We start from the raw sequence: 566,020 nt of genomic DNA, 5'->3' as shown, positions 1-566,020 counted from the left end.
GCCTCCAACCCTCACATTGCTCACTCCAGCCAGGAGAGGTGCTGTGTGGTAACAAAGCCAGCTCAGGCTGCAACCAAGAGGTTCCCCTCCTTTTCAGGGCCCAAGGCACCATTGTTCGCATCTAGCCCATGCCTTCCATGCCCAAAGATGCCTTTTCTCGGACAAAATCCTCACCTTGAGGGCCCCCACCCGCCTTCCCTGCCCCAACGGCCTTCCCTCAGGGCTCACAGGCCCTGGGGCGGGTCCAACCCCTGGAGGCGGAGCCAGTTGCCTGGCAGCACCCGCCCAGGAGGAGAGGTGGCAGCCTGGGACAGCCAATCGCCTCAGGGGAGGCGGGGCAAGGCATGCAATTGACTGGAAGCAGGCAGCCAATCAGAGGAAACATCCCCAGAGGGCAGGGCGGGCACTGGTGTGCGAGAGGGGAGCGACGCCTCAGGCAGCCAATAAGAGAGAGCATCACCTCAGGGGAGGGTGGGCCCAGTGGGCCCAAAACCAGGGCACAGTGACAGCCCAGGTGGCCAATCAGAGATGAAGGGCAGGCACTGCAGCCTGCCACCTGGGGCCAATCAGCAGCAGCATCGCCTCAGGGGAGGAGACTGACAGCGCTATGAGGGTGAAGACCTGGGTCAGGGCAATCCCAGGCACAAGTGCAGGTTGCCCGGGGAGGTCGTGGCTGCCCCATGCCTGGAACTGTGTTCAAGGCCAGGTTGGACGGGGCTTTGAGCAGCCTGGTCTAGTGAGAGGTGCCCCTGCCCAGGGCAGGGGCTTGGAACTAGATGACCTTTAAGGTCCCTTCCAGCCCGAGCCATTCTGTGATTCTGTGTGGGACACTTTCTCCTGGCAAGAGGAGGCCCCTTGGCCAGGACAGGGTCCCCGGGTCCCTGGTGTTGCCTGCCAGGGCTGGGGCAAGGGGCCCTGCCAGTTGCTAGCTGCTGGGACTTGGTCTCCTCCGGTTAGGGTACGTTCCTCTGCAGACGTGGAATGCAGAATGTATCAATGCTACGGAAATGGATGGCCTTTCATTTTGCAAGTAAAGGGAAGAGCGGGGCTTGGCGCAACTGCTGGTCTCAGAGACACAGCCAATTTTCTCTGCTCTGAACACCGGAGGAGTCTTAGCCCATCAGTACAAACAGGACGAATGCAGACCTTCCCTTTGCAACTTCAGTGTGGTCGGGAGTTGTTCTGAACACAGAGAGGTGTCAGTCCAGGAAATATTCTCATGACTTACTGCTCCCAATGAACTGATCCCTTTGGCGTTTCCCATATCTACAGCCAATACGAACCAAAAATCAACAGGACCACCTGTTTCCACTCCGATATTATTTCCGACCAACAAACCTCTTGTTTGGAGTGTTACCGTAAGCCGGCGATTAAGGACTCTCTAAGACTCAATTTTGGAGTGTTAGGAAGCAGGCATTCTTTACTGCGGCGCTGGGCGCGCAGGGGATTGCTCTGCCCAGTGTGTGTGCTGAGTTGCTCCACTACAAAGGTCGTGAGCAATCAGAATGTACATATTCATCACATTTCCCAGAAGTGATTACCATATTCATATTATCACCTAGAACTCATTAATACATGTAAATGTCCTTGACGCATGCGCATCCATGTCCATTGGTGGTCTGCCAGGGTCCTCTGCTGGTCGTCGATAGTCTTCCTCACCGCGTCCGCTGGCTGAACTCAGTCTTTGTGCAGACTCAGTTCGTCTTTCGGCTCTAGTTTGCAACTCCTGTTCTCACCAAAGTAGCTTGTTCTAGCACCTCTCCCTACCTATTCTACCCAAGCATACAATGTCTCAAGACTCCCTTGTATCCAACTAAACCCAGCAGATGCCTAACCCATCCGCTTACAGAGCATTTCAAACTTGGCTACAGTATTCCAGCAAGGAGGGAACCAGATGTTCTTTGCCCCTTTTTCTGGATGCTCTGCTTCCATGTCTTTCATGCCGCCCCAGGGAACGCCCGGCCCCTCCCTGCCCAGGTGGCGGGTCACAGCGGGGCCCTTTGTGACCTCACCTTGTGACACGCCACGGCTCGGCATGTGGTCAGCGTGGCTGCAGGCCCCCACCCGCAGTGTCCGGCAGGACGGCGACGGGACAGGGCAGGAGCACGGAGCCGGCGAGCAGCCCCCGAGCGCAGCCCACGTCTTTCCCCGCCGCCCCCGGCAGCCCCACGGTGCCGAGGCGTTTCGCCAAAGCTTCCTCCTTCCCCACCCCTTTCCTCCGTCCTGCGGGATGGCAGAGAGACCCCCCAGACGCCCCAGGGTGGCCTGGGAGAAGATGGAGGCTCCCGAGAGGCGCAGCCCTCCACCGCAGCCCTATGAGGTGACCGAGGTCCAGCCGCTGCAGATAGGTGAGGGGGGGGCCCTGTTGGTCTGGGCAGGGCTGGGGCCAGCGAGCGCACCCTGCTCAACGCCGGGATCACGTTTTTCCTGGCACACTGGCAGTGGGCGTCCCATGGGTGCTGGGCATGATGCTGCCTGAAGGCCGGGGCTGCTCAGGGCTGGGAGCTGGCCCCAGCACAGCCTCTCCCAAGGAAAACGAGAGCAGGGGGGACCCAGCTCCTGCTTCAGGGCACGGGCAGCCAGAGGCCGCTGGGCAGGCAGGAGGCAGTGATGCTGCGGGACGGGGACCTTTCCTGACCATCAGCAAGGGAGTTCCTCAGCCCGGGGCACTGGGGGCTTTCCCTGCTGCGCCGTGCTCCAACATGGCAGCCCGTCTGCCGGGCACTCTCCGGCCCTGACATGCAAGGGAAGAACGCGCCAGGGGAGCGGGCACAGGGCTGGACGGAGGGCAGACCTCCGTCCTCTGCTCTCCTGCCACCAGCCCCTCTCCACAGCCTCCCTGCTCTCCTCCTTTATTAGATGCCACATGGTTATGCGTGTACAAAGAGGAAAAGGAAAATGTGGATTTCATCCGGGCCTTTGTCAACTGCCCAGAGCAGGTAAGTGCGGCCATTTCAACTGCAGCTGTGCCGGCATCTCCTGACTGGAGCTCTGCTGCCGGGCTGCTGGAGGTGTGCTGGCTGGGCAGGGCTGCTTCTCCCAGCTCTCCCCCACAGCACTGCACCCCCAGCGCTCGGGTCCCGCTGGCCACGTGGCCCCCCTCTCACGCTCCATTTGTCTCTCTGTCCCCACACCTGCCAGGACGATGACCGGAAGATGGAGTTTCTTGACAGCATCTGCATGCTGTGCACAACAGCCAAGTCCCGTGGCTTGTCACGGGGCCTCGATGTCTTCTGCCACATATACGAGCTGGCAGAGAATGTCAAGGTGAGAGCACGCCAGGCGGCTCTGGAGAAGGGGGCAAGGCCCCCCAGCACCCTCTGAGGAGAGCACTTGGGCAGGGCGAGGGTCTGGTGGCAACCATCCCGGTTGTGCTCTGCAGGTGCTGCTGGAAAAGGAGCCCCGGGACAATCTGATCACAGCAGTGCGGTGGAAAGCCATCCTTGCCATCACCGAACTGGGGTACCTGCCCATCCCTGCCCCAGAGCTCGTGTCCACCTGCGCGAGGCCTCGAGGCACTGCTCCCAGCACCAGTGTCCGACTGGCCCCTCTCTCTCTTTGCAGCTCAGTCGAGAGAGTGCTGGAGGGCAGAGAGAAAGGCCTCCTAGAAGCCTGCTTCGCGAGTATTTTGGCCCTTCCACCAGAAGCGGAAATGCAGGACCTGGACATTCCACTCTACCTCTGGGTAAGTGCTGGGTGAGCTCCAGGAGCCCCAGTCCTTCCTGGCTCCTCCCTGGCCACCCCATGCTGTGATACGACCAGAGATCCAAGGCAGGGCAGGGTCTCGGCTTTGCTTTCCCACCCTCATCCCTTTGTCCCTTCCCTTAGGCCTGGCCACGTCCAGTGCGGCAGGCTGCTCTGCCCGCAGCAGGTTGTCTGCCCTTGGGTCTCTCCCGGGCACCGCGAGGCAGCGCGGGAGTCCTCCCTTGGCTCTGGGAGTTCAGATCAGTCTTCTGGGGGTGAGAGGGACAGCAGAATCACTGGTACAACTCTTTGCCCTCCTTGCAGACCCTGAAAGACATGGACATCATGCTGCAGAAGTTGGTGCTCAGCTGTTCGGTCCCCAGAGTCAGCGAGATGCTGCAGATAATCTTCCAGGTCTGGCATGCACAAGGGCTGTTCTTCACCCGGGAGGCAAGGGGGTGTCCACTCTTGAGTGGATGGTCCTCACCCCAGTGCCATGCAGAGACAACATCCTGCAGGGAGGGTGCCCACCTCCCTTGGGCAACCAGGGGCTGCCCAACAGGCTCTTCTGGAGCACAGTGGCCGCAGGGGGTGGCATCTGCCTTCCTGCCGGGCCACGGGGTTGGCCCGGGAGATTTGTCCCAATCCTGCAAGCCCGCCAGCTCCCCTAGGGCAGGAACCCCACTACAGCCTTTCCTCAAGATCAGAGGGAGCCTTAAGGGGCTGTGCGAGTCCAGCCCAGGAGTTCAGCAGGGCTGCTTCTGCTGGAGCAGGTGTCTGCTGCCAGGGCACACCAGCAGCTTCTCTCTCCCCAGCTGCTACTGAACTACACCGAATCCAAGACAGTAGCCGTGCAGGTGAGGGCCCTGGAGAGAATTAAGATGCTGAGCATTTTTCTGGCCAACCATCCCACCCTGGAGGTAAGGAGCCAGGCACCCTCCAGCCAGGCCATCTCCCCCTCCCTGCGCACCAGAGCAACCTGCAGCTCTCCCACGCAGGGCTCCTCCCAAGCTGGCTGCTTTGGGAGCCGTGCACGGCGCGGCCCTGCAAAGCCCTGACTCACCAGGGATCCAGCCCTGGGCACACTCTTGGGTTCAGCACCAGCTGCCTGCCCTCAGCCCTTCTGCTCTTCTGCCTCCCTCGCCCAGGCCTGGCACCACTTGGAAAAATACACGTACGGCCCCGTCTGCCATGGAGATGTCCAGATCCCAATCCTGGGACAGCTGCTGGGACGTCTCCTTCTCTTCTATTCTTCCAAGGAAGAGACAAGCTGGCGAGCTTTCGACGCTCTTTTTGCCCTCAAGAGATTCGTCCATAAACAAAAAAGTAAGCGAACCAATCCACACAGTGGGCTCCATCCCTCCGCACACAGGCATCTCCTGATAGCTCTGCTTCTCTTCCTCACCTCCTTTGCCCCTCACAGCTGCTTCCCATAGCATCCCAGCTGTGGTTTTTCTGCAGAAGCTGAGTGATCTCCTGATGGCCAGGATCTGTTCTCTGCTGCTCTCCTTCCTCCTCCTCCCTTTCAGCATCTTGAACCCCGCTCGCTGTTTTGTGCTCCCAACAGCCAAAGCTGCCATTTGATTATCATGGCCCAAAGCCACATTTTTCCTGACAGTGACGAGCAGATCCATCTGTGCATCACCCCGGCTGGTCTCTCCAGTGCCTGCAGCAAGAAGCTATTCCTGACGCCTTCCAGAAATCTCCTTGACCGCTTGTGTCCTGACATCTTCCAAGTAGATCTCAGGGCACCTTGGTAAGCTTGCTGGCAAAGCTGCTGTGTCTTACTGACGCTTCTGTGTTTTCCCCGCTATTTAGCCAGGTCACCGACAAAGGATAAAGTGCAACGGCTCCATTGGAAACTTGAGAGACCCACCTTGCTGCATTTCCCCACCCCCAGAGACTTTGCCATGGTAATGAGCCCCCTCTCCCCTTGCTGGGACTCTTGTCTGTGGCATCAAGAGAGGACTTGGGTGAGCAAAGGCGTCCGGAAACATGGGCTGCCATGGCCTCTCTGTCCCTGGTGAGAGGGTTCCTGCTGTCCCCATGCAGGGACGATGCGAGGGCAGCGCTCGAGTGTCCCAGCAGCAGCTCCAGCCCTCCTGGCCACCAGCGAGCCCCACTCCTCTGTAGGGCCAGCACGCTGTGCCCGTGAGCCCAAGTCTCCTCCCTCACCCTGGGGACCCTCTGCTCTCACCCTCTGCCCTGCAGAGCCTGCAGCCCCTGCTGACAGCTTTCCTGAGGGCGCTGCTGACAGCAGGGCTGCGCATCTCTCACCAGGACTGCTCACTCTGCCCAGCTAAGCAGCACCATCAGGGGACTCGGTGTGACATGTCTTCGCTCCCTTCCTTCCTCCCATAGGAGTTTGCACAACACCTGACACCTTATGAGGCGACAAGCATCGTCCTTGTGACCATCGAGGCCATGAGAGACTCCAGCATGTTTGACAGGGAGGCGGCAAGAAACATTGTGGACCTGTTCACGAGATACCCCGACTTCTGGCTGGAGGATGTAAGTGACCTGTGCCTGGATTGCCCTGCCCTCGAGCCCTGTCAGGCCTTGTTCCCCCCAGAGAGGGATGGAAAGGGCAGCTGAGGAAATGGCTGCGCTCCAGTGGCAGCACCATCCTCACCTGTGCCTCACCTCCAGGTGCCAAAGATCATGAGCTGCATCCACAAGAACCTGGAATGCATCAACACGGAGTCAGCTCTGCGGAGCGTGGAGTCACTTCTTGTCGCGCTGACTGACTGGGACCCCACCAAAGTGGTCCTGAGCCTGTTGAAGTTCTCTCCAACAGGAGAGAGGTACTGGCCCCAGAAGCCACGTGGGCTCGTTGCCTGTGGGGAGAGGCACGCAGAGACTCTGGCTGCCAGAGCCGAGGAATCCCCCAGGAGCAGGGCCCTCCATCCCACCACGCTTCCCAGACCCAGTGGGTCAGCCAGGCCCGCAGCAGCCAGAGCTGGCCAAGCCAGAGCCCCACCGCCACGCTCCTCCCTGTCCAATGAGGAACACCACCTTAGCCTTCTGCTGCCCAGGGCACCCCAACCGAGGGGCAGGGCCTGCGTTACGCGGGGCTGTCCCCGGCCATGCTGCCTGCGGCCGAGGCAGCCCTGCTGACAGAGTGCTCTGGCTTGCAGCAGTGGCATGGCGATGTGGGATGTGATACTTACCACCCCTCAGACTTTGGAGAAGATCTTAAAGGAGCTCCTCAGCAAACAGAGCCTAGTCCCTTCGGACGCAGAGAAGGCCTGCATCACTCACTTGGCTGTGAGTTATCTGGAGAAAAGTGAAAAGACCTTGGTCGCTTTCAGCGCGCCCTGCAGGCTCTGCCGGTATCTCACTGCTGTGTTTGTTTCAGCTGGCGGCCTCCATTGAGTTGCAGTCCGAGGATTTTAGTGACATGTATCAGAGGCATATAAGCCTGGTGACAGTCTCCCTGTTTCTCAGACGCCTCATCGAGCTGTCGGAGAGACCTGACATGGTGAGCGGGGCAGCCTCAAGGGGAGGCATGTTGGCAGCCGGGGCAGTGGGTGAGGTGGTGCTTTGGCCGTGGCTGGGCGACAGAGAGTGGGGTGGCTGCTCCAAATGCCCTCCCTGCCATGGTGGGGCCTGGCGGCTGCCGGGGACGCTTTCCAGGCACGAATGGCTACCAAGCTGTCTGCCCCTTTGGGCCTGTGGGAAAAGGGGGCGGCTGAGCAGGGGACGGGGAGTCTTTGCTTTCCTGCTCTCCCTGCCCTACCCCTGCTCTCCCGCGTCCCCCTCACTGTGCCCATGGCCACCACCTAGCAGGAGGCTGCTGCAGAGATTCCTGTGCCACCACCTGCCAGGATGCCAGGCAGGAGGCTGGTGCTCAGTGACCAGCGCATTTTTGCCAGGGTGGTCTTTGACCGTTTCACAAAAAAGAAACTGTCTTTCATACAGGCAAGAAAAATGCTGGTCATCCTGCCATGCATCAGGGAGTTGCTCGAGGATGGCCACTCCAATATCAAGACGGAGGTCCTGGTCATCTTTAGAAATGTGATGCGTCACCTGGAGAGGAAGGAGGCCAGCGCCATTGCTGTGCAGCTTGCAGAGAAGCTCCTGCCCCTCTTTGACGCTGTAAGGCTGATGGGGGAGACTGAGCCCTGCAGATGGGCACTCTGCAATGAGAGCTGCCCTTCAGCCCAGCCCCGTGGGCAGCACTCGGAGCAGGGTCTGCTCCCCCGGGCTCTGCCGGGAAGGCTTCTCGGCTTTGCAGCCCAGCACGGCTTCTCCCCCCTGCAGATTCTGACCCTGGAGCATCTCCCCTCACATCTGCCATGCTCACGCCCGTGGGCTAATGCTCACAGTAAGCAGGGAGCGGCTCTTTCTCAAGTCCCCCTCTCCTTCTCCCTACCAGGAGTCCAGCCGGCTGCAAGAGCTCTCCATCAGCCTCTTCAGAGACCTGGTGGAGGCTGTGGTGGGGAATGACAGGAAGAGTATGAAGAAGGAAGTGCAAAGGGGCGTGCTCCCGCTCTTCTTTCACACGCAGGACAAGACGGACAGCGTGTCCAAGGTACAGATTTCAAAGCGGGCCAGTGACACAGGGAAGGGTGTGCTGACCCCCTGGGCATTGGGGGCAAGAGCTCCCAGCTCCCCAAGGGCAGGATGACGCCAGGAACAAAGCCAAGAGGAGGGGGGCTGCCAGGGCTCCTTCCCCAGACTGTGGTGCCATCTCCCGGCTTTTGCCGCTCTGCAGGCCTCCAGGGAAGCCCTCTGTGCTGCAGCAGATCTCCTCAAGTGGAAAGAACTCAAAGACCTGGTGCAGCCACAGCAGACATGGAGGACTGTCGAGCGCTCGGTGAGGACAACGCCCAAGCCCTGGGGCCCAGGCTGGACGAGGGTGCCCCCTGGGTCTGGAGCGTCGGCTGTGTAGCTGTGCCTCGGCTGCCCTGCTCCAGCCCGGAGCCCACAGCCTGCAGCTGCATCCTTCTTGCCTGTCCTCAAGAACAGAGCCCCCAGGGGCTCTTCTCCAGGCCTTTCTGCCCTTCCTGCACCCACCAGGAGGGAGGGGTCCCAGCAACAGGGGTGCTGGGAGGAGAGACGTGTCCGGATAACTGGGGAGACACGGTGACATGCCCATACCATTGCTCTCTCCAGCTGGTGCGGGACAGGAGGAGGGCCGAAGAATACATGGAGCAGAGCCTGCCATACCTGAACAATGCCCAGGCCATCTTGCGAGAGGCAGCCGTCAGGTTCATCGGTGAGCACCGGGGTCCCTCTTCTGCCAGCGTGGCCCCAGTCCCCGCTGCTGCACTGGCAGTGAGGGGCAGCCCTGTGGCTGCCAGAGCCCAGCTGATTCATGCAGGGCCTTGGCGTCCCTCTCCCAGCCCTGCCCACGCAGGTGGGCTCGCTGGGAGCCTTGCTCCGTCCCACTGCCCTCGGGGACTGTCCTTCCCTGGGGTCAGCCCTGCTGAGGGGCGGCAGGAGGGTGTGCAGCCAGGCTGGCAGGGCCAGGGGCCGTGCTGCCGGGCTGCGCTGGGGAGCAGGGGGTCTGACGAAGCTCTGTGCCTAGGGATCACTGCGCGGCACCTGGGCGACCGAAATGAGAAGCTGCAGGATATCTGCGACGGTGAGCAGGGGCAGTGCTGTGCTGGCTGGGGCTGGTGCAGCAGGGGACAGAGAGCCTGGGCAGGGGGCTGCCGTCCCTGGCCCTGCTCCAGGAAAACACTTCAGGGGCAGAGGCACATGTCACAGGCACATGGGGCATTCCTGAGCAGCAGCTTCCGGCTGGTCTCTTGGTCTCACCTGCTCCTCCTGGCCAGAGAAAGAGACGGACGGGGCTGGCATGGGAGGGTCTCTGCAGACAGCGCGGTTTCACCACTGCTCTGTTTCTGTCACAGCCCTCCAGTCCATGGTGAACGACGCTGAACCCTCAGTCCAGTCCCTGGCAGTTCAGACCTTGATGATCCTGGGAACACGAAGGAAGCAGCCAACATCATAGTGGTCCCTACGAACACTGTGCTGCTGGCTCTGCAGAGACAGGGAGAGGTGAAATAAGCCTCTGGAAAACGGCTGTGTTTGAATAATTCTTCCGTTTTAATAAAGCTGGAACAAGCAGCCCACTGCCACGGCGTCCTTCCCATGGGGACCACCGCCCTGAGTGCGCCGAGCAGACAGTGTCACTCCTGGCCTCTGCCGCTGCCTGCAGGACAGCTCATCCCACAGCACACCCTGGCCCCAGTCTTGGTTGACAACAAGTTGACCCCTTCTTTGGGCTTTCCCCTCAAAGAAGCCGTGTTTGTTCGTCCCCTGTGCAAGTCTTTTCTTTGGGGAGGCAGAGGGCAAAGGGGCAATGGCGGACCCTGGAGAAAGCGGGCTCGCCTGCACAGCTGCCCATCGCCCCCACTTCCCAGTAGCCCATGGCAGCACAGCACGCACTGATGCAGGGTGTCCTCGCACCAAAGCCCCAGCAGCGCTGCTGGACCACAAAACCCAGAGGGGAGCAGGAGGAGGGAAGCTGTACCTCACCCTTCCCCTCCTGACACATGCCAGGGCATGAAAAGGCACCCACGCTCGGCCACGCTGCCGAGTCGCCATTTGTCCCGGTGTTGGGAAGTGGCCACCTCTGGCGTGCTCCTGGGGTGAAGGACTCCAGCCCCCAGCACTCTGCGGGGATGTGCCAGCTCTGCTCAAGCTGTTGGCTGGAAGAGCGAAAGCCACCAGGAGGAGTCGCACCCTGCGCCACCTGCAGCCAGAAATCGGCAGAGGAAAATGGTGAGGTGAAGGCCTGGGGCAGGAGCGGAGGGCGGGAATCGCTCTTCTCAGGAGCCTCTTCTGCTTGTACCAAAACCAGCCCTCTTCTCCCCACTCCTTGGAGGCCTCTCTTCCCCTTGGGCTGCTGAGAGATGACCTGTGCTGTGGAGGCTTCCAGCGGAGCAGGCATGCTCTTAACGCAAACTGCATCGACACCGCTGAAACTTGCCTTTTGCTCGGCAAGTACAGGGCAGCAGAGGCTTGTCACAAGCACTGCTCTGGGAGGCACAGCCCGTTGGCATCTGCTCCGGACACAGAGCCGGTCAGCACAAACAGGGCAGGTCCAGACCTTCCCTTTACAGCTTCAGTGGGGTCTGAAGTGGTTTTCAAAACAGAGATGTGAACCAAGGAAACGCTTACTTGTGCGACCTGTTTCTTCTAATGAACAGGTTTGCCAGTCCCTTGGGCATTTTTGCTATCTACGCGGTGGGAGAGAGCCGTAGAAGGTAGGGGGGTGCACGAGAGCTGGTTAATATTCAAGCACCACTTCCTCCAAGATCAAGATCGGTGCATCCCTAGGAGCAAGAAATCAGGCAAAGGAGGCAGGAAACCCGCATGGAGGAACAAGGAGCTTTTAGAAAAACTCAGGTTGAAGAAAGAAGTTTACACAGTGTGGAAAAAGGAACTGGCCACTTGGGAGGAATATAGGAACGCTGTCAGAGTAGGCAGGGATGCAACAAGGAAGGCTAAGGCCCACTTGGAATTAAACCTGGCAAGGGATGTCAAGGACAATGAGAAGGGCTTCTTCCAGTACCCCAGTAGTAAAAGGAAGACTAGGGAAAATGTGGGCCCACCGCTGAATGAGGTGGGGGCCCTGGTGATCCATCAGATGCAGAGAAGGCGGCGTTACTGAGTGCCGCCTTCGCTTTGGCCTTTACTGCTAAGGCCGGCCCTCCGGAATCCTACACCCTGGAGGTAAGAGAGAGAGCCTGGAGTAAGGAAGACTCTTCCTTAATTGAGGAGGATCGGGTTAGAGATCATTTAGGCCAACGCGACACCCACAGATCCGTGGGCCCTGATGGGATGCACCCACGAGTGCTGAGGGAGATGGCAGATGTTATTGCGAAGCTGCTCTCCATCATCTTGGCAAAGTCATGGAGAACAGGAGAGGTGCCTGAGGACTGGAGGAAAGCAAACATCACGCCAGTCTTCAAAAAGGGCAAGAAGGAGGACCCGGGAAACTACAGGCCAGTCAGCCTGAGCTCCATCCCTGGAAAGGTGATGGAAGAGCTCGTTCTGGATGTCATCTCTAAGCGTGTAGAGGAAAACGAGGGTACTGGGAAGGGTCAACATGGATTCACCAAGGGGAAATCCTGCTTGACCAATCTGACACCCTTCTACGATGGCACGACTGGCTGGGCGGATGGGCGGAGAGCACTGGACGTCGTCTACCTCGACTTCAGCAAGGCTTTTGATGCTGTCTCCCCTTTATTTTGCTTCAATTATTAAGCGGTTATTACCTCAACCCACCAGAATGCCCACACAGCCCATTCGGCCCGTGCCTTTGGCCTCCAACCCTCACATTGCTCACTCCAGCCAGGAGAGGTGCTGTGTGGTAACAAAGCCAGCTCAGGCTGCAACCAAGAGGTTCCCCTCCTTTTCAGGGCCCAAGGCACCATTGTTCGCATCTAGCCCATGCCTTCCATGCCCAAAGATGCCTTTTCTCGGACAAAATCCTCACCTTGAGGGCCCCCACCCGCCTTCCCTGCCCCAACGGCCTTCCCTCAGGGCTCACAGGCCCTGGGGCGGGTCCAACCCCTGGAGGCGGAGCCAGTTGCCTGGCAGCACCCGCCCAGGAGGAGAGGTGGCAGCCTGGGACAGCCAATCGCCTCAGGGGAGGCGGGGCAAGGCATGCAATTGACTGGAAGCAGGCAGCCAATCAGAGGAAACATCCCCAGAGGGCAGGGCGGGCACTGGTGTGCGAGAGGGGAGCGACGCCTCAGGCAGCCAATAAGAGAGAGCATCACCTCAGGGGAGGGTGGGCCCAGTGGGCCCAAAACCAGGGCACAGTGACAGCCCAGGTGGCCAATCAGAGATGAAGGGCAGGCACTGCAGCCTGCCACCTGGGGCCAATCAGCAGCAGCATCGCCTCAGGGGAGGAGACTGACAGCGCTATGAGGGTGAAGACCTGGGTCAGGGCAATCCCAGGCACAAGTGCAGGTTGCCCGGGGAGGTCGTGGCTGCCCCATGCCTGGAACTGTGTTCAAGGCCAGGTTGGACGGGGCTTTGAGCAGCCTGGTCTAGTGAGAGGTGCCCCTGCCCAGGGCAGGGGCTTGGAACTAGATGATCTTTAAGGTCCCTTCCAGCCCGAGCCATTCTGTGATTCTGTGTGGGACACTTTCTCCTGGCAAGAGGAGGCCCCTTGGCCAGGACAGGGTCCCCGGGTCCCTGGTGTTGCCTGCCAGGGCTGGGGCAAGGGGCCCTGCCGCGATTGAGAGCCGGGACGCTGCTTGATGCAAGCAAGATGTCAGTTTATTAGACGCGTCGGAAAGCTTTTATACAGCTACTTAACAGTTACATAAATTACACAAATTCTATCATTTCTAATTGGCTTAGCTCTAAATGTTTCATTACAATAATCCCTCCTACCTGCGGTTTCGCTACATGCTAGAAGCTACAGTTTTGGAATGTGCTAAAAGCTACAGTGATAACTTGTTGCCTACTCCCTACTTCTTCAAGGTTATTTATCTCAGACCTGCAAGGCCAGTTGTTCCCTGGCTCCTCAGATTTATTTGTCTCAGGTCTGCAAGGTCGGCATACCCTCAAATTTCTTGCATCCTTGTACTTTTCTGCTAGCCGCCCCCAACATCTCCCCCTTTTTTGTTTCTTTAAAGGCAGAACTGAGGCGCGGGTTTAAAGGTCATCATACTCAGTGAGCTGGACAGAACTAACACTAGCGTAAATCTTCGGAATATCGCCGTTTTGAATAAACCATGTATGTCGAACAACTTTAGTCACCATAGACCTAACACAGGAAAGAGCGCAGCTTAGAATCAAAAGGCCTACCAATATAATAACTAATATGAGTACAGCAGATTGTACCAGGCTCCTAAGCCAGCCCTTTAGCCCAAACCAACCACCCAAAGTACCCGAATCCGAAGAAGTCCGTATCAGATTGCACCTTTTGTGAATGCGCGAGGAGTTGTGTAATTTGCTTATGTATCGAAGAAGAGTGGTCCTCTAAGTCCATGCAGCACATTCCGTCAAAATCCTCACAGCCATGTCCATGGGCTAGTAGCAAGAAGTCAATAGCGGCTCTGTTTTGTAGGACTGCATGTTGTACCGTAGACAAGTCTTCAGCCATCTCAGATAGTATGCGGCTGGTAGCATTTGCTTGCTTAACAACCCAACAGGCAATTGCATCTAAGTTTCTGTGGGCTCTCGCTGCTGCCACCCCAGGGGTAAATAGCGAGGCGAAAAAATCCTCCCAGCGATTCCATAGCTTAACATTATCGTCACAGGTTTTTTCTAATGCTTGTATTGTGTCACGAGTAAAACGTAACCACTGTTTTGGGCTTGGATGATAGTGAGGAGTGCCAAGACTAAGCTGTCCAATAGTACACGGGCCTCCTCTAGGGTTAGAAGGGATCCCAGACCAAGCTCTATTTCCACAAATAAAAAAGAACCCCAAGGGGAGCCGCCTAGGGAGCATGGTACCGGGGGCTGAGTGAGTGGCGTCTCGAGCAATGCTCAAACACCATTGTTGTTGCCAGAGGGTAGCATTACCAATAGGTGAGATGACGGTCGGTGGAGAATCCTTTACTAAGCGCCCCTCTTTTCGGGCCCCCGACCATGACCTAAGGCCAAGAAACAAACAGTGAGAAGCATTAAGAGAATCTACTAAGTCAATTTCCTGTGGCTCGGGCCCTATTGGTAATTTATCATCCCAATTATCGTATTTTTCAAAAAGGTCCTTAAGATTTTTCCATGAAAAAGGAAGCCTTCCAGAAATATTGTACTGCTTCCGTAAGGTTGTCATAGAGTTATTAAACAGTAAAAAGGTCGAGTTATTCAGTGGTACCCCTACTAAGCAGGTGGTGAAGGGCGAGCTGGGCGTAGCAAGACTGGCACAAAAGCTAGTTGTATTGAGCGACCTGGCCAGAGTAACCCAGACATTTTGACGGGGGTCAAAAAGGTGAGGGTGATACCCTGGCAAAGGATTGGCATGTGTCCAGGCCGCACATATACAAAAAAGTGTTAACAGGATCATAATGTTTGACGGACTCTTCCCCCCACCCCCTTTTTTTTTTTTTTTTTTTTTTTTGCAATGCTAAATTCTTACAATGCTAACTTCATATATTAGGCAACTGTCACACCATCTATTGGCCAATGTTAACCATCGCTACCATCTCTTACCACAGCGATAGCAGTCACATAAAACCTAAGGGTCACAATTACCACAGGCAACGCAATGAATATGTTCTACTGGAGTCTCTGCTCTATTGTCCATAAAAGCACTGCATCAGTCCTCCGAATGTTCTTCGGTATGCTGTTCAGGGGAATGATCTAGCTGTGGATTGGTGTTGTGGCCGTCCGATTGTGGTAGGGGTTCACGGAAAGGTCGCACGCTCTTCGCTGGGATCCACCTGGGGCCTCGTTCTGTGGAAACACAAGCATAGCCTCTGCCCCATGTGACAAGGGGGTATGGCCCCAAGACCTCACCTGTCTCAGGGTCGCGGATCAGGACTGGAGCTTTTACGCTGGCTTCGAAAGAAGCGTTTGTGTTAAAGTGGCGAACGATCGGAGGGTTGTTATCTGTTAAAGAACAATTTAAAAAGTTAAAAACATACAAGGCTTTCTGTAGATGTTCTTCAGGGGTGGCTGTCCCTACTCCCCCTTTCTGTTGTTGTAACAAGCGCTTTAAAGACTGATGAGAGCGTTCAATCAAGGACTGGCCCGTAGGGGAATGCGGGATCCCAGTGATGTGAGTGATCCCCCAAGAGATAAAAAAGGTTTTAAGTGCAGCCGAGATATAAGCAGGGCCATTGTCTGTTTTGATTTGTGCAGGGATGCCTAAGGTAGCAAAAGCACGCAGCAGATGCCTGCGAACATCTTTCGCCGCCTCCCCCACATGGCAGGAGGCAAATAGAGCGCCTGAAAAGGTGTCAATAGAGGAATGGACGTATTTTAATCTCCCAAATTCTGGATAGTGTGTGACATCCGTCTGCCATAATTGCAGGCTTTGTAAGCCTCTGGGATTAACCCCACCTGGTGCCGTAGGAAAAGAATGTTTTTGACAATCAGGGCAGACAGCGATGATGTTCGCCGCTTGCTGAGAAGTGAGGCCAAACTGACATTTGAGGCCCCCTGCATTCTGATGGAAAAAGGAATGACTAAGCTTAGCTTGTGCAATACGGTCAGGTAAAACTTGTACCGGCAGAGTGAGCATATCGGCCCGTCGATTGCCTTCTGCAATAAACCCAGGTAAAGAGGTGTGCGATCTAACATGTAAAATAAAATAGGGATGTGTTCGAGAGGTTAAAAGGAAAACAAGTTCCTGCAACAAAGCAAACAAATCAGCATGCGAAGTATGACGCAGCACCGAGGCCTCTGCCCGTTCGACGACACCTGCAACATAAGCAGAATCAGTAATAAGATTCAGTGGTTTAGACCACTTACGAAAAGCTCGAACAACAGCGGCAAGCTCTACGATTTGAGGGGACCCGGAGACTGCCTCAACGTCCGACTCCCATTGTTGAGAGCGGTCATCCCACCAGACAATCACCGACTTGTGTGTTTTTCCAGACCCATCGGTGAACACAGTAAGGCCTTGGAGGGGCTGGTGACATCTCTTTGGTATGGATATTAAGTTAAAACGAGCATGTAGAAGCTTGTGGGACGGAGGATGTGAGGTTAGTTGACCCGTATAATCTGTTAAGGCAAACACGAAAGCATCAGACTGTTGGAATAACCATTGTAGGTACATATTAGTTACAGGTAAACAGATAGAAGCAAAGTCCATCCCTGACAGGGCAAGCAAGCGCTGCCGTGCTTTAATTATCAAGGAAGCAAACATTTCATGTTGTGTCCAAATTGTTTTAGTGGGCTGGTTGGGTAAAAAGACCCACTCAATGATTAATAAGGGATCAGGGTTGTTAGGGTCCCATTCAAAAATCAAAGCATATGGCTGACGTGCAGGGTTCAAAATAATTAAATTGAAGGGCAATTCAGGCGCACAGCGGTGTGCTTGCCGTAAGGCGATGGCTTCCGCTGCTTTTTGTAATGAGGCAGCGGCTTCAGGACCAAGTCGACGAGGGGAGCGTAAATCGGAATCTCCCTTGAGGAGTTCAAACAAAGGGCTTAAGTCTGAATTGGATATTCCTAGCAAGGGTCGGACCCAAGTAATGGTCCCTAATAATTTTTGAACATCGTGCAAATTTTTAATGTCTGCCTGTACATACACAGGTTGGGGAACTATCGTCTGGGTCCTGATGCGCCAACCCAAGTAGGTCCAAGGGGGCATTTTCTGGACTTTTTTGGGCGCAATACAGAGGCCTGCCGAATTGACAGCGGCCGTGACAAGGACTACGGCCTTTTCCATGAGCTCAAGGTGAGGCGCAGCCATCAAGATATCATCCATATAATGATATAACAGAACTTGAGGCAACGCAACCCTGACAGGGCTAAGGACCTTAGCGACATACCATTGACAAATTGTCGGGCTATTTTTCATCCCCTGTGGCAGTACAACCCACTGATATCGTTGCACAGGATCTTGCATATTGACACTTGGGACTGAAAAAGCAAATTTGGCAGCGTCATCAGGGTGTAGTGGAATGTTAAAAAAGCAGTCCTTAAGGTCAATAACGGTGAGATGCCAATTGCAGGGGATCATAGTTGGAGAAGGGAGCCCTGGCTGCAGAGCTCCCACATCTACCATAGCATCATTGATTTTTCTGAGATCATGGAGCAGGCGCCACTTGCCAGATTGCTTCTTAATAACAAAGACAGGTGAATTCCAAGGACTAGTAGTAGGTACTATATGTCCTTTTGCTAATTGTTCCGTAACCAGTTCTTGGAGAGCGCGAAGCTTTTCGAGTGGTAGGGGCCATTGATCTACCCAAATGGGTGTCTGAGTTTTCCAAGTCAGTTTCAGGGTGTCGCGCACCTCAATGGCCCCCCCTAAAAACGCGACTGAATGGAAGTTCCCCATTGTGATAGCACATCACGTCCCCATAAGACCATAGGAACAGGCAGCACAAAAGGCTTGACGGAAGCCACTCGTCCTTCTGGGCCTTTGATTTGGATCAATTCCGAGGATTGGTGGCTTCTACCAACTCCTCCGATTCCGGCTAGTGCCTGAGGCACAGCTGCCAAAGGCCATTGTGGAGGCCACTTCGCCTGTGAAATTACGGTAACATCGGCCCCTGTGTCAATAATCCCATTTAGGATTACTTGCTGAGTGCCGTGAATAAGAGTACATTGACAAAGTGGTCGCTTCTGGGAAATGGACTGTACCCAGAGAATCTGTGGATCCCCAGTAGATCCAAAACCTCCTTGTCTTTGCTGCGGAGGTGGGTGAGGCGAAAGAGAGCTTGCGTTCTGCGGGATCAGTAGTAATTGTGCAATGCGGCTTCCTTTGGGTACTGTGCAAGGGGGAAATGGGGTCCAGGCCATGATTTTAATTTCCCCAACGGTATCCGCATCGATTACTCCAGGCAATACAAAAAGTCCAGCTAAGGTAACCGATGATCTCCCTAATAGTAGCCCTTGTGTTTTCGGGGGTAAAGGACCTGAAACATTAGTTGCTAATAAATGAACAGAGGAATCAAGCAACGTTACTGCGTGTGAGGTTGCCAGGTCCAATCCGGCGCTACCGGCTGTTGCTGGGCGAAGACTTGTGGCGAGGTCACACCCATCTGCATGGCTCGATCCACCGGCGACGATACTTGTGTCTGTGCACGTCGCTGCCCTGCGCTCCGCAAGCGGTTTCCCTGTATCGGCTGCCCTTGAAAATTATACTTAGAACGACATTGATTAGCATAATGACGCCCCTTCCTGCATCGGGGACAGATCCCAGGGGCTTGAGCTTTAGCCCCCCATTAGAAGCGAGACAATTTCGTTTGATATGGCCTCGTTTACCACAACCGTAACAATTTCCTCCCCCAGACATGCCTCTCATAGCTGCAAAAGCAGCTGCCATCGCTTCAAATTTATGGTCCACAGTACCAATACGATTACAAGCCTCTACCATTTCAACCGAAGTCGGAGCTGGGTTAGGGAGAGATTTAAGTAATTTTTTACAGTCGGCGTTAGCATTTTCAACTGCTAATTTTAATAGCAAAATTTCTCGAGCTTCGGTATTATCTATTTGGCGTTCTAAAGCTTGCTTAAGTCTATCAATGAATTGCATGTACGGCTCCCGAGGTTCCTGCGTAATAGAGGTGAATGCCTTTTGAGGTTTACTGGAATCGGGTATTTTAAGTAAAGCCTTTTTTGCTTCTTCGCGGATTGCTTCCAGGGCCTTTCGTGGACAATCTCGAGCCTGGATTAGAGTGCTGACCCGTACCCATAAGGTGCTCCATGGTCAGTGCGGCAAGAGCAACATTATTATGACCCACGTAGCTGGTGAGGAGAGTTTGAAGGCCCCCCCTCCAATGCGACTCCCACAGGGAATACTGGGAAGGGGTTAATAACAATTGCGCTAGCGATTTTAAATCATGGGGAGTCATAACATACGTATCAAAGAGAGAAGACAGCAGGCTCGCAAAATATGGGGAAGAGAGCCCGTGTTCTGTGACGGTACGGCGCAGCTCTTTAATCACCAGGAAGGACAAAGCCTCCCACTGCACTCCCCGGCCTTGATAAATAACAGGGGCGACTGTCGTTCGCGCTATTACCAAGTCACCTTCTTTTAAAGCTTGACGTCTAATATTCGCCCACGTATCATGAGGGTCAGGGGGGTACAAGTCAGGCTCTTTATCGGGATCAACGGGCCCCGGGTCAAGCGGCTCTTCCTCAGGAGGGTAGCCTGCGGCACAGACCTTTAAGGGTCCGGGCGACTTAGCGCGTCGTGGAGGTAGCGGAGGGGGAAGCAAAGGCTGAGCTGATGAAGGTTCCCCCTTAGTATCTGGAGAGTCTTTATGGCCCCTTTCCTGTGCCTTAATAGCCTCAAAGATATTTCTCCACCACGGAAGCAAACGCTGAGCCTCGGCATTCCCTGACGTCGCTAAGTCCCACAACTTTACCCCCACATTGTCCCAAAGTTCCCGGGTAAAAATACTGGAGGCCGTAACAGTGGGGATCTTCATTTGTACCCACTTAAGCATAATCTTTAAGTCCTGCCCGGAAATATCTTTTTTATGTTTCCGGAGGAGCGTTTTCATAACTTCATATACGTCTCTCTCTGCGGGGGACATCTGATTCCCCATGTTTCCCACAGCTCACCTCTTAAATCCAGAGGGATTCCTGGCCAGTTCCTGCTTCCTTTCAGCAGCTCATTCAAAGTTCCGTGGGACTCGCAGCAAGCCGCTCAGCTAGGCGGTTCACCACCCCATCACGTCGGGGTCACCAATTTGCCGCGATTGAGAGCCGGGACGCTGCTTGATGCAAGCAAGATGTCAGTTTATTAGACGCGTCGGAAAGCTTTTATACAGCTACTTAACAGTTACATAAATTACACAAATTCTATCATTTCTAATTGGCTTAGCTCTAAATGTTTCATTACAATAATCCCTCCTACCTGCGGTTTCGCTACATGCTAGAAGCTACAGTTTTGGAATGTGCTAAAAGCTACAGTGATACCTTGTTGCCTACTCCCTACTTCTTCAAGGTTATTTATCTCAGACCTGCAAGGCCAGTTGTTCCCTGGCTCCTCAGATTTATTTGTCTCAGGTCTGCAAGGTCGGCATACCCTCAAATTTCTTGCATCCTTGTACTTTTCTGCTAGCCGCCCCCAACAGGGCCCTGCCAGTTGCTACCTGCTGGGACTTGGTCTCCTCCGGTTAGGGTACGTTCCTCTGCAGACGTGGAATGCAGAATGTATCAATGCTACGGAAATGGATGGCCTTTCATTTTGCAAGTAAAGGGAAGAGCGGGGCTTGGCACAGCTGCTGGTCTCAGAGACACAGCCAATTTTTTCTCTGCTCTGAACACCGGAGGAGTCTTAGCCCATCAGTACAAACAGGACGAATGCAGACCTTCCCTTTGCAACTTCAGTGTGGTCGGGAGTTGTTCTGAACACAGAGAGGTGTCAGTCGAGGAAATATTCTTTATACTTACTGCTCCCAATGAACTGATGCTCCCAATGACTTACTGCTCCCAATGAACTGATGATCCCTTTGGCGTTTCCCATATCTACAGCCAATACGAACCAAAAATCAACAAGACCACCTGTTTCCACTCCGATATTATTTCCGACCAACAAACCTCTTGTTTGGAGTGTTACCGTAAGCCGGCGATTAAGGACTCTCTAAGACTCAATTTTGGAGTGTTAGGAAGCAGGCATTCTTTACTGCGGCGCTGGGCGCGCAGGGGATCGCTCTGCCCAGTGTGTGTGCTGAGTTGCTCCACTACAAATGTCGTGAGCAATCAGAATGTACATATTCATCACATTTCCCAGAAGTGATTACCATATTCATATTATCACCTAGAACTCATTAATACATGTAAATGTCCTTGACGCATGCGCATCCATGTCCATTGGTGGTCTGCCAGGGTCCTCTGCTGGTCGTCGATAGTCTTCCTCACCGCGTCCGCTGGCTGAACTCAGTCTTTGTGCAGACTCAGTTCGTCTTTCGGCTCTAGTTTGCAACTCCTGTTCTCACCAAAGTAGCTTGTTCTAGCACCTCTCCCTACCTATTCTACCCAAGCATACAATGTCTCAAGACTCCCTTGTATCCAACTAAACCCAGCAGATGCCTAACCCATCCGCTTACAGAGCATTTCAAACTTGGCTACAGTATTCCAGCAAGGAGGGAACCAGATGTTCTTTGCCCCTTTTTCTGGATGCTCTGCTTCCATGTCTTTCATGCCGCCCCGGGGAACGCCCGGCCCCTCCCTGCCCAGGTGGCGGGTCACAGCGGGGCCCTTTGTGACCTCACCTTGTGACACGCCACGGCTCGGCATGTGGTCAGCGTGGCTGCAGGCCCCCACCCGCAGTGTCCGGCAGGACGGCGACGGGACAGGGCAGGAGCACGGAGCCGGCGAGCAGCCCCCGAGCGCAGCCCACGTCTTTCCCCGCCGCCCCCGGCAGCCCCACGGTGCCGAGGCGTTTCGCCAAAGCTTCCTCCTTCCCCACCCCTTTCCTCCGTCCTGCGGGATGGCAGAGAGACCCCCCAGACGCCCCAGGGTGGCCTGGGAGAAGATGGAGGCTCCCGAGAGGCGCAGCCCTCCACCGCAGCCCTATGAGGTGACCGAGGTCCAGCCGCTGCAGATAGGTGAGGGGGGGGCCCTGTTGGTCTGGGCAGGGCTGGGGCCAGCGAGCGCACCCTGCTCAACGCCGGGATCACGTTTTTCCTGGCACACTGGCAGTGGGCGTCCCATGGGTGCTGGGCATGATGCTGCCTGAAGGCCGGGGCTGCTCAGGGCTGGGAGCTGGCCCCAGCACAGCCTCTCCCAAGGAAAACGAGAGCAGGGGGCACCCAGCTCCTGCTTCAGGGCACGGGCAGCCAGAGGCCGCTGGGCAGGCAGGAGGCAGTGATGCTGCGGGACGGGGACCTTTCCTGACCATCAGCAAGGGAGTTCCTCAGCCCAGGGCACTGGGGGCTTTCCCTGCTGCGCCGTGCTCCAACATGGCAGCCCGTCTGCCGGTCACTCTCCGGCCCTGACATGCAAGGGAAGAACGCGCCAGGGGAGCGGGCACAGGGCTGGACGGAGGGCAGACCTCCGTCCTCTGCTCTCCTGCCACCAGCCCCTCTCCACAGCCTCCCTGCTCTCCTCCTTTATTAGATGCCACATGGTTATGCGTGTACAAAGAGGAAAAGGAAAACGTGGATTTCATCCGGGCCTTTGTCAACTGCCCAGAGCAGGTAAGTGCGGCCATTTCAACTGCAGCTGTGCCGGCATCTCCTGACTGGAGCTCTGCTGCCGGGCTGCTGGAGGTGTGCTGGCTGGGCAGGGCTGCTTCTCCCAGCTCTCCCCCACAGCACTGCACCCCCAGCGCTCGGGTCCCGCTGGCCACGTGGCCCCCCTCTCACGCTCCATTTGTCTCTCTGTCCCCACACCTGCCAGGACGATGACCGGAAGATGGAGTTTCTTGACAGCATCTGCATGCTGTGCACAACAGCCAAGTCCCGTGGCTTGTCACGGGGCCTCGATGTCTTCTGCCACATATACGAGCTGGCAGAGAATGTCAAGGTGAGAGCACGCCAGGCGGCTCTGGAGAAGGGGGCAAGGCCCCCCAGCACCCTGTGAGGAGAGCACTTGGGCAGGGCGAGGGTCTGGTGGCAACCATCCCGGTTGTGCTCTGCAGGTGCTGCTGGAAAAGGAGCCCCGGGACAATCTGATCACAGCAGTGCGGTGGAAAGCCATCCTTGCCATCACCGAACTGGGGTACCTGCCCATCCCTGCCCCAGAGCTCGTGTCCACCTGCGCGAGGCCTCGAGGCACTGCTCCCAGCACCAGTGTCCGACTGGCCCCTCTCTCTCTTTGCAGCTCAGTCGAGAGAGTGCTGGAGGGCAGAGAGAAAGGCCTCCTAGAAGCCTGCTTCGCGAGTATTTTGGCCCTTCCACCAGAAGCGGAAATGCAGGACCTGGACATTCCACTCTACCTCTGGGTAAGTGCTGGGTGAGCTCCAGGAGCCCCAGTCCTTCCTGGCTCCTCCCTGGCCACCCCATGCTGTGATACGACCAGAGATCCAAGGCAGGGCAGGGTCTCGGCTTTGCTTTCCCAACCTCATCCCTTTGTCCCTTCCCTTAGGCCTGGCCACGTCCAGTGCGGCAGGCTGCTCTGCCCGCAGCAGGTTGTCTGCCCTTGGGTCTCTCCCGGGCACCGCGAGGCAGCGCGGGAGTCCTCCCTTGGCTCTGGGAGTTCAGATCAGTCTTCTGGGGGTGAGAGGGACAGCAGAATCACTGGTACAACTCTTTGCCCTCCTTGCAGACCCTGAAAGACATGGACATCATGCTGCAGAAGTTGGTGCTCAGCTGTTCGGTCCCCAGAGTCAGCGAGATGCTGCAGATAATCTTCCAGGTCTGGCATGCACAAGGGCTGTTCTTCACCCGGGAGGCAAGGGGGTGTCCACTCTTGAGTGGATGGTCCTCACCCCGGCACCATGCAGAGACAACATCCTGCAGGGAGGGTGCCCACCTCCCTTGGGCAACCAGGGGCTGCCCAACAGGCTCTTCTGGAGCACAGTGGCCGCAGAGGGTGGCATCTGCCTTCCTGCCGGGCCACGGGGTTGGCCCGGGAGATTTGTCCCAATCCTGCAAGCCCGCCAGCTCCCCTAGGGCAGGAACCCCACTACAGCCTTTCCTCAAGATCAGAGGGAGCCTTAAGGGGCTGTGCGAGTCCAGCCCAGGAGTTCAGCAGGGCTGCTTCTGCTGGAGCAGGTGTCTGCTGCCAGGGCACACCAGCAGCTTCTCTCTCCCCAGCTGCTACTGAACTACACCGAATCCAAGACAGTAGCCGTGCAGGTGAGGGCCCTGGAGAGAATTAAGATGCTGAGCATTTTTCTGGCCAACCATCCCACCCTGGAGGTAAGGAGCCAGGCACCCTCCAGCCAGGCCATCTCCCCCTCCCTGCGCACCAGAGCAACCTGCAGCTCTCCCACGCAGGGCTCCTCCCAAGCTGGCTGCTTTGGGAGCCGTGCACGGCGCGGCCCTGCAAAGCCCTGACTCACCAGGGATCCAGCCCTGGGCACACTCTTGGGTTCAGCACCAGCTGCCTGCCCTCAGCCCTTCTGCTCTTCTGCCTCCCTCGCCCAGGCCTGGCACCACTTGGAAAAATACACGTACGGCCCCGTCTGCCATGGAGATGTCCAGATCCCAATCCTGGGACAGCTGCTGGGACGTCTCCTTCTCTTCTATTCTTCCAAGGAAGAGACAAGCTGGCGAGCTTTCGACGCTCTTTTTGCCCTCAAGAGATTCGTCCGTAAACAAAAAAGTAAGCGAACCAATCCACACAGTGGGCTCCATCCCTCCGCACACAGGCATCTTCTGATAGCTCTGCTTCTCTTCCTCACCTCCTTTGCCCCTCACAGCTGCTTCCCATAGCATCCCAGCTGTGGTTTTGCTGCAGAAGCTGAGTGATCTCCTGATGGCCAGGATCTGTTCTCTGCTGCTCTCCTTCCTCCTCCTCCCTTTCAGCATCTTGAACCCCGCTCGCTGTTTTGTGCTCCCAACAGCCAAAGCTGCCATTTGATTATCATGGCCCAAAGCCACATTTTTCCTGACAGTGACGAGCAGATCCATCTGTGCATCGCCCCGGCTGGTCTCTCCAGTGCCTGCAGCAAGAAGCTATTCCTGACGCCTTCCAGAAATCTCCTTGACCGCTTGTGTCCTGACATCTTCCAAGTAGATCTCAGGGCACCTTGGTAAGCTTGCTGGCAAAGCTGCTGTGTCTTACTGACGCTTCTGTGTTTTCCCCGCTATTTAGCCAGGTCACCGACAAAGGATAAAGTGCAACGGCTCCATTGGAAACTTGAGAGACCCACCTTGCTGCATTTCCCCACCCCCAGAGACTTTGCCATGGTAATGAGCCCCCTCTCCCCTTGCTGGGACTCTTGTCTGTGGCATCAAGAGAGGACTTGGGTGAGCAAAGGCGTCCGGAAACATGGGCTGCCATGGCCTCTCTGTCCCCGGTGAGAGGGTTCCTGCTGTCCCCATGCAGGGACGATGCGAGGGCGGCGCTCCAGTGTCCCAGCAGCAGCTCCAGCCCTCCTGGCCACCAGCGAGCCCCGCTCCTCTGTAGGGCCAGCACGCTGTGCCCGTGAGCCCAAGTCTCCTCCCTCACCCTGGGGACCCTCTGCTCTCACCCTCTGCCCTGCAGAGCCTGCAGCCCCTGCTGACAGCTTTCCTGAGGGCGCTGCTGACAGCAGGGCTGCGCATCTCTCGCCAGGACTGCTCACTCTGCCCAGCTAAGCAGCACCATCAGGGGACTCGGTGTGACATGTCTTCGCTCCCTTCCTTCCTCCCATAGGAGTTTGCACAACACCTGACACCTTATGAGGCGACAAGCATCGTCCTTGTGACCATCGAGGCCATGAGAGACTCCAGCATGTTTGACAGGGAGGCGGCAAGAAACATTGTGGACCTGTTCACGAGATACCCCGACTTCTGGCTGGAGGATGTAAGTGACCTGTGCCTGGATTGCCCTGCCCTCGAGCCCTGTCAGGCCTTGTTCCCCCCAGAGAGGGATGGAAAGGGCAGCTGAGGAAATGGCTGCGCTCCAGTGGCAGCACCATCCTCACCTGTGCCTCACCTCCAGGTGCCAAAGATCATGAGCTGCATCCACAAGAACCTGGAATGCATCAACACGGAGTCAGCTCTGCGGAGCGTGGAGTCACTTCTTGTCGCGCTGACTGACTGGGACCCCACCAAAGTGGTCCTGAGCCTGTTGAAGTTCTCTCCAACAGGAGAGAGGTACTGGCCCCAGAAGCCACGTGGGCTCGTTGCCTGCGGGGAGAGGCACGCAGAGACTCTGGCTGCCAGAGCCGAGGAATCCCCCAGGAGCAGGGCCCTCCATCCCACCACGCTTCCCAGACCCAGTGGGTCAGCCAGGCCCGCAGCAGCCAGAGCTGGCCAAGCCAGAGCCCCACCGCCACGCTCCTCCCTGTCCAATGAGGAACACCACCTTAGCCTTCTGCTGCCCAGGGCACCCCAACCGAGGGGCAGGGCCTGCGTTACGCGGGGCTGTCCCCGGCCATGCTGCCTGCGGCCGAGGCAGCCCTGCTGACAGAGTGCTCTGGCTTGCAGCAGTGGCATGGCGATGTGGGATGTGATACTTACCACCCCTCAGACTTTGGAGAAGATCTTAAAGGAGCTCCTCAGCAAACAGAGCCTAGTCCCTTCGGACGCAGAGAAGGCCTGCATCACTCACTTGGCTGTGAGTTATCTGGAGAAAAGTGAAAAGACCTTGGTCGCTTTCAGCGCGCCCTGCAGGCTCTGCCGGTATCTCACTGCTGTGTTTGTTTCAGCTGGCGGCCTCCATTGAGTTGCAGTCCGAGGATTTTAGTGACATGTATCAGAGGCATATAAGCCTGGTGACAGTCTCCCTGTTTCTCAGACGCCTCATCGAGCTGTCGGAGAGACCTGACATGGTGAGCGGGGCAGCCTCAAGGGGAGGCATGTTGGCAGCCGGGGCAGTGGGTGAGGTGGTGCTTTGGCCGTGGCTGGGCGACAGAGAGTGGGGTGGCTGCTCCAAATGCCCTCCCTGCCATGGTGGGGCCTGGCGGCTGCCGGGGACGCTTTCCAGGCACGAATGGCTACCAAGCCGTCTGCCCCTTTGGGCCTGTGGGAAAAGGGGGCGGCTGAGCAGGGCATGGGGAGTCTTTGCTTTCCTGCTCTCCCTGCCCTACCCCTGCTCTCCCGCGTCCCCCTCACTGTGCCCATGGCCACCACCTAGCAGGAGGCTGCTGCAGAGATTCCTGTGCCACCACCTGCCAGGATGCCAGGCAGGAGGCTGGTGCTCAGTGACCAGCGCATTTTTGCCAGGGTGGTCTTTGACCGTTTCACAAAAAAGAAACTGTCTTTCATACAGGCAAGAAAAATGCTGGTCATCCTGCCATGCATCAGGGAGTTGCTCGAGGATGGCCACTCCAATATCAAGACGGAGGTCCTGGTCATCTTTAGAAATGTGATGCGTCACCTGGAGAGGAAGGAGGCCAGCGCCATTGCTGTGCAGCTTGCAGAGAAGCTCCTGCCCCTCTTTGACGCTGTAAGGCTGATGGGGGAGACTGAGCCCTGCAGATGGGCACTCTGCAATGAGAGCTGCCCTTCAGCCCAGCCCCGTGGGCAGCACTCGGAGCAGGGTCTGCTCCCCCGGGCTCTGCCGGGAAGGCTTCTGGGCTTTGCAGCCCAGCACGGCTTCTCCCCCCTGCAGATTCTGACCCTGGAGCATCTCCCCTCACATCTGCCATGCTCACGCCCGTGGGCTAATGCTAACAGTAAGCAGGGAGCGGCTCTTTCTCAAGTCCCCCTCTCCTTCTCCCTACCAGGAGTCCAGCCGGCTGCAAGAGCTCTCCATCAGCCTCTTCAGAGACCTGGTGGAGGCTGTGGTGGGGAATGACAGGAAGAGTATGAAGAAGGAAGTGCAAAGGGGCGTGCTCCCGCTCTTCTTTCACACGCAGGACAAGACGGACAGCGTGTCCAAGGTACAGATTTCAAAGCGGGCCAGTGACACAGGGAAGGGTGTGCTGACCCCCTGGGCATTGGGGGCAAGAGCTCCCAGCTCCCCAAGGGCAGGATGACGCCAGGAACAAAGCCAAGAGGAGGGGGGCTGCCAGGGCTCCTTCCCCAGACTGTGGTGCCATCTCCCGGCTTTTGCCGCTCTGCAGGCCTCCAGGGAAGCCCTCTGTGCTGCAGCAGATCTCCTCAAGTGGAAAGAACTCAAAGACCTGGTGCAGCCACAGCAGACATGGAGGACTGTCGAGCGCTCGGTGAGGACAACGCCCAAGCCCTGGGGCCCAGGCTGGACGAGGGTGCCCCCTGGGTCTGGAGCGTCGGCTGTGTAGCTGTGCCTCGGCTGCCCTGCTCCAGCCCGGAGCCCACAGCCTGCAGCTGCATCCTTCTTGCCTGTCCTCAAGAACAGAGCCCCCAGGGGCTCTTCTCCAGGCCTTTCTGCCCTTCCTGCACCCACCAGGAGGGAGGGGTCCCAGCAACAGGGGTGCTGGGAGGAGAGACGTGTCCGGATAACTGGGGAGACACGGTGACATGCCCATACCATTGCTCTCTCCAGCTGGTGCGGGACAGGAGGAGGGCCGAAGAATACATGGAGCAGAGCCTGCCATACCTGAACAATGCCCAGGCCATCTTGCGAGAGGCAGCCGTCAGGTTCATCGGTGAGCACCGGGGTCCCTCTTCTGCCAGCGTGGCCCCAGTCCCCGCTGCTGCACTGGCAGTGAGGGGCAGCCCTGTGGCTGCCAGAGCCCAGCTGATTCATGCAGGGCCTTGGCGTCCCTCTCCCAGCCCTGCCCACGCAGGTGGGCTCGCTGGGAGCCTTGCTCCGTCCCACTGCCCTCGGGGACTGTCCTTCCCTGGGGTCAGCCCTGCTGAGGGGCGGCAGGAGGGTGTGCAGCCAGGCTGGCAGGGCCAGGGGCCGTGCTGCCGGGCTGCGCTGGGGAGCAGGGGGTCTGACGAAGCTCTGTGCCTAGGGATCACTGCGCGGCACCTGGGCGACCGAAATGAGAAGCTGCAGGATATCTGCGACGGTGAGCAGGGGCAGTGCTGTGCTGGCTGGGGCTGGTGCAGCAGGGGACAGAGAGCCTGGGCAGGGGGCTGCCGTCCCTGGCCCTGCTCCAGGAAAACACTTCAGGGGCAGAGGCACATGTCACAGGCACATGGGGCATTCCTGAGCAGCAGCTTCCGGCTGGTCTCTTGGTCTCACCTGCTCCTCCTGGCCAGAGAAAGAGACGGACGGGGCTGGCATGGGAGGGTCTCTGCAGACAGCGCGGTTTCACCACTGCTCTGTTTCTGTCACAGCCCTCCAGTCCATGGTGAACGACGCTGAACCCTCAGTCCAGTCCCTGGCAGTTCAGACCTTGATGATCCTGGGAACACGAAGGAAGCAGCCAACATCATAGTGGTCCCTACGAACACTGTGCTGCTGGCTCTGCAGAGACAGGGAGAGGTGAAATAAGCCTCTGGAAAACGGCTGTGTTTGAATAATTCTTCCGTTTTAATAAAGCTGGAACAAGCAGCCCACTGCCACGGCGTCCTTCCCATGGGGACCACCGCCCTGAGTGCGCCGAGCAGACAGTGTCACTCCTGGCCTCTGCCGCTGCCTGCAGGACAGCTCATCCCACAGCACACCCTGGCCCCAGTCTTGGTTGACAACAAGTTGACCCCTTCTTTGGGCTTTCCCCTCAAAGAAGCCGTGTTTGTTCGTCCCCTGTGCAAGTCTTTTCTTTGGGGAGGCAGAGGGCAAAGGGGCAATGGCGGACCCTGGAGAAAGCGGGCTCGCCTGCACAGCTGCCCATCGCCCCCACTTCCCAGTAGCCCATGGCAGCACAGCACGCACTGATGCAGGGTGTCCTCGCACCAAAGCCCCAGCAGCGCTGCTGGACCACAAAACCCAGAGGGGAGCAGGAGGAGGGAAGCTGTACCTCACCCTTCCCCTCCTGACACATGCCAGGGCATGAAAAGGCACCCACGCTCGGCCACGCTGCCGAGTCGCCATTTGTCCCGGTGTTGGGAAGTGGCCACCTCTGGCGTGCTCCTGGGGTGAAGGACTCCAGCCCCCAGCACTCTGCGGGGATGTGCCAGCTCTGCTCAAGCTGTTGGCTGGAAGAGCGAAAGCCACCAGGAGGAGTCGCACCCTGCGCCACCTGCAGCCAGAAATCGGCAGAGGAAAATGGTGAGGTGAAGGCCTGGGGCAGGAGCGGAGGGCGGGAATCGCTCTTCTCAGGAGCCTCTTCTGCTTGTACCAAAACCAGCCCTCTTCTCCCCACTCCTTGGAGGCCTCTCTTCCCCTTGGGCTGCTGAGAGATGACCTGTGCTGTGGAGGCTTCCAGCGGAGCAGGCATGCTCTTAACGCAAACTGCATCGACACCGCTGAAACTTGCCTTTTGCTCGGCAAGTACAGGGCAGCAGAGGCTTGTCACAAGCACTGCTCTGGGAGGCACAGCCCGTTGGCATCTGCTCCGGACACAGAGCCGGTCAGCACAAACAGGGCAGGTCCAGACCTTCCCTTTACAGCTTCAGTGGGGTCTGAAGTGGTTTTCAAAACAGAGATGTGAACCAAGGAAACGCTTACTTGTGCGACCTGTTTCTTCTAATGAACAGGTTTGCCAGTCCCTTGGGCATTTTTGCTATCTACGCGGTGGGAGAGAGCCGTAGAAGGTAGGGGGGTGCACGAGAGCTGGTTAATATTCAAGCACCACTTCCTCCAAGATCAAGATCGGTGCATCCCTAGGAGCAAGAAATCAGGCAAAGGAGGCAGGAAACCCGCATGGAGGAACAAGGAGCTTTTAGAAAAACTCAGGTTGAAGAAAGAAGTTTACACAGTGTGGAAAAAGGAACTGGCCACTTGGGAGGAATATAGGAACGCTGTCAGAGTAGGCAGGGATGCAACAAGGAAGGCTAAGGCCCACTTGGAATTAAACCTGGCAAGGGATGTCAAGGACAATGAGAAGGGCTTCTTCCAGTACCCCAGTAGTAAAAGGAAGACTAGGGAAAATGTGGGCCCACCGCTGAATGAGGTGGGGGCCCTGGTGATCCATCAGATGCAGAGAAGGCGGCGTTACTGAGTGCCGCCTTCGCTTTGGCCTTTACTGCTAAGGCCGGCCCTCCGGAATCCTACACCCTGGAGGTAAGAGAGAGAGCCTGGAGTAAGGAAGACTCTTCCTTAATTGAGGAGGATCGGGTTAGAGATCATTTAGGCCAACGCGACACCCACAGATCCGTGGGCCCTGATGGGATGCACCCACGAGTGCTGAGGGAGATGGCAGATGTTATTGCGAAGCTGCTCTCCATCATCTTGGCAAAGTCATGGAGAACAGGAGAGGTGCCTGAGGACTGGAGGAAAGCAAACATCACGCCAGTCTTCAAAAAGGGCAAGAAGGAGGACCCGGGAAACTACAGGCCAGTCAGCCTGAGCTCCATCCCTGGAAAGGTGATGGAAGAGCTCGTTCTGGATGTCATCTCTAAGCGTGTAGAGGAAAACGAGGGTACTGGGAAGGGTCAACATGGATTCACCAAGGGGAAATCCTGCTTGACCAATCTGACACCCTTCTACGATGGCACGACTGGCTGGGCGGATGGGCGGAGAGCACTGGACGTCGTCTACCTCGACTTCAGCAAGGCTTTTGATGCTGTCTCCCCTTTATTTTGCTTCAATTATTAAGCGGTTATTACCTCAACCCACCAGAATGCCCACACAGCCCATTCGGCCCGTGCCTTTGGCCTCCAACCCTCACATTGCTCACTCCAGCCAGGAGAGGTGCTGTGTGGTAACAAAGCCAGCTCAGGCTGCAACCAAGACGTTCCCCTCCTTTTCAGGGCCCAAGGCACCATTGTTCACATCTAGCCCATGTCTTCCATGCCCAAAGATGCCTTTTCTCGGACAAAATCCTCACCTTGAGGGCCCCCACCCGCCTTCCCTGCCCCAACGGCCTTCCCTCAGGGCTCACAGGCCCTGGGGCGGGTCCAACCCCTGGAGGCGGAGCCAGTTGCCTGGCAGCACCCGCCCAGGAGGAGAGGTGGCAGCCTGGGACAGCCAATCGCCTCAGGGGAGGCGGGGCAAGGCATGCAATTGACTGGAAGCAGGCAGCCAATCAGAGGAAACATCCCCAGAGGGCAGGGCGGGCACTGGTGTGCAAGAAGGGAGCGACGCCTCAGGCAGCCAATAAGAGAGAGCATCACCTCAGGGGAGGGTGGGCCCAGTGGGCCCAAAACCAGGGCACAGTGACAGCCCAGGTGGCCAATCAGAGATGAAGGGCAGGCACTGCAGCCTGCCACCTGGGGCCAATCAGCAGCAGCATCGCCTCAGGGGAGGAGACTGACAGCGCTATGAGGGTGAAGACCTGGGTCAGGGCAATCCCAGGCACAAGTGCAGGTTGCCCGGGGAGGTCGTGGCTGCCCCATGCCTGGAACTGTGTTCAAGGCCAGGTTGGACGGGGCTTTGAGCAGCCTGGTCTAGTGAGAGGTGCCCCTGCCCAGGGCAGGGGCTTGGAACTAGATGATCTTTAAGGTCCCTTCCAGCCCGAGCCATTCTGTGATTCTGTGTGGGACACTTTCTCCTGGCAAGAGGAGGCCCCTTGGCCAGGACAGGGTCCCCGGGTCCCTGGTGTTGCCTGCCAGGGCTGGGGCAAGGGGCCCTGCCGCGATTGAGAGCCGGGACGCTGCTTGATGCAAGCAAGATGTCAGTTTATTAGACGCGTCGGAAAGCTTTTATACAGCTACTTAACAGTTACATAAATTACACAAATTCTATCATTTCTAATTGGCTTAGCTCTAAATGTTTCATTACAATAATCCCTCCTACCTGCGGTTTCGCTACATGCTAGAAGCTACAGTTTTGGAATGTGCTAAAAGCTACAGTGATAACTTGTTGCCTACTCCCTACTTCTTCAAGGTTATTTATCTCAGACCTGCAAGGCCAGTTGTTCCCTGGCTCCTCAGATTTATTTGTCTCAGGTCTGCAAGGTCGGCATACCCTCAAATTTCTTGCATCCTTGTACTTTTCTGCTAGCCGCCCCCAACATCTCCCCCTTTTTTGTTTCTTTAAAGGCAGAACTGAGGCGCGGGTTTAAAGGTCATCATACTCAGTGAGCTGGACAGAACTAACACTAGCGTAAATCTTCGGAATATCGCCGTTTTGAATAAACCATGTATGTCGAACAACTTTAGTCACCATAGACCTAACACAGGAAAGAGCGCAGCTTAGAATCAAAAGGCCTACCAATATAATAACTAATATGAGTACAGCAGATTGTACCAGGCTCCTAAGCCAGCCCTTTAGCCCAAACCAACCACCCAAAGTACCCGAATCCGAAGAAGTCCGTATCAGATTGCACCTTTTGTGAATGCGCGAGGAGTTGTGTAATTTGCTTATGTATCGAAGAAGAGTGGTCCTCTAAGTCCATGCAGCACATTCCGTCAAAATCCTCACAGCCATGTCCATGGGCTAGTAGCAAGAAGTCAATAGCGGCTCTGTTTTGTAGGACTGCATGTTGTACCGTAGACAAGTCTTCAGCCATCTCAGATAGTATGCGGCTGGTAGCATTTGCTTGCTTAACAACCCAACAGGCAATTGCATCTAAGTTTCTGTGGGCTCTCGCTGCTGCCACCCCAGGGGTAAATAGCGAGGCGAAAAAATCCTCCCAGCGATTCCATAGCTTAACATTATCGTCACAGGTTTTTTCTAATGCTTGTATTGTGTCACGAGTAAAACGTAACCGCTGTTTTGGGCTTGGATGATAGTGAGGAGTGCCAAGACTAAGCTGTCCAATAGTACACGGGCCTCCTCTAGGGTTAGAAGGGATCCCAGACCAAGCTCTATTTCCACAAATAAAAAAGAACCCCAAGGGGAGCCGCCTAGGGAGCATGGTACCGGGGGCTGAGTGAGTGGCGTCTCGAGCAATGCTCAAACACCATTGTTGTTGCCAGAGGGTAGCATTACCAATAGGTGAGATGACGGTCGGTGGAGAATCCTTTACTAAGCGCCCCTCTTTTCGGGCCCCCGACCATGACCTAAGGCCAAGAAACAAACAGTGAGAAGCATTAAGAGAATCTACTAAGTCAATTTCCTGTGGCTCGGGCCCTATTGGTAATTTATCATCCCAATTATCGTATTTTTCAAAAAGGTCCTTAAGATTTTTCCATGAAAAAGGAAGCCTTCCAGAAATATTGTACTGCTTCCGTAAGGTTGTCATAGAGTTATTAAACAGTAAAAAGGTCGAGTTATTCAGTGGTACCCCTACTAAGCAGGTGGTGAAGGGCGAGCTGGGCGTAGCAAGACTGGCACAAAAGCTAGTTGTATTGAGCGACCTGGCCAGAGTAACCCAGACATTTTGACGGGGGTCAAAAAGGTGAGGGTGATACCCTGGCAAAGGATTGGCATGTGTCCAGGCCGCACATATACAAAAAAGTGTTAACAGGATCATAATGTTTGACGGACTCTTCCCCCCACCCCCTTTTTTTTTTTTTTTTTTTTTTTTGCAATGCTAAATTCTTACAATGCTAACTTCATATATTAGGCAACTGTCACACCATCTATTGGCCAATGTTAACCATCGCTACCATCTCTTACCACAGCGATAGCAGTCACATAAAACCTAAGGGTCACAATTACCACAGGCAACGCAATGAATATGTTCTACTGGAGTCTCTGCTCTATTGTCCATAAAAGCACTGCATCAGTCCTCCGAATGTTCTTCGGTATGCTGTTCAGGGGAATGATCTAGCTGTGGATTGGTGTTGTGGCCGTCCGATTGTGGTAGGGGTTCACGGAAAGGTCGCACGCTCTTCGCTGGGATCCACCTGGGGCCTCGTTCTGTGGAAACACAAGCATAGCCTCTGCCCCATGTGACAAGGGGGTATGGCCCCAAGACCTCACCTGTCTCAGGGTCGCGGATCAGGACTGGAGCTTTTACGCTGGCTTCGAAAGAAGTGTTTGTGTTAAAGTGGCGAACGATCGGAGGGTTGTTATCTGTTAAAGAACAATTTAAAAAGTTAAAAACATACAAGGCTTTCTGTAGATGTTCTTCAGGGGTGGCTGTCCCTACTCCCCCTTTCTGTTGTTGTAACAAGCGCTTTAAAGACTGATGAGAGCGTTCAATCAAGGACTGGCCCGTAGGGGAATGCGGGATCCCAGTGATGTGAGTGATCCCCCAAGAGATAAAAAAGGTTTTAAGTGCAGCCGAGATATAAGCAGGGCCATTGTCTGTTTTGATTTGTGCAGGGATGCCTAAGGTAGCAAAAGCACGCAGCAGATGCCTGCGAACATCTTTCGCCGCCTCCCCCACATGGCAGGAGGCAAATAGAGCGCCTGAAAAGGTGTCAATAGAGGAATGGACGTATTTTAATCTCCCAAATTCTGGATAGTGTGTGACATCCGTCTGCCATAATTGCAGGCTTTGTAAGCCTCTGGGATTAACCCCACCTGGTGCCGTAGGAAAAGAATGTTTTTGACAATCAGGGCAGACAGCGATGATGTTCGCCGCTTGCTGAGAAGTGAGGCCAAACTGACATTTGAGGCCCCCTGCATTCTGATGGAAAAAGGAATGACTAAGCTTAGCTTGTGCAATACGGTCAGGTAAAACTTGTACCGGCAGAGTGAGCATATCGGCCCGTCGATTGCCTTCTGCAATAAACCCAGGTAAAGAGGTGTGCGATCTAACATGTAAAATAAAATAGGGATGTGTTCGAGAGGTTAAAAGGAAAACAAGTTCCTGCAACAAAGCAAACAAATCAGCATGCGAAGTATGACGCAGCACCGAGGCCTCTGCCCGTTCGACGACACCTGCAACATAAGCAGAATCAGTAATAAGATTCAGTGGTTTAGACCACTTACGAAAAGCTCGAACAACAGCGGCAAGCTCTACGATTTGAGGGGACCCGGAGACTGCCTCAACGTCCGACTCCCATTGTTGAGAGCGGTCATCCCACCAGACAATCACCGACTTGTGTGTTTTTCCAGACCCATCGGTGAACACAGTAAGGCCTTGGAGGGGCTGGTGACATCTCTTTGGTATGGATATTAAGTTAAAATGAGCATGTAGAAGCTTGTGGGACGGAGGATGTGAGGTTAGTTGACCCGTATAATCTGTTAAGGCAAACACGAAAGCATCAGACTGTTGGAATAACCATTGTAGGTACATATTAGTTACAGGTAAACAGATAGAAGCAAAGTCCATCCCTGACAGGGCAAGCAAGCGCTGCCGTGCTTTAATTATCAAGGAAGCAAACATTTCATGTTGTGTCCAAATTGTTTTAGTGGGCTGGTTGGGTAAAAAGACCCACTCAATGATTAATAAGGGATCAGGGTTGTTAGGGTCCCATTGAAAAATCAAAGCATATGGCTGACGTGCAGGGTTCAAAATAATTAAATTGAAGGGCAATTCAGGCGCACAGCGGTGTGCTTGCCGTAAGGCGATGGCTTCCGCTGCTTTTTGTAATGAGGCAGCGGCTTCAGGACCAAGTCGACGAGGGGAGCGTAAATCGGAATCTCCCTTGAGGAGTTCAAACAAAGGGCTTAAGTCTGAATTGGATATTCCTAGCAAGGGTCGGACCCAAGTAATGGTCCCTAATAATTTTTGAACATCGTGCAAATTTTTAATGTCTGCCTGTACATACACAGGTTGGGGAACTATCGTCTGGGTCCTGATGCGCCAACCCAAGTAGGTCCAAGGGGGCATTTTCTGGACTTTTTTGGGCGCAATACAGAGGCCTGCCGAATTGACAGCGGCCGTGACAAGGACTACGGCCTTTTCCATGAGCTCAAGGTGAGGCGCAGCCATCAAGATATCATCCATATAATGATATAACAGAACTTGAGGCAACGCAACCCTGACAGGGCTAAGGACCTTAGCGACATACCATTGACAAATTGTCGGGCTATTTTTCATCCCCTGTGGCAGTACAACCCACTGATATCGTTGCACAGGATCTTGCATATTGACACTTGGGACTGAAAAAGCAAATTTGGCAGCGTCATCAGGGTGTAGTGGAATGTTAAAAAAGCAGTCCTTAAGGTCAATAACGGTGAGATGCCAATTGCAGGGGATCATAGTTGGAGAAGGGAGCCCTGGCTGCAGAGCTCCCACATCTACCATAGCATCATTGATTTTTCTGAGATCATGGAGCAGGCGCCACTTGCCAGATTGCTTCTTAATAACAAAGACAGGTGAATTCCAAGGACTAGTAGTAGGTACTATATGTCCTTTTGCTAATTGTTCCGTAACCAGTTCTTGGAGAGCGCGAAGCTTTTCGAGTGGTAGGGGCCATTGATCTACCCAAATGGGTGTCTGAGTTTTCCAAGTCAGTTTCAGGGTGTCGCGCACCTCAATGGCCCCCCCTAAAAACGCGACTGAATGGAAGTTCCCCATTGTGATAGCACATCACGTCCCCATAAGACCATAGGAACAGGCAGCACAAAAGGCTTGACGGAAGCCACTCGTCCTTCTGGGCCTTTGATTTGGATCAATTCCGAGGATTGGTGGCTTCTACCAACTCCTCCGATTCCGGCTAGTGCCTGAGGCACAGCTGCCAAAGGCCATTGTGGAGGCCACTTCGCCTGTGAAATTACGGTAACATCGGCCCCTGTGTCAATAATCCCATTTAGGATTACTTGCTGAGTGCCGTGAATAAGAGTACATTGACAAAGTGGTCGCTTCTGGGAAATGGACTGTACCCAGAGAATCTGTGGATCCCCAGTAGATCCAAAACCTCCTTGTCTTTGCTGCGGAGGTGGGTGAGGCGAAAGAGAGCTTGCGTTCTGCGGGATCAGTAGTAATTGTGCAATGCGGCTTCCTTTGGGTACTGTGCAAGGGGGAAATGGGGTCCAGGCCATGATTTTAATTTCCCCAACGGTATCCGCATCGATTACTCCAGGCAATACAAAAAGTCCAGCTAAGGTAACCGATGATCTCCCTAATAGTAGCCCTTGTGTTTTCGGGGGTAAAGGACCTGAAACATTAGTTGCTAATAAATGAACAGAGGAATCAAGCAACGTTACTGCGTGTGAGGTTGCCAGGTCCAATCCGGCGCTACCGGCTGTTGCTGGGCGAAGACTTGTGGCGAGGTCACACCCATCTGCATGGCTCGATCCACCGGCGACGATACTTGTGTCTGTGCACGTCGCTGCCCTGCGCTCCGCAAGCGGTTTCCCTGTATCGGCTGCCCTTGAAAATTATACTTAGAACGACATTGATTAGCATAATGACGCCCCTTCCTGCATCGGGGACAGATCCCAGGGGCTTGAGCTTTAGCCCCCCATTAGAAGCGAGACAATTTCGTTTGATATGGCCTCGTTTACCACAACCGTAACAATTTCCTCCCCCAGACATGCCTCTCATAGCTGCAAAAGCAGCTGCCATCGCTTCAAATTTATGATCCACAGTACCGATACGATTACAAGCCTCTACCATTTCAACCGAAGTCGGAGCTGGGTTAGGGAGAGATTTAAGTAATTTTTTACAGTCGGCGTTAGCATTTTCAACTGCTAATTTTAATAGCAAAATTTCTCGAGCTTCGGTATTATCTATTTGGCGTTCTAAAGCTTGCTTAAGTCTATCAATGAATTGCATGTACGGCTCCCAAGGTTCCTGCGTAATAGAGGTGAATGCCTTTTGAGGTTTACTGGAATCGGGTATTTTAAGTAAAGCCTTTTTTGCTTCTTCGCGGATCGCTTCCAGGGCCTTTCATGGACAATCTCGAGCCTGGATTAGAGTGCTGACCCGTACCCATAAGGTGCTCCGTGGTCAGTGCGGCAAGAGCAACATTATTATGACCCACGTAGCTGGTGAGGAGAGTTTGAAGGCCCCCCCTCCAATGCGACTCCCACAGGGAATACTGGGAAGGGGTTAATAACAATTGCGCTAGCGATTTTAAATCATGGGGAGTCATAACATACGTGTCAAAGACAGAAGACAGCAGGCTCGCAAAATATGGGGAAGAGAGCCCGTGTTCTGTGACGGTACGGCACAGCTCTTTAATCACCAGGAAGGACAAAGTCTCCCACTGCACTCCCCGGCCTTGATAAATAACAGGGGTGACTGTCGTTCGCACTATTGCCAAGTCACCTTCTTTTAAAGCTTGACGTCTAATATTCGCCCACGTATCATGAGGGTCAGGGGGTACAAGTCAGGCTCTTTATCGGGATCAACGGGCCCCGGGTCAAGCGGATCTTCCTCAGGAGGGTAGCCTGCGGCACAGACCTTTAAGGGTCCGGGCGACTTAGCGCGTCGCGGAGGTAGCGGAGGGGGAAGCAAAGGCTGAGCTGATGAAGGTTCCCCCTTAGTATCTGGAGAGTCTTTATGGCCCCTTTCCTGTGCCTTAATAGCCTCAAAGATATTTCTCCACCACGGAAGCAAACGCTGAGCCTCGGCATTCCCTGACGTCGCTAAGTCCCACAACTTTACCCCCACATTGTCCCAAAGTTCCCGGGTAAAAATACTGGAGGCCGTAACAGTGGGGATCTTCATTTGTACCCACTTAAGCATAATCTTTAAGTCCTGCCCGGAAATATCTTTTTTATGTTTCCGGAGGAGCGTTTTCATAACTTCATATACGTCTCTCTCTGCGGGGGACATCTGATTCCCCATGTTTCCCACAGCTCACCTCTTAAATCCAGAGGGATTCCTGGCCAGTTCCTGCTTCCTTTCAGCAGCTCATTCAAAGTTCCGTGGGACTCGCAGCAAGCCGCTCAGCTAGGCGGTTCACCACCCCATCACGTCGGGGTCACCAATTTGCCGCGATTGAGAGCCGGGACGCTGCTTGATGCAAGCAAGATGTCAGTTTATTAGACGCGTCGGAAAGCTTTTATACAGCTACTTAACAGTTACATAAATTACACAAATTCTATCATTTCTAATTGGCTTAGCTCTAAATGTTTCATTACAATAATCCCTCCTACCTGCGGTTTCGCTACATGCTAGAAGCTACAGTTTTGGAATGTGCTAAAAGCTACAGTGATACCTTGTTGCCTACTCCCTACTTCTTCAAGGTTATTTATCTCAGACCTGCAAGGCCAGTTGTTCCCTGGCTCCTCAGATTTATTTGTCTCAGGTCTGCAAGGTCGGCATACCCTCGAATTTCTTGCATCCTTGTACTTTTCTGCTAGCCGCCCCCAACAGGGCCCTGCCAGTTGCTACCTGCTGGGACTTGGTCTCCTCCGGTTAGGGTACGTTCCTCTGCAGACGTGGAATGCAGAACGTATCAATGCTACGGAAATGGATGGCCTTTCACTTTGCAAGTAAAGGGAAGAGCGGGGCTTGGCGCAACTGCTGGTCTCAGAGACACAGCCAATTTTCTCTGCTCTGAACACCGGAGGAGTCTTAGCCCATCAGTACAAACAGGACGAATGCAGACCTTCCCTTTGCAACTTCAGTGTGGTCGGGAGTTGTTCTGAACACAGAGAGGTGTCAGTCCAGGAAATATTCTCATGACTTACTGCTCCCAATGAACTGATCCCTTTGGCGTTTCCCATATCTACAGCCAATACGAACCAAAAATCAACAGGACCACCTGTTTCCACTCCGATATTATTTCCGACCAACAAACCTCTTGTTTGGAGTGTTACCGTAAGCCGGCGATTAAGGACTCTCTAAGACTCAATTTTGGAGTGTTAGAAAGCAGGCATTCTTTACTGCGGCGCTGGGCGCGCAGGGGATCGCTCTGCCCAGTGTGTGTGCTGAGTTGCTCCACTACAAAGGTCGTGAGCAATCAGAATGTACATATTCATCACATTTCCCAGAAGTGATTACCATATTCATATTATCACCTAGAACTCATTAATACATGTAAATGTCCTTGACGCATGCGCATCCATGTCCATTGGTGGTCTGCCAGAGTCCTCTGCTGGTCGTCGATAGTCTTCCTCACCATGTCCGCTGGCTGAACTCAGTCTTTGTGCAGACTCAGTTCGTCTTTCGGCTCTAGTTTGCAACTCCTGTTCTCACCAAAGTAGCTTGTTCTAGCACCTCTCCCTACCTATTCTACCCAAGCATACAATGTCTCAAGACTCCCTTGTATCCAACTAAACCCAGCAGATGCCTAACCCATCCGCTTACAGAGCATTTCAAACTTGGCTACAGTATTCCAGCAAGGAGGGAACCAGATGTTCTTTGCCCCTTTTTCTGGATGCTCTGCTTCCATGTCTTTCATGCCGCCCCAGGGAACGCCCGGCCCCTCCCTGCCCAGGTGGCGGGTCACAGCGGGGCCCTTTGTGACCTCACTTTGTGACACGCCACGGCTCGGCGTGTGGTCAGCGTGGCTGCAGGCCCCCACCCGCAGTGTCTGGCAGGACGGCGACGGGACAGGGCAGGAGCACGGAGCCGGCGAGCAGCCCCCGAGCGCAGCCCACGTCTTTCCCCGCCGCCCCCGGCAGCCCCACGGTGCCGAGGCGTTTCGCCAAAGCTTCCTCCTTCCCCACCCCTTTCCTCCGTCCTGCGGGATGGCAGAGAGACCCCCCAGACGCCCCAGGGTGGCCTGGGAGAAGATGGAGGCTCCTGAGAGGCGCAGCCCTCCACCGCAGCCCTATGAGGTGACCGAGGTCCAGCCGCTGCAGATAGGTGAGGGGGGGGCCCTGTTGGTCTGGGCAGGGCTGGGGCCAGCGAGCGCACCCTGCTCAACGCCGGGATCACGTTTTCCTGGCACACTGGCAGTGGGCGTCCCATGGGTGCTGGGCATGATGCTGCCTGAAGGCCGGGGCTGCTCAGGGCTGGGAGCTGGCCCCAGCACAGCCTCTCCCAAGGAAAACGAGAGCAGGGGGCACCCAGCTCCTGCTTCAGGGCACGGGCAGCCAGAGGCCGCTGGGCAGGCAGGAGGCAGTGATGCTGCGGGACGGGGACCTTTCCTGACCATCAGCAAGGGAGTTCCTCAGCCCGGGGCACTGGGGGCTTTCCCTGCTGCGCCGTGCTCCAACATGGCAGCCCGTCTGCCGGGCACTCTGCGGCCCTGACATGCAAGGGAAGAACGCGCCAGGGGAGCGGGCACAGGGCTGGACGGAGGGCAGACCTCCGTCCTCTGCTCTCCTGCCACCAGCCCCTCTCCACAGCCTCCCTGCTCTCCTCCTTTATTAGATGCCACATGGTTATGCGTGTACAAAGAGGAAAAGGAAAATGTGGATTTCATCCAGGCCTTTGTCAACTGCCCAGAGCAGGTAAGTGCGGCCATTTCAACTGCAGCTGTGCCGGCATCTCCTGACTGGAGCTCTGCTGCCGGGCTGCTGGAGGTGTGCTGGCTGGGCAGGGCTGCTTCTCCCAGCTCTCCCCCACAGCACTGCACCCCCAGCGCTCGGGTCCCGCTGGCCACGTGGCCCCCCTCTCACGCTCCATTTGTCTCTCTGTCCCCACACCTGCCAGGACGATGACCGGAAGATGGAGTTTCTTGACAGCATCTGCATGCTGTGCACAACAGCCAAGTCCCGTGGCTTGTCACGGGGCCTCGATGTCTTCTGCCACATATACGAGCTGGCAGAGAATGTCAAGGTGAGAGCACGCCAGGCGGCTCTGGAGAAGGGGGCAAGGCCCCCCAGCACCCTGTGAGGAGAGCACTTGGGCAGGGCGAGGGTCTGGTGGCAACCATCCCGGTTGTGCTCTGCAGGTGCTGCTGGAAAAGGAGCCCCGGGACAATCTGATCACAGCAGTGCGGTGGAAAGCCATCCTTGCCATCACCGAACTGGGGTACCTGCCCATCCCTGCCCCAGAGCCCGTGTCCACCTGCGCGAGGCCTCGAGGCACTGCTCCCAGCACCAGTGTCCGACTGGCCCCTCTCTCTCTTTGCAGCTCAGTCGAGAGAGTGCTGGAGGGCAGAGAGAAAGGCCTCCTAGAAGCCTGCTTCGCGAGTATTTTGGCCCTTCCACCAGAAGCGGAAATGCAGGACCTGGACATTCCACTCTACCTCTGGGTAAGTGCTGGGTGAGCTCCAGGAGCCCCAGTCCTTCCTGGCTCCTCCCTGGCCACCCCATGCTGTGATACGACCAGAGATCCAAGGCAGGGCAGGGTCTCGGCTTTGCTTTCCCACCCTCATCCCTTTGTCCCTTCCCTTAGGCCTGGCCACGTCCAGTGCGGCAGGCTGCTCTGCCCGCAGCAGGTTGTCTGCCCTTGGGTCTCTCCCGGGCACCGCGAGGCAGCGCGGGAGTCCTCCCTTGGCTCTGGGAGTTCAGATCAGTCTTCTGGGGGTGAGAGGGACAGCAGAATCACTGGTACAACTCTTTGCCCTCCTTGCAGACCCTGAAAGACATGGACATCATGCTGCAGAAGTTGGTGCTCAGCTGTTCGGTCCCCAGAGTCAGCGAGATGCTGCAGATAATCTTCCAGGTCTGGCATGCACAAGGGCTGTTCTTCACCCGGGAGGCAAGGGGGTGTCCACTCTTGAGTGGATGGTCCTCACCCCAGTGCCATGCAGAGACAACATCCTGCAGGGAGGGTGCCCACCTCCCTTGGGCAACCAGGGGCTGCCCAACAGGCTCTTCTGGAGCACAGTGGCCGCAGAGGGTGGCATCTGCCTTCCTGCCGGGCCACGGGGTTGGCCCGGGAGATTTGTCCCAATCCTGCAAGCCCGCCAGCTCCCCTAGGGCAGGAACCCCACTACAGCCTTTCCTCAAGATCAGAGGGAGCCTTAAGGGGCTGTGCGAGTCCAGCCCAGGAGTTCAGCAGGGCTGCTTCTGCTGGAGCAGGTGTCTGCTGCCAGGGCACACCAGCAGCTTCTCTCTCCCCAGCTGCTACTGAACTACACCGAATCCAAGACAGTAGCCGTGCAGGTGAGGGCCCTGGAGAGAATTAAGATGCTGAGCATTTTTCTGGCCAACCATCCCACCCTGGAGGTAAGGAGCCAGGCACCCTCCAGCCAGGCCATCTCCCCCTCCCTGCGCACCAGAGCAACCTGCAGCTCTCCCACGCAGGGCTCCTCCCAAGCTGGCTGCTTTGGGAGCCGTGCACGGCGCGGCCCTGCAAAGCCCTGACTCACCAGGGATCCAGCCCTGGGCACACTCTTGGGTTCAGCACCAGCTGCCTGCCCTCAGCCCTTCTGCTCTTCTGCCTCCCTCGCCCAGGCCTGGCACCACTTGGAAAAATACACGTACGGCCCCGTCTGCCATGGAGATGTCCAGATCCCAATCCTGGGACAGCTGCTGGGACGTCTCCTTCTCTTCTATTCTTCCAAGGAAGAGACAAGCTGGCGAGCTTTCGACGCTCTTTTTGCCCTCAAGAGATTCGTCCATAAACAAAAAAGTAAGCGAACCAATCCACACAGTGGGCTCCATCCCTCCGCACACAGGCATCTCCTGATAGCTCTGCTTCTCTTCCTCACCTCCTTTGCCCCTCACAGCTGCTTCCCATAGCATCCCAGCTGTGGTTTTGCTGCAGAAGCTGAGTGATCTCCTGATGGCCAGGATCTGTTCTCTGCTGCTCTCCTTCCTCCTCCTCCCTTTCAGCATCTTGAACCCCGCTCGCTGTTTTGTGCTCCCAACAGCCAAAGCTGCCATTTGATTATCATGGCCCAAAGCCACATTTTTCCTGACAGTGACGAGCAGATCCATCTGTGCATCACCCCGGCTGGTCTCTCCAGTGCCTGCAGCAAGAAGCTATTCCTGACGCCTTCCAGAAATCTCCTTGACCGCTTGTGTCCTGACATCTTCCAAGTAGATCTCAGGGCACCTTGGTAAGCTTGCTGGCAAAGCTGCTGTGTCTTACTGACGCTTCTGTGTTTTCCCCGCTATTTAGCCAGGTCACCGACAAAGGATAAAGTGCAACGGCTCCATTGGAAACTTGAGAGACCCACCTTGCTGCATTTCCCCACCCCCAGAGACTTTGCCATGGTAATGAGCCCCCTCTCCCCTTGCTGGGACTCTTGTCTGTGGCATCAAGAGAGGACTTGGGTGAGCAAAGGCGTCCGGAAACATGGGCTGCCATGGCCTCTCTGTCCCCGGTGAGAGGGTTCCTGCTGTCCCCATGCAGGGACGATGCGAGGGCAGCGCTCCAGTGTCCCAGCAGCAGCTCCAGCCCTCCTGGCCACCAGCGAGCCCCGCTCCTCTGTAGGGCCAGCACGCTGTGCCCGTGAGCCCAAGTCTCCTCCCTCACCCTGGGGACCCTCTGCTCTCACCCTCTGCCCTGCAGAGCCTGCAGCCCCTGCTGACAGCTTTCCTGAGGGCGCTGCTGACAGCAGGGCTGCGCATCTCTCGCCAGGACTGCTCACTCTGCCCAGCTAAGCAGCACCATCAGGGGACTCGGTGTGACATGTCTTCGCTCCCTTCCTTCCTCCCATAGGAGTTTGCACAACACCTGACACCTTATGAGGCGACAAGCATCGTCCTTGTGACCATCGAGGCCATGAGAGACTCCAGCATGTTTGACAGGGAGGCGGCAAGAAACATTGTGGACCTGTTCACGAGATACCCCGACTTCTGGCTGGAGGATGTAAGTGACCTGTGCCTGGATTGCCCTGCCCTCGAGCCCTGTCAGGCCTTGTTCCCCCCAGAGAGGGATGGAAAGGGCAGCTGAGGAAATGGCTGCGCTCCAGTGGCAGCACCATCCTCACCTGTGCCTCACCTCCAGGTGCCAAAGATCATGAGCTGCATCCACAAGAACCTGGAATGCATCAACACGGAGTCAGCTCTGCGGAGCGTGGAGTCACTTCTTGTCGCGCTGACTGACTGGGACCCCACCAAAGTGGTCCTGAGCCTGTTGAAGTTCTCTCCAACAGGAGAGAGGTACTGGCCCCAGAAGCCACGTGGGCTCGTTGCCTGTGGGGAGAGGCACGCAGAGACTCTGGCTGCCAGAGCCGAGGAATCCCCCAGGAGCAGGGCCCTCCATCCCACCACGCTTCCCAGACCCAGTGGGTCAGCCAGACCCGCAGCAGCCAGAGCTGGCCAAGCCAGAGCCCCACCGCCACGCTCCTCCCTGTCCAATGAGGAACACCACCTTAGCCTTCTGCTGCCCAGGGCACCCCAACCGAGGGGCAGGGCCTGCGTTACGCGGGGCTGTCCCCGGCCATGCTGCCTGCGGCCGAGGCAGCCCTGCTGACAGAGTGCTCTGGCTTGCAGCAGTGGCATGGCGATGTGGGATGTGATACTTACCACCCCTCAGACTTTGGAGAAGATCTTAAAGGAGCTCCTCAGCAAACAGAGCCTAGTCCCTTCGGACGCAGAGAAGGCCTGCATCACTCACTTGGCTGTGAGTTATCTGGAGAAGAGTGAAAAGACCTTGGTCGCCTTCAGCGCGCCCTGCAGGCTCTGCCGGTATCTCACTGCTGTGTTTGTTTCAGCTGGCGGCCTCCATTGAGTTGCAGTCCGAGGATTTTAGTGACATGTATCAGAGGCATATAAGCCTGGTGACAGTCTCCCTGTTTCTCAGATGCCTCATCGAGCTGTCGGAGAGACCTGACATGGTGAGCGGGGCAGCCTCAAGGGGAGGCATGTTGGCAGCCGGGGCAGTGGGTGAGGTGGTGCTTTGGCCGTGGCTGGGCGACAGAGAGTGGGGTGGCTGCTCCAAATGCCCTCCCTGCCATGGTGGGGCCTGGCGGCTGCCGGGGACGCTTTCCAGGCACGAATGGCTACCAAGCCGTCTGCCCCTTTGGGCCTGTGGGAAAAGGGGGCGGCTGAGCAGGGGACGGGGAGTCTTTGCTTTCCTGCTCTCCCTGCCCTACCCCTGCTCTCCCGCGTCCCCCTCACTGTGCCCATGGCCACCACCTAGCAGGAGGCTGCTGCAGAGATTCCTGTGCCACCACCTGCCAGGATGCCAGGCAGGAGGCTGGTGCTCAGTGACCAGCGCATTTTTGCCAGGGTGGTCTTTGACCGTTTCACAAAAAAGAAACTGTCTTTCATACAGGCAAGAAAAATGCTGGTCATCCTGCCATGCATCAGGGAGTTGCTCGAGGATGGCCACTCCAATATCAAGACGGATGTCCTGGTCATCTTTAGAAATGTGATGCGTCACCTGGAGAGGAAGGAGGCCAGCGCCATTGCTGTGCAGCTTGCAGAGAAGCTCCTGCCCCTCTTTGACGCTGTAAGGCTGATGGGGGAGACTGAGCCCTGCAGATGGGCACTCTGCAATGAGAGCTGCCCTTCAGCCCAGCCCCGTGGGCAGCACTCGGAGCAGGGTCTGCTCCCCCGGGCTCTGCCGGGAAGGCTTCTGGGCTTTGCAGCCCAGCACGGCTTCTCCCCCCTGCAGATTCTGACCCTGGAGCATCTCCCCTCACATCTGCCATGCTCACGCCCGTGGGCTAATGCTCACAGTAAGCAGGGAGCGGCTCTTTCTCAAGTCCCCCTCTCCTTCTCCCTACCAGGAGTCCAGCCGGCTGCAAGAGCTCTCCATCAGCCTCTTCAGAGACCTGGTGGAGGCTGTGGTGGGGAATGACAGGAAGAGTATGAAGAAGGAAGTGCAAAGGGGCGTGCTCCCGCTCTTCTTTCACACGCAGGACAAGACGGACAGCGTGTCCAAGGTACAGATTTCAAAGCGGGCCAGTGACACAGGGAAGGGTGTGCTGACCCCCTGGGCATTGGGGGCAAGAGCTCCCAGCTCCCCAAGGGCAGGATGACGCCAGGAACAAAGCCAAGAGGAGGGGGGCTGCCAGGGCTCCTTCCCCAGACTGTGGTGCCATCTCCCGGCTTTTGCCGCTCTGCAGGCCTCCAGGGAAGCCCTCTGTGCTGCAGCAGATCTCCTCAAGTGGAAAGAACTCAAAGACCTGGTGCAGCCACAGCAGACATGGAGGACTGTCGAGCGCTCGGTGAGGACAACGCCCAAGCCCCGGGGCCCAGGCTGGACGAGGGCTGCCCCCTGGGTCTGGAGCGTCGGCTGTGTAGCTGTGCCTCGGCTGCCCTGCTCCAGCCCGGAGCCCACAGCCTGCAGCTGCATCCTTCTTGCCTGTCCTCAAGAACAGAGCCCCCAGGGGCTCTTCTCCAGGCCTTTCTGCCCTTCCTGCACCCACCAGGAGGGAGGGGTCCCAGCAACAGGGGTGCTGGGAGGAGAGACGTGTCCGGATAACTGGGGAGACACGGTGACATGCCCATACCATTGCTCTCTCCAGCTGGTGCGGGACAGGAGGAGGGCCGAAGAATACATGGAGCAGAGCCTGCCATACCTGAACAATGCCCAGGCCATCTTGCGAGAGGCAGCTGTCAGGTTCATCGGTGAGCACCGGGGTCCCTCTTCTGCCAGCGTGGCCCCAGTCCCCGCTGCTGCACTGGCAGTGAGGGGCAGCCCTGTGGCTGCCAGAGCCCAGCTGATTCATGCAGGGCCTTGGCGTCCCTCTCCCAGCCCTGCCCACGCAGGTGGGCTCGCTGGGAGCCTTGCTCCGTCCCACTGCCCTCGGGGACTGTCCTTCCCTGGGGTCAGCCCTGCTGAGGGGCGGCAGGAGGGTGTGCAGCCAGGCTGGCAGGGCCAGGGGCCGTGCTGCCGGGCTGCGCTGGGGAGCAGGGGGTCTGACGAAGCTCTGTGCCTAGGGATCACTGCGCGGCACCTGGGCGACCGAAATGAGAAGCTGCAGGATATCTGCGACGGTGAGCAGGGGCAGTGCTGTGCTGGCTGGGGCTGGTGCAGCAGGGGACAGAGAGCCTGGGCAGGGGGCTGCCGTCCCTGGCCCTGCTCCAGGAAAACACTTCAGGGGCAGAGGCACATGTCACAGGCACATGGGGCATTCCTGAGCAGCAGCTTCCGGCTGGTCTCTTGGTCTCACCTGCTCCTCCTGGCCAGAGAAAGAGACGGACGGGGCTGGCATGGGAGGGTCTCTGCAGACAGCGCGGTTTCACCACTGCTCTGTTTCTGTCACAGCCCTCCAGTCCATGGTGAACGACGCTGAACCCTCAGTCCAGTCCCTGGCAGTTCAGACCTTGATGACCCTGGGAACACGAAGGAAGCAGCCAACATCATAGTGGTCCCTACGAACACTGTGCTGCTGGCTCTGCAGAGACAGGGAGAGGTGAAATAAGCCTCTGGAAAACGGCTGTGTTTGAATAATTCTTCCGTTTTAATAAAGCTGGAACAAGCAGCCCACTGCCACGGCGTCCTTCCCATGGGGACCACCGCCCTGAGTGTGCCGAGCAGACAGTGTCACTCCTGGCCTCTGCCGCTGCCTGCAGGACAGCTCATCCCACAGCACACCCTGGCCCCAGTCTTGGTTGACAACAAGTTGACCCCTTCTTTGGGCTTTCCCCTCAAAGAAGCCGTGTTTGTTCATCCCCTGTGCAAGTCTTTTCTTTGGGGAGGCAGAGGGCAAAGGGGCAATGGCGGACCCTGGAGAAAGCGAGCTCGCCTGCACAGCTGCCCATCGCCCCCACTTCCCAGTAGCCCATGGCAGCACAGCACGCACTGATGCAGGGTGTCCTCGCACCAAAGCCCCAGCAGCGCTGCTGGACCACAAAACCCAGAGGGGAGCAGGAGGAGGGAAGCTGTACCTCACCCTTCCCCTCCTGACACATGCCAGGGCATGAAAAGGCACCCACACTCGGCCACGCTGCCGAGTCGCCATTTGTCCCGGTGTTGGGAAGTGGCCACCTCTGGCGTGCTCCTGGGGTGAAGGACTCCAGCCCCCAGCACTCTGCGGGGATGTGCCAGCTCTGCTCAAGCTGTTGGCTGGAAGAGCGAAAGCCACCAGGAGGAGTCGCACCCTGCGCCACCTGCAGCCAGAAATCGGCAGAGGAAAATGGTGAGGTGAAGGCCTGGGGCAGGAGCGGAGGGCGGGAATCGCTCTTCTCAGGAGCCTCTTCTGCTTGTACCAAAACCAGCCCTCTTCTCCCCACTCCTTGGAGGCCTCTCTTCCCCTTGGGCTGCTGAGAGATGACCTGTGCTGTGGAGGCTTCCAGCGGAGCAGGCATGCTCTTAACGCAAACTGCATCGACACCGCTGAAACTTGCCTTTTGCTCGGCAAGTACAGGGCAGCAGAGGCTTGTCACAAGCACTGCTCTGGGAGACACAGCCCGTTGGCATCTGCTCCAGACACAGAGCCGGTCAGCACAAACAGGGCAGGTCCAGACCTTCCCTTTACAGCTTCAGTGGGGTCTGAAGTGGTTTTCAAAACAGAGATGTGAACCAAGGAAACGCTTACTTGTGCGACCTGTTTCTTCTAATGAACAGGTTTGCCAGTCCCTTGGGCATTTTTGCTATCTACGCGGTGGGAGAGAGCCGTAGAAGGTAGGGGGGTGCACGAGAGCTGGTTAATATTCAAGCACCACTTCCTCCAAGATCAAGATCGGTGCATCCCTAGGAGCAAGAAATCAGGCAAAGGAGGCAAGAAACCCGCATGGAGGAGCAAGGAGCTTTTAGAAAAACTCAGGTTGAAGAAAGAAGTTTACACAGTGTGGAAAAAGGAACTGGCCACTTGGGAGGAATATAGGAACGCTGTCAGAGTAGGCAGGGATGCAACGAGGAAGGCTAAGGCCCACTTGGAATTAAACCTGGCAAGGGATGTCAAGGACAATGAGAAGGGCTTCTTCCAGTACCCCAGTAGTAAAAGGAAGACTAGGGAAAATGTGGGCCCACCGCTGAATGAGGTGGGGGCCCTGGTGGTGGAGGATGCAGAGAAGGCGGCGTTACTGAGTGCCGCCTTCGCTTTGGCCTTTACTGCTAAGGCCGGCCCTCCGGAATCCTACACCCTGGAGGTAAGAGAGAGAGCCTGGAGTAAGGAAGACTCTTCCTTAATTGAGGAGGATCGGGTTAGAGATCATTTAGGCCAACGCGACACCCACAGATCCGTGGGCCCTGATGGGATGCACCCACGAGTGCTGAGGGAGATGGCAGATGTTATTGCGAAGCTGCTCTCCATCATCTTGGCAAAGTCATGGAGAACAGGAGAGGTGCCTGAGGACTGGAGGAAAGCAAACATCACGCCAGTCTTCAAAAAGGGCAAGAAGGAGGACCCGGGAAACTACAGGCCAGTCAGCCTGAGCTCCATCCCTGGAAAGGTGATGGAAGAGCTCGTTCTGGATGTCATCTCTAAGCGTGTAGAGGAAAACGAGGGTACTGGGAAGGGTCAACATGGATTCACCAAGGGGAAATCCTGCTTGACCAATCTGACACCCTTCTACGATGGCACGACTGGCTGGGCGGATGGGCGGAGAGCACTGGACGTCGTCTACCTCGACTTCAGCAAGGCTTTTGATGCTGTCTCCCCTTTATTTTGCTTCAATTATTAAGCGGTTATTACCTCAACCCACCAGAATGCCCACACAGCCCATTCGGCCCGTGCCTTTGGCCTCCAACCCTCACATTGCTCACTCCAGCCAGGAGAGGTGCTGTGTGGTAACAAAGCCAGCTCAGGCTGCAACCAAGACGTTCCCCTCCTTTTCAGGGCCCAAGGCACCATTGTTCGCATCTAGCCCATGCCTTCCATGCCCAAAGATGCCTTTTCTCGGACAAAATCCTCACCTTGAGGGCCCCCACCCGCCTTCCCTGCCCCAACGGCCTTCCCTCAGGGCTCACAGGCCCTGGGGCGGGTCCAACCCCTGGAGGCGGAGCCAGTTGCCTGGCAGCACCCGCCCAGGAGGAGAGGTGGCAGCCTGGGACAGCCAATCGCCTCAGGGGAGGCGGGGCAAGGCATGCAATTGACTGGAAGCAGGCAGCCAATCAGAGGAAACATCCCCAGAGGGCAGGGCGGGCACTGGTGTGCGAGAGGGGAGCGACGCCTCAGGCAGCCAATAAGAGAGAGCATCACCTCAGGGGAGGGTGGGCCCAGTGGGCCCAAAACCAGGGCACAGTGACAGCCCAGGTGGCCAATCAGAGATGAAGGGCAGGCACTGCAGCCTGCCACCTGGGGCCAATCAGCAGCAGCATCGCCTCAGGGGAGGAGACTGACAGCGCTATGAGGGTGAAGACCTGGGTCAGGGCAATCCCAGGCACAAGTGCAGGTTGCCCGGGGAGGTCGTGGCTGCCCCATGCCTGGAACTGTGTTCAAGGCCAGGTTGGACGGGGCTTTGAGCAGCCTGGTCTAGTGAGAGGTGCCCCTGCCCAGGGCAGGGGCTTGGAACTAGATGATCTTTAAGGTCCCTTCCAGCCCGAGCCATTCTGTGATTCTGTGTGGGACACTTTCTCCTGGCAAGAGGAGGCCCCTTGGCCAGGACAGGGTCCCCGGGTCCCTGGTGTTGCCTGCCAGGGCTGGGGCAAGGGGCCCTGCCGCGATTGAGAGCCGGGACGCTGCTTGATGCAAGCAAGATGTCAGTTTATTAGACGCGTCGGAAAGCTTTTATACAGCTACTTAACAGTTACATAAATTACACAAATTCTATCATTTCTAATTGGCTTAGCTCTAAATGTTTCATTACAATAATCCCTCCTACCTGCGGTTTCGCTACATGCTAGAAGCTACAGTTTTGGAATGTGCTAAAAGCTACAGTGATAACTTGTTGCCTACTCCCTACTTCTTCAAGGTTATTTATCTCAGACCTGCAAGGCCAGTTGTTCCCTGGCTCCTCAGATTTATTTGTCTCAGGTCTGCAAGGTCGGCATACCCTCGAATTTCTTGCATCCTTGTACTTTTCTGCTAGCCGCCCCCAACATCTCCCCCTTTTTTGTTTCTTTAAAGGCAGAACTGAGGCGCGGGTTTAAAGGTCATCATACTCAGTGAGCTGGACAGAACTAACACTAGCGTAAATCTTCGGAATATCGCCGTTTTGAATAAACCATGTATGTCGAACAACTTTAGTCACCATAGACCTAACACAGGAAAGAGCGCAGCTTAGAATCAAAAGGCCTACCAATATAATAACTAATATGAGTACAGCAGATTGTACCAGGCTCCTAAGCCAGCCCTTTAGCCCAAACCAACCACCCAAAGTACCCGAATCCGAAGAAGTCCGTATCAGATTGCACCTTTTGTGAATGCGCGAGGAGTTGTGTAATTTGCTTATGTATCGAAGAAGAGTGGTCCTCTAAGTCCATGCAGCACATTCCGTCAAAATCCTCACAGCCATGTCCATGGGCTAGTAGCAAGAAGTCAATAGCGGCTCTGTTTTGTAGGACTGCATGTTGTACCGTAGACAAGTCTTCAGCCATCTCAGATAGTATGCGGCTGGTAGCATTTGCTTGCTTAACAACCCAACAGGCAATTGCATCTAAGTTTCTGTGGGCTCTCGCTGCTGCCACCCCAGGGGTAAATAGCGAGGCGAAAAAATCCTCCCAGCGATTCCATAGCTTAACATTATCGTCACAGGTTTTTTCTAATGCTTGTATTGTGTCACGAGTAAAACGTAACCGCTGTTTTGGGCTTGGATGATAGTGAGGAGTGCCAAGACTAAGCTGTCCAATAGTACACGGGCCTCCTCTAGGGTTAGAAGGGATCCCAGACCAAGCTCTATTTCCACAAATAAAAAAGAACCCCAAGGGGAGCCGCCTAGGGAGCATGGTACCGGGGGCTGAGTGAGTGGCGTCTCGAGCAATGCTCAAACACCATTGTTGTTGCCAGAGGGTAGCATTACCAATAGGTGAGATGACGGTCGGTGGAGAATCCTTTACTAAGCGCCCCTCTTTTCGGGCCCCCGACCATGACCTAAGGCCAAGAAACAAACAGTGAGAAGCATTAAGAGAATCTACTAAGTCAATTTCCTGCGGCTCGGGCCCTATTGGTAATTTATCATCCCAATTATCGTATTTTTCAAAAAGGTCCTTAAGATTTTTCCATGAAAAAGGAAGCCTTCCAGAAATATTGTACTGCTTCCGTAAGGTTGTCATAGAGTTATTAAACAGTAAAAAGGTCGAGTTATTCAGTGGTACCCCTACTAAGCAGGTGGTGAAGGGCGAGCTGGGCGTAGCAAGACTGGCACAAAAGCTAGTTGTATTGAGCGACCTGGCCAGAGTAACCCAGACATTTTGACGGGGGTCAAAAAGGTGAGGGTGATACCCTGGCAAAGGATTGGCATGTGTCCAGGCCGCACATATACAAAAAAGTGTTAACAGGATCATAATGTTTGACGGACTCTTCCCCCCACCCCCTTTTTTTTTTTTTTTTTTTTTTTTGCAATGCTAAATTCTTACAATGCTAACTTCATATATTAGGCAACTGTCACACCATCTATTGGCCAATGTTAACCATCGCTACCATCTCTTACCACAGCGATAGCAGTCACATAAAACCTAAGGGTCACAATTACCACAGGCAACGCAATGAATATGTTCTACTGGAGTCTCTGCTCTATTGTCCATAAAAGCACTGCATCAGTCCTCCGAATGTTCTTCGGTATGCTGTTCAGGGGAATGATCTAGCTGTGGATTGGTGTTGTGGCCGTCCGATTGTGGTAGGGGTTCACGGAAAGGTCGCACGCTCTTCGCTGGGATCCACCTGAGGCCTCGTTCTGTGGAAACACAAGCATAGCCTCTGCCCCATGTGACAAGGGGGTATGGCCCCAAGACCTCACCTGTCTCAGGGTCGCGGATCAGGACTGGAGCTTTTACGCTGGCTTCGAAAGAAGCGTTTGTGTTAAAGTGGCGAACGATCGGAGGGTTGTTATCTGTTAAAGAACAATTTAAAAAGTTAAAAACATACAAGGCTTTCTGTAGATGTTCTTCAGGGGTGGCTGTCCCTACTCCCCCTTTCTGTTGTTGTAACAAGCGCTTTAAAGACTGATGAGAGCGTTCAATCAAGGACTGGCCCGTAGGGGAATGCGGGATCCCAGTGATGTGAGTGATCCCCCAAGAGATAAAAAAGGTTTTAAGTGCAGCCGAGATATAAGCAGGGCCATTGTCTGTTTTGATTTGTGCAGGGATGCCTAAGGTAGCAAAAGCACGCAGCAGATGCCTGCGAACATCTTTCGCCGCCTCCCCCACATGGCAGGAGGCAAATAGAGCGCCTGAAAAGGTGTCAATAGAGGAATGGACGTATTTTAATCTCCCAAATTCTGGATAGTGTGTGACATCCGTCTGCCATAATTGCAGGCTTTGTAAGCCTCTGGGATTAACCCCACCTGGTGCCGTAGGAAAAGAATGTTTTTGACAATCAGGGCAGACAGCGATGATGTTCGCCGCTTGCTGAGAAGTGAGGCCAAACTGACATTTGAGGCCCCCTGCATTCTGATGGAAAAAGGAATGACTAAGCTTAGCTTGTGCAATACGGTCAGGTAAAACTTGTACCGGCAGAGTGAGCATATCGGCCCGTCGATTGCCTTCTGCAATAAACCCAGGTAAAGAGGTGTGCGATCTAACATGTAAAATAAAATAGGGATGTGTTCGAGAGGTTAAAAGGAAAACAAGTTCCTGCAACAAAGCAAACAAATCAGCATGCGAAGTATGACGCAGCACCGAGGCCTCTGCCCGTTCGACGACACCTGCAACATAAGCAGAATCAGTAATAAGATTCAGTGGTTTAGACCACTTACGAAAAGCTCGAACAACAGCGGCAAGCTCTACGATTTGAGGGGACCCGGAGACTGCCTCAACGTCCGACTCCCATTGTTGAGAGCGGTCATCCCACCAGACAATCACCGACTTGTGTGTTTTTCCAGACCCATCGGTGAACACAGTAAGGCCTTGGAGGGGCTGGTGACATCTCTTTGGTATGGATATTAAGTTAAAATGAGCATGTAGAAGCTTGTGGGACGGAGGATGTGAGGTTAGTTGACCCGTATAATCTGTTAAGGCAAACACGAAAGCATCAGACTGTTGGAATAACCATTGTAGGTACATATTAGTTACAGGTAAACAGATAGAAGCAAAGTCCATCCCTGACAGGGCAAGCAAGCGCTGCCGTGCTTTAATTATCAAGGAAGCAAACATTTCATGTTGTGTCCAAATTGTTTTAGTGGGCTGGTTGGGTAAAAAGACCCACTCAATGATTAATAAGGGATCAGGGTTGTTAGGGTCCCATTCAAAAATCAAAGCATATGGCTGACGTGCAGGGTTCAAAATAATTAAATTGAAGGGCAATTCAGGCGCACAGCGGTGTGCTTGCCGTAAGGCGATGGCTTCCGCTGCTTTTTGTAATGAGGCAGCGGCTTCAGGACCAAGTCGACGAGGGGAGCGTAAATCGGAATCTCCCTTGAGGAGTTCAAACAAAGGGCTTAAGTCTGAATTGGATATTCCTAGCAAGGGTCGGACCCAAGTAATGGTCCCTAATAATTTTTGAACATCGTGCAAATTTTTAATGTCTGCCTGTACATACACAGGTTGGGGAACTATCGTCTGGGTCCTGATGCGCCAACCCAAGTAGGTCCAAGGGGGCATTTTCTGGACTTTTTTGGGCGCAATACAGAGGCCTGCCGAATTGACAGCGGCCGTGACAAGGACTACGGCCTTTTCCATGAGCTCAAGGTGAGGCGCAGCCATCAAGATATCATCCATATAATGATATAACAGAACTTGAGGCAACGCAACCCTGACAGGGCTAAGGACCTTAGCGACATACCATTGACAAATTGTCGGGCTATTTTTCATCCCCTGTGGCAGTACAACCCACTGATATCGTTGCACAGGATCTTGCATATTGACACTTGGGACTGAAAAAGCAAATTTGGCAGCGTCATCAGGGTGTAGTGGAATGTTAAAAAAGCAGTCCTTAAGGTCAATAACGGTGAGATGCCAATTGCAGGGGATCATAGTTGGAGAAGGGAGCCCTGGCTGCAGAGCTCCCACATCTACCATAGCATCATTGATTTTTCTGAGATCATGGAGCAGGCGCCACTTGCCAGATTGCTTCTTAATAACAAAGACAGGTGAATTCCAAGGACTAGTAGTAGGTACTATATGTCCTTTTGCTAATTGTTCCGTAACCAGTTCTTGGAGAGCGCGAAGCTTTTCGAGTGGTAGGGGCCATTGATCTACCCAAATGGGTGTCTGAGTTTTCCAAGTCAGTTTCAGGGTGTCGCGCACCTCAATGGCCCCCCCTAAAAACGCGACTGAATGGAAGTTCCCCATTGTGATAGCACATCACGTCCCCATAAGACCATAGGAACAGGCAGCACAAAAGGCTTGACGGAAGCCACTCGTCCTTCTGGGCCTTTGATTTGGATCAATTCCGAGGATTGGTGGCTTCTACCAACTCCTCCGATTCCGGCTAGTGCCTGAGGCACAGCTGCCAAAGGCCATTGTGGAGGCCACTTCGCCTGTGAAATTACGGTAACATCGGCCCCTGTGTCAATAATCCCATTTAGGATTACTTGCTGAGTGCCGTGAATAAGAGTACATTGACAAAGTGGTCGCTTCTGGGAAATGGACTGTACCCAGAGAATCTGTGGATCCCCAGTAGATCCAAAACCTCCTTGTCTTTGCTGCGGAGGTGGGTGAGGCGAAAGAGAGCTTGCGTTCTGCGGGATCAGTAGTAATTGTGCAATGCGGCTTCCTTTGGGTACTGTGCAAGGGGGAAATGGGGTCCAGGCCATGATTTTAATTTCCCCAACGGTATCCGCATCAATTACTCCAGGCAATACAAAAAGTCCAGCTAAGGTAACCGATGATCTCCCTAATAGTAGCCCTTGTGTTTTCGGGGGTAAAGGACCTGAAACATTAGTTGCTAATAAATGAACAGAGGAATCAAGCAACGTTACTGCGTGTGAGGTTGCCAGGTCCAATCCGGCGCTACCGGCTGTTGCTGGGCGAAGACTTGTGGCGAGGTCACACCCATCTGCATGGCTCGATCCACCGGCGACGATACTTGTGTCTGTGCACGTCGCTGCCCCGCGCTCCGCAAGCGGTTTCCCTGTATCGGCTGCCCTTGAAAATTATACTTAGAACGACATTGATTAGCATAATGACGCCCCTTCCTGCATCGGGGACAGATCCCAGGGGCTTGAGCTTTAGCCCCCCATTAGAAGCGAGACAATTTCGTTTGATATGGCCTCGTTTACCACAACCGTAACAATTTCCTCCCCCAGACATGCCTCTCATAGCTGCAAAAGCAGCTGCCATCGCTTCAAATTTATGGTCCACAGTACCAATACGATTACAAGCCTCTACCATTTCAACCGAAGTCGGAGCTGGGTTAGGGAGAGATTTAAGTAATTTTTTACAGTCGGCGTTAGCATTTTCAACTGCTAATTTTAATAGCAAAATTTCTCGAGCTTCGGTATTATCTATTTGGCGTTCTAAAGCTTGCTTAAGTCTATCAATGAATTGCATGTACGGCTCCCGAGGTTCCTGCGTAATAGAGGTGAATGCCTTTTGAGGTTTACTGGAATCGGGTATTTTAAGTAAAGCCTTTTTTGCTTCTTCGCGGATTGCTTCCAGGGCCTTTCGTGGACAATCTCGAGCCTGGATTAGAGTGCTGACCCGTACCCATAAGGTGCTCCATGGTCAGTGCGGCAAGAGCAACATTATTATGACCCACGTAGCTGGTGAGGAGAGTTTGAAGGCCCCCCCTCCAATGCGACTCCCACAGGGAATACTGGGAAGGGGTTAATAACAATTGCGCTAGCGATTTTAAATCATGGGGAGTCATAACATACGTATCAAAGAGAGAAGACAGCAGGCTCGCAAAATATGGGGAAGAGAGCCCGTGTTCTGTGACGGTACGGCGCAGCTCTTTAATCACCAGGAAGGACAAAGCCTCCCACTGCACTCCCCGGCCTTGATAAATAACAGGGGCGACTGTCGTTCGCGCTATTGCCAAGTCACCTTCTTTTAAAGCTTGACGTCTAATATTCGCCCATGTATCATGAGGGTCAGGGGGGTACAAGTCAGGCTCTTTATCGGGATCAACGGGCCCCGGGTCAAGCGGATCTTCCTCAGGAGGGTAGCCTGCAGCACAGACCTTTAAGGGTCCGGGCGACTTAGCGCGTCGTGGAGGTAGCGGAGGGGGAAGCAAAGGCTGAGCTGATGAAGGTTCCCCCTTAGTATCTGGAGAGTCTTTATGGCCCCTTTCCTGTGCCTTAATAGCCTCAAAGATATTTCTCCACCACGGAAGCAAACGCTGAGCCTCGGCATTCCCTGACGTCGCTAAGTCCCACAACTTTACCCCCACATTGTCCCAAAGTTCCCGGGTAAAAATACTGGAGGCCGTAACAGTGGGGATCTTCATTTGTACCCACTTAAGCATAATCTTTAAGTCCTGCCCGGAAATATCTTTTTTATGTTTCCGGAGGAGCGTTTTCATAACTTCATATACGTCTCTCTCTGCGGGGGACATCTGATTCCCCATGTTTCCCACAGCTCACCTCTTAAATCCAGAGGGATTCCTGGCCAGTTCCTGCTTCCTTTCAGCAGCTCATTCAAAGTTCCGTGGGACTCGCAGCAAGCCGCTCAGCTAGGCGGTTCACCACCCCATCACGTCGGGGTCACCAATTTGCCGCGATTGAGAGCCGGGACGCTGCTTGATGCAAGCAAGATGTCAGTTTATTAGACGCGTCGGAAAGCTTTTATACAGCTACTTAACAGTTACATAAATTACACAAATTCTATCATTTCTAATTGGCTTAGCTCTAAATGTTTCATTACAATAATCCCTCCTACCTGCGGTTTCGCTACATGCTAGAAGCTACAGTTTTGGAATGTGCTAAAAGCTACAGTGATACCTTGTTGCCTACTCCCTACTTCTTCAAGGTTATTTATCTCAGACCTGCAAGGCCAGTTGTTCCCTGGCTCCTCAGATTTATTTGTCTCAGGTCTGCAAGGTCGGCATACCCTCAAATTTCTTGCATCCTTGTACTTTTCTGCTAGCCGCCCCCAACAGGGCCCTGCCAGTTGCTACCTGCTGGGACTTGGTCTCCTCCGGTTAGGGTACGTTCCTCTGCAGACGTGGAATGCAGAATGTATCAATGCTACGGAAATGGATGGCCTTTCATTTTGCAAGTAAAGGGAAGAGCGGGGCTTGGCACAGCTGCTGGTCTCAGAGACACAGCCAATTTTTTCTCTGCTCTGAACACCGGAGGAGTCTTAGCCCATCAGTACAAACAGGACGAATGCAGACCTTCCCTTTGCAACTTCAGTGTGGTCGGGAGTTGTTCTGAACACAGAGAGGTGTCAGTCGAGGAAATATTCTCATGACTTACTGCTCCCAATGAACTGATGATCCCTTTGGCGTTTCCCATATCTACAGCCAATACGAACCAAAAATCAACAGGACCACCTGTTTCCACTCCGATATTATTTCCGACCAACAAACCTCTTGTTTGGAGTGTTACCGTAAGCCGGCGATTAAGGACTCTCTAAGACTCAATTTTGGAGTGTTAGAAAGCAGGCATTCTTTACTGCGGCGCTGGGCGCGCAGGGGATCGCTCTGCCCAGTGTGTGTGCTGAGTTGCTCCACTACAAAGGTCGTGAGCAATCAGAATGTACATATTCATCACATTTCCCAGAAGTGATTACCATATTCATATTATCACCTAGAACTCATTAATACATGTAAATGTCCTTGACGCATGCGCATCCATGTCCATTGGTGGTCTGCCAGGGTCCTCTGCTGGTCGTCGATAGTATTCCTCACCGCGTCCGCTGACTGAACTCAGTCTTTGTGCAGACTCAGTTCGTCTTTCGGCTCTAGTTTGCAACTCCTGTTCTCACCAAAGTAGCTTGTTCTAGCACCTCTCCCTACCTATTCTACCCAAGCATACAACGTCTCAAGACTCCCTTGTATCCAACTAAACCCAGCAGATGCCTAACCCATCCGCTTACAGAGCATTTCAAACTTGGCTACAGTATTCCAGCAAGGAGGGAACCAGATGTTCTTTGCCCCTTTTTCTGGATGCTCTGCTTCCATGTCTTTCATGCCGCCCCGGGGAACGCCCGGCCCCTCCCTGCCCAGGTGGCGGGTCACAGCGGGGCCCTTTGTGACCTCACCTTGTGACACGCCACGGCTCGGCATGTGGTCAGCGTGGCTGCAGGCCCCCACCCGCAGTGTCCGGCAGGACGGCGACGGGACAGGGCAGGAGCACGGAGCCGGCGAGCAGCCCCCGAGCGCAGCCCACGTCTTTCCCCGCCGCCCCCGGCAGCCCCACGGTGCCGAGGCATTTTGCCAAAGCTTCCTCCTTCCCCACCCCTTTCCTCCGTCCTGCGGGATGGCAGAGAGATCCCCCAGCCGCCCCTGGGTGGCCTGGGAGAAGATGGAGGCTCCCGAGAGGCGCAGCCCTCCACCGCAGCCCTATGAGGTGACCGAGGTCCAGGCGCTGCAGATAGGTGAGGGGGGGGCCCTGTTGGTCTGGGCAGGGCTGGGGCCAGTGAGCGCACCCTGCTCAACGCCGGGATCACGTTTTTCCTGGCACGCTGGCAGTGGGCGTCCCATGGGTGCTGGGCATGATGCTGCCTGAAGGCCGGGGCTGCTCAGGGCTGGGAGCTGGCCCCAGCACAGCCTCTCCCAAGGAAGACGAGAGCAGGGGGGACCCAGCTCCTGCTTCAGGGCACGGGCAGCCAGAGGCCGCTGGGCAGGCAGGAGGCAGTGATGCTGCGGGACGGGGACCTTTCCTGACCATCAGCAAGGGAGTTCCTCAGCCCGGGGCACTGGGGGCTTTCCCTGCTGCGCCGTGCTCCAACATGGCAGCCCGTCTGCCGGGCACTCTGCGGCCCTGACATGCAAGGGAAGAACGCGCCAGGGGAGCGGGCATGGGGCTGGACGGAGGGCAGACCTCCGTCCTCTGCTCTCCTGCCACCAGCCCCTCTCCACAGCCTCCCTGCTCTCCTCCTTTATTAGATGCCACATGGTTATGCGTGTACAAAGAGGAAAAGGAAAACGTGGATTTCATCCGGGCCTTTGTCAACTGCCCAGAGCAGGTAAGCGCGGCCATTTCAACTGCAGCTGTGCCGGCATCTCCTGACTGGAGCTCTGCTGCCGGGCTGCTGGAGGTGTGCTGGCTGGGCAGGGCTGCTTCTCCCAGCTCTCCCCCACAGCACTGCACCCCCAGCGCTCGGGTCCCGCTGGCCGCGTGGCCCCCCTCTCACGCTCCATTTGTCTCTCTGTCCCCACACCTGCCAGGACGACGACCGGAAGATGGAGTTTCTTGACAGCATCTGCATGCTGTGCACAACAGCCAAGTCCCGTGGCTTGTCACGGGGCCTCGATGTCTTCTGCCACACATACGAGCTGGCAGAGAATGTCAAGGTGAGAGCACACCGGGCGGCTCTGGAGAAGGGGGCAAGGCCCCCCAGCACCCTCTGAGGAGAGCACTTGGGCAGGGCGAGAGTCTGGTGGCAACCATCCCGGTTGTGCTCTGCAGGTGCTGCTGGAAAAGGAGCCCCGGGACAATCTGATCACAGCAGTGCGGTGGAAAGCCATCCTTGCCATCACCGAACTGGGGTACCTGCCCATCCCTGCCCCAGAGCTCATGTCCACCTGCGCGAGGCCTCGAGGCACTGCTCCCAGCACCAGTGTCCGACTGGCCCCTCTCTCTCTTTGCAGCTCAGTCGAGAGAGTGCTGGAGGGCAGAGAGAAAGGCCTCCTAGAAGCCTGCTTCGCGAGTATTTTGGCCCTTCCACCAGAAGCGGAAATGCAGGACCTGGACATTCCACTCTACCTCTGGGTAAGTGCTGGGTGAGCTCCAGGAGCCCCAGTCCTTCCTGGCTCCTCCCTGGCCACCCCATGCTGTGATACGACCAGAGATCCAAGGCAGGGCAGGGTCTCGGCTTTGCTTTCCCAACCTCATCCCTTTGTCCCTTCCCTTAGGCCTGGCCACGTCCAGTGCGGCAGGCTGCTCTGCCCGCAGCAGGTTGTCTGCCCTTGGGTCTCTCCCGGGCACCGCGAGGCAGCGCGGGAGTCCTCCCTTGGCTCTGGGAGTTCAGATCAGTCTTCTGGGGGTGAGAGGGACAGCAGAATCACTGGTACAACTCTTTGCCCTCCTTGCAGACCCTGAAAGACATGGACATCATGCTGCAGAAGTTGGTGCTCAGCTGTTCGGTCCCCAGAGTCAGCGAGATGCTGCAGATAATCTTCCAGGTCTGGCATGCACAAGGGCTGTTCTTCACCCGGGAGGCAAGGGGGTGTCCACTCTTGAGTGGATGGTCCTCACCCCGGCACCATGCAGAGACAACATCCTGCAGGGAGGGTGCCCACCTCCCTTGGGCAACCAGGGGCTGCCCAACAGGCTCTTCTGGAGCACAGTGGCCGCAGAGGGTGGCATCTGCCTTCCTGCCGGGCCACGGGGTTGGCCCGGGAGATTTGTCCCAATCCTGCAAGCCTGCCAGCTCCCCTAGGGCAGGAACCCCACTACAGCCTTTCCTCAAGATCAGAGGGAGCCTTAAGGGGCTGTGCGAGTCCAGCCCAGGAGTTCAGCAGGGCTGCTTCTGCTGGAGCAGGTGTCTGCTGCCAGGGCACACCAGCAGCTTCTCTCTCCCCAGCTGCTACTGAACTACACCGAATCCAAGACAGTAGCCGTGCAGGTGAGGGCCCTGGAGAGAATTAAGATGCTGAGCATTTTTCTGGCCAACCATCCCACCCTGGAGGTAAGGAGCCAGGCACCCTCCAGCCAGGCCATCTCCCCCTCCCTGCGCACCAGAGCAACCTGCAGCTCTCCCACGCAGGGCTCCTCCCAAGCTGGCTGCTTTGGGAGCCGTGCACGGCGCGGCCCTGCAAAGCCCTGACTCACCAGGGATCCAGCCCTGGGCACACTCTTGGGTTCAGCACCAGCTGCCTGCCCTCAGCCCTTCTGCTCTTCTGCCTCCCTCGCCCAGGCCTGGCACCACTTGGAAAAATACACGTACGGCCCCGTCTGCCATGGAGATGTCCAGATCCCAATCCTGGGACAGCTGCTGGGACGTCTCCTTCTCTTCTATTCTTCCAAGGAAGAGACAAGCTGGCGAGCTTTCGACGCTCTTTTTGCCCTCAAGAGATTCGTCCGTAAACAAAAAAGTAAGCGAACCAATCCACACAGTGGGCTCCATCCCTCCACACACAGGCATCTCCTGATAGCTCTGCTTCTCTTCCTCACCTCCTTTGCCCCTCACAGCTGCTTCCCATAGCATCCCAGCTGTGGTTTTGCTGCAGAAGCTGAGTGATCTCCTGATGGCCAGGATCTGTTCTCTGCTGCTCTCCTTCCTCCCCCTCCCTTTCAGCATCTTGAACCCCGCTCGCTGTTTTGTGCTCCCAACAGCCAAAGCTGCCATTTGATTATCATGGCCCAAAGCCACATTTTTCCTGACAGTGACGAGCAGATCCATCTGTGCATCGCCCCAGCTGGTCTCTCCAGTGCCTGCAGCAAGAAGCTATTCCTGACGCCTTCCAGAAATCTCCTTGACCGCTTGTGTCCTGACATCTTGCAAGCAGATCTCAGGGCACCTTGGTAAGCTTGCTGGCAAAGCTGCTGTGTCTTACTGACGCTTCTGTGTTTTCCCCGCTATTTAGCCAGGTCACCGACAAAGGATAAAGTGCAACGGCTCCATTGGAAACTTGAGAGACCCACCTTGCTGCATTTCCCCACCACCAGAGACTTTGCCATGGTAATGAGCCCCCTCTCCCCTTGCTGGGACTCTTGTCTGTGGCATCAAGAGAGGACTTGGGTGAGCAAAGGCATCCGGAATCAGTGGGGCTGCCATGGCCTCTCTGTCCCCGGTGAGAGGGTTCCTGCTGTCCCCATGCAGGGACGATGCGAGGGCGGCGCTCCAGTGTCCCAGCAGCAGCTCCAGCCCTCCTGGCCACCAGCGAGCCCCGTTCCTCTGTAGGGCCAGCACGCTGTGCCCGTGAGCCCAAGTCTCCTCCCTCACCCTGGGGACCCTCTGCTCTCACCCTCTGCCCTGCAGAGCCTGCAGCCCCTGCTTTCCTGAGGGCGCTGCTGACAGCAGGGCTGCGCATCTCTCGCCAGGACTGCTCACTCTGCCCAGCTAAGCAGCACCATCAGGGGACTCGGTGTGACATGTCTTCGCTCCCTTCCTTCCTCCCATAGGAGTTTGCACAACACCTGACACCTTATGAGGCGACAAGCATCGTCCTTGTGACCATCGAGGCCATGAGAGACTCCAGCATGTTTGACAGGGAGGCGGCAAGAAACATTGTGGACCTGTTCACGAGATACCCCGACTTCTGGCTGGAGGATGTAAGTGACCTGTGCCTGGATTGCCCTGCCCTCGAGCCCTGTCAGGCCTTGTTCCCCCCAGAGAGGGATGGAAAGGGCAGCTGAGGAAATGGCTGCGCTCCAGTGGCAGCACCATCCTCACCTGTGCCTCACCTCCAGGTGCCAAAGATCATGAGCTGCATCCACAAGAACCTGGAATGCATCAACACGGAGTCAGCTCTGCGGAGCGTGGAGTCACTTCTTGTCGCGCTGACTGACTGGGACCCCACCAAAGTGGTCCTGAGCCTGTTGAAGTTCTCTCCAACAGGAGAGAGGTACTGGCCCCAGAAGCCACGTGGGCTCGTTGCCTGCGGGGAGAGGCACGCAGAGACTCTGGCTGCCAGAGCCGAGGAATCCCCCAGGAGCAGGGCCCTCCATCCCACCACGCTTCCCAGACCCAGTGGGTCAGCCAGACCCGCAGCAGCCAGAGCTGGCCAAGCCAGAGCCCCACCGCCACGCTCCTCCCTGTCCAATGAGGAACACCACCTTAGCCTTCTGCTGCCCAGGGCACCCCAACCGAGGGGCAGGGCCTGCGTTATGCGGGGCTGTCCCCGGCCATGCTGCCTGCGGCCGAGGCAGCCCTGCTGACAGAGTGCTCTGGCTTGCAGCAGTGGCATGGCGATGTGGGATGTGATACTTACCACCCCTCAGACTTTGGAGAAGATCTTAAAGGAGCTCCTCAGCAAACAGAGCCTAGTCCCTTCGGACGCAGAGAAGGCCTACATCACTCACTTGGCTGTGAGTTATCTGGAGAAAAGTGAAAAGACCTTGGTCGCCTTCAGCGCGCCCTGCAGACTCTGCCGGTATCTCACTGCTGTGTTTGTTTCAGCTGGCGGCCTCCATTGAGTTGCAGTCCGAGGATTTTAGTGACATGTATCAGAGGCATATAAGCCTGGTGACAGTCTCCCTGTTTCTCAGACGCCTCATCGAGCTGTCGGAGAGACCTGACATGGTGAGCGGGGCAGCCTCAAGGGGAGGCATGTTGGCAGCCGGGGCAGTGGGTGAGGTGGTGCTTTGGCCGTGGCTGGGCGACAGAGAGTGGGGTGGCTGCTCCAAATGCCCTCCCTGCCATGGTGGGGCCTGGCGGCTGCCGGGGACACTTTCCAGGCACGAATGGCTACCAAGCCGTCTGCCCCTTTGGGCCTGTGGGAAAAGGGGGCGGCTGAGCAGGGGACGGGGAGTCTTTGCTTTCCTGCTCTCCCTGCCCTACCCCTGCTCTCCCGCGTCCCCCTCACTGTGCCCATGGCCACCACCTAGCAGGAGGCTGCTGCAGAGATTCCTGTGCCACCACCTGCCAGGATGCCAGGCAGGAGGCTGGTGCTCAGTGACCAGCGCATTTTTGCCAGGGTGGTCTTTGACCGTTTCACAAAAAAGAAACTGTCTTTCATACAGGCAAGAAAAATGCTGGTCATCCTGCCATGCATCAGGGAGTTGCTCGAGGATGGCCACTCCAATATCAAGACGGATGTCCTGGTCATCTTTAGAAATGTGATGCGTCACCTGGAGAGGAAGGAGGCCAGCGCCATTGCTGTGCAGCTTGCAGAGAAGCTCCTGCCCCTCTTTGACGCTGTAAGGCTGATGGGGGAGACTGAGCCCTGCAGATGGGCACTCTGCAATGAGAGCTGCCCTTCAGCCCAGCCCCGTGGGCAGCACTCGGAGCAGGGTCTGCTCCCCCGGGCTCTGCCGGGAAGGCTTCTGGGCTTTGCAGCCCAGCACGGCTTCTCCCTCCTGCAGAATCTGACCCCGGAGCATCTCCCCTCACATCTGCCATGCTCACGCCCGTGGGCTAATGCTCACAGTAAGCAGGGAGCGGCTCTTTCTCAAGTCCCCCTCTCCTTCTCCCTACCAGGAGTCCAGCCGGCTGCAAGAGCTCTCCATCAGCCTCTTCAGAGACCTGGTGGAGGCTGTGGTGGGGAATGACAGGAAGAGTATGAAGAAGGAAGTGCAAAGGGGCGTGCTCCCGCTCTTCTTTCACACGCAGGACAAGACGGACAGCGTGTCCAAGGTACAGATTTCAAAGTGGGCCAGTGACACAGGGAAGGGTGTGCTGACTCCCTGGGCACTGGGGGCAAGAGCTCCCAGCTCCCCAAGGGCAGGATGACGCCAGGAACAAAGCCAAGAGGAGGGGGGCTGCCAGGGCTCCTTCCCCAGACTGTGGTGCCATCTCCCGGCTTTTGCCGCTCTGCAGGCCTCCAGGGAAGCCCTCTGTGCTGCAGCAGATCTCCTCAAGTGGAAAAAACTCAAAGACCTGGTGCAGCCACAGCAGACATGGAGGACTGTCGAGCGCTCGGTGAGGACAACGCCCAAGCCCCCAGCCCCAGGCTGGACGAGGGCTGCCCCCTGGGTCTGGAGCATCGGCTGTGTAGCTGTGCCTCGGCTGCCCTGCTCCAGCCCGGAGCCCACAGCCTGCAGCTGCATCCTTCTTGCCTGTCCTCAAGAACAGAGCCCCCAGGGGCTCTTCTCCAGGCCTTTCTGCCCTTCCTGCACCCACCAGGAGGGAGGGGTCCCAGCAACAGGGGTGCTGGGGGGAGAGACGTGTCCGGATAACTGGGGAGACACGTTGACATGCCCATACCATTGCTCTCTCCAGCTGGTGCGGGACAGGAGGAGGGCCGAAGAATACATGGAGCAGAGCCTGCCATACCTGAACAATGCCCAGGCCATCTTGCGAGAGGCAGCCGTCAGGTTCATCGGTGAGCACCGGGGTCCCTCTTCTGCCAGCGTGGCCCCAGTCCCCGCTGCTGCACTGGCAGTGAGGGGCAGCCCTGTGGCTGCCAGAGCCCAGCTGATTCATGCAGGGCCTTGGCGTCCCTCTCCCAGCCCTGCCCACGCAGGTGGGCTCGCTGGGAGCCTTGCTCGGTCCCACTGCCCTTGGGGACTGTCCTTCCCTGGGGTCAGCCCTGCTGAGGGGCGGCAGGAGGGTGTGCAGCCAGGCTGGCAGGGCCAGGGGCCGTGCTGCCGGGCTGCGCTGGGGAGCAGGGGGTCTGACGAAGCTCTGTGCCTAGGGATCACTGCGCGGCACCTGGGGAACCGAAATGAGAAGCTGCAGGATATCTGCGATGGTGAGCAGGGGCAGTGCTGTGCTGGCTGGGGCTGGTGCAGCAGGGGACAGAGAGCCTGGGCAGGGGGCTGCCGTCCCTGGCCCTGCTCCAGGAAAATGCTTCAGGGGCAGAGGCACATGTCACAGGCACATGGAGCATTCCTGAGCAGCAGCTTCCGGCTGGTCTCTTGGTCTCACCTGCTCCTCCTGGCCAGAGAAAGAGACGGACGGGGCTGGCATGGGAGGGTCTCTGCAGACAGCGCGGTTTCACCACTGCTCTGTTTCTTTCTGTCACAGCCCTCCAGCCCTTGGTGAACGACGCTGAACCCTCAGTCCGGTCCCTGGCATCTCAGACCTTGATGGCCCTGGGAACACGAAGGAAGCAGCCAACATCATGGTGGTCCCTACGAACACTGTGCTGCTGGCTCTGCAGAGACAGGGAGAGGTGAAATAAGCCTCTGGAAAACGGCTGTGTTTGAATAATTCTTCCGTTTTAATAAAGCTGGAACAAGCAGCCCACTGCCACGGCGTCATTCCCATGGGGACCACCCTGAATGTGCCGAGCAGACAGTGTCACTCCTGGCCTCTGCCGCTGCCTGCAGGACAGCTCATCCCACAGCACACCCTGGCCCCAGTCTTGGTTGACAACAAGTTGACCCCTTCTTTGGGCTTTCCCCCCAAAGAAGCCGTGTTTGTTCGTCCCCTGTGCAAGTCTTTTCTTTGGGGAGGCAGAGGGCAAAGGGGCAATGGTGGACCCTGGAGAAAGCGGGCTCGCCTGCACAGCTGCCCATCACCCCCACTTCCCAGTAGCCCATGGCAGCACAGCACGCACTGATGCAGGGTGTCCTCGCACCAAAGCCCCAGCAGCGCTGCTGGACCACAAAACCCAGAGGGGAGCAGGAGGAGGGAAGCTGTACCTCACCCTTCCCCTCCTGACACATGCCAGGGCATGAAAAGGCACCCACGCTCGGCCACGCTGCCGAGTCGCCATTTGTCCCGGTGTTGGGAAGTGGCCACCTCTGGCGTGCTCCTGGGGTGAAGGACTCCAGCCCCCAGCACTCTGCGGGGATGTGCCAGCTCTGCTCAAGCTGTTGGCTGGAAGAGCAAAAGCCACCAGGAGGAGTCGCGCCCTGCGCCACCTGCAGCCAGAAATCGGCAGAGGAAAATGGTGAGGTGAAGGCCAGGGCCAGGAGCAGAGGGCGGGAATCGCTCTTCTCAGGAGCCTCTTCTGCTTGTACCAAAACCAGCCCTCTTCTCCCCACTCCTTGGAGGCCTCTCTTCCCCTTGGGCTGCTGAGAGATGACCTGTGCTGTGGAGGCTTCCAGCGGAGCAGGCATGCTCTTAACGCAAACTGCATCGACACCGCTGAAACTTGCCTTTTGCTCGGCAAGTACAGGGCAGCAGAGGCTTGTCACAAGCACTGCTCTGGGAGGCACAGCCCGTTGGCATCTGCTCCGGACACAGAGCCGGTCAGCACAAACAGGGCAGGTCCAGACCTTCCCTTTACAGCTTCAGTGGGGTCTGAAGTGGTTTTCAAAACAGAGATGTGAACCAAGGAAACGCTTACTTGTGCGACCTGTTTCTTCTAATGAACAGGTTTGCCAGTCCCTTGGGCATTTTTGCTATCTACGCGGTGGGAGAGAGCCGTAGAAGGTAGGGGGGTGCACGAGAGCTGGTTAATATTCAAGCACCACTTCCTCCAAGATCAAGATCGGTGCATCCCTAGGAGCAAGAAATCAGGCAAAGGAGGCAGGAAACCCGCATGGAGGAGCAAGGAGCTTTTAGAAAAACTCAGGTTGAAGAAAGAAGTTTACACAATGTGGAAAAAGGAACTGGCCACTTGGGAGGAATATAGGAACGCTGTCAGAGTAGGCAGGGATGCAACGAGGAAGGCTAAGGCCCACTTGGAATTAAACCTGGCAAGGGATGTCAAGGACAATGAGAAGGGCTTCTTCCAGTACCCCAGTAGTAAAAGGAAGACTAGGGAAAATGTGGGCCCACCGCTGAAGGAGGTGGGGACCCTGGTGATGGAGGATGCAGAGAAGGCGGGGTTGTGAAGAAGAAGTGCCGCCTTCACTTCGGCCTTTACTGCTAAGGCCGGCCCTCTGGAATCCTACACCCTGGAGGTAAGAGAGAGAGCCTGGAGTAAGGAAGACTCTTCCTTAATTGAGGAGGATCGGGTTAGAGATCATTTAGGCCAACACGACACCCACAGATCCGTGGGCCCTGATGGGATGCACCCACGAGTGCTGAGGGAGATGGCAGATGTTATTGCGAAGCTGCTCTCCATCACCTTGGCAAAGTCACGGAGAACAGGAGAGGTGCCTGAGGACTGGAGGAAAGCAAACATCACGCCAGTCTTCAAAAAGGGCAAGAAGGAGGACCCGGGAAACCACAGGCCAGTCAGCCTGAGCTCCATCCCTGGAAAGGTGATGGAAGAGCTCGTTCTGGATGTCATCTCTAAGCGTGTAGAGGAAAACGAGGGTACTGGGAGGGGTCAACATGGATTCACCAAGGGGAAATCCTGCTTGACCAATCTGACACCCTTCTACGATGGCACGACTGGCTGGGCGGATGGGCGGAGAGCACTGGACGTCGTCTACCTCGACTTCAGCAAGGCTTTTGATGCTGTCTCCCCTTTATTTTGCTTCAATTATTAAGCGGTTATTACCTCAACCCACCAGAATGCCCACACAGCCCATTCGGCCCGTGCCTTTGGCCTCCAACCCTCACATTGCTCACTCCAGCCAGGAGAGGTGCTGTGTGGTAACAAAGCCAGCTCAGGCTGCAACCAAGACGTTCCCCTCCTTTTCAGGGCCCAAGGCACCATTGTTCACATCTAGCCCATGTCTTCCATGCCCAAAGACGCCTTTTCTCGGACAAAATCCTCACCTTGAGGGCCCCCACCCGCCTTCCCTGCCCCAACGGCCTTCCCTCAGGGCTCACAGGCCCTGGGGCGGGTCCAACCCCTGGAGGCGGAGCCAGTTGCCTGGCAGCACCCGCCCAGGAGGAGAGGTGGCAGCCTGGGACAGCCAATCGCCTCAGGGGAGGCGGGGCAAGGCATGCAATTGACTGGAAGCAGACAGCCAATCAGAGGAAACATCCCCAGAGGGCAGGGCGGGCACTGGTGTGCAAGAAGGGAGCGACGCCTCAGGCAGCCAATAAGAGAGAGCATCACCTCAGGGGAGGGTGGGCCCAGTGGGCCCAAAACCAGGGCACAGTGACAGCCCAGGTGGCCAATCAGAGATGAAGGGCAGGCACTGCAGCTTGCCACCTGGGGCCAATCAGCAGCAGCATCGCCTCAGGGGAGGAGACTGACAGCACTCCCGACCTATGAGGGTGAAGACCTGGGTCAGGGCAATCCCAGGCACAAGTGCAGGTTGCCCGGGGAGGTCGTGGCTGCCCCATGCCTGGAACTGTGTTCAAGGCCAGGTTGGACGGGGCTTTGAGCAGCCTGGTCTAGTGAGAGGTGCCCCTGCCCAGGGCAGGGGCTTGGAACTAGATGATCTTTAAGGTCCCTTCCAGCCCGAGCCATTCTGTGATTCTGTGTGGGACACTTTCTCCTGGCAAGAGGAGGCCCCTTGGCCAGGACAGGGTCCCCGGGTCCCTGGTGTTGCCTGCCAGGGCTGGGGCAAGGGGCCCTGCCAGTTGCTAGCTGCTGGGACTTGGTCTCCTCCGGTTAGGGTACGTTCCTCTGCAGACGTGGAATGCAGAATGTATCAATGCTACGGAAATGGATGGCCTTTCATTTTGCAAGTAAAGGGAAGAGCGGGGCTTGGCACAGCTGCTGGTCTCAGAGACACAGCCAATTTTTTCTCTGCTCTGAACACCGGAGGAGTCTTAGCCCATCAGTACAAACAGGACGAATGCAGACCTTCCCTTTGCAACTTCAGTGTGGTCGGGAGTTGTTCTGAACACAGAGAGGTGTCAGTCGAGGAAATATTCTCATGACTTACTGCTCCCAGTGAACTGATGATCCCTTTGGCGTTTCCCATATCTACAGCCAATACGAACCAAAAATCAACAGGACCACCTGTTTCCACTCCGATATTATTTCCGACCAACAAACCTCTTGTTTGGAGTGTTACCGTAAGCCGGCGATTAAGGACTCTCTAAGACTCAATTTTGGAGTGTTAGGAAGCAGGCATTCTTTACTGCGGCGCTGGGCGCGCAGGGGATCGCTCTGCCCAGTGTGTGTGCTGAGTTGCTCCACTACAAAGGTCGTGAGCAATCAGAATGTACATATCCATCACATTTCCCAGAAGTGATTACCATATTCATATTATCACCTAGAACTCATTAATACATGTAAATGTCCTTGACGCATGCGCATCCATGTCCATTGGTGGTCTGCCAGAGTCCTCTGCTGGTCGTCGATAGTCTTCCTCACCATGTCCGCTGGCTGAACTCAGTCTTTGTGCAGACTCAGTTCGTCTTTCGGCTCTAGTTTGCAACTCCTGTTCTCACCAAAGTAGCTTGTTCTAGCACCTCTCCCTACCTATTCTACCCAAGCATACAATGTCTCAAGACTCCCTTGTATCCAACTAAACCCAGCAGATGCCTAACCCATCCGCTTACAGAGCATTTCAAACTTGGCTACAGTCTTCCAGCAAGGAGGGAACCAGATGTTCTTTGCCCCTTTTTCTGGATGCTCTGCTTCCATGTCTTTCATGCCGCCCCGGGGAACGCCCAGCCCCTCCCTGACCAGGTGGCGGGTCACAGCAGGGCCCTGTCTCCCCTAACATCCTCATAGGTAAGCTTAGGATGTGTAGGTTAGATGAGTGGACAGGGAGGTGGATTGACAACTGGCTGAATGGCAGAGCTCAGAGGGCTGTGACTGGTGGTGCAGAGTCCAGTTGGAGGCCTGTAACTAGTGGTGTTCCCCAGGGGTCAGTACTGAGTCCAGCCTTGTTCAACATACTCATCAACGACCTGGATGAGGGGACAGAACATATCCTCAGGAAGTTTGCTGGTGACACAAAGCTGGGAGAAGTGGCTGGCACACCAGAAGGCTGTGGACAGGCCACAGAGTTGGGCAGAGAGGAACCTTAAGAAATTCAACAAGGGCAACCGTAGGGTCCTGCACCTAGGGCAGAATAACCCCCCGCATCCATACGGGTTAGGGGTTGACCTGCTGGAAAGCAGCTCTGCCGAGAGGGGGACCTGGGAGTTCTAGTGGACGTCGACCATGAGCCAGCAATGTGCCCTTGTGGCCAAGAAGGCCAATGGCCTCCTGCCGTGCATTAAAAAGAGCGTGATCGCAGGCCAAGGGAGGTCATCCTCCCCCTCTGCTGTGCCCTGGTGAGGCCACATCTGGAGTACTGTGTCCAGTGCTGGGTTCCCCAGTTCAAGAAAGACACGGAACTACTGGAGAGAGTCCAGCGTAGGGCTGCAAAGATGATCAAGGGAATGATCATCTCAAGACTGAGAGGGGACCTCATCGATTCTGAACAACATCTAAAGGGCGGATGTCCAGAGGATGGGGCCAGACTCTTCTCAGTGGTACCTGGTAACAGGACAAGGGACAACGGGCACAAGCTGGAACACAGGAAATTCCATCTCAACATGAAGAAAAACTTCTTTACTTCGAGGGTGCCAGAGCACTGGAACAGGCTGCCCAGAGGGGTGGTTGAGTCCCCTTCTCTGGAGATATTCAAAACCTGCCTGGACGTGATCCTGCCCAGCCTGCTCTGGGTGACCCTGCTCTGGCAGGGGGATTGGACTAGATGATCTCCAGAGGTCCCTTCCAGCCTCTACCATTCTGTGATTCTGTGACAGGAGCAGGCGCAAACGTCTGTTGCTTCCTGGTACTTGAATTTTCAGAGTGGGGGAAAGGACATAACTGTGAGATACCAGAAACTGTAGAGATGTGAAGAGAACGCTACATGGACAGGGAGAAGCGGGGGTCTCCCAGGGATGTCTTGGGGCCATGCCAGGGTGTGTGAGCACGTGGCTTTGGGATGAGCCAGAGGGTACAGGAAGGTCCTGAGGGGACATAACGGCAGATGGGGGCCTGGGGGCACCCTGAGAAGACCCACGGGCCAATGGCGAGTGGGCTCCCTGCCCCCTGCAGTGGACGCCGTGCCCCTCCTGGGCCGGGCAGGGGGTCACAGTGGGGTCCTTTGTGACATCACTCTGGAACACCCCACAGCACCACACAAAGCCAGCGTGGCTGTGGCCCTGCACTGTCTGACAAGACAGCGACGGGACAGGGCACGAGTGTGGAGCTGGCAAGGAGACCCCAAGCACAACCCACATCTTTCCCTGCCATCCCAGCAGCCCCGTGGCACCAAAGCATTTCCCTTAAGCTGCCTTCCCCTCTCCCCCACGCTTTCCTCCATTTGGCAGGATGGCGGAGAGACCCCCCCCAGAAGCCCCAAGGTGGCCTGGGAGAAGGTGGCAGCTCCCCGGGAGACCAGGTCTCCACCAAAGCCCTGTGAGGTGACCATGGTCCAGCCACTGCGGATGGGTGAGTGAGGAGCCCCTCCGGGACTGGCAGGGCTGGGGCCAGCGAGCACGACCACCTCGATGCCGTGATCCCGTTTCCTCGGCACACCGGCAGCAGGGGTCCCACAGGCAGGGGGCATGGTGGTGCTTGAATGCCAGGGGTGCTCGGGGCTGGCAGACATCCCCAGCACAGCCTCCTCCTCAGCCGTGCCAAGCTTAAAGCTCTTTTCACCCTTTGGGACGCTTGTTGGCTAAGTCCGATCGACTCTTCTGTGTTTCCCCCCCATGCAGATGAGACACTGCCAGAGGAGAATCCAGAGCATCCAGAGCTCCAACCAGGACAGGATTCTGAGAGCAGCTGCTTGCGTTCTTCGTTTGACAGTAGTGACATGACCACAGTAATGAGCTGCCCCCTTCCTGAGACTCTTGTCCGTGCCACTGGCAGGAGGCTTGTGGGAGCAAAGTGACCCAGAATCAGTGGGGCTGCCATGGCCTCTCTGTCCCTGGTGAGAGGGTTCCTGCTGTCCCCATGCAGGGACTATGCGAGGGTGGCACTCCAGTGTCCCAGCAGTGTCTCCAGCCCTCCTGGCCACCAGCGAGCCCTGCTGTGCCCGTGAGCCCAAACCTCCTTCCTCACCCTGGGGACCCTCTGCTCTCACCCTCTGCCCTGCAGAGCCTGCAGCCCCTGCTGACAGCTTTCCTGAGGGCACTGCTGCCCTGCTGGGCATCTCTTGCCAGAGTTCCTTGGGTACTCAGCCTTGCAGTACCAGCAGGGTGCTTGGTGTGACATGTCTTCGCTCCCTTCCTTCCTCCCATAGGTGTTTGGACACCTCGAGCCTTCTCAGGTGACGGACATCCTGCTCATTGCCATCGAGGCCTTGACAGCAGACGACATCTATGACAGGCAGATGGGCATCAACATCCTGGCCATGGCCGTGGTAGACCCTGGCTACTGGCTGACAGATGTAAGTGCCCTGTGGCTGGATTGCCCTGCCCATGAGCCTTTCAGGCCTTCTTCTTCCATCCTTCCCTAAGCCAGCTTTCTCAGGCACCTGAAGACTTTTCAATGCAGCAGAGAGGGATGGGAAGGGCAGCAGTTTCAGTGGCAGCTGGGGAAATGGCTGCACGCCAGTGGCCACACCGTCCTCACCTGTGTCCTCTCCAGGTGCCAAAGATCATGAGGTACATCCACAAAAATGTGGAGTGCATCCGCATGAAGCTAGCCCGGCGCAGCCTGGACTCACTCCTTCTCGAACTGACCCAGTGGTACCCCAGAGAAGTGGTTAGGACGCTGTTGAAGATCTCACCAACATGTGACAGGTACTGGCCCCAACAGCCTTGAAGGCTTGTTGCCTGTGGGGAGAGGGGCCCAAAGACTCTCTGGCTGCCAGACCCGAGGAATACCACAGGACATCCCCCAGGAGCAGGGCCCTCCATCCCACCATGCTTCCCAGACCCAGTGGGTCAGCCAGGCGCGCAGCAGCCAGAGCTGGCCAAGCCAGAGCCCTACCGCCTCGCTCCTCCCTGTCCAATGAGGAACACCACCTCAGCCCCTCCTGCCTGCCAGGTCAGGGCCTCCGGGCACCCCAAATGACAGGGGCAGGCAGGGCCACGGCTGCAGCCAGTCTGGGGGCTGGCCTGGGCACAGTGCAGCAGCCGCAGCAGCCCTGCTGACCCAGCGCTCTGGGTCTGCAGCGCTGCCCTGGCCATGTGGGAGGTGATGATCTCCATGCCTTGGGCTCTGTGGAAAGTCTTGGCGGAGCTGCTCAGCGTGCTCCAGGACCATCAGCTGCGCAAGGTGTTCAGCTCTGCCGCGGAGGACGCCTGCATCTATCCCTTGGCTGTGAGTGACCATGTTCATCTCTAGGGCTGCGCCTGCCTCCCCAGGGAAACAGGCACGGGCCCCTCCCCTCCTGTCTGCCTCCAAATAGCCACCTCCCCCCCGTACAGACGGACACAGCCCCTCAGGGCCAGCAGGGCCCTGCCCAGCACCAGCCAGACCACCCGCCAGACACTTGGGGCCGCCCAGTGCCCTTTTGGCCCCGGTGCACAAACACAAAGCCTGCGCCTGCTGGGGCAGCGCTCTGCTTTCCTCCCTGCCTGCATCCTCCTGCCCTGCTCTGCAGCCTGGAAATGTGGGGCAGGGGCAAAGACAGGAGCAGAAGCCAGAGCCAGGCCAGGTGCTGGGCCTGGGGCAGAGGCATGGCCTCTGCACAGCCTGAGGGTGCTTCAAGTCTGGGGAGAGGAGATGATTGCCACCGCTCGTGGGTCATGCCTCCTTCGTGGCCATGCGGTGGAGAGAGCCCAGCGGGCTCTGCTGCTCTCTCACTGCTGACTTCATTTTAGCTGCTGCTCTACACTGACATTGACGCTGAGAAGTTTGCTGCCCTCTACAAAGCCCAGAGGTACCTGAGGTGTCCAAGCCTGGTGATGCTGTCGCTGGTGCTCAGTGTCCTCATCACGCTTTTGAAGAAACCTGGGACGGTGAGCAGGGTGTAGCCAAATGGAGCCATGTTGGCAGCCAGAGCCTGAGGCAGTGGGTGATGTGGTGGCTTGGCTGTGGCAGGGAGTCAGAGGGTGGGGTAACAGCTCCAGTCACCCTCCCTGCTATATTGGGGGGCTGGTGGATGTCTGGGGAGCCCTCTAGGCACAGAGAGTTACCAGTCCATCTGCCCCTTCAGGCTGGTCGCAAAAGGGGGTGGCTCAGTAAGAGGACACTGCTCTCCCGCAACTCCCTTCCCTTCCTCCAGCTCTTCCCACATCCCATCAGTGGCCACTGCCAGACAGGAGGCTTCTGCAGTGACTCCTGTGCCACCTGCTGGGAAGCCGGACAGGAGGCTGGTGCTCAGTGACTGTGAGAAACACTCCTTATCCAATAACCACGGCTCTGGCAGTGATCGATACGAAGCACATTTTATTTAAACACTCTTGCAAGAACGGGTGGCCTAGCAGGTAGGCACACCAGAGTTCCCGAAATAACTTCTTTTTATTCCCTATTCCTGGCCGAAGTTTCCCTCCCTCGTTTCCCCATTGGCTAGGTACTCCTCCAGGGTTTACAGCCTGTCCGATTCACCTAAAACTACTTCCGTTCTCTCTGCCTCTGTTTACTTCTCCCCGTCACCCCTCCTAAACCTCTTATTTCACCTGTTTGTTTCTTCCTTTTTTTGGTATTATTGCCCACGGTTGCTGGTCTCTGTTAAACGTCCAGCCTCCCGTTAAACTACCGATCCAGCATAGACTGGTTTCTCCTTTGTCTAAGGGACGGGCATTCTTGCATGTCTCCTGATCAGCCTTTGTGTTGTGAATCATTCTCTAGCTACATCATTACAGACTGGCCAAGTTGTTCCCCTGCAAAAACAATACTTAGATTTTTCTTAGAGTGACCAGAGCATTTTTGCCAGTGGCCTTTCACTGTGGCCTTTCACCGCTTCACAATAAGGAAACTGTGTGTTTCATACAGGCAAGAAAAATGCAGGTGCTGCTGCCAGACATCATGGACACCCTGCAGGATGCCAACAGTGATGTCAAGATGAAGGCCCTGGTAGTCCTTGGGAACATGATGGATTGCATGAAGAGGGAGGAGGCCAGCGTCCTTGCTCTGCAGCTGGCAGAGAAGCTCCCGCCCCTCGTTGATGATGTAAGGCTGCCGTGGGCACCTCAGCCCTACAGATGGGCACTCTGCACAGACAGCTGCCCCTCAGCCCAGCCTGGTGGGCAGTGCTCGGGCAGGGCTGCCTTCCTCGCTCCTCTTGCCTGGCTTTTCAGGGCGCTGGGGCCATTCAGCCGCAGCTGCATATGTGGCCCACAGCTCCTGTGTTTGGGGTCCGAGCTCAGAGCATGTCCCCTCACATCAGCCACGCTAACACCCTTGCTCACCGTGGGCAGGGAGCAGCTGTTGATGAAGTCCCCCTGTCCTCCCTACCAGGAGTCCGGCCAGGTACAGGAACTCTCCATCAGCCTTTTCAAAGATGTGATGAAGGCCGTGGTGGGGACAAACAAGAAAAAGATGAAGAAGACAGTGCGGAGCGTCCTGCTCCCACTTTTCCTCCATATGTACAACCAGGTCGAGAGCGTGGCCAAGGTGCAGTGACCAGCGTCATGGCGAAGGGCGTGCTGACACCATGGGGGTGGCCTGGGCATAAGGGGCAAGGGCTGCTCCCCTCCTTCCCTGCATTGGTCCCACCACTGCCCTCCCCTTCCCCCTGCTGCCTGCTGCAGAGGTGGACAGGGTGCTGGGGTCCCCTCCCAGCCCCACTCCCCCCATTCAGCCCTCCTCCAGCACAGCCCAGAGGAAGGGTCCCTGCAGACCCAGTGTCAGCAAGACCAGAGAAGCTGGCACGGACATTTCCCAGACCTGCTCTGTCTGGTCCAGCAGGGCTCAGCAGCAGTCCCTGGCCACTGGACACATGAGTCCCCACAGGCTTCCCAGCTGTCCTTGCGGTTGTGGGAGGCCAGGGATTAAACCCCAATCCCTGTGCCCCAGGGCTGTGCCCAAGAGACCGCCCCGGATGTGTGGGCCAGGGCATGTCCCAGCTCCCCAAGAGCAAGATCACTGCAGAAACAAAGCTCTGCTTGCCCAGGTCCCTCTGCATTGGGCCAGTGAACTTGGTCTCTGCAGAGAGGTGCACTGCCCACAAGAGGTGGAGACCCAGCTTGTTCCCCAGCCTGGGGCAGGGAGAGCGCTGGGAAGGGAGATGCAGCCAGCGACAGACTGGCCCTGCATCCCGGGATCAAACCTGTGCCCACCAGGAGCCTGGGCGTGAAGGAGCTGGGGCAGCCCCATCTGGGGAGCCAAGTGTCCTGCTGGTGGCCCTGTCCTGCCCCGCTGTCTGTGGGACTCCAGCCCTCGCTGCCTACACACGAGGGCCCACAGCTCCTTTGCCCTTCGCTCTGTCCCCATCCCTGGCGGCAGCTCAGCAGCTCGTGAGGGTCTCTGTTCTGCTGGCTGGCAGCATGAGATACCCGAGGTGGTGGCTGCCCCATGTTCCTGCCCTGGGCACCAAACCCAGTTCAGCCTCGGTCCCCCACTGTGTCTTCCCATAAGGGGCTGGGAACGGCTCAGAGCCTGGCCAAAAGGATGCCAGGTCTCCTTTCCTGGGCTGTGGTGTCACCTCCCAGCCTCTGCTCCTCTGCAGGCCTCTAGGGACACCCTCCTCGCCTGTACTGAGTTCCTGGGGTGGAGGAAGCTCAGCTCAGCCAAGACATACCAGAAACACCTGATCGGAGAGTACTTGGTGAGGATAACCCCCAAGCCCCAGGGCTGGGTCAGACGAGGGCTCTGTGAGATGCCCATGGGCTGGACTGTGCAGCTCTGCCTCACCTGTCCTGCTCCAGCCCAGAGCCCGCAGCCCACAGCCTGCAGCTGCATCCTCTTTCCCTGCCCTCAAGCACGGAGCCCCCAAGGGCTCTCCTCCAGGCCCCTTTCCCCTCCCTGCCGCCGGGGTGCTGAAGGACACCCTGGCCCATCTGGGCCCTGGCAGTGGGACAGAGGGGTCTCGCCACCCCCGGGCCCCCTCTGCCTGCAGCTGTCTCCGGACCACAGCCCCACCGGGCTCCTGGCTGGCAGATGGGAAGCGCCGGGAGGGAAGGGGAGTGCTGCTAGGAGGGACTGCTCGGTATGGCTGAGGAGGGTCTGTGCGAGCCCCGTTCCATTTTGCTCTCTCCAGTTAGCGCATGACAGGAGCAAGGTGGAAAACTATCTGTCTCAGAGCCTGCTGTACCTGCACAACGCTCAGGCCACCATACGAGCAGCAGCCATCTGGTTCATCGGTGAGCCACAGCCCCCCGGGTCCCTCTTTTGGCAGGTGGGCTGGCTGGGAGCCTTGCTCGGTCCCACTGCCCTCGGGGACTGCCCCCCCATGCTGAGGGGCAGGAGGGTGTGCAGCCAGGCTGGCAGGGCCAGGGGCCGTGCTGCTGGGCTGCGCTGGGGAGCAGGGGGTCTGACAAAGCTCTGTGCCTACGGCTTGCTGCGCGGCACCTGGAGAACCGAAATGAGAAGCTGCAGGATATCTGGTGCAGCAGGGGACAGAGAGCCTGGGCAGGGGGCTGCCGTCCCTGGCCCTGCTCCAGGAAAACACTTCAGGGGCAGAGGCACATGTCACAGGCACATGGGGCATTCCTGAGCAGCAGCTTCCGGCTGGTCTCTTGGTCTCACCTGCTCCTCCTGGCCAGAGAAAGAGACGGACGGGGCTGGCATGGGAGGGTCTCTGCAGACAGCGCGGTTTCACCACTGCTCTGTTTCTTTCTGTCACAGCCCTCCAGCCTTTGGTGAACGACGCTGAACCCTCAGTCCGGTCCCTGGCATCTCAGACCTTGATGACCCTGGGAACACGAAGGAAGCAGTCAACATCAGAAAGGAACCTGCGGTTGCTGTGCTGCTGGCTCTGCTGAGCACTGGAGAGGTGAAATAAGCCTCTGGAAAACAGCTGTGTTTGAATAATTCTTCCATTTTAATAAAGCTGGAACAAGCAGCCCACTGCCACGGCGTCCTTCCCATGGGGACCACCCTGAGTGTGCCGAGCAGACAGTGTCACTCCTGGCCTCTACCGCTGCCTGCAGGACAGCACTCACGGACCCGGCCTGTCCCGGCAACAAAGCCCCAGCAGCCCCGCTAGACCACAAAGCCTGGCAGGGAGGAGGAGAGAAGCTTTAGCACAACCTGCCCCTCCTGAGACATCTCAGAGCACAGAAAGGTACCCGTGCTCCACAAAGCTGGCGAGTTGTCATTTCTCCCATCATCAAAATCCTCTCTTGATCCAGGGAGCTATGCTGGTTTGGGCTGGGATAGAGTTAATTTTCTTCATAGTAGCTCGTATGGGGCAATGTTTTGGATCTGTGCTGGAAACAGTATTGATCACACAGGGATGTGTTTGTTATTGCTGAGCAGTGCTTACGCAGTGTCAAGGCCCTTTCTGCTCCTCAGCCCACCCTGCCAGCGAGCAGGCTGGGGGTGCACAGGGCGCTGGGAGGGGACACAGCCAGGACAGCTGACCCCAGCTGACGAAAGCGACATAGCACTCCATATGATGTGCTCAGCGATAAACCTGGGGGGGGGTTGGCGGGGGGACACTGCCCAGGGACTGGCTAAGCATCGGTCGTTGGTGGTGAGCAAGTGCTTTCGTTTGCATGGCTTGTCTGTCTCAGGGTTTAGTTCTCTCTCCGTGTTATTTTCTTTTTCATTACAATTTATTATTATTGGTATTATTTTATTTCGCTTCAATTATTACCTCAACCCAACAGCTGTCTCACTTTCACCCTCCGATTCTCTCCCCCATCCCGCTGGGGGCAGTGAGCGAGTGCCTGTCTGGTCTCTAAATTGGAAAAGCATGGATTTGTTAGATGGACCACTTGGTGGATAAGGAGCTGGCTAGGTGGCCACACGCCAAGGGTGTTGATTCTGCCTCTCTACCCCGCTCTGGTGAGACCCCACCTGGAGTACTGCATCCAGCGCTGGCCTCCTCAGCACAAGAAGGACGTGGACCTGTTGGAACGGGTCTAGCAGAGGGCCACGAAGATGATCAGAGGGCTGGAGCCCCTCTTCTGTGAGGACAGGCTGAGAGAGTTGGGGTTGTTCAGCCTGGAGAAGAGAAGGCTCCAAGGAGACCTTCGGACCCCTTCCAGTACCTGAAGGGGGCCTACAGGAAGGATGGGGAGGGACTCTTCATCAGGGAGTGTAATGGTAGGACGAGGGGTAACGGTTTCAAACTGAAAGAGGGGAGATTTAGACTGGATATCAGGAAGAAATTCTTTACTGTGAGGGTGGTGAGGCACTGGAACAGGCTGCCCAGGGAGGTTGTGACTGCCCCATCCCTGGAACTGAGTTCAAGGTCAGGCTGGATGAGGCTTTGAGCAGCCTGGTCTAGTGAGAGGTGTCCCTGCCCTGGGCAGGGGGTTGGAACTAGATGATCTTTAAGGTCCCTTCCAACCCGAACCATTCTGTGATTCTATAAGTGTAGGAGGGATAGAGAAAGAGGGAGAGAGCAGGACATACAGACAGAGAAAAAGAAGGACAGAGACTGAGCAAAGGGAGGGATGCAAATCAGGATAAAGAGATGGAGAAGGGAAAAACAGTGATGTGCTGCAGGACAGACATGGAGGCATGGCAGAAGGAAAAATAAAGATGGAAAGCAGGACAGAAGAATAGGGGGAAGAAAATTGGGACAGCCAGTTGGACAGAGGGGTATAGCAAGAACTGAAAATCAGTAGGACTGGGAGTAGGACAGAGGGCAAAAAAGCAGAGAGAGCAGGAGAGAAAGACTGAAAGAAAGAGAGGAGGAAGAAATAGAGACAGGGAGCAGAACAGAGTGACAGAGAAAAAAGGGACATGGAGCAGCACAGTGGGATAAGAGAGAGGAAAAGGAAGCAGGACAGAGATGGAGAAAAAATACTGGTGGGCAGAGGACAGATGGAGCATGACAAAGTAGGGATGGAGAACAGGACAGAGGGAGAGACACACAAGAAGAATGATGGGAATAGAGAAAGAATGCGACAGGGAGCAGAGGGGAGAGGCAGAGAGAAAGAAAAGGGGCAGTAAGAACAGTGCCAGAAAAAAGGGACAGAACACAGGACAGAGGAATAGGCAACAAAATAGCAGAGGGAGAATGGCAAAGGAACAGAAAGGGAAAGAGGGGCACGGATCAGGTCAGTGGGATAGAATAAGAAAAAGGGACAGGGAGCAGGACCAGGATGAAGAAAGAAAGGCACTGTGATGGAGAAAAATATGGGACAGAGCAAGACAGAGACAGAGAAAGAACTGTGATGGGCAGCAGGACAGAGAGGTGAAGAAGCAAAAAATAGCAATGGGCTTCAGGACAGATGGAGAAAGAAAAGATATAGATGGGAGGCAGGACTGGGAGAAAGAGAGAAGGACAAGGAGCATGACAGAGAGATGAAGGAGAAAATACTGATGGGGGAACAGGACAGCGGAATAGAGCAAGAGAGGGACAGGACAGGCAGAAGGACAGAGGGATAGAAAAAGGCAGAGGGAATGGATCATACAGACAGAAAAATAGATAAAAAAAGGATCGGGACAAGATGTTGGAAAAAAAGCAGTGCTGATCAGATCAAAGAAAAAACAGCATTTGGCTGCAGGACAGAGGCAAAGGAAGAATAAAAACACATCGGGAGCAGGACAGAGCAATAGAAGGAAAAAGGGACAGACAACTGGGCAGAGGTATATAGCAAGAAATGATGGGACAAGGAGCTGGACAGAGCAATAGAGAAAAAAATAGGGACAGGAAAGTGAAGAGAGTGACATCACCAGGACAGAGAAAGTGAGAAACAAAAAACAGTGATGGGCAGCAGGACAGAGGGAGAGAGAAGGAAAAAGGACAGAGGGATAACCAAAAAAGTTGAGGGACAGAATGCCAGAAAATAGGATAAAGAGAAAAAGACAGGGACAAGGAGCAGGACACTGGGATAGAGAGAAAATAGAGGGATAGGGAGAACAACAGAGAATTAAAGAAAGGACAGGGAAAGAGGAATCGGAATAGAAATAGAGGGAGGAGGAGCAGAACAGAGGGATAGAGAGAAAAAAGGGGCAAGGAGTGGGTCAGAGGAATGAAGAAAGAAAAAACCAGTGATGGGGACCAAGATAGAGACAGCAAGAAAAACTAGGGATGGAGAGAAGGACAGAGAGAGCAACAGGGACTAGTACTAAGGATGGGAGCAGGATGAAGAATAGAGAGAACAGTGGTACAACGAAATGGAAAAAATACAGAGAGGGAAAGAGAGGGCTGGGATGCCAGAGAGAGGGACAGGGAGCCAGGCAGATGGATGGATAGGCAAAGAGAGAGACGGAGGGAGAAAGAACAGCACAATAGACGAGGCAGGGACAGACAGAGAGGAGGGGAGGGATCTGGAGGTGTAGGGGATGCAGAATGGGGCAGGGAGGGACGGGGACACAGAAGATGGGGACACGCCCCCAGGGGCCTGGGACTTACTGCAGCTCTTGCTTTTGATGCCACCCAGAGAACTTGACAGTTCAGATGCTTTATGCTCCCTCTGTCTCTCTCTCTCTCCTGTAACTCCGGTTGCTTGACTGTCATCCACCTATGAGAATACCTTACTGTCTTGAAGCTCTTAAAATACAAGCTTTATAGATACACCATGTGACCCACCACAATACATACGCCTACTGTACTTTTGGTTACACATACAGAGTCTGTGTTCTGTGTTGATGATCTGGTCTGCTGAGGATAGGGTTAGGGAGCCAAACTGAGAGAGAGAAGAAGAGGGACAAGGAGCAGGAAAGAGAACAGGGACACAGTGAGATGCAGAAAGAAACATAAGGATGGGGAGCAGGACAGGGGGATAGAAAAGAAGAGGAGCAGGGAACTGGACCAAGTGCCAGGAACTCCACAGCCATGTCCTGGGGATCACCACCCTCTTACCCTTTATGCCAGGGAAATGGCACCCTGCCTTCCCTGCCAGGCAGGGGCAGGCACCAGGGGAAGGTGCCTCCCTGCGGGGACTGAGTGCCCGGGCAGCAAGGGGACAGGAGAGAGGGCAGGCGAGAGGCTGGGACCCTCGCTGACCAAGTGTGTCCCAGTCTGTCTCTCCCTGCCGCACGCAGTAGAAGAGTTCAGGGTCCTGCCGTGAGCCATGAAGCACCACAACACCTGGCACCAAGCTGACAGCAGGCAGGCAAGAACAGGCAGAGGGTTCCGGGGGACAGCACCAGGAAAACCCATCCCAGGGAGTTCCCATCTGCAAAGCCCACAGCCAGCCAGCGGCTCCCCAGCAGACTGGGCCCAGCTGGAGCAAGGTGTCCGGCCAGTCCCACCCATCATGGGAGCCCAGGCACAGGCCCCGGGGTGCAGGGGACCCAAGGCTGCAGCCAAAAAGTGACACTGCAGCTCCTCACCAGCTTATCCCTCTCCTGTGGTCCATCAGAGAGTGGGTACATGTATTGGGTCCTGGGCCACTGGTGACAACTGCTGGATGGGGGCTCTGCACGGGACTGCACAATGTCCCTCTGCCTCCCCCCTGCACAGGCACAACATCCCCGGCCTCAGCCAGCTGCGTCGTGGAACCCTCTTGCGGGTGAGACCCTGCTAGCTGGAGCCGGGCTGGCATGGGCTCTCCTCCTTACCAGCCCTGTTGCTACCACCGCTGGCAGCATGGGCACCTCGGCCTCCTGCTTCTTCTGCAGCTTACTGCAGGCAATAGGGCTCCGCTGGCTGAGCCCAGACCTCCATCATACCTCCCCCGGGGCCAAGACAGGAGTCTCCTGTCGTGCCTCGGGCTGCACAGACCCCCGCACCTGCTTCCCCAGTGGCACCATCCCATCGTGGGTGCTGCAGCAGCCCACAGCACACCACAGCGGCCACAGGGGGGCAGGGAGGGAAGAGGAATAGCCATGAGGGTGTCCAGGTGCCCCCCAGGAGAGAGGCTGGGGGCAGCCCTGCCATGCCCCTGCAGCTGCCAGGGGCTTGCTGCTGTGCCCTGGCAGCCTCAAATCATAGAATAGAATCATAGAATCATTTAGGTTGGAAAAGACCCTTGGGATCATTGAGTCCAACCATCAACTCCACTCTACAAAGTTCTCCCCTGCACCATATCCCACAACACCACATCTAAACGACTCTTAAACACATTCAGGGATGGTGACTCCACCACCTCCCTGGGCAGCCTATTCCAGTGTCTGACCACTCTTTCTGTGACGAATTTTTTCCTAATGTCCAGTCTAAACCTACCCTGCTGCAGCTTGAAGCCGTTCCCTCTTGTTCTATCACCAATTACCTGTGAGAAGAGACCAGCACCAACCTCTCTACAATGTCCTTTCAAGTAGTTGTAGAGAGTGATGAGGTCTCCCCTCAGCCTCCTCTTCCTCAAACTAAACAGTCCCAGCTCCTTCAATTGTTCCTCATAAGATTTATTCTCCAGGCCCTTCACCAGCTTCGTTGCCCTCCTCTGCACTCGCTCCAGCACCTCGATACCTCTCTCGTATTGAGGTGCCCAAAACTGGACACAATATTCAAGGTGTGGCCTCACCAGTGCTGAGTACAGGGGGACAATCACCTCCCTACTTCTGCTGGTCACACTATTCCTAATACAATCCAGGATGGCATTGGCTTTCTTGGCCACCTGGGCACACTGCTGGCTCATGTGCAGCCTCTTGTCAATTAGAACCCCCAGGTCCTTTTCTGTCAGGCAGCTCTCCAGCCACACTTCCCCAAGCCTGTAGCGATGCATAGGCTTGTTGTGGCCCAAGTGCAGGACCTGGCACTTGGCCTTGTTGAAGCACATTCCATTCGCGTTGGCCCATCAGTCCAATCTATCCAAGTCTCTCTGTAGAGCCTCCCTATCCTCATGTAGATCAACACTCCCGCTTAGCTTCGTGTCATCTGCAAACTTGCTGATGATATACTCTATGTCCTTATCAAGGTCATCAATAAAGATGTTAAACAGAAATGGTCCCAACACCAAGCCCTGAGGGACACCACTTGTGACCGGCCACCAGCTGGATTTAACTCCATTGACCACCACTCTTTGGGACCGCCCATCCAGCCAGTGCTTGATCCAGCAGATCACATGCTCATCCAGGCCATGAGCAGCCAGTTTTTCCATGAGAATTCTGTGGGGGACAGTGTCAAATGCTTTTTGAAAGTCTAGGTAGACAATGTCCACAGCCTTTCCTTCATCCAATAATCGGGTCATCTTGTCATAGAAGGAGATCATATTTGTCAGGCAGGACCTGCCTTTCTTAAACCCATGCTGACTGGGCCTGATCCCCTGGTTGTCCGTTATATGACTCGTAATGGCACTCAAGATGATCTGCTCCATGACCTTCCCTGCTACTGCGGTTAGACTGACAGGCCTATAGTTTCCTGGATCCTCCTTTCTGCCGTTTTTGTAGATGGGTGCTACATTTGCTATCCTCCAGTCCATTGAGACCTCCCCAGTTAGCCATGACTTCAGGTCGATACTGGAAAGTGGCTTGGCGAGCACGTCTGCCAACTCTTTCAGCACTCTTGGATGTAACCCATTCGGTCCCATAGACTTGTGCGCATCCAAGTGGTGTAGCAGGTCACTCACTGATCACTTCCTCTTTAATTGTGATGACCTCGTTCAGCTTCCCCTCCCTGTCTCCTAGCTCAAGAGGCTGGGTGCCCAGGGAACAGCTAGTTCCACTGCTAAAGACTGAGACAAAGTAGGCATTGAGCACCTCAGCCAATATGTGTGTGTGTGTGTGTCCCCAAGGAGCTAGTGCCTCCCTGGGTTCCCTTAGGGCCACCCTTAGGGCCAGTTCCCTTAGGCACTGTGCCCGGTGCTCAAAACCCCCCGGGGGGAGCTGTCAGGGGGGCTCCAGCTGCCCCTCTGGTCCCCAGGAATGCCTGGAGCCTTCCCGGGTGCCCGCTGGGGACAGGGGATGGCTGGTGCCGAGGGACGTGCGTGGGGATGTAAGCACCTGTGCAGGTGTGCGCGCAAGGGGAGGCGTCGGGTTGTGCTCAGTGTCGGCGTTCGAGAGCCGTGTGGATTTTCTGTGTGCGCGCTTTGGAGGGAGCAGGTGTGTGGTGCGAGGTCTGAGCGTGTTCTGCGGGTTTGCGGGGGGAGGGGGGGCGTGTGTTGCGGGGTGCAAGTGTCGGCGGGGGGGTGGGGGGGTGGGCGGGGGGGTGTGCTGGAGTTTGCATATGCGTTTCTGCCGGTGTTTGTACAGCTGCATGTGTCCGGGAGCGTGGTCATAAAGCGTATGCTTGCGTCTGCCTGGGGATGCGCTGGGCAGGGGCGGAGCCGCCGCCGGCACCGGGCAGCGGCCCCGGCGGCGGGCAGCAGGAGCGGCAGCAGGAGCGGCACCGGCAGCGGCGGCATCGGCGCTGGGGGTCCGGCAGCGGGTAGGGTCCGGCCGGTGCCCCGCGGCGGGCAGGGCGGGGGTGGACGGCGAGGGGAGCGGCTCCGGGGGCCGGGCAGCCCCGCGGGACGGCGGCGGCCGTGCCTGCGGCAGGACGGGGCAGCGCTCGGGCTGCCCGCCCCTGCCGGGTGCCGGGGAGGGGGCCGTGGGCAGGCGGGGCGCAGGCGGGGTGGGTGCCGGGCAGGGTGCTGGAGGGGGGGCGGTGGCTCCCGGGCGGCGCCCCGAACTGGCCAAGCGAGAGGGGCTCTGTCATGTCCCCTGGCAGGGCGAATGAGGCGCCTGACGGCAGCCTGACGGGGAAGCGGAGGCACTCTGCAGCGACGGCAGCAGAACGAGCACGGAGGAGCTGGCTCCCAAGCCCACTGAAACGGGGAGTTCAAACTGTCTGCTGCCTCTCCTCTCCTTGCTCCTGTCCGGCCAGACCAGCAGGAGCTGTGATGTCCCCCCCGTCACTGCTGTGTCTGTCCCCATACCCCGCTTCCTCCTGCCCTTCTTGGCCTTCCCTTGACACAAGAGCAGCCTGTGCTGGCTCACAGACATCCCTGCCATGACCTGCTTCTTGCCCCCACCAAGGATCTGTGTTGGTCCTTTCACTGTCCCCACCAGGTGGGTACTGGGGACCGTCCTCCCTGCCAATCCTTTACCGAACCCTTGTTAGAAAAATCAGGTGTCTTGAGTCCCAGTTTTGCCGCTGATTGGGTTCTCATCCCTGGGAATATTACCTCCTCTGTCACGTCACCTTTGCTGCTGCTAACCCTGAGTAGCAGATGAGGGAGAGGAACCCTGTGGCCCATGCTCTCCATTTTCCCTCTGCTCACAGTAGCTATCCCTCTCACTGCTAGACAAGGCTGTGCAGATTCAAGTGAAACTCAGGAGCATTGTCATAAAGCTGCCTACAAAATGGTAGGGTGTGAAACGTTTGCAAATTTCTTCCAAGGAACAACAGAGCCACAGGGGTGAGTGGCAGCTTCCTGGAAAGATGCTAAATAGGGGCTTGGAGACATCCCACCCTGCCAGAGATCCTCTGAATAGCTTCGTGGGTGTCTCTTAGCCTCTCAGTGCCCCAGCACTGGTGTCACAGTTCCTGTATGTGACTTAAGAGGCCCTGCTTTGACTCTGTGCCTGTTCTGTCACTATCCTGTCTGCAGGCAGGACTGTCACGGAAGGGTGGATCAGAGCTAACCCAGCAGAAATAAAGGTTTGTTTCTCTGCTGCATCAGTGAGTTCCCTGATCCAGCCACTTGCAAAGCCACCTCTTCATGCTCACTGTGTCTCAACTCCCATCTGTAAAGGAGACTGGTGCATTTTGCCTTCGTGTAGAGGGCTCAAGAACCGCGGGTGACCAGTGAGAGCCTCAAAGCTGTTGCAGGGGTACAATTACCAACCTGCCACCGTATCCTTCCTGGCACTCTGCTCCTGGCCACTGGCTGTCCCTGAAAAGAACTTACCAAGCTCCCTGAATTCCCATTCCTACAGGCTCAAGAAATAAGCTTGGAGCTGAGTGCCGAATGACAACAGCAGTGGCTCCCTGACAGCCAGAAACCATTTTTCCACGTAAAGCACGAGCTGCTCATGTGCACATCAAGGGATGTCGAATTTGGACTGCAACCAGGCTATGTGACGTGCCATTACTCCCAAGTGATTTCACTGCAGGTTGCACAAGCGAGGGGGACGTTTGTGGAGTTGCCTTCCTTGATTTGGGGGGGGAGGGTGGGGGCGGGGGTTATGCCCTGTCTTTTTTGTTCTCTTTAGAGCATCCTTTGAGGAGGGCTGACTAGCAGCTTGTCTGCCTTGCGAAAGTGAGTAAAGAAAGGGTGCTTGGCAATGAGAAGGATGTAGGGGGGAGACACAGGGTGAAGTAGCCAGAGACTCTACCAGGCAACACAGACACTGTCTGGGTGGATGGTAAGACGAAGTCAGTTTCTGGCTGATCTGTCAGCTCTTCTCCAGCTTTGCTATTACCTTTCTCAGCCCCATGGAAGAAGGATCTCGGTGTCACAGCCCTGCATGGGGTATAATCCCAAGTACAGCCTAAACCACTGCAATCAACTAGAGGTAAGAATAAAACCCCAGCAGCAGCTCGAGTTGCTCTCCTCTGCATACAGGGAAGCTCCCCAGTCCCAAAGGAGTTTGGGAACATGAGCAGAGAGTGAAGTCCTCAACCAGACTCTGGCACCAGACCCTCTGTCAGGCTCCATCTATCTGTCCCACTCCCACCTGGGCCTGTGTTAAGCTCCCCTGCTTCCTGCACGCCCACACTGCATGGGGTGCTCTCTTCTTCAGGTGACTGCAGGGGCACTTTTTCCTATACTGAGAGACGATGCTGCCATTTGCATTGGCTTTGTTCAGGCACTGAGGTAGAGCTAGCAAAAATAAGTAGCACGCATTTTGGTACTGGCCGTCCCAGCTTTCCAGAGGAAAGCCCATCCCTCTGCCACACAAGCAGCATTCATGGAGTTCAAGGTTACGGTGAAACAGAAGAGTCTAAGCCAGACATAAAATTTCTGTGCTGCACCTGCCGCAAGGCAAACTCACGTTCAGAGCAACTGAAGCTGTCCCTGTGAAATCCCCTCTGCTTTGGGATGGGTATGTGCTATGGGAGCAATCCACAGGCTCAGAAAGGAACTTTGGGGTCCCAGAGAGCAGAGTCCTGTTCCCAGGCAGCAGCGTGAGGTTCCTGCTGCCCAGACAGAGGAGAGGCTGCCATGCCAAGTTGGGTATTGGACTTATACCAATAGCTGGGCAGGCCAACGGAAGGACCACAGCCTGCTTCCTAAACTTTATGAGCCTTTGGCACTTGTCTGTGGGGATACTTGCGACCGTACAGGCATGTTCTCATTACAGCTGTGGTAGCGCTGAACAGGGCTTGGTGTGATTCCAGGCAGCTTGCTGGCATACCCAAATCTGCACTGATACCAGGAACATTTGCAGCCAGGGACCCATGCTTACATGCCCTTTGCAGTGCTTCTGCTCCAGGCACTTTCACTTGCTAATTCCTCAGTCTGAAAGAGAATGCACAAGCCAGAGGTTGGTTTCTTGCACAGAGTCTGCAGTCTCGCGGTGAGCCGGCCTTGGACCACACACTCTGGTAACCACAGCACATCCCTACAAACACCGCAGAGAGGGGAGGAACCCAAAACATCTTTATTCAAGGGAAGCTGTACTTTATCTGTATGCGAAATTCCTCCAGCTCCAGAACTCAAAAGCATGCAGACAGATTTCTGTGCCCGTGACAGAGAGACTAGTATTTCCACGCACCTTCTGCTTTCAGTCCAAATGCTTATTTTGGGGGCAGGGTAATGACACAAAAAGTCCAGGTCCTGGGGAGAGCTGCCCTGTGAGACATAGAAAAGGAATAGGTTATCTGGGTTCCTGAAACCAAAGCAGGAGTGGTTCCACCAGAGTCGTCCTCCTCAGGAAGTTCCCACCTGAGCACAACTGTGTGGTAGCTGTCACTGCCAAAAGCATTTCCAGCCCTGTATCTAGTGTGTGAGGTTTATTCTAGGAGAAGGTACCAAAAAAGCTGGGAGCAGGGGAGAGATAAAACTCTGCATGTCAGTATTGGGGGAGCAAACGTTTTGGCTTGTTGAGCTGGCTGGTTTGGGGCTGGAGCCCCATTGCTGGGAAGGAACACCACACCCCTCCTGCCATCAGCTGGACCAGCTGGGAGGCAGAGATCTTGGTTCCGTTTTCCCACAGAGGAGGAAGCTGGGGACACATGCCATCTTCTCCCCCAAATCTTACCTCCAGCATCATCAGTCCAAGGCAGTATCTGAACATGGGCTGCGGATTCGTTCCAGGGCCAGAATGGGGCAGCAGGGCACCCCTTGCCCCCAGTGTAACCCTACCTGTCCTCCAGGTCAGCAGTGTCCAGAGGAACCTGCTGAAAAGCATGTGGGTCACAGAGCTGAAAACAGGGAACAGGGCTCTGTGTCTCCAGTGAGCCAACAGGCCCATCAGCCAAGTTAAGAGGCTAAGCAGTGTTTCTCCAGTATCTCACATCTTTCTCTGTGTTGCCCCAGGCTCCAGCATCTCACCACAACACAGAATGACGGAGCACGAGGACTTTGCAAGCTTGGCTGCGTACTGGAACTCATCCGACAGTTACCAGTTCAGCCCTGCCAGTGTCATTGTCCCTGTGGTCTTCTCCCTCATCTTCCTCCTGGGCACAGTGGGCAACAGCCTGGTGCTGGCAGTGCTGCTGCGCAACGGGCAAATGGGCCACAACACTACCAACCTCTTCATTCTCAACCTCAGCCTGGCTGACTTCTTCTTCATTGTCTTCTGCGTGCCTTTCCAGGCCACCATCTACTCCCTTGAGGGATGGGTCTTTGGCTCCTTCATCTGCAAGGTTGTCCACTTCTTCATCTACCTCACCATGTATGCTAGCAGCTTTACTCTGGCTGCCGTCTCTGTGGACAGGTAACAGTCTAAAGATGCCCTTGGGCGGGGGAAGAAGGGCAGTCTGAGAAGCTGGACTGAGTGAGGGCATGGGAAGATTGTGGCCCACCACCATGGCAGATGGTTCCAAGCCCAGTGGTATTGATCCATGCCAAAGGCAGTTTGGGGACTAGTTGTGTCTCCTTTAGAATCATAGAATCACCTCGGTTGGAAGGGACCTTTCAGATCATCTAGTCCAACCATCAACCTAACACTGACAAAAACCAGCACTAAACCATATCTCTAAGCACTACATCTACCTGTCTTTTAAGTACCTCTAGGGATGGTGCCTCAACCCCTTCCCTGGGCAGCCTGTTCCAATGCTTAATAACCCTGTCAGTGTAAAAATTGTTCCTAAAATCCATCCTAAACCTCCCCTGGTGCAACTTGAGGCTGTTTCCTGTTGTCCCATGGCCTGTTCCTTGGGAGAAGAGACCGACGCCCCCTGGCTACCCCCTCCTTTCAGGGAGCTGTAGAGAGCAAGAAGGTCTCCCCTCAGCCTCCTCTTCTCCAGGCTGAACACCCCCAGCTCCCTCAGCCGCTCCCCACAAGACTTGTGCTCCAGACCCCTCACCAGCTCCGTTGCCCTTCTCTGGACACACTCCAGCACCTCAATGTCTTTCTTGTGGTGAGGGCCCCAAAACTGGACACAGCACTCGAGGTGGGGCCTCACCAGTGCCCAGTACAGGGGGACAATCACTTCCCTAGTCCTACTCACCACACTGTTCCTGACACAGGCCAGGATGCTCTAACAACCCCCAAGCAGCACTCCCAGCTCTCTCGCATGCAAAGCTGGTGCTGCTCCTGCCTGCGCTTTCTGCAGGAAAGACCTGCCTTCTGGTTAGAGCACTTGAGACCCAAGCTCAGCTCCCCACCATGCCACCGACTCTCACTGAGAGTCACCTATCTCTGTATTAGAGATGCCACTCAGAGGGCAGTAGCTATCCCCAAGCTCCCATTGAAGAAAAGCATCATGTGCAGGCAGCAAGGTAAACAGAGGGCACCGTTAGAGAAGTCACGTAAATACCTGAGGGATCCCAGTCCTGCAGTAAACACATCTCTCATTCCCCAGGGGCTGCCAGCCCAGCACAAATTCTGTCATCTAGCAATTCCTGTTCCCCCACTGCCCCCAGCCTTCCCGCACCCTGCATAGAAAGGCACCCACACCGTGAGCCAAGTCCCTTCTTGGAAGGTCACCCAGGACACACTGGCCCTGATCGATGCCACCTACGTTGTTCCCAAGGGCTCTGTAAGGCCACTGTGTCAGCTGCCCCACTTCTGACTGAGCCCACACTCACAGTCCAGGATGCGGAAGGGGTCCCCACTGGGGTGAGCTCCAGCCTTGACTGAGACAGAGAACACGTCCTGTCCCGTCTTGCTCCCTGTGCTTGCTTCCAAAGTACCAAGACAAGATAGGGCCAGACAGCCTGCTGCAATGAGGAGGTTCACAGCACTGCAGTAGAAGGAAACTTCAGAACCAGGGAATAACGGGGATGGGTTAAATCCCAGCGAAAAGTGTGGCTGGGCTACTCTTCCGGCCCCTTTCCACTTTGTCCTGCTCCCAGGTGCCACCTGCAGAAACAGACACCTGGACCCAAACAGTGATCTGACACTTCAGCAATTCATCCACCCGGAGGTTCCAGCATCACCTGGTTGGGGCAAGGGGGCTTGTGCAGAATCCACGACAGAAATATCCCAGTCCTCTGGGATTCCAGTGGTTGCAGAGTTTGGCTGCTGTCAGGAGGAAGACCTGAGATTTCTCATGGTCTAAGACTCTTGCTTCCTTTCATGTGAGTGCAGCCTGCCTCTCCAGCCAGCTCAGAACCGGGGACAGTATCTTGAAAAAAAAGGACTTTTTGGCAAGGTGCTAGTGCCTGTGTTCTCTCCCTTTCTGGTTGCACTTGTGTGCTGTAGTGCAGTGCTCCACCCAAGAGGTGGCTGCATTTCAGCTTGACATGAAGCGATTCTCACAGAGCTGCCAGTCAGTTTTCAGGATGACAGGACCAGCAAGCAGCAAGGGTTTTGTCACACATGTGACCCTTTGCACCAACTGCGTGTTTTATCTACCTGTTCTGCTGGCCTTACAGTGCATCAAATGAGCATCCTCCTGCGGTTGCCAGCAGGCTGAGGCTGCATCAGTTGCACTCCTGCCAGTGCTGACAGCTCCTCTCCATCCCCTACCCACAAGCACCAAGCCACCTTCTCTCCTTGCTGACATCTACATCTTTGCCTGATGATGTGCCTGGAGGTGAGGGAGCAGAGCTGGCCATCACACCATGCCTGGTCACTGTTGCTGCGGGGAGCACACATATCATCACTGCCTGCTTTGGGCTGGCCTGAGAAAGCAGACGGTATCAAAAGGCAAGGGCCCACTTGGTCCCTTTAGTACCACGGTGGAGGCAGCCACAGCGCCAGTGAGCAAATCTCTCACTGATCTGAAAGCTGGAGAAGGCTGGAAAGATGCCTTCAGTTGGCAGGAGCCTGCATGGTGCCCCGTCACCTAGTGAAGCTTCCCCAGGTCTTGAATCCTCAGTTCAGACCTCTTTCTGCTGGATAAAGTCTACCAAGCAGTGGATATCTGCATGGTCTCCACAGCAGAATCTCTCTGGCCGTAGCGCAGGGACATTCCTTGCCATGTATGGAAGGCTGAGCGAGCCTAAGCCTGTGGGAAGAGAAGCATCTTTGCTATAAAGAGAAAAGCTGCTTTACCCCAGGACTGTATCTTAAAGAGGGTGTGAGATAACATGTAAGGCCACTGCTCAGGGACCTTCAGGAGAATGAAGGAAACTCTTGTCCCTAGTGGTCAGGCAGAGCTTGGCTGAAATCTCAGTGCTGGTTGCTTTGCTTTCCCCTCCAGGTATCTGGCCATCCGCTATCCGCTGCGCTCCCGGGAGCTGCGAACCCCCCACAACGCAGTGGCTGCCATGGCTGTGATCTGGGGCCTCTCTGTGGTCTTTGCTGGGCCCTACCTAAGCTACTATGACCTGATGGAGTGGGAGTCCAGCTACATCTGCATGCCTGGCTGGGAGGAGTGGAGACGCAAGGTCATGGACACCAGCACATTTGCCTTTGGCTATGTCATCCCAGTGCTGGTCATCAGCCTCTCCTACACCAGGACCATCAAGTACCTATGGACAGCAGTGGACCCACTGGAGGACATATCAGAATCCAAGAAGGCCAAGCGGAAGGTAACCAAGATGATCATCATTGTAACCATCCTTTTCTGCCTCTGCTGGCTGCCCTACCACGTAGTCATCCTCCGATACCTCTACGGAGACTTCCCCTTCAATCAGGCCACCTATGCCTTCCGCCTGCTGTCCCACTGCATGGCCTATGCCAACTCCTGCCTCAACCCCATTGTCTACGCCCTGGTCTCCAAGCACTTCCGTAAGGGCTTCAAAAAAGTTTTCAGCTGTCTCTTGAGGAAAAAGCACCGCAACAAGGTGCATGTGGTGCACGCTGCCCACATTGTGCCTGGATTTGAGGCAGGCTCCACTGAAGTGTCCCAGATGCATGAGGAGAATAACGGGTGTGAGCTGAAACCAGCCTCCATGGCAGTCCCCTCCAGTTCCTCCAAGCCCCTTCATATTTCTTAGTGGCCAAGCTCTGCACCATCTGCCAGCTTGGCTGTGTCACCAGCTTCAGGCCACCCTTTCCCACTGGGTGAGAGAGGATGATGGAAAGGCAAGCCAGAACTGGTATATACTGCTTGTGGCCTTGCCGTTGCTTCCCATTCCATGCAACAACTGATTTCCTGAGCCATGTCCCCACAACATGCTGCATGCAAGTGAAGGAATAGACACAGACTTGCTCCTGATCCTCAGACCACCTAGACTCCAAGGACTTAAGCTCCAGCTCCTCTGTTGGCTCTCATCCTTCCAACTCCTCTGCTCCATGGCTTCACTATTCTGGACACACTGGTTAGTTGTCAAAGAATCTCTTCTGCCTCTCAGTGCCCCATCTGGCCAGACTGACGCCCACAGTAGGAATGGCAAGGGAGACGGGCAGTGCCAGGCAAGCAAAGGTGGCATGGAAAGCGGCTGGCACAGCGCATGGATGGCTTTGGTGCTGGCTGCGCTGCTCTCCCAATGACTGGGTCCTCCTCTGGGTTGTGGGGTGAACTGTGGGCTCTCTGAATGTGTGGGATGTTGCTGCTGTACATACTAGAGAAATGTCTTTCTAACCCAGAGCAAATAAATGTACTTCCCTCATCCCGGCAATCGTGGAGCCTGGGTGGTCATCTGGGGTGGGGATGAGCTACCCCGTACTTCAATGAGGGCCTTTTTCCTAACTGGTGTAAACTACAGTGCACCATGAAAACCAGCACTGACCAAAGTCTGCAGAGTCAAACCCTATCTGGTGTCCCCACTCTTTCTCCATAGCCGTGTTTACTGACATGGTCGCCAGGTCCCTGTGCAGGTCAGTGCACAGCTGATATTTTTCTCCCAAGATAAATGACTAAGAGTGTCATCCAGATGCTCCTTGACCTCCAACAGGCTTGGTGCCATGACCACTTCCCAGGGGAGCCTGTTCCAGTGACCGGCCACCCTCTCAGTGAAGAACCTTTTCCTAAAGTCCAACCTGAACTTCCACTGGTGCAGCTTCACTCCATTTCCTCATGACTGCCATTTGACTCCAGTTCAACTTGCCATCAACCTAAAACCCCAGATCTCTTTCTGAAAGGCTGCTCTCCAGCCTCCTGTCCCCCAGTTTGTACGTATAACCAGGATTACCCCATCCAAGTTGAGAATCCGGCACTTGCTCTGTTAAATTTCATACAGTTGGTGATTGCCCAGCTCTCTGTGAGGCCTCTCTACCCTCGAGGGAGTCCACAGCTCCCCCTAGTTTAGTACTGGCAGCAAACTTACTTAATGTACATTCAATTCCTGCATCCAGATCATTTATAAAAAACATTAAAGAGCACTGGCCCTAAAACTGAGCCCTGAGGAACCCCACTGGTGACTGGCCGCCAGCCTGATGTCACCCCATAAATGGTGACATAACTCTTTGAGCCCAATCCATTGGCCAATTGCTCACCCAGCGTATAATGGACTTGTCTTGCTGCATGCTGGACAGTTTATCCAGAAGGATACTGTGAGAGACAGTATCAAAATCTTTGCTAAAATCCAAACCCACCATATCTACTGGCTTCCCTTGGTCAACTAGATGGCTGGCCTTGTCATAAGAGGAAATGAAGATGGTTAAGCAGGACTTTCCCCTCATTAACCCGTGCTGGCTGTGACCAATGACTGCCTTGTCTCTCAAGTGTTTTTCAATAACTCCCAGAACAACCTTCTCCATAATTTTACCAGGCACTGAAGTGAGACTCACAGTTCTGTAATTACCAGGGTCTTCCTTCTTACCCTTCTTGAAAATTGGGACAACGTTTGCCAGCTTCCAGTAAACTGGGACCTCTCCAGACTCCCAAGACCATTGAAAAATAATGGAGAGGAGTCCCACGATGACATTAGCCAGCTGCTTCAGTGTCCTGGGATGGATCCCGTTGGCCCCAATAGATTTATGTGCATGCAGCTGGAGCAGCAAGTCTCAAACAAGTTCAAGGTTGGCTGGGAGTTTATCATCCGCCCCAGTCAGGGCCTTCCAACACAGGGAGCCAGGCGTCCCACAGCGTCCCACACGGCGTCCCAACGCCCATCACTGGTGCCAAAGACAGAGGCGAAGGCGGCATTAGATGTCTGTGCCTTGTGTATGTCCCTATGTGTGAGGTGGCCAGCCTCATCAATGTTATCTCTGGTCCTCCTTTTGCTGTTAGCGTATTTTAAAAAGCCCTTTTGTTTTCCTTCACAGTGCTGGCTGGCTTGAACTCTAATCAAGCTTTGGCCACACGCGTTTCTGCCTACAGTGGCAAACAGCATTCCTGTAGCCCTCCCGTGTCACCTGCCCTTGCTTCCAGTGGCCATGCACTTTCCTTTTCTGCCTAAATTCTAGAAGATCCCTGCTCAGCGAAGCCGGCCTTTGCCCCGCCTGCTTGACTTTGGACACTGCGCTCTTCAGAGATGGCTGTTAAATAGTGACCAGCATTCACGGACCCCAGTACCTTCAAAAGCAGATTCCCAGGGGACCCTACTGACTAGCTCCTTCAGCAGCCCCAGGTCTGCTCTTCCCATATCCATGGTCAAAGTTTTGCTGGCAGTTTTTCTCCTATCGCCAACGATTTGAAACTCAACTACTTTGTGGTCACCACGACCACGCCAGCCACCAGTCACCACTTCGCCCTCGAGTCCCTCTCTGTTTACAAACTACAAACCTAGGAGGGCACTTTTCCTAGTCGGCTCACTCAGTACCTGCACCAAGAAATTATCTTCATTGTGCTTCAGAAATTTCCTGGACCTGTTTGTGTGCACTGTATGATATTCCCAGTTGATGTCTGGGAAGTTAAAATCACCCATAAGGCCAAGGGCAGTTGATTTAGAGATATCCCTTAATTCCTTGTAGAATAATTCATTGGTGTCGTCCTGGCCGGGTGGTCGATAGCAGACTCCCACAACATCATCCCCTTTATTTGGTTTCCCCTTCATCCTTACCTAGAGGCCCTCAACCAAAAGCCACTCCAGCTGACTGAGAAGCCAAAGAACACTTGATCTAAGAAACATATTTCTCATTGTGACTGATGGTAACTCACAATAGCCAAGCTTTGTGAGGCGAAAGTCTGCAAGCACAAGACACTTCTACACCAGAGGCTAGCACCTAAGCAGTCAAAACTGGGAATAACTTACCCCTCCTTCCTTGCTGTGATCAGTATAGTCCAACCAACTCTCCTCACTAACTCAGGGGCTATCCTATCTTTCCAACAGATTATCTCAATCTTGTAGAGCCTGGCAAACACTGGGGTAATGCATACCTTCTTTCCAGGTCTAGGACTGGGACCTGTATAGAGAAAAACGTGTCTGGGTCTCAAAATCAGCCTGCTACATTCTCCGCACACCTTCCCAGTCCCACTGGCAAAGCCCTGCCACTTGTCCAGCATTCCTACCAGCTCCACAGCAGGACAGCTTGGAAATCACAGCTATGGTCCTTCACCGCACAATGCTGTAAGAATCTAGAGCAGAGGTGGTCCCTGTCCCAAAGACCCTACATTCTAACCAGAGCCAGGCAGCGAGAGTCTGTCTGGCAGAGTGGAGTATCCAGGGCAGCAGCTTGCCCAGTGTGGATGCAGGACAGTGCAGAGCACTTCCAGCAATGGAGTGACCTCTCACAGGTGCTTTTGGCAAGTCTCAGTCCTGATTCTTAAGGAAGCTTCTCAGATATGCATGCTTAAAACCCTGCCCCTGGTAAAAGCTCTTACTTTCTTTCGTCCTCTGTGATGAGCACATTACTCTCCTACCCTTCCCCACTCCTCCACCATCAGGGAAGCCCCTGAGGCCTCTCCTTCATTCACAAGAGTTGGACTTAACAAGCTGGAGAGCAATTTCCAGCCTGTTTGAAAATGATACAGGACTCTCAGGATTTGCTCTTGGCTGCTGTAGTAAATTCACCCAACGGTGAATGCCATAAGCTACTTATTGACTTAGTTCCTGCCAGGGAAGGAATCCCCTGGCACCTCTGCCAGGCAGCTGGAATTAGTGACAGAGAGTTCCCCTCAGCCCAGAAATACTTAGTCAATACTCATAAAACAACGAAAAACCAGTAGCCACTCCAAGGTTTACAACTCTTATCTCCACCAGTCATACCATGCCCGGTGCATCAACACCACCAGACTTGGTTTAGGAGCAAACCAGGGAGAGGAAACCTTGGGCTCAGGAGAAGGGGAACCAGATGCTGCATGAGGCTGGTTCGTCAGTCCTTCTGAGGGACCATCCCTCGCTTGCTAGCGAAACAGGATCTCTCCCTTCCATTTTGAGCAGCTGCCTCCTTCCAGTCTGATCGACTGTAAAGGTCCTTGGCAGGAGATGGGGGCACTTTGGGCTCCTGGTAGGCATTTTATGACGTATCACCTAGTGGTGCCTGTTTTGAGACCAGCGTAACTCACGCACAGCAGGCAATCTCTCCCTTGGCTGATCACCAAGAGTTGCCCTGAGGTCATGAACATATACGAGTTTGCCAGGAGACAACTCCAGCGCAATCCCTCTGCATCCCATCCTTCATTAGTGTTAGTGAAGTTCTGCAGCTAACCACACCTCTGCAGCTAACCACACAGGCTCCAGCTGCCCCATCCCATCAGGAAGCACCTTCTCTGCCTCATCTTCATCATTAAGGAAACAGTTTGATTTTTCTCTGCTTGAATCAGGTTGATAGCCATGGCTCTTAGCAAAGCTCTAGTTACTGCTAGAGCTTTCTCACCAGAACTCTTCTCCTGGGAAAAAATAATAATAAAATTCTGTGCAGGAGCCACCAGAGAAGAACTTCTCAAACTGGGATGCATCTATCATTGCTCATTAGCCCTGCTGGTGAGCTCCAGGCATAGGCAACAGTACAGGAAAGACAGGTGCTGAGCGGTAGCTTCATTTTAGACTTCTTGCTCTCTGGAGGAAGGTGACCACAGATTTTACAAGGCGTTCGTCTGAACTTGTTCTCCTGTGGGATTCACTCCATCACCCCATCCCCAAAGGAGAACATTGTGTCCCTAGATCTCATTCACCTAAGCCTGTTATCTGCATCGATCCTGAGGAGTGCATGGTGATTTCAAGTGCTAATGGCAATTTCAATCACTTTGCTCTAAGCTAGTGCTTGAAGTTACCTGGGAGTCGATGGGAGAAGACAAAGTGGGATGGATGGATGGAGTTGGGGCCTGGGCTAGCAACCCTGGCTGGGAAGAAAGCAGCCCCCTACTTACAATGCATTTAGACAGTTAACCTGTGTCTGCATCTGCTCAAATAGAGGAAAACCTTTTTCTCTCAAAATAGAAATCCACATTTGTCCGCAAAGATTAAAAGAGAGCATTTCAGAAAGAGATCACAGCAAGATGGAGAAGGCATTTCATGAAATATTACCTAATTCTTTTTAAACACAGAAATGCTCTCAAGAGTCTGCCCAATCTGACTGAAAATTCAGCCTGCAGCACAAGAAGAGCTCCTGGTGTGCTCAGACCAGGAGAGGACTTTCAAATGTGATTTGGATGGAAGAGTTCAATATAAAGTAACTGTGGATTTGTTCCCATCAAAAGAAAACTGGATTTAGTTTCTTTGTTTTGCAGAAGGTAGGTGATTTCCTCCCTCCTAAACCCCAAAGCTAGGAGAAAACCTTCGCTACCCATGTAGAATCATAGAATCGTCTCGGTTGAGGGGACCTTCAAGATCATCAAGTTCAACTGTTAACCCAACACTGCCAAAACCATCACTAAAGCATGTGCCTCAACACCACGTCTACCCATCTTTTAAATAACCCTAGAGATGGCAACTCAACCACTTCCCTGGGCAGCCTGTTCCAGTGTTTGTTAACCCTTTCTGTGAAGAAATTTTTCCTAACATCCATCCTAAACCTGGTGCAACTTGAGGCCGTTTCTTCTTGTTCTATTGCTTGTTACTCAGGAGAAGGGACCAACCTCCCACCTCTCTACAACCTCCTTTCAGGGAGTTGCAGAGAATGATAAGGTCTCCCCTCAGCCTCCTTTTTCCCAGGCTAAACAACTCCAGTTCCCTCAGCCATCCCTCATAGGACTTCTTCTCCAGACCCCTCTCTGGACATGCTCCAGCACCTCTTGTCTCTCTTGGTGTGAGGGGCCCAAAACTGGACACAGCACTCGAGCTGGGGCCTCACCAGTGCCGAGTACAGGGGGATGATCACTGCCCCGGTCCTGCTGGCCACACTGTTCCTGATACAAGCCAGGGCGCTGTTGGCCTTCTTGGCCACCTGGGAACACTGCTGGCACATATTCAGCTGGCTGTTGACCAACACCCTCATGTTTTTTTCCGCCAGGCAGGTTTCCAGCCACTCTGCCCCAGGCCTGGAGCATTCATGGAGTTGTTGTGAGCCAAGTGCAGGACCCAGCATTTGCCCTTGTTGAACCTCACACCATTGGCCTCGGGCCCATGGATCCAGCCTGTCCAGATGCCTCTGTAGAGCCATCCTACCCTCAAGCAGATCAAGACTCCCACCCAACTTGCTGTCATCTGCAAACTTACTGAGGGTGCACTTGATCCCCTCGTCCAGGTTGTTGATAAAGATATTACAGAGAAGCAGCCCCAGTACCAGAACCCTGGGGAACACCACTTGTGACCAGCCGCCAACTGGATTGAACTCCATTCACCACCACCCTCTGGGCCTGACCTTCCAGCCAGTTTTTTACCCAGGGAAGAGTACACCCATCCAAGCCATGAGCAGTTTCTCCAGGAGAACGCTGTGGGAAACTGTGTGGAAGGCTTTACTACAGTCCAGGTAAACAATATCCACAGCCTTTCCCTCATCCACTAAGGAGGTCGTCTTGTCATAGAACGGAGATCAGGTTAGTCAAGCAGGATCTGCCTTTCCTAAACCCATGCTGACTGGGCCTGATCGCCTGGATCCAAGCTCGGCTACAGTCATGCTCGCTCTTTGGAGAAAAACCAGTCACAGAAGTGCATTATCCCATGCAACTAGCCATGTTGCCCCTTGCACAAAAATCTCTGCTGGCAGATGCAGCAGTCGGGAAGGGGCACATGCAGGGATTTCAGGACCTCACCGTACTTAGGCTCAGCTCCCCTCCAGAACTGCTGGCAGGTACTGACATGCCTTGCCATCTGCGCGGTCTAGAGGGGCTGAAAACAGCCCTGCGCTCCAACCTTGGTAATGGTGCTGAGCCAGGATGGCAGACGGAGGGCAGGGAGTTACAGTGAGAAGCAGAGGCATGTGTTCTGGCTTGGAATTCCTTCTGCATCAGCTGCGGTAACAAATAAAGTAATTGTGCTTACTGCACACAAACTGGGTGCAGCCAGAGCACTTGAAAACTCTCACTGAAGAGAAGCAGTTAAGCCCTACCTCCCACATGCGTCTACAAGACAGCACAGGTCACCCCTTGGTGTTTGGCTTGGGGGGACAGCAGACCTGGTTTCCCATGTCCTTTGGGCTCACACAACTCTCTCAAGAAGCTCTGGAGATGACAAGAAAGAGCTGCCCCAGATGCCTTGGGTGCATGACTGGCAAGGTTCTGCTGTCTTGCTAATGGGAACCACACAAGCAATTATGCCCAAATGCAAAGATTTTCATCGGGGGTGAAAATCCACAGGCATTCTGCAGGTATCACCTGTAGCTCCTGTTACAAAGGCTCCGTGCTGGGCTAAGAGGTGGCTTTGTACCTACTGAGTGACTGCCATTCTTCTATTCTTGCTGTACCTGCTCTCCCTGGAGCAAACCAGCTGCTTCAGCTCCCCTGTGCTGGGTAACAGACACTCAAACTGGGGTCAGGGCCCAGCAGAGACGCAGAGGGGCAGCAGGTGACCTCGCTGTCATCAGGATTAGTGCCATAGCTGTGCAACCCCAAATTCAATCCCGATGTATGGAGCGATTGCAGTAAGGTGAGCTCCTTAATGACCAGGCTTGATTACCGGTAAGCAGGCATTTACCTGTTGGCTCAGCAAGTATAACCAAACCAGACATGGATCCAGAAAGAGGAAGGGGATGTTTCCTTCCTCAGGGCATCCTGTGCAACGATTCAAACCCTGCCAACCCCTGGGGCCCAAAGTACCTCTCTCCAGACCACAGTCACCTGCACGAGTGAGGTCCCCATTCTGAGCCCAGGCACACGGACCACCAGCCAGCCCCACATGGGGCTGCAAGTCCCAGGGGTCCAGGTGCCAGGAAGCAGAGACCCGTCCTAAGCATGGTGGAGGATGACTAGTGAACCTCAGGTCAGAGTAGCCGGCAAGTAGGATAGGCAGAGGTGTGAAAGGGGTGTTCCAAGCACCTTATCTGTGCTAGTCTGTCTGTGGCTGAGTGTATCTGTGCATGCTTGTGCTCATTCCTGTACAGATTCCTCTTGGTTTTTCCAACTATGAAGTTATTTTCTACTTGTTTTCTGGTCATTCAGTGGGGCTTTTTTTTAAGGAATAGAAGATACACAGGGGCTAGGGGAAGCCTGAGGGACTTTACTTTTGTCAGCAAAGAGGTTTTTCTGCTAGAATAAAATCCCTCCCCAAAGTACCTCTGCACAAGAGCTAGTGGGCTCAGAAGACAAGCAATCTTAAATTACAAAAAACCAGCCCCTTAGCTCTGCAAAACCTGCCCAGCACAGCCTCACCACCTCCAGCCAGGGCTCCCCAGCCAAGGGCAGTTTCCAGTGCCCACGATGCCTTCTTCAGCTCTTTCTTTGCCTGCACATCTCTCTCTTTAATTTGAAGGGTCAAACCGAATCAGCAGGTCCCAGATTTGACTCCCTGCTGCCAGGGCGGCGCTTCCAGGTCTGGCTGAGCACTTCACTGCCAGGAGAGATCACCACCTTTCAGCGGGTTTTAAACCACGCTTTATCCTTGTGTTTGGTTCTCCTGTGTCATTCCCACATTAGCAGAGGGAGAATTATCTTCCCGTTGCACAAGTAGTCTGTGAGAGGATTCACGTCGCACAGAACTGAATTTGTGCACAATCCCAGTTCAGTTCCCAGCAGAAAAGGACATGCAAAAAGGTGACCACATTAATGTTGGATCTGTACAAAACTCAGCAGTGGGTGCTGCTGCCCATCTTGCACACTCAGCTCAGTTCACACTGTTTCTTGAACTGCAGTAACACAATTACCAGCACATTCAGATGAAGAAAATGGAAAAACATGTTAATAGCCATTGGAGACAAAAAGGGACAGGAATTGGTTAGGAAGATAATAAATCAGGAGCGTAACAAGCTCTGAGGTAGGCTATTCCTAATGGTGGAGAACACTTTATACAGTCCATGAGTCATTTTATGTTTGGCTGTTTGCTCTGTCTGGTTTTCGCTTATTTTTGTTTTTCTTTCTAAAGATGACAGAGGGCAAGATCAGGCAGAGCATCTGAAAAGAACAGAGCTCCAAGAAGCACCTCTATTTTGGGAATCCTGATAGAAATCAAACTGGGTGCCTGCCCAAAGCCATGGGGAAGCGCTAGCGAAGGCCCAGCACAAAGGGGAGCCCCTGTGCATGGTGCCCCAGGGATAAACACAAACCAGTTGGTTAACAGGGTTTGACCAGCTTCCTCATTTGTATTGATTATTGAGGGGTAGCTGGCTTAGTGTACATGAGCTGCATGTTTGGGCAGGGCTCTGGTGGTGACGATCCACGTGCATGCTTTCAGTTCAGGCTACAAGGACACACGGAAGACAGTTGCACATAACCTGATGTGCCTGAATCACTACTCCAGTGAGGCAAACCGCAACTAATGACAAGGCTGCCCAAAACTGAGGAACTACTCCGAGCACCAGAGGTGCCTGCACGTGACATGAGGCAGCGTCAGCAAAGGTCCCTCCACCATAGCTGCATTAGCAAAGGAGGGATCAAGTGAAATCCTCTTTCAGTCCCAGGGCATGTTTGCCTGACATCTCCTACACGGAGATGTAGGAGCAATTTAAGCAGCAGACAGTGGTTCTTCACTCCTGAACTAGAAGGGAGTGCCACAGCAGCACTCAGCAGTTAGGGGAGGTGTGCTAGTGAGAGGAACAGGCAGGAAGCCCACAAAAGAGAGAATCTGGCACTGTTTAGCACATAATTCATTTCTGGCAGATTCCTGTCCCCCACTGGGAGTTTTACAGCTCTCCAAGGGAGATAAGCCTTGCTCTCCAGCCAAGGAGGATGGTACAGGTTGCTCTGAGGAAAGTGGCAGGGGAAAGAGCTAGGAGTGGATCTTGGAAGCATCTCCATGTCCTGCCCTGAGAGCCATGAGTCCTTCACTGCAAGGCACTCTAGGGTTACCCAGTGTCAAGCGCAACAGCCCCGATTTCCCAGCTACTTCCCTACGCTGCAGAGAGGTTCAGCACCCACCCACCGAGGGGCTCAGGACAACTCATGTCATCCGCAGGAGCCACCAGGAGCCCTGCTACCTGAGACGCAGCAGGAGCAGAGGGTGGTGAATGCCTGGCCTCAGGCGTCATCCCGCAGCGGTCCCTCTCAGCAGCACATCAGCTAAGCCCTAGGTAGGTCTCCTTTGTGGCACAGGCAGTCGCTGGCTGTGCCTGGCAGTCGCCCTGCGACTGTTGACTCAGCTCCTGCTCAGATGTATGCTCACGCTAAGGCTCATGCTAAGGCTGATGCGTGCTGGCAGCAGCGCCATTACAGCAAAGCAAGAGTACCACACAGGCAGGACAGGTGGCCAGAAAGAGCCAAAGGGCCGTTACGCAGCCGTGATCACCTGCAGCTGGCTGTCCCCTACAGCCATCATCTTTTGTCCGTCAGTTTCCTCAGAATCCACTAACTTATGGAAATGGTATAGACTGAACTTCCAAGCTGGAGGGTGTAAAACATCGGCTCACCCAAAAAGTTTTTGAAGCAGACCTGGCAGCAGCGGGACTGCTGAGGCTCTTACACTTCCTGGTGTCATACAGAGGATGCTCTCATTGTGGCAGAGGAGGAAGGATGAGCCCTGTCACCGTAGGCTAGGGAACTAATTAATTCTTTTTGTTCTGCTCATAGGAGCACGATATTAAGAATTGTGGGTTATAAGTTATGAGACCTTATGACTTGAATGGTGAAAAAGTGAATTCACATGACAGACTAGTCTGGGCAAAAGGAGTTTGAGCCCCTGTTTGTTCAGCGTATTTCTTAACGACCGTATGAAATAAAGCTTAAATCACAGCATACGTTGTCCTGTAAATTTGAGAGATCCAAACGGACCGTGACACCCCCCATAGCAGACTGCACCCCAGGCTCCCAACAGGCTCTGCAGTATGCAGCTTTCTGGAAGGCAGTTGTGGCACCCGGGAGCGCTGTAAAGGAGATCGCATTTGTCAAGTTATTTACAGATGTCTTACGGTTGTAAATAAGTTGACAGATCTCATTTCTTCCTGACTTGCAAGAGAGTGAGCAATTTTCTTGAGCTTCTTTGTCATCTGGATCTATTTTGCTGGACAGGATGAATTCATCGTCATCCAACGTTAACAGTAACGCCTCCAAATTTGTCAGGCACCCAGAGAGGTGACCGTAGCACCTGTTTTAACTCCATCACCAGCAATGGGCCACGGCAGAGCCAGGAGTCACCCCTCTCGGGGGGGGGGCACTGGGAGCTTATCTGATCCTGGGGATTGAGTGTTGGTTCCTGGGGACAGAGCCCACACAGCACTGTTGCGTGGCTTCCGCCTTGGGCTATCTGGAGATCTCTGGTTTTGCTCCGCGTTGTGATGTTTGGGTAGGTCTGGCATCCGGATCAGGCCCTCCCAGAGAAAGGCATGCATTTCAGGGGATATTTAAACACAAATTTTTTAGTGCCATCTAGTAGACTGATGTACTGTAATCAATTCCTGCCAACAGCTTTGACACGTAAGAAATATTTTCCATCAGGGAGTATTCTCCATTAACAGAATTACTTCATCCTGTGCTCAGGCCATCTCATCAACTGCTCTTGCCCAAAAAACAGAAACAGAAGATGCTTGACAACAACAGAGAGACCTCACAAATTACAGCAGCAGAATCTGGGGGGGGGAGAGGAGGCGGAGAATACACAACACAGGACTATGCGAGCGCAAACTCTTGCACAAGGCTGAGGGCTCTCCCACGTCGCATCTCCCCCGTCCCTGTCAGTGCCACTGCCTCTGGATGTTGGCGCAAGGCACTGCACCCCTTAGCAGAGCTCCACACTGCAGGGAGCTCTGCCAGCAGCAGCCCAGACCCCTGTGCCCTCCCCGGCCTGGCACACAGCCTGCCCCCAGCACAGTGGATGCTGTGCCGGAGCACAGCCTGCACAAAGGCTGCAGACAAGGCAAGCTGTTTGCAGCTTTGCTAATATTAGAACGTTACACAGCTTGCTTCTAATGAAGTGTTCATCCTGACGTCGTGCTAGACAGCAAAATCCCCGTACTGTGTCCTGTGCGGCCTCCTGCCCACACCACCTCCCCGTGTCCTTCCTGCTCCTACTAATGACTCCCAGCGGCTGTTGCCCCAGCCAATAGCTAAATCTGGAACAAGTTGATTTTAGCTTCAGTTTTTCCCAAATGTTTGGTGCTGTTTTAAATGAAGCCACTTGCACCTTTTCCTTGACAATTTTAATGAAAAAGCTTTCCTGGAGAGAGATGATTTTTAAAGCAGGGGAAGAGCTAAATGCACACCGATAAAACAACACGAGTTTCTCCTCTGAGCCTTGACTCCACCACGAGCTGCTGCAGTTATACACAGCACCCGGCGCCGAGAAGGAATGATCCCACTTGAACACCATGGCTTGGCGACGCCCAGGCTACCTGACAGCTGCCGGCACACTCCTGGAGGCTCTCCTTGGCCCTCAAACCCAAGGAGCAGCAAACATCTCTGCGGAGCAGGAGATCCAGCCAGGAGCACGGGTTTGCTCCCACCAGGGAACACTACACTTCAACGGTTTCCTTCACCCTTCCGCCATAGGCTGAAGAACCACACCATCAAAACCAGCTCTCAACAAAATGCTCCCAGGACAAACTATGCCTTTGAGGTGGGAAGAAGGCCCAGAGATTGCCATGGAAGAGCTGGGACTTAAGACCACATTCTCAAAATCCCGTTTTAGCTGTCCAGAAGTGCTGCCCTGCTCCCTGACATACCTCTTGGATTGCCCCAAAGGCCTTTGGTCACTCTGACAACTTCAGAACCTGATTTGAGGGCTGATGCTGACAGATATGAAAGTCAGAGCTCCTGATGCTCCTCAGAGAGGCCAAGGAGAGAAAGCTCTTCCTTTCTCCCTGGGGGAGAGCTATGAGCCGAAAGCAGCATCTGCCCTTGTGCAACCCCCAGCCCCACAGAACCATCTCAGCTCAGGAACTCGAGACTCTCTTCAAGAAGAGCTCAGCGGCTGTTTTGACCACAGAATTAAATGTACTTCTTTTACATCTTCCCCCTTGAGAGGAGGAGTCCCCTTAGCTCCTGTGAGTGCTGGATCAGGCCTGTTTATTGACTTCAGTCAGACAGACCCAGTGGACCAGCCGCTCGACCAGGCTTAAGCAGCAGCATCCCCTTGACTTGCTTAGGACAAGTTAGTGACATGGGACAGAGTTGTTCCATCCCAGTGACACAAATACTCCTTGGGATGGGAACCTCTACCCTCACCATGTATCAATGCCAACAAGCACCAGCTTGCCCACAAGCCTCTCTGAGGCAGCTCACCCCACTTGATCCACAGAGCCTTCTGCTGGTCAAGTCCTCTGAGAAAGAGCATCCCCATTGGCTCGGGATGCTCTGCTGCCCCAGGGCTGCTTTGGGATCACAGCTACCTTCCTCCAGAAGGCAGCATCTGTCAGCCCCAGAGGGCTTTGCAAACATCTCCCCAAGTGAAGGAGAGTTAAGGCAGAAAGGCTTACTCAAGAAGGGTACAGGATTTTCAGGACTGCAGGTACCCACTGTGTAAGCCCTTCCAGGTTCCCCTTACCCAGCAACTGCAGGAGTCTCTCAGGCAATAGCAAACCACACTGTGGACTCTTTTGGGGAGGGGGGAAAAAAGCAAAACAAGACCTAAACCAATGCAGCCTTAGGACAAAGTTACAGGCCAAATCTACCTCCACACTTCTGCTGCTGCTCACAGATGAGTCACCATCCCTAGAGGTATTTAAGAAAGGTCTAGATGTGGCACTTCAGGGCATGCTCTAGTGGCAGAGATTGTAGGTTGTTTGGTTGGACTCGATGATCTTAAGGGTCCTTTCCAACCATGAAGATTCTATGATTCTATGAGCTTGTAAAAGCTTGCCAGCCGGATGCTCTCCATTCAGAGGTTACCTCAACACACCACTTTTTCCAAGAAGGGGTCTGCAATATCTACAGTCATCACTCAGAAGGTCTAAGGCTTACCTGTAGCAATGCAGAGCTCTCCTTGACCAGCCCGGGACTCTACCCCAGACAGGGACAGGCAGCGTGATGGGTCCGTTACCTTCTCCTACACCGCTCAGCACAGGGAGACTCCCACCAAGGGCTGTGCGTTCCCCCCGGCCTTCTCCCCAGGACACCCCTCAGCAGCGCAGTGGGGGCAAAGCTCCCCAACGAGGAAGGAAAAGGCAACCAGGGGGTTAGTTCAAGACTGGGCAGATTTACTTTGTATTTTACTGGTCATGCTGCGGAATAGAAACACTGTGCTTCCTGAGCGTGCTCTTCTGGGACCAAAGAGGACAGGCATGTCCTTTGAGACCCTCCACCAGCACGTGCCAGGATCCTTCCAGCAGTGCCCCACAGCAGCACCCCCTCAGCACCACTCGGATCGTTACAGAGTCTGCAGATGCCTTTCCTGCTTTTTCCACCACGAGGCTTTCCACATATACGTATATATATACACAGGGAGCAAGGGGATGGGCATGGAGCTGATGGAATCAAGGGGATCCAGCTCCAACCCCGAGCACAGCAGCGCCCCAAGCCAGCACCATCAGGGAGAGCAGAGCACGCTCCCATCGCTGGCTGGCTCTGGAGTGAGTTGGGGGCAGCCCTTGCTGCTGGGCTCCCCGCCAGCAAAAGTCAGCACGTTTGCCCGAAGAGAGAGTATGAGGCAGGTGCAGAGCACAACCGGGTCCAGCCCCGAAGGGAAGGGGTTCGTGAAATAGCCGCAGCACCAGGTAATGGCAGAGAGCAAACAAACCATCACACGGGGCTCCTGCGAGCAAGAGTGAAACGGGACTGCTCAGCTAGCAGTCGGTCGTCCCCTAGTTCCCAGCGACACAAACCCTAAAACCACGCAGGAGCAGTAGTGTCCTGTCCTAACCTTGGGGCAATTGCTTATTCTGGGCAAGGACCGGCGTGGGATCGCAGCTCTCCAGCATCTCATCCCAGCTGGCTTGGGAGGGGCTCTGCTGGGAGAAATGGATTTTCCAAGATACCTTTTCCTTTGATTCTTTTTAAATCAGAGTGAAGAGCAGATCTTGAGCAGCATTTAACACGTGCAGCTGTGATGCCCCCCCCCGGGTCTTGCCAACACCTGAAGCAGCCACTGCCGTCACAGGAAATTTCTGCTCCGAGTGACAATGCCTGCCAGAAACCAAATATCCTTGGACTCTCTAAAAACAGGGAAAGGTAGTTTCATAAATTAAAGCACTGCATGAGCAGATTATATATCGCGCTTAAGCTTGACAGAGCGGCATTCAGTCTTAGAAGACCTGCCAATGGCTTTGGTGTGTCCAAGCGTGAGGTGGGTACATTTATTACGGTGCAGCAGGAAATGCTAAATGTTAAATATAACCAGAAAATGCCACTCATTTTCTCCGCACAAAGAATCCGTACAGGCACCAGCTTGATGGAGGGAAAGAATTGAAACAGAAAAATAAATAATCAAAGCTAGAAAACTGGTAAGGGAAGGAAGGAGATTGGTAAAACCAACAGAAGTACCCTGAGGAGCTGCAGTACTAGCACAGACAGGACAGAGGACTTAATGAATTTTTCTGTTCCCTCCTGGCAAGTGGACATAATGTGTTCCTATCACGGGATGCTGAAATACTCCCCATCAGTAACGAAAGCCGGCAATCAACAGAAACCCCAGAAAGAGGCTTTAATCAGCAGAACCAGAAAACTTGCGTCTACTTTGTCTTTGAACCCTCAGACCAGCCAGCAAGGGCTTTCAGTAAATCTTCAAGCTCTTCGAAAGGTCTCAGGGCTGGCAGAGAGATTTGCAAAAGGAACGAGGAAGGCGCACGTAACTATACAGCCGTACTGATGCCAACTCGCGAAAATAACGTAAAAGCTGAAATGGGATTCTTTAACTAATATGTCCCGTGATGGTAGGACAGAGCTTTTACAGACATCATCTTACATAAAATACCCACTTGCATTGAAAAATACCAAATGACTTTGATGAGAGCTATTTTCTATAACCCCACTTGATTGGCACCGTCTACCAGACCATCCCTGAATGCTTGATTAACACACCAGAACAATACAAAATCAGAATAATGCAGACTAAATGGGTTAAAACACTGCTAAAATGTCCGTGCCACAAACCCCAGCTAGAAAGGGAGAGTCATTGCCGAAATGAGTACCGCTAGTGATGTGGGATCCTTCATCACCCGTCTTGTTTGGCAGGCTGGGATGAGGCAAGCATTTGGCATTTCAATCCGGCCGAATATTGCCTTGTGCTAAGAAAAAAAGAGAAGCGCCATTTGCGGGCCGGGATCTCAGACCTAGCTGGAGATGGAAGTTGTGCACACCCAGGTGCGTTTCTTTAACCAGGCAACGTTATTGTGGTTAGAATGGGTGGCAAATCCTCCATCCCAACAGCGGAAATGTTCAAGCTCAGGTCAAAGACTTTCTCAAAGAAAAAAGCTAAAGGTCAGTCCCAATGATGGCGCCTGTAGAAGCTTGTGCCATCCCAGGTTTGCAGAGGAGCAGGACACGCTGTCTCACCACCCCGGCTTTCTGGGGTGAGCTTAGGGCTAGAAATATCCCCATTGAGTGTCTCCCTTGGCCCCTCTCATGCATTTATATGAGTCTTTGTATTCCCTCCCCATCTCCTTCACCCATGATGTGACTCCCTGCAGTGGGCTTTGACCCCCACATCTGTGTCAGTAGCGTGGGCTGATCATGCTGACAACCCAAGCGGCGTTGCCCACGCCACTGCGACGTACAGGGAGCCTGGAGAGCTACTTAAAGAAGGAGAAATTGCTCTCACATCTATCTTGCACTTCCAAACAGCCAGTAGTCACAGCTGCCCCGAAGCACACCAATGCTCTCCTGAGGGTGCCCAGCAGGAGGGAGTCCCAGTCTCAAAATTCAGTGGGGAAGAAGGCAGCTGGACCAGCAATGGGAGTGCAGCAAAGGGGGACCAGAATGGGGAGATGCAGCAAGATGCTGAGTGATTTTGGTGCTCGAGAGCCAAGGACCACCTCCTACACTGGCTCCAGCATTTTGGAGACCATGTTTTCTCTGGGACCACAAATTACTTTTGCACCCAGAAGCACGTGAGGCACAATTTCTTCCACTTTTCACCAGCTGCTTAAGCTAGTTCTTCCGCGTGTCTATTTGCATCTCTCTAGCCACTCTGCAAATAAATGCAGCATTTTGCCTCTCACCCGTTCAAGCTTTCAGCCTCCCCGGTTAACTTCCATCTGCCTGTAAACCCACGCAGTCATCTAGCTAGCCACATGGGCAAATTTATCCAGCCACTGTCTCCTCTCCTGTTGCTGTCCCCATCCCAGGTCACACAAACAGCAGCCTGGCAACGAGACATAAACGTCATTGCCGTCCCTGGGCAATGAATCAGCACACATGGATATCTTTCAGGCAAATTATGGACCCTGCTGATAACAAGTCAAGAGGTAAAACATTCATTTGCCTGAGTCGAGTGAAAATGGTTCTATTCTGACACAACAATTTGAGCGGTGGTGGAATTTGGCTCCAATTAGATTGCAGGAGGGAGATGCAGGGACACATTGTATGTCCTGCTGTTCACAGCAATCGGGACAAGGAATTCCACCTTCTGCAAAGATTAGCAGGAAACAGAACTGGTTCTGTCTCCCACCTCAAACACACCACGTGGATGCCTGTGTTCTGCGCACCTAGGTACTCCCTGCTCCTCGGGTGTTGCCCATATGCAACGAACCACTGAGAGGGTAGCCAAGGGATGGGCTCCATGTGCACCCGTACACATCCTGGACAGAGAAGGGAAGCTTTTACATCCGTGCAATACATCCTTATCCACGACAGACTGTGACTTCTCTCTGCATAGAACTCTTGCTCTATGCGGAAAGAACTGTATTGATGCTGTGGAAGCTCTCCTCATCCCAGATGGGACAAAATACCCCCCTAGATGAAGCACCAGATTTCAGCTGGAGCCCCCATGCTCCCTCCTTCAGGGAGAAGGTGTCCTTGCCAGCCTGGTGCTAGCCTGCAGCGGGGCCCAGGGTGACACCGCCTGTGGGACATGCAGCAAAGTTCCCTGAAGCAAATGTAGCACGGGCAAAACTGTGCTCTTACTTCTGCCAGTGACTTCCCCGTGAAGAAAGATGTCACCAGAGCAGAGAGGAGGAGGTGGAGGCAGGGCAAACTCCATCCTCACTGCGCAGCTGAGGCCGACCAACGAGATTTTCTCTCCCATTGCCCAAATCTGGGGAGGAAGTGGACGTCTCCAGGGGATTACAGCCCACCACTTCTGGGGAATGGTGTAATTGAGGGACGTGTGGTAGAGGGAAGGTGGTCTCTTAACGAAAAAATAGCAGCAATAATATCACCAAAATAGCACCCATAACAGTCCCTTACCCGCTTCATATTGGGTCTTGTAGGGTCTTCTTAACATTCCCCAGTCCTTTTGAACACTAATAATTTTCTTGAGTCAGAGCATAGCCTGGAAACGGGTGTGCTTTATTAAAAATAGAAGGCAGCTGGGGATCTTCAAAGCACAAAAGCAAGAAATCAATGCCTAATACTTTACCTAGAGCATCCCTCACCCAAACAGACACTGCCTCTCACCAGCTGCCCCAAAAAGCTCCAGACACCCAAGCACTCTTGGCAGGCTTTGCAGCGGGCCTTCCCCCTTGACCCAGCTCTTCCTGAAACGCCAGTGGCTCCCTGCTGTCTAAGCCATAGATTGAGGATGCAGCCCAGCACTGTCGTTTTCAGGCTGAGCCCCTATGGATTCACGTATTCTGCCAGAATCGAATGTTTAGAGGAACAAAGCCAACACACACCTCAGCCCCACACCTCTCTCCTTCTGATGCCAGCAGGGCGCCTTGTGCACAGGCCTGTTGCTGATCAACACTCCATGGGAGCACGGTCTACTGGGGTCTTCCTAGCTCCAGTCCCCAGCGACCCACGTGCATCCTCCCCTGTTCGCCAAAGCTGATCACACAGCCCTGCCGTGATGCCTCCATCCACTGGACTGCTCTTCAAGAAGCGAGCAGGGATGGTCTCCTGGAAATGAGCAACAGATCGAGGTTTCCCTCCCCAGTGCCCCACCCCAGGAATGGAAGCCGAGTCCTGAAAATGGGGGACGCTAGAAGTTTGCTGGAGCAAACACCTTGAGACCTGGACGTTGACTCTGCCAAGAGAGTCACCTCCAGAAGCAGGAGGGGGCCACGCATCAACCTCTGCACCACCTTCTCCCTCCTGCTGAGGATCAGGGAGATGGGACCAGACAAGCGTGAAACTGCACTTCACTGTGACTCTATGGAGCAAAAACCCAGCTGTCAAATCGGCTTGTCTGCTGCCACTTCAGATAACACAAGCGCTGTCAAGCCTGGGGCGTGTATGAGCAAAATCCTTGTCTCAGCCCCCAGGCTTTCTATGAGGAGGCACAGACCCCATGCCGGGCGTCATGGGAGGCCGTGTCCAGGCAGCGCGACTGCCAGCACGCAGCTCTGTGGCAGGCAGGCAGAGCCCCTGAGTACTTCTCCTCATTGGCACCAGACCAGCACACACAAGTATCATCCTCCTTGCACTTCCATGCCTCTTCTGACCCCACGCTGCCTTCCTGAGGAGCATGCCATCCATCTCCAGTTGCCTGGGACACACATCTAGAAAAAAATCACGCCAAAAATATTTTCAACACTGTTAAGTAAGGCTATGACAGGTACCACCAGCTAAACATCTAGCCCTTGTAAACTGGAGTCAAAGCTTCAGCTAAACTCACGAGATCGCATGACTGCTCAACATGGCTCTAAACCCACACCTTCAACTTACACAACTCGTCCAGCCCTACCCTTGCTCCACTGGGGTGGCTCATTCTAGCAAACTACTTTTGCTAGGTGATTTTTTGGTTGTTGTTGTTGTGCAAAAACAAAAAGCAGCTCTAGGTATTAGAGGTTCCTGTCATTTCCTGACGTTTCACTCAGATGAGACAATGGAAGCAGTGTGCCTTATGGTTCCATCGCTTTCTGCTGATTCCCTTTCATCAACTTGACACCTTTTGCTTCTCTGTGTGGATTGTCGTGTCTCAGCCCTTGCAATCCCACAGCCTGGGCAGAGGAAAGCAAGGCACGAGTGTCTGGAAGGCAGGTGGAGCAGCAGGGCCTGGAGCCACACTGACAGGGAGCCCAGGCACCACCGGGGGAGGAAGCCGAGCGCTAGGCTGGAGAGGTTTTCTTACAGAGCACCTCCTCCGGAGCCCACAGGGACAGCCACCAGCTCCTCTGGAGCCCACAGGGACAGCCACCGTGTGCTTGGGGACAGGCAGCACAATGGTTGGCAGCAGAGCACGCACCCTGTGACCCAGCTGTGACTGGCTCTCCAAGGCCACAACCCCACAGCCCCCAGGCATGGCTGCAAGCCTTCCTGTTCCTCTCCATGGATGAACTGCAGGAGAACACAGCCACAGAGCGGCAGAGCTGGGCATCCCCATGGTCCCCAGCTCAACCCTGTCACTCCTGACCATGCCTGTGGCTGAGAGGCTGGACACCAACACCTGGACCCCAGGTGAGGACCACCATGGGGCTGAGACAGTCCTGGCACCAGGCTCCCCTCTCCCCTGGCTGAGCCAGGAGGCGAGCTGGGGCAGGCTTCCAGGCCCCACAGCCTTTGCCCCACAGCTGGAGGGTGGGCGGGCTGAGGGATTCACCTCCCCATGGGGCTGGCACCTGCACCGCCGGGAAGCTGGGCCCTGGAGCCATCCTTGTCCTGAGCCCCACAGGCTTGCCAGAGGGTTTTCTGAACAGCTCTGCCCTCGGAGACCACTACTGTCCTCCCAGTAAGGCAAAGAGTAATCCAGCGTGCGTAACTAAGAACAGTCACTCACTTGTGAGAGAGCACATCATCTTTGATACTCTTTCATTCTGAAAAGCACTGACAGCCCACAGGAGCACGGCAGGTCTGAGGATCTTTATTTCACAGTTATCAATCGCTAGAGGGACGAGTTGCATACTGTAGCATCCATAGGCAGGCAGCAAACCGCAGTAACAACGTGGTACTCACTTTGGGTTTAACGACAGGATATGAGACTGCACAGCTGTGCTCAAGGTTCCGAGGCAGCTCCAAAGGCTGGCAGTGAAAAGAAAATACTAAACCTGGAAAGAACCAATGGGCCCAACTAGGGCTTAGGGAAAAAAAAAAATATTATCACATTGATGCCAGGGGAAAAAAAAAACCAAAACAAAAAGAGTTTAAACAGCAGCAAGGGAGAATATCTCCAAAGGGGAATAAGTAACATGAGCACGGACAGAACAGATAGGAGAGGGAGAAGCTCAGGGCTAGTCATAACCACAGCTGGACCAGATCACAACATATTTCACTACACAGAGCAACATGCCCTACACTTTTTGTGGTGCGTTAAATTAGTCTGTCTTCATCCCTTCCCAGCCAGCTCACAGTCCAGCGGTTAGTTACAGCACCGTGCGCAAATACAGTTAGTGAGAGTGGTCCACAGCTCCGCACCCCTCATAGTGGACTAGTGTAACTCATCAGAGGCTTGGAAAGTGTAAGCCACGCAACGCACATGCGAACAAAGACAGATGGAAGCTCTTGCCAGCCACGCAGCATTGCTTGGTGCCCTGCTTACGCAGCAGTTCCAGACAAGGCTACTAAAGTCGTGTCTCTGGATACACCGACCCTACCCTGTGGAGGGTCACATGGCAGTGAACCACAGCACTCCTCAGGCTGACCTGGACTCAGATGGCATGTTGAAAATAAACAGGGAGAAACTAGAAGTGCTGTAAGGGCTTGGACAATCCACAGAGAATTAATATGGCCTGTAGTTCCAGTAACTGGAGAAAACAGAGATCTGGAAAGCAAGAAGAAAAGCAGGTAAGTTCCTGTATCCCTTGGGCCATGGAAGAACGAGCATATAACGCGTGCATGAAGATTGAGCTTTGCAGCATTACATGCTCCAGCACTGCACTGCAGAAGGGCAGGTTTGCTGCTATTGTCAATGAAGAAGCTTGGAGCGCAAAGTTACTTGCTCAAGGTGGCAGCCAGGTCAGCTGCAGAGCTGGAACTCAGCACTGGTCTGCTGGAACCTAGTTTGCTGAGGTGTCCATGTGTCGTATCTTAGCACCCTGGCATTTTCTCATATCCAGCTCATGACTGAGAACACAGAAGTGTCTACCTGCTCCTCTCCGTCTAGTCACTAGTTCAGCAAACACATCTGCCACGCTACTACACTGATCCCAGACGGCTGTCTGCTAGGCAGTGCCAGCCAGCTCCCTGGCTCCAGAGCATTGACTCATCACTTGTTTTCAGTTTATATGTAAATTGTGCAGAATAACATCACGCCAGATCTTCAGGAGATCTGAGGTCCTCTCAAAATCCAGAGTTAAAAACGAAGCCCCTTCTCTAAGGCCATTACCTTGTCCTTCAGTTGCTGGCAAAGCTGCAGTGACACTGTGAAGAAGACAAGGGCATCATTTAACCACGGGACAACACATTCCACTTTATGGACGTGGCTGACTTCATACCGCTGGTTGCCAAACTCACTGGAGCAGGGGAAAAAAGAGCACAGCTTCACACACAATAGCACAGAACACAAAACTCACCTGTCCCCTGTTCTCACAGAAGAGATCATTATGATTTCTACTACATTTAAAACAGCACCTGGCAAAGTTATAGAATGCAAACTCTCAGTCTACCTCTAACCAGATTTAGAGTTAAGCTAAATCTAATAGGCTTAAGGTAGTAACTTTGCCACTTTCCAGAGAGGCCCAAAGGTAGGAAATGCAGATGGCAATGCCAATAACTTCATGTTTATTTTGGTTGACAACTCTGATCTCTAGGCAAACTCATGGCACTGTATGGCTGGGCTGTATCCTGAAAAGCCACATCTTTAGGCCTTTATGACCGAGTCGTTAACAAAACACGATTATGGGCACCTGTGCATTCACAGGCACGGCCACAACATGTGACTCAGGCCAGCTTCTCCACTTGAGAGGTGCTATAGCCAAAACTGAGTACAGCCATTTGGATCTCATCCTCAGCATACTCCTACAACTGTTACGCAGCCCTTGCTGCGACTGTACTTACAACATGGCTCCAGGGTTGTGTAAAATGGACCCTCCAGCAGGCTTGAAGTTCTAGAGGAGAAGGAAAAGGCCATTAGGATTTTGACGTAATAAACAAACTACTTAGAAGGAGGATGTTTAAGGTTTGCCCTGTCAGTAGCCTGACATCAAGAAACGCCTATACTGTGTCTGCCTGAATACTCCATTCGTATGGAATCCATGTCATTTGATCCCTTCCTGCTCCTTCATGAAAAAACTTCTAAACAGTGGCTGAGTCCAATTTATCTCCAAATTTTAGCACCACAAACATAAGGTGGGAAGATCCAGAAGAAAATCAAAAGATAGGTTTCAGGGAAAAAAACCTTATGGAAGGACTGCATTTCATAAAGCTTAAGAGTTTAATTCTGTTTTTACAAGACATCAACCTGACCCAAATGCAAAAGGTGAAGCAGAAATGTCTCCATCAAAACTCCATTCAGAAAACTAAGATGCTACTTCGATGTAAATTAGACTAATACAGTTATGCCCTTCCAAAATTATGCAAAATTATCAAACTGTATTATAAGATGAAGCATTACTTGGCAAAAACCAGTTACTGGCTTTCTCCAGGGCACTGGTATTTTCTTCTGGGCTAAGTGGCCATGCCCCAAACAAGATTTAGAGCCAGTGTTCTGTCTGCAGCAGATCTAAATACAGACACTTAACACCAGCTACAGTAATTTCCGCATTATCTTATGCATATAACATTGCACCATGAAGCAGTGCGACCTCCGCCTCCCAGCGGGACGCAGGGAGAGATAAATAAACAAGGCTCAAGAGACAGCAGGTGTCACCTTGGTCGTGCTGGGCTGCAGGACGTGGAGTTGGTAGACAGTCAGGCACAGCTTGTTCAGGTTAACATAGAAATTCACAAGGATGTCTGGAGGCAGAGCAGGGGTGAACATTTTCTGGTGAGAAAATAAGTATTTTCTTTGTCAGTGAAAGGACCGTTATTTCTAATGCTGGGAAACCACTACCTTTTCCTAAGCCATACCACGGTTACCCCATAGCGTGAGGGACATTAGGAAAGAAACAAAGGCTGAGCAGCTTGCAGGCAATGGTTGTTCCTCTTGCTGCACTTCATCAAATGGTGTGTGCATGATGACGACAAGAGGATCAAGCAGTGTTCACAAGGGCATATCATCCCTGGACAAGCTTCCTGGGCAGAGAACATAACTTACTCTCTGAGAACCAGAGTCCTCACGCCCAAGTCATCTGCTTTCCCACTGGAAGATAAAGAGCAGCCAAAAATGCTCAGGGTCTACACCAACTTCAGCTCTCTCTTTCTGCCTCAGGAGACGCTTCAGAAATCCACTTCAACCAGGATGTAGCACAATATCCTAACTGTCGCATGCTGCCAGACTGCATGGAGATCTAGACCACCACGTACTTACTGTGAGACCACTGGAAGCAATCTCTGGTAGAGTGAGAGTGGCTGGAGTGGTAAGCCGATTTCGGGCTCTTGAGAGCTGTAACATCACAGCATCCATAAGCTACAAGACAATGTACAGTACACTGCTGAGCAGCAATCCCTGGACAGCTCTGAATAGTCTGCTGCAGAATCCTATGGTCTTCTGCAAGTGTTACAACAACAAACACCAGCACCACCACTGCCCTTCCAGGAATTCGGGGTCTTAATGGGAAGGGATGGCTCCCACATAAACGCATTTTAACTGTTACCACCATCAAAACCACTTGTGAGACAGGCCAGGGACTGAAGAGAGAACAGCTATTCATTAGAAGAATAAGGAGAGAACAAGAGGTCAATTACTGATGCCACAGAAGCATCAACAAACTCATCATCAGCTCTTCTGAAAAGCAGGCATTAAGGAAAAGCAAGCTGTGTTCTAGTTCTCCCCATTCCCAAATGGTGGCTACAACAACTGCCGAATGCCCGCCCCCCGGCCCCAGCCCCGTTCATAACTGTCTATGAGCTAGGGCACTAAAGAACCAGCTCATTGTGAATCCAGCCCTGCCAGAAACCACAGTTCAAAGGCTCTATTCAGGCAGACGTCCTTTTCCAGAAAAACAGGGGGAAGCAACTTATGTCTGTTATAGAGCTCACGACTGCTAAGATTAAGGTATTTTTCATTATGACTAATTTCTCTCCCCAATTTCCACCCAAAAGTAAAAAGGAAATAGTTTTATTACCTAGCTTCTTTCTATTAGCAGCCCTTGCCCATGTGGAGACTAAAAAGGTTTGGCTTCCTCGTGTTTGATATTGTGATGGATTCTAATGAGTAAGTCGAAACTCTGGTAGCTTCAGAGAGCATTTCCAAGTAGAGGGCTGGGCTTTACTGTCACGCAGCAGCTGGTCTGTATCAGACCACATCAACTACTACTAACAAGTGAGAAGTCGCTTTCAAATCGTCCATAAATCACAAGTACTAACCGTAATCTTTTGTTTTCTGATGACTGCCTCATTTCTTCTCTCCCCAAATGCGCTGACTGACAGGGAAGAGCGTGATCCAAAAAAGATCAAGGGAGATGCTCCCAGAATATCACTGCTGTGCAACAAGGTACCAACTGCTCAGATTACCATTCACCGTGATGTACAACCCTGTTACTGATGCTAAACTGGTATAGATTCCTACCAAATATGAGGTCACACAGATACTCCTTGGCACAGGTACTTATGAGTACAACTGGGGAATCCAATTCCAGCAGGAGACTCAAGAGAATAAAGAGCATTAACGGTTTTTAAAACAACAAACGGAAGGAAGAAAAATGCAAGTTCCTACACAAATAGAGAAGGCTTTCTCCTCACCTTGAGAACCTCCAAGCCTGTTTTGAACTGGTAGTTTACATCTCTGTTCATAAGCAGGTAAATGGCTTGGTTAACATGGTTTCTAGCATCCTGGATCTGCAACGGTACAAATGCAGCACCATTAAGGAAACACTCTCTGTAATAAACACTAGGAAGTGGAGGGTTCCTGATTATCTCATTGGCCCTGAGAAAATGGTGACTTCTCAAATGTTAAGGCCATTTCTCTCTGAGTACCAGACACTCACTAACACAAATCTACCACTGCTGCCCAGATGCATTATTGGGTTCTTCACTTAAGGACTGGAGATGCAAAACAGTCTGATAGCTACAACTTGGATTGTCAATAAAAATATTGCTGCTGCCCTGAAGGAACAGCGACATCAGGCACTCTCATGCTGGGAAGACTCTGATCACGACTGTTCAGGTAGGACTTCTCACTATTGATGATATACAGCAGTCAGGTCTAGCTACACAAATAATGATTTCTTTCTTAGGAACTATATAGAGCTAAAACCAACGACGTAAATTACATCAGTAGCAGCAATGAGCAGCAAACATTGATTTCCAACACAGCACCTCTGGCAGTATTCCAGAGCTCCTCTAAACTGTAATTGTTGGGGTTGAGCGCTATCTCCAGCAATCAAGAAGCTGCCATCGTGCCGCTTGCGTGGAACTTGACCAAACTCAGGACACAGCTAGCTCAAGTCCCTATCAGGCAAGACTGCTTGCAGCCAGGAGACGACTGTCAAAGCAAGGTTGATAGGTGTATCTCAGTGCTTTCATAAGAGCAAGGACAAACCAGAGGAAGAAGAAAATGGCCCTGGGAGAAAGTGACTTGTGTTCAATTCCAGGTAGCATCAGGAAAATTGAAAAAAATCAAAGGGGTAAATCAGATGGTGCAATAAATGGAAAAGGTAAGAGGGGAAGCCTGTATGAGAGGTGGCTGCTGGAAGATGGGTAACACAGCTTGGGATATTTGCAGTTTGACACAAACTACACTGCTCCCCAGCAACCCCACATCCCAGCTCAGCATAGATCTGGGCACTGGTTCCTTCTCATCCAGAGCTCAGGGATCACACAATAGCCCTGCTCTTAGAAAGCACAAGGCACTGGAGGCTGCAGAATGAAGAGAGAGATCATGAAGTCCACTGTCAAACTGCAGAGACACTCTGCAGGTACTTGGATTGGGGCATCTCCAAACATCTTTACATCTCCAGGTGCTTTTGAGCACGTTAAGTGGTTCCTGGCAGTGTTACCCAAACCAGCAGTGCCAATCCTGCTATTGTAAGGATTTGCTTCATTCCTATTCCCCCTTGATTTTGCTCTGTTTTCTAATCAAGTTCCTCAGAACTTGTGTGCCTGCACTTGTGTTCCTCAAAAATGTGCCTATACTACAATTTCTTACTGATAACTTGACTTTGCACAGAGAAACAAAACTCCAGCTGGCACCACTCACTAAGGGAAGAAATTCACAATACTTCGAGATGCTCATTTTTAATTCAGACAGGACAAAGATCTCCACATAACCACTGTAAATGCTTCTGCACAGAGTCCTTTAGGCCCTCACATTCCACATCTGAACAACATTAGAACACAAAACTCTTCCAAGTAAATAAAGGAAGGTGTTTTCCATAAAAGCTGGTAGAAGCCTATCAACCTAGCAGCAGTACAAAACACCCACAAAACAGGACGCACTGCTGAGTGTTATCACAAAAACTTCCTTGCCTTGTCGCAAGGCATAAACTAACTCTGTCAAGTTTGGCATTAACATCTCAGGTACGCGATTTCCTAGATTTCTACAAAGCTACCAGTGAGGGCTTTCACTCCACTACCAAAGCAGACGTTGGAAACTGCACTCAAGACCAAATGCACTGATCCCCCAGGAAAATCCTAGGAAAATCTCCAACCTAGTCAGCTATGACAAAGTAACTGTGGAAAACTGTGTTTTCAAGATCAGGCACTGGATCAGGTCCTGAAATCACGTATCTCCTAGCTAAATGGTGGGAAAGAGATTCCATGTTCTAGACAGCCGCACCCCTTTAACTCCTTAACTCAGGGAACTCAGCTATGCTACAAGAGAACAGTGCAGCGAGATTTGTTCTCAGCATAAAAAATCCTGTTGTAAGAGAATGAGCACAAGTTGCTCAAAGCCTCCCAAGTTGCTCTTTGCCCTGCTAGCCTGGGTTTTACGAGCAGACACAAGGCCAATACTGCACAGGCACCCTAAGCACTGCTTTTAAAGGATTATGACTGCTATGCAGCCAGCCTTCGGCTCGCTCGTGTTTCAGGAACAAGCAGAACCCACCTCTCTCTCCTAGCATCATAACTAAATTTAATTGCACCTGTTTCCTCCCTTAGCTTTTACACCTGGAGCTAATGCGGGGCGGACATAACCTTCTCTCTCAGAAAACAAGGGGCTACAGCTACTGCTTGCGGGGCACAGATGCTACAGACAGGTGGGTATCTAAAGTTAACAGTACCTGCTGCAATTTCCACTGCTTGTCTTCCCGAAATGCGAAGTGCAGGAGCTGATTATTTCTGGGCATTTTCAGATTAATGTCCTTGAAGAAAGAAGCAAACATGTGAGAGCAAGCCATCCCCATATGCAGAACGTGGAGATGGCCAGTCCCACTCTAGTCTGTCTCCCAGACCATCTTGGCTTTCATCAGTCCTGGCACAGCCAGAACCTCAGTCCTCCTACAGGAAGATGTTAATACAAAGGGTAAGTTGAAAGGCATTTAGTGAATCGGGATCCCAGCAGGACACATGACCTCATCTCAGAAGGCCCCCAAGGAAATCTGACATTACACAACAAAGGCGGTAAAGGCAAGGAATCCCCATGAAAGTTGACTCCACCACTCACCACAGACTCCCCTCTGTGTGAGGAGAGGGGGGGCAGTTAGATGCTGGATCTTGACAAATTTCAACAGTTGCTGAAACATTAAGGACTTAAGGCCCATTAGGGAAGACTGAGAAGGGATACGTACTGATCACTGGAAACGCATAATTAGGATGATCTCTCCCTTGAGGCCATCAAAGCGTAGTAAGGAGCAAAGTGTAGTTGTGCAATCTGGTCTAGTGGAGGATGTCCCTGCCCATGGCAGGGGGTTGGAACTAGATGTCTTTAAGGCCCCTTCCAACCTAAACCACTCTGTGATTCTATGAAGGATGACTCCCACCCCTTCATGGTAGTACAAAGCAAGAAGCACAGCAAGTACTCACAGCTTGACACAGGGCATCTCCCTGCAGCGTCAACACACCTTTCACCTGGTCTGTGCTGGAATGAGAAGAAAGATCAGGGCAACACAAGTCACGGGAGGCAACAGACACCTACCGAAACTGCCAACCCGACACCAACCCTCCCTGTCCCATGTAGCTAGCCAAGTTCCCCTCCTTCCAAAGGCCAGATGGGGGATGCTGATGGCAGCTCTTGGCCTGCAGCCAGCTGCTGTCATATTCTTTATGAGACACCTCACCCTAACTGCCCTGCCTAAAACATGATGTTAATTTCTGATCCCATGCTTACTTCATGTATTACGTATCAACAATTTGGTTGCTGTTACAAACAGCTCTAGCAGGCACAAACATAAGATATCAGATGAATTACTGACATTGGAGTGCTATGTGGTTCATACAAGAGCTAAGAGCTACAAATCCCACCCCGTCCCTCCCCCCAAGAAGAAAAAAAAACTAAATAAACAAAAAACCACACCCCAAACCCTTTAAAAAGTCCTGCAAGATGGCTCACACCTACAATGAACAGTGGGGGAAGACTGAAGCACCTGGGCCTTCAAGAACTCAGTTTAACCATATCTTACATTTTAATACACTAGACAGAGACTCTTTAGATCAATATTTTTTAAGATCCACCTTGCAACAATAACAAATCAAAACTATAATCAACTTCAATGCTCTGACCTGAAGAACGCAACCTCCAAACCCAGTAGAGAATTACTGCATCATTCTACAAAATGCTCACCGTGCTGTTTCTAAGGTCTAAAGCCTCCTGCTTTGCAACAACCTCTGCCAGAGTGCAGCTCTTCAGACCAAGGCCTATGCCGAATATCAAAAAATAGACAGCTATTTCAGAAGAAATGCACTTCTATAGCACCTTCTGCACAGGTCTCCGTTTGCTCTGCATGAAGTAGATTTATTATTGTTATTTTAGGGAGATTAGGACAAAGGATTTGTCCACGGTAAGAGTCAGAAATTGAGCCAAGAGCAGAATTCAGGTCTTGTAACTGCGACTCCTTGCGCCCAGCATCAGAAAAATGCCCCTTGGCAAAACTGCCGACAGCAGCACACTGATGCAACACACCAGTGTGTGGTCAGGAATGTGACTACAGTATAGGTGTCAGTAGGAAACAGCGTAACTCTGGCTGAGGCAACCCCTGGAACATGGCTACAGACTGTTGTATTAACCTGCCATGAGTTTGTTCGTTTGTTTTCCTTAAGGCATAATCTCGTACCAAAGAAAACCCCTTCGCTTTCAGGGTGCTGTAGAGACCTTTGCTGCAGACACTCGTGGAACAGCGCCCTTTGCCGCAGAGGGAAGCCCCCAGCACAAACACTGTCACCCGTCACAAGCACGGCCCCCCGGAGCAGCCTGGCAGAGCAACAGCAACCTGCTGGCCACCACGACCACTTACCCCGACGGGCTCAGCACGAAGTTCTCCTGCTTGACGGCTCCTCCTGAGCCACTGACGGGCAGGGCGAACCGGTGAGAGGCCTCCTGCCCAAGAGAGGACATAGTGAGTGCTGGAGCATCCACCCGGGCCCAGCGCACCACAAGCCAGGGACAAAGACAAGGCAAGGGCAGAAATGCAGCCGTCGTCAAGCGGCCAAACACAAAGTGGTCAATTTTGCAAGCCTCCCACAACCCGCCTAGCAAAGCACACGGATGTTCCCTCATCCTCCTGCAGGACAGGCGCAGCCCAGGAGACTGCTGTGTGTGTGCAGCTTATGGTGAAGGCGTCAGAAATCCTGCACTCCAGCTCCGTGCCACGGAGCCAGGGGAGGCCACCAGTGCCCAGTGGGGTGGCCAAGCCATCTGCAGCAGGAGCCCGGCCCTCCGGTGCTGTGGCACTGCCCTTTCTCAGCACGCTCACTGCCCCGGGCTGCACAGCACAAGTGCCGCCAGTCCCTTACCCACGTGGGAAGTCTGGAGCGAAAACCAGCCCTCCTGACTGGTTCTTTAATCACACTTCACTCTTAAAACTATGACAAATTCTTCAAAACAGATACTATATATACAGATACTGCGGGTTATTGTCACCTGCTACTAAGTCACGTCCTGGGTCTGTGCTACAGCACTCCTACCTCCTCGGGCACTTGTCCCTCACCTCCACATTTTTGCCCCTGCTCTTACATCACCCACTGACCCCCACCAAAACCTCACAGTGTCAAGGGGCTGGGCCTGTTGAAAACTAACCAAGCAGGAGAGCGGTGACCTCTCACGCACACAGTCCCCTTTGGCCAGTTCAGCCGAACGCTTCACGCCTCTGAAAGGGGCTGGTGCTGGCAGAGAAGTGGGCATATCGAGGGAAGGATGGTTTCGAATGAGGAGAGTGCATGCTACTAATCACAGCACAAGTAGTAGCTTGTCAGCTAAAGGCTTATCATGCTCATTTCCACCAACACGTGACAGACTTACAGGCAGATCCAGATTCTCTGCTCCAGAAAATATTCACATCTCAGGCAAATGCCTGACAGACAGGTCTGGCTGCCTCCATGTGCCTTTTCAAAGCAGCTCTCTCGGGAAAGGGGGTCAAGAACAGAGCAATCTAGGGGAAATCGGCTTTCTTGTGAGTCCTCGAGACCAGAGGGTAAGCTAACACTTGGGACAGTATGATGGACCGTTCTGTGCACCCTCTACCAAGACTTTTTTTCCTCCAGGGACAATCTGCCACCATTCCTCACATGGGAGAGCAAACAAACCCACAATGCAAAGAGCAGATGAAGCAAATTAAACTTACCTTCAAAATATCCTGCAGCTGCTTCAAAACAGCATGGACCTCTTCTTGTAGAAGCCATTTAAATTCTTCTTCCTACGTTGTGTAAAGATAGTAGTGGAATCATTAGATGTCAAACACTGGAAACAAATCTCTCAGACGCATATGAAAATTATTTAAGTTGTAAGTAGACTGTTATGCCCATGCTGTTTAAATCACATGCTGGTATGACCAGAAAAAGATTTCTTCCTGATTTGTGGAAAGGCCTTACTCTCTACTTCTCCGTCCCAGCCAAATGAATTGTCCTCATTCTTGTTTTGACTTCATTTATCAAAGTCGCATTCCTACAAATCACTGTACCAATAATCACAGAATTGGGAAAGAACAGTCAGCACGGGATGTGAATTTCAGAACAAAGTACAGATCCTGCTGCTTCAAAATCTGGAGCGTCTTTTTAAGCTGCTGGGGTGGGCTGACCTTGGCATGCCAGCTGCCAGCCACTCACCTAGCCTCTCCCACTCCCCCTCCTCAACAGGATGGGGAGGAAATAAGAGGAAAAGCTCGTGGGTTGAGATAGAGACAGGCAGATCCCTTGCCAATTATCATCATGGGCAAAACAGACCCCACTTGCAGACAAGTTTGTTGCAAATCAGACGGCAAGAAGCAAAGACAAAAACTAAAATACCCCTCCTCCCCCTCAGTGGCATTGCACCAAGCAACAGCAGGTGAAAAATAAAACAGCTAAACTTAAAAGTGGGTGGGGGGAGAGAAAGGCTGAGGGCTCCCAACCACTTGGGCAAATTCAGCAACAAGTTCAGATCTGATGACGCACTGCCTCAGGCCTCAATCAGTTGTCTGCTACAGAGAAGCAGATCCTCAAGCCACAGCTGAGTGTCTGATAAACCACAAGACCCCACACAGAAGATCATCAGAGGAGTAGGGGCAGAAGCAAGCAAGGGACAAAGAAGAGGTTGACACTTGCTACCTTGTAGGAGTTTTCCACATGGAAAGTACTGGACGGGAATGAATTGAGCAGGATGCCCACAGGAAAATTGGAAAGGTGTGGTCAACTCAGAAATTTAAGCCTGTGGTTTCTCTGCTAGACAGTTCCTGTTCACCATGAGTAACACAAAGTAACTACTCACTGATGTGTCATCACCTTATGCAAGAGTTATCTGAACAGAGGAGGACGAGGGCGGTTTTGTTTCAACAAATGTTCATCCAAAGCAGTAGATGAAGTTTAGTAGATGCCTTTAGTGTCCCCACCACCCCAGCTGCCACGGAGATGCTTCTACTTCAAATCATAGAATCACAGAATGGTTTGGAAGGAAACTTTTAAAAGTCGTGTAGCCCAGGCCCCCTGCTGTGAGCAGGGACAGCTTCCACAAGATCAGGTTGCCAGTCACCACTGGTGTCCTTCATCCCCCTAGTGACAGCAAAAGATCTTCCCCGCCGTACTAATTTCAGACTAAGTCAAGTTCGTTTGCTATGTCCGTACACTACGCATCTGGATTTCTGAGGAATGCTAGTTGTGGGATTCCAAATGACATCAAATTTAGAAAAAAAATGGCTTTCACATGCAGCTTTCTGCCTAGCCTGGATGCATCTCTACGATTCCCTCCCTAGATAGGCATCTTCTGCTACTTCGTTGCAGCCCACGTCCCCGGAGATGTCTGCGGCGTCACCCGTCCCCTGTCTTTCCTGCTGCTTGGACGTGCCTGCCCGCCCTGTGCTAGGGCTGCTCCTCCATTCAGCAGCACGTCGGACCGACCATGAAAAACTCGGGGTCGGTCACACACGTCGCTGTGTGCCGTACGCAGGGCTGGCTCCGGCACCGACCCGCCCCCGCGGCCCCGCGGCGGCAACCGCGACTCGCTCCTGCGGGGAGACACGGCCGCGCAGGCCGCCAGAGCAGCGAAAGGAGGAACCCACGGCTGCTGGTGGCAGCGGGACCGAGGGCAGCCCGGCAGCCCCGCCCGGGGCCGGCCCGAAGGCCTGCGGGAGCCGCACGGCTGGTCACCTCGGCAGCGCGCCGCGGCGGGGGTCGGCCGGCCCTCACAGAGCGCCTCAGCCGGGGGTGCGGGCCGCGCCAGCCCGGAACGGGCCTGCGAGGATCCCCGGCAGGGCCAGCGCCGGCCGGGGCCGGGCCGCTGGGCACGGCGAGCCCGGAGCGCTCCGCCCGACTCACCAACACCGCCCGCTCCGCCGCGCTCGCCATCGCCGCCGCCATCCCGCCGCCGGCTCCGGCCCCTCGCGGCGCCCTCCGCCGCCCGGATTGGCTAGCGGCCCCGCCTTCTGCCTGGCAACGCGGCCGAGACAGCGTCTGATTGGGCAGCACCATCGAGGCGTGGCGAGGGCGGTGCCCGAAAGCCGTGACGTAAGGCGGGCGGCGGGACAGCGCGGAGGTCAGCGCGCAGCGGGCGGGCCGAAGCCGAGCTGCGAGAATCCCCGAGAACGGGCAAAGACGTGGAAGCCTCAGCTGGTTCTTCTCAAAACCGGGAAAGCGAAGCCAGCCCACACCGGCAGCGCCGCCGCGGATGCCGTTCCTCGGGGGACGCGCCGCGGCGAGAGGCGGCCCAGCGCAGGGCGCCGCCTCCCTCAGCCCGCCGCAGGGGCCTGCACGGCGCTCACCGCAGAGCACGGGAACCTTCTGCGTTGCTTCTCATCGCAGTGCCGAAGCAGGGTTTTTCCTTATTCATTCAACTGAAGCACACCATTAATCGGTAGCAGCCCATTATGCCTCAGCACACGAACACTACTGCTGCTTGACAGCAAACGCTGCCAGGATAATCAAAAAAACCAATATTCTGGAGCTTACAAACACTTCGGTTAAGGGATCTTGCACTGGAAAATCCCACTCACTGCCAAGTTAGCCCTCAAAAAAACCTCAAACACTCAAGGGAAGGATACTCCAGAGCAACGGGGTCACCAGGCTCCCAACACCTGGAACACAAGAATTCACCACCAACAGCAGAAAGTTCCTGGACCACCATCTGGCAGTGTTCTTTGCTTTAAAACTAAGCCTTCACCCTCCTCTCAGTCTAGGTGCACACAGCCCTCCGCCTGTGGAGGCTGGAATTTACCCGGCTTCATCCTTTTTTAGTGCCTCATGGACAAGATCAGGCTTCTGCAATGACCAAAATGCTCTCAGGCATACTGTGGGTTTTCAGCAACTCGGATTTTTTAGTGCTTTGAAGAACACACATATTTCTTTAATGCCATAATACAGGTTTGGTAGGCTTTAGAAAGTGCCACAAGAACATTGTGTTACCAAGAAAGGTTTTATTCTTTTTGCCAGTAGCTTTGTTAATTGCACAAAAAAATCTTTTTGTTTTGCCATTTAAACATTTTCACACATCCTATTCTGAATGACAAACGTTAATTAAAAACAAGGCAAAAAAATAAAAAATTCACAACCTTAATTAACTATAGGATCTATCATTGAGGAAAAAAGAAACTGCTTTTCTTACAAGCTTTTCACAAGTGTCACATTTTCTCTTTAAAAAGGAGGGAGTCAAAAAAAGCAAATTGCTAAAACAGAAATCCTCTTAAAAAGGAACTTTACAGAATTGTCAACAATATTAAGACAACACTGACTAGCCAGTTTTATTAGAGCATCTCTCAATCCACAGCTTCCCCCCCCTTCCCTCCCCCAAATCTCAGGCCTAGGAACAGATTAAGATCCATGTTCAGAGGCTACAGACATAAATACAAGAATCAGAGCAAGACTGACATGAGCCAATCTCTAAACGGCATTTGAAACAGTCTGGTTTTCACCATTTCCATCCTTCCCTCCTTTACTTCGCCCCCACTTCGGAGCTCTCGGTCTCCTCCTGCTCCTCCCTGGCATGCCTGTGATTGTACAGCTGGCTGGACTGCTCCCCACCCCGCAGCCACTCCGCATCCCTGCTGGAGAGCTGCAGTCCGACTTTCCCAGGATAAATTACAGTGTTTTAACTAGTCTGCACCTGCCACTCCCACATAAATAACACACTGGTTATTTCTCTCCATTTTTGAGAACTATAGTTATTTCTGGCAAACAAAACCTCTGCAGCAGTGAGTTGCCATGGGAGCGGTTCTCCCTCTCACAAATATGGTTCTTTGAATTCACTATGAAATACACGTCATGGGACTTGAGAGCTCCTTTTGTATTCTCACTCTCTCCAGAGGCACCACAAAGCAAGAAAAGAAGGGCAGCTCCTCCATGACCTCTGCTCAGCCTCGTTGTTCACCTTCACTCTGGCCAGGAGACCTTTGCAGGGACAGGTGGGGGATGCTGCGGCACCGGCTTGGCACGGTTCCACTCTCAACTGGACCGGAGACAGTACCCCCCTCTTCCTCCCAAAAAGATTTCTTACACTACAAAACCTGTCATCTTATGTCCTGCCCCCCAAAACGCAATTTCCCCCAGATGCCCTCAATACACATTCATGTAAGTGATTTCTTAACTGCAGCATGTTTAACCAGGACTTCTGATGCTAATAGCTGAGCTCTTCTGGATGGGGGAAGCGCAAGCGTGTCAAAAGCAGGCTAATGGCTGGTTATCCTGGGTAGTTACATGTGCCTTTAATATGAGTATCTACATGCAGGATGACAGTTGCACTGTCAAAGAAACATGTATGTATAACTAGTATTGTTCACGTATACCACTGACAAACAGGCAAAGCGATGCCTAACAGATCTACTACTAGATGTTCGCCACAGGACATGATGCAGAACACAATAGTAGCCCACAAATTATAGTGATCACAGGAGGCGAAATACTCAACAAAGTAACATTTATAGCATTAGGTGTTAGATGTCATGATTCTTCACGAGTATCTGATACTTTCTGTCTCTTAAGGTGCCCCTGAACCATACGCACGTGCTGCCCAAAGCAGGATTGGTAAAATAATCCTAACCCACAGGAAAATTTCCCTACACAGCCATCAAGTTCCTAGAAAAATAAGACGGTGGGAGGGGCAGACCTCACGGATTTAAAGGAACATGGTCTAATTTGAATTTACTTTCTTTCCTTTCAGAATCCCAACCCAAGGAAGGAGATTGTGCCACTGAGAAGTGATTTTGGCCAAGTTTCTTACCGGCATTTTCCTAACTCTCAAATCTAAAATGCAAGAACCCTCCTAAAAGGCTAATACTGAGAACAATTTAAAAAAAGAAAAAACCCAAACACGCTCTGTGCATTTTTGGAGAGACAGGCACCCTTTGGACTCTGGGTTGCTCTGCTGTCAACACTGACGGCATCTCTGCTCCCTAGCCTTGGTGTCTGCAGTTCAAGTCTCACGTTTCCAGAATAAGCTCAGCAGTGGTCTTAGCCTCCCATTTTATTCACTAGTCTCTCTAGAAGTTGGCATCTGGCCACAAGCAGAGTCACAGGTAAAGGGAAAAGACTCATGCTGTGCTACTGTTGTACCCAGAGTAGTAACACCAAGAACATGTATGGAAAATTTGACATGTATAAAGATCCCTTATCACAAACTATCCCTGTGAGGTAGGTAATCATCACCCACCTTTAAAGATGGGCAAACAGGCTAAGAGATATAACGACTATGCAAAGGCCAGAGAGAGCGCGTGGAAAGGATCTCAGGATTCTCAGTCTCTTGGCTATGATCATTCTTCTCGCCCCTTTCAGACTCAGCGCTCTGCTTGTGACACTACCACAATCCAAGACACCTTTTTAATTATTGACTACAAAGGTAAAAAAAACCAACCAACCAAACATAAAAACCCCCAAGAAGTAAAGCAACATAAGCTAAGGCCAGGAGCAACCCTAAGGTTTGTTCCTTCCCCAAATAAAATATCTCTGGCACAGTTTTAGGCTGTATGTTTCTCTTGCCATTTTCTATGCAAACGTGCTGATCTCCAATGCTGTTTGTGGGATGGGCAGCTGTGACTAGCCTTTTAGGAGGCTCATTTACACTGGCATTCTCTCACTTTCAGTAAGTTTTGTGTTCCCTAAGCTACAGTTGTCTGTACAGGGGAAGACATGGATGCAATCTGTTCTTCTTAACAGTACGAGGAATTCCTCCATCAAGGTGCTGGGGAGGTGGAAGTTGAAAAAGAAACAGAATCAAGACATTGTTGCATGCAACCCCATTACCTTCTGGAACTGCCATTCTCCTCCATGGGAGGTGCTTTGTTCTCTATCAGTGGCCGATTGACAGGAATGCTCCTCACCTTACTTGGGACCAAGGACTTTAGTGATATTCACAGGTAGATGGGATGTATGTCACCTGTCCCCTTGATGCAGAAAGTCCAACACACGCATTATTTCACAGCAAAGGAGAAAAGGGATCGTTAGAAACAGCGTCTTGGACAAGCATACAAAGAGGAAAATAAAAGCAGCCAAGCAGCAGATTTCTGGCAGAGTTGCCTCAGAGCTTCTGAACAAGCCGCCACTGTTCTGTTCCATGACTGTCAGCGCATGGCATGGATTTTTCTAATTAGACTGCAACAATCCGAGCCCCCTCCTCCCCCCCTTCTGCCACCAGGGGAAGGCTCACTGCAGCAGCTGCCTCCGTAGCAGATCTCAAAGTCTGTGTATAAAAGGAAATGGAGAGACAGAGATGGACTGGTCCAGAGTTAAAACCCAGTATCATAATAATATTAATCAATAATCATAGTATTAACAGTAAGAACAGTACAGCCTAGTGGATGTAGGCCCTGTACACTGCAGACATGTCGTTGTCTGATTGGTCCAATGCTTTTGCTCGTTTATAGACCTAGAGAAGAGAAATTAGAAAAGGATCAGTGCGGGCTCTCGTGCAAAGCGTTTCCCCAGCAGAAAAGTTACTTTGCTGACCATTGCAAACCAGAGAACTGCAGAGTTTGTCAAGTAACTAGAGCAGTGCAGATCAGAATACACCACGTCTTGTTCAAGCCATGTGTGTTTACTGATGTGACATTCTAAGGGCTTCTACAATCAAACAAATCCAATTCCATCCTAGTCAAAATATACTTCAGTCACTGCTCCCTTGTCTTAGAGATGACAGAATTCTTAAATTTTTGTCTCTTGTTGACAAACGTCTCTACTGAAGAAACGTTGAGGAACGCATATCGGAACACTGAACTCTTACTTACCTCGTTGGCAGCAGCTGCCATAGGAGTTGGGTGGTTGACAGAATCGCCCAGTGCAATAGCTAATCTAAGATCCTTCTGTATGTATTTCAGGTAGAAATCCGGTTTAAAGTTTCCTTGCAAGATATCTGTCGAGAGGAACGCGTGCAAAAAATCAGCATGACAAAAGCAAATCAAGCCCACACTGCAAGGGCATGCAATTCAACACCAAACTTCCCGTTCCCATGCTGATCACCGGGAACATTGCTTTTAGCTCTTCTGTTTCTCTGCTCTTTATCTTCCTCCAGCCACAGCAGATAGCGTCACTATTGCCCACTGACAAAGCGAGCTCAGATTTCTAAGCAACTTGCCCTCCATTTCACTTCTTATTACCCTGCCCCAATGAAATCCTCACTGTAGACAATGTGGAGCTTGGGGTGTATTCTCAGAAGCCCTGGCTATGAAGGGGAAGGAATGGAACTCAGCTTTTCATTTCCAGAATGCTTAAAATACCCAGAATCCCAGGTTGACGAAGATAGGACAGTTATTTTCTCCCTTCTGCCATTATGTGAAATGCTGCTAGGTTGTGGTAAATGTCCTATAACAAAACAATGTAAGAGCACTTTACTTTGGCACTTCTGGTCCAGGAAGATGCTGGCAAGTTGTCCCTGATTGAGGATATCCAGAAGGGTCTGTTGAGACTGGCCAGTCACTTGAGCCAAAGTCAGTCCTTCTGCTATCGTTGCCATGAAGCTGCCTTGGACCATGTTCACAATGAGCATCATCTTGGCAGCATTGCCTACTTCACCTGGGAGCGAGACATACCATTGGGCATTCCTCCAGAGGAGATACAGCAGCCTTGTTCCCCCATCCCACACAGTATTAACATTACTAGACTCTTCATATCAAGCACTTGGCAGCTCTCCCTTCCCCCGAAAGGCTTCAGAAAACTTACTCATTTTCCAAGCGCTCAAAGGAAGGGAGAAATCATAACAAAGTAGGATTTAAAATAAAAAACACTATGGATCCTCCAAAATGAGCCGGCATTCAAAAAAAAAAAAACTTAGGCTGGAGGCTCTGAAATTAGCCAAGTTCCAGAAGAGTAGGCCAGTTTCCCATACTGCCCAAGGAGACAAGAAACAGATGACACACGTGCCTCTCGGACTCCTTGCTGGAATTCCCAGTCCTTGCACTAACTAAAAAACTGCTACAAGGTCCTCCGCGTTTCAATTACCTAGAAAAAAAGAGGTCTTCCCCATCGCTTGGAAACAGCTACTGCAGTCCTCATATAAACCCCTGTCGCCAGCTGCCAGGATCACAAGCATCCCATCATTAGACAGCTGCTGATTTCCTGAGACCGGTGCTTCCAAAAAGCGACCACCTCGGGACACTATCACCTGGAAAAAGAGCATCTCTGGTTAGCTATGCATGAACAGCACACATTGATGCTAAACAGGCAGCACAGCAAGAACATGGTTTAGGGCGTTCCTGTCCCCGAGGACAGAATTTTAAAGCAGAACAAACAGCTCAGACATACAAACGGGAGAGGAAAGCTCTAACACGATGTGCTGCATCCTGCAAAGAGTACTTGAGACCAAAAGTTGCCCTCACACTCCAGCAACACTTTCCCACACCCATCACTACTATGCACGTTTTAAGCAGCTGAACTTAACATGCTTTTGCCACGGCATCCTGTAATGGCCAAGGAACCAGTGCAGAAGTTGTACACGTAGTGCACGAATCTCAGAAGACTGACTGTTATGATATTTTCCCCCTTGTCCCCAAAGAGAAAAGGCCTTTGACAAATCTCTTCAGCCAGAGGTTTACTAATACTATGATTCTTCACTCTGCAGATGTTCACTCTCTTCTCATGTTACACGCTACTGCATCACCAACACATCTGCTTAAAACATCACCAAAACTAGCTTCCTTTCCTCATGCAACAACACACACTGCCTTTAGGGTAGAGGACAACAATCAAGATGCCAAAGAGGAAATCAAAGATACCACATCAGAAATAACCAGAACGCTTCTACAGAAATCCTCTCTGTAATAATATTTCTACAGAATGACACATGAAGGCATTCTTTTTCCCCCAACTAGAACATTTAAAATAAGCAGATTATGCATTATAGCAATTTAAGGACAGTTATTAATCCAGACAGCGCTTTCTCCTCCAGTTTGCTACAGAATACCAATCAGCCTATAAATACTTCTCAAAGGATCAAGATTCGGCTGGCTCTTTGCACTGATGCCAGCTAAGAGCCCTGCCAAATCTACAGGCTTTGCTGTTACCACCAGGAACATCTCATCCAACTTTGTTGCTGGTCAAGATTTAACAGTTTATTTCGTCCTATTTGCCTGGGAATTGAGTGTATCCTAACAGAAGCCCCAAAAGATCTTCAGAAGCATATTTATTATCAACAGCTTACTGCCTGAAGGAACAAGAACTGTAGTACCGCTGCTGAATCACAGATGTTAGAAGCTCAGTTCCACGCAATTACCTGTGCCAGCTCTGTGACTGTATCTGCGTCCACGGTGGACATATCCACGTAACACTTCCCTGGGCGAATCCCCTGCAACACTCCACTCGGACCAAGTACCAGCTGTGGGGAACAGAAGAGCGGTAAAGCAATAGGGTGTCTGCAAAGAAACTCCAATCCTGCAGGACAGCAGTTCAAGCGAGCCTGGCACCGCAGTGGTAGACCCCTAGAGGGATAGCAAAGCCTACCCCCCAGGGATTATTTTTTTAAAAGTACAATTTTTGTTGGGACATTTATTTTTACTTAGCTGCACTATCCAGCATGTACAATGACCCAGGCTACCGTGTTAGTAGGCATCAGAACTGGCATTCAGAGACTGTATCTTGTAGTCTAGCTGATGGAGGAAAAATAAGAGCTAATCCTTACATCCTTTGCTGCTTTTGGATCTGATACACAGGCAAAGGTGATGTCACAGGTGGAGACAACTTCAGCAGGGGTTCTTCCAAGCCGTGCCCCCTCCTGGATGAACAAATCACACTGCAAAAGTCACAAATCCAAATGTAAGAAAAACTAAGCACAGAGCAAACGAGTTCTATAGCATTTGCTGAAACAAACTCTGCTGCTGGACCCAACACAAAAGGAGTCAGGCATATTAGTTACGTAGCAACCACATTGTCTTCTGTTGGTTTGTCCCCACAAACACACAAGGGGCTCTTATGCAGCTTTTCTGAAACCCCAAGTGAAGAACTTCAAAAGAAAGACACAGGAAAATAGAATGCTTAGGTGAAATAAAAGATTGAATGTTGTGGGTTTTGGAGGAGAGATGAGGGAAAAAACCTGGTAAACAGACATAGCAAAAGGTCTTACTGCTGAGACTGACAAGTGTTTTAGTGGGCTGCTGCTTCAAAATCTTAGCTCCTTCTTACCCTATTCCCTCATACATCCATGTTTTGCAGTTGAAACAAATAAATAAATCTTTTAATCCCTTTTAACAAAGTAAGCACAGTGCCCTTCTTGAATTTGATATTCCACATCATCTGAGTACCACATCTCCCCCAGTTACATGCTTTTCCTCCTCCACTACAAAGAATAACGCTGGCTACAATATAAGTGTGATATAAGCTCCATTTCCACTTTGAATGCACCTATAAAACCCTTCTCATCCTGTCTTATGACACAGCAGGTTTTCAACAGAACCTTTGCTACCGCAACATGAACAGCACAATGGATGCGCAGATGAAGCTGTGGTCAAGCAGTGCATCTTAGCGCAACCCTCCTAGGATCAACTCCCCAGCACTTGGTCTTTTTGTCCAGCTCCATGACATAACAACTTGGCTATTTACATCAGCAGTATTTCCAGAGGCACTTTACGTTGCACTCCTCGACACATATACAAGGTTGTAATTTTTCTGACAACTCATCTTATACAAAATGGCAACGGGGTAGGGACTGTTCACATAAGAGTGACCATACTAGGACAGACTACAGCTTTCATTTAATCAAAAGTGACCAACAAAAGGCCATAATAATAGAACAAGGTGGCAAGCATATACTTGTGTTTCTTTCGCATCCTCTCCAAGGCACCACCGATTGGCGACTCCAGGCTTCTCTGAGCTAGAGGTGGTAACTACAGGCTTAGAAAAGGTTAAGTATCATCTGTACCTTAAGCACATGCCTACCTTCTCAGCAGTCCGGTTCCAGACAGTGACAGTGTGACCCATCTTCAGTAAGTTGGAGACAATGCCACTTCCCATCAGGCCAAGTCCCAGAAATCCTATCCTGAGGGGAAGAGAGATAAACATTGATGCAACAGAAAGCAATTGCTGCCAGCCTCTCATGGTCTCGGAAATGATGAAGAGCAAACCCCAGAGCATCATCAGCAAAAAAATCCCAAATCCACAACAAAACCAAACATGTTCCACTGCCGCAACAGAGAATGGGCGGATACTGAGCTTTAAATGCAAGCTGACATTTGTTATTCTTACTAAGCATCCTTAACAATTTCCTGTAGAAAGTCTTCAGCCTGATTCAGAAGACTACCTAAATATTAAAGGTTTATACAGTCTGAGGGTTTTTTTGTTTGTTTTATTAAAAAAGCTGCTGTTATGCTTCCTGTTGCCAGCCATTGCCTTATTGAAGGCACAGGGAACATTTAGAGATCAGCAGGTGCTTCTCTAACTAATCTTCTGATTTTTAAACTGAGTCACATGTACGATGACTTGCTTATACTATCGAATGATACATTACTATCTTTATTTTAATAAAGTCCAGCGACGACTACTGGGCTAAGCATCATGCACAGACCAAAGACCTAATCCCTGCTCTACAGCTGCAATTTCGGACAGACGCAGAAAGGAAGTAACAGACCACTACAGGTCACCCTGAGTGGCAATACATTAGTCCCAGATGCCAACTGCCTCCCCCCACACTCACACACACCCCCTCAAAGCTGGCAAGAGTTTTGCTCCCCCCCCTTCAGCGCGCTAACAAGTTCCAACCCTACAGTTATCTGCAACCGGAATTCCTTCGCAGTCGTTGCTGCAAGGATCCTTTCCTACATCGCAAAGCCAGCTTCACACCAAAGCCACAATTCTCGCAGGAGATTCTGAAGCATTCAGTTACAAGTCTGATGTAACCTCACAATGAAATCTGCCTGGCAACTCCCCAGTTAATTCTTCAGAATTAGCTGCACTACCGATGCACTGTGGCTTTCGCAAGCCACCTGCACTCTAGCCACGCCGCCTTTTGTTAGAGCAAACTAATTTAGATAGGTCAGAGCAAGTCACTAGAGGCTCCTTAAACAGCCCAAACAAGGTCCACCTATTTTCAAGTCTCTAAAACAGAGGCGATATTCTTTCTCTCCCAACCCACCCTTTCCTGAGAGACTGTTTTACCTGAACAGCTTCATTGTTATTTTGGTTCCCCTGGAGTACAGTTGAGAACTGACATCCCATGAGAACGACCCCAACGGCAAACAGCAAGCTGTGGCCTGAACTCAATTTGAACAGAGCGGAAGTTACAGAGTGAAACAGGAAGCTCAAGTTAGGCTTCTCTCACTCTAGAAAGGAGAAGGGGGACGTTAGAAGAAACCAGAAAGCTCACGTGCTACACAGCAAAGCTCTTGTGCTGGGAGAACACACCTCCCTCTTCCTCTCGTCTTCTACGTGCTCAGGAGAGCGATTAAACCACCCCAGTCAACTGCCGGGCACTACTGGAGAAAGATACCCTTTTATCTTTCTGCCTCATACAGCATTCAGAAATACTGATGCTTAATGTTCTGCAATCTGCCCTACTGGAAAAGAGCATCTGCAGAAAAGCTCTGAACTGCAAATGTATCCAGGCCAGACCTTATTCCGAATTTTTCTACTGTACAGCCCGTTTGGTTTTAGCTGCCTCCCTCCCTCCTCCCCTACCCCCCAAATCAGAGTTTCACACAAGGACAGAGGAGATCTGCAGTTAGAAGGAAACGTTAGGTTTATTTATTTGTGGTGACAAGCTGGAAAATGGCTGCATATATGAGCTGGGAAGGAGAAAAAGGAATGCAAATGGCTGAAGTGCGTTGGAGATCTTACTTTTTGTCTGTAGGCGTGATACTGCCATTGACTGCTGTGCTGTCTGCTGCCTGGATGGAGGTGGATCCTGTTTCCTGGGGGGTGGGGAAGGGGGAAGAGGGGGAAAAAAAAAAAAAAAAAAGAAAAGAAAAACATCGAGTGCACAACTCTAGATGAACTACAAATGCTCATGACAATAAAGAAAATCCATCAAAACTAGGATTCGCCCTACCTCTTCACAAACCTTCAGCTTCTTTGTGATGGCTTGATAGCAGACAGCTGGCTGCATGGAGAAGACAAAGCATTCAGGGAAAGGACAGTGCTGATTTGCTCTCCTGAGCCAACAGACCATATCCTTGTTAAACAGAAAGAGGCAGCTCACCCACCCACCACCATCTGCAAAGCAGGAAAACCTCTCAGGCTTGCCCCAATGGGAGAAAATAAAAACCTACTGCAACGTACTAATCACTTCCTCTCACACCCTGCCCCAGCAATTCAGCCTGTCTCCTGATACGGATACTGCAAACTCCCTCCTGTAGTTCCTATGACGGGCTCCACTAGAGGCAAGGATGCGGGGCATCCCTACTCTCACATTTGGCCCAAAGAAAACCAACATCTCTAAAGCCTTCCATAGAGTCTTATCTACGCTCAGTACGTCCACGCGGCTATGGACGCAAAACCTCCTTGTTAATGTGAGAAGGCATGTTGCTTTCAAAAAACATTAAGGTGAAGGCCACTCCTTCCCATGCTGCTTGTTTTGAGCTTGTCTAGATTAAAACTGGTAGCTGCTCTTAATCCTTCTGGCTCTGCCCAGATCCTCAGCTAGATATAAATCATTTTTTCATTTAATTTGATCTTTCCTTTTCCTCCCCATGTTCACTGCTGAAGATAAAATCCTGCAAGGCTTCTGACTCTGAGGAGAAAAACTGGCTATATTTTACATGGAGCTTTTTCTGGTCCTGGAAATTCTCCTGCCGTATTCACTTAATTGTCAAATTCATCCAGATTAAGGAACTGGTAGGACAACTAAAGACAATCAAACAGGGCTTTTAAATAGAAAAACAGCTTTTCCTACCCCTCAATGTTCAATTTACAGAATTTACTACAACGGATTTGTCAGATCCTGGTGCTAGATAATCTTTAATTATTCAAACTATTCACTGTACTCAACGGTAAGTTGTTCCTAACATTAAGGTTTGGAAGTAATTGAACTATAAAACTGCACGTGAGAATCTAATTGCTGCTAGCCCCCAAAGAACAGAATTTCAGAGCTCTTTACACACACTCCTTGTACTTAGTCCCTGCAAAGGGCAGGATGCCAAGCTAGACAGACCAGCACAATGACCCTGTCTGCCAAATCCTCACCTTCTCTGTCTGGCTCAGCAGGAAGTGATGAAAGTGTGGATCACTGTCCTTCACAGGCTACAAAGAGAAAAAGTACAGGCTCAAAAACATTCCCGGAGAGTCACTGGGCAACCACAGCACAATTCCCTTGTTCTCCCGAGCTGCATGAGAACAATAACTTAAGGTGGAAAATATAAAATGCATCAGTTGTATCAAGCCGCCTGTTCCAATTAAGCGGCTCACACTGTGTTTCAATTCTCAAGACTAAAGCCATTCAAGTCAAATTCCTCATTTTTGGACATCTGTAGGAAAACCAAAGAAGATTATGAGCAAGATTAGCACAGGAGGAAGAGACCTCATATCCCGCTTCTTCCTCTTCCCAAGGGAATGAAAACGCTTATTTTCCAGCTTCCAAGAACTCTTTAAAACAGCATTCTGGGAACTGGCTGGAGATCATACCTAGCAGTGTCTCACGCAAACCCACATGAACAGCAACAAGGACTGTAAGCCCAGGCGTCTCACCTTGCCAATGAACGCCATACACACTAGCCTGGAGTCACGCTGCTCTTACTCTGCTTTGCTGAACACTTATTTATGCACAAAAGTTAAGGGTTTCCAAAAGCTGCTTACGAGGGAAATCAAATGAAACCACCCCAGACGATAGCATCCAGACGCAGACAGACTATTCACATCATCTCCTCCAGTTTTGGGAAGCCAATCCCAGAAATATTTTTGAAACAAGAAGTGCAAAAATGAGTGCAGCAAGTTAAGTGCTAATCGGCAAACGATCCCACAAAAACTGAAATCTCACTTCCCAGCAAACTTCTTAATTGCCCAGGATATTGTCTAGCTTTGTTACACTAAAGAATGACTGAACAAAAGCATCTTATTTTGTTCCTACGGGAGGAAGAGAAGATCTCACTATTCTACAGCCCAGACAAAAGGCTCTAGATTTGCTTCCACAAACTCAGTTCCTAGATCACATACGTTGTAAAATGTCTCACCTCACTGACGCTTGGCGGCCATTTAAATCCAGCCACTGTTCCAGTCATCACTCTCTTCACTGTACTTGACTCTGGAATTGTGAGGTCCTGAGGAGATAGAAGGAGGATCAGAAAGAGCTTACAGCCTGTCCCAGCGGCTGACCACAGTACGTTGATCGTATGAGCACACATACAGAGTTCTGAAAAGCACTACAAACGCCTTCCATTTCACATGCCTTTCCATGAGGAGTTCACATTTAAACACGCGGTGCATTATCAACGTAGGTGAGGTGAAGAAAACATGAACTGCCAACAAAGGAATTCAACCACAGTTACGGCTTCTGGAGAATCCATTCTTCATATGTAAGAGGAATCATTGCACTAGTGTAATCACGCAACGAGCGGAAGCAAAAACACACACTTGATCCAGCATTTTCCTCTGGTGGATGCAAAAAGCTAAACAAATGGCTGAAGAACATCACCACAATCACAGGTCTGAACTCTACTAAACCTCCACTGTCACAAAAAGGTAGCCTACTTGTTAACAGGAGAACCTTCAAAGCATGAGGCTGATAGCCACAACTGCTCAAGTTTGCAGAATCCACAAGACAGAAATTGATACACGGACTGCCCCATACACTCAACAGGCCCCGATTTGTAACGTCATGGCAACACTTAATGCGTCATGTTTTTTACTGTTGAGCAGATTAAAATTTATCTTTCTTATTTCTCCAAGATATATAGGTTTAAACAGGTATTTATGCTATAGGTCATAGACATATGCTATAGACATACAGGTCTTTATGCTGAGAATATGCATTTTATGAAGAGATCGTGTAGGACTTCTGTCCTGAAATGAGGGTTCAGAAATGGCATCACATTATCTCCCTTCCACAATTACTTCCTGAAAATGCACCATAAACCTTAGTGTCTGCACAGAACCACAAGAGAAGAGCACTGTTGGCAAAAAAAGGTAAGAGCAAGACTCCTGGAGGTAACCCAGATTGATGCAAACGTTTCATCTGTCAGCAGGGACAATTTAGGCATCGGTCTCCAACCTCAAATTGTCATTTCAGTCTAGGGAGAACCTTGAACACTGAAGTTCTCTCCTTAGAGACCACGCTGCTATTTCAACCGGTAAAGCGTGGATGAAACCTGCCCTGATACCTATGAAGTCATTTTGGTCCTTTGAAAATATGCATATAAGCTCAAAAATGAGAACATCTGAATGATGATGCCCACAGAGCACTTCTAGACAGAGCACACCTCAGCAACAACTGGTTCCTTGAATTTTGTGCATCCTTATTACTTGTAAAGCCAGAGTTTCGACTATAATGGGGCAAAAACCTCCAGATCCCAACACTGCAGTAATTCAGGATAGGGACACAAGTGATTTTTTTTCTGCCCTAGGGCTAAGAATTTGGGGAAATTATGAGAACCAGGAAGAAGACAACAAGATTTTAAAATTATTTCACAGGCTGAAAAAACAGTATTAAGACAGTACTGTTATATTTTCATGAACATTTCTTTAATTGTTGGTACATTACTTTCCAGAAGCTATAAGGCTACTTTCCTACATTAGCCTGCTTATTTTCATGATCTGTGGCCAGACATTTATCACAAAGCTGGCCATTTCTTTGTGATAAGCTGTTTAAAACCACTCTGCTTGTAGTTTTCCAGTAAAATAATTTCTACTACCAGAGTTAACTCGCTCAAAGCACTCTGATGCCGTGAAGTAACTAATACAGTAAAACCGAAGCATGCAACGTGTCAGCGTGATCATAATTCTCCCAGCCATTAGCTTTGATCAAATTTTCGAATGAAACTAGCTCAAAGACGCAAAAGCATTTGGCAAGTGGAAAAAAGGCCCTGTGGCTTATTGCAACAGAAACATGTGAAGATACAACCTGCTCATAGCAAGACAATGAAAGGTAAAGGTACATTGCCGGTAAAGCACTTTCCTGCATCAGTCAAGTCACAAGTTCTGTAATTACTAGTAAGAATTCACAAATACGCGTCCATTCCTCCCCTCCTCCAACTCCCCCCAAAAGAAGAAACTGATGGGCTCTGGTGTACAGCCTGATTTAACAGAAGCTGGCTCTAAAAAAAAAAAAAGCCAGTATTTCCTTCATAGCTAATATCTGAGATGATCAGCTTCATTTCACTACATCAAGAGAGTTTGCTGTTGAACCAGCGAAGGCCAATCCGTTCACAATTTTGGAGATCAAAGACTACCATCTTGACTTGCATCCTGAAGTGCACTGAAAGCAAAGACTGTGAAGCACAATATAACGTGATCCCTTTGAAGGACAAGTGAGCAAGCAGGCTGCTGCACGGTGTATCAGCTGAAGTCTCCCCATGGTCTTCAGGCGTAGTCTCTGATGGAGCATGTGCATCGCAATAATCCACTGAAATAATTATCCATTTGGAAAAGGATGATCTGGACCACAACAGTGATTTCCATAATAAGTAAAAAGGCTGAAATTCTAGATGAGTGTAGAGAAAGTACTGGTGGCTATCATTGCTGCCACAAAATCCAGAAATAACAGGGAAGTAACGGGGATAAAATAATAATGCCCCAAGGTTGGACCTTAAAATGTATGATGGAAATATATCCTATAGCATAGAAGCTGAAATGAATACAATTAATTCTTCTGGTGGATTCCCCAGGCTGCAAGAGCTTCTTCTTTAAGCCCTAGCCCTTAAGAATACCCCACCCTCTCTAAGTACTGAGGATGAAGCTGAGTGACTACTAATCACTTAATCATACAAAGTAGATGAGATGGGAGAAGTCAAGAATCAGATGAAGACCCACATCTCTTCACTAATCCTTCCCCCACAAACTTAACTAAAGGGATGGCAAGATGAAAGGTAGAGTCTCATGATACAGCTCTTAAGGCCCTCTCAAAGATACGAATAGAGCCGCTCAAAGTAACTAACTGGTAAAAATTACAGGAAGAATGAACAATATGCTTGCCAAAGATATCAGGCAGCCAAATGGTCTAGAAGCATTAACATGGAACAGCTTAAATAAACCTGATACTGAACTGACTCTTCCTGCTGGCCTGTTAGTTAAGGTGCCAGTCAATCCTAGAGTCCATCTGCAAAGTCCACAGGGCACTGGCGGACATGCACAACACAAACCTTCTCATCCTTGGGTGGACGCCCCCGCTTTCGGGGGCTCTGATCCTGGGCTCTTTTCAAAGGTGATTTTGATCCTCTCTCTGACGATACAGAAGAGACCCTTTTTTTTCCTTCCCCTGTGCCCTTCTTCAACTTCCCTTCAGACAAACTGGCTTTGCGTTTCTCTTCACCAGCAGATTGCTTGCCTCTTTCTTCACTGGAATTACGCCGATTCTTCTCTTCACTGGAGTTATGGGAAGACGCCTGAGAGATTACAGAATAGAAGATGGTAAGGAAAGAAGAGAAGAGCTGGAATGATTTTCATGCAAAACCAAGGATGTGAAGGACACTGTGCTGATTACTATCAAGCAAAACAACAGCACAGTAACTTGAAAACTAGATATTTGTTAGCCCTTTGAAGTCGGTGAGTGAAGTTCCTGGTTAGTTCTCCTGCAAAGACACATCAGTTTAAGTAAATGAGTAACAGAACAGGCCACTTGAAGACTTGCTGTGAGTGCGTGCACATATATGCACTTCCAATATTCTAAAGATAAGATTAGTAGATATCAAATTCTAGCCCAAGACTTAAGACGGATTTATCAAGTCATCATAAGCAGATCAATTAGCCTCTTCAGTTTCTCCATCAGTTTAACAACACCTTTTTTCCCCACCAAGCATGACTGAATGGGGAAGAAGAGAGGATAGGGAAAAACAAAAAGCAACAAAGGCCTGAAAATGAACGCCCCCCCCAACTTGCCAGAGGCAACAAACTCTTTTCACATAAAAATGCATCTGACCATCATTCACGCCAAGACTTGTTCTGATGGACACAGTGAAAAAGAACCCACTCACCTGGTCCTTGCCTTTGGTTTTTCTAAGAAACTCCTCTACAGCATCCACGGCTTGCTGGAAGCGCTTACCCTTGTTAATCTTTATCATTTCCTCTTTGTGAGGGTGATAAGGCTTCAGCTGCTCCACTTTGATCCAAGCACTAGAAACAAACAAGAAAAAGTCAGTTATATTCTCCAAACAGCAACCTTCTCAACCATCCCACTTTTAGGAACACATAGATAACCCTTTTTTCTCCAGAGCAACTGGTAATAGCAGCCCAAATTCGCTTTCTACAACCTGAAGAGCTGTGGTTTCTGCATTCACTGAGAACTTTCTTCGGCACCTCTACTTGGTTGCTCTCTTAAGTTTTATATCCTCCCATGCTAGCAGTGCTCCACTCTAAGCACTATTCATACTCTTTATCAGCAAGACAGCTTTTGAATGTGATCACAGGTACTTCTTTAGAACAAAGGCAGTCTAGTGGCTGCTCTTGTATCACCAGGAGGAACACCCACAATCACATGAATCTGCCTGAGAGGTTGTTGAAAGCGGAGGCCACACAACAATTCTAAGCCATCAATCCCTTGTTCAAACTGTGCACACACACGTGTCTGCAAAACTGGAGGAAAAAAAACCCAAAATTATTCATCTCACAATAGAACTGACCACAAACAAAGTGAGTGCAAACACCACAGCTCATTGCTGAACGTATTTCTGATGTACCTTGATATTCTGCACAAAAACAACATTTTCAGTTTTGAGGAAAAAGAACCATTTTCTTCAGTGTTGATATTTTAAGACAAACTGGTACAGTAGCAGAGTATCAACCCGACTGCCGTCCTATGAGGAAACTCATATTACTTCCCTATTCCCACTGCTGCTAAATAGGACTTCTTGACATTTATCAAATGGTTAAGCAGTCGAGTACAGGGTGACAACTCCACTTTCCTTCAGGTTGACGAGCTCTTCTACCACTCCTTCACTGCAGCTGAGGGGAATGCCTTTGCTTTCAACATGGCTCCTGCAGAGGTTAGACTACCTTCCTCCCTCCCCAGATTCAAGCCCAGGCTTATCAGCCACCCCATTACAAAGCTATTTCCATCCTACTGAAAACAGACCTGCGGACGTTTTAGAAAAGCTTTTCCTGAGCTAGGGTGGCCAAGAGTGCTTCTTCTGCCCAGCACACAGTAAAAACAAGTCAAATTGATTTTCTCCGATCCTAAAAAACCTCTATGTTACAAACACTGACTAGCCATGATTACAGGCTTTAAATTTTCTCCAGTGCGGTCCAGCTCCTGCAAGCAAGTGAAGTGGTTTAATAGCTGCCTTTTCAAACACGGTAAGCACCACGTCATACAGCTAAACTGAACATAAAGATGATAATAATAATAACAACAATGCTTTGCTGGATCTTGCTTGTCCTCTCTTCACAAAGTAGTAAAGCCCAGTAAACTCTTTAAAACTTCATGGAGATTGTTTTCTTCACAGCCACTGTTTGGAGTCAAGAATCAACTCCCTTAAGGTAGACCAAAACTTTTTGAGTCTCATTTGGAGAGATGAGGTCTCCTGCTAGAACTGACCACAAAAAAATGCTAACATCCTTTCCACACTGCCAGTGCAGCTGACACCCTGATTCCACCACAGCCTGGAAGCAGAACCCAGTACTCTTTTGCATGCAAATCCGAATCCTTTCACTCAGTTTACATCTCCTTCCTAATAACTGACTTAACGTAATAGAACAAGTCAAATCATTACTTGCAGATGAGAGCCTGCCATGCAGCAGCTATTCAGAGAATCCCTCCTAGCTGCCCAGACATTGTAGTGAAACACATCTTAAAATTCTCTTAAACTCTCAAGCTCTTCTGTGTGGTACTCTGTGACAACACCTCCCTAGGTACCAGACAACATCCGCTCACAAGAAGCCTTTCCATTACATATATAAAGGAATCAAAGTTTTGGAGTACCTTATAATAAAACACGTTAAATGTTGTTGCCAGATTTTAATTTCTACATAAAAATAACATTTTTTCTGTCAAGGCATTCTCTTAGGTGTCTCCACATTCTATCCCTCCTCGCTGCACGTGTTCATCAGCTTCCTTTCTCATTACTTTTCCTTTGGTACGGAGGAAGTATGAAGTACAAAGCTTTATGGCTCCTGGCTTCAAAGGTACATCTTAGCACTCGTGATCACCCAGGACAGAGCGCTAGAGATCTCAGAGACAAACTAATAAGTGAAAAACAGTCTTAAATGCTGCCTCAGTTTTAAAAATAAATTAAAAAAAAATAATATAACATCAGTCTTTTCCTTTCCAGTTTATGCTTTGTGTGTCACCTACCTGGACAACCTGCTATAAGATACAAACATGTCTTTTGACACAGAGGTCCATAAAGCATTTCTGTCAAAGAAAGATCTTTTCACCAAACAAAATCATTTATGTTTATACACAAGATCTCTCTCTGTTAAGCAATAACCTCAAAGCCAATGAAAGCCCGTATTTAGATAAGAGGTCTCTATAGGATGCAACATAACAAAAGGAACTACTATTTCTCTTTTGACTCAGCAATGAATTAATGCCTGAGAAAAGCATTAGTGACATGACATTACTCAGAATGTCACATTTAAGATGAAATTATATTCATACCGCCGCACCAAATCATCTGGTCTCTGTAGAGAATGGGCTAAATGAAAAGTGAAAAGATGCAAAAGAGATACATGTGAGCAGTGGGTTTCTCTGCTCATTTCTCTATACCCTTCCTCAACCCGTCCAAAATATCATTCTTATAAAACCACTAATGAGGTAAAATCCACGTTATATCAATGACAATAATCAAAACTTACAATGCTTATAAAGCAGAGTAAGAACGAATGTGAGCAAGAGGTACATGGAAAACTGGCACAGAAGAGACGCAACCAGAAATACCAGATTCAAATCCATGATATGAGCTTAGCACAGGCAAGAAGACCTTAAAAACCCTGACTTTCTAGCCAGTCTCTTCCAGTCTAAAGGTATGAATTCCTAATGATAAACTGGAGAAATGAAAGTTGTGGAATATCCACAAATACTGACTTTTCACAAGCCTTACAGTTAGGGATGGAAAACAGAGGCACCGTACCTCCAAATTTCTATTACTTACTGCAGCCTGGGAAAAATTTCATAAAGTTTAACACTGTAGCCGTTTAGATGCCCACACTAAATGCTAACACAACCGATTTTGAAAGTCAAAAGAAAATTGCTCGGTTATTTACAAGCCCAGTGTGTGCGAGCCCACAATAGAGAAATCAAGATGGTTATCCTGCTGTTAAAAGGGAATGCCCGATTTTTCATTGGTAAAACAACTTAAATGGCTGAACTCTGGAATTTGTTATATAAACTTCTTAATGGGAAAAAAAAAATACAAAAATGACCACGCTAAATTAGAATAGATGTCCATGCAGCAAAAAGGAGGGGACACTTTGCAACAAAAAACAAGCAGCAGGGCAATACTGAAAGAAATTCTAAGTATTACATTTTTCAAATTTGTGCAACAAAAAATTTTGCAGGCTACTTACACACCCAAAGATACCAGTAAGAAATGGAAAAGTTTTGACTATAGTAATTTTCGGATATGGCACTCTGCCTGAAGAGATGTTTAACAACACTCCAGCTGGCTCTGCTACACAGCAGTCTGGCTACAGCAACATAGAGCTCTGCACGGGATAATTGGCCTAACTGAGAAACACCAGCAATGCAAGCTAACCGCTCTGTCGGCTTAGCCTGTACCCCCGGCTCCTCAGACTGCCAGAGGACCACATCCAACACCTGGCAAACTTTAAGCAAGCGTTTTCTGATGTCGGGATCCAAAAGAACACTTTGGAAAGACTATATCCAGAAATCCCTCTCTTCTTGAAAACCAGTGAGAAGAGCAGCAGCAGAAGAGGGTAGGTGTTTGCATTCCAACAGGATATGGAGGATGGGAAGGCAACAAGCGCCACATGAAAATCACTGTGCCTGATGGAAATAGGCTGCAGATTATTATACTTATCTTGGATTGCAAGCTTCCTCCAATTTTTCCTTAATATATCAAGTCAGGAAGTGCTCCTTGACCCCATCACATTCAGTGAGACTATTTAGTTTTGTACTGATGCTTCAAAAAGGTGCTACGAGCAAGAATAGACTGCTCCAGCTTCCTATTAAGGCTTTGATATACATGACTTGCAAGACCATTTGGCTATTGCAGAACATCTAAAGGGGGGAAGAGGGTGGGATGGGAGGAGAACGTGTTTGTACACACATCTGTGATGACTGCAGGACCCTCCCTAGTACTTCTGTGAAACACAGTAGAATGATACCTTCAAAGCAATGACTTACTTTTTTTTTTTAAGTTCTGACAATGTCGTAATGAATTCCCGTGAAATATAACAATATTTTGAACTGGATGAAGCACACCAAGACAAACTTGTAGCAATAAATATAGCAATGCATAAGTTCTTACACTGTGATACTTAACCACTGGAACAATCTACAAAGATTTCCTATCACAAGACTGTAGCTTGGGAAATAAAAGGGAATCTTAAAAACTATCTGAAAAGCAAAGTTAGAAACAGAGATAAGAGAACAAAGTTCCACTGCTATTTAGAAAAACTAAATTAAAAATTGGTTTTTGTACTCCCGTAATTAAATGTTTTTACACGCCCGCCAGGTCTATGGGCAAGAAACATGAACTCTTCTTGATTTTGGATGAAGAATCCTTTTAACGCAACTTACTCTGAGAAGAGACACTCAGAAAAAGAACTCCTAGGCAGACTAGAAAAATCTCCTTATCAATTTGGAGAACAAGTTAATAAGAGACTTTATATGAGTATGCGCATCACGATTAAGGCAATCACTTAGAATAGGGCACGGATATTATATTACTAATATGAACACCAAGTTGGCTTTCACTGTGGTAAAGCACAGGTGTACTTCACAGTTCAAATAAATAAGCAAATTCTTCCATGGGTAGAGAATCCTTGTCTTCCACAAAACCTACTACTTTGAAAGTGACACAAGCAACTAACTCCAACAACACAATAAACATGAGGAGCATAGAGCTCAGCAGAAACATTATCAAAAGCCAGTCTGAATGCACTCATGCTCTCACTTTTATGCCCTTGGCCAATACTACTTAGGGCCTTCACTGCAGCATCGCACTGGGCCAGCAAGTATTAGTAGTCAACTCACAGGTAAAGAAAAATGCATTTTCTTCTGTGCTGCATCCTAAGCTATTCAGGAATTCACAAATAACTAAAACCTGTCTATGCACTACACCAAAGCCACTTTGAAACTCATTGGTATGTTTTTATTCACCCGTCCACTCCGCTCAGATGCATGCACAGCAGTTCTTACTTCTAAGAAGTTTTCTCCTTAATCTTTGCTATGGCAAACTGGAACCACGTAAGTCTGGAGGAAACAATTTTTAACTAGCCTGAAACGGTGGCATTCCTGGCCACAGTAGTCACCTAGGAATCCTCAGAGGAAAATAAAACTATCACATCTGAGATTGCCCACCCACTGACAAACTGGCTGGCAATTACTCTCAGAAGTTTGTGAGAGATTCTACCCAGCATCAGTTTCACCTTACGCACACTGAAGAACAGGCAAACAGCTTCTATCCGGATCCTCACCTGTTAAACCTTGATAGTGTAAGGCAATAACAGAAGAGCTGTAAAAATGGATCAGCGGTATAGTAATGCCACCTTACAAACTTCAAAGTGGCAGAAAGAACAAAGTACTAGAAAAGAGAAGCAACGTGCACTAGAATATCAGTATGAGTCAGTGTACTCATCACACCACGGACTACAGCCGGTGATGGAGCTTTGCGTCCTCCTATTCGTCATGCTGTTCATTATGTAGAGTAGTGACATTTTGTCAGTTACGCATTTCCACTTACTGTTTATACACACCTAGAAAAAAGTATTTGCAAAACATATTTGTTTACTTGCACAAAATAAGGGAAGGGATTTTCTCTTCATGCTCACATTTTAAGTGAAATAATTTAAATTTTTCCTGATTTTTTTGTTGTTGATTATGCTCAAATATAAGTATTTTCTCAAGCAGCACGCTGGTTAGAACAGCACTGTTCTAAACAGAACACTTTTAAAGTTACAAGCCAGGACAGAACAGGCACACAAGCTTCCCTCTCTTCTGTCTATCAACGTTCTTTTAAAATAAGAACAAAGGGGACAGTATTTATTTCTATTTAATTTTCAGGTAGGGTATTCCAGTCAAAGCAAGGAAATTTCTAAATCATGATTAGCTAGCAGGAAATTATTAAATTTCATAAACTGGAGAAGGGGGGGGAAGGGAGACACAACATCAACCACACCACCTTACTGTGCCAGACAACTGGATTTTCCCTAGCCAGGGCTCTAGAATCGTGTAATAAACCCCGATTATTTTGCAGCTCTGAACTCTTCATTTGTAGTCATGTCGCTAATCTCAGCTACAGTACCCCACATATATCCAAACTTGTCTTTATACAAAACTTCTCTGTATGTGATTCAGTAAAGTGAAACACAAGAATTGAGAACGAACAACCAGGGCAGAAAAAGACAATCTTCTCAACTTTCAGAACTTGATTAGCTCAAATAACCATGCTTAACAACAATGCCACCACCAAAAAACCCTCTCTGTCCCCAAATCAACCTTCACTTGCCTTACATTACTTACATTACTAGAGATCCAACAAACCGCCCTATTAGTATGCAGCATCCACCTCTACTCCATCAAGTTTATATCTCAGTTCTTAACAGAAAACGATTTTTAAGTATTGAGCAAAAATAATTTAGCAGTCGAAAAATAATCTCCTTAAGAAATGTCCATTAAACACTCTCAGTTCTCGTTACCTTTTTTCCCCCAAAAGTAAAGGGCTTTCTAGTCTTCTGCAGATTTTTGCAATTTTCTCCCTTATTACACGACTTAATGCAAAAGAGCAGAAAATAATTAGAAAAGTAATTTTCAGTTTCATGAAACACACAATTTCCCAGGGTTTGGGATTTTTTTCCAGTTTGTAAGTACCTAAGACAACTATGATTTTGTATGCACGTTTGGAATCAATAAATTCTGGATTGCAAAAAGGTAGTCTACAACAGTTTGGCTTTCCTATACTGTGAGGTCTTCCCAAAGCACAGCAATAATGTTTTCAGTCACCAGGTATGACAGTGTGTTCTTTTACAAATGCCAAGTATATAGCTGTTTTATTCTTCTGGCAGCAAAACAAACGCATACTCTTAGCTGTACCTTTCTCATACATCGTTACATGCTAAAAGTCTTATCCAGTCACGTCACACCTACTCCCCTAAAAATGGCAAGCCACCAAGAACTTTCCTGCACAGTGGCAACTAAAATCCTAACGTGATTGCGTACAGAAGTCTTTACAGTCCTCATAAACCCACATGAGCAGCTATAGCATGCAATAATAGTTGAATTTTTTTGCATGTGTATCAAAGACAATCTTCTGCAAAGCTACACTGCACTGTGTTAGTAAGTATTTCTTTCACAAAAGGTCCGTATTACATGGCACAGTATTTTCACCAGATGAAAACAAGCAGGTACATACTGATCTTCCGTTCCAAAAAACTTCACAAAGAAGCACTTTTTTCCACGAGGTTTCTTCAGATCTTTAGGTGGATTAACAATCTGAAGGCAATGAGAAGTAAAAGTTAAAAAGCACATAATGAAAATTTATACTCTGTGATTTTACTGTCATATGTTACAGATACAATAGATTTATTCATTTTTTTAAAATCTGACTGGAAGAGAATTTGAATCTGTTATAAGTCTTTCAAGTAAATATGTAACCCAGGTATTTCCTTAGATATGGGTATGCTGCAGCAGAGTGAGAAAGTACCCAGACTCCACTGATAACATCACTACGTTCTTAGTGAGGTTTTCTTCTCCCTATCCCCAATAGGTAAACTAGCAATCTTTTCTAAAATTTAGAAAGCCAGATGGCATTAATATAAGGTTGTTCCACTTACATAACTTAAAATTTACAACTGAAGCTTTGTCTTGACTCCCAGAATAGATTGCTTATAAAGTTCAAAATATTAGTAAAGAGAAAAGCTGTCATTCAGTTACACAGGTGACACCTGAAAGACTGCAGGGGAGCCTGGACTTAACTTGATTCAATAACCAGAATGAAACCAAACGTTTATGGTTGTCAGCCACACTGACAACACTTTTCCTGCCACATGCTGTTATCTCAGCATGCTTAGTCCTCATACCTACATCAAAAATAAAAACAAAGTTCTTTCAAAGAAGTAGAAATAAAAAAAAATGGCACATATAATTCAATGGGGTTTTTTAAATCTTTCTGGCCTTTCATCAGGAAAAAAAAAAAAAAAAACGAGAAGAGAAATTTTAACTACTCCCTACCTACAGAATTATTACTCAAAAAGCATAGCTCAAAAACAGTATTTCGAGAAGCCAGACTCCTTATTTCTATTATTTAACACAGTGCATTTAACCAATTTACTATGGGACGAAAGAAACCTTTCTTGCAGAAAGTGGCATGGATTAAATAACTAAATCTGGGAAACACAATCAGTTCCAGACCTGGGTGAACCACACTCTATGGCTTTTCATTCCATCTGAATGAACAGCTGTTAGTAACAGGCTGAACTTCCAGATCAAACAAAGCCCTAAACTGGTTCACAGTATAGATTTGTTAGGTATGTATATTTAAAAATAAAAACAAACAAAACCCCCCAATATTAATCTTTAACTGAAATGCTTTCAGGCAAAGCTTTCTCTGTGCAGAAGAAAAAAGCAGAAACAAATAAAACAAAAACTAAGAAAACAACAATAAAAATAAAAAAACACAACAACAAAACCTTACCTTTCCTGGCCATGGAGGATACCGGCCCAGTTTCCCCCTAGAGAAAAAAGAAAGTATTAGACACTAGAACCAAAGGAAAAAAAAAAACTATCCCATGTCTACCTTTTTTGCATTACATCGTATTTTTCATATTAAAAGAGGTACAACCTACAGTCAAAACCTACCATGAAAGGCAAGATGCACCCCTGACACACAAGCATTTTATTGTTAGACAACTGCACCTAAACTAAGCCTTTAAACAGTCTGCATGAACTCCCTGGACTACCAGAATTTAACTGAACAGAACAGCAGCAGCACAGCTACTGCCTGGAAGATACAGTGCTATAGTGCTTATTACTCTTGCAAGACTGGATATTCCCTCACAAGGAGATGAAAAAAGTATTGATGCAGGCAATCAAACCAAAGTTCAGGTTGGTAACTCATATCCATCTGGACAAACTGTCTACTGAGCAGAGCAGCCATGGATTTCCAGCTCAGAGAGCTGAGATTCTTAGAAGTTCTCACAGGAAAGCATTAAAGGCAGGATCCCCTGAACAGGTGTTTGTTATCACAGTCTTCAGGTGCTCGCCACCACAGTAAGACATGCTAAAGATATGAAAGAGCCATAAGGAAGGCAGAAAAGTTTATTTCCTACACTGCAAATGTTTCCATTATGAAAACTACACAAACCTATTTCTTCATAGAGGAGGAAGAGAGATATTAGTCTTAGCCCTCAGCATGGTACCTTTATCATTATCTTACCCTAGTCACTTACTCAGGCAGCAGCACTCTCACAGAATCTTATCAGTCATTGTCTTGCAAGAGACTGGTAAAAAAAAAAAACCTCATGAACCAAAAATTATCAGGAAGTGTCTCTGCAGCCCCTCTTGAGACGGCAATGCTACACAGACGATCCAGTAGCGATGGTCAGACAGGAGCACTGACAAGAACTGTAGTCATGACCATGTCTCATATTCAATGCTTCCATTCTCATATTGAACAAGACATTCTATGATTCTATGATTCATCAAAGACATTCACACATTACTGTATTATTGTTATAGTTCTTCCGTGATAGCTGTAAGGATAGCACCTGTCTAGGTTGTCATGTACAAAACTAAAGCAGGATAACCTGCATTCCAACACCGAGAACAGTGCACTCCCCAAATCCTTGTTGGAAAAAAAAAATGCTAAAAGGAACCAATCTTTACTTACTTTGCTATATAAATTAGACAACTTCACAGCACTGTCAATTTTTCGGATGAGAAACTGGAGTTGTCACAGCCTGGAGCACGCGCTTCTTTTTATCTGGGATATAAATATAAATGCATGCACTTGCCTGTTGGGGATTAGCTATTTCTTGCAAGCCCTAGCAGGACACCCTAGCCTGTCAAGTACAGTAGAGCCTATACACTTAAAAATCAGCGCTTACAGGGCTCGATGGAATCCCTTCAGTTGTCCTCACCAGGAAATAGAAAAATCTCAGCACTCTGACTACTTGAGGGTAAAACTGGAGTGACAAGAGGAAATGGCTTCTGTGAGCTTCAATAGGGACATCCTAACCTGCAAAAAAACGCTGCTTTCCCAGATTATTGTGTTGCTTCCTTAAAGCATTGCCAAGAAATGGTATCGCTGCTCACCCTAAACACCTACTAACTTGTTCTTGTGCCTTCTCGCCTCCTCTGGGAGGCGAGGCCGTATTTCCAACCGAGCCCCGAGATGATTACCCCTCTGTCCCGCTCCCCTCACCCCCCTCCATCTTATACAGGTTCTTTGCTGTGCCGCCTCCCCGTTAGCCTTCGGTGCCGGCCGGGCTGAGAGCCGAGTCCGCCCGCCCTCGGCCCGTGGTCCCAGACTGCCTCACACCGCCTCCGAGGGACGGCAGCAGCGGCGGCGAGACCCGCCGCCCGGCTCGCAGCCCCGCCGAGCCGCACCTTAGAGTCCCCCGCGGCTACAGGGTGACAGGTCCCGGCCCGGCCGCGCCGCGCTCTCCCGGGCCGGGTATAGCCCCGCCACCGCCCCGCCCGCTCCGCCGCTGCCATTAAGCGGAGCCTCAGCCTCGCTCCCCCAAGCGCCACAAGCGCTGTCCGCCCCGCCGCTGCTTCCACCACGCTCCGCCCCGCCCCGCCGCCGCCCGGCCTGCACCGCCACTCACCACACCAGATCTCCGAGCCTCAGACTCACGGCCGCCATCTTACCGACAGAGCCACCAGCCGCACCGCGCAAGGGCTGCCGGGACAGGACGGCACCCGCCGCGGGGGCGGGGGGGAGCGGCGACGCCCATTGGACAGCCCCCGTCACGTGGGCGGGCGGGCTGTCACCGGCCTCTCCCCCGAGGCGTGACTGCGGCTCCGGCGCCGATTGGACGCGCCGTGTCGTGGTGACGTCGGGCTGAGGCGGGGCGGGGCGGGGTTCAGTCCCGCCCCGTGCGTGGCGGCGGAGCGGGGACTGCTCGAGTTCGTCCGGGTTCGAGCCTCCGCCAGTTCGTCCTGCCCGCGGCGGCGCGGGGTGGGGGCGGCCGCCGGGCGGGAGAGATTTGTGCTCAGTACCGCGGGGGAAGCGGCCGTGGCGGTCAGCGGGTCGCTGCTGCTCTGCCACGCCGCCCCGGGGGCTCCCCGGCGTCTCTGCGGCGACAGGAGGTGTCGCCTTACGGAGAGCAGACGGAGGCTGCTGTGGCTGCCTGGGGCCGGCTGCCGCTGGGGCGACGGTTGCTGTGGCTGCCCGAGGACGGCTATCCCGCGACGGGTACCGGGAGGCTCCTGTGACCTGCGCTCGTATCCCCCAGTGACCCCCCCCTTAGGCCAGACCAGGGGGTGGGGGGTTTTGGAACACGGTCTGCGCTCGCTCGCCTGCTGTTAGCAGCCGGGAGGCGCTGTCTCTGGCCGGCTGCTGTAGAGTTGCATGGGTTTTTCCGGAAGACTTGCTGCGTTTGGTGTTTCCATTCCTTTTTGTGCGCCTGACTAAGCCAGTTTGACCATTTTTCCATCATTCTTGTGTCCTCTTCCACTCTGTGCCCCCACAGAAACCTCAGTGTAGGTGCCTTAATGGATATGAGCTTGATACCTGTGCTGCATAGCCCTAGATAGGAGCTACCCGCTCTGCACCCTGAAATAGGCGGTTTAATCACCCTGCTTTTTCTCCAATATTTGGCTAGATTGAGGTCGAGTATCTTACTCTAAATTGGAGTTTGTCAACTTACTCGGGTAAATCCCCCTTGTTACAGCTCCCCTGCCTTTTTTCAAGAGGTGCACCACCTTAGGATAAAATGTACTGTTTTAAAACCATTAACACCCTTTAAAAATGGTTTTATTTGTTTTGTGGTGTAACACAGCGTAACACATTGTAACACACACACCCCGCCCCCCACTTTTCGCCCACACTTTGATCTTGGCTGCTGACAGAAGCCGCTCTGTGCCTGAATGCCTTCAGTAAAGGACTCAACAGCAGGACTGGGATGGGTGTCTTTCCTTCAATATAACGTATGGGTTTTAAAATAAATAAATAAATCCCTTTTCTCCTGACAGGTTTAATTTGCCGGTCTGTAGCCAAAACCCAGGGCTGATGCGGCCAGACCTGGGCCAATCTCTGCTCTGTACATCCACACTGCGGGCGAGGGGGGGTTTGAGAGTGGCCGCACCACTGCCCAGCTGGGACCCCAGCGAGGGGCTGCCACGGTGTGACGCTGTGCTCCCCCTGCCCTGACCTGACCACTGTCTCCCATGCCCCTGCCCAAGCGATAACCGCTCGTGGTGGTTGCAACGGCTGCGTCTGGTCGTGATAGTGGCAGCCGCTCGAAGGTGGTTTTGGGGGGACAGAAAACAACAGCCAAGGGCTGACTGGAGCAACGCGCCCACCTCACCACAGCACTGGCCCTCTGGTCCATATGCAGCTGTGACTAGAGGTCAATCATCTTACCCCGTAAATAGCCAACAGCCCTGGAGCTCTCCTGCAGGCCAGGACCTGCCCCGGGCAGGAATGCTGCTCGAGGTTACTGCTCGAGACTCAGAGATGCTGCAGCAGATCCTCGGTCAGTGGTTTATAGCACGCTAAACTTTGAAATCTGAGCTAAGGGATATAAAGGATCGATTGCGCATATACAATCCTTTAGACATAAAGCGTTGACCAAGTGTGGGACCAGGCCTGGATCCAGCCGCGCCCCGGCTCCTCGGAGAGGCCGTGCAGGAAGCTCAAGGGGGGCTCCCTGACGGTTCTGACCCTGTCCCCCATGCAGTGAATCACGCAGTGTCCCTTGCCACCGAGCCTCGTTAAACTACTGCCGCGTTCACTATCCAACTTTGTTAAACCCCTGTTTTGTAATCAATAAATACATGGCCGCTTCGGAGCGAAGATCACCGCTCCTTCCGCCACACGCAGCGCATCCCCCCGCCCCGTGCGCCTGGGCCGCGCTCAGACGTTCCGGGGGCTCGGACGTTCCGGGGGCGGGGCGGCTTCCGGGCGGAGGGGAAGCGGCGCGGCGGGGCCCCGTCCCGCTCCCGCTCCCGTCCCGTCGGAGCGCGCGGCCGCCGCCATGGCCCGCAAGAAGCTGCACCGTCCGATCGCCGCCATGGCCAAGAAGATCCGCGAGTACCGGGCGCTGAAGAACCGGCCGCGGGAGTCGCAGCGCTTCGCCCTGGACTACGAGACGATGCGGCGGCCGCTGACGCAGAAGCGGCTGCCGGTGCGGGCCTGGGAGGACGTGCGGAGCGAGCACCGGCTGCTGGCGCTGCTCTGCCGCCTGCCGCGCTTCGGCGTGGGCCGCACCGTCACCCGCAAGTCCTGGCTGTGGGCGCACGACGAGCCCTGCTACTGGGTGATCGCCAAGGTGAAGGCGGACTACACCGCCGAGGTAACCCCCGCGCCCGCCCCGGGGGGCGCCGGCCCCGGCCCCGCCTCGCCGCGTCCCCCCTCAACGGGCCCCTGTTTTCCTTGCAGAACATGGATCACGGAAGAGCTTGGGGCTACCTGACCTTCAGAGGTGACGCCGGCTCGGTTCCCTACCCCCGTGGGGCTGGGAGAGAGCGGCTGCGGGCGGGACCCGGGGATGCCGCGGAGGGCGGGTAGAGCCGGGGGGGGCGGGGAAGGCCGCGGCCTCCCCGCTCGGGAAATCCGCTTCTCTCAGACCTGCCGATGAGGAAAGGCTTTCCCCGTGTTGTAGCTTCAGGTGCCGGGGTCCGGCCCTCGGGGAGCGAGTGCCTGGGGAAGGCGGTGGGAGAGGCAGGGCGGGCCCTCCGGGAGCGCAGGGGGTGAGGTGAGGGGCTGTTCGGAGGCTTGGAAAGCCAGACACAGAGCAACACACGAGGACATTCCAGGTAAAATCACCAGTAGAACAGGAGCGATGGCAAGCAAACCTAACATTATTGGGATTTTAAATTAACGCTTGGAGATGCGTAAGTGAATTTGCCTTTTTAAAGCTGCTTCTGTCACTTACGAGAGTTTCTGAAACAATTTCTTTCAAAGGTTTTAAAGTCTCTGAGCATTTTTAACTTTAAATTTCCCAGGGAACTTCAGTAAGTGTAGAGAGAAATTGCTCTCCTTCCTTAGCCACGGAAACTCAACCATAGAGAGATGAAGCAATATTTTAAATTAAGGGAATTGGAACAACTTGCCTGTAGTCCTTTTAGCGTGTTTCTGGTTTGATTTCTGAGGACAGAAGTGGGATCCCATAGTACAGCAGGGAAGGTACTGTCCGAACCTTTGAAAACTTCCTTTACTATTGCCTGGTGTAGCACCTTTGATACTGGAGAATTGACACTCGCTGCATTTCCCAGAGGGAGTTTGTTATTGATAGTGTTGTCCACTGCTGTTCATCATCTCTTCTCAGGCAAAACCGAAGAAAAAATGAGAGAGATCGACAAAGTCATGTACCATGACTGGCGTGTGGTGCCCAAGCATGAGGAGGAGGCCTTCAAGAAATTCACCCCAGTGCCGGAGGAGACAATTCGGTACCTTCCGTACCCGCCTCTGCTCCGAGCCATGATCCTTGCGCAGTGGCAGAAAGAGGGAAAACCCATCACGGAGGAGCCAGTGATTGATCTGGAGAAGGTCACGGCTTCTCCCCTTCGGCGTGCAAAGAAAAAAGCTGCAGGGACACCAGTATAAAGACTTGTTCTATGTCCCGAGCTTCCCACGTGCTCTCACCGTGTGTTAAAAGCACGGCATCCTACAGAAGACCCCCTTGTCACTGTGGCGTGGTGTATCCAGGTTTCCCGCCTTTCTCCCCAGCCCTATGCAGTGACCTCATCTGAAAGGAAAGATGTAGATACATTCAGATTTTTATTTTTTTTTTCCATAATTTTGGTCTCAGTCAGCAGAGGAACCTTCTTGTTCCCTGGATAGTCCCAAGTGCATAGCTCCTGTTATCCAGCTGCAGTTCTTTGGAGCACCGTTTTCTCTACAGCCTGAAAATTACAGGTTTTTAAACAACATTTTTCAGATTGGGCCCTACATAAATCACAGAAGAATGACTGAGAATACCATGTTATTTTACAGAGCTGTGTACAAATGTATTTACTAACGAAAATAAATGTTTCCTTATTTCTGCAGCACAGTTCGAAGAAAACTTTGTATTTTTTTCAGTGCGTGGAGATCATCGTGAGGTCCAAATGCAGAGCCGTTAGCTTACCAGACACAGCATCACATTCCTCTTCACCACTGCAGAATCATCTGCATTACTGACATGTGATGGCAATGAACAACAAGGGAGGAACACCACTTGACTTTGGGAGTCTAAGCTTATCCAGTGCTGTCCATCTCTTACTCCCTGAGACAGCTGTCAGATTAGAGAAATCATTTTAATTCTGGTGATGCAAGGTATGCAGGATCGGCTCTTACTATTTGAAGCCGATCGCAAATTCCCTCCTGTTCCAGTGCAGCGTGCTGTGGTGAAAGTTAAAACATGCAACAAAAAAACCCCAAAACATTAAAACATGCAACCCTTTAGTGCAGTTCTTAGCATTTAATTTTTCTCTTGCGGTGGCTGTGGGTTCTGCTGCTGGATCTGTTGGAGGGTCGAGTCTGGGTGTGGGTGGAGGGGGCACAAGAGCTCTTTGGTCTGTAACCCTACAGGTCAGCTCCCAGCAGAAGCAGCTATTGAGTTGTCTGCTGTAGTGGGTAGTCAAGAGGTGTTGCTCCGTTTGCTGCAGTGTCCTGAAATCACAAGTAGCCTGAAGGGATTTACTGAGGGAAAGGCAAAAACTTGAGCCTGTGCCCTGCACGGCAGGCCTGGGTGGGACAGGGGATGCCCCTGTGGCCCCAGGGAGGAACAAACGGATCGGCATCAGCTGCCTGGCCTTCCATGGGCTTCCTCACCAGAGACTCCTGAAGGATTAAGGGTAAGAGGCTTTTCTCACGAGTTAAAACCTCGTGCAAAGGCTGGGAAGAGCTGGGCTCTTGTCCCTCCACTGCAGCAGGAGCGCAGGAGGCCACACGCCAGGGCCGGTTCACTGGCTTCCGAAGCAATGGGAGAGTCTGGCGGGGGGAAAATCCAGAGCGTTGCTGAAGGCACAAACAGTTTGAGGCTGTGAGACTGCCTGTTGCAGCTGCGGCTGATGTAAAACAGCAGCTCTGGTTTCCACAGCCTCTGCCGCCAGGTGCTGGGCTGGTGCCTCACTGTCCTTACCGTGATTCCTGACCCAGCACACAAACGGAAGAGGTGGGACAGGGGGTGTAGATGTGAGTGAGATGGGACGAGCTGAACAATCTGGTCCTCTGACCTGCGCAGGCAGGAGCTGAATGCAACCCCAGCACAGGCAGTGCTCTCCCTGACGGGGCCCAGGCCCACCGAGTCTGAGCAGAGCGGGCAGAGCCAAGTGCTGGTAACGGGGTCTGTCAACAGCCCCAGGCAAGGCAAGAAATTACCTATGAGCAGCCTCCAGCCAGGGAGCCCAGCCGGGAGCAAAAGCAGATGGAGATAACACACCATAAGGCATAGAATCATACAATGGCTTGGGTGGGAAGGGACTTTTGAAGGTCATCTGCTCCATGGGGTCCATCCAGGAGCAGCTGGAGACAGGCACAGCTTTGCCTAGCTGAGACAAAGGCTGAAAGCCCCAGCTGGTGCTTCAGTGAGGCTCCTGGGCCACGGGTGGTAAGGGTGGGGGGCTCAGGTGGGGCTGATGGGGACAGTCGCAGCCTGCTGGTGACCTCAGGGCCCTAAGACTTGGGGGGTGTCTTCACACAGAGCCCTGGGCAGCTCAAGAGCCTTGTCCGATTGACAAGGTCCTCTTCTGGAAAGCTGCACAGCCCTGGTTTGCCGTGTGGTAGATTCGATGCCTAGGAGATGCCGGGAGCTCTGCCCAGACTCCCAAACCTGAGCATTAACTTCCTGGATGGTTTGGCAGCATGGGGGGGGGCTTGTGTGAAGGGTGACAGTAGCGAGCACCTTCCTCAGCCACCCCAGGTGGATGCCAGTCATGGCTGCGCTTCACCCAGTGCCTTGCTCAAGCTGCTCCTGGCTGTATGGAAGGGTGCAGCCCCAGGGGGGTAGGACGGGTCCCAGGGCCCGTTTCCAAACCTCATTGGGGAGGTGCTTCTAGTAACGCAGGAGGCATTGCCTGTCGTACTGCACCCTAGCCCGCGCAGGTCTGCAGTGCAGGTGGAGTTATGGAGGAGACTCACCTTAGGGACCCCTGCTTAGGGCAGAACTTGCTCCTGGCGTAAGGAGGTGGTTCCTCTCCGGTACTGCCATCTACAGCCTTTGAATTAATGCAGTTCTACAAAATAAATGTGAGCGTGCCTAAGCACTGCTGGGACTAAGAGGAACTCGTTTCCTGCAGCACTGGATGTCACCAATTCTTACGGGACCTCGTGAAGTACCACCCTGTACTGACAGGGCACGTTGGCAAACTGAGTGCTGAAAGCTGAGCGTGATGTGTTAACCCTGGGGGGACGCAGGGGACAACAGCCAGCCATCCCCTGAACCGTTGTCTTTTCTGCCTTTTATTTCTGATGCTGGGAGAAGCTACAGATCGCACCCTGGCTTGCAGGACTAACCCCTTCTGCTCTGAGCCAGCGAGCAATCCCCATTGCATTTCTTGCCACTAAATTACTCAACGGTGAACACTTGAGCTGCCGTTCCCACCCTTTTAAGTGTCCTGCTGTTATTAAAGACTGAGCAGAAACCCCAGGGCCTTTATAAGAACCAGGCAGCCCGCACTCGCTGATGTTAACACATTTATTACATACAGAACAGATATGGTTTGTTGTTTGATAGCATAGGGGACAAAGCATGGGAATGTATTCATACAGCAGTCTCTTTACAGAATGCCATCTTCAGACCAAACAGCGGAGTTTACAGGCCTTAAGACACTTTTTAAAATCCTTTTGTAACATACAAGATACTTTACATACATCACAGTGGAGATATGACAGGGAAGTGTGTTGAAGCCAGTCAGTTCTCACCTTGCTGCCCAGCAGCCACCAAGCGCCCGCGGGAGCTGACAGCAGAGGCCGGTTCTACTTCGCTGTAGCTGCCCCTCTTGGACATGTGCTTCTCTTGGAGGAAAATACGCACTGAGCTGGAAAGGAACCTGTTGGTGGAGGCCCAAGACCCGTTTCCTTATGTTGCCAGGGCCCAGTGGGCAACAGGAGACCGAGTACTGTCACTTTGACTGCTAAAACCAGATACAGAACAAACAGTAAGAGGTAATAGTTGCAATTCTGTGTTTTCCTATGGAAGAGTCGATGGAGCTAAGGAACTGGGCCTATTACAGCTTTTTTTTTTTTTCTCCCCTTCAATTAGCCCAAATGACGACATTTACCTGGCCCTAGCTGATGAACTGTTACATGTCTGTGGAATCTGTGGTCTAAATATTGATCTTTTTAACCTTCCTGCACCACTCTGTGATGTGATCCAAAGGGATCCTAGCGGAAAGCATTTCGGGAACATGAATGAGAAGCCTGGCACAGTTGGCAGTGCCCTGGTGAAAGGTCTCCCTACATACAGGTGGCAGCTCCAAGCATCCCTTAGCCAAATGCCGGGCACAGAGCCCAGGCTGCCAGCAACGGGAGGACACCGTCCAGCTGGTCTCCTGCCTCGGTGGAGAACGGTATGGGTGCGCATGTCACCAGCACGGCTCACAGGCAGCGTGGGCACCACTGTGGGTCCGTACTTGGGTGGTTGAGCGGAGCTTCCCAGGAGATGGAGGCTTCCCCCAGCTGGCCCCACACTGCCACACTGGTGCAAGGACATCCCTGCGAACCCCAGAGGGCTGCACAGCTCAGGGAAGAAATAAGATGACCACCAGGAGCTTCCAAATTCATTGCTAACAACTGCTATGTGTTCTAGTCCTGCACATCCAGGAGGGAGCGTTCAAAGGGAACAGAACTTGTCCTCGTGGAGACAGGACTGTTTCCGCTGTCAGAAAGGGAGGACAAACCATTGCCTCTACATCTGGAGCTGCCACATTCTGCACCTCGAGCTCAGAACCGCTCTCCCTGGTCCCATTCTTCGCTACTTCTCTTGTAAGCAGGACACACATTCGCAATCCCCCAGCACTGCTTACACAAGGAGGGCCGTCAGAATTTCTCTTGGGGGTTGTTAATTCTTTTCAGGAGTCAGAAATTTCCAGCTTTTCAATCTACTTAATAACAAAGTCAGTGCTCCGCCATGTTAGGTAAAAGAAGGCAGGAGATCTGGGCTCAATTCCTTTTTCTGTGTGACCTCAGGGAAGACACAACCTTTCCATTCCTTGACTGCACCGGCACAGTCTTTCCTGATCGACAGCCACAGTGTGAAGGAAAACAGCCCTCTCCTTCCAGCAGTTCCCAGGATGGGGACGCAGCCTTACGAGTCAAGGTGATCTCAGTGTGCTAATGCAGAATTCACAGCAGACCGACATCATCTGCCCTCACCCGTGTTTTGAAAGCCAACAAATACTCTGCAGAGATAGCTTTCTCCTGAACCTTTCAGAATGAACTCAAGAGTTCTTTTCTGCCTGGGGTTTTTAGAAAGGGGAGTTAAAAGTATTTCTGCCTTTTCTGCTCTTTAAAAAGCAAGGTTCCAGTACCCCTTTGCTACCGCAGTTTCCAAACACCTCCAGGATCAAACACCCATCTCCCATCTGAGGCTACCAAACAATCCTCTCTGGACACACACCGTCACCCAGCACACGACTGCTGAGACAACAGCAGCAGCAGAGGAAGGAGACTTTCCATCTGCAAGTATGGAGGATGTGTTCCCTACAGTAATGGCACTGCTGCTTTCTCCAGCCAAACAGTAGAAGTGCTGCCCGAACCCTGACACTCCTTTGGACCTGGCTGCTCTCAGTCTGTGGGACATTATTCTGTGCTTAAGGGTCGATAAGGTGGAGAGTCCACTGGTGAACTAGAAAGGATTTCTGCTAGGGTGCTGCAGAAGTTGTGATTCACCATCACGGCTTTGGCAGGGGGACGCGCTACTTCTCATGCAGGTGGGAGTGAGGCAACCTGCTGGAGAACCTGAGCCACCACCCATCCAGCTGCCAGCTCCCGAGCACTGGGCAAGGGCTTTGCACAGTTCAAGCTCCAAGCTTCACTTCATCAATGCGCTGCCATTTCTCTCCTTTGTAGATGCCAGCTCCAGAGCAGAACAATAATCCAACCACGCAGAAAGCGCAAGGGCCCAAGATGAAAGCTGCAAGTTCAGAGGTTAGAAGGGGGTCACAGTCCAAGGCAGGAGCCATTGCAGTTGTCTGGGGTCGGTTTCCAGCAGCAGGTATAATGCAGGCGTTCTGTATGTACATCTTGGCATTCAGGCGGGAGGAGGGACACTTACATTGGTGGGAAAGGAGGAATTCTCACTCAGGGATATACGATACCTGCCACACAATAATGTGGCTCCTTTCAGCCTTGGAAAGTACTGGCTTCACCTGGGTGGTATCTCCTGCATTCTCCTCCGTCTCATCGTCTTCTCCATCCCCTGAAGAGAGAAAACAGAGAGTTAAAGAGACAAGAAAGAAAATCCCAAATCGCACTGCTCTGGAATACTTCCAGAGAGGCTAATATCCCTGCTACAGTCTCAGCAGTCTGACAACAGACAGCACAAGCTGAGACCTTCCTTTACGTCTGGAAAACATTTATAGCAACACGGTGCTTTTCTGAAGCAGGACTGTATGGACGGAACCAAGCATGTCCAGCGGTAGGGAAAACCACCCTTCCTTTCGGGGAAGCCAACGTTTACAATACAGAGCACCTTCCAGCAGCATAGGTGACTGCAGTGGGGCAGCAACGTCTGCAGTGGCACAGATGGTTTTATTCTTTCCAGGGCCATTAATGCAGACTTCGTGGCACTGCAGGCACAGGCAGGGGCAAGGTTTGGCAGCCTAGTACAAGGAAAATGCTGGCTATCTGCCCTCGCAGCCAGAGGGCAGGGGAAACGGAGAACGCCGCTTTTCAGATTCCACTCCCCACAGCAGTGACCCCTCTTCTTCACGACCACAGCCCTGCACCCTGTCCCGTTCCGGCTGCCTCCCACCACAGGCACTCACCGATCCGGAAATCGATGTACCCTTCTCCTCCGCTCAGCACCAGGACGTTCTTCAGCTTCTGCCCCTCGGTCTCTGTGGCTGCTGTGCTGGGGTTCTCTGAAGGGCTGTCCAACACACTCCCATTCAGGGTTGCTAGGACATTGCCTGGGGGGGGACAGGGGTGCTGTCAGTGCCCCTGCTCAGCCCCCATGCAGTTAACACAGACACACACACAACTGGGCAGGCCAATTCCTTCTGCTGGTGAAATCTGGAAGTCACTGTAGTTTAAACTACTGATGCCTGAGCCACAGGGATCTGCAGGCACTAGAAATGGCATGGAGAGCCATCTGCCACAGGTCAGCTCAAGCTCCTCCCAAAGAATAGTCGGCGAGACAAGAGCCTCACATGGAAGGGCTGCGCTCATCCTTACCAGGCACAGAGACGAAGAACTTGACAGCATCACGGTGGCCGTGGAAACAGAGCTGTGCCTGAGCCATGGAGCAGTAGGGAATGAAACTGCTGGCAGATTTGTCGCTGTTATCATCACCGTACACGTGGATGACCCCACCAGAGCGGCTGCCCTCTCCAGAGGTTGGCGAGGTCTTGTTGGCTGGGGACAAGGAGAGGGAATATTGTCAGCGATAGTTTTGAGTCCCATTTACAGAAGGGACTCAATCAAAGAGAAAACTAATGAGCCATGAATGAAAACCTTTAAAGGGGCGGTGCGGGTCTCTTTAAAGGTCTTGTGTAAAGGATGTGATGGAGGACACCACACTGGACTATACAGTCCCTCTCTCTTAGACTGGTAGCAATCTACTCATGATAACAAACTACATTTTCTCAGCAAACCTAGTATTTGGCTGCTAATGACGCACACATCCCTGGAGGTGCTGGGCAAGAGCGAGCCTAAGGGAAGCTAGACAAGGTCTCTGAGGTGTCCCAGTGAAGGCCTCTTCACCAGCAACAATCCTGTCCAGCCTCCAGAAACCACCTGCTGCCCTAGGATCAACCTTGGTCTTTTGTACCTGGCAGGGTATCCAAAGGTGCCCATGAGACATTAAGAGCACCTGGAGGAGAATTACTGCTATTTTCTGGATTGCTGAAATTGCGCAGTTTCCGAGTCAAGTCTTTTGCTCATGCCAAGCCACAAGCACGCAGGCTGCTGAAAGCAGTCTCTGGGTCTGGTGAAGGCCTCTCAGCCCAGTAAGTGTCACAGCAGTGGAGCGAGGTCCTTCCTCAGCCCTTGATTTAGCCATGACACCAGAAGATCAGCTACTCAAGCAATGAACACCTGGAAGATGTTGACCAACCGCAGCTTCCAAGGATTTCAAGGTGGACTCAGGAGTCAGGATTCTTCATGTCAAGGCTCTGAGAACGCAAACGCTTCCATTCACCAAGGAACAGAGACCAGTGCTCCAAGCTCAGGAGGGAGATGCTTTCCTTCCGCATGCACCCACATCAGTAAAACATAAACAGTAGTAAAATCAGAAGGCTTTCACTTTCTGTGAGAGAACTTGATTGCTTCCTTAATTATCCATAGTTCTGTATTTTGTCTTGGGCTGAATTTCAATTATTAAGTCACTCGGACAAAGGAGACTTTTACCTATCAGGCTCAAGCCAGCATGGCGAGACAAGTACGAATATTTTGCTGGAAGAATGAGACTCAGCGTGTGTGTGGGGAAGATCCCCACGATGAAGGTTCTCTGTACCTCTGTGCTCTGGTTTGCTATGGCAGCTACAACTGGGTGAGCTCATCCGATTGACAGACAGGGCTGGTACTAGCGCTTCTTGCTCAGTATCTGGCTTCTTACTGCAACCAATATCAGATGCTTTAAAAGGAGGAGACATATGCTGATAATGCTTCTGGACAGCCACAGAAATGTCTTACAATGAGAAAAAAATACTCCTTTCTGACCCTGGAAAGGCTAAGGTAAGCGTAAATTTGAACTCCGAGCCTGCCTTAACTGGCACAATGCCAAACAATTCTTAGTGTTTACCAATGTCCCCTCTGGTTAAAAGTCTTGGGTGATCACTTGCAGCTAGCAGGTGCCACAGCACCTACTACTGTTGGCCTGGAATGATGAGAAGCATCCTTGGAAAACCGAGGATGACAAAGGAGGACCTTGCAAGAACAGTCTACTCCTGCTTCCTGGAACTCTCTGACTGAATAAACCTTTACCCCATCTCAAACCTGGCCTACCACAATAAGGGAACTACTGATGAATAACGAAGTACTCTTCATACAAAAAAAACCCAGAGGGATGGCTGATGAGATGGATGAAAATGTTTTTAGCCAGGAGAAATGAGGATATTTACATTACTGTCTCTGGTCACTTTTCTCAGATGCAACTTAAAATGAAAGAGTGATGAGGAACAATGGATGGAGAGAGCTGAATGTCAGGATGGAAGGGTGGGAAAGTGACTACAAAGGCAAACGGGTGCAGCAGGAGTGAAAGCTGAAGGAAGGAGGCAATGGACTTACCCCGGAGCCCAAGGAGTTGGCCTCGGTGGAGGACTACAGCTAGGCACAGGCAAGGAGTGGGAACACAGAGGGGCACGGGAAGAGACAGGCAGGATGGGAGAGAAGAAAAAGGTGATTACTGGGAGAAAATTCAGGGAGCAACAGAAATGCATAAAATCTAGAGAAACCACAACAGGAGCTACAGGCTCGAATCAGTTTATACCAACGCTGTTCTTGCTCGCTTTGCTCTTATCTTACAAGGACAAATGTAATATCTGAGATGGGAGAGGGACCATGGACACAAGCATCCATTGCTGAAGTTTCTAGTGAGACTTCACTGCTTGCCACACTTTTACAGAAAAACCAAAGATAATGCAAGTGGTTTACAGCAGGCAACAAGTGTAACTCAGAATAGGACAGCAGCCCCAAGAAAGAAAGGGCATTAAAACGGGGATTCAGAAATGAGGATGCAATGTGCAAAGACGACTGTGTCATTGGCTTCCTGGTGTCAGCTCCACAAGCCTTAGAGGAGACCCTGACTCAGCCCGAACTTCCAGGAAGATTACAACAGGTTTGCTCCTCTGATACAAGAGCCGTTTGCTTCTCACATCTCCTGCTAACAGTGGTGAGAAAATGTAAATTTGGCTGCTTTCTGTTGAAAGCAATTGCAATCAACCTCAAATCCTACTCCCCCATTATAATCTGGAACAGACCTGCTAAATAAGATGCTGACTGGCAGGTACAGAAAAGGATTACTTCAACTAAACTTGCAGCTCCACAGATGCACCTATTAACTACTACTGCTGGATCTCCTCATCAGGTTGGATTTGGCATAGGATACTGATTTCTACTTGACTGATAAATCTGAGCCCTAATTTGAGTAAATGAAGCTTTTCCAAGGTCAGTTTCTGGTTAATACCGTTACTGAGATGTCTATGCCAAACCAAAATTTCCAGGGAGATCTTCCTGGTGACTTCTCATCCCATGGCCTCTTTTTGGAGACTTACTACAATTCCCAAAGCTTTGTTTCTCCTGCTTTCCAGTAGCTACAGAATCAGTTCACATCAGTCTGCTCAGTCATGGTCACGCTCAAAAAAAGAAGACTACACGGATGGCAGAGATGTCATTGGTCCCCCAAGAAGGAAATGGCTTCAACTGAACTGAAAGGGACAGTAACAAATACCTATTTGGTTTTAATCAGCTTAAATCCATTCAACCGAACACTTAATTCCTTAATAAGGAAGAGTTAAACACCAAGTTCAGGCTTGCTCATACTCGGAGCTCTTCTCTCTGAACACTGCTATGATCAAAGGTGTGTCAGATTCAGAGTAAAAATCTCCGGAAAGCATTAGCCTGCCAGAGCCATCTGCCACGCAGCACAAATAACACGCAAAAGTGTTCTTCTTTTAGGTAGGTCCGCAGAAGTCTCTCCAATAAAGGTCACTTACTCTCAGTCAGTGGAATGGAGATGACGACACCGTTCCCTGTCCCTACCCAGAGGCGGTTGCCAGCAATGAGCAGGGCTGTAATCCGCACGAACGAGAAGCCCAGCTTTCCAGTGCCTGGTAAGAATGCATAAGAATTGAAGAGTCAGTTAGGACTTTGGGCAAGGTCTGCTAACGAATTTTGATTTCTCTCTGATGTCAATAAGCAACACGCCATTTACTGACAGTCCCTACTGCCTCACCTAGCATCTTGCTGACGTAAGGCTCAATGTCGACATCTTGCAGATGTTGATGGCTGTGGGCATGGTAAAGTCTCAGAGTAGAGTCCAGACGGATAGAAACCCATACTCCATCTCCAATCCATGCCAGCTGTCGCACCTGACTCTCCCGCCGAGGGTGGGCATCAAAGGATTTCTGAAATACCAAAGAGGTGGACCAATGTGAGTTCACAAAAGGTTAGCAATTATCTACACATATACTCAGTTTTCCTCAACTGAGATCACTTGTTTGGGTTTCAAAGGTCTTGCAGAAATGCTAGCTGACCTCAGAAGTTCACTACAGCACACTGTAAATCCCTGCTTAAAATGAGGAGCTGCGTAGCAGCCCTGCAGAGATTATGGTCTTTGCAGACCACTTCAAGAGCAAGAACATTTAGAAACCAAGAGCTTTCAATGTGCTTGGTAGAAAAGGAAAATACACTACTCCAGTAGAGACTCCAAAGACCAAACAGCCTTGGTTCAGTGATGTGAACTTCAGACTCGGCACTTCTCCCGTTGATTAGAATTATCCCAAGCACTGTCAAAGAGGTTTGTACTAACATCGCTGTATTGAATTTCAACCAAAAGGCTCTAAACGTCTTTTTTTTTTATTAGGCAAGTGGGATCACTGGGGCTTGCTTACTCTTTGTACCACAAAGCCTGCAGATTTCTTAGACCATACATGAAAGGTAGCCGTAAAGCACACACGCACATTTGTACAGTACATGGCCTCACAGACCCACTAGTAAAAGCAAAGAAAGCGCTCAGTTTAGACTTATCAGAAGGGAGGAAGGAATAAATACCCCCCTGGCAGGCTGGGTCATAACACGACCCAGATTGACAGTTTGGGTCCTACAGTCAGCAATGACAACACCAAGGTTCTGCACTTCCATACACTGCAGCAGAAAACAGCTATAAGAATAAATACAACACAAGCATGTGCATGCATACATGCACATTTGCTCCCTTACCTCAATCTGCATTGTCTTGGGTTGGATAACATGGATTTTGTTCTTGTAGCCACACCAGACTCTATCATACACAACAGCCATGCAGCGGATTGAATGGTGAGTGTGGCCGAGGTCCATTAGGTGGTAGTTACTGAGATCCCACTGACCATCTAAGGTGAAAAACAAGTGTGGAAAGATGCATCTCCTTCATCACATGTCAGTACACAATAAAATCATCTACCTTTCCATGTATATCTAGGTATATGCTTAGCTAATACTCAAATGCTCATTTTGCTTATGTCTGGGAACTTCCCATGAATGCGTAATACTACTTCAGGCAAGCCTTTTGCTTACAAAACACACGACAATAAAGTTTGCTGGGCTGCAAGCTCTCCCAGTCAGTCTAATTTAAACATCCTTTTATTGTAATGAAGTGAACAGGCTTCTCTAACAAGTACAACAAAAAAAGCAGGGGAAGAAAAGAAGACAGCCTAACAAGACTACGCGGAAACTTAAAAGGAAATGGACCTTGTGGTGAGGCTCCCTCGTATCACAGTCGGACAACACAATTTCCCCAAAGTGTCAAACCCAGGATAAGGAATTAATTTCCCTTCTCTCACGCCTATTTTCAAACTAACCAGGCAGATACCGTGTCCTTCACAGACAAGTGGCCTCTATGTCATGAAGCTTTATCCTGTTCCCGATGGGAAAAATTTTTATGTGTCAATGGTCAGGCTTGAACTCATGACAAAGGCTGAAGCAAAATTTAGATTGCACAAACTCAGAAATCGCTATATTTCAGTTTGCTGGATAAACCGCTACTCAGTGAATAATTAAGTTCTTAATATGCAAACATCAGTCACAGTTAGCAAATTCCCACGTGCTTTCAGGTGTGAACACAGCTCGGGTACTGCTCAAGTCACAGGGCAACACCACCTACGACAGTGAAGAGGACACGAAACACAGAATTCAAAAAACCTCTTGAAGTGACAAGATTAAGGCATGTCAGATTACTCAGACATCTCTTTTTTGCAACAAGAAAAACTGACCAAGTGCAATGCAAAGGTGACATTTGTTTGAGATTTCCAGACTTCTAGAGAATCCCAGCTCTGCCCTCTGTATATGCAGTGACCAATGCCACTACCTATACAGAGTCCAGCTTCTCCGGGAAGCAGCAGGCCTATTTGCAACTGCTCGGGTACAGCCTGAGCTGCGCATGCCCTGTTACAGTTGATTTGTGAACGCACAGGAACACCAATATGGCCCCAAGCATGCCTCAAACGACTGCACAGCGTATGTATTCCTCAAAGTGTTGCATTTATTCCGCATGTGCTACACAGAACATACACACACGGTTTTGTTCAGAAAAGCTCAGAAAACAGTGCTAAAGTATGTCTTAGATGTTTTAGGATAAGGATTACGCGTGTGCAATAGCTATGCATTTTAACCCTATGTTTGTACTCCGGCAAACCAGCACCTTTCCTTCTAGACTCAGAATAGCATTTAATCCATTGCTACGCTTTCAGCCAAGTTTGGTTTTCTCTTATTACGTCGATTCTTACCTTCTCCCCGGTGGAATATGGCTAGTGTTCCATCTGCCAGAGCAACAAGAACCCTCCCTTTCACATGCCTGAAATCACAGAAAAGTAAATAGTTACAGGAGTCTGCAGAAGTAAGGGACACACAAATCTTTTATGACATTTATGCACACCATCTTTATGTTCTCCCTACAACTCCCATTCAGGAATTTCCTGTAAAGGAACATCCTGCAAGGGCCAAGGCCTCTTACCTTCACTGTAGTAAGAAAATCCATAAATTTCCTGTGGAGGCTAACTTCTCCTTCACACTATAAACTCCACCAATTTCAACAAATTCCACCTAATCTGCACCCCAGTGAAATTCTGCCTTTCTCCTTCCCACTTATTTCCTCCTGATACTGCTAGTCTTTTCAGTACCTTATTCACTGAATTGGGTCAGGTCGGCAGTTGAGCAGGAAAACGGCTCAGTACGAGGCTTTCCCATAACAAAAACTTTGCGAAATTTTCCTCACAAAACAAGGCACTTAGAAAGAGCAAAGGAAAAGATGACTGACAAAGAGCTGATATCTAAAATATCGCTTAGGCACTGAAACGTCTCCTTCAGCATCCCTTGGCATGCACACTTACACTAGACTCAGGACAGAGTCCTTCAGCTTTATTGAGTGCAGACACTTCTTCCAGTTGGATACAGCCGAGTGCACGTAAAGCCTGTGAGAAAGGACAAATCGGGGAGGGTTAGCAGCAAGGCCCCATGCCTTCAGCCTGACCAGGCTTGAGTCTTTTCTGCTGGTAGGAAAGGTAGTGGTTAGGTAAGAAAGCAAGGTTAAAGCCCTGTGCCTATGATGAGTTGAGGGCTCAGAACAACAACAGAGCAACAAAAACCTACTCCAGAAACAAGAAGTGAACTAAAGGTGTGCGGACATGAAAAGTGGAGCCCAGAGAGCGGAGCTGACAGACACCTGCCAGACCAAGGGGAACCTACCAGCCGTTCTGCGCTCCCAGCCACATGGTGGGGGCAGCACTGGTGCAAGTCCCAGCAGCATCCCCGTTCAACTCCTGATCCGGCAGCGTTGCGCTGGACTCTGTCTTCAGCTGCCCATTCTCCCTGAAGAGGCCAAGGAATACTGTTAGAGTTAGAGACTGTTAGAGCAATGCACTGAATGCTCATCTGCGCTCACAGTCTGGCGTTCACAAGCAGATAAGGGCCCTTGTGTACACAAATAATTTCCTTCTCTTTAGTGTTTTTTAACTGCCTGATTCTGGAATCTGCTGTTTGTTTTGACGCCGGAAGATCTGCTATCTTCCTTTTTTCTCCACCAACAAAAATAGAAAGTACTTCAAATCTATAGAACTTAACTTAGTGGTTGGCAGTACTATTACATAAACAATATTTTCTCTGTTCGTTTCCAACTTGAACAGAAACAATTTAGAACAACTTGGTCATTTAGGAACAATTTCTAGCCAAGACTTCCACCTTGCTCCTCAGGCCATCACAACAGATTCATTCGTCTTAAGATTTTATGGGTGGTGAATATGCTTTCTTCATTATCTTTACAGAACATTAGAGGTAGTACTAGAATAAATCAATCGTCATTTTTACAGACGAATCAATAAGCTCCTTCAATAAGAACATTAAGTACATGTGTACTTTGGAAGATCTGTCTTAACCGCAGGTTTAAATTCATACTGAGAGATCAAATATTTGCACTTTAACAGCTGACACAGTCTGCTGCAGGCTGAACTATGTTTATTTTCATTTCTTTTCTTTCCCTGTCATCCCAGCTGTAATACTATTGGGGCACAAAACTTAAAATGGCTTGACACTTTATCAGAAGATCAGGCTGGTTCTCATATCAACAAGCTTATGAAAACAGAGCTGATAAATAACCGAACTGGCACTTTGGCCCCAGACTGCCTACCCGTTCTGCCTAAGAGGTGCCTGTGCAGGGACTGGATCTGTGAACACGTGCTCCGTGAGGGGCCCAGGCCGGGCCTGAGCTGGCTCTGCCTCGCTTGTACCGTTCTCTGGTACCTCCATCGCTTCTGTTGCTTCCTCAGTAGACTGGGACTGGTTGATCTTCTCATTGCAGACAGCAGCCACCTCACCTACAAGACAAAGAACAGCATGAGACGTACCGGAGAATGAGCTGGTAAGTCAGCTATACAGAAGTCAGGCTGCCAATTTTTTAATTTATCCTTTCTTGACCAATTCAATTAAGCCCTGAGCCTGCAACACAGACAGCAGATCGGCCAGTGTTTTCTGCTTGGATGGGGAATAGAGGCTATTTTAAAGTGAGGCACGATCTGTGACTAGCAAAACATTAGAAGATCTCCAGGGCTGCCCACTGCAGTACAGAGTCAGCGAGGGCATCGTTACTGTCTTCATATGGGCTTAACTGACTTCACAAGAAGATATGGTTCAGAAGAGACAGCAATGAGAACAGAAGCAACTGTAGCAGGGCAAACATATCACCTGTCCAAAACGCTCTGCTATATGACCCCCGCAACCAGGCTGCAGGACATGGATAACTCAGAGAGGAAAGGAGGGCTCTAAAGAGAAAGGCACCAAAAGGGCCTTTGGTCTTCCTGCACCACATTAACAAACTTCTTGAAGCCTCTGAAGTAGTTAACTCAGGGACAGAAGGACGCGGCTCTAAGACTGTAAGCTTATATGGGACTAGCTATAATTGGACTGCCATTAAGTTTTATGTCCCAAAACTCACTCTGTCCCTTGTCCAGCACAGGTGTGTCACCACGCGAGGAACAGTTGCTTCGTGGCACATTGCAGCGGGTCGCACAACCCACCAGAGTGATTCCTGCCAAGACACCATCTGTTCCAGACGACTCTTCAGGATTTACATCTCCCTCCAGAAAGATCTCGCCTGGAGGATAATCACTCTCACTGGCCGCTGAAGGGCAAAGAACAGATTCTCCCATAAATCTAGATGTCACTGCTAATTTAAATGTAGAAGTAGTCCTGAGGTAACCATATGGATGGAAGATGCTGACCCTTGGGGTTCACTACCCTGGGGAGGCACCACAGCATCAGTCAACATCATGGTGAATCCCCTCGTTGTAAGCATCAACATCCAGGCCAGCTACTGAGCCCTCCCAAACCTGGGCAAGGCTCACCCTTGCTCCCAGGAACCATCCTTTATGTGCCAAAGGAACAACTTACTAAACGTTCAACAGTGAGGGATCTCCACGGCAAGGTCCTACAAGAAGGCCAGATCTGAGTTATGGTTTTGAGGGACAATTCCAGAATGCAGCAGGGTCCGAGGGTTAGTTCTGAAGTGTGGACGCTACATTTGTCACTCCTCAGCGGAGTACGTGACCCTGTGCAGATCACAGCCAGTGCCTGGGCCCCACTTACCAGGGATGCTGGAGATGCAGAGCACATGCGCATTGCAGACAGTGAACTGGTCCACCACTGTGCCAGGCTGATTGGCATCAATAATTACAACTTTGCTTGTTGACAGCGTACTAGTGAGAATCCAGACACGGCTGGACGTGGCATCCATTTCATGGAGCTCCTTTGCCTTCAGAAGAGCAAACAAATGGGCAGAATCAGTGCTCCTCTCGGATCAGACTGAGCATATTAGTGCTTGGCAACATTTACACATGCAAACACCATAATGCTGGCCTGAAAGAGCCAAGTCTCTTTCCTAGCTGATGCAAATAAACAAGATGAGCTACGCAAATTTCATTCACGTCGCCACACTAGTGTCTGGAACACTGGCCAAAGAGCCTATCTGGCTCGTTAGGGCAAGAGGAGTTTGGCCATTCATTTATCTTCTGAGATGTCTGACTAACGTATCACTGAACATTTGCTTTAGACAGGATACCATCGAGCTGGGATGCACGCAACCTACCAGCTTAAGCAAGCTGATCTCAGAAGACTACAGGGCAGCAGTGTAAGGCAGCTGTGGAGAAAAACCTCACAAACCAGAAAGGATAAAGCATTGTATTATTATCTGCAAATTACAGCTTGGTTCTTAACAAAAAAGCCACTTCAGACTACTAAAAAACAGCTGGAATAAATTTTCTGAACCAAGCGGACTCATGGACTCTGCTATGTCTTATGTTCTTTTTAACAAAACTTTGCCTGATTTTTTTGTCTTTTAATTTACAGTGATGAGGACTCCATAACCTTCCTAGCAACCTCAGTCAAGCACTAAATTACACTTATTATTAGAATTTTTTTTTTTTCAAAATTCCAAATGTTTCAAATGCAGAAGTTGGAAAATTTTATCTCGGATGATTTATTCAAAATGCCACAATGCTGTCCCACAAGACGATGCCTCAGAAGGACACGTTAGAGCACAGTACAAAGGTATTGAGAGAGGAGGAGTCATGCCGGGGATGGAATGAGAAAAAACACTGGAGGGGGCGGGGGGGGGAAATAAATATCCATTTTCTTTTCTGACCTTTTTCTTTTCAGGAGATGTATGATTACTTTTGTTGTTCTCGCCTTCCAGTTCCCTATCGCAGGTGAGGGGATCACATCCAGGATCCAGTTTCTGCCCATTCCCAGGCTCCTGCTCCAAAGGCCTCCATCCCGTGAGATTGACTCCAGCTGCACACCACAGCTAAGTAACAGAAACAGGAATCTTAAACTAAGAATTCTAGAGGCTCCAGGGTCTCTTTAAATTCAGGCACCTTTGTAGAGAGCTGTGGACACAGGTCAAACACCTAAAATATTTAGTTGGAAACAACACATCTTGTTGATTTCTACTTGATGACACAGTCGGATTTGATGGAGGTAAGAGAAAGGTTCTCTGTAACCTAGTGAAAATCACTGGGTTTTTTTTAACAAATGTCACTAACAGATTTAAAGAACATGAAGATAATAAATCAGGTGCATAACTGAAATCAGGCTTCTAAAATGTCCTCCGTTTTTCTGACTCCGGGGTTCCCGAGTCCTGGTAGCAAAGCAAGCAGGACACGGCAGGTGTTACTAGCTCAGGGTACAAGCAGCATGACTGCTTAACTACAATTGACAGTGACTGCTTGGCTGAGGATACACATCCAGCGCACTCCTCTGCTCAAAAAATCAGTGTCTGATCTTAGAGAGCTACATAGAGAACTAAGACAACAAAAAAATGAAGTAAAAAAATCTGCTGGTTTAGCTCCCTGCATAACAAGTGTGGAGCGGAAGAAGCACACTGCGTATTTTCTGAAATCAAATTTAGTTAACCTCCTACGAGCTATTTCCAGATAGGTTTTTTTTTTAGGAGAATGCTGGGAACAGGACTACAGAAACAAATGCTGGATTTATCCAAATTCACAAAGGAAAGATGCTGAACAGAACACTATTCAAAGATCACGCCAATCTTCTAGAAACAACCAACAGCGTTAAGAATTTTCTTACAACTTAAATATCAGAATGACATCTAAAAATCGGCTCTGAACGAAATTAATAACAAACTGCCTATTTCAAAACAACTAGCTATAGCGCTTAAATGTGCTATGGGAGAGAGATGACCACCTATTCTCAACTGCGATTCTACTCAAAATATTCTAGTATTCATAGACACAGGTTCACAAAAATTTGCTCTAAATAATTTTGGCCCGTGAATCCCAGTCAACAGTGGAATCTGAAAAAAAAAGAGTGATGAAATGCATTTTTACTTTCGCCTGCTTGTTTTCATGAATGTTTATATCGTTTTGTATTATAGCCTAAGGAGTCTTAGCAAAAGGCCTTATAAGCATAAAATGTTGCTGGTATTATATTAAGAGTTCTGTCAAAAAAGCCCAAGATGTAAGACAGAAGCATGGCACCTGGCAACCAGAATCAGCTGAGAATTATGTCCTTACAAAAAAGGGTCCTTTTCCCTACATACACTAGAAATTACCATTCAAAAAAGGACGCAGAAGATAGAATTTGGAATATATAACGTAAAAAAAAATAAATACAGATTGTCGTAAAAATTACACATTTAGTGACCAAAAATCATTGTGTATCATGTCCCCTTTCTGGACTGGAATGGTATGCAGAAACAACGTACCTTCATGGTTGGGTCCTTCTCTACTAGTGGGCGACAATATACAGGCACGGGGACGTTTTTCATGCGAGTGTCTTCCTGACCACCATTGGGACTCAGCTGTGGGGGAAGAGAAGATGAAAAAGACGGTACAAGGCTGTAAACAGCAGGCTATGGTAAGAGAGATGTAACCAATATGGCAGAACCCAACTTACTAGCCTCAGAGATGGCTGCTGCTGAGGCCTCATCTCACATCTTGTAGGAAACTGAGTCCCTACAGGGATGGGAGCAGCCTACCAGAGAGACTACCTCCCTCACCACGATACTGTGCCCCAGGTATGGTCAAGAGACGCTATAAGCTGCACTGCTGGCAGAGAAAAGCTTAACAGATGCACTGTCAGAACACTGGCAATTCCCTTCCATCATGGCCTGAAATTCATCCACTTTCATGCCACGCTGCAAGAGTCCTTCCTTTCAGGTGGTCTTTGACAAGTTAAATGAGTCATAAGCCAACAAATGAGGCTGATGACAATTGATTTTGTGTTACTGCTAGGGAGAAGTGGGAGCAAACTGCACTGCGTTTGGTTTTTATAGTAACAATTGGTAAAGTTCTCAGAGTATAAATGAAATATCTGATGTTCAAGCCCAATTATAATAACAAGGGAAATAAAAACAAGTACTGGGCTCTGGACAAAGAAGTTTAATTACTTTTGGCATAGGCTAGGTTCTTTCAGCACATTCATGCAGAGGAACGCCCCCTCCATTGACTTTGGTGGAGATACAGAAAAAATTAATTTGACCTGTGCGTACAATTATCATGTGCATAAAACAGGCATATGATACCTCAACATGAAATATTTACGGCCTAAGGCTAACGTTACCAGTGGGGAAGTCAGGTCTTTGCTGGTTTCACTGTGAGGGATGATGCCCCCTCAGCCTGTCCGGAGAGTGGTCCCTACCTGCTTGTACTTGGCAGGGAGGCTCCAGCCACAGGCCTGCAACCGCCCATCGTCATTCCGCACGTGCTCCCGGACCTGGCGGTACTGCTCCCGTTTCTGCTCACGACGTGCTGAGGACGTACAGTCACTGAGGAGAGAAGCAACAGCGTTACTTCTCAATCTATGGTTAAAAACAGAAGCTGAAGGTCAAGGGAGTATTGCCCCAGCAGAGGGAGGAAACGCAAAGCAAACCAAATCCATCTTTGAAAATGCAGGAAATTGGAGAGAAAAACTCTGTTAAGAAGCAGACACAGGCATCCCTAATCTCTAACTCCCTGTGACCTGAGCGACATGGCAGGCCAAATCATTGTCATCTCCACTTCAGTGCCCAGAGAGCCCTTCAGAAACAGGGAATCAACCTTCCGTAAAACCTATGAATCTATGAGATTACACCAAGTTTTGCTCAGCTGTTCAAATTTACTGATCTAATGTCTCCATCAGAAGACATTCTGAGTTCTTCCCCTATTCATTATAGTCAACTATTTATCTTTCTGTCCGTTTTAAAGCCTTCTCTGCTGACAAGGAAAATACACACTAACTGCTGATGAAACTGCTGGTTTCAACAGAACAACTCCAGCTTTGCGCTGGCAAAGGTTGAAAGAAAAATTGATCTGTGAGTTCTTAAGATACATTTTAATATAAACAAAGGCTGTTTGAATATCAGTTCCAGCTCTCAATAGGCTTTTAAAGTTCCATTCCAAGGTATAAACAACATCAGCAAAAAAAATCCAATCCAAACCAAAAACCCTTACACACACACACACAATGACATATATACTTAAAACAAAAGCAACCCCCTGCTAAAACAAACCACTTCCCTGCACATGCTTTTTTCCCTGGGGAGAGGATGAGAGAACAGCTTCTGACAGGGGTTAGTCACAACGTTTAATGCACTGCTGAAAAGCACTCAGACACCAAACAATGTCTATGATATTGTAATCAGATAAAAAGAACAGAATAAAGGCAGTGGGTACCTACGAAATGCGAATTTATCCTTCTAAAGATAATCTCTCTTCTCCTGATCTAGCGCCTTTCCAACAAATCCCTCTTATCGCAGAAGTTGTTATACTTTACCATCACATTCTCCAAAGTCCTTCCACAAAAACATACCACATATGAAACTGTACAACCTCGTAACGGCAGAACACACACATTTTGAAGTCAAGTAAAGCACAGAAGAGATTCCTCCCTTCATGTCAGAGCCAGAAACGATAGGGAGAAGAATCTTGAGTAAAGGCTCTTTTTTAGCACGTTTAAGATTAAAACCAAGCATTGTAACCTAAACGTGCGGCTGAGAGAACTTAACTTTTCACCTAAACTCCTTGTCAACAGGGCTGGGCAAGACAGTCCATCCCGCTGTCCCAAGGCTGCCATCACATTCTACCACAAAAGCCCTACTTCATTCTACTGTGCAGTCTGCAAATACGAGTACAGGACTAGGGTTAAGGCCAACTCAAGCCTACAGTGATCCCTGCTGAGATGAACCACCACGGCCCAGAAAGCCACAGCAGCGATATGTTTGGGAGGACAAAGTTTGCTGAGCCCATCCACGTGGTAACCGATGAGTGAAAGATCAGGGAGACAAACCACAAGAGACAGAAACACATCAACACCGCAGAGACTTTTTTTAAAGCAGAAAACAGCTTATTTTAAGAAAAGCTGCTATTTGGAAGAGCTGCAGGGGGACCTGTCTTGGCACACAGCATGCAACTCACTCTTCAGGGAAGAACTCCAGGGTGCGGCTGCCAGAGGAGATCTGGCACATGGTGTGACTGCGACGCTGGCTGAATCCGGCTGTTGTTGGAGACTTGTAGTGGATGTTCACAGATGGGTAGGTCCTCTTTGCTGGTGGGGGACTTGAGGAAGAGCTAAACAGGCGGCTGAAGCTAGGGACGGAAAAAAGGCCAACGAATATGAGAAAAGGTGCCTGGGGAGACAACCCACCATAGACTGACAACAGGGGAAGCAAGAGGTACGCAATCAGGGGCTGTAAGCCCTTCATGAAATGTGCCCTACTTCAAACATAGACCTAAGTCCTCTCAGATTGACTGACATAAGGTGTTTTTAGCCTCCAGAGACAGATACCTTCTGAAAACAGCCCTTTATTAAAACTGATTGTGAGTGTACGTATGCTTCCAGCCAAGGGTACTTGTGATCTTTCTCAGCTTGTAAAACAAAACCAATGAGGATGTTCAGATCTGATTTTAATTTCACTAGGGACAAAGGAAGCCCTTGAAGGCAAAAGGGTTCAGCTAACAACACTTTCAGTTGATGTTTCATTAATGTCAGAGCCTATTAAGTTGCTGCCTGAAGTAGAAATGGCAATGCTTCCCCTTTTCTTAATCTTATGCAAACCACCAAAGAACTTACAACTGCCAAATGGTGGATTTCTTCTTCTCCTGGACAGACGGGTGCTCACGGGAAGCTCTAAGGACACACACAGCAGAAGCAAGTTAATTTCAGCAGTTTCTGCCAACCAGCAGAATCCAGCAGTTTCTTCCCACCCAGGAATCCATATCAAAATTCAGAATTCATTCTAACGTTTCAAAACAGAACAGAGGAAGTGACAAGCACTGGTCTTCAACGTAAGCACACCCAACCACTTTATGTTTCAACGTGGACATGAAGGGCAAGTAAGTGTGTTCAATTTGAAGTGTTATCAACCCCGCAACATTATCGTTGCCACAGCACTAGCCTGGTAACTACAAAGCCCAGCATTATATTCACTTCAACCAAAGCCTTTAGATTTCATTAGTTAGAACCCTCTTCCCTACAGCTTCTCCTAGCTTAATTAGCACACAAGAAACAAGCGAGACAGACAACTGCCCAGTGTCTCCAAGTAATGATGGCAACTCAACATTTGCAGCCCAGGTTCAGAAATAACAGAGAAAGAATTAGGTATTAGGAGAGAAGCATCTACAGTTTGGAAAATCTTCAGCACTTCTCAACCCATATCTTAGTAGGGGTTCCATGGACCACAAGGTCAAACATAGCCAGGTTGTCCTAAACAGGAACGTTCACCAGCACCTAGTCTCACCTGATCATTTCTGTCCACCTGACAGCCTCCTGGAGCTCCATCAACCTCTCTTTGTATTGATTGCGCTCCATCAGAACCCGGGCCATTTCCACGCGGGTGAAGCGGCGGCGCTGAGCTATGGGAATGTTGTCCTGCAGGGGGGAGGAGCACTGCTTCAGCCAAGAGATGGAAGGGGACTGATGTTAGTACAGGGCAAGTCAGGAGACGGAAAGACATGTTTGTTAGTTCTGCTCCTGTTCTGTTTGATTACCCCGATTTCCACGTATGAGGTGCTAATTCTAGGCAAGTGAGCGCCAAACTATGGCCCACGGACCTCTGCGGTGTTCTGCAAACCCATGGAGATTACAATTAGAATCACCACCACATTGAAAACCCCACCCGGGGACTGTTGTCAGCAAGGTGCTTTGATAGTCTGCACAAAATTATGAGAGTTAACAGTGGTCCGTTGGCCCAGAAGTTTGGAAACCAAAGTTTTAGTTCATTAGCAAACCCAGTCACAAGCAGCAGGGAGCACCACATAATGCCATCTGTCCCCTCAAGAGGACTAGGAAGCAGGCATTCTGAGTAGACGCTCGTAAAGGTGTAGGGCACGAGAAACTAAAGAAAGACCTTTTCCTCTTTGGTGACACAACTTGGCCTTCCAATGAAGGCACATGCATCTTTGGGTTAGAAGGCAACAGGAATGAGATTCTGTTTGTCTCTTTTGAGGAGTGGAAAATGAGAACAACATGGCTAAGTTGGGGAAAATATCTGCCCAAAAAGAAATTGCAAGAATTTTGGGAATCCACCGCTAGGAAGTGGCACCAGGTTGTGCCTAGACTGTGGCAATTCTCAAGCTCATTCTGGCTGGTGAGTACTGCTGAGAGCTGGAATAGCACAAATTAACAGAGTCCCTCTCCAGCCTCCCTGGACTTGGAATACACCTTTATGACCAGTCAAAAGAAGAAGTGTATAAATGAAAAGGAATTTTACGAACTTTTTCTTTTTTTAATTTAAAAAAACAGACTTCCGGTCAGTTCAACCTAAAAGAATCTAGCCCCCCTCAGCATTTCACAAGCACAACTTGAAAATTTTCCTATCTACCTAAATTCTCAACAGACCAAGTCCACCCCAGTTAAGTCAAGAGAATTAGGCCAGAACTGAAGCCGCTCCAATACCTTTTACAAAGTAAGAACACAGTAATATTGAAAAGATACGTATCTAATTCCCTGTCCTAGCAGAGTGACATTTACAAGGAAAATCTCTGTTACTGCTTTGCCTTTTTTTTTTTTTTTTTTTACTACAGTTTGAAGAGCTGTCGCAGAAGAACAGTACCCTGTAACAGGCAGTACTGGCTGATGTAAAAGAAATAATGAGAAAAACAATGCCACAAGATTGAGATTACAGCACTAATAAAAGGCAGTTACTGCTGCAAAGCTGTCTGTATAACCCGGATTTCACTGCCCAATGTCCTCACAGCTTAGAGCTTCACTGCCAAAGTGGAGACAAGCTCTTCTAGGGACGGCTGACCATCACAAGGTGCTAGACGCCACATTAGCAGTTGGACTTGATGATCTTAAAGGTGTCTTCCAGCCAAAATGATTCTATGATTCTACAAGACCACAGGAGAAACCACGCTGCGCACTAGACTGTAATTCAAAATTAGGACGAACTAGATAAAAAGGGAAGGTGCTGGGCAGGGCACTGCTCTAGCACTGTTCTGCAGAAACGACATCATGCACGGTGTTGCCACTGCTCCTCTTTGCCAAACTATGGCTTCAAAGTCTTATGAAGAGGTAATTTCATGGCATCTGTCCATTAGCAATGCTCATCAGCCACAACCAGCTTTGCCGTCATTGTTAATGAAGGCAGATTAATCTGCATCTCAGGACTCATATACATATATGAGGTGATACAGAGTAAGTATATAAACCCCCTTTCCCCACAGGCATTTTAGTAATGTAATATACCAATTCTGTACAGAGATAGCTGCTTACATCCTCCACCTCCTCTTTGGGTTCTCGTCGAGCAACAATCGCTTCAGATTTCACTCTAGGAAACAGGAAGAAAAGCATCAAACCAGGAAGTGATGGCCCTGAGGTCTTTTGGGAGGAGAACTGTCTACGGTAAGGTCTGGCTGCATGCGTCACAAGGCAACGTTTTCAAACGGCAAGCTCAGTGTTCAGAGTATGAGATGCTTCTCTGATATTTTTCCCTCTCTCTTGCAGCATGTTACTCTCCACAGCTTCACTGACATCACCCCATTTCTTTGGGATATTTGATGTAAGCACCAAAATATGGACGACTGGAACAGCCCAGCCAATTTCTATTTCAGAGCCATAATCTATGTTCAAATGTTTGATGAGATCTTAACCATGGGAAAACCGAGCCATTATCAGCAATGAAAATGCTGGCTTAAGTTCTTCTGGGCTGCTTCCGTTTTTAACGCAGTGAAAAAAGGAAGGATAGCTCGCCATAACGGTAAAGAAGAGAACACCAAATCTGTGTCAATAACATACCTGAAGTATTTAACTGAGTGCTTTTAATTTCTTTAAACTCCATACCAAGGTGCAGCCATGCAGTACGATTTGAATTACATGCACTTTTATCAACAACAAAGACACTGTGGAAAACAAAATGCTGTCTCCATCTCTTAAAAAGGCACACTTGCCAGTTGAAAGTCCATGTCCCCGCTGCACAATATATTCAATATATTAGGGATATTATAGATATTATGAGAGATTCCAAAGGCATTTAAAACAATCAGACCTATTTCCACTGCTTGTGAGACTACTTTCATTTCAGACTTTTTGAACAATGAGGGGACCAGTCTGCGTTATTGTTGCTGCTTCTGTGCTCAGATTACAAGAGGCAACCTTCCAGATTCCAGCTGCAAAATAAACACTGTCCTCTGAATCGAGATACCACAGTGCAATGTGCAGCTGGTCAAAATGTAATTATATTGCTTTGAGCCCCATGAGGCATCTTTAGTTTTATGGACGTGAAATCATCGCAGGCTTTGCTAGGCATTCAGGCTTCGATTTCTCTAGTTTGAGCAGAAAATAAGAAGTGGAATCTCTCCAAATGCTACTTACAGAGAACTTTAAAATCTTTTCTGCCTCTTCTTCTCATTCTTAACATGAACTATGAAACAATTAACAATACTGGCATTTAAATACTGTTTGTGGGAACGTGTATTAGCTCTTCCATTAAATGAATGCGCATTCATTCCTCTCAGGGCTGTCTTGGCTGCTGGAAGGATCAAGTTTGTGACAGTTTATTTCAAAAATATTGTGTTTGAAATTCCTTCCCCCCACCCCCCACCCCCTTTTTTTTTTTTCAAATTGCAAATTGGAACTCTGAACGCTTCACTCCAGGGAGCCTGGATTTGCTGCTACAGAATCCTGGTCCTGGGGAGGAAAGTTCTGTGCGTTTTCTAAGGCTCAATAATCCACGTCAATCCAATAAAACCAACATAACACTAGAAATATCTCTGCCAGCTACCATCGTCCTTGCAGTGCTCTGGTAAGGTACCTTTGAATTCCAGTGCTAACCTCCACGAGGGAAACAGAGTAAAACTAGCAGAGGAGGTGGGTTTATCACTCATGTCCTCCTAGCTCCCTGGGGCAAGGTGTGAACCACTCACCTTTTCAGCTCCTCCTCCAGCTCCTTGACTCTGGTCTCCATTTTGGCTTTGGCCTGCTTTGTTGCTTCAAGCTCTCCCTTCAGCACTTCTTGCTCTCCAGAAAGCTGGTCCACCTTGGCAATCAAATCATTCTTCACAACGTTCAAAGCATTTCTTAAAGGTGTGAAAGGGACAATAAGCAAAAATGCCCAAAACCAGCAGCTGTTCTTAAGAGAGACCTGAAACTAAAGTCACAGGCACTACAAGGAGAGTTGAAATGAGTGTACTTAAACAATTCCGTCTAGCTATAACTTATGGAAAAATAGATTTTGGCAAGGAGCTGCACAAGAACACTGAAGTCACCATAACTGGTCAGGATGAGGTTTGTCCAGTACCGTATTCCGACTGACAGACCAACATCTTGAGAAGATGACAGAACGCTGCAGAAAGCAGGCGCAGGGTAACCTGTCACCTGCACAAGGTTCAAATCTATTTTTACCAGAATAAAGATCTGAAACACCTTTCGGAATTGCTGTTATCTGTAATGGTGGATAATTGTGGATGATGGTGACAGAAATAAGCATTTCCAATCAGCTCCGAAACATCTTAAAATCTTTAAAATCAGCAGCTTCCCATCATAGTAAATTCTCCAACTCTCCCCTGGACGCACTTTCCCGTCCTCTTCCCGGCTGCTTTAGTACCTGGTTTGCCAGCCTTTCTCAAAAAGTAAGTCCGTTACGTTGTCTGCTTCTCCTTTATCAACTATGAAAACTCTCCTCAACAGTAAGAAAATTTTCTTTCCAAACAGCAAAAGTTCTAAATAAAAACTTATAAACAGCAATATCCTCACAGAGGCTCAGACCCCCATCTAGTTTCCCACTGAAGTTAACTGATTGCCATTATTTCAGCTGGGATGAGACCCTACCAGCACATGCCCAGAGACTTCACCCAAGCACCTGCAGAAAGGAAAGAGTTACGATAGCCACTCCGAAGAGCAATTCCTCTTCTACAATTGAAGGAAGAACAAATATTCAAGAGAACCTGTTAGATAAATGAGCAAGCCCCTGTGAGGCAGGAGTTCTGGCCAAGACCTACTTCAAGATGACATCTCATTTATAAATAGGCAGGCAGTTCAGAGAACACAACAGTGCCTTACTTGGTCTCCAGTAGCTGCGAGTTCTCCAACAGTAGATTCCCCACTTCTTTGCCCATTCCTGAAAAGAAAGGCCAAGCAGTTTTCACCTGGTCTCCTAGAAATACGAAGCTTGTGTGGCACTGCCTGACTCATGCTTGAGGAAGAGAAATCACTTTCATTAGGCTTCCCTAGGCTTCTGTGTCCTGCTGTGGAGGGTGGAGTACCTCTTGCTGAAAGACCATGCAGCACAACGAAAGACACCCACGTGTCCTTCTGTAAAGAGCCCAAATGTAGGGGTATTGGGGTAACTTCTTACCCCAAATGGGGTAACTTCTTACCCCAACTTTCACAGACTCCCTTGAGAGGGACGGAGAGGACAGCTTCACTAGCACCAGTTAGAGGAAGTCAAGTCAGTAACTCCCGGTTCAGCCATGAGCTACTACAACCGTTTTTTTATCATCGCTCATACAGAAAGAGGGTAGAAGTTCATGGGTTTTTCACAAAGGACAGCAGAACACTGTCCAAATTGCTGGCCAGATCTGCACATCAGTGATTTTCTTTCTTTCTTAGTATAAGCATTTCTGTTTCTCGGTACAGATTTGGGATCATGGTTGTGACCAGCTTCATGAACATGAAAGGCTTTCCATTACCAGCCTTCCACCAGAGCAATTTTAACAGGACTTTAGATTGTCCATTGCTCCATCTACCTTTAACAGTTTTCTCATAGATATTTAAAATCTGAAGTCTCAGTCCCATCACTTAAGACCCACACTCAAGAAAACATCTACGTTGAACACACTGCACTTGCACTCGGGCATCAACGTATGATGACTGCAATATGCAGATTAGGTTGCAAGCACTTTGAAAAATATGGTGCTAAGAGTGAAACTTGAATTCAGTACTTCATAAAACCAAACAAAAAGGCATTTAGGGACCAAAAAAGCACGTCTGGATTGTTTATGGCTGCCGTGGACTTGCTGGCTCCCAGGGTCAGCTTCTATCTTACAGTGCTGAACAGAGGCCGCCTGAGAACTAAAGGCAAAGAGACCTCTTCCTGTCAGGGGACGGTGCTTAGGGTTGCAGCTCATTTCTCACCACAGGTCCCAGAGCATGAAGAAGTCTCACAACCATCAGTGTTTGTGCTGAAGTGCTCCTTGTCCTGCCCTCTGAACTACCTCTTCCTTTACAGCAAAGACATCAACAGTTTTCATGATCCGTTATTTGCCGATTAATATTTGCAATAAAATAAAAACAACACAGACTTAAAGTAAATGGAAGTTAGGGAAACATGGTAGCATTCAAGAAGTGAGAACACATCACAACACTCCAACATACAGATCCTCTTCCCACAGTTAAATGGGATGAATTTATGATGGCAAAAGCAAATTCCCAGCAAGAATGAGTAAGAAGCAGCGTTTTCAAATAACTTTTGAAAAATCAGTACACAGATAATTAATCACTTTGATGTTTCAGGCAATGTGTTCTTTTGATGCTGTGTCAAAGAATATTGCAAATAGTAAAAAGGTGGGAGACGCTAACTGCAGTGTAACTGAAGCGCATTTTTGGTTTGGTAAGGTGAATGCCTTTTTTTGTGGCATGCCATATGTTGATCAGAAGACCAAGAAGTTATCTCTTTATTAAATGATTTTCTTGTTCCTTGTTACTGAGACTTTAAAATGGCACAAAGACATTACAGGTGCTGAGGGACACCAAGGGAAAGAGTTCAACCCTCCTAGTTTTTGGGACTAAATCTTCTTCCTTCCCATTCCCGAGTCATCTATCCCTCTCTGCAGCCATTTTAGGGAGAGAAAGGAACGCTGGTGAAGAGGGTGAGCTATCATGCCAGAGCTAAAAGCCATACAGCATCCCAGCCATCAAGTATCCTCACCTTATTTGTGTGCGACACAGCCACAGCTCAATGCTTTAACCAGCGAGAGGTCTGAAGGCCTAGTCTTGCAATAATGAAACGTATGAAGCCATTCCACAGCCATAGAATGGGCACTACGAGATAATCTTATGCAGGCTGTAACGGAAAAGCCCTGCTCACGGGGAAAAAAAAGGGCCGTGGAGTGACTAAAAGGAGATCTCTTCACCTCTGTGGCATGGAGCAAAAGGAAAAGAGGTCTGGACAGAGCCCATCCTATACTGTCCACCTCCCACAGCCAGGCAAATAGTGTGAAGCATCAAAGTGGATAATCAACTACGAGGAACAATGAGAATCCCCAAACCACCACTACTGACCAGCTGCGTCCTGCTTCTTGGAGAGGTGATATCACCATCAAAAAAAACCCAAACAAACCAAGGTTATGCAAGACAGATGGAGGGATGTTGAGGGAATGGAAGAAATTTAGAAAAAAATGCACATTAAAAAAAAAAAGAAAGAAAGAAAAAAAAAAAGAAAAAAGGCCTTCGCCTTACCAAAGAAATCATCCCGTACTATGAGAGCCATCCCATACGAGAAAGGGAACAGAAAGAGATGGGGACAAAGGGGAAGAAAGGAAGAGAAAAAAAAGCAGCCATTAAGTACCAGTCTGTAAATAGCAAACAGAGAAGCTCATCAGCATGTGTACATCCGTGTGCAGTGCCAGTGTGTGTGATGCCCAGCAGTAACTACTCTACACCTTGCTCTGCTGCAGCCTGGCCGAACTGGGATTTACACCTGAGACGTCAGGACGAGCTCATCTGTTTCTTTCATCTTCAACATCTCCCCTGGACTACACATCTTTGGGTTCCCCATCCCCACAACAAAAGTAGTTCAACAGACATTATGAGCAGGGTGAGGGAAGGACAGGGGCAGGAGGAAAAACAAAAGGGGGGGGTGGATATCAAAGCTCCCATCTGGCCTTTTTGAACAGGCCTAAATCCACCTCCACACTGCGACAAACTCCCAGCTCAACTTCAGTGGGAGATTTTCTGAGAAAGGACCAAGAAAAAGCGGCTTACAGTAAAAACAGTTTGAACTAAAAGAAAGGATGATGCCATCCCTTTCTTTTGTAGCCTCACATAGCCAACACCAAGAGGTGCCGAGCAAAGGAACATGACACACACAGCATTACGCTGTCATGTCTGTGTGAGTCACCAGCCTTTACTACAGGGAAAACTTCATCCAGTTTGCACTGAAATCAAGAGGGATCCCCTTGACTTCATCTGAAATCACATCAGGGATCCCATTTTATGGAAAGGTGCAAACCTTCTGATGACAGAACGTGACCCTAAGGCAGTGAACCTCCTTCCCCAAAACAAAACACAAAGCTATTACTTAAACTCCTGCCAGGAAGGCATAGCTTCCATGAAAGACAGAGGCTTTGCCACTCTAATCCATCAAGAAAGCGTCTTTAATGTCACTGCAGGCATTCCAGAAGAGGGCCTGTATGCATCAACTAACCCACAGCAGCACATGGAGGGATTCCTAACAGCGTGGATCGCCAGGAGGAGAGCGGGAACCTAACGGAGTCCCGTGCCCACCTGCGCTCTGCTCCAAGCACAGCACCCGTTCTGACAGGAAAAAAAAAAAGCACTTTGAGCCCCAAGACCTCGAGTGACAGGCCAGTGTAACACAGTGGAGCAAACCTGCAGAAAGCCACACAAGAAAAGCTTCTTGAAACGCAGCAGGTGCGTGAGCACAGAGCGGGGATGTCCTGCTGCCCAGGGACCCACTGGTGCAAGGCAACCAAGCGAGGCGGAGGTGGGAGAAGTCTGCAAAGCCAACCGTGTTTGGACACGAGCAGGGGAGTATCACACGTGTATACCACGTCACTCGACCTCAACAAGGAAAAAAGAAACAAGAAAGGAAACTGAGCAGAGGAGATACACACCTGAGAACTCCCCTATGGGCCATGTCCAGCGAAGCACAGAGAGACAAGGGAAAAAAGGAAGTGAAAAAAGGATCAATCAGTGACTGAAACCAACAAAATAAAAATTTTGTTCAAAAAAAATTAACAATGATTCAGCCATTTCAATGTCAAAAGGCATGAAATAGTAAGGACAGGACCTGCCATGACTGTAGATGGCATGACTCTACATACAGGACATAAAAAAAAAAAAAAAAAATAGAAAATCAAGGGAAGGTAACCCGTGGTACAACTGCAACCACAACATGCTGCAGCTACCCCCAGTTTTCCAGACATGAATCTCAGGCAATTGCATCTTCCTGGACTGGATAAAACTTTATTTTCTCTTTATGCAGTCATGTACGACTAAATGCAGAACAGCTAGTTCCCACTACCTTCTCATTTTCCCTCCCCTTGTGATTTTAGCACCTAGATCTTCTGACAGTAAACGTGCTCTTCAATGATACTTCAGCTTGTAAAGGACAACTAATTGCATTTGAAAACTTTTTTTTTCTTTTTTACAATGCAGTGCTGGGAATCAGTTTGATAATCGCATTTCAACTTCTGTACAAAAATATATACGTAAACTTACCGCTAATACGGCTGAATTTCTGTCTTCACCATAAACCCCCTGTTATTTGAAGGGAGGTTTTAATCTCCAAAACACAGTTGTGGATCCTAAAACTGAAATGAAGGAACCTGCCCAAAGCACACAACTAAACTGCCAGTGCTCCTCCACATCCAGAAACTGCTGGGACAGGGAAGAGCAGGAAGGGGGAGATGGGAGAAGGGGGAGCCTACCCAGGATCCAGAGGTAAGGACCTGCAATTAACAAGGGAATACGCAGGAAAACAGCCACCTAGTGTTCCTAAGGCTGCAGTGAGAAAAAAGGGAATTTGGTCTACAATTACCACTAGTAAATAATTGTTCTTATTCCACGCTTTTCTCCAAAATACTTCCTACATAAATGCGCGTATGTAAAGCGGTATTGGAGGCGGGGGGGGAAACCCACATATTTTATTTATTATTTTATATTCAAAAATTGCAATGAAGATTGTGCCGAGAGATGTTGGCCGCCTTGCAGATATCCAGAAGGGATGAGTGAGATCCTCCATTCAAGAAACAGACTTGCCTGCCAGCTGCTCCTCAAGGGTAAATTCTGTAAGATCCTTCTATTTTAAAATCCTCTTTAGTGAGAGTTCTCTTTCTTCAAGAAACTGAGCCCAAAAGGAGAGAGTATTCTTTGAAGACTGATTGCCAAGTTTTGAGAGAGACTGGAGGATGTATTCAAATTTCACTTAGGTGGGGTAAACCTCATTAATTCTTTTGATTTACAGAGAGAAGTAAGCTCCAAATACGACCCAGAAAGAGAGAGCACTCATTCGGCTTGTGGATCTTGTTTCCTTCACCACATCCATAAAGCTCTTCCTCTGTGGCTCTTCAGACTCAAAGGTACAGCACAAAGAGAGAATGATTTATCTAACAAAAAAGGCAAAACTTTGAACACTGTTGACAGATGTGTCAGTACTAAGATCTAGCCTTTTGCTTCCACCTTTACCAGACTTTATTAGTGCTTCCTAATGCCCAATGCCAACAAAAAGAGAAAAAGTACACATCTCACTTCTTGGCCAGAGACATGACCCCTAAGATCTAGCTCTGCCTTCCTCCCTATGTCCAGTCCTGGCAACATGTTTGTTCATTTTAAAGAGCACTTTTATATGGACAGAGCCAGTAGCCAGAACTCAACAAAAGGATTAATAAGATTAACATTTCTCACAGGAAATTCGTAGAACTACCTGATCTCATCACAGCCTATCTCCCAGACTTGAAAAGGAACCAGGAGAAAGAAGCCTTCCTATTCTGCTAGCCTGCCATGGGATCACCTGCAAGAGTTTTGCTGCTCTGCTCAAATCAGAAAATTGTCCCACAACAGAAATCTGCTCTTCATAAGCCACACCTACACAGGCACTGTTCAACGAAGTCTCTGTAAGTTTTTATCCCAAGTGGTAACTGCCAAATAACAGATGTCTCACAACCCAAAATCAATCACTGGTCTTCAGGCAGCCTTATTACTGGAAGAGGTGAAGCACCTTTGACTTTAACTGAAACTGTGGTGATCAACCTTGCACGGTTTGGGCAACTAAAGTCTTTGGCCCTTTGAAAACAACAGTCTCCATTTCTCACTGATCATTGTGTCAGACTACAGGGTAATCCAGAGGGGAGGTGGATTCCCAGAAGGCACGCTTCCAGAAGTGGGCAACAGGTTGTCCAAAGCAGTTCATGCACCAAGCAAATACTTTTCCTGAATAGCAACTTTTAGAAGATGACAATCCCTGATGCCCCAGCCACTGTGGGGAGAGAAGGAAAGCAGCAGTTGGCACAGCGATTAGTAGAAGATAGTCATATACACTCTCCTAGATAAGGAAGCACCTGAGGACCAAGATAAAATAGATGGGCAAGATTGTCAGTGTTTTTAATGCTTTGATTCTGCTAGGAAGAGCGTTCCCAATAACATATGGGGGCTGGCTAACCAGAATTCATTCCAGAGCAGGTAGATGAAGCTTTAACTGTCACATGTAGTTCCTACGGTCATCTTCACTTTTAAGCAGGAGTCACAGCCCTTCTTGCAGTGACTGCTAACGTCCAAGTGATTCTCAAACCTGGAAATCTTGCTTTTCCTTCTGAATTCTTAATTTTGTAAGTATCCGCACGTCATCTCCAATTGCAGGCAGAGAAAGGCTGTGCTTTCCTCTAGATTCTTTTGTAGATTTTTTTTTTCTTCCAGCAATCTTGAGTTGGAGGTGAAACAATAGATGTTTTAATACTTCAGGCAGCGGTCATCAATCCATGCACTAGAGCTGTCTTGCATGTTGCAGGGCTAGCACCATGCTTCTAAAAAAAAAAAAACAAACAACGAAACCCAAACCAACCTATCCATATCAAAAAAGTGTTGCAAGTGTTCTGATGATAGTCTGGATCTTGTTCTTACATTCCAGCCACACTATTGACTGTAACAGTAATAATTTCACAGATTTTTGTGTTTGATAAAGCAAGAATTATTGCATTAACCTTTCCAGTCTTCAGTCTACATCTTCATGGTTAGTCTTCGGTGAATACGTAAAACCTATCCCCTCTGCAGAAGCATACTGTTTTAGAGGGTCCTGATACAAGACTCATATTCAAAGGCGATACTAGTATCTTCCTAATTTAATTTCGGCAAAGGTAAGCTGCTGCAAATCTTTGTGATGTGATTCAGCTCGTTGCTTTCTGGACATAGATACAGAACCAGATTTACGAGATTATCCATGAGCAGCTCTTACATCAGTAATAACCAGAAAGGAAGCATACACTTTCAGATCTTGTTAGTAAACGCATCAAAGGCATATGGTTGGGAGTCCTCATGTCTCCTAAGGCTCCTTAAAACAAGCAGGAAAATGGAAAGTGAGCTACACAGTCACCAACTTTGTCAGCTGCCCGTGTTGTCTGAGTATTCAAAGACCACTCATATCGTCCTGATTTAGGAAAACGTGGGGTTTCACCACGTGGGTCTTAAGTGGTCAGTGGGTCTTAAGAACACACTTAAATTCTGTCATGAATTAAGGTATAGATACTCAAAAGTCCAACACTAAAAAGTATGGAAAGGGCTCAGACTGCTACCTGAGGCAAAGCTGCTTCTCTGCCTGCTTCAAAGTCCTAGTCAGGAACATGGAGTATAACCAGACTTCAGGTACTACAGTCTCCTTCAAAATCAGCCTACAAGGTGAATTACTACCTCTCTTAGACTGACTATAAAAGGGTAGAAACTGCAATGCAGACCATAATATTTCCATGTAATTTAAACTTCAAAAACGTAACAAAATGAGTTACTTTCTTGCAAATTTCAAACAAACCCTTTATTCCGAGTGAAATTGCTAGTGTGTAAAACTACTGGGGGGGGGAAATTTGGGGAAGGAAGCAGAAGGAGCAAGTTTTGTCTTTGGACAGTTTGTGTGGGAGAATCCTATAAAAAAGTAACTTACACACATAAAGACAACCCAAATAAAAGTTACCCAACAGTTTAAGTTATTTTCTAAGTAAGCACTGCTGTACTGCAGGTACCTATTTCAGTCACATAATGTCTCAATTTCCATGCTATTTTTTAAAAGCCAAACATCCAAGTTCTGAAAAAAAAAAAGAGAATTTAAATGCTTCGAGAAGCTTAATACAGTTGTCATTGTACCAGAGAAAATAGAATGGTTCTAAACAAGTTTTTACCTAGCAGATCTGCTCCTTCATCAACATCTCCGATAACTTCGGACCCTGCTGTGGAAAGTTCATGATACAGAGAGTCTGTGTTGATGCCGAACGCTTTGTTCACAATCCCCTGTGTTGGGCTGTTGTTGGGGGAAAAACCAAAAAGGACTTTTGTTACTCGGCAACATTTAAGCTAGAACATTTCCCTCCGAAATACTGAGCATCCCAGCCCATTATGATCAAAACCCTGAGAGCACATTCCACCTGTTCACCATAGGCTGGTTCAGGGAATATACTGAATAAAGAAAAAAGCATGTTTTATTGCCCATACCAAGGATAAGCACCTATCATGCCCAGCCTCAAAGCTCGCCCAGCTCACTTCCTTTTAAATCATAATAGTCAATGACTATTCAATATTTGATAGAAAAAATTCAACTCGCAGAAGCTCTCAGCTCTGACTTCTCAGACTCTGCAAAGATTCCCACGCTCCTATGAATTTAGATAGCAACCTTAAATAGCAGTAAGAGCAGATAAGGACTCAAATGTTGAAAACAGCAATGGTCTTTTTTCTTCGGCAATTAAATTAGCCTGAAGTGTTAGTTTCTTCTTTGGGTGAGTCTATGCACTGGAATGTTTCTTCACATGTCAGCGAAATGTATTTCATTAAAGGTAAATCGAAGTTAATGTTTTTGAATCCTATAATACAGGAGCACATCTCCACCTCTTAGTGTCTTTGGTACCATCAAGAATCTTCTTGCATGTCTTGACAGTCTCACGGCGCACACAGAAAGCAGCTGTTACAGGAGGTGAGGGTGAGGGAACCTCTGGGGTTGTCACTGATGACTCTTTTAAGTGCCCTGCCTTGTATGAGGGGAATCAGCCATCGTGATGAGACACTCTGCAATTTTTCCAGCGGTCTAACGGAAAGGCCAGTACCACTGGAGATGATCTCAAGTTGTGTGGCTTCATTCTTAGATAAATCATGTCTTGGTGACAAAGCCTGGAGGTTACAAATGGAGTGCGGCAGCTGCCTCTGATATTGCAAAGTTACAACACATTGCAGAAAAAAAGAAAATAGTGGCTTTTTTCAATTACAGAAAAATTACAGCTACTCAGACATCATCTGAGAGCACTGCGGAGTTACAAATGAGTGCTGTGACCGCACCAGAATTAATCAGTTTGCGCATCCTAATGGACAGCACAAGTGACAAGATGCAACCAGCACTCAGTGTCTGACCTGAAGACCTAGTTCAGCTTGAACCTACCTCTTCAGCACTCAACTTTCAGAAGCTGCATATCTCAAAAGCGTTCTGCTTTTCAAGCAGCAAGCACGCTGTTCAGCTGCCCCAGAGTTGGCATCTGTCTCCTGTAGGTTTTAGTCTCACCATCTGGATCAGAGATCACTGCCTGATGAGCTCCCAGTGCAGCAATCCTCTCCCTTCCCTCTGTTGCCTTGGGTTTGACCAATTTTTGATCTGATCTCATCTGTTTGCAATGTGGCGATAGGACAAGGGGCAATGGTTTTAAACTAGAGCAGGGCAGGTTTAGATGAGACATTAGGAAGAAGTTCTTTACAATGAGGGTGGTGAGCCCCTGGCCCAGGTTGCCCAGAGAGGTGGTGGAGGCCCCATCCCTGGAGACATTCAAGGCCAGGCTGGATGAGGCTCTGAGCAACCTGATCTAGTTGATGATGTCCCTGCTCACTGCAGGGGGGTTGGACTAGATGGTCTTTAGAGGTCCCTTCCAACCCAACGTGTTCTATGATTCTATGATTCATTAGTCTCTTTCGTTTTCCCCACACAGAGCTGGCTTGGCTACCTAGATTCCTCCTCCATCTCACCCTAAAAATTGCCCATGCATCGTACGTATTTTCAGGGGAGCTTAACGGTATGTGGTTTCACACTTGAGAAGTTGCTGCTCATACACTTCTCGATAGGCGTTCAACAGAGGGAATCTACTCCAGATTTGGACTGCAAGGAAACCTTGCCTTAACTTTGTCACGGTATTATCTATCTTCAACATATCTTTAAGAGCAAGGCGGTTATTTTTGCTAGCGTAGTGCCAAATTACCCACTGGACGAGGGCAAAAATTAATGAATCCTGTAAAATTAACCACCAGAACTCATTAAAAATGAATCAAGGTACCTAGACTAATAATTCTGACTAATACATGCCTCACAGAAATCTGGTGCCAAAATTAATAGACTTTAGGGAGCCTCCTACTACTACTCCTAGTAGTACAAAACTAGTCATGGATAGGAACCAGAGCCACGGAGTAGTTTAGTGAAAGTCTCCTAATCCAGAGAATGCTGTCAAGGTCCTGAGTACACTGATGGGTCAAAATTGCTCTGGGCAGCCTCAGCTGGGTCCAAGGGCTCCCTGTCGCCTCAGGTCTGGGCCTTCAGTCCTTCTCTGAGCTACACTGTACCTGTTCTTTCAGCCCTGTCTCCTGATGCTCATGGGAAGCACCAGGACCTCATTCATGCCCTTGCCTTGTCTGGGGCTGCTGATGGAGCTCATTGTCAGTGCTCTGCCCTCTCTGCTCTGAACCTGTTGGACTGGGATCACTGGGGTTACTCCTGCTTGTCCTCCCTCATGGAGCAGCCCTGCTCTGGCTCTTCGAACACTTGAAAAAAATGTAAACGGCAAAAAGCTTGAGGTTTTAAAACAGAATTCAGAAATGATCTCATTATTATGCATCTTTTCCCTCTTCCCAATAGCTTAAGCCCATGTCCCCTTTGTCTGAAACCTTCTGTTGGTCCATTTCTCCATCCTCCCTGCTCCAGCAAGGCAAATGCGCCCAGTTCTGGGTCAGCTGGACAGATTCTTCTGCAGATTACTAGCAGGCGTTTGCCTTCTCCAGAGAACTCAAAGAAAGTCAGGACCCCTCATACGCGCAGTAGGCAGAATATATGGGCTTTCTCAAACAGCTGCATCTTGAACTCGGTGTGAGCCACAGCATCTATTCCTCACTGCACATAAAACCAAGCCAAAGCGCACACAGTGAAAAGTCACAATCAATACCTGTTACCAGTGCGTTCCAGGCGGGGGTCTTGACACATATCCAGCTCTGGAGTAGAGTCTATGATGTCCTGAACATCAGACCACTCATCGCTGCTGCCCATTCCTAGGGAAGACAATACATATGATCTACAGGATCAGGACTTTCACAGCATGGTGTTTCATTCAAGGGGCTTTTGCAGCTTTGAATATTGAGGTTTCAAAACTTCATGGTGTCATGTTCAAAGTCTTAAAATAGGAATAGAAAGTGGCTGATCATCTAGATCCCAGTGCTGGGATGGTGCTCTCACATTTCCAAAGCACAAAGACGATAAGCATCTCCTCTCTCCTCACCATACCAGGGTTACCAAGGCCATTGGCCTGAATCCTCATTAAAATGTGATAATCAGAAATACTTCATCCATGAAAATAAACTCCACACTTTTTATCTGTCAGTAAAAACTTTTCAATGCAGCTTTAGCTGAGATCGAAGACAGCACAGTAATTTTCTGTATAGCTTCAAAGACATTACTCTAGTTACAAACTGACACTATTTAGTTTTAATAGAAATATTTTTTCAATACCAATTCTCAAGTCTACAACTGGTTTAGACACCCGTTACAGTGAAATTTCACTTAAAAACCGGTAGATGAAATCTACTCTGGTTTCCGTATAATCTACAGCCTAAAGGCAGTATTTAAAGAATAAGGAGATTTCCTCCTTTTGTCAAGTCACATTTATTGGACACCAAACTATTCAAAAGCTCAGACTTGCACCTATTCTAAACAAACAATAGGAACACAGTGTCTGTTCTTACAAGAAATTCTTGGAGGATTAAAGACCTAATTTGTAAACCACATTAGTCCCTCAAAGGTGTCAGATGTGAAATTTTTGACCTTTCCAAACGGCCTCAGTGCCAAATATACAAAGCCCATGACAACTTGAGTGTTGATTTTGTTCTTTTAGGCTGGCATTGTGCACCAGCTGGCAACAAATGCCATGTTTGAAGACAAAGCACGATGTGTATCTGTTGCCAAAGCAGGCACCCATACTCCAGTGGTTCTCAAGCTCACAGAAACAGAGGCTTCCTTTTCTTTATTTTTCCAAGCTGGAAACCTTTTCTCCAAATAACCTTTGAATATCTTTTTCAGTAGTTCAGCTCTAAGGCATTTGCATCCCTGACAGACATTTTAATTACAGATGCATAAAATACATAATTAAAATTCAAGTATCTGTGTTTCTCCTCAGCACGGAGATCTGATTTTGCATTACACGTGAGAAATAGCTGAAAGGCTGAATATGCAGAGCACGTAGGGAACATACAACTATCTGCCTTCAGCAGATTCCACAAGACGATGATTTCACCAAGAAAAAAGCAGCTTTCACATGCACGGTGACTTCAGAGTGGCACACATATAGAAGAGGGCAGACTTTGACCCAAGAAATCTATTGATGGCAAACGAGCTTGTAAAGAAGCTACTGTAAAAATCAGGAGAAGTATTTATAGGGCATCTGAACTACCGATACGCGCGTTAATTTCTCTGATACCACTGCTTATACTGACTTGCCTTGGCCAGCATCACTAAACCGATCACAATTTAACAGTTGGCTATGCAGAAGCCACGTGCTTTTATGGAGAACTACACTAGTTTCTGACAGATTGACATCTGGGACCCCCGCATCTGCCAATATAAATACAGAATGGGACTCAAGTCACGACAATTCTCATTCAAATGCTACAACAGAAGATGTTACATATTGATTTATAGCCTTAATTTGTTAGGAACCAGCTGTGAATGTTAGCAGAGGAACTTCCTCTGTATTACTTAGGAAAAAGATGATCATCTGGTTCCGACGCTAACCTTGGAGATCTACGCTCATTCCTGTGCTCCCGCACAGATTTTCCTTGTGATCTTCAGCTTGTTTCACAGTTCTTTTGTATATAAGTTCAGGACATGTAAAACAGACGACTTCTCATTTCTGAAGGCTGCTGCAAGTCTAAATACAATACAGGCCGGGAGTTGCTCAGACACTACATTGGCACAGCTGTATTAAAAACCAGGGGAAGAGGCTTTTATCATATTACACCATTTTCTTTATTTAAACAGCCTGATGCTAAAGGCTTAGGTGATGGCTTTCCTGACAAGAAATTGTGAATTCAAATTACCAAAGGACTCCAGGAAGTGGAGAGAAAACAACTGTAACTTCCAAAGATTTCTGGGGTTTCTTGTATGACAAACAGACCAAAAGAAAACAGTTTATTTAGCTGAGAAAAACAGCTGGATATAATTGCTACTTTTAAACACATCAGGGTGTGGGATAAACACACAGAAGACAATTTAACCTGACTGACAAATGTGGCATATGAGCATCTGGGTATAAAATACTTAGGAATAAATCCAGAGAGAAAATTAAATGGAAGCTTTTAACTATCATATTGCTGATGTCCAGAAACGGCCTTCCAAAAGCTCCGTAGACTAAGATGGGACTTGACTGTGCATGAAAGAGTTTCTATGATGTGGATGAATGCAACTGCAGGGGACTGAACTCAATAACCTATTCCCATCCTGTATATTTGTGAAATTATTCATGTCACCAACGTTTTAAAAATTTGTTGCCCAGAAAACTGCTAACACGTAGTCAGCCTTGTCTCACTCACGTAACTTTCTAAGCAAGGCTACCTCAAATTCTGTCCTTATGAAGCCGATCACCCCTCAGTCTCCCGGCCTCTTCCTTTAATACAAGCACCGGCAAGTCAATTCATCAAATCATAGGTTCCATACCTATGCTGACATTCCTCATCTCCTGCGTGACCTGGACTTCCATGTTCCGGCTGTTCCGCTTTTCTCGTGCCCTCTTATTGCTCTTGGTCGTGCCATTGTATTCGCTGATGGGCTGGATGCTCTCATTCAAGGGTGTGACGGCAGCAGAGGGCACAGATGACGTGGGGGTGTTGGACTTGGTTCCAGTGGTGCTTGGTGTGGCAGCTGCTGAGGACTGCCCAGATTCGGACATTTCATCTTGGGGGCACTACAGCAATTGCAGGGTGGGGGAAGGACAAAAAGGGAAAAGCACAGCTATACATTTAAATGAATCTCCCATTTGCTGGCATATGGCTGCCTTAAAGCTTTATGGAGAATGAGTATTGCTCGCTGTACCAGCTACACGTCCAGCGCTTGCCGGTGACACCAGGCACTGCAACCACAATGAAGCAGTGAGTTCTCGTGCTGAACTCAGCAAGCAAATCCCACCTGTGAAAGGACTGATATCCTTCCTCCTTTACTACCAAACATTGCTTTTCACAAGTCACATCAGTACATGATCTCTTCATCATGCATCTCAGGGAAAGTGGCCTTATCATAAGTGAAAAGCACCTGCAGCTCACACTGACTACAGTGGAAGCTGAAGGGCTTTGGCACTTGCGGTAAGCCAGGCCAGTGTTTCCCAAGACCAAAAGACAACACGGATATTGCTTGGAAAGGATCTGAAGTGGTCTCTTAGAGGTCTTGGATGACGTCATTACTGTAAGCCACCAACACAACCTGGATGAGAGAACAGCAAAGTGGTTTTGACACCAAAGTGCAGAAGCAAAGCGACTACCAAGCTGGGATGGTCTGACTTTGCTAGCGCAGGAGACCTATGTCCCCATACCACCTTATGTAGAAGCTAGCCAGGCATGGATCCAACTTGACAACACAGTAGAAACAGGTGAGGTCTCCCCACTTCCAAATGACAGGATGACAAGACCCAAGAATTCAAAAATTAGCAGCTGACACATTAACGTAGGACATGGATTCCCAGTGTGAAATGCACACAAATGACTCTCAGTTTTACAGACTTACAGACATTACAGCCCCATTTCTTGTAATACCACCTCTTGAAAAACATGGAAGGCTTTCAAGGCTCTGTCAGGATTTTATACTCTAACCCTGTTTGTCAATTAAAACAGCACTGCTTCACAGTCAGCCCAATTCACATCTTGACCGATACTGTGATCACTCCCAGACCCAAATGAGACCTCCCCACATTCTTCGTGGCAGCCCACTCTAATTACTGTCTGCAGGGAGATGGCAAAATTGATGTTGAGGGTTATATGTGATAATGAGTTGCAATTGGGTGCAGTGACATTCTGCATCTGCACATCCAGATCCAGCTTTAATCTTTACCCCTTGCCTCTCCCCTCCTGGGCAAATACTAGAAAGATCCTGATTCTGCTCTGAGGCTGCTCTGAGCCTCCCAGCCTTGGAGCTGTGACGCTGTTTCACTTCACTAATTTTTAAGTGTCGTTGTTCTAATAATAACTTCCTAACATGACAAAAAAAAAATTCCAAATGGGATGAGAGAGAAGACTGAAAAAAAAAAAATGGTGACTTAACCCTTTGCAGCCTTTTTCTTTTTTAAATCTGGAATCTTATTAAGATCTTCCTTTAATTAGACTGGCCTCTATATGCTTATCTTAAAACACCCGGCTGTACATTGCACTGTCAAAGTCAAAGGTCGTACATTGCATCTGTGCATTTATATTGGAAATCAAGATTTTTTAAAACCGTGTTACCATTAAATGCGATCCATATTTTGTATATAGTTTCTGCACTGTCAGTCCAAACAGCACCCACGTTCCCACATGGACGTTCTACTCGTCTCCCCGCATATTTACTCATTTTAGCATCAGGACTGAGACGGAGACTTTTCACTTAGGTTGATAAATGTGAAAACCACACTTCCCACCTCTACTTCACATTCCTGTTTCAAGGAGCTACTTTTTGCTAATACATAAAGAAAAAAAAAAGCAAACCAGGTTTTTGAGAACAAATATGATCCAGTAAGCCTTCAACTGCAGTTTGCCTGCTGTGCTTCCTAATGTACAAAGGGACAAAAAGTATCAAGGGCAAAGTGCAACCGTAAAACCTCTTTCTCCAAACAAAACTTTGGTTTGATGAAAGGATTCAGAGATGTTCTTGTCCCCACTGTAAGTCTATAAGCATAACCAAAGTCCGTGAGCATCTTAACACTGTAAAAGAGACACCGAGGTGGGTCCAGACGTCATTCCTTGTTCTTAGGAACTAGACGTCATTCAGAAAACCTGCATCATCGGGTCTATAGGGCGATATTTGTATCAGAGATATCCTGTAACTTCTTGTTTATTGACATAATCTGCCCCTCACTCAGAACACATCAGTGAGTAATGACCCTGCTCTTTCACTTAGTCTCTGGTTATACATCTGAGTTTTATATTTACCTAGAAAACGTACTTTATCAACCTACCAGCCCGCATTGGAGAAATTCCTCCCAGATGTTAATACTACTAAGGCGTTCCTCCTCAGAGTCCAGAAGCTCTATCAATCTCTGCTGGTACCTTCCTTCTGTTGTCCCGAGTGCTCCGTTAATGCTAAGTATACCACTAAGTGCACAGCTCTCCTCTGCAGCGTAGGAGGCATTCTCCATAACCCATAGCTCACCCAAAGAATACTCTCCACAACCACCACTTACCTACAGCCATACCTGTCAACCTCCTAAACATCAAATGTGTAGTAGTGACCTCCAAAATGCATTGCAAAGGCCCAACATTCATAGCAGTCATATGTCACCATGAGAAGCCCAACTGTATGGTTATAACACTGAAAGCATAGTACATAAAAACAAAAATGTTAAGGACTTTCATCTCCAAAATATTGTATAAAATAAATGTACAACTGAACGTAAAAATAAAATAATATAATGACAGCAACTAAACCAGAAAACAGTAATAACAAGTATAAAAGGACACTTAAAATATAACTGCAGCATGGCCCCATGAAGAAGGAAAACTAGTCAGAAGAGTCAGGATATACGTACTGGGAAGGCGAGGTGTGTGTGTGCAGTTGATGTCAGTGAAATATCAGAGCTGCTAAAGAGGCAAGAAGTGCATGAGCAGTACTGCTGAGATTTCAGTCATGCAAAATATTTAAGAAATAGCATTCCAGTCAGAGAGCGTGCAAGAAGCTTGCAGGAGGAAAACTTTCATTCCAACTTGCAAATCTAGTCAGTCAATCACAGCCTTTAATTTTTCATAGGTTTGGTCTTTAAGTCTTAGGAAATCCTCTGTAACACGTTACCCCATCCAAGTCTTCCACAACCCAAGCTACCCAACTCCACCCTACCAGCTAGCCTCCTTAAACCCACCATCCCACTTCTGAGTTTCCCTAATGAGCACCAACACAAATCCCGGCACTACCCACCAGATACGTCTGGAGTAGCACAGTACTACTTCTGCACAAAGCTTTCTTGTAACCAGAAATGGATTTTTTTGCCCGACACCGCCACCATCACCAGTCAGTAACCATCCATCACCTGAACTTGGACATAAAGCTTCTAATTTATCTAGGTTCCTCTTGCATCCTCCTGCGCTGCAGACGCTGGGTTATCAGTGAGAGCCACTCAACTTCTTTCGGAAGTTCTGCAATGGTACCGCTTCAAGAATTATGCCTTATCGGGTCTGTGGAAGATGGATCTACCTCCAACGTCCTCCCAGCTCTTCTCTAAAAACGAACCCCTGCCACACACACCTGACTGCTAGAGAGCTTGAGGGCACATTGACACCATAGTGTGCAGCACTGCCTGGAGATCCCAGGGAATAAACTGGTTCCAGAACCAGAAGCGGGCTGGTCTCTGCATTTTGGTTGCTGTCTGTGTCCTTGCAGCAGTGTTGTATTGGCACAGCACTAGTCTGGAAAAACACATCTTTATTTCCACCATCTTTAATTACATTTTTGCACTGTGGCATTGCTATTCCCTAACTCCAGGCAAAGCTCTCCAGAAATGACTGTCGGACCTGACTGGCATTCTGCAAGTTGCTACCTCTCCCAAACTTCTGTGCTTCCATTGTTCCAAGAACAGTCTCCATCCTATCTAAAGATCTTGGGTTTGGATTTCCAACTCTCGTGATAGCAGAGGGTTGATGAAGTGCTAAGGTCTGTGCTGTGCCAGGCCTGGCTACTTTACAAAGTTAGTGTTAAAAAACAGATGTTGCTTCTTTGTTTTCTGCATAGATTTTTAATTTCTCTAAATTTCTTGTGCTACGCACCAAGGAGGCCACTCCTGCAGAGTCCCTCAGGCCACAGTACCATTAATGTAATCTGGAGACAACACAGAATGGGTATAACAAGAAGTTGGGTTTTTTCTTTCTTTGCTTCTTTTCCTTCTCTTTGCCTTTACTACCTCAATGTATTTTACAGGATTAGTGATTTACAACTTCTCAAAAGGAGACCAGTCCTTAGCTGTGACATATGAAACACCTGATGTTCCACAAATTCCAGGCAGAGAGAAAGTAAAGTTTATCAGACACTTCTAGAGCAGACCAGAAGTTCTGTGAGATACTGGTGGACATACCATCGGCCATGCTGGGCAGATGCACCAGGCTGGCTCTCAGGCCTGTCACCACAAATTTGTGGAACATCACTCAAAGAGAGGAATTTAGTGGGATCCTGAGCACAAAGACTTTGAGAAGTCTTCAGGTACAGCACATGGGAAACTTGGGTCACCATGTGTAGTTTAAACTGTACATAACTGCAGCGAGACATCAGGGTCTTTGGGCTCAGGCCAGTCTCCGAAAGGCAGAGCAGAGCACCACAAGCAACAGGCAGAACCACGCAGCTGCTTCAGTGCAGTTGCAATGCTGTGAGGTTTTTCGCAAGCCCCAGTGCAGAAGGCAGCACATTGAAGGTGACAAGTATTGAAGTAGACAATGCAAGTCTGGAGCAATGACTAGACATATGAGGAACTGAAGACCTTTAAGCACAGTGCAAGACTTGGGCATCTAGAGAGGATTAGGAGCCCTTTTTACTGAAGACAGGAAGGCCAGAGCAGCAATCAGTCAAAAAGGACAAACACTGGAGAGCAAGCGCAATCCAACGCCTGGTCCCAGCAGAGGTGCAAAACCACTGCTCTTATGAAGGGGGAGAGAGGGGACAGGTTCCACCATTTCTCCCAAATAAGCTATAAAAGGTGAAGGATTTATCTTCCCTAAATCCCTAATGGCCTCCCCATGCATTCCTCTCAACTTGGGGCCAGCCAAATAAAGGAGATTATCACCGAGACAAGAAGCGTGAGGAGCTGTGTCAAACCCCTCCTGCGCCATACGCCAGATCTGCAAAAGAATATCCTCCCACCTACGGCACAGCTACCAAGGGAGCAGATGCACAGCAGGGAGAGGCTGCAAAGGGTTATGGACACAGATTGGTCTCCATCTTAATGAAAACGCAGGATGTTATTGACAGTGGGAGAGTGGGAAACCCTTGCTCCGTGATGATCTATAAAACCTTGTAGCTGGAGTTGGACTGCAGCTGGCCGAGGTCACTCAGGTGCCAGTGGTCCAGTGTTGGGACGATCTTGGCCCCTATCTGCCCACGTACCATGCCATCCGCGAGGGGGAAGACATTCAGAGAGTTAGGACGTTCCTTCCTGCTAAACAGAGAAACAGAGAGAGAAGGGAAACCAATCCGTTAGCCGTTTACAAGGTTCTTACAGAAAAGAAACAGCACGCTAGACTATGTGAAATATTAAGTCACTAGAAATTGAATTGCACTCCTTCCCCTCACGTAGCAGCTGTATGAACTCCCGCACTTCCACGGTGTTGTCTACGGACCCATGATGTCTACTACTAGAGCCATACCTCTTCCTGGGGAGGCTCTAAGAGGGAGGATGGGGTCAAGCGATCACAACAGGCACGACTGACTTCTCCATCAGTATTTGGGGGGAATGCAAAAGTGCAGGGAATCATCAGCCAATTTAAGTCAGTGTATCTTCTGAGAAACAAAGGCACTACTGTGGGAAGACGAGCCACAGCAAACAACTCTCACAGCAAAAACCCAAAGCTCCCATAAATTCTAGAGACGTCATCACTGGGTCGGAAAAGAGGCTTATAAGTAAGAGTCATCTACATGGCACTTCTGTACATTCCACCCCAAATTTGGTTAGCTCCAACAGCAGAAATCAGAGGTTTTTGGATCATTTCCAGTACTAAACAAGAAAAAGAATACTTGTAACTCTCTGATCCCCTCTCTCCATATTACAACGCACACAAAATTCAGAAATTAAACAAAGGTATAAATGAATGCATCATTCGTATTGGTGAAAAAAAATGTAATTACAGACATCTGCCATCTTATTTCTGGCAATTGCAGGTGACTAGCTAGCTGTGGGTTTGATTCTGAATATAAAAGCTGGCACAGGTTTTGAGACCAAGTTCCAGTGGGAGAAAATCTAGAGCAAGCGGCGGAGGTGGAAAAGGCTGCAGTGGCATGCTGAAACTGGCAACTGCTTCCTGCTAAAGAAGCAAGCCTGCAGGGCTTCTGAAGGGCTTGCACACACATCCATTTAGGGGATAACCTCAGCAGCCCCCACCAGCTGGACTCCAGTGGCCCTGCAGAGACAAACCGAGCTGATCCTCTTGTGACAGGCACTCACGAAGGGCTTCCATGATGGTACTTCACCTACTGCTATGTGGGGTTTCCGCTTATTGGTGTGGGGAGCGATGAAATCCACCCTTCTGTACACCAGTATTTAATAACAGTAGACCTTCATGTGCCTTTTTTTAATGATTGCCAGCACTGGTCTGATGACCAGGCTAGGCAACCATCACAATCACCTCCTCCGTGATCGTGGGTGAAATGACTACAGCAGGACCCGAGGCCCCCCGGGAGGTATGCAAACACACTAACGCAGGAGGTGGCACACGAAGCAGCTCATTTATGGAAGAAGGAGGTGGAGTTGTTTACCATGTTTATGGAGAGACCCAAAATGCCCAACCTTCCCATTCTCAGCACTGCGCAGCCAACACAGCGTGCCGCACCGCTGCATCAGTGCCTTCTGCTGAGGAATAATCATGTGTGATGGCCTGTCTTGGGAGAGGCAGAAGGGGTAGAAAGGTGTTTCCAGTGTGGCCCAGCAAGGAGATTTGGGATGCACTTTTCCTAAGAATCTGCAGTAAAATTCTCTCCTGAAGTTCCCGAAGACTCATATGTGGAAGTTTCACTGACAAATCCTCTTACAAAGGCAGCAGGTAACTGGATTTTAGAGGAAAATAGATCATTGACACAACCTGATTAACCCGACTTCCTTTTCTAGAGAAGACGCAATTATCTTTCAATGGATTCAAAACCAGATTCATATATAATAGGGATTATCAGTTTCCTTGTAGCCTTTCCACTCTAAAGGCATCTTTGGTGCTTGTTACTTTAAAATATTAACAATCACTGACAGTTTATAGAAAACTTCCACGGCTGTTTGCCTAAATACTCATTTATGACCTCTATGCTGCCATTTACGCCTGCTCCTAAGAGGTCATGATGCCAGAGTACATTTACCTCTCTTCATCCTACTGCTATCATCCAAGACCATGAAGGTTTCTAACAGCCATGTTTTAAGTTTCTAAATAACATACCAGGGAAATTTTTCCCCTAATGTGAAACCTTCATCCTGGCACTGTACTGGCCACATCCTGGCCACAAAAAGTACAGTTGGTTATGTATAAGAGATTGTGAAGAGATTCAAAACTAGATGTTAGAACTTTATGCCACAAAGATGAAAAATTACGACTTTTACAGTTAAACAAATAACTCAAGAGTCCCAAACAGTCTGCCTTTAGAAGAATCATTCTTTTCAGGGAGGGGGGCGGGAAAATTAGGCCATTTTTTGAGCTGCTTTAACCATTAGTTTGGTATCTTTCCTCTTCTTCAGGTTAGAATGATGGTCTTAAGGAAATCATCCTTCACAGGTGTATGTAGCTGGAGCAATTTTCCTATAACTGAAACACTCCTTGCAAAACAAGTGGTGCAGTCAGAACATCTAACAACATGCCAAAATATAAACGCTTTTGTGACTATGCTGGGATGGCCTGACGGAACTCACTGGCCACACTGAGAAATATGAGCCATCCCAAACACATGCTGATAGACATTAAATTTTACTTCCTCTTTAGGTAATCTCTATCAGATTTCTTTTCAGAACTCATAGGTTATTTCTATGCTCATATACCAACATACGCACATTTAAAACGCAAGGAGATACTGCACACCGCTGAATGTACAGGGAACGTATGAACTTCACAGCCCCTGCTGAACAGAGAACAGAGGTACAAAGTACCCGGAGCATCAGAAGCTGTAGGATCTTCAGGAAAGGATTGTAACGTAGACTGTTAGGGAATCTCCTTGCTGAGCTTCTTTGGAAACACCTTCCAGACTCTTCTGAACCTCTCAGGGAAGGGGAAAGAGCAAACGCCATGCAAGAGCTAACTTCAGCTTTGCCGTCCTGGGCTGAGCACCAGTCTTTGAAGAGGAGGGTCTACATTTTGAGTGCTGGAGTAACCTTCATATACCCAATTCTTTCTTTCACTTGGTTAGTTCTACCTTGCGTTACAAGGTAAACGGTAAACTCCTCAATAAAGGTTTCCAGGGGCCAAAACCTGGGATCAGGATGCTCTACAAGTACCACCCTAAAGCTTACAAAACATAACAAAACTACGATTTGTTTGCCAGCATTTAAGAACTGCTCTCTTCCGCAGGCTCCAGGCATAGAACTCACTGCCCAGCCCAAAGTCAGAAGTGCCTTTGAAGAGCTGCCAACAGTGACATGCATTTTCTGCCCCACTCAGAAAATATGCATGCCTTGTCCTCCACAGTAAAATAAGGGAGAAAAGACAACTTTTTAAAACATTCTGGGACGTAAAGTGTAAACGTCCAATCACAGATCCTGGTTTGGGACGTAATTTCTGCTTTTGAGTACACAAGCTGGTTCTTCATGTGTTCTCCCAGCAGCCTGGTGGCCCCCTCCGCCTCACCCGAATGCGCAACTCTAACGCGGGTGCCAGGAGACAAGGAGGGCAGACATGCTAGTAGAGTACATTCCCAGCATCACACTGTTGCCACCCAACAGCAACCTCCAAAACTAGGATTAACAAAGTTAAGATGCAGCAATAGGATTTACCTTTTCCTCCATGACTGGCGATGACTGCAGTGACAAACATAACAGCCAAAACAGAGCAGAAACCGCACAAAAAGCGAGACAAAAAAACAACCATTAGAGAGCAAAGTCATGCAAACATGCAGCTCTACAACAGATAGGGGGTACGCATGCACTGTAATCCACACCAGGTGGAAGCGTGCACTGTACCCATTCCCCCTCTTGGATGGCGGTCGATACACCCCCCACACACACCCCAACAGTTCTTGCACAAACTCCTCCCAAGTGACAGGCAAACCTCCTCCTTGTACTTATGGTCTTATGCAAATACGTGCCCCTGTGCAGTCTGACACACCCCAGCACATCCACAGATGAAAATAAATAAATGCACTCAAATTTGTGTGACAGGCCGTGAGAAAATATGCCTGTGTCCCCTCCCCCATACCCCGGTGCACACCAGTGCACCAAGATACACAAGCGCTGGTGTTCACCCCCACCCAGCTGTGCGGAGACACGAAAACGCACGTCTGTCCCAAGGGCTTGTGCACAAGCATATACAAACACAGAGCTACACACACACGCACACACGCAAACAGCGCAAAGCTTGAAATGAAGGAGAAAGTCCCGTTTCCCACTGGTGGTTCCTACAAATTCAGATCGTACCCCATCAGGGGCTTTCGTACACATCCAGCGTTTCTCTTTTTTTTTTTTTATCTCCAAGGAGACTAGCAATATGCCACACTTAAAAGGGTCAAGGACTAATTTCTCTAATATGGAGAGGCAAATTCTTCATGAAAATTTTGCCCTTCGTGCCAGAGAATGGCAGTCCTGCAGACATAACCGTTAACACTCTTCACTGTGCATCTTTTTCACAGAGCGATAACATAAAACCACAGTTAATCTTAGCTTACTTGAAAGTGAGGGAAGGAAAAGCTCATTAAAATCAATTTCTACCATGCAGTCCAAGTCCAATTTGGCAGGTGCATATATGAAGCACCCTACGAAAGAGGGAGGCCCTAAGCATGCTTTTGCCTTATGGTACTTTTATATTTTACTGTATAAGTCCTTCCACAGATATATTCTTATTTATACAAGGCTAAGAGGGAAGAGAAGCCAGCCTAGCACACTTATCCCATTTCAGCTGTAACACTAGGATCAGACCATGTTCTGGGACCTCACTGTGGACTTCCAGACTGCGAGGGGGAGAGGAGAAGGAGAAAAACAGCCTGATAAGGGAGATTTTACGAATGGAAGAACAGCTACAAACTACGGGTTCTTTTACACCTTATCTTCTCTTCCTTTCTGCGTTCCTCATTCCTGTCTCTTTTGCCCGGGAAGGCTGCCATCCATCTTTTGATTTATTTTTTTTCCCCCCAATAGATTTTTATATTTTACACAATCCAATTGCAGCCAGACTACAAACACTGTATTCTGCAATTATTTTTATTCTGCTCATCCACTCACTGTTGTGAGACTGATTTACTGTTTTGCAGATAAAAGAGCACAGAGTTAACTCCCTCAACAGAACCCGCTCAACAACTACAACAGCCTTTAGTTACTCCTCTCTAGAAGAAATACTGTATGGTGTTCTTTTCGGAAAGGACTATTTGACTATCAGAAGAGGAAAGGCAAATAGTCCCCCTTCATTCACATATAGTTATGTCTTTCCTTCCTTTATGTAAGGCTGTGGTAGCCTTAAAATGAGAGTATAAAAATCTTATCAACTGATTCAGAATAAAGGATCTTTCTTTGAGACACCAGTAGCTTCCAGCTGCAAGTTATTCTTGTAGCCAAGGCTACCGAAGTATCTTCAGTTATTATGAGAGGTAATGAAATAGCAAATAGGCAGTATTGGAAAAAATTCTCCACCGAGAGGGTGCTCAAGCACTGGAACAAGCTCCCCAGGGAAGTGGTCATGCCTCTGAGCCTGTCGGTGTTCAAGAAGCGCTTGGACAACGCTCTAGATATACGGTTTAACTTTGAGGTTGCCCTGTGTGCGGTTGGGAGTTGGACTCGACTCGACAATCCCCATGGGCCCCCTTCCAGATGAGGATATTGTAGGACTCTAAGGCTACAGGGAATCTGGCAGGAATCCCAGGGTAGTTACCAAAGTTTATGAAGATTCACATCTTTTTACTACTCCCTTTCCATCCTTCAAGCCTCTTCCATTGACAAGGTGGGGTTGGGTTTCTTTTTCTCTCCCTTTTTCTGTTTTACAACACCCAGTCAAAACTTTGGCAATTTGAATTCAGACTCTTCCAGAGCAGTCCAGTACAGCACCAGGGAGCCACAGCAGACAGACAGTATTATGTGTCCTATGCCAAGACCTGAAATTTCCTTTCTGTCACAATTTTTGTGCTTCAAATTCGTTCTAAGACTACAAAAGACTTCTTCCACGTACTGAACTTATTTCCTACCACTGCCTTCTCTAAGCAAAGGCTGGTTCTTACTGGTTTGGTGCTCCAAAAACAGGGTCGGGAGGAGAGAAAAGAACCAAATTTCTTGGGTGTAAGTACATCTATTGGATGACTGACTTACAGAAAGCTTCCCTTGAAGGAACAGGGCAAAAAAAAAATCCTGTAACGGCTAACACATTTAATGGCTACGGTTTTGCTGGCTATCACGCATACAAACACATACACACACAAGCAAACACTTCATTTGACACCTCCATCCATTTTATGGATAGACATTCTACATGCTACCTGAGGATACAAATGTATTTTTCCAGAGGCCCCCTATCAATAGCAGCGTGACAAAGCCTAAGCTTTGTAACAGAACACAAAGGTCCTCGTTGTCAAGCCTTAGAAAATGTACCCACAGCTCACCCACAACCCATTACAAAAAAGCTTCAACTACAATCCATGCCACAGGGAAAGATCCTGCTTCTGGTTTCTCTCTCTCAAATACCCGTGCTCAGTTTGTAAGTTCCCACACAGCATATGTGACATGGAGAGACCCTGGCCCTACCTTCTCCCAGGCAGACTCCCCTCCGTTTGATTATTTGCCCCAACCTGCTGCATCTTGGACCGCTCAATGTGTTCCACGTAGGTCTGGATCATCTGTGAGGAGAGAAAAATCCATAAGCCAAACAGAGGAAAAGACTCAATTTCTGCTTTTGTTTGATCTTCTCCAGGATTCATTTCCAATTCCCTTTCTTTTTTTGTGCGTTCCCTTGTCTTTGCTCGTTTTCTAAGCTGATGATGTAAGTGAATGGACTAATCTGACAGAAAATCTGTCAGTAAATTGTGTCAGAAATTACTTAAATTCAATCTCATAACGTAAGAGTAATGAAAGATCATATCCAAGAATAACACGAAATGTCTCCTGGAGGCTCACTGGCAGTCGGAGATGAGGTAGTGTGGCACTGTTCACAGAATCACAGAACAGTTGAGGTTGGAAGGAGCTTCCTGGGGTCCATCGGGTCCAACGTCCCTGCTCAAACAGGGTTACCTAGAGTAGGTTGCCCAGGACCATGTCCAGGTGGCTTTTGAGTATCTCCAAGGATGGAGACTCCACCATGTCTCTAGGCAACTTGCGCCAGTGCTTGTCATCCTCACAGTAAAGAAGTTTTTACTCATGTTCAGAGGCAGCCTTCTGCGTTCCAGTTTGTGCCAGTTGCCTCTGGTCTTGTTACTGGGCACCTCTGAAAACAGTCTGGCTCCATCCTCTTTATACTCTCCATTCAGGTATTTCCGATATTCCCAAAGCTCAGAAGTTCTAGTCATCACTAGTATTGTAAAGCTGAATTCTTTGACATGACTTCACGTATAGGCTAAGAGTTTGTTTATTTCGAAATAATGAGATGACATCCTACCTCTGTGTGACGCTGATGTAGAGCATTATACTCTTTCTTCATTTCTGATTCACGTTCCTCCAGTCTTGAAACTACCAAGGGAAGATTCCAACCATCAGCTAACACACATCAGCTCTCAAAAGAAACTAGAAGTCTCAAAGCATATTTTTTTAGAAATTAAATTATATCTACCGAACAAAACAAACAGAAAAAGAATAATGCACATTGTGGGATCTGGTCTTCATTCCAAACTCAATTCATGGGTACTCCATGTTCCCGATACGAGCAGGACAAATAGGGCAATAAGAACACAGAAGCAGAGTTCTTCAGCAGTAGCCTGGTGCCCCCTAAGTGTCCTCGTTCGACAAGAATTTAAATTTTCCTCTGGGGTGGGTGCCTCTGGCTATTTGAGGAGCAGGAGTACTGGACAAAACACCAATGAATTCTGAGGGAAACCTCAGCCAACAAAACACGGCTGCATGTGTTAAGGAAGTATTTGTAAAAATAAATAAGTAAGTAAACAAACAAATAAATGTGTAAGTTTATATGAGAAAAAAAATGGGAGGTTCTATTCAGGGAAAAGAGAAACTGGAAAGCAGGTTCCAAAGCTTCACCAATGGCCCAAATCTTGCATCTGGAGAGACAGCATGCCCCACACAACAGAAGCAATGAAGTCTCTACTAAGTTAATGTGGATACACCCCATCCTTTAAAAGGGTCAGAATTTTATACCAAAGTAAGGCATAACCAGACATTTCAGGCTTTTTGTAAATTACATTAAAACAAACAAAAAAGTATGAAAAAAAATTTTTAAAGTAGCAGTATATGTGTGTGGAAGGCAAAGTGTATAATCATGGTGTACAACTTTGCTTACTCTGATCTGCATAGTTTTTGGTCTTCAGCTCCAGCTGTCGAGTCTGAAATTCAAGGTGTTCCACTTGGATTTGTAGTTCTTTCTTCTCCTGCTCCAGTGCATCTTCAAACTCTATAAACTTCTGAATAGGGAAGAAGCAGAGAAGGAGGCACGGATGAGCAATAAATGTAAAACGTGTTCGCCTTATATGACTTTTCCTCTCCTCACAAAGAAAGAAAAATTGAGAGAATATAAATTACAAAACAGGAAATAAGAATGTTTAAGAACTGTAATTACTACAATAGCATTTAATCAAGCTGAAGACTATTTTACATGAGAAAGTATTAGCTATGTTTGGCGTATAATTAATAGATAAACTATGGTCCAACATGAGTTATGTAAACCAGTGCAACTCTATCATCTTCAGCAACGTTGTTCTTCCTTATGCCAGGCTTAATTTTGATTCCCATTGATTTGATGTCAATGAAGACAAATTCTGTTTCTATGGTCACATACATATGACAAATACATATGTCGGAAACCTTCAGGCCAGTTCTTCTATTTGTGCCGTTTTAAAAAGCTTCCCCTGGAATTCATGCGGTGGGTAAGTTTTGGAAAAACACGCAAGTCTTGTGGAAAACATATCCACACCTCTGGGCAGCTGAGAGCAACCTCTGCACCCGGAGATGGTGACCTGCCCCGGCAGCAAACCCAAAAAGGGTTCTGTGGCACACGGGAGCCGAGGGAAGGAGGAGATTCTCGCAGCAGAATTTAACAAATCTACACCTAAAAAGAAAAAGCTCGGGTAGGTGTTCTCGGCAAAGAAGGGAGGGAGCCGATCGCTCTCATTAGCAACAACAAAGTGGCAGCTGTGCACATAGCAGCGGCGCCTCCTGCATGGAGCATTGGGCTGAAGAAAAGATTTTTACAGATATACTCATTTCACAATGAAAACACAACAGAAAAATACCTGATTTCAGGTTATTATTTCTGTAAAATGTCACTTTTAACCCAGGAGCTTTAGCCATGTGTTGCACTGGACACCAGCACATGCAGCAAAGAAAATTAAAATATGTGAAACACTCAATTTAGCTCCATTGGAGTGAATTACACATTACTCTTGGTAACAGCTGTAGTCACAGTTGCTTTCATTACATATTTAAACTAAGAACAGGGCCGCTGGAAAGCGAATAACACCTTCCAGTCTCTGAGTACACCTAAGCAAGGTCCTGTGCTATACGTGGTCACGACAGCTCTCCTGCACAAAACACTACTGCACACCCATAGGCAATAATGACCCACAATCCGTACTTCTGGACTCAGAAACTGAGCAGTTCTAACAACAGCTCTGACACAAACTCGTGGAAAAATCCGTGAGGCTCAGAAAACATTTGCTCTGTTAACCACATACATCCTCTCCGCAGCAAACCAGGCATAAAGCGCAGTCCCACCACGCTTCCAACGGCGTAGGGCGCTAAAGCTATCTCATTAGCTTCAGAACAATCCCGGCCCTACAAACCCAAAATTTCGAGTCTTGTTACATTACTCCTGAACAGCTACATCCAAGGAAGCTAAACCAGAGTTGTCTGCACCAAACAGCCGAGTAATTAAAACACAAACCCGTCAGCTGAGCGGCAAGAGCACGACTGGGGCTGGGAGCAGCCCTGGATTCAGAGCTGCAGAGGATGAGCGCAACCAGGAAATAAAGCCGAGGGCTTTAATCTACCTTTAAGATGTTTATGAACAAGAGGAGCCCGCAGGAGGTAACGCGAGGCTATGAGGAGCTCACGAGGATGCTCTGCTCCTGGCCCTGCCTCTCCTCTTCTCCGTCTGATCACAAAACGCTCCTTAGGTCGAGCTCTAACAGATTCCCCAGCACACACACATTCTCTGGCTGAAATTTCAAAAAGTATGGACACTGGAAAAGCAAAGCCTGCTCTCACCCTCCTCTGCACTCTGCACGGGGGAAAGGGTTGCTCTCTGCAAATAATGCCACCCAAGGGGGCATGGCAATTTTAATTAAACAAAGTCAAGCCTCATTGTACTCTAAAAGAGACAGACTCTACTGAAAATTATTTTTGGATAAGATTTCCAGGGAAATGAATGCATTTAAATGTGCAATAAGATTATTTTATGAAATTCTGCACGTAAAACAATACACACAGTATTTGACTGCATTCTCAGGATAAGCCCTGTGCACGTTTCCTATGACTTTTAGGAGAATAATTAGCAGTGACACCGGAGCCATCGTTGTGTTTGTGAACTGAATCTTCTCTCTGTAGACGACTGAAAGGCTACATCATTTATTATTCTTGCAGACTTTTAAAACTGTTCAGTAAATTCATCTGAACAATGAGTCAGTTTTCATTCCTACATACCTGTATTTATAGAAACAATCAAGAGCATTTTAGCCACGTCTCATTTTCCTGCACTCTGTGTTCCGCAGTGCCTTTAATCTTTAACTGGGCTTTTAACTTTCTTTTCCTTCCTGCCCGAATTTATTGCAAGAAGGGTTTTTTTTCCCCTTACGGTTGTTTTTCACCACTATTTTCTAGAAATACCAGAAATGCCAGTACCTTTCTTCTACTATAAAGGAGTCATCTCAGGCTAAACATTTACTTTTCAATTAAATTTTAAGACGGTACAACGTTTCAGACTTTTAAGTAAGCATTTTTTCTCTGAGATGTCAATTAAACATTGAAATCGCTCACAAATATCCAGCAATCTATTTTATGCATTTTGAGAAATTTATAAAGCAATTCACTTTGTAAATTTTCAGATTTATTCTTAAAACATTTTCCAGAACGGCAATGTAATTTCAGAATGTGTAAAAAGACAAAAGAAGAAAAAAAATCCTACCCGACCCAGCTACACTGAGCAACAGACCTAGAGAAGCAGCAGTTTAACTTGCTCCGCTTGGAGGACTGATGGAAGCCACGCCAACAAAAGAGCTATTTTCCTACTTATAATCTCCATCTCCTCGCAGGGTTTTGCTGGAACCACTCTGTGCTAAAGCTCTATTGATGAACCCTTTTAATTACAGCCAAGGGCTAAATCCCCATCACATCACACTGGCTCAGCTTTCACCACCCTCTTGGCTCAAGATGCCCTCCTGCTCCCAGTTCTCCATCCGAGAGCGTGCTGCCCAGGCCAGGCAGGGATGAGGTTTTTAGCAGGAATAAAAATGAATGGACTTCACGGAAAACAGTCGCAGACTTCTCGACAGTAAATTAGGAAGCAAAAGAAGGTACAAGCCCAATTTTATTCCCAGTATGTAGGTCATCTTTAATAGGATTGCTGGATTTGCTACTGCTGTTTTGGTTTAATTCAGAGGAAAGTGATTGAAAGATTAAGTCTTCTGCAAATACGGCTCAGTCATCTTATTCAGTCCTGTCTACTTTGCAACCTCAAAGTAATCAAAGAAACAGAAAACTAGAAATCAATTAACCATTTGGAGGAGAAAGAGACGTGGAGACAACAACATTAAAAATTAATATTACCCTAAGTATCTCGGTGAAGAGCAGCATTTCAGATAAAGGTATTGCAGTATATCCTGTCCCATCTGCCGGAGAGATCGAACAATGACATTTGCGCGCAGGGACCTAGGGGCTCTCTACTCTCCCTGCCCTGAAGCACCTTGTACCTGCTCCTGCATCAGAAGCCACCTCACCTGAGGTTCTCCCTGGGCATCAGAAGGTCCGAAGGGCTGAGAGCAGGACAAGTCCCAGATCCAGAGAGGAGTGAACAGCCACACCAGCAGGATGAGGAGGAGAGGTTTCGCTGCCAGGGCGGTCCCCGAGGAAGGCAGGCTCCTGACTGAGGAGCCAGCTTAGCACACACTGTCACTGCAGCTCACCCTTTGTGGTACGAGCGAGCTCTCATCAGGGTATTCAGGCAGGCTTTATTTTCTTGCCAATAAGCCAGCAGCAGACATTTCATACAGCATCTGGGGAAGACCCTTACTAGGCACTAAAAGCAGCGGAGACTGACATGGCCTTGCTCAGGAACCTGAGCACATCCACAAGCACAACAAAGCGGTGCCAGCAGTTTGGGGAAAACAGGCACTTCAGGCACATTTGTATTACTCTTGTGAGCAACAGCATCCATAGGCAGAGACAGCAGAGGCAGCACTTTCTCTACCACAGGATGCTGGGCAAGGTCCTCAAGCGGCGGCTCGTGGACCATGGCTCGTATGCGGCTGCGGAGGCCCGGCCGAGCAGCAGCGCCCGGGCTGGCCGCCGTCTCTCCCTGCCCTAACTCAACCTGCCAGGCACATCCCATACCGCATGGTGCTCTGCGCCGACCCTTCCCTTCCCATGCTGCTAACAAACTCATACCAGGGCAGGAGAAACAGCGAACACAAACTGAATAAAGTATTTTATTATTTTTTTTTAATTTTTTTATTAACCAGACTCACAGAGGCACAAAACCAAGCCCACGTTATTGAGTGAATGCAGCTCAGTACATAAACATCCATAGGCATTTCAAATTTCCCTTTTTTTTTTTTCCTGGGGACAGGGTACAATCCTGGCCCTACTGAAGCTGCAGGAATGTTCTCAGTAATTTGAACAGGACCAAGATTTCATCCCGACCTTTTAAACTTCCTAAAAATTAACAGGCAGAGGGGACGCTAACTTGAAAGTCACCTTCCCACCTGAACGTTTTCTGTCTGTAATATTTACAAAAAGCACCAAAACAGCTGTAATAGAAAAAGAATCCTTCCGGTTTACTCTTGTTTCTTCTGTTTCTCATCTAAGTTTGTGCACAGCCCATCCTATCTAAATCCTGCAGTTTGATGTGCAAAGATGAAGTTCCACATCTCTGTGGGTGCTAACTAAAATCAGCAAGCCTTCACAATGGAAAAGAATATTCACATGAATCAAATTCATACTTCTGGCCTCGGAAATAGTATAAATTCCAATGCCTTACTGAAAGCAGATATTACTCTTGCTTCATTATAAACTTAAGATTTAACAGGGTAAGAGTGAGCCAAAAGAAAAACCAACAAAAAAACCCAAACAAACCAAGCTCCAACAGCATAGCTTAAAATGCCCAGGGTACTAAGTTTAAAAACTGAAATGCAAATTTGCTGACTGCATTCTTTCACTTTAGTGCTGCCAAGAGGCAAAAAAAAAAAAAAAACCAAAACCCCAACCTACGGTGCTGGGAAAGAATCCCAGGCTCAACTCGCCGCTCTGGGCTGCCCTTGAAGGCAGGTGCTGCAACTGATTTTCTCTGATGTCTCTGCATGGAGCTCAATTCAGACCCACACCTCAGTGATTTCACAGCTCCCAGCTCCACCTTTATGGACACGTAACAAAAACATTTAGTAAACAGAAGTAAAAAGGACCAGATTAATTCCACTGATGGCTAAGAAAAAGTACTCTTTTTTTTTTTTTTTGATCCCACTATGACAAAGTGGATGGTGGACTGGAAGAAGAAACAGCCCACGCTCCCAGTAGTTCTTAATAGCGAGGCTGACACAGTGGTTAATATTTCTACTATTTTTTATTATTTTAACTAATTTTTCCAGAGCCCCTACACTTGCCTTCAAAGAATAATTTCTGAATATGAACAGTTACAGTTAAACAGTTAATAACCTCACTGATCTAAGAAAACGAGTATGAAACTGCTACATATAAAATTAGTCACATGGATGTTTTTCTGCTAGCCTCTATCCCCAGATTTCAAGCAGGATAACTGGTCTGTAACAACTCAGGATTATGACAAACAATGGCTCACACACTGGTCTTTACAGGAAAAATATCTAGCATAAAATCATCTTAAGGCAAGAGAATGAGCATTCCTCTGCAAAGCAGTGGCACGATGCAGATCGCTTGGCTTCCTGCGTTACTGCCTTTTGCAAAGGAAGAGGATGACTAAAAATAGTAGCATATAATCAGAAATCATCACATCACACCAGTGATAAACCAAGCAGAGAGCCAGAGATGCACATCTATGCAGAGATCTCACTACGTGGCCTTAATCTGTGGTGACTGGCAGTGTGTGCAATGGTGACGCGTGCCAAAGGCAGTGTGGGGGTCAGTCAGGCCGGGCCCCTCGCCCCCATGCTGGCAGGAGACAGTGGCAGTGCCCCGGGTATGAAGGCAGCCTGCATGAGGAAGCGAGGAATGCCCACCTGGCAGGGCATCCGCTGGTGAAGCGGGAAGGGCTCTTCCTCGCCGAGATCGCCGCAGCCGCAGGGAGCCCCCAGGCGAGGGGGCGGTGCTGGCTGGGGGTCACCGCACAGCTTCCCGGCAGCACCTCCTCGGGCTGGCAATTTAGGGAGTTGCGTGAACAGTATCTTGTCTTAGAAAGCCGTGACGAAGAAATAGATTGGCTCCTGGCTATTTAAATCTGAGCTGTTCAAAACCAAGTCTCCAGTCCCATGATGAGGCCTGCCGCTGATGAGTTTTACATGCTACTCAAGGTGAAGACTTCATTCCATGCTCTTAACAGGAGCCATTTCCCTCAACGGCAACTTTGGGAAGAGAGATTACTTCCTTACAAAGCACATGTCTACCAGGTAGTGTTTGACACTCAAATCATCAAGTCACACTTTCTTATTTGGAGCTCCTGCACAGGCAATAGCCACAGTGGGATACCAACAATGCCTGAGCTTCAGCAACAGACTGTTAAATTCAGAAAAAGGATCCTTAAATTAAGCCAGTTCTCAGAATTACGGTGGTCATCAGTGAAATGGTTCCTCGGGAAATAACTTCTATTTCAATGGTTGATATCAAGGTAATTCTGCTTCTCACTTTATAAGCCAGCCTGCATTGATGCAGCTACTTTTCAGAAGAGCACTAGAGAGCTGTGTAAAAATAAACAGTTAAAAATCTCAAACTATGAAAAGATGTTCATATTTTTATCCCTACAGGCATTTTATGTAAATTTTATATTCAGCAAAGCTGAAGTAGAAGGTTAAAGAATTGACTCTTGTCTACCTTACATCAACATTAACTTCCACTGCACGAAAACATTCCTTGTTTCTACCAAGAAGAGAGGCAGTGCAGACATATTTAGTGTTTCCCTTGTGACAACAAGGGTTTTTGCAAATATTTAAAGCTGCTCTCCCCCACTGGCCTCAACAGTTGAAACATACCCTCGCACAAATAGAAAAATACGGCCGCCAGCCCACACAGTGATCAAAGCATACCTGAGTTTCCAACGTGCTGTATCTAACATCACATGAATTTTAGAGATGCATTGGCTCCCTGAGAGCAGAGTTTCACTAACAGGTAAAAAGGGACTCCTTGCATTTCACCTGATAATCACTCATGTCCGCTCTCCAGTGCTTCCAGCTGACAGATCCACGGGTTTGAGGGTGACCCGAGCAATGCTCACCCTTTCTCCTGGAAAGCCCTTGCCTTCAGGAGACCCTTCTCCTGGTGACCCAGGTCAATCTCAGCCACAGCACCTAAAGAGTGAACCCCGGATCCCCTTGCAGTATGCTCCCCAATTTTCCCCCGGATGCTCCCCAGCAGTATCGATGTGCAGTGAAATCCCAATACATCTGCAATCACATAAAAGAGACCCCAAACAGCAACTGTGCCACAAGAAAACGTGCAATCAGTAAGTGTAAATTCTAATAATAGCCCACACCCTCTCCAGCTCAGAAGGATCTTAGTTACCACAAACAAGAAGTTCCTACCTCAAGTATTCATTTTATAAGACCTAGTTCAAAAGACCAACTGTAACACTCCCACAAGCGCGCTGACAAACAGCACACAGTCCACAAGCTGAGAAGACATTCAGCTGCAACTGTGAAATGAAGCAATCCACAATTTAAAACCCCTGACTACACCACACTTCTTAAAACTCACAGATAATTAATTGACCATCTCAAATTTCATGCTTGTTCAAAATCTCAACCTGTGCTTATCACGAAACTCAGCAAATCACAGCTGTGTTCTCCACTGTCTCTTGTTCTACTCTGCATGGGTTCCTCAGTTCTGGCGTGTTCGGTAATGATTGCATCAGTCACCGTTGCGATAGCTGTAACAAAAATTCTTACATTTTTATTGCAGAGCTTGGTCTGAAGCTCAAACCATATTCACAACACAACTTATGTTACACATCGGGCTTGGGCCAGGAGGTGTTTTATATTAGGAATGCATGATTGTATTAGTAATTCTATATTGAATACTTAAGATCCATTACAAGATGCCTACACATAAATATGTACTTAATATGGAAAAATAAGTATCAGCCTTCCTTGGCTGAGGTCTGCGACCGCAAATAAAGGTGACAATGAATAAGGCCATTTATTAGTAGAATGGCCAAAACATCCTAAAAGAGAAAAACTCCAACCTCCTCACCATTTTTTCTGACACATTATAATCCCATTTTAACTGTATTCTTAATTTACTTTTTAGAATTTATTAGTCCAGAAGGACACAGAGTACAGTTTTGTGATGGAAAGATGCTCCGAGCTGTGCCCTGCGTGTGAATCTTTGCTATCCTCTTCAAAGACAAATGCACTCCTGAAGGAACATTTCCATCTCCATAAAAGCATACAACCTTCTAGTGAACGAACATCTCCTTTACATCTGCAGAGCTTGGAGATAAAGATTTTTGTTCCCATTGCCAACTTCAATTAGTCAGAAAGACATCTTTTATCTGCGAGATACTCTATAGTCATAGATTGGTCGTTGAATGCCTTCCGTGAAAGAAATGTATTTTTGGTTGATTTATGCAAAGATTACCATCTACTACTTTCCTGTTCCAAGGGACCTGAGCCTTTTTTCAAAGGAAGATCCCTTTTCTCTTAAGATGCTCTCCGTGAAGTAGGCCTGGTGCTACAGCACAGCCAGGAGAGGTAGACGGGACCTTCCCACACCCTCGACCCTGCTCCAGCTCTGCCGGAGACACAGAGTTCGAGTTCGCGCATCCTGCCACTCACATCTCTCGGTGGGACTAACGACATGCTTGCTTGGGACAGCAGATGTGGTGGAGGAAAGGCGTGCACAAAGAAGGGATGGGCTGCCAGCAGAGTTCTTCTCAAAACCGCCTTGAGAACAGCCTTGTTTCGTATTTCTATCAGGAAGCATGGCCAACAAGGAAGGAGGAGCAACTGTGAAGATGACACAAGACCAGAAGGTGCCATCAGCACTAAAGAGAGCCAGACTATCACAGAGGAAGAACTGGATGACGCTGGAGACCAGAGCAATACTGGGACTGAACAGCACACGACTGCGAGGGCCTGCACACAGGGACAGCCATTTTTGCTGTGATGAGGAAGGTCAAGAGGAAGGAGCTGACGACAAAACGATTAGTTAACCAGGTCCCATGGTGATGTGCTCTGGGCCAGATACAACTGCAGCGTGAGGAGGGCAGAGAGGAGACAGACACGCTGCTGCCTCCTGCCGCTCCACGTCACACAGACTGCAAAGGAGTGCATGGACCATGCTAACAAAACTGGCAGCCCTCAGGTAAATCTTATTACTGGGACTTTGGAAAAGGCAATGTGACACTGGGACACTCCCAGGAGAGCATTCACGCCACCGTACAATGCACTGGTAAGATGTACCTGGAAAACCACCCATTACTCCTCCTACCTCTCAGGGGACCCAAGCATCGGATGCAGCCAAGTGTTACTCAAGGAAGAAGGGGATGAGGGAATCTGTAAAACAAGACCAGGCTGGCCAGGTGACACACAGGCACCTCCATGCTAGTGGGACATGCAGCACAGGCCAGCTCACCCGTCTTCTTCGGGGGGGGGGAACAGAAAGCTTGGCTCCAACACCTAGCAAACTAAGACCAAGATAGGACCAGCCCAGTTTCCATTAACACAGCAAAGACACAAATATTTGATAGAGGGAAAACTTACCAATAGTAAAGGACAACACTGGCACAAGAACAAACCAGTAAAACCAGGCCACAAAAAAAACCCCCAAAACAAAAAAAAAACCTCCTACTCCACTGCAATTTAGAACGTTACCTTTCAAAAAAGCAGAGGCAGGAGATTTAACTAATGGTTTTAAGACAAAAGCATGATATATTTATGAAAGGGATTATATAACTCCATTGCCTGCAATACCAAGGGACGGGACGTGCTGACTCAGGAAGTCCCTTCCAGTGTTACTGTCCTAAGTTTTTTAATTAAGAGTGGGTGTCTCTCTAAGAATGCTAGAGGTGAAACAGTTCCAGAGTTGGTGCAAAAATTACCATGCGGTAAGAAGTCTCTTGGGATCAAGTCCAGAGTAACTCAAACCAAGACAGTCCCCAGCACTATAACCAGACATACTATAGCTACAGACATACTTAATACCATCAGTACTTTATATTTGTGCGTGTGTATAGACATATAGCAATAGACCATTCAGTATTAAAACAAGAGGTTGAGTGGATGCTGAACACCCGTCATGTCATCACATGCTGCCTCCACACCCGGCTTTACTACGAAAGCTGGGCACTTGGACCGAGGCATTCTCAGTAAAATACTAGTTTAAGATAACCTTCCTTATTTCAAGAGTGTAGATGTTCATTTTCTCCCAAATCACAGAGATCATCATACCACAAGTGCACCCAACAACTGCTATCCAAACTCTTGCCTCCCTGTTTTTTCTTTCTTTCTTTCTAAATGTTTTCATGTATGACATTGTGTCATTGAAATCGGAGTTTTCTGCTTCCTGCACAGCTTAGCACAAGCCTCCACTCAGAGAGATAAAAGATACCAATGCACTGTTTTTAAACACTGAACAGAAACAGAGCATGGATAACAATGGATAATGAAACAAATATTAATGGAACAAAGACAGGGAAAAAAATAAAAATTACACAGCCTAGTAATGAAAACTTTTCTTCCTTTGTGAAGACTAAAATGTATGTATTTCTGTATCTGGAATTATGGCACAAATCAGGTGGCAATTCTCATCCAACTCAGGCTACACACTACAAAAGCCACCCAGCCGAAGGAACAAAAAGGAAAGAAAGCAGGGAGGTGAGACTAAGGTGGGTAAAATGTAGGCAGTGTTTCAAATAACTAGAATTACACAGATGCTGCAATTGCATTTAATGCTGGTACAAAAGGTGGCTGTCATGAAAAATTGTGTTAAATCACCTGAGAGGTGCTTAAATCATTATTTTACAGATTTAAAAAACCGTAACAAAGTGAGTAGAAGATTTGCCAAAGACCACCGTGCCAGTGAGCAGCAGAGCTGCCATCAAGACTCCAGCAGAACAGGCAGCAGGCCGGTGGGAAGGGTGAGGTGCGCTGCCTGCCCCCACGGCAGGGCCCCAAGATAGGGGTACGGCCCCCGCTGAAGCCACAGCCACCATGGAAGAAATGAAGCTGCCAGCCATCACCAGACGGACAACCCCAACACCGCGGCCGTGATCAGCATGGCAGCTGATGGAGCCTGTAACGTCCCTGAAGCTCAATGTGTGGCACGTGTTCTGCTGGAGCAGGACCTCCAGAGAGAGGACAATTAGTAAAACCAGAGACTCCCTGCTGCCAGGCCACCACAGGCTCCATCTTCCCCATGCAGATCCAGAGGCACCGCGCTGGGAAGCCCCTTTGAAGCAGACTTCTCCAGTCACATTCGTAAGTAGAGGAGATTTCTGGAGGCAGACGGCACCTAGTACAGGTATATGCACATCAATGGATAAAAATAACATTTTAACTTCAATTGCACGTTCTTTTAAACATAAATGCTCAGAGATTGATTGTGAAAGTAGAGTAGTATCTGTTGGAACACTGTTATGTTCAAATCACAAATGAAAAAGTATTATTTCTCTAAAAAAGTCTTTCACCATTTTCTAATAACATGAAAACACAGTAAGAAGTATGACTAATATAATTTCTTGAGCATATGTGCATAAATACCGTATCTCCTTATTTTATATAGAGAGAGCGCCAAATTGCATCGAACCAGTGAGAAACAACTTGTCTTTAAAAGACATTTTGGGCTTGGAATTTAACCCTCTCACTAGAGCTAAGACTACGTTATTTCCTAGTGGAGCTTCAGATGAGCTTTATAACTAGATTTCAGAAGGTCAAATTTAGACCATGTAGAGAAAGACATCCGAAATACTCCATTATACCCAATATAAATCAGTGGACATATCACTAACAAAAAAAAAAAAATCCATTCTATGGGCTTCTGGCGAGAATATTGAAACTTAGCAACAAAAAATGTAGAGAAATGGGAAGGCAGCCCCAGACAGAGGCAGTCAATTAATGCCATCATCACCATGAAATATAAAACTCCTTAAGATTTAGTAAGAAAAATGCTACTTAATGTCTCAGTTACTTGAAAATCTCTCAGCTCTGAAAACACTCACTCTGATTTTACCTCTGATAACTCTGAAACACAATCTAAACAGGTTGCTTAAGTAACGCTGGAGGAAAACACGTGCACCAAAATAAATGTGGAGAGCACCAGATTCCTCTCGATTTTACCACCACGGGCGGCTCTACAACGAATACCACCAACTCTGCCTACCCGCCTACCCACTCTGACCTAGAGAGGTCCTGAATACAGACACCTGCCTTCCCAGCTGCAGCTCTAAAACAACCCAGTATATGAGATGTGCCACGCTCAGTAACCAGCCAATTTCACTGTCTTCTAGTCCTGCGCACGCAGACATGCACGTCTGCACACACCACACGCCTCTTGCCTTACTCCCCATCTCCATTTGCTGCGACACACTGAATTCTTTAAACACGTGTCCCCATGGGCCCACTGTCTGCAAGACACAATGTATTTTACAATTATTAACAACTAAATAAGAAAATACAGAATTCTGGTTTTAGCTCAACCAAAACACATATTTGGATTATTTTCCAAAGCTACCATTGATTGGTGAAAGAAAACTGTAAAACATTCTGAAATTACACCTCTCCCCACAGTGGGAAGGTACTTCTCCATAACCGAGTTCTTCTAAATGTGTTGTATATCATATTGTATAGTTCTTCCAAATGTGCTGTTCATAAATGTGCTGCACACGAGCCCTTTTGGTCCTTTTTCAAGCACAGAATCCCAGAACCAAAAATTTCAGACAGACTCTGAAAAAAGAGGGCAAAAAGCTAACTTGCCTCTGGGCCGTACACCTTGAAAATACCTAATCATTAACAGATCTGTTAATTTTCCTGTTTTAAATTTGGATTTACCATTACTACGTACAATTACCTTTTGGGAGAAACCTGGCACGCGTCCAACAAGAAAACCTTTCCACAAAACACTGCAGATGGAAGGACAGGCAAGCCTGTTTCGATGCTGTTAGGTTGCCTCCCCGCTCCAGGGGAACGAGCAGATCTGCTCTAGCACTCAGAGGCAACTGACGTTCGTGCCACAAAGTGGAATGGCTGAGGCCAAGCGGGATGGCCAAGCCCCAGGAGAATGGGAGAGAAAAACGAGCCTGACCCTGTTTTTGTCAGACTCAGTCGAGCATCGCATTCTGTCTTGAGCAGGTCCCTTCAAATGAGGGCACTGGGAGAGAAGGCCACAACCAGTGGAGACCAGGTCACCATCCAGCTCAGGAGCAACAGGTCCAATGCTTCCCATTGAGACCTCAACTACAGCAATCTGTCCTGGAAAGCAAGACACAGCTCCAAGGACATCATTCTGGACACCCTGCAGCCCAACAGACTGCAAAGCGAACTGCAGACAAAGAGAATACCACACCCGATGCATAAATTTTGAAGGCTGACCACCTCCTTGAAGAAAAGAAGGGATTTTCTACCACAAAATGCAGAAGAATTGCAGTGTTTGTGATGGCCTATGTGTGGCATTCCTGGACGTGCACATTAGCTGTCAATCTTGCCAACATCCATGTGCAACCTCAGAATAGTGGTCTATCTATGTGAAAGACTGGACTAGAACTGACGTTAGCGCTGACTGAGAAGCAGAGAGATGAAATGGCAGCCCTGCACACATCTGCTGGCCCTCGCACAGCACTCACACAGTCAGGGTGAGACAGGCGGAGCCTATGACGCTCGCACGCACAATGTGATGTAAGTGTCTGAGTACCATGGTGCAGCGTCCTGGAAATGCCAAGCAGAATCCCACTGGGAATGGCAGGGGAGGGTCCAGTGTGCTGCTCAGACATCACTTCACCACCTGAGGTCAATGCAGAGCAGCCACCGCCTGGCCAGCACTGCCCACGGGAGCTCCAGGACTGTGCAGGAGGACTATGCAGGAGGAGGTAAGAACAGGAACGGAGCAGCTCCTCTCACCTGGGACACCCCACACTTCCTCCTCAGCAGCATGAAAGGATCTAGCCTGCTACGACTTGTCGGAGGCACCATGACAACCGACGATGAGAGAGATGTGTGCCATCTTCCAACAATGATAGAGATGTGTGCCATCTTCATCCTCCCCAGTGGGCAAGAGGAAGAACGATGGTGCCAGGGTGCCTGTGCTAGATGAAAGATTCCATCATTCTCAGAGAAGTGAAGACTGGCTAGGGATTTTTCTGGAAACTTCAGTCATCACATTAAATTCACCTGCAATGGTAGTAAGTCTGAACCTTCCCAGACATCCTTGGCTTTTCTGTTACAATTCTACCTCCTGAAACCCCAACACGAAGTTCTGCCTTCAGATGCCTAACACATCCCAACAACATGCTCGAAAAATCCACCTGCAGAGCCGTAAAGAGAAAGTGAGCAGGAAGCAGCCTGTTTCATTTCATCAGGGGAAAGCGCCTCATCAAAGCCCGCTTGGGGTTTACAATTTGACTTACGTGGGTAAACCTGTTAAGGGGAAACCTGGTGACAACCCCAGATCATCATCACAACTAAAATCCAGAATATTATCGTGAATTGCTCTTCAAATAAAGTAATAGCTCATCGCGCTCTCTAAGATTAATTTCAAAGGTAATTTTTAATAAAACACACTGATATTTATGAATATTAGTAAGTGCCATAAGCTTGAGTGACATAAAGAGGATTTGTATGAAGGATCTGTGTTTGGATATAGGGGTTTTTTTTCGTCCCAGATCAGCAAGAATAAAGTAAGGTTACGAGATGGCAAGGACTGATGGGCAGGCACTACGTTTGGAAAGCCTGATTGCTCATAAAGTGACAGAAATACATATCATACGGTCAGTTTCTACTGCCTGTCACAAATTGATTTTGTTAGCTTTCTTTAATAACACTTGTAAGACTCTCCAAATTCATTTAATCTGATCAGTGTTGACTCCATACCATTTATTAGAAAAATTCAGAATGACTAATCAAGCGTTTTTAGCAAGTGGCTTTCCAGCAACTGTTTGTCCTATAACAACATCTCTAATACACTAAAAAAATCCATATTTTTTACATTAAAAAAAAAAGCATTCCACACACAAACTTTTTATGGGGAGAAGTCAAAAAACAGAGGGAAGGACAAGCTGCTCTGCATTTGTAAGAGCATTTTTTCCTCTGACTAACCCCAAAGCGTTACGTCTTGTATTTTAGCTCTTAGACGGCAGTTGATCCACTTGGTACTCCTCCATCAGACCAGCTTGGCTTCTCAGCAGCAGGATACTTGTCTCTCCTACACCTCAAAACCAGTGCTGACTAGGCCACCAGCGAGATAGATCCTGTGGGATACGAGATCCCAGGAACAGCCCAGCACATTCTGCATCTTTCAGGACACCACGCTGCTGCCAGCCTGGGTTTCATCCGCGCCATCGCCCCCGCTCCGCAACCCTATCGCGTGCCGACTCGCCTCAGGAGTGATGCACAAAGAAGGAAGCAAATCTAAAAAGGCAGACTGCCATCATACTAAAATCATACCGTGGAGAGGGAGGAGAGTGGCTGCTGCTCTTAAACCTCTGCAGACAGTCCCTTCCCCGGTGTCGCGTTGGCAGGGGTAGGGGCAGGGCAGGAACCCATCCAGAGCAGCAGCAAACCCTCCTTCTGCTTGCAGAGGCAGCTCTCGTCCCTCACATCTGAGTGGAGAAAAGGCACCGTTTCATTATTTCCCAGCAAATGCCCCTACTTCACCTTCAGGGGAAGGAAAGAATTCTTTCTATCGCTGTTTGCATTAACATTGATCCTAGCCCTGCATCACGCACCGGGATGTTATACCTTTGGCTTACAATCCTATTTAGTTTTATTGCTACCATTTTTTGTAAGGAAAGGCATGTTCAGAATCCAAAGATTACCATCCTTCACACGGTGGATGTGCTGATCATAGGCCAAAGCAGTGACGAGGCTGTCACTCTTGGTAAGGATGGCTCGTAAGTTTACCATTTCAGAAGGAAAAGAGAAAATTAGAACTGTTATAACTAACACTGCCTACTTAGATAGGAATTTGAAACCCAGGGGCCTCCAGAAACATTTTTTGTTGTTGCTTACTTTTTAAATATGTGGAGTTAATGTTATTATCTTCAGTTGCCCAGTTTTAATTATAATCTGCAACACTGTGATCAATTCTGAATCACGTTCAACTGATATCACTGACAAAGGACATACGAGAAAAGTGAGAAAAGATGATTAATACCCCCACAATTTAAAGTTTGTCCCACCCAGAAGACACGGGATCACTTTACAGACGGTCACACTTGTGTTGCTTTTCACTTCTGAAAGATTAAACAGACATATTTTGCAACCTTACAACAAGTAAAGAGGAAAGTATCATAAATACGAAATCTAGCATTCGCACATTCAGTAGAAAAAAAAAAAACAAACAAAAACATTACAAATGTCACAGTACTTTTCACGAAAATGAAGAATCTTGTTTCTCCGGGACCAACAGCTTTTGTAAATCAAGACAATTGCAAAAAAGAACCCAAGGTAAATTGGAAGAACCCTCTAATAACGACACAGATTCTGCTGCTCGTTCTGTTGCTGAAATCTGGCAGTGCCCGCAGGCTCCAGGAATGGACGAAGAGGGGTCTGAAGAACATAGAGAGACCTTGGACACAGAAGGCTGTGCAGTAAGTCTGCATTTCATGCTTGCCAGTTACTTTCAACTGCATACAGTGGAAAGGATCCACGTGATAAGCAAAGCCTCTCTTTATCTGGCGGCTGCTATTCCCAAACGCTTTCCTGCTTGGATGCTATGAGGTCACCATCAAGCTGCAGAAAACTCCCATTAATCAGCTATTTGTGAGGTCAGGTTTCAGGGAAGGGAAACGGAAAGTGCCTTCCCAAGCTTAGATTCATTTCACAGGGAAAGAAAATAAAGGCAGAAAGGGGAAAAGCTCTCACAGTGAAAAACGCCGGAGGCTGGAGCACAGCACATCACTTTTATCACCCTTCCTCACCAACTTCTTAAAAGGGATTAGTGTATGAGGGAGGGACAATATTTAAAGTATCCCTTAACAAAAGGTGATGGGTGGGTGGTGGTGGCATTTTCAAAAGCCTTTCTGTTGTCTGAGATGCAGATAGGAGCCAGTGAACTTGCAATATTGCCACCCAGCTGGAGAGCCACACAGAAACCTGCAGCAACTACAGTCCGTGCCTCTCACAAAGGACCATCTCTTCCCAAAACGCTGCCCACTGATTCTCAAACAAAACACTGGCGGCACCTTATTACATGAAAATAAAATACTGCTAAGTGAATGTGCTTACCATGTTAAATAGCAACACAAATAGCAAGCCATAAAGAGGAAGTGATGGCCATGGCAACATGTCATCAGAAGACAGACATGTTGCTTATTTTGGAAGTAGGAAAGGGTGACAGCCAGGTGTCTCTCGAACATGAGTCCCACAGTGGCAATGCCAGCAAAGGGCTTTTACAGTTCCCATCCTTTTTGGGTGCTGCACCTGGGGAAGCACAACCCCAAGCGCCAGTGTATGCTGGGGACACCATGCTGGAAAGCAGCTTCGCAGAGAACTGGGGGTCCTGGTGGCCACCAAGTTGAACGTGAGCCAGCAATGTGCCCTTGCGGCAAAGAAGATGAATGGTGTCCTCAGCTTTTGCCAGCAGGTCGAGGAGGCGATCCTACCCTTTATTCAGCACTGGTGAGGCCACAACCAGCAGTGTTATGTCCAGTGATGGGCTGTCCAGCACAAGAGAGACAGGGACATACTGGATAAAGTCCAGTGAAAGGCCACAAGGATGATGAAGGGGCTGGAGCACCCGGAGAAGAGAAGGCTCAGGGGATCTCTTCAATATTTATATAAATACCTGAAGGAAAGGTGCAGACAAGATGGAGTCAGGCTCTTTCCTGTGGTGCCCAGTGACAGGACAACAGGCAATGGGCACAAACTGTAACACAGGAGATTCCCTCTGAACATGAGGAAACCCTTTTTTACTGTGAGGGTGACTGAGCATTGGCACAGGTTGCCCAGAGAGGTGGTGGAGTCTCCATCCTTGGAGATACTCAAACGATGCTTGGACACGGTCCCGGGCAACCTGCTCTGGGTGACCCTGCTAGAGCAGGGTGGTTGGACCAGATGACCTCCACAGATCCCTTCCAACCTCAACCAGTCTGTGATTCTGTGAAAGTACCCAGAGCACAGATACACCTTTGGGGAAGCCCAGAAGATGACAACTCAAAAGACAGCCCACTGGGAATGCCACACACGGCAGCGCAACACTGCTTCAGGGGATCCCTGTGCTGCCAAAGCTCACGTCACGTCACCAGGCAGCTTGGAGCAGCACCGCCCATCTCTTCGTCAGGTCCAACAGCAAAACAAGTTTCTGAGAACCACAGCCCGTAAGGTTCTACCACATGGTCACACAACGGCTCCTCGCTTCCAGAGCTGAGCAAATGCCCAACCATGCTGACGTGCGCAGTGTCACCTGCTCGCCAGTGCCTGCAGCCTGGAAACACACCTACCACCACAGGTAGAAGAGCTGTCGTTTAGAAACAGCAACCACATTTACTGAGACAGAGGTTTCTTTAACCACTTTCCAATGGAGGTTGCTTCCGGATGCTGGACTGCCATAGTGCAGAACACAAGCTACAAAAGCCTTTCACAAGGTGGTCAGACCTCCTAACCAGCACCAGGTACTTATCTGTACACCATATGTATACGCACGTTAAGTGAGTAACCATTTTAAAAATTCTAATGAGCATTAACTGATGTTGCAAATCAATCAACGTACTTTTTGTTTCTTTGGACAGCACAACCGTTGCCTTTGCGATGTATGAAATTTCACTGGAAGCAGTTTTCATGCAACGAGAGGTGAGAGGGCCGCCTGCACACCCGGCAGAGACTCGTCTTGCTTTTCCGACCTCCAAGGAGCAATGCTAACTTACGCCAACCGGCTCCATGCTTCTGTGCTTCCCATCTGCGAATGCTTTTATGTGCACTTACACATGCACGCTGATCTTGGAATTAGTGCCCAAACATGACCAACTACCTCTGCAGAATCATAGAATCTTCATGGTTGGAAAGAACCTTTGAGATCATCAAGTCCAACCATAGACACACAACCAGCATTTAGGGCACACGGTGGTGCTTTTATTCAAGGGAAGAAAAATCAGAACATTAGGAAAGCGGCTAACATAAAACAAAATGTCTGATTAAGAGCGGACCCAATAAAGCTTGTTTTCCCTGGGGATTCCTGCTGATGTCCCCTAGCCCTTTCCCTGTCCCAACTCTACCCCCACGTGTCTTCTGAGCAGACAGCAGGAAGAGACTGCATTTGCATGGGCAAACAAGAGCCAGACCCACCTGCCCCACACCCACATGCCAGCCGTCCTGCTGCTGACCTGCACACTGGAATCCTCCAGGCATGACCTTCACTTGGCCTTTCTCTCTTTTGCTTTTCACAAAAAAAATAAAAGAAAATGAAAAAAATATATAGCTAGCCCTTTTTTTTTATTTTACAAACATGGCTGAAAGCAGACGCCAGCTTCCTAAGTTATTGGGGAGTTACCACTCTAACAGAATGATCACGTAAGCTTCATTTCCTTAGGAAATCAAGCTAAAAACAATATTTAGCCAGTAAAAATAAATAAATACCAAGTGTTCGTATACGCCACTAGAAATACCAGGGCCACAAAGGTGATAAATGGACTGGAGCACCTTTCCTAGGAGAGGAGGCTGGGACAGCTGGGGCTCTTCAGCCTGGAGAACAGAGGGCTCGGGGAGATCCTGCCAGCGTGTTTAAGGACCTGCTGGGGAGGAGGGAGGGAGGGAGGACGAGGGAGACAGACCCTTCTCTGGACAAGAGGCAACAGACACGAATTCAACCACGCAAAATTCCACCTGAACACAAGGGAGCACTTTTACTGTGAGGGGGGTCAAACGCTGGCACAGTCGCCCAGAGAGGCTGTAGAGTCTCCACCTGCGGAGATGCTCCAACTCTCGCCGGATGTGGCCCTGGACAACCTGGGACAAGCTGACCCTGCCTGAGCAGGGGCTGCTGGACTAGATGGTCTCAGGAGGTCCCTGCCAAAGTAAACAATGCTGTGATCCTGCAAAACACCATACCGTGCAAGCGATAATTACCCTATGTTCATATGCAGTATGGAAGAGAGGGAAGAAAACAAAAGCACTGAGAATCTGGTGCAATCCCACATCTTCAGTAGCTAGGAGGTCACGGAAAACTGAAACGTTGTGTACTAAGCCCCGTAATCACGGACCGACAGCACCGCTTCATCTCAAGGAACTTCTATTTTCAATCCATTTGCCTAGGTGCTTCTCCTGTCCTATTTTATGACAAATGGAAAATATGGAGTCACTCTGCAGCCAAAGTGTTTAGAAAACAAAGCAACAGAAAACAAAGACTGGTTTGAAAGATAATATATAGAATCATCTTAGAGAAAGAGACAAAAGAGTATTGAGAAGGAAAACTTAACTCTATGGCGTTCAGAAAAAGTGAAATGAAAGTTGTTAGAAACAGCCCTAATTGAACAAAACATACCTATAGAGCCTGTTTGTGCGCCATTTCTGCATAAAGACAAAACAGCAAGATTTGATGGTTCTGCGCTGGTGGTAACAAGACAATACAACACACTTTTACGCCTGAGACCAATGCCCGCTTCTGGTTTCAGTTACTTTGAAATTAGTAAACTAATATAGAGTAATTACAACTCGGGGGTCTTTTGACATGATATTGCAAGAGAACAGATCAGTTTTTTATCTCCAACTCCCAACCTCTCAGTGTCACTTCATTTGCTGTAATTAGCACTTATATGCAGAGAGGAATCGAGACCGGGGTCAAATCCCATTCCCAGAGGAGGATCCTCCCCCTTAAAAGTGAAGCTCTTGCCCCAAGATGAGGCGCAGCACAGGAGGCTGAACACTGCTCAGGAAGTGGGATGGACCTTCCCTGGTTACTATGGGCACTGCTACTGGGCAGCAACGCACATTCTGGTGGGAAAAAGGTTTTTCTATTTTTTGACCGTTTACAATTACCTGGTAGACAGCAGAATTCTGTGTAATGCACAGGTTTTCACCTCCGTAACATGTAATTTACTGCACAGTGAGCAGCATATGGGAAACAGGTGCAGATAAATAATGTACTTTTTGTTATATGCAAAGGGAGAGAACAGCGATATATTCCATATATGACCTTGTAACAGGGATTATGTAGAGGCTGAATACTCATTTGTTCTCATAAAAAGCGCATTATCTATTCCTTTTTGGTAACAAGTCTCCTTGGAGACATTTTTTTCCCCACTTACAGTGAGCGGTGCATAAGGACAACAGAGTATCAGCAGCAGCAGCAGCTTTTTAAATCTCAGCAAGCAGCATTCTGCTATGGTTACTGAGTTTCCTTGCAGGGAATGTAACTGTTGTCACTATGTTTCCTTCCAGAAAATGCATCCTGTATGTAGTAAGTTAAGAACAAAAATCTACCCCAGTCCAAAGATGCAAGATCATTCCAACTGGACTGTTCCATTCCCCATTGTAGTCCCTGTTTTTTTTACCCCCATAAACAGGGCACTTTTAAAAACTGTATTTCTCAGAAGCTGCAAAATACCGTCTCCACACAATGTTTAATCAGTAAAGTTTCATGTATTCAGAATCGTTTTTCAATCCCTACCTGCATTCAAAAGAATTTTAAAGATTACTTATTAGTCTGTTAATCCATAATTAAAACTCAGGCCTAAAACTTTAACTGACTGGCTCTCGCTTTCCGTATTAGTAATGGGCTGCAAGTGTGCCCCTCACCAAGTCAGCGAGATCCTTGCACGTGATTATTAAGCAACATGAACATGTCTGTTCAAAAACTGCACAGTGCTTTACATTGTCCTCCAGTTTAAAAGCTTCTTCATTTATTACCCCTTACCAAATCAGAACCTGACTCCCAGTAAGACTACTGCATCTTAAATCTTCTGCCCTTTCTTATGTCTATAAGATGGAAAAAAACCCCACTTTTTAAGAAGTTGCATAGTGAAAGGAGGGTGATGCAGTGGCGATGGCCACCTTCTGCCACCAGTGCTCTACCCCAGCTCACAGACCTTCACTTCAAGGGTCTGAACAGCAAACCCTGTGGTTCACAGTGCTTGCTCATGGCTGAAGAGACGCTCTTGATTTCAGCAGTGACAGGTGTAGGAAGAATCATAGAATCATAGGGTTGGAAGGGACCTCCGGAGATCATCTAGTGAAACCCCCCAAGAAGACAGAGTGCAAGCCATCTCCCCACTCTGTTTTGCCTGCACGTGAGTCTTTGTAACCCAAGGATTTTCGTCCCTTTCCATCAGAGGGGTTTGCTCTTCTCATGGTCCCTTTCAAACCCCGCTTCCAGGCGAGCGGCGCCGGCATGGCCCCCATGGGAGCCAGTGCATGCTCCAGGAGACTGGAGGTGGCAACTTGGGGAACTATTGTATTGAGGTTCAAGGTGTAGTTTTGCTAAAAACAAGTGTGAAAAAACAGATGTTATCCTCTAAAGGTAATTATTTGCTCCAACTAAATAGCTTACTGCTGACATTAAAACAGCTGTGTGGCCGCACAGAAATTACCGATTTTAAGAAGTATTTTTTTTAAGCCCCAAATTAGCGTAGATGTCAAGCCCTTTATGCGCTGTGGGAACTCCAAAATGCATTCTTCAAATCCACAGCACCGCAGCTATTTTCGTTTAGTCCCATTCGCGCCCCCCCCACACCACCCCCCCCCAGCTCTCCCCGCCTTTGGAAGGGGCGGATCAGCCGCAGCGACACCTGCCCGGTGCTGCGGGCCGGGCCGGGATCCCGCCGGGGGCAGCGGCCGCCCCGGGGCGGGGAGGTCCGGCAGGGCCCGCGCTTCCCCTTCTAGAAGGTACCGCCGGCCGCTGCCCGGGGCTCCCCCGCCCGCCCCGCCGCGCCGTGCGGGCCCCGCCGACGGAGGGGCCGGAGCCGAGGCCTGCACAGGCCCGAGCCGCCCCCCCGCCCGCCCTCCGCCGCAGCCCCCACCCGGCGGGCGGCCAAGATGGTCGCGGGGCGGCGTCGCTCACCTCCTCGGCCTGCTTGCGCAGCGCCTTCTCCCTCTCGTACTGCGTGAGGAGCTGCTCGTTGTCCTCCCGCAGCAGCTCCAGCTCCACCTCGTGCTCCTGGTTGTCGGTGAGCACCGAGTCCAGGTTCTCCAGCACCGTCACCACCAGCGGCATCAGCTCCTTCACCACCTCCTCGTCGTAGCAGTGGATCAGCCGCTCGAACTCGCGGTAGATGCTGTTGGCGAGGCCCGAGACCCGCTCCGACATCACCGACCCCGAGCAGTAATCGTCGCCCGGGTACCCCCCCACCCCGCCATCGTCCAGCTGGATCTCCAGCATCCTGCCGGCCTGACAGCCACCCGCGCCGCGCCGCTCCGCTCCGCTCCGCTCCGCTCCCCGACGAGGCCGCCGCCGTCAGGCTCCGCCCGCCTCGTCACGGGGCCCGGCCGGGGCGGAGCGCGGCGGCGCCACCGCCCGGGAGCCCGCCCGCCCGCGGAGGCCCCGCGCTGCCCCGCCCGCCGCGGCGCCGTGCTGAGGGGCAGGCCGAGGGCGGGCCTGCGGCGGCGGCCCCTTCCCCGACGCACCGGACAAAGGACGGCGCCGGCGGCCCAGCGGGGCGCGAACAAGGCGCGGGATCCCCACGCGTGAGACCCGGCGCGGCCGAGGGCGAAGCCCGGTACCGTGACACAGGCTGCACGCCCGGCTGCCATCTTCCCTGGGAACCAGGGCAAAGACTCGGCAGTTGCGGCTCTCCGCTTTGGTCCGTTCAGGACATCCTAACTCTAGTCAAATCCGAGTCTCCACAGCCTGATCTGCACGCCAAGAACCAAAGGATTCAGGGAAAATAAGTTATGTTGGATATGTTAACAAGCCACGGACTGGAGAGGCCTTCAAAGTAAATAAACAGTCCAAAGGTCACAAAAGAGTCAGTTCTGATTCACACCCTCAAGTTCTGCATCACCTAAAACAGAAGCGTTAAGCAGCGTTATCTGAGCTGGTGGCTGTTCAACCTGAGGCCTGCTCTGGAAGGACTCTTTTTTTTGAGGGAGGGGGACAACTTCCAGCCAGAAGAGTGTTAGAACCTAATTTTGCAACCCAATTATTAGTGCAAAACCTTCAGACTTGCAAGTCTCTTCTAGCATCTGTGAAAATCAGGGCACTCCTTCGCTCCACGCATGTTAGTTGTTTCAATTTAGTTACTCAATTATATTTCCAAAGATAAGGCAGCTGTAGTTACTCCAGTGAAAGGAGAGGAGGACCTGTGGGAGGGATGCCAGGGACGAATTGACAGCTGAAACCAGAGGGCAAAACTGGCCAGCTGATGTCCCAAAAAACCATCCAGCACCTGAGCCCCTGAAAGCAGCAGCACAATCGCAGAACTTCGTCAACAGACTTCTAGAAGCAGCAGCACGCTCCCAGATATAGGAGGCAGACCCTAGCACCCACAGCGTATATTGCAAAAGCCAAACTGATGCATGCAATACTCATTTATGTAATATATTTGTACATAGTCTAACAATGGGGTGGAAAGGGGAAAAAATGCTTCAAAATGCCTACGTTATCAGCATCCCCCGCTTCTCACTGCTGGGAGGAGAACATTTCATTTCGTCGTTACTCATCTCGATGCCCTTTTGCAAAACATCCTTGTGAATAACCTACTTGTGAGGGATATTGCTTTTCACGTTCTCAGCTGAGAAAGTAGAGAGATTCTGAAATATCAAGGACATACTTTACTATTCTTAACAAAGAAAAGGCAATTAAATTAAATTCTTTACACATATCTGAAAGTCAGAAGCTTCTCATGTAGGCATTCTAATCAGAAATAAGAACGGTTTACAAGCTAGGTAAGTGTCGTGGTTTGAAGAACCCACACAATTTATTGTCGTTTAGACAATTACTCTATCACCCGATGACCCCTTGCCACCTGGGAAGGGGAATCGGGGAAAAAAAAGGAAACCTGAGGGTTGAAATATAAACACATTTAATAGAATAATAATAAATAATTAACATTAATAATACTAAAGAACAAATATCGATCCCGATACCAAAATAAATATACAAGGATTTTACTCAGCCCTTTCCACCATCAGGAAGCCATGCACTCCCCGCAGGGACAGACAATGTGGAACGCTGTGAGCGCTGCAGCTGCGGGAAGAAGGAAAGGGCGCAGGGCTCCGGCCCCGGGGCAAGGAGTGCCCTGGACCGCAGCCATCAAGGGGGAGAGAGAGAACTCCAGCAAAATTTCTACTTTATATTGAATGTGATGGTCATAGTTCAGCAGCGTTACAAGCTTGGGGGAGAGTGGATGGAGAGCTGCCCCACAGAAAGGGATGTGGGGGTGCTGGTCGACAGCCAGCTAAGTATGAGCCAGCAGTGTGCCCAGGTGGCCAAGAAGGCCACCAGCATCCTGGCCTGTGTCAGGAACAGTGTGGTGAGTAGGACTAGGGAAGTGGTCGTCCCCCTGTACTGGGCACTGGTGAGGCCCCACCTCGAGTGCTGTGTCCAGTTTTGGGGCCCTCACCACAAGAAAGACACTGAGGGGCTGGAGCGTGTCCAGAGAAGGGCAATGGAGCTGGTGAGGGGTCTGGAGCACAAGTCCTGTGAGGGGCGGCTGAGGGAGCTGGGGGTGTTCAGCCTGGAGAAGAGGAGGCTGAGGGGAGACCTTCTTGCTCTCTACAGCTCCCTGAAAGGAGGGAGTAGCCAGGGGTGGTCGCTCTCTTCTCCCAAGGAACTCACAATGGAACAAGAGGAAATGGCCTCAAGTTGCACCAGGGGAGGTTTAGGATGGATTTTAGGGAAGATTTTTACACTGACAGGGTTGTCAAGCGTTGGAACAGGCTGCCTGGGGACGTGGTGGCGTCACCATCCCTGGAGGTATTTAAACAACAGGCAGATGTGGTGCTAAGGGACATGGGTTAGTGGTAACTTGGCAGTGCTGGGTTGATGGTTGATGATCTTAAGGGTCTTTTCCAATCTAAATGATTCAATGATTCTATGGTTCTATATTCTGCAAGCAAGAAGTAATACGTAACTGAGTGGGATTACAGCGATATGTGTATTATTAGGTAAGAAATATCTGGGGTTGGTATGTATGAGACCACAGATCCACAACAACATACTCAGTAACTCCCGTCTTACAAACGCTCATCAGGTCTTACACCTTTTTGTGAATATTGTCTCTGGCTTAGAGATGGAAGAAACTGAGGCAGAGCCGTTAAATGGACCCACAAAGACCAAGCAGGGAAGGCCTGCCAGAGCTGGGATTAGAGCGAAGGAGTTTTTGAGAGCTAAATGCAGATGTGGAGTCTGCGTTTGAGCTGTGTCTTCATCTTTCCATGGCAGCGTGAAGCACTGCTGTGGCCAGCAGCCTGCCTTGGTGTCCTGGTGCCACCTGACTGTAATAGAGTTGTCAAGGCAAGGGAAATGCCAAAAGGTTGGATTTGGATGGGGACCAGCTATTCCCTTCTGCAGCACAGCTACAGAAAACCATCGCAGGCAAACCTCAGAGCAGTCAGCCAGATCTTGGGCTCAGCTGATGTTAGGCTGTGGAGTTGGAGTAGTAAGGCAGCAGAAAGCCATCTTCTCTGTACCGAGTCCAGCCTGGCAGGATAGAGAAATGAGGTGTTCATTTGTGAAAAGGCTCCCAACATACACATTTGCTTTAGAGCTCTTGAAGGGGGGTGTAATTCCAAAGTCAGCATTAGCAGTGACCCTAAAAGCTTCATATGACACGAAGCGAAAGAACTTTAAACCTACCCAGAAAGCGTAATTGCAATGGAAATATCACATCTCATCGGTAATTAATGGTTTTAGGTCTTATGACTGTTTCATCCTATGTTATGTCATTATAGCTAAGTTTAATGCTAGTATACAATAGATTCCTTGCATGACAGCTTTTAGAGACAGCTGCATTTATAGCAAAACAACTGTTTGTCTTCCAAAAAAAGGAGAATTGACAGAGAAAGAATGGAAGGGAATGGAATGGATAGAATAGAGTAGGGTAGGGTAGGGTAGGGTAGGAGTAGTTCCCTTGGAAGGGACGTACAATGATTGGCTCTGGAGAGTAATTAGTTACCAATAATCATGAGGCAGATTTTCAAATGTTCTCCACACAGAGTCGAGTGCTGCGGATGTACATGTAAACAACGAACGTGAATGCAGAGAATCCCACTGAAAAATGTAAACCTCCAAAAAGTTGACCAACATGTTGGGCCGTGATTCACGCTGCCCTGCATGGGAAACCGTGCAGACAAAAAGTTGTACCGTCGTTCACAACAAAAATAGCATGGCAGCATACTTGAATGCATGCTTGATTAAATGCTTGATTGCATTTAAAATATTATGAATAAAAATTTACAAGATCAGGTAAAAAGTGAGATAAACAAGCAGGCAGAGGGTGAGAGAAGGCTTATTTGCCATTATTTATTTTGGTTCATTCCTCATTACACTGAACTTCTAATTTCATGTAACCTAGACAGTATGGAAAACATTTATAAAGTTTTCTTGCATTTTGCCCACATACGTAAGAAATTATAACGATGGGAGTGCCGGGAATTAAAACCCATTAAATTGCATAGCCTGATGGTATTACCCACGCTTCCCGACTGGAATCTCAAAAGGTGCAGCAGGCATCCCTGCGGTGAGGTGATCTGAGCTTCGTTACATTCTCTTGTTCAAGTCCTACGACATTGGTAAAGCTCCTACTGAAAGAGATGGGTGACTGCCTTAAGTTAAATTCTACATTAAAATATACATTCCTGTATTTATAAATCCCTAAGTAATTTCACATCTAGAGATGAGTCAAGAAATGGCAGAAACGCTAGGTGCTGCCACATGTGAGAAAGAGTTAAAATTACCACTTCAAAATGAAAGTTGGCAAGAAAAATATTTGCTTATTCCATCCCTCTTGTTTTTTTACTGCATATAGCATAGGATCTTATATATGATTCAAACTGTTATTTACTTAGCACTAACAATATGCTAAAACCTAATTGTTCTATAGGTATGACTGCAGGGTCCCTTTCCAAGAGAGTTTACTTTTCTGAGTAGATAACATAAAGACAACACACAAGGAGTGACAAATAGACAGAAACACTGAGACTAAGCAAGTAAAATCAGGATTGTTTTTTAATAACCACTCGATCTCCAATTAGCCTTTTGGGTTTTTTTCCTTTTGGACAGCTGGAACTTTGCTGTGTGAAAGAATAAATGTTTTTTTAAGTTTTTATCTTGGTGGCACACAGCCAAGGAAAATATTAGTGGCTAGAACTTACCTTCCAATAATATTCAGCTGAAACCCAAGGTGTCGTTTCTGCAGAAAATTATGGCATCATAGTACCGATACAGCAGTTGTGGCAGAGGTAGTGTCTCTGTAAATCAGATTTTCTTTACAAGTGACTATTCTTGTTTAAAAATACCCGTACAGCAGAAACTACTTGTGCTTCCTTTCTATAAGGCAGTATCTGGAGAGTTGACTGGCAAAATTTAGCTGCAGGAATGGGATCGTATAAAACCTTTTTAAAGAGGTTTGTCTCTGTCTAGCCTAAGAACAGCTTAGTGGCATTCCTTTTTAAGTTTAAAAGGAATGCTTGATTTGGCTTCAAATAATGTAATGAAGTACCACAAACATTTTAAAAACAATGTTTACCGAAGACCACTGAACACCCTATCTAACAACAGCAACTGATGCACATACAGCTCATTTCCCACTACAGAAGCTTCTGCCATATTTGTTAAGGTCAGGAAAGAAACATTCTGGTAGTTTTCCAAAACCTCATTTGCCCAGTAATTCCTGAACCGTGGTAATGACTCGTGCTTTGGCCAGAGAATGGGTGTTACAGAGATATGCAGCCTTTATTTTTAAATAGACAATCTACCATATTTCTTGGAAATCCTTACCTGTATTTCCGGCTTTCAGTTTTTTATTTTTAATTTACAGCCACAAAATATTAACGTACCTTCGACAGGACTCAGAAGCTGCCTCGAATCAGACGTCATTCCTTGGTAGGCAGGTACTTACAGATCCTCGTATTTCTGTTTGTTCAGTTCTCTTCTGACTGAAGAAAGCTGTGTGTAGCTTTCTACATTATTAGACAGTTTCTATTAATTAAATGGACTGTAAAAAAAAGGCAGATAAAACTACATGTTGGATACCTTCGTGACCATGCAATGTTTGTATAGACTAGCTGTGTACATCTACTCACCCTACTGAGCACTCCATCGTTTTCCAAATAATCATCTCATTTAGTCAAAATTTAATGAACTGCTTTGATGTAGCACTTCACTCTCTGTTAAGCAATGGAGAAACAGGCGCACTAGGTCATCCCCTCTTTTACATTTCTTCAGCAGTGCAAATGGCACTAGTATAAATGCGCACAATAAACAAACCAAAAAAAAAAAAAGCATTTTCCATCAAAGAGCAGTAGGCAAGATTGTGCAGATACCAAACAAGATCTCAGACGGTTGTTAGGGGCCGGGTAATGTGATCCGTTCCCTGTCCCCTCCTCCTGGCTAAGCATTTTGAAGGCTCTGGCAGAACTGCAGCCAGAAGCCTCAGTCTTCAGAGGATGCTGGAGAGAAGAGGAGGAAGTCAGGCCTTGTGGGAAGGCGCAGGCGAGTTTTTGTTTAGCGTTCATAAAACACCAGTAAAAGCAACTTTCATTCTGGGTGAAATCCCTGAGATCTGCAAAGACGGATTTCTGCATCCCTGAAGGCAACTCCCCTTCTTTTTTGTAATCTATTTGCTTGAGTTCTTTAAAGAACATAAGAAAGCAGAGAGGAATTCACCATTATCACTGCGATTCTGTCTTTGTAATGCTTCAAGTAGTTACATTTTTTACTATATTTTCATTAAAGACCAGATTTATAAAATCTGACATAATTTTCTTCCCATCTCCTGGTTTGCTGAAGTGCACTACTGCGATGATATGGTTTAGCAACCGAAAAGTTAATTTCTCCTCTACCTCTCTTCACGGCACTTGAGAAGCATTTGCTGAACACAGTTTTAAAAATGGCATCTTTGCCTACAGCAAATGTCTTTTTGACACGGGTCTCCAAAGTTAGCGTATACCCAGTTATTATGCAGCTTTTGATCTGTCACAAAGAAACTGCTCCCCTTGTGTGCTAACGGACTTATCCCCAGTACTTGCAGCCGAAGTTCACTGGAGAGCTCTGCAAAACACCAGGAAATGATAGGCAAATGGTACAGTATTTCCTTAAGATGGTGCTAATTACCAAACCACTGATTGCAGCGGCGATCCGCCCTAAGGATCTGTAGTATCAGAGTTCCATCTTCCATCTCTGTATTTTATTAATTCTCATTGCTTTATGATTGATATCCAAGTGTGCTTTTCAGGGCAGATGACAATTACATTCACAATTAATATTAACGCCAAAAATGCATGCAAAGTGTAAATTCAGGGTATTTATTTTTTTTTTAATAACTTGCATGTGGACTTTTTTTTTCCTTGCATATTAAATGGATGAATAGACCTTGAACTGAAGGCAAAAAATATTTCCTGTATAAGGCCAAGATGTCCTGGCCTGCCGGTCTTAGATCTTTTACTCACCGCCCTATAGAGAGAAAAAAAAAAAAACCAAACCACAACACAACCCCAAGCAAGCTGCATTATATGAAGACCACGGCCACTGCAAGGAAGGGGTATCTCGTGGTGAATTAAGAAAGAGTAGGAGTGTAGTAAAAGGTACAGAAGCTCATGATGTTTTCAGAAACACTGGTGGCTGTTAAATGTTTTATAGCAGCCCTTCTGCACTTGATGTCCTTCCCTGACAGTGAGAGACACAGAAAAATGAAGGGAGTAGGATGGGAGATTTCAAATGTCAGTTTTGGCACGTACATTCTGTACCAGCATGCTGCTTTCTTCCCATGTCCTGGACCTTAATTCCAGCCCCACTCCTACTCCTGTGCTTCCAGTTGACACACTGCAGGCGCAGGGACACGCCTGGCCAGGGACAATCTTTTCAAGCAGAAAGGGGCAGCTGCACACCCCTTAGTGCCTAGAAGATTTACATCAACTCCCTCATTTCTTTCCATTTGCTTTTCATAAAACAGGAGAGAGACTCTCGCAGAGCCTCTAGAAACCTAAGTTCCATTTAAAAGAGTTAAAAGAGACCTTCAGTACAAATTTAAGGTGACAGACAGGTGCTCAGATATGGCAGTAAGGGATGCACTGCAAGTACCGAAACAATCAGCTTGCCTTTACTAGCGGTTTGGCAAAGACAGAAAATTCTGCCTCTGTGACAAGGGCAAAGAATATAATTAACTCCCAGGACTCCTTAGTTTAGTGCCATGTTAAATCCATGGTGGGTTTTAAGGTCTGTCATGAACCCGTGGGAGGGGTTTCTAAGCTAGATGGAATGAACATCAGTAAATGGAGCGGTAATGCTTGGGAAGGTTACATTATTAATTATATTAAAGAGCTCTCTAGCAACAGCAGGACATTACAGAAAAAAAAAGAACAGCTCATCCCTCAAACACCCCAGTAAGCAAACACGCACACGCATGGGTCTTCCTGCCGTTGCAAACCCTCCTCCTCCCTGCTGCTCACCCGTGCTTTGGGGATTTTCCTCCCTGCCAGCCACTCAGCCTCGGCCATGAGCAGCACACATCATCTGGTGACGGAGCCTCTGCCAGCATCAGCAGCTAAAAGACATTTCCCAGCTTTGCAGCAGAGCAGCCTCTGGGGACCCAGCGAGCCCGAGAGGAGACACTGGCTGCTCAGTAAGAAAAATACGCAGTCACGAGAAGGATATGGCAAAGTATGTTAAATGATTACATAGTAATGCTCCTGTTTCCTCTGTTTTCGGAAGAAATAAACAATTAATTGCAAAATGAAGTATAACACCTGACAAGTCGAAATCACTCACCCGCCTGAAAACGTTGTACTTACCACAGCTATACTTCACCTGACTGTTTATGACAGAAGAGATAACAAAAAAAAAAATACAGTATCTTTTCTTTTACAAAAGATTTAACACAACTTGTCACAAAACCAATTTCACTGTTTTCTCTCATGTAAGGCAAACGCTTGGAAACAGAACGCAAATAATGACACATGCTTTAATAAGTTAAGCGTTAAACTCAAAAGGCGGGCCACAATACTTGAGGAGTCCCTGAGACTGAGATCTTGGTGACAAAAAATCCAGATAAACAAGAGGAAACATGTACGAGAAGAGACTGCCTGTTTTAAGATAGAAAATTGAAGCCATAAAATTAGAAAAACTAGCACAAGAACTTCAAGGGCAGGAGAAGGACTTGATACTACTTTCAGTTAGCTTTCTGTAAAACTGAATTACAATTATCTATGTAGGTTTTTATGAGAGGACTAAAACCAGGACTTCTGAGAGCTTAAGGAAATAACAAAAGCTCTGCAGTTTTGGAATAAATTTACAGCCAAGGCAAAATCTTATGATGATACATTTAAGGGTGCACAGGTGTAGGAACCAGGTAACGGTTCAAATAAAAATCAGAATGACTGAACACCTACAAATTCAAGTTAAGATGAATGGAATTTGACAGAATATGAGAGACCTAATAGACAGGAGACAATATTCAAATCATAGTTATACTTAAAAGGCAGAACCTAAGGCAAACCTTGAGTCAACTGTCTGCCCACAACCGTGCTCCAGAACGTACAAAGCCACCATGGATCCTCTGCATTAAAGGTTTTCTCCAAGGCTGGTCTCTCTGAGTTGTGTTCAGAATCTCCATCTTGTCAGCTAATTGATTATTCTTATCAAATATTAATTCTCTTCCTGAAGCAGTAATGGAAAAAGAGTTCTCCTCTGTCTGAATTGGTCTGGTTTTTGCCCCCTAAGTGTTGTGGGTAGATGAGGCTTCTGACACACTGCTGCTTCTTTGGTTTTAAAGTTTTTGGATCTTCCTACTCTGTTTGCAACATAAGCCCACACCTCTTCTGCTACATAAAGACTTCTTATTGGATAGAAGATGGAAATAATAACAGCCTTCAGGTTCAGCATTCCCAAATGATTTCTGGATCGTAGATTTTTTAATCAGTCATGTCTATTAGTTCTGATTCTCTTCTAGGAAGCGCTGAGCAACAGCAGAGACACCAGAGCTGCCGACATACAGATTCAGCAGGAAAGTATTTCACCTGGCCATGCTCAGAAAGTTACCTTTAACTGACAAGCCATCTAAAGTATTTTTATGCCTATCCCTTTCCTCTCTAAACACAGCCTAAAGGTTCTTCTAGACGTGCAGTAACTTGAGTCTGGACAAACCTTCAGGCGACCATTGGAAATCCCTCACAAGTATTTGACCTCACCATCACTAGTCCTATGTACTAATTCTTACTAAGGCCTCATGGATCAAACACACTTCCACTCTCTACTACAGATAATTTATGAGCTGGAGCTAAAAGGGGGAAAAAAAAGAGTAAAATTCAAAAGATGAATTAATTCTAACACACCAAATTCACATAGCCTGTTAGCCAAAGATTGAAAGGAGGGACGGGGAAATATTTCATATATGTGGAAAATACGTATTATGTATTTCCATATATATACCATGGAATATTTGAAATATATATAATTATATATATATTTCCATATACACACATACATATATATATAGAAAATATTTCTCACATATATATATGTAGAAAACAAAATATTTCTGAAGGAGAAAATTGGAAGTGTGCGTCCAGACTCACTACACAAAGGAATCCAGTACCTCCAACCTATTATTTACATAGCGGGATGCTGACACGTATTTTTCCTTTCCACCCCTTTGGCACTGCAGTGAATTTTGTCCAGCTTATTAGTATTTTTCATAAGCAATGTGATTACAACGCTGGTTCCTGCAGTGCGATACAAATACCACGAGTGGCACAAACACGCCTTGGAAGCGCTACAAAGCTTTGTACAGAAGGGGAACCTGCTGCTGCTCCCAGCAGTATTGGTACACACCCCGACACTGCTAGTAACGGTAACAACCGGGCAAGAAATCCGAGAATCTGTGGGCTACAGTACCCTGCACGTATATATTATTTCCAAGCTTGGAATCTTAGATTCATTCTTTGAATTTAAAAAGTAGTGCCATTTTATTATATATTAATAGCTGAAAAGTCTCTCCCAGATGCTGTTTTAACGATACTTGCCGGCAGGCGTCCTTCATGAAGACATAAATCAGATATGAAATGAGAGGCAGCACTCTTAGAAAGAGCTGGACTTGGGAGCATTTCATAGCTTTTGTAAGGAAGTACCTAGAATCAAACCCCAGCTTATGTCCTGAAAACCTGCAAACTGTTAGGATAGCTCTAACCCTGTTTTTCTAATCAATCACACACACAATTGTGTGTTTTATACACAGACACACATTTTCGTATCCATACGTATATATACACGCATACACATGCATATATATAAATGTTATCCAGACATTTATTTTTCCTAAATGCTGCTATAAAACATTTCTACTTGGCCAAAAGAGTTCCTTTCAGGAGCTGGTTCATAGTGTACTGAGTTTAGTCGGGAAGTTTATTTTCTCCATAGCAGTGCCGTGCTTCAGGCTGGTCGGGAAAATGACGTTCGTAACACAACTGTGTTTTAGCTGCCCAAAGAGATGTCCCATGCCATGTAGCATCATGTTCAGCAAGAAAGCTGGAGGGAGGGTGTTTCCAAGGTGACCGTTGCTTGGGGGCTGGGTGGGCATCGGTCGGTTGACAGTGAGCGATTGCTTGTGCATCACTTGGTGGGTTTTTTCGCTTGGTTATTTTTTCCCTTCACTTATTAAGCTGTCTCTATCTCAACCCACGAGGCTTTGTGGTTTTCTTCCTCACTTTCGCCCTTCTGATTCTCTTCCCCCATCCCACTGGGGGAAGTGTGCGAGTGACCCCTCATCGGGGTCAGCCCACCACAGCTAAGTATGGATGGGACTGGTCAGCAACATGAAGCACCCCCCGCACCTATGGTAAGGATGCTGTTTCAGCATTCTTCACATCTGCAGCCCAAGGAAGTGAGAACTTACAGGGTAGGATAAAATAAAAAACTGCTACATGGCAGCATAAGCAATGTCTAAAACGACAGCATTTATAAAAATAGACTTTAAGGATATCTTGTAGTCTGTATGTTCACAAGTCAGATGCTCCTAAAATTGTTGGTTATTGAACTATTTTCAGTACACAGCACTGTTGAAAAACTTCTGTTTAACGTTGCACTGGCTACCTGAATAAACTTCCTCTTACTGAACAACATAACATGAGCACAGAACACGTTTTGCAACATGTATCCAGGCTGCCCAGGGTTCTGTTTTCATCCTGTACCTTCTCCCTGCGGTGTGTGTACCTCTGAGCCACTGACACAGGATTCCCAGGTCCTGCCGTGAAGGGCAGCCACGCCACACGGCCTTACTCAGGCATTTGTCAAGCTCAGTTTTAAAGCCAGGTAAGGCACCAGCCCCCGCTGTTGCTACTGGGAGGCTTGCTCTATTTGATGGCTTTTTGTGCCTTGTTTGGGTAGACAACTTACCCTTTCAATCATGTAGGGGTTTGGGCATGGGGGAGGTGGGGTTTTTTCCTTCTTCTTTCTTTTTCTTCATTACCAGGACCTCGCTCTTCTGATAACTAAAAAACTCTCAGTTACGCTGGGCTGGTCTCTCTCTATCTGTTCTTGTGCAGCACTCTTTACTAGCTTAATAAACGGCTCTCTTTCCCCATTTCTTACAAAAGACGCTTCTATTAACACATCCTAGAAGACCCCCAAACATCGCATTTTTGACTCCTGTTCGGATTACAATGCCTTACAAACCAGTTTCTTCTGTGCTGCCGTTCCCTACTCAGCTGTTCCCCACCTTGTACTCACCCATCTGACTGCTTCCTTTTATATCTACTAGTTTTCATTCTCTTTGCCAAATTACCTTTTTCCGACGGAGGAGAACTCCTCCCGTTTGTCACGCCGCTATTCCAACGGCGGCCCCCCTCTCTTCTCCTTCCCTCCGCCCCCTCCAGCTCCGGCCCGAGGGGCGGCCCCTGCCCCGGGGCGGTACCGCGACCTGGCGGCGGGGCGCGGCGGAGGCCTCGGCGGAGGCCTCGGCGGGGCCCGGCCCCTCTCCCCGCTGCGGGCGGGGCCGGGGGCGGTGCGGGCCGAGGCATGGCGGTGGCGGCGGAGAGGGGTGAGCGCTGGCGGGGTTGGGAGGAGAACGGCCCGGCGGGGCGTCCCCGGTCGGGCCTGGCACGCCGGGGCCTGCGGGAGGGCTGGGCCGAGGGGTGAGGCGAGGGGCGAAGCGGGGGAAGAGGCGAAGGGGGGAGAGGCGAGGGGCGAAGGGAGGAGGAGGAGAAGGGGAGAGACGCGAGGGGCGAAGGGGGGAAGAGGCGAGGGGCGAAGGGGGGAGAGGCAAGGGGCGCTGAGGCGAGGGGTGAGGCAAGGTGGGTCCTCTCTGCCCCGCAGGCTCCTACAGGTTCGTGGTGCTGCTCTTCAACTGCCTCCTCACCTTCGGCTCCTACTTCTGCTTCGACATCCCCAGCGTCCTGCAGGAGCAGTTCCAGGGGGTAAGTGCTGTGTTTTGGCTGGGCTGCAGCCTGGCAAAAAAAGGCAGAATCAGCAAAACGGAGGCCTTGGTCGCTAGTGGAGTTGCAAAACCTTCTCTTACAGTGTCAGCATTGGAGTTGCCCTCCAAGGTCTTCTGTTCCAGGTGCTGGGGGTGAGGGGTTGTTACTGGCACGTTTGCTGTGAACAAGGTGCACAAAGCTGGGATAGGCCGTGAGGGGTTTGAGTTCTCACTGCTGCCTGCAGAACTGGAAATCTCAAACCTGACCTTGCTCGGTGATCGTCAGCTCTCTGTCCAAACGACTGTTACACCAATGAAGTTCAGAGTTGGAATAGCATTCAGACCACTCTGCACCCAGAGACAGATAGAACTGACCCTTAGTACCTACGCTGGACTGCAGGACTCGCCATGTTGGAGACAGGAGAGTAGAAGAGATTTTCTGGGTCTACAGATCAAACCCTCCTGCAGGTATCACATCACACGTGTTTGGTAGCCAAAAGACAGAGCCGTGCAGGGAGATCACAGGAGGACTCTGTTGTGTAAAAACTGTTCGGATTCTCAAGTGCCAGAAAATCTTGTTGTTCAGGGTTCACACTGATATCCTAGTTGATTTTTGAGATTTCTCCAGGGATGCCGGAGTCCCAAAATTCTCACCTGAATTCCTGACAGAAATTCTTACTTGACTCATTTATCTGTCATTATTGCGTTTGTTGCATGTCTTTTGAGAGCTGGTTTTACTCATGTGTGCCATCTGCTGGTGGATTAGTATGTGTAGGCTGAGAGTCACTCTCTTGTTTGTTTCAATAGCAAGGGCAGAAATACATACAGCTTGCATGTAACTTGATTTTTAAATGCAGTTAATCCCTAACATTCAGGCAGTGAACTCCAGGCTAAATTGAGTGCGGTTTGTCATTGCAAGCAGGAGTAAAAAGGGAAAAAAAAATAGGTCAGTATTTATTCTTTGATCATGCAAAATTTCCATAGGTCTGTGGGAGAAGAGTCAGTTATTTATTTATGGAGTATAGGAAAGATTATGTTGTATTTTGTTACCTAGGTAACTTTATAGGGTAGTAAAACCACGCAGTATTTTTTTTTGTGTTCGGTACTGTGCAGACAGTGTTTTTCATCTGTTGACGCTCTCATTATATTTTCACTCTGGGGAATTTGGCTTGTACCCGTCTTACACAAGTGGTCCAGTGGTAGTCGGGAGAATCTAAGACCCGTGCTTGCAGTGAAAACACTTTGTTCTAGAGAATTGTTTCCCTGCAGCCTCGGACATTTCTCCTACAGCAGACCCGAGGTGTTTGTAAACACGATGGCTGTATGAAAATCATGTGGTTGAAATCACGCTTTCCTTGTGCTTATTCAAGACATTAAGTTTGTGCTGTCTCGTGTGAAAGACCTAGTGTCCATGTCCTGATGCAGGGAGGTTTTTAGTGGTTGGAAGATCTAAGGTTTTTTCCTGATCATATGGTGTTGAGGAGAAGCTGCTTTTCAGTAGCAAACCTGACGTTATTAACTTGTGTTAGGACCACCAGTTTCCTACTGTTCAGCAAATGCTTTATAGGTGTGAATTAATACTAACGACTGCAAAGTTTAATATTTACACACTGCTTAAGACTTCATAGTATGGAATGAAGCGTCAGATCAAGCTAAACTATAGCCAAGAAACTACGGGATCAAATAAACCTCATGGTGCAGTCTCCTGGCTTTTCTTTTGGAGTGAAATGTGTATAAAAGTGCTGAGCCCCTGCAGCTACTGCCACAGAAAGGGAAAGAGAAGACGTGAGATGCCAATGGCCAGTCGTTTCTCATTTGGCGAGGCCTGGCTTCCTGGGAGAAGACCCAGGTCCTCTAATTCGTGGTCGTGGAAGTGGGAACTGAGCAGGAGAAATAGAAATCTAGTAGGCAAGAACTTCATTTTTAGAGGAACGTGTGGGTTTTCATCTGTGTCTGCTGCCTAACACAGGCTCTGTGACTTGTTACGCAGAACTTGACCTGCCCCAATGGAACCCATCATAACAGCACCAGGCATAATGGCACGCTGGAGTGTGTTGAAGGCTTGGGAATGACACCTGCACAATACAATTTGCTGTACGCGATCTATGCTTGGACGTAAGTCACTTTCCTCTTGCCTCGGTGGGGTGGGGAGGTTTGCTAGTTGCTTCCCAGCAGCAAGACATAAACGTTTCTCTCCTTGTTTTCTCCTAGGAATGCGGTAGTAGTTATTCTGGCTGGATTCCTGATTGATAAACTAGGAAATCGCTGTAAGTTCTGAGGATCAATGAATTTATTCTTGTCCTGAAGTGGGATTTCAGGCTGTTCTTTTGGTGCAAAGGGATGATCAAAGGTTCCACTTCAGTAAGATCAGAGAGCTGGGAGAGGAGGGACAGCTTTGTGTGTGGAGTGCATGACGGTTAGCTGAGCAGCTCCAGGAAGGCAACTGAGATGTTTTCACCCTTTGACTGCTGACTTATCTGAATTTACCCAGCGGCGCAGTAAACGTGCTTTCCTCTGACACATGGGTAACAGGGAATAGTGTTATCTGTTTTCGATGGGACAAACGGATAGTGTTCTGTTCTCTGCTCTGACATTTGTTCTGCTGTGTGCCATAATCTAAGGCCCAGCAGTCCCAGCAAATGCAGTTAAGCTCCGTCTCTGTATCACAGAGGTAGACGTCTTACAGATGGGGAGACTGAGGCACAGAGGGGATGGCTTGCTCTAGGCCATAGTCTGTAGTGGAGCTCAGGACAGAACAGGGGCTTTATATCTGAGTCCTCTCTCTGACTTATTCTGCCCCATGCCTTCCACCATGATAACATCATCATTATTTTGAGGATTCCCAGGTCATTTTATGAAGAGACATGAAAATAATGAGGGTAAACTGACGGAAACCCACAGGTTTACTGGCATGTTTTGAGGTTGCTCTTTTGCTTTTTGACGAAGAATGCTTTTGTCCTGATCTCAGCATGTCTGTTGAGGTTTACGTATTTTTTTTTCTGTTTCTGCCTAGTTGGTGTCTTTGTTTTCTCTCTGCTGACTGTGCTGGGATCATCAATCTTTGCTCTAGGCTCACATTTCAAGGGGTCACCATACCTCCTACCCATGATGCTAACAGGAAGACTGCTCTTTGGCTCTGGGAATGGGTCGCTTACTAGTAAGGAATTCACATGCTTAATTACACCTCACCAGAGGGTCATGATACGTTTTTATTTTGCCTCCTAGACCTTTGTCCTACCAGTCAGCTTCACCTGCTCTGCACCACCAATCCACGTTGCTAACAACAACACTGCTCCTTGAAGGGTTGCATGGATTTAATGTGCCCCAAAATGTTTAAAAGTCTTCCCCTCTAACAAGTTTGTTCTCCTCCCAAGGGTGGAGACTGACATGCGATTGCTATGCCTTTGGGGTTATTTTTGCTTGCCTTATTTGAGGGATAAGTTTGCCTCCCATTTCCCAGCATGATTTAGTATGTTTTAAAATGGGCTGCAAAGTCAACACGTACTACCTCTGTTTGGGATGTGTAGGGGTCTCAAGCACGCTAGCTTGACAGGCTGTGTTTGTTGCTTCTGTGCAATGCTCTTGACCAAGCCTGCCTGTTCAAGAGAGGATTTTTGTCTTCTCCAAGTTGTGCAGAATCGTATCACAGCCTTCTGGTTCAAGGGGAAGGAACTGGCACTGGCGTTTGGACTGACTCTGTCTTTCTCCCGTCTTGGGAGCGTCCTCAACTTCTTCTTCACCCAGCAGTTTGAGGCAAAATTTGGAATGCAGTGGACACTCTGGGGAGGTAAGTTTCTTTCGTGCTTTGGCCTTTTCTTTCCTAGACCTGAGGCTGGCTTGTTTTGTCCAGTTATGAAAAGTACCTGAAAGAGACAGTGAAGTTAGCAGGAGGAGGCACATTATTTCCCACTTTTTCCTGTTGCTTTCTGTATGCAATGGAGTAGTGTTTTCTTCATTGGTTCCTGAAAACCCTCCCTAAAGCTGTAGCGTCAGCCTGACGGTTTTGTCTGCAGGTTTTTTTTGAGATATTTTAACATCTGCAGCCGCAGGTAGTCAGTACTTAGTGTAGGTTTACTTGCAAGGAATGGGCACTTCAAAGGGAGGGAATCTAATCTGTTTGTTCTTCTGTGTTTTAGCTAGCAGAACATGGGGGTTCTGTAGCAGTATCTGTATTGGTCTCAGCTTCAGATGCCTTGCACGTGGACTGATCAAAACCGTAGGTTTAAATTACTGTGAGAAGCAGAACCTGAACGACACATTTTTTAGTGTGAATCTGTTCTAGGGCTCATATGTTCAGACGGTTTGTGTTTCCGTCCTCTCTTCGGTGCAGTGAGATGGGATCTGTCTCTAGTGGAAGAGATGAGGATGGGGATGAGAGAAGGGGTGACCTGTTTCACAGTGCAGTTAAGTAGTGGCCTTTGGGTACTCTGGTGTGCTGGAATGGTGATGTTAGGGAGGCCTGCCTCAGGGCATCAGTCATGATAGGAAAGTGTTATTTCCCAAACAACAAAACAGTATGGGCCATCACCCCAGAGAAGAGAATGCATACGTGAGAGAAAGCTCTTGCAGAAATTGAAACCCGTTACTCTCCTCTGATTCCAGCTCTCAGAGAAGAAACTGTGACGGGCATGGCGTGTTGCATCCCACCTGGCACTTAGTTTTGTGCTCAGGCATTTGCAAGCACAGCACAGGGACTTCAGTAGCCCATGAAGGGATAAATACATCAGGCAAAGTGTGTATGCATCACAGAGATTGTTTTGGCTCTTTGGAAAACAAAACGGATTACAGATCTCTTTCTGAGAGAAGGATGTTTGCAGCAGATGCCCATTGCCAGACTTGCTTCTGGCATATCCAGAATAATCTGACTCACTTCTCTGGAGCCGAGTGTGCTAGCGGGTCAGATTGCTGTAGAACCGCAGTAGGTCACGTAAACCAAGAGCTGCAACTTGGCTTCCAGTAGCAGCCTGTCCCTGATACCTCTCCTGCTTAGGGGACTGCGGAAGTTTCTTAATATCTGGCTCGTTTTAACTTTGGGTTTGTTACAGACAGAGCTGCTGCAGTTTTGAAGGCATTCCGGCCACGGTCCAACAACGCGGCTGTCTCTTAGAGATGGCTGGGGCTGTAGCTTCGCTGGCCGCAGGCAATTCTGCGGGCGTTGGAAGCTTAGTGGACAAAGAGCTCAAGGACTCTGACGGTGGTCAGAGGTAAATTGTCCTACTGTATGGCTGCAGAAGGGAAGGCTGTTAATGTTAAGAGAAGGCAGGAGCAGGAGTCCCAGAGAATTCTGTGTATTGCCTGCAGTCGGTTTTGGCGTTCAGCTGTCTCCACACTGAGGAATTTCTAACACCTCTTGTGTCTTTTCCAGGTACCCTGCTCTGCGTGCTCGGTTTTGTTTCAGCCCTCACCGTCAGCGCACTAGATAAAATGGGCATGAAGCAACTGGGCTTGGATGGGGTTATCCAGCAAGAGTCCAAAAAAGTGGTATGTTGTGCACAGCCAGCTTTTCCATCTCCATCTTTGAAAAGCCTGGGGCACACGAACACTGCTTTTGCAGCGCAGGGAAGCCTGCAGCGGTAAGAGCTGATCCTGGCCAGAAGAGGGTATTAACACCACTTGGTTAAACCTTGCAGATCAGTTCTTCAGCTGCCTCTGAGGAGATGGCATCTGCAAGCCACCAGACAAGTGGAAATTTTCCGTTTAGAGTGTATGTATTTGCAGCCTTCCAGAGAGCTGGGTTAGCGCTCTGAACGGCAGCACTTTCCTGAGCCAGTTACTTCTTGACTGTAGGTGGCTCAGAGGAGGATTTTGTGCGTAAAACTAGATCGTAGCCACTGCCTGGAACTGCTTTCTGGCTCACAGGATCCATGATAGAAAATAGCTAATCTGGTCGGTACTCAGCTGTCTTTTGCCAGCCCTTATCTTCCATTCGTCCTGGCATTCTCCTGTCTAGGAACAAGTATTATAGGCAATAAGTTGCAATTTTTATGGCACTTAAATCTGTTAGACCTCCTCCTTCTCATGACAGTATGCTTGCTGGTTTCTCTATCTCAGTGTTGTGGCTCCTGTTTATGCTCTATCTTTCCATCGTGTTTCACTTAAGGTTTTGCAGTAGGCTCTTAACAGAACCTGCTTAGAAATAAGGAGGCTTTTTTGTTTTCTTTACTGAGTAGTATTAAAGAAGGAATGCTTTGGAGTCAGCACATGCCAAATTTCACTCAGAGGTACCTGAGCTGCTTCTCCATTCCCTTTTACCTGCTATTACTTCTTAATTTTTTTGTGGCCTTCAATGGCTTGCAGAAAGTGACATTAGCGTGAAGCTGAAGACTATTTCCTGGTGAGTGTGGACACATCTTCTCTTTGCAGCGGATTCAGGACATCCGTCAACTTCCCCTTCGCTACTGGCTCCTGGTCCTCACCATTATGTTCTTCTACAACGGAGTCTTCCCCTTTGTGGCAGATGCCAGGTATCGCTCTATGGCTGTTATCTCACTGACTGATAGAAGCCTATCGGAGCCTCGCAGGCTCTCTGTTTCGTCTGACTGGGAAATATGGGGGCAATATGCTTGTTCCTTCCACTCAGGAAACAGAGAAACGTGTCTTTAACACCTAAAGATTCGAGGGTTCTTCAACCCTTCTTTCCTTCAAAGATGAGGGAGGCTTCTGAAGGGAAGCAAAAATAACTTAAAGGGAAATGATTCATCCAACATTTAAAGCCTGGAACACTGCTAGAGGAGGATCAGAAGGATTTGGGAGAAGCGGAAGAAATACTTTATTTAAAAAATCACCCATACACCTTTCACCTTTGTGATAGTCCAACCAAAGTGGCTGTCTTTTGAGCTGGGTGGGGTGATAGCTTCACAGCCTGGGGCGGTTCTGCCCTGCACTTCCTGCATGTTGTCTGCTGTGTTTGGAACAAAGCTAAGCCTGCATCAGCCTGGGTTTGTAAGTGAGGAAGCCTTGGCGTCCCAGTGCAGGGCTTACAGACTTCTGGTTTTTATGCCTTTGTTTGCTTAAAACAAAGCAGCAAGCTGCCCGACTGAACTGGGACGCCTGCGTCTGTCCTGTGGCTCTGCCACAGACTTGCCATTTTGCTGCTTTCTCCCTGTTCGTGGATGATGCTGTTTCCATCACATAATAAGTATGAACTTTTATATTAGCAAAGGCCTGCAGTAAAAAAAAAAAAAAATTAAAATTATTTTGGTAGCATTTCATTAGTGATGTACAGTAAGCCGCTATGACATTGGGAGTGAAGAAATGTCATCAACATTGTCGTAACAAATGTGCAAGTGAGCTCTTAGTAGTAAAATAAAGACATCCACGATGGCAAGGATCATGAAGGCCTTGATAAGATGCGCTTTCTGCCAGTTGCCGTCTCATTTTAACTGAAAACAGTGTCTGTTGATCACACAGAATCCTCGTTTCCTCAATTCTGCCTCTCTGCGGAATTATTTTTTTACTCTCTGTGGAGCAAAAGTTCGGGCACCAAGAGTCATGTTTCACACCTCTTTTCTAACAATAAAAGCCCGTGCTGCTTCCCAGGCAGAAAAAAGAGTGGTCCCGAGGCCACTGCTCTTTGGCAAATTCTGTTGCAGCAAATCTCCAGGGACCAGCGTCCCTGGTCCATACTTTGCTGACAGCACAGGCCAGAGAGGCTCATTATTGCTCATGGTGAGTAGCCACGCAACGAGCCAAACCAGGTTCGAGCAGCTACATGATCTCTACGTAAACTAGTCTTTCGAAGCCCTTACGACTGACTGTGAATTCCGTAAAGAATCTGAGTAAGTTTTAATGCCATTTTTGTGTGTCCCTAACAAAAGCGAAAGGCTGACTTCTGACAATGAAAACAAAACTTGGTTTTCTGCTTTAACCAGAAGTCTCCTGAAAGGTGCCGAGGGGGAATGCCTAGTACTTCTAAAATGCAGGTGTTCCGTTTAAATGCTGGTCTTTGCTGCTGGATTATTTGAAAATATTTTTCTTGCCCCTCAGTATTCTCACCCGTGGGTCAATAATGTGTTCTGCCTCTTCAAAGAGAATGTATAAAAAATCCAGCTGTATCTTTTGGACAAGTGACGGCAAATTGCCGCTTGTGAGCTGTGCTGATGTAATCAAACACATGCCCGACTTTAACCTGCAGTTTTTACTCGGCACTTGCAGAAGCATCTCAAAAGTGGCCGTTTAAGCTACCGGCTTCTCTATGGTGTGCGCCAATTAAAAAGAAAGTAAGACAACAAAGCCTTGGCACTACAAACCAGATGGAATCAAACTTGTTTACAAGTCCTCTCGTTAAAAGCCTTCCTGTCCATATGTTTGTGCTCAGAGTTACTTTCTGTCAAAATAACCAGATCAAGCATCCTAATTATGTCATTTCCCCCCCCACTTTTATTTTTAGCAAGTTTATCCAGGATAAATATTCTGGTTACAGTCAGCAGGCAGCCGCGTATATTGCTGGGGCAGTGTACGACAGCTCCCTCCTCCTCTCTGCAGCAGTTGGCATATTAATTGTGAGTACCCAAAACCAGAAGTGCTTCCTGATAACTTTTTCCTCAGGTTTTTTTTTTTTTTTTGAAATGTCTTTGTTACGACCCCCTCACTCGGAATTTAGCCTGTTGTGGCTGAACAAGCAGTCCTGTAAATTCCTTGCAAACTGCAAGATGCATTTTAGCCTGAATTAAATTACAATAAATAACGTTAACCTGTTCTTCCCTCTGTCCCTTACTTGTGCTGTGGTAGCATCAAACCATGGTAAAGGGCTGTATTTTTTGCGAAGGCTGAGACCGGAACAGAAGGGATCGGGATAAGCTTTGCAAGTAGATGGGAAAGGACAGCCTGCGTGTAATCAGGCCCTGTTCTGTCAAACTCTTCCTTTCCTTATTTCCCTGTTTCTCAGGACATAAAGGGGTGGGTTTTCTCCCCCTTTATTAAAGCCTGCCTTTTTACATGACTGCTGGACACTGATTCTGACAAGTGTTTCTGTCTGGGTTCGTGAGTACGCAAGAGGAACTAGTAAGAGCTGGTCTGCTGCAGTATCAGCAACCAGGAAACGACGTGTTGCGGCCACTCATGCCAGCCCACTTTGGGCAGCCGCGTGTGTCGCTAGGATTAGCGGGAAGCAGGGACCCCTGGCAAGAGGCCTTCTGTTTGTTTCCTTTACCAGGACTACGTTGGACTGAGGGGCGTCTTCGCCGTCGGCTGCGCTGCGTTGACTCTGCCAGTCTTCGCTCTCCTGGCGTTCACGTTCGTTCCTCCGTTAGTCTGTACCATCGGGTTGGGGATTACTTACTCCTTTGCTGCTGTAAGTAAGTTCGCAACCCCGCTGCTGTAGTTGAGTGGTTTGTGGCTGTGCTCCTGCATCCCAGATGGTGGACGTCACCGCCCGCGTGTCCTGGTGAGCAGGTTTAGCAGCCACAGTTTGAAATCACTGGCTCCCCAATCCTGAAGACTTTGGTTACCAACAAATAACCCCAAAGAATCAATATGGAGCAAAAGGCCAAGCAGAGTAAGGCACCATTTGATACAGCACGAGGCATTAATCCATTTATGCTTTTCCACCTTGAACGTAACACCCGATTCTCCTTTGGGTCTTACGAGCTAAATCCTCAGGTCTAACTCCCCTTCGGAAATCTGGAGTCAGGTTATACCAGTTTCAGAGAACACGTGTTGTTGTCTGTGCTGGCTCAAGCTGCTTGAGAAGGATGCAGAACAGTCTGGAACCAGCCAGTAGGCTGTGAGGGATAAATACAGATATTTTGAAGAGAAAGTATAAATATTTATTTAGTGGGAATAATTGCTTTTTAAACCACTGACCCTCTAACACCTTTAACCAAGGCTTTGAATTAATTCCTCTTCTCATTACTTCTACCAGGCTAGTATGTGGCCATCCATACCTCTTGTGGTCCCCCAAGCAACTTTAGGGACAGCTATGGGGCTTGCAACTTCCGTGCAGATGGTTGGAGTTGGCCTTTCCAATCTGATCGTTGGCCACATTCTAGGAACAAAGTCCAGGTGAGAATGCTTTCTTGTTTTTTTTGTTTGTCAAGCAGAGGCCCCAGCAGTGCTTCAGTAGGTGTCTGCAACCTGGTGCTGCGAGGAACTATGGAGGTGCCTTGAGTATCTTCAAGTGACGACTTGTTCTATCCTGTTCTGGCCTTTTCTAGTGAGTTAAAGATCCCCCTGTGGCGCTGGCAACAGATGATGATCTTTATGTTGGCAAACACTATTGCGTGCATTGCTGCCTCCGTTAGCCTCAATGTTGTGGACAAGAAACAGGTAAGCGTGACAAAAGGGGAAGACCAGGCATGCATCACTGAGTTGCTTTTATCGGTACGATAGCTGTTAGCTGTGGATGGAAGCAACTCCCCCCACGTAGAAATGGGACCGCATAAGGAGAACTACCTGCCACAACATTGCTGCAGTACGTAGTAGTCTTGCCCCGGATCAAGCTCTTGGTGGCTGTGTATTTTTTTACAAGGAGGCGAGGGGACGGGCCAGGACCCAGCTGGAGCACGAATATGTCTGTGCAGGAAGAACAGTGCCCTCTCTGTCACTAATGGCTGCTTGGAATTTCCAGGGTGGGACACTGAACCGAACAAGAAAGGGCGCACCTGTGGAGCAGGAGGACAGAGACCCTGCAGATGCAGCACCGCTCCTCGACGATGACCCCGGAAACGAAGGCTCTGTCAGCTGAACCTTTGCAGCAGGAGAGCAATGAGAGCTGCCAGACACCGCACTGATCGCCTCTGAAAGCGGATTTTTTAGCCTGTGTATTTTAAATATCTTTAAAGGGAAGCGTGAAGGGAATTGTCTACAGAAAGGGAAAGTTTCCGCTTTCTTAGGTCTGGCACACAAGTGAAAGGTGTCTGCTGTATGGTTCTGAGGCGTTCTCCAACGTACAGAGACCTGCGTGGGGGAATTTAAGAACTGCACTGCAGCGAGTGACACTAACCTAGCTGAAGCTCGTGCATAAGCTGTCGGAGAGTGGTGTTTTCCTCTGCCTCAAAACGGCCCACGTAAGGTGTGCCTGCTGCATCCACCACTCTTTCTCCCTCACGAGAATCCTGTGCACCAGCACTTGCTAATCCACGCACCTCGGCAGGCCTGCTGCTTCACTCACTGCTCGAGATCAGCACGCAGCTTTCACAAGTTACATATCCGTGCAAGTGACACCGTCATTATTCTTTAGGCAGGAGCCTGAATTAATCAAATTGATTGCCTTTTGCCCACAAGCCTAGCTTAATTACCTGTTACCTTGCTAGAAATGCTTCCGTTTGCCACGCCTATTCATTTACCTTCAAAAGCATAAAAGGGTTTGATCTGAAATTCTGTCCTTTAAAGCAGGGTGCTCTTACTCACAAATGCTAGAGGCTTATTTTACTCAGGCAACTGCTCTTGTCACTATGCAAAAACGCTCACTCAGTGTTTACAAAAGCACAAAGGATACTTTAAGAATGAAGTAAACTTTAACGTAGCCAAGTACAAGGAATGCTGAAGTGAATGACTTATGTTAAATTATTATATATCCTTAAGAGAAAGAGCAGCTCTGCTCAATTTGCATTTAATATAAACACTGGTAGATTGAAAGCAATTTAGGCATTGACAGCATCCAGTGAAGCCACATTTTAAGTAGATGTCGTGGAAGACAAATCCACCCATCAAAGCAAAGTTTTCTTAAACTGATTTACAGAAGAGAATGCGTTCAGAGAACAACGTCTTCTAAGTTTCAAGTTACACTCTGAATTCATTTCAGGCCACAGACAATTAAAGGATTTCCCTGTCGGAGTCTGGTGCAGCAGAAATTTGGGGGTGGGGTGAGAAGTCACAGAACTGCAAAATCAGACTCCTTTACTTTGGTAGGGACCTCCTGAGACCATCTAGTCCAGCAGCCCCTGCTCAGGCAGGGTCAGCCGGAGCAGGTTGTCCAGGGCCACGTCCGGCGAGAGTTGGAACATCTCCGCAGGTGGAGACTTCGTGTCCATTGCCTCTTGTCCAGAGAAGGGTCTGTCTCCCTCGTCCTCCCTCCCTCCCTCCTCCCCAGCAGGTCCTTAAACACGCTGGCAGGATTTACCCGAGCCCTCTGTTCTCCAGGCTGAAGAGCCCCAGCTGTCCCAGCCTCCTCTCCTAGGAAAGGCGCTCCAGTCCATTTATCACCTTCGTGGCCCATCACTGCACTCCCTCCTCAAGTCACCTCTCTCTCTAGAGACCCCAGATCAGGATTCCATATTCCCTGTGAGGCCTCACCAGCGTTCTCGCTGGTAAATCAGCCTCCTGCTAGACTGTGCCTTGAAGTAACGCCCTTCAGGTGCCGGTCCCTGTGCTGCTCTTCAGGGCTGAAGTCCTGCAGTTGCATTTTTTCATAGTCAAAAAACGCCATGGTGAATTTCCAAATGCCATTACGGAAACCCACATGCAGCAGTACTGTACACTGGTGTTGGAGGTTTGTGTACAGAAGAAAGTATGTGTCAAACAGCTGATTTTTTGTGTCAATACTACCAACACCTGGCTTAAAAGCAGTGACTCCAGCCTGCCTGGCAGGAAGCCATCAGCTTCCTCAGTTTATAGACCATACGATGCTGCAGCTGAACTCAACGTGGTTGTTCCCGTAAGGAGCGCTGGGATACCCACTGAGAGTCCTGTACTTGGTTCTTCATAGGAGAAGCTCAAAAGCCAGTCATTCCTGTTTGCCATCCCATAATCTACGTCAAAATTACCAGAAGAGAAACTTTACTCTTCTGTTTTGAAGAGTTGTGACACACTTTCCTTAGAATCTGCCACCGGTTAACAAGGTTCCTGACGATGTAGTGCTGGAAGTCTCACTGCCTACTCCAGGAGCTTTTGCTGTGAAGCATTCCCATGTATTTCCTACATTCCTGCCTACGAGGAGAAGTTCCGTTGGCTACAGCGGTTGTTGTGAATCCCACTGTACAACGATCCCTGTGCACACTTTTAAAAACCCTTTCATCTAATCTGAAGATGGTGGGAGATTCTACTGACCTTTGAGTCTGTTGCACAAAGACCACCTCTAGGTTGGGAGGATTCTACCGGAGCCTCTTACAGGCAAAGAGTTGTTCTTAAAAGACTGCTCGTGTGCCTTTCAGCTCAGAATAATAAAGCCTGAAGCTGATTTAACAACAGCAAAGAGGCAGAGAATGAGCTTTCCTGCTCATCTCCATTAGAGTTCATCACCAGCTTCCTGTTACTCCTGTTTAACTGCTTTTTTACATTAATTACTCCACTGATGACAGGAAAGCCACCTTCGCTTTGCCTGACTACGGTTCTTTCTCGACACCTGCTCTTGAGATGCCAAGCTCGCTTCTGAGAACATACCAAGCAATTGCATGGCGCTCTACTTTGTTTAAGCGTCATGAAAACGAAAGGGTGGCATTCACAGAGGTCAGCGCGCTGCAAGAAATGGGAAGAAACAATCAGCTGGCTTTGTTTAATATCCGTAGTGCTGCACCGATGGTGTATACAGGTAACCGAACCCCCAGCCCTCGCCCTCTCCCCAGCCTTGGGCGACCCTGGAAAGGGTAAGCTCTTTTCAACAATATTCTTTGGCAGAACCTTCCTCCTGCGCAAGGCACAGTGGATCGCAGCTCTTAAAACATAAACTGTGAAACCTGAAAGTGAACTTCAGTTTAGGCAACGCACACTGAGGTGGGTTTTTTTTTTTTGCCGATCGTGCTCCAGAGCACGCTCCCAGAAGCCAGAGCGTTGAACAGTTTACAAGTGGAGCACATGCTTACCCGAGTCTGGGGGAGGCGGCAGCAGAGGAAGAGCCATCATCTTTATGAAGAACCCGGCACAACACGAACTTCCCGATTACTTCCCATAGAGCTCTATGCTTCTGATACGCTGACACAGAGCTGGTTGTGTTTTGGCTTAAGTGGCAAATAGCACATACCCAGCAGCAGCACGGGAGGGATCACGGAGACCAAAGGCAGCATTGCTACTATTTAAAATGCATGCAGATGGAGAAGGAAGGAGGAAAGCGGTGGGTGAGAGACCAGAACTAGAAGCTGGCTGGAGGCAAAGAGGCTGATGTGCAAAGCAAATCACTGCGTTCTTGCTGGTTACGGCCAGCATTTTGCTCTGCTGGAGGAGGAGGAGGTCCTGTTAACTGTATCAGGAGTTGTAGCTTGAAAGAAAGGGAAAGCCAGATTCAAGAGAGAATAGTCTCATCTCCAGAAGCAAGACAAGATGATAACAATAATCAGGGCTGCAAATTTAGCACAATAATTAAAAACTGCTCTTTCTGCTTGTCAACTGTATTTTGAGGGAGAAACAGGCAGCCATCAGGCTGCCAGCCTGGACATCCAGCTGAGGCTGCCGGCTGTTTGTGGGGCTCTGTGCACCAGTTCTTGGGTAGCCTACTTCTTGCACAGCTCGTAACACATAATGACATAAATGGCTTATCATGTGCCAGAGTCTCTCTCTAGCCCTGCCCTCTGTTACCAGCAGATAGCCTGCACGCACACAGAAATCCTTTTGCCTTCTCTAGTCCAGCACAGCGCAGCACCCCACTTTGTCCCTCAAGGAAAATAAACAATGTAAAACTCCAGCCTCAATGATGTTCTTTCAGCAGAGCTTCAAGCTGAAATTCAAGAGGAGAGACACCAGAGGGCTCCAACACGATGCTGGGTGCCCAGCTGGCTTCCCAACTAGGAAGATAAAAGTTTTCAACTGAGTACATGTTGACTGGCAAGCATTAAACTGTACTCCACACGATCACACGGGTAGCCAAGATACCTGGGCATCCAGGCACCCGTGCGATCACATTATACATAAGCAACATTGAGAATGTTTCAGGGAACATACCACAACAGGTACTCATTTAGCGCTTAAAACAATTGTCTCCACACAACACTACTGTACATACGTTCTCTCACTAGACAAGCCCCAGGAATGTACTTTAGATATTCCAAGTCTGATTAACCTCTATAAATCCTTAAAAAACCCACAGTAATGCTACTTAAAACACTGACAGAGAGCACATTAATCTTCCTCATTAAGAGTGCAAAGTGGGCTGGTTATCAACGGTTAGGCAGTGATGTAACAGGAGGACAATATCAGACAATGCTTGCTTAAAAGGTATTGCATGGAAGCCAGCAGTCTTAACAGGGGAAAACATGGACTGATCTGGGTTAATCAGGTTCTCGGGGGATCAGGAGGGATGACACATCGCAGCCCGGCTGTTCATTAGAGCAGCATCGTCTCGTACTGGATGGGCACGGTGACATATTTCAGAACTGAGCAGCAGCTGTGCCTAGAATCGTACATGACATGAAAGCATGCAAATCATCCTTTAACCGCTTTCCAAGCTAAGCTTATTATAACAGATATCATCATTTTCCTTCCAAGACTGAAACAGTAGCCTGGATAATATTCTATCCTAAGTGTTTAAGCTACAAACCTTCAATTTAGGGGCAAAGCAATGAGGTAACGTGTAGAATTGCAAAGTGAAACTATCCTGTAATCTCCTAGTTGTCAGCAGTTCAAAGGAAGGACAGACCTTTGTTGCTCATGTGTTATCCATTAAGAATATTCCCAGGTTCCCACACTAAGCAGATCCTACCCAAAGCACTGTGCACGCTTGAGAGAAGAGTTGTGAACTATAAACACCGTACGTCCCAGTGCACAGTACAGGAGTCACTGCAGAAACACATGCTGGCTGAGCGGCTCTGTGGGGATCACAATCTGTAAATAAAGGGATGAAGGCAGCAGGTTTAGAACGCCCTGGCTGAGAGGCAACGACATCCAACCCACCCGGAACAAAGACTTCTGTTGCTGTAGCTACCTCCACGCCGCCAGCCAAGACAGTCTGGCACATGAGGAGAGTTTACATACTCACCAGCAGTGCAGAAGTGGGGGTATGACGTCTCCACACAAAGAGTATCCCCTGCTCCAGAGGAATTACTACACTATTCTACAAACATACTAAAGTATTTTATATATTTGACTATTTAAGCCTATTTACAATATTGCTGAAGAGCATAACGGCATCCCTGTGTTGTACAGAACACCACGGAATGCTGCCCACAAAAAGGCATTGACCTGAACAGCCCACCCTTGGTACCGTCCCTTCACACCCCCCAGGGACAAGAGGTGCTTGTCTCGTGAGCAACCTCGACCAGGATGCCACGTCTCCAAAGCATACTCCCCACTACAGAAGGACTGAAAAGATTTGTGCAATTTTTCCCATTTCAGATAATAAAATTCGCCAGTGTATCTACATTGAACTAGACTAGCGGTTAATTTATAAAAGCAGACATCTATGGCACACAATGAAGTAACAAAATACGGAGGTTTATTGACAACTGAATGATTTATCATTTGATTTCCAATCTCCTGTCCCAGAGAAATGTTCTTATCAATCTTACTTGATGATTTGAAAACATGGTTTAGATTCCAAAGAAAGAAATGCAAGAAAATGAACACAGTTTAACTAATTTAAGGCCTAGTTGGAATTTGCTGCTTAGAAGACAGGCACTGCAGCCAATGCACATCAGGTACTAAAAAGATGCCAAACCTAAGCTCAGTATTACAGACAGCGACAGTTACATCAGCCCCCTCAATGCAGAAAGCTGCGTCCGGTTGAGTTTTCCACATGGCAGCCTCTTAAAACCCTCTCAAGTACCAGAACAAGGAATCGAAACAGATAGATGTGTCTGAGACAGCCAGAAGCTAGACAGCACGGACTCAGGTACAGCTGCTAGGAAATACATGTTTGGAAGTAACATAAATCTACAACAGGGTTGCAGTCCGAATCACTGCCATGCTTTCCCAGGGGGGCAAACAACAGGGAGTTCCAGACCTATCTGAAAGGTACAAACGCATTGAAATCCCTACTTTCCACAGCTATTTTTACCCTTAGCGCTGCCCCATATATTTCACTTTCACTATCTGAAAAGGCAACTAAGTCTTCACGCAGTCGTCCACCCCTTCTTACATCAACCAAACCGAGCAGTCTACTGAGCGCTACAATCACAGAGTGTTTTAGCACCTGGCCCAGAGACAGACCCCTCTAAACAGTAGGGAACCTGGGGACTAGAACAGCAGTGGGCTGATAACAACACAGATAAGGCCACTTGTTCTTTGGTGTACCAGAACAACTCCTGTTTGGATATGTCAAATTTAAAAAGTCACTATTAAATACATTGAACGGTAAGCACCTAATGTTAACATTCATATATCAAAGCTCTGGATATGATCAGAAAGTCCATTCAGAGAACAAATGAGGGGAACTACCCTCCTCAAGAAATGTTTGTGCAAAACATGCACATCTTCCAAACATGATTTAAGATAGCCAGCACGACCAAAAGGCTTGTATTGCTAAAGTCTTTGTGTCTCCAACTAGCATAGTCTACAGCATGTCTCAAAAGAACTACAGCTGTGGTTTGGGGAGAATCCACCTTCTTCTCCCAACCTTACCAATAAAAATCTGAGGCAGTCAAAGGCAAACGTAAGGCTGACCAAAGACAAGAGAATTCACTAACAGAGTCAGCACAGACAAACAAACAAACGCACTGTGGTGAAGACAGCAGAACAGTCCTGGTTTCCGCAGGGTACAAAGTAAAAACCCTTGCAGCAGGTAAGGCATTTCTATACGGGTTGGGTCAAAGCTGGCTGACACCGCAGTATATTCTCCACGGTAATGGTATGCTTCTGTTCAAAGAGTACCACGAAGCTATTGTTTGCACCCATGTCTTTACCAGAAAATGTGCAAGCACTCAACCAGGATATTTTAAATAAAAGTCTTCTAGAAGCACCTACATGAAACAGTATGTTGGACTGATATTATCACTTGTCAAGAGCTAGTTGTACTAATCAGTAGATTACTGAAGGCATCAGAAAGGCCTGAATACTCTGGGGAGGGGGAGACCATGATATTTATTAACCTATGATGGTTTATGAGTATAAAAGAAACTTTGAGGATGTTTTGTCTTTGTATCAGCAATCATGTGCTGCAAAGCAAGAAAGGAGAAAAAGTGAACCAAAGACTGAAGACACTCAAACCCATGGTAGCACTACTTGTTCCAGGGGAACGTACTTACATCAAAGTGACTGCAAGTCAATGCACACTGTGAAGCTGCATCCTATTGCCTAAGGAAAGCAGAGCCTTCCTGCTGCGCTTCACAGTCTGTCAGGTGTGACTTCCAGCTCCCCGCCCATTCACAACGCTTTACATGCTGACTGCAAGGATAAGCCTGACTCCACGAGAGTGTCCTGAGCCACGAGCTAGCTAAGAACCTAACAGTTGGATGAACTCACCACAAAGCAGCACTGATCTTTCACAAAGTTACACTAATGTCCCCTCTGCCACTCACCCAGGCAGTCCAATACTCCCATCTTCCACAGGGCACCCTTTCCCTCCCCAGCCCTCCCTCCCCAAATCATCGGGTTATCCTTCCTACATACTTCAGCATAACCCTCATCCATCCGCTTAAGAATCTATCCACAAACAATAGTCTATAAACTGACCTCGCAACCACAGACAAGAGTTTCTGTGCAGACTCCGTTAGTGAAAGTGAACAGATGACCCTAATAGAATGCAATACTGGATTTCCCCCCTGGCGGATTGAGAACTTTGTTGTGTGAGCGTGGCCTTGGCCCTAATCGGGGCTCGTGATTGTCTATCTTAGGTTCTGGTTCCTTGCATCGCTCCTCTTTGCCCAGATCTTTTTTCTCGCCTCCATCTTCCAGCTGTGGTTTGATATTTTCTGTAGCTGAATAAAAAGAAAAGGCATTAGATCAACTTGCTATTCTGTAGTGCAGAAATCGCCTCATCTTCTTTAGGCTGCATTATTTCCCATGCGTCCCATCCATAGCACACTAACATTTCTGTATCTGTTCATTTTTCCTGAAGCAAACAGATGCTGAGGAAGAATTTCACTTTTCGCAACAATTCCTCTCCTCCTTCAGCAATCTTTCTAACAAGGATACGAAGGCTAAGCAATATACCTTCAGAATTATTTTGGCAGTTTCAGGCAATTAAGAGATGCAACATATCATTGAATCGTTTCACACTGAGCTTAAAAGCAGTGCTCCCATCATTCTTTAACAATAACTAGCCAAGCAATAATACATTTCATCAGTCAGCTATTTGTTATTTACAAGTACAGAAGGCCAAGTTTACACACTTGAAGGAGATGGCAAGGGAGGAAGAAGCAATCTCATATGATGTTTTTCTATATGTACAGATTCTATATCCATCTATATTTACATACATGCTATCAAGCAAAATATCTACATACGCACAGAGTATCAAGATTTATGCCTGTGGTGTTCTCCTCAATAAGAGGAAGAGAACCATTTCCCTGAAGTCAAATGATTAAATTCCTGACTCTCAGAAGGAAACCTTCTCAGTTATAATATCCTAAACACCAGCCTTAGCCTTATGTTTTTAAGAGGAAGCATAAGAAACTATTCGTCAGAGCTTATCTTCTCAAAGAGAACAGAGAAAGCAATTTCTTTTGCTCACCTTCTAGCTTCTTTGGTGTTTCATCTTCTTTCAAGACAATGTGATCCTGCGAGGAAACCAAAAACTATTTCAGTATATTATCGTTCTCAAACAGTAACTCTGTCACAAAATGCTTCAGAAAGTTTTGCTTTGTTTGCAGTTTAAGTTCATACGTTTATCATGGTAAAAGCCACGAGCTGCAGACACTGTGCGCAGCCCTGCATCCCCTCCACCCTACATAGTCACCAAAACGCTGGTAGAAAGCAATTCCTATGGTAGGTCAAGGTACACACCTCAGACAATTCATTGAAACACAGATAAAGACACTACATTAGTTCATTGGAGGCTTAAAATTTTGTGATAAACAGTTCAGTCCAAAGGTCTGGAATTACCATTCTTGTCAGGCACCTGCTATCACCCAGAAGTTGGTGTTCACAACCAGAACACAAGCAGCCCTTGAGCACTCTATTTATATTCCGCAATTACTGTCTCAAGTGAGTATCCATAGTGACCCGAACAGTCAGGTAATTAACAAAACCTTTTAAGACCATTTCCCCAACAATTCCAGTTGACTGTCAGAAATATACAGCAATACTTCAGAAAAGCTCACATGTTTTTCCACCCATGAAATTCAACTTGCAGTAATTTTTGCAAATATGCTATCTCCTTTCCACCTCAGTATTTCCCACAATTCCAATGGCCTAATTATAGACATAGGTTGGACTCGATGATCTTAAAGGTCCCTTCCAACCTCAACAATTCTATGATTCTATAGGAATTTCCGAAGTGTTGTCCTGTTTGTCAGGAATTCACGGGAATTAATGTTACATTTTTAAAAAAGCAACTAGAAAGAATTAGAGACCAGCCTGATAAAGGTGTACAGAGGAACAAAACAAAGCCCTTTCCTACACCAGCAGCACTACTCTTGACAAAACCTAGCTCCCAGTCTTCTTTTTTCTCCTCTTTTCTTATCACCAAATCCCCCAAAATACACTCCAGAGTCTGCGTAAAGTGTTAGGCAAAAACACACTACCAGCACCTTCAAATTTAAGGGGAAAAAAGGAGGAAAAAAAAAGTTAAAATAGACTATTTTTTTTCTTCCTAAGGTTCCAGGAGAAATGAGACTGCCACTACTTTTTCAGCACAAAGACCATGAGCTGCACTTCATGGGATGTTAAGTTCCCATGCTATCTGACGTGTCAAAAGCATTGCCAACATAATAGCCACTCACTCAATAGTATCTACTTAGAGTAAGGCAGAAGGTTGTAAATCTGAATATAAGGCATTTAAATACAGAAATAAAGTAATTGGCAATGTAACCTCCTTTTTTCACAAAACCAGACTGGGTCATAACTATAAGCCCCTCCAACTATTACACATCCCAGCTTTAAGATAAAAAAATAACTGATACAGCAGTTATTTTTACTAAAAAAAACCTGATACAGCAAGACACACTTTTGTCTGACATCACAAAGTCAAGTGCATGGTGGACCTGACACTCAAAGCTACACAAAGATTTATGTCTGTAGCTCACCAGTGTTCACGGACTGTCCAGAGCTGGTACCAAGACCACCTCTGCCAAATCGCAGAATAAAGAGAAAAATCTTCTCCCTGTCTCACTTAAATGTCTCTTGGCTGTGTGCCAAGAATTATGTCTGCATTTCACTTACAAGGAAGACCAAGGGCTTCAGAAGCATTTTTTGTTTTTTTTTTAAATGAACACAAGTCTACAGTCTAATTGATAGTTTTACTGCCAACTACAGAGCATCCTGAGATCTCATCTACCAAAGATAACAAGCTATCAAAAAGAGAGTTTGGGAGTAACTGTCTAACTCGAAGTCATCCCATGCATAATTCAGGTCCGTCATCTTAAAAAGAATACAGACATTGCATCGTGACAAAGACTCACTGAGCTGCTCGCTCCTTGGTTTGACAGTGAAAGACGTACAAATACCTTAGGCTTGTTTGGGTGTGCTCGCACAACACTGGTAGGTACAGGAGACCCAAAGATATCACTTGTCTTCCCACCAGGTGGATTCATGCGTGGACGAGGCTGAGCAGAACCAGAATCCTCAAAGATACCACTTTCTTTTCCCCCTGCAAGGCAGTTGTTAGATTTATTTTTTTTTTTCTAGATGACTTAGTTTTATCACACTATATTAAAAAATTTTAAAAAGATATAAGAATTCAAAGACTTCCAGAAGCCTACTGCCTAGAGACTTACTTTTGCTTGCCTGGAGAAACTAGTTGAAATCCTTTGTTACAAGAATTCACTAGAGAATCTCAGAATCACAGCTGTGCTCACTGCAGCTAACTGATGACACAGCTCCAGAATAGAAACAGTTTCCTTTCATCATTTCCTAGACCTCAACTTGGAAAGAATTACGCTAAAAAGTCTGCGAACATGTAGATCACTGAAATATTCATATATTCAGAAGTCTGAATAGCTTTATTGTTCAAGCTCACTCAATTTGTAAAAATGGAACATAAAAAGACAGATAGATCACGGTGTTCCACTTTAGGAATACGAACGCAGTTGGGTGCTACAATTCAGAGCCAAATCACGCTGAAGGCGGTGGCCGCTCTTACCTGGAGGGTTTGTTCTTTTTGGAATGTTTTGAGGTTCTTCTGATGCTCCAAAGATATTGGATGCCATCCGGTGTGGCCTGCTTGATGAAGAAACTTCTTCCGTACTCCCAAAGAGATTACTAGAACCCCCTCCTGGGGGCTTCAACACCCTATATTGCAGAATAAGAGAAGCAAGACACAAAAGTTTGCTTGAAATTCACAGCATTCAATATATTTTATGTCCCCTCCCCATTCTGCCTTGTATGTTATGAATAACTGTTCTGATTTGAACTTACTCCAGGTAACTCTGCTATGTCCATGAAGCGTCTTCTTTTCAAGAGCTGTTCTAATAAAATATTCTCAAGTTCAACACAAATATCGCCAGCTTCCTAGTCAGTCAACTTGATCATGACATTATCTATGATTATTTGAAATGGTCATAACAGTAACCACCAGAACAAATGGCTATGCTATCTGGGGTGTTCCAGGAGCAACAGGAGATTAAGGGAGGACATATGACTCTGGTTAGTATTTTAAAAATAACCATTACAGAATCAGACTTTCTGCTAAACTGCACATACCAACTTTGCATCTGTGATACAATGCAAACCCATTGACTTTTAAATAAAAGCAGACATTCCATAACAACTAAAAAATTTGCTATTTTCAACCATCAGCTATCATATTAGCTGCTGTAGAGTTTAGAATGGAAAGGTGGAATGCCAAGAAGCCAAATTTCTAGTGGTCAAGATGCAAATCCATTAAAACCAAAGCTTGGCACCAGAGGTGTATCAAACAGATCCTCATAAAAATTGGAGGTTACAATGGACGTGGACTGACTTCTCAAAAATCTACCAGAAGTCATGCTTGTGCTTGAGTAATAAGTCCACAGTTAATACCTATGCCTTGTTCAACAGATTTCAGGTCCTCTTCTGAAAAGGAAATGAACCACTACGTGGGAGTAGAATCAGCAGAATTAATTTGAAAATTAACAGAAAAAAGCATGGGAAAGCATTGAATACTTAGGTAACAAAAATAATCTTTACAGTTACATCTGCTTGACCAATTACCCACAGTCTTGGCAGTTGAGCAGAAGTAGTAGCTGAATTATACCTCTCCTAATCTGAATACTTGATCTGGGACCTAAACTAACCTTTATTTTTATACAAAGAGAACAGTTATAAATTGCAAAATCTTTATCCCACTTTACCTGAACAGAATTCAGACATTGGTGAATTAATGCTACACTTCCCCTCCACAGACCTGTGACAGAAGGAAGCTATTTCGGGTTAGATATCTGCCAGCTGTAAAAAGAGGCTCTCTGAGCAAAGATGTACTCCAATTTAACCCTAAGATTTGATTTCACAAACACAGAGATACTGGGCTGCCCTGTCAGAAAATGAGCTTTGTCAGCATTTCAGATCTGAGGATGCAGAAAGCAGTTCTATTCGCTTTGGGAAGAAGGAGAAAAAAGTTCCTCTTTTAGTCTGGGAGTATTTTATATAGTCAGAACCCACCTCAGAGAGACTGTCTTTACTGGCCAATTTCAGTATTTTAATCCTTAGTACGACTGTGGATGTAATGAGCCCCATTAGGTTGAGAGAGTAAGTAGAATTTCAGTAAACAGGACAACTGTCTTGTCCACCACACAGGTAAGATCATACCTGAGCAGAAGGTTTATTTACAGTTTAATGTCCAACAGACTACAGATCCAACTATGCTGCCACATACCTTAGAAGATCTAACACTGCTATTAAACCAGATATCATATAGGCAAATCATGTGTTTTGATCATTCACAATGGTCCAGAAACCATGAGGCAGTTTAAGCATTTAAACTTGGGAGATGGAAGGAAGAGAAAAGGGAACAATAAAAACAAAAAAGCCAAACCTAGGAGTTTGGGAAGGTGTTCCTGTTAAAAAGTAGGTCTGCTAGTACCCCTCATGTAACTGAAGTGATTTCTGACTTTACCTATTCTTTCCAGCTATTTTTTTTTTTAAACATCTAGTCTTTCTTGAGTCTAAGTATACTATCAAAGAGACTGAAAGGAAGAGAAACATAGTTTATACAAATGGAGTTTCTTACACCATAGATTCACTCCGTTTACCATGCTGTTTTCTTAACACATGCCTACAAGCATAGGAAGGATTAACAAAATAACTACATTCAGATTTTTTTGGTTTAAGAAAAACAACCAGCCATAAGAATCAAATTACTTCCTGTTCCTGTAGCTGGATTTAAGATTCATTGCAGGAAAAAATTCCAGAGAAACCCCATTTTAAGATTAAATGTCTTGATTATTCAGCTAACAAACTTAATTAAGTATCAAAAGAAATCCAACACCAATTAATCTTACATTGTCCTCCCATTTTCAGGTCAGTGTACATACTAAGAAAACCCTACTGTTGCAATGAATAAGTCAGAGGCATCACTTGAGGTGCTTCTAATGCACTCTGAAACCAGCATAACAGGTGACCTTTTCTGCCAGCATCACCCAAAAGAATGTCTTGACTCTACATACACAAAATGGATTTGCCCCCTCAATTTCAGAAACTTCTAATCAGTAGGAACCTTCCAAATATTCCATAAACTTTCAAGCAACTGTGACACCAGGTCCATAAAATTCTAACTAATGCAAAGTCAGATAACTAAGTCATTCACAGGAATTACCAAAAATAATCTTGAAATAACAAGATCTTCCAGCTTACAGCAAAGAGGACAGGGTTTTGCGCTCCTTCACTTCAGCCAAAAAATGGGGAGAATACAAAGCTATTTTCTTGCTGTGCTGCTTCTAGAGCGTCGCTGATCTCCTTGTACTCCTTGGTCACTCCATTCTAGATCAGTGAGATGTGCAGGTCTCCCACACCAAATAAGAAAATAAGACTTAGCCTGCAAATCCTACCGATGGAAAACAGCACACTAAACTCGATAAGCCAGTGTGAGCTGCTTCAACAAGAGTACAAGGAAATTCAACATACACTTTAGAGTAATTTTAGTTTATACTTTATAGTCATTTTATATTGGTATTATGCCAATTTACATAAAGAGACATTTTTGTGTCTTGTAGCCAGGTAGGTTAGATCTTCTTTCTTCCTTTGGGAGGAAGGGGGGGGGGAGAAGGGAAGGTGTTGTTTTATTCTTTTAAACAGTAATGAAAAAAACCCTCCCTTTGTTTTCTATGCAATCTAAATCTGTCTCTTCTCCCTCCCCCCGCCCCCAACCATAGACCAGAAGTCTGTCAATTCATCTAGAACAGATAAATTAAGAACCCTACCCTGTAAGTTTAAAAGCCTCTACTAATTGCTTTGTTCTCTTCTGGCAGGCTTGAAGAATTTTAATTAGTTCTTGTGGTCTTTTTTTCCCTACATTCTAACACACTTGAATTTGAACACCCTTTCCTCATTAAACCTTTCAGCCGACCTATGGAAGAGGTGCCAAGACTTACTCATTACTTTAAGAGACTGGCGATATAAATACTTGTTTTTTTCAATTCTCTCTGAAAGTTAAACACTGAAGTCCTACCATTTTTCAGACAGTTCTAATAAAGCAGGTAAAATAGGAGAGTTGTATTATATGCAAGAGGCCATCACTAAGGTAACTAACAGAAAGCAGGTGTTAAGGTTTGGAACACCAGGCTCTAAAGCAAAGACCAGAAACTTACTGGGTGCACTCCTGCTGTTGGATCAATACAGATTCATGCCTCATTAAATAGCTCACTCTTGTTATAAACAAACAGCAAGCTTTGTTAAGTCAGTTATGCTCTTGATTGGAAAGCTCCACAACATTCTGCAATAACACTGATGGAGAGGTGGGGAACACGTACATCACATTTCCAAGATGGCTACATTTCCCATTTTCAGCTCTATACAGTAGTTGAGAAACTGCCGGTGTACTAGATGAATTGAGGATACATAAAATCAATGCATCTTTACAGTGTGCACCAACAGCAGAATGACAGAATTCTCTCCTGCTTTGCTTTCAGAGCAACAGCAACTCTTAGACATGCAATTCTTCCTTTTATTTTGGAAAAGCAAAACTTCCTTAAAAACACAAAGTATCATTATTAAAGTTTAATAAAATAAAACTAGGCAGTTAATTTGATTCATCAAACTAGTTGTTTGCTATATCACTGTACATATTAATTGGAGCACTAGAGATACATCTCACGGGGTGACTATTTAAGTGGAGGCTTTCATTTAAAATATTTTTAGCACCATTTATTTCTAACAGTAATGCCCCTGTATTACAAAATTCTCAAAATGCAAAGTATCTGTTCATAATTTCCTTGCAAAGATTTAGGAAGAGTTATTTTTTCACACTTCCACAGCTGTTGGTGGCTGCAGCAGAAATTTTGAATTAGGCTCAGTTTTAAATTAGAGAAACCGACAGACATCAGGAACTGCAAAAGGATTGCACTATCGCCAAAATTAAATTTTGTTTAGGGAATGAACAGACTAAGCTCTAGAAAAAGCATCTTTAAACCAAGTTTTTTGGGTTTTTTTGGTACTTTTTGCTTTTGACAGCACAGACCAATAAGTAACGTATTGCAGCGCTGCAGTATGCACGCTTGCTATGCCTACCAGGTCTGTTTGCAGTTGCGAGTCTTGCTCAGTTTGGTGTCAGGCACGATGGAAACACTCTGCCACGATGCCAGAGAACAAGCTCTAACAAAATCACCTTTGCTTGCTGTTAACTAAGAAGTTATGGTCTGCATTCCAGACTCTATCCAGAAACCCAACCGATGAGTTAAGCATGGTTTCAAAATTACCAAGAGAAGCTTCTCAGAGACTACACTAAGGGCAGGGCATCCTCAGAAGTCTTTTAAAACCGGGTCATAGCTTAGAGCGACTGGATTAAAAGGCAAACTTAAAGCACCCTTACACGATTTCGAAACACTTCCTTCCCCTCCGAGCACATGATTACCTCGCAGATGGATTAATCACTCCAGCTCCAAGTTATTAGGATATATGCCCTCGTCCAAGTACAACAATATATTTCAACTTCACAAGGCGAAAACAAGCCAACATCTGCTTATGCGGGCGTTTGCGTTGGATCCTCTCAAAGCTTCACAGCGCGGAACCAGGCCCTCCTCCCTCCCCCAGGCGGTAGAAACACGGGCCGGGAGGGCTCGGCCGCGCCAGGCCCTTCCTCCCGCACGGCACCCCCCACCGGGCCCACACCCCTCCCCAGCCCAGCAACCCCCTGCGGGGGCTCGCCCGCCGGCTAGTGCCGCCCGGCGGGGATCGGCCGCGCCTCACGCCTGCTCCGAGCCCCGGGCACCGCGGCGCCGCCCCCGCGGCCCCCGGGAGAGGGAAACTGAGGCACCGCCAGGTCAGCGGCCGCCGCCCCACGCCGGCCTCCTGCCCCAGCAGCTACTGGAGGGACGGGGGCGGCCTTCCCGCCCGGCGCTGCCCAACAGGCGCCTCAGGAGGGACCCCCTACCCTCAGCCGGAGCCCGCCCTGTGCCTCCCGCCCCTCGGCCGGAGCCTGCCCCTCTCCCGCCTCTCCCTCACGCCGAACAAAGACCCGCCGCGGGTTCCGCACCGGCGTACGGCTCCTCCCGTCCCCCCTTTCCCCCCGTGCCGCCAACCCGCCCCCACTGCACCACCTGGAGCTGGGCTTGGCCGAGTCGGCCTCAGGACCCTGGAACATGGTAGCAGACGACAAGACCAGCTCCGCAGCCCCGCGCGCGGCGCTCCTCCTCGGCTGCTGGGCCCGCAGGTAGCGCCTGCGGGCCCGCCCTGCCCCACCGTTGGTTGCGCCAGCTGCCCATCACGTCGAGCAGCCTATCGGAAGCAGCTGGCCCTTTCGATGTCCCGCCTATCCGGTGAGCCTCGCAGAGGGAGGGAAGCTTGAAAAGGGCCCGCGTCGTCCTCCATCCTGGCCGCCGCCCATTGGTAAAACTGCGCGTCTGTCAGGGGAACTGCAGAGCCATTGGCTGAGGGGGCGAGCGGCGGGAGGGCACTTAAAGGGCCAGGTGAGGGGGGCCTGGTGACCACACCCCAGCTGCCCAGGGCTGGCTGCAGAGCGGGCGAGCCCTTCCCCGGGGGCCGAGCCCCACCGGCCGGGTTTGTCTACGAGGGGCGGGCGCCCTGTGGCACAGAGCTGCGACCACCCCGGAAGGGGCCGGCTCCAGTCCGCGCCGCCAGACCCCTCATGTAGGCACCTGCCCGGACCCTCAGAAATGCGGGCCGATAAGGAATACCCTCACAGACCGGGGGCTCCAGCATCTCGCCTGAGGCCTCGCCCAGCTCTGCCGGAGGGGACAGGGCCGCGCGGAGGCGGCGCGTACACGCGGTGATCGGCCACGGCGTGTGGATCCGCACGGCGCCTCCGCCGCGGGGAGCGGGGGCCGCGGCTGCCCAGGGAGCCGCAGCTGGAAGCCACGGGCTCCCTGGCAAGCCTGGGCTGGGAGGAGCTGGCCCAGCGACACCAGAGGAGCCCCAGCGCTTGGGACTGACAGTAACAATGTAACATTTTCAGCTGAAGGTTTTATTTAATGGCTCGACAGCTTTCCACAACGACAAGAAGTAAACTTAGAGGCAACCATGTTACTGCTTTTGTCTTGAAGGATTAAAAAAAAACCAACGCAATACCCAAGAAATATATACTCTAACTGCAACATTTTGCTTTGATTCACTTCTTGCTTTGCTAATCATTCTTTACTTCAGACTCATCCCTCCTGTTTTTACAATGTTAAGTTTTGGTCGTTAAGGGCAAAATTAGATAATCTCTCAGGAAAAGAAGGTAGGAAAAGAGTTGAAGGTCTTTCTTAGCCTTTGTCACAGCACGGTGGAGGCAAGAAGTTGCACAAAAAGAGCTCAAACGTGGTCATATAGTCCAGTTTTCTTGGTACACAGGTGGCAGAGATGAGTCCTCACTTGTCAGATGGAAATGAAGACTCAAAGAATATTACTAATAAGGTGTTTGTTGAGTGTTTTAAAACATTTTTCGATTCTTACAATAGAACAGTTTGGGGTGGAAGAGACCTTGAAGACCACCAAGTTCCACCTCCCCCACCCCTGCCCTGGGCAGGGACACCTCCCACCACACCAGGTTGCTTCAAGCCCCCTCCAACCTGCCCTTGAACACCTCCAGGGATGGGGCAGCCACAGCTTCTCTGGGCAACCTGGACCAGGGGCTCACCACCCTCACAGCAAACAATTTCTTCCTCAGATCTCATCTCAGTCTCCCCTCTTTCAGTTTAAAGCCGTTCCCCCTCATCCCATGGCTCCCCTCCCTGATCCAGAGTCCCTCCCCAGCTTTCCTGGAGCCCCTTTAGGGACTGGAAGGGGCTCCAAGGTCTCCCTGGAGCCTTCTCTTCTCCAGGCTGAACTCCCCCAGCTCTCTCAGCCTGTCCTCACAGCAGAGGGGCTCCAGCCCTCCCAGCATCTCCGGGGCCTCCTCTGGCCCCGCTCCAACAGCTCCGTGTCCTTCTGCTGTTGGTGCCCCACAGCTGGAGGCAGCACTGCAGGGGGGTCTCCCCAGAGCAGAGCAGAGGGGCAGAATCCCCCCCCTCACCCTGCTGGGGATGCAGCCCAGGCTGCAGGGGGGTTCTGGGCCACCAGCGCACATCACCGGGTTGTATTGAGCTTCTCGTCCACCAGCACCCCCAAGTCCTCCTATCATCTAGTTTAAGAACACTCTTGCACTTTTCTCAATGCAAAATTTAACTAAAGCTGCCACTGTATATTGCAGAGACCAAAATACTAAATATGTACAAAAAGGAATTAGTGAAGTTAATGACAGATCACAGGATAATTGCACTTGAAAGGAACCTTCAGGCCTAGAGTCTAACCTCCTGCTAGAAGCAGGCTGAGCTAGATGAGACCAGCTTCCTCTGGGCTTTATTCAGTTTTGTCTTGGAAAACTCCAAAGAAGACACCGCACAACCCTCTCTGGGCAACCTGTTCCTCTTCCTGATTGTCCTCAGGGTGAAAAAGTTTTTCTGGTAGTGGCTATATAAAACATGATGGCCTGAATACAACCCCTACATCGAAGTTCCTGCTTATCTGAAGCTGTGATGACAAAAAACATCTAGGGGGGGAAAAAAAAAAATAAATATACATACCCTTTTTACTGTACCCTTTTGCTTAGTGGTTTTTCGGTGTGGGTTTTTGGGTTTGTTTTTTTTTTTCCCCCCTTCCCCTTGTTACTGATGACCATGGACAAAACCAGGACATTCAGGCCAGACCGCCCTCTGATTTGACTAATTTCTAACACTCACAATTAGCAGACACTACTGGGAATGGAAGCTGTAAAGCAAAAAAAAAAAGCCCTAAAAAACAAACAAAAAAACCCAACCCAAAACAAACAAACAGACAAACAAAAAAACCAAAAAAGGCTCAACCCAAAACCCAACCAAGACCTTCTGTCACATGGTGAAAATCATGAAACTTCTGCGATGGAAGATGTCAATGGAAGTTACGCCACGGATTGCGCTGAAACCAGAATTTCACCTTGGAAGGCTTGGCCTTATGAACAGATTATTAGCCCCCCTCACCAAGGGGCCATTATCATGTAAATAAAGGTTAAATGCAAAATCTGATGGGGCATGAACAGCAAGTAACACACCAGACATAAGTTAGACCAAGTATTAGTATGTATTTATGCACAAGAATAAAAACAGCTTTACAAGTTGAATTGGAAATTTAAACAGAGGAAGTTTAACAGCTTTTGTATATTATATTAAATAACCAAAACACCTTTTTCCAAAATTGGTAAAGAATAAATAATATAATTTACAATATGGTACAAAAAATAATCAGTAAGGACAGGCATTCTGCTTTATACATACACTATATAGGTATATTTATAATCTATAAAACAAATTCACATCTCCAACAAGCCAGAAACCTTAGATGATATGGCTTAACTATTATTAAAAGAAACAGCATTAAATTTTGCTGCCAGAACCATAAGCTCTAAAGCAGTTATCATGTTTCAGTAATTAATGATAACTTATTGCCGTAGTGCTTGCCAAGGTTTCACTTAGTTAACATTTACAAATAGCTGTGAAATTAAGAGATTCAAAGGTTTGAAAAGGTTAAAAAAAAAGTGCAGTACTTTCCTTATAAATGCATCCGAAGTCTGAGTGTAAAAACCAATGCAACTCAATTTCCACTCTGGGATCTGCAGAGTCAGTAAATGAGATGTCTTTATAGACTAATTTGATCCAAGCTATTTAATTCAATTTAGGAATATGAAGAGGGGTGTCAAGAAAAGGCTTAACAATGCCATATTAAAAACAATTAGTATTCCTATGCTTAGTAGATTTAGTGATAAAGGATAAAATGAACCACGTGGGTGATCAGGATGCAACACCCAGCAGAAAACCCAGTTAGCGCACGCATGCACACACAGGCAGATCTAATTCCGAGGACGCGGTACTGTTTTTCACCCGGGCTGCGATGACAACAAACACGGAATTTTCTGCCATTCATCTTGAACTACTCAGAGCTTCCTTCCTATATGCAGTCACTAAACCAACACGTGGAAAGCCTAGAGCGATTAATACTGTAACTGGAGGTTGTTAGTGTCCATTTGTCCTCTCCACCCACCTCACAGTGCCCCGAGAAGCTGTTACGCCAACAAAGTGGTGTTTGCCTCAAAAACAGCCCTGCGTGCGTTTCGGTGTCACTTGCTTGAATGTTTGCTGACGGCAGGCTGACACTACTTCTGTTGGGGAAGCCGAAATAATTAAAATTTGAAAAAGTTCGCGTTTTACAAAAAATAAAAATATATATATATGCACACACGTAAGCATACATACACGGATGTGTGTATATATATATGTGTGTGTGTGTATATACACACCCCACCTACACCCCCCCCCAATTTTTCGCTTAGCAGTCTTAGGCACAAACTGATAATGATTAGTATTGTAAAGCACATCCACCTAAAATCTAGAGCTGGTGGAATCACAGGTGTGTTTAAGGGACCTTTCACATAGTAAGGACAACAAAGCCTGCGTCAGCTCAAGACTACCACAACGATCCAAGTTATTTTCAAGTTTTTCCCTGATAAGACTTACTTGTCCTGAAAGGGCTTTATTATTAAACCGCAGTTTGCAAAGCACTACATTTCTGAAATCAAATTCTGTTTCATAATGACAACTTATAAAAGGCTGATGCCAAACACATTTCTAACCATATAACTCTGAGTGCTGAACTGACCTGGGTCATTTCCACTCTGTTATTACTCAGTGGTCCAAGTCTACTTGCAAAGGTTCAGGATATTAAAGCTTTCTCATCTCATGGCATCGCTAAACACAGCCACTACACGGACCTCATTCTGCAATTCTGTTATTCCTTTATGGCAACTGAATGGGCTGAGGAAGGGCAGCTCGACAGCTCCCCGTATCAGATGGCAGAAAGTCTTCACGGATCGCGATGGAGTGCAGCAACACTGGCACTTCTTCTAGGCAGCCCAGGAGTCAAAACCAGCGTCACATCCACTCCATTAGTAGAGTTAGTAGGGTAAAGACGGCGAAATGTTTGTCAAGCTACCTAAATACATTGGAGACCATCAGGCTGGTCTTTCAATATTCAGAAGTTTAAGAATGAGAGTTCAGATTTTTTTTTTTTTTTTTTAAATACAGTAGTTGATTCGAATGCATCACATCTCCTCCTGCGGGTCCTGTAATCCACAGCTAGAGTAGGAGCCCTCAACTTTTGTCCTGCAAGTCCAAAGGATTTTTGGAGGTACAGCATATAGGATCATCAGCATTACTAACATAAGAAGCCAAAACCAAGAGGAAACAATCTGGGAAAGACTGAACCAAAACACAGCTCAACTCGAAGTAGAACTGAAAAAGTTTTAGAGGGAGTGACTCTTGAGATTAATGGGTATCCTCTCAATACCAAAGGTGAATGCTCAGAACGGTACGCTCCTCAGCATTCATTGTTCTGGCAGCCTTCAACTTTTTATATTCTAGGTTTGCATGATTTCCTGATAATTGCATCGGAATTTTCAAATAAGGCTCTGTAAGAACAATGAAAGAGAAATAACGACAGAAGGACTTAATATCCCACATGGCATGCAGACGGAAGAGGAAGTTAGCCCACGGGTATGAAATTCTCCATTCTTCCACTCATGATTCTTTTTTCTTGCGAATAATACAGGTTTGCCTCCCTGTTGGGAACGTCCAACTGCACTAATGCTGGTTTTACACATCTGTATGGTTCCTATGTCAAAGAGGAGAATGCAGCAACCTGACACGTGGGGTCTTGGAATGTCACCCAAATCTCACTGCTTTTTGAGTGAATCGGGAAGGTTGCTCCGGGCCACACAAAAGGTACATCAGAAAACCTGTTACTTTTTCTCTTAATGATAGAAAGCATAGAACTATATAGCGGTTAAAAAAAAAAAATCTACATAAAGCAGGGTAAAGTGACTGGGAAAACGGCAAGTCTAATCAGTGCATCACGAGCAAGGTTACAAGAAGAAACTCCCAGTCAAATGCCTCGTAAAAGTAGCTAAAGGCAGGTAGAACTACATCCACCAAGAATAGTGCAAGTTGGGAAAATGAACCCCTGATAATAGCCTAAGAGATGGAGAAGTTTTGTTTATTTATTCATAATATAAAGTTGAGGTTTATACAGGACTAGCCCCTCGGACAAGTTCAGAGCTACTTAAAACAGCCAAGGGACATCCTTTCACTGGAGAAGCAGACAAGTGCTTAAAAAAGGGGCACAATAAAGGTATTCTCTCTCATGACCGGCAGGAAGGGAAATAGCAAAAGTCTCCTGAGTTATAAAGGTAGAATCGATGGACAACCAGCTGCAGAGAAAGTAACTTTATATTCCTTTGAACCTGCTGGTATCAGGATCTGGGCCTTTCAAATATTAAAACACTAACACTAAATGCATAGGGATTTAGTAGAGGGAGTACCAGATCCACTAGTGCCTGGGAGTGACTATAATGAAAAATGATGCCCTGAGGTACTACAGAGCACCTGGAATTCACGGAACAAGGAGGAAATAAGGAAGGACTAAAGGAATAAGCTAGGACTTGACACCTCTCCTCTTCAGGACACAAAACAGATCTCAACAACTTTAGCGTTAACATATTATTTGTTTCTACACGTTAAAATGTTCTTTCCTATTTCCTCTCCCCAGGTAAACCCTCAGTTTTTGTGAAAAAAGATGGCAATATATACAGGTTTCCAGCAAAGCCAAGACTAATTATGACAAAGCTTTCATAGTGATTCCAGTAAGCTCTTTAGAAGTGTTTCCTGACTTAAAAAGCAACCGTTCTTCAAGGAAAGCAAGAAAGCGCTCTCCCACTCACGGGATGAACTGTGCAATGTGGTGAAGAATCTCAAAGGTAGAGAATGTGGGTACAGTCAGGATGATGATGATTGTGACGTGCGATGTGGTTTAAGAATAGAGGAAACTCCCCAAGGATCCATGCAATCTGGGAGCAGGGTGAATCAGAGCTCCCCTACAAAACAAGAAAGCCAGGTGCGTGCCCCTGCTGGAATGGTCAAACAACAAAACATAGCCAAAGAAAGAGAATGCTCTATAAAAATGAAGCATCGTAGAGTCGCAGCGCCTTTGAAGAGAGTGCAAGAAACTTCAGTTGGACTGACTGATTAAAAAGAGTGCCAACCAGGACATGTCAAGATGCAAAATGGTTCCCATACCCACCCCCACCCTTTATCCTCCACAACTTCAATGTGGATCCCAAATCATGTCATTTTGATTACTACGCAAAAAATAATTCACGTAGGGGAGCTTCTGGCAATACCCTTCCCTGCTTGAGCTTCTTGCTTAGGCCATTCCAAAGTACAAGTCCAGGACTGTCCCATAAACCTGCCATCTTATCTCACCGATGCAGGGCCACCATTTCCTATTAATATTATTCCACGTTTTGTTGTTCCCAGTATATTGCACATTCCAGGACTTGCAAGTACTTCTTCAGACTTTTGAAGATGACGCTTCTCTTTTAGAAAGAAGCGCACAAGACAGGGACAACCGAGCCTCAAGCTGCTTCTCTACAGCCTGCCTTTGCCATGACCCAACGCTGCAAGCTCCAACGTTAGCTGAACAGTCTACACCAGCCTGCTGGTCTCACACACTCACTGTGAGAGATCCCCGATTGGGGGACCACCACCTCCTCCGTCAAACAGAATTTCCCTGCGGGTTGGCTCAGGTATTGATAGTTCCTGGGCAAGGTCATTAAAACGTGATATGTAATCTATGCTGTTCTCATTCATCATGCAAGCCAGCTGGGAATCCACCACCTAGAAGAGACACGAGAGAAAAGAGCTACATGTCAGTGGAAATTTCACAGAATCACAGAGTTGTTTAGGCTGGAAGGGACATCTTGAGATCATTTTATCCAACCATCCTGCTCGAGTAGGGTCAGCTAGAACAGGTTGCCCTGGACCTTGTCTGGTCAGGCGCTGAACTATCTCCATGAATGGAGATTCCACAGTATCTCTGGGCAACCTGTTTCCGTGTTTGATCATCCTCACACTAAAAAAGTTCAGGTGGAATTTCACACGTTTCAATTTGTTCCCGCTGCCTCTTGTCTTGAGAAGAGTTCGGCTCCCTGATCTTCATTCCCATCCTCCCCCTCATATGAAATATACACTTGAATTTCACTTTATCCGAGTTAGAGAATAGCTCTTATCCATGGCTACATGGAAGCTTCTAAAAAAAACAAAAACAAAAAAAAAACAACCAAAAAACAACCCAAACCTATAGTCTTAATGGACCTTAGCTGCCTATCCTTCGTCCAGCATTAAGGTGAATCAGTAGTTTGTACCTTTGTACAGTAGATGCGCTGTACAAAAACTCTATAGGTATTACCTCTAACTTAGTAACCGCATTTGTAAGTAAAACTTGATTCCACAGGACACTTAATAAAAGGCCTTTCAAAATTCTCCCATCGTTCAAGCCATTTTTCATGATACTTGCTTCCCCTGAAGAAGCACCATGCACCACCACTTTGTGAAGGGCCTGGCTACATCTTCTTGATGACCTCCCTGGAAGTGCTGGCAGGCAGTTCCTCCCGCCCTGAAGCCTTCTCCAGGTTGAACAAGCCCAGTACCATTAGCCTTTCCTCACAGACAGTGCTTCAGCCTCCTCACCGTTTTGGCGGCCCTCTGCTGAACTTGCTCGAGTTTATCTATGTCTTTCCTGTATTGGGTGCTCATATATTCTAGATGTGGTCTCACAGCTGTTGAGTAGAGTAGGATAATCATCACTTTGTCCATCTACTGGCTATGGTCCTGTTGAAACAGCCCATGACACTGTTGGTTGTCTTAGCTGCCACAGAACATCCTGGCTCATGTTCAGCTTGCTGTCTATCAAGGTGCCCAGGTACTCCTCATCAGAGCTATTTCTTACAGAGCCAGTCTCCAGCCCACACTGCCGTTGGGGTTATTCCTTCCCGGGGAGTGGGACTTTGCATTTGTCCTTGCTGAATTCCGTAATGTTCCTGGCAGCTCATTCCTCCAGGCTGTCTCTGTCCCTTTGAAAAGGAGCTCTGTCCTGAAGCGTATCAAACCCTTAATCACTGCTGGCCTTCACTCTACCCCTTCAAAAGATTTCAAAATAGAAGGATAATTCTGCCAACAAAGAAAATTACTCAGCAGCATGGGACCTTCCACCATTCTCTCAGGTAACTTAGGATTAGCCTCTTCCTGCTTCTTCCTTCTGGACCTGTTTATTTTTTCTACCAGTCCTCCGACTGTACCATAGCTGCATCAGTATTAACCTTTCTCTCATCTTTAGTATTTTCAATTCCCGCTCTACAAAGCGGGACACAAGAAACAGAAGGATTACAACTCTCTCTGTCAAAACAAAGTTATGTCCAACATGGTAAACATGACCTCCCCCAGCAAAAAGAACCTGGGCCGAAAGCGCTCGGAACAGCTTCTCACACCAGCTCTGGCCTCATATACCCTCAAGTCATTTTGTATCTTTCCGTTAAAAGCGTAACCCTGTTTTACTAAGCTCAAGGGCAGATGTCAAAGCGTCTTTGCCTTGAGTATCTCAGGAAGGTATGATGGACAATACACATTAACGCTGCATTTAAAAGAAGCAAAGAGCCGAACGTAATCTGATGACATACCTCTGCTACATCTGCCAGAGAGCGTGACACAAAAGAGTCTCGCGAGTTTCCATCCAGAAGGCTGGGTCCGAGTAAGGAGGTGCCACTGGCAGTCCCAACAGGAGTTGGCAACATTTTTCGTCCCTTCTCGGGGGAGATGAAACTTGCTATAAAGAACAGGCACATCAGTAAGTCACTGCACTGAGTGTTCACAACTGGGAGGATAAAGAGAAGGACGAAGGAATGGAAAATGGAGGACAGATAGCTATTTCCTCTCTCAAAAATTATGTGTTACCAGCATAAACACCATCAGCACACTGCTGAGAGTACAGAGACTCATTACACTGGCCCAATTAAATATTAATTAAAAAAACACCAATCCCCAAACAAAGCCAGTGATCTCATGTCTTTGAGATTACGCTCACCAAGCACAGAACAAAGCCTTTTTCCAACAGCAGAGCCAAGGGCATCTTTTCATTTTGGCAGAGCAGCCAAAATGTCTCAAGCTAACTGATGAGTCAGGCTCCACACAGACTACAAAGAAATGCCAAGGAATTATTTGTCCCAAGGTATGGGCCCCAATCTAGCAACAGGATCTTTTCAGGAACAGACTTGTAAAGAGAAAGAAAATGCATTTAAGGCAACATTGTTGAAATGGAAGCAAGTAGTAATGGAAGAATTCTACAAACGTCCTACTGGGTTTATGATTTTCCAAAGGACTCACTTCTAATAAACAGCTTTCTTTTTTTCTTTTTTAATAAAGGAAAGAGCTTTTTTATTGCAGTTGTCTGCATATGGGCACTTACAAAACAAGCTGCTGAGAGACGAGTCTGTGGAGTCATTGGGGTACCACTGGGGATCGTGGCTGGGAGAGGCAATCCAGTTCTGTTGAGGACTACTGGATGGGGACGGAAGACTTTTGGAGCTGTCACTGCCATTCAGTTTTGCAGGAGAGAGAGAAACACCTTCACCTGTAAGCCAATGCCAGGAATTACTGATTCAGTCAACGCGGTAAAGTTATAGGACACTGCACCAATTTATGTTTAGAAAGAGAAAAAACCCAACAAACCAAAACCCAACAATAAACCCTTTACCTATATATACTAGAAAATAAAGGCTGGGCACATCATTTTATTTCCAACAGATATTAAAAAAAAACATAACCAAGAACTGCTTCCTGGAAAAGCTTCTGCTGACATGTAAGATGACAGGAAGGTTATTTTCTTTAAAGTTAACAGGAAGACGTTAGCCAAGCTCAGACTTACTGTATTGACCAGAGCTGATGGCTATTTCAATGATGGAATCACTGATTTGAGTGGCAGGTTCTCCTTGAGAAAGCACGTCTTCAGGTGGTCCAGGCAGAGAAATATCCAAGAGAGCAGAAACATTGGGAGGAGAGAGCCGGGTGCTGGAAGCCTCTGATGAGGGAAGCGGAGGGGTGGAAAGCCCATTTTGGAGGGGAGTCTTGGACAGTTCTGGCAGAGAAAGGACTGATGTGCCCTGTTACAAGAAACAGAGTTAATCATTCATGAATTTATGATGGACTTGGAAGCCTGTCTGAAAAGCTACAGCTTAGCTCCTAAACATCAGATTAGAATCAGACTTATACAATTTATATAATTATATATAATAACATTTCCTTTATTTATAAAAATATATAAAATGTATATCTATAAAATGCATACAATAAACTCGTATTATTTTAATGAAAAACATCTCTAAGTATAAACAAACATGCTTCAGCCCATATCCTGCCAAACCATCCGAAAAAATATGGCTCTGTAACATTCCAAAGAATATTTAATACAGCCTGCATAACAGAAACAAGCATAATAACAAAATTAACACGATTTTGATGGATCTACAAGATAGCTCTTAAGAATTAAGTATTAATTTGCCTTTGTATAGGCAAAAAACCCTAGAGCTGCTTGAAGAGTATGTAAGTATTTTAAACTGCTAACTCACTCCTCCTTACAGACAGACTTCCCAAAGCTCAATTCTTTTTAAGGAGTCTTGTTATTAGTACCTCCTCATAGAACTGGCTGTGATTTTTTCCTGACGTAGTATATACAAAGCTGTCCTGAGAGCAAGAAGCAGAAAATAAAGCCCTGTTGCCACACAAACGCCTAGTAGGCTCATGTCCTAACATCTGTGCTATAAAAAATAATAACAATAGCAATAAAAAAAAAAATAAATCTTCCTCTCCTTTATGCTCTCCAATCAAATTCATTTGACCTTTTTCACGCGTACCTGGCACAGGAAGGGTGGAAAGTGCTTCCACTGAAAAAAACCAAAAGCCTGTATTCTGAAGGCTTAAGTATCTTAACACAAGGTCCTGGACCTCACTGGAGACGGAAGCCGGGGAGAGGATGACAATGCTCTTACAACTTAGGTGCTGCCATGGTTACTTTTTAAGTATCTACATCTTTTTGGATCCAGCCCAAAGAAAAGTGATTCTCTGAAGAGGATGCTAGCATTACAACCACGCTTTTAGTCTTAACACTCTCCTTCAGCGACATACAAGCAGCGGGACTGCCAACTGCCAGGACCGTTCTTTGTGATGTCTAAAACACACACAGAGGCTACAGCAGAACAATTATAAACTCCTCCACCGTATCAAGAAATACATAAAACCAGTTTGTCCTTCAGAGGTCTGAGACTGTCAGCTTCGCTTTGCTTTTTTTTTTTTTTAGAGAATGGCACCCACACAAATTTAAGCAGCTTTCCTAAATTCCTTTCTTTACGTTTCTTCAGATGCTAGAGATTTCAATTCCCACAAGACAGAACCAAGGGTTCCCAATTACCTGGGAACAAGGGGTTTTCACTAGTAATACCAGTGGCGTTTTCAAAACATTGCCCGTTTCATACAGCTGTTCTTTCAACACATACTCTACCTGGAAACCATCAGGGACCGCCTCCTGCTCGTGCCGCGTTGGTAGGCTGATGAACGGAACCCGGCAGCCAGGGCCCGAGCCCTAGAAGCACAACACAAATCTTGTGAGTGACCAAGGCTTGCACCAACTGCTGCAAATACAGCTTGGGGAGGTAAGAGACAAGCGCCCATCACTGTTTATGCTCTTTCTACACAGCCTGCCTTTCAAAATCATCCATCAGCTCCCTAGGAAAATGACACGGACTAACACCTATCTGGATCTCAGTGAAAGAAATGGCAGGGAGAAACCACAGTTTCCATGCCAAACACATACCCAAAAGTCCACGTTTTGCCCCAGATTCCCTCCTGAATTACCATCTATTGAAACGCTACTGTTTGTTTTTCAAGCGCAGATTTCTGAATGGCCAAATTCAAGAGTCCCGCAGCTGAAAGCTATCCTAGGATGGAAATCTGTCCGATGTGATGAATTGACCCCTCAACCCCGAAATACACACTATACAACACAGATTAGGTTTGCTGTGATCCAAGTGCCTAACAGCAGCTCCAGGAGAAAGCTCATTGAAGAGTCATTAATAATACAGCTTTTTTTTTTTTTTAAGCAATAAAAGAACAAGACCCTTAACTACTTTAAAAAGCGCTCTCAATAGACTCTGACCTCTACAGCGGTGATGGAGCCTCCATTCTGATGCGCCACTGTTGACTCCTGCCCTGTTACCACCGCGGTCACTCCATCTGGTGACAATGGGGAGACGCCTGACAAACCATCTGCATCCAGGACAGGCACAGGGCTACCAGGGATAATACCGGCACTTTTAGCTGCCAAGTCGATAGCACCTTTTGTGAAACAAAAAAGCAAAAAACCACGTTACCAGCCTTTCCTTCAGGCAGTTGTTTTGTTGTGACTCATCTAAAAAGATGCTTTAAAAATTGCCCAGAGTCAAAACTTAACACATGCAAAAAGCAAAAATGGTAATTATCTAGTCAGGTATCTCAGTTGTTCCTCTTCACAAAGTATAACATTTCTTTCAGCTAAAATTTTTACTTTTACTGCCCTGTTCCAACATGTTATCAGTTTAGAGAAACACGACAGTTCTCCCCCCCTGCCCTTTCCTTCTACATTTTTTTTCTTTTTTTGCCCTGAAAATTTTTAAGTATTTGGTTACGCAATTTCTAGAAATTTCCTTTGATTTACTAGAAGAGCTATGAGAATAACATCGCCTTATTTTGTTATCTTGCCTCCAGCAGCCATTTGGACTCAATATAAAAAAACCCTATGTTCCTGTAGGGTTAACCTTACACAGATCTTTTGAAATCCACTTAAAACATCTGAACTTCTTCCCACCGTAGAGAATCCTCCAGGTAAAACATAGAGGCAGTCATTGTTTTTACCTCATTAATCATTCCAATTTTGGGATCACTCTTTTGTTGCAAGACAGCATTTGCTTGGGGTACACCGGCCTGTTTTTTCTTCTTGTTGAATTCAAAATCCCACATCAGCGGATAAACTGTTTGCAAGTTTCTTTGAAATATGTCACAACCCCTTTCCAAAGTGGCCTTGCAAAGAAACACCACGAAAGTGCTCAACTTTGGTTACAAATTCTAACCCCTTGCTTTGCCCGCAGGTCCCACACCGTGAGGGAACCTAGTTCAGACTGTCCCACCACTGACTGCTCCCTTTCTGCTGTCACATAAAACCACGGAAAGTAAGATATCACTAACACAGCTGTTTTCTTTAACTTCCAAAGGCATTAACGATTTTACCTAGGAAACGGAACCCAATAATGTAACATCATACAGATCACAACAGACCGCGATTCATCCCGGTTAAGAAATGACTTACTGGACAGATGGTTGGTAGCCTGTGTTGGAAGAACTTTGGGCACGATTGGACGAGAAACAGCAGCTTTAGTCAGCGAGGACTGGATTGGCCGAAAAGAACCTCTCCCTAGGGTAAAGGATGAAATATAACATTTTTAAAGCAGAGCACACCACCATTCAATGGAAGCAAGCAAATTCCAAGCAGTAGTGAGCTCTGGAAGTGCAAGTAATGGAGACGATGAAACAGGCCTGAAGTAGTAACGCAAGCTAACCGGTACCTTAGCACAAAACCACAACAGCAAGGGTTGCTGGATTATTGAAGCTGCCTTCATTATTGTCAATCAAGATAACCGTTAAGGTCTCCTGCTGATATTGAGATGCAAGACACGATGGGGGATCACCTGCACTACTCATTGTACTCAAGGGTGTACCAGCAGAAAAGGACAAATGGGCAGTATGTTGATTTACTCTATGAAATTTAGACAGTATTGCAGGTACTACGAAACGTCCGTTATAAAATCTAGACAAATTACAGAAAAAAAGTTTCTTATCCAAGTAATTTATTCCAAAATTTTGTCTCCTTGTAGAGAACTCCTTACACTTCCCTGCTTTCCATACTGGGAAATGGAAGAAAAAAATTTCTATCATAATCATGACTTGCTTAACGATGATCCAGGAGAACAATCCCATCATCCTGCAGGAAGCGACTTAAGCAACTGGTAAATGACACTGTGGTTTTGAAAGGATATTTTCCCCTTTTTAGAAATTATTCCTTTATGCAGTTTTAAGGGACACTTTCCAGTCCATCTCATGGCTGCATAAAAGTGACGGGAGATATGCAGACTCACCTGTAATGGATGAGTTGGATAAGATGGAAAAGGAACAGACATGCTGGGACGGATTTCCAGACGGCCTGGGCAGAAGTGTTCTCTACATGAGGCAAACAACAACAAACCAAAACATCAGAGTTTATCAGAGTAGTCTAAGGGAAGTTAACGCCTGCCCGTCACCAAAGTTCCATGACAACAGGCTACCTCTTCCACGCATCTCTTGACAAGTCCCATTTCTTTTTTTCCAGAAATCATCTTTCTTTCAAACAGTGTTATATTTTATTTCACTACAGAAGTTTACACTCCCCCTGTTTAACAGCCATTAGTAAGTAGGACGCAGGAAAAAATATCTAAAGGGAGATGCTATTGCAATGGCACTGACAGACCAGGATACCACATGAACGCACAGCACGTGCATCAGTACCAGCAGGCCCAAACAGCAGAACGCGCTGTCAGATGAGGAGCTTTTTTATTTTTTTCCAAAACTACCTCATGCACTGCACTACTACTGCTATTGACATTCCTCATATAGGGAATATAACACAGCTGGTTACAATATTGACTAAAATGCTCGTTCCTTCCTATGTTCAGCTTCACTCTTCCAGTGGATGTGTGAGGGATGTTCAGGTTTTTATTTCAGTTAGGTGCAAATCATTAATCATTATAGCCTTGAGGAAGCAAAAGAGGCATTTCACACTTTGTCAGTTCTTCTGACCTGTACTACTAATGGCTTCCGCAAGTGCCTGTTCCGTAACTTCCTTGGCTTTGGCAAGAAGAAGTCCGACTGCATCTGGACAAGAATGGGAAATGCATTATAAGTATTTTAAGCATGCAGACACAGAATAAATTATAACACCCACAGTCTGTTTTTCAATAAAGTTGTAAGTACTTATTAAAATACTATGTTTTGTTTTGGACAGTAGAATATTCTTTCTGCTAGAGTAGGAAAATTTTCCACCAGGAACGTATTTTTTTTCCTCCTTGTTTTACGGAGATAAAGCTTTCTCCCAAAAAAGCCATTTCACTACTTAACTACTGCAGCTTGCTATGAAGTTGCCACTGAGGTTGTATGTATGAAAATAAAATGCGTATTTGAATTAAATACAGCACTGAGGTTGTATTAAAATTAGCTGCACGATGAGAAGGGTATCAGTTTTGCTAAACCTGTCAAATATATCTGCTAGAGCAACTTAGAGAGTGAACCAGTTTCATCAGGCATTCAGATTCAGGTCTGAAGAGGTGACATCACTTCAAAGCACAGTTATATAGTCAAAATCTGACTAATCTCAGCTAATACGTTATGCTTGAACATCACTAGAAGCACTGCTTCATAGGGAAGCCCGTACTTTCTGATGAACGAAAAACCCCTGTAATACCTGGCTCAGGCACAAAACGCTACTTTTTTCATTCAGTCACCCCACTTACACTGATGGTGTCTAAGTGCTGCCGGAAGGTCAGTTCTGCTTCTTTGCTAGGCAAGAAGAGTTTCCCATGGCGGCTGTTGGGTGGTAGAGTTGTAGGAACTGCAAAGAGTCCACCATCTGCATCAGTGCTTCCAGAACTTGAAGGACCAGCCACCAAGAGAGGTCTAGGGAGGTTTCTCAAACCTATAAGATTTTAAAAGCAGTTTAAATGAACTGAAAACAAAAATAACGTAACTATCTAGTAACTGAAGAATCACACAGAAGAGCTGGGACTTGGGATTCTGGCTCTGCCACCATCTGTTTGGGATCTCAGATTACGAAACTCTCAATACTTCAGTTTTCCCACCTGCAAACTGACATTCACTTGCTTTGAAATCCTTGGAAGGAGATGGTTAAATGCAATTTTATGCTACAAGAGAAATCAGAATCTAAGCACCCCGTTTTAAGCCCCATGCAGACTGTGTTAACCAGTTGATCTATTCAGCTCATAGAAATACCTGAGGGCCCTTCCCACTAAACAAACTATATATCCACCTTTTGTAGGGGAGGAGAACGCAAACACAGACCCACTCTACAATGTTTATGCATATACAACACCGGGGTTTTGTACAACAGACAATAACGTCCATTTTCCCACTCGTATGCACCCACACCTGTCCCGGTACTCCAGCCTCTCCTGTGGGGCTGGTGATCTCGGCTGGGGGGGCAGCGGGCACCTGGCTCGCTCCCACATCGGGAAGCAGCAAAGTGGGACACGATCCCTACTCCCGCCTGCTGCCTCCCTGGGCAGGACGGCAAGACAGCTCACGCCTAATGCAGAGATGGGGCTACGCAATGGTATTCAAGAAGTGTTTCGAGGAACGTCAAGCTTTACCTACCTAACAATTTAACCTGCAGGTTTTATTGTCGTCTTGTTTAAAAAAAGCAAAATCGCCACCTTCACCATGCTGCTCTAGATTCTGCTGGTTTCCCAAAGGTTAGTTAAAATTACAGTGAGCCAATCTATCTAAAAACCAATTAAATGCAGAACAACATAAAAATCTGTGCCCCCTGCCTGACCAGGAGTAAACAGAATCATTAAAGATAATAAACAGGATATTATATTTTAAAAAAGCAATAAAGGGATGCAACTGTAATTACATAATGATATTTTAAGCACTATAGTGATGCTGCACCACAGCTGTTGCTTCACTTTTTTCTAAATCTCTTCGCATGGTTCTTTTTATTCTCTTTTTTGTCTCCCCAGCTAGCTGTGGCTTCTGTGGGCCTGTCAGTTTGCCAATGCTTTCAGCTCCTCTCGAGTGGACACAGGCTACCTTCTAGTCTTTATTTTCTACTGAGAAGGCCAAATCGATTTATCTTTAATTAAAAAAAAAACAAACCCAAAAGACAAAAACCGAACAGCAGTTGGCATCTAGATGGACTCGGGACCACAGTCCATGAGGGAGTGAGCCTAGAAGGCTCATCACCAAAAGTAACCTAGCAGTTTGCTTTCTGGCAGCCAAATCACTGCAGTCATTTAACAGTCATTTATCCATTGTGAGGACACAAAGAAGCTTGACAATTACTGTATACTAAAGATTGCAATCCAGACCACAAACAATCCTATCTTAGATCCAGAACACCCTTACCAGGGCTGATAAAAGGGATTCAGTTTGTCTACCAAAACAACACAACTTCGGGTGAAGATACCAGCCTTGCTGGGCTATCCTCTGTGCGAGTGCATCACGCCTGGCAGAACTGGCCCAGAAGCTGAATGAATTCGCTTGGTAGAATGCTGTACTGAACCCACTTCTGCTGCTCCTCTGCCCAAGCCAAACAGCTCGGCCGAAGCCAACTTGGCCAAAAACAGGAACACACGATCTGTATTTTTCACGGCCTGACTGTGCACAAAAGACTACTTGCTTCATTATAACACGTTAAACCATAGTGCTACACAACCCCACTTGTAATGCAGTGATGCGTATCAAAGACACAGACAATTATATTTGGTTTTGAACCAATGAGGCTCTGTGTAAGCAGAACAGGTGTCCGTTTCTAGGGGATCAGACATAAAGTATTGTTATCTTCTTGCTGTTTCCGTCTGGCATCCTCAGCGGATATCCTTACCCTTACTTAAAACGCTTCCACAAGGATTTTCAAGGCATGAGGGAAGCATGAAGTACAATCTCATAAAAATTAATGTCATAAACTAGGTAAGTTTGATTCTCCATGCAAGTCCAGTTTAAAAAGATATGTCCTTCAGGCCTGTGTATCTTGCTGATATGCAACAATTTATCTGTTTAATCTATTAAAATATTGGCTTTTTACTAGATATTTAAGTATGTCCTTGTCTGCAAGTAAGCGCAACGACGCTTCAGACATATAATGCCATTTTAAAACGAAAACCAGACAGAGTACCAAGTATGTTTTACAGCATCCGTTAAATCGCTCCGTTGCTTCTTACCGCACGGGTGTGCAGAGGACAGGGTCAGAATCCCAGCTGCTCCCCATAACCCTGACGCCCTTCACAGACTTCTCTAAAGCCACAAAGCATTTGCTGGCAAATGCAACTGGACTGAGGAACAGAACTGAAATTCTTGGTCTGCATGGCTAGAGCTCACAAGTTATAGCAGCCGCACCCTCTATTAAAAGGTAATTCATAATCATACTGTATTTTATAATGGCAGAAAAACTGTCAGTAATTATTTTAGCAACAAACTTTACACCATATATTTACTCTCTTGCTCTGCAAGCCTTCACTCTCTTGAGATCCCACATTCCGTATCAGTCAGCTCCTCCCAAGTGCCAGCATCTCCTGCAAGAGCGACTCCTGAGGGTTCTTCTGGACTGCAAACTGGACCAGTGGCATGCGTTGTTTTTCAAGATTCCAAGAAGTACTGAATTTAGGACAACTCCAAAGCAAATTAACGCATACCAAAGTTCTCAAGCAGTTAAGCTTGTAGGAGTAAGAACGCTCATCATCACAGCATGAGGTACTAACGGCCTGATCCCTTGACATGGATTTTTCTGCACACTCACCTGAGGAGCTGGAAGCAGCACCAGGAGAAAAAGTCTTGTTGTTGCGAAGGGCAGATTGATTCCGTGCACAACCTGGACTCCTGGTGCTGATGGCAATCACCTTTCCCGGAGGAGTCAGTGACTGCTCCTCTTGAGCAGGCTTTATTGGTGACGTGGCAACAGAGCTCATCTCTGGCGTCTAAAAATGCATGCACATTAAACACATTAAACAAATATCATGTAGTGTTACAACAGATATATTGTTAAACTCATCCTACTTTGGAAGCTTAAAAAAAAATAAAATCTGACATATTACAATATCTGTAAGTAGTCTAACCCATACCTCTGTGTGTGTGTGTGGGGTGGGAGGCAGCTGAAATTCCCTTCCTACGCATTTAGCGGCGTTAAATTTCATCGGTTCAATATCATTAATTTAAGTTACAATTGGGTTAACACTCAACAAGTGTCACACAGTGTGCTGGACCACCCCCGGATAAAAAGACCAAAAAAAAAAAAAAAAAGGTAAAGACACAGATTTGTCACAGTAATGTAAAAGGCGTTGTTTTTAAGTCAGTGCAAAACTAATTTTCATTAACACAACCATCTAGACGGCTCCTCTGGTGGGAAGTATATGGGGACAGATATATTTTGCTTTTAATTCTAAACAAGTAGAGACCAACAGTTTTGAATTTTTTCCCATCCCTTCTTCTATTTCATACCATGCTACAGCAATAAACCAGAGGCACAGGCCAAGGTGCTTTCCTAATTTTTCATGCCTATGCAGTTATTTCATAAAGTTGCTTAAACGCTTTTCTAGAAAATGCTCCATTTCTAAGGATGTGTGTGCAACCCCAGGCATAAAATTGCCGCCCACACTTGACTACAATGCAGTTTGCTACAGTTTGTCTTATGCTGGTTAATTTTCATCTAAAGGAATGAACCACAGCACAGCTGGCCATTTTGGCTTTGTTACGTTTTTATCTTGAGAAAGTAGCACAGATCTAGACAATCAATCCTTCCTCTGTTAAAGCACCTCGTGGCAAAAATATTACGGATCCTGCCATCGCTTGACGAAATGCAGAGGATTTGAGAGACAAAACTTTCAAAAAGTCTACAGGACTTTCGATTAGGCAGTAAATATCGTCCTCGCCTCTTGAATATGTATCAGTCCCACGACATTCATTGCCGCAAGAAGAGTATCTCTTTCTGGAACATAGAGTATGAAGCGGTATTCGACAAACAGAAGAAAATGTTATGTTACTGACTTTATTGGAACGTACAACATGGTACCGATCTGAAAGAGCTCCATTATTTTTCAGGAGCACTCCGCTCCTTTGCCTAAGGCGCTAAGATTGCTAAAAAGACATGGAAACACTGCAAATAATAACTGCTGGGTGCTGGGTTCCCCCTCATCCCTCTCTCCCCAGGTCTAAGGTGACGTTCTTTCTAATTTGTGATTGTTTAATTGTGTCACCCCTGGCTGCCACAGGTGTCACCAGAAGTAAAAGTAGATGCCAAGAGAGGAAACACTGTTACGGATCTGTGAGACATCAGACCAAAAGTCTCTACAGTTTAAACAAAGTCTGTATCTGGAGCTGTATCTGAGCAAAGATGGCTTTAAATTTATAAAATCCCACATTCTATGTCTATAAAATGAGGATCAAAAGGAGCTTCAGGAGGGGGCTGCGCATGTGTTAAGTCTGCACCAACAAAGAAAGATCAAAGGACTACGTGCGTTTGGGACTAGTGATACATTTGCGTCATACATGGGAATACGATGCCAATGGTATCTTTAACTTGTCATATCTCCATCACAGGAATTCAGTTAGATCTGTTGAATTCAATGTCTTTTCGGCCGTTAAAAGGATGTTTTACTGAGTTTCAATTGGTTGTACTAGGTGGAAATGGCTGCTCACAGGGTTACTGGTTACAATGCACAAGGAGGAAAGCAAGTTAATTCCCTTCTTCCCTAAGGAAGAAGGTATTTTTCTGGGTCTACTAAATAACTACCCTAAACTCTGGGAACTTTTACAAAAATCATCGTGGCAGGCACAGTTATGTTGGCTATGTCATCCCAGAGAAATACATTCTTTTCACACTTACACTTAGTATAACTTGGAACTACATAAACATTGGAAATTAAGGGTTTCAGTTTTCCCATGGAATGTTAATCTCATCTAGGCTCCATTTCCAACAAAAGGCTGGACCAGATGATATTCCGAGGTCCCTTCCAACCTGGGCTGTTCTATGAACCCGAGAGAGAACACAAGGCACTCACCTAACCTAACCCCATGACTGATGTTTTCAGCAGTGACATTAAATGTTCACTGAGACTCACACCAACCCAGAAACTAAAAGGTAGTGTGAAAAGCAAACGCAGTACATTGAGGAAACAGCAAGCCGGGTTGTGTTGGGGTTTTTTTTTTTTTTTGGTTGGTTGGTTTTGGGTGGTTTTTTTTAAACACAGGAATCTCCAAGATCTTGACAAGGCTGGTCATTGATTTACTAAGAGAACAGGACTGGGCAATTATTCCCCAGATTAAATAACAGTTTAGCATATGGAGCATGAACAAGAGCTACTTACTGGTTTGGGATTGACTTCAGTAGAGATGAGTTTTAAAAGGCAGTTGAGGAGTCTCTGCTTGTGAAAGGTGGTACATGCAGGAACAGCACTCGACTCAGACGTTTGCTCCCTAGCATCCTGGGTTTCTGGCTCCAAGACAGCCAGCCAGTCATATTCCAGTTGCAACTTGTTCGGTTTGCCCATCATGAGGTAGACTTCAGCCAGCGTAAGGCTCTCCGAAGTTCGTAGGCTCCATCCTTCTTCTCTAACCTGCTGAGAGAGCCGGCTTGGGTCATCCTTGAGAGACTTTGTACTAGGTTGTCCCTGAGGTGGAGGGGGAAATGAGGAGCCCAGCTTCTCTTGAGAATCCTCCATTACTGCACCCGTGATATCCTTGGTACAAGCATCAAGCTGCTGGCCCTGGCTGTGGGTAGCCTGAGTTTCATATCTGGATGGGCCACTGCCAGGTGAAGCCACACCACCTCTCGGTAGCTGTGAATAGGAGTCAGATGCCTCTGTGCTCCTCCCGTTTGGAAAAGCCACAGGAGAAGTATCACCAGCTGCTGGAGTAGAGTCTTTCCCATGCAGTTTGTCTGTGCAAGAACATTTCTCTGGGACGATCAGGTCCTGACAGGACTTCATGTACCGTGGGAATGGATCAAGCAGAGACAGCTCCTCCACATCAGGGATCTTGCTGCAAGCACAATCTGTGCTGCACAATGGTAGCACAGTTGCTTGGTCACTAGCCAGGGCCTCCCTGCCCTCCACACAGAAGGCCACTGAGCTCAGCTTTTCATGATTCCCTCCTGGATCTTGAAGTCCAGAAGGCAGTTTTTGGAGAGAATTAGTGATGCCAAGGTTTGAGGCTGCTCCTTCCCCCAGGCCAGTCTCTGGGGCGCCATCTTCAGTGCTTGCAGAAACTTCAGCTGTGGGCTGAGAGGTTCTGCTTGACTCTGTAGTGCTCTCTGCCTTTCCAACACCCTTACCTTCCGTTCCCCGCGTGTATTTTATCTGTCCCCTAGCTGTCCCCTGACCACTCTGTATGCCTAGGATTTGTGCAGGGGGTAGTAAGTGAGCATCTTTCGTGTTCTGTTTGCATTTGCCAGTTTCCTGCCAATGCACTGTGCAGAAAGCCTTGGAGTGGACCACTCTGGCTACCCCAGGCAGCGGAGTGAGCGTACAGTTCTCTCCTGGAAAGAGATGGAGCATCACTTTCTCCTCTGAGAAGCTGCCTCTTGTTTCTGGGTCTCTGGAGTCTTGAAGCTGCTGTTCTTCTAGTGTTTTACGCTAAAAACAGATGCGTCAAGGAATACAACAGACGACTGCCCCTTCCAAACAAGCACCTGGTAGACTATTTTGCAAATTTAAAAAAAAAAAAAGCGCAGCTGATCAAGGAGATGTTCTGTATTCAGCGTAGATATGAAGACTCTATGACCAGAAATTAAGTCCTTTTGTGGTGCTAAGGACTACACAGAAGACCTGCTACAAGCACAAACTAAATCTGTTCCAGACAAAACTCCTTATCTCTGCTTCACACACCACTGAAATTGTAAAAAAACCCCAACCAACTAACAAACCCCAACAAAACCAAGCAAAAAAAAACCCAGCATCACAGCATCACTGCACAGCAAAACAGGCTCTCCGTTCTGCACGAGATTCCCCACCTTACATGTTTTGAGACCCTCCTGTTTCAAGTGCTACGCCGCTACTTCTTGCGGGCTCACAAATGAAAAAGAAAAGCCTGAATTAAAGGACTAAGAACAGGACACAGCATACCAGTCAACAGGAGAACAGAATGGCTGTTAACTCACAAATCCTTCTATTCCACGGATCAAAGTTCCGAGGTAGGGATAGCTCTACTGTTGAAAGGCTCAGACAGGGCACAGACACATCACAGGTAGCAGTAGCTCCCTAGACAAGAAGCTTAAGCCTTCATTTGGTGAAACTGTGTAGAGCAGGTGGAAAAACCTCTCCTTGTTCTTTTTGCTGAAACTAGAAACAAAATCTTCAGTTATTTTCCAGGCTTCTATGGTGGTCACCCATCTATAGTGAAACAGACTAAGCTCACTGCTTAAGGAAACAAAATAAAAGCAGGGAGCTTCATTTTTTACTAACTAGCTTTTCAGGGGATCACAGCAGAGAATAGTTGAGGTAAAAGCGGAATATTATGGGATGTCCCATGAAAGGCTCCATTAGTGATGCTGAGATACTGACCTCTACCTCTGCTAAGCATGGGCTGGTAAATTTAGGAGGTAGAATCACATTTCTGATGCAAAAGTGAACGTAGAATAGGAAAGGAATTGCTCCCAGAACACAGCATACAGAACAGACTACGCAGAAAAAGGATACAATACGCACTTCATGGAGAGCCCACTTCTGCTTCAGGAACTCAATGAGGCTGGAGACCTTCCGATGTAACTCCACAATCATCCTGTATGCAAGATGAACAAAGTAAGGGAACAGAGCAAAAATGTCAGCAGAAGTTCAAATCACAGCCTTGGTGTTAAACTGGGAATTAAGGGAAGAAACTGGCATTCTGTAATACAAGCACAGAGAACACACCTACCACTCCCAAGCTCTAAGAAAAAAAAACCCACAAGAAAAAACAAGAACATATGTTAACCTGCAACTTTAAGATCTAGATAACTTACAATTGAGAAAGATCTAAAAGCTTATCAGATAAATATGATTGCCATGATTCAAGATATTAGTTTCTCCAGATGGAAGAAGACGATAGGAAAAATGGCAAGATTTAGCTAAACTGCAAAAGTGCAGGCAATGCGCAGAGCTACCACACGAAGCATAGAAAGAAAGAGAAAAAGGGGCACCAAAAACCCCGAAACATTTACTTTTTTTGCTCTCAAAGCATTTTACAAAATAAACCTAATGCTAAAAATCTTAATTTTCCTCTATGCTTGATCTTTGGTCATTACACTGAAGTACTCTGTTTGAAAGAACAATCAACATCACAGATGTTTTCTGCCCCGAGTTTTGGACTAGATGGAAGTCCTAGGATGAACAGCCATTGATGATACTGAAAGAGCAGCACTACCTACATCTTCCACGGAGATTAAGCTACAACTACATTCCTTTCTGCTAGTATCACTGTGTTGCACCTGATGTGTTCAGAGCCTTGCTGCAGGCACCCCTGACCCTCCCCTGTGTCTCTGTCTTATGGTACACATTCAATACGAATTTTAGCAGATTTAGTGCTGCGTATCTCCATTTCACTTGCACTCTGCTCTGACACCTGGGTGTAAGTGGCACAAAGTATAGTTGTCTCCAACTCTAGTAGCTCCCATCATTAATCAAATTAAACGCTATAATGAACAATGGCAATCTAATTTTCCGGTCTGATATATCACGTTTACACCAATTATGTGCTCTGGTTGGACAAAGTCTTCAGAGTAAGTACACTTAGGCGAACTGAATTATCAAAAATGAACTGCCCTGTTGGCAAAGAGAACCCTGAAGAAAGAGGAAGATGCTAGAATGTTGCTCATATATTTCCCTATTCTACCCTGAGCACCACAATCAGTTCTTCATTACCTGAGCCGTGGATTCTGGGCAAGACTCTGTACTCGAGCCCACGCATGATTATTTCGTGGCTGCAACTCCACAGGGACCTTGAGAGGAAGACGTACTGGCTTCTGGTCCTCTTCATCACTAACGCCTGAAGGGAGATGAAGCACAAAGCACACGGGTCAAAGTAAAGACAACTCAGAACGCTATATGCTCAGTTACATGAAAAATAGCATCACAGACATCAGCATCACCTACAGACAACTTAGGCAGCTCAGCTTCGCCAACGGAGCCTGCTTCCTTAGATTACCTCCTGTTCCAATACGCTTATTTTTTTCCTTAGACACTGCAGTGTTACTGGAGCTTCCAGCTGAGCAAGCAGTGCCAAAACCAGGTGGCTGGAAAATTTGAACAAGTACAGGGTTTCAGACCTTTAAACTGCACTGATTCTACTTATTGCGGGGGAAGGAAGAAATAAAATAAAAAAAAAAACAACAAAAAAAACCCCCACACATAGCTGAACTGGAGAAGCTAAAAGTCTAAAATGCTCAATGTAACATACTACTGCTTATTCACTCACATCAGGGACTAACCTTCCCATCTAGCAAAAGAACAACTTGTAAAGCAGTAGCGATCTTGTCTGATGTAGCTATTTCCTTTTCAATTTAGCTAGTGGCATACTCCAAGACTTAGAGAGCTGGGTGGGTCCTAACGTTATTGGGATTATACAAGCAAACAGGATAAGTAAGACAATAGGGACACATCTGTGCCCAACACGAATGTGAAATAGCACAAATTCCCCTGCCAGTGATGTACACACCAAACGGGCCTACTCTCTCTCATATTCTTCCGACCATCTGTTCAAACCCTTTCACGTTCCAGTGTCTCTTACTTACCATCTGGATCACAGAGTTTCTTCAAAGCCCTGCACATCGGAGCTTTGATACGAAGGTTTCTGCCTTTGTAACGAACAGTCGTAGCCCTAAATACATTGAAAGAGAATTATTTACAGGCACCATTAACAAAAGTTTGTGAATACGCGCACATTAGGGACACAGAGTCAAATACAATCATGGATACAGCAATGAACAAAGAAACGCAGGGGTTTGCAGTGAAGATTCACAAGAGCATTCAATCTTTTCTATCACCTTACTTTTCATTATAGAAATTATACTCTTGTGACTCTCCTCTTCCAGACTTCCATGAAACACTGGGCTGTTTGCTTAGGGAGGGATTGCTATTTTATAAAGCAGACTAGAATTATGTTATTTCAGTTGAAGAGTACCCTCAGAGACAACTTCTTCGCAAAAGACAAGTGGCTTTGCTTCAGGCTCCTCTTTATACTCCTAATTCTTAACTATGGGAAGATAAACTCTATCTTCCATTCCAGAATATCAACACCAAATCTGTTGCAGAAATAAGGTCTAACAGCTTGTGCAGGAATCTGAACAAAGTAACTTTTACAGTATGATTTCACTGGTTTTTAGCTTCAATACCACATTAACAACTATAAAGATCCTTAAAAGCAAGAGGCCATTTTTCTTTTCACACAGTGGAACTATTTGATTTCTTCACTCCGTCAGGCCTGTTTTCTTTTTAAAGACTTAAAAGGCAGGCATGGAGACCAACCGTTGCTGATGGCAGTACTTACTACCTATTACTTCAAGCACCAAGGATCAGCTAGCACAGAAGCAGCAGGATCAAACACAAACCCTCGCAAGTAAAACGAAAGAAAGGAGAGAGAATATTCCTACAGCAGGATCTGATCTTTTCCTATGCCGTAAGGAAGGCAACATCAGGCAGAAAGAGCACTCGTCTACACTGCTAAGAGGGAAATTTGCAAGAGGTCAGCAGAAGTGAAGCCAGACCTGAGAAGATGGAGCTGGTGAGGTGAGCAGCTCAAAAGCTTCAGTTACTAAGCTCTGAACTCCTGCAGATTCAGAATATCCCAGGGCTGGAAGAGCAAATTTCCTCAATCTGCACTGAGCTACCGGCAGCTAGAGGGAATACGTTAGCCCTCGCTCTTCCTAACAGCGCGAGCTCTGACACAGAAGTAGTGATGGCTTAATTCATGAAAAAAGGAGCAGGCTGTCAAGTGAAACCAGCAACAGTGCTACTTAAGAAAAAACGAAGAAGACCCAAGAGCTACTTGCCTGGTTTTAAACAGTGTTTCCTATTTCCATATCAGACAACGCTGCGGCTGCTGTAACAGAAGCATTGTTGTTACCTTTCCTCCTTCAACCTAGCCCTAACTCGAATTGTTGGAAAATCAGATTTTTTTAAGATCTCACCAAGTACAATGGCCAGTCTCTGCCAGTGGAAAGACTCTTAGAGGAGGACATGGTAACACTTGTGGACACCTAGTCAATGACATACGGTAATGATGAAAAGTAAAAGGTAAAACTTCCTCCTGATCATTGCAATGGACACCTTAGCCTTAACGCATGAGGCTCAATATCGTCTTTGTCTTCATATTAAAGTGAAGATACGATTTTATCAGAAAGTCAGCATTTTTTACAAAATAAGTCTCATGAAAATAAGTTTAATCATGTGCAGCTAGCACCCTCTTTTTTTTTTTTTTTAAATGTGTAAATAAACCAAGTTGAAGTACAAGTGAGGACAAGATTGTTATGAATCAACCCAAACTCACTTATGTCAAATTAATGGGGACTACAATGTATAACAACAGGAAACTCAACTACAAATTCTGCTGCTCTCAAATTCAGCTGGTCAATGTTTGGACAACTTTTCTCTTTGGTCCGAATCTTTAGGTGGAAAATCTCCGCTATTTTTTTTTTCCACAAACCTAAAATTTGGTTGCAGCCAGCAGGCAGAAGCCACTGCCTAGTATAAAAGTGCCTGGTACAAAACCTGAAGGATTTGGCAGAACCTGAGCAAATTTGCAGTAAATAAGAATTCTAGCTACATATTACATTTCTTTGTCCAGTACTTCTTATTTCCTCCAAGAACAGTAACTGAAAAAACAGCCGAGGACTAAAATTCTTCAACTTTTACTATAGCTCCTAGAAATCTCTAGGCGTGTTACTTTAGTGTAAAACTACGTAACACATCCTTATGATTCACAACAAATACGGCTTGCCTTTACCTACGGGGATTCACCAAAAGCTACATTTATTCTATTACCACTAACGCTGTTCATCAGAGCAAGTAATTTTATAAAACTCATGTTGAGATGACAGGATGCATGAATATATCCAACTGCTAGCAAACGCAAAGTCTGTGAATGTGACTGAACAGTTGTGCAGAAAACAACACTGCTGCATGAACGTGCCAAAATTACTGTCTCCCTTGTTCCCGCAAGGAGTTAATTACAGCATTACAGCAATCAGAACTGGTGTAATGACTTCCTTGCTTAGGGAAGACATGCCTGGATGTCCCCTCCTCTTCTAGTGGAAAACAAGAGTTTCATATGAGCCTCATTACAAAATCCACTAAAGCCAGTGAAAAGAAATGCACCTTGAAACAGGTCGCTAAATTGCAAGTTTACACTACTTTAGGACAGCAAATTTGCTCCACCTCCAACAGCAGAGCTGAGTGGATCAAGAAAAAGAAGGAAGAAGAAAAACACTGCTGTTCATTTTTCGTATTTTCCGTTTCCCTTAAGGAGCTTAACTAGTTGGCCATAAAGCATTTATTACAGAGTCAGGCTTCCTGTCAGTTGTTCCCCAACAATTTGTTTCCCACCTGCTCAGTGGCACCTTGGGCTGCGGAGACCCACTACCCGTTACTGCCCCCGAGCAGGTCACAAATGAACACATCAGCATCATAAGCTCCTGGCTGCATTTGTATCCGTGCTAAAAGGCAGAGGTGGGGAGAAAACCCAACCAAACAACCCACCACAACCTAGGACAAAAGCCAGAAAAGAAGTGTGAAAAACTTTAAGTATGTTACGGAGAAGATATTTAATATAGATATATATATAAAAATTTAGGAGAAAAATCATATTGGAGGAAAGAAAACAAATGCAAAACTGCTGATAGAGGAGCAGGAACTACTGTATTCCCCGAGTACTGAATGAGAACAGCACAGTTCAGAAGTTCGGAAGCAAAGTACACTGTTCAGTAAATGGAGGAACACAGAAAAATTTGACAAAACAGTAAAAGCTTCACATGGAAGTTTTCGCCTTGGCACTACAGCACTCTTCCTTGACTACAGCAATCAATACTTTTATTTTTATTGTTCCCTAAAATATATTTTAGAAGTAGCATCCCAGCTGCCTAGATTTAGGTGTTCTGCTTGGCAAATCAGGAGTAATTCCCCTAGTTCCCTTTTCCACAAAGTATGATGGGTTTCAAGCAATCTAGGGAGACCCTCATAGTAAGGTATTCTTTAAACTAATATAAAATTAGATATATTTAGAGACTGTAGTTTCCTAATTGAAATCCATGGCTGGGAGGTTGTAAAAAGAATAGTTTTACTAATTTAAAAGAAAAGTACAGTAAAAAGGAGACCACCTGCAACAGAACTAATCTTATCTTAAAAATACTTCCTTCCTTCTCTTCTCTTAGCTAGATCTTGTACGTTTCCAAATGCAGAAAATAGCAGACATTAAAAAAAAGTTATTCTGCTGAATGTGCATTAAGAATTGCTAATACAACTTGACAGCAAGAACATATTCTGCCTACTTAAAAAGGTCGGCTTTGTATACAATTTTTTTCAGGACGAATTGCTCATTTTATTATCAAGACTTTTAGGGAGTTACAAATCCCCCCTCAGGACGCCAAACAGCTTTTAGGAGGCAATTGAAGGCAGTGACGGATCACTCCCACTCCACACAAAGCACACCCAGGAACTGACCCAGACGCATCGATCAATACCTGTGAAAAGTTTCTGTCTTTAACCGTTTTCTTACTTGTGATATCAAGAGCCTCGGGTTGGGGGGGCAAAACCACATACGCTAACAGACACGGAGTGGTACTTTGCTTTAACTGTTGCATATTTATGTTATTTTTTTAATTATGTGTTTGTTGTGATTTTTGTGTTTTGTTTTTTTTTTTTTTAACTCATCCACAAATCCTACATATTTACGAAGATATCCAGAAAATATTTAATTTCCTCTAATGCAGGTTTTTTTTTTATTAAATGTAAAGACGGTTACAAAACCTACGTTAAATAAAAATGCTTCACTTCTAAAAGTGAAACAAAACACAAAACCTTCGGTTTATTTAAACGGGTCTCTGAGCAGTTCTGATATACTGCCATAAATATTTGTTTCTTGTTATATATCCTAATCCCACAGTCCAGCAACATATCGTTGCTGTAATAAAAAGCTAGCGACAAAGGACTGGACAGAAAGGGATCCAGATTCCCTATAATTTCTAAGGGAGCTTTGTTTCGTAGTTGTCCTGCTTAGTGATTCTGAAAACTTCTTTAAGCAGCTCATGTGGGCCAGTGTTGACATGAGTACGCCAAACCACCCCGACCAGTTCCAAAAGCTGACAGAACAATTCTTCTCTTCCCCTTGCATATTTACAAATATCAAAACTTTGATCTCTTCTCTAAAAGATCCCTGACTCATCCAACTACAGCTGTACCAAAGGCCCTGATTTGACACGTCGCTGACATTCTGACAGAGATGCAGAGCAGTGAATGGCCTTAACTTCAAGGACCAAACAGGGACATTTCACACAAAGATTTTGCCATTGCTTGAAATGGCCAGTTGATGAAGTTTTCAGGCACTATTTAGTATCTGTAACCCGAGTTACAAGCTAGGAAGATTTTCAACACAGTTTTCTTATGAGCACCTCACAGGGTTTGTGTTTCCATACACCATGTATTTATTACAGAAAGCCAGGGATGACGTGTAACATAAGCAAAATAAGCTCTGAATTAGAATGTGTAACTCCAGGGTTTGTCTATAGTCATCCTGCAAATACATTGCCAGGTAGCTCCTCACAATCTTAGCCTCTCTTGGCCTTTCTTGCCAATTAAATGAGACTAACGCTTACCTAGTTCAGAAGATCATCAGAATAATGCATGTTCCACATTTTTAATCACTTTTGGTTTGCTTTCACTCAAGACTTTCAACATAGTGACAAGCCTTACAAAGCGCATTGCACTCAGAGGGACTCACTTGAAACAAACATGGCAAGAACTGAAAATCAGAACTGCTTACAAATAGAGAGGGGGATCAGAGAACTGTAACATCACTGAGCAAGACGGTAAGCTTAATCTAATGGGATATATGCAACACGTTTGCTTGTGTGAAATAGGAGGCTGCCCTGCACACGCAGGGAATTAATTCCGATGGTGTAGCCATCCAGGTGGTAATGAGGACGAGAAGGTGGACATTGTTTCCCCTACGCAGTTTGCTCCTCCAACTGATAAGGTTTACCCACCAAATGGGGTAAGAGACACAGGACAAAAAGGGAAGCAAAGATGTGTCCTCCACCTGGCAGGAAGAAAGCCCATGCAAGAGCCTATGCAATTTCTGAACTGCCTAAGAATGTTAATATTACATCCACTCTACTTTTTGGTTAGAAGATTAGAATTAATATCTTCAAATGCAAAGATTCCTGTTCTCAAAATGGTTTGTTACAAGACTGACTTTTATAGAAAAAACACCCAGACTTCGTAGAAATCATCAGCTCTCATTAACAATTAATTAGAAGAACTAAGGCCTTAATCATGCAAAGTGCTAGCCTGAAGGTACAGCTTGCTAAAAATCATCAGTCTCATTCATTACGGTTTAGTCTATTTGGATGAAACAGTATTAGAAAGGCTCTCCAGTACAACACAGAGACGAAAATGACTGCCTATACCCTGAACTCTAGAGATATTCGGGACTCTAGCAGGAAAAAAAGGCTCATCCCAGGCCCATTTTAACCAATAACTCCACATTAAGATTTTAATTTTGTTTTAAGAATCATTTTGTTGGATGAAAAAAACCCAACTTATTGCAAAGATTTTCTTAATTGTACAAAACCCAAACTAAGTGACAATTTCTCTACTGATTTCAAACTTCGTAGTTAACAAAAGAACGAACAAGCGTTTTCATAAATAATCACATTTGAGACGTGCAACAGAACAGCACACTGTACAAAGTGCATCTCCTAGGAGATGAAAATTTAATAAACTGTAAGGAACTCATTTGGAAACTTGGTTTGTGAACAACAGAAAGGTGTGACTGCAAGTACCCATTTTATGCAAGGTAAAGTGCTGCTGAGCAGGCAAACTCTTCCCATGGTTTACAGTAAAATTTACTTCGTTAACAATTTGTCTGCTGCAATGAAGCACCCTAAAAGCACAAATGCCAGCAGGGATTCGCAACAGACAGAAAATTATGCTATTTCCAAATCGCTTTTAAAGACATGATTAGGACAAACCAATGCCCGCTGAGTGATGCCTGCTTAATGGTCACACTCCTTAAAATAATATCCTCTAAAAGAAGTTTCACTTTAGAATACACAAACTCTAAATGCAGGACCAGCTCAGAAAATTTTACGTAGAAATACATCAGGTATTCCCCCATTTGTAATAGCGCAGCAATTTCTAATCCCTCCTGTTTTCTAAAAGTACATCGTCAAGACTGAACCCCCAAATCCCGAATTCTTTCTGGAAGTGAAAGAGAACGTTCGTTCTTAAAGTCAAGCAGATGCTGAAGTGACCGGGGGGCTGAGGCCGACGGGGTACTGGAAGCGTTGTTTCAGGTCTGAACGTCAGGACTTGTGAGCACCTCTGGCAGAACTGTTTGGAGAAGAACTATATTCCCTACAGCAAATCAACAGTTACAACGCCGTAACTTCTGTAAAGAACTCTCATTTCATCACCTTCTTAAATGTCACCCATCATTTCTTACTAATAACAATTAATAGCTTCATGGAAAACGGGAGGAAAAAAACCCCAGACAGAGCAAATTAGGAATGGAAAATGTCAAACTGCAGCTCTAAGAAAGTAAGGAATGCCCCCCAGACTCCGGATGACCGAATCAACAATCAAGCTGCTGAACAACCCACTTTTAAGACTTTCAGGAGTGAGTTCTTACTTACCCGGCTTGAATCAGCTCATTGAGTTTAGCTGCATTCTTGTCATCCATACCTTTACATGAAATGGGACAACACAGTGAATTAGGATTTGAAGCGATAACTGGTTTTGTGTTCTGTTTGGTTTTCAAAGCTATTACGTTTTATTCTCACACAGAACTGATGTGCGCAAATGAGCTATAACATACCCTTTCTGAAAAGTTTCTATTTTCATACATGCAAGCTTTACACGATTCTTGCCCTGAAAATTACATTTTACTCACGGATTAAATGACCCAAGTTTAGGTGCTATAGTCATCTTGGGTTGCCAGGCATTAATCTGACACTGCGGTATTAAAAAGAAAAGCTTCCTCATCTTCCTGCTCAATCAGTGTTGCTAAGGCAGCACAGCATAATGAAAGAGCATCAAGCCCTCTCAGCACCGAATGCAATAAAAAAAAAAAAAGGAAATAAAAATAATAAAATGCACATGTAGCCCACACTTTTCTTCTCTGCGTTACACAGCAAATTTTTAAATGGACATTATGGTGACTTAATTTATATTCTCTATGATAGTCTGGCCCAGAACTATTTACTGAACAATTAACCTCCCTCTGGCAATGCTGAAAGTATTCCTGACATCCTTTCACATCTCAAGAGCTCTACATAAGTTATCTCAATTTCTGGGAAGACAGGACTGGGTGAATACCACCAAAAAAAAGAAAAAAAGAAAAAGAAACTACTTTCACCCGCTGCAGAGCAGACGTCTCATAAACTGGGAATAGAGGCTTGCAGCTTAAGCCCATTTGGTCTCGGAGACCTGAATTTTCCAAGTGACACTGGGCAAAAATCTGTAACCAAGTACTAAAGTTATAAAAAGAAAGAAGCACGGAGTATGCATGCATTGCTATGGTGACTGTGGGAAACCTTCTTGCCAGTCATCACAAGGAGGGTCTGTTGATGCTTTTAAGTTAAGGTGTGGATATAGGGAAGAAACACTAATACTGATTTCTACTGATAATGCAATTTGTCTTGCCTCTGCACCTTCTTTGCCACAAAACAGTTCAAAATTGCTTCTCCAAGATGAATTAACACACTGGAGATCTTTGAACTAACAGAATAAAGTCAGTATGATCATTCACAAAAATCTCATTCATGACGCTTTACAATAAAAATCCCAGGTGAGGGAATAGTATAGAAAAAAAAATCTGCCAAAATACCACTATTCTATTAGGAATTACATCCAGTCATTAAAACTTTCTTGTCTTTCTCACTTTGTAACTAGTATGACTTTACAAAGAAGTGAAAGTATTTTGAAGATTTTCCATGTCTCACAAATTAATCAAAAAACGTAGAAGATACTCTATGACGTAACACTGACTCTACAAAAAGTTTGGGGATGAATGAAAAAAAAAATAAATACACAGATAAGAAGGTACATGTGGATTGACTAGCGCATACAGTGCATGTTGCTCTGCCCATTCTCCAAGCTAGCCACATCACAGCTTTCTAGTCTGGAAGCCATAAAGACCATGTGAACCACAGCCTGGGCTGCATCCCCAGCAGCGCGAGCAGCAGGGCGAGGGGGGGATTCTGCCCCTCTGCTCCGCTCTGGGGAGACCCCCCCTGCAGTGCTGCCTCCAGCTCTGGGGCACCAACAGCAGAAGGACACGGAGCTGTTGGAGTGGGGCCAGAGGAGGCCCCGGAGATGCTGGGAGGGCTGGAGCCCCTCTGCTGTGAGGACAGGCTGAGAGAGCTGGGGGGGTTCAGCCTGGAGAAGAGAAGGCTCCAGGGAGACCTTGGAGCCCCTTCCAGTCCCTAAAGGGGCTCCAGGAAAGCTGGGGAGGGACTCTGGACCAGGGAGGGGAGCCATGGGAGGAGGGGGAATGGTTTTACACTGGAAGAGGGGAGACTGACATGAGATACCAGGGAGAAATTCTTGGCTGTGAGGGTGGTGAGCCCAGGCTGCCCAGAGAAGCTGTGGCTGCCCCATCCCTGGAGGTGTTCAAGGGCAGGTTGGAGGGGGCTTGGAGCAACGTGGTGTAGTGGGAGGTGTCCCTGCCCAGGGCAGGGGGTGGCACTGGGTGGGCTTTAAGGTCCCTTCCAACCTAAACCATTCTATGAACATGGTACTAACCCTAAACTCAGCTATCTTGCTAATGCAACTAATCAGTTTCCAGAAAACTGGGAGCATTGGGGTGGCATATACTCACCTGCCTACACTCACCCTTACGGACAAGGTCAGAATGCACCTTGGTTAGCCAGTAAAGTTATTATTTCAGATTATGATTTGTAATACTTTTTCACCTTCTGAGTTCAGTAAGTAATTTAGAGAATGACTTAGAGAAAGGCACTATCCCAGATTTTGATTGCATAGGCAGAAATAACTGTGGGTGCAAATGGTATCATTTACACATTTAATTTCTTAGTTTTCAAGAATAAAATAGATAATCTAAGCTCCACATACATTTACCTGTCATCTGTGGGTATCACTTGCACTGCATACCACGGATAGCAAAAACTAAAGATATGTCAAAAAAAGGGACTAATGCAACAGACTAAGGTGTTCTTTAACAATAAAATACATTTAATGAAAAAACGACACTACAGGTTACTGCAATAGAATACGACGAACACAAATTCTGAATAACTCAAAAGTGTAACTGTATCAGACATTGCCAACTTCAAGGGTAGACACTTCTGATTCTACCATATAAAAATAATTTAAAGTCATCATACTCACATCCCCCAATCTTTTTCCTTAGCTCCCCGTAGCAGATTAAGCCATAAAGCTCCAGGGAGGATTTTTTCAGCCCTTGAGAAAACACTGAAAAGCAGAAAAGGTGTAAGTGAGGTGCAGACTGCAGATACACAGCAACACTGCCGACACTCATTCCAACACTGAAAATGAGACAGATTTGTATTTGCAATGATGGGACAAACACCACATGGAAGGTAAGACGAAGTTCCATTTCATTAAACACTATAGTCCTTTTGGTGACTTAAATATCTGGGAAACACAGTATTTTTTAGATTACAGAAAAAAAAAAAGCAACTTCCACAGAATTTAAACAATTATGCAACAGTTCAATATGCAAAATAAAGCTAATTCATAATAAACCTAACTCTAGTATGACTTACCTACTTACAATTTCTAAAGGAAACATCCAGATGCCCGCAAGAAAATTCACATAGAACTGTTTCTATATGGAAATTAAGAAGTAGGTCTGAATTTTCCAGAAGACAGAGAATGCCTTCTGCGCACCTGAACGCACCTGAGAGATTTAATGCAAATTCTATATTCTAAATTTTTATATGAAGAATTGCAAACATTTTATTCAACTTTACCAAGTTTTTTTTCTCCTTTCTCACCAACACACGTGATGGGGACGTTATTATTGCTAATAGATGTAAATATCTACGACAGCACGGACAGACTGCCTTGTGGTTTGCAAATCAGATGAAAATATTTATTCTTGACTATTCATCAAGAATTCAGTTCTCTTTGACTTGCAGACTCATGTAATCTCAAAATCCAGGCACGTGTATTTCTACTAATACTACAGCTAATCAAACTACTGCACTCATTCTGAAATTCCTCCAGACGGTGAGATTTCAGACCTTACAGGCAGAGATACAGAATTTTACATTATCCAGAAAACAGATGAAGTTCCTCCATGACACCTTTATTTTATTTTTTTTTTCAACTTCTTACATACTGTGTTTGCTGTAACTTTTTTTTTTTTAAATAAAATACTAATGGCTTGTTTCATCTTAAAACGCTGTCTTGTTTTGGAAAAGCAACTCAAAAATACACCTTTATGACGGGTGTTTTAGATAGGTAAGTCCTGCTGCAGATTAACCTAATCTCAGGAACAGACAAAACAATTTCATAAAGAGACTACATTGTACATTATCTTGCATTCCCTGAGCTTTTTTCTAGTCATATACAGTTCTCACTAATGAGTTATTTGTAACTTGAGAAGCTCTGGCCACAAACCGTATAGCTGAATTTATTATCCAAATTTTTGCTCATGTTAGAAAGAATTGTTTAAAGACCAAACAATTCAACCACCGTGAAACATGCTACAATTTATGCAACTTAGAACACAGCATCAAAAGGACAGGAAAGCCCTCGAGACCTTTACTTGATCAACAAGCTAAGGGGAGAACCGACATTCTTCATACCTTCAAAAAGTCAGAAGAACCAGGCCTTAGTAAAATCTATTCTCTCTGCAATAGATTTCTTTAACTTGCTACTCAGATTAGGCTACCCACAAATTGGCTTGAATTCTCCCTGCCCGTTACTGACTAGTATGCATTTGATAAAAACCAATTATCAATGATCATATATTACTATTATTGTTAAAAAACACCACTAGCATATGACTTCCCGATTTCCTTCTCATTCAACAAGCTGGGGAAGGAGGAAAAAGAACAGAAAGAGGGGAATCACAGGAATACTAAGTTACTTAAAGTGTGAGCAAATGCTTCACTGTTTACACCTGTATCAGACTATTCATTTCTTTCTATCTTTCCCCAAGAAGCGCAAAATAGTACTGGAGACAATTTGCTCGATGAAGTCATGCCCGACTAACATTTAGGTAGCTGTCCTCAAAGGTGTGTTCCTGAGAACAGAAAAACACTTCCTTGAACCTGGCTTTTCCCCAGTATTAATAGTAAGATCAGCATTTATTATGGCGTGGTGAACCGATATAAAAGCAGCGACACAAATACCAGTTTTTGAGAAGCATTTTTCAAAAAACCACAAACCTCAGTATGGCCACACTAGTAAGAGTAAGACACGTTCACAGAAATCCTATTCAGTATTTACTCCTATCTCCACCATTCCTACCCTCCATGATGGCACTCAAAGGCAGGACTCCAGCCCTCACGAGACTGCGAGCTCGACACTAAGCCCACGTCATTGCATACTAACCATTATCAAAGTCAATGTACTTTGAGATCTTGTGCCAGGTGCGGTAGTAGAAATGGCGGACCTGTTCCTTATTCTTCACCATGCTTGCTGGTTTGCCTTTCTTCTTGTATTTCAGGGCAATGTTGTTCTGGATAGCTTCAAAGTCCTTCCCATGCTGAAGAATAAATAAAACAAATACAAATAGTCGAAACCAAACTTCTATCTTGTCATAAGACATGAAGCATGAAGGACTCTGGAGTTCTTTGTGGGAAATTAGATTTCAATGGTCATAAAATTCTTGGGTATTAGAACTCAATAGCATCAGAATGACACTGGTTTCCTTTATTTTATATGAAATGTACTATAGGTGTAAAATAAATTAACTTTCCAATTTCTTGAACTATTTCAAAATAAAACCTGTAAGTTGCTAGCAAACTTGAAAAAAACCCCAAACCTTTACTCATAAATGTGGTAAGTAGCAGAACTGAAAATACCAACCTTCTCACTTAGCTTTCTTTACTTTCCTCTGTATTTTTCCCCCTATCTCTCCTACCTCCATTCCTGACTAGGGTGAATGAAAAGCCTATTATATTTAACAGCTTCGCTTTCATTTACAGTAAATTGCATGTTCCAGTTATTAGGAGTACAAAATTTGAGCATCAAATAATAAAGGAAAGTATTGCATTTTAAAAAAAAAAAAAAAAAAACAAAAAAAAAAACAACTTCTTAGACAAAACATATTTTTCCAGTGCAGGTCATTCAGAAGTTTATTCTCAGTAAAAATAAAAATGAGACGCCTAAGTCTCCCTTTAAAACTAGCTAATTCCTATAAAATAGTTGGAGTTCAAAAGAGGAAAATTTAGTTTTATATACATTATCACTGAGTTTCTGCTATCACTAAGTTTCTTAGCATCTCAGAAAGGTTGGAGCTGATTCAAATACAAAGTGTGAAAGCCTCTTTCGAAATGTCGTGACACAGAATGAATGGAAGTGGGGGACCAAACAAACCGAGTCCCAAACCCATCATAGAGCAAAATTTTTGAACTTTTCCCTCAGTGTTCAAAAAACCACCATTTTCTTTGAGTGACGAAGGGACTTAAAAATTACATGATTCCCAGGAACAGCACTGCAAGTCAGAGGAGTTAAAAAAGGAAAGCAGTGTTTAAGTGTTCATTTTGGCCACAATATACATACATGTGAATCATGCCTACCACTAAAAAAATTTTTAAAAAGATGCACATGTGGAAAGAAACTAACCACAACTTCGTTTTCACCTTTAGTATGTATTTTCATGAGAGAAGTGTTCTTAAAATAATCGTAAGAATAGCACAGCCAAGAATACATTGTATACATCATATGAGATAGAAGATAAGATTATCTAACTTTTCTTTGTCTCTTAGCCCTAGTACAAACTTCTTCATGGTGAAATATGAAATGCCGTGCCTACAATTCTTATTAGAATAGAACACATTTTCTCATTTGATAATATTACAGCATAAGCGTGTTGCTTCTGAAAGTTGAGATGGGGATGTTATTTCTCACTTGAAACAAAACCATAATTGAAAAATAACTTAAATTATTATAAATATTCATGAATAAAACTCACAAATATTTCCTATGTATTTCAAAACAAAGAAAAGCTTGACACTTTTGAACTGTGGCTTTGACTGACAGCTGGGTTATAGCCAACTGTATAGACCCAGACAAACCAATGCATACGTGTACCTGTGTATTTTGCTCCTGCAAATCTCAACTGAATCAATCTTCTTTAGAAATACCCAGATACTAAACAAAGCCATCTAAGCTTGTTATTTTCCTCTACATGTACCTCATACAGTCCCTCGAAGAAAGTATTTTTGTCCTCTGTACTCCATGATTCCCACTGCCGCCTGACTTTCTTTCCTTCCTCCTTCTCTCCAGCTGAGGAGCCCAGGTTCCTGGCCGCTGACTTGGAATTCCCAGTAGGATTGCTGGGAGGAATTGCTGATGTGCCACCAGACGCAGTCCCTCCATTATCTGCTGCTGCAAAAAAACATGACCAGAGTGAATATTAAGCCAACAGGAGGATTCGTGGACAGAGATAACTGAAGAACTCAGAATCTCCTCCTCCTTCACCACCCCCATCAGGGTTTTTTTCAAGATATTTCACCTGAAACACAACAGGCAAATAATAAGGGTTTGTTTAAAGAAATAAAATCTCAAAGACCAAAAAAACAAGGAGAAGGTTTCAATGGCTTAGTTTTGTATTTCCAGAGATAAGAGAGATAAGCAGGAATATACCAAAGCAACCTCCAAAAGACAATACACTCTGATGCTTATCCACCAGTCCGCTCTGCAGCCGAGGGGAACTTCTGAGCAACGCTGAGCATCGATGTGACCAATACAGCAAAATAATGACCACGAGAAAATATACATAACTTCATACCCTTGTTTTTGGTCTTGATCCTACTGCCTCTGAAATAACTGTGGTAATGAAAGGACTGAAAGATGTCTACTTATTTCATCGCATGACAATGGATCAGTGTTCTCAAGAGTCTGATCCTCAATCTAAAGAGCATCATCTCTGACACTTTGCCCAAGGATGACAAGTCCCAACCCCTTCTCCTTCCCCAAATCCTGGTGTGGCTTTTGGAAAAGGCACAGAAGTGTAATCGTGATTGTACCTTTGTCAGTTCATCAGCACCCCAAATAATGTGGATCCAAAAAATACCACTAAGATCCAGAACTACTAAAGCGAGAATAAAGCCTGACGGAATTAACAGAATTTGCTGTTTATGTAAGTAAGGGACAGGGAAGAAAGTGGGATGGAGAAACTGCAGGAAGGTGAGAGCTGCATGTAATGCAGTAAGATTCCGCTGCCTCACCTTACTTCAGAAGAAAAAGCTTCTTTTTTCTTTTAATCTCCTCTGAAACAATTAGTCTTTCAAAGGCATTTTTATCAGCAAAAACATTATCAACTAACCTTAAACCTGTGATTTATTCACAACAGCAATCAAACCAGAATGTTAAGCCAGAAACCAGGGACACCTCCCAGAAGGTTCACTCAATTTTTTCCATGAAAACGTAACCGTTCTCAGTAACCCACGTTTCCAAAATACAGTCTCTTCAATTTTGCTAAGAAGTATTATTTAAGATTTGACTGCTCTTATCAATGCAGGAGTGTACTTAATAAAGCAGGAGCCTTTTAATATTAAACATACACTGCTCATTATAAAGAATGCTTATTACGGTTTCCATTTTTCCGGTTACTGTCCTTTATGTTTTGTGGTTTATGTCATGATAAAGTGGCTTGCCTAAATTCATTTGCTTATAAATCCAGTTTGTACAATACAGCAGTCCCAACTAGTTTTCCAAATTTTTATACGCTTCGCATAGTTCTCTCTTTCATATTTAGTCTTTAAAAGTTCAGTTATCTTTTAAAATTCAATTATATGAAGCAGCTTGTTCACCTGACAAAGGCAGTGTTTTTATATACGTATATATATGTATCCCATTCAAGACCTGAGATATCCCAGTTTCATAATCCTAATACTATTTAAAAAAGAGTGTCAGAAGAATCAACTGTTATAGGCTTACTATGGCTTAGAGATTTGAAATCTTACGTGTAACTATTTGGTTGCAATTTAAAAGTAATTCCTCTGGATGATGAAACCATATTTCTCCAAATCCTAAAAAACCTCTTTGTTCAATTAACAAAGAACATTTGAAATCAAACCTGGAAAAGAGTAAGATGCGTGAAAGTACATTTTTTCCCTGCATACAATAAATATTTACTTGATATAAAATATGATATTGAGACCATTTTAAGGTTAATGTCTCTTTTACTTCTAGGAATGACCATTCGATCCTTTCGAAGGAAATTACTGTCACCACTGGGAAGCGTGTAAGGCAAAACATGAAAAAGAACTGGACACCTAAAAGAGAATGCACTTAAAAACAACTCCTCAAATCAACAGCTTCTCTATTTCCTAAAGCCTTCAACAGCCACTGATGAAATAATTGAAAGTTAAGCAATTTAATTCTGGTAATGTGAAAGGAAATCCTTTAAAAAAAAAAAAAAACTTTTAAAAAGAACATAAGAAAAATCCGAGCTCTTTATGAGATGGCTGAGAAGAAAACCAAGAATTTTAATACGCAGAATTGCTTCTTTATTCCGCAAATGTGAAATTGGAATATCACAATTTGCATGGTAAAGAAATACAGATCTTAATATTTAAAATCTTCAGTCAAGAAGGGGAAATTCAAACACACCAGTCCTCAATTTCAATCTACAATCTCCTGTTGCTACCAGCTCCCAATGCAAAAGGTGTCCTTTACCAAAAGACAGCTACAGGATTCTATTCCCAAGTTACTATTCCGATCGCAGACCTCTAACTTTCTTAGAAATCACACAGAGGAACCACGAATGCGAAGTTTGGGGGTTTTGTTTATTGTTGGGTGGTTGGTTTTTGTTTGGGGTTTTTTTGGGGGGTTTTGGTTTTTTTACATCACTGTATACATACTCAAATAAGGAAAAACCTAAGGGCAGCTGCCCAAAGTTCAGATCTTACCAAGGATTTTCTAAAGATTGTACAGTACATTTGGTACACATTAAGTTTTCATTATTAAAAAGCATAAGAAGCAATAGTATCGGTGAGGACTGAATTCTAATAAAGCTCATAGATTTCCTCTTAGTTGTACGTAGAAGACGAAACGAACAGTTCTATCTATGCTAAGGGCTCCACTGATTCAACTCCTACGAAGGATACGTAGCTCATAATTGCTCTTTTGTTCCTTTATATATACTTACTACTCTACAAGACAAACTGTAGTCCTGAGAAGTTTATCTTGTCTTAAATGCAAATATATTACTATCCAGACAATTGTTTAGAGTATCATATATGAAGATCTAAAAATTCTAATATCCTGTCACCTCTACAGAGATCTTATGCTCCATTCAATTCTTCCAGGAATAAAGGAGTTTGCTATATCCTCCCTTTGCCCAAACTTTCTTACTACTGTGCTTGGTAATATTTATCATTGGGTTACCACGATCCACTCTAGACTTCTCTGCATCTCCATCAGACAATGGAATGCAGTATATTCTAAAACCTGGTATTATAAACCAATTCAGGATAAAAGGCAAAAGAAAAAGCAAAAATAGTCATACATCATTCAATTACACCCCATAAATTCATTCTTTCAATCTTACTGCATGAGATTCTTGTAACACACAAAACAGCTAGCAAGTTTTCACCTCCTCACTAATGACAGATGATGATCATCATTAATTCCCAAGAATACATTATTTCAAACTTCAGTAATGCATTAAAACAAAAAGGTCCATTGAGGCCAGTCATACCATTACTGCTGCAGAACTGCTGGAGAGGACGAGAGCTTACTCTAACAATCTGCTTAGGTTAGTTCCAACTAAAATAATTTACAAGAGGAGATCACTGCAGATGTGACAAAGACGAGACGCTCATTCTCACTCTGTCTACTCATCCTGCATCACCCAACCACTGGACTGGACCTCCACACAGTTACAGCTACGACAATTACTTCCCTTCACTCCAGGACATAGGGGAGCACCAGCACCTGCGATACAAGGTACAAAGCAGCGAGTTTGGATGGGTAAGTTCTCAGCATTTTCACTCAGCTTTCAGCCCACAGTTTGCAAAGATATCAAGTTTCTGTACTCGGTAGTTGAACCGTAACCCCCCAAAATCATGGATCAGAACACCAATGTTTCAGGGAAACTTATTCATTCCTTTTAGCCTGTGTTCCCTACCCACCTATATGCCCCACTATTAGAACTTCATTTATCTGCGAATAGCATAACATCATCTCAAACTACGTTTTCTGCAGAATAAACTGACTTCTCTGTGGTTCTAATCAAAATACAAACACTTGCAAAAATTTATATAAAGGGATTTAAAGACTGCAAGTTAAAAATCTGATATGAAAGTGACAACAATGCAACATTGCACGTATCAAATAATTGAGTTGCTGATAGTATCGGTGTGTAATCACGGCTACAGCCGTAAGAATTTCTTCCTTCCAGGTTCTACATAGCATCTTAGTGTTTGCTTTTACGTTTTCTACTGGCAGCTTTTACGTAACAGCTGATTCACATCTTCTGTGACAGATCCCACATCCACAGAAGCTAGAATTCACAGAGTTAATCCCCACCACAACCAAGTATCTCAACACGCAGGCTGGTTCTTATTGGTGTTCTACAGGCTTAGCTTGCAAAATCTCAACTTCTTCAGGAGTCACCAGTCAACTGTAGGCGGAACATCTATCAGGGAATACCTTTATAAATGAGATGGTACTTTCACAGACTCTTGAATGCCACCAGCCAAATGCGGAGTGTTAGGATGCTAAACTCGCTCCCCAAAGCGTAGGATGCAAATGCCACCTTGTAACATGCCAGAAAGTTTCCGTTAGAACATTCTTTCTTCTGAGTTCTACAGGAGCCACTACCAAGGCTAAATTACACAAAATCACCTTCAAAAGGGGTTTCAGTAAAGATTGCCATGAAAGAGGCCATACCAGAAAACACCTTCGAGTGACTATTTCATTCTCACAAACCTGCATTAGTGCTCAGCCATCTTATGAAACACACATTAAAACATTGGTTGCCAACAGAGCTGGGTAAGGTGCTATCATCCATACCTTCCAGAAAGCTTCAAATGCATTATGCTGTTCTCATAGCAGAGCACTCCCCAATGAACTCATCGATTTTAATGAAAAACCAATCGAAGACAGATGTCCAAACTTTCTTTCTGATCGCTTGGTAAACGAGCCCCATTTCTAGCCACGTACCTTTCTAACGGCAGATACTACTTCAGTGAAGAAATTAATCAGGTGATCCCATAGAAAGTGTGTGCTTTAGGAATTTAAGTGAAGTCACTTTCTCTGTGGAAGGACAACCCCACAAAGCTGCAGGCTACATCCAATTTGCTTTTGTCTCCAAGAATTGTAGCTGAGAAGAGAATACAGATGAGAGAGGAAGAGAGGCAGACATGTTCCCTGCAAGTCAACACTTCAGTTTGAGTACTAACACTGTAACTGGAAAACAAGTTTCTGCCTTGTATGCCTCCACAGTAAATAGCATGGACTCCTAAGAAGGGTAAGACTAGGACAGCTTTTGCCATATTGCGTGGTTTTACCATATAGCATTCTTATTATGAATTAACATCCAAAGTTTTAAACGCTACAGGTAACTGTCCTACAAGGCTACAGACTGGTCTAGCTTCTTCTGCCTCTTATTATTTCAAAGATTTGCACAACCAAGATGTAGTTGACTGTGTTTAAACATATACGGTGTAAATTATAAACAGGCGTCTACAAACAAAACCATACCAAAGGCTTGTTTTTCTACAGACAGTATATATTTAATATATAATATATCAAATGCTGCAGTATTTGAGCTAACCAAGCATAGCTGTAAAAAAGAAACACAGTTTATCATAAATTGTTACTCCCCCATCTCCAGTAAATCATTATTCTCTTGCTCTTCCATTAGAAAACACCCATAAAGGCTAGTATGAAGTTCCATCTAAACCACAGGGCTGTGCAGCCTTGAAGGCAGGCACCTTTCAAAGTTCACTACCTACTGCACGGGGCACATAAAAAACAAAAATCCTCCTCCTGTGGTGCGGGATGAGATACTGTGGAGTTCTGGTCCTGAGCCACTTTCACAGGAAGGGAGGGAGAAGAATGAATGAAAGCACGTCAGGGTAGGATGGAAGTACCAAGTGTAAACAAGACGGACAGAACTGAGGATAATATTAGAACAAGGGACCAGGCCAGTAGTTTTTAAACAGTCATTCATGCCCTAGAGAAATAACGATGGAGAAAAGACACTTCAAATGAAGGTTACAATATATTCTACAACATACAAACTTAGGAAGATACAATAAAATCATATTGTAAGCAAATACATGGGGTATCTTGGTATACACATCCTTCTCCACAGGAGAAGACAGTAGTTAATTTAGTCGACATGCTACAAGACATGCAACAAACTGGACTGCTTTCTAGCAAGTTTTATACAATGTCAGAAGATGGAACATTTTAATTCGATTAATGCTTTCAGCTGAATAATTATTTTTTCCAAGAAAGAACTGCTTATTGCTGCAAAATAAATCCAAATACTTGTTTAGGCCACTCTACACATTTTATGAATAAATCTAGAGCAACAGCATAAAAGACATCTTCGAGCTTCAGCTCATCACCGTTAGACTTTGTTACGATTTGCTCCTGACTTTAGTCTGCATTCAGAAAATGGATAAACCCACAGAAATGGGAACACTCTACTCTAGTTCAAACTAAACTTACAGCACATGACAGCCATGTATTCTGCACATGTTTTTATCAACATACACGTGTGTGACATATGGGCACAACATACACATGCATATTCTACTCTCACTTCATGGAAAAAAGACCCAAAACACACCTTAAAACCTGTGCTCAGCAATCACGTGGCGTACTTGTATTTGAGATGCAAACCTTCAGAAATACATCTTTTTCAGCAACCGTACCTGGGTCTGCTTCCTCTCCCTCAGCAAGACCTCCCTGCTTTTGAACTCTAGTAATAAATTCCCTCCGCCCCACTATTCCTTCAAGTTCCTTCTCTGATTTCATGCAAGTTACTTAAAGACTTACTTCCAAGCATTCATACTTCAAAAGGCATGCATTAGGCAAGAGAGGTATAGACTACAAACTTGAAAATACAATAAAAAGATGACCAACATTTGAAAATAACATGATAATAATTCTAACAAAAAACAGTGCATAGATGTAGACGTTCGTGCAGGAAGTTTGATAAACCTTTCAGCAATTCAAAACGTGTTTGCTTGTTGAAGTGAAATAGTCTTCAAACTTTACTATTTTTGCCCTAAACTCAAAACTGCAATTCAGTACAGAAAAGGCAAGAGACAGAATCCAAAGACACAATTAAAGATTACATCAGGTAATCTGAAAATTAGCAATACGCTTATACATTCAACTAGGCAGAACTTGAAAATTATTGTTAACAATCTTCCCTGAACCACAATAAGGCAAAGTTGAAAAGTTACCAGCTGCTGAGCAGGCAAACTCTTCCTACACTTTGTAGTAAAGTTTACTTTATCAGTAATTTGTCTACTACAATGAGACACTCTAAAAGCACAAATGCCAAAAGTAAAGAGGGATCTGCAACAGACAGGAAAAAAATACTATTTTCAAAACTTTTTTAGACACAATCAGGACAAGCCAAAGCCTGCTGAGTAACCACAACCTGAAAGAAATTTAGTTTATACACAGATTCTAAAAGCGAGACCACTTTCATAAAATTTTAAGGGTTACATAGCATAATTAAAAGACCATGACAAAAAACAAGTTTCTTGTTTCACTGTACCAAGTATAAGTGTGGTCTAGACACTCCTGCTGGCCAATGTTAAAATTACCTTTGCAGCTATCACCTTGACTGTGACATGCAAAATGGAAAAGCTTCCAGTTTTCAGAGCTGTTCCAAAGCACGCGCATTCCAGCTTTTTATCATTTTTATACTACAGGGGGAGGAGAAAGTTGGTAGGACAGCAAATGGAAGGATCTAAGTCCAATCTTTATTAGTAATCTTCACCCTTCCATTATATCCCTATTGGAAGATAGGTCTGTGAGACACTTCACTCAGAATGCAAAGCCCTATAAATTCTGATCACCAGACATCCCATCAGGGAGAATTCAGACAAGCCTGGAAAACCTCTCAGTATGCATGCCTGAATGTAAAGAACTCAAATCAGAAAGGATCCCACTCCGTGGCTCTGCTCTCCAAGATCTGTCAGTTATAAACTCAACCATATCAGAGAAATCAACTTTAACACATTCACATCAAAACTAGCCAGGCAGAGCTGGGGCTGGTCCTACAGTTCAAAAAGTGAAGCGCAACCATAATTCTACCACTGCCTGTCACCCTCAATGATTTAAGTAGTTTCCCCAAACCTAACAACATAGTCAGGTGCAGTGATACAAGCACTATCTATGACCGATGACGAAATAGTATTTTCCTTTCTGTATATAATTTTTTTAGGGTTATTTTGGAATCTGAATTGCAAAAGTTTGCTTTTCAGTTGTGTCAATACACCCAGTTAAAAATCGTTCTGCTGCTCTAAAACTGGAAATAAATGTTGATGTACAAATATAGAAACATGAATATACACGTGCACAGACACATGTATTTCGTTCAAATATGTATGCGCTTTCAAAGCAATGGAATAATTTCAAATGCATATATTTGACTTCTCAATCACAGACACCACATATTCCAAAGAAACACCTCATCGCATTTTATACTATTTACAACCCTTGAAACAATTATCAATAGCTAAACACTCCTGGGTATTCCATCTGTTTGTTTATTTGGCTTAATGCAACTGGGAGAAAAATTACTTAGGCCTTCCTGTTCTACCCGCCAACATCACATATAGGAGTTTTTCCACTTAGAACAAAAAGTTCTAAGAAATTAAAGAGGACTTGCTAAGGTATTAAAAAATACTTTAGTCAATTATATAAATTAACTGTCAAGCAAATAAGTTGAAGAATTTTTTTCATGATATGACAGTAACTGAAATATCATAATTTGCACTGCTTTATTACTGCAACACAAAACTGGCATAATTCGTACTATTTACCTAACGTCCCGCACGCGCATACCACCGTAATGGACCAAAGACTGAGGTAAACTCCAAGACACATTTATGCTAGATGGAGTTTTACTTCATTTTAGCAGAAAAGAGTAAATTTTGTCATTACAAATGCTGAAGAAATCTCTGAGTGCTGTTTTACTCAAAAATTAACAGAAAATAACACTTGAATACTTTTGCACGAAGTATCCAAAATTAGTCTCAAGTACAGCCCAACTATGGTGCCAGGTGTCGCCCAGTAACTCCTGAGCACACACAATAGCACCAAGATATTCAAATATCCCTGTTGTCTTCTGGCTACTCAAGTAAGAAACAGCTTTGAAAAAAATCAAATTTTTTAATCTACAATGCTAAAGTAAAAAAGCGTGTGTATGTATGTACATACAGACATTCAGATGTACACAAAACAGTCTTAACAAAAAAAAACAAATTGCATGGAAATGCCCAAACTGTTCTGCAACAGTAATGCAGGACTCACAAAACCTCAGGAACAAACATGCCAATATGCGTATTCTGTAGCAGTTTTCAAAATAGTTGTTTGGGTAAACCGATCATTGAAATAAAAGTGTCTTGTGAGTTGGTTTGTTTTTTTTTTTCCTTTTTTAACTAGCACCCAGTGGATATTTTGTTATTATCCAAGAACAGAATTCAGAGTGCAGTAACCTGATTACACGGCTAACTAAAGTCTAATTTCCTAACCAAAATACAGGAATTTCCTAAAACTCGAGATGAAATACAGTAGTTTTTTTTCTCTTCCACATACACAACCAAACCCCCCATTTCTCCCAAGTGTGAAGAGGACAGTGGGCAGCAGAGAAGCTGAAGCCCTGGGACACAAAGAAGATTTCAGCTAGTGTGAGAAGCAAGCCCCAAAACACCTTCCCCAAAGCCAAACAAAAGATGGCATCCACAGGAGGAGAATGACAACCCCCAAACCCACAGGTGACCCCCCACCCCCACCCCACCACCCCCCTGTTTTGAGGGTGCCAAAACACAGTACCTTTGCCTTTTGCAGCAGTGCTGCTGCCAACTGAAGAGGATGCCTGGGAATCCTTCTTCAGCCTCTTGCTCTGAGGTCTGACGCTGGACCTGAGAAAATGATGCTGGTCCTGGCTGTGGGAGGGCTGGAGGGAGGCCGGGGCCTGCGATAAGCTGGGGTTCGGTGGGGGGCTGCTGTTAGGGTTGTTGTTAATAATCTTCTCTTCTTTCTTTGTGCTGCTGCTGCCTGGAGCTGCCTCTCCTCCTCCTCCTGCCCCTTCTTCTTCCAGGGACTCCTCATCTCCTCCTGCTCTCTTGCCCAGCTTTTTCACCCCGTCCTCCCCGCTGCTCTCTCCCAGTTTCACTGTCATCCTGTTGGGAGGGAGAGAGAGAAGAGAGGGGGGCACAAAGTCAGGCCGGGGAGCCCCCCAGAGAGGCAGAGAAATCCCTGGGCTGAGAGGGGAGAAGTTTAGCTGCAGAAATTCCTCTCAACATGGCCGCCGTTGTTTGTTACTAAATCCCCTTTCGTTTGCTGTCCCGACCCAACAACCTGTGCCGAGGGCGGGAGGGGGAAAGCCCCGCCGGAACCCCCCCCAAACCGCCCCAAAAGGCGGCGGGGCTCCCCCGGCAGCCCTCCGGCACCCTCCCGAAGGGCTTCAGGCCGCCTTTGCCGGAGAAATCGCCCGGCCAAACTCGGGCGTGTGGAAGCGCCCGACAGCCGCCGAGAGGAACGGCAGCCGCCGAGCCCGGCGGAGCGGCGCAGAGCAGGGCAGCGCGGCCGGGCCGGCCCGGCTCCTCGCCCCCCATCCTACCCGTTCGGCGGCTCCGCGGGCCCGGGGGGGCTCTTCCTTCTCCTCACCATGGAGCCGAGGCGGTCCGACCTGCCGCGGGGGGGGCGTTCATATTCCCAGATGCGGCGGCGGCTTCTCCTCCTCTCTGTGCGTGTGTGTGTGTCTCTGGGGCTGGGACTGGTCGAGGCTACCGGGGCTTCCAGCCCCCCCTCCGCTCCCGCCGGAGCCCCGCACCGCTCCCCGCGGGGCAGCGCCCGGCCCGGCCGCTCCCTCCGCCCCGAGCATCGCCCCGCACCGCGGCCGGGCCGGGCCTCCGCGCCCGCTCCCCGCCGGCCCTGTCAGCAGCCCCGGCCGCGGCTCTTCCGACGAGCCCGACCCCTGCTACCATGTCTTCTTGTGAATTTGAAGGGCAACAAACCCTGCAGGCTGCTGCAGCGGCTCCCACCCCCTCACCTCCACGCGCGCTGCGGCCTCCGGGCCAGGCAAAAAACTTTTAAAACATCATTTGCTAGAGGAGCGCTCCTGGGCTTTCTGAGAGGTGTCACAGGACAACTTGAATTCCAAACCTGACATTTGGACCGGCCGCCGGGATGACCACTCACCCTGTGTCAAACTTCATAAATCCTCTCGGTTCTAAAGTTGGGGTTTTTTTAAAATACTTAGAACAAAATGCCAGACACACATAAAAGCTTAAGGCATTAAATCGTATTATCTGCTGAAACCCAACAACTGGGGGTTTTTTCCTCAAAAAGCGTCAAAATATTACTGACACCATACCTAAAAGAAGTCCACCTCCAAGAAAGAAACCGCTTCCAGCAAAACAGAAAGAAGCAGCAGTTGCACTGCAGCTGCCTTATCACTAGCGCAGGAGCCACAGTCCAACTTTAATTAAGGGAAAAAGATAAAAACCGACAAGAGAAGGAAATTCTGAATATCACAAATGAAGAATGGAATCCCTACCGATTAGGCTGACAACAAGAACGTGGTTTAAAATAAACAAGATGCATCAGCATTGTATGGTGTGCAAATTGTGCGATTACTATTTATGGATTGCATTCCTACTATTAAAATGATACTTTTCCCTCTAATGATTTTCAGCTAAACCGCTGAATCCACCAATTCCGAATTACACTGGGCAATGTTCCATTCTTTGCAAATGCTCAATAAACTGATTTGAACTGTGGATCTAAACTCATTTTAAAACTTGGTTAACTATTGGCCTGACAGGTCCCTAACTACAAACACAAACTTGTTCTCCACACAACAAAAACTGCAATGTTTTCGGTTACTTTGAGGGCAGAAATCTTCCACCTGTGACAGTTTGTGCTCAAACACTTCACTTAACTAAGGCTTAAATCTCCTCGACTTCAAATTTAGTTTTATTACTGCAAGTTGAGTGATGCATCCACTGGCATCCCCCAACAAGGAGCAGGGGGACACCAAAGAAACCCAGTTTAGTGATAGTTACTTACCAGACCAGGGCAGCAAATCCTAGGACCTGCCCGCCTCCCCCGCAGCGTCTCACCTGCCCCCTCCGGCGGTGCCCCGCACGCCCTTCGCCCCTTTCAGTTGACTTCTGCTTTGGCTTTCACCTCCCACCTGCTTTTCCTTCTTCTCCCAAATGGGAAGATCCGCTCCACCCGGCCGCTTTGCACCTCCAGACGCCCGTACCGCGCCCCTGCGCTCCGCCGCCTCCTCCCAGAGCCCGGCTCTCCTCACAGGGGATGGATGCTTTCCCCGCAGAGCCCGGTGCCGCCGCACCTCGCTGATGGACGGCCCGGGCCAGGGGGCCGGGCCGGGCCCCAGGGACACCCGGGCCCCCCAGGGACACGCACACCCCGCGGGCCGCCCCCGCCCCGCGGAGCCTCACCTGCCGCATCAACGCCGCCGCGCCACCTCCGCGCTCCAGCTCTCCCGCCGGCGGCTGCCCCTGCTCCTCCGGCACCCGCGGCCCCAGGCACCCCCAGGCTGCGCCCCCAACCCGCCAGCTCGGAGAAGGCCGGCGCGCCTCACCACCGCCGCGGACCCCAGCGGCCCTCCCAGCTTTGCCGGCGGCGGCAGCCCCGCTCCCGGCCGCGGAGGCGACCTCTCTTCACCGGGCTCCTCCGAGACGGCGGTCCCGGCGCCGCCAGCTCCCCGCTGGGCCTCAGCGTCCCCGGCTGGAGCCGCAGCTCCCCGGCGCGCCGGGCTGGAGCGGGCCGGGCTGGAGCGGGCCCCGATGGGCTGCGGGCCGCGGCGGGCTCCGGCGGCGGCGGTTCCGCTTCCTCCTCAGCCTGCGCCGGGCCGAGGGGGCGGGGCGGGGCGGGACAGGACGCGGCGCGCGAGCCCCTCTGAGCGCGCCAGCACGCCCCACCCCGGCACCGCAAACGAGGCGCCCCATTGGCTCGAGGCGAGCGGGAGCGAGGCGGGAGGCGGGGCCGGGACCCCAACGCAAGCCAAACATAAGCGCGGCGCGGGGCGCGTGACGACAGCCTGACGTAGAGGAAGAGGCGGCAGCCGGTGTCCGTCAGAGGGCGAGATGACACCCGAGAGCTGGCTACTGATTGGTCAAGAGAAAGACCAATTGAGGGCTACGTAGCCAGGGTCCCTGGACGTGGCCCAGGATTCTATTGGTCAAGCGCGGGTGATTTGCATGCGGCGCTGTGTCTATAGCTGCCGGGAGCGGGCGGCTTGTCTAGTGTGTGCGTGGCGGTTGTGTGTGGGAGGGTTCTAGGGCTTGGGCCTCAGCCGGGTGGTGTGAGGTTCCTCCGCTCCTTTACGCTAGTCGGAGCGTGAGCCCTGAGGCTGGAGCTCCTTGTGCATTCCCGGACCGCGGAACCGGCAGGGACAGGGGGAGGTGCTTCCGTGAGCTGCGCGTTCAGCACAGAGCATCCCTTTACGGTGTGAACTTGGTGGCTCCTTGGCATCGACTAAAGAAACTACCCCGTTTTGCCAATGGGGTATCCTTTGCCAATTTCGAAGGAGAAAGGTGATGCCAGGGAGCGTGGCTGAGTGCCGGGGCTCTGCTGGCCGCAGCTGGTGGGGACTGGGTTGCCATGTTGTGGGGCTTGGGGCTGAGCGGGGTCCTGGGCCCAGAGCACTGAGGTGCTCCCCGCCCTGGCAGCTTGCTTGGAAATGCACTTCTTACTCGTGTAGGTTCTAAATAACATACATGAAGCTATGAACGTGAAACCTCCCAGGAAGGCCTGCTATCTTTGCAGCTTCTGGTGTTCCTTAGGTTTGCAACTGTGTAGGTACCCTTAACTGGGCTGTTGCTTGGTTTTGTTTTTTTTTTTTTAAACTGTCTCCAGGATTACAAACCTTTATTCAGTGATGTAGTGAATTAAAGGGGGTTGAATTCCATTTGCTAACCTAATGTTTTGGCCTGTTTACTAGTGACTGTTCACTGATACTTTTATGTAGTAACTTCATGTTAACTGCTAGGAAGAACGATTTCCAAAAATCTTATAGCTGGTACTGTGTGAGACTTTTTTTTTTTTTTTTTTCCCCTTAATAAATTCTTTGTGGAAAGAACATTGGGGCATCCCTTTCTTGAAACTTTGTGACTCTCGTAGCAGGAAAGGATGGCTTAGTCCTCCTCTGAGGAAAATCTTCATAAGCCATAGCTTTGAAATTAATGTCTTAACAACTTGAACTTTATGGTGATATCTAAATTCTGGAAGATTGGGCTCCCATGGAGAGTGGTGCAAACAATCATGATGGTGAACTAAACTTGAACATGCCTTGGGCTCTGTGTCATCTCCCATAAATGTGCTGTAAAGCATAGCTGTGAGTAACCAAGTGTATTCCTATAAATGCAACTTGTAAACAAAAAAGAGCCAAAATGCTTAATGGTCTTGTCTCCACTGTAGAGCACATTTAAATCTACATCTTACTTAAAGGTTTTTTTTTGTAGAGAGAGTATTTTGCAGTTTTGTTACAATGTAGCACAAGATCATATAGCTTATTTCTGCTGTTTGGTTAGATCACAACCAGGAAATGATGCATTCCGTGTCTACAATGCCATATATTTCCATGGTACTTTGTGAAGAGACATGAAGGTATGTTCAGAGCCCCAAGGAGCTCAGAGTGGAAGGTTTCCATTCTCTCTGTATGTAAATAACTTTATATGCTTGAATAGCACCATTGCCTCAAGTGGACTGTTAAGGTGTGAAATTGCTCATGTGTGTAAATGTTTGTGAAAGACAGACTGAATGAAAAGGAGTTGGACAAGAGCTGAGGGCCAGGGGGTAGGTTGAGATGTCAAAAGACACTTGAACTTTCATTTGTTCTTTTTTAATAGTAGGGAGGGTCCATGATCATGCTTTGGCAGACCTGCATGGTTACAAAATGCAAATAATCTTTCAGTGTTTGTTGCCATGGTTTTCTAGGCTAGGCAAGAACACTAACTTGGATTTGTTGCACATCCTGTGTATTTTAAGGTATGAATAACAAATTACATACTTAATAGAAATAGAACAAGTAATGCTGAGCTTTTTGCCAGAAGAACAAAGTTAATATTTCTGCTTTAGATTGAGGTGTTTTTAATTTTGCATCTAATGGACGTGATCATTACACTAATGTCCTGTATTTTCCTTTTAGGTTACTTAAAAGCTACTACATTTCATTCATAATTCATTTGTTCTTAAAAGGCTCTTAAATTGTTTAATCTGGCAAATGATAACGGATGATCTTTGTGTTATTAAAGCATTTCTTTCCCATTCAGGTAAAAGGATTTAAACTGAAGGTCAGACTTCTATTGTTAATCCTTTATGGCTTACTAAATAGGAAGCACCTAATCGTGAAACTTTTTTTTTTTTTTTTCCTCACTGTCTGAGGTCAAGCCCTGAGAAGAAGGGATGAAATGCACTATGCGTTTCATCTGCACTGCTGAAGCTGGTTCTTTGCCTGTCCTGGGACTTCAGGGACTCAGAGCTGTTAGGTATCTTTTATGAGTGTAGTACTCAGGAAGGAAGATCTTAGGATCCCAGGATGCCCTGTTCATTTGTGTATTTAGGATATAAACACTTTATAGCAGGACTTCTCTGTTGACTATCCAGAGGGCAGGGAACTTTAATTTCCAGCTAAGCCTGCACAAGTAGGGATATGTAGTTATTGGGCAAAAATTTGTGTAATGTTGAACCAGACAATTATGAAAGCTGTAAAATTGGTCACTTGAGCAGAGACGGTCAGTGGGATTTTTATTTTTTTTTTTTAAAGATTTTTATTCCAGCCCAGAAAGGGATGATAGACTAGATGATTGATTGAGGCTGCTGCTGGCCAGTTGCAGCAGTTTCCTCATTAGCCTGGTTGTCTGCAAAAGCAAGGTGTCTGCTCAAATACACAACTTCAAGTTTGATGATCTCAAAAATACTCTGTGCACAAACAGTGAAGGTAGTCAGCTGGGTGGAGCTAAAAAATGAATTGCTGACTCTGCTTTGGGAGTGGCACCTGAGTGAGCTAATGGTGGTGTTCCATGTCCAAGCACCCACCAAGAAGAGATGCCATAAATGACTTCGTTAGAGCTGATGCCTTGTAAGGGCTAATTACAGCATGAGATAAAAAGCTACAGGAAGCAGTAAGTTCTGCTGCTCAGAAAACAATTTGTTCTAGAGGGAGTTGCTGAGCTTGTAGCCAGAAGGTCTAAAGCCAGTGTTTTGCCTCCTTACCTAATGCCTGTCTTTAAATTCTGGAAGAGATGCAGCACATCACATAAACACCACAAAAATGACAGAACACGTTACGCGTGTCCAGAGCCAACATCAGTCAGCGCATGCAGAAACTGTTGGTGACAGCCGTACTAGGGGTATGGTGGCTTTTCATCTGTTTGTGTGGCAGTGTGGCGCTTCAGAGGAGTTGCAGATGACTGTGGAGCTCACAGCGGCGCGAGGTCTGGGTCTTGAAGGTCTCTCTTGGTGGTGTTGGGTAAAGCTGGCTGTTGAGGCTGGGAGCAGGCCCAGCACCGAGCTGTGTCCATGCCTGCTGCGGGGCTATCTTGGTGCCCATGTTATGAGAAAAAAAAATTGGCTGTTATCTTAAAAAAAAATTACCAAATCAGTTCTCCCGCAGAAGCGCTGAAAGAGCTAACGAGCTCTGGGCTGTATAATCACACAGGGTTATAATAGGCGTTTACATTTCACCAAGCCTCAGCTGGGTTGCCCGGTTGCGGTGGGTGTTTAATGCGTGTTCGGGGGCCTGAGGTGCGGGTGATGGCGTCTAGATTCCCAGGCGGACGGCGAGTGGCATGGTCCGTCACCCCCGTTAGCGCAGGACCCTCGCGGGTCCCTTCACGGGGCGCTGAGCTCGGCTGGAGGCCGCCTGGGGTCTCGCCAGCCGCAGCCCCGCGGGTGGATGTCCCAGCGCGGCGGTGGCTCCCTGCCCGCGGCGGGCCGGACGGGGAAGGGGCAGCCCTCCCTCTGTACTCTACCCCGGGGCAGCGGCGCCTTCAGTTCCCTCCCGGACCCGGCTTCCCGGCACCGTTCGGGGGCGAAAGAGCCCCGAGGAGGGGGGCGGGCAGGGCACTCGCCGCCGTCCCGGCGGGGTCCTCCCGCGCTCGGCTCTCTCCGGCGGCGCCCGCGGGCCGCTTCGGTTGTTTCCGTTACTCTTCGGCTGCGGGTCGGGAGTTTCCGCGCTGGGGCTCTCCCGTTGTCAGGGGTAACGCAAAGCCTCTCGGAGCGAGCGCGGCCTGCGCTGCCTTGCCGGGGCCGCGCTGCGGGTGAGAAGCGGGCGGGGGGCACCGGGAGCCCTCAGCGGCTTGGCCGGCGTCTTCGCGGCCCGGCGGGCGGCAGCGGGGTCGCTGGCGCGGCCACGGGGGGCGGGCGGCACCCGGCTGTTGGGCGGGCTGCGGCGGGCCCACGGAGCCGTTGCTGCGTGGTGCTCGGCCGAGGCCGCCCCCCGCCCCACGGCTCCGGCCCGGGCCAGGCGCCGGCCCACGAGGAGGGGAATCGCTGGGGAAGCGGCCGGGCCCGTCCGTCTCGGTGCGGGTTCGGGGTTTAATCAGATTTTTACTATTTACTCTTTCTGTTTGACTAGTGAGTGGAAATAGTATTTAGTCGTTAGCCATCCGTTTGTAGCATAACTCCATTTTGCACTCTTAATTTTTTTTTTTTCTGGGGTATCGTAAACATTTTAAAATTTTAAAAAGCCAGCGTTTCTTATAGGTAGGGATTATAAGGGAAAAAAATATGGTTTTGCATCGGTGGCTGTCAGGTCTTGTGAGGGAAACATCATGGCAGTGCGTATAGAAAACTCACTTTGTGAACATGCTCGGTGATGGGGTTTCTGGTGGCCGTAGCGGTTCCATGAGAATAGCAAACCGAATCGTAACCAGCGCCCCTTAGATGCTGGATGTACTGACAGTGTTGTCACACAGAGCGTAAAAGTAGCTTTTCAAGAATTGTCACCAAAGACAGAATAGCATACCTAATGTGATTACTGAGATCCGTTTTCCGGACTTGGTCATGTTCTGTACCAATCCTCAAAATGGCTAACTTTTTCAGAAATTCTTTAAACCTTGAAAAAATAGAACATGCAGTGCCAGAATCATTTGTAAATGTAATCCTACTCGGTTTACCTTTTTTTTTCTTTTTTTCCTTGAAGGTTTTTTGGAAGAGGCATCTGTCAAAGCTACAGAGTGTAAATAAATGAGCTTGAAGCAACAGTAAATATGTGAATAATGAATTCCCAAGATTACACCAAGCAACTGAATGTTGGTTTAGTGATTTTTCCACAACTGAGTAATCCACTTATATAAGTAAGTTATTTGTGTGTGGCAGTCTCCTGCATAATTTTGTATAGTTATTGAGATGGTGAAAAGTATTTCATATTAGGGATTGTCCATAATTTACATCGCAGTATCACTGAATCTTGTTTTAGTAAGTGCTAGCCTGCTTTTTTAAATATATACAGTATTGATTGTGAAATTGTTTTTGCTGCCTATTAATGCCAAAAGGGATAGCTAGTTATAGGTATCCTAATTGGAACAGGCTGACCTGTGGCAAAGCAGACAATGTGGCTTGATGTAGCCATTAGTGAGTTGATTGAGAGGTGCAGTTTGTAAGCTTGACAAACTTGTTTTCTTCCCTCTCTGGTGGGGACTGAAATAGCTGAATAATCATAAGTAATATTTATGACTACAGATGCAAGGAACACTTATGAGCAGAAAAAGGTGGCTCTAGAAAAAGCATTACAGCTGTGTGGTTTTGTGTGATAAAACCACTAGTTCATACCAAATGTGTTTGGTGTTTTGGTTTTTTTTTCATTTAGGCATCTCAAATTTTTGTTTTAATCTGAAGTGAATTTCTCTATTAGTTCAAATTTTGAGCCCATCTAAAGCTTATATTCAAATATGGACTAAATTCTTCGCCTGCTGGAGCAAAATTAAACAGATGAAATTAGAACAAAAGTGGTAGAATGGGTACAGTATTTTGGAGCAGAACGGGAGATGTAGAAAACTATTAAAAACCCTAAAATAAAGATGAAAACCAATTTTTAGTTGAATCGTTTGTTGGGTTTTCTTTTGTGGCAATACAACTAGAACTATGTGCCGCTATGAGAATGTGGAGGATTTTGAAGAGGTGTAAAGGTAAAGGTTAATGGATCTTGTTGAAATATCAAATTGCTTGTTATTACGCTAACTGCACTTGTTTCTGTTTTGATGTCTGGTAGTTCATGTTACTCTTTGTAATATGAGAGGCAAGACGCAGAACTACCAGCTTATTTAAAAGTGTTACCCACGTTTTTAATCTCTGTAGTCAAAGGTGCTGAATGTAATTTTTTTTTTTTGTGGGGGGAGACAGCCTTATAAAGCAAAATACTTATTTTAAGCACTGACAAAAGATTTGAAATAAATAGACTTTAAAACAAGAGTCTGTTTATGTCCATTTTGCATCCTGCAGCGGTGTCCAGTTGGTGACTTAGGCAAATCTAACTGCGGTGTATATGTGTGCCTGCAGGTTCTTAACTCATTGTTTAGCTGCACAGAAGAAAAAGTCTCTTTCCCTGAAATGTCAAGGAAGCCTTTTTAAATCTTTCACAATTTTTTGTTTTGTTGGTTTGGTTTGTTTTTTTTTTCACCAGGTCTTGGCATTATTTGCTAATAACTCTTGAGGGTTTTTTTCTCCAGCTGTTTCTCTTTTGAAATCAAGCCAATAAGATCACACAACACAAATCGCAAAGACCGTCTCTTTATATAAATTATTAAATACTATTAGTGACTTTCTCAATTTCTGACACACAACTCTGAAAAGAGTGTTGCTTTCAGGTTCTTTTCCTTGAAACAACAGCACTTCTTGAGTATTTTCATTCAAATGTAGATTAACAGATAGTATGAGTTAAACTAATCTTGCATAATTTCAATAGTACAAGATCCGAAGTGGTGACAACTATTAAAACTCCTTGAAGGCCCAGATATGAGACTTTACCACATAAAATCACTCTTGTTGGTACATTAATTGACATCTTTGGATTTGAAGTATGGCAATTAGCTTTCTGGTAAATTCTGAGTTATTTCAGAGGACTCTGAAATAAGGCGGCACAAGCCAGTGGTGAGAGATTGGTACTACCCTATGTGCACTGTGAATCTGCAGACTACCTGGCTCCGTATTCCTCCATGTTTTTTAAAAATGCTACTTCGACATTTTTCCTGTCTGTGTAGTGCGTGTTAACAAGATGATGCTGTTTTCCCCCATTTTTTAAGAATACTTGTTATTGCATCTATTATATATATTATAAATAATATAGCATATATATACTGTATATATATATGTACATAGTTAGAAATACCTATTAGAAATGTTTGTTTTCCTTGTACAGGTTTGCAGTCTGTGACAGCTTCTGTCATGGCTGTGTACGTGGATCATCGGACGGAAGCTCCTGACTCAGTTGCCTCCCCTTCTCATATAGCATGGCACCCACTTCATCCGCTCCTGGCAGTTGCTTCCATCAGCACAGCATCTGGGGGCTGTGTGGATATCTACCTGGAACAGGTGAATAATCAGCAACTCTGCTTTTCAGCTTGATATCATTTTGCTGCTTTGAAACTTCACTTTTTTTTTTTATATATATATATTTGCAGCATTATTTATGCTCCTTGAATCCCTCCCTCTGGATTTTAATTACTATCCATATCCCGTGCTATCTACAACATGTCAGATTCATCAGCTACTGATTATATGTATTTTATAAAAAGGTCTTTGTGAATTAAATTGATCTTTCCATTGAAATTTAATTTTTACAGTATTTAAGTCTTGTTTGTGGTGGCTACTGATTTGCTTTTTACTTCTCATAGCGTGAGAATTTCAGGCTTATAAGTAAAATGGACACATGCTGCTGCCTTTTTTTTTTTTTTTTTAAAAACTCTAAGTGAATAAAATGAACTAAGAAATGGAAATTAAAAAAAAAAAATCTTTCCTCCACCTTGAGACTGAGCTGATTTGCTACACTCAGCTTATTCCATTTGAGTAGGTTGTTTCCTAGCAGGGTTTCTGCCTGTAGACAGATATTTCCTTTGCATACTCTAAACTTTACACAAGAGGCTTGCGTAGGTCTATGGTTTGCATAATTTTCAGGAAGAAAAAGTGTGCCATTTAGGGAAATGGTACTACAAGCTATCTAGCAGCAGACTTACTGGAAACGTTTAAGTCTGTTAATATGAGTAGCGTATAAAATGTATATTTTTCAAAGTGTATCGTGAAAAGTGGTCATCCAAACTTTACAAATGGAAAAATAAATACATAGAATGGTTAGGTTAGATTACTTGCCTGAAATACTATTGCAAACCACGCACAGAGGAGGGTCTAGCTTTAAGAGCTGTTAAAGCATTATATTATTCCGTGTCCTCAGTGAGATGCTTTAGTTTTTTTTTTCAAAAATTTATTTTTTTTACCTTCATATGTGCTCAAAGCCTTCTCATCCTTCATACAGGGGTAAAAGCTTGATACTCAATGGGAGCTGCTCATGTATGCTGTGAGGGAAGGATAGCCTGGAAAAGCAGAGTGAGGCAGTCACTTGACACTGCTGTGTTTTCATTAGCAGTTTTCAAGTGGACGTACTGTATGTTGTAGCACACTTTTATGTACATGAAATAGCTGCAAAGAGAATTTGTGTAGGCACTTCATATCTCTTGCAGAATGCTCTATTACATGCCAGTCCTTTACTGCAGTAAAATACCTTGTTGACTGGGAAGCAAGTCTGAAGGTTTAGCTGCATCCTTGTGCTGAATTTCCATTGTACTGAGCGTGCCCTTTATTTCCATTTGCAGGGAGAACATGTGTCTGATGCACATGTTGAGAGAAGCTTTCAGGTCACATCGCTTTCCTGGCACCCTTCCCGACCCATTCTTGCAGCAGGTTGGGAGACGGGAGAAGTTGTGATACTTAATAAACAAGACAAGGAGCACCACGCTGTACCACCAAGTCATGACGCCAAAATTACGGTCCTAAACTGGAGTACAGATGGTACCCGCCTTGTGTCTGGCGATAGGGTGGGTAGTTGAAATGCTAAATGTGTGTTTGTTGTGGAACATAGTGTTGCACGCCCTCTGATGGGAAGGGATTATAGAATGGATCGGTAGGGGAAGGGATAGTTGCAGGGGAGAGAAACTTCCTTGCTTTAGATACAAATTAAAACTGTTAGGGAGTAAAATCAAATCTCAGTATTTTAGCTTTTCCTACAGTACTCATTGTAATTTTATTAATTTATCTTTAAAAGTATATCCTGAGCAGTAGATGAGGGCTTAAGGCTATTTAATGCATGGGGTAATTGAGGCAAAGACAATTTGAATTATTTGCTCCTGTCTATGCACAATTTTTTCTGGCAGATTCAGGAATAAAGCCGAGGTGTTGAGAATCAAGTTCCAGCTACAACATATTAATCCGTAGTGAGTGCATAGCAATGCTCACTTGAGTACAAAAAGCCTATTCTAATCTCTCCTGTTCTGTTTTTATTAATACTCTAAAAATGAGTCAAACTTGTTGTACGGAAAATGTGTTGTGGAAATACTTGAAATGTGACAGTCTTTATTTCTTGATTGGTTATCTTTTTATATAGTGTAATGAGAAACTAGCTATTGAATATTTAGTATTCAGGATTAAGTATTAATAGAAGACTCTAGTTTTGTCGGTTCTTGAGTCAGCAAATGATAAAAGAAAAAAAGGTGGGTTTTTCTGTATTTTCCCTGATATAAACTTGAGCTTGTCTAAGAACTTCAGTTCTCCTCTTTGAGAATTCTTACCTATGTAAGTAAGAGGCAAATAACTTACCTATATAAGTAAGACGCAAATGACTTATCTATAGAAGTGAGAGGCAGAAGCGGTAAATCATTGTTTCTAAAATTCTGTTGCTGCATTTAACAGAAATGCAGGAATTAAAAATTGAGTAAAAAATGAATTTATCCTCTTCTTTATTAGAAAAGAGTAGATGCCGCTCAGACAAAAGGAGGTGACACACAGTGTAACTGAGGCCTTATTTATATGGAGTTAATGTAGCCACAGCTTACATTGACCCTATGTTTATGAACAAACTCTTTTTCAAATGGATTTATTTGGTGTCAGATCACAGCAGTGAAGTCATCTTAAAACAGATATAGCCATTCCTATAGGCAAACTTACGAATTTTGTAGATTTATCCTAACTGGTTCTCTGATGAGAGTATTAATCAAAGTAGAATAAGCAGTGGTTTCAGGGAAATACCTTAACATGACAAAACAAGACCTAAGCATGTGTTGAGATGGGCCCTCTTCAGTTGCACGTAGCTTTAGTTGCTGTAGTTGGAAAGACCAACCTCAATAGACGCAACAGCAGCACGGTTTAACTCGGAAGAGTTCATTATTGCAAAATAGCTGTGTTACCCTCTGCAGTCGGTGAAACACACAGCTGAGCGCAGTTCAAGGTGCTCCCTGCTGTCTCTGGCCAATTACATGTAGGTCCTTTAAAGCCTGCAGCCGTGCGCAGTGGCCAGCTTGAGCTGCTCAGCCTTGCTCAGAGCCCCGGCCTGTGCGGCTGGGCACACAGCAGCTCTGGCACGCAGCTGGCCCTGCGGCCAGCTCCAAGGGTGGCTCTGCCCAGTACTGCACTGGGAGGGCTCACACATCCCTCATCTTGCACGCTCCCTGTCTCGTACTGTGCTCTGATGTGCAGCATAGCTGTGCATCATTTCCTGCCTCTTCCCAATAGCTTATAAGTTTATTTTTAAAATGTTTCCCATGAAGGTTTATATTCAGGTAACTTCCATTAGGTGAGTGCTGCCAGGATCATATTCTGCTTGTATTAGAGGAATACCCTTAGAAAGAAGATAAATATTTGGGCCCTGATTTGTTTTCTGTTTGATCTTCACTGGGACTTCATAACTGAGAGTGCTCAGCTGAGAACATCCAGTCATCATAAATCCTGAGTTGCAAGAAAATTATTTGAAAATAGCTTCTGAGAGGTGGAATTGGATGCTGTGCAAATCAGAAGCTCTTAATTTGTGTTTTAAGTAACAAATAACACGGATGACTTCCAGGCTTCAATTACACACAAGGATCCTAAGGATCTATGTGCTTTCTATACTGAAAGCCTATTTATAAGGCAAATAGCCTTTACGACAGGAAGCTAAAGCTTTGGGTTGTTAAGAATGATTGGGAAGATACAGGATACCATAAATCTTATAGAACATAAGATCAGTGCTCTTTGTCCTTTTCAAATACCATTTGAACACAGACCAGTTCTGCATCTTTTCTATAACCAGTTGCACTTAGAACAGGTAGTGAGCTTTTTTATTTCTAATCTCGTGTGTTCCAAACTCAGAACTGGGTTTGCAAGTAGGTTATCTGGATACAGGATGGGATATCTAGAATGGGATGGAAGGAAGGTCAGCAGCTTTATAAAGCTGCAGGGTTTTCCTCCAGCTTATAAATGGTGCAGGTTTTCTTAGTTGAGATCCCTGGAATTTGGTGACATTTAAAGCTGGGGGAGAAGCGAGAGGAGGAGCCATCAGGACATGAACTTTCAGGTTGTAGGCTCCTGTGATGTCCAGAGGTAACCTGCAAACAATGTATGAACCACAAGCGGCCTCTTGGAAGGGGAGTACAGCAGTTTCACAGATGCACAGCTGTGTTGCATTCTTGAAGCTGTAAGAGACAGTACTGCACAATAAGCAGTTTGGGGTGGTATAAATATTATCATCTTATGCTGAAAAGAAATTAGAACTTTGATTCTTAATTCTTAGGGAAAAAAAGAAGGAAGTATTACCTTGGAAGGCCTCAGCTGCATCTTGTGTGGCTTCTAATTAGAATTGGGAAGAATAAGTGTTTAGAGCTACCACTGCTACTAGTCTTTCACTTCTAGAAAGACTATATGCCATTGAAAACAATAAAGAAAAACAGAGCAAATTATGATACCACTTTATTGTTATCTATCTTAATGAAAAAAAAGAGATTGAACTCGATAGTGCAAATCGTTGCTGGTTTCTTTATGTAACGCTTACACAGAGGGCATCCAAATGCAAGTCGGTTCCCTAAGCACTAACGTAATAACAACAATAAATAATAATCTTAACATTCCAGCTTACTCAGGGATGCATATCTTATGCTTTACTACCCTTTATCTCAATATCTTTCCTTTTAGCATTCAGACTCCTTGCAAGAAAAAAGTGGAAAGGGAGTTACCTAAACAAAAGTTTGCATATGATACTTGCAGAGGAAGCCAAGGCTGTTCCATATAATTCCTCTGACAGTGTCATTTTATTAAGAATGGATATGACCGACAAGCTTTTTTAGATAACTTGATTTTAAATAAGCAAATAATATAATATTAAAGATAATTTTTATTCCTTGTGGCTTAGTTTTAAGTGAGAGTAATGGTACGTGTCAACTAAGTGAAAGCAAGGGTGTTGCTCTGTCAATAAAATGTTTATTTTTATGGACACTGAGTAGCTGGAGTCCGGATTCTCATTGGTGGGCAGTGTAATGAATTAACTGTTGTCTTTCTAGCATGGTGTCTTGGTTCTGTGGCGAATGGACCAGCGAGGCAGAGTGCAGGGTCCTGCCCTGCTGAAACAAGAGTATGGAAAATGTCTGTCCCACTGTGTCTTTCGACCACCCCCTCCTGGCGAGTAAGTATCGTGCCCTCTCAAGGCACTGGTAGACCAGGTCTTTCTTGTTCCATAGAAAGAAAATCCTACTCACAGGCAAACCTTTTTTAAAATATATATATATCCACACACACACACACACGTATATAAAAAAAGTTCTTCTCGTAACTGCCCTTCATTTACAAGTTCTTCTCCCACTGTAGTAGCTGGCTATTTGGGTCCTGTGTGCACCAACAGATCTTCCTTTTGCCCATACTTTTCTCTATGTTGCTGTTGACTCTTCTTCCTTTGATTCTTCTAATTAGCAGTGTTGCTGATTGTGAAAAGCAGAAAGCACACTGAAAACACAATTATCCATTAAATTATTGTCAATAGTAATTAAATTAAAAGTCAGTTCTTAAACATTATTATTTCTTTCCTCTCAGCTGTAGCAAAAAAAAAAAAAAGGATTTGCCTTGTCTGAGCCACTTCTGTTTCACATCTCTGTAGAAATAATAATGGTTACAGAAAAAAAGGTGGCAAAATGCAAGTGAAAATTAGTATTAAAATTTTACTTTGCATCTTTTTGAGTATGTCCTTTTTCTAGCCAGTGTATGAAACATCTTTATTCTCTCTTTACAATATGTTTTATTAACTACTCATCCATTCTTTGATATGGAAAGTACTCTGCTATGTAAGGAATTGGAAATTAAGTATCTGTGTTTGCAGGGACCTTGTACAGCTGGCAAAAGCAGCTGTGGGTGGTGATGAGAAGGCCTTGGATATGTTTAACTGGAGAAAAGCTGGAACAGGAGCACCTCTGAAAATGGGACTCCAGGAAGGACTGTCCTTCTTCATCACTTTGACAGATGGTAAGAGCAAAACTACTTTTACAGTCTGCTGGAAATTTGTCTCCTTAATACTTCCATATAGCTCAGTGCGTGATAGTCCTGTTTTCATGTATCCAGCATCTGGAGTATGTCCATATATCTATCATATTCATATATCCAACAGCATAGAGTATTCGTAGGAGTTGAAGAATGTTTGGTAAGAAGAAATTAATAAAATTATTAATATCTTAGCATCTTCAGGGTGAGTCCTCTCCAAAAGGGCACCATAGGTTAGTCCATGGGCAATCCACCATAGATTAGTCTGTGCCCTCCAAAAGGGCACCATGGATTAGTCAGGTTCCTGAAGAAGTGAGTGTAGTGAAAGTGATCTCTTAACACCTAAGTGTAAATGAAATTAGAAGTTATCAGCAGTTTGTGCAAAGCTTCAAAATAATGTGTGTTGTGTTTTTTTTAATAGAAATACGCAAATGCTGCTAGAACATACCTTTAAAAATAAATTGTTAATGTTTCTTTTTTCTCATGCTTTGAAATGATGCTTCAGTCTACAAAAGTCTTTGAGTATCTGTTTTGTTAGTTTTCTTTGCTGCCATTTGCCTTTTCTTCTCCCTTTTACTGTTCTGGGTACTAGTTTGCTCCCAGCTCATTTTCTTCCTACCTTAGTTTTTCTCCTGCTGCCTTCTACCTCTCTAACCTGTTAGCTCTTTGGACAGGAGCCAGAATGTACGTGACAAGTAGTGTAACAAGTATGTTTCTGCATGATTTGAGTACGTGATCCTGTCAATTCAAGTGTTAACTACTCCGAAAAACATTTAAGTAAGGCTAGTTCTGCAGCTCAGTTACAGTTTGATTCCATGTTTACATTACAAAGGGTGAGACCCATCACTTACACCAGTATAGCTTCCGTAGGACTGCAGGAGCGGCATTGTCCGGCTGTGTTTGTTTTGCAGATCATTTGATTTGCGAGTTGCAAGCCTCTTTACTAGATATGAATCATTTAAATGAGAAAGGGGTACAGGGCGCTTAACTGGACGAGGAGAGAATCTTTGCGTGTCTGTGCGTTACATCCTCACTTTCTGAGCAGCTGTTGTGGTGGTGCACAGCTCCATCTAGGGACAAAGTCCGTATCCTGCAGGTGGCTGTCCTTCACATCTTCTTTCTTGGGCCTCCTCTTCAAACACTTCAAATTTCGGTCAAATGACACAGTTTCTTTTGAGAGGTCTCATTGCCTAGGGTGATTTGGGCATATGCATTTTGGACCCAGTTCTTAATTGAGTTAGTGATCTGTCATAACTTCTGAATTGGTTAAAGTTTTCATAGGGTTCAAATGTGACCTGTAAATTTCCTCTGAAGTGTGGATTCTCAGCCCAAACTTGTTTAATAAAAATGAATTAACCCCCCACGTTCTTCTTGCATGCTTTTCAATATCTCAAAAGAGATATGAGTAAAGACAATAGTGTCTTGTAAAGCAAAACTAAATAAACATTTAAGCTCCTCAAAAAAACCCAAAACAAAATGGAAAAAAAACCTCTCAAGTTTCAAACATTTAGTCTAGATATTTTGTGATGCTTCCAGAACACTGATCGTTGCAGTAAAACAACGCAGTTCAGGTAATAAGTTACATGAGATGCTTATCTGAAGAGAGGATACCTGAACTGATAACAATTTTTCGGAGGCTTTTCCATGAGCACAAAGAACTGTCCTCATTCCTGAGCATTGGAGGAGCCCAGCACAGGTATTGGGACATAACCTGAAGAGTGGAAGTCATCCTGATATGTTTACTGAAAGCACCCTTGTTTGTCTTTACTGCAGATGTTTTAGGTCATGAGTAATAACAATCTTCTGGTGCCCTTTGTATTTCCTAAACAGCAGACGCTTTCTACTGCTTTTTGTCTTCTGAATCTCAGTTATTTAACTCTGAGAGCTCAACTTAATTAGCTCAGACTTGTTAACCTTTGAGATTAGTCTCTTGTGTGATACAGCGTGAAAACTTCCTTAAAGTTATGCAGAAAGCTATAACCCTCTCCCTAACTGCCTAAATAGCTTCAGAATAGTGGGTAGTGTTACCTGTGAAATACTTGATACTTTCTATGGTGATATCCAAGTACAGACAGCTAATTTAACTTAGGAAACAATTTCAGATGGCAAATAAAATCAAGGGACTGTCCGTTTCTTGTAAAAGATGCCATAAAAGTGAGATTCAGTTACTGCAAAGTATTACTACAATAAACAGGTATCTGTGTGGTAGAAAATGCTACATTGGAGAACTATTCCAACAATCCAGGGTATCAGTACGGTCTGGGGATGAATGGATGGAGAGCAGCCCTGAGGAGAAGGGCTTGGGGGTGCTGGTGGGTGAGAAGATCAATACAACCCAGCAGGGCGAGGTGGGGGGATTCTGCCCCTCTGCTCCGCTCTGTGAGACTCCCCCTGCAGTGCTGCCTCCAGCTCTGGGGCACCAACAGCAGAAGGACACGGAGCTGTTGGAGCGGGGCCAGAGGAGGCCCCGGAGATGCTGGGAGGGCTGGAGCCCCTCTGCTGTGAGGACAGGCTGAGAGAGCTGGGGGGGTTCAGCCTGGAGAAGAGAAGGCTCCGGGGAGACCTTGGAGCCCCTTCCAGTCCCTAAAGGGGCTCCAGGAAAGCTGGGGAGGGACTCTGGATCAGGGAGGGGAGCCATGGGAGGAGGGGGGATGGTTTTACACTGGAAGAGGGGAGATTGAGATGAGATCTCAGGCAGAAATTCTCGTCTGTGAGGGTGGTGAGCCCCTGGCATAGGTTGCCCAGAGAAGCTGTGGCTGCCCCATCCCTGGAGGTGTTCAAGGGCAGGTTGGATGGGGCTTGGAGCAACGTGGTGTGGTGGGAGGTGTCCCTGCCCAGGGCAGGGGGTGGCGCTGGGTGCTCTTTAAGGTCCCTTCCAACCCAAACCATTCTGTGATTTAACAGGAGAGATGAATGAATTTATCTGTTCAGTGTTTTGTTTCAGGGAGAAAATGTAGCATTGTGGGAGGAGGTGGGAGAGGAGTTTGAATTTCTTTTTTTTCTATAGTTGGAATGTAGAGGATGATGATATATTTGCAAAGTTTTGGAAATCAAAACTAAAATTAAATTTAAAAAGTAATTCTTTTTAATTAGATACATCACGTTGCCTCTTGGGTGCAACATTTTAGCATGGATCCTTAGTGTTTGTTCTCATACATTTGTGTTTTCTACTTCAGCTTTTGGGGGAAAATATTATTTCATTTCATAGGGTTTTTGGATTTGCACTAGTTTGAAATGCTTTGCTAAGAAATTATATATGTGGTGTGGCATGACATCTGTCAGATTTCAGTGATTTAATTTGTCTGGGTGATTTCTGTAATACCATTTACAAGCTGCTACACTAATTCTAGGGTTTTTCACTGAGTAGACCTGTGCATGATTTATAGAGTATTACAAATTAACAAAACGATAATGGCTTATAGAATGTTGATAGGTGCTGTAGTTGCCAAGTCACAAACTATGTTGTCAGTGTTCTTAGACTATTCAATTTGCGTGTGAAATTAATGTAGAAAAGCTGTATTTTCTGTTTGTGGTGGAGTATTTCTAAACAATGAGGAACTTCATAGAACAGATTTCTATAATCTAGACTCTGCTATAAATCGTACCAATTCTTAGCTGCCATTCTTCTTTCATAAATTACTATCAGTACTGAAGATTTCAGAAGCCATTCATTCATGCACACATATGCAGAAAGTTTACTTTTTGTTTAAAATTAAATGATGGCATTGAAATGATTCCTCTCTGGATTTCCTAGATGGGGAAAAAGTGAGTAAGTTTTGTTTTATTGCTCTGGTCAACTGTTGTAGTCTCTATCCTGAGACAAACTAGAAGACAAAAGAATTGTGGTTATTTTTTATCTTTTCAGCACTTGAGGAATATTTTATTAAGGTAGAAAGCAGCAACTTTGATTTTTTTTGTAGCTAAAAACTGTTGACTAAAAACTATATGTATACTACAGGTTCTGTGCATTATGTGAATGAGAAAGGAAAGACGAGGCGTGTGTTGTCCACAGACAGTCTGGTCCAAAAGCTTCTCTTCATGGAGGAAAGAGATGTTTTAGTTGTTATAACAGAGAACCTGCAGCTGTCCTTGCATGCAATTACTCTTGAGGGAGAGGCAGAAGAGCTCATGAAGGTAAGAGTCAGACAACACAGTAAAGCTGCAATGTCTAATCTTTATATGTATTTGTTAGGGTTTTTTATTATCCCTCTTTAGCTTACAAATGAAGCAACTCTTTTTTCTTTCTCAGGTAACACCTTGTTGAGTGAATATACACTCTTTTAAAAGTGGAAGAGTGGTGTGTTCTTGAAGTTGGAAAGATGGTTTTTTATCTTGCCTTCCCGTTTTTTCTGAGTTTCTTTCATTTTGATCCTGTGTTAATCCTTTTACACTTCATGTACCTTGTCTTAGGGAATTAGAGAAGAGTTGAAAATTCCAGTATAATCAAATACTTGTTAAAATGTCTTATCATCAGTTGCTCAGAGCTGTTCTGTCCTTCAGTTTAGTAGGAATAGTGATATTGTCTTGGTGATACTGTCTTTGTCTGCAAAGCTGACAGATTTTTTTTTTGTTTTCACATTGTGAAAGCATTCTTCACAGCTGCAACGGCTAGGAAGCTTTTAAAAAAAATAACAACCAACAAATCACAAATAATAATGTAGTGAGCCCAAAATTATTGTGTAGGGACAAAACCAAACTGACCTCATCCAGGACTTATAATGACCTTGGCTAATAAAGTACTGTACTGCTGGAGAACACTGCTCAGGAGCATGGAGCCCAAACCTTCACCTTCCTAAGACTTTTTTTTTCATTTTATCTAAAATCGAAAAAGACTGTGCATTTGTGTATTATGGGAGTGTCCACTTCTTATTAATCATTACTTACTTTTGACTAGAAGTGAGCTTTGGTATTTCATGCTTTAAAGCAATCTTTACCAAGTTCTAAGAGAAGATCCTAGTACAAGACAAAAAACTCCTTACCTACTTAATTTACCCACTACAAGGGTTCTTTTATTAAATTTTACATCCTATACTTGATGCAGAGAAACTATGTGTCTGTCTGAACTGACAAGCAGCTCTAGTTACTTTTTAACTTTTTAGCCAAACTAGGCAATTCAGATGCTATTGCCTTTTCGCGTGTTCCGCCTACCTTCTGTAAATTTATCTATTTACTTACGCTTAACAGGTGAAGTTGAGTGGGAAGATAGGTCATTCTGCAGACATCATTTTAATAGACCGTAGCCTTGTTGTTACAGCCCTAGGTGAGACGGTCATCAGGTAAGAATTATGTTTTAAAGCTGTTCTGGATGCCCATGAGAAGTGCCAGCTAGAATTTTTTACAGTCTGCACGCACTGTGTATTTTACTGAACTATTGAGTTTTTTTACCCATGAAAAAACTACCAATATTTTCTAATTTCATTTCTCAAAATAAATAGAGAAATGAAATGAAAAAAATCTGTTTCCTTGAGGACAAAAAATAATTCTATATCTTTCTCTCTAGTTACTTTACTTTTTCAGGCAGTGCTGTTATTGATTTCTTCTGAAAATATATCCATTTGGGTTTTTTGTGTGAAAAAGTTAGCCATTTTGCTGTTCTTTCCATTGTTGACTTGCTCTCCCTGTTTCCTCTAACTTTGTTTTATTTTTGGGGCGGGGGTGTTCCATTAACATCAGTAGTTCACTTTCTTGAGCATCTGTCTGTTACTTTCAGACAAAATCATCTGTTAATTTTGTGAGAATGTGATGAAGACCAAGTATCAAGAAGGAATATGTTTGATGATAGTGTTTAGTTCTAGAAAATAAATCTGAAATCCAAAGGACTACTGGTTAACCAAGGAATATTCTTAAAATAGAGGAGGAAGCATAAGTAGGGAGGAAGAAAATTACGAGACCTCACTTCTTTTCTTTTTTTCTTAAAGCTGGATTTGCTTCTGACACCTTTCTTCATAGGGGAATATCACAAAACGTGCTGCAGATTAAAAAGTCAAAGGAAAAGGAAGGAGATTGTGAAGAAATTCACATTCCAGAGGCAGCTGCTGGCAATTTAATTTTAAAAATTGAATGATCTGGGCATTATGGAAATAGCAAATTAATGCCATGGACAGCATCCTATTGCTTGTGTTTAGCAAGACACCTGGAAGGAAAAGCATTGTTAGCACTCTTGTTTTGTGTACCTTAGGTTCTGGGATTTGGACCGAGGCGAGAACTATGTGCTCTCCCCAGATGTGCAATTTGGCTTTGAGGGAGGAGAATGTATTAACTGTGTTTCTTACTGCAGTGCGAAAGGTAAGAAATAACCTGGCAGCTGTGATCTCTAGATCCTAAACCTTGTCAAACCTAAGCCTTCCGTGCCCTGTAGTCATTTCAGTATGTTTGCCTTGTTAATGAGGGTTTCAGTAACAGCATGTGATGTCAAAGCGTTTTAGTTCAGATCAGGAATGTGCTTTTGAAGGTGCAATGAGATCATTCGATACTCACCACACTTTGTCTCAGTAGGGAGTTGTCTCCCGGCACACAAGCTGGATTCCCTTTGATGACACTGAACTGGTAGAGATTCTCCTGGAGTACACCTAATGCGCTCCAGCGTGTCATGGGTGTTCAGTCTACAAGCCCCCACTAGAGCTAATGCAAAGTAGAACTCACCAAACATGTGTAGTGTGGACGTCAGGTCCTTCAAACTGATGTTTTCTACAGAGCTACTCCCATGCCAGTATGGCTTGTTTGCCAGCATAGGCATAGCTAGTGTCTGCCAGAGTGGTTTTCAATGGTGACTTGCCCATGGTGACTACCAAACCAACTATTCAAAAATAAATGGTTAAAATGAAATCATTGTCTGATACGTTTAAAAGACAACTTCACCTGGTAGCTTAGAAAATGGGCTTTGCCATGTGAAACTTTTCCCAGTGTTTCTCCAGAAAGTTTCTCCAGTTCAGGAATAGGACGCTGGTTTACAGGAAGGCAGAGAGACGCATGCTGCTAGAAGGCGGCTTCTCTCTTAGAATCACAGCTAGGCTGCCTGCTACTTTGTATAATGTGGGTTTGTTTTTCTGAAGTTTAAAATATGAAATGCCTAAAATGTTTGTGAATGGCAGGTCTCTTGGCAGCTGGTACTAACAAAGGGAGAATAGCTATGTGGAGGAAAGCAGCAGGATCCCATCAGAGCGTAAGGGCTTTGGAGGGCAAGGAGAAGTGGAAGCTCCAGGCACCTACAGAACTTGAAGGAAACATCACTCAGATAAAGGTAAGACAGGAAGGAGTCTTCTTGCATGTTAATAGAACCCCTCAAACATTAGATGAATAGATTGTCTGTGTGAAACAGATGAATAGGATTGCTAACATACAGATATGTGCACCAGCAGGGGCTCGTCCTTCAGAAGGAGGACGAAAAAACATCAGGATCATGTAACTCTTAAAAATTGAAATGTAGCTATTCTGTTACAGGCAAGGTTGAAATGCTCAGCAAGATAACACACTGAAATGCAAATACGTCTCTCTGTCTGGGAGAATTAGCAGTCACGGCATCCTTGTCATTGACAAACCCTTTGGATACAGCACCCTGAAATTATTTTCTAGAAAAGACAGATTGTCAGAAATGTTAAATTTACATAAATTTATTAAAATAGCAGCAAGAAAATCTGACTAAATGCATTATTTTATTTGTAGATAGCTTTCTTATTTTTAGTCACTTTATCTCACTTTCTACAACCAAATTTTATTTGGTGAGATGTGCCGTCTAGAAGGGAATGCTATATTTTTACACACAAAATTGATGTTTTCAGCTGCTTTTTTGCCAGAAAATGTTGCTTGTTTGCTAGATAATTTTTTTTTTTAATGTGCAACAGTGTCAGACTAGATGTGGAGGATAAGTTTTCTCTTACAAATTTGTAAAACCAATGCTTTAAAATATTTCTATTTACAGTATTTTTAATGCTGAAGGTTATTACAGTACATAGCATTATAATATTTATTTTTTAACCCATTGTCTGTTAAGCATCAGGGTGCATCATTTTTATTTATTTGAAATATTTTAATTTGTCACATTAAGTTTAAACACTGTCATTCTGTACTTACTAGCACTTTGATATATGCCAAAGAGAGATGCTGAGCATTACAATCGTAAATTTAAATTAAAAAAGTTTTACGTTAACAGCTGGTTAGCTTTTTTGACCACCACCGTTCTTCTGAAAGGCAAAACTCGTGCTTTTAGGTTCTCCAGCAGTTTTTTGTTTGTTCGTTATACACTATTACTAAGTTTTTTCCAGGTTTCTTAGCGTTTCTGTTATAAGTTAGATTTTTCTGTTGCTGTGCTTAATATGTGAGGACAATACACATTATTTTTTATATATCTGGTGACTTTCAAGAGAATGTAATTTTTTGCTTTCTTTTATTCTGTTTTCCCATAAGAACGGAAAGTATATAAAAAGCAATGGCATTTGCTTGCTCTGAGTTGGCATAGAGAGAGTCTGTATCAGAGTCCTACTTACAAAATTGAAACAGAAGTACTATTAAAGTCGAGAACCCAAATCTTTTGTTAAGATGCTTCAGTAACAAAAGGTCCAGGATATAGGAAATAGCATGTGCCGTTAGTGTATCATACATCTGCTAATGAGTTGAGGGAAGGGAAGAGATAGAGCTGTTTATGTCAGCTTGACCATTCAAGCATTTTCCAGATAACAGGATATGGAGTGCTCTCCAGAAATAGCACCTTGTTCACAATGTTTGTTAGCATAAACAAAAGCATTGCCAAACAATTGTCAACAATCACTGCATTTTTATCTCATGCTATAAAGCTGTCTTTAATTATGGAAACTCTAGATGACTTTTTATTGTAATCCCTGCATTCCAAAAAAATATGTTGTAAGAGATTGTAAAAATTGTTTCACGGGGGAATCTTTTGGTAATTCCTATAACAGCCTTTTCCTATATTACCGTGAAAAACTCAGAATAGAAGGCCATATACCATGGTGAGGTCACAGTGCAGCAATAACTTCATTTGACTCTGTGCCAACTTCATCTTTTTTCAACTTGATATGGTGGCTTCAAAAGAGAGGTGGTTGGGAAATGCACTATAGCTTGTCTGTTGTGCAGCGTGGGATCTAATTAATTGTAACTTAAATGCCGTTAAAAAGAACCTCCCCCCCAAAACCAAGTAAAATAGCTTTAGTACTTAGATCGTGCTCTTGAATAAAATGAAACTATTTCCAACACAACTGTTGAAATCAGTGTTATTGGAAAGGTACAGCCACAGAAATATCAGTATGTCAGGAAATTCATATGAAACGTCAAATAACTTTGAGGGAAGCAGAGACCTTAGAGACTTGGCATATCCCTAGAGCTTATGGAGCTTATCAGTTGTGCAAGCACAGAGAAGTTCTTGGACTTCAAAGGGATTTTCTGCAGCTCCAAGAAACTTTATAATTTATCTAGCCTATGAGAGTATATGTCTGGGAACAGGTTGCCCAGAGAAGCTGTTGCTTCTGGGCCACACCTGGAGGTGTTCAAGGCCAGGTTGGACAGGGCTTGGAGAAACCTGGTCTAGTGAGAGGTGTCCCTGCCCAGGGCAGGGGGTGGAACTCGATGATCTTTAAGGTCCCTTCCAACCCAAACCACTCTGTGATTCTGTGTGTCTATACGAATGGTCTCTGGTAGATTTAAAAAAAAAAAAAAAAAGCCCACAAAAAAACACCGCCAAAGGCCTCTGCCTTCTTCCTGGCCCAGCCCTGGAAAAGCTCCTGTGCTGAAGCCGTGCAGTGAACTGTGGGCTCTGCTCATCCTGGAGCATTCTTACTGGTGTGTTGTAGCGCAGGAGGAGCGCCCTGCACCCCCACATGTAGGACCACTTCTGGCTGACGTGGCACGTGAGGAGAGTTCACATGTAGTCAACTGGTTACCACAATGCTTTCTGGAAATAATCATCCTTCAGTAGGCATAAACATAAATAATGCTGGATGGACATGCTTGTTTAACTGTGAATATAGAAAGAAAGAATGAAAATGGGGACGTTATTTTCTCTTGAATAACAGAATTCATCAGCTGCATGTTAAAAACTGTGTCTTTCCAAGCCATCTTGGAAGCAGATCCTATCTTTCTCCCATTGAATTTTGTAAGGTATTTTCAGTTGTAGAATTGCTCTTTTTCAATCTTAAAAGGAGGGGAAGATAGCCTTCCTAGAACCCATTGAAAAGAAGTTGGCTGGAACATGGAGATTCTTCGAGGAGAAGGGCAGAAGTGTACTCTTGGACCCCTTTATTTATGCGTGTGATTTAGTTAGGGAATTTGAAAACCACGTTAACTGAAGGGTCTATCAAAACGGCAGAAAAGAATATGGTAATCAAAAAAGGAACTATGCATGCAACTTGCTCTTACGGATCACAGCGTTAAGCCCTCTAAATATGCAGTGTTCTCTTGAAGTTGTAAATGTAAGGTGGTGCAATAATATCTTAGGAAAGAAAAGCGGCTTTAATTTAAAAACCAGTTGTTCTACTTAGACTAAGGGAGTGTGAGTAGCTGGGTAGCAAGCCTAGTAGTTTTAAGCTGTAATAATTCCTAGTCGTTGACTATAGTTGTATTTAGATAGTCGGACTTAATATATGTACAAAAATGATTATTCTATCCTACCCCTTGTCATCTGTCTTTGGACATTGCTGTGACTGTTTTAAATGAAATTGTGGGTTGTGCTTTTTTGTTTTCCCTCTCTTCTCATTGTGTGCAGTGGGGCTCCCGAAAAAACCTGCTGGCAGTGAACAACATCAGCTCTGTGATGATCCTCAGTGAGCAGGCCATGTTGTCTCATTTTCATCAGCAAGTGGCTGTTGTACAGGTGTCTCCCAACCTCTTTAATGTGACCACCTTCAGCACAGGAACCACACACAGCCTTTGTGTTGATATGAATGTTAATGGAGTCTTCACTACTAAGGTTAATTGGTTTTTTTTTTTTAATTTATTTGCTTGATCGTTTGCCTAGTTAGGTGTATGGAGACCAAACTTTCTACGTCTTTAATATAACCCTTCTTCGATATTCAGTTTAATGTGTAATGGAAGTACTGTTGTGATGGTAGCAATGATGCTGTGGTGGAGTTTTCAGGTAGCACAGTAATTCTCTAGATGCTGCCTAGAGAACTTTTGGGTTACCAAAAGCCTTCCAACCCAATATACAGAGGAACTAGTGGATGGTGGCTATTGTGTGGAAGGTCTTGCTGTGTTAGCGCATGAATTCCTATATGATTCCAAAAGAAATTGAATGAATATATTCTTTTGCTTTTTTGATTGATTTAGGATGCTGTAGTATTCTGGAACGGGAAGCAAGTTACTGTCTTTGAGTGCTCAGGAGATACCTTCAGGAATGCAGGTAGGACTTAGAACACTGATGAGAGTTGCAGTGGTTCTCTTCCTCCAAAGCTATATGTTCTCTTCATTCATGATAGCTGATGGACCGTAATCATAAGTGCAAAGTGAAAAACATTATTAATACTAGTTAGACGTGATGCCATGAAATGCCGAAGTTCATTCAGCATTTCACATTCAGACCTCATATTCTCATTTTGCAGAACAGAAAGATTAGGGTATAAAAATCATCAAAAAACCCAGAACTTAAACGCCAGCTCCTACATCTGTGCTTTATTCACTGAATATTCTGGGATACAATGCGTGGGTTAGCCTCAAATATGTTGGTATTCCTGTATGAGTAGCAGTGTGGCAACAGAGGTAAAACCAAAGGTGATGTGCCTCTGTAGGCATAAGATTAAAATATATACCGTTTTAACCTCTGTTCAGCTACAACCAATCCTGGAAGTACCTGAAGATTAAATGTGCTTCATTCATAGAGTTCCTAAGGCATCCAGGTGTGTGACTGACCTTGATGAAACCAAGCATCTTGTTGCTCTTTCCCACAGCTTAGGTGTGTGCCTGACTGTCACACCTAGACTTGAAAGGTATCCTCAGAGCTAGCATATCCAGGGCCTTGTCCAAAATGTGGTATGAGGATAAAGCTGCTTCTTTTTATCTTTTAAGTAAATTATTCCAACAGTTGATCAAGAACAGAATTTTTTTTCCTACTTTTCTAGCCATAGCTTCTGTTGCCTTCCACAGATAGGTCACAATGATGGCTATTGAAGGTTTTTCTATTTTGCTTGGGAGAGAGTGTAATCAGCGCTACATAGCACTCACATAGGAACTGGGAAGGAGTGGGTTTTAGTCCCAGCTGTCAGCAAAATCTTTTCCATAAATTGCTGTATATACAGCTAAGTCAAGTCAATTTTTTTCTATGATGAATTCTTCCTAAATATTTCTGCCTTGAGAAACAGGTTATGCAGAATTCCATCAATCCTATCCAAAATCTTGAAAGGTTAGGCTTTGTCTTTTAAGAACTGTCAAGTGTTTTCTGAGAAGTGGCTTATCTTGTCTATATTTACTCATTTATTTCATAACTTACCCGTGCTGAATCAGCGTGTTATTACCACCAAGGTCCCAACAGTCTACAACGCTCATGAAATTATTTGAGCCACTCGTCTTTTCTGGCAGAGATTCCTTCATTACTCGTCAATTGTAGTTCAGTGAAGGAAGGAGAGAATTCTCTTAGCAGAACCTCGCATTGCACTACTCTCTTTCTTTCACTCCCCGAATCATAGAATTGTCAGGGTTGGCAGGGACCTTAAAGATCATCTAGTTCCAACCCCCCTGCCATGGGCAGGGACATCTCCCACTAGATCAGGTTGCTCAGAGCCCCGTCCAGCCTGGCTTTAAAAACTTCTAGGGATGGGGCTTCCACCACCTCTCTGGGCAACCTGTTCCAGTGTCTCACCACCCTCATGGTGAAGAACTTCTTCCTAATGTCCAGTCTGAATCGACCCATCTCTAGTTTTGATCCATTTCCTCTAGTCCTACCGTTACCTGACATCCTAAAAAGTCCCTCCCCAGCTTTCTTGTAGGCCCCCTTAAGATACTCATAGGCCACTATAAGGTCTCCTCGGAGCCTTCTTTTCTCCAAACTGAACAACCCCAACTCTCTCAGTCTGTCCTCATAGGAGAGGTGCTCCAGCCCTCTGATCATCCTCGTGGCCTTTCTCTGGACACGTTCCAGCACGTCCATATCTCTCTTGTAGTAGGGGCTCCAGAACTGGACTCAGTACTCCAGGTGGGGTCTCACGAGAGTGGAGTAGAGGGGGAGAATCACCTCTCTCGACCTGCTGGCCACGCTTCTCCTGATGCAGTCCGGGATACGATTGGCTTTCTGGGCTGCTAGTGCACACTGACGGCTCATGTTGAGCCTCTCGTCCACCAGCACCCCCAAGTCCTTTTCTTCAGGGCTGCTCTCAAGCCAGTCGCAGCCCAGCCTATATTGGTGCTTGGGATTGCCCCGACCCAGAAGGAGGGCCTTGCGCTTGGTCTTGTTGAACTTCATGAGGTTGGCATGGGCCCACCTCTCCACCCTGTCAAGGTCCCTCTGGATGGCATCCCTTCCCTCCAGCATGTCAGCCGCCCCACACACCTTGGTGTCATCGGCAAACTTGCTGAGGGTTCACTCAATGCCACTGTCCATGTCACTGACGAAGGTGTTAAACAAGACCGGTCCCAATACTGATCCCTGAGGGACTCCACTTGTCACTGGTCTCCACTTGGACATGGACCCATTGACAGCCACTCTCTGGGTGCGGCCGTCAAGCCAGTTCTTTATCCACTGAATTGTCAGTCCATCAAAGCCATATTTTATCAGCTTGGAGACCAGGATGTCATGCGGGACAGCGTCAAAGACTTTGCTCAGGTCCAGGTAAATGATGTCAGTTGCTCTCCCCTTGTCTGTTGATGTTGTGACCTTCAACTCTTTCCCCTTCCTCTTCCGCTTGTTTTCATGGTCAGAGGGTACGAAACACCTATTTTCAGTAGGAGTCTCAGCTTTTTGGTTGTAGTGATAGAATGGAAGAAGGCTGCAACACCAAGGAGTTTGAGAATCAGAGGAGACGGACGGATTAAAAGATAGATTTGGTGCAAGATAGTGGAAATCAAATGCTTTAAGTCAAAATTCCTTTTTTTCCTTTCGAAAGAACCTGCTTGTTGTAACTATGGCTTTATTGTGATTGTTCCAGGCTCTTTTCTTTGTGACTCTCCAGTTCTGGCGGTGCATGGAGAAAATCTGTACGCAGTTGAGCCGTATCGGGTCCAGGTCCGCACTTGGCAGGTAAGGGCTGATGAAACCGTGAAGAGATGAATATGTCTTATTGTCTTCAAAGATTGGTGGTACAGCTTAAAAGTTAAGTGCACGTTCTGTAAATCTGTTAACTCTACCTTTGTCATAGAAAAAATATTTCGAGTATTTCAGCAGAAAGATCTTTGACATTTTGTGTTCTTTAAAAAGTCTGTTTTAAATGCTACTGCACTGTAACTAATAAGTATTTGTAAAAGCAAACAGAATTTTTTACGGGCCAGACTTTCAGAGGATCAAAATTGCATGCAGGTTGAATATGTATATGTATATTACTGACAGGAAAATGAACATATTGAATATTCTTATAAGATAATGAAAAATACCCCCTGCACATTCTGTGTGTTCCTGCAAAATCTTTTGCTTAACCTTTGCAGCCTCTGCTGTCTGTGAGAAGCAAAAAGAGAAATCTAATTATCAGAGTTCTCGGACACATGATTTTACTTAAATAAATATTGTATTGAAGAATGGGTGGGGTTTATCACAATAAGGACTGATTTAATTCATATATTTATTTTTGCAGTTGTACATTAAAAGACCTTCAGGGACCTGTATTTCTGTATCCCTCTTGGTTGGAAGAAGTTGTATTATTGAAGGGGAAACTGTTGCAGAAGAATGCCTCTAAATTTTGGGTGTTTTGGAGGCTGTACATCCAGTTTTCAATCTGAAACACAGACTGCATTTGTAGAGACCGTGTGTGTGTAGTTTCTCTCATTTTGCTGGTAGGGATTTGTCTAACACAGAAGTTCAGCAGTTAGTTACTTAATTTGGTGACAACGTAAGTCCCTTCTAGTTGGACTCTGAACACACAAACCTGGTGTTACACATTTCTTCTCAGGGCACAGTTAAACAGCTGCTGGTGTTCTCTGAAGCAGAGGGGAATCCGTGCCTCTTGGACGTCTGCGGAAATTTCCTGGCTGTGGGAACTGATTTGGCTCACTTTAAAATCTTTGATCTCTCTCGCAGGTATTAATAAGCCTTTTAGAAATATCTTTTTGTAGTTGAGCATGTATTTTTGTGAGGAGGGAGGAATCTTTAATTGGTTTTGATCTGATGAATCTTAAGACAATAGATGCAGCCGACGTGAACTGACGGCCTGCATCTAAAGCAAGGGAAGTGACACAAAATTATTAGACAAATCATGGGATAAGTAACAATAACGACAATAATTTTTAATAGAGGACATTGTGAGGGATATTTGTGTGTATTTGAACATGGGTGGAGAATTTATGGAGGATCAAGACACAGATATCACATGTTCTTGCTGATAACTTGACGAAGACCTTAATCTCAAAAGACTGGAAATAAAGAACAAAAAAAAAAATGCTAGGTCTCTTATCTCCGCATAGACTTGATTCAGTGAACCTAGAATTGTGGACTCTCTGTTCTTCCTCCTGTTTAGTTTAAGAGAGAAGTTTACTTGACTTTGTTCAGACTTTTCCGTGTGTTCCCATGTTGATATGGGATGGCATGAAAAAGATATGTGCCTGAGATTTTCAGTTCAAAAATTTATCTGCTAATGATAAATTTAGTTTTGAAAACCTGAAGAACCTCGAGTGAAACAGATTCTGTTCTTCCTTCCGTACTGGCACCAGAGGAACGCTAAAGTCTAGTTAGTTACCCACTTGGAAATTCGTTACCTGTGTTGAGATGGCACCAAGTCTGCATGGGACACAATTTGAAGGTTATTGGATTTGGGCAGGTTATACCTGTCACAAATATTGGATTATGATGTTTGATAGCGGAGAAAAAGTAGCTTAACTTCTGCATGGATGTTGAATTTTTGTGGCTAGTAATGAAAATAACCCTTCTCAAATTATGACAGTATAGCGTGCTCTGATTTTCAAGGCAAGCATAGTTCGCTTTGAATAAATGAGAGGCCTAAACAGGTAAGCCAAGAATGTTACTTTTACAGAATCAAAGATTTTTTTTCATGGGATCGTATGGGTCTAGATTACTGTCACTTCTTTCTGTTGCATTCTTTTGATTAATGAGATTTGTCCTCTTTGTTGCTGAATGATTGCTGGGTTTGTATCTGTACCAGTGGTAAGATTCTTTTGAGATAATAAAAAAAAAAAAGCAGGGGTTGGGGTGTGCTAGGTATGTGAATGATACAGTCTTTTGGAACTTAGGTATGGAGGGAAAGTGACTATAAGATGATACAAATACCACCCCCGCAATGGCATTTCTTTACTTCTGCTCCATGGTGTGTCTTCCATACGCAGAACTTTTATGTGATGGCTATATTCAACGTTCAGGGTAGTGTTCAACTTACTTAGGTAGGAAAAACAGACCTCTAAATTCAAAATTCTGGGAGGATGTTCTTGCTGTATAGCCCTGCTCTGGGAATCCTCTTGGAGTATAGTAAGTTTGTTCTTGCTGATTCATTGAGGGAAGAGTCTCCCATTAACTTCTTCCTGAAAGAAAGGCAGGTTGCAGCAATTCTCTGGAGAGGAAGCTGGAGTCTGGGGCAGTGGTGTCATAAGGCAGAAATAGTTTGTTTTTTAAAAGTCGTACCCGTAATTTGAAAAATGTTTTGGCTGTTGCGTGTTGCCAGTTGCTTGCCACTGTATGATTTCAAGTTTATTCCTTTCCACAGAGAGGCAAAAGTGCACTGCAATAGCAAGAATTTCTCTGAGCTGTTTCCTGGCCTTGGAGGCATTGCGTCTGTCAAGTGCAATGCTAATGGCGATAAAGTCAGCATCCTCATTAGCAAGGTGAGGCAAAGCTCTTCGCTCGCACCATCAGTGAATAGACTGGTGCAGTTCAGGAAGATTACTGAAGACACAAGATTCGCTTCTCGGAAATAAACCGACATGTTCTGTGCAGTGTATCGGGTCTTGAAATGTCATGGCCGAGAATGTAACTAAACACCAAAATTAAGGTATGTTAAGGTTTGGTGCATTTGGTGAGAAGAACAGCCTGGAAAAAGAAGCAGTATTTCAGTTACAAAACCTACTTTGAAGCATTTCAAAGAAATTGAAGGCTAAGTTGCTAGAAGAGAAAAAGAGCAAGAATTTTTCTGGTATTTCTTCCAAAGAATGTTCTTGTGTGATTACTGGTGAATAAAGCTGAGAGGGTGAATGAGAGGAGATAATAAACATACCATCTGAACTTTACCTTTTTTTTTTTTCTTTTTCTTTTTGACTGCATGCTTCAGCCAACTTTTGTTTTCCCTTCTTGTAGGCAGATGGGAACATTGATTCCAAGATCTGTTTCTATGATGTTGAAATGGACAAAGTTACGCTCTTTGATTTCAAGGCTGAACAGGGAAGTGGGAGAGAGAAGCTTTCTTCTGGACAAGGCATTGAAAAGTAAGAAGCTTTTATTTCGAGGAGTATTACTTGCGGATTTAAGATAGGAACCTGCCCTATGAAGACAAGCAACACCTTGATACTGGCATTCCTCTGTCTTTGTGTAGGAGCTTGTACAAATTTAATTATTTCATTTCTAAAGTATTAATTAAAACCAGTGCATTGTATGTCAATCAGCCTGCATCCCTGTCTCTTCCAATATGTGAACTAGGGAGTGTCAAACGAAGGTATCGGAGAACAAGCTCAAAATAAGCAGAAGGACACGGCCCTTCAGACAGCATGGCAGCTGAGCTAAGGAACTTCTTGCCAGTTATGGATGTTGAAGCAGTGGAGATGTAGAAGTTATAGGTGGTGAAGGAAGGGTTCCTCTGAGACGAGGATGGTTAGGTGTTGGGGGGAGTATGCATAGAGGTATATTATATGACCGGAATCAGGATTCTGATCTTAAAATAAAGAATAATCATGGAAAGCTGCCCTTCCGTGAAGAGTTTAAAGGGTAGGAACTGAAAAGAGGATGTTCTGAAGGAATCCTAGGAAAAAAGGTTAATTTTAATGTCCAATACAGGATGGTTTTTGTATGGATAAACACTCGTGAAATGTCTATTTAGAACTGTCAGCTTTGTTTTCCTACAAGCTGTTCTGTGGCAAATACATTAGAAATCCTAGTAGCAAGGCAGCAGGATGCAGTGAACTAGGAATTCTCGTGGAAGTACGGTGGAACATTAGGGTACACATTCCCATCTGGTTTTACAATAATTTTTCTGACTATTTTTGCTTAAGAAAAATCAGCATTAGAATAGAAGGTGGTTTGCTCTTTTTAGCAACTATCTGCTAGAGATATTACAAGCAAAAAAGGATTTACTCTTCTTATCGCTGAAACACAGAAGAAACTACCCAGCTCATCGAAAACTAAGTCCAGTGGAAATTTGAGGCCTTATGTCTTGGTCAGTTAAGCAAACAGTGTGATAATGAGTAGTGAGGAAGTTTGTTTTCAAGTGTAGTATCTTGTGTAGCCCAACAGAGGCCACCGCAAACTAGTAATACCATTTCACTGGTATTTAAATGTTAGTTGGTGTCGGAGTGAATAACCCATTTATCTGTGCTTCATTTTAGAGTATCTTGGAATTGGAATGAGTAAACTCACCAGAAAATAATAATAATAATCTACACTTCTTCCCCTTCTCTCTCTCTCTCTCTCTCTCTTCTTCTGACGCATAGTATAAACACTTCCAATTATTTTACACAAATGCTGTTTTTCAGTTTGCAAGTAACTTATTTTGAATTCAGTGGCATGGATAGGACATTGAGTATTTTTGCATCCCTTTGAATCTCTCCCTTAATTTGCCTTCCAGCCCTACTCCAGTCCTTCCCACAAAGTCCACCCTTCAGTGATGACAGCAAATGAGAAAAATATTTTAATGATATCTTTGCTTTCTTTTTTTTTTTTAAATTGACACCTATTTATATTCTGTGTATAGAAGAAGAATCCTAAGCCATTGCTAAAATAGTTTGATTCTGTATGTCTAGAGTCTTAACATGGCTGGCACTGAAGTAGTGTTTCAATGCCCGAAGGAGGCAGTAAGATGTTTCTTATTTAAACTGCTGCCAGAGAGTGGCTTTCCCAACGCTGTGGGGGTTGTCCTTGTGCTTAATGTGCCATTTCAGTGCCTCAGAATTTTTCATACACAGTACAAAGTTCAAGCACAAGGAAAGGGAATGAACTGGGGCATATCGAGAGACTGAAGCCCCCCAGCTGCAGGTCAGGTTCAGCTGCAACTCCAGAGTTTCCCTCATCCCTGAGAACTTCAGCAGTTTAAAGCATCACTCATGCCCAGATCTCTGCTGAGCTCTCAGTCAAGAGAGATCTGTTGCCTGGGAATATAAACTAATTTCTTATTTTTTTCCCCCATCTGTTTGTTTAATTACAATTGTCAGTAGTTGCGATCTCTTATGACCAGTGCTTAGCTGGATTTGAACTTGAGGTATACGTACTAAAACTCTCTCGTTACTGCTTATCTAAATGCACATCAGTGTACTCAAGCGTACTTCTAGCAGTGCTGGCAACAAGCACCTTGGGGCAGGTTGTCAAACCCACAAGAAGACGGAGCTGAGGTAGTCCCCGTGTTACAGCACCTACACCGGTAGCAGTTGCTAAGGTAGATCATTTGAAGGATGTTCAAGTATCTCTACAGGACGTGTAATCTCAGTGGAGGCGGATTTTGGATGCCTATTTGTATTTGTGGCAGGACCAGCTTTTTTTTTCCTACTGAAACACTTTATGTCCTTTAGTCACAGTTAATGTATACAGAACTAACTAAAAGCGGCATTGCCGTGTATAAAGTGTGAGGAGGTAGGAAGAGGGGCTGGTATTAAGACAACTGACCATCAGTTGAAAATTATCCCTTGGTTAGTCCTTTATTTAGATTCATGCACCGAATGGGCTGGAATTATTTTGTCTCCCTTTCTACGTTTATTTTTTTCTTGTCTTTTGGTAGGTCTGTTGTAGAGTATCCAGAGTTGCACAGTCACATCCCTGCTTGCCATTTCTGGGACCAGAGCGAACCAAGACTTTTTGTATGTGAGGCAATTCTTGAAACATGCCTGCAGTCTCCAGACCAGAAGAAAAACCAAACTGAGAGCACAGTATGGCCTTTTTGTTTGTTTGTTTTACCCTCCTTGACATAGAGTTCTCCCTGTCCGAGTAATGAATCATTGGTCCTTCATTAAGGATGTGGGAGTAGGTAGTACACATGATCTTGTACAAGAATGAGTAGTGAAGCTATGTCTTTGGTGTCTGTGGCTTCAGGCAATCTCTGTACATTACCTTTCTATTTTAGCCCTAGCTTGCATACAGTGACAAAGAAAAAGAGATGATTTCTTCATCTGCGCTAGAATTTTGAGGATGATTATAATGCAAACCTTGTATCTGGACTACAGTTTCTCAGGTGACATTAATGGGTGAATTGATAATCTAGACGTTTGATAGTTATTCTCATTTTTAAGAAAATAATGCAGATTTTATATCTTGAGTCTGCTTGTAGCAGCAAGAATTAATTTTAACCCTGCCGTTAAGGTGAACAGGGAAGTACACTCTTCCCGCCCAGTTCTTGCCATCTTCTGCTTTGCTGGACGGACATTGTACATCTTTATGATACTTCCCAAATTGTCTTTTACATTACAAAAAAGACAAATTGTCTTTTTTACGTTAGAAAAAAGATTTCACTTTTATTGATCAGAAATGATCTAATCAAAGATTTCTTTCATCAGACCAACAATTCTCCCCACTTCCCCTGCTAATGTGCTTGTAGCGATCCTTACCAGTCTGTACAGAACTGCCTGTCCTTCATAAATATTCCATTGACTTAAAATGTTGATTTAAAGTTTTCTGATTTGCGCATGATTTTAGTTAAACCTCTTCCAATTGGAGATAGAAAGCTTTTTGTTTCTTTTGGTGGTTGAAATGACTTTAGAAAAATCACGGGAAGATCAAAGTAGAAAGGAGGAATGGAGTTAGTGTCTCAAAAGACCTTGGTAGGGTGTTCTAGCAAAGAGAAGAACACTTCAAACCTAATATTCCTAACATAAACAAGTAAAAATGTTTGGCTTCTACATAAAATTGAAAAAAAAAAAAAAAGATATAAAAGGAATGCAACTTACTTCTTGGCCTTTATTCAACAGAACTTCTAACTGTGTGCTTATCCTTTTAAAAAAATTAGTCGTCTGATTAACTTCTGTTGGAAGTAAATGCTTCATTTTGACTTGCGTCGGGTCAATATTTAAGCTGTTACAGAAACTATTTTTAAATGGCTGGTATATCCCTGGGAACTCAAAGCGGTCCGTGAGCTGCTGAAATTATAATAGAAATAATACAGTGTTTAAAAAGAAAAACTGTTGAAAGCAGTTGGGAGTATTTCTTTGACCTGAGTCAGACCTGTCAGAGAGGCTTCTAGAGTAGCAGCCTGTGGCCAAGCACTTCTCTCTTTATGGTCAGGGAAGTTGATTCCTGGAAGGCAGAGGTGGAGATCCCTTTGCAGTAGGAATGTACATGGAGTCGTTGGCTACTTGCTACAGGAGCAAACCATGCAGCTCTGCCCTCTTCAGCAGCTGTGTGTGTGTCAATGTATAAGTCATATTATTTTCAAGAGAAGGTTCTGCCAAGTGAATATGGAAAATAAAAGCAAAATGAAAGCAGGATATTGCGGCATAAAAGCAAAACAATGCTTTGCTTTGTTTTCCAGACAGATGATTGGATTATCTCATTTTTCAATACTGAAGAGCACGGCCTTTTGCTTCACGACAGCTTTCCATTACCTTCATCCTACCAGGTTCTTCTGGGCATAGAGGTGCCACATTATTATTTTGCAAAAAAGGTGAGGAAATCATTCACAATTCCTTCCCTTCCCATATGTTCAGACTTTTCACTGTGGAGGGATCAAATTTAACCAAATTGAGTCTGGGGTAAGTAGAGCAACTCCAATGGCAGTTACTGCATCACATGTAGAAATGACATAATTCTCATGCACGTGTACTCGGCAGTATTGTGGAAATTGTACTCAATTGGCTTTTCATGGGTATGGCAAACTGGATGCAACTTAAAAGTGTAGGAGACACAGTAATTACCAGGGAATGCAACTAAACAAAGGATGTGAAAAAAAAAAAATCTGCTTTATATAATCACCGTGCCTATTGCAAGTAAGGGAGGGTGTGTTTCAACTTTACATACGCTGTTAAGAGGGGACACTTTCTACTAGCTTCAGCAGAAGCAATCTGTTTGTGAGTTGGAATGGAGCTTAATCCTCCCCCCCAGCCCAGAATACCAAGAATACTCCTCTTGCAGTATCACCAAATGCCTATATGCTATGAATACAGGAATGCATGCTTTAACTTCTTTCACTTGAACATGAATCCAGAATTATTTGTGTCTTAGGTAAATGTATGATTCCATGCATACTGAAAGAAATGAAGCCTATTACCTAAAGATTGGTTTTCTGCTTAAGCTCTGACCTGAGTTTGTTAGTGCCTCTTAAGGTGATGATTTGCACTGTGCCATTCTTACAGGGGGAGCTTAACAAAGTCTGTTTATTCTACCAAGGCATTTATTTTTGTAAAATCTGCAGGAACTTAATGAGACTTCTAATCCTCTACATCTTTTGAGTAAGACAATGTGATCACTTTATCTAATTTCATATAGTTTAGGAGCGGTGTTAAACGAGGAGAATGTTTCTAGGTGTTTTTCTACTTAATTTATTTAGGTTCAGAGTAGTACTTTGCTATTTAGCCCCCTTGCAAAGAACTGACTGTTGTCACTCTTCCTGCACAGATCTGGCTTTTAGAACTGCACTCTATTTTACTTTCCTTTAATTTGAAAGGTCAAAGGTGATCTGCTGCAGTTTCTGATCTTTCTTTTAACACTTCCCCCCATCATATCTCATGCTATTTTACTTTGATATTATGTCTCTTTTTTTTTTTCTTTTTTTGTAACTCTGTATGGATTATTGCTGCCATTAGTTGTTTTTTCGGAGGGGATGTGTCTATAAACCTGTAAGTATCTGCGTTATTTTGCTCCTCTTCCTTCGTTCTCTACTTTTCTCTCTTCTGTTTCCATTTTCTTTCCTCAGTTAGGTTACTGTATCTTAGTGACTAAATTACTTGTTATAGGATAATTAATTTTGGAAACGTGATTTAGTATATTAAGTCTGCTTTAAATACAGCAAATTTGCTATTTGATGCAACAAGTCTGTTTTGACCAAGTTTCATTCCAGGGTTTCTCCTTATTCATTATAACATCTGTCCTGGGTCCAGAAATACTGCAAACTTCTGGAGTAGTCAAAAATAGTAGTAGGCGACTCTCTTCTGAGAGGTACGGAGGCACCCATTTGCCTGCCTGATGCGCTCTCTAGGGAAGAGTGCTGCTTACCCGGGACTCGTATCAGGGACATCACCGAGGGACTACCAAACCTTGTGCAGTCCTCTGACTATTAGCCACTGCTGCTGTTTCACATGGGCACCAGTGATGCAGCCAGGAGCAACCTGAAGACTATCAAGAAAGATTATAGAGCCCTGGGAGCAGTGGTCGGGGCCTCTGGCACACAGACAGTTGTTTTTTTTCATCAGCCTTCCTGGTCAGAGGGAAGGGGGTTGATAGGGCCAGGCGAATCTGGCAAATCAATAAATGGCTACAGGACTGCTGCCATAGCCAGGGGTTTGGCTTCTTAGACCATGGGACTTGCTTTGAAAAACCTGGTCTACTGGGGGCTAATGGGGTCCACCTGTTAGAGAAGGGGAAGAACATCTTTGGTCATAGGCTAGCCAAGCTGATCAAGAGGGCTTTCAACTGGAGTTGCTGGGGTGGGGGGAACTGCGATCCATCCCACTCCTACTAATGTGATGCCAATACCAGTAACAGATGCCCAGAGCCTGCAGAAGGATCATGGGTCAGCAGGAGAGCACCTGAGTGCAGCACAAAGGGAAACTAGCCACTCCAGCCAGTAAGTCAGCTTCATCAGGGGCCCAACTTCAATGCCTCTGTGCAAATGCATGTAGCATGGGGAACAAACAAAAGGAGTTAGAGACGTGCACACACCTGCAGGGCTATGATTTTATTGGCATTATAGAGATGTGGTGGGATGGCTCCTATGACTATAGCGTTGGAATGGAAGGATACAGGCTCTTCAGGAAGGACGGACAGGGGTGACAAGGGAGTGGGTGTTGCCCTCTGTGTCAGTGACCAGCTGGAGTGCATGGAGCTCTGCCTGGGGATGGATGAGGAACCAACCGAGAGCTTATGGGTCAGGATTAAAGGGAGGGCAGGGACAGGTGATGTTAACAGTGGGGGTCTGCTACAGGACACCCAACCAGGAAGACTGAGGGGAGGAGGCCCTCTATAGACAGGTAGGAGCAGCCTCATGTTCACAAGCCCTGGGACTTCAACCACCCCAGTATCAGTTGGTGGGACAACACAGCAGGGCATAAGCAATCCAGGAGGTTCCTGGAATGTGTTGATGATAACTTCCTTCTTCAAGTGATAAAGGAACCAATGAAGAGAGATGCTGTGCTGGACCTTGTTTTCACCAACAAGGAGGGGCTGATGGGGAATGTGAAGCCCAAGGGCAGCCTTGGCTGTAGTGACTGTGAAATGGTGGAGTTCAAGATCCTTAGGGCATTGAGGAGGACACACAGTAAGCTTGCTAGCCTGGACTTCAGGAGAGCAGACTTTGGCCTCTTCAGGGACCTGCTTGGCAGAGTACTATGGGATAAAGCCCTGGAGGTAAGAGGCATCCAAGAAAGATGGCTAATATTCAAGCACCACCTACTCCAAGCTCAGGAGTGATGCGTTCCAACGAAGAGGAAGTCAGGCAAAATTGCCAGGATCCCTGCATGGACAAACAAGGAGCCCCTGGACAATCTCAAACAGAAGAAGGAAGCCTACAGAGGGTGGAAGTCTGGGAGGAATACAGAGAAATTGTCCGAGCAGCCAGGGATCAGGTTAGGAAAGCCAAAGCCCAGACAGAGTTAAATCTGGCCAGGGACATCAAGGGCAACAAGAAAAGCTTCTACAGGTACATCAGTGATGAAATGAAGATTAGGAAAAACACGAGCCCACTCAGGAAGGAAACGGGAGACCTGGTCACCCGGGACGTGGACAAGGCTGAGGTACTGAATGACTTTTTTGCCTCGGTCTTCATAGGCAAGGGCTCTAACCACACCGCCCAAGTTGCAGAAGGCAAAGGCAGGGACTTCGAGAATGAGTAACTGCCCACTGTAGGAGAAGACCAGGTTTGAGACCATCTGAGGAACCTGAAGGCGCACTCAAATCCATGGGACCTGATGAGATACATCTGCGGGTCCTGAGGGAACTGGCAGAGGAAGTTGCTAAGCCACTATCCATCATATTTGAGAAGTTGTGGCAGTCTTGTGAAGTTCCCACTGACTGGAAAAGGGGAAGCATAACACCCATTTTTAAAAAGGGAAAAACTACAGACTGCTCAGTCTCACCTCTGTGCCTGACACGATCATGGAGCAGATCCTCATGGAAACTCTGCTAAGGCACATGGAAAAGCAGGAGGTGATTGGCGACAGCCAACATGGCTTCACTAAGGGTAAATCGTGCCTGACAAATGTGGTGGCCTTCTGTGATGGGGTCACAGCGTTGGTGGGTAAGGGAAGAGCAACCGACGTCATCTACCTGGACTTGTGCAAGGCATTTGACAGTGTCCCACACAACATCCTTGTCTCTAAATCAGAGAGAGATGGATTTGCTGGATGGACCACTCGGTGCATCAGGAGGTGCCTGGATGGCCACACTGAAAGGGTTGCGGTCGATGGCGCAATGTCCAAGTGGTGACCTATGATGAGTCGTGTTCCTCAGGGGTCGGTACTGGGACTGGTGCTGTTTAATATCTTTGTTGGTGACATGGACAGTGGGATTGAGTGCACCTTCAGCAAGTTTGCCAACAACGCTAAGCTGTGTGGTGCGGTCGATGCTGGAGGGAAGGGATGTGCCATCCAGAGGGACCTGGACAGGCTGGAGAGGTGGGCCTGTGCAAACCTCAAGAAGTTCAACCAGGCCAAGTGCAGGGTCCTGCATGTGAGTGGGGGCAATCCCAGGCACAAATCCAGGCTGGGCAGAGAATGGCTTGAGAGCAGCCCTAAGGAAAAGGGCTTGGGGGTGTTGCTGGACGAGAAGCTCAACATTCACTGTCAATGTGCACTGGCAGCCCAGAACCCCACCGCAGCCTGGGCTGCATCCCCAGCAGCAGGGCAAGGGGTTTGATTCTGCCTCTCTGCTCCGCTCTGTGAGACCCCCCTGCAGTGCTGCCTCCAGCTCTGGGGCACCAACAGCAGAAGGACACGGAGCTGTTGGAGCGGGGCCAGAGGAGGCTCCAGAGATGCTGGGAGGGCTGGAGCCCCTCTGCTGTGAGGACAGGCTGAGAGAGCTGGGGGGGTTCAGCCTGGAGAAGAGAAGGCTCCAGGGAGACCTTGGAGCCCCTTCCAGTCCCTAAAGGGGCTCCAGGAAAGCTGGGGAGGGACTCTGGATCAGGGAGGGGAGCCATGGGAGGAGGGGGAATGGTTTTAAACTGGAAGAGTGGAGATTGAGATGAGATCTGAGGAAGAAATCCTTGGCTGTGAGGGTGGTGAGCCCCTGGCATAGGTTGCCCAGAGAAGCTGTGGCTGCCCCATCCCTGGAGGTGTTCAAGGGCAGGTTGGATGGGGCTTGGAGCAACGTGGTGTGGTGGGAGGTGTCCTTGCCCAGGGCAGGGGGTGGCACTGGGTGCTCTTTAAGGGTCCCTTCTAATTCTAACCATTCTGTGATTCTATGAAATTGTAGTCAAACACATTTGCACTTTTGATTTCTGTCTTTTACTGTATCTAATACTGTCATTGTATAATAATATAATACTGTATTTTTATTTGCTCCTGTAAACCTTAATATTTAGTTATCTTGTCTAACTATACAATGGGAGTATATGTGAAATTTCGTGTCCTTCATGACTCAGGTGATCTTCCAGTGTTTTTGGCATGTGAAAGTTTCCTTGTTACACTCTAGACACATCATTTGATATAGATGATTGACTTCATTCTTTTGCTGAATAACGGTTAAATTGCATTGAGCTGCCTTTCAACGACTGCTGAAAGTATCACTGAAGCTCCATAGGCTCCAGAACTGACACTTGTGTGGGGAAGAGTTTGAACCTGAGGTTGGGTATTCATATGCTTCATATAAAGGCAAGAATAAAAGAATCGTGCCTATATAGTTAACTTTCAGAACAGCAGACTCATTTCTGAGAAGAGACTGACCTTAGAGAAATCTCTCATCTCTCATTTATCTCAAATCTCCAGAAATCTGGGGATTTAAAATAATAGTTGCTGTTATAGTCATTATAATATATATAAAATAATCATAATTATGACTGTAATAGTAGGAGGCTGCCTCTCCTGTGGTATTTTACCAATCTCTAAACTGATGTACTATGATTGTTTGTTACGACATGGCTGAGCTCCTCTATGACATTCCATATTGTGGAGCGTTTTCTAGGAAGTTCTGAAAGATTGCAATTATTGTCACTGTTGATCATGGTCCTACAGAAATAGAAAACTCAGACTGTAGTGGAAATAATGTAATTAATTACACATACAAAGGAGTAACCGACTTGGTACGTAAATGATAACATTCTCATTTTAGCCAGGAGAAGCCGGGATAGGACAAGCAGAGCCTGACTCAATAAAGGTCCCTCAGATGGTTGCGAGAAGGCCCATGAGAGACTTCATTGGATTAGGAGACTGTGATAAGACTACCCAGGATGCCATACTGAACTTCAGCTTCTATCTGACTGCAGGAGACATGGATGAGGCCTTCAAATCCATCAGGCTGATAAAAAGGTATTTCTTCGTATTTCTTAATGGGTACGGTTTATTTTTACTAAAAGTTTGTATGAAGTTTTGATCCTCCTAAACTCTCCTTACTTTTTTCCTTTCGGATTTCATCCTGCCTTTCACTTCTAACAAGATGAAATATCTTTATCTTACAGACATTTTAATGTATTCTCTGCTTACTCATTGTCTATGAGCTGTTGCAAACTTTGTGGGTTCTTTTTTACTAAACAGGAAAAAGTGATTGATAACAAGCAACCTTATTCCATGTCTTCTGCATGGCAAAAACCTCACACTGTCACTAGCAGAAAATGAACATTCCCAACTTTATTTATACATCTGAAATTATCACAGTAATACTGAGTATTACAAATTTACCAACCCCATAGCTGAAATTTAAATTTAAATGTACATTATTATAATATGGATATTGCAATATTAGAAGAAATAATATAATGTCTTTTAAATATTCCAATATTTTATTTTTTAAAAAAAACCCTGCAATTAATCATAGCAATCATTTCTAGAAAACTTTTTCCAGAAAGTAACGCAGGCAAAGGAACACAAATCTTGGTTTTTACAAACCTACTGCTAGAAGAAACTCTTTGTCAGCTCTATGGTATTCTACCCTGATAGTCTAGAGCAATGCAGTTGGTTAGACCGTTGGTCTCTGCGGAGTGTTGCTTGCTTTGAACGTGGTGCAGAGCAGCAGTTGGGGTTGAGTTTCTTATTACATCAGAACAGAACTCAAGAGCCAGCTTGATGATCACATTTTTACAAAGTGTGGAAAAGCACGGTGGAAATAATGAAAAAGAGGAAAAGCAGTATACTCGGCTGGGAGCGACACAACAGTCCTAAAGAATTTGTAACGTTCACAGCTCATGGTCCTTCAAACCTATCAGTAACTGTGCTCAGAGTAGCATCCTTAGGGTTTTAATCATCTGTCATTGCCTCTAGTTCCTGCATCCTAAGTATTTCTGCATAATAATTTTTGACCTGTTGTTTTTCTTCCTGAAAGTTACGTGCACACAACTTTTGCGAGCCCACGTACTTCTCAGGGTCAGGCTTGTATAAACATTATGCCTAATTCCAAAGGTACTAATTATTTTCATTTCATTACCATATTAAGTTACCAGGCGGATCTTTTTTAAATCTTGTGTTTCAGTCCTCTATATACCTCGTATTCTTCAATTTGGGTGCTTGAATGGCAGTTACATTCTCCGATAGTCACTGTGTTATGTGCTTCTGAGCGTTTCTGGGCAGAGCTGAGTGCCCTGACATAGCACTCTAATCTGAAAATGCCACAGCGAATGTGAAAGCAAGCTGGGAAGAAAAGAAATTATTTTGGGCTGAAATACCTGTTCTTAACAGTCCTTTCCAATAATAGTATCTGTGATTATTAGGGAGTCCGTGTAACCCTCTTCTGTAGATATTTGCCCTTATTGTAACTCTGAAGTAGATTTCTCAGCAACATGTATGGCCTGTTCTAGCTGCGTACCCTTTTCTTTTTTAATGGCATTATCTGTTTACATGTAGGATAAACCCAAACCTTTGTCTCAGGATACAAAGGAAATGTCTGAAAAAATGCAACTTAATTCTTCTGCCTTCCCTTGCTTTACAGTTAGAATGGTTAGAGTTGCCTTTGCTTTTTACTGTCTGGGCTGTGCTGTGGTGGGGGAGCAGGTGTTGCAGCTGGTGAGAAGTTCATCGAGGAGGGTGGATGGAAGGCCTGAAGGTTCATGAAACTTCCAACAGCTGTTAAAATCATCACTTATTCTATAGTGAGTTTTCTGCTTTCTCAGATTGCCTGCGAACTCCAAAGTTATTGTTGCTGGTCTCCTATAGCTTTTTCCATTATTATTAGGGAGGAGGATAACTTTATGCAGGTGGAGAAAACGTGTTTGGCTGCCTCATTCTCGTCGCATACACTCTGTGGCTGCTACAGCTGACCCTGCTGACGTGTCGCTGTGATGTTCTCTCAGGATTCTGACAATCCAACATTCTGTGCTGTACAGCAGAGGGAGAGGGCAATATAATATAATATATATATATATATAAAATTATGTGTTTTATACATATGTATATAGATGGAGCCCATCCAAATAATAATTGAGGGCCTCTGCCCACAAGAGTGAGCTTTGTGATGTCTTTCAACCCTTAGTTTTAAATTATAGCATATATTTATAGAAAACAACTCCAATGCAGATCTCCTTGGAGATCTTTCCCCTTTCAAGTCCACTCTTTCAGCATGGCGACTCAACGTAGTCATTTTCCAGGCCACGGCGAAACCGAGCGGTCAGGGTACGGCTAATGACAATGACCCGGGGCGCCATGCAGTCCTCGCGCCTATGGAGGATGTTCCATATGAGAATGGCAGCTGCCAGCGTGGCCAGAAGACAGGCTCCAATGTTCAGATAGCAAGACCAGGAGAGGTTGGTGTATGGTCCGATGCGGTAGAAAGTCACCAATCCGATAACCAGAACAAAACCTGCAAGGAGAATGTGAGAATTTATTTTTAATGAGTTATTTTCTTGAATTTCTGTAGCGGCAAGGTGCCATAGGCCCACATCCATGAGTCTGTACAGCCTTTCCATCCCTATTACAATGTGGGGTATGTGTTCTCGGAGGCATATTTGGGCAGGATTATGTATGCAAAGACAGGGTGCCTGAAATGGAGTCTTAATGTTAGGTTGAAACCTGTTTGCTCTGATTTAAATTTCATACTCCCACTTAGCCGTATTTCACGTTGTGGTTTTTTTCCCCCCATCCTCTTGTCTCGCTAATACAGATGTCCTCTTTCTTATTGACAACACTGAAAATTGGTATATTAATGATAATGAAAATCTTTTATTCAGAATATGGTACGCTTACTATGTTTACTTAAGGCAGGCCACTACTGTAAACTACAAAGATAAATATCTTACAGAAAGAATAATTAAAAAAAAGTACAGAAGCATTAAAAAAAAAAATGAAGGTGAAATAAATGTGATGTTATTGTTCTACTTTTTCTATGCTGGAAAAAGGTGTTATGAGGGATGAGTAATATCATGCCTCCAGAAGCTACCAAAGGCAAGGTTTCCATTCCCTTCTTAACCTTAAGCACGGTAGTAAGTTCTCTAAAAGGTAGGTAATATTAGAGTAACGACGCTGCCCTTGTGTAGTGTTCCCATCCAGATGTCATGATGTGATTTGCAAAAAAAAATGGAAAAAATATTTTCCACATTCTTTTTGGTAGACATCAATTTCAGATATGAGGTGGGGTGACTTCTAGTCCTACAAGAAGCCCACGTTAGAAGAAGGAGCAGAATCCATATCCCTTGACTCCTAATTTATTTATTTATTTTTTTTAATTATTGAGACTGCCCTTTCTCTGAAGAATGCATCTGTAAGCACACAATTACTTTGCTGCCCTCTGTTTATTGTATTAGTCTCTCTTCCTGTCCCTACTCTCAAATAAAATGACTTTTGAGCTTTTTAAGAGAAGTAACTTCTACATGTGCTTAGACTGAAACAAACAAGGGCAAATATGCCTCCCTAGCCGAAAAAAGGTTTTCTCTTTGTTCTCCCACACACTTCCTTCACCACCACCACAGCACAAGAAATATTGTTGACAAAAGGACCCCTTCATGAAGGAATTCTAGAATAAACAAAGGCCCATAAACAGCCCAAGGATCTCTAGATACCATCTTCCTAATCTCATGAGCAAGGACAAGTCAAGAGCAAGTAAGTCCCGGTGGCCGCGTGCTGTTTTCTCAGCCGCGCTGCTTGCAAACACGGTTCCCACAGATCCATGGCAATGCTCTGAAATGGTGTGACACCTGGCTCTGGTCCTTGCTTTTTCCATGGAAGAACATATCCTGAGAATGCATTGTACCCAGTTTCTTTTGAAAAAGCGTACTAGTAATGCAGTGAAGACGGAAAAGACACAAATTACATACGGATTTTAAAAAATAGAGGAGGGAAATAAAATACAAACAGGAGGAAAAAATAATCAACGACTACTTAAGCAGGTGTGACACTTTTACTATTCTGAGTCAATAATAAAGTCCTAAGTCCTAATAAAACAAGCAATGATTATTAATTCAGGAGATGTCTGGCATCCTCCACTCTCCTGGGCCTACCTAGAAGGTGGTTTGTAACTCAGTTGCTTGCTACGCCTTCTCCTGAAGTAGCACTGCCCCCCAGGTGGCATGTACCAGAGAGGGTCTGAAGTGAGGCATCTCTCCCTAAGGATGCGTGAGGAGGAAATAGGTTCTTACAGGAGGAGTGGCTCTTTCCTGCTCTTTTGCCACACTGCAGTAGCCTTTGCTGTGAAAAAAAGTCTAACGTACTCTGGCTGGGTTTTAGGCTGTTCAGTCAGTTGTAAGGACAGCAGTTAATAATTCCTTAGCTTTCTCCGTAAGTCCAGTAGTTATTTAATGGTCTGGCTTAGTTATAAATGAACAAGTTCATCCAGGAAAAATGCGGCCGCATGGAGCATGCTGACTTCATTGGGTTGCAGAAATCACGGATCCGTGCAATAATTGTTCACTAGCACTGCTGGGTCGAGCCTACAGGCTTTCTTAGGAGGGCATTTTAATGTTAGCTGGGTGGGAGATGGATCCCAATACGGAGGTGGTCATCTAGCGTTATTTCAAAGTCTACGGGTTTGAAAGTTGCTTCTCGACTCCCATTTGACAAAAGACTGAGTCACGGTTGAGGTGGAAAAATTGTGAAGTCGTGCTTTTGACAAATTAAGCTTACATCTTAATTTTTTTTAATATTCACTGTTGGATGACATATCAGGTTATGCATGATTTTAAAGTCCTGGTTTCTTGAAGCCAGGCCGTTGTTATCTACATCCTTGGATGGACTGGTAAAGGCAGATCATCTGTCTCTGAAGGAATTAATTTTTTCTGTGTATTCATATGCTTAGCTCACCACCACTTGAAAGCGGAAACATTCTCCCCTTGTGCATTCAGAATCCTCACTGAAGTTTGCACACGTGTTTTCAGCATTCACGGAACGCTACTTCTATCCCCAAAGCTATCGTTAATTGCTCTCTTCCTTTTCTGTGATGTTGCCTTGAATTGCTTTTGAATTCTCATGACTCTGCTGTTTGGTGTTATCTGGGTCTTGTATGACTTTATTTCTTTATTGTTAGCAGTAATAGCGTACAAGAAGATTGCAGCAGAGCTGGGGCATAAAATAGTTTTTCCTCATTTCCAGTGTAATTCTCCGAGTCCAGTTTGTCCTTGAGGCATGTGGTAGAGGATGATTCCACTTTCATAGGGAATGCAAAAAGCATTAAATAAATCTAAAATCTTGGGCGTGAGTTTTGCCCCGTTCTTTGCTCATTTAGCCAAGGCAAGCAGCAGTGGTCTATCCACGTTCCTTTATGGCACAGTAGAAGTAAATAAACAGTGTAGAAATATTTGCAATATTTAAACTTCTTTTGCAAATACCCAGCTTTCAATTAAATTACTTAAATTTTTCTTACTTGCTTATGTATCTCTTATGGCAATTACTGTTGTAAAAGGCTACACATCTCTCTGCTAGACTGGCCACCTTCATGAGCTCCCTCCTATCCCATGGAGAAATTATCCACCAGGAAAAAGCACTAAGGCTTCCTTACAGCTCCCAAAATAAAACTATTTCTGCTAGCGGGACTGTTTCCCTTCACAGGCCCTTTGCCTGAACCCCGACCGGGTGCGCAGCCAGTCGTACAAGAGGCTTCTTCTCCTTCTGCTGTTCTGTGCCGCTGTCTGAGCACGGGGGGAACTGGGAGATAACGAGCTTGAGAGCTCCCCGCTTGGCAGAGAGCAGGAGTGAGTCACTGGAGCTCTTGTAGGATCTGTTGGGAATACTTTGCTGCAGGCTAGACAGGAACTGACATTTCAGAAGAGAGAAAAACATGACAGAGGTGGGAGAGTTGGAAGCATGTTACTGTAGAGTTTCCACAATTAGTTTTACAGTTCTACCAGTGTGAGTGCCAGAATAAAAATGTCGCCGTGAACGTTATTTTCCAGCATTCTTATTTCATGTTATCGTGGCCTGATACTGGATTTGTAAATGTAGGAACTCGAGAGCAAAGGGTGAGGAAATCGTAGTGATCCAAAAAGACTGAGTTTGCATGGGATGATATTTAAATTTTGATGAATGCTGCTTTTGTAAAGATGTTGTGTGAAAACCCCTGAAGTTTACTTGGAGAGATTTTGTCAGTAATAACTTAATCAACATTAGGCTTCTTAAAGCAAAGTGTTCCAGCGTCCTACTTTTGTTTTCCTTGCCCTTACAGTGGTCTTCTTGTACCCCAGCCAAGAATTGAGATGGAACGTTTATCAGCAAGTCTGGTCTCTAAACGACTGGGCAAACACATTCAGTTCACTTTTCTGTGCCAGCCTGGGCCTTCTCCTTCAGGGGTTCCTCTTTCTTTGAGAAGGTAGATTTTAAAAAAAATTTTTTTTTTATTCCTTTGTTATATGGCTGTATCTGAGGAGTGGTGTCTTCCTAGTTTGGATGAAATCTTATGAATAATTATGTACGTACCATTTGGTTGCAAGCCCTACTGTACTGATGCAATAATACTCAGCTTCTGTAAGGAAAGAATGATGCTGACGTTTGACTAATGTTTTATTTTTACTAATATAGCTAAAGCAGACTATTTTCCTCATATTGGCATCTCCTGTTTTGCTTACTGCCTTCACTGTGAGTGTTATTAGCACTAGGAAATCCTTGACAACATTTTAATTTTCTGCCTTTGAATGTTGTTAAATATTCAATTCCTGTACCTCTTTGGTGAGAGTTTGACGTAGGGAAATGGAGCTGGAATTCTGCTCCTGTTGATGGTTGTGTAATGTGGATATAGCTCAGGCGGTGATGTAAATACCAATGCAGGATTTGGCTCTCTATTCAGAACGGTTAGAAGTACACCTATAAAAACAAACCTTGTATTAAGAATAGCTTCTGTCTCCGTCACTAAAACTAACTGTGGTGACTTTTCACTTCTCAGATAGATTTTTGTGACATTGAGTATCAATGTCTGAATTTAGTTTCAGTATTCCAATAAAATACCTGGAGGGAGACAGCTGGCGTCACGAACCATTTCCCATAGGTATCTCTATGAAAAGTAACCAGAAAATTGCCCTACATGCCATCGGTCTTCTTGAGCTCTTAATTTACAGTACACTTTGAGGAGGGCTGCAAATGGGAAACATTTCTTTAAAGTTAGTTATGGAAATATTAAACATTTTCATCTGGTTTTTGTTTCTGTTTTGTAGCAATGACAAGCCTTTTAGCTGCATGGCTGATTTTCCATGAATTAATTTCACTATGTACGTCAATCATTTCAGATCTTTTTATTGTGTATTGTCTAAAGTCTGCACAGAGGCCACCTCTTCACTAAAAATCCCGACGAGATTACTTAAAGTACTTTATTTTCCCATAGAGCTGCTGTTTATCTCTAGTTGTTTCCCATCTGTAGCAAAACAAGCCTGGATGGGGGGGCTTTTCCGTTGGGGAAGGAAACAGATAACAAATTCACTAGGAAGACTTTTGGTTGGGACAGTACTGACCGTGTGAGTGGGGGCGGGTTGGGAGAATGTTACTTTTTGAACTTACATTTCAGATCTGTATACTGAATTTCCTGTTTGACTGTAGCTGGCCGCAAGCCAACTGCAGATTTTTAGCATTTTAAAAGAACTCTCATAGTCTTTTTTTTTTTTTTCTTCTGTGATAGTTTTTTGGTTTGGTTCCCCCCCGCCCCCTAGACACCCCTTGGTTTGCATTCCTCCTTTTTATTAATACATTGAGTTGAAGAAATCTACATTATGCTTTTCCTGGGTCGGTAGAAAATCCATATTGGGAGTTAACAATCCTCCTCTTTACAGCTTGTCCTATGGGATGACTCTTGCTGCCAGGAAGAGGGAGAAGAATGAAAATAGAGCAGCCAGACTTGTTCAGAATTCACAGCCCACGCTTGCGCAGCAAAACTACAAACGAGGAGGGGAAATTTTTCACCTTCCTTCTCTCTGTACCCCGTAAACATGTACAGGGAATGACTTAGCTGCAGCGAGTCACAAGCCTGAAAAAGCTGCTTGTAGGAGCTCAACTGTATTTATCAGAGTGAGACAGATTCCCAAAGTGTGATTGCTGAACCTGTGTTAATTGACTTAATCATTTACACCGTTTCCTATGTCAGCTTGGCACAAAAGAGAGTTGCTACAGTGCAAGGCAGATGTGGAACTTCTTGTAATAGTTGCGTGCTCTTCATTGTAGTACCGGGCTGAAAGCTGTAGAAGTATGTTTGTTTTGCTTTATAATGCCACAGAGACTTTTCTGGCCTTTGAGTTTTCAGTTGTACATTGTTGAGTACCATAAAAATTTCTTTCCAAGGATTTTAGTAGAGTGTAACATCCCTTTAAATTAAAGAAGTCATGAGTAGCAAAGCTTCTCGGGGGCAATAAGACCCTCTTGGCCTTCACTTCTTGCTACTGAATTACAGTGGCTTTCCGCTTCTGGCGGTCTTGGAGTTTCTCAGTCCCTTTTGTCTTTAACCTGATAAGGTTGGGAGATTTAGCCAGTGTAAGGCAGGGAATTCTACTTTATGTTGGATGGAAATCTTCAACGGGAGGTGCAGGGCATGGTTTAACACGTTTAGGTCTACTGACAGTGAATTTGCTTCTTGTGGTTACCTTTTGGAGGTTTCCTTAGAAATGATGCCAGTCCTTGAACTGAAGGTTGAAAAGCCATTCCCTATGAATTAGACATAATTCCTGTTGAGCAGCTGTTTAAATAAGGATAAATGTGCAGACTTTCACACTGAAAGTCAGCTGCGAGCATTGCTTGGCACTGCAGATTCAGGGGCAGCTGGAGTCAACGAAAGCTCTGCTTTTGATCCCATTAACTTCCTAGCAGACACAGGTAAGAGGTCTTGTAGTCTGTTGCGAAAACAACTTGTGCAGAGAGAAGCAGTCATTGACAAGTGATCCTCCTGGAAGTTTCAGTGGTCGTCTTTTGTCTTTAAGGATGAGCTGCTTCCATTTTTCAAGTATTCCGTCCATCTCCTGACACATGAAAGGGTAAGAGTTGGATAACTGCAGATCTAGCTAAGCAACTCCGTTTCAAACTCTTTTAGGAGACAGCTTCATGTATATATAATATGCATGTTCGTAAGCCGTAAAGTGAATATTTGAGTTGAAGAGCTTTTCATTTCACCTGCTTCTTTCTGCATTATTTCTGACACTGTGTCTGTCATAAAGCACGTTCCTTATACTTGCGTATCCAAATGGTATTCATCTACTAATAGACTTGTTACCGTATTTCTAATCAGAATACGTGCCCTTGACATTGAGATGCTACAACACGTTGCCTGCTGCTCATATCAGTGTTTAGACATGAAGAATTGACACAGATCTTCCTGCTGCAGTTATACCCATTGAAGAGTTCAACGCGCTTCTTGTGAGCTACCACCCTTCCCAGTTCACTGGTTCAGCTGCTCACGTGAACCACTTCAGTCAAATTAAGTGGGATAGGCTTCCATATTTTAAGATCTTTGCAAATGTCGTTCATTTTGCAAATGTGTGAAAACAAGATCACTGTTGTGAGGTTTGCAGTCCGCATGAAGAACATGCAAGTTTGGCACAGAGGTGAAATGAAAATGAGAAATAATGAAAACGTTTAGCACAAATCAGGCAGTCAAGCTCTCTCTTTCTGTTATGATTTTTGGGTTATTTACAGTGTCTCATTTAGCTGCTTCCTTTTCAGGAAGTATTAGGTTTACAACTCCATAGATTTCATCTTAGAACAGATCTGGCTTGAGGGTGTCACGAAGGAAAAAGGTGGAAGGAAGTCATACAGAAATCAGGATCACTGCGCTGTTGTGAATATCTTCAGCGATATTCTGCAACGGCGGCTTTGCTGGTCTATTCTGCATTAAGATTTTCTGGATGTCAACCAATCTAAAGTTGTAGTACCCAGAAAGAAGAGAGAAGGTAAACGGTTGAACAATTGTTTGATTTAGGTTTAGTAGCACAGGAGTGAGAGTGTGTATGAACTCAGGTTTCCTGTGATGCAGTAGGGGTCTGGAGTGAAACACACCATCAGCAGAAAAACACGGTAGGAAAAGCTGGAATGCAGTGTTTGAAATTCAAGAGAGGTGAGACTGTAATTTATTTGGCTGTAAATAAGAAGCTCGCAAAGGCCCGCAAAACTTTTTAATCTTCAGGATGTTACGTATTCAAGTAATTTAATGCTGAAAACAGATTATCAAGAATACTAACCATTATGATTCAGGTTTTATCTTGGACTTCCAGAAACTAGGATGAGATCTAACGTAAGGGATGTCTTATTCCGCATCTTCCCCATTATGTTTCTAACATTTCACTCTAAAGTCTGTGATAATCCCCACTGTACAAGATCGGAGACTCCCTTAAGGTCTGATCGGGCCTGGCAGGTTATTGCTTGTAGTAGTTTAATATTCCTGATCCTGGTAGTATGGATTTCCGTTTCCACCTACTCTTCTGTCAGCTCTGTTATTCATCCTATATTCAGCACAGGGAGTTTGTAACAGTTCCTTGGAAAAAAAAAACCAAACAGAAACCCCAAAATGCTCTAGAGGGAAGTTTCTGAGCACTGACACAAAATTCCACATACAGCACAGGTTCCATTTTCACTACGTGCTTTTTCCAAAGCAAACAGTTCACTTTCCTGTTAACTGGGAGGTGTGAGGTTGCTGAGCTTTGGAGCTGTGTGAATCCCGTTGCTGTCCCAGGAGCAATGCTGTTTCCTCTCTTCTTTCCTTCCTCTTTGCTTCCTGGGGCTTTATTTTCTGTCAGAGGTCCATCCTTTTTGAATGACTGTCAAATGCTTGTGCAGGTGCAGAAGTGAAAAAGCGGTGGAGCCTGGAGTCATTGCAAGTTCTAGTGGGATCAGCGAGAGTTGATTTGAACTTGTGAGGGGGTTTGGAAAATAAAACTCAGTATGCTTAGTTTTCTAAACCAAAATGGACTTTTGTTCGGACCTTGGGAAACTATTGAAACCCGCACATAATATTATAGTGGGTAAACTCTGACTAAAAATAAGTAAATTGTGGCTTGACTTTGTGATTCTGAGCCATATCTTCAAGCCTTCCTCCATAGTATTAGATTTCGTTCTGCCGGTGACCGTTGCAGTTGTCTTCAGCACTTGTTGGCATGTTCCAGGATGAAACTTAGAGTTGAAACAGAAGTTGGAATTAGAGGGGACATGACTCAAGATAATTTTCTCTGAAATTACTGGCAGGACGAGCGATTGCAGAACAATTCTCTAGATCCTTTGGATTTTGAAAAGGGAAAAACAGGAGGTGGGTGCTTGTGTTTTCGGTAATGTATTTGAAAGTGTAATAAATAGAAATTACCTGGACAGTACTCAAGAAATATTTCATAAGATCTAAGTATGTACATTCTTAAATATCGTTTGCTCTTCTCACACAAATGATCTGTCTGGCCTGGAGTACTTTGGCTTTAACCCTTAAAGTGAAATAGGGGAGAGCATCACAGTGATTTCTTTTGGGCTGTTCTGCATGGGCAAAGTGCTTTTAAATACAAGCTTTATTCTGATGTTTTTGCCAAATATGTCTACTTTACTTTGAAAACAGGTGAGAGGTTACCTTCTCGGAGTGGAGGCTCAGAGGCTGAGTATTACTCGTGGCTTGTAGGATAAGGGATGGCCTCTTTCCTCCCCTTCAATAAAGAAATCCTGGTCTCTAGATGTAGCAGCAAGCCTTCGTCAGAGTAACAGAAGTGCTGGACTTGATCACTTTGCACATGTGTTTTGTCTGATATCAAAGCCATTTCAGCCATAATGTATAAAATCCTGTCACCTTGGTCCAATTCAGGGAATTTGGTGGATGGGGCTGATTTTTTGTGGCCAGTTTGAGTAGCTCAACATTACAGAGCACGCGTTGGGCTCTGTGAAAGAGGAAGCAGCCTCTTTTGTCGGTGCAGGCTGTACTCTGAACCGCCCATCCTGGGAGTGCAGACCCTTGATTACCTGGGTGCTCAGCAGTTGATGTACCACTGCCCTGCACAACTAGGGAGGTCTACAAGAAGTCTGTTTTATATTGGAATAATGGCAGATGTGACAACTTCTCTCAAAAGTATATATGCCAGAAGACTCCAGCTGGTTGTTATGGATATTAGGAAGGAACGTGTTTAAACATAAAACTTTCATTAAGGTAATGAGATGTAAAATGATTATTGCGTCACTGACTGCAAGGCAGAAAACCACCTGATGACAGTGAAGGAGAGTGTGGTGTGACTGTGAAGGGGGGTGGGGAAGGGGGGCAGGGATAGCCACCGAAGTCATCGCAGTATTTCTGCAGACAGGAGACCTCCGATTCATATCGCACAACGTCTGTCTTTGTAACTGTCGTGAGCTGCCAGATCCATCTCTTCACACCTTTTGAACATAGGCAGGCGGATGAACTCCTCGATTCAACAGCTTCTTCAGCCATTCTCGTTAGTGTTTTGTTAATCGTTCTGACTCTGGCTTTCCTCCCCTCTCCCCTCCCAGCACTGGGGATTTCAAGGTTCAGCTTGCATAACAGGTAATAGCAGGCATTTCCTTCTCCTGTGTCGGGATATCCTGGCGCCCTTCAGTCTCTCTCTGACTGTGTTTAAAACAGACTCCAGCACAGGAAAAAAAAAAAAAAAAAAGGAAAAAAAAAAAACCCACACAAAAAAACCCAGTCTAAAATTAGCAGCCTTGATAGAAGAAAGGCACACGGCTGTCCACTGTGCTGTTTGTCAATGAAACAACACATCCAACCAGGGCCAGAATGCATTTCCTCTCTGGGAAAAACAGACATGCAGGGTTTTGGGGAGGATGGGAGTGAGAGTAAAGCAGGCATCACACCAGTGATCGGGGAGAACTATCCAGGTACCCAGAGCTACAACGACCGTGGTGTACACGAAAAGGCTGCACGGAGGTCTTGGTATGCCAAGGCTGTATATCTGATGCATGAGGGTCTTGCTGGATCAGATGCTTTGAGAGCTACAGAACCTCTGCAGTCCCCTCCTCCTCTTGTTTGGATTTCGGGTTCCTCATCCTTAATGGGTATTTATTGCTGCGAGGACCAGATTTAAATGACCTAGGCTGCATTCTGATCTTGCTGCAGTGTGAACCTGAGGTCTCCGTAGGTTTATATCATTCTAAATATTCTGAGGTTTTGAAGTTGAAACGAAAATTTAAAATAAAATTGCATTACTCTATTATAACCTGTTGTTTACGTTAACAATAATAATGATATATGTTTAATCCAATCTTGTAAGGAGCCTGAATGTTATACTCCATTAATGACAGTTTCATGCGTGGATATCTTTTAGGATTGGACTCTTGGTGTAATGAATCCTGAGTGACTTATTTTATGTAGTAAAAGAAGGTATCATTGCAAAATCTTTACAGTTTGTTGCCATGCTGTCAGTATGGAATTGTGATAAAACCATTTCCTCCTTTTCTCATTCATTTCTGTAGACAGTCTGTGTCCGTGAGAATTGCAGTGGGAATAGCAGGCAATGTTAGGAACTGACTTTGGTTTTCTTTGCTAGATTGCAGGCGTATCTGTCTGTCAAAATCTAGCTGATGGTCATTGAGTAAAATTCAGTTAACTAAAAGCAAATAATCATGTTTCAGCAAGACTTCAAAAATTTGCTCCACTGTCCTGCTCTGCTTACAGACAGTTCCTTCAGTATATTTTGTCCTGATAAATTGTGGGATTACATTGCATCCAGTTTCTTTCTTTCATGTTTGCCTTCCTGGTTTCATAGGAAACAATAAAGGCTTGTTTTCCTTGGTTGGCAGAAGACTCCTGCTGATATACGCAAGATAAAAGCTCTATTCATGTACTGCAGAATCTCATGGCGAGAGCTTTTGAGAGACAACGAGCTTACTTTTAGATGTAGGCCTTTTTGCTCTTTGTGTCACTTGAAAGATTTATAAAGCAAGAAACTCTTTTCCACCTGGATTTAATAGAGACTAAGCATTTTTCCATCAGTAAAAACAAGTGGACTTACTGGCAAGTTGGAACACGGCAGCTATGGCCTCCTCCCACCACTGGGTGTCCTGGGAAATGATGGGTAGCTCCATCAGACCCAGGACGAAGATGAGCTGGCCAGCGGTCAGAGCAACAGTGGCGATGAGGTTACAGGCACGCATCATGTCAAACTGCACTAGGGAAACAGAAGAAGTAAGCATAAAGTTAAAACGATACAAAATTGGGGAAAAGGAAAATCCTGTCTCAAGCAGGTAGGTAAAATTTGTCAGTCTATAGAAAATGATTCTCAGACATCATTCCTCCTTCCAGCAGTCCCTTGCGTTCCCCATGGTCTGATTAAGAAAGGATTTTGAATCTTTCCTTTAGGTACACAGTATCCCTTAACTGTTGCTTCAGTGCAAAGCAATTTGTATCAAACAAGCGGCTAATTTCCAAGGATGGCTCACCGGAGGCGCTCGACTTTTGCCCTGGGAAGATTCTGTCTATAATTAGTAGCCAGAATTGTTTGGGGCAGGAATGGTGTTTGTTTTGCGTTTGTGTGGCACTGGTTGAAGTGGAACCTTAGTTCATAAGTAGGTTTTCAAGGCCCTAAACCGATAATCATCCCAAAGACAAATCTGTAACACCCTGATTTCTTTTCACCTCGTCCATCTGTACTGTCCTAGAAAACATTCTGTGCATGTTAATGCTAACATCTTATTGGTTTAAGGAAGCTTTGTATAGTGGATTCTTAACTTTTCCTTCTTTTAACATTTATTAATCTTTTGGATGCACTGGAGAGACCCTTGTATTTCTATCTGTGCAACGAGGGAAACGGTTACAGAATCACAATGATGTTAACACGTGGCAGTTCTGAATGAGGTGTTATGGCATAATTTACATCTATAAGCAAAAAGTTACTTTTTAAAAAAATATATATTAGTTCATATATATATTTTAGTGGGTGTTGTTTTGGGTATCTGCTATCAACCACTCAGCCAGGACAAGGACACCAATGAATTATTCTACGAGGATTTAAGGGATAATCAACTGCCCCTTGGCCTTATGGGTGATTTTAACTTCCCAGACATCAACTGGGAATATCATACAGTGCACACAAACAGGTCCAGAAAATTTCTGAAGCACAATGAAGATAATTTCTTGGTGCAGGTACTGAGTGAACCGACTAGGAAAAGTGCCCTCCTAGGTTTGTAGTTTGTAAACAGAGAGGGACTCGAGGGCGAAGTGGTGACTGGTGGCTGGCGTGGTCGTGGTGACCACAAAGTAGTTGAGTTTCAAATCGTTGGCGATAGGAGAAAAACTGCCAGCAAAACTTTGACCACGGATATGGGAAGAGCAGACCTGGGGCTGCTGAAGGAGCTAGTCAGTAGGGTCCCCTGGGAATCTGCTTTTGAAGGTACTGGGGTCCGTGAATGCTGGTCACTATTTAACAGCCATCTCTGAAGAGCGCAGTGTCCAAAGTCAAGCAGGCGGGGCAAAGGCCGGCTTCGCTGAGCAGGGATCTTCTAGAATTTAGGCAGAAAAGGAAAGTGCATGGCCACTGGAAGCAAGGGCAGGTGACACGGGAGGGCTACAGGAATGCTGTTTGCCACTGTAGGCAGAAACGCGTGTGGCCAAAGCTTGATTAGAGTTCAAGCCAGCCAGCACTGTGAAGGAAAACAAAAGGGCTTTTTAAAATACGCTAACAGCAAAAGGAGGACCAGAGATAACATTGATGAGGCTGGCCACCTCACACATAGGGACATACACAAGGCACAGACATCTAATGCCGCCTTCGCCTCTGTCTTTGGCACCAGTGATGGGCGTTGGGACGCCGTGTGGGACGCTGTGGGACGCCTGGCTCCCTGTGTTGGAAGGCCCTGACTGGGGCGGATGATAAACTCCCAGCCAACCTTGAACTTGTTTGAGACTTGCTGCTCCAGCTGCATGCACATAAATCTATTGGGGCCAACGGGATCCATCCCAGGACACTGAAGCAGCTGGCTAATGTCATCGTGGGACTCCTATCCATTATTTTTCAATGGTCTTGGGAGTCTGGAGAGGTCCCAGTTTACTGGAGGCTGGCAAACGTTGTCCCAATTTTCAAGAAGGGTAAGAAGGAAGACCCTGGTAATTACAGAACTGTGAGTCTCACTTCAGTGCCTGGTAAAATTATGGAGAAGGTTGTTCTGGGAGTTATTGAAAAACCCTTGAGAGACAAGGCAGTCATTGGTCACAGCCAGCACGGGTTAATGAGGGGAAAGTCCTACTTAACCATCTTCATTTCCTCTCATGACAAGGCCAGCCATCTAGTTGACCAAGGGAAGCCAGTAGATGTGGTGGGTTTGGATTTTAGCAAAGATTTTGATACTGTCTCTCACAGTATCCTTCTGGATAAACTGCCCAGCACGCAGCGAGACAAGTCCATCATACATTGCGTGAGCAATTGGCCGATGGGTTGGGCTCAAAGAGTTATAGTAAATGGGGTGACATCAGGCTGGCGGCCAGTCACCAGTGGGGTTCCTCAGGGCTCAGTTTTAGGGCCAGTGCTCTTTAATGTTTTTTATAAATGATCTGGATGCAGGAATTGAATGTACATTAAGTAAGTTTGCTGCCAGTACTAAACTAGGGGGAGCTGTGGACTCCCTCGAGGGTAGAGAGGCCTCACAGAGAGCTGGGCAATCACCAACTGTATGAAATTTAACAGAGCAAGTGCCGGATTCTCAACTTGGATGGGGTAATCCTGGTTATACGTACAAACTGGGGGACAGGAGGCTGGAGAGCAGCCTTTCAGAAAGAGATCTGGGGTTTTGGGTTGATGGCAAGTTGAACTGGAGTCAACAGTGTGCCCTGGGAGCCCAAAGGGCCAGCTATGTCCTGGGGTGCATCAAGCACGGCATCGTGAGCTGGGCAAGGGAGGGGATTGATGCTACACTGGTGTGGCCCCACCTCGAGTGCTGTGTGCAGCTTTGGGCACCTCAGTACAAGAAGGACATCAAACTATAAGAGTGTGTCCAGAGGAGGGCGACCAAGATGGTGAAAGGCCTCGAGGGCACGATTTACAAGCGGTGGCTGAGGTCACTTGGCTTGTTCAGCCTGGAGAAGAGAAGGCTGAGGGGTGACCTCATGGCAGCCTGCACCTTCCTTGAGGGGGGCAACGGAGGGGGAGGCACTGATCTCTCTCTGGTGACCAGTGAAAGGACACGAGGAAATGGAATGAAGCTGCACCAGGGGAAGTTCAGGTTGGACTTTAGGAAAAGGCTCTTCACTGAGAGGGTGGCTGGTCCCTGGAACAGGCTTCCCCGGGAAGTGGTCATGGCACCAAGCCTGTCGGAGGTCAAGGAGCGTCTGAAGGATGCTCTTAGTCATATTGTTTATTTTTAGGTAGTCCTGCAAGGAGCAGGGAGTTGGACTCGATGATCCTTTTGGTGGGTCCCTTCCAACTTGAGATATTCTATGATTCTATATTAAATATAAAGAGTAAATGCAGAAACAGTTACAGACATAGATGTTTGGAGTCTTGGCTAGAAACCTGATTAAAATGTGTCTCCCAGCTGGGTACTAAATGAAACATATTCATTGCAAAGTTGTGTACTTTTAGTCAGGCTTTTTTCCTACTTTTCCTGTTAACCTGGTGGATGTCCTGTTTTCATTCTTTTCCTTCCTCTCTAGCAAAAGGTGGGAATTGCAAATATCACTGTGCCAGTTCACCATCTCTTGCTAATATGTCGTTGCTATTCTGAAATAGAAGCAACTCGGTGTTTAAGTTGGCATATGTTAGAGAAAGAAAGACTCTGGACATGAATATTCACCAGATTTTCAAAAGTGACTTAACTGGTTCTAAGTTCAGTGGGTGCACTGACCACCAGAATTTGATTCATGGCATTCCAAGGAGACTCCTAGGAAGTCCAGAAAACAAAACTTGATATAAGCAAGCTAGAGTAGACTTCATTGTGGTAATTGTTGAGTTAGGTCTACTTTTGTGAGTCATAAAAATGAGTTTACCCTTTATTTTCCCCTCATAGGTCATCTTTATCTTCTAGTGTTATGAGTAATAAGTCATGATTTCATTAAAATTTAATAAAATACTGTATCAGAAAGAGTTAGTTAAGAACCATAGTCTGCTAAACTTTTTCAGATTGAATAAAATGTTAGGAAGATAACATACGAAGTATTTTTGGTTTTTCCTACTGAGTTCATCTCTGACCGGAGAGAAAAATTATTTCATTCAAAAAAATATTTTGCTCAAAGATTTTTGTGTCTAACATTCAAACCTGTCCTTTCTAGCATCGGGAGCATTTAGATCACTTGCCACATTGAATGTTTACAGGTCTTGAAGCATGCTGGCTGATATCAGAATCATATTAAGATGTCTGAGCTGTGTAAATATCAGTAGGACTCTGAGCATTTGAAGCGCTCTTCTCTTTTTCCCCTTAAAGGGACATCTGTAATACTTCGAGGACCAATGCTTGCTGGAGGGAGAGTACTGACTTTCAAAGGAGAAGTGTACTAAGTAAGGGGCAGGCTTGCAGCCATTATTATTAAACTACTTTAGTTTGTTGACAGAGCTATCTGTAGTGTCAAATGAAAAAAATTGTTGGATTATGGCCATAATGCATTCTGTTGCCTTGTCTCTATATAGCATGCATGAGCTTTTTTTCTTTTTAATTTTAAAAAGAGCCTTTTTTATTATATGCCCTCTAAATGTCTGAAGCTTGTCCCAGAACTTGACACTAACAAACACCAGCTTTTTGCCTTCACTGTTATCCGTGACTTCTTTTTAACACTAAACTGAATTATAAATTATTTTGGCTTTGCCGTAGATGATAGTAGATCTAGCATACTAAAAATAGGAATTGTACGACCATGACTCAGTTGAGTTCCAAAAGAATTTCTAATAATTTAGTCTTTAAATAATGATCCTATGATCGCTGTCCTCTCTTGCAGTCGGAGAGGGCAGCAGCATGGGATGATGATCCTTCCTGCGGTTCGTACGCACTCCAGACTTAGGGATGCGTATTCACTGATACACCGCGCTCTGCAGAGACATGTAGACACGCAAGTGCTATTCTGCATAGCTGCTGCTTTTTAACCATAAAGAAGGTTGCGCACGGTCCAGGTTGGAACCGCAATAGGATGACGATAGGTAGGATAAGAAGGAAGCAGCTGGTATGATTTCATTAAATGTGAAGACAGTTATTTTTATGGAATAAGGTATTACAAGAATTGAGTACCTTTCCATATTTCATATTAGGATATTGTTGTTTTATTCTAACAAGTTTAATGTATAGTCTGTCATCTTTTGGGTTTGTTCCAGAACTGTAACGATTCCTCTTCCTCAGATGGGAAAAAAAATCAAACTTAATAATGTACAACTCTTATAAACTGCATTCTTCTCGCAGTGGAGCTTGTTAATTGTGTTCAGCCTGAAAGTGCCACTCTGCAGATGCCTGTGCTTTCTTACTCATGGCCATTGCAACTTTGCGTGTTGTCAGCTCAGCACGTGGTAATTTCATGTTGTACATACACAACCCTAAGCTGAGCTGCTGCAATGTCAAACCTGCCCCCCCCAAAGGTGGTAGTTGTGGAAAGCGGCTCTGGCCTCCATTTTTTTGTGGGCAAGCGATGGACAACTCTGATTGGAGAAGAGAACTGAGTGTGCAGTTTCAAAGCATTTCTTCAGAGCCTGTACCCAAAGACACTGAAGATGTGAGTCCCGTTGGGGAAGGCCAGGCCACAATGCTCTTTTCCTGCTTGAATGACTGTTCAATCCGGGAATAACTATTTCTCATCTCTGATAAAATTGGCTGCAGTATAGTTTTTGTAAGAGCTGTGAAATTTAGAGTTTACCTTTGTGCTCTTTTACTCTGCCTGTTGTTATTTTAAATTATATGTAAACTTGAAATTCCTCACTAGCCAGCTTCAGCCCATTCTGACGTCTTTTCTATACGCTTTATAATTAGTATGAATTTAGGATCATCTGTTCAACCATTTCTGCTTCATTTACAGTAGCCTTGATTCCCCCTGTAACTTTCTGTGGCCGCTGCGGACTTCATCAACTTTTGTGGAACAATTTATGTTAGTCACAGTTTGTTAAACAGGAGGCATATAATGATTATAATGTCTGCATAATTACTGGTTGCGTTTTTGTTAACGATTAGCTTCAAGAATCTATTGTCTACAGCTTTTTGTGTACCCTTCCTTCCCCTCCCTTAAGGTGCAACTTGCCTGTCGAGAACTGGAAAGCCACTGAATGGCTCCAAAACTCTGCTCTAAGCAGGCGTTGCTCATCGATATAAAATGCGAGTCTCTGACTTTTTTCCTTCTGGATGCCCATCTTGATCCCAGTTTACTCTGAGAAGTAGTTAATTCATGGGCTGGGTATCCAGCTGGGCCTCCCGTACAGCTGGGGGTACTGGCTGATGAATTCCGCTTTGTTTAAAACACAGCGACCAGTCAAGGGTCAAAACCCAAACTCCAGGGATGAGACCAATTCAAATTCCTTGTTGTCTTGCTCACTTCCTAGACCAGATGTATCCCTCTGGATTAGAAATGTTGATTTGATTTTGTTATTTGCAAGCAGCAATTCTGGTTTGTTATGTTCCGCGACGGCCCCAGGGCTATTTGTGCTTTGCAGGAGCAAGTTAGTCGTATCGGAGAGTAATTTGCAGTGGTTTTGGATAATGAGGAAGGATGATCTCACTGAAAAAATCAGATTATGCTAATTGCTTAAAAAGTGAGGTTTTCTGCCTGTTTTCTGTCTGCATATAGGGGAAAAAACAACCATGGGCAGGAGTTCAAGCTTTTGACTGATTAAAGCACAGAAACTAAATGGCCCAAGATATTTTAATATTTGTCTAAAGCTTCCCCTGAGAAACACCAGTTTTGTTGAACAGAATTTTTAGTGCAAACTTCAGTCCAGCGTCTGTAACTTATGAAGTTACCAGCACTGGGAAGAATCTCACAGCCGCACAGAACAGCGGGGGCTCCCAACATCGCACCCCGCCGTCCCCGTTCCCCGCCTGCCAGCTCAGCCGCGGGAGCTGACTATGGGCCTGCTGCTGCCGTATCCCCGCTGCGGGACACAAAATGTCCTACATCTAAAAAATGCTATTTAAACTTTGTAATTAGACAGGCAGGAGTTCGTTTATGCTTCGCTGATGGGTACCTTAGACACCTTAGGCTGCTGCTAAGTTGAGGACATCTGGCAGTTTATCCTTACTTTAAATCTCCTGAGGAATTTTGCTTCTTTCTATTGATTGTTTTGGTGTTAAACAACTACTTTAGTTGTGTTTAGCTTCAGTTTTCTTTTAGGTATCAATTTTAAAAATTACTCCAACCAGCTAGAGTTCTGAGTGTAATACCTTCTAATCGTTGACTTGCTTCTTAAACGTTATTCAGTTATTAACCATTTTTTTGCTGTCAATATAAAAAGGCAGACTCTGTAGGAGGAATTCAATGGTTGCCACGTTTATGATGAAAGGAATTTAAAAAAAAAAAAGTATTCTATCACTGTGCTTTCCTTTTTATGGTTCTTGGGTTTATTTATCGATTATACATTTATACATATTTATTGAGTATACATTCTGAAATGTATCTGATTGTCTTTGTAAATACTTAGTGTTCATATGTGACTTTATTCTGAAAAGGAGGATAAGTGGTTGTGTTTCTGAAATAGGGATTTCTACATAATTATGGATGGAACTGTTAATGCTTCTTATGCTTTAGTTGCTCCACTTGTTTTTTTAAGAACCCATTTTCAGTTGCCTGTAACCTTGCTAGGCTTCATCTTCTTGGGCTGGGTATCTGCAGGCTGAGATCATATTCTGCTGTTAAAAAGTAATCTAACTAGGTCAGTAATTTGATTTTCTCTAATATAATCAAGAGATTCTAACAGAGTACATGGTTTTCCTCTAGAACTTGACGTTTTCCTGAGGTGTTATCCCGAGATAAGGAAGGCATCTCCTGCTGTCCTATCGATATTCACTCCAGTAAGCAGTCTGATAAGTCTCAGTATATGCTGCCTTAACGGAACCATAGCTGGCAACCAAATGCCCTGAGAGCTTAGCAGTGCTCGGCACGTTCGTCACATCACCTTGTCCCAGAGCAGTGGATGTGCCACAGCACTGACTACGGTCTTCGCATGTGTTCCTGCAGCCCCGACGCTCCAGAGCGGAGCTCCTTCTGTCCCAGCTCTCAGCCCTCGCTGGGCGGCTTCTTCCTGCCCCCCTTACCGAGGCATTTGGAAAATAAGTTACGGTTGTGCCTGTGCGCCAACCTCAAGGTTTGAAGCCTGCCCATGATTCAGTTTGGACTTAGTGCATGGTTTTGTACAGCAGAGTTCTACTCTTTCAGCCTTTCAGAGTAATTTTTAAAATCCACGTTATAGGGACTTCAGAAATGCAAAGCCAAGCATCCAAACATTGGGAAAAGCCAAAATAGTACACTTTTACCTAAATGGGCTGATATCGTTTTTTCATGAGAGCTCTGATTCGTTCGACACATGAAATAATGCTTTACAAAACAGCTGAAGTGATGCCCTTCAGGCCGGCTTTCTATTAGACTTCTGTCTTGCTGACTCTTATGGTCTTGCTGTTAGTGAAGCCGAGTTCTGACCTGGAGAACTGAATTTTGTGTTAATAAATAATTCTAGAAGAAACCCTTATTTATAATTCTAAAAAAAGGAAAAAAAAATCTACTTTAGCCAAACTTTTGGCAAGTCATCGTGTGTTCGTCTTGTTTTGGATGTCAGCATTGTCAGCAAAGGCCAGATGGGCAGAAGCGGCCTCTGCAGCTGCCATGGAAAGCAGCGGGAGCTGCGCCTTGGGTAGCAAGAGCACTGTGGAAATGCAAAGTACAGCTGTGCTTCATCTTCCAACATAGACGTAGGAGATTCAGCGCTTACTGTTAAAATAACTAAGTGATAATAAGGATAATAAACAGAACCACTGTAATTATTGATGGTCAGCATCCTGTGCTCTATTTATGAAGTCTTTGAACGCTTCATTTCTTCTGTTGTTTTAAGTTTGTGGTATTTATGTTGTTAACCTCTTGAGCTGTTCTTTCAGAATGGGAATTAGGAAATGTATTGAGACACTTTAAAGGTGTTTGTGAAACAAAGTAACACAGATGCTGGCAGTATCTCAGTGGACCTTTACATGACTGACATGGTGGCAAGGTTTAATTAAAGCACTGCCTCTTTGATACAGATGTATTTTGATGGTGTGAATATACACTGCTTTTTTAAAAGTGAAACAGATCGGAATCTAGTTTTTCCATCATCAGTTTATCCCTTTCCACATGCGGATGTTTTTTTGCATGTCTTATGGTAAGGACAGGACTTCATCCTGGAAAGCAAAGTCTCTCCCTCTCTCTTTTCTCAGTAAATCTCCGCAAGCAGCCGTACAGCTTTCAGCTGCAAGGAGTCCTCAATACGTTCTGTTGCTGGATACATATCTTAAAAATGAGAACAGTCACTTATTCTGCTTCGTTTCATCTCCTGGTTAGCATGCAATCTATGCTTTTTCACTTAAAAATAATTTAAAAAAAGCGGGGGGGAGGGGATGAAATCTATTTTGACACAATTGAAAGAATGTTCTGATGTGACAAACTGGTGAAATCTTCCCTCCTTTACGTAATTCGGAACTGGATGAGCTCATCTGAGTGTGCAACTTCACGTATGCAGGGTTAATTGGAAAGGTATACAGATCTTGTTTGGGGAAGAGAAGTGTGTGCTTGGTTGTTTGGTGGTTGTTTTTTTAACAACTTTAGTTACTTTGGGAGTGGAGACATGGCTGCATCAGCTATTTTCAATGTTAAAAGTGCTTATGGTTAAATGGGGACCTTTCCAACTCACCATTGAGACCGCTTCTATTATACAGTGATCAGTTTTAACAGACAAGGCTGGTACATGGTTCCTATTGAGGTGTTTGTTGTCTACATGTTACGGTTTGCCTGTTTATAAACATCAGTAGGGTATTCTGTGTTGGTGGCTGTAATTAATGCGTTTAATCTGAAATTTTCAAAAGCTCCCTAGCCATTTTGGCTCAATGCTTTAATCGAATTCAAAGCCTTGATAGTGAGAGTAATCAAACATTGATTTCTCTGATAATATTTCTGTACAATGCATGTGAAGGTATGGTATTGAAACACTATTATGTTCATTTTCCTACCCTAAATCCCTACAAGTTTTGAACTTTTCCAAAATAAGTACACAGTACGGTAAAATCCACATTAAAATGAGCATTTGCTCTAATTTGATAGAGCCAGACCTCTTACAATTCACCTCCAGTGGGTCTCTACCATTAAATTAATAATTTCACTTATTTAAATATTGATCACATTGCAGATGTTAGGAGGAGAGATCACAAGCCCCAGCTGTCTGCACTGCCCTCTGTCTCTGTGTAACAGCCTGAGCAGTTTACCAGGCAACCATGTATATATGTTTTATATACCCCATGTATATAACCACGTATACAATAAGGTTTGGGGCTTTTTTCAGGCTGGTGGTAGTTCCTGTCTTCTCCAAATGCAATGGGCCACCTTTCTTCATCTGCACATTCTGAAAAAGTAACATGTCTACGACACGCTCAGCTCCTTGACTTGGCCTGGCTTCCATCCAGCCAAATTTCAGAGGAATTTGCAGACGCTGGAAATGTGCGCAAGTGCGGTGGACACAGGCCCGAAAGCAACCGGCAGCTCCTTACTGCCAGGCCCAGCGGCATCCCGCCTCAGCCGCTGTGTTTCATAGTCCACGTGTGTTTGCATAAATCATACATTTAGGCCGGACAGGTGCTTGCATGTGGTCCCTGTGGCAGTCACGTTGTTGCTTGTGATAACCTGCCTCTCCCTGGCACTGGTGCTACCTCCGTGTGAGAACTTCGTTAGCCAGAGCTCTCTTGTCTGGGCATCTGTAGCTGATGTATGCTTCCCACTCTTGGGATTTTCGTTACGTTTTCTGGAGCCCTGAAGAACCAAGCAAGGTTTTTGTATCTGTATAAACCCCTCCCTATTCCTGCGTCTCCACATTGTTCAAAATGTTCTTTAGACAAAAAGGGACAGGCTGTGACCTCGGCTAATGAATAAATCAGCTCCATCTGTCCGCCCAGAGATAGCCTTGTAGCACAGTAGGGCTTAAGGGCATATTTGTACCGTGCAGTGTGGTTAAAAATATCTCTGCTGATTCCAAGTCATCTGGTGTGTTCGCAGAGCGCAACACAGTGTTACTGGCCTGGTGCTGAGCCAGGCCGTAGGTAGCGGTGGCTTTGAGCAGGTCTGATGTGAGAGGGCATCACTGGTGGTGCAGGGAGGTGTTCTCGCTGCTCGAGGCAGGTCGCGTGTCCCTGCGTGTGGCTGTGTCCCTTGCTCGGCGTGCTGTGTCTGCTCAGGTACTTAGTGGGCGCAAAGCTGAGTGTTGGGTACTCTGGACACACTATCCTGCCCAAGGTATTACTAAGTGTGTGCTTCTGCTACTGTGGCCTTTTTTGGAATGGTTAAGAGATGCAGGCTAGGGAATTTTGCAACAGCTCTAAAACGGCATCTCACAGAATCATAGAATTGTCCAGGTTGGAAGGGAGCTTTCAGATCATTGAGTCCAACCATCAACCCAACACTGCCCAAACCACCACTAACCCACGTCCCTCAGCACCACGTCTGCCTGGCTTTTAAATACCACCAGGGACGGCGACTCCACCACTGCCTTGGGCAGCCTGTTCCAATGCTTGACAACCCTTTCGGTGTAGAAATTTTTCCTAATATCCATCCTAAACCTCCCACAGAATCACAGAATGGTGGGGTTGGAAGGGACCTCTGGAGATCACCCAGTCCAACCCCCTGCCAGAGCAGGGTCACCCAGAGCAGGTGGCACAGGAACGCGTCCAGGTGGGTTTAGAATGTCTCCAGAGACGGAGACTCCACCACCTCTCTGGGCAGCCTGTGCCAGGGCTCTGCCACCCTCCCCTGGTGCAACTTGAGGCCGTTTCCTCTTGTCCTATCAAATCTCCATAACTTTCGGCAAATTTCTTTGCCCTCGCTCAGATGACAGGAGAGTTAGGCTACCTGGCTAAGTTTCCTTAAAGTGCTCTGAAGAGTTTGAGTTCTGGGTGAAGCCTTTAAATTTGTATCTTCTAGTGGTTTGTCTGTGTTAGAAAATCTTTGATTGGTGTCCTTGTAACTGGGCTCTGATTCCCAGCATAAGCAAAGATTTCAGATCTGGTAGTTTGTTGCCACTATAAAGGAGCTATCTCGCCCATCATCACACTTGCATTCCTCAGCTTGTGCCAGAAGCAGGACTTAGTGGACACCTTATATCACTGCTTAATCCAACAGAAAAACAACCATGCAAAAAACCCCATGTCATCCCCCTGCCCCAAACCTTCCACTCCAAACCTGGGTATTTTCTTGCTGTTAGTAATTTGAACTGTCTCATAGAAGCTTTATAGCATCGCAGATGGTTGAAAGAAGGGTGCAGGACTACACGGCAAGGAGGAGAGAAAGCGGGTGAGGATAGACAGAAGGGCCCGAGATCCCCTGCCAGGAGCAGCAAGGCTGGAGCTGGAAGAGCAGAGCTGAGGTGCCTTCCCCTAGGACCAAAGTCAGGCACATTCCTTGTGTTGCACCTTGCCAAAATAGTTCCCATTGAGATGCTTCGTTTCCTTATAATATTTTTATATAATTTACTCCTGTCCCTGGATTTCTTTTTCTTCCCCCCTATTTCTAATCTTTTTTTCTCACAGTGTCTCTCTGCTGCAGCATCTGTAATCTCCCTTGTCTTTGACGTCTCTTGGTATTTACACCAGCGGTGCTTTACTGATGCTTTAATATCCTTGATGTGGCGTTTACATCATGGGATTTGCATGCAGCACACCTTCGTTTGCCTCTTGCTCCCGTGGTCTGTGTTACGGTGAACTAATTCACACGGGCGCCCTGGTAGCGGGGAATTGGATGAGAGAGGTGATTGGTGTGGAATTCAACTTTGTGTTTCTGGAAAGGCTTTTGGCTCCATCACACTGACCTCTTCTGTTCATGCCCCACGCGATCTTTTGACAGATCGTTTACTCTGACTTTTACCCCAAATACGCAAAACTTTAATTATTATGTGTTTCAAGTTGCTGGAGTTTATTTTTAGTTTAAGCACATGCAAGTCCCAACATAATGAGCTACTTCCATAATTTTTCTCCCGAACCATTTTGCTTGAGCTGCATGTATGATGAAGGGATAAAAAAAAAAACAAAAACAAACAAACCACCCCAGCTTTATTGTGTCCCCTGAAAAGGAGCTTTGCCAATTATTTCAATGGGAAAAAGAGGGGGCAATGAAAGTCACTGAAAAATAGGATTTAAGAATGTGGTTCTCTGCCAGTGAGCGAGCCTCCTTAGGGTAGTGCTGTTTAGGGCAGTTGGCCGTTATTTACGTACCACCTGCACAGAAGTCGTCAGGATATGGAAAGGCAAATTCTCAAAGGTTTTACAGTTTTTCTTTTGAACTGTGAGATAAATAACTTGCCCCCCAAATAGGTATGTGCGTGTGTATTTATGTAATTTCTTTTTTTTATATGAGCGAGATCGTGGCCTTTTTTTTGCATTGCTATTGGAAGAACGTATTTTCTGTTTGTTGTTCTAAAAATGGCATCCAAAATATTACACGTTAACTTTTATCATTGAGGAAGGAATTTTCAGAATGTTACTTTTTATATGTATGTGTATACATACACACACATACATGTCTGTAATTTATCTACAACTGACAGATGAGGATTGCTGTATATATTACTAAAATAACATGTGATTTCTTAGTAGAGAAATTCTTTACAATGACAAAGACATGGATGCAGAATCAGGCTCATATTGACTATGTGTACAATCCACGAAACATATTTGTCTTAAAAATATGTGCAACAGATTTGTTTCCCCCTTAGTTTGTCATGGCACAGCTGCAGAGGTGAGATTTTCGTTTAAATGCTTTATGAAGATTCAGAATCAGCCTTTTGCTTATTATTTGCTCCCAGTTTAAATAGTGAATGGATGGTTTATTCCCATACAAAGAGTCATTGGGCTTCAAAGTCCTCCTTTAAATTATAATTTTTAAGAGTGCCTGTTAGAGAATTCTTCTGGGGACTTGGTCACGTTATAATTATCACTTTGAAATTTTAAAATTGTCTATCACATTTTGCTTCTGTTTGACGTAAGAAATTTGCTGCCTGTACAATCCTGCTGTGAAACCGATACATCTCTGCCAGCCTTTCTAGCACCACCCATCTTCTGAGCCGTGCACAGCAAGAAATACAAGTTTTTGTGTTTAAAATGCCACAGGAACCAAATTCAATACGCAGGAGCTCATTCTGACCGTTGAATACAGAACACGTATTTCTAGAATTTGTGAATGGTATGCATCTTTTTCAAATCGGAACACGTCTTGTAAATATTAATTGGGGCGGTGGTTCCAGTGGTGAAGTAGCAGAGACACATCAAGGTCCTTTTGCATTGACCTTATCCTTTTTATAATTATATGTCATTACAAAAGTTCTTGCCATTAAAAAACAATTCAAAGTTAGGTTTAGGGCTTTATAACAGTTCAGAAGTTTTCTGGTTGTGATTTATGCAGGTTTAATGTTAACAAACGTGCAAAAAACGCTGCTGCACAATTTTGTTGGAAAACATGATACGGAATGGGTCCACATTAAAGCATTTTTAAAAAAGACATTCCTCTCATATTTCTTTGTTTTTGTCTCCAGAGGGATATAAGAGACTTTGAGGAGGAGCAGAGCATTTGGCTCTTTCTCCACATTTCAAACCATTAAAAAAAAAAAAAAATCTATCCAAAATGACTTATGTTACTAAAGTTGCCGTCCTTCAGAGGCACCAGTGCTGTTTATAAGCGCTGTTAAAATCTCTGGAAAATCCTACTGTCTGTCAAGGTGTGAAGTTTATAGGCATTTGTTCTGCTAAATTCGATTCCTTGAAGTATGTGGTTAAAGTGTTGATTTGGCCGTGGGAAGGGCCCCCGAGGCCCCGCAGCTTGTAGCCCTGGCCCCGCGGCTCACAGCCCCGGCCCCGCATCAGCTGCTGGGCGAGCTGTGGTCACAGCCGCCGTGTCCCAGCTGAACGCGGGTATTCCAAGCACAGTCCTGCTCTAGTTTCTCAATGAGAGCCAGGGTCACGCTGTTAACTTTATGGATGTGATGAGTAAGGTGTGCTTTTTAATTATTTAGCTTTATAATTCTCATCATTGGCTTACAGGCTTCATCTTACCCAAAACTTTTAACTAGCTCAGTTTAAGCTATATGCGTTTTCTTCAGATCCCACACGTGTGGGATTTGCAAAATGAGAAATACACCATGCCAAATGATTTTCATGTTCCCAAAGCAGTATATACTATTTGTGTATTTTCACCAAGAAGAACAGTTGCATGCATTAAGGCCTATCTCAATTATACATGTTTTTACCAAAACTAGTTCTGTCTTTTCCACTCCTGGCACTTCCAACAAAAGGAAACAGAAGGGAGAAATAACTTAGCATGGCATCTAAATACTTTTTTTGTTTGTTTGTTTGTTTGTTTGGTCTTTTGTTAAAGTTTTACGTTATTCAGAGCAACTGTGGTTGGGGTTTAATGTACTGCGCAGGAAGGGATGTGCTTGTAGCAGGAACGCGAGAGGGAACAGCGAGCAGCAGATGTCGCAAAGCTCCGGATTTACAATTCACAGATTATTTTTTCAAAATACATCGTTCCGTACACTGTATAGACCAGACAGCACAACGTAAATTACTGCTTTTGGGGTGGGAGGAGGAGGAGTTTAGGTCATCGGTGGTGGACATAATTATTCTTATTTTCCCGATTTAATTTATTTGGAGATGAACGTTCAGAGATGTTTGAACTAGCTAACAATGATTTCAGGAGGCTCTGCTAGGCTATAAATCTCCTGGGGACCAGGTACACCGTATCATTCGTGACCTAGCAGAGAAGACAAGAGATTGAACTTACGTTTGACAGTGCTGCGCGACTCCTGGAACCCAGCTGACTCTGAACCCCAGCCCAGGGCTTCACACTCGCGCTCCTCCCCTTGCCCGTGCCTGGCACTCGTGCTTCCACCTCCTCTGCTCTTTTCTGCCAGCCAGCACATCTTCCAGAGCCCCACGCTGCGCTTTCGCCCGTCTTCCAGCGTCTGGTATACCCAGTTGGGAGTAAAGGCAGCTGCGTTGTTAAGAATAAGTGAGACCAGGGCTACCAACACAGCTGTGGCTACCAGTTTCTGGACAGTCATATCTGACTGTCAGCTTGCTGCCAGTCTCTATTTGCAGAAGACACGAGGTCTCAATCAGCTGTAGCACATTGAACTTGGGCTTGAAGCAGAGGCAGCTTTGCTAGGCTGTTACGAATGGCTAGAGGACATCACCGTTCATTCTCAAAGTCAACTCCAGAGGTGTTTCTGATCAAGGAAATGAGAATTTTGCGAGGTAGGTAGGAGAATTCCATAAAATAAGAACACAGAGAAGCTTTTTTAGGTCCTTCCCAGCTCTGGCTTATCCACCTTCTTGCACTTTGATAAGTAATGCCAGTCCTGTGCTGAACTGAACGACAGGGAGGTCCATTCCTTGTGAGACGAGGTGAATCCAGAAAGAATCCAGTCTCGGGGCAGGAGAGCCTGAGCTGCTGCCGGGGCAGAGGCGGGGATGCTTGCCAGCAGCGTGCCAAGCGCGCCGAGTCCTCCAAATCAACCAGCGCTGCTCCAACAGCCTTTTTTCTGGATGCGAACTTCAAAATATCCCGCAAACCGTGACAAATATCATTCTCTCAAAGCCAAGCCGAGCTGGAGGCGAATGCTGTCATCCCAAAGGAGCTCTGCAAGTTTGGAGGATCTGGAGGAATTTGCTGTGCTGTGTCCTTCTCTGAAGATCCGAACTGCAAGTGCCGGGACGGGAGAACAGCCACTGCTGTGAGGAAAAGGCCCCCCCACCTCTCCACGAAGAGGAAATGGCTGTTTTTGTGGCTGTTTTTGGTGAGCCTCAGGGCGTAGTCGACTGCAACAAACAGAGCCACTGCCACAGCAGTCAAACATTAACAGGATGTGTTTCCTGAAAGGAAAAGACTATGGAGACTTCTAAAGTTGTACCTCCTCCCCTCGGAGAGCCCCCCTCCCCGTCCCGCTCCTCCTCCCTCCCCCAGCACCGCGGGGCTGCGCATGGCGGGGACCCGGGGACGAACCCCAGGGCCCCTTTAAAGGGAAAAAAAGGAATCCCCAGCCTCAACCCTCAGAGCACCAGGTCTGCAGAAACGGATTGAGGAGAGGGATTTTTGAAATGCTGTTTACTGAAAGCAAAACAATATCGGGGTTCGCCGCTGAACAGCATGACGAAGGCGGGGTGTGTGGGGTCCCCTGGTGTCCCCCTTCCTCTCTGCAACCCCAGCAGCACGGCAGATACATAAAAAATATAAAATCTCGAGATTCTCAACCTGATAAACAAACGAACTTTGGGGTGTCTGAACAGGCGGTTGCAAGTGTTACGATGTGAACGAAGTTGAAAATCGCTGCATTGCAGCTGTGTGGGGCTGGCCCAGACCCGAGCCCCGCATCCCACTTTGCCCTGAGGCTCCGCGGTGCCCCTGAGAAGCCAGGGCACCTCCTGCCAGTGCCCAGGGCATGGAAAAGCTTCTCCAAGCTGCTTCATAAATGTCTGTGGTCACAACCCAGTACCAAATCGGCTGCCATACGGCGAGCCAGGAGCACAGCACTGATGCTGCAAAAGCTGCAAGAAAAGCATCAAGAAAAGGAGCTCTAATGAACAGGTTTGTTGAGGACATTTCAAACTGTCCCTGAATGTGGATGTTTCCAGAGACTGACTCTCCAAATGGCTGCTCCATGTTTCCATCGGCTGCTGGAGCAGGTCCTGCCGGGGGGCTGGGCCTAGGGCAGTGATCCTCGGTGGGCATTGCCCGGCTGCATGGGCATTATTGCCTGTGGATGTGCCCTTCCTTCATCGCAGCCTGTCAGCATTCTTTAGGCTGAAAAAATACCGTACAAGGTGTGGTATTAAATGGTATATTGTGAAATACACGAGGAAAAACTCTTTCCTGTGAGGGTGGCAGAGCCCTGGCACAGGCTGCCCAGAGAGGTGGTGGAGTCTCTGTCTCTAGAGACATTCCAAACCCGCCTGGACGCGTTCCTGTGCCACCTGCTCTAGGTGACCCTGCTCTGGCAGGGGGTTGGACGGGATGATCTCCAGAGGTCCCTTCCGACCCCGGCCATTCTGTGATTCTGTAGATGAAGGTGTGACATTCTTGTCAACAGCCTGGAGAGGGAGCAGTGGGAGGTCATGGCCGAGTACCTGTGTTGCCAGGCACTGCTGCTCCGTGCCCACCCCACCGGAGATGCTGGCACAAGAGTTCACATCAGTGTAATTAACAACATGAGAGTAGAAACTGATTTAATTACCAGCTAAGTTACTCTGCCCTTAGTCAACAGGTCCGTGCTGACCCAATACACATAGGCAAACTGGTTGGAAATCTTTTGAAAGTTAACATTTTATTTTCTAAGACTCATTGCTGAGAGGAATGCAAAATATTTCAATGAAGTTCACATGCCCCTATAATTGGGTTTCAGCTATTGGAATTGAATGTACAAATCAGGCTATGAATTCACCTCTCCTCTGTGCACTTGATTCATTTTTAATCCTGAAATGGATTAAGCTTTAGGTACTTTGAACATCTTCATCCTCTGACCAGCAGTATAGCATCTTTGGTTTCTTTTTTTTCCTGCCTTTGGTCATGTTTCTATGCATCTCTGGGTTTAGAAGTTTCGATATAAATAAGACACTGGTGTCCGCCATTCTTCGAAAAAATTTCCTAAGAACAATGACTACATTTTCATATTTTGTAACCCGTGGATTATTTGTTATTATTTTAAGCCTGTGATTCAGCATCATACACAGGTAGTGCCAGGAGAGATTTACCTTTAGGGAAAAATCTCTTCTATGCAATCCCACACCTGCTTCTGCCCCCTCCTGTCTTTGATTTTTGTGATTTGTTGGAGTCTGAGCATGGATTTTCGGAAGGGCACAAACTTCCTTTGCGTGTTACATGTAAAAAAAAAAAAAATGTTGGAATTGTATTTTACAAAGACTGAACAAATCAGTCTAATTATTTAAAATTTAGTCACATCTCTTCCTCTTTCCACAGCAATTATTTGGTGTGAGAATATTCAACCTTCTTTTTGGATTCCATCAACGTAAATCTTATTCTTCCTAAGTCATACTTGTCTTTGAGTGCCTTTGAGTATCAAAGAGGTGATCTAAACAACATGGCATTAGTTTGTGGTTTGAGATATATGATACTTGTGAGATTCGTCATATTATGTTTGCAAATCCATGAAAGTCAATGAGTTTGCATTTAAGGCAGCTTTCCCAGAGGAAAAAAATAAATCTCTCTCTCACCCCGTTGCCTCTTGTTGTGGCTGCAGGTGGGTGGGTGGCCATGTAGTGAGTTGCAGCTGGGAACGGATACGGATGAGTCAGGTGGATCAGTTCACTGGCACGTAAAACACAGGAGGTGACCTTGGGACTGGTGACAAAGTTGACCTTAAATCAGATGGTTCATCGCTCTGGCTGTGGCGAGGTGGTCCTCTCTGAAAAGGCAGCATGATTTCGAGTCCCTGTTGTCTCCCTGCTGTTGGGAACTGCCACAACGCAAATGATTTGTCACTTCGAGGTTTTGGGATGATGGAAATTTTCCTGGGAAGCCCGCTCAGGGCTGACAGAGCGAAAAGGCCAGCAGCCCGGCAGCCTCCGGCCCGCCCAGGTAATGTGGGATGAGCCTGGAGCGTGAGGAGCGAGGCAAGGCGGTAGGCTTTGCTGTTGGCTGCAGTAGTTCAACAAGCACGTGAGGACTTTTTTTCCCCATGGCAAAATTTTTGGTGGACCTTCTCGTCTGGTAGGAGCTGTTTGCTAATTGTTCCATGCTAGAGAGTGATTCTGCTCAGCGGGAGGTTAAATTACTCCACACAATTTGCGTAGCAGCTTATAAAGCATTCTGGGTCTTCCTGGGTGAGAATTCAGTTATGTAAATATAGTTTTACTTTCAGAATCTCAATAATTTAGATTAAATCAGGTAACTAGGGGCTTCCATACTGAATTTGTCTGTTTACTACCTAATAAATTCTCTTTAGAGTTGTTTATGCGGGGCACAATCTTTTTTTCTATTATTTTTTAATAGGCAAATGGCTTTTTATCAGTCTGTTCAACTAATAACAGTATCTAAACATGTAAAATCAGGGAGTTCTCCAAATGAGTAGATTACACCAAGTCAAAATTAAATGAGTTTTGCAAAGATCCGGAAATTTTCCTAGCCTACTTATACCAAAATGGCTCAGTTATTCATTTTTGTTACAGTTTTAATTGAATTACATTCTCTGTCTTCACTCAGAGATCTTGTGCTTCCGGTACAAAACAGCCCAGGAATCCTTCTGATCCTTAAAAAGAAAAAATAAATCACCTTAATGGACGCTTCTCTACTGATAAACGTGCGGCAGCGTATTCAGTTGCAGCGCTTGCTGCATTCCGCAGGACACAAGGGGTGTGTTTGATACAATTCACACTCAACGATAGCTTGGTGTTGACTTTGCCAGGGTAAGTTTGGGAGAGACAAAGCTGTGTATTTAATGTGATCTTATAGATACTGTCCTGTAAAGCTTTTGTCGCTTTATCGAACATTCTGTTTCTGCCAAGGGCAGAGCTTTTAGGACTAATCGAGGTAGCTTTCAATGTTTCGATCGTACATGAAAAATGGCTGACGTCGTGGTTCTCAGAGACGCACTCATTTAATACGACGATCGCTATCAAGAATCTCATTGCATGGTTGCAACTTTTCATATATTATTTAGTTCCTTGCGATCTTTTAGTCCCATTGTATGGGGATAACCAGAATCCAAAAAATGCATTTTGAAAGCATCTAACATAATTTAGCGACGTCAGATAAAACTTTACTTTTTTCACATCCTGAGTTTTTTCCAAGTTACAAGAGAACAGACAGTAAGTCACCAATTTTGACATTTGGAGTCTCTATTTATTTTGCGGTGGTTTGAAGATAAGATCCGCGTCCATTTTTATTGACGTGCTTCAAATTTTCCCTAGATCAGCTTTTCATCCCTGCTAATTTGTCTCATTTGGCCATGCCCAAGCCCCCTGTAGCCGTTGTGGTCCGCAGCATGATGCTTTTATCCTGCAACCGCTCTGTCAAATTATGTGAATGTAAAGTTGATCCTACGTGACTTACCTGGTCAGAATCACCCCCTGTTGTACTTTTCCGCCGGAGGACATTATTCTAACACTTTTTTTCAGGGGTTGGAAAGCGCAACTTTTAAGTTACTGAGATCCAGACAAGGGATTAATGTTTGAAAAATAGTAATAGACGTTGTTAATTTTCCTTAGGAAGCAGCACCTGCTTTGTCCCATCCTTTTCCTTTGCACAGCAAACAGCCCCGAGCAGCACGTAGGCAGCGGGGGGAGGCTGGGGAAGGGTGGTGCCCGCTGCCCGCCCCCCCGCCGTCTCCGCTGGGGTCAGTCTCATAGCAAACACTTGGCACTGACTCTGCGCATCCAGTTGGCTGGTGAGAAACCTGCTGAGAATCTGCTCGGAATTTGTTGGGGGGTTTATTTTGTGCTAGGGAAGGGAAGCTCCCTTGTCCCACCCGCAGGTCAGCGAAAGCTCTCCAACTTGCCGGATTTATTTCCGTTTTTGACAGCCCAGGTTGTGCCTGTGGCACGAGGGGACACCTGTCCAGGTAGATGGATGCATGAGGGATGTAATAATATAAGAACGATATATTATATATAATACAGTGCTATAGGGATGCAATAATATATTATTACATACTATACATTATATAGTCTTGTAGATATTATATCTTGTAGATATTATATCTTATAGATATTATATCTTATTTTGGTATTTCCCTTTCCAATACAGTAGTCTGTTAAAGCAGAATGCTTAGGGAACTTCTTCGAGGAAGCGGGGCCCAAATTGGAAAGAGATTCTTGTTTTTCTCCTGTTCGAGGTCCTTAGAGGCAAGAGATGGAACCTATGTTCATTTTCCAAATATACCGCGTTAAATAGAGGGAGAGAGATTTTGTAGTGACATATAAATCTCCAGCACTTCTAAATAATAATCAATTTAGTGGATTTTCTCTTTAAATTTGCATGCAAAATGGGCAGTGAAAAATACATAGGAGCAGAAGGCATTGTGAAATTAGACTGTTAGGTGCCATAAACGCAGTTTCATAGAAAAACAGATGCAAAAGATGGGATGTAAGGGAAGAAAAGCTTTTTCATTAACTATGTCATAACACTTGTGCCCTGTCCCACCGAGGTTCGCTCTCTGGCGGCTGAGCGCGGCTGCGGTGCCGCGGGCGGCCCATCCCTGCGCCTGCTCTGCCCTGAGCTTCCAGCTTGGGCTGATGAAGTACAGATGCGAGCGGCTTTCCAGGGGGGGAGAAAAGGAGGAGGAGGGGAAGAACAGGAAATTCCCAGAGCATGAGCTGGGGGCAGGGTAAATCATTCCTTGGCATTTTGCGTGCAACAGTGGGGCCAGCCCTGGAAAGAAGGGTTGCTGCTGCCTTTTAGGGATGCGAGGGCAGATGCGTCTTTCTCGCTGCGCTGACAACTGTTGAGACCCAAGCCCTGGTTTTGCCTGGGGTTTCAGTGAGCCTGTGCTGCACCTCCTGGTTCTTGTTCCTGAACCTGACCTGCATTCCTTTGCCCATATTCCCGAGGGGCAGCAAAACGGATGGGCAGGACTCTTGTTCTGCTGCTGGAGGTGTCCGCCTGCCAGGGAGGTCGTGCCGTCCAAGGCCGAGGCTGGTCTTCCTCAGACATGGAGAAACATGGAAGCGTGTTGCTGATGCTTCCTGGATCGTTCTCTTCTCCAAACCCATCCTTTGCCTGCCGGCCTGCCCACTCCTGCCAGCAAGCCCTCCAGCTGCCTCGCACTGAGTAGTTTGCAAGGGAAATCCCTAAAAACCGATTTGGCGCTATGAAAAGTGTCTGTTCTCTCGGATCAGCCGTGGTGTGGAGAAGCTGGAGGTGCTTTTTCAGGGCAAAGGTAAAACTGAGATCCTGGCTAAAGGTCCCCTGGTCTTTCTGCAGGAGCTGTGGGTGGATCAGTTCCAGAGTCCTGGCCCTGGCCTGGGATGGGGAGCGTGGATCCGCTGCGTTGTCCCCCCGTGGTTTCGGTGAGACACGCTCCGTGCCCTTGCGTGTGAAGAGGAATCCCTGGGGCAGCAGCGGCTCTGCGGTTTGTGCTCCGCCAGGCTGTGAAACCTTCTGCGTTTTGGGTGGGAGTTCATTTTTGTAAAGTACTGTGGATCTTCTGCATTTCACAGCAGGGTGTTACTCTGGTACCTTTCTAGTTTTTAAATAAGATATAATAAACAATATATGAAAATAATAAATACAAACATAAGTATATTAGTAAGTATACAATATATGCATGTGAAGATGGTCTTTGCAAGCAAATAGTATGTTGCTGTGTCAGAAATACTTAGGTACCTTAGCAGTGTGATATGGAGAGTGGTGCTAAAATGAATGGTCTCTCAAAGCAGAAACAGTTTTGTAATATTTTGCTGCAGGAGGAAAATTGAAATCATACACCTTATAAGAGCAGTGTCCTTCTCGCCAGGGACGTGTCTCCTGGAAAGAACCAGCCTCTGCTGCAGGGGAGAAGGTTTGGCCATGGGTCCTCCCCCATGCCGCTGCTAACAAAGCTGTCCTTAGCTCCCCTGGGAGAATGGGGACTTCTCTGTGCAGAGCAGCGCCGGGTTCATCGGATGGAATGTTCCTGGAAGAGCTTCTGGAGGGCAGAGGCAGGAGAAGGGATGGTCAGAGGGAGGCATGTTTTCACGTTCCATGGGTACTTGTGCTGGTGGGCTGCTCTCAGCCTGCCTCTGGCTTTGGTCTCAGCACTGAATGAGTCCATGCAAGCGCTGCTCTATGGTGAACACTTCCAAATTTAGCCTTTTGTCCAGTTTGACCGCAGCACTGAATCTGGTGTGTGCTCACCGTCTGCCCGGCTCACCATCTGTCGGGAAGGCAGCGCTTGCCAAAATAAATCTAAAGGCAGAGCGCATCAGCTGGAGATGTTTCTTGCTCTCTCTGTGTCGCACCCGAACGGTGCCTGCTGCCGGACCTCTCCGGTTGGTTTTGCAAAGGTTCAGAGTGTGGAGGAGGGATGGGAGGGCAGAGCTCCAGCTCCTTAGGGCAGAGGTGCACCCGAGCGGTGCGCTGCGTAGGGGGGCGTGGGTGCCGAGGTGGCCCAGGGACAGGCTGTGCCTGCGGCAGGGGCTCCCGAAGAGGAATCCCTGGGGCAGCAGCTCCCACCGAGTTCTGAAGTTGACAGGAGCCGTTGCCATTCGGGAAAGCCTAATGCAGCCTGTAGATGATGAGCACCATCTTCTAACTCCTGCTGTGTGTCTCTGCACACTGTTATCTTTTAACTTTGTATTTTAAAATACGCTATTTGGTCTATTTGCTTTCAAAAGTTTCGACTCCCTATAGTGTACGTAAGATTTCTCATCCGCTCATCTGTTCAAGCCCATGGACTCTCACCTTCTTGCACTGAGGGAACTATGAGCTATCAAAGCTCTGAAAAATAAAGGTCTTATTTCCGTCCAGAAACTTGCTGTTAGCTGGTTTGACAAAGCCCAGCGCAGGCGTGCAGTCCTTCACCCAGAGTGGAATGGCTAGTGGCAACCTCTTCTGGCATGCTACAGATTTTGGAGATCATATTTCTTTTCCTTGTGTGTAGTGAAGTGCCACCACGCCCACGCACGCGAGATTTGACATTTTTTTACTAATGACAGAAATCACTGGCCTTGTTTGTCAAAGCCAGGTGGGTGACGATATCTAACGCGACCTAAAGGTGTTTTTCCTGCTTTTTTCCAGTTCCAGATAACAGGCAGTGACTAGAATAAGAGAGAAACCAATTCAAACTTTTTACAAATTAGGATGGCCACAGCTTCCGCTGCCGTGTCAGCATTTCTCTGTTGAGCAGCGATGCACGGACGGGCTGGTGCTGAGGTTTGTGTTACGGCCTTTCACTGCAGCACCGGCTGTGCTCGCCCTGTGTCAGTGGCCCTGTGTCAGTGGCCCTTTTGGCTCCCCGGTCGGGGGGACTGGGAAGCGTGGGAGCAGAGCACGAGAGCAGGCTGCGTTTGAACCGCGTGGACATGCAGAGGTAAGGAGTTTGGTAAAATATTCAGACATGCGTTTTTGCTTTTCGAAACAAGGAAAACTTCTGCCCTATCTGAAATTTGCCCCTGGTTTATCACTTCTGATCCTATTTTATTTTCTCTGCGTCGTTTGGCCTTCATGAAGTTTATGTCGCATATTTATGTTGATTGCCTGAAAAATTTATACCAGTTGTAGTTGCAAATAAAAGATGATCTAATTGTAAGGTTAATTAGGAAAAGCATTTTTTCTCTGCCTTTCTTTATTGTGTGTGTTCAACAGCACGTCGTGTCTCTTCCCGGTTAGTCACTTTCCCCTGTTTGTGCAGGGCTTTCCCACAGCAACTGGGAAGACAAAAACATTTTAATCATAGGAAAACTGGAAGGGGATTTGCTTGCAGATGCAGAACCTGAAGTGTCATTCAAACTCTTTTTTTTTTCTGCTTTTATCATCTAGGTACTTATTTTGTGCTGTGGTGACGGCTGAGAACTGTACAGACCATACCTCTGCTGAGGTTCACACATGAAAAAAAAATGTGTTTTATGGCATCATAGAATGGTTTGGGTTGGAAGGGACCTTAAAGAGCACCCAGTGCCACCCCCTGCCCTGGGCAGGGACACCTCCCACCACACCACGTTGCTCCAAGCCCCATCCAACCTGCCCTTGAACACCTCCAGGGATGGGGCAGCCACAGCTTCTCTGGGCAACCTGGGACAGGGGCTCACCACCCTCACAGACGAGAATTTCTTCCTCAGATCTCATCTCAATCTCCCCTCTTCCAGTTTAAAACCATTCCCCCTTGTCCCATGGCTCCCCTCCCTGGTCCAGAGTCCCTCCTCAGCTTTCCTGGAGCCCCTTTAGGGACTGGAAGGGGCTCCAAGGTCTCCCCGGAGCCTTCTCTTCTCCAGGCTGAACCCCCCCAGCTCTCTCAGCCTGTCCTCACCAGCAGAGGGGCTCCAGCCCTCCCAGCATCTCCGGGGCCTCCTCCGGCCCCGCTCCAAGAGCTCCCTGTCCTTCTGCTGTTGGTGCCCCAGAGCTGGAGGCAGCACTGCAGGGGGGTCTCCCCAGAGCGGAGCAGAGGGGCAGAATCCCCCCCTCACCCTGCTGCCCACGCTGCTGGGGATGCAGCCCAGGCTGCTGGGGGGTTCTGGGCTGTTGGCTCACGTTGCCGGTGAATGTTGAGCTTCTCATCCACCAGCACCCCCAAGCCCTTCCCCTCAGGGCTGCTCTCAAGCCATTCTCTGCCCAATCTGGATTTGTGTCTGGGATTGCCCCCACTCACATGCAGGACCCTGCACTTGGCCTGGTTGAACTTCAACCCTTCTGAATGCTTGTGGTTTCTGTTAGTCGAATATATTGCGTTTTATTCTGGAGAGCCTCAAATGTAAATAGGATCTCCACAAATCTTTGCTTGTCACCCCATATAATGGTCAACTGTGTCACGGTCGTGCTGAGCGCTGCTGCCTGCTGGGACCTGCCGTTGGGGAGCGCGGTGCTCGGCCAGGCCCTGCCTCCCTCATGGCGGAGGGTTTTGCAAAGTTAAACGTAAGCTCTTAGCCCAGAGGAGTTCTCATTTTGAGCATCGCAAAGCTTTCCTGTGCGCCATTTTTAATGCAAATTTTAAATTAAACCATGATAGTTTGGTCAGTTGTTTCCTACGCATTGGTCCCCGTTGTTGAGTGCAACCACTGGGCTCCTAACAGCTGGTCTCTGGTTGAACTCTGCAGGATGGTAGCAGGACGTTTCCAGTGTAAGGTTTATTTATAAGACTTTTCTCATCATTTTTCTTTTGAATTCTGAACGTCGATGTGGGGGTGTTGTGAATGTCTGTACATTGCAGCTACAGCGAGAACCACAGTGTTGGGTGTGTGTTAAATGTTTATATACGGGGAAACGTAACTGCCTTTGCTTACACGTTGGTGTACAACAAAACCTGGGATATTTCCTTGAGGCTGTGGGCGTTCAGCTCCAGAACTAACCGTTATGTCTGAGGCCTATTTCTGTTCCTCTTCAATCTTTACACAGCAACTGGAGTCGCTCTCTTATATCCAGCAAGTATCCGACGTACTGGTGGTTTGTCCTGTCACACTCTCCTCTTCCCTTGCATCTCCCCTGCTCAGCACCCAAGCCTTAAAGGTGACACTGTAACGCCTCTCCTTTTTTTCCCGTTTCTCGCAGCGAGGCTGTCTGGGAGAACATGGCTCGCATGTGCGTGAAGACTCAGAGGCTCGACGTTGCCAAAATTTGCCTTGGAAAAATGGGTCACGCGAGAGGAGCCAGGGCGCTGAGGGAGGCTGAACAAGAACCGGAGCAGGAGGCCAGAGTGGCCATGCTGGCCATTCAGCTGGGCATGCTGGTAAGCCCCGCCGACCCTGCGCACCTGGGAATCATAGAATCGTTAGGGTTGGAAGGGACCTTAAAGATCACTTAGTTCCAACCCCCCTGCCATGGGCAGGGACATCTCCCGCTAGATCAGGTTGCTCAGAGCCCCGTCCAGCCTGGCCTTAAAAACTTCCACTCGCTTAACTAGGGGGAAAAATGAGAAACTGATCTTTTTTTTTTTTTTTTTAAATGATGCAAAAACCTTGAAGGGGAGTAAAACCCATTGCCCGGTTTCCAAGAAGTGACGAAGACTAGTTCTGACAGTTATTTTCCTGAAGCTGAGTTTGTCCTGGGGAAATGGGCATCTCCTTCAGCATAGCGCAGCCCCGTGCTGCGCGATTCCTGCGTGACACCGAGCGGGAGAGGCTTGGCAGTCCCCTGAGCCCCCTTCTTCTTCCTCAGAGAGCAGATGAGAACGAGCGTGGCAGAATCTGATGGCTGGAAATAAGAGAACCAGGAGCCATAGCCGCCTAAGGGCAAATTAATTTGTCTGTTTTCTTAACTGTTGTACAGAATTTATGTGGGAGTTTTACTCCCCTTTGAAAAATTGCTGAGTGGAGGAAACTGCTGAACGAAGGAAACATCTTTTAAGGATGGTCTGTGCGTGAAACGTTAAACAGATAACCTGTTTTCTTGGGGCATAATTTTTCACAGCTTAATCATTCTAGGTTTGACTGGGTTAAAAAAACGGATGTGCTTTAAAGTATTCCAGCTAAAATGTTTCAACAAACGTATTTTAAGGTCCAACATGGGAAACGCAAGTTCCATTTTGACATGCTTGTTTGTAGAGTGAAAGGCTAAGGCTGTGTTCTGGCCGAGAGTGAGGGCTGGCTTAAGGCATTTAAGCAGTTTAGGCAAAATTGATGTTTCCTGCGGGGTTGGAGAGCTGCCGTTGTGCTGTCCCAGGGATGCCTGCTCTCCTCTCCTCGCCCACATTTCCATCCCGGCTTCTCCTGCCGTAAGAGCCGTAACTCCCAGGTCACGCTCTTCTCCCCGTAGTCTGGCGCATGGGGCGACTGGCCCTTGGACCTGTATCTGGAGCCCAACCAGGCAGCAAATACACACCGAAATGGAGCTTGTCTTTCTCATGTGTCTCCATTGCAGGCTGACCCCTCTCCCCTTGATCACCAATAGAAGGGAGGTCTAAACCAGGTTTGAGATCAGCGTTATCGCGTGGATTGAAAACTGACCGGAGTGCTGTTGATTTAGATGAAGGATAGGAGGATGTATTCCACTCGATTTGCCTTTATTTAGTGTCTTCATCAATGATCTGTAAGAAAAGCAGAGATTTTTAGAGTGGGAACCATAAAAGATCCAGGCATATGAGCTGTAAGAGGGGAAAACTGGGAAAGCAGAATTGGTGCAATACCCCGCAGTTCATAGGAAATCAGGAATTAGAGAAAAAATGGCAAGGTGCTCTGACAGCAAAAATCTTTTTGGGGCTGCCTTTGAGGAGACGCCACATCCTGGGGCTTTGATTTGATAATTTCTGTCTATGTATTTGTTGCAGCTACAGCTGGAACATTGACTTCCACCCTTAAGTAGCTCATTACCAGAAAAAAACACTGATGAACTGGAAGAAGTTCAGAGAAAATCAGGACAAATTGTTAAGCTCTTGAAAAGATTTCACAGGCAAGGGAATCTTTAAGATGGCCAAATAATTAGAAGTTGGCTTAAAAAGGTGTTTAGCAATCTACAACTATTTGAAGAGCATAAATGCTAGAGAGATAGAGTAATTATTCTGAGTTGAAGAAGAAAAGGAAAATTCAAACTAAATGTTTGGAAAAGCTTCCTGGCAGAGAAAGCTATGAGGCTGGAAAGTGTCAATATTCCTTCTTTGGGATATTTAGGTCTATTTGGAGAGGTGGAGGGGAAACGTAGCCAAAAGAATGCAGTCCTGTTGCGTTTTTTTCAGCTCATACAGAATCATAGTGCAGGCCTCTTGCATCTCTACTTTCTGTGCTTTTTTGCATTTGAAACAATAAGAGACAAACTATTTTTCTGTCTTGGACAGATAATCTCAATTTACTAAATATAGTGTTCAGCTGGACAGCAGTTGGGTGGAGCAGGAAAATGCTCCTTCCACGCGAGTACCTCTCAATGCGCAAAAATAGTTGTTCCAAATTTGCTCGCCCTTGCGTCAGCATCGGCAAAATGCTCCTTTTCTAATTCTGTCTTAAGCTAATAGCCTTTATTCCCAGGAATGGATGGCATTTATCCATGGGCAGCGTCGCTACCTCTGAGACCTGCTCGGAGGTTGCAGGGAGTCCCCTGGCACATAACGCCTTCTTGCCAAAACCCCTTGTGCCTGGGACCTTCTCCTGGACCATCTCCTCTGGGTAGGCGGCGTGGCAGTCAATGGTAGCCCCACATGAGCCTGTCTCCCCTTTCTGATATGGTTTACGCTCCTGATGACAGCGTTTAATTGTTGATGGCTTGCTCATGTCACCCCCGAGTTGATACTGTACAGTAAATGCTAGGATCTGAGTGCTTTTCTTATTTTCACATAAACATCCTGTTTCCCAGTAATGTGCTATTCCAGGCTACGTATATTTAGTTGGTTAAACCCCCTGCCTGAATTGTTACTTTAATTGCATTACAATGACCTGCGCTAATAAACTACTCTGAAGTGCAGTAAGGACACCCACGAAACACCGGTTGGAGCTAACGAGGTGTTTGTGTGCTCTCCTTCCAGGAGGACGCGGAGCGGCTGTACAAGGCTTGCAAACGCTACAACCTCCTGAACAAGTTCTATCAAGCCTCAAACCAGTGGCAGAAAGCCATCGAAACAGCTGAAGCTCACGATCGGGTTCACCTACGCACCACGTACTACAACTACGCGAAGCACCTGGAGGCAACCGGAGAGCACAGCCTTGCGCTCACCCAGTAAGCACCAGCCTGCAGTACCCAGGGGACTGGGAGCCTTGTTCTCCTGTGAAGACTGGGGACAGGCTAGGAGGATGTCTGGGGATGACTACTAATAATTAATTAAAGTCTTTTCCTGTTTCTGGTGCTTTCTATCTCATGGAGTGAAAGCATTGTTACAATAAACTTCCCAGCACCCTCCCAGGCTAATAAAGCTTAGCGTCAGGAAGGTTGAGTGTCTTGTCGGGGCCAGTAGTTGAACCCCACGAGTATCCAATCCCGTACTTGTCTCTGGAAGACCACTGCCCTCTTTTCCTTCCTTTTCCATGACAAAAACACTTGTTTACTTCTCCTGAGAGTCCCAGGCACAACTGCTGTGGCAGAATTTAGTCTGACTTGGGTGCTTCTGGCACTTGGTCCTCTCCTGTGAGTGACGAGTCCCTAAAGAAGCCAGGGGAGGTGATTTTTGTGTGTTGTATTTTTTGTTTGAAATCTTGGCTTAACATGAGTTTTGCCATAGGAAGCCTCATGATGATGATGATGATGATGATGATGATGATGATAATAATAGATCACTTCTGTTCAGAGTCAAAGTAGAGCTCTGATGTGATCAGACTGACCCATTAGATGATCATGGTGGGCAGGGAGGTGAGGAGAGACTCTAACGGTGGCTGGTGGCGTAAGTGCAGCGATCTCCCGGTGGTGGAGAAGAGGCCAAGGTTGCAGTGGATGGCAGAAGGACTGGGCAGGATGAGCAGCCCAGGGCTCTCGCCACCTTTTCGGCCACTTGCCCGGGGATGTGCTTGATGTTTGGGGAGCTTTCTGGGATATTTCTTTGGGCCATCACTGACGCTTTTAAAGTATTTACTTTCCGGTTGATCACATTGCCTCCCTGATTTCAGGTGCCTTGCCGAACCATTGAACTTTTTATTTTTGATGGTGCTGGCAGACTGCAACTGGTCTCACAGGGAACCTAATAATACAACTGAAGCAGTGTTACCAGTGTTGTCACTCTGCAGCTGTCGAACAACATGAAATGGATTTATTTTTTTTTTTTTACACAGGAAGTGAGCTAACATGAAGGTAGTCATTTCACATCTAACACGGTCTGTTTTCTCTACAGCTACGAGAAGTCAGACACGCATAGGTTCGAGGTACCTCGAATGCTCTCTGAAGACTTACAAGCCCTGGAGAACTACGTCAACAAGACGAAAGACAAGTCAGTGCTACGCTTGTTCTTTCTCCCTGGTGGGACTTTCAGGTCTGAAATACAGCTTGGGAAGAGAGCCGGGAAGGAGGAGTGTGACTCCTCTCAGCCACAAGTTCAGCCCCTGCCCGAGCCCTTACGATCCTCCTACAGCTTTTCAGAACAATGCTACGTCTCGCTCAAAAACTGCCACAGTAGATATCTAGGCTGGCCTCCCTTACAGTGCAGGCCTTTTAATGTCATCTGTCAGCTGGGGTTAAAGCCTTGCCTGCATTCTAAAAAAATATATCGAGTCTTGAGTTCAGTATCTCTAGGAGTGAAAAATGCAGTCTCTGGCAATTTTGTTACGGTAATTAATATTGTTGCTTTTCCAGGAGCCTGTGGAAGTGGTGGGCACAGTATCTGGAGAGCCAATCAGATATGGAATCTGCGCTGAAATACTATGCGCTGGCTCAGGATTATTTTTCCCTCGTCCGTATATACTGCTTTCAGGGCAACATTCAGAAGGTAAGGCAGCCCGCTCCCATCCGCTTCCAGAGACTTCTCATTCCTGGGATGGGTATGGGCACAAAGTAAAGCTGTATGATTTCCTTCTCAGGCTGCTGAAATAGCAAATGAAACGGGGAATTGGGCAGCATCGTATCACTTGGCGCGCCAGTATGAAAGTCAGGATGAAATCAAGCAGGCTGTTCATTTCTACACCAGGGCCCGGGCATTTAACAATGCCATCCGCTTGTGTAAGGTATGCAAAGAGGTACATTTCTGTCCAAAAAGCAAAGTAGGATTCTATCCTTTGGCAGCATACAGAACGCCAGTGGTACAAGTTATTTGTGCCCATTCTCTCGTGCAAGACGCTGCTTGCTCATGTACAGCCCACTGGGATGGTGCTCCTGGTTTCTGCCTGCATCATTAAAGCCTTGGATGTACAGGACGTTATTTTCTTGTATAGCTCAAGAGAAAACTGCCTGAAACGAATTATCATCGTTGCAGCTCAAAGGTACCTGGGTTGAGTATAGGTTTTACACAACAGGGGGTCGATGGGCTGCCAGGGGACAGTACCAAGCCGTAGCCTTGCCAGAAGGCAGAAGCACGAAATCTGTTTGCTGCACGCCTAGAGCCAAATCTTTGCTTCTGAATAGGAGAACAATCTCGATGATCAGCTGATGAACCTGGCTCTTCTGAGCTCTCCTGAAGACATGATAGAGGCAGCCTGCTATTATGAGGAAAAGGGGGAGCAAATGGACAGAGCCGTCATGTTATACCACAAGGTAAATGTCTTTTTAGTAAAAAAAATACCAAGCTTTAAACTGAAATAGTTCCTACAGCAGAGGATTTAATGTTCTACTACAAAAACCCTGTAGTTTTTACTATATGTACTGTTTCTTAGTCATTTCTTCAGGGTGGGTAATTAAGCCACTTTAGGGTATCTGGTAAACTCTGCGGTGTTTATTCTAGTCTTTAAAGACTCATTCTTAATTTTGCAGGCAGGACACTTCTCCAAAGCACTGGAGCTAGCCTTTGCCACGCAGCAGTTTGGGGCCCTGCAGCTAATTGCTGAGGACCTGGATGAGAAATCAGACCCAGCCCTGCTAGCCCGCTGTTCGGATTTTTTTATTGAACACGCTCAGTATGAGAAGGCAATGGAGTTGCTGCTGACAGCCAAAAAGGTGAACTCCAGCTTCTCTGAGCCTTCCACGTGCTGGTAAAGAGGAGCACGCCGTGTGCGTACGTGCGTGCACATACGGTTATCTTTGTTGGTAAACAGATAGGTGGGGACATCTGTAAGGTTTGAAGCTTCAGCTCATGCCAACGAGTCGGGGGTGGTAGCCCACTGGCTCAACTCTAAAAATGGATTCCTGACTTTTTGTCTTATTTCTGGCTTAAAATCTGCAGATTTTGCTCTCTTGGGAAAAGAAAAACTCCTACTCTCTAACATAGTTGGAGATGGGGAAATTAAAACATCATCAGTCAAAAAACCCCGATGCTGTCCCTCTCGTCATACCACCAGTGTAATTAAGGCTCTTCATTTCGTACCTAAACTTCTATGCGCGTCTCCCTTGCCCTCATTATTGTGGTCACCAGAACAGTCCTGTACCCACTGCCCCTTAACGAGCTCCTATGTCTTACTTTCTTCCATGTTTTGCAAGGGTACGGCAGCCCTCTTCCGGACTAAAAGCTATTGTATATTCTACTCATAATTTGTTCCTATATGGGGAGTAGCAACATGTTTAACAAAATCTTTTAAATGCTTGTATTTATGCCAAAAACCTGAATATAATCAATCATGCCTAATAAATTATTTGACTCGCGTCTCTGAGAACATTGTGTTCAAAGAGACAAAACGGGTGAATCTTCAGTGCCACCCTGGCATCCGCTGGGGAAACAGGTGAGAAACAATGGTCTTCATGGAAGAACAAACGCGAGCTTAGTGAACAAAATGAGACAGCGTGTACTGGAACAGGACGTGATGTTGGGGTGCTTAACGACACAACAGTGTTCTAGACAGAGCACCCCCAGCTGCTGGCGTTTGTGCCTTCGGGTTGCTAATTTCTGTACGTCACACCACAAGCAACATGAAGTACCACAGTCACATTTGCAAACCTCACTTTTTGGTGCTTTCTCACTTCCTTTAGTACCACGAAGCTCTGCAACTTTGCCTGAAGCAGAACCTGACCATCACAGAGGAGATGGCTGAGAAGATGACCGTCTCGAAGGGCTCCAAGGACTTCTCTGAGGAGTCCCGGAAGGAGCTGTTGGAGCAAATTGCTGATTGCTGCATGAGACAAGGCAATTACCACATGGCGACCAAGAAATACACGCAAGCAGGGAACAAGCTACAGGTCAGCCTGGATGGGTAGAAAAAAAGCTGAAGAGGCTGAGCCGATTACCTTTCTAAGATGTCTCAAAACAAGGGTGTTTTGAGTAGTAAATCTTGGAACGGCCTTTATACAGTAGGCTATCCAGAGGAGGCTTCCTAGCCGTCTTGGCATAGCTTGGGCTTTTGCATTCACAATGATATTTTTTCCCCCTCTTCCCCCGTACCCCCGCTTCCCATTCCTAGGCGATGAAGGCACTGCTGAAATCTGGAGATACCGAGAAAATCGTCTTCTTTGCCGGAGTTTCCGGACAAAGGGAGATTTATATCATGGCAGCCAACTATCTACAATCCCTGGATTGGCGTAAGGACCCCGAGATTATGAAGAACATCATTAGCTTCTATACCAAAGGAAGGGCCCTTGACCTGTTGGCGGGTTTCTACGAGGCGTGTGCTCAGGTACATCCCCCTTCCCTCCCCGCTCAAGGGGTTTGGTTTGTTAGCTCTGGAGCAAGACTTTCATCCCATTTCTCCTCTTGCAGGTAGAAATTGATGAGTATCAGAGCTATGAGAAGGCACAAGGGGCGCTGACAGAAGCATATAAGTGCCTTTCAAAAGCAAAGACGAGAAGCCCCCTGGAACAGGAAAGCAAACTCGCCCATTTGCAAAGCAAGATCACCCTGATTAAGCGATTCGTCCACGCTCGGAGGTGAGCTGCAGCATTCAGAGCATGTGAGGCAATGGCAGAACTAGCGTACAGGAAGAAAAGTTGTACTAGTGCCTACAGTTTGACAAATAATTTGCAGACTCTCTTCGAAAAGCTGCTGTTACGTTTTTCTAGCAGAGAAAACATTATGTGTTTTTATTATTTTTTTTTAAAGTGCTGTTTACATTAGAGACAAAAAGGTAACCTGAAATACAAGTGCAGTGACTGAGGCAGGTGTAGTTCTGTCCGAAAGGCGATTGTGAAACGTAACAACCGTAAAAAAAAAATAATCTTCCCCCAAGCTGAACGCTCTCTCCCAGGTTGTTCACAGTTTGGTTTTGCTCTTTTACTAGAGTTTACTCTGAAGATCCCAAAGAAGCAGTCAGACAGTGTGAACTTCTCCTAGCTGAACAAGATTTTGACAATGCCATCCGCCATGGCGACATCCTGGGACTTCTGGTTGAACATTACGTACAAGCAGAGGAATTCCGTATGGTAAATTAATTCTTAATTCTTACAGTCTACAGAGCCCGTATTTTACATGCAGCAGTGCAGCTTGGTATAGCACAGTTATCTCATACAGGAAGACCTTCCATAGGAGAGGCTTCTTTACAGGAGCTGAACTGCTCAGCAGGGTGTGGTAGACCTCAGGAACTATATCCAAATCAATATATTTTTCATTTCATGGGACTGAAAGGAGAAAAAAGAAAGCTCACAGGACACAGAGCATAAATAGTGGTGGATTCTTAAACATTCCCCGTTATTAGAGAAGAACAGAAGGGTCTGACTGGGTGCCTGTCTCAGATCCTCCTGGAAACTCTGCTAAGGCACATGGAAAAGCAGGAGGTGATCGGTGACAGCCAACGTGGCTTCACTAAGGGCAAATCGTGTCTGACAAATTTGGTGGCCTTCTGTGATGGGGTCACAGCGTTGGTGGGTAAGGGAAGAGCAACCAACGTCATCTACCTGGACTTGTGCAAGGCATTTGACAGTGTCCCACACAACATCCTTGTCTCTAAATCAGAGAGAGATGGATTTGCTGGATGGACCACTCGGTGCATCAGGAGGTGCCTGGATGGCCACACTGAAAGGGTTGCGGTCGATGGCACAATGTCCAAGTGGTGACCTATGATGAATCGTGTTCCTCAGGGGTCGGTACTGGGACTGGTGCTGTTTAATATCTTTGTTGGTGACATGGACAGTGGGATTGAGTGCACCTTCAGCAAGTTTGCCAACAACGCTAAGCTGTGTGGTGCGGTCGATGCTGGAGGGAAGGGATGTGCCATCCAGAGGGACCTGGACAGGCTGGAGAGGTGGGCCCATGTGAATCTCATGAAGTTCAACCAGGCCAAGTGCAGGGTCCTGCATGTGAGTGGGGGCAATCCCAGGCACAAATCCAGGCTGGGTGGAGAAGGGATGGAGAGCAGCCCTAAGGAAAAGGGCTTGGGGGTGTTGGTGGACGAGAAGCTCAATACAACCCAGCGATGTGCACTGGCAGCCCAGAACCCCACCGCAGCCTGGGCTGCATCCCCAGCAGCGTGGGCAGTGGGACGAGGCGGGGGATTCTGCCCCTCTGCTCCGCTCTGCTCTGGGGAGACCCCCCTGCAGTGCTGCCTCCAGCTCTGGGGCACCAACAGCAGAAGGACAGGGAGCTGTTGGAGCGGGGCCGGAGGAGGCCCCGGAGATGCTGGGAGGGCTGGAGCCCCTCTGCTGTGAGGACAGGCTGAGAGAGCTGGGGGGGGGGTTCAGCCTGGAGAAGAGAAGGCTCCAGGGAGACCTTGGAGCCCCTTCCAGTCCCTAAAGGGGCTCCAGGAAAGCTGGGGAGGGACTCTGGATCAGGGAGGGGAGCCATGGGAGGAGGGGGAATGGTTTTAAACTGGAAGAGGGGAGATTGAGATTAGGTATTTGGAAGAAATTTTTCACTCTGAGGGCAGTGAGCCCCTGTCCCAGGTTGCCCAGAGAAGCTGTGGCTGCCCCATCCCTGGAGGTGTTCAAGGGCAGGTTGGATGGGGCTTGGAGCAACCTGGTGTGGTGGGAGGTGTCCCTGCCCAGCGTGGAGAGGGGTGGGGTGGGGGAACAAGATAGTCTTCAAGGTCGCTTCCAACCCAAACCATTCTATGAATTACACTGTACTTCATTTGACACCTGGCCAAAAAAAAAAAAATTGTTAAATTTATTTTAATTTGAGGAAATGGTGAATCACTGCAGGGCAGAAGTCCCACACACCCCCAGCGTTTGGAACTAACTGGTAACCTGCTGCTATTACGACACCTAAGGATGCAAAGTGCAGGTTTCTCCAGCTGTGCTGACTAACCTTCTCTTTAAGGGGGTGTTTCGACAGTGCTTCAGCTATCAGGACGTAAACCCAGCCTTTGAGACGCCCTTCTTTTTTTAAACAGAAAAAGATAGAACTGACACCAGTCGCTGTGAAAGGGCATCATTTCAGCAAAGGCTACAACTCCTGCCTCAGTGTTAGCGCCCTTCAACACCGAGCTGCTCCCCAGAGCTCAGCCCTCCACTAAGGGGATGCTTTTCCCCCTTGTGCGCCCCCCCCCCCCCCCCCCCAGCAGTGATCTCTGTGCATTACTTTAGGCTTACCGGTACCTGGAAGAGATGCAGAAAAGAATTCCACCCGCCAACCTGAGCTACTACGTGACTCAGCAGACCATCGAGGCAGTTCACCGAGGAGCGGGCGTTCCCCTAAGCCGAAGCCTGGTTTCAGAGCAGCTTCGCCATGGCAGCGTGGAGAACAAGGAGGAGGAGGAGGAAGTGGCTGATGAAGTGGAGGACCCCTGACGACTTACACTTACCAAATGCCAAGCTGACTTTAATACTAGGTCATTTATTCTGTCCTCGTCAGGGATCACGTATCGGTCAATACACTGCCGCAACAAGGCTTTTTGGTTATTACCAAGAAATTTATTTTTCCTGTTTGTACAAGCAACAGTATTATCTCAAGCACTACATACAAAGACTCACATGTTTATCCTGTACTGAAGCGGTTCTTAGTATTTTAATAAATTTGAGGGGGAAAAAAAAACAAACCCAAAAAACAACAAAAGCTGCACATTGTTACTTCAGGCTTTTTTCCAAGTACAGAAAAGAGCTGAGTAACTGAGGTGGAAACTCCTGAGTTGACAAAAATCTTCCAAGTACAACTTTGATTTGCTAAGGTGCGAAGTGATTTGTCGTTCCCTAGAAGTCAGAACTTTTGAAAACAATCTCTGTCCCATTTGGGCAGGAGATTGGCTAAAAGTCCGTCTATTCCCCTGCTGCAGGCTGAAGGGAGACTTCCCCCAGCCCCAGGCAGGGCCGCGTAGGTTCGAGCTACCATCTACAGCAACCTGCACCAAAGCTCAGACCCATGCAACAGCTGGGGTGGAAGGGACCTCCAGAGGTCACCTGCTCCAAGCCTCCCTGCTCACTCCGCGTCGCTTTGCGCCAGTGAAGCTTCCTTCTCCCTGGGAAGCTTCTTTTCCAAACACCACAGTTACATCAAGCTGCTCCGTATGAGTCAGATTTTTTTTTTTTGGGATGCGACTTTCTTCCCTGGCACAAGTAGGACTGTGAGAAGTGAAGCCCCCAACGTAAGCGACCAAGGTTCTGCTCACTCTTCAGCCTGTCACCCTGCCCTGGGAAGGTGTGCTGATAAAGCCGCTCTCGTACATGTCACACCAACCAGCCCGTCTGCTTCCAGTCATTTTTCTTTTTCCCCTTTTTGTGACTTGCTTCAAAACTCGGGGCGAACATGAAGTTCTTGAATTGTAGGCTTGCAGGGAAGAAAGCCGGGGGGGCAGATTGTAAGGCCAAAATCTGGACATTAGTTATCCTTTAATAGAAACTTATTTCTGTACTAAGATTATACAAAAAAACCATTCCTGCTTTGTTCCTGCCTAACCACAGCCCAGCTCTAGCTCGAGCCTTTAAGGTTTGTCACATTTTTCCAAACTTCAGTGTAGCCCTGCAGTTCTTACATCTCAGCTGCAGCGTCATTCCCTACACAGTGTCACCCCTTTGAAGGGCAGACCAATAACTATTCCGCCAAACGCTGACTGCTAGGAGACACGGCAGCCTTCGTTAAGGGCATGTCAGACTTCGCCCTGGGAGGTACGTGGCCCTCTCCGGCCCTCCTGTTTTTCTGACAAGAAGTCTGCTGTGAGCTCTTCCCTGTATTTTTAGCAGAGCGCTCCAACCTGCCAAGGTTATAAATAGCTGGGGGTGGGGGCTGGGGAGGCGCGGGGAGGATGGCAGCACTGGCCTTACCTTCCTGCATCTGTACACTCCGTACCGGATAGCGATAGCTCACTAAATTGGCCTCCACTACAAAGTCCAGATGTCAAGTCAGGTTCGCTGGCTTACGGCTCTGCACCCTTCCCCCCTTCTTCCTCTTCCCCAGCCAGGTGACTGCTGAAGAGGCCCCGGCAGTGCCTGCACGCAGCCAGCTGGCAGGAGCGGGAGGCAGAGCTCATGTCTTTTACCCCTCAGCTAGGAAGGGACAGTTTGGAGTTTCTTTTTCAGATTCTCCATGAGTAGCAGGTTCTGCAAGGCAAGCCTCCTGCAGTCCCCATCTGGATCTTTCTCCACCACATCTGTAAAAGAAGCAGCCACTGTTAGTTGCAAAAAAAAAAAAAAAAAAAAAGGGAAAAATTGCCCTTCGCCTAACACTTCTCTACTGTTCACTGACCAGCACTAAACGCAGCAGCAAATGCAGCCACATCTGGGCTGGACATCAGCACTCGCGGGAATTACGTTAAGAGCAGAAGGCAAAGATGCCCAACCCTGAGCAGTGAGTTTAGCTGAGCCCTGACGGTCACGTGTGAAAACGCTCAGCTCATTCTTGTAGCAGAAACAGGCAGTTGGGATCAAACACTATTGAAAGCATCCGCCCTTGCGTTCCATGGGATAACCGCTGTGCCAGAATTTGTGCTTGTGCCCCTGAGCTATACATAACCTTTCTACAGCTTATCTACTAGCGTGAATGCAGTCTGCCGTTAGAAATCCACTTATTCAAAAGCCTCCAGTCTCCATTCTGCCAATTCCTGCAATTTAAACAAGTGCTCGGTGCTCCCTCCCGGAATCTGTGGTCATGCTGCCCTTCAAATGGGGAAAAGAAAGAGGCAGGCCCCAAATTTCAACACGTTCTCCGTTCCGAGAGATTAGTCTGGTAAACCAGTCATGCTTTCATGCTTTCTGCGGCATGTAAGGGAAGGCATGAAGCTGCTTCCAGCAGCTGTTATTTCAGGGGCCCTTAATGGGCCTGCAAAGTAAAAACCAGGATGCGCGCAGGATGTCTGAGCAGGGGGAGCCTGGAAGAGCAGAGAGTCCCTGTGAGGATATCCTGTACGCACAAGCAGTGTGCTCGGAGCCCAGCGCTGTCAGCCCAAACACATGACTCACTCCCATGGAGTAGGGCTATTTATAACCTCAGGGAGAGCTTCGCGATGGCATTTCCATACTCCCTCTAGAGAAGGCAAAAAGGGGGAGGCTACGAGACGGCTCAGTCCAGGCTGAAGAGCTGAGAGACTGATGCTGGCACTGGTTCTCATTGCCACGAGCGTGGACCTTGAGCTGCAGCACCGAACGGGAGGCACAGGGCACCGAAGTATCACTCTGGTCCTCACAAAAGCCAAACTTCCCTACGACATAGCTCTACAGCGCTTGCAAGGCGTGGGGAATTCCCTCCAAGGCAGCTGCTGAGGAATCAAAGGAACTGTTTCCTAGAAATGTTTAGGTATTCCCTCCCTCCCCCGGGAAAGATGAGGCTACTCAGCAGCAGGTCCATCATGGCACTAAGGGCAACGAGGGACAAGTAGGAGGTGGCTCCTCGCCTCCCTCCCAGCTGGAATGTCCCAAAACACCCACGAAACAGATGGTGCCACGCCAGTGACTGAAGTAGTTTCTTACACCACACTGCGAGCGCTTCCTAACGGGGAACAGCTCTAGTTACAGCCCAAAGGCTGAAGGGCAGGAGCGGTCAGCCGTGTTGGCATGGGGAAGGACAGCACTCTGCACGGACTGTGAGACGGTAACAAACCGGAGCAGATTTGTAGATTTCTACTAAGTGCTTCGCGGATAACATTTTCTAGTTCCTCATTGTGCTTTAGCCACAGCAGGAGAAATGCAGATGCTTTAAGCTGAAACCCAAGGTGGTGACACTCGTCCTGGCCGAGAGGCGCGGCAGCAGGCGGCCCGCATGCCTGCCCGCGTGTCGTTTTCCCCAGCTACAGCAGCAGACCTCATACGTGACGCCTCTTGCAAATCCCAGCTGGAAGAGTCACGAAGCAACAGCAAGTCTGCTCAAAACCATGATTCAGCCACAAAAGTAAGTCTCACGTGACTGACTGCAGCTGCTGGAGCAGCCCAGGGCCTCCCTGCCACAGCGGTTTTAACAACTGCCCTACAGCAAAGAGCAAAGGCACAGCCCAAGGAGCTGCCGTGTTTCGGGAAGCAGCTCTAGAAGGATGTGCAAGTTTTCAGTTGCACTTAAACCGTATGTGACCAGATGTGGAGCCGAGTCACATTCTTCAAGGTTTCTGAACAGCTCCAAGAACAGTTTCCCCTTCTCTAAAGACACACGACTGTGATCATTCCCTGCGCTTATTCCCACCGGGATCCACCATGCGATTTTCATGCAAAAGCACTACACATAAAGAGATGGCTACTACACTGCCTCCAGGCACGAAAAGATGCTACTGGCTCTGTTCTCCTCCTCCTCCTTCCCAAAATAACTCATTAAAAACAGATTACGCAGACCTTCACGCTGAAAATACATTTGTAACATTCCTGGAAAGGCTCTACTCGGTAATAGCAGTGTTAACTGCAGAGACAAGCAGATTCCTCAGAGCACACCATGTCATGGGAAAAGTGAAGTTCTTGGCCCCACAAGGCAGCTCCCTTCCCTTTCAAGGGCACGGAGCTCCACAACCTGCGAGGCTCAGAGGCCGGCTGTGTCAGTGCCGCTTCCTGCCTGCTCCCCGTGGGAAGGCAACTCACCAGGAGTGAGAACAGCAAAGGAAACCAGCCCAGGGAGTCACACGAGCTCCACTCAGAACGCAGCAGGGGCTTCAGAGATACAAAGCGCGCAGCTTTACTTCCTCTTGTCCTTCCAGCCATACCTGACCCCCCGACTCACGCAGTTCCAGCCCACCAGGACCCAAACGTAGCCGGCGTTGCCGTAAGGTGCGCTGGGTGCAGCGTGCAAAGCCGTGCGCTGTCTGTCCCAGGCTGCACTCCCCACCAGCAATCGGAAGTTAGGAGATGGGGCCGCGCTCTTCTTCCTCCTATTTTTAGCACTAACAAAACCCATCTTCTGTGCGCATGGTGTAAATGGGCCGTACACGCCGTGTCTGTTACCACTAGTTAAAGTTGCTGCCTGCATGTAATAGGCAATACGGTGATAAGTTCTGCAGCTTCAAGAGATGGGTGGTTGCACATTTGGACAGAGACGCACAGTCTGGTCTGGTATTTGCCCTAAACTTACAGGCAAGCAATAAATACGCTTATCATGCAAATCTCTGGCGCACGCCATCAGGACTTCGCTACTACCATCACAGAGAGCCGCGGCACAAAGACGGGACCACTAGCCAGAAAACCACTGGCGTTACACCACCACGTCTCACCTCCCAGCCAGGACTGAGCCTCCAAAAGCTCTTCTGTCACGTCTTCCAGGAGACGTTCTGCAGGGACACTGAGGAGCACCGAGGAGATACAGGACAGAAGACCCTGGCGCACATACCTGTTGGAGAAAGACTGGTTAGAGCCTGCAGCTTTGCACCCTACCTTAGATTTCCTCACATCACAGGCTCTCCAGATTCAAATGTTTGTGATTATAATGACGTTTGCCATATTCCGACTGGTCTGGAGCGTAACCACGCACCAGCTGGCAGAGAGGCCACATACAGAGCCCCTGCCACACTGTGGCGCAGGGACTCTCGCGTAATTCACAGTCCTGGACAAGCCTGAGATCAAGCCAGAAACTGGACGTTTACAACACTTTGGCTACTTGTCTTTATTTCTTTGCAGGGCTGAATGCTGGAATCGCATCTCAAGTTTTCTGAGCTCCCTGAGTAAATAGAGATGAAGCTATCGCAGGGACAGTTGATGAGTTTTGTCATGCGTATTGGTCACGTCTGCACTGCCACGCTAGAAGACACTACCCGAGTTCGTATGTCAGCCTGACAGGAAAGCAACGCCTTCGTTACGAATTCTTGCAATACTCGGTCGTAAGAACACAAGGCTGGAGGAGAGCACAGAGCTAACGCATTGTCATTGACACTCTCAGTCGGGTGCTAGTCTTGGACAAAGACAAAGCACGGCTGGAGAGCGGTTCACAGCTGATCTTTCAAAACGGAAGCGTACAACTACAACTCACGAGTCAGTGTGGAAACGCAGAGCCCAAACAAACTCCAGCAGCGCCTTTCCCATTGCGGTAACTGCCTGCAAAACAGGATGACAAAAACTCTGAATACCTTCCCATTCACACCACCCTACAGAACGGGCCTTTGAGACGCACTGTTGTGCACATCATGATTGCGATTAGCTTTATTTTACAGATGAGGAAACTTAAGCAGTAAAGTGAAATGATGTGCCCGACCTCCCACAGAAGTTGACAGTTCTTCTACCAGAAGCAGCAAAAGATACTGCAGGGGTGTCTGAATCCCACAGCTCCTTTCTGACCATTTTCCCTCAGCCCTTTTTGCAACTTCTCAGCTCACGCGACTCAAACGTGCCGCCTGTCCAAGTGCAGCAGGCCCCGGCGCACACTGCAGGCACCTCTGAGCTCCCAGGCTGGGAGCCTCTGCTGCTCCCCGCGAGCTCAGGCAGCATTTCTTACCACGGTGTTAACAGCCAAGTACATCAGGATAGCTAAAGCGTGGACCAGTCTTCCAAGGACAAAGTGGTCTTCCCCTAGGAGATCAAACGTCGTCAAAGGCCTGCAAGTGCAAGATAGACAGTGCTGTAGCAGTGAGAAGGCTGCTCAGCGCGTGGCTTTGGAACAGTCAGGGTGGTTACGCAGGGTGAACTGTCCCCAACAAGCCTGAATCCCTAAAACAAGTCATTATACAGCCATTCCCAGCTTAACACAGGCCACAGCTGTTTGTTCTCGTCTTTGCTCCCAGACCAGTAATAAATATCCCCTACTCTACAGCAGGTATCACTCCTTCTACCAACAGTCTTTACTTAGAAACAACTGTTCGCAAAAGCTGCACCACTGCCATACTAGAAACAAAGCGTTAAGACTGGTATTACAAGATTCTTGATCCTCATGGAATCTATTACTCAGCCTTCCTTAGGTAAGCAAAGACTTAAGCGATTGACAACAAACGTGGTCACAGTCCAGGTGACAGAATTAGCTTTGATTAATGACTGCAGTCCGAGTTCTGCAGTTTTCTGTGAACCTCCCAAGGCAGAGCGTCAGTGAAGACAACCGGTGTACTGCCAAAATCATCCGCCTGGGCACCTGCTGACAGGTAATTCTTCATAACGTGTCTCCGCTTCTGCAGGGTCTTACATATTCCTGCCCAACAAGACTTCACAGGATAAGTCCAAGAGACCACAATCCCCTCCTCTCTAAGCTTCACGCATGAGCCACGCACCAGTGAGGTGTCACTGGACTCCCCCGCAGCCTCTGGGCTTTAGCCTGCTGCTCCAAGGCAAGCAGAACACGCGGAAGAAGCTGACTCTGGCAGCTGCCAGGCCCACGTCCCAAGCTGTTCACACTCACCTGTCAAAGTGCTGAATCAACGGAAAAAAGAAGTGCCCAGCAACAGAATTGAACTCATTTGGGCCGGAAGCGCGTTCCACTTGAGACTGACCCTGTCCAAGAGAAAAATGAAGTCTAGACACAAGATGCAGCATCTGAGTCTTCCCCTTCACCGGACACTCCAGACTACGAGTCCCCGGCAGCCACTGTCAGGCACTGCTTGCCGTACACCTTATGGGCACTAGTTTCCAGACTGGATGACTCACTTCCCGCTTCAGATCCTCTCATACATGTGAGTATTTCAGTACAATATAGCTCAGGACTATTGGGTTAGAGATAAGAAACATGAACATGCAAGGGATAGAGGAGTTTTGGAAAGCAAGTTCTCCAGGATGAACCACAGAAGAGTTGTGGGAACGAGGAAACTGCCATCAATTTATCTCCCTGAAAAACAGGCAGGCTGGGAAAGTCCAGCCCAGGAGGCAGCTGGTCTGGTGGAGGAGGCTCTGGGATCCGTGCGGTGCAGTCACAGCTCCCTGCAGCGGCCAGACAAGCTCAGAACAGCAACAACTACCCCTCAACACAAGGCAAGGAGTTCCAGGTTTATTTTCCTCTCCCTGCACCAAAAGATTCAGCCAGATACTAAGATAAATTTAGATTTGAAGTTATACAATCTTTCCTTTGGGTTGGGCAGCTATTGGGACAGGTATTTTGCTCTTTCCAGACAGAACAACAGCAACTCCTAGCGTCCCTATTTCTGCTGGATTTGACGTTAGTTTGTTTCTGCCCTGGCCTCACCGTAGCAAATCTCCGAGTCTTGTTTTTGATCCTCTCATCAACAATTGTTCTCCAGTCCTTAGAGCTGTCGCTTCCAGGAAGGAGCTGGATACAAGGTTTCTGGGCATCAGAATGCTTGGTCTTCCCATGGGATTTGGGATAGGACAGCTCCTGAGCAGCCAAAACCAATACCTAGATGAAAAAGAGGGAGGGGTTCTGTTAAAAAGAGGTAAACCCTGCACTAGGGAACAGTTAACAACAGATACCAGCACCCAAACTGATGGGAGGAAGGCAGGAAGGCACAACAGGTTTAGAACGAAGATCAGCAAGGTCACTGATGCCCAACCAACCATGTGGCTCCGAGGTACTGACCACACGTGGTCACTTAGCCCCGAAACACAACAGTGGCTCCTCCTTCAGACACGGCGAGTGAGGTAACGTAGAGGAGCCCAGAAAGATCGACGTCTTTCAGAAACTGAACAGACAGACTGATGGCACGTTAGAAGACAGTGGCTTCTCCTAAGCAAAGGACCATCGTATGTTTTGCATTCCGTGGGGAAGGATTGCTGTGGCAGGGTTACGAACAAGAGCGGAATGCCAGGCACAAATACGAACGTAAGAGATTCCCATGCCTCTGCCTCCTCCTACGCGGAATAAAAGGTAACCCCTTGTATCTCAGGGACTCAGCACTAGTGCAACAAAGACACAAGGGAAAGTGGGAAGAAAAGAGCAGAGCACTTACATCAAGAATGTCCACGCGCTGACGAAGACTGTAGTTCAGAGAGTAGAACTGGGAGGTCAAATACTTTGCTACCTGTACAGAAAGATCAAGGCGTAATGAACACAAACCCAGGCTGGAAACAGCCTTCCCACTCATTCTAAAAGCACTCCATTTCAGGAGAAATGGGCGAACAGGGGAAACTCAGACCCTTCCATTTCTAGATTCTCACAAAGTAAGTAAATGACAAATGAGACTTTGCCTTTCTTCTCTCCCTCCTATGCAGAAGTGCCCAAACAACTGCCGTGGCAGCTTTGGCACTCTGAAGGAGACCTTACTGCGTCCTTTCGATACTTAAACGGCACTTATAAGAAAGATGGAGAGAGGCTTTTTTACCAGGGCTTGTATTGATAGGATGAGGGGTAAAGGTTTTAAACTGCCAGAGGATAGATCTGGACATAAGGAAGAAATTCTTTACCCTGAGGGTGGCGAGACACTGGAACAGGTTGCCCAGAGAAGCTGTGAATGCCCCATCAAAAGGAAAGCAGTAAGAGGGACTCACGGGTATTGGATCTGTGGTTAAAATAGCTACTTGAGCTCTCTGACGGAGCTCCACAAAGCCTTCAATGCAGGTCTTCTCCTCCAGATGCAATACTATTTTTGCCAGCTCCACGCTAACCTGCTCAAAATAGGAAAAAAGGAATCAAATCCCTGCAGGTGTCTTCTTTCTCACAGGATTTACACAGCAGCATCCCTTTTCCATTTCTAATGTTTAAGCAAAGACAACGAGGGTATGGACTACAGGCAACATGTCTGTTGCTCGGGAGGGAGAGAAAACACATTTAAGCGAAATGCCATGGAGACACATTTCTCAAAACACTGAACAAACCCCTACGCTGATTCCTCCGTCCACATTCACTTTTGCTTTTTGGACAAGTGTGGCATCACGAGGTGGGTGGACTTGTGACTATAACTAATGGGATGAAGGGCACAGTACCACGGCCCAAGCCCATCCAGCTCAGCGTCTGATGAGCAGCAACAGATTGCCCAGTGTCCACCAGACTACAAACACCCCTTCCCTTTCTCAGCTGGGAGACGCCTGCATCTCGGCCACCTGCAAGTGTTCACTAACAAGTGGTGGTGAGCACACCTCACACCGGCGACCTTGTCCCAAGTTCCTCTCACCTGAGCTTTCCCTCTTCACCAGTGCAATCCAACTACTCCCCCTGGAAGACATTCTGCTGTACAAGCAAATAGGGAAAGTCCATTTGATTTTATCCCCCTTTTTATTGGGGAGTAACAATTAAATTAAATTTCAATTCAAAATCAATTAAATCCAAAATCAAGATCAGTTGGTCTGTGGAATTCATGGCCGCTCCGTAAACGACGTTTCTAATGATTTTTCTGCCCAGCGCAAAGCATGGAGCTTCCTCACGCTACGGGCAAGTGCTACGTGCAATGCATGTCGTGTTCAGCGTGGGAGCTGCTAAGTGCCATACTGCTGCCAGCACCTTCGCTTGCTTCTTTGCTCCCCTGTGCCCTGCAGCCTCACACACACTGGCCTGGCCTGGCCTGCTGCTCTGTTGGCACGGCTAGTCTCCTCACGAGGGCAAAGGCATAGTTCCCGTACCACCGCCCACTGGTAACTTAGCTCATACTACTTCACCTCTCTCGTTGCTGCTGGATTCTTTCGAACCAAGCTCTCAAGAGCCTTGACGGTAGCTTCCCATTTGTCCACATCTTCAGAGCCTGTCAGGACTGAAGGGGATCAAAAGACAAACAAAAGCTGTTATCAGAACGTCTGCGCTTATGGTTGGCATGTACCCCCAACTTTTTTCTGCCAATAGCTTGTCTTGGCGTAGGCAGGTACCGCTGACTCAGCGCACAACTGACATCAGGAACTACGTTGAAACTACTCAGAAATTACAGTTCGACACTTGAGCCCAGGTTACTGAAATCCTACGGCTTCTTCAAATTAGCTCAGAAAAAGAAAATAAACCTACACAGAGACCACTCTCCCCAAACCAATAAGAAACAGATAAAGACTCAGCCCAAAATCTCGTACCTTCAATACAGTCCCGGATATACACAGGAGCCTTAGTCTTCAGTTCTTTATCCTCTGACATATCGTAAGGGATGAGATCATCATCACTGTAAAAGGAATAAAAGCAGGAGCTAGACCATGGGGTACAGATGTTCGTCCTTTCCCCAGCTATCCACACAAAAGGGAAAGAACCAGTACGCACATTCTCCTAACGCTGTCGCTCTTACTCATGCAGCAGCACTGCTCGGGAAGTTCTATCAATTACTCTGAAGCTCAGTGAAAGAGCACTTCTGTAACCAGATCTGGAACTGGATCTCCTGGTCAAGTGCAGGAAAGAGTCAGGGGACCCAGAGACTAGAAGCTGATTCTTGAGATTTCTTTATATATTGGTAAAGTGACAGGATAAGACAGGTCCATTATTAAAATGGGTAGATACATATCCATAATGCCAGGAAACACGCATCTAATTTAAATGGAATAAATACAATGGATGTACATGACATGGGCACTGCTCAAATTACTGACACACCTGAGTGCCACTTCCTACACAAAGTCCTATTCTGCTGCACACCACTCGGCTGGACAAGCTCAGAATGCACAAGATTTGCCAAAAATGCAACTACTAATAGGTCCCTTCTCCCCTCTTAAGAACCTGCCATTTATTTCCCATTTCCTGCCAGGTTCTTGCCCCTTACCTATCAAGCTCAGCATCCGACTCCTCCTCTGGCTTCACAGGGGCTGCTGGATGTGATTTCTTGTTGCTTTCCAACTCCCCTGGCAGCGCAGCATCTGTTTTATCATTCCTGCTTTGAGGAACGAGAAGCATTAAAACCCATGAAGTAACAGTACTTATTCACAAGCAAGAAGCCACTCGCACCATCAACCCTTCCTGCTGAAAAAGAGCAGCAGGTAATTATTTCTGCTGCAGTCTCCCACCTAGATTGGCCAACACACGGAATAAAGTCTTGGGAAGGTGAGGGGAGAGAAAAGAAGCAGAATCTCTTAACAGAAGAGCAACGGATAAGAAAAATAAAGCTAGCTAATTTGCTGTGTTCCCCCTGCACTAACCTGTACCTAGGACTGCCAAGGACAGCCTAAGTGTGATGACTGGATCACACTGGTCTGCACCGCATTCGAAGCTGTGAATGAAACTGAACACACGGGGAAGAAACATCTTTAACCATTGCTAGTAGGGTGAATACAATAATGGAGAAATTTTTTTCTGTACCTATTTCTGTGGACTTTGGCACATCCTTTCAACTCTCTGCTTCTCAAATACTGTCTATGCTGGTTATGCCCCTAAAATGGGTGCAATAAATCTTCCGTATTTCACTGGAGTGCTGGACCGCTTCATTTAATAATAACATGAAACGTGTCGTTCATCTGCTGATAAAACTAAGTGCTTCAAAGGCCAAGAGCCTCAGCAGATGCTATGGAAGTCGAGAGCACCAGAGGACCAGTCTTTAGACTGACCGATGTGCTAGATTTTTGTTACTGATGAATGGGCTGGGGGCATACGGCCCAAATGCCAGGTTTCCCAGATGCGAACAGAAAGGCCCATCTGGTTCTACGCAGGGGCACATAAGACCCCTAGAAAACTGCAGCACGGTTTCAGCACATGCAGCTATCGAACAAGCAATTTTAATACATACCACCATTTGAATTATGAACTTAACATAACCACACTGCACTGTAAGCATAAGGTGCATTATAATGCTTAAGAATACGGAAGACATCTTGAATACTGCATACAGGTCTAGCGGGTGACTCAAAAAAAAGGTATGGAGAAGAGCAAAAGATGGCATGGAGATGAACGGTAGCAATATCTTACTTATCATCCGGAGGGCCGGGGACAACACAGAATGGTGGAGTCTGCACCAGAAGGGACTTCAGTTCTCTTGCTTCATCATCTTCTTCATACTAGACAACCAGAACAACAGTTACTGCACAGTTATCTGCTGGCAAATACGCCCAGCATTCAACATCTGACCCTTCTGCCGTGTGCAAATGAAGACTGAATTCAATAAAGGCAACGCGACGTGAGGGGTGATGCAGGCTTTTAAAGAATCAATGTGATTTAACCACATAATTCTTACAAACTCTACTGGAAATAGCAGAGCACATATCCCCATGTCAATTTGGAAAATCTCAACTTGGAGCAGGCCTTCCCACCAGGTCAGGGACTGAATGTTCACCGAATGTTCACCACTGGTTTAGGTCTGACGTTCCCTCCCAACTTCCACAGGTCAGACTCCAATTCCCTCATTTAATATGATAAGCCTCTAGTAATCCTTTATTATCGTCAGTTTACCCTGAGCTTTGTCATCACATTACACTCTTAAGGTCACTCTCAGCCACCTGGCTATTTTTCATACAAGTAGTTTTTGTAAACACAAGAGTGTAAACACTCTTTTTGAAAGCGTTGCTGCCTTTCCTTGTCTCCAGGTAAGCATTAGAACTTGCTATAATGCCCTGGGATCATCTAGTTTAAAGCTTTTATTTCCTCTAAGCCCTGCACACCAGACATAAATTTCAGTAACCTTCACCTGAAACTTCAGGACAGGCCCGTCAGTGTTTATTTTTGAACTAATGCTCTCTGCCACAATCATTCCCAGGCGCCGTATCTGTGGCAGATTGCTGTCCAAGTGGCATTTCACACCCTCCATCATGCTTGTGAGAAGCTCTGGAAAAAAAAAAACAAACAAACAGTTCATGAAACGATGACAGAAACAAACATCCCTCTTCGTGTCGGTTCCCTCAGAGCGCATCTTTAGCCACTCGCTGCCCCGTAATGGGCAGAAATATGGGAAGAGCCCACGCAGCTGCGACTTCTCTTTCTGCAACGGCAGCAACATCCTTCAGCACCAACATATAATAAAGCCATGCTTTGTCACGGGGTACAAAGTCAACAAAACATTACAATATATTCGAAATTTTGAATATTTCTGTTTTCACCGAAACAAAAAATGATGGTAAGTCAAGACAATCTTCCGCTTTTTAGAGTGCTTCAAAGCCACTTAACTGAAATGCCACGTTTTGAGGAAGCGACAAATTCTGACCAGTACAAGAGTCACAGGGGGAGAAATTCCCCTCGCCACCTAAGCCAAACAGGCAGGTAACACCGGTATTTCTCAGCCCACAGAGAATGATGGTGGCCAGCTTTACCAGGCAGGTTTACTGCTGTTAGGCTGACCTCCTTCAACCCTGAAAAGCTTATCTTTTCAACAGCTGTCGGATAAAAAACAGATTATAAAACTACAGTAAAAGCAGCAAATAACAAGTCACTTATTCACCTAAAGAAGAACTAATTCCAGAACAAAACAGGTCTTGTAAGTCAACCTTCCCTGCGCCACCCCGCTCCAAAAGCCACACGCAAAGAGAAGTAACTCTAGACAGTTTTTCTGAAATGTTTTTATTACAACAGAAACGGGAATTTTAGCCCAGGAGCCCAGTCTGCTACGCACTGCGTGAACACAGAACAGGAGGCCCTTTCTGGCAACTCCCTGTCCCTACTTGCTTCACCTGGAGGGGAGCAGAATGACACGGACGAATGCACATGGACAGTCACAGCCCAACCAAAGAGCTTTTCATCCTTGGTGTACCTTCCCCAACCCCTTTAAAGCCTTTCTCGTGCTCCAACAGTAAGCCTATAAATTGCAAATCACACCACTCTTCTAACCAGAGTCAATCCTTGTCTTCCTGTGACAAAACTTAAGGGTTCCTAAATCACTGCTCAGGTGCACTAAGAACTTTAGTTCAGAGATACGCTTCTCCAATTTCACAATTTAAAGCTTGGAATGTAAGTCCCAAGATGAAGATGGGACAATTTTGTTTATCCACAGATCAAAACAAGGTCTTTTTCTACTCACAGTCAGACCTTCTGTTACACAAATCCACCCCCTGCTTCTCCCACTGCCTCACCTTGTCTGCAGCTCTCGATTTCGGGCTCCTTCAGGTGGGAGAGGCAGATGAGGATGGCTTTGCTAATATACTGCTGCTGCTCAGGCGGAGAGTGCTTCACAGCACTGCTGCTGCCCCAGGTCTCCAGCAGCTCTTTCAGCACCTGAATCAGAGAACTCACGTTGGCTTGAAACAGATCGTCTCTACACAAAAGTTATCTTCTTTTGGAAGCACATTTCAAAAACGTGCTTTCATACATAACACTATATATTCTGATGGCACTTTGTTCCTCTTCATGTTTCCCAGTGAACTTTACGCTCCCTGCAAACGGGGCTCACCTTGTATTTCAGAGCCCAAAACGTACTGTGTTTGACCAACTGAGAACTCCACACCACCTTTATTTAATATATTGTTAAATATAATGGGGGGTTTTGTATCTAAAAGGGATAATTACAAGCAGAGCAATACATATTATTGTCAAAACGCAATATGATATCATATAGTGTAACATGTTTTTAGTCCAATCCTATATACCTGCCAGTACTTCCAGATAATTAGAATAACAGAACATCTAACCAGTGAAAAAAAAAAAAAAAAAACAAAAAAATTGTGAAAACAGTAGAGATTTCCAGAGATACAGATTTCCTGGAAGTTCCATCACACTGCTGACTTGGAGATGGAAAATATCTGCATCCCCCCAAAGGAAAAGGTAGATAAGAATGATTCTGAAGCACGCAGACAGGTCTCAACCAACGTCGTTGGTTGCTGCCATCTGCCCAGCTGGACAAACTGGGGATGAGAGAGGAAGCTGGGAAGGACAGAGGACATGGGACATCTGTCAGAATCCAAGCCTCCTTAGTTTTGCTACTTGGAAGACAACTTCCCAATTACATCTGAAAAACTAGCGCCAGCGGCGCAGAAAGTCTTCTATTTGTATATCACAGTCTACTTGTGCTATGGTAGGGCTTCCCTTACTCTCACGAACAGTAACAAAAGCGTCTTACAAGAAGTACCAAAGCTGTGCACCCCACAGACACGCATACACGCACACAGTACAATTTCTTCCATCAGACACCTCACCAACAATGTTACTTAACCTTACCTTGATCAATAAGGCACGCCGAAGGCTATCCAGGGCCAGATAGCCAAGGAGGTTCTGTAGCACTGCAGTCTGCAACGAAAACCGCAAGTCTTGCTTTAACTGGGCACAAAGTTGTCATCCAGCAATGGCAAGTGTGCATTTTTACTACGTTAAACTTTTCATGCTAAGGGACTGGTTGGCAACATTCGGAGACAGAAAAGTAAGCAAATTTAAAAAAAAAAATAAAAAAAATCAACCAAACACACACACGCAGTTGCTGATGAAATACATGTAAAAACAGGACAGAAATTCAGTACCGTATTTTTACCATCAAAACCAGACCAGCACGGTCCCAGGCAAACATGGAACACGAAATCTAGAGAACACCCCTCACAAACAACACCACAAGCCACAGAACACTTCCTAATGTGACATACTTAGGTGCACAAGAAAAAAAATAATTAAAATAATCCCAGTCCTTGTCTCATCTCTTCAACCTAAGTCTTGTCCCTTCAGTCTCTTCTTTCAGATTCTAAATCAACCAGATGTCTCCAGCTCCCCAGAACACTGAAATCACGTGCAAATAACCGTTTGGTTCCAGAGAGTACAGGAATTCTGCTAACGGCCATCAACCCCGAGAGAGCACAGGAATCTGTGATTTCAAAGCAGCTGTTTAGCACTCCCTCTTTGTTATGTTGAGCTGAGGGGATGTCAGCGAACAGCTGCACAGCTCGGGTATGTGTGGAGAGACTATTTCAGAACGAAGAGCTAAATCTTTTTCAAGAAGACTTGGAGCCCAGCTACAAAAAGCATTGGCACTTGGGAAAAACAGGCGTTACTCCACCGCTGTTCAACGCGGAGTCCTTACCGTGTGGCCGTACTGCAAGAGCAGCATCTTCTGGGTCACCACAAACTGAGCTTTCTTGTTTTTCACAACCAGGTTCCCCAGCAACCTAGACAAGACATCTGCCCTAGCAAGACAGGTCAATAGCAGAACATTAGGAATCCACATAATTACTGCCACGCTGCCACTAATCGCAGAAAATTCCCTGAGCAGCTCTTTGCACCAAAGCCTCTAAAACACCTCTAAACTTTAAGAGTGAGTCAGTAATTGCAAAGAATGTTTTCACTTGTTTTTTCACTGCATGTCACGACACAGACCTTTAAGGAATGGTGCAGGTTTTACCTGAGAGGGAACAATCAACTCATTTACCCTTAGAGTCTCTCAGGAAATGGCACTGTAAGAAAGAAACCGCCTACACAAACACACACACGCCAGCATCTTTCAGAAACCGATTCTCCCAGTATTTGTGAAAGAATTCCAGCCTTTGCTGTGGATCAGGGAGGAAAGCAGAATTCTTACCCGGGTGCTCTCTGGACAAAACCAAGGACCACCGCTTCCATCCAGCGGTCTGGTACGCATTCAACCAGTCGCCAGCATATTCTTTGCCAGATGCAGTCTGACTTGGTGAGATCCGTTAGGCGGGGTACCAAAACGCTGAGGATTTCCTCTGAAGTGGAAGGGAAAACAGGTAACTACACCACATGGACAGAACGGGTGCAACGGTGCTCAAGGTCAGCCTGCAAATTTCAAGATCCTCACAAAACAAAGAAATACAACGTACAGTTTGCAGTTCTAAATTGGTCCTGTGGTAAGAACTAACCTAAGCAGCCCAAGGAACTTGCAAGTATTCCTCATCACGGTAAACAGCTAGAACATCTTTCCTCTTCTTCCCCAGCCCCGTTAACTACTTCTGCATTCAGTGGCTTCAAAGTCCTAAGCAAAGCCAGGCTGAAGGCGACTCACATGAGAGAGTCATTAGACACGAGCAGCGATTTATGCTGGTATTTAGAAGGCACTTTCAGACCACTGGATGAAAAGCTCTAGAAGAGCATTTAATAGGATGAGAAGGCTAACGCCCTCAGCCCATTTTTGACAGAAGAATGGATCACGTTCACGTGAGCTGACAGAACAGCGTCGACAGCTATCAGATGCATAGCTGGGTACCGCCAGAAGGCAGAGAACAGCCTGTACAGTCCAACTCACAAAGCCCCCAAAATATTAATTGGTCAGTCTCCCACTCCCTCTGGTGATTGTCATCACAGTCATCCTTCTGCACTAATGCAGTAAAACAGACCTTCCCCCTCCCCAAAATAATACTGTAAAACACTCACTTTGTCTCCCATGAACGCATACCTTCCCCAGGACGTGAGAAATAAAAGAGATGGAGCAATCCAAGCCACCTGGGATAAAACAGACACAAGCTTACCAAGAGCATCACCAGCATCCTCCAAACAACCTTTGGAAGGAGGTGCATGCACTTCTACAAGTACTGAAGCCTGAAAACGCAGATTAACTTTTTCTCTTTGAGCATCATCTCCTCCTCCCTCCACCATCTGTCTTTGGGTACAAAGTGGCACCCAGTACTATTTATACACAGTGAGAGCCAGAAGACTAAAGTAGCTCAGTCCCACTTTTAACGCGATGGTAACAAAGCCACTGGTTTAGTCAGTATCGTTTAAATCTTCCACACAATTCCTTCAGCACAGATCAAGTGACCACAATTACACTTGGCCACAGATGATGCTATTTTAACAGCTCGTAGGGCCTGGATGCGTTCCTGTGCAACCTGCTCTGGGTGACCCTGCTCCGACAGGGGGATTGGACTGGGTGATCTCCAGAGGTCCCTTCCAACCCCGGCCATTCTGTGACTGCAGCTTTCAGTGGGATTTTAAAAAGCCTCAGCCTTCCTCCTCATTCCTGGTACCTTACACTTTGAAGCGCAATGAAACTCAGCCTGAAGGATGAACGCCAGGCTCTGCAGTCCCCGCTATCCGTATCTCAAAACACCGGCCAAGGGGGCCCATGCACAAAACGCTTCTCCAGAAGAGCTGTCTCTGTCGCGTGGCCCTCCCGCAATCCTACCTCTTAGAGACTCCGAGATCTTCTGCAGCACCTGGATAATTGCACCACCCAGGAGAGGAAAGTAGTTCTGCGGGAAGAAGACGGGGGGGTTTTTCCCCTGGAGCTTGTTGCTCACATGGTCGGGCAGACACACGATCTGGCCGAGCAGGGCCTCCTGCAGCTCGGGCGAGCCGGCCGGGGCCTGGCAGAGCTCCCACAGCAGCGCCGGGACGCGTCCCTCCCGCAGGAACCGCTCCAACACCTCCGCCGCCTCCCGCGCACAGCTGGGGGAGGAAGGACTGCGGTGAGGGCCGGGCCTCCGCACCGGTACAAAACCCGCGCCCGCTGTGGCTCTTCTGCCGCCTTCTCACCGCCACAACGCCGCTGCCCCGCCGCGCGGAATTTTAATCGAAAACCAAAGCGATTCTATAATCTCTCGCTATCTCCAGCTTCCTCAGCTCCTAACGCTTCGGGAGAGGCCATCGGCACGGCTGAGCAGCAGCGCTGGAGGCGGCTGCGACACGGCGGGACCCGGGACTCCCCGCGCCCACCCTCCCGCTCCCGCCGTCCCCCGCCACGTTACGCCCCGCTCCGCCAGCCCTGGGGAGGACGAGCCCCTCAGCTCTCCTGCCACAGCCGCCTCCCGCCGGGGAGCAGCCGGACTGACCCGGGGGCGGCGAGAGCCTCCAGCAGGACGGAGAGGGCGAGACCGGGCGGCGCCTCCAGGAAGAAGCTCCGCCACTCGGCCGCGGGCCGCGCCCGGGCCAGGCTGCGCAGGAAGGCGCCGAGCAGCGCCCGCTCCCGCTCCCCGAGGGCGGCGGGGCCCCCTGCCGCCGCCACAGCCTCCCGCGCCGCGCCCAGCGCCGCCGCCGCCCCCGGCCCGCCCCGCTCCAGCGCCGCCGCCGCCTCACGCAGCGCGCGCTCGGGACCCGCCGCCATAGCGCCGAAGGGGCCGTGCAGAGACACCACTCCCGCCCGCCCGTGGCGGCAGCCAATGGGAAGCGCCGGCCGGCGTGACGCTGGAGCTAAGCACCGCCCACGCGGGCCTTAAAGAGACAGGCGCCCGGGGCCGGGAGAGCCCTCCGGTGGGAGGGGGCAGCGCTGGTTTTACCCTAAAATTGCCCCAAAAGGCAGGTGCCGGCCTCAGCGCATCTGCGCCGGGCGAGGCGATGGAGAAGGGAGCGAGGCAGGCCGGTTACTCTCAACCCTACTGCTTTATTCAACTGCTCGTCCTACACAAGTACAAACACAACATGGCCCAAAAGGCTACAAAGTGATACAAAACAAAACAAAAATCTGTATAGTATTGACTGTACAACAGGTGGTAAATTCCTTGCCTTTCCCTATGCGAGCCCCAGGTAATGCCGCCAGCGTGGCAACCCCCTGCCGCCTCCTCTGCCTCGCAGTCTCCAGAGGCTGACGCGCAGCCGCCCGACCAAGATCGGTAAGGGCAGAAACGCTTGCACCATCTCCCTGGGGGATTGCGCGTGAAGTTTTTACCAAAAACCCTTTAAGAAAAGGTGAAAGAAATCACTTATGGGGGCAGCTACAAACCAGTTCTTAAGATTTCCACCTTCTTTTCTAAAGTATCACGTTTGGTGGGCTGGACCGTGGCGATCGCCTGGTGTATGCGTTACAGAAGAGCACAATCTGCAGGAAGGGCACACTCTGCAGAAACTAACGATCTGTTTGAGGATTGGAATAAAGCGACAACTCGGTATTTAAATCTCGGGCAGATCTGGATTCCAGCTGCTCTGAAAAATCCTGTGCTGGCACCTGGCGATCAAGTTAAAATGCCTCCCTGCCTTACTACACAGGGTTTCTGAAATAGCTCAAGATTTACATGCTCGTCTGTACAGCGTGCTAAGCGGTTAAAAATCACCAAGCAGCAGCCTGCTAACTGAAGAAAGAGAGGCTGTGACATCTTTCCTTCCCTTTACCTGGAAAAGATGTTTCTGCAGCCTTCAAAATCAAAGCCATTTTTAAATAATTTCAATTCAATGCCAGGAAATTAGAAGCTCCACAGCAAAGGCTGTCTACTGGCCGGGAACTGCCGCGCTCTCCTCTTAGGTTGCCTTCACTGCCAGGATTATTTCTCTCTCTCTCACCCCTCCTCACCCAGACCCATTATAAAAAAAAGGTACAATATTTAGTCTGACAGGATTTAAGTTAAAAAATAAAAAGCTGTCCAGTCTTTTTGCTTTATCGTGAGGAGTTTGAGCTGGAGCGGCTGCGATGGCGCCTTCGGCCAGGAGATCTGGATCTTGATCGCCGGCGAACAGGGGATCTGCGCCGAGGAGACCGGGACCTGACAGAGAGAAGGAGAAAGCTTTCATTAGGAGACAAGAGCAACAGGTTCCAGTAACCTGTCAGCTCATCTACTGACTTTTCAAAACCACTTCCCCGCCTCCCTCCAAAAACCCCTCACACACCGCAGTAAAACAGCTTCAGCAAAATACAGCCCGCTCCAGAGGAAAACAGCAACTCAAACATTGACTACACAGAAAGAATATTCTGGCTACCCTCCCTCTGCTTCAGGAAGTTGAAAGAATGTTTAATAACCAAAGGACAGACAAGAATCTTTTCTTCTCCCTCAAGCAAAACAAGCTCACGTTCATTTTACATCAGATTCTCCTTCACCTGAAAGGTCAGCTTTGACTCCTGAAATACAGTGATATTCAGGGAATGGATTTAACATAAGCCCTCTCAAACCCCAGGGAGATTTCTTAGAGGAACTCTAACTCTAAAGAAATAGTTAAGATTTAAGGTTCTCAGTACTACGATCAATCTGTACCAGTATGACACTGAGGTTCCAGGCACAGAATATGAGCACAGCCTGAACAGGATAATAAAAGTTAGACTAGGGAAGAACACAAACAATGAGGAGGGAACACCAAATCTAGCTTTTGCCAGACCTCAGTAAAAGGTATGTTTAAACGAGGACCAACAGGCAGTGGATCCTGTGCCACATTAACCAGTTCTCATTTTTAAACCTGTAGTTTGTAAACAATCCAGTGGTTCAAATGGGAGTGGCTTTTACCAGTGACAAGAGTCTAACCAGACTTCCAAGCCCATCTAGATGCTAAGGAAGACTCCAAAAGACTTATTATCCGAGCACGTTCAGGCAGCCCCAAACTGCACAACGGGCGCGTGCATGTCATGTCATACCCTGGGGTCAGTGCACTCCGCTCGCCCGATGCAGGAGGACTGCTTTTTGGTCATAGAAATAAGAGAGGGAGGCGCAAGGGCTTCAGGCAAGCAAAGGGCTAGAGCAGGCTGCCAAAAGCATTCTGCCAGCCACAAGTCCATTCCCACTTCACCTGGAAGCATCGGTGTGGAAGGGACTCAGGGAACAGGCTGGAAAGCATCTGACATTTCTGACTGACTGCGCAGCGTGTAGACCAGAGCAGGTCACCCCGGCGCTAAGGAGTTAAGTACAATCCTGGTTCAACTGATGCCCAAAAGTCATTTTGAGGGGAAAGTCAAGTCCAACAGGGCTGAATTGTCCACATGCCCCCTTCAAGTCTTCAAGTGCTGTTATGCTGAGAAGGAAATACCAATTGTCACAGCTCTCACCTTCTCCTCATGCGAGGTGGTGACCTGCGCCACATGGGTGGTGGTGGCAGCATCCTCCTGGGTGGGCTAAAGCGTCTGGGAGGTGGCCTAGGTCGTGGTGCCAGCACAGCTGTGGCAGTGATCTCCTGACCATCAATCTGGCCTTTTAAGGGAATCAGAGAAAAAGGAAGAAGTAAGTATTTTTCGAGACTAACATCTACAACTGCAAAATCTACACTGCAACTCACAGCTTCATCACAAGCAACTGAAGCATCAATCAGCCTACAGTCCTATTTCCACCACACCCACTCAGGAGTTATTTTGACAAAGTCTGCGCATATATTAGACTTCTTAACCTAATATCCCATCAAATTGTAGTTCAGATGTTAACCAGGAAAGATTCTCACAAAAAACTTAAAGAACTTTATTACTGTTTGTTTTGAAAAAAATCAGTTTTAATAGTTCTGTGATTTTTTGGATCGGTCCTGAACCACACAAAAGCCAAAACCATTTGATCTGAAAACAAGCAGTATTTCAGATCAGTTCCCCAAAGGCTTCCCCATCACCTCCAACTCATTTTCAGATCAAACTCATCTGCTCCAGAGATTTTTAAAAGCAGACAGCCTCCTTGCAGCATTTGATACCTACCTCCATCCATGTGTTTCAGGGCTTTCTCAGCATCATCTGGGTTCTCAAACTCCACATAAGCATAACCTTTAGAGAGGTGTGGATTTAGCCTGTCAACTGGCATGTCGATCATTTTAATCTTTCCGTAAGTGGAAAAAATTTCCATAATGTGATCCTGCAGAGAAAGAGCAAGACTTAAGGATGTAGACCACACTTACTGACCAGGATTCAAGCCGTACGCAGCACTAGATTAGCTTTAAAACAATGCTATGGTCAGGAAGAGACACATTTCATCAGCCAGATGTGGAAAGGATTACCATTGCTTTCTGTACCGTTGTCCTTGGATTGTTCCAAACCTTCAGTTCTAGCAGCATTACTGCTGCATGTCAACACTGGCTACAAAAACATAACTAATGTAAAAATTCTCTTGGGGATCTGAAAAGGGAACTTAAGCCCTCAGTTGAAAACTCTTAAGGTACAATTATTATTATTTTTTAAAAAAAAAAAGTCATTTTTTTCAGCACCCTAAACCTTTTACTTCTGAAGACCTTTAAACTACATTCTAGCAAAGACAACTCAAGCCAGTCCAGCTCTCTTCAGATTCTTTATCAAGAACCTCCAGGTATTCCTAATGCCTCCAAGGTAATTCACGCCATTGTCCCAACTTCTACAATTTTCTTCCCAGTAAGGCAAGATACAAGGTCTGGGATACTGAGAAAGCAGATGGACCTCTTAAGCACTACACAGTCTCAAAAGCTTGCCTGCACTGTAGTTGACTCCGTAAAATCCTACCAAAATTTTTCTCACCAATTAATTTGGACACAAAGCAGGAATTTGCAAGAGCTTGGCAGCACTCTAGCAACAAAAAAGTTTTGACAGCTTAAAGAGCCACTCACGTGTCCTCACAGAAGACGTGCAAGTTTGATATCACCGGGGAGCATGCCATTACCTTGGTCACGTTTCTAGTGAGCCTTCCAACGTGCACTTTTGTAGGTCTGGGTGATGGGCTCCGCCTCTTCCGCTCCTTTTCATCTCTCTTGGGTGGCTTGGACCTGATTTTGACAACAGAAAATGTTTACAGTTTTCAGGCAACATGCAAAACAAAACCAAAAAGTCAGTCATTACCACACGATAAAAGGGTACCATTTTTCTTGGGAGGGCATCTTTTTTCTTATGTTACAGGTTAGGAAGTGCTGGGGTGCTGGTGTTACACTTGGAAACACCCCAGGACTTGCATTTCCCCTGTCTGCTTTTGCTTTAGAACATTCTGGAATTTGAGAGCCTTTTTTTGGTGAGTTTTCAACTAGGTTTCAACTGCAACTAGGTAACAAACTAAACAAATTTAGCAAATATTTCTTCAAAGTTGTTGGCTGTAATTAAAGAATTTCCCAGTTAAAACAAAAACCATTCTTTGCCTCTGTCGTGGTTTAGCCTCAGATGGCAACAAAGAACCACGTGCCGCTCGCACGTGCCTTCCTAATAGAGGAAGGATCGTAAGAAAAGGCAAGACTCTTGGTTTGGGACAAAGGCAGTTTAACAGAACAGCAGAGGGAACAGGCAAACAACAACAACAACACGGGTAGGGGAATATACAAACGCGATTACGGAACCGCCACTCCCCTCCGCTCACCGACCGGCCGGCCCCGGGACGCCCCAGCCCGCTTTTAAGCAGCAACTTCCTGTCCCCTCCCCCGGCAGCTCAGGGTGGGCGTGGCTCACATGGCATGGAATACCAGGGAAAATTAACCCTATCCCCACCGGAACCAGGACATTATCCACCCCTTATTCCATACCATCTATGCCATGCCCAGCAGGTTCCAATGAATTGCCACCACTTTCCCCTGTTATATATATATATATGTACACACATATAATGCCCTTAGTTTATGGGTCATCCCTCCAAAGTGTCCGTTGAGTTCTTTTAATCCACGGCTTTGGGCTCCATCTGTTAGAACAGTCTCTCAGGGCAGGTGAGATGCTGGGTGGTGCTGGTCTGTTGCATGCTGTATTTTTCGGAGCTTGTGACTGGTGCACCTGGTGTGGCTCATGCACGCGGTCCATGGGCTGAAGATGTAGATCTTGAGGAAACTGCTGGGCGCCAGCTGCTGAGATCAGTTCTTATCCCATCATCCCTGTGCCTTACTTGTAGTACAACTGATAGTAATTATAGCAATGAGGACATACAGTGACAGTGTTACTTAGCAATTAACAGCACACAATCTGATTCATTGGCTATTCTCGCCCAAAATCAGATCCCCATAAGGTACACATCGAACTTCCCCATCCTGCCGCATCACCCACCAAGTGCACCCAGGTCCTTGGGCAAAAGCAATCCCACGGATGGGTTTGCCTTTGCCTGAGGCAGGACTAACCCAGACTGTCTTCCCTAGCATATTCTTCATGTGCACTACAGGGACTTTATCCCCTTCTACGGTACGTGGAAGTTTTGATTGGGCAGGGCCAGCCCGATTGTTAGATCCCCTGGTGTTAACTAGCCAGGTAGCTTTTGCTAAATGTGTATCCCAGTGTTTGAAAGTCCCACCACCCATTGCTCTCAGTGTAGTTTTTAACAGTCCATTGTATCGTTCTATCTTCCCAGAGGCTGGTGCGTGATAGGGGATGTGATACACCCACTCGATACCATGCTTTTTGGCCCAGGTGTCTATGAGGCTGTTTCGGAAATGAGTCCCGTTGTCCGACTCAATTCTCTCTGGGGTACCATGTCGCCACAGGACTTGCTTTTCAAGGCCCAGGATAGTGTTCCGGGCAGTGGCATGGGGCACAGGGTATGTTTCCAGCCATCCAGTGGTTGCTTCCACCATTGTGAGCACATAGCGCTTGCCTTGACGGGTTTGTGGCAGTGTGATATAATCAATCTGCCAGGCCTCCCCATATTTGTATTTCAGCCATCGCCCTCCATACCAAAGAGGCTTCAAACGCTTGGCTTGTTTGATCGCAGCGCATGTCTCACATTCATGGATGACCTGTGCAATAGCGTCCATGGTCAAGTCCACCCCTCGGTCACGAGCCCATCTATATGTCGCATCTCTCCCTTGATGGCCTGAGGAGTCATGGGCCCACCGAGCTATGAATAGTTCACCCTTACGTTGCCAGTCCAGATCCACCTGAGCCACTTCAATCCTGGCGGCCCGATCCACCTGCTGGTTGTTCTGATGTTCCTCCGTGGCCCGATTCTTCGGTACGTGGGCATCTACATGGCGTACTTTCACAACCAGATTCTCTATCCGGGCAGCAATATCTTGCCATAGGTCAGCAGCCCAGATGGGTTTGCCTCTGCGCTGCCAGTTGCCCTGCTTCCACTGCTGTAACCACCCCCACAGAGCATTTGCCACCATCCATGAGTCAGTGTAGAGATAAAGTACTGGCCATTTTTCTCGCTCAGCAATGTCCAAAGCCAGCTGAATAGCCTTCACCTCTGCAAACTGGCTCGATTCACCCTGTCCCTCACTGGCTTCTGCAACCCGTCGTGTAGGACTCCACACAGCAGCCTTCCACTTTCGATGCTTTCCCACAATACGGCAGGACCCATCAGTGAACAGGGCATATTTCTTCTCATTTTCTGGCAGTTTATTATATGGTGGGGCCTCTTCTGCACGCGTCACCTCCTCCTCTGGTGACATTCCGAAATCCTTGCCTTCTGGCCAGTCCATGATCACTTCCAGAATTCCTGGGCGACTGGGGTTTCCCATTCGAGTTCGCTGCGTGATCAGTGCAATCCACTTACTCCATGTAGCATCGGTTGCATGATGTGTGGTGGGGACCCTTTCTTTGAACATCCAACCCAGCACCGGCAGTCGAGGTGCTAAGAGGAGCTGTGCTTCTGTACCAACTACTTCCGAAGCAGCTCGAACCCCTTCATATGCTGCCAATATCTCTTTTTCTGTTGGAGTGTAGCGGGCTTCGGATCCTCTGTATCCACGACTCCAAAACCCTAGGGGTCGACCTCGAGTCTCCCCTGGTGCTTTCTGCCAGAGGCTCCAGGTAGGGCCGTTCTCCCCGGCTGCGGTATAGAGCACATTTTTAACATCTTGTCCTGCCCGGACTGGCCCCAGGGCCACTGCATGGACTATTTCCTGTTTGATTTGTTCAAAAGCTTGTCGTTGCTCAGGACCCCATTTAAAATCATTCTTCTTCCGGGTTACTTGATACAGAGGGCTTACAATTTGACTGTAATCTGGGATATGCATTCTCCAAAAACCCACAATACCTAAGAAAGCCTGTGTTTCCTTTTTACTAGTTGGTGGAGACATAGCTGCTATTTTGTTGATCACATCCATTGGAATCTGACGGCGTCCATCTTGCCATTTTATTCCTAAAAACTGGATCTCCTGCGCAGGTCCCTTGACCTTACTTCGCTTTATAGCAAAACCAGCGTTCAGAAGGATTTGGACTATTTTACTCCCTTTCTCAAAAACTTCTTCTGCTGTGTTTCCCCATACAATGATGTCATCAATGTACTGCAGATGTTCTGGAGCTTCACCCTGTTCCAGTGCAGTCTGGATCAGTCCATGGCAAATGGTGGGACTGTGTTTCCACCCCTGGGGCAGTCGATTCCAGGTGTATTGGACGCCCCTCCAAGTGAAAGCAAACTGTGGCCTGCACTCTGCTGCCAAAGGGATTGAAAAGAATGCATTCGCTATATCAATCGTGGCATACCATTTGGCTGCCTTGGACTCCAGTTCGTACTGCAGTTCTAGCATGTCCGGCACGGCAGCACTCAGCGGTGGCGTGACTTCATTCAGACCACGATAGTCTACAGTTAGCCTCCACTCTCCATTAGATTTTCGCACCGGCCATATGGGACTGTTAAAGGGGGAGCGAGTCTTGCTGATCACTCCTTGAACCTCTAGTTGACGAATCAGCTCATGGATGGGAATCAGAGAGTCTCGGTTAGTGCGATACTGTCGCCGATGCACCGTTGTGGTAGCAATCGGCACCTGTTGTTCTTTGACCCTCAATAACCCCACAACAGAAGAATCCTCCGAGAGACCAGGCAAGGCAGACAACTGTTTAACTTCCTCTGTCTCCAAAGCAGCTATGCCAAAGGCCCAGCGGTACCCTTTTGGGTCCTTAAAATACCCTCTCCTGAGGTAATCTATACCAAGGATGCATGGAGCCTCTGGGCCAGTCACAATGGGATGCTTTTGCCACTCATTCCCAGTTAGGCTCACTTCTGCCTCCAGTACAGTCAACTCTTGGGATCCCCCTGTCACCCCAGAAATACAAATGGGTTCTGCCCCTCTATAGCTTGATGGTATTAAAGTACACTGCGCACCCGTGTCCACTAGAGCCTTATACTCCTGTGGGTCTGATGTGCCAGGCCATCGAATCCACACCGTCCAATAAACCCGGTTGTCCCTTTCCTCCACCTGGCCGGAGGCAGGGCCCCCCTAATACTCGTCATAGTATCCATTACTCACTTCTTGCATAAATGACTTGGAAGTTCCTTCAAGAGGATCAGAAGCAAGATCAGGCCTTCTGCTTTGTCTGGGGAACGGCCCACTGGAAACTGGGGCGGCACTTTTCCTGGAGGGATCCCCTTTTGTGGTTGTCCTTCCTTGCAACTCCTGTACCCGTGTCCGCAGGATCGAAGTAGGTCGTCCATCCCACTTCCTCATGTCCTCTCCGTGGTCCTGCAGGTAGAACCACAGGGTGCCTCGTGGTGTGTACCCTCTGTACTCTCTCTCTTGAGTGGGGAAATGCCTGCTTCTAATAGCTGAGATGCTGGCCCGTGCAGGTGGGGAGTAGAACATATTCTCTTCAAGTTGCTGGACCTTCCGCGACAATTTCTCCACAGCTGAGACAAGGGGGGAAGAGAGACTTTCTTCATATCGCCGGAGCCGGCCAGCTACCTCATCCACTGTTGGTCCCTCTTCACCTTTCCATTCCATTACTGCCAGGGAGTTGGCATATGACGATGGTGCGCTCCGTACAAACTTCCGCCACATGGGCCTTGTGCATCGCACCTCATCAGGGTCTGTGGGTAAGTCGGCATTGTCCAAGTCATAATAAATCATCTCCCGCACGGCTAATTCTCTCAGGTACTGGATACCTCTTTCCATGGTAGTCCACTTGCTTGGCTGACATACAACATCCTCACTGAAGGGGTACCTCTCCCTCACGCCTGACAGGAGTCGTTTCCAGAGGCTGAGGGCTTGGGTCTTTTTCCCAATCGCCTTGTCAATGCCGCCTTCCCTAGACAGGGATCCCAGCTGCCTGGCCTCCCTACCCTCTAATTCCAGGCTACTGGCCCCATTATCCCAGCACCGGAGCAGCCAGGTGACAATGTGCTCGCCTGAAAGTCGGCTGAAATCTTTTCGCATATCCCGCAGCTCACTCAAGGATAGGGATCGAGTAATTATCTCTGGTTCTGCCTCTTCCTCCTGCTCTCGTGATGGCCCTGGTTCATCATCATCTCTTACTAAGCGAACTGATTTCTTTGTGTACTTCTTCTTCTGTATGGGGGCAACTGATACCGGCACGGGTTGGTTTCCTGGTTCAGTGGCAGTGGCTACCACGGGGGTTGCAGTAGCCGCAGTGGCTACCACGGGGGTTGCAGTAGCCGCAGTGGCTACCACGGGGGTTGCAGTAGCCGCAGGGGCCGCCGCAGGGGCCGCCGTAGCCGCAGGGGCCGCCGCAGTAGCCGCAGGGGCCGCCGCAGGGGCTGCAGCAGCCGCAGGGGCCGCCAGTCTGGTTTCCATCTCTTCCCCTTGAGGGTGCTGCATAATTCTGAGCAGTGCCTGGTAGATACTGGCCAGGGCCCAGCACAGCGCGGTGAGTTGTGCCTCTCTAGAATAGCCACAGCATTTTCCCTTCAAATATTCTACCACTTTATCAGGGTCCTGTAATTGTTCAGGGGTGAAGTCCCAGACCATTGGAGGTGAGTAGTTCTCTAGGTACCTGCCCATGCTCTCCCACATGCCATGCCACCCCTGACTATCCAGCCTCGGAGCAGATCTCCGGGTGGTAGTCTTAAATAGTTGCTTAACCCTAAACAAGACCTGGAACGTATTCAGGAGACATAGCACTAGGAACACACTAGTTTGAGTATCCCAAGGATATTCAAGATTCTCAAAAGCTGTCATACCTGACCCGAAGGAGAAAAGGGAGGCAAAAGGGCTGGGGAAACTATTAACAAATTCTGAGAGACAGTGTCCAATGTACGGACAGGACAACAAAACCACATAAACACCCCAAAATAGCCGTCTGAACAGTGATGTTATCATATCATAAACAGATATCGCACAGGACAGCAGAATGATAATCCTCATCCCTCTTCCAGACATGGTAAACAGCATCGCAGGGAGTACATAAGCCATATAGGAATTTATGTAACACAGCCATGAGAACAAACCAAGCAACATGATGACCAGTGACTATTTACCTAATAAAATAAATGCATACAAGAAAAAAAAAACCAAAACCGTTTTTTCCACGTTCTAGTTGGATTCTGTCGTTATCTCAACCCTTCGTGCCCCACGTTGGGCGCCAAAAAGGACTGTCGTGGTTTAGCCTCAGATGGCAACAAAGAACCACGTGCCGCTCGCACGTGCCTTCCTAATAGAGGAAGGATCGTAAGAAAAGGCAAGACTCTTGGTTTGGGACAAAGGCAGTTTAACAGAACAGCAGAGGGAACAGGCAAACAACAACAACAACACGGGTAGGGGAATATACAAACGCGATTACGGAACCGCCACTCCCCTCCGCTCACCGACCGGCCGGCCCCGGGACGCCCCAGCCCGCTTTTAAGCAGCAACTTCCTGTCCCCTCCCCCGGCAGCTCAGGGTGGGCGTGGCTCACATGGCATGGAATACCAGGGAAAATTAACCCTATCCCCACCGGAACCAGGACAGCCTCAACAATTAAAGAGGTAAAATGAGGACATAAACACCAAAGCACACCACAGGCAGGCAAAGTAATGAAGTCAATGATTTGTGTTTCTCTATCTTCTGTTCACTACAGAGGTCCAGAAATGTCACAGTTAAAAAAAACTATTTAAGTAGCTGCATAGCACAATTTCATTGTAGTTTTTTTTTTAAACCCACAACTGGAATGTAATTTTAATCTGTAAAAAATCCAGTATGCAGAAAAATCATATTTATGCTTCTTCTTAATCTTACTGTCCATAAACTGAGGGATATACTAAAAAAAAACCCCACGCTACCTTATAAGAATTCAGTAGAATTTATCAGCCTTCAGCACCCTACCTACAGAATTATCCAAAGGAAAACCTGTATGGACACTAACATAGTTTGACTCCCACCCTTAAAGGAAAATGCTTCCTTTGCTCCTCCTCCCATTTTATTTTTTTTTATACATAAGAATATACATTTACATATGCATACACACATATACTGCTTTCAGCCCTGACTTTTCTGATAGTCTTGGCTGTAATTTACAGGAATCAAAGATCTTTACTCTATCTAGTGTTCATATAGTCCCATATTATTGGGGAAACATTGATTAAAACTGCTTCTACAAAATACAGTATTTAAAATCACTCTTTAAAATGAGGTTTTTAATGTCTCTTCCTACAGGGCATAGGTTTTGATTGCAAGCAAAAGGAGCACACCCATTCTAAGAAAATTCAGATCTCCAAGTTATGGAGAAAGTAAATGGTCCTCAGAAAAAAAAGACATCTATTCTGATCATAATCTTGTATTCTACATGGAAATTAACCTCCCACATGGCAATTTCTAGAAGGCAAATAAAACGTACTTGGAGCGGGAGCGCCTCCTGTTGTCATGTCTCCGTCGAGATGGACTTGGAGATCCAGAGGAGCTGCTAGAACTCGAACTGCGTGAAGTGCTGGAGCTCCCAGAGCGGCTTGAGGCAGAAGAGGAGCTAGAGCCACTGCTAGAACCAGTGCTGGAACTGGACCCTGAACTGGAAGTTGAGCTGGAACGGGATCTGTTGGGGGCGATAGAGGGAATAAAAACGAGTGGAGTACCCAGAAAAAGAATGGCTGAAAAAATTCTGCTAACTATGGAGCGGGCAACTGTGAGTTAGAACAATGAAAACTGATGCTCCATAGCTCATTAGACAGCCAAAGGAAATTCATTCCTAAAAAAACCCCTAAAACCCCTCAAGTTAGGCAAAACTGCACTATGACTGACATAACACAAGCTTTCAATGAGTCCACGACACAGGGAATGAAATGTACCAGAAATCAAGGTGGTGGTTTCTGAGAACACTGTAATTTGTTACTACCTGTAAAAGCAACTACCTGGTACTGCTGCTCCCACTGGAAGCACTGCGTCTTTTGCGTGTCTTGTCTCGACCACGATCCTTTTCACCCGACTCCTTAGTGCCTCCTTTATCCTTGGACCGGTCCTTTGATTTCTCTTCAGACCTATCCTTGCGCTTGGTTGGTGAGGGAGCCCTTCAAGAACAAAACCCAGAAGACATTGTTAAGTACAGAAAAACAAAAAAACCAAACAACAAAAACCCCACACCCAAACACAGAACAGAACAGCAACACAAAACAATGAACTTCAAATGTAACTCAAGATCACCAAAACTGCGGAGGTTAAAGCATTGGTCAAGTTTGGAGTTTTTAGAAAAAGGAAAATATTTCACATTACAGAGCAGCTTTGAGGAAGACAGTTAGGGCATGTAGAAATTCTCACACATAGAAATTCACACAAAAAGAGGTATGTTTCCAATTCCTCACCCTCACTGGGAGAACCCTAGTACCCTGTAACATCCCCAGTTTTGTTAAGCCTAGAAAATTCGGACAGAATGATTACCTAGTGTTGGATTTTTTATTATTTTCTTTGAGTCCTAGCAAACTCTTCTTTTTCAATCCTGATAACTCCATTTCCCCTTCGGAGGCGTCCAAAGCAGCACCGAATGGGCCTCACTTATCTCAAATCTCACTTCTAACTCCTCGATTCTGAGAACCGATCCCTAATCGAGTGCAATAAACTCCAAAGAACAGCCTAGTGACAAGATAAAAGGGTTTAGAAACAAGAAATTAACAGAGAAGCATAAAACAGCAAGCCCGCTTTGCAACAATGGCAGCACACTGGGCATCAACTGACTTCTACAGAGTATTTCAGTTACACGTACTGACTGGTACAGGGCCGTTAACGGCCAGCCTCTGTGCTGGCACCGCGTGCCTCGTAAAAGTCTGCATCCAGGTTTAAAGCTACCATTTTGCCATTCACAGAAGTACAATGTACCTTAATTATCCAACCAAAAAAATGGCAGACAGAGGACATCCTTTTTCACTGCAAGATGCACATGCAGCTCGTGCCTCTTGACAACAGCCTTATCTCCAGAGGAGTGAGCACTGTTTTTCTCCAAAGCCAATTTGTGCCATATAGCGTATATTTGTCAGGAAGAAAGGGCTGTTGAGAACAACACCCCCCCACCGAATTATGGCTGCTCTCAGCCTCAGCAAGCTGCTTCCAAAGCTCTGTCAGCCTTGGAAAGGCTAGATTAGAGAGCCCAGTTTGCTGCACTGCTGCAACAGCAGATCCCACTTTAACTTCTTAGCAGAAAGTCTAAACTGGATTCTGACCTCAGCCCCACTACTTAACACTGAAATACTGGGCATTAGTGGAATTCCAGACGTTTCACATGAGAGGGCTGCATCTATCACATATTCCGCAATGTCTAAACATGTTGCATTTTGACTATTCCACATGGGTTGTTTAACGCCTGCATTACAAAGCTGCCTCCAATGTAGGTTTTAACCACTAAAAGGCTGTGGCAGATTTGGCTTGCTGTAACACCCATTATCTACCTATGAATGAAACATTAAGGAAATGGAAGAGTGAACAGAAGCATGTCTGAACTGCCAGGCTTATCTGAAGCGGCACTGAATATTCACAGTATTGCATGATGTTGGAAACATCTCTATCTCCACATGCATCACAGGCAAAATTAGTTAACAAGCAAAAAACCTCTCCAGCTCACTGCATCCAACAGCATTATTGCTTCTATGCTTCTGGTGTCAGATTCTGGTAAGAAATTACTTTATTCTTTAAATTGCAATTAAATTTATGTTTGGGAAGAGATCACTTCTGAACACCTGATTTTCAGCTTCACCATTTTCCCTAATATGACAACTCCAAAAAGCCACACCACAAGTGAACACCTGCATCTGCAGATCAAGAAACACCCACGCCTTTTTGCATGGAGAACAGGAAACTCACAACACAAACACGACACTGGTAGGGCTCACTGGAAGAGGACATGGCTCCTCTAACACCAGTGGCGGTAAGAAGACAGTCCATGGACTGTTCCATAGGTGCTGCAAACATGACTATGAAAAGCAAACCTGAGTACGTGTCCCAGCTGTGTGATATTTCTAACCAGCTCTATGCCTCTCGCTGAAAGCGTGAGGGGGCTGCAGTTCAAAAACTGAAAGCCACTGCATGAGACCAGCTGAGTCATTTGGAAGAACAGAATCGACAAATTTCTGGACTTACAAGACCAAGTCATCTTACAAGACTCATCATCCTCCTTTCCCACCTTTCTTCTAATTATACCAGTCAGGTTTGTGTTATCTCTTCCTACACACTGATTTCTCTTGCATCTGTGGACTATCACGGTGATGATGCTATCAGCTCAGCCATGCAAAACCATCTATTATCATCTGATAGCTGGCTCTGGTTTTAGCCCTACTGGAAGCGGGGAGGAGAGAGAACCCAGATGAAGACCAGCACACGCTTTGCTGTTATCTAGCCCACTGCTGGAGTAGTAGGTAATACTTCAATTAAACAGCTACCACTCCGGCACCACTCCTCAGGACAGGCAGTTACCAGGCAAATCAGCCATATGTTCATACATTGAGCAAAATTCCACTTGACGATACATGCAGCATTTAAGCAGCCTCAAAACTAAACTGTTTTCTCTCCATCAAAACCACAGAATGGTCTGCGTTGGAAGGGACCTTAAAGATCATCCAGTTCCAACCCCCCTGCCCTGGGCAGGGACACCTCCCACCATACCAGGTTGCTCCAAGCCCCATCCAACCTGCCCTTGAACACCTCCAGGGATGGGGCAGCCACAGCTTATCTAGGCAGCCTGGGACAGGGGCTCACCACCCTCAGAATGAAAAATTTTTGCCTGATATCTAATCTAAATCTCTCCTCTTCCTGTTTGAAGCCATTACCCCATATGCTATCACTACATGCCCTTGTAAAAAGTCACTCCCCAGTCACATCCCCTTTAGGGGCTGGAAGGGGCTCCAAGGTCTCCCCGGAGCCTTCTCTTCTCCAGGCTGAACCCCCCCAGCTCTCTCAGCCTGTCCTCACAGCAGAGGGGCTCCAGCCCTCCCAGCATCTCCGGGGCCTCCTCTGGCCCCGCTCCAACAGCTCCGTGTCCTTCTGCTGTTGGTGCCCCAGAGCTGGGGACAGCACTGCAGGGGGGTCTCCCCAGAGCAGAGCATAGGGGCAGAATCCCCACCCCTTCACCCTGCTGGCCATGCTTCTTTTATATATGTATATTTCTCAAGAATGCCACTTGCCTAGCTTATTTCAGTTGGAAACCTCAGCCTAAGAGACATAGCCTGTGGGCAATTTCATCTGTAAGTGTTCAGACATTCACTGGAAGACGTAAAAAGAATAAAATCATGGCTTTCACACAAGGGCAAATAACAATGCATTTCTAAGCAACACACAATCTTTCCTACAATCAAAAAACCCTCTCAATCCCTACCAAGTCGATGTTTTTGCAGCACCCACCCCAAACCAGAAAGCCTAGGAGCAATCTACAAGGGCCAAACATTCGTCTCACACACACACACACCTCTCTGCTTTAAAGAGTCGGCTTGCACTCTTAGAGAGCAGCAAAGGAAGCAAACTCCGCTCTCCCACGGACTTCCTGCACGACTACAGGCAAGTCCTTTAATGGCAGTTTGCTTCAGATCCTCATTTGCAAAATGGGGATAAGATTTCCTCCTGTGAGGAGTGGGTTCAACGCTTGGCAGTTCTTTGCAAAGTTACGGCCGCTCGCCCAAGCTAACTACAGCGAGCAGGGCCGGAGGAGCGCCGGGGCAGCCAGCTCCGCGTCCCGGTTCGCACGCCATGGGGTACGTTACGGCGCCGGGCGGACCGAGGCCTTGTCGCTGCTGACCGCACCGTACGTGTCGCCATACTATGAGCGAAGCCGAGGCGCGGGCTGAGGAACAGGGAGAGAAAAGCACAGACCAAGCACAGAGTCGGTTCAGAGCAGAGCCCGCACCCCGGGGCCCGCGCCGCCGGCCCGCCCGCCCCCGGGCCCGCCCGGCGCTCCTCCCGCCGCCCCAGCCGCGGGGAGCACCGAGACCCCCGGCCCCGGCTCCCTTCCAGGCCCCGGCCCGGCCCCGCCCCGGCCCGGCCTCCCGCCCGCCCTCCCCGCCCCCGGGCGCGGTAGGCCGCAGCAGCCGGGGCCCCATCCCTGACCCTCGCCCCGCCATCTCCTCCTCGGCGGCTCCAGCGCGCTCCCCGCGGCACCCCCGGGCGGCGGCGAAGCCGCTCCGCGCCGCGGCCGGCCCGGATGGACGCGGATCCCCCGCGGCCCCCGCCTGGCCCCGGCCCCACTCACATCCTCGGCGCCCGCCTCAGCCGCCGCGCCCGGCCCGTCGCGCGCGACCGACGCAGCGCGGGCGGGAAGGGGCGCCGCGCGGCGCGCGCCGATGGCGTCACGCGCCGGCGTTGGGGGCGGGGGAGGGGGCTGGGAAGGGGTTTAAAGGGACAGGGCGGGAGGGGACTGGGGGTGTGAGCGTATCCGTGGGTTGTGAGGAGGGGAGCGGGGCGGCGTCGTGATGTCCGTGGAGTCGGGTGGGGGTGTTATAGTGTCCGGGGGGGAGTGGGGGGATCAGGGTGTCGGTGGGGTGGGGTGGTGAGGGGGGGGTGTCAGGGTGTCCGAGGGGGGCGGGGGGCGGGGAGCGGGGTGGGTCAGGCTGTTCGGGGGGGTGGGGTGAGGGGGGCTCAGGGTGTCCGTGGTTTGTGAACAGGGGAGGGGGGGGAGTGGGGAGGGGGATCAGGGTGTCCGTGGGGTGAGGAGGGGAGCGGGGGGGGGGCGTGTCAGCGTGTCTGTGGGGTGGACCATCACTGCCCCAAACCTGCTGGCCACACTGTTCCTGACACAGGGCCAGGATGCTGGTGGCCGTCTTGGAAAGTCTCTCGGTGCTGCAGTGGGGGGATTGTACTCTGGGAAGCGTCTTAAGGGGGCCTACAAGAAAGCTGGGGAGGGACTTTTTAGGATGTCGGGTAATGGCAGGACTAGAGGGAATGGCTCTAAACCAGAGATGGGACGATTCAGACTGGACGTTAGGAAGAAGTTCTTCACCATGAGGGTGGTGAGACACTGGAACAGGTTGCCCGGGGAGGTGGTGGAAGCCCCATCCCTGGAAGTTTTTAAGGCCAGGCTGGACGGGGCTCTGAGCAACCTGATCTAGTGGGAGACGTCCCTGACCCAGCATGGCTGTTATTCTCTCCTTTCTTCCAACTAACTCATTACACATGAAATTTTGAGTACTGTAGCTTTAGTTCTTGAGTTTTATGGTGCTTTATTAAACTCTTTAGCCCATTCTTGTGCTGCCCATTTTTGTCCATACTTAGTGCAACCACTGGACTAAGGAATACTTAATGGATGTGCCTGTCAGATAACAACTGCAGCCACTGGAGAGTAAGACATGGTACATTTGAACCTCTTCTCTACCACGTTTTAGCAGCAAATCTGAAAACCATTTTATGAAAGATGGCAAGTACTGCTATCTTCATTCAATAAATGGCAATCTGGACTAAAGATTAGGCCTCACAAAGACAAGCCAGAAGTCTCAGCCTGCCTTACCTGCAGGACCTGTGGCTTCCAGCAGGTCCAGCGACGGCCTTTGAGTGCTCGGTCCCAACCCAGTCTCCACCCCACAGACTGCTGCAGAGAGAAGGTCCGGCGGGAGATGCCGTGCTTCCGTGGGCAGCAGGGATGGAGGCCAGGCTTGTTTCGACTCGTCTGGGCTCACTGCTGTTAGGTAACGTATTTAAAATCATCTCCTCTCTTGGCTGTAGCACAGCCATAATGGCTGGCTGATCCCAAAGCCACATGCCCCCATATTCTCATAATTCTCATATCCCCATAATTCTCATAATTCTCTCATTTCTCCAGGGGAGGTCAGGTGCGTTCACTGAACCAGCAGAAAAAAATAACGCTGCTGTGAAAAAAAGGAAGTTTCCTGCCAGTTCTCTCCCTGAAGCAGCTCCCTGCGGAGTTGTGGGCAGCGGGGCCAGCCGCAGGACAGCGGTGGCAGGGTGCTGGGGGGTGGGTCTGACCTCCTCTCAGTGCCTGCTAGCCGGCGGCAGGGCTAAGCCTTAAGGCCAGGCCTGAGCAAGAAGAGGCGTTTGAACATCTTGTCTGGGGGCACAAGCAGAGGTGAGAACAGGTCAGAGCATGCGTCTGCTTCAGTTTCAGCGCGAATGGCCCCACCATGACCTTCTGCCCCACGCCAGCCATCAGCCCGGCACAGGCAGCTCACCATCACCACTGCCATCCTGCCCAAGGAGCCAGTGCTTCCAGGTCTGGGTGGGACCTCTAGGGATGGCACTGCTGCCTCCTATGGGGTTTCTCCTCCATCCTCTGACACAGGGGCCACCAGCCACCTGTGAGCTGTGGTCCAGGACAGCGGGTCTGCAGCCTGAGGCTGCAAAGGTGAGGTGGCTCCTCCTGGTCCTGGAGCAAGGCTGCCCTGAAAGAGTTAAGAGGAGAGCTCCTCCCTCCCTGTACATAAGTCTCCTCCTGGGTGACCTTCCCGGCAGCCTTTGCTGGCTCTGCCCCAACCAAACAAAGAGGGCAGGAGCTTTTCAAAGAGCAGCCTCCCAAAAAGTTGGCTGCTGCAGAGCTGGGCTGTGCTGGGACCCTGGCTGGCCACAGCCACCGGAGGATGCAGCAGCGGCAGCAAGTTGGTGCCGTCGCCTGGGAGGATCCTGGCAGTCGTCTTTAGTCCCTGTATGTGGATGCTCTGCCTGTTCGCTTCTGTGCGTTAAGCTGTTTGGGGTGCTGGGAGCGTGACGGGGAAGGATGGAGAGAAACTTCTCACAGTGGCAGTTTGACGGGGGTGCAAGCGGCAGGGATGGGTGGCAGGAGGCCAGTGACAGTGAGCTCCTGCAGGGCCCACGGCCATCCCGTGCTCAGCGGGGTGTGGGTCTGGGTGGCATGGGCCACTGTTGCCCGGCACGCAGACCGGGGATGCGCTCGGAGCGGGGATGCAGAGGTCTGGTGCCGTACTGAGACTCAGTGTCACAGCCGGGAGTGGTGTGTCCGATCTGAAATGCCGCCCTGCTGTCCTCCAGCCCCTTCTTCAACTCAGAAGCCCGCCTAGCAATGTTGCAGCGGAGGTGCAGACCCTCTTTAGAAATTGCCTGTGTGTCGATAGATTGCTGGGCGGTGCATTTAAGGCAGCAGACAATCACAAAGCTGCTCCAGCCAAGACACTGCAGATGAGCAGGAACAGAGCTCCGTGAGTGCTGCTTTTGAGTTTTGCTTCTGTGTTTTTCTGTCCCTTCATTCCTGCATTCTGGGCTGTCGATGACAACATTGCTTTTTACTGCTATCTCTGCAGGCGAACTGCTTTGCTTGTGGTGGTAGATGGCGGTTAGGACTAATTAGACAGAGTCTCTAAATGCCACCTGAGGCTGAAAGTGCTTGTCCTGCGTGTTGCACCGTCTTGCAACTGGGTGCTTCATTTTTCCTTCGTGTTCGTTGGCTTTGGGTTGTGGAGCCCCAGCGGCATGGTGGCGCGGCCACAGAGGGCTCTCCCCGAGCCCCAGAAGATGCAGGTGATCGGTGGGTTCTTCTGCCAACAGCAGCACTAAGCCACTGGCGTTCGTTTGTCACGGTGAGGTGCCAGGTGCCGCGTACCGGGCATTACTTCATGCTTGCAGGGATTGCGCTACGGCACTGGCTCAGCCCGCAACCTCTTTTCCCTGTGCTGTAAGAGCTTTGGTCCATCTCCCGGTTCAGTCCATCGCTCCTTCCGCACCCGTGTTAGAGGGAGGTTAGATGTGTGGCTGGCTTCAGAGAATACAGCCAGCGTGGCTTCGTTAGAGGAATTGCAGGGTGGGGGGGTTGTCTTCTGAGGTCGTGGCAGCTTTTCATCCTAATGTGCAGTAGCCTTGCCTATCTCTGCAGAGAGTTGAGATTAGCCCCAGTTTCCATTGGCTGCTCTGTCCGGGAGCTGGACAGCAGAAAAAGGAGATTTTGGGGGGTTTCTCTCTAATCTGCAGAAGGAGGTGAATTTAGCAGTTTAGCTGAAAGGCTTCTAGGTGATTTAAATCTTCAGCAGTAGTCTCTGAACACCTGGCCTGCCCTCTCTCACGGTCTGAGGCTGATTCTTGCAGTGGACACCGGCAGGCAGGCCGTGGACAACCTCAAGACTCCAGGACTGTCCGCACCTGAACGTGCCTATGCACACATTTGTATTTTGGGGCTCTTAGCCTGAAAACTGTGCCATGACTCGCCTTTTCTCTGTTTTCTTGCAACACTCACAAAGCATGCCCCCGACTGCCTGCTCAGTGTTAACCTTCCTCAGACCTCCTGGTTTCACCTCAAGGAACAAACTTGTGGTGAAACACGTTACACTTTGCAGTGATTTATTTGTTTCCTCTTCAGGCTGTGAAAGACACTAGAAATTCAAGGTATGCTTGTGGTTTAGCCTTTGCAACTCTCTCTGCTGGAAGGGCTGCGTCTTTGGAGAGCAGACACTTAAAGCTGCAAAACACTTTAAAGAGGGGCTAATGCTGACTGTACAGATACAGGCAGGGCAGCGCCGTACTTGGCATTTGCTGTTCTTGCCTGAATAATGAAGCTCAGCTTGATGAGTTTGTTCAGTCGCAGGGCAGAGATGAATTTCTGAGCCTGGATGTGAAATCCAGCCTGTCCCTCTCCCCCAGGGCCTTTCCAGGTGGTCTGTGAAAGCCTCTTGTTCCTTCGAGCTGTGGTTCCATGGTCATTAATATCAGGTCTGGACCCTCCAGTTCATTTCTTAGTACAAATTTGACCTTTACTAGGCACAGCATCGCAGCCACGCTGAATTTGTCAGACCACGTGATATGGCGTTGATGTTGACCTATGTTTTGGGCTGTAGGAGTGCTGACCCACTGCGAGGCCTTGTTGTACAAAGCTACCCATCACTGCCTTTTGATGCAGCATCACTGCTTTGTGCTGCGTGGCTTGGGACGCTGCGACTATCAGGGTGGATTTTCCTGTATTCCCGAAACTCTTCCTTTCCTTCCCTCAAACATGAGGAACCACTACTATGTTTATATTGTTGTTACCCTGTGCCCCTAAAAAATCCTAATACTCATTACATATATATATACACACTCCTATTTATCCTGTCACCTTATCTTTGTGCCCTGTTCCCCAGTTAGCACAAGGCTGTAGTGGCGTTGTCTGGGTCAAAAGCAAACGATGCGTATCAGCCCACCCACCATTTGTTTTGCAACCCCCAAACTGTTCCTTAGTGAAACCTCGCGGGGACCCAACTTTCTTCAATTTGCACATACTGCAAACCTTAGAGCAGAACCTTAAAGTTTTGCGTTTTCCATTTGAGGATCTAATTTTCGAGGTGTGGCCGGGCAGGGGGCTGGCTCTGCAACTGCTCCGAACGCAGAGCCCGAAGGAACAGGTCGGGTGTCCAAGGTGACAGAGCACAGTGAGGCCTGGGCTCTAAATAACTCACTTCCAAATCCTGGGCCAGATATACAACCCTTTCTTCTCTGCCGCTCCGGTGCCTGAAGAACAAGTTGATTGAAAAGCTTCTCATGGGGTTATCCCTTCAGAGCAGGGGCCGACACGGCTCAGGGAACAGCAGCACCATCTAAATGCAACTGGCCCATCTCCTTTTAATAAAACCTGTAACAGAGCTGCTCCTTCACCGATTTTGCAAGGAAAATCAGGGCCCTATAGTGTGGGATACAGCAGTCTGTATGGCTGGTAGCAGTTGTTGTTGTTAGATAATGTTATCGCTTCCACGAGGCTCGTCAAACCCTGCAAAGCAGTGACACTGCGTACAATCGCAGCCTGGGAGAAACGGCCATTCTGCTCTGGCACAGATCTGCCTGCTTTGGCAACATTTCCGCGTAGGACACCTAATACTGTTAATCTTCCTCCAAGATAAGTACCGCTAAACCACATGGCTGGTTCTTTCTGATTACCTGTCTCCATGGAGCTAAGGCTTTCCAGCCTGTTGGTACAGCACTGAAACTGTTCTCTAGGCGAAGAGCTAAAAACTATCCATGGCCCTTCAAAGCTGTGCTGGTCCGGCTCTGAAATAGGACCCCGAGGGCAAGAAATCAAGCGGAGCATTGCCATACCAGCTCGTCTTTCCCGTCCAGCGTGGCTCACTGTGTTCACAGCACTTTTCTCTGCAGGGTGAGAAGGAATCCTGCGTTCCCCCAGCAGATTCACCCCTTCCACAGCATCTTTGCCTTCGCTCTACTTGAAACTCTTCTTGCTCTCTTGGTTGCAAGAAGCTCCTTTCCGTATATGAATCCAGTGTAAACCAGCACCGTCCACCTTGTGCTTCTGGAGGATGTTTTTAATATTTATTTTCCCCTCTGAGCTGCTGCAGAGTGAAAAAGGACTCATCTTGCCAGCTTTTGCAGTGGCTAGAACGCTGTGAGAAAGCAATAAAACCGAGGAGGATGGATCCGTGTCCTTCCCCAGCTGCTTGCAGCTGCTCCAGCTTCCCAAAGGCATGCTGGGGATCTGAGGAGGGCTGGCAATTGGAGGCAAAGAGAAGGGTTCGCAAGACGACCTCACTGAGCTACTACCAGCCACAAGGCCCAGGGCGAAGGGAAGTCTGGCAGATTGGTCTTGTGGCTCCATACAAGGTCCATGAGGATCAACGCCCCTTTGCTAACACCTTCCCTGTCTTTATTTTCATGCTTTTGCGTAGCCTGGGGTGCCCTGCGCAGCCGTTGTGAATTAGTCAAACTGTTTCGCATCCCATGCCCTGGTACACTGGCCTTGCACTGTACAAAGGCAGTTCAAGTTGAAAGGAAAGGAGTATACCCATATCTAACTTTGTCCTTCATGGTCCTACATGGACCTTCTTAGGGCAGGAGTACTTTGCACTCCGCAGCACAGCAAGCTCTTGAGTCCAATGTGCATTGGGATGTTAACAACGTAAAGCGGCTGTTTTCAATCGCCGAGGCCAGACGTGATGACCTGCATCTTCTCGCTCTCCGTGGGTTGCAGCTTTTCCATCTCCCGCTCCTCTCTCTTCCTCAGTCACAGCCATTCTCAGCATCAGCAGTTTGTCTCACTGGTGAGACACGTTGCTCCACCTTGGCATCTGCTGCCCTTGTGGCCGTGCCGCTTCTGAAATGACAGATTGAAGCGTGTTGCTCTGGTTAAGTCCATCCATGGCTAAATGCCTGCCTCTCTCCAAGGCTGTTCCATCCCTGAGGGCCAGGCTGGCTGCAGGCGTGCTGTCGTGCAGCTCACCCAGATGACTTAAATAGCCATTGAGAAAGCACAACTCCAGGGTAAAGCGGTTGCATGATTGTGGCAGGGCTTCACTGTCCGTTGAAGACTCTGCAGGGATCTGATTCTTCCCTGCTTCACTTCAGGATGAATTTCGGAAGCAGATTTGCTTGCACCTCCCCAGGGCCAAACCTGCTTGGGTCCAAGAGCAGGCTCGCAGTGGTGAGAGAAGGGAGAAGTGAATTTTCCCACACACGAGCCAGCTCTGTGGTCACACAACTAATGTTGAACTCTTGGGGAATCTGGTGTTCCAACCCTGGTACTCAGGGCTGCAGGAAGACTGGGGGAGGGACCAGCGGCCGTGCCGGCCGGTGGGTGTAGGTGTGTGCAGGCAAGCGGGGGACCTCTGCCCATGGGACTTGCAGGATGGATGCTGGGGAGCTCCTCTTCCTTGGGTTCGCCTCCCAGAGCTGGGGCTTGCGCTGGCGCAGAAACAAGCCTGCTGCTTGCCCTAAGGCTAATGGTTAGGTAACTTCACCTGGGTTGTAGGAAACTTGGATTCATGCTCTTCCTCCTTCTCAGACCTTAAATCCACTCTGCGTGGAAGTGAACCCTGGGGCGTGCAGGAGTGCTGCCTTCTTACTCCTCTCTTGAGGCTATTCCATTTTGTATATAATATTTTCTTGGCCAGAGAGTGGGAGAGCTAAGGAAATAGTCCTGGTGATGAGAAGGTTGCTCCAGGCTCTGGGCTGTGTTTCTGTGGATAATACTGCATGCAGTATCGGAACGGTTATGGAATAGAAGCGTTACCAGCAGTGATGCCCGGTTAAAGGAGCTTTCCCAGCTACAACTAAGTACTTAAAAGACTTCAGGCACTGCAAGGATTCAGCAGCAGCTGAAGAAAGGGTGGCTGATCTGAAATTTCGACAGACGCCTAAATTGGCAGGCTGAAGCAAAATTCCTTTCGCAGGCCTGGCTCTCTAACAAAGCACGCAGCTGCTCACAGAAATGTGTGTGTCCAGCTGGCTGGGTGAGGTCTCGAAGGCAACCCGCCGAAGGGCGATACTTGGAGCCCGTGGTGCTGCGTGACAAGCCCTCTCCGGTTGCAGCCGTAAGCCGAATGTTCCAGTCTCTGCATCTCAACCCTGCGAGTCCGCATCCCGCTGTGGGTGGGGGAAGGATGCTTGCAGACCCCTGAGGGATCACACTGAAGCTATCGTAGCTCGCGGGGGAAGGATGTTGCGTCCAGACAGGCATGACTGCAGAAATCAGGGCTTGCAATATGACTTGCGGCTGTGGCTGGTGCACCACGCGATAGCCAGGTAGGTGGAGGGAGGCTTGTGATTTCCGAACAGGGGCTTCTTGTGCCCACACACCGCTCACAGCGCCTGGGCTTTGTATGGAAACCTCCAAACCAAACAAGACTCTGTGGTGCTGCTCTGTTTTAGAGATAGCAACGGCTGAGTCAGCCCAGATGAGATTGTTCCAGGCACTTTCTGGAGGAGATGAAACCTTTCTGTTTTCCCGATATCCGCAGAAATTCAAAGGGGTGAAGGCAGAGATTAAGCTCACATGATTGCAGTGCTCTGAATTTGCTTCCCCTGATGTGCTCACTCTCCCTGTCCCCCTGCAAAGGCACCACTTGAATTAACTTCTCGACTGGTGTAAGAAACCTTCAAAGGAAACACAGCACCCCCAGCCTGGCCCTGAGAAATGAAGGGAACTCCGTCCCTGATGGAAAATCACAGGTCTAGGAAAATCCCTGAATCTTTCCCTTTCATTGATTTTTTTTTTTTTTTTTTATTTTCCTTCTGCAAAACTTATTGGAGAGTAACAAACATCTTGTAGGCCAGGTGAGTGTAAAGGTCTCATCTCCGTGAATGTGTAACTCGGGCAGCTGTGTTGCATGAGCTGCGTGCATGACACAGGCTGCGGCTCCGTTGGGAAAATCCCCTTTGGAGAGGGAGAAAGAGGAGAAGGTGATGGACTCAGCTGGGGAAATGAGGAGCAATGAGGGAAACTGCAAGTTCACAGCAGGCCCTGGATAAACAAAGGCATAACTAGAGATGGAGCCAGCCCCGAGTTGCCAGAGAGGCTGACTGCTGTGATCTTGGAGGAAATTGCTGGAATACTGTACTGCCTGGAGGGGCGACCTGTTCCTTTCACTGGCAACCCATTTCTCCTACCCGACAGGGTAGAAGGTAGCTGCTGTGCGCTCTCGATGTAGGTGAGGAGGATTTGAGCTGGATTTCACTCTGCCCTTCTGCCCGCACTCACCTCCTGCTCGCCAGCTGGACTCTGACCCACAGACTGCTTCTCTGAAATGGGCTTCCAGGTCTTGGTCTACCTCTGTTCAGAAAATACCTATTTTTAAAAAGCCCCGCTGCAGAGACAAGTACTGTTCTTGAAGCCTGAGGAGCCTGGATGAAGGTAGCCTTGAGCCCCGGGGGCGTTGATGATAGCCCCGTGGAGCTGTTGCTCGCAGCCATGTGCTGCTGGTTCGGAGCCACGCTGCGGCAAGGAGCCATCCTGGCCAAACTCCTCACCCCATCGCCCCTCCAGCAACTGGGGGGCTGCGGGGGAACACCCGTCACTGGGAATGCTGAGCTGATGTGGGGTTAGTGGGGCAGGGATGGTCTGTACCTCCCACGAGCCGTCCCCAGGCCTGGGAAGGCAGGGAAGCAGGAGATGTGCAGGGCGCTGGGGAGCATCTGGAGGAGATGAGCAGGTGAGGAAGGAAGGAGCGGGGACCTGGTAATGTTACAAGACAAGTCACGTCTTCAGTGAAGAGGGAGGTGGGGGAGATGCTGCATGGAATCAGTGCATCTCCAAGGCGCTCATCATCTCTCCTCCCATGCGGAGGCTGGATGAAGGGTGCAGGCGTGGGACACTAGCTTTCCTGGCATTTACGCAAACTTTGCGTTTCTGTCACTAGCGGTTCTAGAGTCCTCTGGCCATGCCTGGAAATGCTCTGGGAGGAGGGCAAAGCTTCTTGCCAGGGCCTGAGCTCCCTGTACCTGCAGTCACAGCTCAAGGTGGTGGTTGCCTTGTAGCATCTCCCCTTGGCATGGAGAAGGTTGGGCCTTTCTGACGTTTTCCTCTTGCTCTGCAATTGCAGTCCCTGTGGCCAGGGATGTCTGTTTTCCTACATCCACTCCACCAGCTCTTATCTAAAAGGTCCCTAAAACACATAACAGGGCATGGGGAGGCCTTTGGATGTAAACAGATCTGGATCAAAGTACAGTCTACATCTCTGGTGTCAATGTCTCTTGCCGCGGAAGAAGTAAAACGCAGAGGGGGGCCCCACTCTTGTGTTGAATTAAATGGCTCCATTTCTCCCTCTGGCTTTCTATGGCTGATGTACAATAGTCTCTGCGCCTCCTTGGCCAACAAAACACTTAATCGTCCTTTTTTAGATCCACGTGTGCCTGGGGAAGTGGGATTTGGAACAGTTTCCTATATCACATCTGCTTGGCAGCAACCACTTGAGGTAGCCTCTCTTGTTCATTGCTAATCTGAAAAGTGTTTTGCTCTCTTATGGGAGTTCTTGGAGGCTATTTATTTTGGTGAGGTGAAACCCAAAAGTATGTCCTTTAGGCAGCAGTTGCAGCACCGAGTGTCCAAGAAATGCCTGCAGATGAGGGAAGCTGATAGGAAGTGGAAAAACCCCTCCACCATAGTTGTATACACACATACACGTGTATGTATATACACGTATGGGTATATCCCTGTGTGGGTGCATATAAACACGTATGCACCACTCCAGGCAGTGTCCGTCCCGCTGTGATGCCTGCAGCAAGGCAAGGGGCTGGTCCCGCCATGTTGCTTTGCACCAGGGTGCGACCTGGCGAAGAGGGACCTGCAGAGGCCGTACTGGCAGCGCGGTCCCTGCTTACGCCACCCATGCACGCGCAGCGAGTGTGACCACGTCCTGAGCCACTGTCCCCTGACTGACACCACCAGCCAAGGCTGTACACGTGGGGAGAAAGGGGAAGCATGGGAGGCACAGCCGTGACATTTATACGTGCCTTCTTTACAACTGATATATAAATGGTTGCTTTTTCTTCTCCCAAAGGTATGGGGGACAGTGTCATCTCCAGACCCAAAGGGCAAGGCTCTGTGACACCAAGTTTCCATGCAGTAGCTGTCTACGTAGGCATCCCTGGTCCTGCTCACCGTAACCTTCCAGGCCACCAAGGAGATTCAAAGCTCCAGCAGAGACCTGCCAGCCTCGTGTGATGAACCGCCGCTTGCCAGAACTTGCACTGAGCTCCCCGGGATGCTGAGCTCCTGACCACTCCTGATTCCTCACTGTGCTGCTGGCAGAGGGGAATTGACGTCCAGTTTGGGACATTGGGCAGAGCCAAGCCCGTTACCATCGTCTGTGCCCTTGGTGGACTGGGGCACTGGGCTGGACCCCCTGCTCTGAGGAGGATCCACATGAACAAGGGACAGAGTTTAGGCTGTCCCTAGTCACTCTGGTGGGAAGAGCTGCCTCCCTCCTCCTCTCAGGCTGGGAACCAGGTCACTGCTGGAAGCTGGAGATGGTGCCACATGGACCCACGGCCGGGGCCAGCAGCCTGGCGGCAGAGCAGTAGCCGAGCCCGAGCACCATCGCTGGGCTTAGTGCTGCCCTGGGGGCTGCCGGCGTCCCCGCAGCGGCCGCGCTCCGGGGATGTAGGTGCCGGGCGCAGGAGAGGTGCCGGGAGCGATGGGCCGGCTGGATGACCACGCCAAGAGGAGGATCGTGGAGCTGCGCAGGGCTGGGCTGAGCTTCCGCAAGATCAAGAAGGTGCTGGAGCTGGACGACATCCGGGTGACACCACAGGCCGTGTACCTCTTCCTCAAGCGGAAGAGCGTGGAGCCGGGGCCGGCGGCAGCTGGCTGGGACGGGGACCAGCCCTGGCCCCCGCTGCGGGGGCACGAGGCTGAGCCGCCGGGTGCCCAGCCCCCCGCAATGCCTGGCGGGGTCCCTGCAGGCAGCCGGGCGCCCTGCCCCGCTGGCAGCCAGGACACCAAGGAAGGCATCCGGATTGTCAGCGTGGCCTCGCTCTGCAAGGACAGTGAGCAGCTCGGGGAGAACCTGCCCATGGGACTGACCCCTGGGAACGGTAAGGCCTGGCTCCCCGTGTGGGGGGTCGCCACCATGGCCACCCCATGGCAGCGCTGGGCCAGGGAAAGGGCTCCCCGTTCCCTGCTGGGAGCCTCCAAGGGCCTCCTTTCAAGGCGTTTCTCTCTCTGTCCCTTGCAGGCGATGATGGCTCCACAAGTGTCCCCTTGGCTCCAGGGAGCTGCCCCCCTCCGGGGGTGCCAGCCACCCTCCCGGAGCCCCTGCCCAGCCCAGGGCGGCTGGTTGCACCCCCCACCAGGAACCCAGCCCTGATGATGAAGAAGAAGATCGTGGACAGGGCCATCCTCCTGCAGAAAAAGGTAGGAAGCCAGGCTGCACGGTGGTATAGGAGAGCCCGTCTGCTCCGGCCGGGAGTTGATGCGGCACTACCCACTGGGATGGCCCCGCACAGCGCCCTGCTGCATCCAACCTGTGCAGATGGGACAGGCCATTGGGGATGAAAGACTCCTGAAATGCCCCCCAGACCTCTGCTAGCTGCACTCTCCAGGGACGCTTGGCCACAGCACTTGGCAAGCTCGTCTGGGAAGCCCCTCTGTTTGCTGCCCACCTGCTGCAGGCAGCACCCACTGCTGCCCTTGGGCAATGTTAGCCACAGTGACACCCATTTCTGCCAGCGCTGGCCTCCAACCTGCAGCTCACAGACCCCCTCTTTAAGGCTTGGTTTCAGCACAGGCTCAAGAGGTTCCTCAAGCCACCACAAGGACACCAGCAGCTTGGTGCTGCGCCAGGAGATGACAGGCTGTAGCAGGCCAGGATGGGGTGACGCAGCCAGGATGGCCACGGTCTGGAACACGTCCAGCTGCCGGAATCCCTAAGTACACCCTCGCCTTGCTGTGCCACGAGACGCCCAGGCCATGGCCATGCATGTGTTGTCCCAGCAGGTCCACATCGCTGTGGCCATCCCACCCACCACGGTGGGCACACAGCCAGCTGGCCGGCTCCACGGCCAAGCCCAGCTCTGCTGGCCGCTGCAGCGAGCCATGGGGCAAACATAAGTGACCCAGCAGTCCCAGGACCAGCCCTGGGTAGGCTGCCAGCAGGGTGGCACGGCTATGGGGCTGCCCCAGTGCCCAAGGTTTACCCCTTCAGAGCAGGCTCCAACCTCCAGAGACTTCACTGCTGGGAGATGCCGTTTCTCCCATGGAGGACGGTAGGACACTTGCCTTCCTCACCATGGCGTCCTGGGTACGCAATGCAGCCACGAGTCAGGCTGAGCCTTCTTCCACGGCCCTCTCTTTGCTCAGACACAGCAAACACCTTCTCCAGCCCACTCAGGTGTTTCTTAAGAGCCCTTGCTTGAGAGGGCACAGGTTGTTCAACACCCTTTCCAGGAGAAAGGCTCCTCTGAGGTTCAAAACCAGTATGTGATCCCTCTCAGGGAGCAGAACGGCCCTTTGCTTCAGGGTGCAATAAAAGAAATGGCGAGGCTGGAAAGAAAAACCCAGGATACGCTATTTCTGTCCCTGCAGAGAGCAAACACAGGCCTCGCATCAGCACGGGCAGCCTGGCTGCCATCCAGCAGCATCCCCCACTGGGCGGCTAAGCACATGCTGAGAGCAGCAGGGCGGCATGGTGACCCTGCAGCAGTGCATAGGGGCTGGGGGGATCACAGAATCACAGAATGGCAGGGTTGGAAGGCACCTCTGGAGATCATCTCCTCCAACCCCCTGCCAGAGCAGGGTCACCCAGAGCAGGTGGCACAGGAACGCGTCCAGGCGGGTTTGGAATGTCTCCAGAGACGGAGACTCCACCACCTCTCTGGGCAGCCTGTGCCAGGGCTCTGCCACCCTCACAGCAAAGAAGTTCCTCCTCATGGTTAGGTGGAACTTCCTATGCTCAAGTTTGTGCCTGTTACCCCTTGTCCTGTCCCCGGGCACCACTGAAAAGAGCCTGGCCCCATCCTCCTGACACCCACCCTTTCAGTATTTATAAGTGTTGATAAGGTCCCCCCTCAGCTGACTTTTTTCCAGACTGAAGAGACCTAAATCCCTCAGCCTTTCTTCATAAGAGAGATGTTCCAGTCCCCTCATCATCTTGGTAGCCCTTTGCTGTCCCCTCTCCAGCAGTTCCCTGTCCTTCTTGAACCGGGGAGCCCAGAACTGGACACAGTGCTCCAGGTGTGGCCTCCCCAGGGCAGAGTAGAGGGGGAGGATGACCTCCCTCCACCTGCTGGCCACACTCTTCTTGATGCCCCCCAGGATGCCATTGGCCTTCTTGGCCACCAGGGCCCATTGCTGGCTCATGGGCATCCTGTTGTCCCCCAGGACTCCCAGGTCTCTTTCCACAGAGCTGCTCTCCAGCAGGTCACCCCCAACCTGTCCTGGTGCAGGGGGTTATTCCTCCCCAGGTGCAGCACCCTACACTTGCCCTTGTTGAATTTCATAAGGTTCCTCTTTGCCCAAATCTCCAGCCTGTCCAGGTCTCTCTGTATGGCGGCACGACCTTCTGGTGTGTCAGCCACCCCTCCCAGCTTTGTGTCATCGGCAAACTTGCTGAGTGCAGCTCAGAAGTGCAACTCAGAGTGTGGTGAGGTCTAGAGGTCCACAACAAGGTGATGGCTTTCTCTCATGCCTTGTAGAATCATAGAATCATGGAATCCCGGATTGGAAGGGACCTCAAGGATCATCTGGTCCAACCTTTCTTGGCAAAAGCAAGGTCTAGACAAGATGGCCCAGCGCCCTGTCCAGCTGCATCTTAAAAGTGTCCAATGATGGGAAAGCCACCATTTCCCTGGGGAGACCATTCCAATGGCTGATTGTTCTCATTGTGAAAAATTGTCCTCTTGTTTCCAATAGGAATCTTCCCAGGAATAACTTGTACCCATTGCCCCTTGTCTTTTCCATGTGACTCCTTGTAAAAAGGGAGTCTCCATCTTTTTTGTAGCCACCCTTTAAATACTGGGACATGGTGATAAGGTCTCCCCCAGGCCTCCTTTTCTCAAAGCTGAACAAACACAATTCTCTCAGCCTTTCTTGTAGCTAGGTGCAGAATAAATCCTTCTCCTGCTAATCGCCATTAAAGGAGCATCTGATAATGTTTCACCTTCCCTTCTCTCCTGCCTCCCACCACTCCAGGTCAAAGATGTCAGCACTCAGACTGCCCTGCCGAACCCTGCAAGTCCTGGAAACCAAAGCCTTGCTTGGGGCGGACCAGTGCTTCCCCCCACTCCCAGCTCCCATGCCATTGCCGAAAAGCTGGATACTGTACAGACAGAGATCCAGAAGCTGAGCCAGGCCCTGCACGCCGTGCTGGAGCGGCAATGCCGCCTGGAGCGCCAGCAGGAGCACCAGCAGCGGCTGCAGCAGGAGGTGCTGATGACGCTGCAGCAGCTCAGCTCCACCGTGAGTCATGGCACGGTGCCAGCGAACCAGCCCTGCGTCCCCTTCAGCAGTGTGGCCGAGCCCTCGCCCACCGTGCCAAACTTCAGCCAGTTCAAGATGGAGCTCATCTGACCTCACGTGACGCCAGCGTGCTCTAGCAGCGCTGCGCTGATGGCAGGATGAAGCCGTGAAGAAGAACCGCCTCTCAGAGGCTGTGGGCAGCTGCCTAAGGATTATGTGGAGCACCCGGCGGAGGAGATCACCAGTGCCTCACGTTTTCAGCCCTGTTGACTGAAAGGGGCTGCCTGGCACAAGGGGCAGGGCAATGGAGAGCTGAGGCCTTGCTTCTCCTGTGCTGCCCATCCTGGGTGACACTGGAGCTGGCTGGTGGCCCACGGACTTCAGCAGTGCAGACAGGCTGCCTGCAAGCAAAGGCTACAACTAAGAGAGACATAGCTGGGAGGCGGGTCTCAAAGAAAAAGCGGGGCTTCCTCTCCTGAGGGTCAGTGCCGTGACAATCAATCACAGAAAGGCTTTGCGCTCTCTCTCTGCAGAGCCTCGTTCAGTAAAAATCTCCATACACCCTGGTTCGGAAACATTGTGGGATCTCTTTCTTCATTTTACCTACCCCTCGACCCACCAGCGAACAGGTTGGATCCGTCTTGGGCGCTGCCACCACGTGTGGAGCTGTGCAGGGTGCTCAAGCCCATGAGGTGAGACCACTGCTCCACGCACAAAGGGTGCCACTGGAGGCCTGGCGTCTGCCGCCACACCATTAGGGATATATCACCCTGGTGTAGGAAACAAGCTTTTACTGAGCAAGGTCCCACCTAGGTCACCCTCCTCACCCCAAATTCTCAAGAGATCTAGAGTCTGGCACTGCTCCTGCCTGCTGCCTGGCCAGGATACAGGCAGGACCATAGGAGAAAGGGCTGCACCTGGGCACGAGCTGGGTATTTGTCTCTCTTCTAACCCCTTTTTCTGGGCAGGACGTCCTCCTGGTCATGGTCCCTAGCAGCAGGGGCTCTCCCTGGTGCAGGCTGCTGGTGGGGCACAGCTGCTCAAGCAGAGAGGGGCACCACGTGCAGAACGCCCTTGCGCGGACAAGAAGGGCTCAAGGGAGGCTGATGTACCCTCACTGCAGCTCCGGAGTCCAGAGGCACTGGAAACCGGAGTTGCCTGCTGGGTGGAAAGGTGGCCCCGGTTCATCACCCAGCAGTGAATCTCCAGAGGGGACAGGAGTACGTGTCCTTCCCCTGCATCAGCCAAACAGGCTGCTTGCTTTCTGGCCACCACGCTTAGCACAAACTTTGCCTAGAAGAAGTCGTCCCCGGCCTGTTCCTTTGAACTCCTTTAGTCTGAGGGCAAAATTCAGTAGTGTAAAAATAACTCAGGTATTTGTATACACGCGCACACACACACAGATCTGTATACACACACACACATTATACGTGTATATATACACATTTTGCAGGTCCTTGCAGCAACCCCGGTAGACGGGGGAGCTGGACAACCAGTCTGCCCCCCGCGCCGTGACACAGGCCTGGCCCCAGTGCTGTTAGAGCCTGTCGCCGCCGCTGCCGTGCTCGGGAGCGTTAGAAGTCTGCTGCAATCTCCCTGCGGTCGTTCATTTCGATGTTGGTGTAATTTTGTGGACGTCTGAAAAGCAACAAACAAAGGAAAAAAACGGAAGATCAGTCGCTCTGCTCTTTCGCACGAGGCAACTAATCTGCGTCTCATCTTTGCACTTAAAACGAAGAGGCTGGACGGCCCGCCTTCAGCAGGCACAGAGTTTACTGAGGTCTCAGTGTTTTGAGGAAAAACAGGAGCAGGACACCTGCTGTCACCTGGCACATGTTCATCAACTTAAAACCACCCTGCTTTCTGAAAGAGATTGCCTAAACCCGACTTAAGGTATTTTTTAAATGCCTATAAAGAAAATACATACTGAGTTTCCTATTGCCCAAATGTATTTTAAGAATTTTCCTCATTTCTAACACTTGCACACCAGTCAGTAAAATCAGTAAAAAATTCATGGAAATAAATCCCCTGGGCTGGTTAAATAACCCATCCACTGTAACATTTATTTCAGACAAACACGCAGCCCGACTGTTAAGCTGCTCTTCGCCTTCGTAATTATTTAAAGTGGTGTCATTTTATAACATGGAAGCTGTTTCCATCAAGGTAATCCTAAACGGTCTGTTGCTTCCACCCCACACTAAGGAAGAGCTCTTCCCTGTGGCCAAAGCATCATCTCACTGCCCCTTGGGTAGCACAAGCCTTCAGCTTTCTGCTCTCCCACCACAGCGCGTTGTAAGCGAGACTGATGGCCTTTACACTGTGCCCACTGCCGTGCCTAGCAGTATCTGTGGTTTTTATTGGTGGTTATCTGAACCTCCTGCAGAACCTGGAATCCGCCACATCAAAAGCAAAGGGGCTTTGGATGCGGCAGCAGAATGTAGGTGTTCACCCGAGCGAAGGAGCAGGTCCCCGTGCAGCAATGAGAGAGGAAGCACTGGGGCAGGAGAGGGTGAGAGATGCAAGGCAGATGGGAAGGTGGTTTCTCACCTTTTGATGAAGTAAAGTGCCAGGCTGACCAACAAGAACACGAGCAGGAGACATCCCAAGATGAACAGGGCAATTTCCCAGCCCTGGAAGGAAGCTGAGGGTACAAAGGTAGAGATGGACCACTATAGCCATGACCTTTCCCAGCACAGGGTGCCACCAGGAGGTCACAGAGTCACAGGTGGGTTGGGTTGGGCTGGGTTGGAAGGGACCTTTAAAGTCCATTTAGTCCAACCCCCTGCCATGCGCAGGGACATCTTTCACTAGATGAGGTTGCTCAAAGCCCCATCCAACCTGACCTTGAACACTTCCAATGATGGGAGACTGACAACTTCTCTGGGAAACAACGGATTGGGCTGTCTCAGCCTCCTGATCTGGAGAGCCACCCTTCCACCCCCCGGCTGCCCCCGCCATGGCGTGCCAGCTCTGGCCGGCTCCAGCCTGGCTGCCACCTGCTGCTCCGAGCAACTGGCCTTCTGGGCTGTGTGTCCAACAGCTCCGAAAGCAAAGGGGCTCCCTGGTGAAGCTCAGCCTCACGAGAAGATTTAGACACCCCAACTGACAGTGGTATTGGCGTGACAGGGCTGACTACCCCAGCACACCGGAGGAACCAACCGTCATTACCTCTCTCATAATGACCTTCCAGTTTCTAGAAGGCAGCTGTGTTTGGGAAGCATCACCAGAGGTCCCTGGTGGCTTGCCCTGCCTTGCCCACCTCACAAAGACACGGCTTGACCCTGTCCCCAGCCCCACTGTGATGGAAGCAGACCACTATGCTTAGCTTCACCTCCTACTCACCACTGCTGTGAGACACGGACAGTGTATTTTTGGGGGCGACACACTCGGGACTGGTTTTCAGCACTCTCCCATCCACAGAGAAGGGGTGAGGGCTGGCCAGGAAGCCCTGGCGCCAGGTCTCGATGGACTGCTGCTGCTCCGGCTGCCGGGCCCGCACCCGGCCCCAGACCTTCACCAGGGAGCCCGTGCACGTCAGGTTCAGATCTGCGGAGAAACAACAGCGCGTCTTGGGTGGTCAGACACCCCTCGGCTGACACATTGCTCCCATGACTTCATGCCCTGCTCCAGCAACACCCTCCTGCTTCCATGCTCTTCACCCTCTTCTCCCCACCGCTCTGAAATCACCCTGCCATGCTGTTTCACAAGTAACCTGAGCATATGCTCCACCTTTCTTTCAGTTGCAAAAGGGACTTGGAGTCGTTCTCCCAACCCAGCAGAATACTTTGTACTGCACTTTGTAACTTCACGATCTCTACCCATTGGTGACAGTTGCCTGAAATTGTTTACAGGGTCAAAAAGGTGTTTGGGCGAGGCAGACAAAGCATGGCTGCGAAGTCTTTGATTCCTTCACCAGCCAAAAAATAGGAAACATTTCTTCCCATCTCTTAAGACCTGTAAGTCTGTAAGACTTCCAGAAGTGACTTTTTGGTCCAAGTACTTTGAATAAGTATAGGACACTGAAGGAGTCTGACAGAGAAAGAGTTGAGAACCAGAGTCCTCTAGAGCGCAAATGGCTCTTTGCTTTGTGGGTTTAGGATACTCAGTTTATCTGGCAGACATCTCAAGGCATCATCAGAGACTCCCATTGCTCACGGTCCCTCTCGTCTGCCCTTCCTCTAGCAAGCAGCTCGTGTCAGGCTCTCTCCTGCTCTCCTCACTGAAATCCCATGTACCCACCACTGCTCCTCCAGTTCCCCTCACTCGAGTGCAAGCCTGCAAGTTTGGCTTGAGAAGGGACCATCCTGATGACAAGGAGCTGTGGACGGGTGAGGGAGGAGGGCACTGTGAACCAGAAGAGCGGAGCAGGGCACCAACCTTGCAGGTAGAGCTCAGAGACGCCGCAGGAGCACTTCTCCTCCAGGGAGCTCAACAAGACCCTTCCCAAGCTTTCCAGCATCCTCCTGTGGTGCAGGGTCCACATGGAACAGTCTAGAGGAAAAGGAGATGTGTTTTTCTGGGTGCAGCTTGGGGTTGTTAATAAGCTCCCAGCTGCGTGCCCCTTCTAAAACACTTGGCTTCACTCCTGAGCTCAGGAGCAAAGCCCCTCCAGAGCTTGCATCCCACCCTCCTCTGCATCCCACCCTCCTCTGTCCCCCTCCTGCAGGGTGGGTCTGCACTTCTGGCCTTCTTACACCAGCTTCACTCCTGCACCAACCTCCCAGGGGAGTGGGGAAGAGCCATGCCCCACGTGTCCCACCATGTGGGCCAGTACAGAAAGGTCCCTCGTGCTGGGAGAGCAGGAAGATGTCCGCTGCCTGCCCCTCTCAGGAGGCTGGAGAAGGAGGAGGAGGAACCTCCGTTTCATTTAACCCAGATGTTGACTGCCCCGAGCTGATCCAAGCATGGCCTTTGCAGGGGCTGGAGAACCCCCTCTACTTCTGCTTGCTGGCTCCGGGGTCAGGACTGAGCCACGCCGCTTTGTTCCTGTGACAGGCTGAGATGGGAGAGTTTGCTGGCAGTGTCCCTCACCATGCCCCTGCCACCACGAGAGGTCTGGGGGGGCTCTCCTGCCGTTGCTGCAAATCTAACACTGCATAAAAATCCCGAGAGCAGGGCCCAGCCCCGCCTCAGCAGAGACATCTCAAATTAAATGTGTGGCCACCTTCATACAAGCAGATGCTGAAGCTGTGAGCGAAGCTGCCCTCTTGGGATGGTGGCATCACATCAACAGATGGGTGTCTGCACCAGCCCTCCCCCAGCATGTCCCCTTTCATGACTGGGAGGCAGCAGGGTCCCCGCCAGCATCCCCCTCCCATGCCACGGGATGTCGGGGTCAGCCTCCCATCGCCCCCAGCCCAGCCCTCCTGCCTCCCACCAGAGGGGGCACCCAGCTCCACTCACTGGGTGTCAGGAAGCAGAGGTGGAGATCCACCGCGAAGGCGTCCTGGGGACAGCTGTTCTGCAGACCAGGGGTAGGCTCCGAGACGGCAAACTGCAGCTCTGCGCTGGCATTGCCACCAGCGCAACGGCTCAGGGACACAGGCCTGTCCCCAGAAGAGGAGTCAGAGCTCACCAACACCTCACACACATTTCTTCCCACCTCCAACCACAAATCCCTCCCGGGCCTCAGTTCCCAATGCTGTTGGGGATGATGGAGAGTTTGCTGGAGCTGGAGCTGAAACCAACTCACAGAGCCATCACAGAGATGGGTCCAGCCAACCCCACCAGCTGGAGAAGACTGGGGCTTGGCCAGAGCAAACCTGTTTGGTCTGACTGGCTTCTGTAGGAGTAAGATTGCTGCCTCATTACAGCCAGCCTCCCAAAATTAAGAGTTTGTCCTCCAGGATAAGGAGTTTTCCAAGCTACACAATATCTGCCCCTGCATTTCACTAACCTACTGCTTCCCTCCCCACACCAGGGCTTAGAAACTTGGTCATGGTGTGAGGAACCAGCTTTCTGGATGCAGTTGTTCAGGGCTGGACCCGGACAGAGGGTCCAGACAGGGGCAGAGTGGTGTCAACCCACGGGAGCTCTCCCACCAAACCGCTGCCCTGACCTTGGGAATAACCACCCTGCCGAGGGTTCAGCATAGCTTTTCAGCTAGACAGAAGCCGGAGACCTGTTTCCCAGGAAAACCATGCACGTGGGGCCGCACTCTGTGCATGGGTGCTCGTAGGGGAGGCTACAAAGGCAGAACCTCCTGTCACACCAGGTGGGACAGGGGAGCAGAGGACTTGAGGGGGACAGATTTAATTAACAGTGGTGATGTGGTGGACCAGACGAACTCTGCTAGTATTCCCACCAAGAGAAAGGCTTAGCTCTCCATTATTATAGAATCATGGAATCAGAATCATTTAGGTTGGAAAAGACCCTTGGGATCATTGAGTCCAACCATCAACTCCACTCTACAAAGTTCTCCCCTGCACCATATCCCACAACACCACATCTAAACGACTCTTAAACACATTCAGGGATGGTGACTCCACCACCTCCCTGGGCAGCCTATTCCAGTGTCTGACCACTCTTTCTGTGAAGAATTTTTTCCTAATGTCCAGTCTAAACCTACCTTGCTGCAGCTTGAAGCTGTTCCCTCTTGTTCTATCACCAATTACCTGTGAGAAGAGACCAGCACCAATGTCTCTACAATGTCCTTTCAAGTAGTTGTAGAGAGTGATGAGGTCTCCCCTCAGCCTCCTCTTCCTCAAACTAAACAGTCCCAGCTCCTTCAATTGTTCCTCATAAGATTTATTCTCCAGGCCCTTCACCAGCTTCGTTGCCCTCCTCTGCACTCGCTCCAGCACCTCGATACCTCTCTCGTATTGAGGTGCCCAGAACTGGACACAATATTCAAGGTGTGGCCTCACCAATGCTGAGTACAGGGGGACAATCACCTCCCTACTTCTGCTGGTCACACTATTCCTAATACAATCCAGGATGGCATTGGCTTTCTTGGCCACCTGGGCACACTGCTGGCTCATGTGCAGCCTCTTGTCAATTAGAACCCCCAGGTCCTTTTCTGCCAGGCAGCTCTCCAGCCACACTTCCCCAAGCCTGTAGCGATGCATGGGCTTGTTGTGGCCCAAGTGCAGGACCTGGCACTTGGCCTTGTTGAAGCACATTCCATTCGCGTTGGCCCATCGGTCCAATCTATTGAGTCCGCCTAGGAACAAAAGCCGTGTTGGGTTGTGTTTTGTTGTGCTGCTCACAGGGATATTCTTTTTTGCTTCGTTTGTTTGGCTGTGTTTTTTTTAAAGAAAAAGTTTGGCAAAGAGGCATGTGCAGCTGCTATCTGTAAAGGCTGCGCTCCTTCATGTGAGGCCATACTCGTCCCTTGGGCAGTGGAGGAACAAAGTTCAATTCCCTACGCCAAGGGTGGGGAAACCTTTTCCACGGCAACGTGCTACCCACCTCTCTGTTTTTCACCACAGTGCGGGTGAATACATTCAGCCGTGCAGGACGTGCCAGCCGGAGGCGCTGGGGACAGGGAACCCAAAGGCATTTTCACAGAGAAGCAACCTCACCTGCCATCCTTGCAGGGCACAGCGTAAGACGGTCCAAGGAAGTCCAAGTGTCCTCCAGCTGTGCTGGGCTCACACGTGTAAACCAAGGCATCCACCAAGTTCTCTGATGTTGCCTTTGTGCCAGCAGGAATCAAGCTGGTGCTGTACACAGCAATAGCGCTGGTGCCTTCACTAGCAGCAGAGATGTCCTTGAAAGTCAGGTTTGTCCCATCTGGAAATGCCAGGGGAATAAGTGGGGTGAACATCTAGATAGCGTTAGGCTGAGTCTTGAGCCTGACAGGACAAGCTGGTAACAAGGAGGACTCCAAGAACAGAAACGGAAGACAAAATAATGGTGGTGACTGAGGCCAAGTAAAGCTGTAAAGAAGCAACTGCTTGCTGTGAACACAGGTTTCCAAAAAGATCAAGGTTTCTCTGAGATGCAGAGTCCTCTCCAAGCAGCCCAGCCAGAACTTAAAGGTGAACAAAAAACAAATCAAGATAAACAAAGGAAACACCACCTCAGGACCAGGAGGAGGCAGCAGCACTGCGGGGCTCAGTGAGCATCAGTGACCGTGGCATCAGTGAATGACTGGACGGTCCTAGTGGACCCTACTTCTCCTGAAAGCCCCCTTGTCTTGGTCCTGGCAGGAGGAGCTTTCAGTGCTCCTGGTCCCTCTGCCCTGCACGGGGAGCTCAGCCAGGGCGGGCAGGAGGATTAAGCACCTTCTCAGCTGGAGCGTGACGAAACAGCCCAGGCAGAACAAAGAGAGAAAAAACAGGAATAAAGGACAGGAAAGGCAAGGAAGAGGTGTTCCCCATGTCACGCACCCTCCTTCATCCCTTTCCTCAAATCTGCTCAACCACCTGCCCATTTGTTTGAAGACAAACCACACGCCAGGTCCGTGCCATCAGCCTCACCATGCCCCTGGCCTCCATCCAATGCAAACACGAACAGCCCCGTGGCTCCAATGGTGCCCCTCAGTGGGACGCTGACATGCGCCTTGCCCTTCTTTCCTGAGAAGAAGATGAGGCTGAGCCCTCCCAGGCTGGCACCAGGCTTCCCCTCCAGCTCAACGAAGCGGTAGGGCGCAGTGCTCCCAGCCAGGCACAGCTCGCTGATGTGGACGGCAGGAGGGACCAGCGCCGAGGAGCTGCTGCAGAAGTTCTCCCCCAGCGGCGTCACCGTGGTCACCTGCAGTGAGACACAAAAGCTGCTGCCACTTCTGCTGCTCCCGTTTCTTCAGTGGAGCGATAGCTGCTCATGGTGTTACCTCTTCTTGGTGCTTCCCATGGCTCCCCGCTGAGGCCCGAAGAGGATGTGGTGGTTCTGCCTCACACCAGCTGCTCTCAGGGTTGTCCTGGCTGCAAGGGTCGCCCGTCACCACACATCCCCATCACTGCCTTTGCTCCCACTCTCAGGCCTAGTAACAATTCTCTTTCCCTGCTCTCGGGAGCAATTCTACACTTGTGTCTCCCGTCTGTGGCATCGCTTCCTTGCGGTCCTCTCCCACTGCAAACCTCCCTTCAAATGTGGCTGTGGCGGCCACTCAGCACCTCCCTCCTGCCAGCAGACCTCTTCTGCTTCTAGAGCCGTTTTATTGCCCCAGTTTTGGACCTGAGGTCCAATCCCAGCAGGCATCATCAGTGGAGCAGCAAAGTCCTCCCTTACCCAGCCCTATGCAGGACAAGCATACAGACTCTGTCATGTTTCTTCAGGGGGACCACCTGAAACTACAGGTTTCGAAATAAAAAGGAACACCCTCCATCATCTTTGGCCACTCTCCATCATCTTTGAAAGATCATGGTGAACAGGAGAGGTGCCTGAGGACTGGAGGAAGGGCAATATCACTCCAGTCTTCAAAATGGGCAAGAAGGAGGACACAGGGAACTACAGACCGGTTAGTCTCACCTCCGTCCCTGGGAAGGTAATGGAGCGACTTGTTCTGGATGTCATACCCAAGCACATTCAAGAGCAGGAAGTTATTGGAAGTGGTCAAACATAGATTTACCAAGGGTAAATCATGCTTGACCAATCTCACAGCCTTCTATGATGTTATAACTGGTTGGCTGGATGAGGGCAGAGCAGCAGATGTCCTCTACCTTGACTTCAGCAAGGCTTTTGACACTGTCTCTTATAACATCCTCCTTAGGAAACTGAGGAAGCATGGACTAGACGAGGGGATCAGCAGGTGGATTGAGAGCTGGCTGTGCGACAGGACTCAGAGGGTTGTGATTAATGGAGCAGGGTCAAGTTGGAGGCCTGTAACCAGTGGTGTCCCCCAGGGGTCAATACTTGGACCAGTATTGTTTAACGTATTCGTCAACGACCTGGACAAGGGGACAGAGTGTATGCTCAGCAAGTTCACTGATGATACCAAACTGGGTGGGGTGGCCGACACCCCAGAGGGCCGTGCTGCCATCCAGCGTGACCTGGACAGGCTGGAGAGCTGGGCAGAGAAGAACCTCATGAGGTTCAACAAGGACAAGTGTAGGGTCCTGTGCCTGGGAAGGAAGAATGCTAAGCACCAGTATAGGTTAGGGGTGGACCTGCTGGAAAGCAGCTCTGAAGAAAAGGATCTGGGGGTCTTGGTAGACAGTAAATTATCCACGAGCAAGCAATGTGCCCTTGTCGTCAAGAAGGCCAACGGAATTCTGGGCTACACAGGGAAGAGTGTGGCCAGCAGGGCAAGGGAGGTCATCCTCCCCCTCTACTCTGCACTGGTGAGGCCACAACTGGAATACTGTGTCCAGTTCTGGGCTGCCCAGTTCAAGAGAGACAGGGAACTACTGGAGAGAGTCCAGCGGAGGGCAACAAAGATGATGGAGGGACTGGAGCATCTCCCGTATGAGGAAAGGCTGAGAGAGCTGGGACTCTTTAGCCTGGAGAAGAGAAGGCTGAGGGGAGACCTTATTAATGTTGACAAGTATCTAAAGGGTGGGTTTAAGGAGGATGGAGCCAGACTCTTTTCAGCGGTTCCCAGTAACAGGACGAGGGATAATGGGCACAAGCTGGAACATAGGAAGTTCCTATCAAATATGATAAAAAACTTCTTTACGGTGAGGGTGACAGAGCACTGGAACAGGCTGCCCAGGGAGGTTGTGGAGTCCCCGTCTCTGGCTGCATCAAGACCCGCCTGGATGCAGTCCTGAGTGATGTGCTCTGGGCAACCCTGCTTTAGCAGGGGAGTTGGACCAGATGATCTCTAGAGGTCCCTTCCAACTCTGAAAAAAAATTCTGTAATTCCGTACTTCAGACGAACTACCACAAATCAGTCACACCAATGGTGGAGGCATGTCCTTCACGCATTGGCCCTGCAGGAAGCTGGGTTTCACGGATGTGATGTGCTGTACCACACATCCTGAAAGTGGCACCAAACAAATGGGGGTGAAGAGGTGGCTCCACATCTGGCTCAGGGTAACTTGACAGCCCAGGATGTTGCCCAAAAGCAGACTCCCCCGTTCTGGGGTTGGCAGCATGTGAGCTGTCTTCAGAGATCTCCTGGTTCGGAGCCACGCTGCCCAGGGCAGGGGGAGCTGTTACCTGGCCAACAACAGGCAGGTGAAGGGGGCAGGGAGGTGAGGCCTGCTGAGAGCATCAGCAGATGGCAGGAGGTAGATGTGGCTCACCAGAATGCCCCACTCTCTCAAATAAAGGACATACTGAAACATGACTGCTGCCCTCCCAGTGACTACGGATGGAGAAAGGACATCCGCCATCAACCCACCTGGAAGCTGCTCTGGAGTTTTGCGGTCAGGCTGTAGCAGCGGCTCAGAGACTCATCCTCAGTGCTGTGAGAATCGTTTTCATACAGGATGCTCTGCCCTGGTACCAGCACTTTGACCAGCTGGTGTGCCTTCTCTGGCATTCGGGACGTGTACACCACGGCGTCCACCAGCCCCTCTGCAGTCACAGCCATGTTCACCGCGTAGGGGGTGGTGTTGCTGTAGTAGAGAGCCACAGCGTCCGCCCCATTCTGGATGGTGTTGGGGGGCAGCCTGATCATGGGTGCTGGGCGCACGGCGCTGCTCCCCACCAAGAAGTAACCCAGCTTATCTGTGTGGTGTCCCGACAGGTCCAACACCCGGTAGGCCCGGCTATTTTTACCGTTGTAGAGGACCAACCAGTATCCCTGGAGGTCAAAGTGTGTCCGTCCAGTGTAGAAGAGTTCAATGTACTCTGTGTCCTCTGCTCCCCCTGGGTTGTCTGGGTTCACCTCATTGATCAGTAGCTTGGCCACATGCGCAGGAGGCTCTCGAGTCCCTTCTGGTATCTCTGATGGGACACCTTGGAAAGCAAAAACGTCACGAATATGGGCCTAAGCACAGAACCCCAGGGAAACAACACGACGTTTAATGCTATTTTGCTGGGGTGACAACAAATTCAGCAGAGGACTGAGGATGCTGGCTCAGATTTTTATCAGCTGTGTGCTCCATAAGCCTTAGAAGAGCCCTGGCAACACTCTAATCCCAGCTGTAGCAACAGAGCTTGCTGCTATTCCAGAGAATGAGCAAAATGGGTAACTGGATGCGATGGAATTGGAGGGGATTTTTGCCAGAGTTGGGGAAATGGAGGGAGGGACATCTCCTCCTGCAGGAGAGCTAGACCCACATGTCCACCCTCAAACACATCGTACCCCCCAACCTGCAAGAATGACGATCGGTACCTGGAGGCAAGCCTGACGCATTAACATCCTTGAAGCAGGAGCTTTCTGCTGTGATGTTCCTTCTGCCAAAACTAACAAGTCTGTGCGTCTCTAGGAAGGTCTTGAAGGCTAGCAGCAGGCTGCTCAGCTGGTCCTCTGACTTAGCAGTTAGCAGAGTGGTGAACACAAGCCCCAGGTCCTGGCAGGCTGCCTTTGGCTCTGCAGAGACAAACAGAGAACTGCCTCAGTTTCCCCATGCTGCCAAAGATGCACTTTCTCCTGGAAGAGACAAGAGCTCACCGGCTCATCTCTACCACTGCTGCCCTCCTGGTCAGACTGACTCAGGGCAGTTCATACCATCTGCACAGTGCCGTGAGCACTGCCCGTGCCCGGGGACAACCTGGGACCAAGTCCCACAGCACGCCCAGATACTGTGCTCATCCTTTTGAAGCCTCGTAGTCCCAACATTGCACAGAACAGTCTCTTCGGGCTGTGTCTAAACATCAGCTAAATATAACGCTGCTGACAATGCAGGCTGCAAAGTCACAGCTCCCCTTCACGTGCCTGCGCGTGCTCCTCACACTTGCGCACTAACCTGGTAGGGATATCAGAAAAGCAACGCAGGCCAGTAGGGCCCCTTGCATTTCTGCTGCAACTTGGCTTAGTTCATATGGATTATAAAGTCAGGTAGGCAACAAACTCCTAGCTGAGATGTCACCCTTGTTGCCACATCTGTCTCAAGGCCAAAACAGCTGGTGGTCCGCAGGTGAGCAGCAATGTGTGCCGGCGGAGCCGCAGATGGAAGCGCCCTGCCAAACATGCAAGAGCAGGACCATGCTCTGCCTAACACCTGACGTTCCTCTCATCAGCGCCAAGTTCAAATTGGCTGGCATGCAAGCCAGGAGGATGCAACGCAACAGGAAACATGGGGCTGAAAATCAGAAGTGAACGGGCATTAGTGACTGGCGGTCCCTGGGGTGCCCTGGTCCTGCCCCGCTCACCTTTGAAGTAGGCAGCAGAGACTCCACAGCTGCAGGATTCATCAAGGGCCTGGACCAGAGTCACCAGGACCTCTTCTGACTTCAGGAGCCACTCCTGGCAATCTATGAAACAAAAACCTAACTGTTACCCAGCCAGTGCAACCTCGGTCACGGGATCCAGCTCATTCTGGGATGGGCGCAGCTCAGCTCCTGCTTATCACTCAGAGGGCCCAAAAAAGGCTTCACTTCACCCCGAGCAGTTGGGTGCAGGAATCAAAACTGGAGAAGCTCAGCCGCGGGTTGCCATGAGGAAAAATATTGCAGAAAACTGTCAGATGTCCTAGCTGCATTTCCTTTGGTGTTACGTTCACACGCCCCAGCACGACTCTGGGAAGTCTTTCTGCACAGCTCTGGCTTTGTGCAAGTGCTCTTGTCCTTAGGAGGTCCTGCCTACAGAAGCAGAAATAACGAATACCCACCTGCTACATGGAGGCAGAAGGAAAGAGTCTGGCTGAAGCGTCTGCTGGGGCAATCATTAAACTTGCCAGGGGTGGGCCGGCTGAGGATGTAAGACAAGGAGTCCCGGGTCACAGAGCAGCAGTTGCACTGGCTCATGGACACATCTCCCAGCTGGTGCCTGCGAGACATGGACATGTAAATGAAAGAAAACATGACCTGCCAGCCAGAGATCCGAGTGCTCTTCACCCACCAGTCACACCTGCCTGCACCGCAGGATGAAACCATGCACTTAGAGTCTTCTCCCTTCACAAGGTTTGGAGAGATACCATCCTCATCAGTACCTCCTTGTCTCAAAAAAAAAGCCCAAGAGCTAACCAAATCTTGAGAGAGAAGAGCACAGGCTTCATCCAACCCTTTCTCTTCTAGCACCGGCTGCTTTTCTGACTGATTTGAAGGGAGGCAAGATAGTACAGATACACTCGCACTCAGCCTGGGACCGGTGGGAAGAACGGTGGGGTGCAGCTAGGGAAACTGAAAGGCAGCACCTGAGGTTAAAATGCTTGAGCAAGGGCCCTCAACTCAAAGGCAAAGAGTATGACCGGGGGCTGGATTTGATGACTTTTAAAGGTTCCTTCCAACCCAAACCATTCTACGATTCCATGAAGCCCCACTGTGAGGAGCTGCACAGAGCAGAGCTGCTCGGAGCTCCTCGGGGAAGGAGACCGCTTCCTTATAGGATACGTGCAGGTTCTGTTTCACAAGAAGGAGGAAAATGAGCAAAGGAAGGAATAGGAGCATGCTGTGAACGAGTGGTGACCCTGTCTTGGGAGTAAACTACACCCTTTCTTGATGCAGTTGACTCCAATGGTGGTCTCAAATGGCCTTTTCACAGGCCCGTCCAGAAAGGTTGAATTTCCTCCAGCTACAGAGCCAGCACCTTGGTATTTAGTCGACAGTTACACACAGAGGTCAAATCTGCTGCTTTGCCATCAAAACCGCAGACAAGAGCTTGCCCAGATTTTTTTTGCTTATTGCCTGGTTCGACACACCCCACCCCGTCTTCACGTGCATGGCACCTGCTGCCCCCGCTCCTCCGCCCGCTCCACTGTCCTTTACCCACTCTGTTCTCCTCTTTCTCCTGTTAGTAGACCATGCCTAAAAAGTGAAGGAAACAGTTCTCATGTCTCACGAAAGTCTGAGGTTATTAACCCACCAAGACGAAAAGAAACCCCATTCCGGGCTCAACCCAGAATGCACAGTAACCCCGCTTTCAGTCCTTGGTCTGGACGAAGCAGGGCAGGGATTTCCTCCTGGGTCAGGGGAACGATACTGAAGTCCCTCCCTTGCCCTCATTTTGACCTGAAATTCCACCCTGAGTCTAAGAAAAACCTTTTCTTGTTGAAAGAGGTACTGGAAAATCCATTATATTGACCATTACACTTTTATAAATAATACATTATAAATTATTAAAATTATAAAATAATAACCAGCCATCATTTGGTCAGAAAATTCTTCCTCATGTACTTCATTCTACAACTGTACAGCTGCACCAGGACTGCTGAGGAGAGGGGGACACCTACAAACTCAGCCCAAGGGGTGGAAAAAGGACAGGACTCAATGCCACCACGAGGAGACCCTGGTCTGGAGGTGGCACTTGTCAACCAGTCCTGACCAGGGTTTGGGACGGCAGGCAAGGGCTATTCTGGTGCCAAATTCTCCTCCCAGCCCTGCCCAGCATCTCACCGCTTTTCCTTGTAGGCAGGTCTGCCAGGGGTGAGGGTCTCCAGCAGCTCAGGGTTTGGTTCCTCGTCGCTCGTGTACACAAAGGCATCCAACAGGCTGGTCACCGGCAGCACCCTCCCCGTGACAAAACTGCTGCTGTTGCCTCTGTAGAGGGCAATTGCATTGGGGCCACCTCGGAGGACAGGACGGGTGGTGTTCTCTGGGAACGGCAGATCCACTGCACACCAGCAAGGAAAGGAGCAACAGCAGCACATGAGTGGTACAACAACAGTGTCACAACAGTGGCACATGAGCAACACATGAGAGATAGCCACAATGTAGGAAACCAGCATCTCTTCAGTCCCGGAGAGCAGGACGCAGGAACTCAGAAAGTGGCTGATGTTGCCTGGTTATCGCAAATTCGGCATCTGCTGCCCCATCTTTTTGCTCACTAACATTTCTCACGTTTGCTCAGCCTGAATTTCCCCATTTCTGTCCAGATCCACAGCGTGGAGGAGGCCGGAGGGGGAAATCTGAGCAGAGTTTGCCCTGCTGTTTTGGTTTCGCGAACAGAGAAGCTGATTTATGCATAAACAGAGGAACTGGAAAGTGAGTGCTGATGGGACTTCGCCGACAGTAAAGTCAATTTTTAATTCGAAAAGTGATCTGCAAAATCCACTAACTGTTCAGGTAGCAGTTGCTTTAAACAGAAATATTTAAGAATTTACATTTTATTCCAGCATTTAACAGTCCATGGTTTTTACAAACACGCTCTCCACACACACACACAATATATACACACACGTATTCAGCAAAGGGTCAAGATACCAGCACACAAAATTAAGGCTGAGGTTTGGTGGAGCTTTCCAGTCTCATGAGCTTCCCAATTTCCTTCCTCGTATTTATTGTTCCCTTCATGAGCTATTTCCCCAGCACCTGGTAGGAACTGCTAAGGCTATTAAAAGCAGCAGATCGATGACATTTCAGTACTTCTCCCCGTGTAAATGGCTTCAGGGAACAAACATTAAAGGAGGAGCCACATGAGAGGCAGAGGGGTAAGAAGAATTGGTTGTTCCTTGAGAAGTAAGTGCCACCAGGCCACCTGCATGCTAAGGGGACGTCCTGTGCCTTAGCCCTGATGCATCCCTGCCCAGGGGTCTGTTTTTCCCCTGCCTGACTAATCTGGTGGCTTTCCATGATGGAGCGACTATGTTGGAGGATAAGGGAAGAGCAACTGCTGTCATCTATCTCGACTTCTGCAAGGCCTTTGACATTGTTCCACACAACATCTTTGCCTCTAAATTGAAGAGACAGGGGTTTGATGGATGGACTATTCAATAGATCGGGAACTGGTTGTACGGCTGCATCCAAAGAGTTGCAGCCAACAGATCTATGCCCAAATGGAGATCAGTAACAAGAGGTGTCCCTCGGGGGTCCGTATGGTTCAATATCTTCATTAATGACACAGGCAGTGGGATTGACTGCACCCTCAACAAATTTGCAGATGACACCAAGCTGAGTGGTGCAGTTGATACACCTGAAGGAAGGGATGCTATCCAGAAGGACTCTGACTTGCTGGAGGAGTGGGCCCATGTGAACATCATGAGGTTCCACAAGGCGAAGCGCAAGGCCCTACACCTGGGTCAGGGCAATCATCACTATCAGCACAGACTGGGGGATGAAGGGATGGAGAGCAGCCCTGAGGAGAAGGGCTTGGGGGTGTTGGTGGACGAGAAGCTCAATACAACCCAGCGATGTGTGTTGGCAGCACAGAACCCCCTGCAGTCTGGGCTGCATCCCCAGCAGCGTGGGCAGCAGGGCGAGGGGGGGATTCTGCCCCTCTGCTCCGCTCTGGGGAGACCCCCCTGCAGTGCTGCCTCCAGCTCTGGGGCACCAACAGCAGAAGGACAGGGAGCTGTTGGAGCGGGGCCAGAGGAGGCCCCGGAGATGCTGGGAGGGCTGGAGCCCCTCTGCTGTGAGGACAGGCTGAGAGAGCTGGGGGGGTTCAGCCTGGAGAAGAGAAGGCTCCGGGGAGACTTTATTGTGGCCCTTCAATAATTAAAGGAGGGTTATAGGAAAGACGGAGAGGGACTTCTTACCAAGGTCTGTACGGATAGGATATGGGGTAATGGTTTTAAACTAACAGGGTAGAAAGAAAAAATTTACGATGAGGGTGGCAAGATGTTGGCCTAGGTTGCCCATAGAAGTGGTGGATGCTCCATCCCTGGAGGTGTTCAAGGTCAGCTTGGATGGGGCTTGGAGCAACTTGGTCTAGTGAAAGATGTCCCTGCTCATGGCAAGCGGGGTGGAACTAGATGATCTTTAAAGTTCCCTTCCAACCCAAACCACCCTATGACTCATTTGAAAGTTTTCACACTGGCATGTCGAGGGAGGACTTCTGCTCCAGCGCTCTCACAGCTTTAAGTTCTCTGCAGTGATAGGCAGACAAGCCTTACAAAGACAGGACTAATGCACAGGACCATTTTAAGAGCTCCTGTCCCAGATTTGAAGTGGTCGGGTTAAACCAAGCGGTCAAATTCTCCCACAGTGCTCAGCACGGAGTCACTATGAAAGTATCCTTTTAAGATGATGAAAACGTAATCACGCACTGTCATTTGGTCTTTTGGGGGGGAAAAACCTTCCACAAAAACGCGTGCGCAGTACGCTTGGGACATCTTGACAAAGCCTCATTGGAAACAAAATGCCAGAGCGTTATCTCCAGTCAACTTCTTGGCTTGAGTGAGCTTTGAGGAACAGTTAAACGTAATCCTTAGAAATGTCCTGCTTAGTCTGGAAGCTGCTCGTGCTTTCCCACCGCTTTCTGCGAACCCCCTCGGCTTACTGGCTGCGAACAGCCCCGGCCCCCCGCGAGGTGAGAGCGGAGCACCTTGCCTGGTGAGAGAAGCAGAGCTCAAGTGGACAAGGAGCTCTCCTACTTGAGGTGAGAGAGAGTATTTGGAGCAGCCTGAATTGTGAAAAGGAGCTCAACCGCTTTTAAATAATAATAATAATAAAAAAAAAAAGTTCTAGTTGCAAAAGTCTTTCTGCATTTTTATGGGAACCAGCTTTGTAGGGGATGAACATACTCCCCGAATCAGAAATCATGAGTCAGTGAATTACACAAGACATCTGCAGGGTCAGCGTCTCCAGCTGCCAAAATCTTCTTTTGAGGTGCCCAAAAGAACAAGATATTTCTTCCTCCTCCAGCGGCCTGGAAGAAATCGTGAATGTCGGGAGGAAGTTTAGATCGCAGCTTCACACTGCCTGCGCGTGACACTCTGTGACTGACCTTTGCAGGTGGCCCGATGGAAGAAAAGCCCTTGTGCTTTTTTGAGAAGAGGGTATGTACCTGCTGTGAATGACCACCGAGTGACACACGGAGAAGGGAGACACTCGAGGGAGACGTGGCGCAGTCAGGGCCCCGCGGCAGGCTGGCCACGGGGCCGGGAGCAGAACCGCAGCCTCCGGAGGAGCAAAGGCACATGTGGGCTTCTCATCTTCAGGAGGTCCCTCACCTGGAGCTCTGCAGGTCTACCACAGCTGCGAGACATATGGCCTCCACTTGTTTGTCTTCAAACCACCTCCTTCTACTTTCTTTTGATGCCCTTTAGTTCTCGTACCAGTGGAAAGAGTAAGCAAGCAATCCTGCTCCACTTTCTTCAGGCTACTCACATTTCTGAATCCTCTGTCAGGGCCCTACTAAGCTTTCCCTTTTCTAGGCATACTTAGTTATTTCTTCTGTAGAAACATTTCCAGAGCACTATCCATCCACGCTGACCCACACGAGATAAGATAAAAGACGCAAGCAAAGCATGAATTTAAACAGTGGCATAAAAGTTGGCCTCCATTCTTTCTTCTCCTCCCAATAATGCCTTATATTTAATATGCTGTATATAATTCCTTTTCCAATAATTACTAACATGCGATTTGCTTTTCCATCTGCCACTGAGTTCTCAGCCACATTTGCACTGATCTCTCAGAATGCCCAACGGCGATAAAACCCGACAGCATCCTCCAGCCCCAAACTTGGCTGATGGCTCCCCCGGCTCTGAGGTAGTCATCAAAATGCAGTGCTTACCTGGGGTTTTGCCTTGTGCTGGCCCAATCAGAAGTAGCCCATCCAGTGAGGTTTTGCCATAAATATCCATGGTGAAATAAATGTCTTTGGTCCGACCGTCGATCAGCACCAAAACGATGTCTCTCAGCATAGTGGAGCGGGGACCCTGGAGCTCTACGAACTCGAACTCTTTGGAAGAAGAGGCAGGAAGGACCTCACTGATCAGGACAGCAGACGCGTTCAGCTGAGGAGTTAGGATGCAGTGGTTGTCTGTGCCTGGGGTGGGCATGGCCACTTGGAAGATCCACTGGGAATCTGCCCCACGGCACCTTTCTATGGACTCATCTGTGGTCCTGAAGGTGGAGTCCTCCAGGAAAGCATCTCTGCCCGGGGTCAGTACCCTCACCAGCGTATCGGCTCTGTCCGTCTTCTTAGTCTTATGGACCAAGGCATCCACTAGTCCATAATTTGTGACACCCATGCCCTCCTTGTAGTTCCCGTTTCCATAGTAGAGAGCAATGGCGTCAGGGCCATTCTGGATAGTGTTCTTAGGAATAACAATAGCCGGGTTCACGGAAGAGGAGCCAACGAGAAAGAGTCCCTGGCTGTTAGTAACTTTGCCCTGGAGGTTGAAAACTTTGTAGGCTCGGTTTCCGTTGCCGTTGTAGAAGACCAGATAGTAGCCATCCAAGCGGGCTGTTTGACCGCTGGTGTGATAGAGCTCCACAAACTCAGAAGTGTCCTCTCCCGGGCTGTCAGCATTGACTTCGTTAATCAAGAGGGTATGCTCTGTTTTTTGGTCCCTGGGGTTTTTTATGAGATTCTGAGCAGCAACCTTGGGAAACCAGACGTGCACAAGTACCATCAGTCCAACCAGCCAGATACCTCCCATGATGATGGCCGGGATTTTTGTTTCAGTTCAAATCTAGAGGAGATCTGAGCCTCCACAAACAGAACACAGAAATAGCCACAAATAGAGCAGAGAAGGAAGCCGCCGCCACTTGGCTGTCGCAGGACAGCAATGCAAGGCCTCCAACCCGGATGCCGACTGGCGGAGGCACTGGCAGAAGCAGGCACACTTCTTTGGGGAGCTCTGGTTTGCAAAGCAAAGCAGCAATTCCCCCCCCAAATCGGACCGAGAAGGCTTGAGGAAGAGACTTCCCAGCTCAGCTCCTTTAAAAGTTGGGGCGGGGGACGGGGAGGGGGAGAAAAGAAGAATCTTGTTAGGAAACACAGAAACACCCCAGTGACATTGAACAGCCCCATAATTTTTTTCCTCCCCGTCTTTCTTCAGCGGTTTCTCAAGATGTACAACAGCGACTGCAACGGGACGCAGCCAGCGGTTGGCAGCGTTCAAAACTGAGACTTGTGTGAACACTGGAAGTTGCACAGTGTCTGTGTTAACAGTTATTTCCCCATATCTAAATTATATTCCATGGGAATTAACATAAAATGGCACTAAAGATGGTAGTAGCCATCTTCTCCATCAAGGTGAGGGTGGGGCAGGAGAGGACGGATGGGTTTGGCTGGGTTCTTGCGCGTGGAGCAGAGCGGCTCCGCTGAGCACCGCACCAACCGGGCCTGCTGCAGCTCCGGCCAGCGCGGAGTAAGTCTGCCGAACAAGCAGCGGGGAGGGACCGACAATTTAAGATGCTTGAGACGTCTCCTCACAAACGGGAGGAGGCTGCGATAACCAGAGCAGGAAAGCTGGCGGCGATTCTGTGAAAGAACAGACCCCGATGGCAGAGAGGGGACCCTGAGCCACTCCGCCCCGTGTGACGCCTTCCCCTTTTGCTGTCCCTGGCAGCCCTTAAGCTCATCTGCTGCGGGGCTCCAGGAGACGGAGAGGCACCCACACGCCTCACGCCTCCACCCCACGGCCCCGGCGCTGCTCTCTCTTCTGTTAGACGGACACCAGCCCAAAAGTTCTCTGTTCCCTTTCAGGCCCAGTTCATCCTCAAAATCACTATCAACACCTGGCAAACTCTTGCTCCTGCCCAGCCTCCACAGAAAAAGAAACTGCACCGGCTTCCCCTGCCCAAACCCGGCCCCGCAGGGCGCCCCATTTCCACGGTTTGCCCCCGTTTCGGTTGAAGGCAGGAGGAAGGAGGAGGAACACACGGGGGAGCTCCTGAGCAGGGGACAGGAGGAAACCCACCAAAAAGCGGAGAAAACAGCAGGAAAAAAAACCCACGTGTCCTCCCCCTACCTCCCCCCGCCCCAAACTGGCCATTCTGGCAGGGCAGGAGCGGGGCGCGATCCCCCCGGCGCGGCAGGGACCCAGCGGCGACCCCCGGCCCCGCTGCGAGGGGAGGAGGAACGGGGACGGGGGACGGGGACGAGCCTCCGTCCCGCCCCGGGAGGCGGCCCGGCTGCCGGCGGGGCTTCGCGGAGCGGCCCAGCGGGGCTTCGGAGCTCAGTCCGGGCCGCCGGGAGCGGGATCTGCCCGGCACCGCCCGCCCCGCGCATCCCCCCGCGCAACCCCTGCCCCGCGCATCCCCTCGCGCAACCCCCGCGCACCCCCCGCCCCGCGCATCCTCCCGCGCAACCCCGCGCACCTCCAGCCCCGCGCACCCCCCGCCCCGCGCAGCCCCCGCGCAACCCTCGCACACGCCCAGCCCCGCGCACCCCCCGCCCGGCACAGCCCCCGCGCACCCCCGCCCCGCGCTGCCCCCGCGCAACCCTCGAGCACCCCCCGCGCAGCCCCCGCGCCGGGCCGGCGGTGGCCGGGCGCAGCGCTGAGAAGCGGGGCCGCTGCAGGGGTAGCCCGGCCCCGCCGTCCCGCGCACTCACCGCCGCTCGCTGCCACCGCCGGGGCCGCAGCGGGGAGGGCGGGGCGGGGCGGGGAGGGGAGGGGAGGGAGAGGAGGGAGAAGCCCTTCACCGAGCTCCAGCCCCAAAATAAGTTCACTCGGCCCCGTGTCCCAGAAGACCCTTCTCTGGCTCTTTCGGGCTCATCTCCCGGGGCGGGATGGACGGACAGATGGACGGATGGGACAGAAGGATGGACAGATGGACGGACGGACGGACGGAAGAATGGACAGAAGGATGGACGGATGGATGGAAGGACGGACAGAAGGACGGACAGAAGGACGGACAGAAGGATGGACGGATGGACAGAAGGATGGACGGATGGAAGGATGGATGGATGTTAACCGGTTGTGTATCCACCTCCCTGCCCCACTGAACTCCCCAGCCAGGACCAGCAGCTGGGCTGTGCTGGAGGACGTAGTGTCTCTCCTTGCAGCAGCCTCAGGGGTTGGAGCAGGAGCTGGAGGGCTGCACGGTGGTGCTGGAGGCCGTGCCCAGTGGCAGTGCCGTGGGACTGGTGCCTGCAGCCTCCACGAGCCACGGCGCTGCCTTTCTGCTGTGCAGGATCCAGCACCCAGCCTGTCCGGATGCGGAGGGATGAGCCAATGCCACTGCGTGTCTCCCAGCACGCCTGGCTGCCCCCCACAAGTTGCACTGGGACCTCAATCCCTGGCCAGCAGGGAGGAGGCAGGGCCTGGCCTTTCTCTTCCACCCCATCAAATCCCGGGTCCTGCTCCCTCGGACCTGCTCACGGGGCTGCCCAGTTCCCCTTCCCTGGATGTCCCCATGGGGAGCTGTGCGTGGTTACTGCCCCGCTCCACCAGCCACGGGGACTCTGTGGGAGGAGGAGATCCCGGAGATCCTGCTCTGGGCGGGACTCGGGGCCAAACGTTCATTTGACAAAGGAGCTGCTCCAGCAGCTGGGCCAGACGTGGGCTCCCGCTCGTGACTCAGCAGCCTGGTGTCTTCCTCTCTCTTGTAACTGGAAACCGGCACTTCAGAGCACGGGGGGAGCTCTGCCAGGGGGGCTGCGTTTGCCCCAGGTCTTGCCGGCTGGGCTGGGGGGACCTGTGTGCCTACAGCCCCGGCATCTTCACGGGATCCACAGGTATTCCTGGAGAACAGGCTGCACCACGAGGGGCAGGATATGGTCTCAAGTGCTCCTTGGGGTGCATCTGGGTGTATCTCGGGGTGTTATCTGGGTGCATCTGCACCCCAGGGAGGGGGACCTGGGCAGCACGAGCTTTCCCACAGGCTCCGTCTGGCGCACACTCTGTCATCCCGCGCGTCCCCAGAGCAGTGCTGGGGCAGTTCCCACCCGGGACCTGAGCAAAACAAACTCCCTCACCACACTGAGCCCGAGCGCCCTGTGTGGTGGCTCAGCGACAGGGTGGCAAAGCCTGTAATGCTCCTCCTGACAGGGTTTATTCAGTTGAACTATCACATTTTGGAGGCATTGTATTTATGCAACCATGAGGCTGTGGAATTACAAAGGGCGGCGGAGAGCTGTTGGGGAGAGGAAACACCCTTACCCAGAAGGGCCCTGACTCATCCCTTACCAGGATCCACATGGCGCAATCGGCCTTCAGTGACTCCCCGTCATGCTGGCGGCAGGTCCCAGACCCGCTGGGCTCCCCGCGCCCTCCTGCCCCTGCTGCGTGCTCAGCCCTGGGGCTCGCTTCGCCCCTGCTGCTCTGTCCTGCCAGGCTCCCCTCCTGCTCTGGGGAGCACAGCCCGGGCGCCCAGAAAGCTCCTTCCTCCCGCTGGTGCCTTCTCCAGCCGCACCACAGCCCGCCAGCCTGTGGGGAGGCAGAAAAGGCAGGATCTGGGGACAGAAGATCAAACTCCACGGAGGTGCCACCACGAGGAGCTGCTGCCCATGCCACAAGCAGGGACCGGCGGGGGAGAACCTGTGCCCCAGACAGGAGGAGCACAGGGGTGACAGGGCAGGACCTGGGAACGTCTCTCCTGCTCATGTCCCGTTCACGGCCACCGTGCTCATGCCTATGGTTGATATGCCAACAGGCTGCCCAGGGAGGAGGTGGAGTCTCCGTCTCTGGAGACATTCAAACCCGCCTGGATGCGTTCCTGTGCCACCTGCTCTGGGTGACCCTGCTCTGGCAGGGGGTTGGACGGGGTGATCTCCAGAGGTCCCTTCCAACCCCACCATTCTGTGATTCTGTGATGCCTAAATTCCCTTTGTGTCCCGTCTGCTCGGGAGGTGCGTCTGCAGCGCCGGGCAGCTCCAGGCCATGGCGGCAGGAGAAACGCTGCAGCTCTGGCTGCTTTTGGGCGGTCCCGTGTGTGCCGGCGGGGTGTGCTGGGCACTGCCACGGCTGCGCTCTACAGCCTGCGGTGAGCACGGCGCCACGGGGCTTTGCAAAGGCAGAGCTCGGCCGGACAAGTGTGTGCAGCCCCCCGAAAGCTTCAGCCACTTCGTTAGGAAAATGCACCTTGCTGTCGGAATGTATTTCCTACCTGTGTTTGGAATAAGCTCGGCTGCTTGGGCGGGAAAAAGCTGGAAGGCTCAGATGCTGTATGAGGACATGTTTTCCTCACGTCAAAAAAACACTCTCAGCAGAGGAAGCCGCCTTCGTCCGGGTGCTGGAGCGTGGCTGGCCTGTGCCTGGGTGGACGGGTCTTACCATGGGGTGGGACTCACAGCCGGTGGAGGAGGTCAGAGGTGGCTGATCCTGAGTGCGTGGGGGGCAAGCGGGAGCCCCCACTGGTGCCCCTGAGGCTGAGGGACACTAGTGGGACCCATGCGGGACCAGCTGGGGCGGAACCAGCTCCACCTCTCTCGGAAAAAGCCCCCGGGAAGTTTGGCCAAGGTCATGCCCGGCATGGTGCACCACGGCCCCCCACCACTCCCACCCCCTGGCCCGACTGGGTGCTGTGGGGTGCATGTTGCCGGGCTGGGGGGAAGGCAGGGTGGTGGCCAGATCCAGGATGGGGGGCTGCGGTGACAGCAACCACCACCAGCCTGCACGGGGTGGGTGCCTGGCGGTGGGTACTCACCACCGAGGGGTGTGGAGGGCTTGCCATGGTCGCAGGCATCATGCTGGGATGGCCCACTGTGGCCACCACATCCGGATGGTCAGCTGCGGCTATGGGCACTCCGTCCCACTGGTCAGGTGGCCATGGCTGAGCTGCCACCGGGCACGTGGAGCAGGGACAGGGCGCGGGGAGGCAAAGAGAAGAGAAGCGCAATGAGGCTCTGCTCGCTGACTAACGCAGGCACGGAGAGCTCAGTGTTTATTGGTTTTGCTCCAAACGGTTCGTACAAGGAACAAGCCGACTCTGCTGCCCACGCAGACACACCATCGCCCGCAGGCTGCCTCGGCAGCGCTCCCACCATGCCAGCAGCGTTGCCCAGCCACGCAGCCCGGGGCTGCACCAAACCCGTCGGGCAACACTGCCGTGCTGCCCTCCAGGCTCTGCCCGTGCCCGTGCAGCCGGCGAGACCCCGGGCTGTGCCCAGCCAGCACCCGCAGCGACCACCAGCCCGAGCCTGTGCGGCGCCCACACCCCTCGGCAGGGCGGGCGAAGGATGTGGTGTGGTATGAGCCTGCGCGGGGGAGCAGCACTCCCCAAACCTCTGCTCTGCTGTGACGGCAGAGATGTCTCTGAGCTCCCAGCCTGCAGTTAACAGGACCTTTCAATTTTTTTTGCTACTCTACATTGCAGTGATACCTCTCAGCTAGCGAGCACTGCCTCTAAGGCCGCTGCAGCAAAGCAAGTCTAACACGCGCTGCCCTCCCGAGCCTGGAGACCTTCTCACTGCTGCTAACAAAGTGCTTTTGGAGCTGCCGACATGACCCTTGCAGGCTGAAAGACACCAGGCATTTCCTGCTGGGGGGGACGTACCCACCAAACACAGGGTGACCCTGCCAGCCACTGGCGCTGTGATCAGAGAGTACAACAAATACAAATGTGTGACCAGTCCCATCCCCTGGGACCCAGGTGATGCTCCCCAGCTGATCAGCCCGGTGCTGGGGGATCTGTCCCTGCAGGGGGATCTGCTGCCCCAGGGATGAGCGCGGCCATTACCTGGCCTTCCCGCTGAACCCACCCTGCTCCGAGAGCTCCTGCCCTGGCACCTCTCGAGGGCGAGTGGTTATTGGCTGCCTGGAGGCTATTTTCAGCATCTTTATGCTGCTCACCTGCATCCACCCTAGACGAAATCCTGAGGAAATCCTTACCATTCATCCACTTCAACTGTCTTCCTTCCCCAGTCACTGCCTATAACGGTCATGAATGGAGAGATCTGCTGAGAGTTGGTTTGTTTTTCTTCCCTTGGCGGACTGTGCTCACCGGTGGTGTGCTTCCCATGGGGTCTCACTGGCACATGTCCCGGGGAGAGGACAGTGGGTGTGGAGCAGTTGGAAAATGCTCCTTTGTGTACCTTTCTGCCAGCCCAGCTGCAGGGATATTTAACAGTAGGGGGGGTCCTCACCTCCCACCCACCTGTGTGCTAAGGGTAGGACTCTCCATGGGACTTGCAACTCGGCTCAGAAAAGCCCAGGAGATCCAGGGGTGAAAGCAAAGGCTACTGCCTCTAAGTCTGTCCTGGAGGAGCGTCACCCTGCCAGCCTTCGGGAAGGCTCTCCTCCCTCCTCTGTCAGGTCATGGCACAATGGCAAAAAGCCCAAGGACATCAAATACTCACTGCAGAACTGGCCTGAAGAAGTGCGAGTGCTTTGGGGACAGCCTTTGCATCGCAAAAAAAAAGGGACTGAAAGAGCCACTGGATGGGGTTGAGCAGGCTAGATGGGATGGATCAGCAGCCCAGAGCATTTCTACTGTTGGCTCTTCTTCCCCACAGAGCCTCAGTCCACTGCCTCCCAGCATCACCAGTCACGTCCAGCTCCTCTGACTGCCAAGTGCTGCCATGTGGGAGGGGGCTTTGGAAAGCCATTGAACAGGGGAAAAAAAAAAAGCTCTACAGAAGGCCGTGCAGCAGCGCTCAGCCCCAGCGCTCTCTGGCTTCGCTCTCAGGTCACAGACATGAACTGAAGCTGCAGGTGACAGCTTTTGGTTGGACCCCATGGTGGGAAGCACGTCCAGCCCCTGGGTTCCATCAGTGTTTGTACAAACCCCACCTCCCCTTAGCCAGAAGGGTCATGCCAGGCAGCCGCCAGCTCTAACTGCCAGCAGTCCTCAGGCCCTGGGGTAGCTTTGGATTCTGCGTGGTCTGAGACACACAACTGCGCTGACCTGCTCAAAAAGGGTGGCCAGGCCAGACCGTTTGGTGTTTCTTGAAATGCTGCCTTCTCTTTTTAGGCATTGCCTTTTCTCTCAGTGCCGCCTGGTGCCAACCAGGGACACCAGCTGGGTGGGAAGCTACGGCCACTGAGAGGAGCAGGGAAGGGCTTGCTGTGGAGGAGTCTGTCTTCAGCCAGCAAACGTCTGCTGAGATGAAGACTGCAGCTGTACCAACAAGACAGGTTGTTTATTCTCAAGAAACAGCAAATGTACCTGACCTGGCCCCAACACAGGGAAAGCTTTTTGCCTTAGCCGCAACAGAACCGCGACATCAAGTGTTCCTTCTCCTCACCCAGGTACGCCCCTAAAGATGCCCCGATCCCACCCCCACCCCACCAAACCCCTTGGTTCACTCCAGGTCTCCTCTGGGAAGGCTGCGATGCCACTAGTTCTGCAAGCTGCCGCCACACACCATGGAAGCTGGAGCTGTTGGGGAGCAGAAAGGAAAAGGGAATAAGACCCGGCTGAAGATCGCAGGAGCGGGATGTAGACAGAGACTCCAGGAGGAGGAGGAGCAGCAGGAGTAAGCACGGACAGGCCATGCCCTGGTGGGAAGGCAAGTGTGTACTCAGGGCCAGCTTCACTTCAAGGCAGATGACAATAATGGTGGCAAAGACCATTTCTCGATTGCTGGTTCAAGTGGCTCCAGAAAGCCCCGAGACCAGCAACGCCTCTGCCAGCTCTGCATTTCTCACAGAGGTCCAGGCTGTGTCTGGGCAGCAGCACCAAGAGAGTCTCAAACTGGGGAATAGAAATGGAAACCGCACAAACACGGGGCTGAGGCAGGAACCCTGTGGCGGGGGGGAAATGCAGGCAGGTGGGTTCAACCATAGTCCTTCTCTCTGGCAGCATCCAGGCAGGGCCAAGGTGGGCAGGAAGAGGCAAGCAGTGAGGCTCTGAGCCCACCGGGACTTCTGGGGCAGTAACAAGCACAACCTGAGGCCAACAGCAAGCTGTGGCCACCTAACCCCATTAGCCTGATGGAGCTATATAACGGGCAGTGAGTGATGAGGGGGTGGGTACTTACCAGCTACTGCTCTAAGTAGTGTCGGTCTCAGGCTGAACGGCTGTTTCAGGCCTGCAAGAAAAGAACAAAACCGAAACACGCAGGCAGTCAGTGGGGGAACAACAACCGCATCTCGAAGCAAGAGGAGAAACTAAACGGTGGTGTCACCCTCGGAGGGAAAGATGCTTTCACAGGGGTAGAGCAGCGGTCCTCAGCCCAGCACTTGCAGGTGGGACCTGCTGATGCTGCTCACGGGCTGAGGATGCAGCAGCTCAAACCACGGTCACCGGGGGAGAGCAGAGCGGCTTTTGGTCAACCCCGTTGCAGAGCTCTTTGCACACTTAGGGCTCCAGCCCAAACTCTCATCTTCTTTGTACTGGTGCAAAGCCCAAATGACTTCAGTGCCCCAAGCTGGACTTTACACCGGAATGAGCCGTGACAGAGTACAGACGAGCAAACCAGCAGCCGCAGCAGATCAGGTTGTCAAAGGCTCTTCCAGCATGCAGGGGCCTGGTGCCCACTCTTGAGGAGCATCCCAGCTATGAAAGCTAAGACTGTTTGTCCAGGGAGTGCTTGAACATTTGCATCTACTTCAAAGGGGGTGGGGGGTCAAAACATGCACGTAACCCTTGATGCCGGGAAGCACGAGAAGTTCTTGCTTTCAGCTACATGCAACGCTGACAGAAAAGGACATCATCTTCTCTGCTCATCAGCTCCTGGGAGATGGACCCTCTGAATCTACTTCCCTTCCCTACTATGTGCTGAAGGCATAAAGGGGAGGCTGCCTGAACTTCTGCCTGGTCCTGGACACCAACTGAGCACCTCCACATGGAGTGGCAGAACCGCGCCCTCTCTCCCAGTTGAGACCCAGCCCGCTGACCAGGACATGGCTTTGCCAGAAGCAACGCTCTGGGGAAGCAGGTGCCACCAAGCCGCCTTCCGCGCCTGACGCGGTGGGTGGTGGCTGGCGCGATTAACCAGGGTCCCACACCTATGAGGCATGAAGATCCCTCCTTCCCATTCCGCACCAATCTTCTCTGAACTGACTCCGCACCGGTGCAGCTGCCGGGGAAGGGGCTCTAATTATAAACCGGTAGATGCTTTGTGTATCTGAGGAAGGTTATTTCAGCTGCCAACATAATCTGAAGCTCAGGGACCCTCTGTCACCTCTAAATTGCCACGACAGAACATTGGGCATGACCTACCTTGCAGAGCCAAAGCAAGGTTAAATCGTGTCATTACACATACATACCACGCGCACAATATATGCTCTATATGACCTAATATATTGTGTACAGCTAATGCATGACAAATGTCCCTACAGGGGATCCCTCACAATAAGCGTGCCTATGTAAACTGTCCTCAACCGTGCTTCATTTCATGAAATCAAGCACAAACGTTTAACATGTGCTGAAGAAGGTGGAGAAGGGCCGGAGGGTGCTCTAGATAAATACGTACACACACATCGATATATGCACGTCCTTTTGTCCGTACACTGTGCGTTGTGCCGGACAAAGAGCACTCCTACAAGGTGCGAAACCAAGCTCCCCCAACCTGTGGATTATAGGACTGGTCTCAGATGGGGCAAGCATTGACCGCTGAAATGGCAAAGAAATAAAATCCCAAGCAGGTGCTTTTGAGTGGCTGAACAATGTAAAAAGAGAGCCAGCTGCCTGGCAGTAGGAGCCCGCACCGAGTTTCCATAGGTGCCATTCCTCCCTTTGCTGTCACTTAGGTGACACTTTGGAGCTGGACTGAACCTGCTGTAACACGGCTCTTCAGCTCCGGTCCATCAGCACGGCTCATTTTAAGGTCTCTGAGCCTGCAGGGAAGGTGCTCAGCAACAGAAATAAAACCTCTCCTCTTTCCCTCAAAGGTGCAGCCCCCAGTGTCCCTGCAGGGCGACCGAGGACAGCTCAGACAACGCCAGACCAAGCTGCAGTGGTGCCTCCAGGGTCTTACTTGGCATGGCCGCTGCAGCCCGTCAGGGTGCTGCCAGGCTCCCGGCTCCATGGAGGGCTCAGGTGCCACCCAGAGACAACGCACTGGGAAAGGCCTCTCCATTTCCATGGAGGTTCCCAAGACAAGACACTGTCCCACCCTCCAGATGCTCACACACACCAGGTGAACAATGGGAGCCAAGCAGGGCCTTTGCTGACATATCAGCTAATTCAGGCCACTTATGAGACACTCTCTTCACTGGACCATGCCAAGGAAGAAAATGATGCCACCTCTTCCTCAGCTCTTCTCCTCCCAAACGGCCAGAGCTCCTGCTCCACAATAACAGGGGAAAATAACCCAGAACCATCTTGTGTTCCTTCACACACCCCATCTTCACAACTTTACCCAGCCCCAGCCTGCTCCTGTCCCAGGGCCACCACGAGGAGCTGCCAGCAGTTGTCCTCTCACCCCAACCCCATAAGGACACGACTGAGCTTAGCAGAAACAGAGTCCAGAAGAGCAGGAAAAGAAAGGAAGAAGGAGGCAAGGGGAGCTACAGCCAAAACAAGATGCCCATGGAGAACTGTCTTTACCGGTAACCCTCACGGTATCTCCTGGAAGCAGTTGGGCGCTGTCTTCTCCTCACATACAGATCTGTGTCTACCGTCTCCTGAACCGCTTGCTCTGGAATCAGGACAAAGAAAGATGTACCTCTGTTGATAAGCTCCGTGCGGTTGTCAGCGAGCCCTGCAGGGGTCTGCCCGCTAACAGCAGCCAGTGGGGGGTAAGCACCGTGGGAGGGGAGGAATGGCACTCCCGGTGCTGGATCTCCTGTAATGGTCCAGAAAACCTCTGCTGCAGCCCTCTTTCTTTCCTCAGTTGAAAATGCCTTTATCCTCCCAAGCTCAATTACACTTTTCAAACGTGGTGCCTTTTTTGGGCGGCATGTTTGGAAACCCAGCATGCTGACGACCTGATGACAACTGCTGCGCAGTGCAGGAGACCATTGCTTCTGCATTCTCCAGGACTCAGGAGGGACCAGCTGAGTCCTCAGGGGGGTTGGCTGCCAGCGCAACCGCAGCCCTTGTGTGCGCACGGAAACGATGGTCTCCAAATGACTTCATGGACATCCTTCTGCCCTCCCTCTCCTCCACGCTGGCCAACAAGGCTGGCCTTACACCATGGGAAAGGTAGCGCATCCCCTTCCACCACCTGAAGCCGCCCGTCCTGCTTTCCTACATCACCTGCCGCATTTCTTGCACAGGCTCAGACAGCTCAGGAGAGCGCGAAACCAAACGGCCGAACCAAAAATCCCTCCCCCTTTGGAGACTCGCCGTCAGCTCGTTGCTCTTCAGTCTCTTCCTTGCCAGCTGCTGCAGCTGAAAGTCTGACCTTGTGCTTTTTGTGTCGCGCGGTCCATTGTGAACCGGTATACACCCTTATTATGTTAAATGCGTGTGTGCATTTAGCATAATAAGGAGGTATATAAATAAGCTGTGGTTTCCAAACATAAATCCGCAGGGACTGCAGAATGAGGAATCGGGTAAAGCGGCTTTACCTGCGTGCGATGAAACAGAGGAAGCTAAAATTAGGAGGGCTTCCTTCCCTTCCACACACACACCACCAACTGGCTGTAGCGCTGGGCAAATCAAACTTTGGCAACAGAAGATTTCTTGTAAATCGAAGCACGGATTTAATTATTTAATTTTTGGTCAAAAATGCTTGTTACGATTGTGGATAGAAGCAATAAAAAACTTCCAAAAGCCGCCATCAGGAGTAACTGCCAGCGACGTTTTGTGGAGGGCAGATTTGAAAGCCAGTGACCGCGGAAGGGCTGGGATGGGCAGGGACGCCCTCCACCCTCGTCCCGGCAAACCCTCGTTAGCTTCACCAGCTCTGTCCACTAATGGCTCCACATCTGGGCTCCCCGCCTTCGCGTGAAGGAAGGGGCAGTTTGTGAGGGGAGAATGTAAGATTTGATTTTGAAGTCGATGACACGTTTGCAAGTCTGGCAGAGAGGGAAGAGCCTCAGGAAGGGTTTTGGTGCCGGGCTGCTGGCCAGGCGGTGCGGGGCATCGGGGCACTACCGAGTGGGAGCCCGTGGAGCCGGGGGGAGCTGACGGGAGGCAGGGGAAGGCGAGACTGAGAGCATCCACATCCTCGCTCCCATCTGCTGCTGTGGGAATCCCTGGTGGTGGTGGGTCGGTGGGGGAGGACCACACGCTTTTCCTTTTGTACGTGACCTGAGGCACGGCCAGAGAACACCCTCCAGAGATACTGGGTGCCGCGTGGCTGAGCGAGCCAGCCGCAGGGCCACCCTTCCCCAGGATTTTCTGCTTCCCCAGGATTTTCTGCTGGACCAGTGGAAGCACCTTCTGCTCACCAACCCCGTTTTCAGGGCTCCGCAGGCACAGCCACGCTGTTCAGGAGAAGGGTCTCTAGGCATATACCCACGGCCGAGGACAGCTGTTGGCTTGATTTCCCTGTAGGTTTGTTTTCCTTCAAAAATCAGCTGCAGGGAAATGCCCATTTGCCTGGCAGGAGATACCCAGTGCTCACAGCCCGACTCTGGGCGCTAACTAAGAAGGAACCTGAATATTTGGCTGGATGTGCACTTATTCATGCACGAGATGGCCAAGCCAGGAGTGTTTTCCCCATCGCTCCTGGGCAAAGTGGCAAAAGCAAATGCCCGCATGGGAGAAGGAGATTTCTCCAGCCATAATCTCCCAGCTTGGCCCAACTCACCGATCTCTTCCTCAATATTCTCAGTGCTTCCAGGAGGAGTGGTTTTCTCCTGTTCAGAAACAAAACAAAACAAAACAAAGGAAAAAAAAAAAGAATAACGACCTCAGGTGGGTGCCCCTTGACCCCCCCTTGTGCTCTGAGAGAGGAATAGGAAGCGTCCGGGCTTTTCTGGTCAATTAACACCAGGAACACCGTGGGGCCAGAACCACCGCTGTCCTGATGCCAGCACCAGCGCCCGCCACCTTCAGCCACTCCGCCCGGCAGAGAGGTGTCCGTCCCCTCCACCACACCTCCTTCAGTCACGCTGCTCTGCAACCAGCTCAAGAGCTAAGTCCTTCCCCTCAGGTTTGGTTTTGTTTGTTTTGGGTTTTTTGTTTGTTTGTTTGGTTTGGTTTTGGTTTTTGTTTTTTTGTTTTTTTTTCTTAAAATAGCAACATTCAGATAACTGCAAATTGGCACTCTTTGCTCCAGAGTTTGGGAAAAAGAGCAAGAACAGCCGCTGTTCATCCTTCTGGAAAGCACACAGAGAAACGACGACGAACAAAGCCGCCCCCAGAACCCCAAACACGTACTTGAGGTTATTACGCGTGGTAGGTTTAGAGTAAGAAAACGTTAGCAATTTGTATATAGAGAAGATTTAGGCCCTAATGATACACAGCCATCGGCACTGCAAACCCAGTTGAACCCACGCCGTCCCCCTGCAGCTGCACCCTCAGAGCTGCCCGCGGACACCTTCAGTTCTTCAGGAGTGGGATCTCACCCTCCTGCACCGAAAGAACGGACCCGGGAATCCGCTGCAATGCCAGAGGAGGCTTTCCTAATTCCAGCTGAGTGATGAATGCAAACACCTCGACACATCAGACCGCATTTTCTAACCTATTCAACTCGGCAACCATAACATACACAGGAAAAAGATGAATTAGGAAAGGAAAGGGGGTTATGAATTGCTGTAGGGGGGGTTCCCAGCGTTTCCCAGTGGCAACACTGACTGTGTTGATGCCACAGGTGCTGGAGTATTTGTGCTTTGCTATTTGGGATAATAGAGGAAATTATAGCACGGAGTCCACGAAGTGGCATCTGATTTTAAATATTAAGAAAAAATTAAAATTTAGAGAGAAAAAATTTAAATTGAAGCTCTAAAAAATCATAATGAATACCCCTCCCCCCTTTTTTTTTTTTTTTTTTACGGTCATAAGGAAAAAATAACAAAACTCTAATTTGATTTAATACAAGGGCAAGCTATCACATTTGGTCCTGTGCACCGTCAAGTACACGCTGCCGTTGTCTTTGTGCCCTCTGCTGTCGGTAGCTCCTTACTGTGGCTCCTCTCCCACGGAGTTCGTTGTGTCCGCTCTCCTTTGCCTACTCACCACAGACCCAGCTCAGAAAGACTCATTCCTTGGGTAGAAAGAAGCTGAAAGCAGTGCAGAAAGCAGGTTTTAATCACTCGCAAAATCCTTTCCGAGCTCTCCACCCATGCCTTGCGTCTTCTGTAACCCATCCTTGCCCGTCAACTTGTAAATGAGCGTGGCTTTGGGAGGAGAGCTGTGTCGGAGCAAGAGGCCAGGAGCCAGCGCTGAACCCGCCGCGTCCCGCGGCTCAGCTCACTCTCACTGACCGCAAGCAGCGCTGACCGCACCGTGTCCTGCGGTCCGTCAACAGAACTACTTACCAGAGCTACGAACGCAAGTGACTTCTGAGCTCTCGCGCTAGTATTTCATGGTAAGGTTGCTTTCGATTGCTTTCCTAGCCTGGGGATTACCTGGGTGGGCTGTGAGTGCAGCTGCCTGGGTGCTGCTGCTGCTAGCAGCTGGTTTGCATTTCGGGTCAGCTCGTAGGCATGGCTTTTCTGCGAGCGGGCACCCTTGGGGGTCACTCCTTGTACACCCATGAGAAACGAACCTCTCCGAACTCAGAGGAGCTCCTGTTAATCTGCTTCTTTTGTCTCCAAGCACAGCTATTGGCTTACGGCGTTTCCTGCTGTGTGAGCTGGTGCATGGATTCGTGTTTTTCACCCGAATGGCAAACCCCACCAGCTGAACAGACCTGACCTTTGAGCTGAGAAAACTCCCGTTCGACGTGCAGACCTCCCTGAAGGCAGGACTTAACTGTGGACATGCTATGTGGGCTCTTTGCTGAGCACTGCCTGCCCTCCAGAGGCATCTTTGAACTTCGTCATCCATCCAAGGGCTTTAAAACACCCGAAGGGACCATCTGAGCCACCCAATGGAAAGGCTGGCTCCTCTGGGCTGCACTACTGCAGCATCCAAAACCTGACGTTCTTCCAACAGGTTAGCGCTGATCGGCAAGAGGGAACAAACAAACAAAGGAATGGAAAAATACAGAACAGATGGGAAAAACATATCCAATTAGCTCCCCAGACCGCTCTTTCAGAAGCCTTCGTTCTGGCAAAGGTGCATTCTGACATTAACTTGACCTCTCTGGTTTAAAGACTGCCAACAGCTCCTGCTCTCAGTTGGGATATCTGAGCGGGTCACCCTGGCACGGTTCTGCATTCCTGCGGGGGCCTGACTGTAACTCAACACTGTCCCGGTCAGGCAGTCCATATACTGCAACACCTGCCTGTGGGAGCAGGAGCCCCAGAGCCCTGGCTCCTGCTCGGAGGTCGTGTGCCCCAGGAGCACCTTTGGGAGAGGGGAGGCGGCTGCAGCACGCGACGCTGGGACAAAGGCAGGTTTTCCACAGTTTTTCCAAACAAGAGCTGTGGGTTTTCCAGGAACACCATCCAGTGGGGAAGCCCACTGCTTGAGACCAGAAGTTGAACAAGAGCAGTCAGGAAGAGTTGGACCAGAGGGTCTGACACGCTGGTGGTGTTGAACTCGAAGCAGCCAGCTCCTCCAGGGGCAAACAATGTGCAGGAGGACCACAGCAGTACCCGCTGCCAGGCAAGTACATGCCGCATTAACGTTCCCTTGCACTCGGTAGGGTATCACAAACCAGGCGTTCTGTAGCTATAGCTACCCCAGCTCTCATGAACTTGTGCTTCCTAAATCCAAAAGACCATCTGCCAGGAACTGGCAGCCACGGATGGGTCACTGCCGCTGGACACAGCCAAGTGCAAGTGGCAGTTTTGCTCCATCTTTCCTGAGGATACATCCTTCCTCACTTACTACACGAGATCAACTTACTACATCTTAACCTCTACCGGTCAGCTCAGCCAAGGCATACCCAAAAGTGACCTAGAACACCTTGAGAGTGATTTAAGCTAACACCCAGGCCTCCACGCTTGTAGCAGGCTCAACACATCCTCATGATAGCTCCTGCAGCTCTGCTGGGGAGTTTTGTTAAAACCTACAGAATCTTTCAGCACTTTTTTGTGATTCCCCTCACTGAATTTCTTCCTGGTCACTTCTCGCTGACCCCTTGTCACCAGGGGCTTGCCCTGCCCTCTCCATCCTCCACGTTCTCTGGACTTAACAGCTCCCTGTCCAAGTTGTCCTTTACAGAGATGGCCTTCAACCTCAACAGAGTGTTCAGCCTGGGAAAGTTAGATTAGCTGCACTTGACCTCCTCCTTCCATGCCTGTTGTCCCATGACTTCTCAAATTCATCTTACGACTCCTCTCTTCCATCCCTGATGAAATCAGTATTGATAGTCCCACCAGTCCATACGCTCTGGTCCGTAGACTCTGGTCCTATCTGGCTTGCTGTCCCAAAATACCCGCCAATTGATTTTTCCTCAGGCACGCTCTTGTTGACATTTCACATTCATCTGCTTTTCCAGTTTAATACCCAATTCTATTCCTCATGGTCCACTAGCCCTCTCTATACTCACATTGCCATCAGTTATTTTCTTCCAGTTCCTGCTGGAAGCCCCAGTGACAGCAATTACCTTCCCTACTCTTGAATTGCTTCTCATCTCTTCTGAGTTAAATCAAGAGAGTGTTTTGATTTCCACCAATTACCTTTACATTAACGTCTTATCTTAGTGTCTCTGCCAAGGCATCATCTCTTGGATGTCTACACCACCTTTGTCAAACTTGATGTGCCATAGGCATACTCTGTATTTTGTTAGGAACAACTTGTGCCATTTCCCTTCTCTCCTAGTCACCTTAGACTCCCTCCACAACCTCAGACTATTAATTGGCAGCTCTCATCTTTGCACACAAGGTTTCATTAAGTCCGGGTCGTTCACCTTCCTCATCTGATCTTTGAAGAGCTAAAAGGCGTAGATGAGCCTTTATTTTTCCTCCTCTTGCAGTCCCATATGACCCTTTCCTTAAGGCTGTCTCATGTGTGGGAAAATCGGCTTCCTTTTCAGAAGGCAGGCTCAGGTTGTGTCTCCCAGGGCCACAATGTACTCCCCAACCTACCTCAATGCATTGAAAGCATCTACATCTACAAAGTGTAGATGGCCTGTGTGCAAGCTGTGTGCGTGTGCTTGCTAGCGACCAAATGGCTCTTCGGTGTTTCTCTGAAAAGAGAACATGCTATCTTCTTTGTCAACCTGATCTTGAGGGCTGCCTCCAAGTGCTCTGCAAAATAAAGCCTACCATAAGACTCACCCAAGCTGAAGCGAGGAACAGAACCCAGAACTGCTAAGCCCTGACATTAATGCTGTCCCTCTACTCACCAAAGACCAGGAATCCAAAAAGAGCTCTATATTAAATACTATTACCTTACCATCAGCTCCCAACTCCTGAAAGGCCAGTCCCATCTCATCAGTCTCAAGAAAGTGGTATCTTTGGCCCACTGGAAGAAGGAAGTCAGCATCACATCTAGGACATTATCTTTAGGCTTATAATGGTTCCTCAAAGGGTTGAGCCCAGCTTGACTCCACATCGTGCTGTAGCCTGCGTGCTCTTTCAGAGCACCTCTGTAATGCACCAGCATTTTTCACAAAGCCCTTCAGCTGTCTCAGACCTGAAGACAGATATATGATCAGTGGTAAATCTGTCACTCTAAATGCTGGTATCATTGCTCATTACTGAGATTTGGATAGCTAGCAACCATGCTGGATTCCCTTCTGGTGGCCAGAAGGTCTTGAGACGTGGTTTGTCAGAAATGAGGCAAGATGAAATAAATGGCTCTCTTGGTTTATCTGTGAGTTCACCTTATATGTTTGCTAGGACTTGGGAAACTCTTCCCTTTTGGGCAGGACTCCAAAGGCTGAAGATTCACACACCTGCCACGTCCTGCTGCCATTCAGCCTATGAAACAGTCTGCTTTTCAACTACCCCAGTTTCTACAGGGACACTGAAAAGTCTTTTTCAGTCCAAATCCACGATGTGACATACACAAGGTAACAAGGTTTTTGTGTGTCTTACTTTTTTTTTTTTAAACTAAGGACACGCAGGACAATCAGGGGTCATTTTGGTTTCAGGGATTCAGGGACAAAAGTGTTTAAGAGACTGTCGTGGCCCCAGCTTCTATGAATGCATTTAATCCTTTAGAAAGCAATTAATACCTTTTGTTTCCAGGTCACTCTTTGGCAGAAATTCACAGTTAGACTCCGTGCTCTGTGAGTACTGCTCTGCTGTAAATCTGACGCTTGGCAATTTTGTTGGCTGACCCGCGTTTTTGCAGGGAGAGCGAGTTAGTGCACAGTCATTCCCATCTCAACTTCTCTGTCCTTCAGGTTTCACAGACTTTACCATGTTCTCTTCATACGGCTTTCCCCAGGACACATTTGAAATTTAGATTCACGCTTTCTGAAACTAAACTGAATTTAGCATTTGCTTAAAAGCACAAAGATCAACAGCGTCGGTGAGCAAAATCCTACGCGTGCCTACAAGAGAAGCATGGCACGGACTGCAGCAGCTTGCTCCGCAGCTTGTGCCAAGACTCTGGCAGGTACCAAACTGAGATAAAAATATGTGTTTACTAACAACTGGACTGGATAAAAAAAGATGTCACAGAAGCCACTGGAAAATCAGATGCAAGTGTTCAATCACTACTGAGAAGCTGATATTTCAGGCACCCACTTGAAGACTACCTACCGACTACGGACAATTTCCTGAAATATTCAGGCACCGGCCTAAGAGTGTTTTCAGGCATGATTGGCTTGGAGAAAGATTCCTTCAGAACTAAGGATCTGCCTGAATGGCATGAGGCAAATGTGTTAATACAGCTTAATGAAGTTCACATCAGGGTAATTTCCGACAACAGACTCTAGATTGCCATTGTAGAACACTCGCCGATCAAGAGGAATTCATCAAGCTGCAGTAGTTCATCACCTTACGATAACATAAATATGCGTTCACATGCAAAGAAGAAACAACAAAACTCCGGTATTTCCTTCTGGAATCAGTGACAAGGACTTTTAGCTTTTGTAACTCTTTCCTTTAGGGGGTTTCTCTTTGTACGACTGACAGTTCACAGCAAAACCTCAACGTAAGACATTGAAGATCAGCTACTCTGGGTAGGTTTAGACTGGACATTAGGAAAAAATTCTTCACAAACAGAGTGGTCAGACACTGGAATAGGCTGCCCAGGAAGGTGGTGGAGTCACCATCCCTGAATGTGTTTAAGAGTCATTTAGATGTGGTGTTGTGGGATATGGTGTAGGGGAGAACTCTGTAGAGTGGAGTTGATGGTTGGACTCAACTCAATGATCCCAAGGGTCTTTTCCAACCTGAATGGTTCCATGATTCTACTCTACTGCCTTTAAGCCACAGAATAATCACAAGAACTACCCTGACCAAGAATTAGCATTTTGTTTTAAGGCTAATGGATACATTTGTTAAAAACTCTTTGTTAATTTGTTTAACTGGGATCAAACAGCACGAATTCTTCCCAGAACATGAGTCTGTCTCCGAGACCCCGAACTTAATGATGAGAAGACTCCTACTCCTTTATTAGCCTGTGGGTCATACCAATTCTACAGCTACATTGGGCATTTTTGCCCCTTTCACAAGAGTCTGTGGAGTCTAGGAAACGAGCAAAAAGAATTCTAAAATGGTGACCTGCAAATTGTGGAGCAATCTAAAATCTAGCAATTTCAAATGATCGCTAAGGAAAATGCTGCGCTAACCAGCAACAGCAGAGCACCATACCAACAGAGCCGCACTGCCCGTCTCCACCACCAGCTCAGATCTCTCTAAACCACACTGTGCCGGGCCATAAAGAGGGACAGGACTCATTGCCCAGCTTGGGCGACCCATCTAAACGGAGATGGTAACGCGCAAAACGCATCAGCTGCCAAGGATGCCCGTTCCTCTCCGTTGACTACAGATGGAACCACGGTTAATTAGCTCAGGGTTCAGACAGCTAAATTTTAGGCGCCTAAGTTTGGGCACAGGAATTCTCCTCCCACATATGTCTCAAGTTAAACAAGTTAAAGATTCAGGCTCAGTCTTGTAAAAGCACTTTCGCAGGCATGGCCCTGTTGAGGACTTTGTCATCCCTGAGCCCCAGGTCTGTGCTCCCAACTCTTCTCTTTTTCAGTGGCAATGTCATGGCTTGTTGGAGTGGTGCAGGCTGAGGACAAGCTAACGGGAGACAGGTGGTTTATGGTTAATCACACCATTAATTGAGGTTATTTTAGGCATTTTATTTTTGCTCCTACCTTCAATGCTCCAAATCACACCTCTCTCCCCGGGCACCTAAGTTAAATGTCTGTGGTTAGATAGTGTGAATACCCCCGAGGTCACTTCTGCTCACCTTAAGATGTTGGCAGGGATACAGCTCCAGATCCAGTAACACTTTGAGCAGAGCGCAGAGAACATAGCGATCAAAAATTCCTCTCAGTTAAACAGATCCCCATTTATCAAAGGCTGGGACACCACCACTGCAGAGCAGAGCTTGGAGGACAAACTGCTGTGCTGCCGTGAGAACCAGCGAGGCAGCCCTGGCAGGCACGGCTCGCTGTGAGGACGAAGCCATGCTGATTTTGCTGGTATTAAGAGGTCGCTTTCTTGTTCATGGTCATTTTCTCCTGCCGCTCTTATCTTGAGCGTGCCTTTTGGAGGTCTGTAAAGCCCACTACAAAAAAAGGTGATGTTTAACAACCAAAGACAGAAGCGCTGAAGCGATCCCCAGTTCTGACACGGCAGATATGACACAGCTGCTACGACCTTCCCGACCGCAGCCATGGGAGAGTAAATGGGTTGTGACAATGGCTGCAAGAAGCGGGTGGCAAAACGTTAGCCTAAAGCTCAGCACCAGCTCCGCTGCAGATGCAGTGCCTGCTCTCACCAACACTGCCTAATCCAAAGAGCTGGGAAAGGAAACACTGGAAGCTGGCAAGACTCTTCCAATGAACTCTTCTGCCTTAGTCTTCCCCGAAATAACATGAACACTTTCTACTCTTTTCCCCAAAGAACGAAATATCTTCTTGAGTTGATATATCCCCTTTCTTTTTCTTCATCTTGACTCATCCAGCTCTATGAGCAAGTGCCACACGATTAAAAATGCCTCATCGCAAAGCACGATGGTGATACCAAATGGATAACGTATGCAATATGGTCAGATTATGAATAACCCGAAGGCTGAAATTTATTTGCAGAATATCCTCAAATAAATAAAATCCAGGGGCAGAGCTCTTGGAAACATCGAGCCCCGGCAGTCTTTTGAGAGCAAAGGTCCACGGAGGACTGTAAACATCCATCCTTTGCCACTCTAATATTGCCACTAATTTGGCACCTTAGACCCTTCCTTTTATCTCCTTCAACCTGAATTTTACATCTGCTACTGAAACGGAAAATCAATGCAACAAGCCTAAAAATGAGAACGTGTACAGGATGACAATATTGACTCACTTATTCTCTGAATATTCAACTCCTGGACAGCAAGTCCACAAAAACCTCCTGCATGCTGTCTAACAAAGCACAAATGGTTAAATACATGCTCTTCTCCTCTTGCTCCTCTTCAGTCTTTATCAGTCCTCCTCTCCTAAGGTAGGGGGTGGATCCACACACACATGGGCATTGCCGAGTGCTGGCTCACATTACAAACTGCTGGGACGCGCTGGATTCTTACGGAGCTTGTGGATCACATGAAGACTATGCCACAATTAACCATTCAGCCAACTGGAAGCTGAATCTTCCAAGTCAAAAAATCCTAATCTCCTAGACTACAAATATAGCTGTTACTTAACTGTCATCGGGTGCTGCAGTAAAGGAAGTGATTCAAGAAGGAAATTCTGTATCTGTAAATAAATGCCTGTTACTGATGATAGGCTTGAAACCTATAGAACCTCTGACCATTTGCTGGAACACCCTGGCCTTCCTTACCAGCAACAAAAAGTGGGGCAGAACTGCCTCTTCACATTAAAAGAAAAAAATAGACGTTCACCGTGTTTCAATGTGCTGCATAGAACACACCTGATTAAAAGTCAGGGCTGAAGCACAAACGTGAAACTTCAGTTTTCAGATACACACCCTGATATCTGCCTAAATGACTCCTCTGGCGTTCCAGGGTGTGCCAGAGAGTGAAGAGGTTGGGAAATGTCCAGGTGCAATACAGAGAGGGAGGACCTGGGTAGAAGCAGAGACTTCAAAAGAAATGGTGTTTTGTTTTTCCCGCACAAATGCTCAAATTTTATTGTGTTAGAGGACATCTAAGTATCTAGACAGCGATATGAAAAGTCCGACTGAACATAGTCCTGGGCAATCTGCTCTGGCTGATGGTGCCTTGAGCAGAGGGGCTGAGTGAGCCGATCTCCAGACATCCCTTCCAACACCATCCATGCTCTGGTCCTACAAGGGGCTGTATCGGGGCACCCTGAAGCCCAAGTGTGGCAGATGGATTATCTTTTCTGACAACAAATGATATAGCTCGGGAAAAAAACCAAAACATGCAGGGCTTTCAGGCACATAAACTCCACGGGCATAAGGGCAGATATCCTCTCTGCCTACAAACCTCTATGCTTGAAAAACGACAGCTGCAACACAGATCTACAAAGCAGCATGATGGCAGGTCTTGAGGGGATTACAGAAACACGCCCTAACAGTGTTATCTTAGGTAATGTCATTTAAGGCGTTCATCACCGCAGCATGAGATGCCCAGAGACACTTAATCATTCGACTGAGTTAGCCATCTACGTTGTTTTTCGGGATTCGTGATGGGCTGAAGCGGCGGAGAATCAGCTGACGGACCGGAGGAGTAGAGCCTCTCGCAGCATAATTAAAGCCACTCAGAACCCACCAGGAATGCACTGCAGGAAGAACGCTTGCCACTCTTGCCACATCTGGAGGAGCGAGGAGGCCCAGCACTACGCCACAGAAGTCAACCTTGTGTGGATGAATAATAACTGTTTTTCCTTGCAGTTCTGCCTATTCCGGCCATGCCCACGTGAATCACAGCTGTATTAGCACTGACATGTCATCACAGGAATTTCCACGGGTACGACTCAAAGATGTTCAGGTGAAGGACAGCACTGGAGATTACTGACTATGGGAAGCACCTTCAGCATAAACCCTGGTTTTGCTGAACCTCCTGACCTGCGTTAGAGTCGGGCGAGTTACCATGAATTTAGGCAGCGGGTATGTCACACAGCCGCTGATGACAGACACCTCTGACACGCTCCTTCTGAACTGGAGTTCTTGCTGTCACGGGGCACACACTCAGCCAAGCACCCATGGAAACAACTCTCCGCTCACCATCAGCTGGGTCCTTGCACTGGCTTTTCCCCTGCTACATGACTCGAAGCTGGCACTCTGGGTTTTCTGAATCCATGGCTGTGTTAAAGACCTCCAACTTCTGCCTTGTCCTAAGAGGCACATGTGCTCCACCACCCCGGTACGTACCGCAGGCTGGCTGGCAATCTATTTTTCCAACCTGTAGGAGGCTCACGCCTCTCTGCCATCTGCCACCATTCATTTTTTGCTGCTTCTGAAAATAACCCTGCTGTCATTGAGTTTAAGGAAGCAGGAAACCCTCCAAGTACATTTTTCCCCAAATAATTTCCTTACTGTTCTGTCACCTGTCTTACCCTCTTGCACTTCTGAATCCATTCATTTGCTCCTGGTTTGGCCTGTTTAATGAGTGGACTGCTCAGTTTCCATGAGAACAGGGAGTCAGTGGGAAATGAGGGGAAATCTAGAAATGATTTTTAGACCATTTAGTAATTTAATGTGTAGCAACAAATAGAAATTCATAAGAAAATATGGATTCTACCGTACTAGGCAAGGGCTTAGATGAGTGCAATGAACAACAAAAAAAAACCCCAAACCTAGCTCCTTCTGAACATCTGTTTGCAAGACAAAACAGCTTCCTCCTGTAGAAAATGGGAGAGTTGAAGGTGTCTACATTGACAGCTGACCAACTATGGCCAAAGTCCATTTAATAAGTCCAATGCCCCCTGAGAAACCTGCAACTAGTATAGCCCCTTGCCAATACTAGTTACATTACTGTGAATTTCCACAGATATTGCTCCTAAATGTCCTTGCCCGGGGCTCCAGCTTGGTTGTGTTTTCTCTTTCCCCATCCGTAACAGGTTTTAGATGGCTCCTCGCTGCACAGTAGTGCCAGCTTTTTCAGAACCGGGCACGAAAAGCAACCAGAGATGCTGGACGTGGCTGGCTGAGGAGTCTGGCACACTTACTGAAGAAGCTTTCCCTGGAAGCCGTCCTACCTCTGCTAGACAATGCTGGGGATTTCATTTTCCAGAGATCCTAACTTGGCACCTCCCAACAACCTACATTCACTCTGAGAGAGAGAGACAAAAATTCGCAGAAGAAGTAAGAGAACGCACACACCGCCCCCGCCTAAACAAAAGCACCAATGTCCTTCCTCGACCTGGGAGAGACCCAAAAGCCTTCGTACGTACCCACAAGTTCTCATGCTCGCAGACAGCACCTAAATCACCTTCCGAGCTGACTGCACCTCTGTCATGCCGTGCACCCGGGTAACCACACTCAAATACAGCTCCTGGAACTAACACACAACGCCTTGCCTTAGCCTGAGCAATAAACACCCCCGCTTCCAGCAGTTTTGTCACTAATGCTCTTCCAAGCAAAGCTGAAGTTTCCCGATTCACTTCAGCGGCTGGACAACATCTTGACAAGCGCTTTTGTAGGTTTTTTTAGGTGGTGAGTTCTTTCTCACTGCTCCCAAAACACAAAATGAGGGACAACAAAAGATTATTTCTGCCACTTCGCTTCTGCAGGGTTACTGTTCATTCTGTACATCAAAGGAGCTTATATTAAAGTTTTCAGCTCTTCGAAGAAGGATCATCTGCCGCATCGTCTCTGAAAAAAGGGTACTCCCTGCCTCTAAGCAAGTGAATGTTCACTGAAGCTAACTAGCATTATATTCAACTCTCGTTATTATATTAAACTTTTCTCCCCCAATGTGTATTCTGCAAATATAGCGATCTTTAACCATAGTCGAAAAATAAGCTAATGCTGTGATTTTGCAACGTGATCCATTGCCACAGAGAAAAATCATTGCTACTTTTTGATCTGCAATCTAATAAAATAGTACCTTCTTGAGCAAATGAAATATGCCAGTAAGTAAATAACCACTTGCACTACTTTTTCTGCCCACGTATTCTGCATTTGGATATTTTGGATATTTGCCCCTCTCCCTTCAACTGGACGTACTGATTCCCCCAGATAGCTCAGGCAGCTCCTGAAGACTTAAGAAGTTATAATGTCCTGGCTCAGTGAAAAGGCTGTTTACAGCAGTGCCTTCGTCACTAAGGAAAGAAATCTGTCTCTTTGGCAGGGCGCAACTATCAACATCAAGGCCTGGCTCCCCCCTCTAAGGTGAAGACTTCGTACCGAAGCTCCCACCTGGGCCTAGAACGTGCTCCATGGCGGAGTGGGGTATTGGCATGGCAAGATACATGTCTCAAGAATGAAGAATATAAACAGCTGCTAGCATAAAGTAACACAGCCTGGCATAGCTGCCATGGAACTCTGTCACCTCAAGGGCAAAATCTGATGTATTGCAATGAGGATAACGATAAAAATATAAAGGCACGCATCTTATTCCATCCCCTAAAAAAGGGCCTTGGCCAAGGCAAAGAGAATTTTGCAGGGTGCCAATAGCAACTTTCATGTTTACAGCGTACACCAGGCACGATCATCACGCACAGCAGAAAAATTACTAAAGTATTTCCCATGTCTCGACACCACACATTCACCACGGTATCGGTGTCTGCAGAGCTCCTCTTCCTTACTGGGCCAGATCCTCAGCTGGGCAAACCCACAAAACACTGCTGTATGTGGGGAATGTGGGAAATTTATAACAGCTGAAGAGCTGCACAGTCACTTCTTGAAGTAAGAAATGATCCCTTTTTCTATTAATATAGGAAGGAATCATTTACATACAGATACACACACACGCACAGATGCTAATGCCAACACTGACATCTTACACACGTAACACACATACAACTCATGTCACGTAGAGCTGTCTCTGAATGATTGCTTAACGTTGAAACATACAGCGCAAAAATAGGAAAGTGTTATACTTCAAAATAGCGAGACTTCCCCCCCCACCTCTTCCCCATCTGAGTTTATGGACTATGATTTTCAGCAGGATTCAGTTCCTCGGCCAGGAGCTCTAAGTCTGGTGGGGTCTGAAAGTCTTTATAAGCCTCATACCTGAACCCTTGTGTAGCTCGGCAGATGCTGAGAGCGTGCTGCCTCCTTTCCTGAATGCTCCTTGGATTCAGACATAACATCAGCACTTCTGTGATGGTGATGGTGAGACTTCTGATCATGGTGGCCATCCCTTTTCCTGGCTTCTGTGTCAAACAAGATGTGGGTTAGCCTGTCCAGATAGTTCTCCAGCTCTTCCTGGGAGTGCTCCAGTTGTTTGCCGACATTACTGGGAAAAAAGGAAGCGGATGGCGGAGGGCTTTTGCTTTCCCTCTCCTTCTTGGCCTCTTCCACATGTGGGTTCTGCCTCATTAGAAGAAGCACGATGATAAGCAAGACCAGGCAGAGATACACAACCCAGACTTCTTCCATCTTGGTGGTGAGATAGCAAGGAGCTAGCAGTGCCTGTTGATGTACTCACAGGGAAGATGACCGATGGGCCAAATACAGTAGGGGGTCAGCACTTCCCAGCTGCTGGCGTCCGCGGGAAGGACCGTCACCAGTAATCAAAGCCCTGTGGTAGCCGGTGCCAAAGTTCGATTTGCTAAGGCAGTGCGGCTTACAAACCCTCCTCCAGTTCTAAATAGGAAAGCGGCGCAAACAGCAAGCAGCAAAAGAAATTTAAGCAAAGAAAATAAAACAGCTTCGTCCTTTGTGTAAAATAACTTCAGCAGAAAGACACAAGAGCATCTGTCACAGCTCTACACAATCTCAAAATAGCAGTATTTCTCCTCGTTTTTTGTTAAAGAACTGCAGGGTCAATGCTTATTACTCTTGAAGTTACTTCCCTTCTGTTACAATGTTTGAATTGTTGTCGTCTTGCTTGAAGTGGTAGGCTTTTCTTCTTTCTAATTTGAAGAAAAGATAAGTTAGGGCCGGGGGTCGTCACCCCAAAGGAAGAGAACAGAATATTTTATCCTTCAGGGGTCATTAGATGCTGATTCTGCAGTCTGCCCTCAGCACTCTGCAAAAAAATATTAAGTGGCAGAAGGCAATGGTAGTCACCCCAGTTACAGACTCAGTAGGACCAATTTGTTGGCTTCCTTCTGTCTTTGCTGGCCTGGGGAGAGGGCGTCCTCGTAGCAGTGGCTGCTGGGACCCAGGAGATAACTGCAGCCGAACTGTGCGGGGATCCCTTGGAGACCCTTTGTAGGCTGCTCCTCGGTGACTCTGCCCCCGACTACTCAAAGCGGAAGATGGGCAGCCCAGGGACCAATAAATGCATTTCCACTGACCAAGCCCAAGGGAAGGGACTGGAAGAACTTACCAATTAATATCCAGCATCCAGATTAACAGCCAAAATGTAAGGAGGGACGAGCAGCCACCGGGACAGGGACAGTCTGCGAGGGGGAAGGCTGGCCATGGCCTGCTCTCTCCCCCCCGAGGCAGGGTCCGTCTGGAATGGGATTGCATTTCCTAACCTTTGCTAGGGGGATCTTTTTACAGATGAGGGTGCCAGGCCTTTTTAGGAGCAGAGATCACACCCAGATTTCTGCTCCCTCTGTGTGGAAACATTCTTGGGCTCACCCTGCCACAGAATCAACTCCAAAATTCTTCACTTTGTTCCCAAAAGCGAGACCTCTCCCCTGCTTTGCTATGGTAGATGGTCTGAGAAAGATTACAGCGTTCCTTCATCCTGTTACTCACTTTAGAAGTTGATAATCAGCTTTTACTTTTTCAAGACCAATGCTATTCAGCAAGTTTTGCTCTAGAGGCACTGTTGTACTTTGCACGCCCTTTTTGCCTTGTCTTTAACTCATTCCGGAGGTTACAACCACACTGGAAGATCTTGAAGTGGTTTGCTGCCTACAAGCGTGGGCCTGGCACTGCTGCACGCCATTTAGGTGGGCAGTTGCCAAAGAGAGACAGCACCGCAAATCCAGTCACCCCTTCTGCACCCACCCCAATGCACGGCAAGAAGGGAGCGGGGAAGTCAGAGACAGGCAGGTCAGAACTGAGCTTGGTTTTCGACCAAAACTGAGCTTCGTTACCTTAATGCAAGAACACCGGAACAGAGGATGCCAAGCAGATGAGAACATCTCCTTTCTCCCCCACCACTGTACATCCTTAATGCCCTCAGGCACAGACCATACCTCCGGCCACAGGTACTAGAGTAAGGGGTAGAGCAAAGCCCTGACCCAAACCCGACAATGCCGTAAATGAGAGATGTCACTGAAACCCTGAAGAAAAAAATGCTAAAAGGAGAAAACATAATTTTAAAAAAAAAAAAAAAAAACGTCATTAAGACTGCGTTTTGGCTCCTATAAAGGGGAACGGACTGACAGAGCAGCGACAGCATTTCCTAACTTCTAACAACGTTGCTCGTTTCCTTTCAAACAAACGATAATGCAGCAGAGATGCTCCAAACATTGCGAAGTTTAAGAGTGAAGTAAAGACTGCTGTAATTTCAGACGCAAAATACCCTAGAGCTGTGTCTTCAAGAAACAATCGTTAGTGAAGTAACTTGGGCAGTCTGTCAAAAACGCAGGAGGCATCGCCTTGACTGGGAAAACCGGGAGTGGGCGCAAAAAGGCGAAACACCTTGTCCGAGGCGACCCCGCCGACTGGTGGAACCGACCCAGCCGACTTCGGGTCTTGCACCCAAGTCCACGGGCCAGGTGTGACACTCAGGGCTCTGAAGTACCGCGTCAATGCACATTTGCCTTCTGAGCCCTCCAACACTGAAGTGCGGCGAAAGGAATACGGGCTGGCTTTGCAGGTCCAGCATTACGTGAAGACCCCTGCAAAACCAGAGGAGCCATTCATGCATTAGAATGCCTTTTTCTCTGCCCTCTTTAGAGGTAAACCGGCTGGATTAGGTTACACCAAATGTCCACCTCACTGGCACCTTTATTCTAATTGTCAATGCCTAACAAACAGCATAAGCACGAGGCAATTAGGTAAGAGTGCTTCCCAGAATACTCCTGTAGCTTTCCACAGCACAGGATTTTATAGCGTTTTATCAACACTAGCTTTACCTGAAACAAGTTAAAAAATAACTACTTCGCAGACACACGCTGCATAACCAGGTAGGTAAGAAAACAGCTGGAGTTCCAAGGTCATGTATAGGATGCTCTTTAATCTTAGTAAAGTTTGACAATGATGTGGCTTTTGTACTTTTAGTATAAAATCCTGGAAATCCAAAAAATACTGTATAGTGTTGCTCCATACAGTCAAAGTAACAGCAGTGCTCCCTGGCAAGTAAAATAATAATCTGCTAACCTATTGATTTCCAGTTTTAACCTATTGATTCCCAGAAGACTTAAAGTCTACATATTTCTCCTCATCAGATACGTTACCCAGGTTCGCTTTCTCCCTATGCCTAGACAGGAATTCTTTAAAATATTTACCTCGCAGATGCAACCGACTGCATCAGAGCTTAGTCATAAATTTTTTTTGTAGCCAACATCAGTTTTTGTGAAGTCTTTCCCAGCAAATGTTTCCCACCATCTCTCAGCTGCTCTCAGTACACCCTCGAATCTGCCTACACTCCCGTTTCTCTCTTCTCATCCAGGATGACTGACTGGACTATAAAAAGGAAGGAAAGCACTGCACACTAGGGAGACCTGATACCATGTTTCCTTTTAAAGGGCTTGTATACCTTCAGCTTTTTTAGGCTCAGTGGGGAGGTTTTCTGCACGGACGCAGGAGATGGACTCAGTGGCCGATGCAGTTATCGAACCACTGGAGACACGCATTCAACTGTTCAGAAAGCAAAAATTTAATACAAATCAAATGCAAGGGAGGCTGGGCTCTCAGTTGATTTCACTGCCGCCCGAGGATCGGCATGCAGCTGATTTATCCTCTGCGCCACTGGTGGTTGTAACAGGGCTACTTTATAGACTTCTTTTTTTAAGAACGGATTGTACATCATTCCTAGCTGGCCAGAACCTGGCTTCAGCAACAAAAATGCTTCCCTGTCTGAAAACAACTGTGCTTACATCCCTAGGCTAGATTCAATCAGCACTTACAGTTCTCTTCTATGTCTATACCTGTCAATCAGAGAGATGAACGAGCACCGATGATTATCGCCCACTTTCCTCCAAGATCCTGAGCTCGTACTCTCTAGATGGCAGTGATGACACACGCTGCCCAGTCCTTTCTGGATACCAGAAGCTGCGTTCACACAGACTTACATGGAATGGAAGCATTCAACTATCCATTATGCTTACACCGAGGGACCTTCACAGAAGCTGGATCTTCATTACAAACCATTCCCTTCTGCATGCATCGCTGCTTTGTCTGCTATAAGAGGTCTGCTCTATTTAAAAGCAATAGATAAAAGGGAGAATCTCCCAGTAGAAAAGACAGATTCTTTGGTTAATGTCAATTCTACAGGAAGAAAAACAGGTCCTTCCAGACTCTGTGCTGGTCTTTTGCAAAGGTGCCTTTCTACAGTGCGAGGGCAGAGGAGTACTATGGAGGCTGAGTCTGGGGGTCATACGCGTAGTCGACAGACCTGTTTTAAACGTCTAGATAAGGCACTCTGAAAGAGGATCCTTTCTTTAGGAAATACAGAGAGGTTCTTGCATAACATTTTCTACTGCACAGCATCCTTTCACTGCTCTTAAGTTTACAGGAGATTTGGCAGTTTTTAGCCACAGTTTTAGCCTAAAAGACTTTCCTAGAAGAAATTAAAGCGAAACTCTTCTTGGGAAGTTGTGAATTTGAACGAGTCTGTGTTAAGCGTCCTGGGTGACTCTGAAGGAGATCCTGCTGAACCTTGGCTTTTCCTGGAAGCTGCTGAGCACTTCCGGATGAACTGGCAGTTCTTGTTGCGGATGTTTCCCTTCACTTCCACAACCCTGGCAGATTTCACAGCTTAAAGGTAGGGGAGAAAGGAGCAATAAGAGATGTTTAGTCATCTCATATAGTGAGGTCCCACTCTGCAAAGCAAGACGGAAGGCGGGAGGGAAGCCCTTTCTTCTTCTCTTCCCCCACCATGCAAAGTTCTCCTACCTGTTTCCATGAGCTTCAGCTCTTTGCACCACTCCTCCTCCATCTTCTTCCTGTAGTCTCCAAACATGGCTCTCATGAGCTGACGTTTCTTCACCAGTGGAGCCTTCTCATTGCGCAGCGTCTTGATCGCACGGCGAGCCTCCTCGGCTGAAGCAGTGCAAAGGAGAAACAACGTACAGTTTAAGACTCCCCCCCTGGCTCTGAGGCTGCACGCCTGCCGACCCTTCCCACAGGGGAGATCTCTTGTTTACTTGAATGCTTACCCTGCTTTGGAGTGGCTTTCTGCGTCTTCAGGCCAAGTTCCAGCTGTTCCACACACCAGTCCACCTCTTTCCACAGCTGGTCATCTGACTGCTATGCAACATGGAGCAGAGTGAGCATGAGGGAAGAAGTCATCCAAAAATCATAGCAGCAGCTGCTACACGAGGAAAAAAAAAGGTATCTGCCTAAAGTCAGGACTACTCTAAATTTCATGTTCTGGGGATCACTTTATGGACTTCTTGTCATTTTCCCTATAGTGCTTTTCATTGGATAAATATAAAGCACTGGACAAATATTTAGCTGCAACTCACTGCCTCTGTTTGATGGATTTAATATTTGGCTGCCATTCAGATGATACTGTTTTCTGGAAAGCTGTCCAGATCCTTTCCTCTGAAAAAAGAAAATCGACTCACAGACGGGAGGAATAAGCATTAACAAGAATAAAAACCCTACCCCCACACCTGCACAAAACCAAAAAGCAAACAATGGACAAAATCAGAAGCCGAGTCTTGGTGTCTTGGCTCCTGCTCACTCAACCAGGAATGCGTGAGAAAGAAGCTGAAGCCTGGGAAGACGGAAGAAGCCACGTCCCATCGAGCAAAGCCAGCTGTGCCTAACTGAACAGTGGAAAGGAGAGGAAAACAGGGCTGCACCCTGGGGCCAAAGCAATTCTTAACTGTCATGTATACACAAAAGCCCTCACACTCTCTCCTCCTTTTCCTTACAACAGTCTCCTTCCAATGGACTGGAAGGGTTTTACATCACCTTCACACCTTTCTAGCTTTCTCTTACTCAGCAGTGTTTGTCGGTAGGGTTGTTGGTGAAGCAGCACTTTGGTTGGAATGCTTCAGAGGCAGGTGAACACCCAGTGCGACTTCGATGTACAGAGTTAATGACAGCAGATTTTTTATGCAATTTTGTATTTCAGTATTGCTCAGCTAGCATTGTTTGTCAATAATAACTACACCGGTGCTGAAAAGAAAAAAATAAAAATGAGGACTTGGACCTTAGCAGGACATTAGAAAACCTCAGGGTGTGCCTTAATGGTATGTTTACACACAACTTGCAACTCAGTCGAGTTCTGGGCCATGCCTTACAGCGGGAACCTTCTCGGACGCACCTTAAGCTTTGCATCACACCTGGCCACAGCCTTGGCTACACCAGCAGCAGCTCCGCACCTCGGCTTCGCTATTTGCATTACGAGAGCAGTTCATCGTACCCGGTAACATGGAAAATGGGGGTACAGTGCCTGGTTCAGCACACACGGATACCAGCTCGGTACTGACTGAGAAGAGTTACCAGCAATTTTTTTAATTTTTTTTTTTAAGACTACGTGGCACCCAGCTTCCCGGGATTAGCCGTCACAAATCTAAACATTAAATGTTTCAGCACGAGTCTGAAGCAGACAATGAAGGACCGTTAACTTCCTATCCACTAGTTAGGTTCCTCAACTGTCCAGCACAGAAAGAAAGCAGCCGCTGTAAGAAATAAGTGGCAATCCTTGTCTTTCAGCCTTCATCTCAAGCCAGTATACTAACTGTTAAACTATGCAAAGAGATAAAGCTTCTCTTTTGCTCCAGGGTTTATAAATTATGGGGTCCCATCAATATTTAAATACCTGAGAGGTCTCATCCTGGTGGTGATTATCTTTATTCTGACATCCGTTGGCTTCTGGCTTTGCCTTCCTGTTGATCTCAGTTTCCTCTGTCTCCTTTTTACTGACAGATGTTTTTTGTTTCTTCTTCTTTTTCTTCTTCTGGGCAGCTCCATCTGCTGTTAAATTCTCTGTCCCTGTCTCATCTCCAGGGGCAGTCTCTGGTTGGGGGATCGTTAACGTGACATGGTTTTTATCCTCTTTGGGTGTACTACCTGCAGTTTGAATCAACTCAGGCTTCTGCAAAGCTGAAACCTGCGGGACGCCTGCTGATTCAGCAGGCAGTGAATTACCCAGCACTTCATGATCTGCTGTACGTTCTACGTGTTGGCTTGCGGGAACTGATGGAACCAGAAGACAGCCTTCATCTGGGACGGGAAAGTTGAAAGCAAGCTTGGGTTCTTGTCCAGAGGCAGCAAAACTCAAGGCTCCATTCCAGTTCTCCTGCTCGGTGGCTTTTACGTCGGTTTGTATCTGCTCAACGCCACTGACACCAGACGCCGCTTCCAAAGATGTGCCAGTTGCTGCTGGGTCAACCTCAGAAAGTGTAAAATCAAATGGGAAGCTGTTGTCAGATGACATGAACCGCTTTGGCTTTGCCTCGGAGATTTGGTCAGATTGTTTCCCATACACCACACCATCTGGAGCCTGCCCATTGCTCTGCTGTCCTTTCACGTCACCAGGTTTCATGTCTAGAAAAGATAAATAATGTTCCTATCAATATGCCAGCTTCCTGCTCTGGGGATGCCACTGCTACCATGACTCCCTCTCTAGGGCACTGCAGAAAGGCGATGCAATCAAAACCCGGCACGTAAGACATCTCCAGAAAAGAACCAAATACCACCCATCCCCCAAAGGGACAGTTCCAGCTCACCTGCCTTCTCCGTGCTCTTCTGATCCTCAGCCATTTTGGGACGATAATCCCCAAACACGTGGTTCATCACCTGTCGCTTCTTCACAAAAGGAGTCTCATGGGAGCGCAGGACGTTGAGAATGCGCTGTGTCTCCTCTGCTGCACTCGAGAAAAAGACCGAGAGAGACAAGTAACAGGTTATGGTGTGCCTTACAAACCATACCGTGGCATGCTGGTGACTGGTTCTCTTCTGAACGCGTTCTGTGTTCATACCACCTCTGACTAATCCATGACTGGCATTCGGTTCAAAGAAAACTCCAAATGCTTTTAGAAGCTGAAATACTGTGAAATGTTCTTGAAAAAAAAAAAAAAATCTTAACTGCTTATTATATATGTTAAGAATCTTACACTGCAGTAACTGCACTACTAATGGCACAGAAGCTACACAGGGCTTAATAACCCTTCCCCCAAATTAACTGAGAAATCCAAGAGTCTAGCTTGGTGTCTCTTCTCTGGAAAAGCAGAAAAAATCTTAGTGAGCACACCCTAAAAAGCAGGACTTTTGCTTGACTCTCATACAAACTGGCCTGACCACTACAGTAATCCCAATTCTTTGGGTGAGAGCAAATTCTCTAAAAAGCACGGTTGTTCTGTGACAGCGGTCTCCAAAGATCTCCGTTTGGGAACTCCAGATACGCACAGTCTTCCAGTGTTTGTCTCACACATTTCAAGCCGTAAAAAAGCCTCATGTACTCGACTAGTATTTTGGAAGGGGCAGACACCCATCTCTCTTGGCTGCAGTGCATCTCTCCGGGACTCCCCATATGAGCTGTACCTTTGCAGATCCACCACCGAGAGCCCCAAGCTCGAACAGAGTAACAGCATGCAAGTGCGAAGCAGAAATGGGGCCGTACCTACCCAAAAAGCGCGGGTGGTACGCAAAACAGTGGGGCTGTACCCACCCAAAAAAAGTGGGATGTATCTTCATAGCACCTGAGCATCAGGGTCCTGAGCACACATTCCCCGCTTCCTCAAGGGGCTTAGCTGGCTGCATTCTAGGCCTGCTTGCTAATAAGAGGTGTTACAAAGAAAGAGCTTGACAAAGCTTCAGGGGAACCTCTCCTGCTCCCGCACTTGGGAGTTATTTTTCCCTGAGGATCCCATGTATAGCACTGCTGCAGCCAGGTACCTCACGGATCCAGACCTTGAATTCCTGGCTAGAGCTTGGATCTGTCTCATCACAAAACAGTCTGATGCTCCCGCGTGGTGTGTGGGCACATATTCATCGCTGCTACGCCCTCAAGCGCACCAGCGAACACTCACCTAGGCGTCTTACAAAGGGCAGTCACATCCCTCCTCTACACGTTAGGTACAGCAGCAGGAGCAGGACATACGTCCTCATACATTTACAAGCTGGCCTGACTAGATCACACTGTGATCTTCTGGAAAGCATTTTGTAAGATTTAACCGTTCACGTTGTTTCTCCTTGGACCAGAACAGTGAGGAACAAGCTTCACAAATATAAACCTACTGGCACCTCAGGGCCAGATGCCCTGACACAGTATTTCCTTAAGACTGGAAAACAAAAGCAAAACTGTGGCAGAACTGAACAACAATCCGTTAGATGGGAAAATATGAACTTGAGAAAGAACGCAGAAAACAGGAATGAAAGATAAAGCTGCTTCCAGACAGATTAATTCAAAGCTCAATGCTTTATGCTGTTTTATATTTAGAAGACATCCCATACAACACAAGAATAGGAAAAAGACAGGAGAGAAGAAACAGAAAAACGTCCAGGTCTGCCAAATCTGAACTGACGTTGGAATATGGCTGCAGACTGCAAAAGAGGCAACATACCTTGTTTCGGGGCTGGGCTGAGGCGAAGATTTGCCTCCAGCTGTGAAATGCACCACTCCAGCTCCTCCTGGAACGTGCCTTGGGGAGCCTTGGACATGGGATGGGGGAAGGCACAATGTTTAAAAGCAGCACAGATCTCTCACCCGCAAAACTGGTTCCAAATCTGAGTTTTCTGAAGTCCCCTCCCCTCTCACATGGGAGATCAGACCGGCGGGTCATAAACCCCTTTTCTGGCTTTACACTTGAGGCGCGTGGTGTAAAAGCTCCATTTATACCATAAATCAAGACAGCACGGGGTGGGACACAGACTCTGCAATATTGCCTGTTTGGAGGGCACCAAATAAGCCCTCTTCATTACAAAAATCAGAGACAATAAATTCTTACTAGCACTAAGCCACCCTCTCCTGACAAGCCAGGACTTCCCACAGATTGGTTTTGTTTTGGTTTATTATTTTTTTTTCTCCTCCTCACGTTTTAAAGGCCCCAAACCAAAGATTTATAATTTTTCCTGAAGTTTATTCCGGTGCCTGTCTCCACAGCAGGAAATTTCCCTCCAGCACAGCGTTGGCAATACGCAGAATTTATCTTTATACTAAACACAAGTCCTTAAGACCACCTTCGCTGTGTTTTTCCCCTGTGTACCTGCTGCTAGGCAGCTGGAAAGCAAGGCTCAGCAGTCTGCCTGCGAACAAGACAGTCGCTATAAGGCGTCTGGAAATGAAAACGATCTTGCTTTAGCAGAATAAGGAGGTGAGGAGGAGCTGGGAAAGGCAGGCGGGAGTGCCGGCGAGGCCCTACACCGACAGCCTCCAGGGAGCGGGGCACCGGGGAGAGCCCGGGCCCGGGTAAGAAGGGGGCGCCCCAGAAGAGGAGCGAGGGGCCGGGCCGAGCTCTTACCCGCTCCATGCCGGGCAGGCTCCGCGCCGCCGCGGGGAGGAAACCGGACCCCCGGTCACGGAACAGCGTGTGGGCCCCGGGGCTCCAGCTCCGCCGGGCCGGGCCGGAGGCAACCGCCGAGGCCGAGGCGTGAAGGAGGGAAAGGCCCTGCCGCCGTGCGCCGGGTGAAGGCCTCCCCTGCCCGGTCCGCCCGCCGCCCCTCCGCCCGCCGCCCGGGCCCCGCGCTTCCGTTCCGCCCTCCGCGCTGAGCGGACAGCGGGGCCTGCCCGAGCCCGCCTCGCCCCGCGGGGCCCCGGCACAGACCCGTCGAGGAGGGCCGGGGGCGAGGGGCTCCTCACTGACCGCCACGGGCCACCGGGGCGGCCCTTCCGCTCGGCCCAGGGCAACCGCGGGGGAAGGCCCGCGGAGGCCACCGGCACCAGCGCCGTCCGCCCCGGCCCTCCGGAGCCTGCCCTCGCCGGGTGAAGGCACGAAGCTGCCTCCGAAGCCGGCCGAGCCAAGGGCCAGAGGTGCCGGGCTCCCACCTCGGCGGGGCGTTTGCCCCTCGCCCCCGGCCCTCCTCGACGGGTCTGTGCCGGGCCCACGTCCCCGCCGGCGGGACGCCCGCCGTCCGCCCGCCCTGTCGCCAAACCCCCGCGGCGCCTTCGGGAGCGCCCGCATCTGCCCGGTCCCCAGCGGAGCGCGGAGGCCACGGTGCCACCGGCGTCCCGGCCCGGCGCACGGCCTGCCGCCATGCGGCACTGCGGGCGAGGGGCATACACAGACACGGGTATCATCCAATTCCACCTCTGGTTTAGATTTCGATTATTTAATTTTTTAAATAATAATAAGAATAAGAAGAATAAAAAGTTATAGACACCTTGTTTCATATGCATGGGATTTTTTTTTCCCCTTGGATTTTTTTTCCAACACCAGTCAAAGGCGTCCCCCCGGCTGAGATTCGTAAAGCTATGGCACGTCACATTTCACAGCACGGTGTTTGACGTCTCTTTCAAACGCTTCAAATCATGGATGTTATAGTTTCTGCTGACGTTGGCAGTTGATGTTAGAAATTCTCCAAGGCTGCCAGTTATTCCAGCAGGGCTCTAAAGCGCTAGGAAAGCACTTCCAAATGTTGCTGCTAAAGGTTATAAAAAAGTGCTGGAAAAATCGTCATGCTTCTGCCAATCCCGAGCAGATTTTTGCCTTGCCTTACAACCGCCACCCCTGCTAACACTTAGCCCTTGTCTAAGCCCTCACCTCACTACAAAAACCATCTAATTGGTCTGAGACTTATCAGAGGTTGAGACTTAACGCAAGGCTTTTCTGACCGCGGTAGGTTCGAAATCAGCATCAGTATTCGCATAGAAGTGTCCAAGTGTCAGGAAAAGAGCTGACAGTCAAGTATTGGAGAAGATAATAATGAGCACGGGAATAATGAGCTATCAGCAACTGTCTTGAAAGGCCAGAATCCCAACTGCAGTTTTCCTCTCCCTCAGTCCCTGAGCTGGGACTGAGGGCTCGTGAGCCCGTCACCACCAGTCTGGATGCATCCCATAAAGCAAAAGCTTCCCGTTGTGGCCTGAGGAACGCACAAACCCATCAGACAATGCAATGGCTCTAGGAGGTATGGCTGGGCACAGAGCCTGCAGAACCCTTCTAGCCAGAATGAAGGGTTAAGAGGAACATTGCTTTCTGTGGCGGGATGTTGTCCGTGTCTCCAGCCGAAACCACTGTGCTGTGGACTCAATGCCCATGCAGGGAAAAGGCACAAAGGACCAGCAATGCCTCATTTTTCCTGGGTTTGATCTCTGCCCTGAGGATTCAGCCCACACGGATTCACAGTCCCACAATGGCACCGAGTCTCCCCCATAATGGCGAGCTGTGACAGCCTTGCTCCGAGGACACACGACAGGGGGACTGCCGGGGAATTAGAACGTGATCCTCCACTTCTGCTGACACAACAGGAACCTTTTAAGGTGAAGAGCTGCGAGCTGAGCTGGTGGAAGCCTATGTCTAACCAGCCCCGGCTGCCTGGGAGCGAGGCAAACAGCAGGCAGAGGAATGGAAATGGCTTGAGCCCGCCTCGGGCACAGGGCAGGTTGGTGTGTGCTGTATAAAACAGCGCGAAGGCTGGGACAGCTTCACACTGCTGTAATATGGCGACAGGAGCACCTCTGTCTGGGGACTCCATGCAGGAGAGCTGTGCAGTCCTTCAGGTCACTCCTGGGACTGACGATCCCCCCCAACACAGATTTGCCTGCTTTCCCCACTCCACCAACTGAGCACCAACAAATTTGTTGCAGGCATGGCTGTAACTGGAAGCAGCAGTTGCGCTTGGAAAACGCAGCTCTTTGGTATGAGGCTCCTTTAAGGGAGTTGCAGGAAGGAATTAAAAAAAAAAAAAAAAAAGAAAAAAAAAAAGAGAAGTGGAGTGGTTACCAAAGCTGCTAACCACAGTGCCAGGGAGCCTCGCAGGGCACCAGGACAGCCCAGCGTCACATGCCTAACTCATCCTGTCTCCAGACTTCCTCGCCTGCGATGTATGTGGCTTGCACATAGAGACCGTCATTCAGCATCAGGAAATCTGCATCGGACAAGAGAGAAAGGAAGTAGCTATCAGAGAAACGGAGCAGCTGAAGCTGGCTGGGAAGACCTGGGCTCCGTGGGGAGGAGCTTCTCCCCACCCCAGAAACAGCAGCAGAATGGCAGTGCGGTGCCATCGTTGCTACGGTGGCTCTGCTCCAGGCCTGGCTGAGATGTGGGGGTCTCTCCAAAGGGCTCATGAACCACCACCAGCATCCAAGGGAAAAAAAAACCGAGCAACAGCCCAGAGCAAATCCCAGGCAGAGCGAGTCTCCCTGCTGCTCCCATGGGATGAAGATGTGTTTGCAGCAGCCCCTGCTTTGCTCCAGTACCTGGGAACCCTCACACCGTTGTCCCCATAGCAGTACCTGCATCAGAGTCGTAATTTAGTGTCCCCTTTTTGTGTTCAATCCCCAGGAGCTGGGCGGCATGCAGAGACGCTGCCTCCAACGCAGTCTCTACCGAGCACCCTTTGACAGAGAAAGGGGGAGACATTAGAGCAGCAAACAGCCCCCTTCCAGAGCGGCCCAAACCCCCTGGCTATGACAACTGCCAGCCTGGCAAGGACCCAAGCTGGAACACCCTCCCTACAGCCGGATGGAGATGGGGAGGGGAAACATCCCTATGGGAGACAGTGGAAAGAGGAAAACTGAACAGCTGGGGAGGGGAAAATCATTCACCTTTGTGAGAAAGGAGTGGGAGAGTTCACCTCTCATTAGTGCTATGGGTTAAAATGAAACCTCCCCTCAAAAAGGTGCTCATCTGAGGCCAGTGCCGCTGATTCCAGCCCTTCTCATCGTGTCTTGGGCAAGAGGGAACATTCCCTGGTGGAGTGGATACAGCTACCAAGAATGAGACCTCTTCCTGTGTCAACACAGGAAGCAACAGCTTGTGGACAAGGCTCACTTACCTGTGGCTTCTTGGAAGTGTCGCACACATGTGTCCATGGTTGCCACGCTACCGCTCAGGGTCTTTGTGCCTGGGAGAGGAACAGGATGGCACTCAGCAGGTCCCACAACTCACAGCAAGGAGGAGCGAGGTGGTGGGAAAGCATAACGTGACCAGAAGGGGCAGAAATCCTGGGCTGCACAAGGAGCAAGCTGAAGGGCCCGCAGCCATTGCTGCAGGGTGACAGAACGAGGCAAGAGAGAGCCCGTGCTGGCAGCACAGGGAGAGGTACTGAGATGTCACCCCACAGCTCCACTGTAAGACCAGCTGGACTGGGTGAAACTAGCTCACAAAGCAGGAGCCTGCTGCCAGAGACAGAAGAAAGGAACCAAAAATGGAACGAGCCTTCTCTGAAATACCTTCCCAGTCTCCAACTGCTTGCAGCTTAGGGAACTTAGCAAGAAGTTAGCTAAGTAAAGACAAGGGACAACAAACATCTGTGGAATTTATCCATCCGTTCTTGACCCTGCTGGAACCTCTTGGCATCCATGACACTGGGCAACAAGCTGTTCAAAGGTGCTGTGGACAGCTAAAAATGAACAGATTCCTCCTCACTCCACCAAGATGGGGCAATCCCCCTCTTCATGAGGTGCCTCCTTCTCCCCAGGGCCAAGTCACAGCAGAGCCATTAACCGATCAGGCACCAAAACCAAAGAGGGTGGCACAACCGACTGGCACAGCAAGGTGCGCTGAGCTCTCCAGAATGGGCATGAGTGGCAGTGCTGCGCCAGCTCTTTAGCAAGAGGCACTTACCTGCAATGTAGGTGTTCAGCCCATCGATCTCCACCACCTGCTGCCCCAGCGTGTGCCGACCTGGTGCCAGCCCCATGCCAGCAATCGCATCCGTCACCAGCACCAGGCCTGAGGAACGCAAGGAAAGGGCTGCGTTAGCTTTGCAGCTGCTGTTGCTGCAGCTCTGAGCACTGCACCACACTGGCCCTTCCCAGAGAGGGCCAAGGTGTGTCTTAGCTACATCTGACCAAAGCAAGAGGGCTGGTGGATCAGCACACGTGGCTGTGACCTCTTTCAGGCAGCTAGGGCAGCATGTCACAGCACTTTGTGCGGGAGATGGCACAGCACTCGGGATGGCTGGTGACACTGCATGGGCCTGGCATGGCTCACCTTTGGGGTGGGCTCGGTGGGCGATTCGTAGAGCGGCAGGGTTGGTGTGGATGCCATCAGAGATCATGCCGTAGAAGACCCTCCGCCCAGCAGGAATCTTGTCACTCGTCAGCAGCCCCACAATCCCAGGGTCACGATGGTGGAACTGCCCAAGGGGAGAGAGGACAAGCTGTGGAGCATCACCAGGACTCGTGGGCTGAGACCCTTCCCATTAGGGGATGCAGCTGCCATCTCTATCAAACAGTCCCTGGCAGCTGGGTGCTCCGTCCTTTACCAGACAAATCTGGGCATTTCCTTGAATTTCAAGAGTCTGCTACAGCCTTGAGTCTCTTTTAGATCAGGCAGTAGAAACGTGAAGCCAGGGATTCAGTGCTGAAACCTCACTGCAAGGCTTGGTATGAGACAAGCTGGGGAGAATATGCATCTGTGGAAAGCTGGAGAGAAAGCACCAAAAGCAAAACCAGTGCAGGGCAAGTGGCCTTGGCTACTCACCGGCAACATGGCATTGAAGAGGTGAGTGATGAAGGTCGCACCGTGCTGCACAGCCTCCTCAGCCTGGGAGAGATTAGCCACTGAGTGACCTGGAAACAAAGACCAGCACATGATTTTTCTGCCCACCTCTCCATTAGTTTCCCTACAGGAGTGAGTCCCTAGGACTCGACTCCGATGCCCCACTCCAGGATGAGGTCTGAGGTGTCAGCCTCGGCACAGAGATGTCTGGCCATGACCGTGGGGAACTCTGGCAGTGGGTATTTCACCTGAACACGTTCACTGTTCACAGCACAACCATCACAAATGCTGCCTTGGTCCCAGAGAGTTGCCTTCAGGCTGCCCTAGAAGTCCAAGGACACTGAAAGGCTTTATATTGTCTGTATAGTGACAGTGGGGACTTTGCCAATAAAGAGTATGGGGATAAAACTACCCAGAAGGAAAATTCTTTTTTCCCCCCAATATGGACAGCAGTTCTAATGCTCTGTGGGCAAACTTTGCCTTTCTGTGGTTCTTTGCTTTATGTGGCTGCGAGATAAGAGATGCTCTGCTGTGTGAATGCCCTTCTCACTTGAGATTTAATTTCACCTTGAATAACTCCCCCCTTTTTAATACAAATAAATAAATAAAAGGATTTCTTCAATGATCTGAGGCAAAGAAGAGTTTGTGAAACAGAGGACAAGAAAAATGCAGCCAGTTTTAAGTCAGTGGCCAGCAAGACATCAGAGGGAGAGGTCTCCTACAGCGCTGCCGTTTGAAAAATGGAGTTATCAAAACTCAACAGTAACCTTTGGAAAATGATTTCACCTGTCAAATAAGGCCTAAAGCAGTTGAACTTCAGAGTTTGAACCCTTCCATGTTGTCAACCCTCAATTACATCTTTATTCAAGTAAGACTGCTATTGTCTCTTCTGTGTTTGAACAGCACCAAATACTACCTTGTGTTAAACTGCAGGGGCTCCTCAATATGAAGTCTGGCCCTTTACCGTACAAAGGGTGACAGATTTGCAGCATTGAGCGAGGTCCCCATTTGTGACAGGTGTGTCACCTCCATATAGGTCAGGGAAAAGAGAATCCTACCCCACCTAGTTGCACTGAGACACTGTTAGAGATGCTACAGCCCCGAGAGAGGGGCTAGTGGCCCGTGTGGCACAGGGAGGCTTCTGCGCCCCAGCCCTTACCGAGCGAGACGCAGATGCCCCGCTTGGTGAGTTCCCGGATCACCTCACTGCTCCTCTTCATCTCTGGGGCCAGGGTGACTATCCGGACGCAGTCCAGGGACCCGTAGGTGGCAAGTAGGTCCTGGAAGGCACCTGCTTCGAAGGTGCGGAGGCAGTGCTCTGGGTGCGCCCCTTTCTTCTCCTTGCTGATGAATGGTCCTTCCAGATGTGCCCCTGCCCAAACAGGGACACAAAGGCATGACCCTTCCTCGCCCCATCAGGGACTGAGAAACCCACTGTGTCTATCCTGCTCCAGTCAAACTCTTGCCATTCTCCTGCAGCAAAACACATGCCTCGGGTAACGCTGAGCTCAGCAAAAGATGCAGTGCTGGCAACTGGCCAGGCCAAACCACCCCACTGCCATTACCCTGGGGGGCCCAAAGGGACTGGAGAGGTGCATGTAGCATGAGAGACCATGGCAAAGGCCAGGGACAGGCTGAGGGAGAAAGCGGGTCTGTGCCCTCCTGTGCATCCCTCCCATCAAGACAGCTCCAGCCCCCATTTGTGCTGTTCCTACAGTAGCTTCTTTCCCCTTAACAACGAACAAGCTAATTGCCTGCCTAGAGTAGCACCAGAGAGGACAAAACCACTTACCCAGGATACCTGCTCCGTGGGCTCCACCATTTCTTATACTGATCTGGGGCAGAACCTAGAGAAAGGGGTTTGTCAGACGCGGCACCCCAGCTTGCCAAAACAAACCCAAACGTCGGGTCCGCAGAGAGCTTTGTAGCTGGACCACTCGGGACCATCAGCCAAGCACAGCTCGCAAAGAAAAAGCCAGCTGCAAGCCACGTTGTGCAAAGCTGGCCTGGGAGACATCGCTGTCTTGGCAGTCTAAAGGTTAAGGGCAAGAAATCCAGGGGTAGAGTCCAGCGTCTCACACCCACGGCTTTTCCACCAAGGCAGCTACTCCAGTCTCCGCAGGCCCAGCCTTGGCACTCTCACCTCTCGGTACCAACCTCAGCCCTTTATCATCCTGCAGATGAGAGGGGAGAAAGTCACTTACCTGGTGGTACACAGATGGAGGAGAGGTCACCAGGGTGGGACAGAAGGACGTCACTCCATGGGAGAGGATTTTCTGACTGACCAGGTCAATCCCTGATTTGAAGTCATCTGTAGCCAGAGAGAAGTCCACCCCAAAGCCTCCTGCACCATCAACAAAACAGAGATGAAACTGCAGCTTCCCCACCCGAAAATGCCGAAGAAACATTTTGCGTGCTGGAGCGAGCCACTCCATTTCTACAGCGAAGAAGGGCTGTAGAAGGGCTCCACCAGCACTTCCGTCCTGCATTCGCAAGGCTCTGTGAGTACAAATCTAACCAACGCTGTCCTGCTGAAGTGCCTTTCCACACAGCATCGCAGCTTTTTGCAAGCACCAACTTTTTATTTTGTTGCAGGGCAAAATCTGAGGATTCCCCATTAAAGAGAGGATCAGACTTCCAACATAAGCTAGCACAGAACAAGCCCCTCTTCATCCTCAGGGAAGAGCAGGTAACATTTGTTCCCTTGAGAAGTCCTGCTCTGTCCTCCCCGCGCTCTAGAAAGGGAAGGGTGGTCATCCTGCCAGCACGGGAGCAGGATAAAATGTTGATAAAAATGAGGTTAAGAGCTGAAAACCCCACCCAGCCAAAGGGGACCAATTACACGACAGCAGCAACCATGGGCAAAATTGTTCTTTATCGTTAGTTGAGTGACTCACATCTCCCCTGGGCAGCTGAAACGCACTCGGTCATGGGCAGTATGCATGCAGCAGGGTTTGAAGGACTGGGATGAACAAACCCGGGACCCCTCACCCCTCTGCGAGCACACATGGCTTCACCGTACCGTTGATCTGGACATCGATGAAGCCTGGGGCGATGATGCTGTCCTTACAGTCCAGCTGGATGTCGGCTGAGCCCTTCTCGTCGAAGAAGAGTTTCTCCGGGTTGAGGATCTTTCCCTCTCGCACCCACAGGTCCTCCCTGGAGGGACAATCACACGAATGCCAATTTCCTGTGCCATCAGCGGTGCAGCAGATGGGAGCGGGTGGCCATGGCCCTGGCGACAGGGGTGGCCTCAGGCAGAGCGGACCCCACCAGCAGCCTCCGCCATGGGCTCTCCGATGTCTACTAGGGCAAAGCTGCCCTTCCAGCAGCAGGATGACCAGCAGCCCACTCTGTGCCAGGCCTCTGGCTCTACAAAACTCATGGGAATGGGATTTTCATGGGCTGCCCGTCAAACGTGGTGGCGGTGGCCAAGGGGCCCACGGCTGGCAGAGGAGGCCAAACGAAGGACAAGGGGAGAGGAGCGGGGCCGCACATGGGGCACGCCTCATCTCCTTCAAAATCAGACGGAGGGGACGAGGGACAGTGGGCACACGGGGGGCAGCGGCTGATGCACTGGGGGACCTGTGGGACAGTCCCCGGGTGTCCCAGGTCCCAGGTCAGCTCTGCAGCCCAGCCATGAGGCCCGGGCACCCCCCGGCAGCCCCAGCGCCCTCTGGCAGCTCCGGCACCCCCAGTACCCCCGGCAGCCCCGGTACCCCCGGCAGCCCTCGGCAGCCCCGGCACCCCCAGTACCCCCGGCAGCCCCCGGCAGCCCCGGCACCCCCAGTACCCCCGGTACCCCCGGCAGCCCTCGGCAGCCCCGGCACCCCCCGCAGCCCTCACCTCTGGAGCCGGTGGCTCCTCAGGATGCGGCAGTTGGTGAACTGGATGATGGGCGCGTCCGAGACGGATTTGTTGGACGGCATCGCGGGGCTGCGGCAGCGGCGGCAGCCGCCGGGAACGGGGGACAACCCGCCCCTCCCCACCCCCGCTGACCGGGAACCAGGGTTGGTGGAGCGGGGCAAGGCCGCGGCTTCAGGGAGCCGGTGAGGGGCGGAGGGTCCGGAGCACCGCCCCAGGGGCAGGCGGCCTGTCGGCCCCCGCCCCTCCCCGGGGCTCCGGGCCGGCGCTGTGAGGAAAAGGCCTCGCCGTGCGCCCCGGTGAGGCCCGGGCCCCGTTCAGCCCCCCCCTCCCCTGGCGGGGCGGCGGCGGGGTCCGGGACACCCGGGGGCGGTGCCAGGGGTGGGGCCGGTGGGGCCGGGGCGGGGCGCGGAGCAGCGCGAGCGCCGGCCTCACCCCGCGGCGCCGCTGGTTCCCCGTCACGTGACCCCTCTCAGCTGACGAGCCGGGATTCCCCTCGCGCCCCGCCCCACGTGACCGTCCCCTGCGGAGCCGCCATCATGGGGAGGGCGCCGCCATCTTGAGGCGGGCCGAGGGGAGCGGCCAGGCCAGGGCCTTGCTTTGAGGGCGGGTGGTGAAGGAGAACCGGCGGTGGAGGAGTTCTCTTCCACTGCTGTCCTCGGCCCTGGCTGCCCCTCGGGCCTGGGTTCTTCTGCTGGCCCACGCAGGCTGCTGGCATTGTCACTGGCATGGTGTCTGAGGGGGCTGTGGGGATGGTGCCGCACAGAGATGCCGGCTCTTGCCTGGGAAGCCAGGGAGGGTGTCAGGCCATCCCTTCCCTGCAGGCCTGGGGTCTTGCTTGGCCTGCCAAGTGAGATCCCAGGCCTGCCACCCTCCGTCCTTGCAGCAAGTAATCTCAGGGGATTTACCTTTTGTGTCTGTTTTAATTACACTAAGTATTAAGTAGAAATGAGCAATTTTTCCTGTCAGAGCCTCTGAGGGGGCTGGCAGCAGTGTATGCTGGTGTTTTGCTGCAGTGTGTACTGCCAAGCTGACAAAACGCTCTTGAAAAGGTGTGATACCACTGGGGAGCGATGTGTGTCCCAAGGGAACCTACCGTACCCAGGGAAACTCCAGCACTGGTGAGCTCAGGGAAACTGGAGAGAGGTGAGGCGGAGCTGCTGTGCTGGTGTCAACATCTGCTTGTCACAGCTATCTCCCCAAGATGTTCTGCACATGCCTCCTGCCACCTCTTGCTTTATGCTCTGATGAGAAATGTTTGGGGCAGAATCTTTTACCACTGCGTCCACTGACTCCAAACTGCAGCTCCTCAGCGCAGGTGGTCTAGAGCGTCATCACTGAAGGACTTCTTTGTGAATAAGTAACCTTGGCTTGAATGGCCCCAGTGGACTCGATCCTCTCTGAGGAGTGATTCTACCTGGAGGAACTGCTCTGCTCACGCACACTGTACCACGAGGTGCTAGTGGGCTACATCCACTGTGCACGGAAACAACGGTGCAGGCCTTGCTTAATCTGACTCATGATTATTCACTTCTTGAATGGCAATCCCAGGCAGACCCAGGTGTACTGGATGAACCTGTCACAAAGGACCAGCTGACCCTTGCCCCTGAGAGCTGGCAGACCAAGTGTTGCAAAGCATGTACCTGCTTGGAAATCTGGCTGGGCACAGTAATAACTTCACTAACAAGATTAAATTTGAACTGTTTATTGGCTCATGCATAGTAAGGTTTCTGGAAACGCCCCTTTGCTGTTCCTTTCTCAGTCTCAGCTACAGGGAAAGAGTTAACTGCAACCTGGACAGGTAAGTCATTACTACTTTAAATGTTATTTTCTAGGTTGTCAGCATTGCTGTAGGCAGGGTCCTAAAGTCATTTGACAAGTCAGCAGCAGCCTGGGAGAGAAGACAGAAAGCTGGTTCTGTGCCCTACAGCCAGGCCCCTGCCTTTTCTCTCCAGCAGACCATGCCACCAGGGGTCCTTATGTCTGCAGTCCCTGTGGCCAGAACGGTAACGATGTCCAATCTCCAAAACATTAAAGGTAAGTACTATGCTTTGTTAAAACTAAAGCCATCATCCCCAGCAGTCTAAGCTGTGCTGTGCTGGCAGATGCTTCCATTTCCTTTCCCTCCACTTTGCTCCAGGGCGACTGCTGTGGGCTGCACCACTCTCACTCCTGTGTTTATCCTGTTTGGTGTCCCACCATATGGCAGAGAGAGTCAAGTGTCTCATCAAGGACTGTGTCCAGGCAGGGTGCTGATGTGAGCCGTGCTGATGAATCACATCGAGAAAAGATAAATGATGGCGAATGTAATTGTGCATGAACGTAACATCCCTGTCCGGCCAAGAATTGAATTTTAATGAAGTTTTATGCTGTACTTATCATTCCATGATGTCAGTGCTTGTCCACACTACAAGCTGCCTCTTACTGTCAGCAGGATGCCAGTAAAGGCCCCCGAAATGGAGAGCTGAGAATGATGCTAGTTGAGGCCAGGAAAACTACGTGCAGCACTGTTTTGGGCATTTCAGGCTAAGAATGCCTTCAGGCAGGTTTTCCTCATCGTGGCTGAAATTATCCATGTCAGGGGCACCCAGCAGCATATTGGTGGGAATAATTTGTGGCTTTAGTACAGGTGAAGTCAAGGAGACTCCAAAACCGGAAGATCGGAAAATGAATCCTAAAAGCGGATCTCATGCCTGCTTATTTGAGCAAATAACTCTGTGAGGAAGTACCCTTCCAAACTGCTAAATTGAATTCAGATGTCAAAAGGCATATACAGCACCCAAACTGCCTGTGGCCAAACCAGGGCACTTTCATATGAATGTACAAGCTAACCGACTTGTGACAGTAATTTTTCTTGGCAGTGGAAGAGACTCTAGGTAGATGCAAGTACTGACTGCTTACAGATAGTAACATCCGCTATAAAAAATCCTTCCACAGGGTCCACCCCATTGACACAGCTTCACCGACCCTTCGGCGACAAAGAGGTCCATTTTTCTAGGCAGCAAGCCCCAGAGCGAACCACTGAATCAGAACGCTGGAAAACAGCCCAGACCTCCTTCTGCACTGCTGGGAAGAACAGAACAGCCTGTGCTGAGATGAAAAGTATGGAAATTTGCCTCATGGATGCTGTAGGTATGTCACCCAGCCCAACTTTATGTCATGTATCTCCCCTGCTTAAGTCTTATCCCTTTGGATGTTCTCCTTTTATTTCTCAGTATTAAATTAACTCCGTCTTGCATCACCAACAATTGCACACTCCTCTAATAATTGCATGTTCTTTCTCTCTACTGCCCCAGTAATAGGCTGAGGGAATCACAAGCTGTAGTTTCACTTGCATTTTCTTTAGCAAATTTTTTTTTTTTTCTTCAGGTTGAGTTATTTTTAACCTGTCTCAATTCCCAAATTAGATTCACTGCCTGGCAGCATGAGAAGTTGTACCGGCACACTTGGGAGAAACAGGGGAGCGCGTGCTACAGGTGTGGAAGAAGGTCTAGGTGTCCAGAGGGAGGGCTGCCAAACGTAGCGCTTGTGGAGATGCAGCCTTGGCTTCTCATTTTTCACGTGTACTCACAAAGAGGTCTAAGAAATTGTCCTAATGCATACAAGAGCCAGGGCAGCTGTTTACATCTATGAGTTGAAAACACGCTACCAATCTCGGGAATGTGTGATTTCCTGAGATTTGTCCTCAGCCTACCTTAGGCAGACAAAGCCATTGGGTGTAGGTGGTTGTTATCGCTCTCTGCCACTTGAGGTCACCCCTTTACCCTCTCGCATAGGCCAAGGAGGAAAGCACAGATGTAGTGGCAAGGACAGGACAGTTCAAAGTGCCAAAAAAAGGTCCAGGACTGAAACAGCCACTGGTATCTGGATTTACCAAGGGTGGTAAATCCAGAAGTGCCAGGACTTGAGCCTGTGGCGAGTGCACCTCATCCCCTCAGCAAAGGGAAGATGGCAAACAGGAGCCACTGCTTCTCCAGGAACCTCGTCCTGCTCTCCTGCTACCCAGCTAGTGCTCTCACAGGTGAGTGAGAACTCTCAGTGGTCTGTAGATACCTTGTGGGAGGCAGGTGGGACCCTGCAGTTTGGACCCTAGGAAAGCTTCAGGCTTCCACACGGCAAGGCTGGGGAGGACTTTTTTTCTGTGCCGTGATACAGGATCTAGCTCGACAGAAACTCAGTGGTATGAGCTGCAAAGCTGTGATTGTCTCAGGAGCTAAATGAAGCGTGGCTTGCAGAGAAAAGAAACAGCATTCATTAGTGAGTAATAGGAACAAAAATGGAGCTTTTTGGGATGCAATCCTTTGACCCTGAAACAGAAAATTCCCACTCTGGGATAACTGGCACTGGGAAGACTTACTCTGGGTTTAGTTTATTTAAGAGAAATAGATGGTTAATATCTATAGAGCAGAAAGAGAGACACTAAGAACAGAGGTGGCAAGTCCTGTGTGTCAGAGATGGGTAAGTCTCACCTGAGGAATGGTGATGTGATGGTTTTATGCAGTAAGGCTGGATGGAAACAGCAAAAAGCCATAAAATCAAGATCTCCATGGTTAGACTGCGAAGGAAACGAGGTTTACTGAGAGTTGTTTTCATTAGATCTGCTGTTAGCCTGTAGTTGAAAACAGCAGCTTAGTTTCTGGGATCAGTTTCTCTTAATGAGGTTTTTATTTCCGCAAAGCTTATTCGCTTTTCCTGGTTACTATACTTCTCTGTAAACCAGGTCTCCCAAGGAAAGACAATCCCTGAGCATTCACAGCTAAAATTCTACTACTTAAAAACGCTTCTCCAACAGAGCAGAAAAAAAAAAAAAAAATCTGCAGCCTTTGGAAAAAAAAAAAAAAGCCGGCATGAAAGAATTAAGAAAGAGAAAGGTCAGCAAGCTCTCTGAAGGCGTTGTCCACGAAGGCAGCACCTGGCAGCAGGCACCCCTTAACCTTATCTAGCCTGAACTGACTGCTAATGGACATTTACCCTCTGCTGTGCTGCAGAGCCACCCTGCTCCACGCTCTCTCTGCAGGGCTGACTCACTCTGCAGTGCACACTCAGAGGCACGCAATCTGCCACATTACAGAGGACTATTTATGTGCCAGTAGACACCACCTCTTTTAATCAGGCACTCTATGAGTCTGTCATTTCATGCTCTGAGGCTGCCTGTTCCCCTCTTCCAAACAAAATACAAAGCAAATCCCTGCCAGATGGGACTGCGCTCTGATCTAGCACGCTGCTGTCAGGAAATGGAGGAAAAGGGACCAAAAGGTTCGTAATTTTAATGCCCTGAATTACTTGAGAAATTTGCTGATGCAATAGCATCAGTGAAGGACTTGAAATGCAAGTTTTCACCTGAGAGTCATCGAGGATCTAGAGCACTGCTGTCAGAAAATGCTTGGCCAAGGCAACATGCTCAGACTGTTAATTTTACTCCTCGTGTGTTTGCAGCTACTTGGCACAAAGCAATCATCCACCTGTGCATGCAAACCCCAGTTCTTGTTTCCTGCTCTGTTCTCCTGACTTGCATATATTAACAAGAAGGGCTCGATATTCCAAAGCCTGAACTAAAATGCCATCGATGGGATTTTGCCTGTATTTCGTTATGTAAGTATCCATCGCCATCCTGAGCCTGGAAACTGCCTTCTGCAAGGTATCAGGAAGCTACAGTGGGATCTTAAAGGGTTCCTATGGACTGATGCCTTTAAATTGCTTATTTCTTTTAGAGATGAGAGCTACCACCAGCATTTAGTTTCTCTCTTAAATGCAATTTTCTTATGCTCTCGTAATTGTCAAAAAATAAGGGAGAAGGTTCCCCTTAAGGAAAGTAAAACCAGATCTTAAAAACGTATTTGCAGCCCCCAACCTTCTCCTGTCCTTCTACACAAGCAAAATACAGTTCCTCTCACCAGAACTGCAAGATGTACGTGGCATGCTTTCCAGAGAGCCTGAATTCGTGATTCACCCCCTCCCAGCTGCAAGCTCTATCAGACTGCACAGAAGTACTGGGAAGGCACTCACTGCAATCAGCGCTGAGAGAGTTACGCTGTAGCTTCCATGAAGGTTTACAACCCCTGGGTAAAGTCTAATTCAGAAGTTTAGAGTCTACGACTTTTGCTGAAGGAAATAATGACCAGCAGAATCCAGACCAGTAAATTTTCTCTTAACCCTGTCTATTAAACAAATGCAGACAGATCAGCTTTACAGCAAACAGAATAAACCAATTAATTTGTTAATAATTACTGATGATCATCAACTCTTCATCAAAACATCACAAAATTTTGTGAAAATCCATCCTAGCAGAATGACTGCCTCAAAGCTGAAGTCTCCTGAATGGTCCCCAGTTTGGAGACCAGCTACCCAGAAGGTGCAGGAGGTGCCACCAGGCTTGGGCTGGTGAATGCTCCTGCCAAGGCAAAAGCTCCAGACACGGTTCCAGTGAATTCCTTGTGCTCTGGCCACAGCGCTTCATGGTACTTACACCAGACTTGTTCATTGCATGGGCATACACAAGGTACATGGGTGAAATACAAGACATCACCCACATCTCCATAACCAAGCAGGCTGACAGATCTCTCCAGATTCTTCAGCTTTGTTTGCTCACAAGGGCATTACTAGCACTAGGTATCTGTGTAATATTAGTATTTTGGCTTGAAATTTCCCATGCGAGCTTCAGTGTTGCTTTGCAAGATTCATAAATCCTCAGGATAAGAGAAGGGTGCTACAGCATTTACTAGCTGTACAAGCAGAACTTCTCAGCTCAAGTTTACAAGCTCCTGATTTACAAGTTAAAACTCCAAGTTCTTGAACAAACCCATGTTGTTGATGGGACAGACCACTATTCAGGTACTTTAGAGGCAATTGCTGCTAACAGTGCCCTTTCCAACCAGCCAGGTGTCTGCAAAGCCACCACAAGGACAAGCTGCCTAAAGGCTCTTCAGCAGCTCCCACTCCTTGTCACTTGCTGCAGCCTGCACCCCTGCTCACCATGTACCAGAGCAAAGATCTGCTGCTTGACCAGGGTGAGCACAGCACGGCAACAGCCCTGCATTCCTGCTCACCCAAGCACTGCCCACGGGCAGCAGCTGAAAACAGCACCACTACTTGCCCAGGAGAAAGGGGAATGGTTTAGCAGTGATGACAGCATCACTCCTACATGGTACTCGGTCACTTCAAGAACCTGCCTCCCCCTAAAGGAACCCCTCCCCTTCCTAAGGGAGCAGCAAAAGCATGAAATCAGAGGCAGAGGACTCATTACAGCAATGTAGTGAGGAAGTTTTATTTGGAAACATGGTATAAGTTTGTAACCCAACACTGGGTGCACAACTCTGATGCCGGAGCATACGCGGTTACTACTGAAACACAGGAGTGTTTCGGACAATTGCTGTAATAAAACACAAAATTCTCATACTCCAATACCAGGACACTACAGCAATCTTTAGAATCATAGTTACATCCAAGGAATTCTCTGCACTTACAATTGACCCCACAGTGTAATCTACCTATATATAAGATTAATATATATAGCATGGGAAATTGAAAATCCTTGCTCCATAGATGTATGAACATGTCAAGTCTTTTATAAATAAACATCCAGTGAAGAGAAAAAATTACATTTCTAGTTCATATTTATACATAAAGTACTAACAGCAATGGGTGGAAAATTGCACACAGGCCACCCCAAGCCATGCAGCAGGCTTGGAGCAGCCCATCCAATTTAATATTGAAGTACACACAGGACAGACAAGTCACTAACATACATTGCGCATTTACAAGAGATCAACTACCAAATTGGGACAACTGTACACATTGGAGAGACCATTTTCATTCTGGAGCTTTTTTTTTTTTAAACGTGGATTTGTTACATCTCTTTACATCATACCGCAATGTTTACTTTGTGGAGAGGATAAGGGCAACAATGAGGCCGTAGAGACCCAAGACTTCAGCAAAGATCAAAATCAGGATCATGCCCACAAATAACCTGGGCTGCTGTGCTGTTCCCCGTACACCTGCATCACCCACGATGCCGATGGCAAAGCCAGCAGCCAGACCACTGAGGCCCACACTCAAGCCAGCACCCAGCTGAAGAAAGCTCCTGTAGGACAGAGAGGAAAAGAGTTTCAGTGGCAAGTAACAGGACACCCAACACTTCAGCTTCAGGCTAGCCTTTCTTTTTTTTTTTTCCTCTCCCCAAAGAAAATACAAATTAACATTTAAACATTTAAAGGGAACTTCTTTCCTGCAGGAAGAGCTTCTATACTCTACACAAGCACAGTATATATCAAAGCAGATGCTTCCTGAGACTCCTAGCTCCAATACTTAAAAAAAAAACCCCAGGCAATTATGCAAGATCTTTAGCTGATACTCAAAAAGGGCTCATAGACTTCACTAAGCTACTGGCCCTGTGAGTTCACATGGCCACCCAGCTTGTCTGTAGCCACTTCAGTCAGCTGCAGGCTTTGCATGCTGCCACAGCTGCACTTACTCCAGCCTCATGGGCTAGCACTTGCCTGTCCCATCCTGTGTAGCCTGTTAATAGCTGCTTTTGTCTCCCACCTCTATCAACCTTCTTATACAGCCACAGCACATCCAGGTGATTATTTGGTCTCTTGCACTGCAAGAGCTGGGCAGGAATGGTCTGGTTTTCCAGGCAGGGGTACCTGAGGAGCACTCCCTGTCAGCATCTGACCACCTGATAACTGCAAAGCAGCACTTGTACCTGCTGTTTCTTAGATCATGGCCAACCACACTGCTCATCAGCTATAGCTTGTACAGCAACACAGACTATTCTGTTAGACCTCAGAAGCATTGTTTTATTCTGAGAGGTCTCAATCAAGCCAGTTCCAGCTATTCTCAAAAGCCAAGAGTAGATTAAGTTTCAGACTGTAGCTGGCATAGAGGCCTGATGTATAGCTTGAGGATTGATTTACCAGCACATAAAGCAGCAAGCAATATTAATTATTCACTTGCATCTCCCAGGCAACAGGAGAACTATTTAGACAGTCTGATTAGACAGTCTTGGAAAGACCTGTGTATTCCAGGTCTAGAATTTGGCACCATGAAGCAAGCTTAGCCTCCTGTCCCAGTCCTGCCTGTACATGGTTTCTTTCAAGCCAAGAACCACTGCATTATCTCTAGCCATGGGATGTCTGACCTGTCAGCTAATGCAGCAAGCTCATCAGGCTGCACTGCCACTGAGGCTAAGGCATCAGGTAGGACAGCTGAAATCCAGTCCATACTGCTAAGCCCGGGTTAGGAGCATTTAGCACTGACAGCCCCTCACAGGGTCTTGAGCAAATCCCACCCACATTCAGGAGCATCAAAATCACAACAGGACAAACTTCACAACTCACAGATGCAGCAACTTACTTGAATAGCGTGATAGAAGGTGAGAGGGCATTGGCAATGAGGACTGCCACTACGAGGCCATAGATAGCTATAATACCCGCCATGACAACAGGGATGATTGACTTCATGATGAGCTCAGGCCTCATGACAGACATGGCTGCAATACCCGTGCCACTCTTTGCTGTTCCATATGCAGCTCCCAAGGCTGGAAGAAGGAAAAAAAAAAAGTGTTAAGACACATCCCCAAATACCATCTCCTTCATTAGGCTGCAGTATTAGAGGAGTTGAGTCAGCACAAGGAAGAACTGTGCAAAACTAACATGGTCACTTGACTACTTGGTTTGTCAGCCAGGAATATTCCCCTAAGGGATGAGGAAGTGACCTATCCAGAGCCCTAGACCAAAGCTACATCAATAAAAAGGTGCTGTTCAAACAGTACAGATAGCAGAATACCCACTCTAAGCTTGCTTAACAGCAGGATACACTCCCTACCAGGCATTCATTCTCTGTTTAGGAACCAAAGCCCAAAGTCCAAATCTCGTTACTTCAGAGCTTGTGCCCTCACAGAGGCTCTACTCAGCTGAACTGCAGAGGAAACACAGCAAAGCGCATCTTGCTGCTGCAGCAGGATGTAACCCGGCTGAAAGACAGGTCATACAGTCACTGAACTTTGACACACTTGGGCCAAGTCCTCAGATGCACCCAACATTTAACAAGTCACCTTCATGGGGTCTCTTCTTCCACAAAACTTGCACGCCTATGCTTTGGCCTGGGGTTAAACATGCCATTTCAGCTTCATCAGAAACTGAAGATAGTAGTTCTGTACCGAGCAGTTCTCAGTAACTGAAGACACCGAGATAGTAAAAAAAACCTCACATATTATTGCTGTACTTCATTCCTGGGAGAAAGGACACCCTCTTCATGTGTCAATAGCCTCACCTGTGAAGGACTGAGGTCCAAACACTTGTTAATCCAACCACTGGAACCACAGAGTAGAGTATGGCTTGCAAGTCATAGAGGACCTCAAGCCTTACCCTTGAGGTTCACTGATCACCTGTGTCAACACTGGAGCATAAGACAACCAATACAGGAACCCAAAGCTTGGTTTTCAAAGCAGAACATGGGCTTATCACCAACAACTGAGAACATGAGAAGAGTCCCAAACCGCTACCCCAAAAAGTCACTTCTATCTTGAAAACTTTGTATTAGTCTCACAAAAGCTTCCACAAATACCTCATTCTTTGATTCTGAAGTACTTAGAAAGACCCCTTTTCTTCCAACCTTGCTCTGGAGTACTGAACTCGTTAACTCTGGATCGCACTCACCACCACTCAAGAGACAATATGCAGGTCAGCAGCCATCCAGGACTAAGTCCTTGAAGCTGCCCTGCAAGGTATGTGGAAGGGTAGGTAGTCTCCTTTTCAAACACCATTAGGCTGATATTCAAAGCTAACAGTCCTATTTGACATGAAGATGCTGTTGCCTGCTCTAAAAGGCTACTGCAGAGGTATTAAGACCATGAGGATTTCGAATCTTTGTACTGTTCAGAGACTTACTATTTGAGTTTGCTCCACCCACTTAAAAACTTATGTTTCTACAAGGGAGAGCAGCTTGTTCCACAAAGATCTGTAGCTGCTTTACACCAACATCCAAGTGTGAGATGGTGCACCTTGCCTAAAGAGCTGCTGGTATTCAAAGGGTTTAGGATATGAGCTTTCCTGCTTCTCACCCAGCATCTACAGAAAGTTTATCTTTGAGCTGTCAAGAACTGAGCAGTAATCCTCCTGGCTTTGCACTAAGAAATTGAAGATTAATAAAGGTGGCACCGCTGCACTAACGCAAGACTCACTATCAGAAGGAAGTTTAGTTTTAGTTACAACAATTTAATAGAGGGAAAGCCTGATTATCAACTACAAATTGGTTCTGCACTAGCAAAGCTCTTGAACTGTCACCGAGCCAGATGCGAAGGGCTGTTCAGCATGATTCAGAACTAGAATCCAGCTTAGCAGGAAGCCTGAGCCAAGAGCAGAAGACAGGTTTTACCTGCAAATGTAAGCTGAGCCTGGAAACTACTGCACAGACTCAGCCAGCAATAACAGTGATGGTACTGTTTAAGGGTCTGGCCCCTAGGAAGCCTAGAAAGAAATCACTACCTTGTATTAGGAACTTCTGTTGGATGAAGCATCTTCCAAGGACTAGTAAGCAAGTGGAATCAATATTCAGGCTATCTAGACTTCTAGACTGGCTATAGCATTTAGCAGAAGCCACTTCTCTTGTCTGGAATCCTTTATAAACCTCTCTAGTAATGCAGAGGCTCACGAGGAAGTTCACTATTTAAAATTAGATCAGTCATTACTTCCTACAAGTCTGAAGTTACTTAAAGGTGTTGCAATTAATGCAGTGGTGGATTACAGAAGCTGATTTTGTAATCCCACTTACAGAAAGCCAGCCTGCTTAAGCTTTTGGAGAGGGGCAGCTTAGCACATACTTGTCAATTCCCAGTTGTTAAATCTCAATTCTAGGGAAGAGCTTATGCCTTGAACTCGGTCTAAACACATTAGCAAGTAAAGTCTACCTGTACTGCAGGGAAGTTAGTTTTCACATGACAGTTTTTGATGGCACTGAAGATCTATTACACTCCCACTGGTGGACAGTCACGGGTGCTAGAAATACAGCTTCAGAGCTTGGCACATCTCAGCATCCTGACCAACAGGCTTGCACTGGAGTCCCCTGCAGCTGCATCTCCCATACCCTACAAGGCAGCTGGTCTTACTGCTCTTCATTAGCCCACAAAGTTCTGGCACCTTTCACAATACCCCAGTATTAAAGTCCAGATGGTCACTTCCCACCATGACACAGCCATCTCACAGCACTACTATTCAGTTACAGGCTATTTGGCACTTAGGTCAATCCTTCTGCGCATCTGGACTTGTACCTCTTGGCAGCTGTGAATATTTAAAGCACACATGCTTCATATGCTACATTTAAATACCCCAATGAGTTGAAGGACATGTTTTCCAAAATCTTCTCAGTGACTAGAGTTGAAGAGACCTACGTGGAAGACAGTGAAAATGGAACAAGAGCTGTACCACTGTTACACACCAAGACTCCATATATTTGCTTCAGATCATACAGTTCCATCACCTCTAACATGCAGCCCAATTAAGCTGCAACTCTAAAGCATACAAAGAGCAACAAAACATTTAAAGGGCAGTCACAGAAGCAGCACTTTGCCACCTAGCTTTCACAGAAGGAAGCCATTCTGCTCTGTAACCAGGAACTGTTCCGTTTTTAAGTTCAATGGTGCTATAATACAGGGAAGTTGCTTTACACATCATTCAAGACCACCTACTCCCAGTATGCCTGCTTCAAAGGTTAACTTGATTTTGAAATACTTCTGAAGAGGAACTCCTGAACTCACAAGCCAGAGTTGATTTAGTACTGCTCCTGGGGGCAAAACGCACTCCCATGGGGCTGTGGATATATGGCCTGGCACCTCGTCATGGCTGTTACTTTCTATTAGTCAAAAGCAGTAGTGAGCTGTGCAGCTCCAAGATGAAGTACGAACTAGAAAGTAACTTGCCACATAGGCAACAGCTTCCATAAGGACTGAAGACTAGTTGTAGTCTTGACACTGCCAGGACTTTCAGTAGAGCTTTGCCTCTGATATTCACAGTCAGTACTCCAGCAGGCTGTGGTTTAGATCCAGCGCTAGTCCAAGTATTAGGACCAATCTTCTGTAGCTATAGTTACAGCGCTGAGCAAGGTCATGCACCAAGAACATTAATCTCGCAGCCAAGTTAGCTGCAAGTCACCTCATGCGACACTCCCTCAATACAGAAAGAGGCTCTTGCCAAAAGCCATGCTTCAGTTCTGCACGGCTCTGCAGACAGATACGCACCTATGGACAGTGACCACATTATCAGGAGCCTTCACACCAGTAAACCATTTGCATAGATGCAGTTTCAGCAGTTGCGATACATTCAGACATGCTCAGCCCAAGAATACAGAGGTTCAGAACCAACCACACACCCTCCAGCAGCATTTGGTCCATTCACAGGCAGTGATTCCGCCTGCATCCCACCATGGAAAAGCAGGTTTTCACACTGCAATGTGTTGAAGCTTTCCAGAGCAGTAATGGGCAGAATTTCCCTGCATTAGGACATCCACTAATAATAAAAGTCAAGCTTTCAATTACCATATCATAGCAAGTCTGAAAGACCATTCTGGGTGAGTACTTACATCTGGAGCCTTTTATAATTAACCCATTATCAAATGGGCTGCCCTCTGCAATACATAGGCTTCCCTCGAACCAGACAGCAGGCACCACCTCACCTCAACACCTGTCTACCCTTGAGCAGGTTGTTCTTAAATGGCTGGAGAACTGCTAGAGATGATATCCAGGTCAAGTACAGTCCTTGCTTTGCCATGCCAGAAACCCAGGCACTTTCAAAGGAACAGGCTTCTTCCCACTGGTATTCTAAGTCCCCTCCCACACCACACCACCACATTTAACAGACACAGCTCTACCTCGGATTACAGTAATGGATACTTCATGGCTGCCTTGGAAAAACCCTGTTGCTATGCCCAGTTGCATCTCCACAGAAGAGACAGCCACATTAGCGGAACTGTATCTGAAGCCCATGCAAATTCAGGTCACACTGACTGAAGACTGGCTCTAGCCAGTCCCCCAGTGATAACTGAAGGGGTAAACAGATAAGCTGCTCTACAGGAAGCTGCAGACTTTGAAAATCTTTAGTGAGTCACCTGTTATAGGATTAGGGACAGCATGCTTTTTGTTCTTCCCTAATGTTATGAGAGGGTGTGGGGATTTCAAACAAGCCTAGCACTGTCAGCTTACAGGATTATCAAAAACAACCTGCAAGGCTAGCAGGCCATTTACTCTTGTTCAGTAAATTTGAGAACTTAAGTCTATCAGCTGCTGCAACAGCAGCAGTCCAAAGAAAAAAGGCCTTACCAGTCAACTGTCCCAGCAGCTGGGGCTGCTGCAATTGGTATTCTGGATTGTCTGACATAGCACACAAAGGCAACTTTTTTGCATATGGTAGGGCTGACACTTTACACCACGGAGTACAGGCTTCCTCTTCTGCAAGCAGCGAAGTCCAGTCACTTGTTATTTATCTTTATCATCATACAAGCTCCGCTGCAAACCCTAAAGATGACCCATTTCACAGCCTGGGTGGACCACTGTACTCCAGGCACTGACTGGCATAGCAGTGTGTCATACCAGTTAGCAGGAGCCCTCTTGAGCAAGTCAGTCTACCAGCAGCTCACCCCACGCACCAGCAGACATGCACAGCTGAGCTGCTTCATCTGAGGCATGGGAAAGCCAAGGTCATCTGACTGCATCCAGCAGACACTCCTGTGGCCAGACTAGCCTGACTATGAAGCCTCATGCTCACAAGATTCACAGTCTGAAGGAAGCGAGTTCAGCAAGTTATGCCTTACTGTTTGGTGAGGACAGCAAGCAGGTGGAAGCATGCACTTCTGTGAAACCATTCTTCCAAGCATCACCAAACAGCCTGAGCAGGCTGGAGAGTTTTTCAGCTTGCAATCAGTCAGGCTCTGGACAGACTTAAGAGGCTAGTTTTAGGAAGGGGCAAAGAGTGGACTAGGAGGTCCTGAAGCAGCATTCATTCATCTTCACTGCTGCTCTGGATGTTCACTCAAGAGAGGAAGCACCTGCAGACTTTGTAGCCTACAGTAACTTCAGGGTGAGACAGGAGTCCCATCAGGTACACCTGGAAGCCACGGCACAAGCAGCAGCATATCTGCTTGAGCCAAGTTTTGTAGAGTCAATGGTATATCCTGATGCTTAATCTGGTTTTCAGACGATCCTAAGAGAGTGGAAATGATGCCCTTATTGAGATTTCTTCCCTTCATTTATCTGAGCTGTAGAAACACTGCCTGTCTGGTTTACTTTTCTTAAAACACTTATGTCTTAAAAGGGCACTAATTTACCTGCTGTTAAGGATGAATGCTTAAGCTAGTCTCTCTACTGTAGGCAGTCTGGTAGCTCAAACACTTGACCCACAGAGTTTTCCTACCATACCACAACACCTTTGAAGTACTCTGCAAGCTCCTCTTAGGATGAGGTCCACAGCTCCTTACTGAGAAGCAAGCAGTTCTCCTCTCTACCACCTCCCCATCTCTCCAGAGACAGTATTTCAGGAAGCACTGGTGTAATTTGCCTTCAACACTGCAAGCTGTTTATAGTCATGATGCCTTCTAGAATCAGACTGCGCAGGGCTACCAGCTGCATGAAGCTAGATGTTCTGAGCCAGCAATTTCACCACAGAGGCCCATTAACAGCTAACCAACTGCTACGGTATCTGCAGCCCCAGTTTAAAATAAAATAATATTATTTTATTTGTGAGCTATATGTGAGCTATTTCATTAGCTCACAACAATGAGAAGACAGACACAGAACTAACCTTAACACTGCTGGCTAGAGTTCTCTTCATTAGCAGTCTTCCAGATGCTTGATAGCGAAGCAGTACTGAAGGTACAGAATGCCCATGCAGAGTGCAGGCTGAAGAAAAACTCCTTACCACATTATGGAGGCCATGGTGGGGTGTGCCTGGGACATCACGCTTTTCTATACCAAGCATCAGCAAGCACGGAATCAGACAGCTTTGCCCAATACCATGCTTTTCCATTTTGGCATTGAGAAGTCACATGGAAAAGCCTCAATAATTTTGATCACTCAACAGCACCTGACACTGAGCCAGCCACATGTTTTACACATCAGAAATAAAGGAACTTCAGCTACCAGAACAAGCTGTAATCAGCAAAGGAACAGGCAGGCTCGAAGATAGCCAAGGTCACAGCAGCCTGCTTCAGTCTTCCTAGCTGCCATCAGTACTAGCTGACTAGAACAAGTTCTGCTATCTATTTACCATCAGCAGTTAATGTTCAAACACGAAACAGCACTGCATAAAGTCGCTTGTTTTCACATCAAACTAGCCTGGACAGTATAGAACCTGAACATGTTTACTAGAAACAGGTCTCAGAACTACAAGCTCCACAAGAATGTGATCTTTAGATAGCGCATGAGTCAGACATGATCACTGCACTAACACACACTGATCTAGGACCATTTTAGATAGTTTTACATACTTTTCCAGACATATTTAGCTCCTTACTTCTGACTCTGGGCATTTGTTTTTTTTTAAAAACTAACATTCAATTAACATCAGAACATGCTGTAGTGTAACATCCCTATTAGGAAAGCTACATGACACTGCAAGTTTCAGTTTATCTTACATATTGACACCTCTGCCATATCACCTTGAAAATCCAAGTTGCTTCATTAAACAAGCAGTTCAGGGATGTTCACAACTAAAATAATTTTGCTTCAGCAGTAACTATAACCTGTTGTTCCAGTGACTGAACCAGTCCAATGCACTTAGGCCCCAGCAAGAGACCAACTTCATGGCTCAGACCTGCTGGTATTCAGACCACCCGACACAGACTCTGCACCAAGGACCAGTCATGTACCAGCAGCAACATGACAGTCACCAAGCCTTCGTCAATGTAGCTTAAGCACTCTGAATCGCCCAACTCAAACCTTCTGCTTAACTTGCCTCCTACAGCACCACGCTATCTAACAAATGCTTCACCCTCTACTTTAGACATGCCAAGCAGTACTCTGAATTCTATTAAAACTATTGAAACACTGACTCAAGGTTGCATCCCTCACTGATGTTTCCACTGAAGGAAGCTTGAGTATCACAAAACCAGTGCCTAAAAGGCCATACAACCATGGGCTTTTGCTTCCAAGTTCAATTTTGCAAGAAGAATCCAGTGACTCCTTGCTCAGGAAGAAAGCTCTGCTATTTTGCAAAAGGCAGTGATCTGCTGACTGTTTCTCCCAACAAGACCTAGCTCTTACTCTATTCTTCCATTTTCTTCATTAGCCAAGAGGTAGGTAGGACAGCAGTTCCAACATTGGCTCCTACAGCATTCCAGCCATTCTGTTCTCACAAAGTCCTTACAAGTCAAGTGTGAGTACACTATTTTAACTCCAAGGTGGCAGACCACTCACTGATTGCTCTCAGCAGAGGACATCTGCATCCCACCACTGGGTAAATACTAAGCAAGACTAAGAACAGCCACTCAGGCTTTTTTTTTTTTGCAAAGAGTAGGCTATGAACATGGTTGGTGTGAAAGCAGTCCACGGTGCCAACACCAGCATGGCTAGACAGCTTCTTTTCAAACACTAGATTTAATCCACTGTCTATTTACACAGTTTAATCTACCACACTAATCAATCAAGAGCAGCTTCCAGAAGTTTGCCTTGCAGACCTAGCTCCCATCTCAGAGGCTACTTTAACATAACAAGCCTCCAAGCACACGAACAGCTACATGCAACTCGAGCTACAGCCAATTCAGTACCCAAATGGTTTCATTCCTCAACTGGGAGCCAAATTAGGTGGCAGATGAAGACACATCATTATCCTCATGCATGTGGAGACACTGGCTAGGTCTTCAGAAGAGAAAACCAGAACCAATTGCTAATTCTTGTATTCCTAATTACTGGTAACACTTGCATTTGGAAAAAACCTAGCTGAAACCTTCCCTGTGTTACATCCCAAGGAGAACAGCAGGTCTGTGCCTAGCAGGAAACTGCCAACACTGGTCAGGAACAACAGTCATTTTCTGCAGAAGGTCTACTCAGGCTCCGAAAGACAAGGCATGGTATGATGGTCATTCTAGTGCAAAACAGTATTTATGGGCCTCTACACAGGCATTTGCCTGTAGGGAGAGCGATACCGCAGCATGACCCAGTTTACTCCGCACTGAACCCCAGTGCCTCCCAGTGCAGACAGATGGCCACTAGCCAAGAGCTTCCCGTTTCCAGTATATCCCACATCTCCCGTTTTAAAAGGAAGGTCAGGAGCCTGCTGGCTTTTAATGCCATGAACGCCTCGCAAGCCGACTCCACTCCTACACCACTCACACATTTAGGTTTCAATCCCATTAAAAACCGCTTTTGTGTTATCCGAGGAACGTCTTAAGCAGCGACTTCGTCCGTTCTGAGCGGGAGAAGGGCTGCCCGCAGCCCCGGGGCTGAGCTGCCACCGGCACCGCCGAGCCCCGAGGGAGGCGCGGCTGCCCCCGCACCCCGGTCGGCGGGGAACACCGCCACGCCGGGCTGCCGGGAGCCCGTCGGTACCGACAGGCCCGCACGCAGCTGACCGGGGTCCGCCCCCGAGGGAAGGGGCGGGGGGGGCCGGGCGGCGGCGCCGCCGCAGTCACGTGGCAGCGGGGGCTCCGCCGGCGGCGGCACGCGCCGCGGTGACGTCACTCGCGCAGACCCCCCTCCTCCGCGCCCCGGTAGCCCGGATGGAACTGGGGGAGGGGGCGGGCCGCCCCCGCGGCCAGTCCGGGAGGACGCCCGGTCCCACCTGGCGGCGGGCCCACCACCGGGGATCGCGCCCCACCAAGGGAGGGAGAGAATGGGGAAAGGGGTGCCCCCACCTCCTGCCGGTGCTGCGGCGGCGAGCCAGACCGCGCTCCCCCCGCTTCCCGCCTCCCCGTCGGCTCCAGGCCCCGACACCCCCGGGTGCTCACCGCTGAAGACCATGGCGGCCGAGGCGCCCATCACGGCGAAGAAGGAGGCGTACTCGGGGCTGGCGCTGGAGGACATGGCTGCGCGGCCCGGGCCGGGGCGAGGCGCCGCTGGGAGCGGGAGCGCGAGAGGGCGGGGGAGGGAGGCGGGAGGCTCCGCCGCGGCGCCGGTCCTCGGTAGGCAGCGCTCGGCCACAAAATGGCGGAGGCGAGGAAGGCGCGGGCGGGGAGGGAAGGAGGGAGACGGGGCGGAGGCCGACTGCGGGAGGGAGGGAAGGGGCCGGGCGGGAACGGGAGGGCGGCGGCGCAGAGCTCCGTCCCGGCGGGAGTGCGCGGCGGCCCGGGCGCTGCGCCCTAAATACTGCCTCCGCAGGACAAAATGGCGGCGGCCCGCCCGTCACGTGACCGCCGCCCCCGCCCGCCCCGCCCCGCCCCCGGCCGCCGCCACGCGCACGCGGCTGGGGGGAGCCCGCCCGCCGCCCCCTCCCTCCTCCGCCGGGTTCCCCCCTCCCGCGGTGGGACTCGCCCCCGGGGACGAGAGGACCCCGCTCCTCCCGCCGCGCCCCGTGTGGCGAATGGGGCGCTCGGCCGCCGCGGCCTCCGCCGCAGCCTTCCGCCGCCCTCCGCGCCCCCCCCCCCCCTCCGCCCGGATGGTTCAGTCCGGCCCGGCGCCGCGTCCCGCTGAGCGTGATTCAGCGCTCATTAGCATAAGGGGCGTGTCCGCGCCCGGCCCCGCTCAGGCCCGGCCCCGGGACACCGCCCCCTCCCTCTGTCCGCGGGCGCGGCCGC

The 566,020-nt window shown here is 48.2% G+C and overlaps 17 protein-coding genes across 69 annotated transcripts; 5 read left to right on the top strand and 12 right to left on the bottom strand.

Moving 5' to 3' along the window:
• Positions 1-89,430: 89,430 nt before the first annotated feature.
• Positions 89,431-96,420, top strand: LOC134519627 (galanin receptor 2b-like). Its single transcript, XM_063344047.1, has 4 exons — positions 89,431-89,588; positions 89,907-89,990; positions 91,958-92,357; positions 95,233-96,420. The coding sequence occupies exons 3-4, from the start codon at positions 91,984-91,986 to the stop codon at positions 95,969-95,971; spliced, it is 1,113 nt and encodes a 370-aa protein (XP_063200117.1). The 5' UTR covers positions 89,431-89,588; positions 89,907-89,990; positions 91,958-91,983; the 3' UTR covers positions 95,972-96,420.
• Positions 96,421-117,138: 20,718 nt separating this feature from the next.
• Positions 117,139-130,354, bottom strand: ROGDI (rogdi atypical leucine zipper). Of its 2 annotated transcripts, XR_010072303.1 has the most exons (12): positions 130,210-130,354; positions 128,046-128,117; positions 126,720-126,802; positions 125,293-125,347; positions 124,551-124,631; positions 122,071-122,166; positions 120,698-120,796; positions 120,098-120,211; positions 119,287-119,336; positions 118,616-118,742; positions 117,933-118,051; positions 117,139-117,367 (listed from the first exon to the last, which is right to left on the bottom strand). XR_010072303.1 is itself a non-coding variant. In XM_063344416.1 (11 exons), exons 1-11 carry the CDS (start codon positions 130,249-130,251, stop codon positions 118,010-118,012), a joined length of 861 nt encoding a protein of 286 aa, XP_063200486.1. In that variant the 5' UTR covers positions 130,252-130,354; the 3' UTR covers positions 117,139-118,009. The 2 variants fall into 2 exon arrangements, 1 of the variants encoding a protein (XP_063200486.1); XM_063344416.1 differs by having other exon boundaries at positions 117,139-118,051.
• Positions 130,355-131,283: 929 nt separating this feature from the next.
• GLYR1 (glyoxylate reductase 1 homolog) lies at positions 131,284-158,500 on the bottom strand. 3 transcript variants are annotated; one of them, XM_063343201.1, is made up of 16 exons: positions 158,386-158,500; positions 156,252-156,288; positions 154,971-155,050; positions 147,414-147,552; positions 146,583-146,825; positions 143,460-143,546; positions 142,477-142,533; positions 141,344-141,394; positions 141,133-141,206; positions 139,240-139,339; positions 137,987-138,097; positions 137,582-137,683; positions 136,312-136,474; positions 135,706-135,885; positions 135,102-135,226; positions 131,284-134,743 (listed from the first exon to the last, which is right to left on the bottom strand). In XM_063343201.1, the coding sequence occupies exons 1-16, from the start codon at positions 158,421-158,423 to the stop codon at positions 134,669-134,671; spliced, it is 1,662 nt and encodes a 553-aa protein (XP_063199271.1). In that variant the 5' UTR covers positions 158,424-158,500; the 3' UTR covers positions 131,284-134,668. The 3 variants fall into 3 exon arrangements, with proteins under 3 accessions (XP_063199271.1, XP_063199272.1, XP_063199273.1); XM_063343202.1 differs by having other exon boundaries at positions 137,582-137,680; XM_063343203.1 differs by lacking the exon at positions 146,583-146,825.
• A 2,137-nt stretch (positions 158,501-160,637) lies between these two features.
• On the top strand, positions 160,638-163,169 carry MRPS34 (mitochondrial ribosomal protein S34). 2 transcript variants are annotated; one of them, XM_063344885.1, is made up of 3 exons: positions 160,638-161,052; positions 161,163-161,205; positions 162,052-163,169. In XM_063344885.1, the coding sequence occupies exons 1-3, from the start codon at positions 160,759-160,761 to the stop codon at positions 162,327-162,329; spliced, it is 615 nt and encodes a 204-aa protein (XP_063200955.1). In that variant the 5' UTR covers positions 160,638-160,758; the 3' UTR covers positions 162,330-163,169. The 2 variants fall into 2 exon arrangements, with proteins under 2 accessions (XP_063200955.1, XP_063200954.1); XM_063344884.1 differs by having other exon boundaries at positions 160,639-161,076.
• A 2,219-nt stretch (positions 163,170-165,388) lies between these two features.
• On the bottom strand, positions 165,389-241,359 carry MAPK8IP3 (mitogen-activated protein kinase 8 interacting protein 3). Of its 31 annotated transcripts, none has more exons than XM_063343529.1 (33): positions 241,001-241,359; positions 217,752-217,872; positions 216,900-216,970; positions 216,053-216,144; positions 213,107-213,130; positions 209,443-209,587; positions 203,929-204,175; positions 201,170-201,272; positions 198,167-198,285; positions 193,898-193,909; positions 192,501-192,518; positions 190,104-190,161; positions 188,969-189,121; positions 187,293-187,374; positions 185,344-185,495; positions 184,677-184,733; positions 184,022-184,192; positions 182,268-182,394; positions 181,333-181,428; positions 179,752-179,913; positions 178,698-178,863; positions 178,048-178,233; positions 177,244-177,430; positions 176,307-176,429; positions 175,952-176,032; positions 175,349-175,416; positions 173,808-173,956; positions 172,822-172,993; positions 172,583-172,696; positions 171,156-171,194; positions 169,104-169,283; positions 168,695-168,838; positions 165,389-168,126 (listed from the first exon to the last, which is right to left on the bottom strand). In XM_063343529.1, exons 1-33 carry the CDS (start codon positions 241,316-241,318, stop codon positions 168,005-168,007), a joined length of 4,059 nt encoding a protein of 1,352 aa, XP_063199599.1. In that variant the 5' UTR covers positions 241,319-241,359; the 3' UTR covers positions 165,389-168,004. The 31 variants fall into 31 exon arrangements, with proteins under 31 accessions (XP_063199599.1, XP_063199601.1, XP_063199605.1 ...); XM_063343531.1 differs by having other exon boundaries at positions 185,344-185,492; XM_063343535.1 differs by having other exon boundaries at positions 185,344-185,474.
• Positions 241,360-253,999: 12,640 nt separating this feature from the next.
• LOC134519411 (major facilitator superfamily domain-containing protein 1-like) lies at positions 254,000-265,979 on the top strand. The gene is made up of 13 exons (XM_063343569.1): positions 254,000-254,129; positions 254,405-254,505; positions 256,495-256,619; positions 256,716-256,771; positions 257,518-257,661; positions 258,133-258,291; positions 259,870-259,985; positions 260,868-260,968; positions 262,894-263,005; positions 263,659-263,796; positions 264,367-264,506; positions 264,659-264,770; positions 265,072-265,979. Exons 1-13 carry the CDS (start codon positions 254,108-254,110, stop codon positions 265,186-265,188), a joined length of 1,443 nt encoding a protein of 480 aa, XP_063199639.1. The 5' UTR covers positions 254,000-254,107; the 3' UTR covers positions 265,189-265,979.
• Positions 265,980-270,782: 4,803 nt separating this feature from the next.
• On the bottom strand, positions 270,783-282,266 carry JPT2 (Jupiter microtubule associated homolog 2). Its single transcript, XM_063343572.1, has 5 exons — positions 282,134-282,266; positions 276,547-276,695; positions 275,912-276,054; positions 273,979-274,024; positions 270,783-273,223 (listed from the first exon to the last, which is right to left on the bottom strand). The coding sequence occupies exons 1-5, from the start codon at positions 282,175-282,177 to the stop codon at positions 273,039-273,041; spliced, it is 567 nt and encodes a 188-aa protein (XP_063199642.1). The 5' UTR covers positions 282,178-282,266; the 3' UTR covers positions 270,783-273,038.
• A 4,728-nt stretch (positions 282,267-286,994) lies between these two features.
• CRAMP1 (cramped chromatin regulator homolog 1) lies at positions 286,995-335,296 on the bottom strand. 4 transcript variants are annotated; one of them, XM_063343564.1, is made up of 22 exons: positions 333,758-334,503; positions 333,049-333,613; positions 332,212-332,561; positions 322,367-322,560; positions 320,560-320,713; positions 318,364-318,447; positions 315,648-315,696; positions 308,535-308,620; positions 307,666-307,789; positions 306,466-306,547; positions 304,138-305,403; positions 301,575-301,752; positions 298,555-298,736; positions 297,845-297,919; positions 297,148-297,229; positions 296,322-296,426; positions 295,137-295,315; positions 294,483-294,563; positions 292,854-293,088; positions 292,395-292,559; positions 291,610-291,755; positions 286,995-289,771 (listed from the first exon to the last, which is right to left on the bottom strand). In XM_063343564.1, exons 2-22 carry the CDS (start codon positions 333,090-333,092, stop codon positions 289,607-289,609), a joined length of 4,026 nt encoding a protein of 1,341 aa, XP_063199634.1. In that variant the 5' UTR covers positions 333,093-333,613; positions 333,758-334,503; the 3' UTR covers positions 286,995-289,606. The 4 variants fall into 4 exon arrangements, with proteins under 4 accessions (XP_063199634.1, XP_063199635.1, XP_063199636.1 ...); XM_063343565.1 differs by lacking the exons at positions 333,049-333,613; positions 333,758-334,503 and adding an exon at positions 334,851-335,296; XM_063343566.1 differs by lacking the exon at positions 333,758-334,503 and having other exon boundaries at positions 333,002-333,293.
• A 371-nt stretch (positions 335,297-335,667) lies between these two features.
• Positions 335,668-428,860, top strand: IFT140 (intraflagellar transport 140). 5 transcript variants are annotated; one of them, XM_063343525.1, is made up of 32 exons: positions 335,668-335,948; positions 340,559-340,712; positions 342,773-342,945; positions 344,220-344,441; positions 347,928-348,049; positions 348,737-348,879; positions 352,853-353,028; positions 354,079-354,170; positions 355,073-355,179; positions 355,986-356,134; positions 359,606-359,809; positions 360,169-360,241; positions 362,976-363,067; positions 363,930-364,057; positions 365,691-365,808; positions 366,278-366,405; positions 368,901-369,048; positions 370,644-370,775; positions 376,589-376,785; positions 383,054-383,197; positions 418,154-418,331; positions 421,053-421,243; positions 422,346-422,441; positions 422,804-422,936; positions 423,028-423,171; positions 423,569-423,697; positions 423,914-424,096; positions 425,063-425,269; positions 425,491-425,703; positions 425,787-425,953; positions 426,304-426,445; positions 428,543-428,860. In XM_063343525.1, exons 3-32 carry the CDS (start codon positions 342,799-342,801, stop codon positions 428,744-428,746), a joined length of 4,509 nt encoding a protein of 1,502 aa, XP_063199595.1. In that variant the 5' UTR covers positions 335,668-335,948; positions 340,559-340,712; positions 342,773-342,798; the 3' UTR covers positions 428,747-428,860. The 5 variants fall into 5 exon arrangements, with proteins under 5 accessions (XP_063199595.1, XP_063199597.1, XP_063199594.1 ...); XM_063343527.1 differs by lacking the exon at positions 335,668-335,948 and adding an exon at positions 336,733-336,748; XM_063343524.1 differs by lacking the exon at positions 335,668-335,948 and adding an exon at positions 339,048-339,674.
• Positions 377,106-407,908, bottom strand: TMEM204 (transmembrane protein 204). The gene is made up of 3 exons (XM_063343571.1): positions 406,745-407,908; positions 390,807-390,962; positions 377,106-379,264 (listed from the first exon to the last, which is right to left on the bottom strand). The coding sequence occupies exons 1-3, from the start codon at positions 407,022-407,024 to the stop codon at positions 379,020-379,022; spliced, it is 681 nt and encodes a 226-aa protein (XP_063199641.1). The 5' UTR covers positions 407,025-407,908; the 3' UTR covers positions 377,106-379,019.
• Positions 428,848-448,037, bottom strand: TELO2 (telomere maintenance 2). 2 transcript variants are annotated; one of them, XM_063343567.1, is made up of 20 exons: positions 447,746-448,037; positions 447,100-447,362; positions 446,349-446,417; positions 445,537-445,684; positions 445,042-445,144; positions 444,195-444,263; positions 443,114-443,255; positions 441,739-441,875; positions 441,024-441,112; positions 439,888-439,998; positions 439,214-439,299; positions 438,815-438,906; positions 437,711-437,827; positions 437,173-437,244; positions 436,452-436,622; positions 435,675-435,766; positions 434,784-434,883; positions 434,322-434,386; positions 433,570-433,685; positions 428,848-430,539 (listed from the first exon to the last, which is right to left on the bottom strand). In XM_063343567.1, the coding sequence occupies exons 1-20, from the start codon at positions 448,015-448,017 to the stop codon at positions 430,436-430,438; spliced, it is 2,418 nt and encodes an 805-aa protein (XP_063199637.1). In that variant the 5' UTR covers positions 448,018-448,037; the 3' UTR covers positions 428,848-430,435. The 2 variants fall into 2 exon arrangements, with proteins under 2 accessions (XP_063199637.1, XP_063199638.1); XM_063343568.1 differs by having other exon boundaries at positions 439,888-439,995.
• Positions 448,038-448,273: 236 nt separating this feature from the next.
• RNPS1 (RNA binding protein with serine rich domain 1) lies at positions 448,274-464,916 on the bottom strand. Of its 4 annotated transcripts, XM_063344453.1 has the most exons (9): positions 464,818-464,916; positions 464,041-464,412; positions 461,031-461,222; positions 460,508-460,663; positions 460,000-460,191; positions 452,210-452,312; positions 451,282-451,435; positions 450,655-450,796; positions 448,274-449,386 (listed from the first exon to the last, which is right to left on the bottom strand). In XM_063344453.1, exons 3-9 carry the CDS (start codon positions 461,099-461,101, stop codon positions 449,281-449,283), a joined length of 924 nt encoding a protein of 307 aa, XP_063200523.1. In that variant the 5' UTR covers positions 461,102-461,222; positions 464,041-464,412; positions 464,818-464,916; the 3' UTR covers positions 448,274-449,280. The 4 variants fall into 4 exon arrangements, with proteins under 4 accessions (XP_063200523.1, XP_063200524.1, XP_063200526.1 ...); XM_063344454.1 differs by lacking the exon at positions 464,041-464,412 and having other exon boundaries at positions 464,818-464,915; XM_063344456.1 differs by lacking the exons at positions 461,031-461,222; positions 464,041-464,412 and having other exon boundaries at positions 464,818-464,912.
• Positions 464,917-465,359: 443 nt separating this feature from the next.
• LOC134519766 (E1A-binding protein p400-like) lies at positions 465,360-480,737 on the top strand. 4 transcript variants are annotated; one of them, XM_063344350.1, is made up of 5 exons: positions 465,360-466,246; positions 466,381-466,644; positions 475,775-476,810; positions 476,951-477,129; positions 479,905-480,737. In XM_063344350.1, the coding sequence occupies exons 3-5, from the start codon at positions 476,411-476,413 to the stop codon at positions 480,280-480,282; spliced, it is 957 nt and encodes a 318-aa protein (XP_063200420.1). In that variant the 5' UTR covers positions 465,360-466,246; positions 466,381-466,644; positions 475,775-476,410; the 3' UTR covers positions 480,283-480,737. The 4 variants fall into 4 exon arrangements, with proteins under 4 accessions (XP_063200420.1, XP_063200418.1, XP_063200422.1 ...); XM_063344348.1 differs by lacking the exons at positions 465,360-466,246; positions 466,381-466,644 and adding an exon at positions 467,032-467,217; XM_063344352.1 differs by lacking the exons at positions 465,360-466,246; positions 466,381-466,644 and adding an exon at positions 467,307-467,728.
• A 138-nt stretch (positions 480,738-480,875) lies between these two features.
• LOC134519765 (uncharacterized) lies at positions 480,876-502,351 on the bottom strand. Of its 3 annotated transcripts, XM_063344346.1 has the most exons (14): positions 502,331-502,351; positions 499,559-500,710; positions 495,502-495,718; positions 493,779-493,936; positions 493,321-493,422; positions 492,341-492,538; positions 491,402-491,961; positions 488,595-488,868; positions 487,695-487,905; positions 485,575-485,717; positions 484,549-484,662; positions 483,514-483,717; positions 482,719-482,812; positions 480,876-481,809 (listed from the first exon to the last, which is right to left on the bottom strand). In XM_063344346.1, exons 2-14 carry the CDS (start codon positions 500,427-500,429, stop codon positions 481,746-481,748), a joined length of 3,210 nt encoding a protein of 1,069 aa, XP_063200416.1. In that variant the 5' UTR covers positions 500,430-500,710; positions 502,331-502,351; the 3' UTR covers positions 480,876-481,745. The 3 variants fall into 3 exon arrangements, with proteins under 3 accessions (XP_063200416.1, XP_063200415.1, XP_063200417.1); XM_063344345.1 differs by lacking the exon at positions 502,331-502,351 and having other exon boundaries at positions 499,559-501,719; XM_063344347.1 differs by lacking the exons at positions 480,876-481,809; positions 482,719-482,812; positions 485,575-485,717; positions 502,331-502,351 and having other exon boundaries at positions 483,586-483,717; positions 499,559-501,719.
• Positions 502,352-529,873: 27,522 nt separating this feature from the next.
• On the bottom strand, positions 529,874-537,955 carry C8H8orf33 (chromosome 8 C8orf33 homolog). The gene is made up of 7 exons (XM_063344085.1): positions 537,296-537,955; positions 536,399-536,486; positions 534,563-534,700; positions 533,653-534,380; positions 532,037-532,127; positions 531,774-531,920; positions 529,874-531,635 (listed from the first exon to the last, which is right to left on the bottom strand). Exons 1-7 carry the CDS (start codon positions 537,953-537,955, stop codon positions 531,439-531,441), a joined length of 2,049 nt encoding a protein of 682 aa, XP_063200155.1. The 3' UTR covers positions 529,874-531,438.
• Positions 537,956-538,130: 175 nt separating this feature from the next.
• AMDHD2 (amidohydrolase domain containing 2) lies at positions 538,131-546,684 on the bottom strand. 2 transcript variants are annotated; one of them, XM_063344716.1, is made up of 12 exons: positions 546,287-546,684; positions 545,463-545,599; positions 544,645-544,784; positions 544,233-544,287; positions 543,600-543,812; positions 542,423-542,511; positions 541,931-542,075; positions 541,562-541,669; positions 540,771-540,839; positions 540,229-540,330; positions 539,781-539,861; positions 538,131-539,642 (listed from the first exon to the last, which is right to left on the bottom strand). In XM_063344716.1, the coding sequence occupies exons 1-12, from the start codon at positions 546,367-546,369 to the stop codon at positions 539,419-539,421; spliced, it is 1,446 nt and encodes a 481-aa protein (XP_063200786.1). In that variant the 5' UTR covers positions 546,370-546,684; the 3' UTR covers positions 538,131-539,418. The 2 variants fall into 2 exon arrangements, with proteins under 2 accessions (XP_063200786.1, XP_063200788.1); XM_063344718.1 differs by having other exon boundaries at positions 539,502-539,861.
• A 6,864-nt stretch (positions 546,685-553,548) lies between these two features.
• ATP6V0C (ATPase H+ transporting V0 subunit c) lies at positions 553,549-565,604 on the bottom strand. 2 transcript variants are annotated; one of them, XM_063343715.1, is made up of 3 exons: positions 565,142-565,604; positions 555,659-555,842; positions 553,549-554,384 (listed from the first exon to the last, which is right to left on the bottom strand). In XM_063343715.1, exons 1-3 carry the CDS (start codon positions 565,308-565,310, stop codon positions 554,180-554,182), a joined length of 558 nt encoding a protein of 185 aa, XP_063199785.1. In that variant the 5' UTR covers positions 565,311-565,604; the 3' UTR covers positions 553,549-554,179. The 2 variants fall into 2 exon arrangements, with proteins under 2 accessions (XP_063199785.1, XP_063199786.1); XM_063343716.1 differs by having other exon boundaries at positions 565,235-565,572.
• Positions 565,605-566,020: the final 416 nt, after the last annotated feature.

The sequence above is a fragment of the Chroicocephalus ridibundus genome, chromosome 8 (genome assembly GCF_963924245.1).
Source record: "Chroicocephalus ridibundus chromosome 8, bChrRid1.1, whole genome shotgun sequence".
Lineage (NCBI taxonomy): Eukaryota > Metazoa > Chordata > Aves > Charadriiformes > Laridae > Chroicocephalus > Chroicocephalus ridibundus.
The sequence above is the reverse complement of the archived record's forward strand: the minus strand, read 5'-3'. Positions and strand labels throughout refer to the sequence as shown.

What these genes read in the sequence shown, in the direction of transcription:
- IFT140 (XM_063343525.1), top strand. Translation starts at nt 342,799, where the DNA reads ATGGCTGTGTACGTGGATCATCGGACGGAAGCTCCTGACTCAGTTGCC. An exon ending in CGACCACCCCCTCCTGGCGA is followed by an intron (nt 348,050 to 348,736) that starts GTAAGTATCGTG and finishes CTGTGTTTGCAG; the next exon opens with GGACCTTGTACAGCTGGCAA. An exon ending in GAAACATCACTCAGATAAAG is followed by an intron (nt 356,135 to 359,605) that starts GTAAGACAGGAA and finishes CATTGTGTGCAG; the next exon opens with TGGGGCTCCCGAAAAAACCT.
- MAPK8IP3 (XM_063343529.1), bottom strand. Translation starts at nt 241,318, where the DNA reads ATGCTGGAGATCCAGCTGGACGATGGCGGGGTGGGGGGGTACCCGGGC. An exon ending in TCGCAGCTACTGGAGACCAA is followed by an intron (nt 189,122 to 190,103) that starts GTAAGGCACTGT and finishes CACACCTTTAAG; the next exon opens with AAATGCTTTGAACGTTGTGA. An exon ending in CTGGAGTTCTTCCCTGAAGA is followed by an intron (nt 182,395 to 184,021) that starts GTGAGTTGCATG and finishes TTCTCTCCTCAG; the next exon opens with TGACTGTACGTCCTCAGCAC.
- ROGDI (XM_063344416.1), bottom strand. Translation starts at nt 130,251, where the DNA reads ATGGCGGCGGCGATGGCGAGCGCGGCGGAGCGGGCGGTGTTG. An exon ending in CAGGCTTGGAGGTTCTCAAG is followed by an intron (nt 120,797 to 122,070) that starts GTGAGGAGAAAG and finishes ATTGTCTTGTAG; the next exon opens with CTTATGGATGCTGTGATGTT. An exon ending in CACAACCCTGGAGCCATGTT is followed by an intron (nt 118,743 to 119,286) that starts GTAAGTACAGTC and finishes CCCCTGCTCCAG; the next exon opens with TGAGTTTGGCAACCAGCGGT.
- MRPS34 (XM_063344884.1), top strand. Translation starts at nt 160,759, where the DNA reads ATGGCCCGCAAGAAGCTGCACCGTCCGATCGCCGCCATGGCCAAGAAG. An exon ending in AGGCGGACTACACCGCCGAG is followed by an intron (nt 161,077 to 161,162) that starts GTAACCCCCGCG and finishes TTTTCCTTGCAG; the next exon opens with AACATGGATCACGGAAGAGC. An exon ending in GGGCTACCTGACCTTCAGAG is followed by an intron (nt 161,206 to 162,051) that starts GTGACGCCGGCT and finishes ATCTCTTCTCAG; the next exon opens with GCAAAACCGAAGAAAAAATG.
- TMEM204 (XM_063343571.1), bottom strand. Translation starts at nt 407,024, where the DNA reads ATGACTGTCCAGAAACTGGTAGCCACAGCTGTGTTGGTAGCCCTGGTC. An exon ending in GTCGCGCAGCACTGTCAAAC is followed by an intron (nt 390,963 to 406,744) that starts GTAAGTTCAATC and finishes CTGTTTCCCTAG; the next exon opens with TGCAGTTTGACATGATGCGT. An exon ending in TGCCGTGTTCCAACTTGCCA is followed by an intron (nt 379,265 to 390,806) that starts GTAAGTCCACTT and finishes TTCTCCTTGCAG; the next exon opens with GTTTTGTTCTGGTTATCGGA.
- LOC134519411 (XM_063343569.1), top strand. Translation starts at nt 254,108, where the DNA reads ATGGCGGTGGCGGCGGAGAGGG. An exon ending in GCAGTGGACACTCTGGGGAG is followed by an intron (nt 258,292 to 259,869) that starts GTAAGTTTCTTT and finishes TGTCTTTTCCAG; the next exon opens with GTACCCTGCTCTGCGTGCTC. An exon ending in ATGTTGTGGACAAGAAACAG is followed by an intron (nt 264,771 to 265,071) that starts GTAAGCGTGACA and finishes TGGAATTTCCAG; the next exon opens with GGTGGGACACTGAACCGAAC.
- C8H8orf33 (XM_063344085.1), bottom strand. Translation starts at nt 537,955, where the DNA reads ATGCGGGCGCTCCCGAAGGCGCCGCGGGGGTTTGGCGACAGGGCGGGC. An exon ending in GCCTGCCCGGCATGGAGCGG is followed by an intron (nt 536,487 to 537,295) that starts GTAAGAGCTCGG and finishes CCCATGTCCAAG; the next exon opens with GCTCCCCAAGGCACGTTCCA. An exon ending in GAAGAGCACGGAGAAGGCAG is followed by an intron (nt 534,381 to 534,562) that starts GTGAGCTGGAAC and finishes TATCTTTTCTAG; the next exon opens with ACATGAAACCTGGTGACGTG.
- RNPS1 (XM_063344453.1), bottom strand. Translation starts at nt 461,101, where the DNA reads ATGGAGTTATCAGGATTGAAAAAGAAGAGTTTGCTAGGACTCAAAGAA. An exon ending in AATAAAAAATCCAACACTAG is followed by an intron (nt 460,664 to 461,030) that starts GTAATCATTCTG and finishes TTGTTCTTGAAG; the next exon opens with GGCTCCCTCACCAACCAAGC. An exon ending in AGTGGGAGCAGCAGTACCAG is followed by an intron (nt 460,192 to 460,507) that starts GTAGTTGCTTTT and finishes CGCCCCCAACAG; the next exon opens with ATCCCGTTCCAGCTCAACTT.
- ATP6V0C (XM_063343715.1), bottom strand. Translation starts at nt 565,310, where the DNA reads ATGTCCTCCAGCGCCAGCCCCGAGTACGCCTCCTTCTTCGCCGTGATG. An exon ending in CGCCGCAGCACCGGCAGGAG is followed by an intron (nt 555,843 to 565,141) that starts GTGGGGGCACCC and finishes TCCTTCTTCCAG; the next exon opens with CCTTGGGAGCTGCATATGGA. An exon ending in CCTTCTATCACGCTATTCAA is followed by an intron (nt 554,385 to 555,658) that starts GTAAGTTGCTGC and finishes TCTGTCCTACAG; the next exon opens with GAGCTTTCTTCAGCTGGGTG.
- CRAMP1 (XM_063343566.1), bottom strand. Translation starts at nt 333,051, where the DNA reads ATGGTGAGGAGAAGGAAGAGCCCCCCCGGGCCCGCGGAGCCGCCGAAC. An exon ending in CACTGCTGCAAAAGGCAAAG is followed by an intron (nt 322,561 to 332,211) that starts GTACTGTGTTTT and finishes GTTTTTTTGCAG; the next exon opens with CAGCAGATAATGGAGGGACT. An exon ending in GTCTCTCAGCAGCTTGTTTT is followed by an intron (nt 291,756 to 292,394) that starts GTAAGTGCCCAT and finishes TGTTCTTTATAG; the next exon opens with CAAGTTTCATCTCCCCCGAG.
- JPT2 (XM_063343572.1), bottom strand. Translation starts at nt 282,177, where the DNA reads ATGTTCCAGGGTCCTGAGGCCGACTCGGCCAAGCCCAGCTCCAG. An exon ending in AAAAAGAACAAACCCTCCAG is followed by an intron (nt 276,055 to 276,546) that starts GTAAGAGCGGCC and finishes ACTGCCTTGCAG; the next exon opens with GGGGAAAAGAAAGTGGTATC. An exon ending in AACACCAAAGAAGCTAGAAG is followed by an intron (nt 273,224 to 273,978) that starts GTGAGCAAAAGA and finishes CTTTTTATTCAG; the next exon opens with CTACAGAAAATATCAAACCA.
- LOC134519627 (XM_063344047.1), top strand. Translation starts at nt 91,984, where the DNA reads ATGACGGAGCACGAGGACTTTGCAAGCTTGGCTGCGTACTGGAACTCA. An exon ending in GCTGCCGTCTCTGTGGACAG is followed by an intron (nt 92,358 to 95,232) that starts GTAACAGTCTAA and finishes TTTCCCCTCCAG; the next exon opens with GTATCTGGCCATCCGCTATC.
- LOC134519765 (XM_063344346.1), bottom strand. Translation starts at nt 500,429, where the DNA reads ATGGGAGGTATCTGGCTGGTTGGACTGATGGTACTTGTGCACGTCTGG. An exon ending in GTGCCCTGCAAGGATGGCAG is followed by an intron (nt 485,718 to 487,694) that starts GTGAGGTTGCTT and finishes TTCTGGGGACAG; the next exon opens with GCCTGTGTCCCTGAGCCGTT. An exon ending in CCTCTGCTTCCTGACACCCA is followed by an intron (nt 484,663 to 485,574) that starts GTGAGTGGAGCT and finishes CTTTTCCTCTAG; the next exon opens with ACTGTTCCATGTGGACCCTG.
- LOC134519766 (XM_063344350.1), top strand. Translation starts at nt 476,411, where the DNA reads ATGGGCCGGCTGGATGACCACGCCAAGAGGAGGATCGTGGAGCTGCGC. An exon ending in GGGACTGACCCCTGGGAACG is followed by an intron (nt 476,811 to 476,950) that starts GTAAGGCCTGGC and finishes TGTCCCTTGCAG; the next exon opens with GCGATGATGGCTCCACAAGT. An exon ending in CCATCCTCCTGCAGAAAAAG is followed by an intron (nt 477,130 to 479,904) that starts GTAGGAAGCCAG and finishes CCACCACTCCAG; the next exon opens with GTCAAAGATGTCAGCACTCA.
- AMDHD2 (XM_063344716.1), bottom strand. Translation starts at nt 546,369, where the DNA reads ATGCCGTCCAACAAATCCGTCTCGGACGCGCCCATCATCCAGTTCACC. An exon ending in CTCCATCTGTGTACCACCAG is followed by an intron (nt 544,288 to 544,644) that starts GTAAGTGACTTT and finishes CCCTTTCTCTAG; the next exon opens with GTTCTGCCCCAGATCAGTAT. An exon ending in AAATTACGACTCTGATGCAG is followed by an intron (nt 539,862 to 540,228) that starts GTACTGCTATGG and finishes TGTCCGATGCAG; the next exon opens with ATTTCCTGATGCTGAATGAC.
- TELO2 (XM_063343567.1), bottom strand. Translation starts at nt 448,017, where the DNA reads ATGGCGGCGGGTCCCGAGCGCGCGCTGCGTGAGGCGGCGGCGGCGCTG. An exon ending in CCCGGCCCTCCGGATGATAA is followed by an intron (nt 439,999 to 441,023) that starts GTAAGATATTGC and finishes CGTTCCTCAAAG; the next exon opens with CAGGAATGATAAAACAGATG. An exon ending in TTGATTCAGCACTTTGACAG is followed by an intron (nt 434,884 to 435,674) that starts GTGAGTGTGAAC and finishes TTGCACTTGCAG; the next exon opens with GCCTTTGACGACGTTTGATC.
- GLYR1 (XM_063343201.1), bottom strand. Translation starts at nt 158,423, where the DNA reads ATGGCGGCCGTGAGTCTGAGGCTCGGAGATCTGGTGTG. An exon ending in AGGCTCGGAGATCTGGTGTG is followed by an intron (nt 156,289 to 158,385) that starts GTGAGTGGCGGT and finishes TTTTTTCTCTAG; the next exon opens with GGGGAAACTGGGCCGGTATC. An exon ending in AGCTGAAGGTTTGTGAAGAG is followed by an intron (nt 141,207 to 141,343) that starts GTAGGGCGAATC and finishes CCCACCCCCCAG; the next exon opens with GAAACAGGATCCACCTCCAT.